This window comes from Pelophylax lessonae (genome assembly GCF_965119305.1).
Source record: "Pelophylax lessonae genome assembly, chromosome: 8".
In the NCBI taxonomy this organism is placed as follows: Eukaryota; Metazoa; Chordata; class Amphibia; order Anura; family Ranidae; genus Pelophylax; species Pelophylax lessonae.
In genome coordinates this window covers 191,411,714-191,980,152 of record NC_138775.1, presented here as the reverse complement: position 1 = coordinate 191,980,152, position 568,439 = coordinate 191,411,714, and the positions used below count along the sequence as shown (strand labels likewise).

Genomic DNA, 568,439 nt, shown 5'->3' with positions numbered 1-568,439 from the left:
TGTCATTCTGTCGTGCGAGAAGTTTCGTAACTTTAGTAACTTCTCCATTTTCAATATGAGATTAGCATTAAAAAGAAACGGACGATCTGTCCTCAGATTTTCGTATCATGTGTATGGGCCATTCGTGTAGGCCTGTTAGGACAGGCAAAACGTGGCTAGCTCAGGGCTAAACCTAAACGGTGTAATCTTGGTCAGGGTTACTTCAGGTCAGGGCTGGATGACTCATCAGGCAGCTCTCTCTGGCCCTTCCCCCTGCTCTTCAGGTTTGTAGAAACTTCCAGAGCTGGAAGGTAGACGTAAGGAGGGTCTGCCTGGAATATTAATGAGGGCCTTAACCAATCCCTAGCAAAAAGGGTCTGCAAAGGGGCAGGTTCACCTCATAAATAGACATGAGCCATGCCAGTGGGGGAGTGGGGTGGAAGATAAGAGATGAAGTACTGAGGAGGCGCTTGATGGCCATTAACCACTTAAGCCCTGGAAGATTTTACCCCCTTCCTGACTAGGGCCTATTTTGCGATTTGGCACTGCGTGACTTTAACGGACAATTGCGCGGTCGTGCGACGCTGTACCTAAACAAATTTGACATCCTTTTGTTCCCACAAACAGAGCTTTCTTTTGGTGGTATTTGATCACCTGTGTGATTTTTACTTTTTGCGCTATAAACAAAAAAACAGCATCAATTTTGCAAAAAATAATATTTTTAACATTTTTTAATATGAAATTCCCCCCCCCCCCCAAAAAAAGTAAAAATTTAAATTTTTTAACATTTTGGGCCAATTTTTTTTTTTTACCATATGTTTGGTAAAAAAAAATAATCGCAAAAAGCGTATTTTGATTGGTTTGCGCAAAAGTTATTGCGTTTACTAACAAAGGGAAAGATTTTTGTTATTTTTTTTAACGCGTAATGGCGGCGATCTGCGATTTTTTTTGCGGGACTGCGACATTGCGGCGGACAGATCGGACCCTTGACTGACATTTTTGACACTTTTGGGGTTACCAGTGACATTTCTACAGTAATCAGTGCTATACATATGCACTGTTACTGTAAAATTACACTGGCAGTGAAGGGGTTAACTTTTTTTTTTGAGAGGGAGGGGTTATGTGTGTCCCTAGGGGCGTGATTCTAACTGTGATTGGCTGTGGCTTGAGGTGTAGGAACACTGATCAACGGTCCTACATAGTAGAACCGTATGATCACCATTCCTACACAGGGGAGAATGACAGGCGGCTTGTTTACATTAGCCGCTTGCCTTTCTCCCGCTCTAACGGACGATCGCGAGTGACCGACGGACATCGGGTCCGCCGGACACACGCACGGGGTGGTCCGTGACCACGCCGGAGCGCGCCTCCGGCGGCGCGCGCTCGCTCCCTAGACCCTCACAGGCTAGCGACGTAGCCCTACGTTGCTTTGCCTATGAGGGGCTGACCGCCGATGTAAATAGTCGTGCGGCGGTCGGCAAGTGGTTAACCAATCCCTAGCAAAAAGGGTCTGGAAAGGGGCAGGTTCACCTCATAAATAGACATGAGCCATGCCAGCGGGGGAGTGGGGTGGAAGATAGAGATGGAGTGCTGAGGAGGCTGTTGACGGCCCTTAATGATAACCTCGGGCCTGGGATCGGGTGCTGGAGGGTCTCTTCTACAATACACAGGAGGAGGCTTTCCTGGAGGCACAGGAGCAAGGAGAGAGAACAATGGGAGCAGGTCAGCACATCTGAGAGATCTCCCGAGAGTCAGCATGGGGTGAGCTGGTAAATGTTAGTCTGGAGGACTCTGGTGGAGAAAATAGCCAGGAGGGGCAGCTGCAGCCAGGTGGGTTGGCAGTGCCTGAAGAGGTGGTGCTGAGATCAGTAGCCACAAGAGTTATGCAAGTTGGACACTGAAATTCTTCTACACACCTAAGGGGCCTCGGGTTCCTGGCTGTAATGGGCCATTGCTTCATCTGACTGTCAGGTATTCTCAGTGTTCCAGCTAGGTTCTGCAAGCGTGTGCTGTGAAGAAGAGGAGCTGTATAGAAACTGTATATAGGAAAAGTTGTTGGAGTCAAGTGGGCATCCCATAATCTCCAATCCCTATGAAAGTTTTTATCCCTCAATAAATAACAAAAACAAAGTCAAAGACTGTTCTCTGACTCTGAAGTGCCTGTGGGGATTCAGTGTGCAGGCAAGGGCTGGCAGCCTTAGGCCTGGGGGGCAAGTCCAGTAAGTGGCCCATTGAACCACCGAATCAGCTCACCATTCATGCCCACCTGGTTTTATGACAGATATTAATATTATGAAGCAAGACAAATATGACACAATGTGGTACCATAATTAAATAATAGCAACAAAGGAGGTTTAACAAAAATAACGCATCAAGCATTATAATTACAAGCATAATAAATCTTCACCAGGGCCTCCTCATCAGTGCCCATCAATGCAGCCTGATCAGTGCTAATTAATTCAGCCTTACCAGTGCCCATTAATGCAGCCCCACCAGTGCCCATCAATGCAGTCTGATCAGTGCCCATCACTGCAGCCTCATCAGTGCCCATCAATGCAGCATCACCAGTGCCCATCAATGCAGCCTAATCGGCGCCCAATAATGCACCCTGATGAGGGCCCATCAATGCAGCCCCACCAGTGCCCTTCAATGCAGTCTCACTAGTGCCTATCCATGCAGCCTCACCAGTGCCTATCAATGCAGCCTCACCAGTGCCCATCAGCTTAGCCTCATAAGCGCCCATCAGCTCAGCATCATCGGTTCCCATCAATGCAGCCTCATCAGTCCCCATCAATGCAGCCTGATTAGTGCCCATTAATGCAGCTTCACCAGTGCCCATCAATGCAGCCTCACCAGTACCCATCAATGCAGCCTGATGTGGGGGTCAGCTGTGTCAGGGTCTCTCACCTCAGTGATGGCAGCTCAGCAGGTCCTTGCATGGCCTCCTGGGGGGGGGGGGTGTGGGTGCTCCTGGTCCTGGGGTCAAGTTGTGGCAGCCGGCATGCAGCCTGAGCCAGTCAGTTGTGCCCCAACTCTCTAGAGCGCCCCGCCTCTACCTGCCTCCAAAACACCGGGAGTTGTAGTTTCCTCTGTGCTGCCCCCCTGTTTGCCCAACCCCTCCTACCCCCTCCTACCCCCAAGTCTGCACACCCCCCCCCCCCCCAGTCTGCACAATCTCCTCTCCCCTTAGTCTCCACAATCCCCCCTCCCCTAGTCGTCACATACCCCCCCAGTTTGCCCAATCCCTCTGTAACGGAGCTCCAATACCCAGCCTAGGTATCTCCACTGTATCATCCTTGAAGCTGAGGAAGTGCTAAAATATCCAAGGCAAAATCCCCCCAGTAACTGGACGACACACAGTTCTGAGAGTCAAACTAGACTAAGTTTTATTATTGAAAACACAAACACAAGGGAACTACAATCTAGGAAAACCCCTCCCTCTTCGAGCCATCCCACACACAAAACTGAACATCCCATAATAACCTACTCTGGCCAGATAGGAACAATAGAACAATAGACTGCAGGTATTTACCAATAACAAACCCCCACCCATCTCCTGAGGGACACTGCTCCTTCACTCTTCCAACACAAACCACACTCTTAGTGTCCATTCTGCTACACTGCTCCCCCTTAACTACAAGCCGGCATACACAGTCTGATCCATAACGGATCGGCTTGGGGATGTCCGGGGAGTACTCACAGATCATTTTTCCAGTTCAGTTTGTCGCGATAACCCGTCAGCATTGCCGTTCTGTTGTCCATACAAGTAGGGCTGAAGCTTCTTTTCCCTGGGCAGAAGCGTTCTGCTCAAGTAGGTTACGGGTTGTTCTCTGCCATCTTCTCCAACCTGGCTCAATACTGCTCCCAATACAAACATTAAAGTGTCTGGACCTCAGAAGGCCAGTAGGTCTCTGTGATGTGGGCCTGGGATCTGGACTGGCAGGAACGCTGAGGGCAACTGGCCTAGGTCGTTCCCCAGTAAGATGTCGGTGGGGAGCTCCCGTATCAACCCCACATCGATCAGACCTGACCCGTCACCCCAATCCAAGTGGACCCTCGCAGTGGGTAGCCGATGTACTGCTCCCCCTGCCATCCATACCACTACTGAGCCTCCGGTTCGAGCGGCATCTGGGACCAGGTGTCGCTTGACCAAGGTGAGAGTAGCTCCCATGTCTCGGAGACCTTGCGCGGGCTTTCCATTTAACTGGACGGATTGTAGATGGTGCTGTCTGTTCTCCGTAGTGGCTTGCACCAGGTTAGCTTCGTGAAGGGTACCCAATTGCTCCTCGTGGGTTTGAACCTGGGTACGACTGGGGGAACCTCTGCGGCATAGTAGGGGACCGTTGTCCGTGCTGAAGGGGGTGACCCTGGTCGGATCCCTGCAGCTTGGTTCCTGCTCTGGGTACAGTTTCGTCGATAGTGCCCAAACTGCTTGCACCTGTGGCACTGTACCCCACTGCGGGACGGGTATCTGGGTGTCTGGTGTTTGGAGGAGTTTCGCCCCCTCTGTGGTAGTGGGGGTCCTGTTAGAATCCATGAAGCGTGGTTCCGATTCTGAGTGCAGTCTCTCTGATAGTGCCCAAATTTCTTGCACAAATGGCACTGCACTCCGTTGTGCCCGTGGTATAGATTTTCTGGGCGCTTAGGGATTAGTCCTGATCTTTGTGGTGCTGGTGACCCTGGGTTATTGTTCAGCGGTCTGGGGTTTGGACTGAAGCTAATCTGTGATTGCCTGCAGGCATCCTGATATTCATCGGCCTGCCTGGCCGCTTCAGGGAGAGTTGTAGGTTTGCGGTCCCTTACCCACTCCTGTACCCCTGGGTTTAGTCCATTATAGAATTGTTCCAGTAAAATCAGCTGGGTGATCGCTTCTGCTGTGGTTGCCTGACAGGCTTGTAGCCAGGCTTGGGCTGCCCTCTGCATATGGCAAGCCCATTCAGTGTGGGAGTCCTTCTCCTGTTTCTTGGTTTCCCTGAAGCGTCTCTGTACGCTTCTGGGGTGATGGCATATCTTGCCAAAATCACTTCCTTTACCCGGCTATAGCTTGAGATTTCCTCCTCTGGCACGGCTCTGTAGGCTTCTGCTGCACGGCCTGACAGTTTACCAGCTAGGATCCGTACCCAGTCTGTCAGGGGTACTTGGTATAGCCTGCATTGCCGTTCAAAATCTTGCAGGAAGCCATCAATCTCTTCCTCTGCTTCCACAAACTTTTTAAAGGCATCATGTGGTACCTTTAATCTTGTCTCTGGTGCCTGTGTAGTAGTTGGCCGTCTCTCCAAGGCACGCTGCTCTGCCAGCCGGAGTTGGTTCTCCCGGTCCTCTCTTGCTGTGATAAAGGCATCCACTTGGGCTAACGTTGCCTGTATCAGCTCTATTGAGGGGTTTTCTCCATAAAACGCTAGCCTGCGTTTCACTTCTTTGTCAAATTCTGTATCCATGGCTTCCGTAGCCATACTGCGTGCCCGATCCTCCTCGGTCAGCTCTGCAATCAGTGTGGCTTTGGTTTTATTGCTGGCTATTTTCCCTCTCGCTTCCAGCAAATCCTTTAACGTGGCTCGTTTTAATCCAGCATAGTTCGTCTCCATTCACACTTCCATTCGTGTAACCGAATTTGTACAAACTGCTTCCTCTTGCTGCAAGGCTTGCATCCCACCGCTTGCCACCAATGTAACGGAGCTCCAATACCCAGCCTAGGTATCTCCGCTGTATCATCCTTGAAGCTGAGGAAGTGCTAAAATATCCAAGGCAAAATCCCCCCAGTAACTGGACGACACACAGTTCTGAGAGTCAAACTAGACTAAGTTTTATTATTGAAAACACAAACACAAGGGAACTACAATCTAGGAAAACCCCTCCCTCTTCGAGCCATCCCACACACAAAACTGAACATCCCATAATAACCTACTCTGGCCAGATAGGAACAATAGAACAATAGACTGCAGGTATTTACCAATAACAAACCCCCACCCATCTCCTGAGGGACACTGCTCCTTCACTCTTCCAACACAAACCACACTCTTAGTGTCCATTCTGCTACACCCTCCCTCCCCCTGTCTGCACAATCCCCTCCCTCCCCCTGTCTGCACAATCCCCCACTCCCCCCAGTCTGCACAATACCCCAGTCTGCACAATCCCCCACTCCCCCAGTCTGCACAATCCCCCACTCTGCACAATCCCCTTCCCCCAGTCTGCACAATCCCCCCTCCCCTCAGTCTGCACAATCCCCTTCCCCCCATTCTGCACAGCCCCCCCCTCAGTTTACACAATCCCCCCTGCCCCATAGTCTTCACAATTCCCCCCCCCCCAGAATGCACAGTCCCCCTTTAGTTTACACAATCCCCCCTCCCCCCAGTCTGCACAATCCCCCCTCAGTTTACACAATCCCCTCTCTCCCTAGTCTGCACCCCCCCCCCCAGTTGCACAGGGGGGAGTAAGAAATGAGAAGGGAAAGAGAAGAAGTGAAGCAAAAAGAGGTTGGGGGAGAGAGGGGGGTTGTGCAGGGTGCAGATAATTAAGTTTCCCCCCTCAGGCTGGTCTCCACGAGTAGGCAGAGCACAGTGCATGTAGGGGGCTGGAGTGTAGTCGGGGTTTGGCTGGAAATGGGAGGAGTGTAAGATTAAACAGGTGGCCAAGTGAGGGAGGAGCTAGAAAGACAGTGGGCGGTGACGGAACGGGCGACAGAGCAAATACAGCCCGACTTCCAGGAAAGCTAGCTTTCACTGCACTATCTACAATATTAACAGTGACAGGAAAAGCGGCAGTGATCGCTTCCACCGCCCGAGGTTAAGCACCTGAAAATAAACAAATAGTCCCCATGACTGCTGTGGCAGAAGCGGCCTTTTTACAGTCCATCAGAGTGGCCTGGGGGGCAAATGCATGCCTTCCCCCTGGCCCAGTCCGCTCCTGTCGGTGCGCCTGGCTATGTAGGTTGGGGGAACCCAGCTTACTTACGGCTCCTTAGGAGGTTCGTTGCATGTAATTATATCACATATAATTACAAGCTTTCATTAATCTAAGAGACTGTTTCGTTGAACATCACCATTCAACTTTTATGTTTATGGGACTTTTCATATATATTTGTGTACACATTTAGGTTGTTCACATTTTCATTGCAATTATTTTCACATTGTGGATTTATTGTTGTCACAATTTTTATTGTGTTATTGATGTGGTCCAGATAGCGCACCAGTTTTTTTCTTATTTAAAGTCTTCATACAGCAAGCCCTACGGGGACAGTGCTACAATACCATAATATAATTTTTTACTTCAGGAGTATATATTAAATTTGGACATTCTACACAAAAGCTTAAATGATGCATTACAATTTAACAAACAAGCTTTGGCTGTCCTTCTCCTGTGGATCACAGGACTGCAGATCACTCTGTACTCCTGTTACCCGTTTTCAGAAGAGAGCGGGCTGAAGTCTGCTCTCTGCTGGTGTCACAGAGACAGTCCAGACACAGGTGTCATCATGACCATGGAACTGGGATCCGTCCACATGCCTTGACCGACACCTGGCTCAGCCTCTCAGCGAGCTGCTGAGAGTCTGACCCGGCCGCTCCTGCCCCTCCAAAGCCCAGCGCTCAAGTGAGCGAGGAGGGGGCAGAGCAGAGAGCTGTTGACTGACAGCCATCCGCTCTCTGCCCATGGAGCTGTGAGAACTGAGCGATCGGCGGTGTTCGATTGCTCAGGTTCTCAGTGTTAGACATGCCGGGGACAGATGAAGCATTGGACCGATTCTGCATCCACCTAGGTAAAGCCTCGTACACGCGCAACAAATTTCCGCCGACCGGTCATCCGTCTTTTGTCCAGAGTGGTGTCTTGAAGGTTTTGAAGGTCGACAAAAATTATATAGCCTGCACACCAGGATTTTTTCGGCCGAAAAGTCGGAGTCGGTTGTCGGAAGCGCCATACTAACAAGCTGAAAATCGGCAGATCGGTCTTCTCGTGTGTACGGGGCTTTAGTATGATTCTGAGAAAAAATCCATTCATCTCTTTTAACTAAACCCATTCGATTTTAGCTGACTAAAATGATTTTAGTTGACTAAAATGCCCTATAGTTTAGTCAACTAAAATCATTTTAGTTGACTAAAATCTAATAGGAGGAAGAGCAGAACTTCTCCTTTTGGGGGAAATTCTGCTTTAATGTTTACTTATGAGATTCAATTAAAAAATGTTTTGAAAATAAATTAAAAAATTTTTTGAAAATAAATGTAAGTATTGAAAATAAATGTAAGTATTGCTCACTTACATTTGTATCCATGAAATGTACCCTATTACCCTACCACACAGCATACCTTTAATTTAAATTATGTTCCTTTCACTGGACTTCTGGAAACTGCTGAAGCTATATATAAATTTTCTTATCAGAAAAATAATATATGTGTACATTGCAAATGTTCTTTTGAAATCAAATAATGTGTCCCAGCTTGCAAGTGGCATTTTCACTTTAATATAACATGACCTTTATCGTGCTTTATCCTATGGTGCATATACTGGAATAAAACAGCTGCTAGTATGACTTATGATATCTGCTCAGGAAATGGATTATGTTTCTGCTTAAAGTGAAAATGTTTTAGCAGTTCTATGTCACAGAAATCTGTTATATGAATGACTACTGCTGACTGTGCTGCAAATACAGAATGAAAATCTATTTTAAATGTAGGAAAACTATTTGCAGAGTTATATCAGAAACACCTTACCCTCATAACATAATTTACTTGACTGGACCTATCATAAGATATTGCATATGCTTGGGCATTTTATCCTCTCTTCCTTTACAGGCTTTGATAGGGTCTGGCAATTCACTGATTTAAAGAGGAAGTAAAGCCGCTGAAAAAAAATGTGAAAAAAAAAACCTGTAGACAAAGGCATAATGAGCTAGTATGCGATGCATCGCATGCTAGCTCATTATGAAGTACTTACCTAAAAATGAAGCCCCCGCAGTGCCAACAGGATGGCCATTTACATCACTCCCGTGCATGCGCGCGGGAGCCACCGTTTACGGGACTGGGCTCTGAAGGAACGGCACAGGTGGACATTCCTTCAGAGCGCATGCCCCGATGACGTCATTGGCTGCATGCACTGTAAATATCTCCTAAACGGTGCATGTTTAGGAAATATTTATAGCACCTGTAGGTAAGCCTTAATATAGGCTTACCTATAGGTAAATGTCAACAAAGTGGGTTTACAACCACTTTAAGGAGGAAGTAAACCCTCCTCTGTAACTTGTACCTATAGGTAAGCCTATGATAAGGCTTACCGATAGGTAGTGTAAATATCTCCTAAACATGTACCGTTTAGGTTTAGGAGATATTTACCTTACATGCAGCCAGTGACGTCACTGACGCATGCGCTCTGAAGGAACGGCCGCTCGTGCCGTTCCTTCAGAGCTCCGTGCCGTGACCGTCGGCTCCCGCGCGCGTGCGCGGGAGTGACGTCACCGCGGCTCCGGCCAATCAGATGGTCGGATGCCGCGATCCCGGAAGACGGGCGACTGGACATGTCGCCCGTCACACAGGTAAGCGGACCGCACGGCGGGGGCTCATTCTAAGGTAAGTATTTCATAATGAGCTAGTATGCGAAGCTCATAATGAGCTAGTATGCACATAGCACATAATGAGCTAGTATGCAATGCATACTAGCTCATTATGTGTTTCTCTTGCAGGTTGCAAAAAGAAAAAAAATGTTTTGGGGGTTTACAACCTCTTTAATGCTGTTAAAGGGACACTGTCACAAAGCAAAAACTGATTTAGTTTGCCATTGCTAAACCATGGACTGCCCTCTCTAAGCTCCATGGGTTTAATTTCTCCTCCCTTTAACCAGGAATGGCTGCTTCTATCACATTAGTCTAAGGCAAATTTAGGGTGCCCTGTACCTTTACTTCTCATTTTGAGTCTTTATTGGCCATCATACATGTTATGATTTATGATCAATTTAAAATTAAGCAATCCCCAAAGAATGATTCCTCATCCATTGAATTTGTCCACTATATATCGATCGATTTAACATATTGATACCCAGCATAGTGTAAGACTTCAACCAGTCTTATCAATGTTGTTAGTATCCCTGCTGTATTTTCCATAAACTGTTGGCCATCATTTAAAGGGTAACTCCATTTATGTGGGGGAAAAATTGCAAATAAATAACATAGCGTATACAATTGCGACACAAGTCATATTATAATTGAATGTTATTAAAAATTACATTTCCTTTTCAATCTGCAGCCGCTGAAATTTGCTGAAAATGCAATGCAATATGGCTACCTTGAGGTGTCCGCCCCCAGAAACATAATTTCCTGCTTGTGGATTGGCTCACTGATTTTCCCAGAAGTCTGAACCTAGATGCAAGTCAGATTTTAGGCATTGCCTGGAGCAAAAATGCCTTTTTTGGTGAGATACTCCCAATAGGAACACTTCTAAAGGGATGCAGGCCCAGCAGTTTTCCTCATTAGAGCTCTGCAGGTGCACAGCTGATTGATAATTATGAAACCAATCCCATTTGATTCACTTTGCCACATGGGCACAGAGAAACAAACAGGGATTTCTTCAGCATAACATAAGGTAGGAAGCTACAACAAAGTTTGTTAAAATCCTTGTAATGTACATATATCACTCAGGGGGGAATGTTTTCTCAACAAAAATGGAGTTATGCTTTAACCATTTTAGCCCCGGAAGGTTTTACCCCCTTAATGACCAGGCCTTTTTTTACGATTCTGCACTGCGTTACTTTAACGGAAAATTGTGCGGTCGTGCGATGCTGTACCCAAATACAATAGATGTCCCTTTTTTCCCACAAATAGAGCTTTCTTTTGGTGGTATTTGATCACCTCTGCGGTTTTTAGATTTTGCGCTATAAACAAAAAAAGAGCGACAATTTTGAAAGAAACGCCATATTTTTTACTTTCTGCTATAAAACATTCCCAATAAAATGTTTTAAATTTTTTTATTTTTTTATCAGTTTAGGCCAATTTGTATTCTGCTACATATTTTTGGTAAAAAACATCCCAAAAAGCATATTTAAATTGGTTTGCGCAAAAATTATAGCGTTTACAAACCACGGGATAGATTTTTGGACTTTTTATTTATTTATTTATTTATTTATTTTTTATTAGTAATGGCGGCGGCGATCGGACCCTTGACTGACATTTTTGACACTTTTTGGGGACCAGTGAGATTAATACAGTAATCAATGGTAAATAATATGCACTGTTACTGTAATAATGACACCGGCAGGGAAGGGGTTAATACTGGGGGTGATCAAAGGGGTTAAATGTATGTCTAATATGCTTACTTTGTGTGTGTGTGGGGGGGGTTCTGTAACAGGCACAGACAGATCGCAGTTTCAGCTAAGCTGAAACTTCTGATCTTTCCCTGACTGTCTCACAGAAGATCTGCCTGCTTTGTTTACATAAGCAGGCGGGACTTCTCTCGATTTCTCGGACGATCGTGGGAGGGCAGCAGCAATCGCCGCCGCTCCTCCCGCGGCCCGCCTCCCGCTGTGTCTAAACCACATGCACTCCAGTCACCTAGTAATCTGTCTTTCCTGAGCCGCTTCCTGAATGTAAACATTCTTTGTGTCTTTGTATGTGAACACCTTTCCTGCTTTTTATGTATGATGAAGTAATCCTATAACGTATTTTTAGTGGTCTGGGAAAACTAATTGTTACATCCCCTTTTGTACTGTATATAAGCTGTCGTCATGATGTATATGATTGAATACATACTGAAAGACTATACCTGTCTAGATGTTGTATTTCCGAGTGCTCGTACATTCTTTGCAGATTGAAGGGAGACTGGCCGGCAGAAGTTTACCTACCAAGGGGTATAACCTTTCAGAACTGGTGATCAGAAGTGGGATGTGACTTCGGCATCAGAGGTAAGTGAGACTCTCTGTGTTTATGACACCCTGATTGCAGGCACATTTCAAAGAACCCTAGTGCTGTGGGAGCACAGGAGAATAGGTCTGTTTGAGCTGAGGTAGCTCACAGACAGATTATTGCTAAAAACTAACACTATGCAGTGTTGATCTCCTCTGAGAAAAGGGGGGGGGGGGGATTTTTAAGGCAATAACATATGAAAAAACAAAATAAATAAAATATGATAATTTATTGGTTAAAAACAATATATCATGTCATGAATACATGGATACAGACAGATTATTAGCCTAGGCAAATTTAAATAGTGGTAGGAATACTCCCTTCAACCTGTTAAGAGTGCTATGCATGTTTTTGCTTATTGTGCTTTTTATTATATTGCTTATTGTGCTGTTGTTTGAATGAAATGTTAGAATTTTTGTACTCTTGATCTTCCCAAGATGCACAATCTTTCTGGCTAGCTTAATGGCTGTGACCCAGAAAAGGTGAAAGCCAGTGGGGAAGAGACGGAGTGTTAGGGGTGTACTGAATTCTTTCCGATTTAAGCCATAGAGGCGCAAATACTGTTGATCAGTTTTGGCAGAGGCTCTTCGTGAGTGTTGCCAGCTACTTTAGCACAAAGAGTATCGGGCAGTTTATCACTACACTAGGAACCGCTTGCATAACCGCTTTTTTGCATCCAAAGGATGGGAAAAACACTAGGTAAGGGGAAACTCCCAGATCCACCTAAGCCTCCTAGAAAGGTTCTTAGAGAAATAAAATTGTTGCAAAAACTTGCTCAAATGCCAAAATCAACTCCAAAGCCAAATCCTGAAAATTTAACATGTAAAGAGTACCGTATTTTTCGCCGTATAAGACGCACTTTTTCTTACCCAAAACTGGGGGGGAAAAGTTGGTGCGTCTTATACGGCAAATACACATTTTGCCTGCTGCCTGTGCTGAGTCCTGACGTCCAATGGGGGCGGTGCCGGTGCGTGCGTCAGGACCGAGAGAGCCGCCGTCAAAGAAGACAGAAGAGGACGCAGTGCCGGGGACGGTTCCCGGAATCCCGCCGCCGTCAGAAGAAGAGGACGAGAGGAGCAGCGCCGTGGACGTCTCGCAGGCAGCCCAGGAGAGCAGGTAAGTGAGCCGACCTGTGCCATGCCTAAAGCACCACCTGTGCCATGATTAAAGCACCACCTGTGCCATGCCTAAAGCACCACCTGTGCCATGCCTAAAGCACCAACTGTGCCATGCCTAAAGCACCACCTGTGCCATGCCTAAAGCACCACCTGTGCCATGCCTATACCCTCACCTGTGCCATGCCTGTACCCTCACCTGTGCCATGCCTATACCCTCACCTGTGCCATGCCTATACCCTCACCTGTTGATATAAAATATTTTACTGCAGTATTTGGTTCAGAATCTTTTTTTTCTAGATTTTCCTCCTTTAAAATTGGGTGCGTCTTATATGCCGGTGCTTCTTATACGGCGAAAAATAAGGGTATGTTGCACGGACATCCCCGTGGGCTTATTATTATGTAAATCCTTGGGTAGATAATCTGTCAAGCTATACTGAATTAATGCATAGTTCAATTCCTTTTCCCAGAGATGGCGCAAATAATGAGTTTCCTATGAATATGGTGAAGGGTCTGTGCCTGGGAGACAGGGAAGCTTTCCCATGGTTTGACCCTAATCCAAAATAGGATAAAAAGTATATGATGGCAGGAGGTTTAAACTGGTTAAAATATGCCTTTGGTCAGCTAGATGGGAAACAAGGGTATGTTTGCCCAATAGGGACATGTGTGACAGTTAAAAAATTCTAACCTTTTCCCATTCCATTTGACATTGAAAAGAAAATTGTGACTGGAGTTTTGAGTAAGGCTGGCCAAACATGTTCAATTTTCTTATACAATTTTCCTTTAGATTTACTTTAAACCATACCTCTCAACTTTTTGAGATGGGAACGAGGGACACCTATTAGCAAAAGTATGAAGGCATAAGACACACCCCCCTGCCACGCCCCCTTAACGGATATTTATAACAAAAAGTTAAACCCACAAGTGCTTTTTTTTAACTGCTACTATTACTTTATACTGGCTTTTTAAATTTACAAATGCACTTTGAAAGATATATAGTGCATTTAATATACAACTATATTGATCATACCAAAATGAGGGACAAATTAGGGACAGAGGAACTTTGTTCCAAATTAGGGACAGTCCCCCGAAATCAAGGACAGTTGGGAGCTATGCTTAAAGCGGAGTTCCACCCAAATGTGGAACTTCGGCTCATTTGCTTTCTCCTCCCCTCCGGTGCAACATTTGGCACCTTTCAGGAGGGAACGGGTACCTGTTTTTGACAGGTACCCGTTCCCCACTTCTGGGAGATGGCGCCGCGGCGGTGGTAAATCTAAAGGAAAGTAGTAAACGTGTATGGAGCATGAATGGCCAGCCTAAATCTCTCTTTAACAGCCTCTTTAATCTCCCTACAGTCTGTATTCTTCCTGTTTATGCTATTCTCTCACACCCTTTCAACTTTTCCTGTAACATGTTTTTTCCTCTTAATACCAGTTTGTTTACTTTTTTATGTACTTATCTTCTGTTTGTATCTCATTCACAGTGATGAGTGACACAGTCCACACCCATAACACTTCTTACCGTATGTATGTCAATACTATGCCTCCAATCTGTTGTCACGTAATCTATTTGGTTTACATTATTTTTTATCATGCTAATCCACCTTTATGTGTATTATTTATAAAAAAAATACTATGCATTCCTCCTGTTATGTTCAGTAACAAAAGCAAATTTTTTTTTTTTTTTTAACAACCAACAATCTTACTATTGTTTGGGAAACTGGTCTACAATTGATTGTGTTAAATGAGTTGTAAAGGCAGAAGGTTTTTTTTTATCTTAATGCATTGTATGCATTAGGATAAAAAGCCTTCTGTGTGTAGAAGCAGCCCCAGCACTCACTAATACTTACCTGAGCCCCATCTCTATCCAGGGACTCTCCCTCCTGATTGGCTGAGACACAGCAATGGCACCATTGGCTCCCACTGCTGTCAATTAAACTCAGCTAGCCAATCAGGAGAGAGAGAGGGGTGGGCCTAGAACAGCAGGTCTGTGTCTGAATGGACACACAGAGCTGCAGCTCGGCTCAGGTGCCCTGATAGCAAGCTGCTTGCGGTGGTGGGCACTCAACAGGAAAGAGGGGCCAGGAGCAGCGAAGAAGGACCTGAGAAGAGGAGGATCCGGGCTGCTCTGTGCAAAACCAACTGCACAGAGGAGAAAAGTATAACATGTTTGTTATTTAAAAAAATAAATAAATACAAGACTTTACAGTGCGGGTTCTCACATTTACGATGTCAGACATCACATGTGATTCGCAGCGCACTGCTCTGCAAATCATATGCGATGTCTGTGCGAAGCAAATTCAGCCATACAGATTGTATGGCTGAATTCGCATCGCATTCAGACCAAAGTAGCACAGGACCCTTTTTTTGGTCTGCACCAGAATTAGATCACATGTGTGTTCACACCTATGCGATCCGATTCATATCCAAATTGACAGTTCGCACTGCAATATGCAAAATGATCTGGGGGTGTATTTAACTTTGCATTGACACCCCCAGCGTTTCGCATATGGCAGTGTGATGCGGGAACCTGCAGTGGATTCGCAGGGTTCCCGCATCACATATGTGTGAACCGGCACCAAGTGTGCACAGAGCCATTTCTCTGAAGACAAATGTGGGAATGCAAGCAAGTATAAAGCCGGACATACATGGATGAAATTCAAACCGGCTGAATCTCGATACACATTATGGGACGGTGCTTGTATAGAAGTCCCTCTACCAATCGTCTTCTGTACAGGCTGTGCAACAAGCCTGTTGGATAAATGTCGTTCGATCAGCGCTGCTGGCTACAGCCGGCAGCGCTGATAAGTGTATTCTAATGGTGGAACAAAATAGCTCAGTGGGAGTTGTTTCCTCATCTACATTGAATGTGTGGATGGGGGAATTGGGTCAGCTTTTTCATTTAATCCAAAAAAAAAAAAAAACTGAATCATCCATGGGCTGCTTAACATGCTCAACATTTGTGATACAATACTGTGAGATTCGCATCAAATGTAGAGCTTTAAGGACACCGCCACTCGCTGTTTCTTCTTTACACAGGACATGGCACAGGTCATGACACAGGCATGGCACAGGTCATGGTACAGGCATGGCACAGGTGATGGTAAGGGCATGGCACAGGTGATGGTAAGGGCATGGCACAGGTCATGGCACAGGTCATGGTACAGGCATGTCACAGGTCATGGTAAGGGCATGGCACAGGTCATGGTAAGGGCATGGCACAGGTCATGCTACAGGCATGGCACAGGTCATGGTACAGTAATGTCACAGGTCATGGTAAGGGCATGGCACAGGTCATGGTATAGGCATGTCACAGGTCATGACACAGGTCATGGCACAGGCATGGCACAGGTGATGGTACAGGCATGGCACAGGTCATGGTACAGGCATGTCACAGGTCATGGTAAGGGCATGGCACAGGTGATGGTAAGGGCATGGCACAGGTGATGGTAAGGGCATGGCACAGGTGATGGTAAGGGCATGGCACAGGTGATGGCATAGGCATGTCACAGGTCATGGTAAGGGCATGTCACAGGTCATTGCACAGGTCATGACACAGGCATGGCACAGGTCATGGTACAGGCATGTCACAGGTCATGGTACAGGCATGTCACAGGTCATGGTAAGGGCATGGCACAGGTGATGGTAAGGGCATGGCACAGGTGATGGTAAGGGCATGGCACAGGTGATGGTAAGGGCATGGCACAGGTGATGGCATAGGCATGTCACAGGTCATGGTAAGGGCATGTCACAGGTCATTGCACAGGTCATGACACAGGCATGGCACAGGTCATGGTACAGGCATGGCACAGGTCATGGTAAGGGCATGTTAAAGGTCATGGTACATGCATGGCACAGGTCATGTCACAGTCACAGGTCATGTCACACAGTCACAGGTCATGATACAGTCACAGGTCATGGTACAGTCACAGGTCATGGCACAGGTCATGACACAGTCACAGGTCATGTCACAGTCACAGGTCATGTAACAGGTCATGGCATAGTCACAGGTCAAGTCACAGGTCATGTCACAGTCACAGGTCATGTCAAGTCACAGGTCATGTCACAGTCACAGGTCATGTCACAGGTCATGGCACAGGTCATGTCAGAGTCACAGGTCATGTCACAGTCACAGGTTATGTCACAGTCACAGGTCATGTCACAGGTCATGTCACAGGTCATGTCACAGGTCATGGCACAGTCACAGGTCATGTCACAGTCACAGGTCATGGCACAGGTCATGTCATCGAGCTGCAGTGGCTTCAATCACTTACCTGCTCTCCTGGGCTGCCTGCGAGACGTCCACGGCGCTCTGCTCCTCTTCTCGAGTTCTCTTCTTCCTTCTTCTGACGGCGGCAGGAACCGGTCTGGTGGGAAGGTGATGTCCACGGCGCGCTGCTCCTCTCCTCGTCCTCTTCTTCCTTCTTTTGAGTCCTGATGGCGGCGGGCAGGCAAACCACACCGGTCCGGCGGGAAGGAGATCACGCACCGGCACCACCCTCAACGACGTCAGCAGGGTCAGGATGTCCTGAATGATGATTGGTCCAGGCTAGAGTCTGGACCAATCACAGCCAGGACATCACAAAGGTGGGGAGTGTCGGGGCGCATTGCTCTGTGCCCTGGTGACCCCCAGAAGGCTACCAATCGGCACCTCTGCCCGCTGCACGTGGGGTGGAAACCCCCCCCCCATAGCCACCACTAAGTCCGGCACCCCTAGTGGGCAAAAAATTTAATTTTTTTTTTAATCTTTTTTTTGTCTTTTTTTGGGGGGGGGGGGGCGGTGCCCCTGCGCCCCCTATACACAGGCCGCCACTGATTTCACCCCACCCGGATCACTTAGAAATCTCCAGGATCCAGGTCCCAAACTGAACTTTTTAAAGCACAGAGGAAACTGAAAAGCCAGTTTCCTCTTCATGTTACAAGCTCCCTGGAGCCCCTCAACCTGCCTGGTTGAGAATTCTGGGTCACATGCACTTTTTAAACCCTGGCAGGGCAACGCTCTGCCACAATACATTTAACTTTAAGTTTAACAACTTGAAGACCAGACTGATTCAGTCTGGGCCATTTTCAGTTTTCAGTGCTGTCACACTCTGAATGACAACACTGTACCCAAATTCATTTTATATCAATTTTTTATTTGGATAGAGCTTTTTTTTTGTTGTTAGTATTTAATCACCACTGTTGTTTTCTAATTTTAACTACATAAAGGAAACAATGTTGAAAAAATGTCTCTTAGTTTTTGTTAAAATAAATATTCTTTCTTCAGAAATGTGGACCAAAATGTATTCTGCTACATCTTTTGTGTAAAAAAAAAAAAAAAAAAAAAAAAATCAAGTGTATATTATGCAGTCTTTGTGAAAGTTATAGAGTCTACAAACTATGGCATATTGTCAAGAGCCCTTGTAGTTCACCAACTGGGGGTGCCTGAGTCTAAGCCCCAGCATGCTTCTTCACCAGGGTCCCTGATAGTGGGGATGGTAGCAAGCTGGAACCAGGTCACGGCCCCCAGGTACACCCAGCTGGGAATGGACCCCACTTAGTAAGTGCAGAGTACAACAGGAGACTGAAGGGAAAACCAGGAAACAAACCGAGGTCAGGGCGGGCGGACAAGCACAACAATAGACGAAGCTGGGATCGGTACATGAGTAGTCAGACACAGGATATACAGGTAGTAACAAGCAGGAGCTTAGAGAACTGTGAAGTTGCTCAGGCAAGGAGCACTGAGCACATGTACATATAGGGAAGCAAACAGGGAGGTGACCCAGGAAGTAATAGAAGGGAAAAGGATATAACCCACAGTGGAGCAGGCGACGCCCATTGGTGAACAGAGAAGCCAAACACCACATGTGAAATGGAGTCACAGATCTAGCAGAACCCTGCAGCAAGGGGATAAGAATTTTACAAACAAATCTGCAGGCTAGACCATTACATATTAACTGTATATGGTATAATTGAAAATTAATCAATCCTTATGTAATAACTGCCTATCTCAGTTGAGGCCCTAAAATGGAAGGTCAGGACATATACCTCCAAATTACTCCTTTTTGGAAAGTTGACAATCCAAGGTATTTACTCTAGTTAAGAGGTATGGTAAGTTTTTGAAGTTGCAATTATTTGTAAAATTACAGTAAATACATTAAATAAAATGTGTTTTTCACAAAGTTGTCATTTTACCAAAGTATTTCTCACACACAGCATAAGCATTGTTACAATGACACCCCTAAACACATCTTGAGTATAGGGATGCCACATGTGTGAGACGTTTTCACAACCTAGATGCATAGAGGGCCCCAAAAATCCAAGGAGCATCTTTGGGCTTTTAAAGAGCATAAATTACACATCTAATTTCCTGACTATCATATTTCTTGAGTCACTGAGCACAAAATGACCACATTTTGGAAAGCAACATTCTAAAGGTATCTTCTGCATGGTGAGCCTTTTGAAGACTTTACGTTTTTGCCACAAGTTTTTAAAAAAATGCAAATTAAGAATTACACCCCAAAACACACTCTGCTACTCCTCACAGGTATGGCAATACCACATGTGTGAGACTTTTTCACAGCATCGCCACATAGAGAGGCATGAACTCTAAGGAGTACATTCATTGTTTACACATGTAACTTCCTGACTACCTTGCCACATTTTTGAACACTATGACTGGTGTGGGGATAATTGGGGACCTAACATTGGGGATGGGGGGCAGTAAAGTCTCATGGTTGAAAGACAATGGCTGGCTGCAATGACATGCAGTGATATCAGAGCAGCCAACCATTGCACATGATCACCGCCATAGCAGTCACCTGTAATGTTCTGGTACCTTGGGTACCCTAATTACTCTTTCATAAGTGTATGCGCCCCACCATTCTCTTTTGGTAAGGTGCGCATACACCTTTAAGACTGATGCTGTCATCACTGAGCGCCGGACTGGATGGCTATTTAGATCGCCGGCTCTCACTCACATGTGTTCGTTCAAACTGCTTTGTGCCTTAAAGCTAACCTGTCTTGAAGCTCTCATGCTTGCAAGCATACCTCGCTGTCGGAACCATGCTGCGCTGATCCCTGTATCCCGCTACCGGATCATCCGCTCTTGCCGAACCTCTCCTCTGCTACATTGCTATTAGTGATAAGTACCCCACAGGGGAAACCTCTATAACCTTTATACTAAAGCTTACACTATCTAGCTCTGCATACTAAGGACTATTACTACATCTGCATTATCTAAGATTGCTAGCTCTTGAGCCTACTACCACCTGTTCTTGCACTGGGTTGATCTCTCTTGTATGTCCACCTGCTACTCTGTCATCTGCTACCATACATGATTGCTAAACCTATCTGCATCCCATCTGCTACTATCTTACTTTCAAGAACATTTCCTTTCAAGTGTCTGTCATCTACCATCTCTATCCAACCTGTCTCTTCAGCCTATCATCACTGTGTTACTATATACATAAGTCACTCTAGGAAACATCTTATTGAGTGTGTGTATTTACTTGCTGAATTGAGATCATCCACACATGATGAGTCATTGAGAGTTGGGATTGGTGTCTCAGCGTTTCTCTACATGACTACTGAAGTGGAATATTTCTGCAGCTGAAAATCCACATCATACGTAAAACGCAGGAGCGTTACAGATTGAACGAACCACAAATGGATTCAGCAGAAATAACCACTCAGATGACACAATTAAAACAGCAAGTAACTGCGTTAATACACGCACTTGCTGAATTAAAAGAAGACAATCAGGCTCTGTCGCAGCAGGTAATTAGACTGACACAACTTTCCACTGCTCAGTCCCCTGAACCCAAAATAAATCCTCCTTTGGTATTTACAGGCGATCGCAAAAAATTTCGCGAATTTAAAAACGCATGTGAGTTACTTTTCTTGCTAAAACCCCGTACCTACCTTACTGATCACATTAAGGTTTGTACTATTATTTCTTACCTAACAGGCGATCCTCGGGTCTGGGCAGACTCTCTTTTTGAGAAAAACGACCAGCTTCTCAACTCCTATGCCTTGTTCCTAGCAGAACTCACTAGCCTATATGATGATCCCAATAGGCAGAGTACTGCCGATTTTCAGTTAAGATCCTTGAAACAAGGTAGGAGACCTGTAGAAGACTTTGTCGCAGAATTCAAGAGATGGACCCTTGATTCAGAATGGAATGATGCATCTCTGAAAACCCAATTTAGGCTTGGCCTATCAGAGGCCGTTAAAGACGAGCTCGCCCGAGCGGATCTGCCAAAAACCCTGGATGCATTGATACAACTCAGTATCACCATAGATAGAAGACTACGAGAAAGAAAGGCTGAGAGAATGGGAATGCCATTATCCAGTTCTTCTCGGATTTCGGCCGTTGACCCCGTTCCTATGGAGGTAGGAACCATACGCCCACCTCTATCAACTATGGAAAGAGCCAAAAGACGATCTGGTAATCTCTGCTTGTACTGTGCATCCCCGGATCACAAGATAAACGTCTGTCCCCTAGTCTACAAAAAGAAGGGTGAGTGTTCACATGTCCTCCTAGGGGGATTGACAACTTCAATCACTAACCCTTACCTTTCTGTTTGCTTAACATTACTGTGGGACCAGAACAGGATTACTACTAAGGCCATGATTGACACAGGATCTTGTGGAAATTATATTGACATACGTTTTGCTGCTTTAAATAAAGTTCCTATTATTTCTAAACTTAAACCTGTCTCAGTGAGTCTTATTAACGGTGTTCCTTTATCCTCTGGTCCGATCACTGATCAGACACAGGCACTCCTAGTCACTACTAACGGGTCTCATATGGAGACCACTACCTTCGATCTAATACCTTCACCCCACTTTCCCATTGTGTTGGGACTTCCCTGGTTGCACACACATCAACCAACCATAGATTGGAAGGAATGGACCCTGGCCTTCCTCTCTTGCTATTGCGAGGATACGTGTAACCTCCCGTCTTTCGGGAAGATCCTGTCTGTGGTGACAGATGAGATTGCACCACTATGTTATCAGGATCTCTCTGAGGTTTTTCTTGAGAAAAATGCTCAAGCACTACCTCCCCATCGAGACTATGATTGTAGCATTGATCTACTCCCAAATAGCAAATTGCCGTTCGGTCATGTTTATCCTCTTTCACAGGATGAACTTTCCCATCTCAAAGACTATTTGGATGAGAATTTGAAGAAAGGTTTTATTAGACCTTCCACTTCTTCCACAGCAGCAGGACTCTTTTTTGTCCGCAATAAGGACTCAAGTCTCAGGCCTATCATCGACTATAGGCAATTGAATGCTATTACAAAAAAAGATCACTATCCTCTACCGCTTATCCCTGAGCTCATTGAGCAGGTGCGTGGAGCTACCTATTTTTCAAAATTGGATCTGAAAGGAGCATACAATTTCATTCGAATCCATGCTGGACACGAGTGGAAGACTGCATTCAGAACCAGATACGGATTGTTCGAATATCTTGTAATGCCATTCGGGCTATGCAACGCCCCTGCAGTTTTTCAACGATTTATAAACGATATTTTCAGAGACTTACTAGATGTCTGTGTTGTGGTATATCTGGACGATATACTTATATATTCACGATCCCTGTCTGAACACATAAGACATGTAAGACTAGTATTATCGAGATTGCTTGCACACAACCTTTATGTGAAACTGAAAAAATGCTTGTTTCATAAAGAAGAGGTACTGTTTCTAGGCTATATCATATCCAAAACAGGAATCGAGATGGACATGAGTAAGATATCCTGCATTCAGGATTGGCCTACACCAACCACACGCAAGGCGCTACAGCGATTCCTTGGATTTTCGAATTTCTACAGGAAGTTCATCAGAAACTTCTCTGCCATTGTGAGACCCCTCACACAGCTCACTAGCATTAAAAAAACATTCAAATGGTCAGATGAAGCAAATAAAGCTTTTCACCTGTTAAAGACAAGGTTTACTTCTGTTCCCATATTACGCCATCCAGACCCATCCCTCCAATACATTCTGGAAGTAGATGCGTCAAACATGGCAGTAGGAGCAATACTCTCCCAAACGGCCAACTCACACTTCACCACTTCATCCAGTCGCCTTTTTTTCTAAATCCCTAAGCAGTCCAGAGATAAATTACCCCGTGGGTGAAAAGGAACTGCTTGCTATAAAATTGGCTCTGGAGAATTGGCGACATCTACTCGAAGGCACCCAATTACCAATACTTATATACACGGACCATAAAAATCTCCAATATCTTCAGATTAACAAAACTCTCTCTCACCGACAGGTACGATGGTCACTATTCTTTCTAAGGTTTAACTTCCTAGTGACCTACACACCTGCAGATAAGAACAAAAAGGCGGATGCACTATCACGACTAACTGAAGAAAACTACTTTGAAATCCCTTCCGTTCCTATAATACCTCACAAACGCATTATTGGAATTGTCCGTTCCTTGAAGGAAGAGGTTTTGCACGGTATAAGTTTGGATTCACCCCCACCACAACTAAATACTGATGCAGAAGGCTTCCTCTACTACAACGACAAACTTTACATACCACCTACCATACGCACCAAGATCTTGAAATTATCGCATGATGTGCCTATGGCAGGACATATGGGTATGACAAAGACTCTTAATCTGATTACCAGGCAATTCTGGTGGCCTGACATGAAAACATCTATACAAAAATTCGTCTCTTCATGCAATGTCTGTGCCAGGTCCAAAATTGACACTACGAGACCATCCGGTCTACTATGCAGTCTACCAATACCCCAAACTCCATGGGAAGTTGTGTCCTTGGACTTTATAGTGGAATTGCCTCCTTCCAAAGGATTTAATACCATCTTAGTGTCAGTGGACCATCTGACAAAAATGGCACATTTCATTGCTATTCGCAGACTACCTTCGTCCAAACAAACGGCAGAACTCCTGATGAAACATGTCTTTAAGTTACATGGTATCCCAAAAACTCTTCTGTCTGACCGTGGATCACAATTTATTTCCAAGTTCTGGCAAGAACTATGTCACATACTACAGATCGAGCGGAAGCTCACTTCTCCTTACCATCCGCAGACCAACGGACAGACTGAAAGAGTCAACCAATGCATCGAGCAATATTTACGTTGTTACACTTCTTACCAACAGGATGATTTGGTGGATCTTCTCCCTCTGGCAGAATTTGCCTACAACAACGCAACCCACAGTACGACCAAGCAGAGTCCGTTCTACTTGAACTATGGGTTTCATCCCTCTATTCTTCCACCCCGCATCCTTCCTTCAAATAACCCAGTAGCCTCAGACTATCTTACCCAAATAAAGGACTCTCTGGGTTTGCTTAATACTACCATTGCACACGCTCATAGTCAACAAAAGAAGTACTATGATCTTCGCAGAAGACCTTCTCCTCAGTACGCTATCGGGGACCTCGTTTGGCTCTCAACAAAAAATTTAAGACTGAAAATCCCTAGCAAAAAGCTTGGACCTCTGTTCTTGGGACCTTTCCCAATCAAGAAACTTATTGGAAAAGCTGCAGTACAGCTTACATTGCCAATAGACCTCAAAATACATCCCATTTTCCATGTGTCACTACTGAAGCCCCATGTTCCTGACCAAGGAATAAGGCCTACTATCCCACCTCCTCCTCCTGTACAAGTTGAAGGTGGAGAAGAATATGAGATAAAAGAGATTCTGGATTCTCGTATCCACAGAGGAAGACTTCAGTACTTGGTTCGATGGAAGAACTATGGGCCCCAAGACGACACCTGGCTAAACACCTCTGACATACATGCCTCTAGATTAATCCGCAATTTTCATGCGAAGTACCCAGACAAACCAGCTCCAGAGGCCTTCAGGAGCCGGCCTTAAGGGGGGGTACTGTAATGTTCTGGTACCTTGGGTACCCTAATTACTCTTTCATAAGTGTATGCGCCCCACCATTCTCTTTTGGTAAGGTGCGCATACACCTTTAAGACTGATGCTGTCATCACTGAGCGCCGGACTGGATGGCTATTTAGATCGCCGGCTCTCACTCACATGTGTTCGTTCAAACTGCTTTGTGCCTTGATGCTAACCTGTCTTGAAGCTCTCATGCTTGCAAGCATACCTCGCTGTCGGAACCACGCTGCGCTGATCCCTGTATCCCGCTACCGGATCATCCGCTCTTGCCGAACCTCTCCTCTGCTACATTGCTATTAGTGATAAGTACCCCACAGGGGAAACCTCTATAACCTTTATACTAAAGCTTACACTATCTAGCTCTGCATACTAAGGACTATTACTACATCTGCATTATCTAAGATTGCTAGCTCTTGAGCCTACTACCACCTGTTCTTGCACTGGGTTGATCTCTCTTGTATGTCCACCTGCTACTCTGTCATCTGCTACCATACATGATTGCTAAACCTAAATGCATCCCATCTGCTACTATCTTACTTTCAAGAACATTTCCTTTCAAGTGTCTGTCATCTACCATCTCTACCCAACCTGTCTCTTCAGCCTATCATCACTGTGTTACTATATACATAAGTCACTCTAGGAAACATCTTATTGAGTGTGTGTATTTACTTGCTGAATTGAGATCATCCACACATGAAGAGTCATTGAGAGTTGGGAATGGTGTCTCAGCGTTTCTCTACATGACTACTGAAGTGGAATATTTCTGCAGCTGAAAATCCACATCATACGTAAAACGCAGGATCGTTACATCACCATAGTGACTGCACAGCTATTGATCAGAAACAATGCCTGATGTTCTGGCATATAGAGGTTTTTTTGTACTATAGTTTGAGATTTCAAAATCAGGCTCACTTCTGCAAAGAAACCAATCAGCTCCCAGGTTTTATTGCCAAAGCCTAATTGAACAAGCTGAGGTTAGAAGCGGATTGGTTTCTATGCAGAAGTGAGCCTGATTTTGCACTCTCCAGCTTTAGTAAATGAACCCCATAGTGTCATCAGTGCATTAATGTCCCTGATTAATAGACAAAGGCAATGTTACCATAGTGACACTGTACTGCTCAGGGGGGAGAAGAGGGGGGTAATCATTTTACATTTTCCTTTATAAGCTCTGAGTGCTTACTACAGTCCCAATCGCTGTGGAAGGAATCGGCTCAAAGGCTGCAGCATGCAGGCTTTATTTACAGGAGTGAACACTGTGATTGGTCACAGCAATCACCTTATTTTAAACTTTATTGATGTAGCATCCTACAAGGTAGGTGCTAGGTAAAAGTATAGTGGGCCTTGGCTGCTTAACAGCAGGGCCATGATTTTCAGTTAGGCTGTCATGTCTCCCAGGTGTGTCTGCTGAGAGGGGAGTCTCCCCACTGGCTCCATGAGCGGATTCTCATAGAGCAGTGGAGGAAACCCAATCAGAGACACATTCAGGCCTTTATCTATCCCAGAAGGCAGATTTTGCCACAAAGGATTTTGGGAGTGGGTATAAGTTTGAGGGGAGCGCGTGACGCAGCATCTTTGGTGGGAAGCAGAGTCCCAGGAGGGAGAGTACGGCTGTCTCTCCTCCTGTCAGAGGGATCGGATGTCTCGGGTGGCTGCCTAAGAATACAGAGAGAGAGCTGAGCTGCAGAGAGGATCCGGTGTGCCGAAGACCAGTGGAGAAAGAAGGGTTCAGTTCCAGGAAAGCATTCCAAGTTCGTGAGTACTGTGAACTGCCCCTGGGGGTCTACCTAGTGTCGAGGGGACCACTCTGGTGAATCCAGGAGCCAGCTAGTGTAAAGGGGGTGCCTAGTCAGAGGACCCTGAAGTGTTAGAGGGGGTGCCTAGTCAGAGGACCCTAAAGTGTTGGAGGGGACGCCAGCGGTTGGGCTCTGAAGAGTTAAGTGTACAGTGTTGAGAGTTGTAGCAGCACAAGCAGTTACAAGGAGCTACCTCAGTCAGTGAAGGGCTGAAGGGAGCTATTTGCCGGACTTTGAGCCAGACAGAGTGTCAAGAGTCAAGTGTTACTACAGTCCTGGATCTTCCGAGTTAACCAAGGAGTTAAAAATCGAAGTTCTAGCACAATTCAGCAAAACAGTATTTCCAAGCGTCAGGAAGCGTTGGTTGGCATTCAGCTGGCGTCAAGACAGCGCTAACAGGCATTTTTCTATAAAGTGTCTCAGTTAAACCTAGTTGAGCCAGAGGAGTATCCCACTCATTCACTTCTCCCATCCCAATTACAAAATAAGCAAAACAAAGATGCCGGAATGGTCATTGTCTCAGTTCTCACACTTGGGTTTTCAACCTAAATGTGTTGGAAGTGTTACCGGTAACGATGGCAGACCCACATCAGGCCCAATGCCTGGAAATATTGCTACATTTATTTAAAGAATTTAATATGACCATGTCACTTTAAAACAATGAAAATCCTGACGTCTGCAGTAGAAGACATTAAATATTTACCTCTGTGGCAGGTTCAATCTCTGTTGTATTTAAGCAGTAAGTGCACCAGTAAAGCTTTTCGCATCTGCCATTAGATTGTGAGCTCTTCTGAGCAGGGCCCTCTAGTATTTTATTGCATTGTAACTGTTTTGTCTCCCTTTTATATTGTATAGCGCTGCGTAAACTGCTGACGCTATATAAATCCTGAATAATAATAATAATCTGACACCTCTTGCATACAGCGGTTCCTCCCATTGACGTCGGCATGTAGAAGGGACCCAAACTACTCCATGTGGGTGAACTCTACAGCTGGGATCCTACCATTAAACAGATTGTGCAGGTCATCTCCTGAACTCTGTATCTACCCAACCCTTGCAGGCCTACCTGTCTGCAAAACATGTGTATACTCCCTCACCACTCAATCCAAAACTAAAGAAAAGTGTTGCCTTTAGTTACACTTTAGGCATAGAGAAACTCCTCACTCTTCACCTACCGGGAAGGTTGCACAGTTGAAGAAGAAGTAGCCCTTTTCTACTTGCATTATTATATAACTCAGAAGTGACACATGGGCTGGTAGAAGGAACCATTGCTTTGTTTTTAGCACCATTCCAAGGCAAGACTAAAATCCTTACACCACAGCAAGCGCCAAGTGCTGGTGGCAGCTTGTTTCCACAAGACCTCACAATCTTGTATATCAGTGAAAACCATCTCTACTTGGGCATGGTAGGGAAGGGGGGGTAAATGTGTCCCTCCTCTGAGTCGATCACCTGTGTGAGTTTAAATTAAGATCTTGCTGTTGACGTTTGTACAGACCAGCTGTAGACCAAGCATCTGAAATTTTGGTGTACCAAACTCACGCCCTTTTTTCTAAATGTGTAATACAAACATGCAAAATTAGATGGTTTTTTTTTGTTTTTTTTTAGATTTTTTTTTTTAATCCCTGCTAAGGGGTGATTGATTTTAGTGAAATGCTTTGGACTTAATTATTAGCTGATTTTGACGATATCTCGAAAAAAGATCTTGCCATTTTTCTGAAAATGAAAGAACATGTTGTAGTCATACTTTTATTTTCAGTTATATTTATTTATTTAGTTTTGCTATTCTTCTTACCCAACAAATATATATTATGTATATATTACACCAACAAATTGGCTTAGGTAAGCACTGCACTTTATTATAAGAATTATTAAATGTGCTGGGGAGCAGTATTTGATAAACCCATGGATGTAACAATGTGGCAATAAATCCAACGATTTCTACATTACCCATCTGTTTGCAAACCTGTTCTTGACACAATTTGAACATATTGGAAGTCAGCACAAGGCAAAATGGAACAGCTGCAAAAAAAAGTGTTTAGTAAAGAGGCAAGAAAGAAAAAGCCATTTAAAAGAAATCACTGTCTTGCTTAGTATGTATGCTGGTAGTGCAATAAAGTAATATCAATCAGCATTCATATTCCCACAAGATACCATGTGGCTGTGGCTAACTTCTAAAAAAAAAAGAGAAAAAAATTAAAGGATTTTTAGAAAAAGATAAAAACTACTTATATGAATTACCGTAGATTAATGGTCAAAGCACTGTAAAAAATAGGTCAGTGTACTAGGTGATATGTAAGTGTATGTAAACCCAAACACCTTTTATTTGCTCCCTCGCGGTCTGTTAAATTTACTGTTGAAAGCATTTTGTTATGTCTGTTTGGTAAGTGCAAGGTTAAGCAGGGCTGACACCAAATCTTGCAAAAGTCCACAAAAAGTTCACAAAAGGAAGTTGGGAGCAACTGCATTTCTGATAGATAAGCAGGTATTTTCTGTACTTGCAGAGTAATTTACACTTTTGTTGCCACCAGTGTACCAGGTCAGGCTCTACCTATAGGCAAGGTAGGCACTGACCTAAAGCAGCACCAGTGCCGCTACACCGGCACTTTAGTATCAAGCCTGTCAGCTCAGCAGGGGGGCCAGGCAGTTTTACATTGGCTTCTGGTCCAGCAAAGCAAAGCAGCGCAGAACAGAACCACCACTACTACTAGGCTTAAGATCCCAAATTATTTTTAACTGGGCCCCATTGGCTTGACAGAAGGGCCGAGGAGGTGGGAGCTGTGAGGGCAATTTTTCTTTAATTTCATTGTGTAGGCGGAAAAAGCCAGCGCTGCAGGTCCTGATCCTGAAGTTATGTGCTGGCCGACTGCGGCAGCCCACATCCTTTACCTGGTGGAGTGATACTCCAAACAGTCTGGGCATGAGTAAGAGGTGGCTGCAGGAGCAGGTGTGGGATTCCGGCGGTGGGTGCATGCACAGTCAGGCGGCAGGACATGGAAGGTACAGTGATTACACAGTACAGCGTCAGTTCCAACATATACAGCCATATACTGTATAGTACAGCCACAGAGTGTTCCTACTGTAAATATATATATATATATATATATATATATATATATATATACATACTGTATCTCACAAAAATGAGTACACCCCTCACATTTTTGTAAATATTTTATTATATCTTTTCATGTGACAACACTGAAGAAATTACACTTTACTACAATGTAAAGTAAAGTACTCACTTTTGTTGCCAGCGGTTTAGACATTAATGGCTGTGTGTTGAGTTATTTTGAGGGGACAGCAAATTTAAACTGTTATACAAGCTGTACACTCACTATACATTGTAGCAAAGTGTCATTTCCTCAGTGTTGTCACATCAAAAAAATAGAATAAAATATTTACAAAAATGTAAGGGGTGTACTCACTTTTGTGAGATACTGTATATGTATGTGTATATATATATATATATATATATATATATATATATATATATATATATATATATATATATATATATATTGTGGGGTTTTTTAGCTCGGTGGCGGGTGTGGATGAGCCCTTGGGGGGTTCGTTACACAGGGAGATAGCCGAGAAGTGGTTGCAAACAACAGTTTGGTTTATTCATGCAATTTACTTCACACAAGTGCAAGCCACAAAAACATCAAAATAAAATAAAACACAAAATAATCCTTGCCACTGTGGGAGGCTACCTTCTCACACACAGGAATCTAATGAAGTCTGTCCCCAACCTACTGTTGGGCAGACTTGGCTGATCATACAGCAGACTCTCAATAGTCCATGTTTTATCTCTTCACACAACAAATGTCCATTGAACATGTTCCTTTTCTCTTCACATTGAACATGTCCCTTTTCTCTTCACATTGAACGAGTCCCTTCTCTCTTCACATTCTTCACATAGAAATAGTTCATTTTCTCACCTTGAGAAGTCTTCACACTTTTTACTCTCCTCAGCGCACATCGCTCCAGGAGGTCTTCACACTTTTTACCCTCCACAGCGCACATCGCTCCAGGAGGTCTTCTCCCATGCTCACACATCTGTCCTCCTCTCCCCAGCTTCACACAGCGTCAGGAGGCAGCAATCCTTCTCCCAGGCTTCACACAGCGTCGGGAGGCACACGTCTGACTGTCCTCCTCTCCCCAGCTCACACAGCATCAGGAGGCAGCAATCCTTAGACTTCCTTTGGACAAATTATAGAGGCCTTAACTTCCTCATTCCGAACAGCTGAAGGCTGTTCAACGTCCTTAGACAGTTCTGGCTACCTCTGCAGCCGACACCCTATAGTAATTGGTGAATTTTCTAAACCAGGTGGAAATGTATCTCCTGTCTGTGACTACATCCACAGATTTACCTGACTTCCTGTCACAATATATATATGTATATGTATAAAATAGGGCAAGGTACAGGGGTCAGCAGGACAGAAGACAGGGGGTCAGTAGGGCAGGGTAAACGGGTCAACAGGACAGAAGACAGGGGTCAGTAGGGCAGAGTACAGGGGTCAGAAGGACAGAGGACAGGAGGTCAGTAGGGCAGGGTACAGGGATCAGACCGACAGAGGACAAGAGGTCAGTAGGACTGGGTACAGGGGTCAGAAGGTCAGTAGGGCAGGGTACAAGGGGCCAAATCCCCCCATTCCTCCTCTTAACCAAAATCCCTCACCTTTCCTAGCACAAATTTCCCCTCCATTCCTCCTCTTAAGCAAAATCTCCCCACCCCCATTCCTCCCTCTTGCAATAATCCCCCCCAGTCCATCCTCCCTTTACTCTTACACCCCATCCAGGTACCTTCAGGCTGACTTTCTGCTCTTGAGTCCAGCATCCAGCGATCAGTGGGCAGAGCTCTCCATTGGAACAATGAGGCGAGAGGGAAGACAAGAGAGCTGGCCAATCCCGTCTGGAAATGCACAGGTGCCTGGGGGCATATTTGTGGCCTCTTCCAGGCATCAGAATTGCCGGGGAGCGATTGCCATCCTACCCACCTGGCCAGGACTCCTCCCTCTCCTGTGTGAAGGAAAGCAGCACAGCCAAAGAAGGCAGGCTCAGCTGCAAGCCGCTCTGCACTGTGTGTGTGTGAGGTGGCGGGCATCTCTCACCGCCGGCTGCCTGTCACATTTACACAGCAATGCTTGCGGTGTGCTGGACTCCAAATATCCAGTACAAGCCACAGGGTGGGCAAGTCACTGGAGCAGCTCCACTATGGGACAAAGCCTTCATTTGCCGGGACAGTTCCAGCGAATCTGGGCTGATTGGGAAGTATGTATTTGACTGCATATAACGATACTATGGCCTACACTTATCATCGTATACAGTGCAGCCACAGTATCATAATACACAGCCATATACAGTACAGGCACAGAATCAATATATAAAGTACAGCCACAGAATCAGAATAAAAAGTACAGACACAGTATCAGAATATAATGCACAGCCACAGTATAAAAAAAAATGCACAGCCACAGAATGAGTGTTTACAGTACAGCCACAGAATGAGTGTATACAGTTCAGCCACAGAATCAGCGTATACAGTACAGCCACAGAATCAGCATATAAAGTACAGCCACAGTATCGGGTATGTAAAAAACAGCCATATAGCACCTACTGTACTATGATCATCGTGATAATGATGATCATACTTTAAGCATAGTGAGAGGCTTCCGCTTAGACCTTGTTTACACTTGTATTTGGAGGGCAGTAAAAATGTGCAGCTGAGCCTGATGATAATCAACTTGAGCCCAACGTTGTAGAGGGGGGGGGGGGGGCGGGCGGCAAGATAAGGTTTCACCTAGGGTGTCAAAAATTCATGCACCAGCCCTGAGTGTACCGATTGGATGCAGCATGTAAACAAACCTGGCCACTATAGCAGCTTGGAGTCTGTTTACATTTTCACTCCTGGCTGCTTGCTATGTAGTAGATGTGATTCAGGTGGCTGTAAAGTGAATGTGAATGAAGGTGCCATGCTGGACACACCAGAGTGATAACAATAATTCTAGCACCATTATTCACTCTTAACTCTAAGTTATTGAGTTAAGACATAGTTGGCATCTGCTTACTCAACACAACCTTATCTTTTATATTTTGCCAAAATATAGGGTATTTCATTGTGTTTGTGTTCACTAAAATGAATTTGAGCGTATATTTTACTGAAAATATGGATTTGATAAATAGTAGCACAATTAGCATGTGACATAAAAAAAAAAAAAATCGCACCTGATACCATTCTACAGGGTCTCTGTTTTCAGAAAAAAATAGAATGATTTGGGGGTTTAAATAATCTTCAAAACTAAAATGTGCATTTTCATGTCTGTAACAAGGCTCATTGTAATTGAAATATGCAGGTTTACTAATGCATTATCATAGTTAATCTTTATTGCAAGAAGTTCCTTTTTTCTGCCACAAGATGGAGCTTTATGAACTTGGATTAATCATCAATTAAGAGGATTGCATTTTGGGAGTTGTGGTCCCAGCCAGAAAGAACTCCAACATTAAACCAACCCAAAAGGATTTCAAAGACCAGCCTGCTGTTGTATGAGAGGGGTTATATAAATTAGAGAACCCGGAAAGCCAAAGGGGAGTCTGGGAAAGGAGACTGCTGTGTGAAGAAGTGCAGGCCCTGTCTGGGAGAGAGACAAGGAGAAAGAAAAAGAAGACTGTGCTTTATAGTAGAGACCGTACCTGTCAGTTGCGGAGAACTGGTGAAGCTGCTGCTATCTGCCAAGACATGTCTGCATCCATCTCACCGTGTGCGGGAGCCAGCGATCATCCTAAAGGCCTAGTGCTGGAAACCCAGACCTGCTGATTTCTGCTGTGACGCTGCTGAGTCTAAAGGCTGTTGCTGCATTGCAGAGGTACTGCTGTCTGAATACTGCAGAGGTACACCTGGAAGCATTTCATCTTAAAAGGGGGTCCCTTTCATTACCAAAGGAGACCTGCTGCTACAAATACTGTGCTGTTGGTGATTGGAATATTAATCCTTTGTGTCACACTGACTGACTCTGTAGTGAAATCCATTGTAAGACAAACTGCACTATCCCTCTTAAAGGCACCACCAGCTATCCTTTGATGTTCTGCGACAATCCTGCTGTTTAGAATTTTAGCCCTGAACATCTGAGATACATCTAATATTATACTCCTCATAATTAACCTCTTGCTGGACACTTTGCCACTTAGCGCCCTTGGGAAATCAGTGTTCTACAACCATTCCTTTATTACAGTAAACATTCTCTTAATTCATTCTTAAACTTCTTCAAGAGCTCCAACGTGGCTGGCTGAAGATTTACTTTGAAGACTGCATTAGAGTGTTTGTTACCCTGTTTAGTTAAGAGTTTATAGGTATTTTACCGTCATTGCATTGTAGCCTAGGCCCTAGCCTCCTCACCATAAGTGACTCTAGGCGACTTAGTCATTGTGCTATTGATACCAAATTCACCATCGCCTTATGTTGTTCATTTACAGTGGGGAAAGCTACAGTTTATGCAACTTTATCAAAACCTAAGGAGGCATTGATTGATATCTGAAACTGTATATGCTAATACGTGTACTGCATAGTGATTTTCTGTTATTTTTAACTATTAAATTCTTAATATAACTTGTTATCATACTCCAAGGTCTCGAGTCTCATTTCAGGGTGACCCTGAGGCATTTACCAAACCTTGTCCATTTGTGTCTGTTGACGGGTATACCCAAGGTGTCAGAGGTACAGAGGTCTTTGTAGAGGTCAAGGTAAGAACAGAGGACTCAATTCAACCAGCGGCTCCTGCGGGGGTAGCGATACATGTGTATAAAATAAGAAAAAGAAAATTGGTTCTGGCAGCAAAAGTTAAAGGAATACTAAACACACACTGTTTCATTTAAAGTCTCCCTTCTCTTTCTGTATGTGATAGATGATAGATCTATTTTACAAAGGAGGAGGCTCTAGTCCTCTGGTCAGATTTTCAAAATAAAAAAACAGCCTTTGGAATACAGATTAAAATAAATAAATAATATCAATAAACAGTTTTAAATTGGCATACAAATATACAGTATATTTGAATTCAAATCTTTACAATTTTGTAGAAATAACATGGTGTGGGTGGATTTCTGCCAGTCACAGGCTGTGTCATGCCCCTCCAGCCTGTGTCTTAGAATAAAACGGAGGTGAAGCTTCTATTAATCTACATGTAATATCACTGGTTAGAGGGCATTAAGGAGGCGGGAGGGAGTGGGCTGTCATTTACTACTGTCTATACACCCACATGTTTGACTCTATAGTCACATGGGTTGCTCAGATGTGACTCTATAGAATTGGGGACATGAACAGAAGGTGGAGATAGAGAGCAGCAGGATCAACCAGTTTTTTTTGCAGAATACAGAAAACAAATCCCATAGTTACATGGTCACATAGTTAGTAAGGTTGAATAAAGACAACAGTCCATCCAGTTTAACCTGTGTTGGTGTGTGTGTGTGTAGAAAATCATTTTCATTTTCATTTCCCATATCCTTGTATAATGTTTTCACTAAGATGCACATCCATCTTTTAAAACAATCCATATTTCCTGCTGACATCACTGATTGTGGAAGAGAGCTCCACATCCTCACCGCCCTGACAGTGAAAACCCTCTATGCAGCTTAAGGTTAAACCGCTTCCTTTACAGTCTCATCGTGTGGCCCTGTGTCCTTTTACACTCACTGGGACTGAAAAGTTTCATACTTCCGCTGGGATCACCGTTGAGATACTTGCATATTGTTATCATATCTCCTCTCAAGTGTCTCTTCTCCAGGGAGAATAAATTTAGTGCTTGTAGTCGTTCCTTATAATTGAGGTCCTCTAGTCCCCAAATTAATTTAGTTACCCTTCTCTGGACTCTCTCCAGCTCCAGCACATCCTTTCCGAGGATTGGTGATCAGAACTGGATGGAAAACTCTAGATACAGCTGAACCAGGGTTTTATAAAGTAGGAAGATTATCATTTTATCTCTGAAGTAAATTTGGTAGCTGCAGCTTGACAATGCATGCTATTGCTTAGTCTGTCTCTTACTAGGACCCCTAGATCCTTCTCCAACCTGAAATGCCCTAGGGGTTCTCCCCTAATGAGTAACTTGCGTTACTGACTGAGTATGAACAGCATGTAATAGAGCATTTATTCATAGTTTTCTATGATCTGACATTTTAAAGTAAAGGGATTCAACATGGGGAAATATGCATGTATTGCAGATGTGTACAGCATGCGTTATCTGCTTTTTGTCCCCCTTGACTTTTTGTCCCCCTTGACTTTTTGTCCCCCTTGTATTTAAATGAATGCATGAAAATAAACACAATGACAATGCCTATGAAACATTCTTCTAACATCTCTAATATAAATATATTTACTTTGAAGATTCAATATTCTGTAGTTGAATTTTTTTTTGTGTAATGAAGTAACTTTATGCATACTGGGAGCTGTTGGTAATACATTTCTTTTCAATACTGAAAAAAAAAAAAACAACACAAGCACAAGATTTAAGTTGTGGACAGAGTGGGTAAATAATATATGCTCTGTCATGTTTTGTACTTGTGATCTATGTCCCCAATGGGGAACATTCCACTCCCTTCTGACTTCCAAGACTTAAACAGAACACATCTCCTGTAAATTATGGACGGGTTTAGAAACTCTGCCAGGTAATAATATTTTCTGTGTCTTCTGCTCCCAGTTACAACCGTTTCCCTCATTTATTGTCCTGGGACAGGAAGTGAAGTGAAGTCTCCTCAATGGGGTCATAAACAACAAAAAAACTTTCAGTAGTATTATATCTTTCTAAGTCTACCCAAAACTACCCAACACACAATTAATTGCTGATTAATCTTTCATAAACATAGCTAGGTACCTTACAGGATCTGTAATTGATTGAGCAGTTTGTGCCTAATGAAACATTAATGGAGTGAAATGTTAGCCTAGGAATAAATAGTAAAGCTTGCCACACATGATCCAAACATCTTACTAGAGTTCTTGAACTAATCTGCAGATAAATAAACTGTGTATGGGGCAGTCAGGGCTGCCCCACCTAATTAACATTTGCATACTGAATAATTGGTGGGAGGATTCTATGTACCAGCACACGTCCCTTTCGACCTCTTGCTCCCCACATAGGGAAAACTACATATCCCATGTGTACATGGCAGGTGGGTTCCTTAGTGGGCGTGTTGCATGGAGTTTTCTGGGTGGTTCCAAATACAGCCAGGGAATGTCCACCTGCTTAGGAAGGGAGAGACAGGAGAAAGAGGGGGGAGAGGTGATGATAAGACAGGGAAGGCAGACCAGCTCTATCCTATGCTGATGTAGACAGCTGAAGTGTCTACACTCCAGTTGACGTCATTGTGACGAAACGCGTAGGGCGGAGTCTCCGACGTCAAACGTCACTTCCGGTTGTCGGCCGTGGAACGCGGAAGCCTCCCGGCGAACACGACTATTCTGACCCTGATCTACTGTACGAGTGAGTCTACTACGCCGCTTACTTACAACTGTATGTTACTATTATTCACCATGGGGTATTTTTCCTTTCATGTGAGCACTCAGGGCACCCGCCGCTGACTACTCTGACTGCTCGTTCATCTCGAAAAGGAACATCTCCATACATCAACATACAGGTTGTACCAAGCTATTTGCGCCACCTAGTGGCCACTCGTGGAATTTCACTTATCCACTTTTTTATTTTTTAATTTATATATTTTTTTTCACTCACGCTGTTACAGATCAAGTGGCACATTCATTTGGAAATCACTCACATATCTTCGGTTGTGGGTCTTTTGTCACCACATCGGTTTATATATATATATATATATAATTTCTTCGCATGTATTGTTTGATTTGAATATATCTTTGTTATCCATTTATTATTATTTTTAGATATTGCACCATTTGTGGGTTATTGTCTACCAGTACACTTCCCCTTACACTTCACAAGGGGCATTTTTTATTTTTATTTTCAGAGGTAGCGCCACCACCAATCTTCACACTTCTTCTATAACACTTGCACCTTACACCCAAGGTCTGATTGGGGCAGCTTACACCTCTATCTAATATATTTCTCTCCCAAACATCTAGTCCGTAGCGCTGGTCATATTTCTTTATTAGTGTCACCCCTCCGCCCCCATTACAAACCCATTCCAAGAGTATCTCCCCATAGTTCCCACACCTTTTCAAATTTACCTACACCCCCCCCTTCCTAACCACTCTCAACCAGTCCGCATGAGAGGACGGCAAAGGGGCCATCCTTCTCTAAACAATCAATTTTCAAGCATGATAAAGAAACCAATGTAAGACAGCTGCATTGAGGGGGGCATTACCTCATGTTCCATATACCCCAACACACAATGTTTTAGGTTCTACCAAGAGAGTCACCCCAAATACCAAATGTATTGTATTTACCACATCTACCCAATATCTATATAATTTGGGACATCTCCAAAACAGATGGATCCCCACAAGAAGAAAGTTTTTAGCTCCCGGGAACCAGGGAGGGGGGAATGTCATGGAGTATGGAGCAATTGTATGTCAACTGGGACACTGAAGAGTATGACGGGACTTAGGCTGGTGGAATCCGGTATTTGCTCTACATTGCTGGCTCAGAAAGGTTACACAGTTTATTAACGGGCTGAAGTGAAGGTGATTAACTGGAGTGTCACGAAGGGAGAAGTCAGGAGAGAATGATGGAGAATGCAGCCTTTACACCACTTCATGCGTTTTTATGCAGTTCCTCTGTCAGGCCTTAGGGGGAAAAAAAAAAAACACATTACAGCCTGCCCCCTGGACTTGATGACATGTGGGGCTGAAAAGAGAAATATTAGAGATTGTGGTCAGTTTAACAGTGAAGCATTTCATGCTGAGGATGAATTACCACTTTCTGAGAATCTAATCTTAGCTGTATTTAAATCATTAGAGTGGAGACTGTTAACGTACACCTCTAAGAACACTTGTGAAATCTTGTGCTGCTCCTGTAATTTAGCAAATATTTTTGGATCTAATGTATACACTGTGATCATTAAACACATTCAAGCATATTTGTGCTTCAGACAGAAGAGCCTTGCCATACCAAAGTATTGTATATGTGAATTTCAATCTAGATAACTTGCTGTTCATATGAAACTAATATATGAATCCCATGTGTAAATACAGCTTACACTTACCAAGAAAAATGTGAACATATTGCAACTTTACAGTTTTATTCAATAAATGGTACATGGAGCAAATCACTAGCTACAGTAACCTATTGCAAAATCGCATTGCAAAGCCAAACCAGTAAAAGATGGATTCTAAATTGGCTAATAGTGATGAGCCGAACACCCCCCTGTTCGGTTCGCACCAGAACACCGCGAACGGAGGAAAAGTTTGTTAGAATAATCGAACTCCAATGAAGTCAATGGTGCTTGCACATCAAAAACCAAAAGTCCTCATTTTAAAGGCTTAAATGCAAGTTATTGCCAAAAAAAAGTGTATGGGGGTCCGGGTACTGACCTGGGGGACATGTACCAATGCAAACAATTTTTTTAAAAATGATCGTTCTTAAAAGGAGCAGTGATTTTAATCATGCTTAAAGCGAAACAATAAAAATGATAAATTCCTTTAAATATCGTGCCGGGGGGCCCTTAATGTGCCTGTAAAGTAGCGCATCTGTACGATGTATGTAGCCTGCTGCAGCAATACTGGCATTTCTAAAGAAAAAAATGTCTTTAAAACTCGCTCGCCACTGTAATCTATTGTCGGCTCCCCGCAATACAAATAAAAAATAGAAAAGAACGGCGTAGGGTCCACCCCAGTCCCTTCGGGTCTGGTATGGATTTGGAACTGGTACATGAAAATTTATAAAAAAAAAAAAAACGCAGGGTGCAGGAACGAGCCCTGCTGTTAAAAATTCCATACAAATTTGAAATTGCATGTACTTGTTATACAGGTGCAGAAAAATAGGACCTTGGTTGTTGGTGGTGCCTGAACACCACAACCCCTCGCAGTTACTCTTGCTGGGCGCAGCAACGGGCCCTGCTGGTAAAATTTCCATACAATTTTGAAATCGCCTGTACTTGTCATACAGGTGCAGAAAAATTGTGACTTGGTTGTCGGTGGTGCTTGAACACCGCAACCCCTCGCAGTTACTCTTGCTGGGCGCAGCAATGGGCCCTGCTGGTACAAATTCCATACAATTTTGAAATCGCATGTACTTGTCATACAGGTCCAGAAAAATTGGGCCTTGGGTGTTGGTGGTGCCTGAACACCGCAACCCCTTGCAGTTACTCTGTCTGGGTGCAGGAATGGGCCCGCTGTTAAAAATTCCATACAAATTTGAAATTGCATGTACTTGTCATACAGGTGCAGAAAAATAGGACCTTGGCTGTTGGTGGTGCTTGAACACCGCAACCCCTCACAGTTAATCTTGCTGGGTGCAGGAAGAAGCCCTGCTTTAAAAAATTAGATACAAAATTGAAATTGCATGCACCTGTCATACAAGTGCAGAAAAATTAGGCCTTGGTTGTTGGTGGTGCCCTAAACCAAAAACATTGTCGGAAGCTAGCATTATGAAGATTGAAAAATAGGATAGGCAGCATATACAGTCTTCAAGGGATGGCAGACCCCTAGCAAATTCAGTTAGTTACATTAGCATCATTAGCATCAGGGGCTTGATAGCTGCTGTTGATCCAGAACTGATTTATTTTAATAAAAGTAAGCTGGTCAATGGAGTTTGTGGACAGAAGCACTCTTTTGTCCGTCACAAGACCTCCAGCAGCACTGAATGTCCATTCGGAGAGCACGCTGGAAGCAGGACAAGCCAGTAGCTCCATTGCATATTGAGCAAGTTCTGGCCAGTGGTCCATCCTCGTGACCCAGTAACCCAGTGGACGCTCAGTTGGAAAGGACTCCAAGTCTGCTCTTGCCCCAAGAGAATTCTGCACCATATGATGGAGACACTGCCGATGGTTGCTTAAACCCAACAGCCCTGGGCGCTGAGGACTAAAGTATTGGTTAAAGGCATCGGTCAGCCGGCCGTCTTCTCCACCACTCCTCCTTTGGCTGAACGATACCTCAGAAACTTGTAGAGACAACATTACCCTCCCAGTGTCTGGAAAGGTGTTACACAAATTTTTCTTCAAGGTGTCCAAGATGTTTCATCCTCTGCTCCCTCTGCAAAGGCAGGATGAGCTGTGCAACTTTACCCTTGTAATGTTTATCAAGAAGGGTTACCAACCAATAATAATCCCTCTCTTTGATACCACGAATCCTCGGGTCCTTTCGCAGGCTTTGCAGAATCAGGGAGCCCATGCAGCGTAAGTTGAGGAAGCATGAGATTCTGAGTCCTCTGGGTCACTAAGGATGACACTGTCAGGAGCAACCTCTCCCCAGCCACGTACAACTCCTGGGGTTTCTGGGGAATGACAACCATCCCTTGAAGACTGCTGTATGTTATCCTCTACATCCATGCAGCCAAAATCCTCCTCCTCTTCCTCCTCTTGCACCTGTGTGTTTTGTCGCCCCGCAGGCATCACATCTGCCCAAAGGGGGCCTTGTGAGGAAAGTAAGTCCTCCTCTTCCTCCCACTGTTCTGCCTCAAGTGCCCTGTCCATGATTCCACAAAGCCTGTGCTCCAGCAGGAAGACTAGAGGGATAGTGTCCCTGATGCATGCATCATCCCGGCTCACCGTCCTTGTGGCCTCCTCAAATGGTGAAAGAACAGTGCATGCATCCTTTATCAGCAGATATGGCGTAGCAAAAAGAATCCAAGCTCCCCTGAGCCTGTCCTTGTGCCATATTCACACAGGTACTCATTGATGGCCCTCTGCTGCGTGTGCAGCTGCTGCAGCATTGCCAATGTTGGGTTCCACCTGGTTGGCATGTCACAAATGAGGCGGTTGGTGAGAAGGTTGAATTCCTGTTGAATGTCAGATAGCTGAGCACTGGCATTGTACGACAGCCGGAAATGGCCACAGACTTTTCTGGCCTGTTCCACAGGCTCCTTGTCTACAGCTACTCATTCTGTAGCCTCACCCTCATGTACCGAGGAGTCACATAGATTTATTTGATCATAGTGTCAATTACATGATGCTGGAGGATGTGCAGCAATTTGAATGCTCCTATGTTGGTTCCCAGGTTGAGGAAAGGAATAACATGAGCCTAGAGAGAGGGGGTGACAATGATGGACAAGAAACTAACAGTCATGTTCCCACAGCTGAAGCATATTGCCAAGTATGCTCCAGTGACGAGGAGGGAGGGGATGATGAGGTCACTGACTGTACTTGGGTGCCTAACAGACTAGAGGAGGAAAGTGAGGAGGAGGTGGCACAAATCCAATGAGGCAGGATGTGCTCAAGGGACCGCCTTAAGGGCAGCAACCCTATTGCATCACGCCACAGAGCTCTACAGGTGCAGGACACTGCTAACTCCCCATGACTTCCAAAAGTTCATTGGTGAGGGCTTTTTTAAACACATGTGCAGTGGACCACAGCTTTGGTGTTTGCAATCTCTGTCTGAAGCGGATCAAGTGTGGCCAGATCACCAGCCACTTGGGCACCACATGCTTGACAAGACATATGATGACCTGCCATGAAGTCCGTTGGCAACAGCACCTGAAAGACCAACATCATAACGAAAAGCATACTTCACATTGCTTCTCATCTGGGATGTCTACCCTTACTATACCTAATGTCTTCTTAAAAACCTGCACTGAGAGGGATGATAGTATAGCAATGAGTGCCACAGATACTTGCACCCAATCTAGTATGAATCTGTGTGACAGAGGACGAGGAGGATGAGGACGGCTTAGTTATCCACTCCACCAACTCTTCTGCATGTTGTGGCTCAATAACATGGCCATCACCGGCAAAAAAGGACAAACGTGCCCCGCCTTCAGAGGATGCACCATGTCCGTGGCCACCACTTTTCACTGTGGACACAGAGGCTGCTTGCCCTTTGTTAATGGCCTGTGAGCATCTTCCTCTCCTTTTTGTTCTTTTGGACATGATGTGGATTTTGGGGTGCTTTTTATAACTGATTATTATAGAATGTGTGATGGAAATATGATGCTTGGGTGGAATAATTTTGTGCTTGGTGCACTATAAACTGTTTCATTATTGTGTTTTATTTTTTTGGGGGTGATTTTGATAACTTATAGAGTGTGGAAAGGGAATGTGGTGCTTGGGTGCAATACTTTAATACTTTTGTGCACTATAAACCGTTTTATTCTAGCTTTTTTATTAGAAAAAAAAGGGGATACAGCAATTATGGCCCTAATATTATTGCTGCTGGATCATCACCAAAATAAACACGCACGCCTGGAGCAGAAGGAAGAGCGCCTGAGATGCACAAGGGGGTACAGCAATTATGGCCCTAATATTATTGTTGCTGGTTCACCATTAACAAAAAAACACCCACTTCTGGAGCTGAAGGAAGAGCGTCTGAGATGCACAAGAGGAGCAGCAATTATGCCTTTAATATTATTAGTGCTGCTGCGCAAAAAAAAAAAAAAAGAAAAACAAATAAATAAATAAATCGTGCTGACGCAGGACGCACTACCGTTCTACTTGAACTCGAAGCTCATACCTATTGGCTAATATGAATATTTCCGATTGTTCTAGCTCTATGCATTGTTTTATTAAATAAGCCCACATGTATAAATCGTGTAGGATTCAGCATGAAAAACAAAATACTGCAAACCTCCTGTGTGATATTTTTTAAGTAAACAATAGGAAACTGCAATATTTTCTATCTGAAAGAAATAATGACATGTCTACTTCTAGTGGTAGTCTTGTGTTCCTTCATTTCATTTCTGGTTCAATTTTTGCCTTTCTGTAGATGACCAACTTTGAAATGACAAGAAAGGTATAGTGGAACTCACAGTGGCTTGGCTGTCCACAAAAAACTATTAGGATTTAAGTATGCCTGTTGGTACTGCCAGTATGACATATGATCGAATCGGTACCAAACATGTCTATGTTATAAGGTCCAGAAGACAGATGGGACATCATACATTGCCTAAGGAGAAGATGCATAAGATAAATATCATATTTGGTATCTATCAAATTGTGATTTAATTCTATTTAATAATACATTGGTTGTCAGACTGTCAAACATGGCCTTCTGGAAGTATTGATATACTTCAAAAACTTGCGTTGAGGGAGTGTTGGCTGGAATATGATAAAATGCTCCAGAACTCCTACAATACACCCCTGAGATCTCCTAATTGGGCAGAGGTTGGCTGATTGACACCCTCTGAGGGTCAACAAAATTGCTGCAATTTGTAGCTGGTGCTCTTGTTTTCCACTGGAATTATGAAGAATTGCTAAGGGTCATTCTTGAGAGCCTAATACATCTGATTGGGTAACTTTGTAGGTCAGGGGTATCAAACTAAATGTTATCATGGGACAAATCAGCATTATGGTTTTGCTTAAAGTACCTGTACCTGAATAATGAATGTCAAGGGCTCCTCACCCTCCCTTACATCACTGTGCACCCCCTTACCTTGTGCTGCTGCCTAAGGGCAAAGCTGGGAAGCAGAAAGGGTCTGCAGGAGGACCAAAGTAGGGCTGGAGTCAGCTGCTAGAGTCTGCTGAATGCTGAGACCAGGGAAGATGGAGACAAGGGGTTGTTGCGGCTGCACAAAGAGGTGCAGGATCTGTAGGAGGAGTTCTATCTTCCTCTCTGCTGCCGACTTCTGAAATGGGGGTCCGAGACGAGCCTTTCCACGGCTGCACAGACAAGCGCACGATCTGACGGAGCAGTTCTGTCCTCCTCTCTGTTTCCGACTGCTTAGACAAGATGGGAAGATACAGAAGTGAGAGGGTTGCTGCAGCTGCAGCAGAGGTGCAAGGTCCACTTGAAATGGATTTGGCCCACGGGCCTTGTGTTTGACACATATGCTGTAGAGGATTGGACTCTTTCAGAACCAAAGACCAGGCAAACTTTGCTAATTACTGTACAATTTAAACCCTGTTTATTTTACTGCTGCTATTGTGTTTTTGTAATATCTTTTCTGTGAATATTCAATAAATGTCTCTATTGATAGTAATTTTGCACTCTAACCTACCCTAAAAATTATATTTGTAAATAGCATCCAGCACCTATCTTAAAAAAATATAAAACAATATAAATAAACATGGTGTAATAATAAAGTTCAAATACTGGACTGACTGATCTGTGTGGAGAAACTCTTACATGAACACTAAAGTTTATTGAAACTGAGAGAGTCACCATGAGCAAACCTTGCAGTAGATACAGCAGGTAAAAAGGGTATTGAACACATCACCATTTTTCTAACTAAATATATTTCTAAGGGTGCTATTGACATGAAATTTTCATCACATGTCGGCAATAACCCATGCAATCCATACATACAAAGAAACCAAAACAAACCAAAACAAATAAGTTCAGAAATTAAGTTAATTAAGTAATAAAATGGAATCACACAGAAAAAAAGTATTGAACACATGAAAAAATGGAGGTGCAAGAAAGGCATAGAAAGCCAAAACACCAGCTGAAATCTATCAGTAATTAGAAAGCAATCCCGCCCTTGTCAGTGCAAATTAATAGCTGGTTCAGTCTCAATGGATGGCTTATACATAATATATGCTCATGTGAAATCACTCCGCACTGTGCCACATCCCATAAACAAGATTCAAGAAGGAAGTTCCCCTGGGGGTGGGACTTTTTAGGCACAATTATTCATATATGGCTACAAATCGGTAAAGTACAATATTGAAATTTATTGAAAAAAATACAATTTACAAAAATACATTAAAAGCATGTGGCAAGCTGTATACAATCATGGGGTCATGAGGCCAATCAAATACCGCTGTGATGAGGTTAGTGCCCAAGGGCACTAACCTCATCACAGCGGTATTTGATTGGCCTCATGACCCCATGACCCCATGATTGTATACAGCTTGCCACATGCTTTTAATGTATTTTTGTAAATTGTATTTTTTTCAATAAATTTCAATATTGTACTTTACCGATTTGTAGCCATATATGAATAATTGTGCCTAAAAAGTCCCACCCCCAGGGGAACTTCCTTCTTGAATCATGGATGGCTTATAAAACATTGTCTCATTACTAAGGTATAACACAAGAAACATCACATAATGGGTAAAAGCTAAGAGCTCTCTCAAGACCTTCGCAACCTTATTGTTGCAAAACATACTGATGGCATTGGTTACAGAAGGATTTATAAACTTCTGAATGTTCCAGTAAGCATTGTTGGAGCCATAATCCAGAAGTGGAAAGAACATTTTTTCACCATAAACCGGCCATGACCAGGTGCTCATCACAAGCTTTCTGACAGAGGAGTAAAAAGAATTACAATTACAATTATTCAAATAGTGCTCCAGTATGGGGTTGATGATCTGCTTTTAATAGAAGACTTTATTCTGACCCCTTGTTCGGTTCTGGACAGGCTCCACTCTGAGTCCCGCTAGTCTCCTGAGTAGCTGGAGTGGGAGGTCCAGCAGAGGGAGGCTGATTACATAGCAAACCCTGACCAGAGTAACTATAGGATTTAGCAACAGGGAAATGGGAAATGTGGAAGGCTGACCTTCCTGTTCTTGACAGGGAAGACTGGGAGGACTGTCTTGAGGATAGTACCAAATTTCTGATGTCATCCTGGGGTAAATTAATTCAGATGAAATTCTTGCACAGAGTTTACTATACTCCCCAGAGACTGTGTAGAACCTACTCTCAGAGATCACAGAATTGCCCCCGTTGTAGAGATAGTCTAGGCACATATTTACATATGTTCTGGAGCTATACGAGTGGCTCAGTTTTGGGCAGAGGTGATTGAACTCATTAACTTTCGCCTCCAGCTGACCCTCCCTGTCTCCCCCGAACTGGTGCGGTTGGGTATTCAAGATGATGAGCAAAGGCCTAGATGCACTTAAATATTGCTCTCCTATTTGTTTTTTTATGATAAAAGAGAAATTATACTAAAGTGGAATGCCCATTCCCCTCCCTCCATGGGTTCCTGGGAAAAATCTAATAATCCTACCTTACCTATGTAAAAATTGACCTACATGGGAAGGCATTACCCTGGAAGGCATTACCCTAGAAAGTTTAACAGGGTGTGGCAGCCATGGACAGCTTAGGTGGGGTGTTTGCCCCTACTGTTCCTTTTAGTTTACTATGGTATGGCTGCGAAACCCCCCTCTTCTTTTTGTATGTTTATACATACAGGTGGGACTTTAATGCTTCTACAAGCGTTTACAGGTGCTCTATGTATCTTTGCTTTTGTCATGTAGACGTTGTCCTATTACCGCTTTCTCATGGTGACGCTGTTACTTTGATTATTTCCATGTTACTGATGTTGTACCATGCCTTCGCTTACAATAACAAAACATTCTGATTGTTAAAAATCTGCTGCCATCTACCAGGATGATGAAGCTGAAACCAGAGTGGACATTTCAGCAAGACAATGATCCCAAACACAAAGCCAAGGAAACTGTTGGTTTCAATGAAAAAAATAAAAAAATAAAGCGGCTAGAATGGCCCAGCCAATCACCTGACTTGAATCCAATAAAAAAATCTATTAAAAGAACTGAAGAAGTGACTCATGCTGATAGCAGAGGAATGAGGCAGCAGAGAGAAATTACATTTAATACTCTGGATTAAGACAAATAAACACTATAGAGTGATATGTTTTGTTCATATTTTACATCTGAGGTTTACAGCCAATTGAAACCAAAAACCAAACATTTATTATATTGCATCTTACCAACACCTAGATGTGATGGATGAAACAAACCACTTAACACTGGAATGAAAAATGATCAGCTTTTATTTATTCATGCAAAACCGTTATCCCAAAAAAAAAATATATATGTATATAAACAGTCTGCTATAACTGATTATAAAGACCAGGTGACAACAGAGGAGGAAAAAAGCCAAAAAAAAAAATAAAACTGAAGCAAGCCAACACATCTAATGATTGGTAAGTTGCAATATAGTAATTTTTTATTTTATAAAGCCAATTAAAGCTAGTTTAAATTATATCTATAGCCAACTCTTTTTTTTTTTTTTTGTTTTGGAAGAAAACCTTGACAGGTTATTTTTTAGGGACATTTCTCTTTGCTCCCTGACTCAGAAACACAATAGAAAGTTAGAAGAAATTTTCCAAAGTGAAGGGAATTCCCTTCTAAGACAGTTGTCCCTGGAAAGCGTGTCCATTAAAAATCAAGCCCCAGATACGCCCCCCTCCACATGAATAAGTATGGGGTACGTCGTATCTCTACTCATTCAATAATAAATAAATAACCACAAATTTTTGACAAGTTAATTCGATAAAATGAATGTCTCATGATGTAAATCCACCATCAATCAAGTCGTCCAGCAATGCATATCCACATCAATCACGATGTCTAAGCCCCCTTTCACACGGACTTTCCGATCAGGTCAGCCTGTCAGTTTTTTCAGGAGGACCTGATCGGATGCTCCATGCACCCCTCTGGAGCAGCGAATGTCAGCGGTGACATGTCCACTGACACCCACTGCTATCCAATCCAATCCTGTCTCTGAAATCCAGACTGATGGAAACCCTATTTTCCATCCGTCTGGAGGATCAGATAGGATCGGATGAAAACGGACAGGCTGTCCATTTTCATCCGATCCCCCATAGAGGAGAGCGGGGATCTGACAGCTCCGTCTCTGCAAAGTAAGCAGAGACAGACCTGTTATCAGCCTGCTCATCGGGATCAGTGGATCGATTCCCCGATGAGCAAAGCGGAGTCCGTCAGGCAGAAAGCCCATGTGAAAATGTGAAAGGACCCAAACACACACTGAAAGAAAAAACCTCCGACACGTCTGAACCTGTTGCTTGACTCGCACTGAATTTCATCTGCAATATGAGTAAAGGCGCGATGTCTCCAGGTGGCATCATCGACCATATATGAATGTTGCCATATTTGATCAATAACATCAACCCTGCCCCTTTCCTGAAGGGGCTTCCAGAATCTGATAAGCCCCTTGCCCACAAACCCCCACAACCACTGGACTGGAGAGGAGGCTTTTGTCCTCATCAACATGGGAACAAGTTGATTTGTCAGACGAGTCCTCCCTGGCAAGATACCTCCCATGTTGAGGGCATGTAGCCTGGTATGGTTCAGGAGGGGGCACACTCCTGTCTCCCCCCCCTTTTACTGAGCTACCCAGGCTGCATGTTAAAAAGAGTCTGCTAGGTCAGCCATACACATTTCAAATCTGGGCCGGTTCAGCAGGAAATCTAACAATAATAAAATAAAATGAAATAAAACTTCCACAATAACTGTACACAAGATTCAGTTTAACCATGCAGTTTTACGCACATGAAATTGTGCCGAGTTTTCCGATGCATGGGGTACCATTAAGAATTAATGGCACTTGCGCTCACTACTGGTAGCTGAGGCACCCAATGTGACTGTATTTTTGGAGCAATAATTAGAGTCCTGCTGTTTAATTTATATATTTTTTTCTTTTGGTCCCCTTTTTTTCTTTTCTCTGTTTTTTTCTGGTTTTAAATTTGCAGGCAGTGGCTCTCGCTGCTGCCCATTGTTGTAACTGCAATTTAAATAAAAATATTATAAAAGAATATATAGAAGAATTAGTGGAACTTCTACATGTCTGCTAAAGAGCGGTGCGTTTTTGGCTGCAGGTGCCTGCAATAGTGTGAAGCTAGCCTTAGTAACAATTCACCTGTCTGATATTCAGTCAGATTTGTCTGACAATTCATACCTCTTCTTAAGCCCCGTACACACGTACCGATCGTCGGCCGACGGAACGTCCTACAAATGTTCGCGGCTGGTGTGTTTGTTGTTTGTCTGTTGAAAAGTGCTCCAAACTTGCCCAGGACATTTGTCTTCCGACAGAAAATGACGTCACTACGTTCCACGCACGTTCGCCGCTACAAAAGAGGAAGTGAGTGTTTGGCCGTGACCCTTCTGGGCATCTCGCGCTGATTTCGGTAGCATTTGTTTGGTTGACGACATTTCGCTATTTTCCGAGACATCGTTCGAGAATTTATTATGGCGACCGTGAATTCGTCCGTTGCTGTCGTTAGTGTTGGAGTTTTGGCTCTGAGACGACGTACGAGCAATAGGAAGAAGAAGCGGACCTCCTGGACGAAAAATTGGTTGCTTAACCGTGATCAATTTTCTCATATGTCCTTGCTGAGGGAGCTCCAGGAAAATAATCCTGATGACTTCAGGAATTATTTGAGGATGACGGATCCCATCTTTTACCGTCTTCTTGCCCTGGTGTCCCCCTATATTCTGAAGCAGGATACTTGTATGCGGCTTGCAATTACTCCTGAGCAAAGGTTAATTGCGACGTTGAGGTATCTTGCAACAGGGAGAAGCCTGCAGGATCTGAAGTTCACCACAGGCATCTCCCCCCAAGCTCTTGGAGTCATCATCCCTGAGACCTGCTCTGCCATCATCAAGGTCTTGCAGAAGGACTATATCAAGGTATGTTTGATTTTTTACATTACATTACATGTATTACTAGTTTCACCCGAATTATGATGTTTTTGGATGTACAGCAATTGACACAGGCCATTATTTGTAAACTACCCTCTGTCCGCATGCACATAGTAGTAAAGATGTAGATTATCTTTAACCATTTGTAAAATTACCCACTAACCACCCCACCATTCTCTCCTATGTGTCCCTAAACGCATTGCCTGTTAACAGTATTTTGAATTTGGGTCATTTTATTGCTTTCCCTCAAACAATTATTCCTTGGCCAATGTTTTAGTACCTAGTTAATGATTTATCTAAAATACATCAGTCCATCCATTCCCACCTATGATTCTGTATGTTTATGTAATGATGTTAAAACCTTCACTGACCACAAGCCCTAATTGATGTATAAATGCCCAGTTTTACTTACCCATCCCCCCACCCACATGCTAAATCTCAAAGTCAGCATATACCAAAGCTCAAGTTCAGAGGTCTTCAAACTATGGCCCACCAGTTGTTCACGAACTTCAATTTCCATCATGCCTAGTCATGTCTGTGAATGTCAGAGAATTACAAGGCCTCATGGGATGTGTAGTTCTGCAACAGCTGGAGGGCCGTAGTTTGTAAATCTCAGCTCTAGCTGGTGAGTATAATGGGCCATACACACTAGAAGATTGTCAGAACAATTTATCCTTCCGATTTACCAAAACCAAATAATATGAGGTCCAACAAACACTTTCAAATCCTATGCAATCTGGTAGGCCCTTGCACTACATAGAAAAGGTAAATCTGCACGAAAAAGTCTTCAGAGAATCTTCTAGTGTGTATGGCCCTTTACAATATAAGAACAATAGGAGGTTGAAAAGAAATGTATGTAGATGTTACATCCCCATATCCAAACCTTTGCCTTCCTGTTGTATATTTTTTTAGCAAGTTGCATAAGCATTTAACAGACAACTGTGTGTGTAATTAATAATGTGATGTGCTCAAGCACTAATTTTATTTTTTTTTTTTTTTTTTTATTTTTTCCCCACAGTTTCCTTCAAACGCAGAGCAATGGCTGGAGATTTCTGATCAATTTCTGGAGAAGTGGAATTTTCCCAATTGTGGGGGTGCTATTGATGGGAAGCACGTCCGCATTGTCCCCCCTCCGAATTCCGGCACATTTTATTATAATTATAAAGGTTTTTTTAGTATAGTCATGCTAGCCATAGTTAATGCAAACTATGAGTTTATTTTTTTGGATATTGGCAAAAATGGCCGCAATTCGGATGGGGGAGTTATTGATCAGACGGAGTTCGCTCGTCGTCTAAAGAACGGCACTCTGAACCTGCCATCCAGGGAGCAAACTGTTGAGGGTATGAGCTTTGTGTTTATCGCAGATGAGGCTTTTGCGCTTGGGGAGCATCTCATGAAGCCCTACCCTCAGAGGAACCTCACCCCAGACCAAAGGATTTACAACTACCGGTTGTCCAGAGCTCGCAGAGTTGTGGAGAATGCCTTCGGGATAATGGCCAACCGGTTCCGGATATTCCTGACGTCCATAAACCTGGCACTGTACAAAGTGGATAATGTGGTCTTGTGTTGCTGCATTTTGCACAACTTCCTACGCAGGAATGCACAAAATTATGTCTTGCAGCAACTGGATACTGACCCTGCTATGCCAGGTACAAGTGGAGAGGCCCAACCTTCTAACCAAGTGGAGTCCATGACGTCAATGGAAGTTGGACGGTCAGCATTGGCATCACACAGGGCCCGTCAGATCCGCCAGGAATATCTGGACTATTTCGTGGGGAGAGGAGCTGTGTCCTGGCAGCAATCACTGTCACACACCCATTAATCTTGTTAAAGATTGGACACACAAGATAAATGTCAGAGATATATTATTTTTCAACACATTAAACAAAAATTGCAATGATTCTGTATTGTGGATTATAATCATTTGGGCACATATGCCAAACACAATTATTTGGGTTAATCATGTGTTATATATGTGTGACTTTGGAAGGGTTAATACATTCATCAGTGTGTTTCTTGACTGTAGTCTCTCACCAGCTGATCCAAAGTGATGATGGCCATGTGTTATTTTTTAGCCAGTGGTGTAAATACAAGGGCCTTCTGCACCCCACAAAATGTACACAAACCCTGTCACATTGAGAACTAGGTCACACCCAAGGTTCATCTAATGTCACCTTACATTGGTGTTCATTGTCCAGAAGTTGCCCATACTATATATTTCATATAATACATTAGGGTATTAACAAAGTACCTACACCTGTTATGTTGTGTTCATTTATGACATCCTTCTCACTGCCCACCAATGTTAGGATATGTCAGTGTTATGTGAAACTTGATCATTGTTCATCTCAAAGTGTTATATATATAGGTAATGGAAAGTGAACTAGAGCAACGAACAAGCAATACACTATAGATTACACTGATCTCCCTACACTGATTGCTACTGGCAATATCAATGCCATATTGAATCCTAGGACTGCTAGTACCTTGAGTGTTGAGTCACACTTATGCGATGCGGGAAGTCTGCGACTTTGCAGCCTTCCAGCATTGCATAAGGGTGACCCGCCACTTACTTTTTGCACAGGATTGTATTCCACAAGTGTTAAGCACTGTGCGATCCAATCCAGATACATCAGAAATAAAGGGTCATGTGCGACTTGTATGCGTGTTCAGTGCGAATGTAGCCATACAAAGTGTATGTCTCAATTCACACTGCACATCTGATGGCATGTAATATCGTAGCGCACTGCTCCTTTATTACATGCGATCAGATGTTCATGCGAAAATCAGCTATACAGTTTGTATGGCTCAATTCGCACTGCACTCGCACAAAAGTCGCACATGATGCATTTATTCAGCCGCATCAGGATAGGATCGCACAATCGTTCAAACTTGTGTGATCCGATCCTGTGTGAAATGTCAGATCGCACTGTGATATGCGTTAAAACTGGGGGTATCTTTAACATTTCATTGACACCTCCAGCAACTCGCATATGGCAGTGACCAAAATGCTTTCATTAACATGTAAATATGGGAATAGGACAGCCATCATACATTTAGTGCTTCTTTACACAGCTTTAGACCTCGACCCCCCAACTAAAGTCTAATAAAGAATTGAACACACATTGTTGAATGTAAAAACGTTTTAGTATCAAACATTCACAGGGTTAGGGTTAGGGTTAGGGTTAGGGTTAGGGTTAGGGTGTTGTAAAGTGCTTTTCCCAAACTTGGGTACACTCTTTAACATCTGAGTGTAATTAAAATGCCCTAAAACATTCTAAAAAAATTGTAACATCAGGAACATCCCAATACAAACATTAAAAACCTAGTAAAATTGTGGCTTAAAATTTGCCAATCATGTCCACAAAATTGCGCATTTTGATTTGTAATGCCGTTGCAGTCTCCTTTATTTGTTCCAGGTCTGCGCAGCATTGGAGAGCCTCACGGGTCAATTTGGCTAATGTGCAACTATGTAAAACATGGTCTGTAAAAATTAAAAAAAAATGAGTCAATGTGAATCACCTACATGAGGTCATAATAATAGAGAAACATTTGGTGTCCAGGTAATCTTAAATTCCTCTCGAGTTAATACCTACCCTGTTCTTATGCTCTTTTGCCCTAGGCTCTTCTTCTTCCTCCTGTCCTCCTCCGATGCTGTTGCTGATGATTCTGCCGGTCTCCTGAGCTTACTATATATTCATTAGGGGTGTGAACGCATGATGACGTCATTGTGAGGGCATGGTTGTAATGTATATATATTAAGATGCAGAGACCAGAGACGGGCAGAATGCACGGCAACAGCATTGGAGGAGGACAGGAGGAAGAAGAAGAGCCTAGGGCAAAAGAGCAGACAACATAAGAGCAGAAGATTGGACAGCAGAAGAGTGGAGAGGAGAAGATCCAAAGAGCAGAGTGGAGAAGACCGGATGAAGATATTTAAGAACATTTCATAAACGTCTCCTGTCGTTATTCACATACACTTCCATTTATGTGGTTAATGTGTAGGGGTACTATGTACCCCATACCCATTCACATAGTGATTGGGGTCTGGGATCTGGGGGCCACCCTTTGTTAAAGGTTGCTTCCAAAGTCCTAGGAACCCCCTGGCCGCATGACCCCCCAAAACCACCAGACAGGGTTGTGGGGATGAGGCTCTTGTCCTCCTCTACATGGGAGTAAGGTGCTTTTGGGTGTGCGGTGCAGAGGCCCCCTGGCCCAAAGCAACAAAACCCCCCCATGTTGAGGGCATGTGTCCTGCTGTGGTCCAGGGGGTGTTTGGTCCGCTTGCTCGTTCTCTTTCCTGGCCTGACAAGCTGCATGCTTGTATAAGGGTCTGGTAGGGGTTTTGGGGGTAACCCACGCTGTCTTTTTGTTGTGGGCATACCCTCAAACTCAATACCACACACAAAAGGCCTGGTTGTGAACTTGGGGGGACACCCACGGTGGGTTGTTCAATTTTTGGGTGTAGTTCCCCCTCAAAAATCTTCACAACGCAAGTGGCCCCGCAAGTCAGAGCATCCTGATCCGACTTACGGTGCGACTTCCATTCAAATAAAGAGGCTCCCATAGGGAACTAGTGTTGTAAATTGGAGGCTAAAAATAACACTGATAAAAATCATTCTGCAAAAACCTACGTGGGCACACAATTGGCTCTTGGACACTTGGTCCTGGTTCCTCCACAGTTTCTGAAGTGGCTTCCATGCTGCTTGGCAAGTTGCCAGGAGATATTGGTTCAGACCTGGCTGGGGATGCCACATCCTGGCATGACGCAACATCTGCAATGTAAATTTGTAAGGGAATACAAGAATATAAGGTTAAACAATCATTGCAAATACACATATTTCTATGATCCCACTACACAAAAATCTGTGACTACCAACCTTCTTGTTGCTCTGGTGTCTGGTCACTTGTAGGCTCCACCAGAATCACCTCAGGCATAATGTCTTCATCTACATAATACAAAACATTGGCCATATCATAAAAGTCACAAGAGGTACATTTGTTAGGACATGGTGCCCTGCTTGATAGCTCTTTTAGTAACAAATATGAAGACATGTACATGGTTATCTACGAAAAATATGGTACATTAATGTTTGACAGTGCATAGGAACCAATTACCTTTAGTGGAATCTGTGCCACCATCTGGGCCCATGTCCTCCTCTTCTTCCACAACTGCCGATGGAGCTGCCAAACCTCTCCTCCTCCTTTCCCATTGTTTGGCACGGAGTTTACGTTTTTCTCCTATTTAAAGGTTTGAATAATAATCTGTGATTAATAGGAATGTTTGCTGAGAAGATTCGTGCAGGAAAGAACGTTCGTTGCAACACAATACATATATTTTTAACTATGGCTTCCTGACTTTTAATGTCATATACTAAAACATCAACAATAGATCGATCAAATCACGACATGACAACTAAAATGAGTAATCTAACTTTTTACATAGACATTATAATCTAGACATGTTAATACAACATACACCAAATTATAAAAAACATATTGCATGATTAAAAAAAAAATAAAAAAATAAAACTTACTTTTTTTCAAAATCCGATGGATTTGGGAAAGCTGATCCTGCTCACGGTGTTTGAGGTCAGACCACCGTTTCCGAATCTGATCTTTCGATCGCTCGACACCGAATTTTTTGACCAAACAGGCCACCACCTTGTCCATGATGCCATCTTTCCTGGCATTGGGCCGATCGTAATTTGCCAACTTTCCATCGTAATCCATTTTTTCTAAAATGGAGACCATCTCCACCATTTCTGGCTTTGACATGGGTGTAGCCCTTGATTTTCGGGTGGCCCAATCACTTCGGCCCCCACTAATTGAGCTCCCAGATTGTTGAGACATGGTTCGTAATTAAACAATGATTATTCCACTGCCTCAGGTGTGAGTGCCGCATGTAGGCCTGATCTTCGGCACGTACACACCCCTGCACAAGCCCGCCACTGGAGGAGGAGTTGACGCCTGCGCTGTATTTAAAGGACGCCAGATCGTTCGGCCGACGATTCGCTAGCGGACATATCGAGAGTTGGAGCACGATCGAGCGGCGAATCACGACTTTTCCACACAAACAAAGGTACGACTCTTTTAATAGAAAGTGTGTGTTTTGGGCCCTATACAGCTTTTATTAGGAATATCTTTATTATGTGCCAAAATACATGCTATTTTAATATGTTTTGTGTTGTTTTGTGTCTTGCAGGCATATACTGTCCTGCAATATGGTGGACAATTTCACCACCCACAACTTTTTAATAAGTTTTATTGATGAGTTCAGGCAACTGCCCTGTTTGTGGCAAGTCAAGTCCGCAGATTATAAAAATCGAAAACTCAGAAAACAGGCCATGGAACATTTGGTGGCCTTCTACAAGCCCGTCTGTCCTGGGGCAAATTTTGATTATATCCGCAAAAAAATAAACAGTATTCGCACTGCCTACAGGCGGGAGTTAAAAAAAATAGAAGATTCCACCCAGTCTGGAGCAGGGGCACGGAATGTATATGTACCACGGCTGTGGTACTATGATAACATGCGGTTCCTGGCAGACACCATGGAATCCAGGCCGTCAATTTCTACACTGCCTTCTACTTCGGCAGAGGGCTCAGTGTCGGTAGATCCAAGCCAGGATGAGGATTTCCTGGAGGAGAGTTTTACTCAGGTATGGCATTTCACAATATATTGTCTGCTAAAATGTAATCATGTAACAAAATTATAAGCTAAACCATAATTGACCCTTTATGTAAACGGGCATAGCAAGGGGTTGGCATGACAGGCAACCGCCAGGGGCGCAGGCCAAGGGGGGTGGGTCACAAAAACATTGGCATTGTTTTATTGTTTATTTTAACAATCCACTCAGCCTGCACACCCCAGAACCCCCAGTTTGCAGGCGGATTCATGCAGGTGTAAAACATTGAGAGCAGCTTCATGCAGGTGTAAAACATTGAGAGCAGCTTCATGCAGGTGTAAAACATTGAGAGCTGCTTCATGCAGGTGTAAAACATTGAGAGCAGCTTCATGCAGGTGTAAAACATTGAGAGCTGCTTCATGCAGGTGTAAAACATTGAGAGCAGCTGAGCCAAAAGACCAGGAGACTGAGACTGCCTCTCACTGCATCCCCAGCACACCTCTGGTCTTACAAACACTGCTGCATCCCCAGCACACCTCTGGTCCTAAGAAACACTGCTGTAGCCTCAGCATTCCTCTGGCTCAACCTTTTTTAATACAAAACTAACAGCTCCTGCAAATGATCCATCCATCCTTGCTTCCATGTCTCTGGTCTCTCACTCTGGGTCAGCAAGGCAGGTGGCTTCCTTATTCATGTTTCCCTGCACTGCTTCACCCTCAATGCCCTACATCAAGTCCTCTGCAAGTTCAGGCCCCTCTCTCTCTGCAACCCCCTCCTCTCTCTCTCACACCCCCTCTTTCTCTCCCTCTCTCTAGCTCTCAACCCTCTCTTTCTTTTTCACACCTGAGACAATGATTGCCCACTAGAGAGCTCTACACTGGGCAAACAAGGGGCAAATTAGAAACTTTTAATGCCCTTTAATTTTTTTTTGGGGGGGTGGGTTACAGTTTTACATTGATCTTGGGGGGGGGGGGGGGTTGTTGCCAAATACAGCTCCTCAACAAGGGCACTGGAGACCCTAGATATGCCACTGTATGTAAAGTCTGCTATTTGTTCACAATAATATAACAAACATGCATTTTTATATACACTATAACATTCTAATCAATTGTTCATTTCATCAACAGGGAAGTGTCACTGAGGAGGAGCCAGGTTGCAGCCAGGAGCCTGGGGAGCCTGTGGAGCCTGAGGAGCCTGCGGAACTCTTTCCACCACCACCTCCTCCTGCCAAACGGAGGCAAAAGAGGAAGCACGTGGATGACATCACCGACGAGTTTATCCAGGAGGCCACCATAGCCCTACGTCGGAAACCGGAGGCCAATGAGTCCTTCGGGAATATGACTGCCAAAATCCTGGATAAGGTGGACCTCAGGCAGTGTCAGTATGCCAGAAAAATTATTCTGGATGTGCTGCAAAACGCTGAAAACGGCATACTTACTGAGCACAGCCACGCATGCCAGGAGCACCCGTGCCCTCCACCTCCACCTCCACCTCCACCTCCACAACACCCACCACCTCGCCAAATGCCACATGGCCAGTGGCAATATGGCCAGCAGGATCCAAACCTGCCCTCATGGCAACCTGATTACAGTTACCAGCAACTTTAATTTGTGTAACCCCCTATTATTTATTTTACCCCTGTTTGCCAGTTTCTAGTTTAATTTTGTCCAAATGGAACTTTTTTATGTTTAGTTTATTATACGGAAAGTATTGATGTTTGCTTTGTTTTTTTTTTGCTGAGATCCAAAAAATAAAGAAAATTGAAAATAAAAAATGGCCTATCTGAATTTGTTAACATGTTTAATATTGTGCATAACCTGAAAAATATGTTTTAGACATTAATTCATAAAAGAATAAAGGGTCATATCAATAGTTAGATCTTTGGTGTGAAAATACAAAAATAATGGTGAAGAGTTCAAATTATTTAATTCTAAAATTTGATAGAACAGATAGAATAGACAAACATTATCTTCATCATAACAGAACACATGCCTTTTTATTAGAAAAGTATGGCATTATGAGCAGCATCTTCCTTCTTCTCACATTTATCAAGATGAGCATGTGCTCCGCATTTCACCTATTTCTTGGACTTCCGCGAGCCGAAAGTTCTTTCTGAATAAAATGTTGAGTTTACTAGAGAAAATTCTTCCGGGAACTCATTTGGTTTGATCATGCGTGTTGGGATTTGTAGCTGTGTGTCGGCAGAATTGTGTACTGACAGGCGAACAATCGTCCGTTCTGGTGTCGGCATACAAATATTTTCATGTTTGCAAGAAAGACTTTTGTCCGCGGATTGTGCGCAGACATCTGTCGGAGGCACCATACTAACACGCGTACAATCGGCAGATCCTTCGTCCACCGACGTTTGTATGCCGACGATCGGTACGTGTGTACGGGCCTTTACTCTAAGGTGATATGCACACAGGGTGTTCGAAAAAACGAGTTGCAGAGCCACTGCTAACGCCAGGAAAAAGCAGCTGTAAAAACATGCTTTTAGTAGCTTTTTCCATTGGCGTTAATGCACGTTTAGCCTGTTAGCTTTTAGCAGTATTTTTCTGCCTCTATTCAAAATCAATAGTTGCCTATGACCCGTCTTTGATACGGCTTTTAGCCCATTGATTTGAATTGAAGTCGCATCCAAGTCGGATCAGGATAATCCGACTTGTGGTGCGACTTGCGCTCTGAGGATCTTGAGGGGGAACTCTATGCCAAAAAGTGGGAAAAAATGGTGTGGGGGTCCCCCCCAGGTTCCAAACCAGGCCCTTTTGGTCTGGTATGGATTTTGAGGGGAGCCCCACGCAAAAAAATTGGCGTGGGGTCCTCCCCAAAATTCATACCACACCCTTATCCGAGCATGCAGCCCGGCAGGTCAGGAAAAGGGAGGGGACAAGCAAGCGGCCCCACCCCCTCTGGCTCTGCACCCCCCCACCCCAAAGCACCTTTTCCCCATGTTGATGAGGACAAGGGCCTCTTACCGTCAACCCTGGGCGGTGGTTGTGGGAGTCTGCGGGCAGGGGGCTTATCGGAATCTGGACGCCCCCTGTAACAAGGGGGCCACCCAGATCCTGAACCCCCTCCCTATGTGAATGAGTATGGGGTACCCATTCACCCCAAAAAAGGCAGTGTAGTGTAAATAATGACAAGAGATGATTTTGAGAAGTCCTTTATTAAAAATCTTCCTCCGATCTTCTTTCTCCCGTCTTTTTAATTAAGATTTTTAATAAAGGACTTCTCAAAACAAAACCGTCTCTTGTCCTTATTTACACTACACTGCCTTTTTGGGGTAAATGGGTGGGGTACAGTGTACCCCATACTCATTCACATAGGGAGGGGGTCCGGGCTGTGGAACCTGGGGAGGACCCCCAGGCCGTTTTTTTCCCCATTTTGGCATTGGGTTCCCCCTCAAGATCCTCTGAGCGCAAGTCACACCACAAGTCGGATCATCCGACTTGGATGTGACTTCTATTCAGATCAATGGGCTCCCAAAGGGAACCATTGATTCCCACATACAAAAATAAAAATGTATAACGTGGCTTAATGCTGTATAAGCAACATCAGCAGCCTTTAGCAGCGTCAGACGTTTTTACAGCTCTAACGCTGGTCCTCAGAACGCACCGGCCCTGGGTTTCTTTTGCAGCTTGAAAACATCTATGCCACTTACAACTGCAAAATGTCTGTGTGTGCATGAGGCCATAAGATAACATGTAGGTGCGTTTTTAAGCTGCAAAAAAAAAAAATGTCTGACGCTCCTTAAAGCAGCTGCAAAAACGCCCTGTGTACATGAGGCCTTATAGAGTGCACATGCACAAGGTGTGGCCATCTATCAATTGTCATTTGTACCCCCATAGAAGGAAGTCAGTGGCCACCCCATACCCAACACTGGGTGGGGGATATTGTTGAATGTATTTGTAGTGCTACTCCCGTAGGAGCCGTAGTATTACTGTCCAGGTCTTCCCCACAGCCAGGCACACTGGTCATTGAAGAAATATGTGAATGAGCCTGTCTAGGGGTGTTGTTTTTATTTTTGGAGAACTTAGATAGGGTTGAGAGAATTAAGTGGGATACTTCAAAAAACAAGACTTATGTACCACATTAGGACTTAGGTATTTTTCAGAACAAGCTATAGCAAAGTCTGTGCTTGTAGCAAACAGTAGACTTCAGCATTAAGCTAGTAGTAGTAGTTAACTGTAACTCCTTTGTTAAAGCCACCAGAGCAGAGCCTCTGTAAGTAGAAGATTAGATGGACAAAGCTCTTCAGGAAACCAGCTGGTGTCCACCTTTAACTAGACCCACAGCAGACTCTCTAGCACCAGAGGCATGGAAAAAGCACAAAGGTCCCCGAGATCTCCTATAAGCGTCTATACTCACAGAAGGCCCAAGGACAGCTGGTTGCCTCCTTCTAACTTCCAAGTGACACCTTACTCCAATGATACCAGAGTAGATCTTCAACAGGCAGCCCCCCTTAATCAGCTTCCTCTAAGCTCCAGGTTCTCTGCCTTAAGGCCCTTGGGTCACCTACCTGAGGCCTCATGACAGCAGACTTTTCAAGTTCCCTGGACACAAAGGAAGCTATCAGACAGACTGGCAACAGCTGAGCACACTGATCAGACCTAACTAATTAATCACAGCTACACTGAGTACAGTGGGAAAACTATGTTTTCACCCAACAACAATTACAGCCACTCTGGCTACAGAGTGGCAACTAAATTTACCAAAACACACACAAATTCTATTTAACTATCCTGGCACATACCCAGGGGGGTGCTACATATTGTTAACTGTTATTCTATATATAATATGCATTTATATAAATTTAAATATATACACACATTATCAATCTTCATATTAGAATATTAGAAGTGTGTCCCTCAGAGAGCCTGGAAAGATCTTGTTTGGGATTTACACTGCTCCCAGACTCCTTACAGGCTTACGCCTTTCAAGTTCTCTGATCCTCTATCCACTTCTGGTTTTTCACCTCTCTTGTTTAGGTAATTTAGGCTCACCTGGGACATACAATCAATGCTTTGCAGCCTGGGGATGCAAACAGGTCTTGTCTTTTACAGCTAAAGGTTGGTGGGAAACCCAAAACTGTGTATGGAGAGGGCTATTAGAATTATTGATGTGTAGTAAGAGCTGAGACAGGACTAGGTATTTGTTGAGCTGAAGTTTAATTTCCATTCCTCTGAAGCACTGTACAGCACCTGCAAATAGCATGAATGCATTTACCGCTGTTTACCGTAACATTCCAAATTTTATATATATATATATATATATATATATATATATATATTATGCACACATGCCAACCATTTTCCCCTATAATGCTGCTGCAATATTTGGACTCGTTTTATCCATCAGGCATAAAGGCAAATGCAACGCCACAGTTTTTCGTGTTCCTGCTTTATCTCCTGCGCACACCTTCATATCTGATGAATAAATTACTCTAAAGACTGCAGCAGCAAACTGGAATGTGGAAACTACTTGGAGTATGCGTTAGTGATGGATTGAAACCAATCTCTTCTTTCCTGCACCAGTCTTTCTAGTTTATGTATTTTTCTTTTTCTTTATGTTTGGGGACAAGCGCCTGCACGGCTATCAAAATGGGACTAGTGACAGTATCTGTGCAGCTGCTGCATCCCAATGGACATAAATGGTTTTCCTGCATGCGGATGCATGAAACACTTGTGCAGCGAGCATTGTCCTTGCACGGGTGTACACATGTGTGGCAGTATGAATGAGTTTTTATTGTGCATTATGTTTGGACAGCCTATTCATTGTGAATGGGGTGACATCCCTTAGTAAGGCAGAAGCTGCAACAGACTTTTAGCAGGAATGCAATGTATTGCAATGCATGGTAGTCCATTTTTGTGTGGTGCATGACCGGTGCATTGGCTTTTAAGTGTATGACACGGCAGTGCAGCAATGCTCATAATGTGTTACTGCAACGCCATAGTGAAATCCCAGCACCAAGTATCATACCTCCGGCTTACCCAGACCTACCTTTAGTCCCGATTCACACCCATATGCGATGCGGGATCCTGCATTGTACTCAAATCGCAGGCAGTTCACACTGCCCTATCTGAATCGCTTGGGGTGTCAATACAAAGTGAACAACACCCCCCCCCCCCCCAGATCAGTTCTCATATCGCAGTGCAAACTGTCATGAATCAAATTGCAGAGGAGTGAACACCCATGCTATCTAATTCTGCTGCAGACCCAAAAAAGGGTCCTGTGCGAGTATGGTCCGAATGCGATGCAAATTCAGCCATACAGCCATACAATCTGTATGGCTGAATTCGCATTGCATGCGATTTGCAGAGCAGTGCGCTGCGAATCACATGCAATGTCTGTCATTGCGTATGTGTGAACTGGCTCTTATGCCTTTGTGGTCAATCATCTGTAAATGTCTACAAATGTCTGCTCTTTCCAAATCATTGAGGCCAGGGCATTTTTTCGTCACAGAAACCGCTGACACCAGGGTATTTTTTTTTTTTTTTTTTTTTTTACCACCACTGACCAGATGCAGATTATCCACCCAGAACCCACTGATATATACTATGTAGTACATTGTATAGTCCTAACTGCTACGCTCCATATGCTCAAATCAGTTTCAAAGTGAAACTAAACCCCCTCATCCTCTTCAGCCAGTATGCAACTGCCATGTGGCTGCACATGTGATCAGTTATGACGCTGGCCATTTGATGGTTTGACAGTTTGGTTGAAAGCACAAGCAAATGTGACAGTTGGCATTCTGGTAATGTAAATATTTTTTAATTTTTTTTCCTTTAAATTGATGGGTTTAGTTCTGCTTGAACACAAATATGCGAAATGTCATTTTTAAATCTCATTAGACTTAGCTAAAATTAACTTTTTTTTTTTTTTTTTAAAGAAGGATTCCTATGCTGGTGTCAGCTTTGTGACTTGATCCATTTATACTGTGTACTTCATTGCATAGACCTTACACCTGCTGAACTCTACATGTTGTGTTCCATATGTCTGATTAAAGTGTTTATTTTCTCAACAGTTGCCCGTTGTTGTGTAGTTTGCAACTGCTTCAATGGCTTTCTTTGACTTGGATTCAATGGATTTCTTTGAAACTGCTTCAATGGCTATCTCCTACAGGGTAGGCTTAGACAACGTGTTAGCTCACTGTCTTTATTCTGTGTGTCTTCCTTTTTATTTATTTTTTAAACCTTTGGAACTCTTGCTCATAGGACAGTTGATGAGGGGTATTTTGTGGGTACAATGACAGCACATGTGTATTCAGACTCTTTTTAGCCACTTACCGCAAAAACATGTACCTGTACATCATTTTGAGGAAGTGATTGTACCGGGGTGATGCCTGTAGCTAGAGGCATCACCCTGGTACCGTTTTCTAGAGCTGATGGTCAGCTTTCCTGTGATAACCAATGCAGCTAAGCAGCTGCTCGCCCATTATCACAAGCAGCAGGGTGGGACTTCTGCCACTCTGCCCGGGTCTCTTGTTCCACTAGGAGACCCGAGCGACCAGCCAGCATGCCCGCTGGCTGGAGTCCTGAACAAAGCCGGATTAAGCTTCGATCAGGTCTCTGATGTAGTAACCTGGAAGCGACGCAAAAAAAAATGCAGATTTTGGTCTTTTGAAGTACGGAGGAGGGGTTTAGGGTCTTTTAGACCCCCAGATCCCTGCATAAAGAGTACCTGTCACTGCCTATTACTGTCACAAGGGATGTTTACATTTCTTGTGACAGCAATTAAAGTGATCAGATATTTTTTTTTTTTTTTTAAAAGGGATGGGCGAGGTGGGGGGGAGAGATATATACAGTGCCTTGCAAAAGTAATTTGGCCCCCTTGAACTTTTCAACCTTTTGACGCATATCAGGCTTCAAACATAAAGACATAAAACTGTAACTTTTTGGTGAAGAATCAACAACAAGTGGGACACAATCATGAAGTGGAACGAAATTTATTGGATATTTCAAACTTTTTTAACAAATAAAAAACTGAAAAATTGGGCGTGCAAAATTATTCAGCCCCCTAAAGTTAATACTTTGCAGCGCCACCTTTTGCTGCGATTACAGCTGTAAGTCGCTTGGTATGTCTCTTATCAGTTTTGCACATCGAGAGACTGAAATTTTTGCACATTCCTCCTTGCAAAACAGCTCAAGCTCAGTGAGGTTGGATGGAGAGCGTTTGTGAACAGCAGTTTTCAGTTCTTTCCACATATTCTCGATTGGATTCAGGTCTGGACTTTGACTTGGCCATTCTAACACCTGGATATGTTTATTTGTGAACCATTCCATTGTAGATTTTGCTTTGTTTTGGATCATTGTATTGATCGAAAGAAGACAAATCTCCGTCCCAGTCTCAGGTCTTTTGCAGACTCCATCAGGTTTTCTGCCAGAATGGTCCTGTATTTGGCTCCATCCATCTTCCCATCAATTTTAACCATCTTCTCTGTCCCTGCTGAAGAAAAGCAGGCCCAAACCATGATGCTGCCACCACCATGTTTGACAGTGGGGATGGTGTGTTCAGGGTGATGAGCTGTGTTGCTTTTACGCCAAACATAACTTTTTGGCAACAATGCAAAACGTTCGATTTTGGTTTCATCTGACCAGAGCACCTTCTTCCATATGTTTGGTGTGTCTCCCAGGTGGCTTGCGGCAAACTTTAAACGACGACACTTTTTATGGATATCTTTAAGAAATGGCTTTCTTCTTGCCACTCTTCCATAAAGGCCAGATTTGTGCAGTATACGACTGATTGTTGTCCTATGGACAGAGTTTCCCACCTCAGCTGTAGATCTCTGCAGTTCATCCAGAGTGATCATGGGCCTCTTGGCTGCATCTCTGATCAGTCTTCTCCTTGTATGAGCTGAAAGTTTAGAGAGACGGCCAGGTCTTCGTAGATTTGCAGTGGTCTGATACTCCTTCCATTTCAATATAATCGCTTGCATAGTGCTCCTTGGGATGTTTAAAGTTTGGGAAATCTTTTTGTATCCAAATCTGGCTTTAAACTTCTCCAACAGTATCTCGGACCTGCTTGGTGTGTTCCTTGTTCTTCATGATGCTCTCTGCGCTTTAAACGGACCTCTGAGACTATCACAGTGCAGGTGCATTTATGCAGAGACTTGATTACACACAGGTGGATTCTATTTATCATCATTAGTCATTTAGATCAACATTGGATCATTCAGAGATCCTCACTGAACTTCTGGAGAGAGTTTGCTGCACTGAAAGTAAAGGGGCTGAATATTTTGCACGCCCAATTTTTCAGTTTTTTATTTAACAAAGTTTGAAATATCCAATAAATTTCATTCCACTAAATGATTGTGTCCCACTAGTTGTTGATTCTTCACAAAAAATTACAGTTTTATATCTTTGTTTGAAGCCTGAAATGTGGCAAAAGGTTGAAAAGTTCAAGGGGGCTGAATACTTTCGCAAGGCACTGTAGATATTTTTTTTCTAAAGCCCCACACGTGCCAAAGAAAACTCATACGTTAGTTGGGCCCTCAAATATAAACAGTGTTCGAATCACACGTGAGGTATCGCCGCGATCGTTAAAGTGAGAGCAATAATTCTAGCACTAGACCACCTCTGTAACTCTTAACTGGTAAAAAGTGAAAGTGTCACCTATGGAGATTTTTAAGTACCGTAGTTTGTGGCCATTCCACTAGTGCCTGCAATTTAAAAAAAAAAAAAAATTCAGTTTTTAAAGACCGCTGGGCAAATACCACGTGACATAAATTGGGCACCGTTGCAATATTTTATCTTCCAGAGTCTCTGCTAAAAAATATATAATATAATGTTTGGGGGTTCTAAGTAATTATCTATGACAAAAAACAGATTTTAACTTGTAAGCAACAAGTGTTGGACATAGGCCTAGTCTTTAGGTGGTTAACCATCCCTATTTAGGCCATTGGTAATGTTTAGTTTCATGTAACCCCACCCTTTTCTTCATGTTGGCATTTGCATCCTCACTTTTCTTTCCTCCGGGTGTCCCTCTCTCCCATGTTTTCATGGTATCAAGTGTTCAGCATTAAAGTGGTTGTAAAGTCAGACGGTTCTTTATACTAATGCATTAGGATAAAAAGCCTTCAGTGTGCAGCAGCCCACCTTAGCCACCCTAATACTTACCTGAGCCCCATCTCTATCCAGCAATGTTGCAAGAGTGTCTTGGCTGCCTGGGACTCCTCCCCTCCCCCTCCTCATTGGCTGAGACAGCAGCATGGCACCATTGGCTCCTGCTGCTATTGATCAATGTCAATCAGCCAGTGAGGAGAGAAAGGGGGTGGGGCTGGGCCGCTGCTCTGCGTCTGAATGGTCAATTGGAGCTGTGGCTCAGCTTGGGTGCCCCCATAGCAAGCTGCTTGCTATAGGGGCACTCAACAGAAGGGAGGGGGCCAGATGAGCCGAAGAGGTACCCTAGAAGAGGAGGATCTGGGCTGCTCTGTGCAAAACCACTGCACAGAGCAGGTAAGTATAACTGTCTGGTGCTGTTGCAGAGGAGACCGGCAGGTGGTGCTGTGGAGCAGAGCAGAGCGCGCGGGATCAGTGTCTGCATGCGAGTGAGAGGAGCGGGTGTGTGACAGACCGGGTGTGTGAGTCCCCCCCCACCCCCCCCTCAGAAGAGCGGCGGCGTCCGGGCTAGAACCCCCCTGAAAGGAAGCGGGCGGCGAGCGGATCGGTACCCCCCCCTCCATTGTTGCGGTGGCGGCGTCCGGTGCTAAGAGCCCCCCCCCCACCGAAGTAAGAGTGGGCAGCGAGCGGTGCGGTAACCCCCCCCCCTTGTTGAGGGCGGCGTGCAGTAAACTGTCCCTTGCGGCGAGCAGTGCGGTAACCCCCCCTCCCCCCCCCTTGTTGAGGGCAGTGTGCAGTAAACTGTCCCTTGCAGCGAACGGTGCGGGAACCCCCCCCCCCCCACAGAGAGGAGCAGAGGAGACTAGCTGACTGGGTAGTGACCGAGGGAGGCGGGTGCTGAGAGGAGACTGACTGACTGAGAGAGGAATCACCGCCAGGAACTGCTAGGGACAGGCTTAAAGGGACATACACTAGGTAAGTAAGACTGGTGACTGAGATTGAACAGTGACTGAGGGTGTAGTGTAGTACCTGAGTATCTGGGAGTACCTGTTGCTACCGGAGTATCTGGGAGTACCTGTTGCTACCTGAGTATCTGGGAGTACCTGTTGCTACCTGAGTATCTGGGAGTACCTGTTGCTACCTGAGTATCTGGGAGTACCTGTTGCTACCTGAGTGTCTGGCAGTACCTGTTGCTACCTGAGTATCTGGCAGTACCTGTTGCTACCTGAGTGTCTGGGAGTACCTGTTGCTAGCTGAGTGTACTGTGAGTGTTGTGCGTCTGTCCGGGCTGTGCGACTGAGAGTGTTGTGCGTCTGACCGGGCTGTTCGACTGTTGTGCGTCTGACCGGGCTGTGCGACTGAGAGTTGTGCGTCTGACCGGGCTGTGCGACTGAGAGTTGTGCGTCTGACCGGGCTGTGCGACTGTGAGTGTTGTGCGGCTGGCCGGGCTGTGCGACTGAGAGTTGTGTGTCTGACCGGGCTGTGCGACTGTGAGTGTTCGACTGACCGGGCTGTGCGACTGAGAGTTGTGCGTCTGACCGGGCTGTGCGACTGAGAGTTGTGCGTCTGACCGGGCTGTGCGACTGAGAGTTGTGCGTCTGACCGGGCTGTGCGACTGAGAGTTGTGCGTCTGACCGGGCTGTGCGACTGTGAGTGTTGTGCGGCTGACCGGGCTGTGCGACTGAGAGTTGTGTGTCTGACCGGGCTGTGCGACTGTGAGTGTTCGACTGACCGGGCTGTGCGACTGAGAGTTGTGCGTCTGACCGGGCTGTGCGACTGTGAGTGTTGTGCGTCTGACCGGGCTGTGCGACTGAGAGTTGTGCGTCTGACTGGGCTGTGCGACTGAGAGTTGTGCGTCTGACCGGGCTGTGCGACTGAGAGTTGTGCGTCTGACCGGGCTGTGCGACTGTGAGTGTTGTGCGACTGACCGGGCTGTGCGACTGTGAGTGTTGTGCGACTGACCGGGCTGTGCGACTGTGAGTGTTGTGCGACTGACCGGGCTGTGAGATTGTGAGTGTTGTGCAACTGAGTGTCAAGTGAGTGTAGCGGAGTACCAGAGGGTGAGAAGGTAGAGTTAGGAAGCCAGGAAATAGCCACATAGGATAGACTTAAATCGCTGAATCCCCATTAGATTAGATTAGTAGGTACAATGCCCGGCGGGTGTGGAGATGCGACACAGTGTACATCTTGTGATATGTATGCGTTCCTCAGACATGTGATCGAGGGCGAATACAAATGCGCAAAATGTAAGCACGTTGCTTCCCTGGAAGCCCAGGTCCTGAATCTAGGGAAGCAGCTGGCAACACTGAGACGAATGTCCATACCGGAGGAGAGCCAGGATCGTACCAGTCAGGTGCAGGCAGGGGTCTGCACAGAGGTGGGCGGAGTATTGGAGGTGCAGGCATCAGAGCAGAGTAGAGGGGTGACAGTTAGGAGGGGTAGAAGGGGACAAGGCAAGGAGGCTGATCCTGGGCTGGAGCACCCCAATAGATACGCCCCATTGTGTGATGTTGGGGAAACCAGTCAGGGACCAGCATTGCTGGAGCAGAGTGACGCCCCTAGCTGCCAGGGGAAGAACTCCTCCAGTGAGGCCGGGAGAAAGGGAAAGGAAAGACAGGTGCTGGTGCAGTGGCGGAGCCAGAGGGTTAGCTGGGGTGTCAATTGACACCCCAGAAAAAGTCCCTGCCACCCCTGTTGCCACCCCGATCCAGGCTGACAGCGGAGGAATCACAGGCAGTGGTGGGATGGGATCAGCCGGTTCGCAGAACCGGCTGATCCCTCTAAGCTGGCGGCCAGGGTCAGGGAGCAGCAGAACAGTGCGTCCCGAAGCCGAGCCCGCCCATTCTGTGACAATAGCGAATGAAAATTCGCTATTGTCACATGGATCCTCCTCCGGCCAATCAGGGAGCGGGTCCTCCCGCTTCCTGATTGGCCGAATGGCAAATGCCGTGCCATTGGTCGAGGAGGCGCCGGCGGGAGGACTGAGAAGATGCAGGGAGCCGCGGACCGATGAGAAGCTGCTGTGATGACCGTCCGTCCGTGAGGTAAGTAAGCCGGTCTCATGGGGGGGGGGGGGGGGGGGGGGGACGACGCTGGCACTCTGCAATGATTGCGGGCAAATGCTGTGGCACTCTGCAATAATCATTGGGGGCATTTCTGTGGCACTCTGCAATAATCATTGGGGGCATTTCTGTGGCACTCTGCAATAATCATTGGGGGCATTGCTGTCTCACTCTGCAATAATCATTGGGGGCATTGCTGTCTCACTCTGCAATAATCATTGGGGGCAAGGCTGTGGCACTCTGCAATAATCATTGGGGGCATTTCTGTGGCACTCTGCAATAATCATTGGGGGCATTGCTGTGGCACTCTGCAATAATCATTGGGTGCATTGCTGTGGCACTCTGCAATAATCATTGGGGGCATTGCTGTCTCACTCTGCAATAATCATTGGGGGCATTGCTGTGGCACTCTGCAATAATCATTGGGGGCATTTCTGTGGCACTCTGCAATAATCATTGGGGGCATTTCTGTGGCACTCTGCAATAATCATTGGGGGCATTGCTGTCTCACTCTGCAATAATCATTGGGGGCAAGGCTGTGGCACTCTGCAATAATCATTGGGGGCATTTCTGTGGCACTCTGCAATAATCATTGGGGGCATTGCTGTCTCACTCTGCAATAATCATTGGGGGCAAGGCTGTGGCACTCTGCAATAATCATTGGGGGCAAGGCTGTGGCACTCTGCAATAATCATTGGGGGCAAGGCTGTGGCACTCTGCAATAATCATTGGGGGCATTTCTGTGGCACTCTGCAATAATCATTGGGGGCATTGCTGTGGCACTCTGCAATAATCATTGGGTGCATTGCTGTGGCACTCTGCAATAATCATTGGGGGCATTGCTGTCTCACTCTGCAATAATCATTGGGGGCATTTCTGTGGCACTCTGCAATAATCATTGGGGGCATTTCTGTGGCACTCTGCAATAATCATTGGGGGCATTGCTGTCTCACTCTGCAATAATCATTGGGGGCATTGCTGTCTCACTCTGCAATAATCATTGGGGGCAAGGCTGTGGCACTCTGCAATAATCATTGGGGGCATTTCTGTGGCACTCTGCAATAATCATTGGGGGCATTGCTGTGGCACTCTGCAATAATCATTGGGTGCATTGCTGTGGCACTCTGCAATAATCATTGGGGGCATTTCTGTGGCACTCTGCAATAATCATTGGGGGCATTTCTGTGGCACTCTGCAATAATCATTGGGGGCATTGCTGTCTCACTCTGCAATAATCATTGGGGGCATTGCTGTCTCACTCTGCAATAATCATTGGGGGCAAGGCTGTGGCACTCTGCAATAATCATTGGGGGCATTTCTGTGGCACTCTGCAATAATCATTGGGGGCATTGCTGTGGCACTCTGCAATAATCATTGGGTGCATTGCTGTGGCACTCTGCAATAATCATTGGGGGCATTTCTGTGGCACTCTGCAATAATCATTGGGGGCATTGCTGTGGCACTCTGCAATAATCATTGGGTGCATTGCTGTGGCACTCTGCAATAATCATTGGGGGCATTGCTGTCTCACTCTGCAATAATCATTGGGGGCAAGGCTGTGGCACTCTGCAATAATCATTGGGGGCATTGCTGTCTCACTCTGCAATAATCATTGGGGGCAAGGCTGTGGCACTCTGCAATAATCATTGGGGGCAAGGCTGTGGCACTCTGCAATAATCATTGGGGGCATTGCTGTGGCACTCTGCAATAATCATTGGGGGCATTGCTGTGGCACTCTGCAATAATCATTGGGGGCATTGCTGTGGCACTCTGCAATAATCATTGGGGGCAAACCTGTATCCTGTCTGTATCCTCTGATCACCACCACCTGTATCCTGTCTTTACTAGTAATGGCAGCGATCATTAGAGGGACTGCGACATTGCGGTGGACGAATCTGACACTAAATTACACTTTGTATATTGACCCCCCAAAATAATACCTAGCCACCCCTTTGCCACCCCTGTTTTAAAAGTCTAGCTCCGCCACTGTGCTGGTGGTAGGGGACTCAATTATTAGAAGGACAGACAGTGTAATCTGTGACAAAGACCGTGTGCGCCGAACAGTCTGTTGTTTGCCGGGCGCTCAGTTACGGCACATCGCGGATCGGGTGAACAGATTATTGGGTGGGGCTGGGGAAGACCCAGCTGTCTTGTTACACGTGGGTACCAATGACATAGGCAGAGGAAGATGGAGAGTCCTAAACGATTTCAGGGACTTAGGAGCTAAGTTGAGGAGTAGGACCTCCAAGGTAGTATTTTCCGAAATACTACCTGTACCTCGAGCCACACCAGAGAGGCAGCGGGAGATTAGGGAAGTTAACGAGTGGCTGAGGAGCTGGTGTAGTAAGGAGGGTTTCGGGTTCCTGAAGAACTGGGCTGACTTCTCAGTCGGCCACCGGCTCTTTGGTAGGGACGGATTGCACCTTAATGGGGAGGGTGCAGCCGTACTGGGTGAGAGGATGGCCACAAAGTTAGAGGGACTTTTAAACTAGGGAATGGGGGGGGAGGGTACAGATGTAGAATTAGCCAGGGGAAGCAAGATTCAGAAGGCAGAAATGGGGGCATTAGCGGTAGGGTGTTCGGAGCTCCTAAACCCAGGGTGGGTATGGGGAAAAATCAAGAGAGCAGGCTTATAAAAACAAATGAGGATATATGTAACCGATCAAAATTAAGAGGTTTGTATACCAATGCCAGAAGCCTGGCCAACAAGATGGGAGAGCTGGAGCTACTGATGTTTGAGGAGGACTTCGATTTTGTGGGGATAACTGAGACTTGGTTTGACAGCTCCCATGACTGGATGGCGACCATTCAGGGGTATTCCCTTTATCGCAGGGATAGAGAAGCTAAAAAAGGGGGAGGGGTATGTCTGTATATTAAGAACGGTATACAGGTAAATATGAGGGATGATATTAATAATGGAGCTAAGGACGAGGCAGAATCCCTATGGGTAGAGCTTCAAAGGGAAGGCACGGTGGGGAAGGTAATATTGGGCGTATGCTATAGGCCCCCCAACCAGAGGGAGAAGGGTGAGGAGGACCTCATGTTACAGATAGGATTGGCAGCAAGGATGGGAAATGTCATTATAATTGGGGACTTTAATTATCCAGATATAGACTGGGCAGAAGGAACTGCGCACTCAGCCAAGGCTAGGCAGTTCCTAAATGTTTTGCAGGACAATTTCATGGGTCAGATGGTGAATGCACCGACAAGAAACAATGCGGTACTTGACCTACTGATTACCAACAATACAGACCTGCTCAAGGATATAGAAACACGGGACAACTTAGGAAACAGTGACCATAGGTCAATTGGTTTCAGTATTAATTACAGTAATAGGAAGCACAAGGGTAATATAAGGACACTGAATTTCAAAAGAGCCAATTTCCCTAAACTACGCTCGCTGCTAGAAAATATCAAATGGGATAGAACCCTGGGAACAAAGAACACAGAGGAAAAATGGGAGTGCTTCAAGAGCATACTTAACAAGGGGATTGGCCAGTGCATTCCAAAGGGAAATAAATTTAAAAGAGCAAAACTAAACCCTGGGTGGCTAAACTCCAACATAAAAATGTATATTAGTGCTAAAGAAAAGGCCTTCAAAAAATACAAGACTGAGGGGTCATTGGCAGCATTTAAGCATTACAAAGAGTGTAATAAGAAATGTAAAGATGAGATCAGGGCGGCTAAAATAGAACACGAGAGACATATAGCGGAGGAGAGTAAAAAGAAACCCAAGAAGTTCTTTAAGTATATAAACAGTAAGAAAGCGAGGCCAGAACACATTGGCCCCATAAAAGATGACAAAGGAAATATGGCCACTGAGGACAGAGAAAAGGCGGAAGTGTTAAATAATTTCTTCTCTTCAGTCTTCACAAAAGAATCGGGGCTACACGAACCTTGCTTGTAAGGCCGAACTAAATAATACACCTCAGGAAGTGCCGCCATGGCTAACAGAAGATAGACTTAGAGCTAAGCTAGAGAAACTTAACATAAATAAATCCCCGGGGACGGATGGCTTGCACTCGAGGGTTCTTAATGAGCTCAGCCAGGTGATTGCCAGACCATTATTCTTGATCTTTAAGGATAGTTTACAGACGGGTATGGTGCCAGCTGATTGGAAAAAAGCCAACGTGGTACCAATATTTAAAAAGGGGCCGAGATGTATCCCGGGTAACTATAGGCCGGTCAGCCTAACATCAGTAGTCTGCAAAATTTTGGAGGGGATGTTAAGGGACCACATACAAGACTTTAGTAATGAAAATGGTATTATAAGTAGTAATCAGCATGGATTCATGAAAAATCGTTCTTGCCAAACAAATCTATTAACCTTCTACAAAGAAGTGAGCTGCCACCTAGATAAGGGAAAGCCTGTGGATGTGGTGTATCTGGACTTTGCAAAGGCCTTTGACACCGTTCCCCACAAACGCTTACTGTACAAACTAAGGAAGGTAGGTATGGACCATAAGGTGAGTTCCTGGATAGAGAACTGGCTCCAGGGGAGAGTCCAGAGGGTGGTGATTAATGGGGAGTACTCGGATTGGGCGGGTGTGGAAAGTGGGGTCCCCCAGGGTTCTGTCCTGGGACCAATCCTGTTTAATTTATTCATAAATGATCTAGAGGAGGGGATATCTAGTACAATTTCAATATTTGCAGATGATACTAAACTAGGCTTGCCAATATCTTCTATGCAGGATGTGGAAACCTTGCAAGCGGACCTGAACAAAATAACGGGGTGGGCAACTACATGGCAGATGAGGTTTAATGTTGAAAAATGTAAAGTAATGCACCTGGGGGCCAGAAACCAGAAAGCAAGCTACTCACTAGGGGGGGAACCTCTGGGTGAGTCTAGGATGGAAAAGGACTTGGGGGTACTGGTAGACAACAGGCTTGGCAGTGGCATGCAATGCCAAGCCGATGCAAGCAAAGCCAACAGAATACTGGGATGTATAAAAAAGGGGATTCACTCCAGAAATAAAGAGATTATTCTCCCGCTCTACAAGACTCTGGTCCGGCCACATCTGGAGTATGCTGTCCAGTTCTGGGCACCGGTCCTCAGGAAGGATGTGCTGGGATTTGGAGAAAGTCCAGAGAAGGGCAACAAAAATGATTAGGGGAATGGAGGACATCAGCTATGAGGATAGGCTACAAGCACTGAACCTATTCTCTCTGGAGAAGAGACGATTGAGGGGGGATATGATATCAATGTACAAATACTGTACTGGCGACCCTAGCATAAGGAACAAACTATTCAGAGAAAGGAGATACAATAAGACACGTGGCCACTCACTAAAACTAGAGGAAAGGCGGTTTAACCTTAAAGTGCGTAAGGGGTTCTTCACTGTAAGAGCGGTAAGGATGTGGAATTCTCTTCCACAAGCAGTCGTATCAGCAGGGAGCATTGATAGTTTCAAAAAACTAGTAGATGGGCACCTTGGAGACCACAACATACAGGGGTATACGATGTACGGTTAAAAGCAAATACACACACACACATCATAGGTTGAACTGGATGGACTGATGTTTTTTTTCAACCTCACTAACTATGTAACTATGTAATTTTTAACTAAAAAAAAAAAAAAAAAGACTTTAGTATCACTTTAAGTTCAAAACCCGTTTTTACTTTTGAACTGTAAAACAAGACAAATTACTTGTTTTAGGTATTGTTAGCTACATATTTATACTGTTTACTGTTTTTTTTTTTGTATAGAAGTCTTCGACATTCTTTTAGTTGTCACTAAAAATGTTCTCGTCCTTAAATTTTGTAGGCTTTGGCAGTAAAAAAAAAAAAAAAGTTGCTGGGGGTTTGGCAACTCAGGGCAGAGGTAATGCGGGGTACACACTTGTAGAAAATCTGCCGAAAATTCCCGCCCGATGTGAAATCGTCCGATTTTCGCCTAGCGTGTACGCAACTTTCAGCAGCCAATGCCGACATTTTCAACTAAAAAAAATGGAGGGACAAACACCAAAATTTTTTTTCTCTGTCGCTCATTGACAGACGCAGTCCTCTTGATTAATATCAAATTGGGTTATACTGCCCTCTACAGGAGTAGGACCTAGGCAGAAAGAAACGTTCTGGCCACACCTTAGGGGCAGTCCCAGAGGGTATATCCTCTCTCTCTGCTACAGGATGTCAGTTTTTTTCTGTCTAGTCAGGAGGCACCCCGGATGTGGATCTGTTGGCATCTCGGCTCAACAGGAAGGTGCAGAGGTTTGTAGCTCGCTCCCGCGATCCACTAGCAGACGCTGCAGACGTGCTGGTTGCCCCGTGGGGGCAGTATCAGCTACTGTATGCCTTCCCTCTCAAGTTGCTGCCGAAACTTCTTCGCAGGATAGAGGTGGAGGGAATTCCAGTCATCCTGGTGGCTCCGGATTGGCCCCGTCTGGCCTGGTACGCCGACCTGGTCAGACTGATCGCGGACGTCCCGTGGCGACTTCCTCTCAGGGAGGACCTGCTGTCTCAGGGACCGATCTTCCATCCTGCTTTCCGATCGCTGGCTTTAACGGCCTGGCTGTTGAGACCCAGGTGCTGAAGGACAAGGGTTTGTCAGCTTCAGTCATTCCTACTCTAATTAAAGCAAGGAAAGCGACTTCCAGAAAAGTCTATCATCGCACATGGAAGTCTTATATTGCGTGGTGTGAATCCCTTGGATTTCCTCCACGTGCCTATTCGGTGACCCGAATTTTGGCTTTTCTGCAACAGGGGGTTGAGCAGAAGCTGTCCTTGAGCAGTGTTGGGGGTAACGAGTTACAATGTAACGGATTACTGTAACTAAGTTACTTTTTTTGGTAACGTAGTAAAGTAAAGCGTTACATTCGTAACATCGGTAACTAAATTACTTTACTTGCCTTGAGGAACGCGCTTTCCTGCGTTACTCAAGAGAGGGTATCGGGAGGCTGTAGAGCAGGAACTTTTTCTCCATTTTCGGGCGTAGGTATATGAAGTCAAGAGCGGGAGGCGGGCCACGGTCGCATGCACTGACCGCTTCACATATAGTTCCGGCTGGACGCCGGCCGGCGGCCGCCCACTGCATATGCGCCTCTGCCCTCCTCGGCGGAGTGATTCTCTGCTTCCTCCGAAGGCGCCGTGAAGTGAGGGAGAGAGAAGTTTCTGTGAGGTGGGCGGCTCGTGAGTCGTGGCTGAGAGGGCCCAGAATCGTCAATCCAGTGGCAGGTGGCGGACTGACGGTGGGAAAGCAAGCGGCAGTCACAGACAGACTCAGTGACATTACAGACCAGTGGCGGTTTTAGGCACGGGCGAACGGGGCAGCCGCCCGGGGCGGCATTTTTTCATAACACGTGGGGGGCGGCATGCCCGGGCCGTGGACCGGTACCGGTCCGTGGATCAAATGGTACCGGACCGCCCGAGCCCCGTTCGCCCATGCCTAAAACCGCCGCAGCCGAGCCGAGGAGCAGAGCATTGCTCCCCCCCCGAGCCCGCCCATTGTGTGACAATAGCGAATGAAAATTCGCTATTGTCACACTGATCCTCCTCCTGGCCAATCAGGGAGCGGGTCCTCCCGCTTCCTGATTGGCCGAAAGGCAAACCCCACGCGCCATTGGCCGAGGAGGAGGCGCCGCGGGAGGACTGAAGAGACGTGAAGAGAAGTGAGGTAAGTGTCTCGGGGGGGGGGGGGGGGACGCTGGCGCTCTGCATTGAAAAGTGGCACTCTGGCATGGCATCTCTACATTGAAAGGGGGCATTGCTGTGGCGCTCTGCATTGAAAGGGGGCATTGCTGTGGCGCTCTGCATTGAAAGGGGGCATTGCTGTGGCGCTCTGCATTGAAAGGGGGCATTGCTGTGGCGCTCTGCATTAAAGGGGGCAGTGCTGTGGCGCTCTGCATTGAAAGGGGCAATGCGTTTATTGGGGGCAACAATGCTGTGGCACTCTGCATTTATTGGGGGCAACAATGCTGTGGCACTCTGCATTTATTGGGGGCAACAATGCTGTGGCACTCTGCATTTATTGGGGGCAACAATGCTGTGGCACTCTGCATTTATTGGGGGCATTGCTGTGGCACTGTGCATTTATTGGGGGCATTGCTGTGGCACTGTGCATTTATTGGCGTCATTGCTGTGGCACTCTGCATTTATTGGGGGCAACAATGCTATGGCACTCTGCATTTATTGGGGGCATTGCTGTGGCACTGTGCATTTATTGGGGGCATTGCTGTGGCACTCTGCATTTATTGGGGGCATTGCTGTGGCACTCTGCATTTATTGGGGGCATTGCTGTGGCACTCTGCATTTATTGGGGGTAATGCTGTGGCACTCTGCATTTATTGGGGGCAACAATGCTGTGGCACTCTGCTTTTATTGGGGGCAACAATGCTGTGGCACTCTGCATTTATTGGGGGCATTGCTGTGGCACTCTGCATTTATTGGGGGCAATGCTGTGGCACTCTGCATTTATTGTTATGTTGTCATGTTGTTTTTTTTTTTTGGGGGGGGGGGGGCGCCGGGAGGGAGTCTTGCCCGGGGAGCAATTTAATGTAGAACCGCCACTGTTACAGACAAGTGAGACAACATCATACATGCCTGAAAGGAAAGCCAAGGAAGGTAAAGTCCGCAGACTCCTCCCCACTGACTGTGTGCACTGCTAAATTAATTGACATGTCACATTATTATTTTAATAATCAGAGACAGATTCACATCACAGCACAGCAGGTCCCTTAAGTTATTATGGTATGGGTCTTCTTGTCACGTGGCTGTTGGGTACTGGAGTGACTTTGTTATGGACGACAGTGTTAGTCTGATTCTGAAGCACCAAGCACAGCCAGCCAGCCATAACAAAGTCAGTACCCAACAGCAACATGACACTGTGACAGAGCCAGTCTCAGCAGCTTGGATCTCTGTTCTTGTGGCTTTACCCTATATTTCACTGTCACAGTCACTCTCATCAGATCAATCCCTCTCTCCTCTAAAGTTATCAGCAGCTCTATCTATGCAGCTCTGTGTGCAGCCACCCAGCCAGTGTGCACACACTGCAAAGGTTTGGGTACAGCAGTTTTTACAGCAGCACAATCTCTCTGGTCATGGACCGCTCTCTTCATTTCTGTCCCTTAGCAGCATGGTACTCCCCTGGGCCCTGGTCCTTGCACAGTTCACTATTGCACAGCTTGCTCTTCAGTCTGCACACAGTTTGGCTGCACTGTCCTGCTCTTTGTGAGCTCACCCAGACTGCACCACACTTGTTCTCCACTTACCATGCTGGTGGCACAGCACTCCACATCTCAGCTTCCAGCTCTCCTCCTCATGGCCCCCTGCCACCACTCCCTGCTCACAGCTGGTAGGTGGGCTTTGTTTGATAGCTTGATCTTGTTTTCCCTTTAAGGGCTCTTTCACACGGTCCGCCTCCGTAGGCGGATCCGTGTTGCTCAGCGGGGATCGATCTGCGATCCCCGCTGAGCCGGCGGATGACAGCTCCCTCTCCGCTTGCAGAGCGGAGAGGGAGGTGTCTCAGCCCCCGCTGCCCTCTATGGGGGATCAGATGAGAGCGGACTGCTCATGCCGCTCTCATCAGATCCGATTACTGAACGGATGGAAAAATATGGTTTCCATCCGTCCAGATTTCACGCACAGGATCGGATGCGGATGGCAGCGGGTGTCAGCGGAGGTGTCTCCACTGACATCCGCTGCCCCATAGAGCTGCATGGAGGATCCGATCAGATCCGCCTAAAAAACTGACAGGCGGATCTGATCGGATCGCCACGTGTGAAAGAGCCCTTAAGCAAAGCATTAGTGTCAACAGTTTGCTGCTGAGAGCCACTAGTATGATGAGTATGAATAAACCCACAATCCATTGTGTTGGAGTAAATGTTTGTCCATATATCTTCTTCTTCTACACGGTCTTTTAGTGCCGGTTCACACTGATGCGCTTGCGATTGTAATGCGAATTTGCGGTGCGAGTTTACCTTGCGTTTTTCCATAGTACAGCGCGATTGCAATGCGAATCGCATTGCGTATAATCATGTTAATTAGCTCAGGTGCGATTTTTGCTCCAGCCAATCCAAATGAAATGGGTGTTAACTTCCGGTGGACTTCCTGGTCTTTATGAGGAGAGTACACCGTGGAGTGTGAGCTGTGGTTTTGTTTGGAGATTACGTTGTGGAGAGTGTGCTGTATTTTGGTGTATTGCCACTATGTTTCATTTGCCTTTGGTCATGGCAGCAGTTGCTACTGCCACTGCTGCAGTCTTGATCAATAAGGACAGGAGGAGGAGAAGGATGAGGATGATGATGATGAGAAGACGAAGGTATTGGGTTCATCCCATAATTTCAAACAGGGAAGAGAGAGGTCAGTTCAATGTCCTCTATCATGATCTCCGGCAACATGAAGAGAAGTTTTTCAACTATACTCGGATGTCTGTTAATAGGTTAGTATGTGAGAGGGAGTCTCTCCTTCTTCTTCTCTCTTTTTGCTGCTTCCCTCTATATCTCTTTTTTCCCAATCTCTCTTTTTCCTCTCTCTCTGTTTTCACCTATATCTACCCCCGAATCATTCCTGAAGCTCCCCATGCCCCCCTTTTGCTTGCCACTTACGTGTGTTGTGTTTTTTTTTAGTTTTGACGAATTACTTGGGCTGCTCTTTTCACGTTTGGAGCGTCAGAACACCACCTTCCGGAACAGTGTTGTGCCTGCTGAAAGATTGCTTGTTACATTACGGTAAGTGTGATATATTTTGTGAAAATTCTTGTATTTTTTTTCTCCATAGTTAGCAATACAGTGAATGCAGACAGATATGATGGCAAAGTTGACTTCAAAAAAATTTTTTATTTTTTTTTTATTTTGTTGCATGTAACAAGAACAAAGGAACAAAATCCAGAAAAATTAGGTCAAAAAAGACAACTTAGATCAACGTGGCAATACAGTGGCAAGTGTACTATAGATCCAAAAAATTTGGTGAACTCTCCAGATCAAGTGGTGTTGAAGAGCCTGAGGGTGTATGATCCACGGTGTTGGGATATAGCCATGGCACAAGCGGGGATGGAGTTCTATGTGACGGTCCACTTGGGGGCCTATATTGTGGATAGGGTGGAGGTATTTTTGGGGAAAATGCACTAGATTGTGATGGTGGTGGTGGTCTGCTGGAGGGGGGGAAATGGGAAGAAGTGGAGACATCCGGTGTTCTAGTGTGGGGGGGGATTACAGAGGGAATTGGGGAAGGAATAGGATATGGGATTTGGGATCTAGGGGTCTCATGGATGCTCCGATATTGGTCAAAACTTGACGGATAAGGGTTTGTTGGAATGGCAGAATGACTGGGTGTGAAATGAGGGGACCATGGAGTGTCTTGCGGTAACTGTCGTGGTACAGAGAACGAATGTATGCAGTTTTGTACCGCCATTCTCATGTCGAAATACCTTTCAGACGGGACCTCTTTGAGAAGAGGCACCAAGCTATGAGCAAATAGTGTGTGAGGACATTTATGTGCATCTAGTTGCTGGCTGATGCCTGACATAATGTCCACTAAGTGCTTTGTCTGCTCGTCTTCCGCCTCAGCAGTTGCCCTGCTGACTCTCCTCCTGTGGGATGTAGAGCCTCGACTTTGAGGCCTGGTGGAAGGCGTGGAAACGTCAGTTTCCTCAAACTCCTGTTCTGGTTCTTGAGCGGATCCTGACTCATCCAAACTCTGTGACTCGTTAGGAATATTTGAACTACTATTCGAACATGCAAAAGCGACGCCTTCTTCCTCATCAACTTGAGCTGCATGCTCCTCCTCCTCCCCTTCCTCCTGCACATTCTCCACCTCGTCCCAACTTGCTTGTGTGCTGCAATGACAAACATGAAACAACTTTTCATCATCCGCTCCAATATATAATTTGAATGATAGGTGGGGATTGGAAGGTGAGGGGTTTGGGGGTGGGGTGAAGAGGGAGGGGGAAGGAAGGATGGGTTAATAGTGAAAGAGAATTTGACAATAAACTTACTTCCGCATTTCTAGAACCGGTAGCAGAAAATCCAGACATCTGGCAAAGGCATAGGGACGCTTAGGGGGGGCACCGGATCCACTTCTCGCCTCACGTTCAAGTCTCTTGTACCTTTGCAGGGTATCCTTGAGGCTACGCCATCTTGTTCGTATTAGTAATTCTGGAAGAGAAAAACATGACTAATAATAACTTTCTGTTTTTTATTTCAGGTACCTTGGAACTGGTAATTCTTTTGCAAGCCTGCATTACGAGTTCAAATTGGGGAAATCTACTGTGAGCACAATTGTTCGTGATACCTGTATTGCCATCTGGGAGGTCCTAAGAGATGTGGTGATGAGAAAACCAACCAAAGAGGAGTGGATCTCTGTAGCTGATCTTTTTTGGCAACGCTGCAACTTCCCTAACTGTGTCGGTGCTATAGATGGCAAGCACATTAGGATTGTGAGACCAGTTGGTAGCGGCACCAAATATTTCAATTACAAAAAATATTTTTCTTTGGTTTTGCTGGCAGTGGCGGATGCAAACTACTCATTCACCTACATAGATGTTGGTTCATATGGGAGCAGTTCCGACTCCAGTATTTTTTCCCACTCCAGTTTTGGAAAAATGCTGCGTGAAAAAAGCCTGGACCTCCCACATGAACGACCACTGCCTGGAACATCTCAGCAAAGCCTCCCATTTGTTTTTGTTGGTGATGAGGCTTTTGCACTTTCGGAACACCTGCTTCGCCCGTATGCTAATCGCTCACTGACTGTTGAAAAGAGAGTGTTTAACTACAGGCTCACAAGAGCGCGCAGAGTTGTGGAGTGCAGTTTTGGTATTCTGGCAAATAAGTGGCGCTTTCTACACACGCCACTGACTCTAACCACGGATAACGCCATAATTGCCGTCAAAGCTGCCTGTGTACTCCACAACTTTGTAAGATCGCGAGATGGATACCTCTTCGAGGACTCCCTGATGGATGATATGGAAGGCGCAGAGTGGATCCACACCAGGGGAAACTACAGAGGGGCCAACATCAGGGAGAATTTCACTGACTATTTTATGAGTCCTGCTGGTCAAGTGCCATGGCAGCTTGATTCCATACAATAAAGAGTATTAATTAATTTTTACTGTACTTTGTTTCAATAAATAAACTATTGTTCAAATGTTCAACATTGCGTAATGCATTTCTTTTCGTCTGTGGTTACATACTGAGCATGCATTGTCTTCCACAGGGCCCCCCATAGATCCCCATTTAAAACTTGGCCCCCCCACATAGATCCCCATTTAAAACTTGGCCCCCCCACATAGATCCCCATTTAAAACATGGCCCCCCCACATAGATCCCCATTTAAAACTTGGCCCCCCCACATAGATCCCCATTTAAAACTTGGCCCCCCCACATAGATCCCCATTTAAAACATGGCCCCCCCACATAGATCCCCATTTAAAACTTGGCCCCCCCACATAGATCCCCATTTAAAACTTGGCCCCCCCACATAGATCCCCTTAAACATGCCCCCCCCATAGGAGAATATATACACATACCTTTCTTTTTGCGCTCTTGAGTTGTGAATCCACTCCAGTCCTCATACAGGCTTGCACAAATTTCTTCCCACCCTCTTTTCTTCATAGCGTTGTTTTTGTACTCTGCAGTACGACTGTCCCATATATATGGCCTGGAACGGACAAGCCTGATCAGCTCCTCATTGTCGATCACAACACGTTTGGGTGCCATGTTTGTTGATGAAGATGTTTGTGGATGTCACATGCAGGCTCGGGACAGGAAATAGGGGGGTGTAGCTGTCGGGACAAACTATACACATATTCGCACATATCTGAACTGTACATGCGAGTTCAGAGCGATTTACATTGATGTCTATGGAGACTAAATTCGCAACGCAGCACTGTAAACTCGCACAAGACCCTTTTTTTCATCGCATCACATTCGCATCTAGATCGCAACGCATAGATGTGAACGACCGTCACGAATGCAATGTATTTTTAAGTGCATGCGATTGGAGACTTTTTAGAACGCAACGCATTCGCAGTACAAGCGCATCAGTGTGAACCGGCACTTAAGAAAAAGTAAAGTAATAAGTAGTGAAGTTACTTTTCAAATCCAGTAACTAGTAAAGTAATCTCATTACAATTTACAGAAGTAACTAGTAACTAGTTACATTTTTTGAGTAACTACCCCAACACTGGCCTTGAGTACTATCAAGGGTCAGGTTTCAGCGTTAGCAATCTTCTATCAGAAGCCTTTGGCTACTCATTCCTTGGTGCGGAATTTCATCCAGGGGGTGCGGCACCTGGCTCCGCCGGTGCACGCACCCTTGCCGCCCTGGGATCTTAATTTGGTGTTGTCGGTTCTTCAGAAACCTCCCTTTGAAAATATTAGGGAGATTCCCTTGCTTACGTTATCCCAGAAGGTGGCCTTCTTGGTGGCCATCACTTCTGCACGCAGGGTGTCAGAACTGGCCGCATTATCTTGTCGTTCCCCATATCTGGTGGTTCATAGGGATAAGGTGGTTCTTCGTCCGAAACCATCCTTTCTTCCTAAAGTGGTTTCAGAGTTTCATCTGAATGAAGATATTGTATTACCTTCCTTGTGTCCTAAGCCCAGCCATCATCAGGAGTTTGCATTACACTCCTTGGATGTGGTTCGGGCGATCAGGGTATACCTGAAGAATACGGACTCGTTTCGTAAAACGGATTCACTTTTTGTGATCACGGATGGCCCCAAAAAGGGGTTGCCTGCATCTGCCGCGACTATCTCCAGATGGATCAGACAGACGGTGGTACAGGCTTATTCTATTAAGGGTCGGAATCCTCCGTTCCCTGTTAAGGCGCACTCCACTTGGGTGCTCAGTACTTCCTGGGCCTTCCGCCATCAGGCGTCAGTGGTTCAGGTTTGCAAGGCGGCTACCTGGTCGTTGGTTCATACCTTTACAAAATTTTATAAAGTTGATGTGATGGCATCGGCGGATGCCTCTTTGATATTAATCAAGAAGACTGCGTCTGTCAATGAGCGACAGAGAAAAATGGATTTTTGTAAGATCTTACCGTAAAATCCTTTTCTCTTAAGCTCATTGACAGACGCAGTACCCGCCCCTCTATCTTGAGTTGGGTTGGGTTAAATTCTCTGACACTGCTTTGTGACATAACTGACATCCTGTAGCAGAGAGAGAGAGGATATACCCTCTGGGACTGCCCCTAAGGTGTGGCCAGAACGTTTTCTTCTGCCTAGGTCCTACTCTTGTAGAGGGCAGTATAACCCAATTTGATATTAATCAAGAGGACTGCGTCTGTCAATGAGCTTAAGAGAAAAGGATTTTACGGTAAGATCTTACAAAACTCCATTTTTGTCCGTCCCCAGACGACCGATTTTCGTGTGTATGCTGTACGTCAATGTGTATGCAGTACGTCCGTGAAAAATCGGATACGAAAGACCGCGCATGATCTGAAGTTGCTGACAACCCGGAAGTCTAGGAACAAATGTGCCAAAAAAAAAAAAGAAAAATCGGACGAGAAATTTCGTGAACATTTATGCACTGTCAACTAAAAATGGTAATGAACACTGAGAAGACAGAGAAAAATCGGAGGATATTTTGTCCGATTTTTGTCAAGTGTGTACGGCCCTTTAGAGATAGTCTGAACTTTACACAAAACAAACACAGAGGCAAAAACTATCAGGGCTCAGGCTGACTACAGTAAACCCCCCTCCATTGCGGGGGGTTACGTTCCGGACCCAGCCGCGAAAAGTGAAAAAGCCGCGAAATAGAAAAACCCTATTAAAATGTATTGTAGGCATGTTTTTTTTTTACTGTCACTGTACGTGTAAAAGCATTTTAAGGTCTTTAAACACACTTTTAAAACAATAGAAACTAATTTAAACACATAAAAGATACTGAGAGACCTAGCAAGAGCTATGGAAAACACAAAAATATTTCATTTTTTATGATTTATATAGTAAAATAACATTACAAAAAAAACGCAATATATCGGGACCGCAAAAACTGAACCGCAATGGAGCGGTGGTTTACTGTACTTGCATCAATAAAATAAAACTTTACGATGTACTAATCATTACATAGCTGCAATAATTTTGTCTTTTTATATCTTTAAGAAGTAAGCCAAAAAATCACAGTGCAAAGTTCTTCTTGATTGGGAGATCATAGACATTTTGTTACGTAGAAAGATAATTTGTATATTAAAAAAAAAAAAAAAAAAAATGCAAGGCATTCTCTAAATGGCACCCATATAGAGCAAGCACCCCCCTGTGGTCACTATGCAGCACAACACCTGGAAGATATTGACTATCACAGTAGAAGTGATACCTACTACAGTGGTTCTCTGTCCCACGTGTATGGAATATGCATACTTACACTGGTCCAAGCCGGACAAAGGTAACAATGCTTTAACCACTTGTTATTTGTTGTACATAATGGCCTTTGAACAAGTAGCTATTATAAAATCATGGCTGCTGTGATAAGCTGCCTGGCAAAAGTGATACGGGCAGCTTCATCCTGTTCTTTCTGGGAGCCCAAGACTGTGCTATATAGCTAGGAACCCTTCATGCAAAGGAGGAGGAACATTCGCCCATCTCTTCTGTGCTGAATGAAGCCAAAAGCAGGGTTTCAGAGCTGTCATTCTCTGGCTGTTACAGAAGCAGCTAAACAAGCAAGATCTGTGCTTGATTAGCTGCTTTGGAGGGCAGGGTAGACATTGGGGGGGTCTAAGATATCTTCATTGGAGTACCTGACTGGTGTGAGGTATCACTGCAAATGTCAGCGAGAGCAAAAATTCTGGGGCCAAACCTTATGAATAACTCTACACTGGTAACCTGTAAAAGCTTTTAAGACGTCGCCTGTGAAAAAATTTAGGTACGGTGGTTTGTCACCATTTCTCGGTTGTGTGCAATTTTTAGTCTCGGCATGTTTAGGAGCTTTTTACTTGATTTGACCTCTTAAGCCAGGCATGGGTGGATCAAAATTTTGTCCCTTGGCTTCAGCAGGAACCAGCCGAATTTCCATCTATCTGTTGGCAGGCTGGTTGTACTGAAGTCGATCTATTCATAACTTCACTAAGGCCTCTTGCATGCGGTACTGACGTTTGAGCATCAGCAGTAATTTCAGGCGTTTCTGTTGTACGTATTTATGCGCGTATTTGAACACCATACTTTCCGAGGAAAAATTCTTTAATATTTTTCCTTTTTATGAAGGTTCTGACCAGGAACGCAGATTTTCATTTTCCTTTTTTTTTTACCCAAGACTAGGCAGGCACATTGTACACAATAGGCTGGATTTTAGATCCATTAAAAAAAAAAAAAAAAAAGAAAAAATACTGTACTGAGCTTTTTCAAGCTGCAGTGTGCAAGAGGCCCAAAAGCAGGCTTATTTTGATCACTGCTGGTGGCTGTAGCTGCAAGCAGTGATCATTGTATTCTGATGGCTGGGAAACCTCCTGTCAGAAGTCAGAATACAATAGCTTTGCGGAAAGGATTCCCCAACCAACACTGGCTGTGTTGATGGGGGGGTAGAATTGAGCAATTTTCTTTAACCTGTGTATGGCCTGCCTTGTATTTTATTACAGCTACTTATGTGGCACCAATAGTTTGACGCAACGCTTTACATATTGTACATTCACATCAGTCCCTGCTGTCAAGGAGCTTACACTCTAAGATCCCTAACTGGCAATCAGACATGCATACTAAGGCCTGTTCAGGGCCGGTGTTCCGTGAGAATTACCTACCCGTGAGAAAAACCTACCCTCGTCACTTCCGGCTGCACGGCACTGTATGTCATTCGGCATTTACATTAAAACAGCTGTGCTGCAATACGAGTGATCTCCACTCCTGTCCCTGTCACTTCCCTGATCTCGGCTAGTAAATATAAAAGCGGCGGCGGGTGTATGAGAACCTAAATCACGGAGCCGAGAGCCGCTTTTATATTTACTAGCCAAGATCAGGGGAGTGACAGGGACAGGAGCGGAGATGACTTATATTGCAGCACACTTGTTTTAATGTAAGCGTGGCGTGGGTAGGTTTTTTTCACAGACACCGTGATAATTTCCTACTAGTGCGCATGCGCACTAGTCAGGTCCTCAGCTCTTTCATTAGGTATCCGGGGCTGTGAGCATGCGCAGTGCTGCGCTGCTCAGCTGTTCCTGGCCGGAAGTGACGAGGATAGGTTTTTCTCACGGGGTAGGTAATTCTAACGTTACACCGGAGCTACCGTAAGGCTACTTAACAAAAAAAAAATATTTGGGGGTTTTAAGTAATCTTTAGGCCTCTAAGGAGTTTTTAATACATGTAAATGTAAAAAATAGCTCCAGGACTGCCATTGTGGAGGAGGTGGCGGAAGGAGGGTGGGTGGTGCGGCAAAATGCACCTTCGGCCAAGTAGACAAAAATCCTTGCACCGACCCTAGGCCTGTTAAGACAGGTGCCAAATAATCTGCCAGCATGTTTTTAGAGTGCCAAAATATTGGATGTTATATTGTTTGTGCACTAAGATACATTTTATTGTGTTTTCCTGAACATTTGCATTTGATAATGGCTGCATAAAAATTGTGTGACATAGGAAAAAAAAATTGCCGCAGTCACCATTTTTATTCACTTGAGCCTCTGTTAACCACTTGAAGACCAGGCCTATTTCTGAGATTTTTTGCTTGCAAAATAAAAATATATTTTTAGCAGTGACTTTAGCAGTGACCCTAGGGAACAAAATGGCAGCCATTGCAATATTTTGTCACTCTGTATACGCGCAGCGGTCTTTAAAACGCAATTTTGTTGGACACAATACACTTCAATGAACTAAAACAAAACCCAAACTAAACCATAAAGTTAGCCCAATATTTTTTTTTTTGTATGATGTAAAAAAATGTTACACCACGTAAATAGATACCTAACATGTCATGCTTTAAAATTAGGCGCGAAATGGTCACAAACGCACCGTTTCTTAGCGCTGACAGTCGGCTCTCTGTAATAACAACTGAATGGGCTAAGCAGCTGATCATTAGCTGTTATTACAAGCAGCGGGTGGGTACGTCCCCGCCGCTTACCCAGGCTCTCCTGTCCCACTGGTAGACCAGAGCAACCAGCCGGGACATCCGCCGGCTGTCTGGAAACCCAAAGAAAGCTGGGATCGGCTTTGATCAGGTCTCTGATATGGTAGCTCCGAAGCAATGTCATGACATCACTTCTGGTTTACTGGCACCCAAAGGCGCTAGTTTTAAAAAAACAAAAGTATTAAAAAGGTCTATCTTGGAGTTTTGAATACCTTCAAGTGCAAAGGAGGGATTTGGGGTCTTATGGACCCCAGATCCCTCCATAAAGAGTACCTGTCAAATGCCTATTGCCGTCACAAGGATGCTTACATTCCTTGTGACTGCAATAAAAGTGATCAAACATTATTTTTAAAGCAACAGAGTGTGCGTATGTATGTATGTATATGTATAATATGTATATAATGTGTGTGTGTGTGTGTGTGTGTGTATATATATATATATATATATATATATATATATATATATATATATATATATATATATATATATACACACAGTAAACCCCCCTCCCATTGCGGGGGTTACGTTCCGGACCCAGCCGCGAAAAGTGAAATTCCGCGAAATAGAAAAACCCTATTAAAATGCATTGTAGGCATGTTTTTTTTACTGTCACTGTACATGTAAAAGCATTTTAAGGTCTTTAAACACACTTTTAAAACAATAGAAACTCATTTAAACACATAAAAGATACAGAGAGACAGAGCAAGAGCTATGGAAAACACAAAAATATTTCATTTTTAATGATTTATATAGTAAAATAACAATACAAAAAAAACCCGCGAATTACCGGGACCGCAAAAACTGAACCGCGATGGAGCGGGGGATTACTGTGTATATATATATATATATATATATATATATATATATATATATATATATATATATATAATAATTTCTGCCACGTACCCCAATGCTAGGGCACAAAGGTGACCGCGTGCTTTGTCCCCAAACCGCACGCAAACCACAATAGTCCCACATATGAGGTATCCGATCATGGGCAGTAATTCTAGCGCTAGACCTCCTCTGTACATCTAAAGTAGTAAACTGTAAAGGCTTTTACAGCGTCTCTGGATAGTAAAATTTAAGTGGTTTGACGCCATAGTGTGGGCGTGCACAATTTTAAAACGTGACATGTTTAATATCTATTTACTTGGCTTGACATTTCCTATTTTAAAAAAAAAAAAAATGTTTATTATGCATTAAAATTGAAAAAAATTTGTCCCCCCCCCCCCCAAAAAAAAAAAAAAAAACGCTGCGAAAAAACCTTGCGACATAAAAAAAAAAAAATGCAAAACCCACCAATTTATTCTCTAGGTCTAGGCTAGGGCATCTGCTTTCACATGTAAAAAGAAAAAGTGAAAAAGGCCTGGTCTTCAAATAGTTAAAAAAATGTTTGGGGATTTTAAATAATCCTTCTAAAAAAAAAAATGCCCTGGAAAGCAAGTGGTGAAAATTCTGTGCTGCTTTTATCTGCCTTTTTTTTTTTTTTTTCTTTACTTGGAGACACGGTCTCTTTAAGTGTCAATGTAATAACTGTCCCCATTTGTCCTGGAATTCCTGGAAAAGTCCCTTGTATGCAGGCTGCCCCTTTAATGCAGAACAGGCAGGCTGTGTATGGATGTAGGGATGATGATGAGCCTGGTATGAAGTGCTCAGTGCTGGGTGTATGGCAGAGCCTGGACTGCTATCAGTCATTGCTGGCTGTCTTCCCGATCCAGGCTTGCTATGATAAGCTCGCTGGATTCTCCAGGGATGAGGTGCAGTGCTGCTGATGCTCATCACTTTCCTCCCTGGAACACGAGGAGGGCTGCTCCTATATAATCCCCGGCTGCTCCTGGCAGGGATCCCCCGCTGTCACCATTGGCTGTGCGCTCCCTGCACCGGCTGGATATGCATGGCTTGCTGGAGAGGACTTCCCCACACAACGATCATGAGCAGCAGAATCAGTTTCTTCGAGGTGAGTGCCAGGATCTGCAAAGCACAAGCTCTGTGCATTCTGCCTGATCATCCCTGCTGCTAGAAGTCCATCCTGATGTCTAGGGATGCCAGGGGCATGGGCTGCAGGAAAGTTTTTTTTTTTTTTTTTTTTTGGCATGGGCATTGGATTGGGAGAGAGGGGGGGTTGCACTTTTGTAGATGTATGCTTCCAGTTCTGCAGCTCTGCAGTAAATCTGTTTTATAAATAAGTGATGTGATTGCATATAAGGGCTTCTCTGTGTTCCAATTTATACAGCCAGTGTTCCTGAAAAGTGCCAGCAGATCTACCCATTGCACTGGCAGAGACTATGCTGCTGTCCATTTGGAGACACTGGTCACATCCCAGGTGCTGCAGAATGCTTTATGAAAGGTTTAATGCTCTGCATCTTGGAAGGGTTGGCTGCTCTTAGCTTTCCATCCAGCTATAGATTAGGAGAGCGCAGTTTTAGTGCTGCTTCTTATGATTAAAGAGGGGGGGGGGGGAATGCTTTGAAAGTTTTCAGCAGCTGTGTGGTCCTACTACTTGAAAAGACGCAGAGCTTCTCTTGGGGCCGGACCACTGAGCTTACAATTTATAACAGCTGTGTGGTCCTGCCATTTGAAAAGACATGGCACTTTTCCTGGCTGTGGGGTCAGACCTCTGAGCTTGCAATTTACATAGCTGTGTGCTCCTGCCACTCAAAAAGGAACATGCTGTGTGACTGGACCACTGAGCTTGCAATTTACACAGCCGTATGCTCCTGCCACTCGAGAAGGAACACTGTAAAAAAGAAAAAAAAAAAAAGAGAAGGAACACTGTGCGACTCGACCACTGAGCTTGCAATTTACACAGCCGTGTGCTCCTGCCACTAGAAAAGGAACACGCTGTGTGACTGGACCACTGAGCTTGCATTTTAAACACAGCTGTGTGCTCCTGTCACTCAGGAAGGAACATGCTGTGCGACTGGACCACTGAGCTTGCAATTTGCACAGCTGTATGCTCTTGCCACTCGAGAAGGAACACTGTGCGTCTGGACCACTGGGGCACTGAGCTTACAGTTTACACAGCCGTGTGCTCCTGTCACTCGAGAAGGAACATGCTGTGCGACTGGACCACTGAGCTTGCAATTTGCACAGCTGTATGCTCTTGCCACTCGAGAAGGAACATGCTGTGCGACTGGACCACTGAGCTTGCAATTTACACAGCCGTATGCTCCTACCACTCGAGAAGGAACACTGTGCGACTGGACCACTGAGCTTGCAATTTACACAGCTGTATGCTCTTGCCACTCGAAAAGGAACACGCTGTGTGACTGGACCACTGATCTTGCATTTTAAACACAGCTGTGTGCTCCTGTCACTCAAGAAGGAACACGCTGTGTGACTGGACCACTGAGCTTGCATTTTAAACACAGCTGTGTGCTCCTGTCACTCAAGAAGGAACACGCTGTGTGACTGGACCACTGAGCTTGCATTTTAAACACCGCTGTGTGCTCCTGTCACTTGAAGGAACACGATGTGCGACTGGACCACTGAACTTGCAATTTACACAGCTGTATGCTCTTGCCACTCAAAAAGGAACATAGTGTGCTCCTGCCATTAGAAAAGGAACACTTTTTTTTCCTGACTGTGTGGCTGGACCACTGAGCTTGCAATTTACACAGCTGAGTGATCCTGTTATGTGAAAAGACGCAGCGCTTTTTTTTTTTTTTTTTTTGCCTGTAGGGCTGGACCACTGAGCTTACAGTTTACAACAGCTGTTTGGTCCTGACACTCAAAAAGAGCAGTCATTTTCCTAGTTGTGGGGCTGGACCACTAAGCTTACAATTTACACACACTATGGTCCAGCCATTTGTAGACTCAGCACTTTTCCTGGCTGTGGGCCCCGACAATTGAGCTTCCATTTTTCAACAGATGCTTGGTCCTGTCCCTAAAAGGAACAGCACTTTGCCTGGCTGTGGGGCCAGGACACTGAGCTTACAAGAAAAAAGCACTAGAAATGCTCTTATGTCAAGTTTAATGTAGCTCTTTTGTAATCTTTTTTTATGATTTCACTGCGTGCCTGCAGATTACATTGGGCCAATGTTTTAAATGCTGTGCTTCAATTAAATTGGTATAACCCACTACCAAAAAAATTTAATCTACTACATCATACCAACAATCAGATGTGGTGGCTGCATTTGTGGTGTTTTTTTTTTTTTTTTGGGCATTTTCACCTGGTGATGTGGCCAGTAACACACCTCCTGTATTAGAGTGCCCCCACTCTGAAGGAATGGGCACAGCAGGCAGCAGCATTCAGTCTGAGGGGGTGATGTCTCCGGCGCATGCACACTATGCTCTCAATGGACAGTCTGCCGTCCATAGGGAGCTGTGCCACGGGAGTGACCTCATCGTGGCTCTGCCAATCAAATGGCTGCCTGCAATCCCAGAAAGAAGACCGGGTGAAGATGGAAGCTGTTTCAGGTGACAGCACACTGCTAGAGGGCTTCTATTTCATGTAATTCTCGATGTGCTAGTATGCATTAGGACATTCATTTGCAGGGAGATTTATTTCTTTTATTTTTTTGTAGTTTTACTAACGCTTTAAACAACAATTTGAAGCCAAGCTACCGCTTACACTTTATAATCCGTTACAACAGATTTTTCCTTTTATTCATGTAAGCCCTTTATCCTAAAAGCCAATTATTGTAATCGCCCTGTCAGTGTCAAATGTCTTGTCTCACCCCTGTAAGTCTGCAAGAAAGCTTTTTTTTTTTTTTTTTTTTTTTTCTTTTTTCTTTTATTATAAAAAACTGACTTGCTGGCTGGATCACCAGATGAAACTACAGAAAAGCTTAAAGAAAATAAATGTAGCCATCACATCTAATATTTGGTAAGCTGCAAAATTTTTGCTTTTGGGTTTAATACTGCTTTAAGGGTTATAGAATAATATCAAGAATGGCTCACTTGGTCGATATATGTATTTGAACATGTATGATCAACTGATTCATTCCTTTGGTGTTTTGCTATGCCCCAAGTGCTTATCCAAGGATTTCTAATGGTTGGCAGTTACCTGTGGCCTAAGGAACAGCCTTTCGAATTGGTTGACATCACAAGGCTGGCATAGTATCTACTAGGGATCGACTGATTATCGGCAACACCGATATATCAGGGGCTAATATGCACTGTCTTTCCCCAATATATCGGAATCGGCCCCTGAGGTTACTGATATTTAGGGAAAGTGCTGTACCGGAGTGCCTGCAGGTAGAGGCATCACCCCAGTACCGGTGTTCATAGCCGACGGTTGGCTGACTTGTAATGACAACCGATGCGGCTGAGAAGCTGTTCGGCTGTCATTACAAGGATGATGTTCCCCCCCGCCGCCTTCAGCGGCTCGCCCGGGTCTCCCGTCCCACCGGGAGACCCGGGCATCCTACCTCCACCGCCGCCGTAGAGAAGACCCGATCAAAGCCGCATTCGGCTCTGATCGGGTCTCCATTTTAAAAAACCCGGAAGTGATGTCATGACGTCACTTCCGGGTATTTGGCGCCGAATTAAAAAAACTGACAGCATTTAAAACAACCAAACTTGGCGTTTTTAAAGCGGAGTTCCGGCCACTAAATCGACATAATCGATTTTGTGGCCATCCGCTTGCATTTCTTCACCTGAAAAGGAAATGGATAGTTAGGATTTTTTTTTTTTTTTTTTTTACTTACCTTGTTATTGTAGAAAGAAATACTCACCTTTCTTCCACTTCCTCCCTCGGCGGCCGCGGCCCACGCCGTCCCTTCCGGTTTGCAATGATTTCTGGGAGCTGAACGTCATCGCTCCCAGGAATCAATGCGACGGCACCGGCCCCGCTCGTCATTTCCGGTGCGACGCCGCATTCCCTGCTAAACAGCTTCTGGGCATGCCCAGAAGCTGTGGAGGAATGCGGCGCCACACCGGAAGTGACGAGAGGGGCTGGTGCAGGCGCATTCTGGTAGAAGAAGACACGGAAGAGGACGCAGAAGAGGATCGCGCTGGCTTCAGCTGCCCACTGGAGAAGAAATTTTAAAAGGGAGTATTTCTTCTTGTAGGTAAGTGCTAACCAGGACAGATCAGAGGCTAGCCATTGTGGAATGTACTAGCCCTGACTGTCTTGGGGGTATGTTCATTGAAATTTTTTTTTTTTTGTGGCCGGAACTCCGCTTTAATGCTTTTCAGTGCCGAGGAGGGGCTTGGGCTCTTTTAGACCCCCAGATCCCTCCACAAGGAGTACCTTTGTAAAAAAATATATAATATATATATATAATTTTTTTTTTTTTTTTTTTACATGTTCCGAAAATATCGGCCGATATCCGATGACCAAAATATCGGTATCGGCCTAAAAAAAACGATATCGGTCGATCACTACTATCTACCATTACATCTAAAAAGCTGAACTCCAGGAAAGCAAATTATTACGATTTACAAGGGTCAGTGTGTAATTTCTTTGAATCTTAGTGTGTTTTTGTGTATTTCTTCCCCATCTGATCAGTAATCCAGTGTGAAACTTTGCCACTGTGCAGGAGCTTCTCATAATAGACAAATCACTGCTGCCTTTCTCCTTGTGTAGGGTGACTGGTCTTGCACCCGCCCCCTTATGTAAATTTTTGTAGTGGGTGGGCCTGCTGGGCCCCTCTCACAGCTCTGCTTTCTGCACAGGCTACATGCAGCATAGTGGTGATGTCACTGTTATTTTTACAAGATAATTTCTGGGTTTGCAAAGGCATTTGGTCCACACAAAGTGGCTATTGAGGAATATATTTAAATACGTTTGTGTCTGAAATTCAGCTTTAATATGAGCTACTTTAGATCTGGAACCGTCCTCGACCTTAACCGGATACACACTTCCACCCAATTTAGATGTGGCACAAAAAAGCTTCTTATGCCTTCCTTATTGTGTTGAGATTTCACAACTATATAATATGTTTAATAGCGCGCACCTTTTCTGATTTGTATGTGTTTATGAATATATGTTCAGTGTGCAGAGAATCATACATTTGGTTGTATTGTCTACATTCCTAAATTGTGGGGTTCTTCAAAGATCAGACATACCTACATGACAAATCAGAAGCAGAGTCAGCAGTTCTCCCCTAAATAGAAAAAAAAAATAGCCTTAAATAGCAAAACTTTGTTAAGTTTTGGATAGAGTGCAGAGGGATTAGAACCTCTGTCAGGTTTTTATTGCTGTCTGTGCCCCCATTAGGGAGATTCATCCTCTCCTCTCACTTTGCCCTGTTTTGCAAATCTCGTTGAAAGTAAAAGAGAATCCCAAATTTTGGGTTGTCCTCAGAAAATTAGTAATTGAAAGTAGAAAAGTATTAAAGAGGAAATATTCCAATGGGGACACTAGTTCTGGTGACCTAGGGGTCCCAAGGGTTTTCTTTAATATGTAGGGATTTCCTCTCACTTACGGTTTGGCTATAGGACAGGAAATGAAGGTAAAGGTGATGCTCCCCCCCCCCCCCCTTCTCACTCCTTAGCATTGTGGGATAAAATTCATACTAATCCGCATTAGTCTCGGCCTTTATCCCCTTGGACCACTTGTTCCATAACCTGGCTTTCCCCATGGCCTGGAAATCAGAGCTTTAAAATGGTGGACGGACAAGGGCCTCTACTGTATATTTTATTATTTTTTCAGGTACTTGTATAGCGCTGTCAATTTACACAGCAATTTATATATATATATATATATATATATATATATATATATATATATTGTACATTCACATCAGTCCCTACGCTCAAGGCGCTTTTAATCCAAGTTCCCTAACTCGCATTCATACATACACATAGTAGTTCCAATTTAGACCAGATCCAATTAACCTACTAGCATGTCTTTGGAGTGTGGGAGGAAACTAGAGTTCCCCGAATAAACCCACTCCAGGCATGTAGTGTCGTGGTTGGGATTCGAACCAGCGACCCTTTTGCTGCTAGGCAAAAGTGCTAACCCCTACACCACTGTGTCACCCCACCACTACACCACTGTGCATAGAGAGCATGTGTAGGACACTTTTATGCGCATAGAGATTATAGAGTGTCAGATTGTATTATTAATATACAGATGCCCTCCACTGAGCCGTTCTGATTCCTCCAAATTGCACATTTCCTGTCGAGCCTTTGTCCCTCATCCGACCTTACCTTAACAATGGTGTGCTAAAGACCAGGGCACCAGGGGTGACATTTCATGGCTTGTACATCTCTACTTGCCCCACCTCTGAAACACCCTTGTATGTTGGCATGAGAGTTGGACCTTGATATAGAATTTGAGCCTGAGTCCTGGTATTCTAGGCTACAGGTTGCTTTTAAGGGTATACTGAATACTTCTTTGCTAGAGGTGGGTGTCAAAGTTTTGATGAGGTGGTATCTGGTTCTTGCTCGCCTAGTTAAGACATGCCCATCATCCGTGGACTGCTTTAAAGGGTGTACTTTATGAGGTACTTTTGCTGCATATATGGTGGGAATGCCACCAAATTAGGAGTTATTGGAACAGGGTTTTCGCCATGATGCGCAAAGTAACTGGCATTGAACTCGAACAACCCCCTATTACCCTGCTGAATGATGTTCCAGGCAACATGATGTGCCCTATGAAACCCTTGGTTTATTTTCTGCTGCTGGCAGCTAAAATCACTATTGCCAGAGCATGGAAATTCCCCTCTGTCTCTGTCCACTGCATGAAACATAAGGTATCCTGGAAAATGTTGCATGAGAAGGTGGCTAGTATTAATGATCAACAGGAGCTCTTTGAACAAACCGTGGGCAAACAATGTTCAGACTCTGCTGTCTCCTGCACTTGGCTGACCATATGATATTACGGTCTTCTGTGAGCTCTAGGTCTTTTTTCTCTCCTTTCCCTTCTTTTACCTGTCCACGCTAAAGCATTGGTTTGCTTCTTCTCTCTTGTCCCACTTCACAAAACTATGGGGACTCTGTTCAGTAAGCCCAACCAATGTGTATACAGTGGATCTCTCCTGACTGTTTCAGATATAATTTACTAGCTTTTTTGCTCCTTTGGAGATGTGGTCATTTGTATCCTGTTATTTCGGGTCTATTTAATCTACTATGTGATTTTGCTGACATGTTGGCCTGTTCGATTTGTATTACTATTTGCTCCTTCTCTCAAAACTCTTTGAACAAAAAACTCGCAGGTTGGATTCTGCTTGTCTTCTATGGTTTAAAAGAAAAAAAAACGCAAGAATTGAAGCACCACACCACTGTACATTAGTTCAGAAACTATTTTATTCCTCTAATTGTCAAAGGAACAATCAAGAGTTGCCAAAGTCCTTTTGGGGTTCAAAAATACCCCCTTCATCAGGGCTTGCAATAGAAAACCGTGCATCAGGATTGAATTACTGGATCTTGAATAGCATTTTAGCCAGTGTGATGATCTTCGCAGATCTCAGTAGCTGTTTTAGTAGCCAAAGGGGGTATATTTGGACCCCCAAAACATGTTGAGTACTCCATTTTACTGTCCCTTTGACCCTTGCAAGAATAAAATTGTACTTGGACTATAGAACAATACTGTGTGCTTCAATTCACCTTGCTGTTTTGCACAACTAATCTAGGAAAACTGTAGGTTTGCTGGGGTTTAGAAGCTTGCTGCCTATTAGGCCCCTTTCACACAGGGGAGTCCGTTGGCAGACTCAGTTTTTATCAGCGGGGGATCGATCCGTCGATCCCCCGCTGAGCAGGCGGATGGCTGCTCTGTCTCCACGCTGTGTGCGGAGACAGAGCTGTCAGGTACCCGCTGTTCTCTATTGGGGGAATCAGATGGGAACGACCGTCTGTGCGTTCTCATCCGATCCGCTGGAAGGATGGAAAATAGGGTTTCCATCCGTCCAGATTTGACGGATCGGATGTCAGCAGACATGTCTCCACTGACATCCGATGCCCCATAGAGATGCATGGGGCATCCGTTCAGATCTGCCTGAAAAACAGACAGGCGGATCTTAACGGTCCGCCTGTGTGAAAGGGGCCTTAATCTGACCACTTGCACCACTTTATTCCACTACTATGGACAACCAATTGGACAACCTTGTGGGTTCAATGCTACCTTTCTGAAATAAATCTGGGGTGATTTTGGATCTCCCCTATTATAAAATGTATTATCTTGTCTATTCCTATAATAGTCTATAAAAGCTCTGATAAGGTTATTGGTGAGGATATAATGATGGCTATAAAATAAACACACTGCTTAAATCAAGGAATGTAATAAGAAGAAAGTAGAAATGCTAACATAACTGTAAAAAAAAAAAAAATATTACAGAACATATAGAACACACCAAGCACAGATGATACTTTACATATGGTTGTCCTCAGTATTCGGTATCTCTCAGCTGGGCTCAATGGGAAAGAAATGAGAAATACCTGTAGCTGGCCATTGTTTTTGAAGCTCACTCAGACAGCACCCACAGGAACACCCACTGCCTGCTGGTCAAATGAAAATCCAGAAGAGGCCGTCCTTCCTAATCAACAGGAAGTATCCCATCCTTCCAGGAAGCATGTTGTAGTCTCCACTAGGGGCACCATTCATCCATAAATCACTGTTTTTGACCTGGGTTGTCTTTCAGTAACAGTTGGCCTTTGATGGTATAACCTCTGCAGGAGGTCTTATCTGATGCGCCTCTACCCCATACCTTACAACAGGAGGCCTATGCAGGGCCGTCTTTAATATTAATTAGACCCTGGGCAAACCTTTTCTTGGTCCCTCCCGAATCCACTTCTCAACTATCTGCAAGCAGTGCGGGCTCAAGGGGAAGCTGACTTGGGGCCCCATAACAATAACTGGGCCCAGGGCAGCTGCCCCTTTTGCCCTGTGTTTAAGATGGCCCTGGGCCTATGCGAGAACATCCAGTTAGGATAGGAATTCCCATTTATGAAACTTGCTCTAATGGCATTCCAGGCAAGGTGTAATCGGGTTTAAACCATCCAGAATCATATGATATTAAAGCAAAAAAAATGTTGCTTTCCTTATCAGTAGCCATATTAAAAATGGCTATAAAAACACAATTACTTGCATGTCCCTATGTGTACAGTGCACATTGCTGCAAATATTTTGGGGGGTCAGCTTGAGAATTGCTCCTGACTGCGATACTGTCCTTTGAGCTGCTGCTGTGCCTGGCATTTGTAGCTGCATCTCACATGAGGGGGTTGGGTACATTGCTGGTAAAAAGTTTACCAAGTGTGCATATAATACATACTTTTCATCACCAGTCCCCACAAATTGTTCCAGATAAGTTATTTATAAAAAGCCAAATAGTGTGCAGTCCAAGGGATGAGGGGGGGAACAGGTGTTTGATATAAATGGTCGGTGCTGGAACTGCTCACATCTAATCATTCACAGGAGGGCTGCATGCAATCAGCACCTCTGACCAAGCCTGGACACAGTTGGCGTCCAAGATTGCTGTGGAGTAGATGCTGCTAAGTGCTCAGTGTGTATACATCCATAGCATAGTGTAGAGTATTAAGGAAAGGGGCCCAATTTATGGTCTGGCAGGTCCACTGCATTCAGAAAGCTCCCCTGCACAGAATGTTGCATGAATACATTGTCTTGCCTACCCAGGGCTAGCTTAATTATTCCCCAACACTTTTAGCAGCCCTTAAATATCCTGCATTTGTGGGGCTTGGTAATAAAGAATAGCTATCCCTTGCTAAGCCCCCCCCCCCCCCCACCAAATCAATAGGGGTAGGGGGAAAGACCGATGCCCATAGTTAATCGTTGAAGTGTTGCTTGACCCAGGACCCTTCATTCACTAGATCTAGTCTCCCACAGTACACAACATGGAAATGCAAATATTTTAGTAAATCTAAACTGCTAAATACTTTTTCTCATCAGCAGTCTTATGACTTCTGTCAGTTTCCGGCCGAGCACTGGTTAAAGCTTGTAGAAGTTTTCATTCTTCTCTGTCCTATGAGGCTGCATGACCCCTGACTCTTTGGACAGTGCTGATTGGCCCTGGGCTTATCACATTCACCCTCCTAAAGACCAAACAATACACACCAAATTAAGCATGTGCAGAGTGCCCCCAAGGCTCTGTAATACAGGAGATGGATTGGGGACAGTGGAAGAGGATCAAACAGCCTTTTTACACAATGCTCAGGGATAACACCTTAAATTCTAGAGTATATCAAGCATGCATTACTGCATATACAGACTGGTTTTACTTTTGTGGGTTTAGTAACACTTTAAATACAGGCTTCTGGTGTACTTATTTAACCACTTGCCAAATGCCTAACGCAGATCTACGTCGGCAGTCAGCCCCTCACAGGCAAAGCGACGTAGGTCTACTCTTCATACATCTGAAGCCACAGCCAATCACAGTAGAAAGCACGCCCCTAGGGACACACACAGCCCCTCCCTCTCAAATAAAGTTAACCCCTTCACTACCAGTGTATTTTTACAGTAACAGTGCATATGTATAGCACTGATTACTGTAGAAATGTCACTGGTAACCCCAAAAGTGTCAAAAATGTCAGTCAAGGGTCTGATCTGTCCGCCGCAATGTCGCAGTACCGCAAAAAAATCGCAGATCGCCGCCATTACGCGTTAAAAAAAAAAAACAACAAAAATGACAAAAATCTTTCCCTTTGTTAGTAAACGCGATAACTTTTGCGCAAACCAATCAAAATACGCTTTTTGCGATTTTTTTTTTTTTTTTTTTTTTTTATTTTTTTTACCCAAACATAGGTAGCATAAAACAAATTTTTTTTGGGGGAATTTTATATAAAAAAAAAATGTGAAAAATATTGCTATTTTTTGCAAAATTGACGCTCTTTTTTTGTTTATAGCGCGTGATCAAAAAATCGCACAGGTGATCAAATACCACCAAAAGAAAGCTCTGTTTGTGGGAAAAAAAGGACGCCAAATTCGTTTAGGTACAGCGTCGCACGACCGAGCAATTGTCCGTTAAAGTCACGCAGTGCCGAATCGCAAAATACCCCCTGGTCAGGAAGGGGGTAAAATCTTCCGGGGCTTAAGTGGTTAAGAAATGCATAAAATCTATAATTTAGCTATAGGTGAATGATGCATTTACAGCTCATTGGGTATAGTGCATATCCAATGAATTTTATTATTCCAAAAAAAAAAATGAGTAAATCCAGACATTTATGAGACTATTTGTTAAAAATGTGGCTTGTCAAAGAATCAATATGAATACTGAACAGTGTTGAGGTTTAAGGTGCACCTTAGAACGCGTTCACACCAGATACATTGAGTTATATTGACATGTGAAACAATTGCTTTCTATGTGCCATGTGCTATGTTTCATACCGTAGATGTGTTGGTGTGCATTGTGTGTTGCGCTGCAGGTACACACACAAATGGGTGTCAGTGCACTGCAGCTGATGTGCATAGAGTTCAATGAAGTGTCATTTTCTGCACCACCCCTACATGTCGCATACCAGTATCAGTTATATGAACTATAGCGATCACCCACTGGTGTAAATGGGCCTTAAGACTCCGTTCAAAATTAAAATCTAGTGTGTGTGTATATACAGAGAGCACAAACTACCTGCTCAGTACGTCAGTTTATCTTCCAGATATTGCTGTAGTGCACTGGTCATGCCATTCTTTTTTTTTTTTTCTGCAATCTGGTGTTTTAAAACGACCAGAAGGAGAATTTTGAGCACACACTGCAAGCTACTTGGTGTCTTCATTCAGAAAGCCTTGTGGACAATCTGGCCTCTGTGCTGCTTGAGGCAGTCTTTTTTAGTTTGCCTCATTGGCACTGATTTTAGGGCTCATTCACACCGGGAAACCTGCGTGTTTGTGGCACCACTTTTAAAATGCACTGGGTGGGGAATCTGCTGCAGGTGTCAATATAATAATCGCAGATCGCAAATGCAGTGAGTTTGCCGTACCAGATGGCAAGGTACAACAGTATCATGCGATTTTTGTGCAGTGCATTTTTGAAAAGTAGTGCATGCACAAATTCAATCCAGTGTGATTTTTCAGCTTATTTAAATAGGCTAACAATCGCACCACACTGAGTCACACTGCAACCTATATTGCTGTAAATGTATTTTTTTTTTTTCTGACAAGATGAGAAGGCCAACTTGATATGGAGCTAATTCTAGTGGGTGAGTACTAGGAAGTTGCAGCCCACTTGGAGGCCAGTTAAAATGGGGCAAAATTATCACTTCTTCCTACTCTACAAAAACATCATTACTTTGGAGACAATAACCTCACTTTAAAGGAATATAGGCATTACAAACAGCTAGGAGTAGTTCATTTTACATTAATTTGGACTTCTATTGAAGCTGTGCATTCATTAATTGGCCCTTATGTTGCTACTGTGTCCTGTACGGACTTGAGGATGGAACCACAGTGTATGGCAGACTGCAGGCATTTTTTAATTCTTTACCAGTGTGTTGGAGGGGGGCACCACGTTGTGCACCTAGAATGGGGTCACTTGCCTGGCACGGGAGGCACCTGTACTTTTGCCGCCCATTGTATACACTTGAACAAATAAAGTGGACTCCATGTATGTGCTTAACTCCTTCCGTACCTGTGCACAGGCTGCTGGTCCTGGCATTGCAGATCTACTCCTATAGCTATGGGAGACGAATTGCTGCGAAAGTGCCGACATCTAACCAGTCACATGTACATATTTATGACAGACTGCTTGCCAAAACTTTGTTATCCTTGGTACACTGTATCTTTACACTGTATTCTTTTGTACTGATGTTTTCATACCCCAATGTGCTTGTGACCCAACTGTAGACTGTGTGTCTGTTACTTGCATTATACCGCTTATGTAATTTCAGATCAGGCAAAGGCAAATTCCAAAAGCTTTACTGGACTAATGAGGCATGATAAGTTACCAGTTCAACATAAGTGCAATCTTTTAACAACATCCCCAATGCCTAACTACAGGCTTGTGGCTGCTCCAGCATACCTGCTTAGGAAAGAGTCTATATATGACAGTCCGCTGTTGGTATCTTTAGGGAGAACTGTGAGTCCCAGCAATCCCCCTATATGTGAAAGGCTCTGGGACACAGGTGTTCGGCAGAAACAGGGACCCCCAGAGAATCAGAGAGCCCTGGCAGAAGCAGCAGCTGGAGGTCACACCTTAGTCTCTTTTCTTCCTATCCAGCAGGCTGTGTTGAGAAATGTTTCAACAGTTTCCCATACAGGATCATCTCTGGTGGCTGCTTGGCTGAACAGATTACATCTTCAGCTTACATCCTTTGCTTTTTCCCACGTGGCTGGAACTATCTCGGGCAGAGCCTTTTCCTGAATTTCATCACAGGGAGGGGGGTAGAGCCCAGCAGAAATCCTGCAAAAAAGGACCTGGGAAACAGGTTGATGCTTGCTTCCCACCTGGCTGGGGCAGCATTAACCACTACCTGCCTACAAGTGACACCACTTTAAGTGGTTGAATCTCGCATGAGGCTGGGTTCACACTGATGCAAATTTGATGCGGGTTCCCCGTGTCTCCATTTTCAGGTGCATATTCAGGCAAAAATTTGTACCTGATTCACACCTGAATGATTGAACAGGGACGCACTGGACCCCCCTGCTGTGACCCGCAGCCGAATCAGTGTGAACCCAGCCTGACAAAGCAGCTTAGCTATAGAACCAACACCACTAATACTACTGTATTCTATACAGAATATAAAAGTAAGAAGGTAAATATGGGGAGGAACGCCCATAGTTCTAGTTGTACTGTAGGATGTACTCACTTTTACTCATTACTACGCTTCAATGTACATACTTTGTCAAACAAAGCTGTTTGTACCTTTTTTCCAATTTTTAAAAAAATAGCAAACAATGTTGCTGTCAATTTCTAGTACAGGTTAGAACAGCCATTCTCAACCAGGGTTTCGTGAAAACCTAGGACCCCTCCAGAGATCGCTAGGGGTTCCTTGACCTGTGGTATATTGACCTCAAATATGATGGTGCCTGGACAGTCCAATGCCACTTGGCAGAGTCGGCAGCATGACACCAATGATCTTTTTAGCTGTCTAGAGGGGAGCATTCTGACCACCAGTGTAGCGGAGCATTCTTCCCAACAGCAGCTAATGAATTTTAGCAGGGGTTCCGTGAGACCCAGCTGTCAGTTTCCAGTAAAGTTTTTAGAACAGCCATGCTCATCTAGGCTTCCGTGGAACCCTAGTTCCTCCAAAGGTTGCTAGAGGTTTCTGGAACTGTAGCGGATTGACCCTCACATATGATGATGCTTAGACTGTTCTGGGTCCAACGCCACTTTGCAGATCCAGCAGCATGACTCCAATGATCTTTAGTGGTCTAGAAACATCACATTCTTCCTCTTAAACACTCCATGAATTAATTTTTAGCAGGTCTCCAGGAACACATAAATATTTTTCTTTAGGTTAAAAAAAAAAAGCTAAGAGTTTAGATTATAAGTTAAAAACCTACTATAACAGCAGCCCCCTTTTTTTTTTCTTCCTAGTTTTTGTTCAGCAGATGTATGCAAGTTAATTTAAGTGTTAATGAAAAATCACAGGAGTTGTAGAAGGCTGATGAAAATCTGAGGTGTGATGACCAACTACTAAGCGTAACGTGATAATGTTCAGATCTTTGCAGAACACTGGTTTTAAGAGTGACAAATTGTTGTGCTCCAATTACAGCATTCATAATTTGCTGATGGTCCATTACTCCATGTCTACAGGTCAGGAGTTTGTCATATCCTATTGGGGAGACCAGAGGACAAAGTCGGCTCAGGACGCACACAGGACAAAGACTGCAGAGAGGTGTAAAGCCTGTATATACAGGCTTAAGGCTGTAGAAGAGCAGCGCGTGTGTGTGTGTGTGTGTGTGTGTATGTGTGTATATATGTGTATGTACATACATTTAGAAAGCATTTTCAAAACTTCAGTATGATTAAAACACCTTTTCTAGAAGCCTTTAGAGCATCCGCTAGCCACAGTTTTTGGAATGCTGAACATAAGGGCCCTCTGGCTGGGGGCCAATTTTATAGTACATGTTACACTCACTAATGCTCCAGGTGGACTTACAGCTGCACCTCCAACTGCGTATTTCCTGGCCAAAAAGAGGCCTGTCTTAACACCAATAATGCACAGCCACAGGAAGAAAGCTGTTTTATTGGCAAAGGCTTTTTCTTGTTTATGAAGTATTTTGTAAAATGAATATTGCATTACATGAAAAACAACCTCCGCCATGAAATCCAGCTCCTCGGGTTTTACCATAGAGGGGGTTTAGTCATATTGACGCTCCTTCTGGGATAACACCCATTGGAGAAAGAGTGGAGTCTGACCAAAGGTATTTTTCATGTATTGCATTCATTGTGCAGTAAAGCTTATTAAAGGATTGATAGTGATGTGACTTTCATTCTGTGGACTTGCCTATGTACAGTATGCTAGATGTGGATCAGGCTGCTGGGGGGGGGGGGGGGGAACCCCCCTCTGTCACATAGACCTTGCTATTCATTTCTAGGCAGGTGAGAAGCAAGGAGTACTTTGTCATTATAACCTGACCATGCTAATGGGGTGGGGATAAAGAGACGCTTGAGCCAGATTATTACTGCCCACCTAAAAATAGCATGTAGCTGCTGTGGCAAATTGTATACCCCGTGTCACTTATGGCAGGCAGTACTGGTGCCAAATGACAGTAAATGGGCCACTATGCAACCACGAGCCAAACGCTTGGCTTGTGGCTGCACTGTTATTTTCATAGAAAAGTTCCTTTCGTATCATCCTCATCTCTTTTTTCATCTGTACATGTCCCATTCGTAATACATCCTGCATTCATCCCTTTAAATAATTTCAAATCAGGCATTAACTGGTTAACAGTACCTTTACTGAAGACTTGAGACCGTCTATAATGCACAGTCTCTCAGAAGCAGAGACAGTGCTAATCAAACAGCTGCAGGCAGCCCAACTCATACAAGGGAGGAAAACAAAACACCACCTAAGTGTAGTAAACGTTTTACTCGCAAGAGTGAAGTAAATGCACTCATCACATATGAAGGGGAGCCGTTTACCAATGTGATGAACGCACTTCACTATCGTGTGAGTGCTTTTAACTGTTGTGAATAAAACGGTTTTAAGTACTACACTTAGGTGGCACTTCCTGTTCATTTCTCTTGTTATCCCACATAGGTGGCTATACTCTGAGGATAGCTGCCATTATTTACCCATGTTATGGACTTCTCTATGGACTTCGTAATTTTATGCCATGAATGTGTCCCTATAAGGGTCTGTCTTTGCGCCAGCTACTATTTTTTTTTTTGCCCAAGAGAAGCCCATTTAGCTCAGTCCAGTATTGGTAGGTTCCTAGTCCAGGGAGAATCCCAGCAGTGTTTCCCAAAATGGAGGGGGGAGGGGGGGGGAAAGCCTGAAGCCCAATGAAAGCACTGACACACATTTGAATGGTTTGCATATAGATTGCAAGTTTTACATAACTAATCAATTGACAATAAATTTGAGACTAGGTTAGTGATGTAGCTGGGGACCAAGTTGTGGATGGCTTTGCAACAGGCCTGGATTGGCCATAGGGCAGACCGGGCATGTTCCCGGTGGACCGCGGCTCTGAAGGCCGGCTCCGCGGCCAATCAGTCTTCTGCTTAGGGGGGGTGTGAGTCACACCCCCCTGAGCAGAAGGCTGATTGGCCGCGGACCTGGACAAGCAAATGTTCCCACTTCTTCACCTCAATAGGGCCGGGTGTCTGGCCGGGGTCCGGCGCGGAAAGCCCAGCCTGGATCTGTTTGTGCACTGTGAAGCAACTGTAGATGTGGCAGCCGCAGCTCCTTCAGTCCGCCGGGCTGCTCGCGGGGGGGGGGGGGGCAGCGGCGTGGGAGAAGGTAAGTGCCAGTGCTGTGCACTTGTGCAGTGCAGCCCTGCTGTGTGTGTGCTGAATAGGAGGGGGATGCGGTGGCGGGGAGAAGGTAAGTGCCTGCAGACAGTGCTGTGCACACTTGTGCAGCCCTGCTGTGTGTGCTCTGTAGTTGAGGTGTATGGCGGAGATGAGGGATCCGGGTGGTGTCATGCTGTCTTGTCTCCCTAGGGACACCCCCTGTACCAGAGTCAGACCTCCAGTTAGCACCTCTGGGACCGCCAGAGGTTCTTCGAAGATGTCCTGCAGCATGAAGTGGACCTGTACTACCCTCACCTGCACCTCATCCCTGAGCGCTGGTGACATAAGTGCACCATAGGGAGCATGGAGGGGGCACAGGTTCTCATATATAGATAGTGCTGTTACTGTATGTACAAGTTGGGGGGAGGTTTATGGAATTTGTTTGTGGGTCCTCCTGGTACAAGGCTGTGAACCCCTTCTGGGTAAATTTGGGTCACTCATTCTTCCATCTGCAGTGTCTACTAAGGAATAGCACATTTGGAATATTCATATTGGGGGGGCAGTGTTTGATTATTGGCATGAATATCCCCCCAGTGGGATATATAGGACAATCCCCAATCTACCCCCTCTTGCTAACCAGCAGGTGTCTGTTCCTGTCTATATTTTTGTCTATATACCTTGTCTATGCAGCCAGCAGCTGGCCTGGCATTGAAGATCAAGCTCTGACTGCTGAATCCTGAATATCTCCATCCAACAAAGCCACCAACAAGACCACTTACCCAATGAAAAATTTTTACTGGCCCCCACCCAGTCCTCCTCCACCTGGCCATATTTGACCCAGTACAAGCAAGCTGTGAGCCCAGTTTGAACATCATCTTCAGTTTTTAGTTGTGGTATGCAATGGTTCCAGTATGCTCTATTATTGCATTTAGGAAAATATATTTGCAGCCAAATATGGAAAAAAAGGAACCAAGTTTCCTCCATGTACAGTAAATGATGCATGCTTCCATCAGTCAAATCTGGAAGAAGATTGCCGGCGGCTGCATATAGAGGATTTGATGTTTCCCTATTCCGGCTCCTGGATGCCTGATTCTCCTCCTCCCTTCTGCAGGCATTCTGCTTCGGCAGGAGAAATATGGAAATATCAATTTCTCTATATGCAGCTGTCCCATCCCCCTCCTATACAACTTCTTTTACTGCCCCCCCCCCCCCCCCCCCAGTGCTCTTAACCCCCCCCCCCCAGTGAATTGGGGTGATCTGAGGTGTGATAGTGCAGGAATTGGGGTGATCTGAGGTGTGATAGTTACACCTCAGATCACCCCAGTCACCACGCCCAGTCACGCCCCCATCACGCAAAACCCCCCCCCCCCCCCCGGGCTGCTCAGTCCAAAATGTCCGGGCCTATTTTTTGTCCCAGTCCGTGCCTGCTTTGCAAGTTAGTATTTTTAATGTAATTTGAGGAGGGGCAGCCAAAGGCGGGATTACCAGAGAAGATTTGAGATTCTGAGTGGTTTGTAAGGTGGATAAGTCTTGCACCAGCATTCATGATGGGCTGAATAGGGGATTTCAGCAACATTCATAATGGACTAAATGGGGGATAGCATACTTAAAGGTAAGCCAATGAGGAGGGAGTTGCAGTAGTTGAGTTGAGGAGATGACCAGGGAGTGAATTAGAAGCTTTACGGTGTCACTGGTTAGGATGGGGCCTATTTTGGAGATGTTGAGGTGGCCAGCTTTGACAAATGTGGGACCAAAATAGTTGAGTACAGGATAACACCTAGCACCCTGGCATGAGAGGATGGGTTGATGGTTTTTCCATTTGATCTTAAGAAGTCAGAGAAAGGGGCATGTGGGGGATGAGAAAATGAGCTCCGTTTTGGACAGGTTGAGTTTGAGCAAGTGGTGTGACATCCAGACTGACTTGGCGAACTCTGCAGAGGAGGTGAGTATTGCTGATAGGGTTGCATTTTTTTTATTTACTACGTCCTGGGCAATGGATTTTTTCAATTTACTTTCAGAGTTGAGCTTTATGAAAATTTAGAGCACTTGTTTATATTGTATTCAGCATTTCCTCAATGACTGCTAATTTGTTTTTTTTTGCAGGATGTAGTTGTTAGGTGTGATTTACTATTTGCAATGCTGATTTAATGGTTTCGTGAGGAAGAAATGGCAGAAATCCAGTTTTTTTTTTTTTTTGTGAATATAAATCCTTCCAAGGATGGTACAGTGGTGCCAAGTTTTTCTTTAAGCACGAATATAGACCTCAGAAAAATTAGATATCAATAGGAGGCTGCAGTCTGAAGGGAGAGAGTAGAGAAGCTAACGAGGAGTCATAGGTTACATGTAGGTGGAAAGACTTCTTGGCAAAATATCTCCTTGTGTAGCTATATATAACAAGTGGGATATTTGACTGTAGCCCTTATTAAAAAGGTTCTACCACAAGGTATTTTCATTAAGGGCTGGAGTAATTCTTTAAGAATGCACCACAAAATTTGTGCCACTTTTAAGTAACTAGGTATTGGGATCTTGACTAGCAGTTTATACATCCTAGTACTGAAGTTGAAAATGTAATATTTTCCTAACATTCTAAACTGTATAGTTCTCTAGATGACTCTGTATCTTAAATGTATTACATTTCTTTGTTAGGGTTCCTCCTGGACTATATACCAACCAACCCCCTCCCATCAGTATGGCAGAGATTCTTTTGAGCATGTGCCGACTTCTGTCCCACCCTCTTCCCGGCCTTTTCTCAGATCAGTAGGGATCCAACCTCAAACGCACAGCTTAGGAAAGAGGAGGAGGACAGGAACCCGATCACAGAGGACGGCTGCTTTTGAGGTATGAGGCAGGCCTGGCTTTTAAGCAGGTTTTCGCTCTGTACCCCGGCTCTGGATCTTTTAAATAACAAAAAATGCTTATTAATGCTGCTTTCCCAAGATTCTGATTTTCCCCCTTCCCCTCGCTTCCAACACAGTACATTATTAAAAAAGATTTGGGGGGGGGGGGGGGGTAGTTAATGAATATACATACTTTACACCTGCCGCACCTAGGTACAGGTGATGTTGTCCCTCCAAATCTTGCAAGATGCACTTGCACTGTAGTACTGCAAGGTGTTCTAATGTGATATAGGTTACTCAATATACCTTACGATCTTGCTGGATCATGACGTTGCCCCCTGCAGTACCAAAGCTCTAGGAGGGGCTGTGAAAAAAGTGGATGTTGCTTGTTAATGCTAGGTCTACTTTTTGAGCCAGCTGTAGCATGGATAAGCTCCTTCCCTGAGGACAAAGTATTTACAGCCTCCTAATTTAATAAAGAATAACAAAGTTAGTACGTATGATTGGGGTAAATGACCGGTTTACCTGAACCTTTTTGAAATATTAAGAGGCTTGCTATTTTTTGTTTAACCTGCCTTCACAGCTTTACAGAGTTCTGTGTGTCTAATTTTCAAATCTTGTTGGGATTTTGAAGAAGTTATTTGTATCTTCCTGCATTACCCTTGAGAATTGAGTCATTTGATCCCAAAGTATAACCTGCAATATGCAAATTTGCTGCTCTATTTGATGCCAAAAATAATATGTAGCCTGTGGCTGTCCTTAACTCTCTTGCGTCCCTGGCAACAATGCTGTGTCTGTGCCAATTAACCCACAATGAACATATTACCTAGAAGTAGACCTATCTCATGTAAAAAATTTTTTTTTTTTTCTTGGTTCAGACCTGCTTAACTTTGAAATGCTGAGAAAAAGGAGAGGCATACACAGGTCTGATACAATTCTTTCATGTGTTTGTTCCCTGTAGGACAGTGTCCACACTGATGGAAGCTCCAATTTTGGATTTACCCTCCTTTTCATCCCTGGCCATGGGCACAATTGGAAAGGATGAATTTCTCTAACTTGGACACACAGAAGTGAAAACTTAACAGCAGTTCTATCCTCTTACCCCTCTATCCAGAATTCTGCCTTTAGTTATACCTTGACTTTTCCGGTTTAGGTCTTTGACTTTGATCCGTCACTTCCTAACCATGTAGAAGGAGAAACATCAGGAGTTTCAACACTTTCTTCATATTAGAGCCCCTTCAGAGGCTCTAATACTTTTCCGCTCTATCCTAATTTAAATATATTTCGGCCAGAGATGGCTTTTGCAAATTAAAACATGTTAGTTTACCACCGTATGTGTACCGGGCCATTTTTTAAAGAGCTGTATGCTCAGAGTACGGCAGGTAAAGTGTGGATTCAAATTTGGAGACCATCCCTATGTGAAACTCATTTTGTATCTTTCTCATGTATACTATACTTAGACGGTGCTTTCCCTCCCCTCTTTCCTTTTTGTTTTCTCACACGATTGTCAGTGGGAGTACCCAAGATCCTGTCTGAGTTCACACCTTTTTTGTGGCCCGCATTTGCACAGGCAAGACAGCCCATTTATTTCAATGGGATGCTGTGCTTGCATTTCCCACAGAAAAAGGTGCATGCACTTTTTTTAAAAATGCGACCACAGGGAAATCCTTGTCCTTTTTGACCATGCAATTTCTCTGCTGTTCCTACACACTCTGCGATTGTACATGCATGGGGTTGCCTTTCAGAATGAATGGCAGCCCCGCACGGTTTATGAGAGCAGTGCATTTTAAATGTGGGTGGTCGCAGGTGTTGGCAGGGCTGCTGTTAGAAATCGCAGGGCCCCGTACAGACTACCTGGCAGCCCCCCCCCCCCAAGAAAATATGAAAGATATATTTAGCTAAAATTACAACAAAATCACTATTAGCAGACACAAATAGAACATAAATTACATAATTCCTGCTAAATCTAAAAAAAAAAAAATGTTAAATAAAAATGAAGATGAGATGAGAAAAATATACAGGTTGGGCAGTTGGAGCTCAGTGATCAAAGAGACAGAGAGAGAAACAGTTACAAATAAACTGAGTAGAGATAACATTAGAGCCAGTGCTGGGAGGGGGCCCAAACAGGGAGGGGGATTAGTAAAGGAACGACTGTCTCTTTTCTCAGCAGATAAAATCTGATAGCAGGGAGGGGTCAGATTCAGATGCTGGAGGAAGATATCTGTAATTGTTGTCCATCACTAATCCCCCTCTCTGTGTGGGCCCCCCTGTGTGCTCGGGCCCCCTACAAGAGGGCTGGTGGCCCCCCCTATTAGCAGCGCTGGGTGTTAGGTTCGCTGCGATTCTCACCCCTGCAGTCACGCGCATAGGTGTGAACCTGAAGGAGAGGCTACAGATGCTGTTGAAGTGTGATTTCTTTTAAGGATTTCAGTTTCCTATGAATATTCTTTCATGGACCTTTTTGGTAATAACTATACAATTTTTGGTCCTTTTCCATTCTAGGGGTGGCATATCAGTAGTATTCTTTGTTGCTGGGTAATCCAAGCATATATTTTGCGGGGTAAATGTTTGGCACTGCATGATATAGCTTAGTAAATAAAAGCTGTGTTCACTTTGAATAGCCAATCATATACAAGCAAGAAAATAAAAAAATAAAATGTTCTACCATTAGTATTTAACATGAACACATTACTTGATTTCTGAATTTTTAATCTGAGAACGATAAATTTATTCTCCAAAAAAAAAAAAAAATCAAACCCAGTACTTTCTGAAAAAGCCTTTCAATACATAGTAAGATGAGTAAGTCACACAATAGAACTGAGGGTCAGTGCATAAAATTGATTTGTTATAAGGATGACATGTGTTGTAACTTTATTTAGATTTAACATTTGTTCTGGATATAATGGGCTGAGTTTTAACTTTAAATCCCTGATAAGCCATTGAACCCTGTGTGGTGTTTATAACGCAGTGACTCAGCCGTTCCAAGTGTGATTTGGAAATTAGTAGTTGTCTGTGTATTACAGAAAAGGTTATACATTTTAATTCAGAACTAGGGTCACAAAAATCCCCGGCTCCTTGAAAGCGAATGCTTGATTCTGATGGGATTTTGACACAACTGTAACTATTGAACTTTATTTAAAAGGTAATAGGGATACTCTAAAAAGCAGGTCAGCTGAAGATATCTTTAAGGAAAAAAGCTTTTATACATGCACTGGCCACTTTATTAGGTACACAAATTGCACAAATTGCTAATCAGCCAATCACATGGCAGCAATTCAATGCATTTAAGCATCTAGACATAGTGGAAGCGACTTGCCAAAGTTCAAATCGAGCATCACAATGGGGAAGAAAGGGGATTTAAGTACCTTTTTGAATGTGACATGGTTGTTGGTGCCAGACGGGCTGGTCTGAGTATTTTAAAAACTGCTCATCTGCTGGGATTTTCACGCACAACCATCTCTAGGGTTTACAGAGAATGGTCTGAAAGAGAAAATATCTGGTTCTAGATGATAGGAAGGCAACAGTAGGGGGGGGTGTCCAAGATGGCCACCTGAGGAGACACGCTTTCCGGAGCTCTGCTGGACATATCCTGCTTCTGGGCATCTACTCACCCTGTTCCTGTCAGTTTCCTGCCCTGATGAGATGCTGTTCGTCTGCAGCGGCCCCTAGACGTGGGAAGAAGCTTTGTTTTCCTCCTCTTACTGAAGTGCCGACTCCGTCCCCTCCTGCAGGTACAGGCGGCGCCACGTGGCGGTCTCACATGGCGTCCCAGACTGACCCAACGGACCCTGATTCCTCCCCCCAGCTGGGCTTTGCAGATATTATGGCAGCGATTGCCACTTGTCAGGACACGCTCACTGCAAAAAATTGAAGTGGTACAGCTGGATGTGGGACTTCCTCAGGCAGGACATAGATAAACTCAGGACACGCCTGATAAACTCAGGACACGGCAAGACCTGGCTGAAGACACCATTGCAGAGCATTTCATAGCCATCCGCACTCTGCAGACTAAGCTGAGAGCAGTGAAATACAAGGCAGATGATGCAGAGAACCGTAACAGACAAAATAATCTATGGATTGTGGGGCTGGCAGAGGGAGTGGAGGGTAATAGCCCTACTACATTTATTGAGGCTCTACTGCACAAACTACTACTTGATACTCACTTCTCTCCTTTTTTTATACTGTTGAGAGGGCGCACACCGTGCCCCCCCCCCCCACCCGACCTAATCCCCCCTGGGTCCCCTCCTCGTACTTTTATATTGAGACTGCTTAACTTTCGGGACCGTGGCGAGGTCTTGCATGCTGCCAGAATCCAGGGAGAGGTGTGCTACCAGAACAGTGAGTTGCTTAACTTCCCTGACTACTCCCTGGAAAATCAGAAGCTCTGGAAGTCCTTTGACCAAGTCAAAGAAAGGCAACAGTAACTCAACCACTCGTTACAACAAAGTTATGCAGAAGACCATCTCTAAACGCACAACTCATCGAACCTTGAGGCAGATGGGATACAGCAGCAAAAGACTACACCAGGTGCCATTTCTGTTAGCTAAGAACAGGAAACTCAGGCTTCAGTTTGTATAGGCTCACCTAAATTGGACAATAGAAGATTGGAAAAACGTTGCCTGGTCTGAGGAGTATCGATATCAGCTGCGACAATCATTGATCCATCCTGCCTTATATCCACTGTTTAGGCTGGTGGTGGGTTAATGATGTGGTGGATATTTTTTGCCACACTTTGGGCCCCTTAGTACCAGTTGAGCATAGTTTTAATGCCACGGCCTACCCAAGTATTGTTGCTGACCATGTCCATATGTTTGCCTAGAGTGTACCCATCTTCTAATGGCTCCTTCCAGCAGGATAATGTACCATGTCAAAGCTCAGATCCTCCCCAACTGGTTTCTTGAACGTGACAATGAATTCACTGTACTTTAATAGCCTTCAGTCACCAGATCTCAATCCAATAGAGAACCTTTGGGATGTGGTAGAATGGGAGATTGGTATCATGGATGTGCCGACAGCAAATCTGCAGCAACTGCGTGATGCTATCGTGTCAATATGGACAAAAATCTCTGAGGAATGATTCAAACACCTTGTTGAATCTATGCCAAAAATAATTAAGGCAGTTCTGAAGGCAAAAGGGGGTCCAACCCGGTACTAGCAAGGTGTAACTAATAATAAAGTGTCCGGTGAGTGTATAGTCCCACAGAGAATAAAATAATACATATTAAACTGTTTACTTTCAGTAAGGTTGTAGGAGTGCTTAACTGCTTCCGAACATCCAATAGAAGGGAAATGCAAGCTTGAGAGTTCCGTTGTTCAGTCATTCTGCATGTCCCTTAGGAAGTCCTTCCGCGTATCGCTAAGCTCCTTCATCGGTGTGGTCCTTACTGTCCTCATTGACATTGGGGAACCTTTCTAGGGATGCGTTTCTGCTTTCCTGCTACTGCCCAGTCCTTTCTATGCCCCTCACTGAACCCCTCTTCACACCTAAATGTAAGAAAAATGTACAACCCCAATTCCAAAAGTTGGGATGCTATGTAAAATCTATATACGAACAGAATTCAATGGTTTTCAAACTCCTATTTTCTTCACAATAGAAAATGGAGAACATAACGATTTAAACAGAGAAAATGTACCATTTTAAGAAAAGTAGTTTTGAAATTGAATGCAGCAACACATCTGAAAAGTTGGGACAGGGCGACAAAAAAAGAATTAGGTAATTGGAAATGGGTTAGTAACATGTTTGGGTATAAAAAGAGCATCTTGGGCTGGCCATTCATTTATATACAATTTTTCAATTTCCTTTTAGATTTACCTTCAACTATGTAGCGCAAGGGCCTGCCTGAGTGCATTTACATTGAAAGTGTTTAGGTTTTACCTCCTGTTGTATATTCTAAAGAAAATTATACAAGAAATACATGGCCAGCCTAAGAGTCACAAAGTCTCTGAAGTAAACCTGAGCAGAGTTTCTCCAATCTGTGAAAAGCTGTGTCTAAAAATTGTCGAACAATTGCAAAATGTTCCTCATTACAAAATTGCGAAGACTTTAAAAATGCAAATTACACCAGGGATGCTCCCTTCCTAAATGGACAAGGTGACTGTGTTTTTTCTAAGCTGCTCTCTAGGCAAAAATCAAGTGTAAACCCCAATGCAGTTATGTATTCATATTAAAGCTAACAATCTGAAATATTTCAGGTATAAAAAGCAACTAACCGTTTAAAATGTAAAAACAAAGTATTTGGCACTAATGGCAAATCTGTTCCCTCAAACTGAATTTGTAGATTATCGAGCCAATCTGTCACTTAGATCTTCTAAATAAGCCTGGCAGAGCAAATCGACATCTTAAAGGAGCTGTACAGTCAGAAGTCTTTTTCTCATAATGCATTCTTTGCATTAAGATAAAAAGATAAAAAAAAAACCTTCTGTGTGCAGCAGCCCTGCCCCCCGTTCAGCACCCCCTAATACTTACCTGAACCCCTTCTCTATCCAGCGATGTCCCTCAGCCATCCGGGACTCTCTCCTGATTGGCTGAGACACAGCCTCGGCTCCATTTGCTCCTGCGGATGTCAGTCAGCCAATCAGGAGACAGAGGGGGCAGGGCCGAATGGCAGCTGCATGTCTGGACACACTGAGCTGCAGCTCGGCTCGGGTGCCCCCATAGCAAGCTGCTTTTTGTGGGGGCACTCAATGGGATGGAGGAGCCAGGAGCAGGAATGAGGGACCCGAGAAGGAGGATCTGGGCTGCTCTGTGCAAAACCAACTGCATAGGAGGATAGTAGAACGTGTGTGTGTGTGTGTGTTTGTGTTTTTTTAAAAAAGACACTTTTTAAACTGAAAAGACCAAAACAGCATCAAGTCAATTAAACTCCTGGGATATTGATCTGGTCAGTTAAGTAGCAGAGGGAGTTGTTAATCAGTTTTAGCTGCTTTTTGTGTTAATGAAATCACAGGTGCACTAGATGGGCAACAATGAGATGACCTCCAAAACAGGAATGGTTTTACAGGTGGGGCCACTGACCTTTTTTTTTATTTTTTTTTCCCTACTCCACTTTTCTGACTGTTTTTCACTAATTTTGCATTTGGCTAGGGCCAGTGTCAATACTGGTAGCACAAGAATTGGCAGGTCTGCCACTGGCACCCTTTGCCTTTCACAGATAAGAACAGGTTAACCCTGAGCACATGTGACAGACGTGAAAGGGTCTGGAGAAGCCGTAGAGAACGTTATGCTGCCTGTGACATCGTTCAGCATGACCGATTTGGTGGTGGGTCAGTGATGGTCTCGGGAGGAACGCACCAACCTCTACAGGCTAGACTGACACCCTGACTACCATTAGGTATCGGGATGCAATCTTTGGACCCATTGTCAGACCCTAGGCTGGTGTAGTGGGTCCTGGGTTCCTCTTGGTGCATGACCATGCCAGGCCTTATGTGAGGAGCGTATGCAGTCAGTTACTGGAGTATGAAGGCATTGATACCATTGAATGGCCCCCACGTTTGCCTGACCTAAATCTAATAGAACACCTCTGGGACAATTATGTTTCGGTCAATTCCACGCCGCCAGGTTGCACCTCAGTCTGTTCAGGAGCTCAGTGATGCCCTGGTCCATATCTGGGAGGAAATCCACCAGGACACCATCCATTGTCAGGCATGCATACAAGCACATGGGGGCCATACAAACTTGAGTACCATTGAGTTGCTGCAGTGAAATTTCGGCAAAATGGATTAGACTGCTGCATAATTTTTTCACTTTGATCTTCGGGGTGTCTTTGAATTCAGCCCTCTGTAGGCTGGTTATTTTCATTTCCATCAAACGATGTGGCATCCTTTCTTTTCTAACAATTTCCCGGTCCATATCAGTATAGATATCCAGCAAGATATTTTTCCCCATTGAGATCTGATGTGTTTTCAAAGTGTTCCTTTAATTTTTTTTTGTTTGTGCGTTTTATATATATATATATATATATATATATATATATATATATATATATATATATATATATATATATATATATATAATATGTGTCTATATATGTGTGTGTCTGTGTGTAATTTTTTTTTCTTTTTTTTTTTTTTTTCTTTAGAAGGTTCAATTAGGCTTAGTCGGTTTAGAGTTATGCCCCTTTCACACTGTAGAGTCCGTCGGCGGACTCCGTTTTTCTCAGCGGGGGATCGATCCGCCGATGCCCCGCTGAGCAGGCAGATGGCAGCTCTGTCTCCGCGTTGTGTGCGGAGACAGAGCTGTCAGGTCCCCGCTGTTCTCTATGGGGGAATCGGATGAGAACGGACCGTCTGTCCATTCTCATCTGATCCAATCCGCTGAACGGATGGAAAATAGGGTTTTCATCCATCCAGATTTGACGGATGGGATGTCAGCGGACATGTCTCCGCTGACATCCGATGCCCCTTAGAGATGCATGGGGTGACCATTCAGAGCCGCCAAAAAAAATGGACAGGTGGGTCTGAACAGTTCGCCTGTGTGAAAGGGGCCTAAGGTTTTACCTTTACTTACTTTAAGGAGAGAGAGAGAACAGTAGCAATTACCTCTGTGCAGAAGCTCCAGTTTCAGTAGTAAGAACAAAGCTTCACACTGCATTACTACACAGATCTAAAAGAAATGCACAAATCACACAGATTCAAGTAAGAATACAAACTCTTGTGTTTAGACAGTATTTGCTTATCCTAGAGTTCAGCTTTAAGTGGAAGTACCTTTTTTTTCTTTTCTCTTTTGGCCCTTCTGAATAGATCTGTATACAGTGCATTGAAAACGTATTTATACTCCTTGAAAGTTCCATATTTTGTCATGTTACAACCTTTTGCAGACTCAAACAAGTTTTGTTCTAAGATTGTATTTGGCTCCATTCATCTTCCCTTCAACTCACAGCTTCCCTGTCCCTACTGAAGAAAAGCATCCCACAACATAATGCTGCCACCACCATGTTTCATGGTGGGGATAGTGTGTAAAGAGAGATATGCAGTGTTTTTTTCCGTCACACAAAGCGTTTTGCTTTTAGGCCAAAAAGTTAAATTTTGGTCCCATCTGACCAGAGCACCTTCTTCCACATGTTTGTCTTGTCCCCTACGTGGCTTCTCACAAACTGCAAACAGGGCTTCTTATGGCTATCTTTAAACAATGTCTTTGTTCTTGCCATAAAGGCCAGATTTGAGGAGTGCACAACTAATAGTTGTCCTGTGGACAGAGTCTCCCACCTGAGCTGTGGATCTCTGCAGCTCCTCCAGAGTTACCATGGGCTGCTTCTCTTAATTCGCTCCTTGCCCGGCTTGTCCGTTTAGGTGAATGGCCATTTATTTGTAGGTTGGCCGTTGTGCCATACTCTAAACATCTCATGGAGCACGGTTCAATCCATCTGAAAATGTAAAAAGCTTAAGAAATTTTTGTATAACATAACCCTGCTTTAATCTTTTCTACAACTTTATCCCTGACCTGTCTAGTGTGTTTCTTTGCCTTTTTATTATGCTGTTTGTTTAATAAGGTTCTCTAACACACCTCTGAAGGCTTCACAGAGCAGCTGTATTTATACTGCAATTAAATTACACACAGGTGGACTCTATTTACTAATTAGGTGACTTCTGAAGCAGTGTTTCTCAACTCTGGTCCTCAGGGCACAATAACAGGCCAGATTTTAAGTATTACCTTGGGGAGATGCAGACTAGGGATGCACCGAATGTTCGGCGGCCGAACATTATTCGGCCGAAAATAGAAAAAATAGCACTTTCGGTGTTCGGCCGAATAAGTCAAAAGGCCGAATAATTTTGTGCCGAACAATGTCAGCGGCAGTCACTAAATGGCGGCCCGTGCGATGCTTCCGCCCGGACCGCTCCCCTTCCTCATTGCGGCTCCCGGCTCCCTGCTCACACGCCGCCGGTGTCCTGTCCGGCCACAAGTAGGGGGTGTGACGTCACGCGCGCGTCCCGCCCCCTGCTCCTGACTGCGGCTCCTTCACACTAGGTCCAGCGAGCGTGACACTATGTGCACGCCCCGCCCCCCTGTTCACGGCTTTTGGCTCCGACCTGGCTGCAGTTCAGGTATGTGGAGCACATTTGGGGGAGAATACGGTAGCTGCACAAGCATTAGTGTGCAGACTGCCATATGTTGTTGCCACTTGCCATGCTCATTACATTAGAGTGCCCTATAAAGTGCCCCTTAAAAAAAAAAAGAAAAAAAATGTGCCCAACAGAGTGCTCCCTTGACATAAAATGTGGCCATCAGCGTGCCCCTTATTTTATGCTAAGGGACATGCTGATGAGCATATTTTATGTTAAGGGGCACTCTGATGAGCATATTTTATGTTAAGGGGCATTCTGATGGGCATATTTTATGTTAAGGGGCACGCTAATGGGCATATTTTATGTTAAGAGCAACGCTGATTTAAATGTTTTGTTTTGCCCATCAGAGTGCCCCCTAACATAAAATGTGCCCATCAGCGTGCCCCCTAAAAATTGGCAAAATAAATGGAAAAAATGCGAAACACCGCGTACGGTATTCGGCCTTCGGCCAAGCATTTCATTATTATTCGGCTTCGGCCAAGAATTTCATTTCGGTGCATCCCTAATGCAGACTAGAATACTGCAATCACTGAGAAGAAAATAATATCACCTGTCATGTATTTCAGTTTTCTTCCAACCTGGCCTGTTAGTGTGCCCTGAGGATCGGAGTTGAAAAAACTGTTCTGAAGGCAATTGGTCACACTAAATTTCAGTTGGGGGTATCTGAGTTAAGGGGGCTGAATACAAATTCACGCCACACCTTTCAGATATTTGTAAAAATGTTACACCATTTATCATTTTCCTTCCACTTCAAGATTTTATGTCACTTTGTGTTGGTCTACCACCTAAAATATCAATAAAATACATTTGCGTTTTTGCTTTTAACATGACAAAATGTGGAAAATTTGAAAAAGGTATAATTACTTTTTTACTGCACTGTAGATAATGAAGTATGGTAGACTCACTCACTTGTGGAAAGCTTGGTAAAAATTCTCAGGGTTTCTATAGTCTACACACAGGCAAGATTGTGCTAGCTTTAAGTCCGTGGCACTTGTACAGAGCAGCACGTAGGCTGGTTGGATGAACAGCAGTGATTGTATTACTGTACTGTGACCATTTTGTACAGCATACTATGAATATCAAACATGACTGCCAGATATTATTCCCTACTTCTGTGCCAGTTTAGGAACCAGACGTGAAATACTCTTCTGATATTTAAAATAAACTGGAGGTGTTCTGCTTTAGAAAGAGGCTTTCCTTCTGTTTACTCTGCCTTTTTGTCTCTTTATATAATGTGTCATTTAGTTTATCTCGATGCGTACAGTAGTTGTAAGACAGAAGGAAACTGGTTATAGCGAAAAATAACCAGCTAAAAAGGTGGTACTGTAACCCATTGCGATAGGACTATTTACTTTCTCAGTACAAAATGATGGCTGATGGTCCTATGAGCTTACTGCATTGTACTTCTACATTGTGGAACAAGCCCATAAATTGCGATTTCTGCTCTAGCATGTCAAATCTAAACATTACATATTCAAGTGTAACTAAAGGCAAAATTAGTTTTGGATGGGGGGGATTGAACATCCGTCAGTTTTGCTATTGCGGGCTGTGCCCCCATAAGGGAGATTTAATGTCTTTTGTCCTGTTTACCATTACAATCTTCCAATGGGGACACTAGTTCTGGTGACCTGGGGGTCCTTAAGAGATTCCCTTAATTTGCAGGGATTTCCTCTCACTTATGTTCTGGCTAAGGGATAGGAAGTGAAGGTAAATACCCCTAATGGGACAAAGACAGCAAAAATAAACTTTACAGGGGTTTTAACCCTCTCTTTATTTATTTTATTTATTTTTCTTTATGGGCAGATATGGTGCAAAGTAATTTTTCGTGAACGATTCAACAACCACCAGCACGGAGACTCACCCAACACCTGTGCATTCCCATGCTGATAAAACCTGGTCCTGCATGGGGCATGGATCAAATTGAACAAGGACTGGAGCATGTTGGGATGGTAGTAAAGTAAAGTAAAAATAACCCGTAGTACTTGAAAACTGAAAAGTTAGTGATAGGACATTGGACATAGTTCTGGTATACTACCATAGTATATTGATCTGTACATATTGGTTTCAGGTGGAAATTCTTGACTGCAAAACAAAGCGGCAGTTGTGCTTTCTAGACAAGGTAAGAGTCATGTCAATACTTCTGTAGAACTTTAGTTGTAGAACTTTAGTAGAGTTGCACTTCCCTATTGCTCATATGCAATACCAATATTATATGTAATTCTCAAGTATAATATATTGCATTCGATATTTCTAATAATGCATTTTTTTACATTTTATTTAGGTCGAACCTAATCTTACAGTTAGCGACATAAAGTTGATGTTTCATAAGTGTTGTAAGTATTGCGGTTTGTTGAACAAATTTTTTGTAGTGTAGAAGTCAGGGGAGGGATGTATTTAAATTAAAGCTGCAAAGTAAAAATGTTAATACTAGAACTTTGGAATATTCAGTAACCATATTAAAGCTTATATAATTTAGTAATTGTGTTTTACGTATATACTATAACAGTACATGACTGAACTGTGCATATATGCATTTTTTATCGCTACCCTAATGGAGCCACTGAATTGTGTTGTGATTTCTTTGGGCACCTGAAGATGGCCTACATCACTCACCCAGCACTTACTGACACATCTTGAGGAATTTCAAAGCATTAATTAGGCTAAACATAGCCTGAAAGTAGAGGTTTAGAATTGGAATGTGTACTTGTACAGTCAATAAGATAAAATTACTCAGCGAGATGGTTAAACACCTGTAGTATTCTAACAGTATTCTAACAGTATTTAGGAGAACTGAACTCCATTTACCTAGCAACTGTATAGAAAGACAGTGCTTTTTTGCTATAATGGCCCCAGTTTTATCCTGCTGGCCAGTCATTTATAAAAATAAAAATTGTCTGACCAAGTTGGGGCCCTTGAAGAAAGCACAGCAGTTGATAGCAGACACGATTAACCTGTGTGATGATAGTCTTTTACCAGTCCCAGGGTGCCCTCTTCTGAATATCCGGACACCTGCTTTGGTTCAGTAAAAGCTCAGTTCAAGTCAGACAAAAGATAGATTGCTAGTCTTTCAATCCTGCTAAGACAGTCCCTCTTTACCTTCCTTACAAGTTATGGGAGTGCTCTCTGGTACAGTCTGATCACAGCAGGCATCCAAATGGCACCCTCCCAAGAGAGAGGGTTCTCAATCTAGAGTTCTCCTCCAATTGTGGTCAGCTAGGCTTGGATTCGTTCATCCTGCAGCAGCTCAGTCTCTAATCAGCCCGGTTCTCCTGGGCAGCATAGCATTAGATAGCTGCAGCAAACTCTAACAACACACTATTGTTCTCCCTTCCCGGCATACTTTTGGTGCTCTTTCTCAACTGCTGAGCACAGGAAAAGGGTGACAGCAGCTCATGGTCCCTGGTGGCTTCCTCCTTGCATTCTGCAGGCTGGTTGTAAAACAGATCTCCCGTTTTCCAGCAGCCCAGTTAAATGTCCCCTTGCTCTGTTGCATCATTCTCTAGACCCAGCTGTCCCCTGCACTGGAGACACTCCGTAGACTATTATTACAAAGTTGTCTCCATAAAGATCCCTTCTGCACTTCTGCATTAATGAATGATCAGTTTAACTCTGTCCACACTGCAGAAGGATAATGCAATAGCAACAAAGGAAGAAGTTCCACAGCAGTCCAGGATATGTATACATCACAGATTGATGAAACACATTTGATTATAGTCATGTAGACTTAATGGGGTGGTGCATTGAAGAATAAGCAAAGTTTCAGCTTGCTAAAAAGCCATTGAAGGCTTAAAGTGATTGTAAAGGCTTTATTTTTTTCTAAAATAAAATGTTATAGCTACTTGCCCTGTGCATTAGTATTGCACACAGTGATCCTGAGCCTTTCCTGGGGTCCCTCGTCAGCGCTCTAGGCTCCTTCCACTGGGAAACTGAGCCAGCCATGCCCGGTGCTCTAGTGCGTGCTGGAGGGGCAGAGGAAGAAAGCTGGTGACTCTGAAAACCGAGACCAGAGCGATCAGCGGTGTTTGATTGTAAAGTTCTCGGTCTTAATGCCAACAGGGGACAGATGCAGCATGGATCGATGCATCCACTGAGGTAAGTATGAATTTTTTTGTTTCCAAACTCATACTAATTTTAAACTTTGTTTTAATTGGGTTTTAGGACTTGAAAAAAGGTGTGAAACAGATCACATTTTAGGGCATATTTTATGTAAAATTAATGGAAACGTGCAAATGGTTTTACAGATCAAATGAGTTCCATTTACACTTTACATAGGACCGCAATATATGTCCCTAGGACTGTTCATAATAAAACATATCTTAAGCTCTGCACAGGAAGTGCTTTGCTACAAGCCACTAGCTGACACCCAGTGCATATCATCAGTCATCCAAGTGGGTGAGTTTACCCAGAGAGAAATTGTTCCACACTGGACATGTATAGAACTCAGCGTGATGTCAGCAGTAAAAAGAGGCTATCCTACCTGAAGCATTTAAAGGGAAGAAACTAGCCAGAAAATGATCCACACTTCTGAAAAAAAGTAAGATGGAAAAAGGGACAAATTAGCATGAATGTGTTTATGCCCTCTGAAGTGTGGGGAGTAGGATTGTTGGTAAGCATTACTGTGACTCGGTCAAGAAAAATGCCAAATGTGTTCCATACATCCCTAAAATGCCTAGGTAAGGGCAACATGAGCTCCCACTTTTTTTGGGATAGACTGCATGCTGCCTAGGGCAACCAGCACCATGGATTGCTGGAACGAGAGATCTGGTGGATATACAAATTACAAAAAAGAATCCCTCGGGGGCCTATCAATCATTGGGATGTGACGTGGTATATGAAATAAAAATAGTAATTGTTGGTTTGCTTTGGGATTTTCTTATTGCATTTAGCTGCAGGTGTTGTATTTTATATACTTAAGGCGAGATTGCAGATTTATCATATATTGAAAAGATAATGCTATGTTGATCTACAAAAAAAATCATTTTTTTTTTATCCTGTCTTGAGTCCAAGATTGTTTTAAACACACCTGTGAATTGTATCTCTGCCCCCCTGCTGGTGGGTTGGCAGGCTTATTTAAAGTCTGTTCATTGTTATGTGCTATAAGTAAAGCTTAGTTGTTGAAATGCTTAATCCCTCTGTATTTAGATTTTAAAATTTGAGCCAATACAGTTTTTTGGGCTCATTTATAAAGTTGCTGGAAGGGGCCCAAGATGATACACTGGGGATTTGTTTTGCGCTGAAATTAAATATAAAGGGGCTAACCCATTGATTTTCAATTTGTAGTTATGTTATGGTAAGGATGGGCCTTTTTTACCATATGCCATTTACATCCCCCCCCACCCTTCTCCTTTTTATTATGATTATATATATATATATATATATATATATATATATATATATATATATATATATATATATATATATATATATATATATATATATAGTCCTTGTCGGTGATCAGAGGCATCCCAACGTGTTTCATAAACCGTATTGTTTTCAAGGGAAGAAGCGGATTTATTAAATCTACAATATGATTAGAACAACCAATGATATGATATAATAGTGGTACAATAGACTGATAACTAAAAAAACCTTACATTATAGAATAAAAAAAATCAGTAAAACCAGTTGTGAAATCTGCAAGGCTGTTCTCTGCTGTCCCCTTAATGTCAGAGGAAGGGGTGCTCCACCATGCACTCACAGGGACCTCTTGTCTAAAGTCTTAGATGGGTCAATGAGGGGCATCTGTAATGCACGTAAAGGGGGATTTCCATTAGGTGAAGGAGGAAGTAACAGTGGTGGGTACCGGCGGTGGGATTGGGGAAGGAGGGTAAGAAAGGGAGGAAAAAGGTTGGAGGGAAGGGAAGCTATGTAGGCACCCCCACACACACAAGAATGTAGTGTGGGACAGGACTCGCAATGAAAAGAAAGGGCCTTTTGGGAAGGGAGTGGAAGAGGCTTCAATGAAGGTGCACATCTTAAAGCATAAAAGCATGCCTGCCTTCTGTGGGATGCTCAGTGTTTGGGGTATTGTCTGCAGCCAGCCATAGGGGGCTGAACCATAGCACACTGCAGGTATGTATACGTGTATATGTGTGTGTGTGTGTGTGTGTGTATATATGTATATGTGTGTGTATGTATGTATGTATGTATGTATGTATGTGTGTGTGTGTGTGTGTATATATATATATATATATATATATATATATATATATTATTAGTATGTATGTGTGTGTGTGTGTATATATATATATATTAGTATGTATGTGTGTGTTGAAACCCCCCCCCCCAACCAATTAAACTGCCCCACCACACCTGAAAAAGGATGCCGGTCTGCCATCCACCATGTGGTAGCAGCTGGTAGCATCCATTCGGCGGTCCCTCGCCCAGCACACTGCTTCGGCCCCTCCAAAAAGGCGGGATTCTGGTATGCTTTAGGAAAGCTGCCAACAAGCATAATGTCCCCATAGCGACCGCCAGAGCCATAAGATGTGGGCGGGCAGGGAGGCAAGGCCCACACCACCCCAGGATTAGGGAAGAAATGTAAGGCCTGCCTCTTGGCCCAATAGGGCACAATTAACCGCTTCTCCACAGCAACACAGGACCCCAGGGGAGCCTGTGCGGTTCCCAACAGCAGCATCTGGTAGGGAGACTGTAGACCACAGCCTAGCCATAACAGGAACACAAATACAAAATATAAAGAATGCAGTGGTATACATACAAATGTGCATCAGATATACAGCTAATATAATACATATATGGCAGAATATTTATAGAGGGGACAAATCTAACAAGTCAGAATTATTGCCACAGGAGCAAACATACGCAAGCCATTGATGCAAAAACAAGAGGGAAGTAAAGGGGAGAAGGGGGGGGGGGGGAGAGACAACGAAACAGATCCAAGATCCGCAGTATTATTGATTCAAAAGGTAATGACCTTTTTAGAAATGGTGTAAAATTAAATGCCTCATTGAGACCAGGTGGATTGGTGGCATCCAGATCATAGATCCACCTCAGCCCCTGTTGTAGGAGGGACTTGTTGAAATCACCCCCTCCGGGGCTAGGATGAACTCGGTCAAGTGCTAAAAAATAGACTTTAGGAAACAAGCCAAGCCTGCTGTCACTTACCTGGATGAAAAGCCTCACACTGAGGAAGGCCTCTTACGCCTCTGACTCGGGGCCTCTATTAGTGCAGACAGGAGGTGCAGGAGTACAGAGTGGCATAAGTGCCTGTTGGTCTTGCTAGCAGCAGGGCTGGACAGACTCTCTCTAAATCGGGGGGTCTCCAAACTTTGGCCTTCCATTTGCTCAGTAACTACAATTCCCATTATGCCTAGTCAAATCTGTGAATGTCAGTTTTACGAAGCCTCATGGAACGTGTAGTTCTGCATTAGCTGGTGGGCCATAGTTTGGAGATGCCTCCTCTAAATCAAGCAGGGGAAGACAGTCAGTAGACCACAGCAGAACAGTGCTGGATGAATGCCAGTAAGCAGAAGACAGGAGTAAGCTAGCACTGGCTACAGTAACCGCGTTAGGCTGGTAGCAGACAGGTGGTGATCAGAGGCTTGCAGCAGGCAGACCAGCAGCAATGGTAACAGAGGCAGAGTCTAACAAACTGGGCCATACACAGTCAGGCAGACCTATCAGGTGCAGATGTGTAGGCAGGAGCGAAGTCCAGATACAGGCCTAGTTGGTGACAGATCTGTGGAGTAGCAGCAAGGGGCAAGCCGGGTCAGTAACAGGTTTCAGGTATGCGCGGGAACACTATAGATAAGACCGCACTAATGCAAAGCATAGGCTAAGTTTAAATAGCCCACTTGGCGACAATGCAGGCAACAAAGGCATGCGCGTGAGCAACAGATGTGCACGTGTATGAGCACATGCACATTTCCTTCATACATGAAAAAGAGAATTAGAATTAGGTTGTCTCTGCTCAGGACACCATCCAGAAGAGCCAGCTTGTCTGATGGTATACCCTTCTGGACACTTGCATGTACAAGGGCTTCATGTCAGCTCAACAGAAGTTCAGGGTCGCTTTTGCGCATGCTGGTAATATGTCAGTAAATACACTTCCAAAATTCCAGCTTCCTTTCACCGACCTAAAAACACCCACATTTGCAGATAAGTAGGTACATTACCCCTAGGGTTTTGCAATTGGCAAAATGTTTTGGTTGGAATGTATTGCCATTAGGTAATCGGATGTGCTGTTTCGGATCAATTAATCTGCAATATGCACATGCTCCACAGGGGAAAGTGCCAAATCTTTTGCAAAAATCACCTCTGGCCACCCCTCTAAATTCACTGCAGACCAAATCTATCACCCACAGAAGGGACCCTTCTGTAGGTAATGGCTGGGAGTGAGACAGAGGCCCACAGAGGATCCGTGGATACTAGATACTAGTCTTTGCTGACAATGCTTTTGACCTGTGGGTGGAATATCTAGTAATGCTCCTGACTTGGTCACTGTGTGTTTTTGGAAAACAAGGTTGTGGTGTGATGACTGTAAAGCCTGTCTATAGACCTTTTTGAGGCAGGTGTTGGTATAGCCCAGTGCCAAAAGTTGTCTTAGAAGATTCACTTCCCTTTGGCTTAATGCATAGTCTGAGTAATTGAATCTGGCTCTTAAATCTTGGCTGTAAGGGATGGAAGCCAACAAGGGCTCCAGATGAAAACTGGTGGCATTAAGAAAAGCTTTTTCTGTGGTTTACGAAACTGTTCACTAAATAGTTAGCCTTCCCAACCCTCTCTGGACCTGAACATCCCAGGAAGGTGATTTTGGGTTTACTGGAGGCCATGGTGAATTTGAGATTGAAGTCATTTGAGATCATAAATCAGGCATTCAGTGAGTAAATCTCTAGATTTTCCCACAAGATAAAAATATAATCTCACTAGCGGAACCACATGGTGATGTGGTCTGCATATATCGGAAAGCTGTCATCCATAAGTGACAGATGTTCTTACACCCCCCCCCCCCCCCCCCAGGAACAGTTTGGCATAATGGAAATCCCCCTTTTTACTTGCATTACAGATGTCTTACTGGCCCATATCTGGCATTGGACAAGAGGTCCCTGTGAGTGCATAGTGTGTTGTGGGACATCAGAGAACAACCTTGCATGTTTCACAATTAGGTTTACTGATTTTTTTGATTGTACAGTGGAAGTGGTCACATCCCATGTAGCTGCTCTGCAAGACAGGTGTGTTCTTGGGCTTTTATCTGCTTAAAGGAGGTCATCCCATATGCACACCTGGGGTTCATTGAGGTCTACCGGATCCATGGTCCTACCCGGATGTTCTGCGGTTGATTGGAGAGGAATTTGGACGCAATATTTGTTCCTGGTGACTGACATCGCACGCCTGTTTGACCTTCCGTAACAGGGGGTCCAACTGTCCGGTAAGGGTACATCCTTTATTGTTTGTGTGATCTCTGCCAGAAACTCCATTTGCAAGATTGGTGTTGGATTTACGGCCATAATTTCAGCATCTGATTTTTCTCTCTATATGGACTTATGGACTTTGGTTCACCTCTGCAATTTTAGCTAGCTAGTTACTTATTTAGTGGCGCTGTACCATCTCTACATTTACTTTTGGTTTGATATACTTTGTACGAGCAGCCTTTTGTAGCATAACCTTTCTTTGTGCGCAGCTTTCTTCCCATTATTCGCCTATTGTACCACTGTTATGATTATTTATATCACATTATTGATAGTCTTATTGTAGATTTGATATACCCTCCCTTTTCCCTGAAGGAAATACGATTTCCGAAAAGCCTCGGAATGCATCTTTGCTCCGGGCACTTACGAATCTGTATTCCTGCTGGCAATTTGGGGTTTCTCAAAACTAGCAGGGTACTTGTATTCTCATACTGTACAACAATGCATTAGATATGAATAGATATTAACATGTTTTTATATACTTTTACCTCTAGTTCTGCCTAAAAGGTCCTTTGGGAATCCTCTTCCACTGCTGTATTGATACTTAGGATGTTAGTGGAATATTTGGTTTGAATGCATTACCTTTTTCTCTTTGATTTTGCTTAATGTGTGAGGGTGGCATTAAGAATTATTGGCACCTGTGCACGTCTGCAGAAGGCAAAGCATTACTGCCCAGTGTGGGAAAACCTTGCACTCTTGCTGCAAGTGTAAACTAGCCCTAAATGTTAGAAAAATCCTAAAACAGCTGAATTTAACATGGGCTTAATTAGTCACATTCAATGATGGCAGGTGTGTATGAACTCTTGTTTAAGGGTCCTTTCACACGGGCACCTCTGTGTTACAGATTCTGCTTGCTCAGCGGGGATCGCTCTGCTAATATCCGCTGAGCAGGCAGCTGACAGGTCTGTGTCTGCTCACTGTGCAGAACGGACACAGTCCTGCTCTCCTCTATCGGAGATGATTGAATGTGGATGATTAATTCTGAACACAGCCACATGTGTGCAGCCACATTGTTTTTTTTAGTGTCTACCCCAGCCCCCCCCCCCCCCAAACTAAACAGTTTTGCAGTTTGTCTTTAAATGAGTTATACAGAATTTACACAGTGCCAACAGTTTGCACTTTACAACAAGGAAACAGACAGTGCAGTTACAATACATTTTAATGTAGGAGGAATCAGAGGGCCCTGTTCATTAGAGCTCACATTTTAAAAGGACAGGGCAAGTGATGCAAAAGGTAATAACGGGGGGGGGGGGGGTGATGGAGTAGAGTAAATACAAGTACAGTTATTAGGTGGAGGCATGGTAGACTTCCCTAAAGAGACAGGTTTTCAGGGATTGCCTAAAAGTGGATAGAGTAGGAGATAGCCAGATTGGGACAGGGAGTTCCAAAGGATGGGAGAGGCTCGGGAGGAGTCCTGGAGGAAAGCATTGGAGAATGACAAAGCAGCTAGAGTAGGAGGTCTTGGGAGGAATGAAGAGAACAATTTTGCTTTGTATTTTTAGACTAGGTTAGTGAGGTAGCTGGGGGCAGAGCTGTGGATGGCTTTGTAAGTCGTATTTTGAATTTTATTCTTTGGCTGAGCGGAAGCCAATGGAGGGTTTGTTAGCATCCACAGTAAACAGCATGGATGGACAAATCTTTCCTGCTGGCTATTGTATTCTGTATTGTATTCGTCAGAATACCAGATGAGCTGTTGCATCTATTTGTGTACAGCTGCTGTTTTGCCAACCATTTTCTGCTTGGCTCATTTGATTTTCAGATCAAAGGCTATTGGGTGCAGAGGATTCTGACAATGCCACCCATCAGGAACCAGCCAAATTTTGGTGTGTGTGTGTGTGGTCAGCCTTTGATGATCAGGTCACTGTGCTGATTTTAAAAGGACTACTCAAGCTCATGCTGAAAAGAAAATGCCAGCCAACAAGGAAAGCTGAAGGACCAAATGGCATTAGTAATCACCTTGCTCAACATTTCCAAAACATCAGTTTCCTAATACATCAGCAGAACACTTATCTATGCAAGCTGATTTCTAGCTGAGGAACGAAGTTGTTGATTTAAATCATTTTTTTACACAGCGTAGCACTCTGTTGTGGAGTATGTGACCCATGATTTCTTTTCAGGTCAGCTATAAACATTAAGTGCCATCAATTCTTTACTTCACCATGCTTTTCCCATCAAAATTCTTGAATAGCAAGATAGCAAGAGTTGTGCAATAACCAATTCAGCATTCTGCTGATGGATTTAAATGAAAAATGACACTCACATATCCATTTAACCATCCAAATTGGTTATGTGACTTAAAATGTTGGAAAAATAATACGTCCTGGATCTAAGTCTTTCAGTATAAATTAATTATACATTGTAGTGAATCATCTGCAGATTGTAAGGAATAATGATTACTTGAGTAATAGATAAATTTAATCATTTTAACGTATGTCTGCAGTTTATCTTTGCAGTGTGAGATCGTTAATGCTTGTGTCTTCTTTTCTTTTTCAGATCCTAAGTGGTATCCAGCAAGACAGTCAATACGGTTAGATCCCAGTATGTTGAGGAATTCATTTCTGCTGTATTGTTTCATAGTAATCTGTTTTTATTTCTTAATAGAATGTAACAATAATGGTTGCAGGTTAATTTAATTTAAAACCCATTTTTATACATACGTTTATACATTTTTAAACTGTGTTATATCTGTTTTTAGATCTATACAAAGCCACCTTAGATGGAGGATAAATGAGGAAGAGGAATTCCTGCTCTGACTCATTCTGCTATATGTGCAATTACCGCTTGAGATATTGTGCTCTGTAAATTTTTACAATTTTATGTGATATATTTTTTTTTTTGCAAACCGTGCATCCGGAAAGAACAGCGCTTCACTTTTTCTAATTCCAAAATTTAATAAATTCATTATTTTCCTCAAAATTCTACAAAAAATACTTAAATCTCTGCAAATTTATTAAAAATAAAAAAATGAAAAAAAATCATGTACATAAGTACAGCCTTTGACCAATACTTTGCTGACGCACCTTTGGCACCAATTACAGCCTCAAGTCTTTTTGAGTATGATGCTGCAAGCTTAGCACACCAATTTTTTGGGCAGTTTCTCAATTCTTCTTTGCAGGACCTCTCTCAAGCTCCAAGTTCGATGGGGAGCATCAGGGCACAGTCATTTGCATATCTCTCTAGAGATGTTCAGTTGGGTTCAAGTCTGGGCTCTGGCTGGGCCACTCAAGGAAATTCAGACTTGTCACGTAGCCACTTCTTTGTTATCTTGGCTGTGTGCGTAGGGTCGTTGTCCTGTTGGAGGATGAACCTTCGGCCCGGTCTGAGGTCCAGAGCGCTCTGATGGTTTTCATTAAGGATGTCTCTGTACATTGATCTTTCCATCGATGCTGACTAGCATCCCAGTTGCTGCTGCTGAAAAACCTCCCCACAACATGATGCTGCCACCACCATGCTTCACTGTAGGGATGGTATTTGCCAGGTGATGAGCGGTTCCTGATTTCCTCCAAACATGACGTTTGCCATTCAGGCCAAAGAGTTCAATCTTTATTTCATCAGACCAGAGAATTCTCATGGTCTGAGAGTCCTTCAGGTGCCTTTTGGCATACTCTAGACGGGCTGTCATGTGCCTTTTACTGAGGAGTGGCTTCCGTCTGGCTACTCTACCATACAGGCCTGATTGGTGGAGTGCTGCAGAGATGGTGGTTCTTCTGGAAGGTTCTCCTCTCTCCAGAGAAACGCCAGAGCTCTGTCAAGAGTGACCTTTGGGTTCTTGGTCACCTCCCTGACTACGACCCTTCTCTGATCGGTCAGCTTGGCAGGGGCAGCCTGCTCTAGGAAGAGTCCTGGTGGTTCCAAACTTCTTTCATCTACGGATGATGGAGGCCACGTTGCTCATTGGGACCTTCAACGATGCAGACATTTTTCTCTACCCTTACACAGATCTGTGCCTCGATACAAACCAATTTTGGAGGTCTACAAGACAATTCCTTGGACTTCATGGCTTGGTTTGTGCTCCCTAATGCACAGTTAACTGTGGGACCTTATATAGACAGGTGTGTGCCTTTCCAAATCATGTTCAATCAACGGAATTTACCACAGGTGGACTCAAGTTGTGGAAACATCTCAAGGATTATCAGTTTACACAGAATGAACCTGAGCTCGATTTTGAGTGTCATGGCAAAGGCTGTAAATACTTATGTACATGTGATTTTATTTTTTTCATTTTTAATAAATTTGCAAACATTTAAACAAACTTCTTTCACGTTGTCATGGGGTATTGTTTGTAGAATTTTGAGGAAAAAAATGAATGTAATCCATTTTGAAATAAGGCTGCAACACAACAAAATGTGGAAAAAGTGAAGCACTGTGAATACTTTCCGGATGCACTGTACACATCCCAAAAAGTTGGGATGCTGTGTATATAAACAGAATGTAAGGATTTGCAAATGTCAAACCCATACATCCCAATATAAAATGGAAAACATATCAAACATTTAAACTGAAAAAATGTAATATTGAAATTGATGGCAGCAACACATCTGAAAGTTGGGACAGGGCAACAAAAAGCTGACAGTGGTTTACACAAAGAATAGCTGGAATAACCTTTTGCAACTGATTAAATAGGTTGTAAAGGCAGAAGTTTTTTTTTTTTTTATCTTCATGCATTCTATGCATGAAGCTAAAAAAAAATCTGTGTGCAGAAGCCCCTTCAGCCCCCTCATGGTTAACTGAGCACGTCTTTATCCAGCGAGGTTGAAGGAGTGTCTAAGCTGCCCGGGACTCGCCTCTTCATTGGCTGAGACAGCAGCGTGGTGCGATTGGCTCCTGCTGCGGTCAATCAAAATAATTCGAGAGAGGTGGGGTTTGAGTTGCGGCTCCGTGTCTGAATGGACACAGGTAGCTATGACTCGGCTCAGGTGCCCCTATAGCAAGCTGCTTGCTGTGGGGGCAATCAATAGGAGGGAGGGGCCAGGAGCACAAAAGAAGCACCCGAGAAGGAGGATCCAGGCTGCTCTGTGCAAAACCAATTGCATAGAGCAGGTAAGTATATCATAACATGTACAGTGCCTTGCAAAAGTATTCGGCCCCCTTGAACTTTTCAACCTTTTGCCACATTTCAGGCTTCAAACATAAAGATATAAAACTGTAATTTTTTGTGAAGAATCAACAAGTGGGACACAATCATGAAGTGGAACGAAATTTATTGGAAATTTCAAACTTTTTTAACAAATAAAAAAACTGAAAAATTGGGCGTGCAAAATTATTCAGCCCCCTTAAGTTAATACTTTGTAGCGCCACCTTTTGCTGCGATTACAGCTGTAAGTCGCTTGGGGTATGTCTCTATCAGTTTTGCACATCGAGAGACTGAAATTTCTGCCCATTCCTCCTTGCAAAACAGCTCAAGCTCAGTGAGGTTGGATGGAGAGCGTTTGTGAACAGCAGTTTTCAGTTCTTTCCACAGATTCTCGATTGGATTCAAGTCTGGACTTTGATTTGGCCATTCTAACACCTGGATATGTTTATTTGTGAACCATTCCATTGTAGATTTTGCTTTATGTTTTGGATCATTGTCTTGTTGGAAGACAAATCTCCGTCCCAGTCTCAGGTCTTTTGCAGACTCCATCAGGTTTTCTTCCAGAATGGTCCTGTATTTGGCTCCATCCATCTCCCTATCAATTTTAACCATCTTCCCTGTCCCTGCTGAAGAAAAGCAGGCCCAAACCATGATGCTGCCACTACCATGTTTAACAGTGGGGATGGTGTGTTCAGGGTGATGAGCTGTGTTGCTTTTACGCCAAACATAACGTTTTGCATTGTTGCCAAAAAGTTCGATTTTGGTTTCATGTGACCAGAGCACCTTTTCCCACATATTTGGTGTGTCTCCCAGGTGGCTTGTGGCAAACTTTAAACAACACTTTTTATGGATATCTTTAAGAAAAGGTTTCTTCTTGCCACTCTTCCATAAAGGCCAGATTTGTGCAGTATACGACTGATTGTTGTCCTATGGACAGAGTCTCCCACCTCAGCTGTAGATCTCTGCAGTTCATCCAGAGTGATCATGGGCCTCTTGGCTGCATCTCTGATCAGTCTTCTCCTTGTATGAGCTGAAAGTTTAGAGGGACGGCCAGGTCTTCGTAGATTTGCAGTAGTCTGATACTCCCATTTCAATATTATCGCTTGCACAGTGCTCCTTGGGATGTTTAAAGCTTGGGAAATCTTTTTGTATCCAAATCCAGCTTTAAACTTCCCCACAACAGTATCTCGGACCTGCCTGGTGTGTTCCTTGTTCTTCATGATGCTCTCTGCGCTTTAAACGGACCTCTGAGACTATCACAGTGCAGGTGCATTTATACGGAGACTTGATTACACACAGGTGGATTCTATTTATCATCATTAGTCATTTAGGTCAACATTGGATCATTCAGGGATCCTCCCTGAACTTCTGGAGAGAGTTTGCTGCACTGAAAGTAAAGGGGCTGAATAATTTTGCACGCCCAATTTTTCAGTTTCTTTATTTGTTAACAAAGTTTGAAATATATAATAAATTTCGTTCCACTTCATGATTGTGTCCCACTTGTTGTTGATTCTTCACAAAAAATTACAGTTTTATATCTTTGTTTGAAGCCTGAAATGTGGCAAAAGGTGGAAAAGTTCAAGGGAGCCAAATACTTTCGCAAGGCACTGCATGTTTAAAAAAAAAAAAGAGACTTTAAAATCACTTTAAGGTTAATTCGCAACAGGCCGGTAAAATTGGGTATAAAAAGTCATCTTAGAGAGTAAAGAGTGCATCTAGAAATTTAATGTATGAAATAAGGTTGTGTGTGTGTGTGTGTATATATATATATATATATATATATATATATATATATATATATATATATAATATAATTTATATATATAATATACACACACACACACACATTTTTGAATTATTTGTCACTTTAAATCCCTGTTTTTAGCGCTGCAACCTTATTTCATACGTTATTTCGGTGTTTATATATTCACACTGTTTGCAAGCTGCTGACTTTACCTTATTTTATGCATCTAAAAATTGCCAAACCATTTTAGAATGTTTGGACAGGGCCATATTTACCTCCATGTAGAATCCCCTCTTTTAACACTGTAAACGTCTGAGGAGCTAAGAAAACGGTTGAAGTTTTGAGAGCGGAATGTTGTCCCATTCTTGCCTGAGCATATGCAGTGCTAAAATCTGTGTAGCACCCTACAGGGTAGGTGCTAGGTAAAAGTATAGTGGGCCTTGGCTGCCTAACAGCAGGGCCATGATTTCAGCTGGGCTGTCATGTCTCCCAGGTGTGGTTACTGAGAGGAGAGTTTCCCCACTGGCTCTGTGAGAGGATTCTCATTGGGCAGTGGAGGAAATCCAATCAGAAGCCCATTCAGGCTTGTATCTACCCCAGAAGGCAGATTCTGCCACAGAGGATTCTGGGTGTGGGTATAAGTTTGAGGGGAACGCATGACGCAGTGTCTTTTGTGGGAAGCAGAGTCCCAGGAGGGAGGGTACGGCTGTCTCTCCTCCTGTCAGAAGGATCGGGTGTCCCGGGTGACTGCCTGGGAATCCAGAGAATGCTGAGTTGAGCTGCAGAGGGGATCCCGTGTGCTGAGGAAGAGGGGTTCAGTTCCAAGAAAGCCTGCCAAGGTCGTGAGTACTGTGAACTGCCCCTTGGGGTCTGCCAAGTGTAGAGGGGACCACTCCAGAGAAGGTTCCAGGAATCCAGGAGTCGGCTAGCTGTAAAGGTGGTGCCTAGTCAGAGGATCCTGAAGTGTAGAGGGGGCGCCAGCGATTGGGCCCTGAAGAGCTAATGTGTGCAGTGTACAGAGTTAAGAGTTGCAGCGGCACAAGCAGTGACAAGGCGCTACCTCGGTCAGTGAAGGACTCAAGGGAGCTTTTTCAGTGACTTTTGAGCTAAGTTGAGTGTCAGGAGTCAAGTGTTCTACAGTCCTGGATCTTCTGAGTTAACAAACGAGTTAAAGTCGAAGTTCCAGCACAAGTTCAGCATAACCGTATCTTCAAACGCCAGAAAGCGCTGGTCGGCGTTCAGCTGGCGTCAAGACAGCGCCAACAGGCATTTTTATATAAAGTCCCAGTTAACCCAATTGAGCCAGAGGAGTATCCCACTCATTCCCTTCTCCCATCCCCAAAATACAATAAACAAAACCAACCAAAGATGCCGGAGTGGTCATTGTCTCAACTCTCACACTTGGGTTCACAACTTAAATGTGTTGGAAGTGTCACCGGTAACAATGGCAGACCCATATCCGGCTCAAGGCCTGGAAATATTGCTACACCTGGATATCGATATTTCAGCATGGATAATGCCTTTCCAGATGTGCAAGGTGCTCATTCTATATACACTAATAGTCTCCCATACCATCAGAGATGCAGGCTTTTTAACTGAGCACTGATGACAAACTGGAAGATCCCTTCCCTCTTTAGATTCGGCACCCATGGTTGCCAAAAATGTTGGATTTGGATTCGTCCAACCACAGAACCGTTTTGAGATGTTGCTGCCGTCAATTTTCATTATTTATTTATTTATTTTTTAAATGTACATTTTCTCAATTTAAACATTTGATCTTTTCTATTGTGAACAAAATATGGGTTTTAGATTTGCAAATTATTGCATTCTGTGTTTTTTTTTTTTTATGTAGATTTTTTACAGTGTCCCAACTTTTATGGAATTTTTTACCAGATATAATTTGTGTACATGTGTGTGTCTATATTATAGAGAATTCCCTCTATACGTGTAGTTGGATTGTAAATTTTTACGGATTTACTATAGTCAGAACAAAAGTACATTTTAGCTTTAGTCATGCGACTATAAAATATAGCCTATTTTTTCTCTTTCTGTTGAGGCAGCAGGCAATATTTTAGGCTGGGTTCACACCTAATTCGACCACGGCTCGCAGCAGGGGTCCCGGGTGTCCCTGTTCTGTTTCAGGAACAAATCGAACCTGAATTCGGACCTGAAATGGAGCCAAAGACGCACAGGACTCCTGTGCAATGCGCTCTGTGGCTTCCCCGGAGGTGTGTGAACTGGCTCCATTGAAAGCCAGTCACCATCTCCTGTCATGCGAATTGGATGCAGGGAAATCCGCATCCAATTTGCATAAGTGTGAACCCAGCCTTGGGCTCCTTTTTCTTATTATAAATGGTTTGTTTGGTCATCTAAAAAAGTTTGTATACCTCAGTAACATGCACTTGCTTATCCCAGTGACTCGTTGAACGGTTTCAATTAGATAAATTGGGCCTTGAAGCAAGTAGCTCTGCTGTTCATTACTTTAGCTAAAGTATAGCACTCTGGGAGTCATTTACTATGTATTCATTATATATTTGTAAAACTAATAATGTAAAACTTTTTCCTTCATTTATATAAAAAAAAAAAAAATTAAGGAAACAAAATTTGACCCAAGACCTATATAACTTCCCTTTTTAATAGATTAAAGCGCAGTTTGTATTAGAACCATAGTAGGTACCTTGTTTGTGCTTTAACTTCTTATACTGCAGTATGCCTGTCAGCAATAAGGACTTCTGTTGCTTATGCAAGCTTGTTGGTAGTCACCTGCTAATTCTGACAATCCAAGTGATGATTGGATTGGTTTAATATTGAGGCAATAAACAGTAAATTACGGGTATGTGCACTTAAAAGAAGTATCCTTAGAAATGAAAAACATTTAATCCCCTTGGGGACATAGTGCATGTAGTAATTGGCACTATTTGATCCATCCCCTGGTTGCTGAGCAGTGTGGTTAGACAGATTTGCCTCTTCCTTTCACAACTTTTTGACCATGCCACCAGCAAGTAGGCACTTATGGCGCTTTTCCACTGCATGGAACCGTACCGGTTCGGCACGCTTTTGTGCTTTTCCACTGCTGGTACCGCATGGTATAGGGTCGGAACGGTTCGGTACGGTATAGGTTTGCTTTTCCACTGCATGGAACCGAACGGTACGGTACGGCTCTGAAAAAACAGTACCTACTCGATTGTGGTTCCAACAGGTACCAAACTGGTACCATATCCCACAATCCTTTGCATGCAGTCACTACTAGCCACTGATTGGTCAGAGAATCCCACCCACCCCGTTGTTATCCCACCCACTTAACTTTAGTACTACTTTAGTGGAAAAGCAAACCTATACCGTACCGTACCGAACCGTTCCGACACTATACCATGCGGTACCAGCAGTGGAAAAGCAAACTGGGCCAAGCAGGGCCGAGTAGAGCCGAGCTGGTACGAGCCGGTACTTGCAGTGGAAAAGTGCCAATAGTGAGGGCTAATTGACAGTGCCTGTCTCTGCCAGCAGGGGTGCTCTGTCATAACACCAGTGGGGCGGGGGTCACAAGCCCCTTTGCATAAGTGCTGACTGTTCATAAACAAAAGTAAATGATTAGTCATCACTGTGAGCTGTGTGATGTATCTGCAGTGTATGTTAACGATCAGTCAGCAACCCTATCACACAGCCCTGCAGCATTGATTGAAGGTTTGCTTTAATGAACAGTCACAGCACTGGGTGGTGTAAAGGAGCTGCTCGTTGTCAGTATATATCCACTGCACAGGCAGATACATCACACAGCCCTGCCAGTGCTGACTGATCTTTTAGTTTAATGAACAGTCAGGGCTATAATCTGCTAGTGCCTTGTCGGTTTACTAGCAGCTGGCAGCTTCATCACACAGCCCTGCAGTGCTGATTGTTGATAATATTAAATCAGCTTGGAGAGGTAGCTGGGTATTGGTGCTGTAACTGCCACAGGAACACCCACAAATAGGGATGCACACAGGGGTGGAGCAACAGCACAGTATGATCAGTGATTTTAATTTGAGTGCTGCACGCTTACCTCCTGACAACCATGGCCTTTTTTTTTTTTTTTTTTTTTAAAGCGGAGTTCCGGGCACAAAAACAATATTTTTTTTGTGCCCCTCCGCTAGGTATGCCTCACCTGAAAAGGAATTGGATAGTTATTTTTTTTTTTTGTTTACTTACCTTGCAATTGAAGATCGAAGATACTCACCTCAGAGTACTTCCTCCCTCGGAGCCACGGCTCACCCCGTCACTTCCTGCCTCGCTATGATTCCTGGGAGCTGAACGTCACAGCTCCCAGGAATCAATGCGACGGCACCGGCCCGCTCGTCATTTCCGGGCGACGCCGCATTCCCCTGCTAAACAGCTTCTGGGCATGCCCAGAAGCTGTGGAGGAATGCGGCGCCGTGCCGGAAGTGACGAGAGGGGCCGGTGCGGCGCATTCTGGGACAAGAAGACGCGAAAGAAGACACAGAAGAGGACCGCGCCGGCTTCAGCTGCCCACAAGAGAGATGGAAACGCTGTGGAAGAAATTTTCTAAGTAAGTATTTCTTCTAAAAGGTAAGTGCGAACCGGGACAGATCAGAGGCTAGCCATTGTGGAATGTGCGAGCCCTGACTGTCCCGGGGGTATGTTTATTAAAAAATGACATCTGTGCCCGGAACTCCACTTTAAATCATGGCCACAGATCTGCATTGCCTTGGCCTCACTTGTGCAGAAGTGCCAAATGTTTTATGGATCTATGGCCTAAGTGTCTCCAGCATCAGAAGATGGTACCATGGAAGTTTATAAAAAAAATGTATTGCCCATGCAACACCAGAACCCTGAAGACATGGTGTGAGATGTAAACAAATACCTGAGGCAATTGCTTTTGAATTAGTGGGTATCTGGAGAGAGAGGGGAGCGAGGTCAAGGAAAAGGGGCAATAAGGATAAGAGCACTTTTTGTATAGAAATAGTTATCTTTTTATGAATGAATTAAAGCTGTATTAAACCAAAAACTAAAATGTATTGCAGATTACCAATTCTTGGATGTAGTGGATGCATTCCGTTTTTTAGGCTTCTTCCTGTCAATCTGTCAGTAAATCTTTTTTTTTTTTTTTTTTTTTTTTTACATCCTTTAACAGACCAGGCTATCCAGCAAAAGTGGCAGCTTAGACAGTTGAGATAAACCATTTACCACTGACACTGTGCTTACTAGGGATAGACCGATGTTTTTTTCAGGACCGATACCAATATTTTGGTCACAAAGTATCGGTATGGGCCGATATTTTGTACATCAAGTTTTGAAAAATAAAGAATTTTTAACACAAATCTGGTACTGAACATGTTAATGTTTGTTTATTAACATTTTAACATGAAAGGCTCGTTCTTCACACCTTGCCTGCATGAAAACTGATTGGAAAACAGCAACTCATTTGATGCTGTGAAGCAGGCTCTCCATCACAAAGGCTTAAAATACAGCATGCTGTTCCCGGCCAGGCTAAGATACCAGGTTGGAGAGTCGGTGCCCTTTCATTACAAGACCGGAGGAAGCCATGCAATGGATCAATATGCTGCCCAGATTGTGATCTGGGTTCTTTCCATATGTCCTTCATTGCTCCATTAGCTGCCTTCTGCTTCAATATGGGCTTCTATGAGTAGACATCATCTCATCTACACTACTGCCCCTTCTTAGGATTGACAAAATGGTAAAAACTGGCGCACAGCGGGGGAAGAAATGTCAAAAAACCTCACAAGCTCCACTTATGAACACGGGAATATACACTGATACAGTCAACATATCATCACAATGGTAACTGTACTTAAAGTCCATAAAAACTAAATCTCAAACAACCACACTCAGTAGGCTGCTCTGATGGCAAGTAGAAGGGGCTTGTGGCGAACTGAAAAGAGAACACAGGCGCCACTCTAAGTGCAGTATATTGAGATTTATTTAGAGTTGACCGATAGAAAGGTACTCACAAGGATGTATGTAAAAGAAGCATCATAAGCATCATAGTATATGCAGGCAATAGATCCCGGTGTCCTATTTCAGGATGGCTCGAGCGCTCTCTGGGCGTTAGGTTGTAGCCGATGGAAGAACGGCACTTCCCGATCGCGGGGACACACCACTACCGTCCTGACGTCCCTTCCGGGATGCGTAATCGCGCCGGCGAAGCGTTATCGGAGCATGCGCTCCTTCTTCAGGCCGATGATGCGCCATTTTGGATAAGGGCTTAAATAGGCAGAGAGGCAGGACCTACTGGGTCCTAAAGTTCGCCACATCTGCCTAATCGGCAGAACGGCTGCAACATACTCATATAGTGCAAGTAATACAATTAACTGGACATCTTACTAACAATGTACATTGTGCAACTAATTCAAGCAGTGGTTAAGAAATGAAAATGAATAATGATATATAAGTATATATGGAAATAGATGATGATCACAAATCAGATGGAAATTATTAGAATGAAAATAGAAATAAAAATAAATTAAAGAAATAAATAAATATAAAAAAAATTAAATATAAAAAGGAAAAAATAATAAAATAAAAATACACAATTATAATAAAATTATATTAAATAATAATGGATGATAACAAATAATGAATTATATGTAAAAATGTCACAGAAGGTTTAAAAATAAATATAAATATATATATATATATATATAATAAATTATCTTTATATAAAAATGTTATTTATATATAAAAATGTTATCTATACATAAAAATATATATGAGCTATTGTTATAAAAACTATTGTTATAAAAACATCCACTGATAAAACCACTTAAAACCAGTTGAATATTTCCAACCATATAGATCGCTATTGTGAAAGATTAATATTGGGTATTATAATCTATAAAAGCCGAATCAAACAAGAAAACCTAATTCAAAGGATATTAAGTAAGATTAAATAAGAGAGTTGGTCTCAATTTCCTCGTTTAAGCCACCCGGCACTAGAGTATCTAAACTGTAGATCCAATAGGCCTCCCTTTGGCATAGTCTTTTAAAGCGTTCTGCTGGCGTGAAAGTAGCAGGTATAGACTCTATAATCCACACCCTGAGACCAAGAGATGGTTTGTCATGATGTAACAGGAAGTGGCGTGGAACACTGTGTTTATCATCGCCAGCTTCTACAAATCTACGATGTTCACCAAATCTCTTCCTCAGGGTGCGGATTGTCCTACCTACGTAAAATAGACTACATGGACATGTAAGACAATATATGACAAACTCTGTGGAGCAATTGTAGAATTGTCATGGGATATGTTTTTCCTTTTACTTTAAATGTTTTAAATGTGTCACGTGTTTACAGGTCAAGCATAATCTTTTTCGGCATTGGAACATGCCTATAAGTGGAATTAAACAAGGTCTTTCTAAAAGTGATGTGGGTGGGTACTTCAGCTTACTAGGGGCCACCATACTTTTAATATTTTTCGCTCTTCTATAGGCGACCTTAGGTTTAGGTAGTAAATTCTCCCTTAAATGGGGGTCCTCCAAGAGAATCAGCCAAAGTTTTACCAGGATTTTCTCCATTTTTTTTAAACTTTGTGTGAAATTGGGTCAAAAATCTAGGTGTGGTAACCTCTGTATCGAGTGGATCCCTCTTATTACATGCATGGCCAGTCAAATACATATTTTGAGCATGGTTTAGAAGAGGTTCAGGGAAAGCCTTTTCAGTAAATTTTTTCTTTAATTGGACACTCTGTTCTATATAGTCTCCATCGTTGGTGCAGTTCCTTCTGAGTCTGCAGAACTGGCTCTTAGGGATGTTGTTAATCCACCTGGGATGGTGGCAACTCCTAAAATGCAAGAAGGAATTACCCGCTGTGGGCTTGGTGTAGTTCTTAGCCTCTATTTTTCCTTCATTGTGGTACAAGAGAAGATGCAAAAAAGCCAATTCTGCAGAATGATGAACTGAGGTAAAGGATAAATTATAATTGTTGGTGTTACAATGACTGACAAATTCTAGAAGTGAAGATTCAGGGCCATCCCAGACAACAATGATGTCGTCTATGTATCTTCCATAAAAAACAATATGGGAGGCATACGGATTATTATTCCAGACGTAATTGTCCTCCCACATCCCCATAGTCAAATTGGCATAGCTGGGTGCAAAATTTGACCCCATAGCGGTGCCATTGACTTGTAAGTAAAAGTCTCCATCAAATAGAAAATAGTTGTGTGTAAGGCAAAAGCTGGTTGCCTCCACAATGAACTGAGCTTGAGATGGATTGATGGTAGGATGATCCATAAGGGACCGAGTCCACATGTACGTGGACTCCCAACTATACGGTGTCAGTAGCTCCAACAAATGAACCCCATCCCAGATATAGGATGGAAGATTTTGGGCCAAGGGCTGCAGAAACTGATCTACATATTGGGGAGAATGGATTAGTGATACTATCCATGGCCGTAACTATCGGTCTACCAGGTGGATTCTGTAGGTTTTTGTGTACTTTCGGGATGTGATAAAAATACACCGTATGGCTTATTTAAATGTTCTTTCCTGGAATTTCTGGGGTCTAAATGCAAAAATCATGCGTTTTCTAGTATTTAAATATTTGCCATCCTATAACCCTGATGTATGTTTTTTACAAGAGACACACTTGACAGGGAGTAAGGTCTTGAGCCTTAAAAAACCCTGGGTGGGTCACTATTACCACACTATGTACTCCTACTCACGAGTAGTGAGTGTTCTGATCTGTAAGACTTTAACCATTTACGCTCCTTGATCTACATTTGGACCCAGAGGGTAAATTTGTGCTGTTACACGCAATATTTGCTAATGTTCCTATGATAGTGGTGAGCCTCAACATCCCACCACCTGCTAACACTGAATTGCCTACTAGTTTGACTCAATTACTTGCTGCCTACCCGACCAATGAAATTATTGCGGGGGATTTTAATATGACTCAATGTCTGTGTCTTGACAGATTCACTCCAGATGTGAATATGGCTTCACCCCTCTCTAGATGGGCCTCCACATTTCATTTTTATTGATGTGCGGCGCTGGAAATTCTCTACCAGCAGAAATTATATTTGCCATTTGGCTACTCATGCCACAATGTCTAGAATTGACTTGGTTTGTCAGCAAACCCGTGCTAGCTAAGGTGCAGGAGGTGTCTATTCTCCCTCGGGGGATTTCAGACCATACTCCAATGCTCCTAAGGATCTGTATGTCTGTAGATCCTACACGCCGTATGTGGCATTTATCCCGCTACTGGATTACTGATAACGGAGTAGAGCCTATTTTGGCTGGGGCTGTTCAAGACTACTGGGTGCATAACTTTTGAGGTCAATATCAACAGGCCATAGGCCAGAAACCCTATCCTCAGCAGAAACCGGGTCTCGAGAGCTTGAGACCAGGTATTCAGGGACAGGGGATCGAGGTGTATATGGGGACCTGCAGGTAGCCATCGGGAGGTGATTCTTCTGTGGGTGAGGGCTGCTGAGAAACAACTGTTATACCAGAAAACTGGGGACACGTATGAAAATGTGCCTTGTATCCCTCTAGGACTCAATGACCGCCATCAGACGGTAAAATCATAAATTGTTTTGAAAAAATATCACAAACAGAATAAGTGTATAAAAACACTGAGTAAATCCTACAGTATACTAAATGGGAGTCGAAATAACGTATTGGTATACATAGAATGCACAGTACATAAAAACACAATATCAACAGTTGGCTAATGCCAATGTCACAAGTTAGCCTATAGTTTTGTCTGTATATTCTTACCTCCTTGCTGCAGTGCTTCTGTTTTGCCTCCCTTCACATGTGGTGTTTGGGCTTCTGTTTCCTATGGGCGTCGCCTGCTCCACTGTGGGTTATATCCTGTTCCTGTCAATTACTTCCTGGGTAACCTCCCTGTTTGCTTCCCTATATATACACATGCTCAGTGCACTGTTCCTTGCTTGAGCAACTTCGCTGTTCTCTGAGCTCCCGTCCGTGTATCCCTTGGCTATTGTATCTGATCTCCTGTGTACCGACCCGGCTATGTTTCTCCGTCTACGTTTGTCTGCTGCCTGTCCTGACCTCGGCTTGTCTCCTGTTTACCCTGCACACGCCAGCGGTCTCCACATTCTCAGCTGGGCCTACCTGGGGGCCGCGACCTGGTTCCAGTCTGCTGCAAGTCCATCCCCACCATCAGGGGCCCTGGTGAAGAAGCAGGCTGGGGCTTAGACTCCGCGCCCTGGGGAATCCTGAGCTGGGGATCTATAAGGGCTCACTACCACAGACACGTTGACAGCCGATGCAGAGAGTAGTCATTTGGTGAGTGGGTGGCACCCAACATGTTTCGAACTATAGAAGTGTATGTCCTTCAGAGGTGACACAGAATGACCACAAACTCTCAAAATGACTATCTCTATAGGTATAAAATATTTTTTTAGGAAAAACAATAATGGAGAATAGCAAAATCATATACATGTACAATAGTATAAATATACTGTACCACATATCACATACAACTTAGCACAGTACTCGCATGCAAACGGGGCTTCAAGAACAAATATCCCAAGACACGATATGCACCCAATTGTAATGGATCCTTGATTTTAGCTGACCGGTATACTGCAGGTGTACATGATCATACATCAAAAAATGGCACCGCATTGGCAGTGGAAATCCCACCGCAAAGTCAGAGTCACAAGGTTTCCGGACGGATATCAAATGTCCATATAGATAACCAGATGTGACCGTTAGAAAAAATCAAAAAGGATTTTTGTATAGTGGAGTTTTCAGGGATATAGAGAATTATATAAAAAAAGGAAAAAGTTGTTAATAATCATGAGTGAACAGGAACAGGAAAGTAAAAATGTATTAGTCATCCCAATTCATCTCATACATATGTCATACAAATGTATAATAGTTAAATGGCGATTAGAAATGACAAATAAAATGAGTGTTAGCTTGGCAACCACCGATTGCACTGACAGAGGTCACCATAGCTATTATGTGCTGGTGCACATCAAAACAAGGTGCCTTATGTAATCCCAAAGAACAGTGGTAAAGCGTCTATCAGAAAGATTTCTCATACCATGTAAAACGAATCCCCTACATCAGGTGTAGTCTTAGAATGCTCTCTGGAGTGGATACACAACCTCCGTCGTGGAGATACTGCTCCAAACTGACGGTGCTATGTATCCATCCTGAAGTAGTAATTGATGCTTTAATTGATTGCAGCTGTCCTGCTGGAGGATGTTTTCTCCCCGGGGATAATTGTAATCCCCAGCTGTGAGTGCGGTGGAATTCCCCGGTGAGGCGGTGCAGCCCCCTCCCCCACACCCTGCACCTGGAGGAAGTGGGAATCTAGGAATTAAAAAAAAAATTTAAAAAAAATTGTGTCGGAGGATGATATCAATGGAGGACACTATGAATTCACTAAGAGTGGTCATAGGACTTTTTTGAGATAAAATACATTGTAATACAGATACCTCTCTATCATGAGGTATGGAACTATATAAGGCCTCCACGTCGATGGCCACCAGAATGGTGTGTTCATCGATGTGGAGGCCTTCCAAAATATGGAAGTGTGGAGTATCCTTCACAAGAGGGTAAACTTTCAACAAACGGTTTGAGTTGCCCGTCAATATAGCAACTCAGACTTTCATGTGGGATTACTTATGGATGGTGTTACATTGGTTTGGCTTTGGATCCCAATTGATTTCCTATATTCAGCTCCCACAGCCAGGGTAAGGATTAAGAACACGTTATCTGACCCATTCCCACTCTGCTGAGGTACCAGGCAAGGATGCCCCCTCTCCCCGGGCTTGTTTGCACTGACACTTGAACCCTTAGCAATCTTGATCAGGAAGTCTTCTAGTGTTTGGGGCATACTGGTTGAACCTCTGATTAAAAAGATATCCCTCTATGCTGAGGAACACCCTCTTGTATTTAAATTATGCTCAACAATCCCTAACTGCTGCCCTTAGTATTATAAATACCTTTGGTAGTTACTCCAGTATTAAAATAAATTGGGAGAAATCTGTGCTTTTCCTTACCCATACAGCGCCCTCTCCAACCATCCTGGCACCTCTTAAGTGGGTGTCTCATTTTAAGTACTTGGGGGTTTCAATTTAGAGAAATTTCTCTACATACCTGGTTGACAATTTGTACCCAGTTTTGCAGTGTTCTTTCAAAATGCTCGATCTGGAAAACCTTGCCACTTACGTTAGTGGGCAGGGTGAATCTTAAGATGACCTTCATCTCCAAGTTTGTGTATATTTTTAGACAAACACCAGTGCCAGTTCCTGGCGCCTTCTTTTTAAAACTCGAGCAAACCATAACATCATTCATTTGGGCAGACTCTACCCCCCAGGCTAGCCAGAGCTACCCTACAGCTTTCTTTGAATAGGGATTGGCTCTGCCCTGCTTTAGAAGGTACTATTGGGCAGCGGCGCTTGTAATGGTATGCTGGTGGTTTGAGCAGAATAGATCCAACCCCCACAGTTAACCTGGAGGCGGCGCTGCTGGGTTCTTACTCGAAATAAAGCAACCTGGTTTATAGGGGCCCTCGTTTGAACCCTAATATTACTTCCCCAATGAAAACCACTATTTTTGTTTGGAAACAGGTGATGATGGCTCTGTGTAAACCAAACACGGTCTCCCCCACATACTCCTCTGTGGGGTAATCCCACTCTATCGCATCTCAGATCTATACCAGACCCACAGATTTAGGCAGGTGGTGGCATCAGGACTCTGTGCCATATTAGTAAAACATTTTCGAATACATGTATACAATACAAGTACTTAGACAATACTTACTAAATGGAAATTGACAAAGGTACCTTGGAGATCAATGCAGTGCTTCCTCTCTACCGCCTTACCTATATGGGTCGTAACCGCCCCCAAAAGTGTGAAAAAATGTGGTCGGCATGGGTAGCAAATAGAAGTCTTAGCTTCTGAAGGTCCCCCCCTAGATTTACTTTTTCCCAGATGGGCGATTGGTATTGATTTTTATCAGTGCATATATAAAATTGGAAAAAGTATTCGTACATATCTTAGGGTTGCTGCCTAGATACTTAAAGTAGGACACATACTGCATATTCCTGATGCTCCTTGTAGGTGTTTGAGAAAACCAAACAAGCATAAACAAATTTAACTGGCAATGGTAATAAAACTAGCATAGTTAGTGAGATAAGACAGAGGGAGAGCTGAAGACAAGGGGGAAGGTGGGGGGGATAGTCACAAAGGGGGTCATAAAACTGTGGGATAATGAGTAAGGTAACCCATATCTAAATTTAATCCGTTATTTTTTGTGTCAAAAATAAGTATCATTCTTAATTCAAAAGTTTTTTCCTTTCCTGGATAGTTCTGAAATTCCCTTTTAAGAACTAAAACATTGAGGTCTTCTATAGTGTGGTCCGGTTGTGAAAAATGATGTCCCACGGGTGTGCAGAAACTAACTTCTTTATGTTACTTTATGGCATGTCTGTGCAAATTCATCCTCGCTTGCAACTTCTGTCCGGTTTCACCTACGTAATAAATTTCTCTTTTGTTAAAAAAAAAAAATATAGATAGATTGATAGAAATAAATAAATAATAAAAAAAAAAAAAAAAAAAAAAAAAAAAAATATATATATATATATATATATATATATATATATATATATATATATATATATAAAAACCTTCTGCTTTTACGATCCCTTTAATTTGGTAGGCAAGCCCAACTAAATCTGCTAGTGCATCTAACACCATCCTCTCCCCACATTTACAATGCTGCTTTCCAAAGGTGTCTCGGTTGATCCTCCATCCAGAGTAGAAACAACCTAAGGGTAGATTCATACCAGATGCAGTGGGACTGCATTGGGCGGCTGTTCCAGCGCAGTCCCACCGCATGGACAAGGTAAAATGCCGGCACGATGCACTGAAAGTATTGTAAAAGTGTTGTATGTTTTTGCTTTTTCAGCAAAAGGCAAACACTGCCTTGCACCAATGTGGCCCATAATTGAACTTTAGGATGTTAGTTTTTTTTTTTTTTAAAGAAAAATACAGTGCCTTGCGAAAGTATTCGGCCCCCTTGAACTTTGCAACCTTTTGCCACATTTCAGGCTTCAAACATAAAGTTATAAAACTGTAATTTTTTGTGAAGAATCAACAAGTGGGACACAATCATGAAGTGGAACGAAATTTATTGGATATTTCAAACTTTTTTAACAAATAAAAAATGGAAAAATTGGGCGTGCAAAATTATTCAGCCCCCTTAAGTTAATACTTTGTAGCGCCACCTTTTGCTGCGATTACAGCTGTAAGGCACTTGGGGTATGTCTCTATCAGTTTTGCACATCGAGAGACTGACATTTTTGCCCATTTCTCCTTGCAAAACAGCTCAAGCTCAGTGAGGTTGGATGGAGAGCGTTTGTGAACAGCAGTTTTCAGTTCTTTCCACAGATTCTCGATTGGATTCAGGTCTGGACTTTGACTTGGCCATTCTAACACCTGGATATGTTTATTTGTGAACCATTCCATTGTAGATTTTGCTTTATGTTTTGGATCATTGTCTTGTTGGAAGACCAGACTCCATCAGGTTTTCTTCCAGAATGGTCCTGTATTTGGCACCATCCATCTTCCCATCAATTTTAACCATCTTCCATGTCCCTGCTGAAGAAAAGCAAGCCCAAACCATGATGCTGCCACCACCATGTTTGACAGTGGGGATGGTGTGTTCAGGGTAATGAGCTGTGTTGCTTTTACGCCAAACATAACGTTTTGCATTGTTGCCAAAAAGTTTGATTTTGGTTTCATCTGACCAGAGCACCTTCTTCCACATGTTTGGTTTGTCTCCCAGGTGGCTCGTGGCAAACTTTAAACGACACTGTTTATGGATATCTTTAAGAAATGGCTTTCTTCTTGCCACTCTTCCATAAAGGCCAGATTTGTGCAGTATACGACTGATTGTTGTCCTATGGACAGAGTCTCCCACCTCAGCTGTAGATCTCTGCAGTTCATCCAGAGTGATCATGGGCCTCTTGGCTGCATCTCTGATCAGTCTTCTCCTTGTATGAGCTGAAAGTTTAGAGGGACGGCCACGTCTTCGTAGATTTGCAGTGGTCTGATACTCCCATTTTAATATTATCGCTTGCGCAGTGCTCCTTGCGATGTTTAAAGCTTGGGAAATCTTTTTGTATCCAAATCTGGCTTTAAACTTCTCCACAACAGTATCTCTGACCTGCCTGGTGTGTTCCTTGTTCTTCATGATGCTCTCTGCGCTTTAAACGGACCTCTGAGACTATCACAGTGCAGGTGCATTTATACGGAGACTTGATTACACACAGGTGGATTCCATTTATCATCATTAGTCATTTAGGTGAACATTGGATCATTCAGAGATCCTCACTGAACTTCTGGAGAGAGTTTGCTGCACTGAAAGTAAAGGGGCTGAATAATTTTTCACGGCCAATTTTTCAGTTTATTTGTTAAAGTTTGAAATATCCACTAAATTTCATTCGACTTCATGATTGTGTCCCACTTGTTGTTGATTCTTCACAAAAAATTACAGTTTTATATCTTTTGTTTGAAGCCTGAAATGTGGCAAAAGGTTGCAAAGTTCAAGGGGGTCAAATACATTCGCAAAGCACTGTAAGTGCACTCACTCGAGCTCAGTGCACCATCACTGTCCTAATCTCGCCCGATCGCAGTGCAGCAGCTGGTGTGAATCCGCCTTATGACAGGAAGTGTTACTGACTGAATTACGTGTTAAAAATAATGGAAAGCCTAAAGAAGAAATATAGCTACCGCACTAGGTAAGCTGCAATATATTAAACTTTTGAGTCTTTGGTTTAAGACTGCTTTAATATGTTCTCATAACCGCAAACTTAGACCATAGATTAACAATCCAGTTTTATGATGGTGCATGGTATAGAAGGAAAATTAAATGCACTGTGCCTTTGTAAATACTTGCCATTTTTTCTATACGTTTTTTTTTTTCCCTGCTGTTGCAAGGCATTTCTGCTGCATTGGCAGCTGTTTCAGAATCAAATTTATTACCTTTCTTGTCAAGTAATTTTTTTTATGCTTGTTACAGAAGGCAGATCACTGAAAGATGAAGAAATACTGCAGGACCTACCAGTTGGCACAACAGCTACCTTATATTTCAGGGATTTGGGCCCTCAGATTGGATGGACTATGGTATTATATAATTTTTTTTCCACTGCCATTGGTTATATCTACTTCCAGTTTATCTGTTTTTTGTACGTTATCAAGAATTAGTACAACAAAATGGAATGGATAGCTTTACACAAGGTATGCCAAACTGCTGTTTTTTGGGCCACTTGCTGCTCATTTACTCCTGCTTGATGTCCCATGTTTAGAGCATTGAATTGAATGAAGGCAAAGTTGTTTTCCATGTGAAAGCTTATATTCCAGCCTAATATACCGGCGAATGTTTATTTGGTAAAATGATGTAGGTAGCAATTATTGGCATAATAGTAAGGCCCCGTTCACATAGGGGCGACGCTACTTCGCACCGCGACCTCCGAGGTCCGCAGCTTCCCTATAGGAGGCGACCTACGGCGACCTGTGAGGCGACCAGTTCGCCTCACAGGTCGCCTTAGTGTGAACGGGGACTAATAAGTCCTACTTATTTTTCTTGAGTTAGTGCAGCCCTCGGACATAATGTGGCCCTTTTTAAAAAATAAATAAATAAATGTTTTTTTATTAAATTTTTTTTTATTTAATCATCTTCCAGGACAGTAAACCTGACAGGAAACACAATCAGAACAAGCAATTAAAATTCCCCCCACACACCCTTGTCCATAAGTTTAGATTGTTTCCTACCACAGAACAGAATGTTTGTTTTTTTACAGACCATTGGACTGGAAACCTTGGCCCTCATGAAGGACTTTATGTCCACGATGCAGTTTGAAATGGTGGCCATGTTTCAATCTTTTAGAGTGGTCTTGTCCACTACCCTAATCCCTTCTTTAGGCAATGGGCCCACGCAGGAGGAATTCTTTTCACCGGTGGACCGCTATGCCTGGGTAGAAATTTCCTTGCAGGAGAGTCCTTCTAGAGGGATCCCCCCTCACCTGTTCTTTTTTCACAGGGTCTCCTGTCTTTGCAGAGCTTGGGCAGGAATAGTGATTTTGAGGAAAGGGGAACATTTTCTGAACACGGCTCACTAGAGTAGGGAGAGGAGTTTGACATTAAAAAGGAGGAGTCAAAGCTGGCCAGACACCAGTTTTCACTTGAAGACATGAAAAATCTCTTGTAGGCAGTGTATGCTATTAAACAGATCCATAATGACACCCTAAAAAATGTGACCTAGCAACAAAGTCAAATTTAAAGGCATTACTTCTTACCCCCTACAGCATCCGGTAACAAATATCCTAAGTGACTTCAGAGTAAGTTGGAAGACCGTCCCTTTTCTTGCCTTGTGCAATGAAATTTCCTGCAGTTCCTAGATCTTCCAGCTAGTGAGGGAAGTTTTTTGTGTGCCATTTGGAATATACAGACCCCCCCCCCTAAAAAAAAAAAAAACACTTTACCCGCTGCCCAGGGACCCTGACAAAGTGTCAGCCTCACAGTAGGGAATCAAACATTTGGCAGCTTAAGAGGTAGTCATTCCCATTCAGCACATAGCGGTTTCTGGTATTCTGTTCCCACATTTGTTGAATGCTAGCTGCTATAAAAAGTACAGGCTGATCATAAAACACATTTCTGGAATACAAAAGTTTCTGTGTATGTGTGATATATATATATATATATATATATATATATATATATATATATATATATATATATATATATATATATATATATATATATATATACGTATATATGTGTGTATATGTATATATATATATATATATATATATATATATGTGTGTGTATGTATGTATGTATGTATGTGTGTGTGTGTGTGTATATATATATATATATATATATATAGTACAGACCAAAAGTTTGGACACACCTTCTCATTCAAAGGGTTTTCTTTATTTTCATGACTATGAAAATTGTAGAGTCACACTTCAAGAGGTAGTCACCTGAAATGGTTTTCACTTCACAGGTGTGCCCTGTCAGGTTTAATAAGTGTAATTTCTTGCCTTATAAATGGGGTTGGGACCATCAGTTGTGTTGTGCAGAAGTCAGGTGGATACAAAGCTGATAGTCCTACTGAATAGACTGTTAGAATTTGTATTATGGCAAGAAAAAAGCAGCGAAGTACAGGAAAACGACTGGCCATCATTACTTTGAGAAATGAAGGTCAGTCAGTCCGAAAAATTGGGAAAACTTTGAAAGTGTCCCCAAGTGCAGTCACAAAAACCATCAAGCGCTACAAAGAAACTGGCTCACATGCAGACCGCCCCAGGAAAGAAGACCAAGAGTCACCTCTGCTGCGGAGGATAAGTTCATCCGAGTCACCAGCCTCAGAAATCGTAGGTTAACAGCCACTCAGATTAGAGACCAGGTCAATGGCACACTGAGTTCTAGCAGCAGACACATCTCTAGAACAACTGTTAAGAGGAGACTGTGAATCAGGCCTTCACGGTAGAATATCTGCTAGGAAACCACTGCTAAAGAAAGGCAACAAGCAGAAGAGACTTGTTTGGGCTAAAGAACACAAGGAATGGACATTAGACCAGTGGAAATCTGTGCTTTGGTCTGATGAGTCCAAATTTGAGATCTTTGGTTCCAACCACGTGTCTTTGTGAGACACAGAAAAGGTGAACGGATGGACTCTACATGCCTGGTTCCCACCGTGAAGCATGGAGGATTAGGTGTGATGGTGTGGGGGTGCTTTGCTGGTGACACTGTTGGGGATTTATTCAAAATTGAAGGTATACTGAACCAGCATGGCTACCACAGCATCTTGCAGTGGCATGCTATTCCATCCGGTTTGTGTTTAGTTGGACCATCATTTATTTTTCAACATGACAATGACCCCAAACACACCTCCAGGCTGTGTAAGGGCTATTTGACCAAGAAGGAGAGTGATGGGGTGCTGCGCCAGATGACCTGGCCTCCACAGTCACCGGACCTGAACCCAATCGAGATGGTTTGGGGTGAGCTGGACCGCAGAGTGAAGGCAAAAGGGCCAACAAGTGCTAAGCATCTCTGGGAACTCCTTCAAGACTGTTGGAAGACCATTTCAGGTGACTACCTCTTGAAGTGTGACTCTACAATTTTCATAGTCATGAAAATAAAGAAAACTTTTTGAATGAGAAGGTGTGTCCAAACTTTTGGTCTGTACTGTGTGTGTGTGTGTGTGTGTGTGTGTGTGTGTATGTATATATACAGTATGTATATATATATATATTATGTGTGTGTATGTACGTATGGTGCAAGGAGACTCTCCTAAAGGACTTATTAGTGGTGACAGACTTCTATCTCCATGTTACTATTTGTCAAGAGCATCAAGTTTCTGCAGGTTCCCATATTGACAATACAAGGACTTTGGCAGTTTTGAGCCCTGCCGTTTGGCCTCGCAGCCAATAGTCCAAAAATTATGAAAGTTTTATATTGGGCAGAACCTGCTCTGCAGCCCATTTTGAAGAGGTCTTCCAATATGGAGCCAGATTGAAATTGGATGACCATCAGTCAGGGAGAAATAAACCAGTGTTTGTACAGTTATTGGACCGGTTTGGTGTACCAGAAATAGATTTGCCAACAGAACAGGAAGGTAAAGCATTCGTTTTTACTTTTACATGAGTCAGTCCATGGGCATCAATGCCCTGGCCCAGTACTGGCATTTTGGTGTGGCCTACGCCTTTCCTCCTCCTGATCCTCCTTCCTCATGTACTACAAAAGTTAAGTCAGCCAGTATGCAATCTAATCCTGATTTCCCCATGGTGGCCGAAGAGGATGTGATTCTCAACACTGGAAGCTGATGCATTCGAAGAAGTGACACATTTTCAAACAGGTCGGATTTTGTTACTCTATGATCCAGTCCATCTCCCCAGAACGGAGTTCTTTCAGCTGACTGCTTAGTTCAAGAGCAGCAGATCTTCAAAAAAAAAAAAAAAGATTGTTCAGACAGAGTAATGGTACTCTTGCCAAGTAGAAAGGTTTACAAGAAAAATCTATGCAAAACAATCTGTAAAATGTGATACAGTTGGTGTAGGAAGAGGGAGGTATCGGTATTTTTGGATTTAAAACTGTTGCACCGACCCCCCTGGTAGTGAGATTTATGAAAGCTACTGGATGCCTTGACTAGACAACCATTTGAACCTATCAAAGAAATCTCTAACTATTTTGACCATCGTTTGGGTAGGAGGTTGGCAGATCCTATTTGTTAAAGAGCCTTTTCTAACCATCTTATGGGACAAGGTCATATTGATACCAGATCTATTAACCAAAGGTATCCCTGTTTCACATCCCAATAGTTTTTGTAATGACCCGAAGGATCCAAAGGAGAAGTTTCACTGCTTGGATGACAGGTGGTGTCCCCTGAGTTACATAGAGCTAAAAATAATTTAAGTCTAGCATTATTTTTTTTTTTTTTCCCAGTGGGCCCAGAAAAGGATTATAGGCTTTGATTGCCAGATGGTTCAGGCTGGCATCAGTCTTTAGGAATGCAGGTTCTCAATTACCTTCTGGGTTAAGGCCTACTCCACCAGATGGTTGGTCACATTTTAGGCGGAGGGGACAGGAGCATCTGTGGAACAGATCTGCAAAGCAGCCACATGGTCCAGCCACGACACCACTGCCAGACACTTCAGGCAGTTGTCCCGTCCAAAGGTAGGCCTGAATTACATGTGTGTTTTTTTTTTTTTTAATACCCCAAGGTTTGCTGTCCTGATAGATGGAGACAATTGCAGCCAGGCTTACAGGTAATAGTGTTCCTGGGTTCTTCCAGGACATCAGGCCTACTTCCCACCCTGGACTTTTTTGGTGTTGGGATATATGGTTCCCTTCGTGCACTAGTGGAGGTAGCCTACATTTTATCTCAACTGAGGGACGAGGGGTGGATGGGGATTTTAACTGCTTGTTCTGATTCTGATTGTTGCCAAACGTTTTTTCAGGTTTGCTGTCCTGGAACATTCTCACAGTTACAGGTTACTCATCAGTCTAAACTTCACATTAGTGCAGTATTCATAAAGCACAAAAGTTAATCTCTTTACATTGTTTCCTTACAACTTTAATGCCTGATTCCTAAGCAAAAGTTATGTGTTAAAATACATTTAGCTAATATCAAATGTTTCTGTACATTTGTCATGTTGCAGGAGCACTGTAAGACTTTAGAGATATAAAGTATGCCACCTTCTCCTATGGTGTGCCATCTCAACACACATTCATCACTATGTATTCCCATAGTAAGGGAACTGCGAGCTTTCACACATTATGACACTCCAGTTAGCAAGCATTCAACTGACTGATGGTTCATTTGTTCTCACGCAGCAGCATTGGACAGTTGGGATTTTAGAATTGTGCTCCCTTTCACTTTGAGCTCCCCATCAATGTTGAATGTACTTGGGCTGGTACAGAAGTGTATGCATAATCAAACCTTTAATAAAGTAGGAGAGGGTTAAAACCCCTATGTCCTGCTGTGGATATGCCTCTTTACTTCCTGTCCTAAAGACACAAGAAGAAATGAAGGGATTTTCATCATAGACCTTTCTCATCTAGACATTGACCCAATAGATTATTTCCCTTTTATTTCTTAACTGTAAAAGTTTAAAAAAAGCATTGGTTTGTCCTGGGACCGCAAAACACAAAGCCACCAAATACATGTAGCACCACTCCCATGAGGGCCGCTTGAAGATTACTGACCCCAAACATTGCCTTGACCCTGCAAGCCTCCCGACACCTCGAACACCCTTGGTTCAGACATATTTCAATATGGCACTACAAATACACAGACATCAGACTGCGACAAAATAATCAGAGAGCAAAGAAAATTACTTTGGCAAATATGCTTTTGGTATAAAACTCTTACTTTTTACAGACCTAAACAGACCATGCATATAGAATTTTAGTAGTATGAATAGTAGCAACCGGCCGCTTCAGTATGACCTATGACCCTAGGTAAGAAAAAGGGAAGGAGAATGACCTTTAGTTAGACTACTCCCTTCAACTCTTGATGCCACAAGCCCAAAAAAACTCTGAAACACGAGTATCCCAACAGATTACCCAAAATATAATGTTTAGTCTGAGAAGAGTTCCCCTTTAATGTGGGTAGGTACACACAGTACACAGATGGATATTTCAATGTCTTTTTCAATGTCTTCAGCTAGCTTAACAAGGGCCCAGAGGGAAATCTGTGTAATGGTATCCAAAACCGCAAATGGCATGTGCTCACGGTCTCCTTGTTTGAACTTTAGTGCAAAGAAGTTGAATAGGGGTGTCTGCATGCAGTGTCTCTTTAGGGTGTATAGAGGATGGGCATTTGCTCACTCACCCAATCCGGCCAATATTGGGCTTGATTGAATAGGATAGACTCCTGTAGAATCTCTCACTAGAGAAGGGCACCTGTCTGCACACCTTAAGTTTTCAGCAGGATCTGCGCCCAGGACGATGAGGGTGACCCCTGACAGTCACTCCGCCAACAGGAATCTGGCAGAAAGCTTATACACCTGCCTAGGCTCTCCCCACCAACTAGGCCAGGTCCCTGCTCCCATCTAAAGGCCGTGGTCCCAAGAGTGACTCCTCCCCTGACCAGGCTAAATATCTCCTCTCCCAACATTCTGTTCTTCCTCCCAGCCGGCTGGAACTTGTAGTTCATGGTGTCCACTTCCTGTGCGAACCCTGTACATATCCTAAGATCCTCTGCTCTCAGGTGTGTCTTTGCTTTCTCTGTCTTCAGGAAATTACACTGTATCCAGATTGGACGCTAGAGAAACACAGGCTCACTACAACTGATGTTCTAAAGTGTCCCACCATGACGCAGGCAATTTAGCCAGCATCTGGCTGCACACATGGTGTGCAATTGTATTGATGAATAGATAAAATTCATCATTACAATACGAAAAATCAATGGAATATTAAGCTGATTTTCAATAATTCCATACTTTTGATGCATAGTAAAATTGTTCCAAATGTCAAAACATAACATTGATAACTACATCCTAAAACTCAACTTAAGTTTTTAAGATGCATTTTTCAATTTTATCATGTATTGAAATTTGGAAAAATGTTACTATACAATTTTATTATGGAATTATTACAACTCAGAATGACCATATATTATCGCTTTTTTAGGCAATGAAGAATTGTATCTATCCATAAAGTTGTACACTCTGTATTAACGACCATGTTTGTTGCACGTCATTTAAAGTCAAACGTAACGTAAAGGGCAAACCTATGCTTTTGATTTTTTTTTTTTTAAGATCTGTTCATGAAGGGATGTAGGTGCATCACTGGTAGCATCAGACCGCATACCCTATTTAACTGTAAAAGTTTGGATTTCCAATCACTTTCTTGATGACAAAGGGGAAATCTTGCCAACAAGACCAAGACAACAGAAACCAGACCGGGTTCCTGAACATTCCATATTCTAGCCAAAACTAGAGTTTAAAATGGACATACTTGAGTGTCCGTTGACGTGTAATGGGGGGGGGGGGGGGGGGCTCCTTGCTCTCTGTGGGGAAGCAAAAGTTTATCTGCAGAGGTCTGACATTGCCTCTTGCGGAGTTGGAGAGAGAGCTCTGGCTGAACAGGTAACCACTGGTGTTGGCAGCAGAGCTTTCTCCATCCAAGTTGTTGGCATAGATGAAGAAATCTGTGCCTGTATGGTAGCTTTAGACTATTTAAACCTGAAGGTTCAATTGGGCTTTAAGTTATAGATTTTTTTTTTTTTTACTTTTTCTCTTCTGTTCCAGGTTTTCCTATTAGAATACGCAGGCCCACTTGTTATATATTTCTTTTTCTATTTCCGGATCCCTTTCCTCTATGAGTTAACTATGACTCTTACATCCAGTCCACACTCCGTAGTACAGTAAGTTTTATGACCACAAAATCGTTTAATATAAAAGTATTTTAGCCTTCTAAAACTTCTTTTTAATTCCTCTGTAGCTTGGCATGCTGTTGTCATTCGTTCCATTATATTAAAAGATTGATTGAAACATTATTTGTTCATCGCTTTTCCCATGGGACATTACCTCTGAAGAGCATTATTAAGGTAAGGGCATTCTCTAAATCCATTGTAATAAACCAGACAAATTCTTAGAACTGTAGTAGACTATAGCTGGGCTCAGTTAAAAGTGAGAACAATCTGGGCTTTACTAATGAGATTTCAGACCAGCAAGTCTATTTCACATAAAACTGCTATAGGGATGATGTAATTCTGAGTTGAAGGGGCAGGAGACACCCCAAACTCTGGCCTGAGCAGTATATGGTGGCATTTAAATTCATTATTCAGCCTATATATCTCACAGAATATGGCTTCCCAGCTCTATTTTTAATTTTTTAGGAATAACAAGAACTAAATGTTCAGCTAGGACACGCACAACAATAAAAAGCTGAATATAGTTTGAGTCTTCCTCTACTCTACTAAAATTGCTTTAGTTTTTTTCCTGTGTTGCACACTTCTTGCCAGGTGAAACATGTCAGCAGGTCAGGAAGTGTGGGGAAAGTTCCAACAGAGCCCTAGATAACCGTAAAAACTCACCAAACTCTGATGCTTCTCCACTCTAGCCAAAATGAGACATTTGGTTTAAGGTACATGCAGACCTCTATCTAATGAGATCCTACCCAAAGAATGTGTGCGTGTTTCTATACAGAGAGCAGGGGAATGCTTAGAGTCTGCCCTGGTGCCCCTCTCAGGAAAAATGGCAGCAAATGGCAAAGATGAATCCATAACAGCCAGCTGGTAGGAATTGTAGATCCACATGTAATAATGGCAACGTGTTGGATAGTGTTGAAGGGAAATGGGAGTTACAAACCTGTGTCAAGCCACGAACACAATGGAGATTTATATTAGAAAACGTGTTTGAAAGAATAACATTCAGACTGTTTTACAGAACTGTATTTACTACTGGGGATTTGCTGCATGGCTGGCATACTACATCAACCACCCTCTTTATACTCCACCCTGTAAGTTTCATTAAATTCATTCTGTATTTAAACACAATCTTAAATGAAATTCTATAACTATATTTTTGTCCTATGTTTCACAGCATATGGAAAAAAGCAGATAAGTTTGGCTATGGTAATTTTTCTGGTAAGTAGAACTGAAATTTAATGCATTTTTAGGATGCAAATATTGAAGACCACATCTCTGCAGTGCTTGTACATTTTCTCATGCTTTATTCCTTTAAGGCTCAACTTAAAATCAGCACAAAGGACCGTACTTAGTGTGTCCCTTGTGCTGTTGTCTCCTGCATTCCTTAAATCTTCAATGCTGCTGCAATCTTCCAATACAGTCAAGGTTAATGGGGCTAAGGGAGCTGTGACCTGCTGTCATCAAAAGTACCGGACTACACCCCCTCACCCCTTCTGCCTCCTCTTACATTCATAAAAAAAGTACTACAGCTTCTATGAATGGAGGGGTGGACCTTTCAGTCATCTGTCCATTCTTGTAATTGCGTTTTTTTTTCATAGGAACTATAGTATGCCTTCTATGGATGGAGAAGGTAGGTGAAAGTGAATGCCTGTCACAGCTCCCTCTGCTTTCTTAACCCCTGTTGCACTGAAAGATTATGGCGGCAGGGAGGGCGGGGGCGCTGATTGATGAAGGATGGCAATGAAAGCAGAGCTAGTATGTCCCCTGAAACCCCATGCAATGTTGTCACTCCTGGCTGTTTTTTCCTTTGCTGGTCTACAGAACTCAATTTACCCTACCCCTCTTTCAGTTGCATATATTGATTCATTTTTAGTAAAAACCAAGGTGCTCCCAATAAGCCTTCCTGCACACTGCGTATGAGAAGATATATTTCTGGGGGCATACCTGCGTCAGTAGGACAATATCTTTGGCACTGTGCTGATTCCTCCTAGCTGCTATTCCTGCAAAGTCTTTACAAGTGTGAACTTGTTAGAGGAAGTAGTAGAAGTGGTTTCCTGCTACAGAAAAAGGCTAATGGAACAATAAAATGCTGAGATATGCTCTAGATGGGGTGAGGGAGGTTTTGGGCTACATTTTTGTGTCATTCTTGTATACAAATTGTTTAAACAAACGTTTTGTGCATTCGGTGACTACTTTTTCATGAAATGCTGGTGGGGCCAAGTAGTGTCTCTTTCGTGCATACAGTATGGATATCAATTTAGATAGAACAGGATTTAGTTTAAAGTCCTTATAGAGAACATTTTTGTGTTTTTTCTTTGTGTCTTGAGTGCTGTAAATAATTTTCAATGACAGAAGCTTACAGAAGGCATTCCCATTCGAGTTTTAGCACACACATCACATTGCACTCTGAAATTGGCAGCAGACTATTCTTTTGGTGTGAAGTGTTGCCATGATACTATAAGTCCTTGTTATTATTCACATGTGCATATTTTATCAAATTGGATGAACTGAGCTTTTTCTGAACTGTTAATTAGATCTCTCCTTTTTACAGATGTGTGAAACTGGTAATTTTTCCATTCATGTAGCATTGAGCAGTCTGAAAGCAGATGGTAGGTACCCTTTTTTCTGGTCTAAGGAAATACAGGTTTACTTAAAATAAAGGACATAACATCAGCTTTTAATTTTCATAAAGAGGGGTAAAATACGGCCATGGTAGTTCTACAACGTACAACTCAGAATTTAGTATACACTGACTTTTTATTTTATTTTTTTATATAAAAACACAAAAGGAAAGAGCAGTGCACACCAGCACAGTGCTCATGACCATCAGTGTGGGACTGGCTTCAGTAATACTATTGCCTTTGTCTCCTCTTCATGTAATGTCTACCAGAGGGTTAGCCTACTGCCATTTGTAACTGCTCTGTTGGGGATGTGTTTTGGGCATTTTTCTCCCTTCATTAGCCTAATGAGCTTTTATTTGTAAATGTTTCACTAAAATAACAGATTTTACTTACTACAAGATGGTCCTGGGCTACGCTTTTTACCTATCTATTTTTGTAGTTAAGCTCTGTACTGTGGAGCTGCAAGGCTGGGTGCATCGGAAACTTCTGATTGGAGTAGAAACATTCAAACTTTTTTTTTTTTTTTTTTTTTAGCACGTCCCTAAGGAATTTAGAATTTCTTTACTCTGTATTTGCCAACTAATGGTTTTAGGGTTAGAACTTCAAATATTTTAATTTCTGCTTACTTGAGAAGCAAGTTAGATTGTTACTATAATTTTTATTGCACAGAAGATCTATTTAGATACACAAGACTAGGCACATGGGCAGACATTTTGCAATGCTTTAAAGGAATGAATACTGTGGTCTAACAATGCCCTAGGTATCAGAAGAATACTTGTAATGGGACCCATAAACAAACAAATTCAGTTAGTCTGGTTACAGTGCCTTGAAAAAGTATTCACACCCCTTGAAACTTTCCGCATTTTGTCATGTTACAACCAAAAACGTAATGTATTTTATTGGGATTTTATGATAGACCAACAAAGTGACACATAATTGTGAAGTGTAAGGAAAAGGATAAAACGGTTTTCAAAATTTTTTACAAATCTGAAAAGTGTGGTGTGCATTTGTGTTCAGTCCTCCTGAGTCAATACTTTATAGAACCACTTTTTGCTGCGTTTACAGCTGCAAGTCTTTTTGGGTATGTCTCGCCAGCTTTGCACATCTAGAGTGACATTTTTGCCCATTCTGCTTTGCAAAATAGCTCAAGCTCTATCAGATTGGATGGAGAGCGTCTGTGAACAGCAATTTTCAAGTCTTGCCAAAGATTCTCAATTGGAAGTCTGGACTTTGACTGGGACATTCTAACCCATGAATAAGATTTTATCTAAACCAGGGATATGCAAATGGTGGCCTTTCAGCTGTTGCAAAACTACAAGTCCCAACATGCCTGTGCCTCTGGGTGTCATGCTTGGGGCTGTCAGTCTTGCTATGCTTAATGGGATTTGTAGTTCTGCAACATCTGGAGGGCGACAGTTTGCATATCCCTGATCTAAATCATTCCATTGTAGCTCTGGCTGTATGTTTACAGTCGTTGTCCTGCTGGAAGGAGAAACTCCACCCCAGTCTTAAGTCTTTTGCAGACTCTAAGGCCTAATGCACAGGGGCATAGAAAAAAGCAAGCTGCAAAGCCACTACCAATGGCAGGAAAAAGTAGTTGTAAAAATTCACTTTTTAGTAGCTTTTTGCATTTGCGTTAATGCGTGTTGAGCGCATTAGCTTTTAGCAGCATTTCTCTGCCTCTATTCAAAATCAATAGTTCCCTATGAGAGCCGTTTGTTCGTCTTTCATCCCATTGATTTGAATAGAAGTAGCAAACGGGGTGGATCATCATTATTTGACTTGTGGTGCTCTGAGGGTCTTAAATTGGAACCCCACGCCAAAATGTAAAAAAAGGCATGAGGTCCCCCAAGATCCATACCAGGTAATATGAGTTTGGTATGGATCTTGAAAGAGAACCCCATGCCAAAACGGAGGGGGGGGGGGGGGGGGATTACGTGGGGTCCCACTCCAAGACCATACCAGACCCTTCAGTCTGATATGGATGTAAAGGGGAAACACCATGCCAAAGAAAACGGCGTGCCCCCCCCCCCAAAAAAAAATCCATACTAGATACTTATTTGAGCAGGCAGTCCCCATGTTGATGGGGACAAGGGCTTCTTCACGATAACTCTGGGCGGTAGTTGTGGGGGGTCTGTGGGCTGAAGGCCTATTGGAATTTGGATGCCCCCAGATCCCGGCCCCTCTATGGGAGTATGGTGTAGTTTGTACCCCTATCCATAAAGCCCAAAAAAAGCAATGTAGTGTAAATAAAAACAAGAGATGGTTTTTGACAAGTCCTTTTATTAAAAAAATCTGCCTCCGGTCTTCACGGTCTACCATCTTTTATGCTAGCTCCACTCGCTACCGGTCCTTGTATAGCCATGGGACATGGGAATCCAGTGACGTCACTGAGACCTTGCCTGGTCATAAAAAAAAAAAATCAAAGGAGCCTATAGACCACATTGTTTTTTCTCTATCGCTCATTGACAGACGTAGTCTTCTTGATTCTCAAGAGCTGGGTTATGTTGTCTCCGCAGGAGTAGGACTAGGCAGAAAGACAAAACGTTCTGGCTCCACCTTAGGGGCAGTCCCTGAGGGTATATCCTCCCTCTCTCTGCTACAGGGAATCAGTTTTTTTCTGTCTAGTCAGGAGTAAGGACCTAAGCTCCTTGCTGGGATCTTTTTGGTCCTGGCAAGATTTTTTCTTTAGAAGAAATATTTTTTAGGTAGTTTTTTCTCCAGTGTTTTTCCTGTGAGATCTTCAAGCAAAAAACGCCGGACTGGGCGACACTAGTGGTCACCCCAGCCGGCCTACGAGCGCGCGCAGACCATTGCATTGCGCTTGGTCGGCCGCGACACATTCAAGTAAGTATGCGGGGCCGGGCGACGGGCTGGATGTTGAGATCCAGTGGTCACCCCGGTTTCTGCCTACGAGCGCGTGCAGACCAGAGCTCCGCGCTGGGTCGGCCGCGACGGAGTCCCAGTGGAGGGACTGACCTTGCGAGTTAAAAGTCTCGCTTGGACGCCAGGAACCAGAGAGTCGAGGCGTCCGGAGTGGTCCACAAACCCCCACCCCGGTGGAGAGGGTATTGTGAAGAGAGGGTGCCTGTCGGTTCGGTATGGTGAGTAAACGTTCCCTTTTTTTCTTTCCTCGTTATGAGGCAGTATGAATTAGGGGCCCCTCCATACATGGTCAGTATATATCTGACACTAAAAGTCCCCCTTGTAAATACAGCATGTGTTTGTGGGAAGTGGACTTGGTTTGAGAGCTAACACTCTACCCAGCAGACTGTAGCATTACTGCAGACATAGGAGGTATAATCCTACCTTATTTGTAGTGTATCTCCTGTAGATCTATCAATCGCCACTCAGCAGAGATGCAGGTGGATGTGCTGGGAAAAACGATTTCGGCGGTCCGCCGCCATTTTGCCGTAGACCAGGTGCATGCATGTCCTCAGGTCACGCCGGCCGCCATGTTTTTGGAGTCTAAATGTCTCCTATATGGGGGCGGCCATGTTTCATGAGCCCAGCTACCTCGTGGAGAGCTGGGAACGCCGGAAGGCGTACACAGGGGGCGGAGCCACGTCCTTCTACCCGGGAAAAAGCAACAGCTCCTTCCAGTCTGTAAAGACAGACGCTGACTGCAGTTGGTTGGAAACTTCACTGCATCGGTTGGTGAGCCTTGGGGGTCCCTCTCTCTCTCTCTGTGGGATCGAGAAGCAGGTACTCTGAGGGGCGCTATTGCGCTAGGGGGAGACACATAAAAAAAAAAAAAAAATGGTATTTTTTATTTAAAAAAAAAAAAAAAAAAAAAAAAAAGTTTTTTTGTGTTTTCTGGCAAAGGTGTCCTGAATTAACATGGACCCTGCCACTCATGTATCTCCTCTGGATCCCCTCGAGGGGTCTGCGGGATCCTCCAGCACCCCACTGACGATTAAATCATTGTCCGCTATTATGGAAGCTTGTGTCCCGGGTGGAAGTGGCTTGTCAGGGACAGGGCGCAAGTAAGCGACCCCCGCCTAACCCCTTATTATCTGAAACCTCAGATTCAGACTCTGAGCCTATTTCTGCAGTTGCAGGTACTTCATCTGGTATTGGTGTCTCGTGTACTGTCTTTTCAGACAGTGAGGAGGATGTTTCGGCATCAGCCATAGCCAGAGAGGAAGCGTTGGTAAACGCACTCATGGTATCTGTTCAAGAGACCTTAAGATTACAGGGTATTCCGTCAGAAATAGCTGAAACTGAAATCCCTTTTGGGACTAAAAACGCATCTATTGGCGAAGGTTTTTCCATTGCCCAAATGTTTTGGCAATCCAATCAAAGAAGAATGGAGTCTGCCAAAACGCATTTCTACTATTTCTAAACGCATTAACAGGCGTTATCCGTTTGAGGAAACCCTCATTAAGAAATGGACAGAACCACCTGTGGTGGATTCACCAATTGCTAGATTGAATAAAGCCACGGTTATTCCTCTAGAAGACGCTCCGTCTTTTAAAGATCCAGTGGATCGCAAGATAGAAGCTATGTCTCGCACCATGTTTACCTTGATTGGATCAGCTTTCAGACCAATAATTGCTATTGGTCTGGTTTCGCAGGCTGTAACTGTATGGACCAAGTGGTTACGCCGGGACCTAGAAGAGGTCCCTCAGGCGGTATCAGATTTGTTGGAACAGATGATACAGGGGTTACAGTTTGTGTGTGATGCGGCGTTAGACGCCACTTCATTATTGGCGCGAGCATCTGTCTCAGCGGTGGTTCTCAAGCGTACACTGTGGCTAAAAGGTTGGTTAGCCGACCAAGGTTCCAAAAAAGCATTGGCTAATTTCCCCTTTTTAGGAGAGCGTCTATTTGGAGCCAACTTAGATGAGATCATTAAGGATCTCACGGGTGGAAAGAGCACCTTTTTACCGCAAAATTTTAAAGGTAAAGGAACTCGTCAAAGACGAGGGCCTTCTTTTTCTGCTCACAAGAGGTTTTTTTTTTTTTTTCGTCCCGCGGGTGAAAAAATTAAGTCCTCCAAAGCTCCTGCAGGAGGCGTCAGGGGTCGTTGGTCGGGCAAGCAAAAGCCCGCCCCCTCTAGACCTGAAGATAAACCGTCCAAAGCCTGAAGGTGCGCCCCCCACCCATAACTGGGGTGGGGGGACGTCTTCGCCGGTTCCCGGATCCATGGCTTTCCAGAATCCCGGACAGATGGGTTTGCGAAGTCATAAGGTCAGGGTACAAGATCGAGTTTCGATCTCTCCCACCGGCGCGATTCTTCCCTTCCAATATCCGACTATCCCCGGATCGTTTAGACGATCTGTGGAGAGCAGTCACAGATTTACTACAACAAGGAGTGGTAGTCCACGTTCCTTGGACAGAACGCTTTCAGGGGTTTTTTATTCAAACCTATATACAATACCCAGGAAAGAGGGCAAAGTGCGTCCAATTCTGGACTTAAGGGCACTCAATTCTTTTGTCTACATAAGAAGATTCAGAATGGAGTCCATTCGCACAGTAGCAGCCTTTCTGCATCCAGGGGATGTCCTAGCGTCCATAGACATCTAGGACGCATATCTTCACATTCCCATTTTCGCAGGACATCAGCGGTTTCTACGTTTTTCCGTAGAAGAGAACCACTATCAGTTTGTGGCGTTACCTTTCGGTCTCGCCACGGCTCCGCGGGTCTTCACGAAGGTGTTGGCCCCAATGTTGGCACTTCTGCGCCAAAGAGGCATATCGATTCTAGGTTACCTAGACGATCTTCTGCTTCATGCAGAGTCTCCTCAGACCTTGCTACAAAACATAGAAATTACTATGATTTCTTTACAGGAATTCGGGTGGCTGGTGAACCAGCAAAAGTCATTTCTGGTTCCCACCCAGAGGCTCGAATATCTGGGTCTAATTCTAGACACAGTCAGGACAAGAGTTTTTCTTCCGGTAGGGAAACTCCGAAAGATTCAATCAGCAGTCCACCAACAGCTGGTCTTCCCTTCGGACTTGCATGAGGGGTCTGGGGTTGATGGTGGCTTCCTTCGAAGCAGTCCCATTTGCCCAGTCCCATACCCGAATTCTTCAGCAAGAGATTCCTCTCAGATGGAATCGGAATCCGGAATCCCTGGACAATCAGATCCGATTGAGCAAACAGACCAGAGAGTCTCTGGTCTGGTGGCTTCGGTCTCCGATGCTCAGCCAGGGAAAGTCATTTCTGCCAATATATTGGACGACAGTGACCACGGATGCCAGTCTATCCGGATGGGGAGGAATTCTCGGTCAGTTATCTGTCCAGGGACTTTGGTCCCCGGAAGAATCCAGGTTACCGATAAATGTATTGGAACTGAGAGCGATCAGACTTTGTCTGATTCACTGGACCGAGCAGCTCCAGGGCAGCCCGGTTCGGATCCAGTTGGACAAGGCTTATGTCAATCACCAGGGGGGCACCAAGAGTGTCCGAGCGGCCAAAGAAGTGGTTTGCATTCTTCGCTGGGCGGAACGATTTGTTCCAGCAATCTCTGCGGTGTTCATTCCGGGGGTGGAGAATTGGCAGGCAGATTATCTCAGCCGTCAGACTCTGGATCAGGGGGAATGGTCCCTCCATCCAGACGTTTTCCACCAGTTGTGCCTACGATGGGGCACCCCGGATATGGATCTGTTGGCATCTCGATTCAACAGGAAAGTTCAGAGATTCGTGGCTCGCTCCCGCGATCCTCTAGCAGAAACCGCAGACGCACTGATCGCCCCGTGGGGGCAATACCAGCTAATGTATGCCTTCCCTCCTCTTGGGTTACTGCCAAGACTTCTTCGCAAGATAGAGGAGGAAGGAATTCCAGTAATCCTGGCAGCTCCGGACTGGCCTCGTCGAGCTTGTTACGCCGACTTGGTCAGACTGATGGCGGACGTCCCGTGGAGACTTCCTCTCAGGGAGGATCTACTGTCTCAGGGACCGATCTTCCATCCTGCTTTACGATCGCTGGTTTTAAACGGCCTGGTTATTGAGACCCAGGTGCTGAAGGACAAGGGATTGTCAGCTTCAGTTATTCCTACTCTAGTTAAAACAAGGAAAGCGACTTCCAGAAAGATTATCATCGTACATGGAAGTCTTATATTGTGTGATGTGAATCCCTTGGGTTCCATCTACATCTTTATTCGGTAGTCCGAATATTGGCTTTCTGCAACAGGGAGTTGAGCAGAAGCTGGCCTTGAGTGTTATCAAGGGTCTGGTTTCAGCATTTGCTATCTTCTTTCAGAAGCTTTTGTCTACTCATTCCTTGGTGCGGAATTTCATCCAGGGGGTGCGACACCTGGCTCTGCCAGTGCACGCGCCGTTACCATCCTGGGATCTTAATTTGGTGATGTCGGTTCTTCAGACACCTCCCTTTGAAAATATCAGGGAGATTCCCTTGCTTACTTTATCCCAGAAGGTGGTCTTCTTGGTGGCTATCACTTCTGCATGCAGGGTGTCAGAACTGGCTGCATTATCCTGTTGTTCCCCAGATCTGGTGGTTCATAGGGATAAGGTTGTTCTTCATCCGAATCCATCCTTCCTTCTAAGGTGGTTTCAAAGTTTCATTGAATAAGGACAGTGTATTGTCCTTCCTATGTCCTTAGCCCAATCATCCTCGAGAATTTGCATGGCATTCCGTGGATGTAGTTCGGGCGATCAGGATATACTTGAATACTACGGATTCAATTTGTAAGACGGATTCACTGTTTGTGATCACGGATGGCCCTAAGAAGGGGTTGCCTGTTCTGCTGCGACCATCTTTAGATGGATCAGACAGACGGTGGTATAGGCTTATTTTATCTAAGGGTCGGGATCCCCCGTTCCCTGTTAAGGCGCATTCTACTCGGGCGCTTAGAGTTTCCTGGACCTTCCGCCATCAGGCGTCAGTGGTTCAGGTTTTCAAGGCGACTGTTTTAGTAGTCGGTTCATACCTTTACAATATTGTATAAGGTTTATGTGATGGCATCGTTAGATGCCTCTTCTGGCCGCAAGGTTCCTGCAGGCCACTGTTTGAGGAGACTGTTGGTCTACCTCGAGGATTTGTGGGGTAGGTCTCATCTGTTTTCTCGATGAGTCCTTTGATACTTCTGGTTGGCTCCGGTTGGGCCTTCTAGATTGGATTTTGATTCTGTCAATCCCACCCCTCATTTTGTGGCACTGCTTCTGGATGTCCCAGCTCTTGAGAATCAAGAAGACTACGTCTGTCAATGAGCGATAGAGAAAAATGGATTTTTGTAAGATCTTACCGTAAAATCCTTTTCTCTTAAGCTCATTGACAGACGTAGTACCCGCCCCTCTATCATTGAGTTGGGTTGGGTTAAATTCTCTGTACTGCTTTAAAACAGAACTGATTCCCTGTAGCAGAGAGAGGGAGGATATACCCTCAGGGACTGCCCCTAAGGTGGAGCCAGAACGTTTTGTCTTTCTGCCTAGTCCTACTCCTGCGGAGACAACATAACCCAGCTCTTGAGAATCAAGAAGACTACGTCTGTCAATGAGCTTAAGAGAAAAGGATTTTACGGTAAGATCTTACAAAAATCCATTTATTGGTCTAGTGTCACTTAGGTTTGAAATGGCCAACTTTTGTCTGAGCACATCTGATCTGCGATATGCCCTGGCTAAGCAAATGAGGGCTTTGTGGAATATTTTTGATCTTGGCTGGTTCACGAAGACTGGATTGATGGGGAAAATCCTACACAAGTGAATGAAGTAGCTTGCCTAGTGTGCTTTTTACCCTTTTGTATTCATATTTGAAGGGGATATACAGGAAACTGGAAATCTCTGGCTTTTTGGGAACCATCCATTAGGCAGCCAGATGGCACTTTGCAGCTTTTTTCTGGATAAAGAAATAGTTCTGAGCCGTGATATTTTTTCTTATAGTAAACTAACCTACCAACTATCTTATGTAGATCCCACTGTGGTTTGAGTCTAGCAGGGATGGGCTGTTGTATGTTTTTGAAGATGTAGCCATTTCATTTAACTTTAAAAATGTAAATATAATAAAAGCGTTGCTTTAGGTTCGTAACCTCATCCATTCCCTGACCACAGTAAATATAGAATTGCTTTATCCTTCCCCCAGTTTGTCAAACCTGTATTAAAGGGCCAATTAAAGGGCCAAGGGCCATCATCTTTAACATGGCTACACAGCCCCATACACCACAAACTGCAATGCTAATTTTTTTTCTTCTTTCAACACATCAACTTCAGGGGTCTGTTTACTTGCTGCCTAATATATCCCACCCAATTTCAGTTTCCATTGTAACAAGATAATCAATTTTGTTCACTTAACCTCCTCGGGGCTCATAGTAATTGCTGATTGGTATATGAAAATAAGATCTTAGGAGGTTGTCGGTCAATGACTGCTATGTATTTAAGCCTTTTACTTACTTTTTTAAGGTTCAAGATCAAGAAGGTTTCCCTTCCCAACACGAAATCCATTTACATGGTTATTTATCTTTGTGACATGTCCAAACTACACCTATGAGGTGAGCCTATGCAGCTTTTCATATGAACTATATAAGACTATTGGACGTGTATCTCAACGCACACAATATTCAGGGATATGGGAAATGAATATCGTCACTGACACACACACACCTACACAGATTGAACTGGATAGACTGTTGTCTTTATTCAACCTTAATTACTATGTAACTATATGAACATGAAATTGCAATTAAGATGTAATAATAATTTCAGTAAAAGTTTTGATACATACATGATTCCTTCTAGACCTGTGCAGAATGGAAAAATGTTTAGTTTTAGATAGATTCGTAATGTTACCAATTTTGTGTTGATTCGTTTCGGAATTCCTTTTAGTTTAGTTCCGTTCAAATTTTTTTGTTCATTTTCTAATATCTAATTCAAAATTTTGGAATGATTCAAATTCAAATCAGTCAAATAATTATCGACTGATTCAAAGTCTTTGTCAAGAATAGCTGGTTCTTAAGGAGTGGGCTGGGAAGCGGACTACTGCGTCCTTAACCGATGACTCATCAGCTTTCAGCGGACTACCTCACTGACAGCTGAAATGTAAACAAACACATGCTGGCAAGGAAAAATGCAGACCCTTTGGGTTCAGTATGGATTTTAAGGGGAACCCCACGCTAAAATTAAAGACATGGGTTTCCCTCAAAATCCATACCAGGCACTTATCTGAGCATGCAGGTCTGGAAAAGTGGTACGAGTGAGTGCCCCCTCCTTTCCCCCAAACCATAACAGGTCACATGCCCCTACCATGGGGTGGGGGCGGGGGGGGCTTCCGAAATTCAGGAAAAAAAATTGGTTCACTGACGCAATATTGGACCAGGTAATTTTAGGAATTTATTTTCGTATCCTCGACATTCCTTTTTGTATATATTTAGAAATCAGAATAGCTGGTTGTTGGTGCCAGCGGCCGCCCACTCCTTAACCATGGCTTATCTGCTGTCAGCCCTGCCCATTAGCTTATTAGGAACTGTCAGATGGCGGAAGTCTTCATCGGGAACTAAGGTTTTTTTCTTTGGGGGGGGGGTCGGCGGGCATTGACTGACACCAGTGGGACAATTATTAAAAAAAAAAAAACTTGTAAAAAAACTTGTTTATTTCTTTTTACACGTCTTTTGGTGAATGAGTACCCCTACATAGGGGGGCTGGGATCTGGGGACCCCCTTGTTAAAGGAGGCTTCCAGATTCCGATAAGACCCCTGCCTGCAGGCCCCCCACAACCACTGACCAGGGTTGTGGGGAAGAGGCACTTGCCCCCATCAACATAATGACAAGGTGCTTTGCCACCCCAAAGCAACCCTCCAATGTTGAGGACATGTGGCCTGGTATGGTTTGGGGGGGAGGGCAATGCTCATGGGATCTCTGTGTATTCAAAATGCCATCAATAAAATGCACCTGTGTTCGTTGCCCATAACATATGCCTGCCCATACCATAACCCCACTGCCACCATGGGCCACTTGATCCACAAAGTTGACATCAGCAAACAGCTCACCCTCACAATTCCATACACTCTATCTGCCATCTGCCCTGTACAGTGAAAACCGGGATTCATTTGTGAAGAGAACACCTCTCCAAAGTGCCAGGCTACATCAAATGTGAGCATTTGCCCACTCAAGTCGGTTACGACGACGAACTGCAGTCAGGTCGAGACCCCAATAAGGATGACAAGCATGCAGAGGAGCTTCACTCAGATGGTTTCTGACAGTTTGTGCAGAAATTCTTTGGTTATGCATTCCGATTGTTGCAGCAGCTGTCCAGATGGCTGGTCTCAGACGATCTTTGAGGTAAAGATTCTGGATGTGGAGGTCCTGGGCTGGTGTGGTTACACGTGGTCTGCAGTTTTGAGGCTGGTTGGATGTACTGCCAAATTCTCTGAAACGCATTTGAAGATGGCTTATGGTAGAGGAATTAACATTCAATTTACGGGCAACAGCTCTGGTGGACATTCCTGCAGTCAGTATGCCAATTGCACGCTCCCTCATCTGTGCCACATCTGTGGCATTGTGCTGTGTGATAAAACTGCACATTTTAGAGTGGCTTTTTATAGTAGCCAGCCTAAGGCACACCAGTGCAATAACCATGCTGTCTAATCAGCATCATGATATGCCACACCTGTGAGGTGGATGGATTATCTCGGCAAAAGAAGTGCTCACTAACACAGATTTGTGAACAATATTTGAGAGAAATGGGCCTTTTGTGTACATAGAAAAGTCTGAGTTCAGCTCATGAAAAAATGGGGGCAAAAACAAGTGTCAGGACTTCTGTGCCACGTGTGAATGAAGATTGATTGCTTTTCCTCCTTGGCAGTATTAACCACCTCATTGCAGTTTAGCAGATACAGTTCATCTGTAATTTTAGACTTTGCAAGTAAGATGTACCCTTTTGTGATAGTCCAGCTGTCATCTTGGAAGCTCACTACATTGCCTTGGTTTGTGAGCTGCTTCACTGACCAGATTAGTTTCAAGAGCAGGGACATGGACATTTTTCACAGGTATCTTTCTGGTGACACTCTGGAAAATAGGACGGTAAAAGTCTCCTATTCCTTTTTGGATTTCATTATTTGCCCATTAGCAGTGGTAATTTTTTTTTTTTTTCGTTTTACTCTGGTCAAGGTGAATAAAGAAAATTCTGTCCTTTGTCATATGACTTGTAGTTCTTGAATCGGCACACCATGCCTGCAAAGATGAGGTGCAACTTTTGGACTGAAAAACATATTATCTGAAGCAAAATCCATTTCTTCCTTCACACTTTTGGCTTTTTGTAGTTTAGTTTGTTTTTGCATTCTAGCGTTCCAGATTATGCAATCTTTTTTACATGACTGTTTCTTGCACACAAAACATTCACGTGTTTGTTGTTGATTGTTACGGTTTGTATTACTATTTTTCATAGTTAAAGCAGACTCTGCGACAGAAGCACCGTTACTATTAATGCCTTCTGTTTTATGTTTGTATTCATCCACATGCTTGCCACATTTTCCAATGTCAGTTCATCCAGACTTTCATGACAAGCATTTCATAACTTTCTGGTAAACCACTAAGTAATAGTGCTGCAACATAAAAATCTTTTTCTTCTCCTATACCTCTCAGGCATTCAACCATTTTAGGATGTGCCCTATATAATCTTGCATATCCTTGCCTTTTAGCTGCTTGGTTTGGTATAGCTTTTGAATCAAATACAGTTTGCTGAGATTAGCTCTTTCATTCACCTTTTGTCTATCTATCTATCTATCTATCTATCTATCTATCTATCTATCTATCTATCTATCTATCTATCTATCTATCTATCTATCTATCTATCTATCTATCTATCTATCTATCTATCTATCTCCTATGCTGAGAGATTGCGCGCTGAGCTTTTTGGGCTTTCTCTATCCACTCATTTGAACTGTGTTCTGGCTTGAGTTTATACATTTCCACGTACCATCTCTTATTAGCAGTATTTTCATCTTGAATTTCCAAGACTGGTAATTCTGGTTAGTCAGATTTGCAAATGAAATCTTTGTTGTAGCTGGACAATTTTTTATTCCCTTGCAGTCTTCTTTCTGTTGCTGTATCTTGCATTTATTTGCTGTAGCTGGCTATGACTGGGTTCTCCGATCTTCTGTGGGCTATGCCAGGGACTATAACCTGTTGGAAATTCTGTATAAAGCCCTACTGAACAAACTGTACACAGTCCATAAGCTTTGCTGCTTAACTGCTAACAGGAAACAGAAACGTGATTCAGGGAAAGGACAGAGCATACCATAGATGCAGCTACAAACTTGGAACCACTGACATCTACTGGTTGAAGAATATATCTCTACTATATATTGATAATGCAGTATTTGTTTACATACAGAATTGTATTTTGTGCAACAGTTACCAAGATGCTAGCCCCGTTTAGTAGTCCTCCTGTGCTCTTGTGGCATACCCATTGTGGGATACATAAGACAACCTTCTGTTGAGGAAACAGTTGACAAGGGCTCTGCCCAACCAGAGGTTACAGCAATATGGAATGGATCTTAAACCTTCAGAAATTTTCACTGGAACCCACTCATTATTTTGGAGTGTCACGCCTGAGCTTTTTCCACAACTGCATTCAAAGTGTTGTACCTCCAAAAGAAATTTCAGACACTCCTTTCTGACTCAAAGTCTCCAGTCAAGCAGCCGTTCAACTCTGATTTTGCAAAAAGTCCTTGGATAGTAGCCTCTCTCAAGGCAGTTCTATTTGCCCATATATTTACCCCAGACCCCCCGACAAAATGGAGTGTTGTGCTGTAATGAGACAATCCAGTCCCTGGACAGTGATTTTTCTATCAGAGAACCAGGTTGTCTCTGGCTTGGTGACTCCAAAATCTCTGGATATGGAGGAAGGGAAGTCCTTTCTTCTGTCTTTTGGAGGGACCTTATGATAGATGCCAGCCTCTCTCAGCAACATTGGACCATCTTATTGGAAGGTTAAACCAAACTGAATTGAATCTGGCAAAGTCAGTGGTGGCATATACCTATCATTAGGGAGGAACCAGAAGGCTCTCTGCAGCAAGAGGAGATTGAATTCTGACCTGGGCAGAAAGTTGTGATAACATGGCAAAAAAAAAAAAGGCCGTACATTACAGGTGTAGACAGTTTGCAAGCAGACCTCGGCAGCCAGCTGGGCATGAACCCATGAATTGGTCAGGTTTCTTTCCAGGTAAAGGGCTACTCTAGTGGAAGCAATGAAGGCTCTAGTGGCTTCATTGTATCTATAAACCCTGATCTATGCCTCCTCTTCCTTGAAACTTCTTCCTTCCTTCTCTGCTTTTCAGGATCAAGATGGAGATCATTCTGATGATCCTCATTGCTCTAGACTGGCCCAGGTGGATGTGGCCCAGGCGGATGTGGTACACTGACTCAGCCAGTTAATTGTGCTCTTCTGTGCCAAGGACCAATTTGGCATCCTGTTTCACCGTTTCCTCTTGGCATGAGTTTTGAAATTTAGGTTTGCGACATAAGTATCTGACAATAACACTCTTATGGGGCTAAATGTTAGGAAGTGTACTTCTCGCAAGGTTTGCCATTGAACTTGGAAAGCATACTTCACTTGGTGTATGTGTGGGGGTGTTAGGGAGTCTCGGGTTTATGTCCCTTGAGTTTCTCATGAGACAAATTCTTGCCATCCTGCAGTTGGGTCTGAACCAGTGTTTTGCTCTCAGCACTATCAAGGGTTAAATTTCTTCCTTTTTCCATTTTTGTTTCAAAGGCTTTTAGCCTCACTCTTTTTTTGTTTAGACTTTTTTGTACAGGGGGTCTCTTAAGTAGTTCGCCTCATCCATCCATTTTCTTATTACTTCATAGGATCTGAATTTGGTTCTCTCTGCCCTTAAACTGCCATTTCCTGAAGGACTGACATTCCTCTTCATAAGAGTTTCCATGTAGCTATAAATGCTGCAAGGCATGTGTTTGAATGGGTGGCCCCTTCTGAGATATCTTAAGTATAAGGTAGTATTGAGGCACAGTACTCTAATTGCCTAAGGTAGTTTCAACCTTTCATCTCAACCAGGATGTTGTTCTTCTGTCAATCTGTCTGACTCTATTCACTATAAGGAAATTTCGCTCTATTTTCTTGATGTGGTTTGGGCTGTGAACCTGCCTCTTATTCCACCATCTTTAGGTAGCTCAGGAAGACCATCCAAGCTTATGGTCTCAAGGACAGTGTTTAACCCTTTCCTGTCAAGGTGCACTCTACTAAATCTGCTTTGGCTTTTCAGGATCAAGCAGCAGCCAGATTTGTAAGGCCGTCAAGTGGTCTTCTGTTACCATTCTTTAAATTCAACCAAGTGGATGTGTCCGCTTCATCTGATGCCAGCTTGGGGTGCAAGTCTTTCAGGCAGTTTTGTGAGCTGCAGTCAGTTTCCCAGTTTGTCTTTTTTTCTTGGGTGTGTTGGTGGGTTTGCTGTGTTGTCTGCTCCTCAGCTGGACTAATTTTGGGCATCGACACCGTGGCTAAAGACACCGTGTCCCAAATAGATGAGAGAATCAGATTTTTGTACTTGCCAATAAATACTCTCCTTTAAGTAAGTGTTTAGAATTACACCTTTGCATACTCTCAACTTTAGAACTTGGGAATGAGGAACACCTAGGGAGGTTGTGGCCTACGGTGTATGTAGCCTCTTGAGGAAAGTGGGTATGGCTAAAATTACAGTGGCCTGGAAGGGCCAGAAGTGTTGCCTGGATTGTAAAAACCTAAGGTACCTTTTTAAGCATCCAACCACAATGTGTACACCACTCAGGCAATCAGTAGCTTGCTGACCACTGCATGTACTTACCCCAGCTCGCCACGGAAAATGCAAATGAAGAAAGGAAGATGATGGCACACTGCAGTGATGTCAACATCTGACAAAAATACAGAAACATGATGACAAAGAACTTTTTAGATTTTGACTTCACTGCTGAGTGCCAGATCTTCCTTTTCTTCATTTACCTTTTTTTTTAAGCATCTCAAGGAGAGTATTAATATGCATATTTTTGGTACCTACCTCTCCAGGTTGTGTCCCTTAGTGTTCTAATGCAATGTTCGGACCTCAGAACAGTGCGGCTCATTCCAGGGGGATGTCTCTCCTTCCAAGCTCCTCTTATTGTGTTATGATGCACATCAGAGCAGGGGAGGAGCCTAGGGGAAGCTCCTCTTTGCTTTGAGGTGTATTGACAGGCAGCTGGCATCTCTCCCCACCAGCTGTCTGTCACAGTATTGGAGTGGAGAGAGAGAGAGCCAAGCGCCGATCTGAGTGTAGCACAGCAGTAATTTTAATGACACACAATAAAATCGTTACTCACAAGAGGTCCATAAAAACAGGCATTGGTAAAATCCAAGAGGGGAAGGTCTCTGGGGTCACATCCGAGGTGGAACATCCAGTCAGGCGGTGCCGCTGTGATGAGGGAGGACAGCCGATGGCCTCATGTCGGAGGCGGGAGACGTGCAGGTCCTCTGTGGTGGTGGAGCAGCGTGGGACCGCTGGTCGGATGGTTGTGACGTCACTTCCCGGAGACAGCAGGGAATCAAACGGCGACGCGTTGCGGAGCTCCGCTCCTTCTTCAGGCCGTGCAGGGGCCATTTTGGATGTGGTATTTATGCCAATAGTCCGGGACAAGTACTACAGTGGCTCAGGAGGGACAAGATTGGGGAAGGGCGAACCAGCAATGGGATTGTTATCTATATAGAGAGTGGTGGAAGCTAGAGAAGGGAGGAGGGAACTGTGTGGGGAGGGGGAAGGGGAGGGGGGAGGGGGAAGGGGGGGGGAAATGAAAGGGAAATAGAAGAAAGGAAAAGGGGGAGGGAAGAATGTGCTGACTTCACTTGATGTTTTGGTATTGGGGCCAATAACCGTGTAACACTACGGTTATTGGCCCCAATACCAAAACATCAAGTCAAGTCAGCACATTCATCCCTCCCCCTTTTCCTTTCTTCTATTTCCCTTTCGTTTCCCCCCCTTTCCCCCCCCTTCCCCCTCCCCACACAGTTCCCTCCTCCCTTCTCTAGCTTCCACCACTCTCTATATAGATAACAATCCCATTGCTGGTTCGCCCTTCCCCAATCTTGTCCCTCCTGAGCCACTGTAGTACTTGTCCCGGACTATTGGCATAAATACCACATCCAAAATGGCCCCTGCACGGCCTGAAGAAGGAGCGGAGCTCCGCAACGCGTCGCCGTTTGATTCCCTGCTGTCTCCGGGAAGTGACGTCACAACCATCCGACCAGCGGTCCCACGCTGCTCCACCACCACAGAGGACCTGCACGTCTCCCGCCTCCGACATGAGGCCATCGGCTGTCCTCCCTCATCACAGCGGCACCGCCTGACTGGATGTTCCACCTTGGATGTGACCCCAGAGACCTTCCCCTCTTGGATTTTACCAATGCCTGTTTTTATGGACCTCTTGTGAGTAACGATTTTATTGTGTGTCATTAAAATTACTGCTGTGCTACACTCAGATCGGCGCTTGGCTCTCTCTCTCTCTCTCTCCTGAAACCATACAGGGTCGCTTCACCCTCTACAAGCCTGCAGCCATCCAAGTGTCCAGCGATTGGATTACATTCCACCACCTGTCCACAGTATATTTTTGCAGTCACTCCACTGTCTGTTTGCGCCACTTCTCTCCCCCCTCTGCCGACAGTATTGGAGTGGGCAATCTCTTTACCCGCTTGCTGTCTGGGGCAGTTTTGACATTTTCCTCATGCACGTTAAAATTTATGTTTTTTTTTGCTAGAACCCCCAAACATTTTCTGAAAGGCTGTTGCAGTTGATCTTGCACAATATTTGTGCGATACTGGTTTAACAAATAAAAATTTTCAGGAAAAACCCTTAAATACATTTTTAGTGCGCACACACACACACAAAATTTACTCCTAAAATGCCAACAAACTATGGTAGTTAAAATTGGCCATAGGTGATGATTTAAAAGCCATTACAGTTTATCCAATTATCGCTAAATATGGCCCTAGAATTTTTGCTCACGCTACCATTTCTGGCGACGCCTCATGCATGTGGTGCAATCAGTTTTACATATGTGTTCCAGACTAAGTGCACGTCTTCTTCATTTGTGTACGTGCAGGGGGACAGAGGTACTTGTAAATTTTTTTTTATATTTATTTAAAAATATTTCCATCTCTTCCCCCCCCCCCCCCCCTTTTTTTTTTTTTTTTTTTTGCTGTTACAAATGAGTGAACAAACCCCCTTATGATAGCTTTTGGTATTGACTGGTTCACTCTATGGAGACATCCGGTGTCTAGTAGACCCCTGATTTCTTCCCCTGCACTTCAAAGCACCTGATTAAATACAGATTGTGTTTAGCTTTTTTTGGCAGCCAGGAAACTACATCTCTGAAACCAGAAATGACAAAATCCTCTTTGCTTCTGGGATCATTCATCAAAAGGGATCAGGAATCTGAGTGGGAACCACTTTAGGGGAAGGTGGAGGTTTCTTCCCTGCGTAATTTAAAGTGCTACTTTACAGGCACCTGGAACAAAATGTGTATTATGCATGTAGCACTGCCCCCTAGAGAGCTGCTGAGATTGGATTCCCTTGGGTTACCCGTAGCAACAGTCTGTAGAAAGGTATCCCTTTAACACTTGGCTCAGACAGTGAACAGTCCAGGGGATTTGTTTTTTTGTTTTTATTGGAACTTGGATGGGAGAAGGGATGAGTGGAATATACCAACTTGGAACGATCTACAATGCAGAGGACATCTATCTGTAGAATGTGACAAAGCCGCTGCTTCACTCTGCCACTGAAGTGAAGATTAGCCACTTTAACCCTAAAGCCTAAACTGATCACTGGACCATTTTAACCCTAAAGCCTAAACTGACCACTAGACAGAACACTGAATATTATAAACTTTTCATATTGAATCCTCAGGCTTGTTTTAACAGTTCTACATTGAAGATGGTGGCACTGAACTGCCAGTGTCAAGTACTTCGGATTGGCTAGAATGGTAAAGGGCTGGTTTGTGAGAGTTTGTTCAAATACTTACACTTGCCTAGAAATTTTAAAAGGAATGCCATGTACACATAGATTACCTGTTGTAATACTATTTATGTACTTTTTAGGTGGGAAGCTGGATTAGTTTCACAGTGATGACCCAGTGTGTCCCAGGTAGGAATTCTCATGTTGGGGCTTGTACATGCAAGAATCCCTAAAATATGTGAACCTTTTATCTTGTAAAACAACTGGTTCAGTTTAAAATGGAAATTAAGTGTGTGGTTATGTATGTGTGTGTGTGTGGAGGTAAAGATTTCCCTGCTGATTTTGTATGTTTACCCACTGACAAATCATCAGTCTATAATTTAATGGTAGGTTTATTTAACAGTGAGACAGCATAGCATAAAAAATCCAGAAAAATGGATTTCAAAAATGTATAAACTGATCAATCCGCAAGATTTCTGGCTCCCAGGTGTCTTCTCTACAGGTAAAGAGCTTAGATTAGGAGCACTCTCTTAAAAGGAGTGCTCCTAATCTCAGCTTGTTACCTATATAAAAGACACCTGTCCATAGAAGCAATCAATTAAATTCCAATCTCTCCACTATGGCCAAGACCAAAGAGCTGTCAAAGAATGTCAGGGACAAGATTGAAGACCTACATAAGGCTGGAATGGGCTGCAAGACCATCGCCAAGCAGCTTGGTTAGAGGGTAAGGGTGAGTTGGTGCAATTATTACCAAATGAAAGAAACCCATAATAACTGGCAGTCACCCTCGGTCTCGTGCTCCATGCAAGCTCTCACCTCGGAGTTTCAATGGTAATGAGAACGGCGTTGAATCAGCCCAGAACTACACAGGAGAATCTTGTCAATGATTTCAAGGCAGCTGGAACCATAGTCCCCAAAAAAACAATTGGTAACACACTACACCGATGAAGGAATGAAATCCTGCAGCCGCTGCAATGTCCCCTCACTCAAGAAAGCACATGTACAGGCCCGTCCGAAGTTTGCTAATAAACCTCTGAATGATTCAGAGAAGAACTGGGTGAAAGGGTTGTGGTTAGATGAGACCAAAATTGAGCTGTTTGGCATCAACACCATTCCCACTGTCAAACATGGAGGTGGAAACATTATGCTTTGGGGGTGTTCTTATGCTAAGGGGACAGAACATTATTCACCGCATCAAAGGGACGATGGACAGGACCATGCACCGTCAAATCTTGGGTGAGAACCTTCTTCCCTCAGCCAGGGCATTGAAGATGGGTATTCCAGCATGACGGTGACCCAAAACACATAGCCAAGGCAACAAAGGAGTGGCTCAAGAAGAAGCACATTAATAGTCCTGGAGTGGCCTAGCCAGTCTCCAGACATGAATCCCATAGAAAGTAGGTAGAGAAAGCTGAAGGTTTGAGTTACCAAATGTCAGCCTCAAAACCTTAATGATTTTGAATAGGGTCTGCAAAGAGGAGTGGGAAAAATCCTTCCTGGTGGCCAACTACAAGAAACCTGACCTTTGTGATTGCCAACAAGGGTTTTGCCATAAAGTACGAAGTCATGTTTTGCAAAGGAGTCAAATAAGTATTTCACTCATTAAAATGCAAATCATTTTATAACTTTTTGAAATTTTGTTATACTGGATTTTTTTTTGTTCTGTCTCACTGTTAAAATAAACCTACCACTAAAATTAGACTAGTAATTTCTTTGTCCGTAAGCAAACGTACAAAATCAGCAGGGGATCAAATACTTTTTCTCTATCGCTCATTGACAGACGTAGTCCTCTGTGATTCAACACCCTCGGGTTATGCTGCCCTCTACAGGAGTAGGACTAGACAGGAAAGAAAACGTTCTGGCCACACCCTAGGGGCAGTCCCAGAGGGTATATCCTCTCACTTCCTGCTCTAGCAAATCAGTTTTTTTCTGTCTAGTTAGGAGTAAGGACCTAGATACCTTGCTGGGATCTTCGGTCCTGGCAGGATTTTTTTCTTAGAAAAGATTTTTTAGACAGCTTTTTTTTCTCCAGTGTTCCTGTGAGATCTTCAAGCAAGAAAGCTGAACTGGGCGACGGGCTGGATGATGAGATCCAGTGGTCACCCCAGTTCAGCCTACGAGCGCGTGCAGGCCATAGCTCCGCGCTGGGTCGGCCGCGACATAGTCCCACTGGACGGGGACTGACCCTGCGAGTTAAACGTCTCGCTGAAACGCCAAAGACCATGAGTCACGGCGTCCGTATTGGTCGACAGCCCTCCTACCTCGGTGGAGAGGGGTACTGTCAGGAGTTGGCGCCCGCCTGGTTCCGGTATGGTGAGTAGTATGTTCCCCCTTTCCCCCTGACGGGTCTTGTGGTGAACGCGGGCCCCTCTCTGTAATGGTAAGGATGGGTTCCCCTCTATCCTATAACATGTCACAGATCCCCCTAATTGAGTGTGATTTTTGTGTACAAGAAGCCAGGAGGCTTGGTTTGGGAGCTGACAATCTAATTGTAAAAATGTGAAAATGATTGTAGTCAGTGGCAGTACTAGAACTTTACTGTGATAGTATAAGGTATCCTACCTGTCAGAAGCCACAGGGCGATGTCTATACATGTATACTGCATTCCAGATCATTCCTCCAGCTAAGCAGATGCCTCCCGACGGCCACGGACCGCATACGGCCCGCCAGGGTCCGGTACCGCTGACCACCATGAGGGTGAAGGGTTGTGAGGCCGAGATCCTTCTGCAGACATGCCGCTATTCTGTGCAGGCCGCCGCCATTGTCTTGTAGATCGCACGAGGCCGCCATTTTGGTGTAGCCTCGTGTCTCAAGCATGGGGGCGGCCATGTTTGAGGTGACTCAAACACCTCATGGAGCCAGGGGGAGGCGCCGGCAGGCGTGTTAAGGGGCGGAGCCGCATCCTTTACCCAGGAAATGGGGCCAAAGACTTCCTGTCTGTAACAAGACAAGCACTGAGCAAGCTGATGAAAACTTCTGTGCATCAGGGATGAGCCTTGGGGTCTCTCTCTCTCTCTCTCTCTCTCTCTCTCTCTCTGTGGGTTCCAAAAAGGCAGGTAACACTGAGGGGCGCTGTTGCGACTGGGGGACACAAAAAAAAAAAAAAAAAGTTTTTTACTTTGTCATTTTTTGTCGCTGGCAAGTGTCTTGTATAATCATTGACCCTGCCGCATAGGTATCCCCACCTGATCCCCTCAAGGTGGCCGCAGGACCCTCCAGTACCCCACTTGTTTTTAATGCATTATCGGCAGTTTTGGAGTCTTTGGTATCCCGGGTGGAGGTGGCCTGTCAGGGACGGGGGTCAAGAAGCGACCCCCGCCTACCCCTATTGTTTATCAGATACTTCAGGGGCTGTTGTCTCAGGTAATATCTCCTCAGCAGTGAGGAGCACGTTTCTGCCTCCGCCATAGCACAAGAGTGGTGGATGCACTAGTTGTATCCGTCCGGGAAACCTTTAGTCTTGAGGTTACACCGGCAGAGGTAGCTGAGACTGAGATTCCTTTTTGGTACTTGTTAGCCTACCAAAAGGGCGAAGGATTTTCCTTTACCCAAATGGGGTCGTTTTGAAATGAACCCCTGTTATTTCCAAACGCATGGCTAGGTGCTATCCGTTTGAGGAATTCCTCTTTATAGGATAGACGGTACCACCTACTGTCTTGCCACAGACTGTTAGGATAAAAGGACCTCGTAACTAACGAAGACCTTCCTTTTCTGCTCATAAAGAGTTGTTCATTCCGCGAGGGCGGGCGATAAGGCGAAACCCTCCAAAGCCCCTTTAGAGGGGTTTCAAAGGGCGCTGGTCGGCTAAACAAAAAGTCCGGCTCAGCCAAGCCTGAAGATACAGCCTGATGCGCCCCTACCCATCTCTGGGGTGGGGGGATGTCTTCACCGGTTTCTGGAGGACACAGGATTGAGTTTCGATCACTTCCACCGGTGCGATTCTTCCCTTCTAACATTGAACGGTTTCAGGGGTTCTATTCAAACCTATTCACAATGCCCAGGAAAGTGGGCAAGGTGCGTCCAAATCTGGACTTGGGAAGAAATAGAGTCCATCCGTACAGTGGTGGCCTCCCTGCATCAGGGGGATTTCCTGGCGTCCATAGACATTTAGGAGGCCTATCTTTATATCCCCATCATCGCAGGACATCAGCGTTTTTTCGCTTTCCCAAAGATCATCCCTGGTTCCCACCAGGAGACTGAACTATCTGGGCCTAAGGTTGGATACATCCTGGGCAAGAGAGTTTCTCCTTGCGGAGAAACTCCAGAAGGTTCAGTCAACGATTCGGATGTTGCTGTCCGTCAATTGGCTGGGACTGATGGTGGCCTTCTTAGAGGCAGTACCGTATACCCAGTCTCATACCCGAATTCTCCTGAAGGAGATTCTTTTTTAATGGAATCAGAATTCCGATTCCCTGGACAATCCGATCCGGTTGAGCGAGCAGACCAGGAAGTCTCCGATGCTCAACCAGGGGAAGTCATTTCTTCCGATAGTATCCAGATTACCAATAAGGGTATCGGAACTGAGAGCGATCAGATTTTGTCTGATTTACTGGATCGAGCAGCTCTAGAGCAGCCCGATTCGGATCCAATCGCATATGGCCTCTTCATCCAGAGGTTTTTCACTAGCTGTCCCTTCATTGGGACATCCCGGATGTGGATCTGTTGGAACCTTGGCTTAACAGGAAGGTGCGGAGGTTTGTAGCTCGTGCCGCGATCCTCTAGCGGACGCAGCAGAAACGCTGATCGCCCCGTGGGGGCAGTATCAGCTACGGCATGCCTCCCATCCTCTCAAGTTGCTGCGGGAACTTCTTCGCAGGATAGAGGTGGAGGGAATTCCAGTTATTCTGGAAATTCCGGACTGACCTCGTCGAGCCTGGTACGCCGACTTGGTGAGGCTAGTCGCGGACGCTCCTTGGAGACTTCCTCTCAGGGAGGATTTGCGGTCTCAGGGACCGATCTTCCATCTTGCTTTACAGTCGCTGGCTTAATGGCCTGGCCATTGAGACCCAGGTACTGAAGGACAAGGGAGTGTCAGCTTCAGTTATTCCTACCTCCAGTTAAAGCAAGGAAAGCGACTTCCAGCACATGGAAGTCTTATATCGCATGGTGTGAATCTATTGGATTTCCCCCACATACCTATTCGGTGACCCGAATTTTGGTCTGTCTGCAACAAGGGGTTGAGCAGAAACTATCCTTGAGCACGATCAAGGGTCCGGTTTTCGGCGTTGGCAATCTTCTTTCAAGAAACCTTTGGCTAATCATTCCTTGGTGCGGAATTTCATCCAGGGGGTGTGACATCTGGCTCCGCCAGTGCGCGCACCCTTACCACCTGGGATCTTAATTTAGTGTGGTCGGTTCTTCAGAAACTTCTCTTTGAAGATATTAGGGAGATTCCCTTGCTTACATTATCCCAGAAGGTGGCCTTCTTGGTGGCCATTACTTCTGCAAGCAGGGTGTCAGAACTGGCCGCATTATCTTGTCGTTCCCCGATTCTGATGGTTCATAGGGATAAGGTGGTTCTTCTTCCGAATCCATCCTTCCTTCCTAAAGTGGTTTTCAGAGTTTTTCATCTGAATAAAAGTATTGTGTTACCTTCCCCGTGTCCTAAGACTAGCCATCCTTGGGAGTTTGCATTACACTCCTTGGATGGGGTTCAGAAGGATACACTTGACTACTACAAACTTGTTTTCGTAAGACGGACTCCCTTTTTGTGATCACGGATAGCCCTTGAAGGGGGTTGCCTGTGTCTGCCGCGACCATATCTACATGGATCAGTCAGACGGTGGTACAGGCTTATTCTATTAAGGGTCAGAATCCTCCGTTCCCTGTTAGGGCGCACTTCACTCGAGCGCTCAGTACTTCCTGGGCCTATCGCCATCAGGCGTCAGTGGTCCAGGTATGTAAGGTGGCCACCTGGTCGTCGGTACATACCTTTACAAAATTTTATAAGATTGATGTGATGGCATCGGCGGATGCCTCATTTGGCCGCAAGGTTTTGCAGGCCGCAATTTGAGGAGACCGGTGGTCTACCTCGGGGGTTTTTTTCTGTTGAAAAATTTCTGTTGAGTCTCATCATTGAGGATGAGCATTGTAAACTTCTAGTTGGCACCGGTTGGGCCTTCTAGATTGGATTTGATTTCCATTTTCCCACCCCTCAAATGTGGTACTGCTTTGGGACGTCCCGAGGGTGTTGAATCACCGAGGACTACGTCTGTCAATAAACGATAGAGAAAAATGGATTTTTGTAAAATCTTACCGTAAAATCCTTTTCTCTTAGCTCATTGACAGACGTAGTACCCGCCCCTCTGTTTTTGAGTTGGGTTGGGTTAAATTCTCTAAACACTGCTTTGTGACATAACTGATTTGCTAGAGCAGGAAGTGAGGATATACCCTCTGGGACTGCCCCTAGGGTGTGGCCAGAACGTTTTCTTTCCTGTCTAGTCCTACTCCTGTAGAGGGCAGCATAACACGAGGGTGTTGAATCACCGAGGACTACGTCTGTCAATGAGCTAAGAGAAAAGGATTTTACGGTAAGATTTTACAAAAATCCATTTTTTCCTTCAGAGTGTGTGTAGTTTAGAGGTACTCACCGGTCTTGTAGAGGAGGAAGATCAAAAACCATGTTTTTATGGTCAATGTTTCGATGAAGCTCAGTCCATCTTTCTCAAGGGCTCTGCCCCCTCCCCACCCCACCCCAAAACACCTTGTCCCTAGGTTGATGGGGATAAGGGCCTCTTTCTGACAAGCCTGGGCTGTGGTTGTGGGGGGTCTGTGGACAGGGGGCCTTTTTGTAATCTGGAAGCCCCCTTTAACAAGGGGCCCCCAGATCCCACCCCCCCCCCATGTGAATGAGTATGGGGGTACAGAAAGTGCAAGTGATCTGGATATTTACTGCCTCCAAAAAAATCCCTTGCGGTTTCAGTTAAGGACATTTCGTCTTCAAAGACCTCATAAACAGATTTTTTTTTTTTTATCATGCTTAACTATGCAACTATTAGTGGTGTCTATGGCTGTTTACCAAGCCATGGCAGTCTGGGTTAAGCACATGACATGCAACCACATTTTTATCTTAATCTATCCCTCGGTACTCTACAAATTGCCAACTTTTCTATGCAGTAGCACAAGTCTACTGGGATAAGCTCCAGACTACTTGCCAATTTTTTCACCTGGCTCTTATGTCAATCCAGATGCACAGTATTTTATAGCTGCAGAAACCATCTGTAAGAAATGTCTACAAAGGATCCTGTTTGTTGGGGAATGACTTTGTAGAGTCATTAGACACTTTTGTCAATGAATTCAAAGCCAGTTTTTCTAAGGGTTTTTTTGTCCTTCCCAGAACTCTGCTTCTAAAGCCAAGCACTGGATGTCCAAGCCAGTGAAATCTTGCGCCAAGTCCCCTCCTCAAATGCCACCCCTCACATTTACAAGGCCTTTTTGCCCACCTGGTCCAAGGACATTGTGCAACTTTGGCTCTGGGGCATGGTGTTGCGGGGATACAGGTTGGAACTTTACTCTGCCTCCTGCCTGCTTTATCCCCCCAAACCTTACCACCTCTCCAGTGAGATTCCTCTGAGAAATGATTTCAGGTCTTTAATCAAACTGGTTTCTAGTTCCTAAGCCTAATATGGGTGTTTGCCCCATCCTAGATTTGTAGCTTCTCCATAACTTCTTGCTGGTTCGGAAGTTTAGCCTGGTCTGTAATTGCATTGCTGCAGCCAGCGGGAATGTGTAAACCCCACATCCTGCTGCAGCCAACAAAGTTTCTATTCCTGTATGTCAAAGACCATAAAAAGGGTTTAGTTATGAATGGGATTCCTTTATTTTGGCCTGTATTTTGATTGCTTGCTGGATGCCCATCCCTTAGTTACATTGCTTGGCGATGTCCCATGGTGTTGAAAAAGGAAAGCCTGTGCCCCGTTCTGTAATATTAAGAAATGAGGATTTTTTTATTTGCCTGTAAAATCCTTTTCTTGGAGTATAGGACACAAGACACACTCCTCTGTCCTGGTATGTCCCTCTGCTTGCAAAAAATGCAGATTACTGGGAATGGGAGGGGTCATAGGGGCTGTCCTAACAACTTTTGTTTGCCAGTGTCCTCACCTGAAAGGGGCACCAAATACTGTACTCCTAAGAAAAGGATGTTACAGGTAGGTCAAACATCCTTATATACAGGTCAGGTTACGTTACTTTGTGATTCCAGATATTTCAAAGTTCATTTACAATTAAAACACTTTTGCTATCTGTGGCCCACTTTTGGGCAATTCCCCTGACTTCCTTCCTGTTCGGACACCTGTCCAATAGCAAGTAATGATAGGTTTTCCAAAGCAAAACTTGGCTTTCATGGGTCAATCAAGCAATTTTTAGCACTTGAACTGATGAACCTTGGTTTAATGTTATACTTGTTCTCTTGTGAAATGGGTCAGAGTCCACAAATGTAATATTTTCTCTTGTTAACAGTTGGAATATTTACACTGATCAGTTTAATTCAAATGACCATTTGGGCAAAGGAGAAACATCACCGATACAGAAAGGAGTTCAAAGATTATCCAAAACTACGGACAGCAATCATCCCTTTACTGCTGTGAAGATGAACTTACAAAAAAGGATATTTATATATTTCTTTTAATATTTGATACAGAGCTATATCTAAAAACTAAAGATGTATTCATAGCAAAATGTCACACTTTTAAGACATATTTTGTACAGTCCTTGCTGCATATCTAACAAAGGGTACTTTTTTTAAAGTTTTTTTTTTTTTTAAGGGGCCTTTCACTTTTATGCAAGCGTGCAACCTTCCTTTCCAATGGTTTATGTAATAACCGATGGGTTCCATCTCTACACTCCCTTCAGTAGATGCAGGTTTGGCTGTGGATTGTTGTCCTTTAGACTCTATCAGACTGCCTGCTATATCCAACAGGTTCTGTTAGTGCTGTTGTTTCTTTTAAATAAATGACATGTAGTATTTTGTGATCTTATGTCCTAAACTGTTTGGACAACCATTATATATATATATATATATATATATATATATATAATAATATATTGGGGTTGATTTACTAAAAGCATGGACTGTCACTTGCAAGTGCAGTTGGACTCTACAAGGGAGGTTTCTGCAGGATTTAGTGAATGAGTTGAAGCGCTGAAATATACTGTATTTTCCCTGCACATGATTGGATGAATTCCCTTGCAGAGTACAACTTCACTTTAAGAGCTTAAGTACAGTTGTGAAATTAAATTTGCAAATAAGATCCAATGTCATTTGCCTTTCATAAATCAACCCTGTTGAGTTTGATTGCCTCATGGATACTACAACTTTTCTCGTAACTCCATGCAGGTTTCCTGATAACTTTATAAAGCCTGTGTGGCTATATGCAACACCCACCAATTTGAGTTTTAGAGAGTGCATATTGTTATCAGGGACAGAATCAAGAGTGCTCAAAAAACCATGTGCTATACTGTATCTGCTTGGAGCAAAGTCTCATCACTTTGTATAATGGTGCCCACTAGAGTTCTATGTATTGGGCTGAGAATTGAAGGGAGATACAAACTAGGAGGTTGCAGAAGAACATGTATACATTTGGCCCTGCAATTGCAATTACCATGAAGTAGAGGTTTTTAGGGTAAGCTGGATTTGTTTTTGTTTTTTACACACTCGTTGCCTTGAAATTACACCTACACACTGTTTTAAAATGAATCCTTTCAGTCCTCAAGCATGTAAACAGAGGCATCTACAAATGCACTTCTTTTTTTTTTTTTTTTTAGTACATGTAGTCCTAGCAGACTAAGTTTTTTTGTGAGAGGAAATCATTCTTTTTGAAAGTTTAGTGGCAGCGGGTTAATGGATCCAAAATGACTTTGATCATCTGCTCTTGGGAATTATCTGTACAGGGAGGTTGCCATCCTCTTAATCCCTCTGCTTTCAAGGCAAATGCCAGCTAGAACCTATATGCTTTAGCAATGTCACTAGACCCCTGTTAGGTTTGAAATGACAAGTCAAGACCCCTTTTGTTTTTGTTTTGAGAAATGTTTTTCCCCTGGTTGATTATTTACCACCCAAATCTGATTTTTGTTTTAGGTAAAAATTGGGGGCCCTTTAATGACTTCTATAGTGTAATTGAATGTTTACTTGTACTTTCCTGAGAGAATCTAATAAAGCCATTCTGTTTTGTTTGAAAAATCATTATTCATTACAATAATAAAATTTATTACCTATTGCAGTCACAAATGATCGATTAAAAAAAAATTAGAAAACCTAAATTATATTTGTAATCCTTTAAGAAAATAGCAAATTGACTTGTGCAGCAGAATCCCTTATAGGCTAACAGAATGGTCATTTTGTACAACATTGGTGTGTAAATGTATTCGTATATCTATATCTCGTGTTGAATCAAGTGAAAAGAGCTATGCTTTGCACTCTGAGGTGCGTAGCACACAGACACCGTAAATAGGTGCAAAAAGCTTTTGCACAGGATATTGCCTTATGAATAATTTAGAGCATACAGTCTGTTACCCGCTTTAAAACATTTGCTCCTAAAAACAAGATCTGACCATGCACATGAAATATCCAAATTTTAAAGAAAAAGTACCCAGGTATTTTCTATCTAGAACAGGCAACCTGTGAAATACATGTATGGGAACGGTCTAACTAGTCACATTTGGATTTGTCCATCCAGCCCTGAGCATTACATAGGCTGGCTGTCATTCAGACTGGATTGCTGCTGTGGGGAGGTTGTGGGGCTAGATAGGTTGTCTGGGAGGGTTGCCTGGACCAAAAAACTGGCTGACCAGAATTAGAAATCTTTGTCAGGTAAAACACTCCCATAAATGTATTGCAACTATGGAGTTGATTTACTAAAAGTTGAGTGCAGAATCTGGTGCAGCTCTGCATAGAAAGCAAAAAGCTTTCTTTGGCAAAGCTTAATTGAACAAGCTGAAGTTGGAAGCTGATGGCTACCATGCAGAGCTGCACCAGATTTTGCACTCTCCAGTTTCGGTAAATCACCCCCTATGTGTTTAACTGCTTGCCTGGCCTTCATCCTACCTGCATGATAACAAAGACGAAAAAACTTTTTGCATCATTTTTAATAGACAAGCCTATTCTTTGATACTACATACAATTTTTTTTTAAATTACTTTGGAGATTTATGAATTCTTTAAATAACAGAATAGACTAACTTGTAATGTTTGTATGCTTTTTTTTTTCTACAGCTTACAAAAAGCCATAATAGAAAATTGTACTGTTCTGAAACAATAAACTGATTTTTATACATTAATGTGTGTGGTGTCTTTTTTTTTTTTTTTTCCTTTTCATGATGCAGAGAGAATGTCAAAGTTGAGAATTAACTAATTCAATACAGGGCACTTTTACCCCATTCCTGCCCAGGCCAATTTTCAGCTTTCAGCCCTGTTGCACTTTGACAATTGTGTGGTCATGCAACACTGTACCCAAATTAATTATTTTCAATTTTTTTTATATTTTCTTCACACAAATGGAGCTTTCTTTTGGTGGTATTTAGTCACAAATGGAGCTTTCTTTTGGTGGTATTTAATCACCGCTTGGTTTTTATTTTTTTGCTAAAAAAAAAAAATTTTGAAGAGAATTTTTTTTTCTTTGTCAGCCTATTTTTTTTTTAAAAAAAATTTTCTCCTACACTTATGTGCGCTGACGGGGTGGCATGGATAAGGAGGCACTGATGGGCAATTTTGGGGCTGCATTGTAATCAGGGCACTGATGATCAGTGCCCTGATTACCTATCCCCTGTGAGAAAACGCTGCTGATCGACTCTCCCCTCATCACACTCCGTCTAAATGCACCTGCACTGTGATGTGACAGAGACTTTATTACACACAGGTGGATTCTGTTTATCATCATTAGTCATTTAGGTCAACATTGGATCATTCAGAGATCCTCACTGAACTTCTGGAGAGAGTTTGCTGCACTGAAAGTAAAGGGGCTGAATAATTTTGCACGCCCAATTTTTCAGTTTTTTTTATTTGTTAACAAAGTTTGAAATATCCAATAAATTTTGTTCCACTTCATGATTGTGTCCCACTTGTTGTTGATTCTTCACAAAAAATTAGTTTTAAATCTTTGTTTGAAGCCTGAAATGTGGCAAAAGGTCGCAAAGTTCAAGGGGGCCAAATACTTTCACAAGGCACTGTAAATGCTTTAACCACTTGCCGACTGCCGCACGACTATCTACGTTGGCAGTCAGCCCATCACAGGCAAAGTGACGTAGGTCTACGTAGCTAGCCTGTGAGGGTCTAGGGAGCGAGCGCGCGCCGCCGGAGGCGCGCTCCCGCGTGGTCACGGCCCCCCCCGCGCGTGTGACCGGCGGACCCGATGTCCGCCGGTCACTCTGCGATCACCGCTGCAGAGGGAGAAAGTCAGGCAGCTTGTGTAAACAAGCCGCCTGTCATTCTCCCCTGTGTAGAAACTGTGATCACACGGTTCTACTATGTAGAACCGTTGATCACTGTTTCTACAGCTCAACAGACAGCCAATCACAGTTAGAATCCCGCCCCTAGGGACACACACAGCCCCTCCCTCTCAAATAAAGTTAACCCCTTCACTACCAGTGTAATTTTGCAGTAACAGTGCATATGTATAGCACTGATTACTGCAGTAATGTCACTGGTAACCCCAAAAATGTCAGTCAAGGGTCCGATCTGTCCACCGCAATGTCGCAGTACCGCAAAAAAAATAGCAGATCGCCGCCATTACGTGTTAAAAAAAACAACAAAAATGACAAAAAATCTTTCCCTTTGTTAGTAAACGCGATAACTTTTGCGCAAACCAATCAAAATACGCTTTTTGCGATTTTTTTTTTTTTTTTTTTTTTTTTTTTTTTTTTTTTACCAAACATAGGTAGCATAAAACAAATTGGCCGAAAATGTTAAAAAATTTTGATTTTTACATTTTTTTTTGGGGGGGAATTTCATATAAAAAAAATGTGAAAAATATTATTTTTGCAAAATTGACGCTCTTTTATTGTTTATAGCGCATGATCAAAAAATCGCACAGGTGATCAAATACCACCAAAAGAAAGCTCTGTTTGTGGGAAAAAACGGATGTCAAATTCGTTTAGGTACAGCGTCGCACGACTGCGCAATTGTCCGTTAAAGTCACACAGTGCCGAATCGCAAAATACCCCCTGGTCAGGAAGGGGGTAAAATCTTCCAGGGCTTAAGTGGTTAAGGACTGACCAATCTAAAATTCACTAATAGGTGGAAAGTGAGATTTTCTGATAACTGTAACAGAAATTACATTCAGACATGGTTATTTTCTGTGAAGTAAAGTAATGGAAAACACACTGACATGTATTAATGGTTAGTGTCTCAAATGTAGTTCCCAATCAGTCAGTGACACCAGCGTTGTGCCAGCCTCTAAACATCTTTTGTATAGCCTTAAATGGGCACTGAGTACTGGGACCAAAGTACATAGCATATGATGATATTCAGAGGGTTTTCCCTTGCTGTATTATAAAATGTTACTAAACCCAGGACCCTGCAGTCACTATATCTGGTCTCTCACAGAACATGGACATGCATTTGTTAGTAAATATAAACTGCTAAATATCTTTTCTCATCAGTAGTCTTGTGATATCTATCAGTGTGGTTAAAGCTTGTTGGAGGAGTTTATATTATCCTCTGATTGTCCTATGAGGCTGCAGGACCCCTGCCCGTCTGTCTGAACAGAGATGACCAGATCAAACAGCCTTTTTACACAGGGCAAATTATTTACCCCCTTAGGTTCCACAGTGAGGATAACTAGCATGCTTTTCTGCATATACAGACTACTTTTACTGTTGTGGCTTAAATTAAAAAAAAAAAAAACCTTTACAAAGCAATATTTGCATCTACCATATGTATGACCTAATCTTAATACAATTTTTAAAGATCATCCATTTACATGAATAATAAAAATATATAGTGTAGCAGGATTCCCAGCTGTTTTGCTGGATATGGGTCCCCCTGGGTCACTGGGAGCAACAAAAGTACCTTTGTGCATGTTTCTCCAAGTGTGAACACTGAGACAATGACCAGTCCTGTATCTTTGGGTTTTTCGTATATATTGAGAACTTGGATGGGAGAAGGGAATGAGTGGGATACTCCTTTTGGCTCAACTATGCACAATTTGTTAGGGACAACTGAAAAATGCTGATTGGCGCTGACTTGACGCTGGCTTGCTGCCTGTTAACTCCAAACTGACCTTGGACTGCTTTTAAAGTCCTCTTTGAGCTCCCTTATGCACTCCTTAGACACTGGCACCCCCTTTCTAAGCCTTCTCCACAGGTTAGCTGGCTCCAGGATCCCTCTGACCTTCTAGAGTTGTCCCCTCTCCTAGGCAGAACCCTGAGCAGTTTTGAGTACTCACGACACTGTTTTTCCCCGAAACTTCTACCCAGCAGCTCCACTCGGTCCACAGCACTCTGGATCCCTCTCTCTGCAGCTCAGCTCAACCTTCGTCCTCTAGGCTGACTGCCCAGGACACCCTCACTCGCGCTGACAGGAGGCGAGAAAGCCGTCATCCTCCTCCTGGGACTTTGCTTCCCACCAAAGATGCCCTGTCACATGCTCCCCTCAGACTTATAGCCCATCCCAGAGTGCATTGCGGCAAACTCCGCTCACTGAGCCTGGTGTGCTATTGGCTAGGTTTCCTCAACTGTCCAATAAGAGCCCCCATTGGACACAGTGGGGAGACTCCCCAGGCACAACACCTGGAAGCATGTGACAGCCTAATTAAATTATCAGGCCCCCCTGATATGCAGACAGGGCCACCCACATGCTTTTTCCTAGCACCTACCTAGGAGGGTGCTACAATAGGTAATGGGATCCCCAGATCTCTACAACTAGTATGGCCATTATGAGATGGTTTCACTCATCCTGTTAGACTTTTCTGTCAAAGTAATGAATTAAAGTCTAACTCACCCATAAATTAACAAAGGTGGTGGTAATAGAAACATTTTTAGACACCTCAATTTTCCTGATCTGAATTAACTAACAATCATTCCTAGTTTTGATACTTAACCACTTAGCGACCATCTCACGTACCTAATACATGATTGGACACTTGTGGGTCTGGGGCTCGTGCACGCGCTGCAAGTGGCCCCTTTCCGCTGTGATTATACACAACGGGAGCCCAGTGGAGGGTATTGCAAACTTGATGTCCACCGGCGGTCCGCGGTGGGCGGGCGCCCATCGATTATACATTACAGAGGTAGAATGACACTCTGCCTTTTTTTTTTTACATAGGCAGAGGGGAAGGTACTGATCCTGTGTTTCTGCTAAGCAGAAACCCAGATCTTTGCCATCCCCCAGTCAAAGTACCCCCCACACAGTTAGTAAGCACAACTCAGACATACATTTAACTGCAAAAAGAACAAAGAAAGGGCGCACCATCCTCAATAAAAGGCTTTATTTATGTAACATTAAAAATGGCTACTCACAGACGTAGATAAACATAAGGCGTGTCAAGCTGGATTTCAATTGTCCGTGTTTAGTCCATATGATCGTCCATGACCGATGAGATGACTGACTCGTTTCGAGGCCTAGCCTCTTCCTCAGAGCCCTTTCTTTGTTCTTTTTGCTTTTAGTACCGGTGGACGACCCCAGTCCGTTAAGGGCAGCAAGACCTTAGCCATTTGAGAAGCCATTTGTCAGTCCCGTGAGGAGTGTGGTCGAGGGGCTTGGATACCAAGCGCAGGAGAAGGGTGGTTTCACCTTATTGTTTTTTTATACATTTCACTGCCCCTGATGTTAACCACTTCCCTGCCAGTGTCAGTACTGTGACAGCGCATATTTTTAGCGCTGATCACTGTGTTAGTGTATTAGTGTCACTGGTCCCCAAAAAGTGTCAGGTGTCGGATTTGTCAGCCGCAATATCGCAGTCCCGTTTTAAGTTGCTGATTGCCGCCATTACTAGTAAAAAAAACGCTATAACTTTTGCGCAAACCAATCATTAAAAAACGCTATAACTTTTGTGCAAACCAATCAATATATACGTTTATTGGGATTTTTTTTTACCAGACCTATGTAACCGAATACGTATTGGCCTAAATTGATGAAGAAATTAGATTTTTTTATTGGGTATGTATTCTAGCAGAAAGTAAAAAATGTTGCTGTTTTTTTTCAAAATTGTCAGTTTTTTTGTTTATAGCACAAAAAATAAAAACCACAGAGGTGATCCAATACCACCAAAAGTAAGCTCTGTTTGTGGGGGGAAAAAAAGGCCAAATATTTATTTGGATACAGTGTCGCACGACCGCGCAGGTATTAGTTAAAATATTGCAGTGCTGTATCACAAAAAAATGGCCTGGTCAGGAAGGGAGGTAAATCTTCAGGAACTGAAGTGGTTAATACATCTCAGTTTTGGCTGTGCTGATCTGTTAGCTATTCTGTGCTATTTAAGTGGACCTTGAAAAACAATAAAAGGTCTACATATACGGTCCAGAAGCTCATCTGATGTTAAAAAATCGAATTGTACAAAAACTGGGATTTAACAGGTCCTGTAGCAACTTTAAATAACACAATTTTGAATAAAGTTGTTTCTTCAGTACATGATGTCTCCTTAAAAGGAAACTTCTTTGGCTCAAGAGCTTAAAGTGTACCTAAGAAAAAAAAACAAAATGTCTCTATTGCAGTTTACCAATCCTTGCATGTAGTGACTATATTAGTTTTCTGTTTTTCTTTTTTTCTTTCACCTGGTGATCAGACCACGAACACACTTCCTGTCAGAGGGTGGCTCCTCTATCTATAGAGGAGCAATTGAGACCCCCTTCAACAGCAGCACTGTCTGAAGAGGGTAGTGGTAGATGCACTAGTAAATTTAGATAAACTTTAAATAAGTGACTCACAAATTAAACTAAACTCCAGCTAACACTTTTTACAGAAACAGCTTATTTTTCTTCTTTGGAACAAAAGTTTTAATTAATTGAATAAACACTGACCATTATATGTACCCCTGTCAGTGGTAAATGCTTTGTCTTAAGCCCCGTACACACGATAAGAAATTCAGACGGGAAATTTTGTCCAACGCCCGATCTGCCGATTTTCGGATTGTTAGTATGGTGCTTCCGACAGCCGACTCCGACTTTTCGGCCGAAAAAAATCCTGGTGTGCAGGCTATATAATTTTTGTCGTCCGTCAACACAACGTCCGATTTTTGTGCAGTCAGCACAGAATTCGTCAGACAAAAATCTAAAATCTGAACACGCATGATCGGAAGCAAATAACGACCCGGAATAATTTTTGTACGAAAACTAGCCATTGTATCAAGAAAGAACTTTCGTCTCGCAGCAGGCAAATAAATATTTAAAATGCGGTGCACATGCTCATCTTGGTTAATGTGAGAAGAAGGAAGCTGCTGCTCATAATTGTATACTTTAGAATTAAAGAGGCATTCGTTCTGTTATGATGATGATAATGATTGGGCTATTCTAAATGTTGCATGTTTTTTTTTTTTTTTTCAGAATTTTAACTCTACACCATTCTCAATGGTTTATGAATGGAAAATATCTAACTACTGATGTGTCCCTTTATTCATTTTTTCATTAATGTATAATGCATATATTGCTGCCTACTCCCAATATGCTAAATTTTTAGAAATAAAGATAGGCAAGTAGTTTTTTTTTACATTTTCTTTACTTTAGAAATAAATATATCCAAACATAAATATAGAGATACTCTCATTAGTAAAAATAGAACAGAAAAAGAGGGCATTCCCTCCTCAAATAACTTAGAAATAAATAATAATGGGTAACAGAAAAATCACATAAATTCTATTCATTTATAAAAAGGTATAGTTATGTGACCATGGGGGTAGGTGGGGATCAGGGGCATATTGCCACTGCCTGCCATGTAGCTGTGGTGGAGGGGGTGGCTGGTAATCTGACAGGTGCGTGTGTCCGTGGATTTCTCCTCGGACCCCTTTATTCAGCACCTGTAGTAAGAGTACCTCTGCCATTTGGCGCTGTTCCTCACTCATCAGCCTTAATTTATTGGCTGTGAGAAAGCCAAAATGAGTCAGCCTCATCTGGCTTTCTTTGCAGGGTCATAGAGGCCTGACTTAAGCAGTGGCCTCCTCCAAATTTTGGGATTTTTTGCGTCTCTTTTCAGGAGGTTGGGTGGTTACTGATTGTTCAGATGACGCCTGGCTTCCACTTGGCTCCTCCATATTGACACTTTCCTGTTTAATAAAATTAAAAATTATTATAATGTTAGTGTATCTAAAAAGTCACATTTGTTTGATTATTTTAACCAAATAACAGACTTTACATTAAGGGTAAATTATTGGCTTGATAATATTTTCATTGCATCATTATCTTTATTGCAGACAATATATTGTTAAATGCTATACCTGTGTCAAGGTTGGCTCCAGTAAATCTTCCTCCTGAGTTGCAGCACATGAGCCCTCTGCCGAAGTGGAAGGAAGAGTAGACAGGGATGGCCTTGATTCTGATTGTTCGGTCAGGAAGCATAGGCTCTCGAAATACCAGAGCCTTGGTACATAAAATTCGGCAGTAGCAGCTCCTGACCTTTCAGAATCCCTGATTTTGTTAAGCTCCCTTTTAAAGGTGCTGCGCAGGTTTGAGATTTTGTTCCTGATATAATTTATGTCAGCATTTGGGCAAAATGGCTTACATAAATCAGCCAATTTTTGAAGAGCCTCATTTTTTAGTTGCTTATTTGAGTAATCCCTACTCTTCACCTTCCACAAACAAGGCAACTTTCTGTATTCATCAATAAATTGAGGTAAAAAATCAGGTGAAGTGAATTTGTCAACCATTATTTATGCCTGCAAGACACAGCACAACACAAAACATAGTCAAAGATCATGTATTTTGTCACATAATAAAGATAGGCCCAATATAAGCTGTATAGGGCCCAAAACACCCGTGCTCGAATCTAAAGTCGTACCTTTGTTTGCTCAGATGAATCGTGGTTCGCCGATCGATCGTGCTCCTGTGACAGATCTGTCCGATGGCGAATTGGCGAATGAACGATCTGGCGTCCTTTAAATACAACAAATGCGTCAACTCCGCCTTCAGTGGCGCGATGACGCAGGGGCGTGTACGTGCCCAATATAAAGCTGCATGCGACACACACACACGTGAGTCGGCGGAAGATTTGTGGAGGAGATGGCGGAATTGGGGAGTTGCAGTGAAGGCCGCAGTGGTTGGGCTCATAAAAAAACAAAAGCCACACCTATAGGCAAGAGTGAGATGGTTGAGATGGTGGCCATACTGGAGAAAAACGATTATGATGGCAAGCTGGAGAATTATGAAAGGCCCAACTCCAGAAAAGACAGAATTCTTGAGAAGGTCATTTCATATCTAAAGAAGATTTATGATGTGGATCGATCCAAGAACCAAATCAGAAAAAGATTGTCAGATCTGAAACATCGGGAACAAGAGCAGCTAGGTCACATCCATCATATCCTGAAAAGAAGTAAGCAATAGTTGTGTTTAAGCAATATGTATTGGGTATATTTGGTGTATGTTGTATAGAAATGTATAGATACTAATGTATATGAAAACTTTACTTTTTATTTTTTATTTTTGTCATGTATGTATTTTCTTGATATATTTAGGATTTATTTGTATATTAAATTAAAAGACAGGAATCCACAATAAACTATATATGCATATTATTGCAAAGATTTTTATTTACAATCTCATATTTGTTCCATATTGTATTTTTCACCTTTAAGTAGGGAAAAAATGAAATGAAAAGAAAGACAACATACGAGGAGAAGGGAATCTACCATGCCTGCTCCATCCACATTGGATGAAGAAAATGAAGAAATGGTCCCTGATGCAATGACACATTCCCAAAAAGGTAATTGTTTCCTATGCTGAGTAAATCATTAATGTCCCTACTTTTTAGGAGGTAACCATGTACATGTCAGAATATTTTCTGTGAAAATAGCTGTCAAGCAGTGCACCATGTCATAGCAAATCCCCCCCCCCCCCCCTGTGAATTTTCTGACATGCCACATTTTTATTATGTAGAAAATGATCAAAGAAAACACACTGTGACCACTATGGAGGAAAGCAATGTGGCAAGTAGTCCAGAGTGCAGCATGGTGGTCAAGTGTTCAGCAAATCAGCTTACCACCACAGCAACATCAAGGTTGGTAGCCACATAATGTTTAGAAATGGGATACGAAAAATATGTGAGTTTGGGATGATTTTTTAACCTTCTATTGTTGTATTTCAGACAAAATGGACATTCCAGATGTCCCCGAAGTTCCCTCATTTGAGCCATGGGATCTGTCACCTACAGCCGGATCAGATCTGGAAATATTTGCTCCAAGATCCCCTGCCATGATTCAGAGTGAGTCTCCAAAAAAGAAACAAACACAAACAAGTGTTGGGGAGCCTGTTTTGTGCCCAAGTAAATATTATTCTAATGTTGGTTCTAGTGTATTTCTAGTTTTGTGTTTTTGAATGAATGCTTCAAAGGAACTACCTGTTTGCTACATTAGCAAGGTGTGAAACCATACAGTGCTAATGTACACAGTATAAACTGCATTACCGTGGGTGAGGAAGAGGTGTAGTGAGCTGTTTGTGTCAACAGGTGGAATTGTTTATGAGCCACAGACACCAGTGCAAAGAGAACATAATGTTTGCACTGTGTACTTTCATAGTAGTATAGGTGTCATAAGGGCAAGCAGGTTACACACAACAATGCACAGGGTAGATACTAACTATTAATTAGTTTATGATGAACTTGACCCCAAATGTTTAGATATTATAACCTCATCTAGTTTGCTTGTCATGTACTTAATATATATTATTTTTTATTAACAGGTCATGTTATTCCTAGTTGTACAATTGCCAGGATGACTGTTGATGCTTTGCAGTGTTGCTCAGAACTGGAAAAAATAAAGGAGGCTGCTACAGCATTACAATGCAAAATGCGTGACTTTGTTGACCTGCTTGCCAAATTTTAAGGTTACTTTTTATGTTATATTTTTTGGTTTAAATTGGGATATTTTTGTTTTTCCCAATTTTCTTAAAACATTTTATGGCCTGTTTTTTGGCCAATAACTGATCATGTGCAAGAGGTGTCCCAAAGTTTTAAAACATTTTATACTGTTTTATACAGGGCTCCTATGCATATGAGAACGTTTTATAAGTACTAAATAAGAAGACTTGAAGAAATGTTTTGCTTCAGTTTTATTTACATGTCTACTGAACAAAGTTCCCTGAAATTCAAAGCAATCTAGATGTTCTCACCAAAGAGAGTCTGGTGTTTAAGCACTTTACAACACCCTAACCATAATCCTAACCCTGTGAATGTGTGTTATTAAAAAATGTTTCCACTCAGCAATGTGTTATAATATTTCTTTGGCTTGCCGTGGGGGAGGGGGGGGGGGGCAGGTCCTGTTCACATAGTTGAATGTTAATTAAAGCATTTTAGTTTGTGTGTATAATTATCAGCCTGCCAGAATGATTGTTCCTTCTGGACCAGTGGCCATCTAACAAGTGATATTCACTAGTACATTGAGCGCACAATGATATCTGTCGACTGAGTGGCAATCAGTCTACACATATACAGGTTCTATTTAAAGGACTAGCACTCCTAGGATTCTATATGTCATTGTAATAGGTACTAGCACTCAGTGTACGGAGATCAGTGTAATATATAGTGTATCGCAGCTTCGTTTGTCCATTTCACTTTATATTACCCATATATAACACTTATATCTATACACTGAGCGAGCTTCACATAACACTGACATCTCCTTACATTGGTGGGCAGTGAGAAGGATGTCATAAATTAACGCAACATAACAGGTGGAGGCAAGTTGTTATTACACTAATGTATTAATAAAAATAAAAATAAAAGTATGGGGACCTTCTGGCCAATGACCACCAATGTAAGGTGACATTGGGTGGACCTTGGGTGTGACCTACTTTACAATGTGAGAGGGCTTTTCGAATTTAACTGGGGAGCTGAAGGCCCTGGTCTTTTGGCCACCTAGCAATGCCCCAGAGCTTTGAAATTTCATATTTTTCATATTTTGGTTATTACATTGTATATAAATTAATCAATATACTTGACATATGGACCCAAATGCACACGTTTCTTCCAAAATCTGGATTATCTTTAGTGAAACATGTGGTGCTTAAAAATAATTAAGATATAGTGACCTCGTGAATCAGTTAAGGTCTAATCTAACTATTGGAGCAACTGGTAAACCAAACACACATGGTCAAAATCTAATTTTAACAGCTGGGTAGAGACAACAGTAGATAAACACACTGATGAATGTATTAACCCTTCAAAAGTCACACATATATAACACATGATGAACAAAAAACATGTTGATTTTGGCATGTACCCAAAATATTAAAATACACACTCCTGAATAAATGCAAGATCTTTTAATTGCACAAATAATAATATATTGATACAAATTAGACTGTATCGGGCAGGAATTGCTGCCAAGAAACGGCCCTTCTCCCCACAAAATATTTGACATATTGTTGTCTAACATCACGGGCACTTCTGGATGGCAAGCCAGAAAGGGCTACTTCCATAGGTGTCATAGGATCGACAGGCCCACGTGCTTCAGCCTCTACACTAGGCCCTGGCATGGCAGGGTCACTCTCAATTGGCTGAAAGCTTACATTTCTCTGTCGCTCATTGACAGATGTAGTCCTCTTTGATTCACATCAATTGGGTTATGTTGTCTCCGCAGGAGTAGGACTAGGCAGAAAGAAAAAACGTTCTGGCTCCACCCTAGGGGCAGTCCCAGAGGGTATATCCTCCCTCTCTCTGCTACAGGAAATCAGTTTTTTTCTGTCTAGTCAGGAGTAAGGACCTAAGTTCCTTGCTGGGATCTCTGGTCCTGGCAAGATTTTTTTTTTAGAAAAAATATTTTTTTAGGTAGTTTCTCCAGTGTTTTTTCCTGTGAGATCTTCAAGCAAATTACGCCGGATCTGGGCGACACTTGTGGTCACCCCAGCCGGCCTACGAGCGCGCGCAGACCATTGCATCGCGCTTGGTCGGCCGCGACACATTCAAGTAAGTATGCGGGGCCGGGCTGGATGTTGAGATCCAGTGGTCACCCGGTTCTGCCTACGAGCGCGTGCAGACCAGAGCTCCGCGCTGGGTCGGCCGTGACAGAGTCCCATTGGAGGGACTGACCTTGCGAGTTAAAAGTCTCGCTTGGACGCCAGGAACCAGAGAGTCGAGGCGTCCGGAGTGGTCAACAACCCCCCACCCCGGTGGAGAGGGTATTGTGAAGAGAGGGTGCCTGTCGGTTCGGTATGGTGAGTAAATGTTTCCTTTTCCTCGTTATGAGGCATTTTGGAATATGGGCCCCTCCATACATGGTCAGTATCTTTCTGACACTAAAAGTCCCCCTTGTAAATACAGCATGTGTTTGGTGGGCAAGCGGACTTGGTTTGGGAGCTAACACTCTACCCAGCAGACTGCAGTATTACAGCAGATATAGGAGGTATAATCCTACCTTGACTGTAGTGGACCTCCTGCAGAGCGATAAACCGCCATTAGCGTGGTATGCAGGTGGATGTGCTGGGAAGACGATACTTCGGCAATCCGCCGCCATTTTGCTGTAGACCAGGTACACGAATGTCCACAGGTCACGCCGGCCGCCATTTTTTTGGAGTCTATTGTCTCCCGTATGGGGGCGGCCATGTTTGAAGAGCCCAGCTAACCTCGAGGAGAGCTGGGAACGCCGGAAGGCGTACACAGGGGGCGGAGCCACTTCCTTCTACCCGGGAAAACGATCACAGTTCTTCCCAGTCTGTAAGAGACAAACGCTGACTGCAGTTGTTAGGAAACTTCTCTGCATCGGGTGGTGAGCCTTGAGGGTCCCTCTCTCTCTCTCTCTCTGTGGGGGTCAAGAAGCAGGTACACTGAGGGGCGCTATTGCGCTAGGGGGATACATATAAAAAAAAAAAAAAAAAAAGTTTTTTTTTCTGGCAAAGTGTCCTGGGTTAACATGGACCCTGCCACTCATGTATCTCCACCGGATCCCCTCGAGGTGTCTGCAGGATCCTCCAGCACCCCGCTTACGATTGAATCATTGTCAGCTATTATGGAGACCTTTGTGTCCCGGGTGGAAGTGGCTTGTCAGGGACAGGGCGCAAGGAAGCGACCCCCGCCTAACCCCATGTTATCTGAAACTTCGGATTCAGAATCTGAGCCTATTTCTGCAGTTGCAGGTACCTCATCTGGGATTGGTGTCTCGGGTACTGTCTCTTCAGACAGTGAGGAGGATGTTTCGGCATCAGCCATAGCCCGAGAGGAAGCGTTGGTAAACGCGCTAATTGTATCTGTTCAAGAAACCTTAAGATTACAGGGTTTTCCGTCGGAAGTAGCTGAGACTGAGATCCCCTTTGGGACTAAAAAACGCATTAAAGTGGCAAAGGTTTTTCCATTGCCCAAATGTTTTGGCAATCCGATCAAAGAAGAATGGAATCTGCCAAAACGCACTTCTGCTATTTCTAAACGCATTAACAGGCGTTATCCGTTTGAGGAAACCCTCATTAAGAAATGGACAGAACCACCTGTGGTGGATTCACCAATTGCTAGATTGAATAAAGCCACGGTTATTCCATTAGAAGACGCTCCGTCTTTTAAGGATCCGGTGGATCGCAAGATAGAAGCTATGTCTCGCACCATGTTTTCCTTGATTGGATCAGCTTTCAGACCAATAATTGCTATTGGGCTGGTTTCACAGACTGTAACTGAATGGACCAAATGGTTACGTCGGGACTTAGAAGAGGTCCCTCAGGCGGTATCAGATTTGTTGGAACAGATGATACAAGGGTTACAGTTTGTGTGTGATGCAGCGTTAGACGCCACTCCATTATTGGCGCGAGCATCAGTTTCAGCAGTGGTTCTCAGACGTACACTGTGGCTAAAAGGTTGGTTAGCCGACCAAGGTTCCAAAAAAGCATTGGCTAATATCCCCTTTTCAGGAGAGCGTTTATTTGGAGCCAACTTAGATGAGATCATTAAGGATCTCACGGGAGGAAAGAGCACCTTTTTACCGCAAAATGCTAAGGGTAAAGGACCTCTTCAAAGATGAGGGCCTTCTTTTTCTGCTCACAAAAAATGTTTTCGTCCCGCGGGTGAAAAAATTAAGTCCTCCAAAGCTCCTTCAGGAGGCTTCAGGGGACGTTGGTCGGGCAAGCAAAAGCCCGCCCCTTCCAGACCTGAAGATAAGTCTACTAAACCCTGAAGGTGCGCCCCCACCCATAACTGGGGTGGGGGGACGTCTTCGCCGGTTCCCGGATCCATGGCTCTCCAGAATCCCGGACAAGTGGGTTTGCGAAGTCATAAGGTCAGGGTACAGGATCGAGTTTCGATCTCTCCCACCGGCGCGATTCTTCCCTTCCAATATCCGACTATCCCCGGATCGTTTAGAAGATCTGCGGAGAGCAGTCACGGATTTACTACAACAAGGAGTGGTAGGCCACGTTCCTTGGACAGAACGTTTTCAAGGGTTTTATTCAAACCTATTTACAATACCCAGGAAAGAGGGCAAAGTGCGTCCAATTCTGGACTTAAGGGCACTCAATTCCTTTGTCAACATAAGAAAATTCAAAATGGAATCCATTCGCACAGTAGCAGCCTTCCTGCATTCAGGGGATGTCCTAGCGTCCATAGACATCAAGGACGCCTATCTTCACATTCCCATTTACGCAGGACATCAGCGGTTTCTACGTTTTTCCGTAGAAGAGAACCACTATCAGTTGTGGCGTTACCTTTCGGTCTTGCCACGGCTCCTCGGGTCTTCACGAAGGTGTTGGCCCCAATGTTGGCACTACTGCGCCAAAGAGGCATATCGATTCTAGGTTACCTAGACGATCTCCTGCTTCATGCAGAGTCTCCACAGACCCTGCTACAAAACATAGAAATTACTATAATTTCTTTACGGGAATTCGGGTGGCTGGTGAACCAGCAGAAGTCATTTCTGGTTCCCACCCAGAGGCTCGAATATCTGGGTCTAATTCTAGACACATTCAGGACAAGAGTTTTCCTTCCGGTAGGGAAACTCCGGAAGATTCAATCAGCAGTCCAGTTACTATCCAACAGCTGGTCTTCCCTTCGGACTTGCATGAGGGTTCTGGGGTTGATGGTGGCTTCCTTTTGAAGCAGTCCCATTTGCCCAGTCCCATACCCGAATTCTTCAGCAAGAGATTCTTCTCAGATGGAATCGGAATCCGGAATCCCTGGACTATCGGATCCGATTGAGCAAACAGACCAGAGAGTCTCTGGTCTGGTGGCTTCGGTCTCCGATGCTCAGCCAGGGAAAGTCATTTGTGCCAATATATTGGACGATAGTGACCACGGATGCCAGCCTATCCGGATGGGGAGGAATTCTTGGTCAGTTATCCGTTCAGGGACTTTGGTCCCCGGAAGAATCCAGGTTACCGATAAATGTATTGGAACTGAGAGCGATCAGACTTTGTCTGATTCACTGGACCGAGCAGCTCCAGGGCAGCCCGGTTCGGATCCAGTCGGACAACGCCACGGCTGTGGCTTATGTCAATCACCAGGGGGGCACCAAGAGTGTCCGGGCGGCCAAGGAAGTGGCTTGCATTCTTCGCTGGGCGGAACGGTTTGTTCCAGCTATCTCTGCGGTGTTCATTCCGGGGTGGAGAATTGGCAGGCAGATTATCTCAGCCGTCAGACTCTGGATCAGGGGGAATGGTCCCTCCATCCAGAAGTTTTCCACCAGTTGTGCCTACGTTGGGGCACCCCAGATGTGGATCTGTTGGCATCACGATTCAACAGAAAAGTACAGAGATTTGTGGCTCGCTCCCGCGATCCTCTAGCAGAGACCGCAGACGCGCTGGTCGCCCCGTGGGGGCAATACCAGCTAATGTATGCCTTCCCTCCTCTCGGGTTACTGCCAAGACTTCTTCGCAGGATAGAGGAGGAAGGAATTCCAGTAATCCTGGTAGCTCCGGACTGGCCTCGCCGAGCTTGGTACGCCGACTTGGTCAGACTGGTGGCGGACGTCCCGTGGAGACTTCCTCTCAGGGAGGACCTACTGTCTCAGGGACCGATCTTCCATCCTGTTTTACGATCGCTGGCTTTAACGGCCTGGTTATTGAGACCCAGGTGCTGAAGGACAAGGGTTTGTCAGCTTCAGTTATTCCTACTCTAGTTAAAGCAAGGAAAGCGACTTCCAGAAAGATTTATCATCGCACATGGAAGTCCTACATTGCATGGTGTGAACCCCTGGGGTTCCACCCACGATCTTATTCAGTTAGTCGAATATTAGCTTTTCTGCAACAAGGGGTTGAGCAGAAACTGGCCTTGAGCACTATCAAGGGTCAGGTCTCAGCATTAGCTATCTTCTTTCAGAAGCCTTTGGCTACTCATTCCTTGGTGCGGAATTTAATCCAGGGGGTGCGACATCTGGCTCCGCCAGTGCGCGCGCCGTTACCACCCTGGGATCTTAATTTAGTATTGTCGGTTCTTCAGAAACCTCCCTTTGAAGATATTAGGGAGATTCCTCTACCTACGTTGTCCCAGAAGGTGGCCTTCTTGGTGGCTATCACTTCTGCACGCAGGGTGTCAGAACTGGCTGCATTACCTTGTCGTTCCCCATATCTGGTGGTTCATAGAGATAAGGTGGTTCTTCGTCCGAATCCATCCTTCCTACCAAAAGTGGTTTCAGAATTTCATCTGAATGAAGAAATTGTATTACCTTCCCTGTGTCCTAAGCCCAGTCATCCTCGGGAGTTTGCTTTACACTCCTTGGATGTGGTCTGGGCGATCAGAGTATACTTGAAAACGACAGACTCGTTTCGCAAGACGGATTCACTTTTTGTGGTCCCGGATGGACCCAAAAAGGGGTTGCCTGCATCTGCCGCGACTATTTCCAAATGGATCAGGCAGACGGTGGTACAGGCTTATTCTATTAAGGGTCGGGAGCCCCCGTTCCCTGTTAAGGCGCACTCCACTCGGGCACTTAGTGCGTCATGGGCCTTTCGCCATCAGGCGTCAGTGGTCCAGGTGTGCAAGGCGGCTACCTGGTCGTCGGTGCATACCTTTACAAAACATTATAAAGTTGATGTAATGGCATCGTCGGATGCCTCGTTTGGCCGCAAGGTTTTGCAGGCCGCAATTTGAGGAGACCAGTGGTCTACCTCGAGGGTTTTTTTCCGTTGGAAATTTTTATTTGAGTCTCATTCTTTGTTTATAATGAGCCTTTAAAACTTCTAGTTGGCACCGGTTGGGCCTTCTAGATTGGATTTTGATTTCTGTCAATTCCACCCCTCATTTGTGGCACTGCTTCTGGATGTCCCAAATGATGTGAATCAAAGAGGACTACGTCTGTCAATGAGCGACAGAGAAAATCAGATTTTTGTAAGATCTTACCGTAAAATCCTTTTCTCTTAGCTCATTGACAGACGTAGTACCCGCCCCTCTATCATTGAGTTGGGTTGGGTTAAATTCTCTGTTACTGCTTTACAACAGAACTGATTTCCTGTAGCAGAGAGAGGGAGGATATACCCTCTGGAACTGCCCCTAGGGTGGAGCCAGAACGTTTTTTCTTTCTGCCTAGTCCTACTCCTGCGGAGACAACATAACCCAATTGATGTGAATCAAAGAGGACTACGTCTGTCAATGAGCTAAGAGAAAAGGATTTTACGGTAAGATCTTACAAAAATCCGATTATGTCTCTGCATGCCTGCGCAAAAAATTATGCAAGATGCAGCAACAGAGGACCACATTATTAATCTTGTATAATGCCAGATGGATGGAGCTCAAGAAAATTAGAAACCTATTTGACATTATCCCAAAGGCATTCTCCACCACTCTTCTAGCACGGGATAGGCGGTAATTGAAAATCCTTTGCTCGGGGGTGAGGTTTCTCAGAGGGAATGGCTTCAAAAGATGCTCCCCAAGCGCAAAGGCATCATCAGCCATGAAAACAAAATTGAGACCCTCAATTGTTTGCTCCCTGGATGGCAAGTTGAGAGTGCCATTTTGTAGCTGCCGAGCAAACTCGGTTTGGTCAATGACTCCCCCATCAGAATTGCGGCCATTCTTTCCAATGTCCAAAAACAAAAATTCATAATTAGCATTAACAATTGCTAGCATGACGATGCTAAAAAAAAACCTTTATAATTGAAATGATAGGATCCCGAATTAGGTGGAGGGACAATGCGGACGTGCTTGCCATCAATAACACCCCCACAATTGGGAAAATTCCACTGCTCCTGGAATTGGCCAGCAACTTCCTGCCACTGCTCTGCGTTGGATGGAAACTGTTGGGAATAAATTTAAATACAATTAGTGCTTGAGCACATCACATAATTACACACACATTTGGCAGAGACATGCTTATGCAACTTTAAGATGAGAACAACATGAAGGGAATCTTTAGCATTTTGGGGTATGACATCTACATACATTTAATTTTGACCTCCTAATGTCATAATGTTTTAATTCAACAGCTACAGCATTTGTATATGCTGACTTTTACATTTAGCATGGGTGGGTGGGTAAAACTATGCTTTTAAACATCATTAAGGGCTTGTGCCCACTGAACGTTTTTACATCAGAAATTAAACATAAACAATCATAGGTTTGACTGGATGGACTGATGTCTTTAATAAACCTCATAAACTATGTCAAAAAACATTTCTAAAGGAATAATTGGTTCTGGGAAAGTCTGAAAATTACACAGATACAATATACTGTTAACAGGCTATGCGTTTAGGGACACATAGGAGAGAATGTTGGGGTGGTTTCTGGGTCATTTTAAAAATGGTTAGGAAAATATATAGCTTTACTACTATGTGCATGCGGCCAGAGGGTTGTTACAAAATAATGACATCTGTAATTTGATGTACATCCAAAATGATCTAAATTAGGTTGACATGACAAATACATGGAATGTAATATAAAAATAAGAAACATACCTTGATATAGTCCTTCTGCAAGACTTTAGTGATAGCAGAGCAGGTCTCAGGGATGATGACTCCAAGAGCTTGAGATCCTGCAGGCTTCTCCCTGTTGCAAGATATCTCAATGTTGCAATTAGCCTTTGCTCAGGAGTAATTGCAACCCGCATACATGTATCCTGCTTCAGAATGTAGGGGGACACCAAGGCAAGAAGACGGTAAAAAATTGGATCCGTCATCCTCAAATAATTCCTGAAGTCATCAGGATTATTTTCCTGTAGCTCCCGCAGCAAGGACATGTGGGAAAATTGCTCACCGTAGAGCAACCAATTTTTGGTCCAAGAGGTCCTCTTTTTCTTCTTCTTGCAAAGAACTCGGCTTACAGCAATTACTCCCAGCCCAACAACAGCAAGAGTAGAATCCTCGGTCACCATAATTGCTTCTGGAACGATGTCTCGGAAACTAGCGAAATGTCGTTAACCAAACAAATGCTACTGAAATCAGCGTGAGATGCCCAGAAGGGTCACGGCCAACAACTCACTTCCTCTTTTGTAGCGTTGGACGTAGTTACGTCATCTTTTGTCAGACGACAAAATTTGTGTGCAGTCTAGAGCACATTCCAACCAACAGACACGCACTCTGGACAAAACACGGACGACCGGTCGGCGTAAAGTCGTAGCGTGTGTACGAGGCTTTAGCCCCCTTACTGCAACATTTGCTGGACAGCTTGGTCTGTTAAAGTGGAAGTAAACTAATTTTTTTAAACTCGTACAGTGTAATATCAGTGAAAATCTTGCGGTGTTTAGGAGATATTCACACTGGATGCAGCCTGTGACATCACCGGTGCATGCGCTATGAAGGTCCGGCAGACTGTGTTGGACCTTCAGAGCTCAATGCTGGAGCTGAGGGCTCTTCTGCAGGAGTGATGACATCGCACCCTGGCCCACTTATACAGCCAGAGCTAGAAGCCCTGGCAGTGGTCACGGTGCACCACTGGAGGGCTTTGTTCTAAGGTAAGTATTTAATATTGTGCTAGCATGCGATGCATACTAGCACATTATGCCATTGCCTTGCAGGAGATTTTTTTTTTTTTTTAAATGCAGCGGTTTGCTACTGCTTTAAAGTTACACAATTGGTAAGGTTGAATAAACACACCAGTCCATCCAGTTTACCCTGTGGGTGTGTGTGTGTGCGTATTATATCTCTACCACTTCACATACCCCTGTATATTACATTCAATAAGGTGCCCATCTAATATCTTTTAAATTAGTGACATTACCTGCTGAATCTACCAATTGTGGAGGTGAATTCCACATCCTTACAGTAAAAAACCCCGTACTCAGTTTAAGGTTGAATTTTTTTTCGTCCAACTTCATTGAATGGCCATGTGTCTTCTTGAGTGACCTGAAACGGAATCCTCCCTATGCTAGAATCACCATTAAGATATTTGTATATCACTATCATATCTCCTCTTAAGCGTCTCTTCTCCATGGGGAATAGGATAGTGATTAACGTTCATCATAATAGAAATCCTCCAGCCCTCTTATTAGTTTTCTTGCTCTTCTCTGGACTCTCTCCAGTTCCAGCACATTCTTTGTGAGGACTGGAGACAAGAACTGGACAGCATACTCAAGGTGTGGCTAAACCAGAGTTTTGTAAAGTGGTAGAATTTTATATTTTTATCTGTTGAGTAAATCCCCTTTTTAATGCATGCTAATATTATTCTGGGATTGCTTGCTGCACCTTGGCATTGCATGCTACTGCTGAGCCTGTGATCTACTAGGACCCCAAGATCTTTCTCCATCCTCGATTCTCACAGTAATTCTCCCCTAAGAGTGTAACTATATTAATTTTTCTACATTGAACCTCATTTGCCCACTCCTTTATATTATCAAGGTCTTCCTTTAAAGTTGCAATAATCTGTTGTAAAGTTATTGTCCTGCTTAACTTTGTATCATCAGCAAACACTGAGATTTAACTATTTGTACCAACCTCTATATCGTTTATGAACAAGTTGGATTGGTCCCATGACAGAACCCTGGAATACCCTACTTATAACTGCAGACCATTCAGAAGATAAGATACGCTGTTTATCACCACCCTCTGGATGCACCCTGTAAACTGTTTTCTATCCAGGTACATACACTATTATCAATTTCAATAGACCCCAATTTATTTTTAGGGGACTGTCAAATGTTTTGGCGTCATCTAGATAAACTACACCCACTGGTCTTCCTTTATCCAGATTACAGCTCCTCATAGAATGGTAATAGCTTTGTCTGGCAAGAACTATCTTTCATAAATTCATGCTGATTACTACTAATTATATTATTATTTTCTGCAAATTCCTGAATATGGTCCCTTTTCATTCCCTCCAATAGTTTGTAAACTAATGGTGAAAGGCTGACTGGGCTGTAGTTTCCAGGTATATATCTTGCTTGGCCCATTCTTGAATATTGATACCACATTAGCTTTACACCAATCTGTTGGTACCATTTCAGTCAGTAGGCTTTCCTTACAGATTAGGAATAACGGTCTAGCAATGACCTGTCTAAGTTCTTTGAGGACTCTCATGTGCAAGCCATCTAGTCCTAATTATTCACATTAAGTTTTTTCAGTCTTTTTAGAAAACTCGTTTTTTAACCAAAGTCATTGGGAACAATCTTCAGTGTAAAGAACAAGGAGTCCTGGAAGTGATGTTTTGGCACACACAGAGCCCTGGTCTCAACATCTTCGAGTCTATCTGGGATTATATGAAGAGCTCAGCACTCCAGTCAGTACTGGAAGGGAAGAGCAGAGAGCCAACAACAGTCACCAACTCTCTGCTCCGTGAAGACTAAGAACTGAGCGATCAGCGGCCTTCTAAGTGGCGGGGGACAGAGATTGCATTGGATTGAAGCTGCAACCACCATGGTGAGTATAAATATATTTTTAAGCCCATACTGCTCTTTTAAAATGTAAAAAGGCAGGCTCTATTTTGCATGCATGGGGGGCTGTGTCATAGGTGTGCACGGGGGGGGGTGCACACCCTATTGACCCTATATGATCCTAATCATTGCGTGCTGTGCCGATTCCCCCTATTGCCTGGGCTTCCTTCCCCTTGTGTTTTGCTCACAGAATGGAGAGTGGGGAAAGGGGCTAATAAATATGTCATTTACATGCCCCTTCCTTTTCTAAATGAGCACACTCACTAACTGTGATTATTCATAACTGAAGTATAGTAAACTGTAAATTTTACTATGCTTCAGCTTGTGGATGAGCAGGAAGCCACTCAGCACAGAGCACTACTCCATTCATTCACTGTCCAGGAATGCATGTGTGTTTGAACTTTTGGGTGCACACCCTAATGCAACAGACTGTGCACACATGTGGGCTGTATCATTACATGCAAGCCAAAGACCAACACACAAAAGAAGGCAACCTTTTGGTCCTCGTGGGGGGGGTTGGACTGTAGCAGCAGAGGTAAGCATTGCTGACTTTAGTTCCACTTTAAGCTCTTAATACTGAGAAACTTTGAAGTCTCATATCAGTTTTTATTATTGTGTTCTGTTCACCAGAGGAGAAAGTACAGGTAGTATTTTGTCTCATATTTGGGGGTGCTTTTAAAGCCCAGCTATGGGGTTAGGCACGGCTTCCCCTATAGCCGTCTGATCTTGCAGCTAGTAGTGAGGAGACAGCTGCTTTGGCAGATGGACCTTTTCTCCATTGTAAAATATAAGGGCCAGTTCACACCACATGCAATGCAGTGCTTTTTTTTCTGCATCAAAAAAGCATATAAAGTAGGTTATATGTGTTCACACCAGCACAGTGCACCCCAGTGCTTTTCAGTTCCAGAAAAAAAAATACAACATGCTGCTTTTTTCCTGCACAGAACTGTACTGGCGCACATTAAAAAGTATCATATAAAACTCCAGGTCCCTGTACAGTGGAAAAAAAAAAACAGGAAAAAATAAGAAAAAAAGTACCTGAGAAGCATCCGGAAATGCATTTAAAAAAGTGCATGCAGCAAAGCATACGGGATGGATCTAGTTTACTTTTTTGTGGTGTGAACTGGCCCATCTAACTTTTTTACAGTAATTTTTTAACACCAGGTGATTTTACTACAAGGTCAGCTCAGGTGTACATAAGCCCTTCATTGACCTACGTTGTCCAAATTTCATGGCGGTGGAGTTCAGAAGATTCTTATATTGACGTTCATTTTCCAGATATCTTTGCAACTGTACCATGGTAGTTGTAATTATTGTAGCATAACACTCTTTTGCCTAGTATTTTCTGTATGGAATTGTATTTTTTATACTGTTTGTATTAGAAATAAATAGAAATGGTGGACTTAGGCATGAGTTTATGTAACTTTGTATCAACTCTATAGTTTGCTACTTTCCTCAACCCTGAGTCCATAATAAAACAACATACAAAGTCCACTAACCCATAGCAGCTAATCTACAAATATATTTCATTGTTTGGACTGCATTAACTGCAGAAAGGCAAAATCAAATCAAGCCCTTTATTGATATAGCCAGATTTAATTACAGAAAATGCAACCCTGTATCACGTTTGAAGTGTTTCATATCAATTGCTTTACAGACATTAAAAAACAAAAAATTCAGTCAACTATCCTTTATTGTTAAGCATGTAAAAAATGGCCAAGCAACTCTATAACTAATTTAGCCTTCATAATGTCTTATATTTACACAGGCAGTACACAATGTAATTGAATTTGTCATTTGAAAAGGATCCAGCATTTGCCTGTATTCAGAAAAAAAGAAAGTAGAGTTTAGAGTATAATTGGATTTTCACCATACATGATGCATTTGTACTAGGCTCTGCAGTCATTGAAAATGCCAATATAATAGGTTACCTTTACTAAAGATATATTCTATTTCCAGCAGCTTGACCTGCCCCAATGTTGCTTCACACAATTGATTCCTGTCCGACGCTAGAAGGTGCTGTTTAGAGACTAGAAATCTGCTCTTGATTGAGTTGAATGAGCAAGCTGTCCCTATTCAAATCATACAGCCAGGAGACTGTGAGCAGTATTGCTGGAAACTGGACTTTTTATTAATAAATGTAAAATATCACATTGATATTCCTTCAGAGACTGATGGAACAAATACACATGTAGATTATTTAGTAAAAGTTCAAATATACTTTAATTTGTAACTTAGAGTGCTCAGGCAGTGAATTAGATGATTGTTTGTACTTTGCTATAACTAATGTCTCACACCTTTATATATCATTATAGTCCTGAACTCTGCACACTGTGATTTGTGACTGATTTTGCTAGAAAATGCCTAAAATGTCCTATTTCCTCTGGGTAACACTGCTGTCTACTGTTCTGGCAGAGCTGAGTAACAGACACACCCCTTGCCATAAGCTTTCCAACACAGATTTGTATTGCAGAGAATTGGAAGGGATGTGTCTGACCTGTTGTATTACAGAATGCACTTGATCTAACTCTGGCACCTATTAAATTGTACCGTCTTATTTACACTCTATATACAGCTAATAACTAGAAAGTGTAAGCGAAGGTAAGACCTGGAAAACAGAGTTTGTTTTTACAAAGTCTATATGACCACATATCTAACATGTTTTCAGTTGGTATGACTCTGCTTTGCAGTTAAATTTCAAAATCGTATATCTGTAAATCTGCCTTTGCTTATTCCATTTGCTTATTCCTAAAGCTGGACTCCAAGTATAGACTTTATTACAAAGTTAAAAAAAAAATTAAAAATCCAGCTTGGAACAAAGTAAATATACGCCATACCTATGGCAGCTGGAAATCACTGTAGCCGTCTCCGCTACTATAGTGATTTCCCCTATATTCCAGGTCCTGTGTTGAGGCATTTTCTCATTGGACTAAATGAACAGTCTCACCTACAGATAGAGGAAGATTAAATAAGTGCAATAGAATTGGCTCTTAGTATGACCTGGAAGCAATGCCTCAAATATTGGATTTTAAAGGGAATATTCTTTTATGATTACCATTCAGCATGAGTAACCTGGCTGCACTCTGCAGTTCTAACAAAGGGCTTGGATAGTAATTTTCTGATCTTAGCATTGTACAGTAAAGAATGGTGCCAATATAGCAATTTTTAGATCTTGAAGCTTAGGCAGATCCATGGTAGGAACATGAAAAAAATTGTGGTGTGACCAACCAAGGTAGGACACCGCCACCAGAAACCAACTAAGATCCATGGTAGGAATCAATTTGTTGTTACATTATATTTGTGCATTACTTTTATATAGTAACTGACAACCCATAAAGGGTCAAGGTGCTTGGAAACATAAGCCATGGGTATAAAAATTACTTCCATGTTCATTATTAATGTTCTCTGTATTTATCCAACATGCTAAAATGTCAAACAAAAAATACAGTGTTTACAACAGAGCAGCACTTTTGCAGATGCATTCTGTTCATTTTGCTCTAGGAAGCTGTTCTGTAGTGAGGTATGGCAAGTACTGTGTGTGCTAGTTTATATGTAGAGCTACAGCCCTCTAGGGTGCCTGTAGATGCCACTTCATCATCTCCGGAATCCGCTGTCACATTTGGTGAATTACACAGAAAATTAGAGCGAACAAAGCCTGTTCGTTACAAATTTATTTTTCTTTAGGTGGAGGGGCAGGTGCAACTTTGACGTCCCGTGTGGCTCCTGCAACACGAGGATGTAAACGGATATCCTCATCTTCTGTTTGTTGTTTAGCAAAATTTACAAATACCTGTGAAGAACAAATCATAAATTATAACTACAGCATCAAGTTCACAAGGGATGGAAAAGCACAAGAGGTGGATTGGTTCAGCACATTGCAGTAATGTGTAAGCTAAATGTTTGGATATAACAAATTCTACTTCGAAATTCTCTCCAATGAGGTTTTAAAAGCAAAACATTTACATTACAATTAAGAACAGATTTTTTTTTTTATTGTATACATTACAAAACGTACCATGTAATAAAAACAACATACATAAAAATAATCACAAATATTATATAGCAGCCAAGCCCAATTTTGACACAGATAGGACTTTTTACATGTAAAGTCTAATTTGTTTTTTCATCCAAGTCCCTTGACGAGGTAACCCAACATGTTTCAATGTCTTTATCTTTATCTTAGTCAGTGGTAAGGCTATGCCACTCTGGAATAAATGCACTGTTCACCAATATAATACCAAGAATTGCAGAAGTTGAATGTTTCTTCTACTTACATATTGATTTATACATGTACAATTAAATTGGTTCTATGGATCGTTTCTCTGCCTTTTCGCTAAGATCAAGTGTAGTATCTTTTCTCATCAATGATCCAATGGGGGCGCTGTGCTGTCATCTTACCTGACCAAGCTTGAGTGGCGGCTATGCAAACCTGCTGGAGTGATGGGGACCTGCAAGGTTAGTATCGGCAGGAACTGAAACCGGAGCGACTGAGCGTAAATTGGGGGCCGGGAGTAAGTTCTCCCCGAGAAAGCTGGAAGGGTCCATTACCTCCTGATTTGAATGGGCTACCTTGTCTGGCCAGGGGCCGGGAGGGCAGAAGGTGTGCGGTGACTGTGCCCCCTGGGAGTGGTCGCCCCAGGGGTGCTCTTAGTAACACATGGGTGTAGGATCCCAACGTGTGAATAGGCACAAGGTCACAACACCAAATTTGCTTACCTTTCTGCACTGCGCCTCATGGGCTGGGCCTTTTGGCTAAAGTCCGGGGCAATTCTTGCTTACCAGGCCCTAGGGCCTGGCCAGTGCACATTTGGCATGGCCACTTTATTAATTTCCTATTTATTCCTTCACTTAACTTCGTTTGTTACTTTCGCTTTTGTGTGTGTTTTCATGGATTGTTGGGTATGAGTCCTCGGGCTTACCTTGAGGCTACATTCACACCTGAGCGTAGCGTTTTTGCGCATTTCTACTGCGATTTTACAGCGATTTACAGGCGTTTTTTGTGCAGGCGTTTTTAGATTGAATAGAGACCAATGGAAAACGCCTGTAATCTGCCCAAAAAGAAGCTCATGTACTTTTTTGAGTGTTGGGCGTTTTGCTCACAGCGTCAAAACGCTCAGATATGAACAGGGGCCATTGAAATGAATAGGATTTGTCTTGTTGGGCGTTTTGAGAGCTGATCCTAGAGCAGAAAAACTCCCCAAAAACGCCCCAAAACGCCTACATGTGAACAGAGCCTGAAGTCTAGGGGGAGGATGTGTGGCCCTCAGGTTCCTTCCTCCCCTGCCTCTGGGGGGTCTCTCTTCGGGAGAGCCCCTTGACCTAGTATTCGGGGTAGGCTTCGGTTGGCCTGAAGAACAAGGTCTGCCAGGCCTTCAGAACATTAATCCCTGTCAGGAGCCTTGCGTCCCGGGGGATCAGGGTAGAAGTCCTACCTCTTTGGAGGGTGGACTAAAGCACACCCTTAAGTGCACTTTTTTGTTTGTTTCACATGCACATTTTTTGTTCACTTACGGGTTTTTTTGTTGTAGGTTTTGCACCACCGCGGACTAAGAAAAAAAAAAATTGGTTCTATGGGCTCAAGGTTTTTTACCTTCATATATTCTATGCATTAGGGTAAAAAATCCTTCTCCGTGCTGCAGCCCCCCTAATTCTTACCTGTGCCCCATTTTGATTCAGCAATGTGCATGAGAGCACACTCCAGGACTGTCCCTCCTCATTGGCTTAGACAGCCATTTACTCCCACTGCTGTAAATTACAACCACTGAGGAGTGAGCCTGCTTGGGTGCCCCTCTTGCTAGTTGCTTGCTCTGGGGGGTACTCGACCGGAGGGAGGGCCAGGAGGGCCAGCAAGGGACCCAAGAAGAGGAGGATTGGGGATGCTCTGTGCAAAAACGCTGCACCGAGCAGGTAAGTATAACATCTGAACATGAGGCTTGGAATGTGGTTACTTCCGCATATGATGCACTTCCTGTTTACCCCGGAAGTGATGTTGCGCTCCATAGCCACATTGAAAACAAAGCTTGGAGCACACGCCGTTTCCATTTTGAGCTTGATTTGTCTGCACAATAGGCATCCATAGCCACATTGAAAACGAGGCTTGGAGTGCAAGCCGACGCCATTTTGGGCTCGGTTTGTCTGCACAGTAGGCATCTTCTCATTGGGTGACTTATTACTACTTAGATTATAAATAAGTGGCTTTTGTGGGTGTTCGGCTGGCACTACCTTTTGAAAAAAGCATTTATGCTGAAATGCGTCAAGGCCACGCTGCTGACAGGCAACCTTTGCATCTGTATATGCTCTTTACCACAAGATGTTTGTAAGTGCAATTTGGTGTATTTTTATTTAATAAAAAATTTTAGCAGTGTTACTCTATTTTGTGCTTGCTTGTTTTTTGGTTCATTTCTGGCCATTTGACGGAGTGAGAGCCTCTCTGGTGTGACGGTTCATATCTGCTATCACCTCTTCACCTCAACATCAGTGACCTCTGTCATCCCTTCGGATTATGCATCCATTGTACAACAAGCTGATTTGACTCATATGCTATATGGAATTTTGAGTCCTATCGTTCTGGTGAGCACATTATATCCCTATATCTTGTTGGTGTTGGAATCCAGTGAGCACTTCAATTATCACCGTTGTGGACTGTTTTTTCACTTCACATATGAGCCTTTAATATCACTTTAAATCAGCCGTTATTGTTAAATCTGGATGTCTTCTCTCTCCCTCTAAGATCTTCACATGGATACACAAAGGCCAGCCTGAATCATTGTAAATATCAATGAAGTATAGGCCAATCTCACGTAAAGCGATATGCAAGTGGAAGAAATGTTTGACTTCTGTAATTCTTGGTATTTTACCACGAAACACTGTTGATTGCTTTTGAATGTATTCCAGAGTGGTATAACCTTATACCTGATGAAGATGAAGACCATTGAAATGCATTGGGTTACCCAGTTAAGGGACTTAGATGTAGAAATAAAATAGAATATACATGTAAAAAGTCTGATATGGGTCAAAACTGGGTTTGGCTACGATACAGTATAATATTTTATGATTATTTTCATCCATTTTGCATGTATGTTGTTGTTTTTATATTACATGACACATGTTTTATAATGTATGAAATAAAGCGAAATATGGTGGCAACCCCAAAAAGAGTCCAAATCCCTTTGTTGTAATTAAATGTTTGGATATGTGTAATCCTCAAATAAATGAAGCTGTGAAGCCCAACTCTGGCCAAAAACTTTGCATTTCATTTGGGATACAGTAGGGAAAGGTAAGAGCCTCTGTCAGATTTTTGTTGTGTTCCATGTCCTTAACCGGTTGCCGACCGCCGCACGACTATATACTGCGGCGGTCAGCCCCGGCCAGGCAGAGTGACGTATCGGTACGTCACTCGCCTGTCACTGACTTGCGAGCCTATTGCGGGCGCGGCTCGTTCGCAGACAAGTCAGTGCGTGTGACCGGCGGACTCGATGTCCGCCAGTCACACTACGATCGCTCCTGTGAAGGGAGAAAGACAGAGCGGCTTGTGTAAACAAGCTGCCTGTCAGTTCTCCCTGTGTAAAAGTGAAGATCTGTCCGTTCTACTATGTAGAACAGTTGATCTTTGCTTTTACACCAATAGGAATGTCCCTGCACAGTTAGAATCACGCCCCTAGGACACACTTAACCCCTCCCTGTCCAATAAAGTTAACCCCTTCCCTGCCAGTGTCATTTTTGCAGTAACAGTGCATATGTATAGCACTGATTACTGCAGTAATGTCACTGGTACCCCCAAAAGTGTCAAAAATGTCAGTCAAGGGTCCGATCTGTCCGCCGCAATGTCGCAGTACCGAAAAAAAAAAAGCAGATCGCCGCCATTACGCGTTAAAAAAAAAAACACCAAAAATGACAAAAATCTTTCCCTTTGTTAGTAAACGCGATAACTTTTGCGCAAACCAATCAAAATACGCTTTTTGCGATTTTTTTTTACCAAACATAGGTAGCATAAAACAAATTGGCCGAAAAATGTTAAAAAATTTTGATTTTTACATTTTTTTTTGGGGAATTTCATATAAAAAAATGTGAAAAATATTGTTATTTTTGCAAAATTTACGCTCTTTTTTTGTTTATAGCGCGTGATCAAAAAATCGCACAGGTGATCAAATACCACCAAAAGAAAGCTCTGTTTGTGGGAAAAAAAGGACGTCAAATTCGTTTAGGTACAGCGTCGCACGACCGCGCAATTGTCCGTTAAACTCACGCAGTAAAAAATCGCAAAAAAAAACCCTGGTCCTTTAGCAGCCAAATCCTCCGGGGCTTAAGTGGTTAATAGGGTTATTACAGGAAGTAATGGGAAATCTTGTCAACAGTGACACAGACAAAAAAACGGATTTTTGTAAGATCTTACCGTAAAATCCTTTTCTCTTAGCTCATTGACAGACGTAGTCCTCGGTGATTCAGCACCTTCGGGTTATGCTGCCTCCACAGGAGTAGGACTAGACAGGAAATAAAAAATGCTCTGGCCACACCCTAGGGGCAGTCCCCGAGGGTATATCCTCTCTCTCCCTGCTACAGCACATCAGTTATGTCACAAAGCAGTGTTTAGAGAATTTAACCCAACCCAACTCCAAAAACAGAGGGGCGGGTACTACGTCTGTCAATGAGCTAAGAGAAAAGGATTTTACGGTAAGATCTTACAAAAATCCGTTTTTCTCTATCGCTCATTGACAGACGTAGTCCTCTGTGATTCAGCACCTTCGGGACGTCCCAAAGCAGTACCACAAATGAGGGGTGGGAAAATGGAAAATTAAATCCAAATCTAGAAGGCCCAACCGGTGCCAACTAGAAGTTTACAATGCTCATCCTCAATGATGAGACTCAACAGAAAAAAATTTTTCAACAGAAAAAACCCTCGAGGTAGACCGCCGGTCTCCTCAAATTGCGGCCTGCAAAACTTTGCGGCCAAATGAGGCATCCGCCGATGCCATCACATCAATCTTATAAAATTTTGTAAAGGTATGTACCGACGACCAGGTGGCCGCCTTACATACCTGGACCACTGACGCCTGATGGCGGAAGGCCCAAGAAGTACTGAGCGCTCGAGTGGAGTGCGCCCTAACAGGGAACGGAGGACTCCGACCCTTAATAGAATAAGCCTGTACCACCGTCTGTCTGATCCATTTGGCGATAGTCGCGGCAGCTGCAGGCAACCCCTTTCTGGGGCCATCCGGGATCACAAAAAGTGAATCCGTCTTACGGAACGATTCCGTCGCCTTCAGGTATACCCTGATTGCCCGAACCACATCTAAGGAATGCAACGCATGTTCCCGATGATGATTGGGCTGAGGACACAAGGAAGGTAGTACAATATCTTCATTCAGATGAAAATCTGAAACCACCTTAGGAAGAAAGGATGGCTTAGGATGAAGCACTACCTTATCCCTATGAATCACTAAGTATGGGGACTGGCATGATAATGCAGCCAGTTCTGACACCCTGCATGCAGAAGTGATAGCCACCAAGAAGGCCACCTTCTGGGATAAAGTAAGCAAGGGAATCTCCCTGATGTTTTCAAAGGGAGGTTTCTGTAGAACCGTCAAAACCAAATTAAGATCCCAGGGCGGTAAGGGCGCGCGGACTGGTGGAGCCAGGTGCCGCACCCCCTGGATGAAATTTCGCACCAAGGACTTGGTAGCTAAAGGTTTCTGAAAGAAGATTGCTAATGCTGAAACTTGACCTTTGATGGTACTCAAGGCTAGTTTCTGCTCAACCCCTTTCTGCAGAAAGGCCAGTATTCGGGTCACCGAATAGGTACGTGGAGGAATCCCTAAAGATTCGCACCACGCGATATAAGTCTTCCATGTGCGATAATAAACCTTGCTGGAAGTCGCTTTCCTTGCTTTAATAAGGGTAGGAATAACTGAAGCTGACAACCCTTTGTCCTTCAGTACCTGGGTCTCAATGGCCAGGCCATTAAAACCAGCGACTGTAAAGCATGATGGAAGATTGGTCCTTGAGACCGCAGAAACTCCCTGAGACGAAGTTCCCAAGGAACGTCCGCGACCAGTCTGTCCAAGTTGGCCAGACCGGCTATACGAGGCCAGCCTAGAATTTCTAGGACCACTGGCGTTGACTGGATCTGACCCAGACGGCCCTAGAGCTATCTGGTCCCGATCATCAGTCTGCTCCTTCTCTGTTCCCACACATTTATCAGACACCTGATTCCTATCCGGAACGGTGATTTCTTCTGGTTGAACCTCCGGGACCGAAGTCACCTGGCTAGAGGCTTCTCGGGCTGTCTGTTCAACTGGATCCGTTTCTTGTGGGGAACTGAGACTAATCTTTGGAAAAGGTAAAGAAAAAGATCTGTTCAGGGAAAGGTAACTGCCACTCCCTGTAGTACTTAAATGTTGGAAGGGAAGAATCGCACCGGTAACAGTGATCGATGCTCGATCTAATGCCCTGAATACCGGTGAAGACGTCCCCCCACCCTCAACCCGGGTGGGGGCGCACCTTCAGGCTGTGTAATTCTTTGCTTCGGGTTTGGCTGAGTCGGTCTTTTGTTTGTCCGACCAGCCCCTTTTGAACGCGCCTGGAGGAGCCTTGCCTTTCCCGCTTGTTCCAGCCGGGCGTGCGAACCCTTTATGGGCGGTAAAGAAAGGTCCTTGCTTGTTACGAGGTCCTTTAGCTCTTGCCGTTTGTGGCAAGAAAGTGCTCTTGCCCCCAGTGGCATTCTTGATGATCTCATCTAGAGTGGCACCAAATAGGCGATTCCCCTGAAAGGGGAGATTCATCAAGGTCTTTTTGGAACCTAGGTCTGCTGACCAGCATTTTAACCACAGCACACATCTGAGGATTACCGCTGACATAGATGCTTGCCCTAATAGGGGAGTAGTATCCAAGGCTGCGTCACAGACGAACTGTAGTCCTTGTATAATCTGTTCCATTAATTCAGATGTTCCCTGGGGGATATCTTTCCCCCTCAGGTCTTGGCGTACCAGTCTCGCCCATTCCGTTAGTGTCTGGGAAACTAGACCAATAACAATTACTGGTCTAAATGCTGACCCTATCAGGGAGAAGATAGTGCGGGACTCCGCTTCCACCTTTCGATCCACCGGATCCTTAAAGGACGAAGTGTCCTCCACTGGGATAACCGTGGCTTTATTCAGCCTGGAAATAGGTGGGTCCACCACCGGTGGTACCGTCCATTTCTTAATGAAGGATTCCTCAAACGGATAACGTCTATCAATACGCTTGGAAATAGTAGAGGTACGCTTAGAATGTTCCCATTCTACCTTAATCTTATTATCAAAACACTTGGGTACAGGAAAAACCTTCACCGTTTTGATGGGCTTGTTAGTACCAAAGGGAATCTCTGTTTCAGTTGCCTCTGCCGGTAAAACCTCAAGTCTTAAGGTTTCCCGCACCGCCTCAACTAGTGCGTCCACCAATGCTTTTTCCCGAATTATGGCGGAAGAATGAACGTCCTCCTCACTGTCTGAGGGAACTTTACCTGAGATAACAGCCCTTGCAGAGGGACCTGCAACTGCAGTAACCATCTCTGAATCTGAGTCAGAGGTGTCAGATGATATAGGGGTAGGCGGGGGTCGCTTTCTTGACCCACGTCCCTGGCAGGCCGTCTCCACCCGAGCCACCAAAGACTCCAAAACTGATGTAAATGCGTCTATACTCTGTGCACCGGCGGGTCCCGTGGTCCCCTCGAGGGAAACAGGTGGGGGTGCTTGTGTGGCAGGGTCCATGATAATTCCAGTAACTATCCGGAAATTTCAATCCAAAAATAAAACTTTTTTTTTTTTTTTTTTTTAGACCCCCAGCGCCACAAAGCCCCTCAGTGTTAGCTGCTTAGGGACCCCTATCGAGCGAGCGAGAGAGAGAGAGAGAGAGAGATCGACCCCCAGGCTCACCACTTGATGCTCAGAGTTTTCCACTGCACTTGTCTCAGCCCTGTCTGAAACTGACAGGAGGCTGCCCGGGAAGAAAGGAGGCGGCTCCGCCCCTCTGCACGCCTTCCGGCGCCTCCCCAAGCTCCACGAGGTGTTTGGGACACATCAAACTTGGCCGCCCCCATGCTGGAGACACGAGGCTACGCCAAAATGGCGGCCTCGTGCGATCTAGCAAAAACAATGGCGGCTGCATGCAATAGCGGCGTGATCACAACACGTTCTCTACATGGGGATTTAGCCTGGTCGGCGGTACCGAACCCTGGCGGACCGTAGGGCCATCGGAAGGCCTGCTATTGCTGGAGACCTGATTAGGGAGACAGTCTACATATCCCTGGCTTCTGACTGGTAGGATACTTATTATATCATAGCAAGATTCCAGTACTGCCGCTGATTACAATCTTTTAAACATTTTTACAATTAGATTGTCAGTTCCCAAACCAAGCCTCCTGGCTTTTTGCACGCAAAAATCACACTCAAAATAGGGGGATCTGTGCCATGTTTATAGGATAGAGGGAAAAACTCATCCTTACCATACAGCGAGGGCCCGCGTTCACCACAAGACCCGTCAGAGGGAAAGGGGGAACATACTACTCACCATACCGAAACCAGGCGGGCGCCAACTCCTGACAGTACCCCTCTCCACCGGGGTGGGAGGGCTGTCGACCAATCCGGACGCCGTGACTCATGGTCCTTGGCGTTTCAGCGAGACGTTTAACTCGCAGGGTCAGTCCCCGTCCAGTGGGACTATGTCGCGGCCGACCCAGCGCGGAGCTATGGCCTGCACGCGTTCGTAGGCTGAACTGGGGTGACCACTGGATCTCAACACCCAGCCCGTCGCCCAGTTCAGCTTTCTTGCTTGAAGATCTCACAGGAACACTGGAGAAAAAAAGCTATCTAAAAATCTTTTTAAGCAAAAAATCCTGCCAGGACCGAAGATCCCAACAAGGTATCTAGGTCCTTACTCCTAACTAGACAGAAAAAAACTGATGTGCTGTAGCAGGGAGAGAGAGGATATACCCTCGGGGACTGCCCCTAGGGTGTGGCCAGAGCATTTTTTATTTCCTGTCTAGTCCTACTCCTGTGGAGGCAGCATAACCCGAAGGTGCTGAATCACACAGGACTACGTCTGTCAATGAGCGATAGAGAAACTATTTTAGTAGAGTTAGAACACCATTATACCTGGCAAGGTGGTAGTTTCTCTAGAAAGATCCCCCACTAACACCCATACACTCACCCAACATGCACTCTCTCACAGCTCCTTGCTTCTATGCAGCCGGTGCTAAAAGCTGCTGTGTCAGTGAACAGGGGCCAACAATGACATTCCTCCTCTGGTCATGTGGTGCTTGGGCCTAGTGCCCGGCTGGTAGCCCAGGGCATGTCACATAGGAGCAAGTCACATGCTGTTCCATGCTTGGAATTTATTAGAGAAAATTTCATGTGTTTTGCAAAAACGCATCTTGTCCTAACCTGAGAAATTAAGTTCCATTTTGAGTTAAACGTTCATTCATTCATAGTTCAAGGAATAATGAAAACAGGTTTAAGACTGACTTAACAGTCCTTTTTTTACATACTGTAATTACCATCATGTGTTACCTGGTCTAATGTCGTCTGAGACACAGAGTATTCTTCAATGTTGAGGCTGTCTTTGTTGGAGATGAGTAATTGAAATATTTTGGCCAAGGATGAGGATGATATTTGATACTGTAACATATTGTAGTGCTTCTCCCTCTGTAAGCTGCCAGGGAAGTTGGTCTGGATGAACTTTTCTACAGGACCTGGGTCAGGTACTGCTCCGAGCTTCTGGGCTCTCAATTTCATGGTAACAATATAACCATCCCCAAATCTGCAGAAGAAAATAAACTTTAAACAATAATACAATATGGAGAAGGTTTGCTAATAACTTCATAGTGGTTTAAATACAAATAAACAATATTATATGAGAGACATGCAGTAACTGGGGTTTGGATATTACATCCTGATTAATGGAGGCTTCACCTACCTGTTATTTTAATACACATGTTGGAGTGGCGTGATGCAGCCTGTGACTATCAAAAATCTGCCCACATGATATTGTCAAAATATAATAAAAATCTGATTTCCCCCTCCCCCTTCCTCTGCCACATTCCTTTTTTCAGGGAAGGGGGTGAGAGGCGGCGGAACAGGTATGCACAATGGGAAGCCAGCTGTGAAGCTGCAAGGTTTCAATGCCGGTTTCCTTTAGTTAAGATGCGGGCACCTAACCTGAAGCCCAATGAAGAATTGGCTTGAGTGAGGTCAGCGCTGGATCCCTAGACAGGTAAGTGTCCTTATATTAAAAGTCAGCCGCTACAATGTTTGTAACTGCTAACTTTTAATTTTCTGGGGAGAGACTGAAGCTCCTGTTTATTTTTACTTTGCATTCCAAAGGAGTTTTTTTATTGTGAACAAGTGACCAGTAGCAGAGGACTAGAAGCTCCTCCTGCCACTGTTTCCCTACAGACAGGCTGGGAAAGAGCTGGGTCATGGGGCAGCTGGATATCAATAAGGAAAAAAGGTACTTAGAGTAATTTTTTTTTAAATTATAATAATTACAGTGCCATCATCCACATACATAAAGAGAAGGGATAATGTATATTAAACAGTGTGTATTTAGTATTCCTTTAATTTCAAGGATTTTGATCAGGTAAAGAAAGACTTCTTAAATAACTTACAGAATGGGTCATGGTGGAGGATGTGTGACTATGCTAACACACTAAGACCACACAAAAACACAAACTGCAGTACATGGGTTTGCCCTTGTACATGGGTTTGCATAGCAATGTGGTCCTGTAGATCTGTGTGAGCCTAATGTGTCCCCTTATTGCTCTTAACCACTTGCTGACCGCCGCAAGTACATATACTGCGGCGGTCAGCCCCTCACAGGCAAAGTGACGTATGGGTACGTCACTAGCCTGTGAGGCTCTGGGGAGCGAGCACGTGCCGCCGGAGGCGCGCTGGCGCTTGGTCACGGACCCCCCCATGTCCGCCGGGCACTCGCGATCGTCCGTTAGAGCGGGAGAAAGGCAGGCGGCTAATGTAAACAAGCCGCCTGTCATTCTCCCCTGTGTACGAATAGTGATCATACGGTTCTACTATGTAGGACCGTTGATCACTGTTCCTACACCTCAAGCCACAGCCAATCACAGTTAGAAACACGCCCCTAGGGACACACACAACCCCTCCCTCTCAGTTAACCCCTTCACTGCCAGTGTCATTTTACAGTAACAGTGCATATGTATAGCACTGATTACTGTAGTAATGTCACTGGTAACCCCAAAAGTGTCAAAAATATCAGTCAAGGGTCCGATCTGTCCGCCGCAATGTCGCAGTCCCGCAAAAAAAATTGCAGATCGCCGCCATTACGCGTTTAAAAAAAAAACAACAAAAATTACAAAAATCTTTCCCTTAGTTAGTAAACGCAATAACTTTTGCGCAAACCAATCAAAATATGCTTTTTGCGATTTTTTTTTAACAAAAATATGTAGCATAAAACAAATTGGCCTAAAATGTTAAAAAATTTAGATTTTTACATTTTTTTTTTGGGGAATTTCATATAAAAAAGTGTGAAAAATATTGTTATTTTTGCAAAATTGACGCTCTTTTTTTGTTTATAGCGCATGATCAAAAAATCGCACAGGTGATCAAGTACCACCAAAAGAAAGCTCTGTTTGTGGGAAAAAAAGGACGTCAAATTCGTTTAGGTACAGCGTCGCACGACTGCGCAATTGTCCGTTAAAATCACGCAGTGCCGAATCGCAAAATAGGCCCTGGTCAGGAAGGGGGTAAAATCTTCGGGGCTTAAGTGGTTAAAAAAGACAGTGTAGATCTACCCCCTGATATGGGAATGCAGTAGGAATTAGAACACAAATTAAAAAACATTTTTCACTCAAGTAACACTGGGCTCCTAATCATCTCTATCCGATTACCCTGATTTGGTACAGCCCTTCACAAGAGATATCTCAAAGCGTGCTTATGCCTCGTACACACGATCAGCTAACCGGAAGAATAAAATTGCTTTCAAATTAATCACACGATAATATAATCGTTAGTGCCGATCGACTCGTTCGACTGCCGATCACGACAGTTCCTCCATTATCATCCGAAGGGACAACTACGAAAACTTTTCTCGGATGATAGCCTAGAGAACGACAATCGTTTAATCAGTACTGTATGTGTCTGCTAAAAATCGATGGACAAAGACCACGTATGATCGGAAACACGAAAATAACTCAGAAGGAGATGGGAGAACGTAAACAATGTTCAAACTGCGAAACATACGACCAGAAAATCATTTCCAGGGTATCGCAATGTCTCTCAATATTTGGTCAGTACTTTAAAAATACAGCAATTATGATAAGCCTGGCTGCCATTGCTTGATGTATTGTTGCCACAATACGAAAGGAAATGGCAAAAAGGCGTGGCAGACACAGGGGTCACATGTATTTGACATCCCTTCTGATATGTAGCTACGCAAAAAGGAAGCTTTTCCAGAATCCGTAAGAAAGAAACGTATGTTTAGTAGAGCACATTTAGCACTGTTGAATTTAATAATAATATCATGCAACAGAAGTCGTCCGATTATCTGATCGTGTGTACACGGCATTAGCAGACTGTTATCAGGTTAGAAGAGATAAAAAGTGTTTTATACCTCATAATCATCCCAGACACTGTCCTCATTATGGTGACTACCATAGACCTAAACATATTATACAAATACTAACAAAAAATAAAATAAAATCAATTAAAAGCATCAGAAACCAATCTGTCCGGTACCCTAATTTACACTATCAAAAAATGTTCCTATATAGGACACGAATATGCTAAAGTGGAGTTCCACCCTAAAATGTATCTTCGGTCCATCTTCTTGCTCCGGGTCACCTGAAAAACAAATGGATAATCACAATTTTTTTTTTTTTTACTTACCTTGTTTTAGAAGATAATATACTTACCTTACTTCCTCTTCCTCCCTCGGCGGGCCACGGCGAGTCGTCACTTCCTGGCTTGCAATGATTCCTGAGCTGAACGTCATCGCTCCTAGGAATCAATGCGCCTGCACCAGCCCCAACGTCAGTTCCGGTGCAGGCGCGTCATACCTTGCTAAACAGCTTCTGGGCACACCCAGAAGCTGTGCAGGGATGACGCAGTGACGGTGGGGCCGGTGCATTGCATCGTGGGACCGAAGAGGATGGAAGAGGATGCAGAAGAGGATCGCTGCTGGCTTCAGCTGCCCACACCTGAGATGGCAGCGCTGGACAATACATTTTCAAGGTAAGTATTTCTTCTAAAAGGTAAGTGCAACCCAGGACAGTTCAGAGGCTATCCATTGTGGAATGCACTAGCCCTGACTGTCCCGGGGGTATTTTTATGTATTTTGTTTTGTTTTAGGTGGAACTCCGCTTTAAGGACAGCAGCGTAATGTGTTACATAGTTACATAGTTTGTGAGGTTGAAAAAAGACATCAGTCCCTCCAGTTCAACCTATGATGTGTGTGTGTGTGTTTGCTGTTAACCGTACATTGAATACCCCTGTATGTTGTGGTCTTTAAGGTGCCCATCTAATAGTTTTTTGAAACTATCGATGCTCCCTGCTGATACGACCTGTTGATTTCTATATACCACCCCATGCCATGGCCTTTGTTGGCAATGCACCCTGAATTTGTGGGCAGAGAGGCTGGAAGAGACAGACTGGCCATTCTGCGTTTAGTATATCCAGAAACAATGACAAAACTCTACAGTTTGGCTCAATGGATACAGACCCGGAGTAGAGTCAATTGTACGTACACAGTACATTTTTCCATCAAGTAAAATGCAGAAACTGTACAGGGGAAGAAAAAAATCTTGACAAAGCCAGACTAAACTGGCAAATGGTGTGGTAGTTTGAAAACTTTCCTTATACGTTGTAAATTATGTATTGTCATCCTAGACTGTAGGCTGCATAAATTATACCCATCATTACCTATTATAAGAAGAAATGCAAAATAGGTTTTCTGTCTGCAAAACAACACAAACATTTATGATGCCACCAATATAATATTTAAATTGCCATACCTGTATTTAAGATGCTGGATTGTGCCAAGACATTTAAAGGTGCCTTTAACCATTATGGCAAGACGGGTGCAGAGAGCTTCACATTCTTCCATACTAAAGGAAAAAGCAAAAATACAACATAAGGTTAAACTACGGATTTTTATACTATAGATGTGTTTTTGTCAGAACAGTGGTAAAATAACTGGCAGCTCTGCAAGGAACACAAACTTCAATTCCCACTGAAGACACTATATAAGCTGTGTGGATTTCCTTGCACAATCTAAATCAGCCGTTTATAACCAGGGTTCCTCAAGAGGTTGATAGAGGTCCCTTGAGCTGTAACTGATTGACTTCTCACCTGATGGTGCTTGCATAACCCTGGGTCCAGCGCAACTTTGGCGTACCCAGCAGCATGACACCAATCATCTTTTTACCTAAGAGTGGCATTCTGATCACGACTGTAAGGACAATATTCTTCTCACTGACCATAAATGCAAGGAACATTTTTCCTTCTGACTCTAATTATTTCATTTGTCCCCCGAAACATGAAAGGTTCCTCTAGAGTAAAAAGGCTGAAAAGGGCTAATCTAAACATACATATAAGGTTATTAGCTTCCATTCAAACTAGTCCTACGGTGTATGCATGAGTGGGGTAGAGACAAAGAAGTCCTGTAAGCATTGGTTTCATCAAACAATACCAAATCATTTATTGTTTTGGAGTCTCCTTACCAATAATAATTATACATATATGTAAAAAATAGTGGAGGAATTTGCCCATTCCTCCCCAGCTAGTCATATTTATCAACGGTGGGAGAAAGCATAGGTATGTCACGACTTCTGGTGCTCTTACAGCAAGACATAAACACAGCACAAGAATTCTGTCACTGTAGGCACAACGTCTTTAGCACTGAAACCAACACCTTTCACCTCATTTACAAAAAACATCTCCTACTCTGGTTTAGAATATTGTAGAGGTAAATTAATATATAAGATGATTGTGATGCCAGTGGTGGTAATGGGATGTTTACCTATTGCCTATAAGCACATGCCTTTTCTGCCTAATGGCAATATTATTCTGCTCAATTAGGTAATTAGAACAATTTGCTAGAAATTGTTTCTATGTAGCACCACCATCTTTTATATTAAAATACAAAGTGATACAGTAAAGGGTAAGGTAATACAAATACACAAAACAACAAAGGAGAAGTATGGCTGAAGCTCTTTTGGCCATATCTCTCCTGTGGGTAACAAGAAGGTACTCCTGTCATCCAAATTCAGTCACCAGCGATCTAAAGTCCACTGTCGGCTAATGTCACAGAGCTGGTACCAGCTCTGGAGGGATCCCAACAATAATGTGGGGATCTAGCTGATCCCACCCCCTCCGCAGCCAAGGGCTCTAGTGAGTGCTGCAGAGGCAGGGTGCAGATTGGTGACTGACAGTCACCCCTCTCTGCTACATGAATAAAAATTATATAATAGCATAGATCTTACAATCTAGAGGGACAGTTCTGTTAATATATTATAGTTAGAAATTGAAATCACTCTGCCATTAAAAACTAAAGTGTTAATTTAGATGAAAACTGTTCTTGAAATTTGTGATTTTTTTTTCAGGGGTAGAAAACTGATGGACTGGCTCAGTGTGTTCTGTAAAGTGATATGTAACATGTTGGCATGAGTGCTGTATGCAGCTAGCTGGCAACAAGCAGCCTCCATGTAGATAAATTACCATTGGCATGTACCTTGATCTATGTGAGGCCACCCTGGGCTCCAGTATAACCCCATTGCCCCCCAATACCCTGACTATGGGGGATACCAGGGACTGGGCTGCAGAACTTTCTTCTGGATTCTCACCTTGGATCACACCCTATGGGTCCCCCATGGATAACTGGTGCCACAATGCCTACTCATGAGGACATACTCTCATCAACCCTTCTCCAGGGGACAGCCTGACCCAGAGTACTGTGCCTGACTACCCAACTGTACAGGGCCAAGGACCACTGTATGTTGAGGTGATGCCAGCTGGGCATCAGCCTCCAGCAGAGGGCTACAGGAGGTACCACTAGGAGGGGGTTGAGAAAGCCAGGCACAGAAACTGAGGTAAGGCACAGATTTTCCATCTAAGTATATATATATATATATATATATATATATATATATATATATATATATATATATAAAGGTGGAAAAGGTGGAAGGGACTCAGAGAGTGCTAACAGTTTATGAGGTGCAATACCTGCATTGGCAACCCATGCTTTGCCACTGGCCAGTACTACTATGTACAATTACCTGTGAGAGGTTAACACAACAGCTCTGCCTTCTTTGATAATACCGACAATGGAATTCCACAGGAAGCGACGAGACTGTGGATCCATTCCTGTTGTTGGTTCATCCTAAATTGTCAAAGTATACACCATTATGGTAATATATTGTTGAAATGGCAGTGGCACTTATTGCACATATTTAAAAAAGAGGATCACTATTAGAAGCAGGTTTGACACATTATCCTCTGCATTGTCTTGTGTTAACATGTCAGTCACCTACAGAGCTCATTAGTTCAAGCTGAAATTTACACACACACACGATAAAAAGTAAGAGGAAGGACTAGCCTTTCATCGTACGGCTCCATCCAAAGTTTCAAACAGACAAAGTAAAGCAAAGTCTTGAGGCAGGCTGCTGCTGCAATGCTGTCTCTTTAGATGACCCATAGTGCTCTGAGAATCCTTTATCATGTATTAAATTTGAATTTTTTAAAACAAATATATATATATATATAAAGAAATATAAAACTTCAGTTTTAAAAGTAAAAAACTAAAAAAAAGAATAAAATAGATCCCACACTGTTATCGTTTTTTTTTTTTTAAAGAGGTTGTGACACCTGAACATGTGGATTAAACTTGTGACTATACTATATGAGTATAATTACAGATGAAAAGGGGGGGGGGAGTATGGAGAGGGTCTGGCATAAATAGAAAACAAAGAATTTTGGCTTACCTGTGAGTTCCAAAACATGGAGTAGAGTACAGGACACAGGCAAGGCATTCATACAGTATAGGCTTGTACTATACCCCAACGATTTTACAGGTAAGTTAAAACGACTCTGATCTTAATCATGCAGTGCAGGGCATAGGCAACTTTTTCACAGATCATGGGATGTCTCAAAGCAATGATATATAATATAATAGTTGCTTAATAAAGCAATGGGTCCTGATGGTATTAATCCCAGAGTTCTCAGAGAACTTTGAGGTATAGTTGTTGGACCATTAACAGATCTTTTTAATCAATCTCTTCTAACAGTTGAAGTTCCCCATGACTGGCAGACAGCTAACATTGTACCTATTGACAAGAAGGGCAGCAAGATAGAAGCTGGCAATTATAGGCCAGTGAGTTTAACATCAGTTGTAGTCAAGTTAATAGAATTACTTCTGAAAAGAAGGATTATTGAACACATAACTGTGACCAGGTAATGCGAAACTACTTCTAGGATGCTTCACTAGAGAGATCACCAGCAGGAGGAAGGAGGTCCTGGTTCCCCTATATAGGTATTTACTGCAACCTCATTTAGAATACTTCTGGAGACCTTAGTTACAAAAAGATATTGATAAGATAGAACACGTCCAGAGATGGATAACAAGAATGGTAAAAGGTCTGGGAGATAAAATATATTGAGAGTCACTTCAGGAACTTAATATGTACAGTCTGGAGGGAAGAAGGGAAAGGGAAGACATGATTGAAACATCTAAATACATCAAGGGAGTGAATAAGAACATGGAGACATGACCTCAAACTAACTGAAAGAAAGTTCAAAACGAATCTTAGAAAGTATTATTTTACTGAAAGGGTAGTTGATGCTTGGAATAATCCTCCAGTAGAGGAAGTGAGCCAGTCAAGAGTACATGGCTTAACATGCTTGGGACAAACATAGATCTATACTTAGACAAAAAGATTAATTAAAAAAAAAAATACAAAACATGTATGAAAAAAAATAAAAAAATGGGCAGACTTGATGGACTACTAGGTCTTTTTTTTTTCTGCCATCACTTTTCTATGTATAGTAAGAATGTTTCAATTGTATAGGACAGAGATTTTTCCAATTGTCAAAATTAGAGTGGAGGTCCACCTAGACAAAGAGTTTCTTGTTTTAGAGGAATAGAAGGCCAGGAAAAACCATGCTTTAATTATTAATTAAAAGTCAGTCATGAGATTGGGGTAAGGATATTTTCTCTAAAGAGGTAACCCTATCATCCATAATTTTCAAAAAATCTCACTGTGGGATTTCTGGAAGAAAACCCTGTATTTGAAACACATCTAGAATAAGATCAGGATACTTGAGGCAAATAAGGAGCTGTGGGACAGTCCTTTGAAGCTAAACACTTAGCCAAGGGCATGAGGCAGCTTAATTTGACCTTGGGATATGTTCTGCCAGGTCTGAAGAGATCATTTCTCTTCATTATCTAGATAGTCTGTCTTGCGAGTTCTGAGAAAAAGCAGGAGCTTTGAAAACATCCTGGGTGAAGAAGTTTATTGAGGGATTTAAAGTTCAAGGGAATGACAATTCCTTCGATTGGATTTTTATATCATGGGCAGGTTTTAATAGAATCACTTGAACTTATGCTGTGATGATACTGTCAGAAAAACTACCTGGGACATGTGGTCCCTTAGAGATACAGGTCCCTTAGGAAACCTGACTGTCTTTGGACAGTTTATGGGTAATTTGACAATAGGGAACAGTGGGAAGGTTGAGTTTTGGACCCTATTTTGTGATTCTGATAACTACCAATTGGACCTGCATAGGAACTTTTGAAGGCTAGTGAGATATCCAGTTTAGTAGACATCACCCACTCCTCCTGTGAGAGTGCCCCTTCATTCTGAAGAGGACTTTGGAGAAGGCTTGGTGGCCTTTTTTGCTAAGACTTATGCCAAAATGAAGAGCTGAACTTAGGTTTTAAAGTTGCTGCCTGGGAGGAGCGAGAAGGTGCTTTGTGTTTAGAGGAGTTAAAAGCAACTAAAGAGGAGGGTTTTGTTACCTTTCTCTGAAGAAGCAAAACCTTTCCACCTGTGACTTAATTAACGAATTGTTCAAGTGCCTCACCAAACAGGCATCTTCCTTGAAAAGGCATATGCGTGAGGCAGGTTATGCTGGCAGGTTCACCTGTCCAAGCTTTTAACCAGAGAATCCTGTGCATATGAACAGAGATAAGTGCCATTCTGGAAATTTGTCTTAGAATGTGTTCCAGGGCATCTACAGAAAAATAGTAGAGCAGATGAAGGAAGCTGTAATGCCCCACAACTACATAATCCTGAAAGTCAGGGTCATGTTAAATGTTCATTGTCCTGGTCTAGTTTGCTGCAGTTGACATACTAAAATAGCAGCCAGAGCTGGTGACAAGGCTGGACCAACCAGGGTAAAGAGAGCTTTTAAGAGAGTCTCATCTTCAATGAGTACAATGAGATGTTGTTTGTTTAGGATAAAGTCTGCAGGGATTTACTATTTCGTTGTAAACTATTTGTTAACTGGATATAGTTCAGTAACATTTTTGGGTAAGTAAAAATCCTTTCAGGAGTCTCCCGATCATCATAGACTACTCATTCTATATGCTCATTAACACAGAATTTTTTCAAGGCTTAGTAGATCTCTTTGTGTCCAAAGGGGCATAGTGAGACAGAAGTGAATCTACCTGTTCTGTACCAGGGTTTTTTTGTACAGAGGCAACAAGCTTTTCAACATTAGCAAGCAGACTGCGGGAAGCTCCCTATTCAATATGGTGACAATGTGGGGGAGAGAAAAACCTGCAGACACCTCTAACACTTTTTCTACATCCTCTTCACTTCTGTCTAATTCAGACTCATCCAGCAACAGCATATCCGACCCCAGTTGAGAAACAGAAGTAGGAGAAGAGATGGGGAGTTTATGAGCTCTGGACAGAAATGATTAAGGCCATAATCTGAGAAATTTTGATAAAGATGCAGAAAATTATGCTTTTGTCAAAAAGGCCACTTGTGTGCCTGGAATAAAACTAGAATTGGATTCGGTAGCTGGTATTAAGACCAGTTCCTGCTTCGATGCAAGGGACGCAATGTTACTTTGAGGCTGAGTGTTTAGCGGGCCTTTGGCAGAGCAAATGTTCACCTGATATTTAGAGTTGGCTCCCTTTCGCCTATTCTCAGCCGTAGTGTCAAGTGATGGTATTCATTTGGAGGTACACACAGAGTGGAGTGTTGGAGGTAGGGTAAGCATGTCTGGTGGGAGTATGCGGTAACCCAGGTGTAGACCATACTTCAACAAATGGCAAAAAGGCGGGCAAAAGCGCCTGAGTTCCTTACAAAGACTCTAGGACAAAATGGTGATAAAAAGAGTGAGTAGTGGTGTGATGAAAAACCTGGTAATTCACCTGAGGCTGAGCTCTAAATGGCTGGATTTTAGCATTATGATTGAAGAATTTAAATTGTAAGTTGAATATATTCCAAACATAGTCCCATTTTACACAGTCATGGTCAAAGGTACAATGTCATCCTGTCTTACTTGTTCACAATTCCTGACTGTATATAAAGTCCAGGCTTCACCTATCACTGTTGGCATACCCACAAAAGGGTCAGCTGAGACTGAGATCCATTGTGATGGACCATGGGTCTGGACCTGTATAGCACCCTGCACACACGCACCGATTGTTGGCCGACCGATCGGCCGTCTTTTGTCCAGTGTTGTTGTGTTGGTTGAAATGTGCTCTAGACTGCACATGAATTTTATCGGCCAACAAAAACCAACTACAGAAGTGATGTCATGTTCTGGTTTACTTTTCGTGTGTTTTTTCTTCTCTGGGCATGCCCAGTCTTGCTCATCACATTTTTGTCTGCCGAAATCTGTACTGACTGAGGAACAATCGGCCGTTCTGTTGACGGCCAACAAAAATTTTATAGCATGCACACCAGATTTTGTTCGGCCGAAAAGTCGCAGTCGGTTGTCGGAAGCATCATACTAACAAGCCGACAATCGGCCGATCGGACGTTGGCCGAAAATTCACGGCCAACAATCGTTGCGTGTGTACGAGGCTTTAGTGTCAAAGTGAGCACCCAATGCAGGATTCAATCGCAAAAGCAACATTACAGACTATCCACACAGCGTGGGTTGTGGGTAAGGTTCCCAAGGTTCAACTCACACAGAAGGTCACACTGATCCAGATACATTGCTTATGTAGACAGTGACATTGATTGAAGAAATCTTTACAAAGCAATAAAGAAAATAAGTAGTGAAGCAGGTTTCTCAGGGAAGAGGAAGTCCATCACCTACAGACATTAGCAAAAAATGGAGGACTCACAGAGTGGGGTGGGGTTATGGGGGACCCCCAGGGTGTATAAATGAGTTGCCTGTGTCCTGTACTGTATAATTAAGGTATATTTTTACTGCCTTTTCTAGAAAGCATTATGCTACATGTTGTGATTTTTTGTGTATGCCCCTTTTTTTTATCAGTTTCATGTTACTATGTAGTTGGCGGTAAAACTATAATAATAATAGCCCACATAGTGAGGACACAGTAAAAAAAATCACTAATAAAACTTAGTTTCAAAGAAACAGATAAATACAAGATGTATTACCTCCCAAAATGGTAAAGGTGTTGCAGAGTCTAATAACACGTTAAAGAAGTTTTAAAGGTAGAATGTTTTTTACCTTAATATAATCGATGCATTAAGGTAAAAAAAAACCTTTTATGTGCATCCCCCCAGCTCCCGCTTATACTTACCTAAGCCCATTCTCGATCCAGTGTTGTGCTTGAGAGCAGCGGCTCTCTCCGTGCTCTCTCTCTCCTCACAGGGCAGATTGAAAGCAGCAGTCATTGGCTAGTAGCAATATTAACAATAGTAAAGTAGGTTTATTATAGTAGATGCATAGGGGCATTTGCAGCTTCTGCTTGGTTAATGAAAGACTCTGTAGCCTATTGATTGAGCTAGAATAAAATAAACCATTCAAATAACTGAGATCTGACAGAAAAGAGAAGTATACAAAAATACCAACCAGCAGCACCACTGGAGGACAGCCTATCAAAGCAATCGCAGTAGACAGTTTACGTTTGTTTCCACCGCTGTAGGTTCCAGCTGCCTGGTCTGCATATTTTTTAAGGCCCAACTTTTCGATTCCCCAGTCTGCAACCTGTCAAAGAGAATGGGGTTTTCACAGAGGGTAGGATACTTATAATATTGGTATAATTACTATAATTATAGTTATATAATAAAGTCCAACAGCTTGCACCACTGATACTAAGGGAAATAAAACATCCTAATAAACAATAATAGTATAGTATTTAATATCCTGTAAGAATTTGCCTTAATCTTACCATGTCAACTTCTTCCTCAGGAACTCCCCTCAGACGACCATACAATTGTAAATGTTCCCGTCCAGTAAGCAGCTCATCAATGGCATCAAACTGAGGGCAGTAGCCCATGTTCTGATGTACGTCTGCAATGTCTGTTAATATGCTGGAAGATAATCAATATATGATGAAACTTGGAAAATAATTTGAGAAAACATAGCAAACATGCCATAATTGAGCCTTCATCACCATTAAAATATGACCCACATTCTATATTTAAGGGTTACAACTTCTGTCAGGTTATTTTTTTCTTCTTTCTGTGTACAACTGGGGAGATTTCACTTCACTCCAATCTTGGACAGTTATATCCATATTAAGTGTCTCAATTTGAATATTTCTCAACACTTCTTGTTCCAGTGACAACTCTTAAATTTAGCATCTCCCCTTACCTACTGTCTCAGTGATAATGATCACGATTTAAATTAGAGGGGTTAATGTCCCCAGTGGGGATGCAGACAGCAATAAAAATTTGAAAGAGGGTCCAACTTTTTCCTATTCTATCCAAAGCTAAAGAAAAAAAAGTTTTGCCTTTACATACACTTTAGTATCACAAATACCAGCTGATAGTCACTATTTTACAAAACTTACAACAGACTCCTGGTATATGTAGCTTTTTTATTTTTATAGTGCTACATGTTACCCAACACACCAGAAAATGTTCTGTATATTGAATCCAAGAGCCAAAATTAGACTTTGGGGAATTAAATGTACACAGTTGCTTGACTAAGAATGGGGAGTGAGAGAAATATTGGCTGCGACTGCACTCTCTAGTTGCTGCCCTGCAGTACTGCTTAACTGCTATATCAGCAAAAGGAGGGCGCTGCTGAGCAGGAAGCGTCCAATAGAGTAAGTCAGGCAGCACTGCACTGTGGGAACTGGTGTGCAGAGGAAAGAGACTCTACTGTAATCAACAGCCTCTGAACTGCATTTCCCAGAAGAAGATTGTAAGGAGGAGAGGAAAGACCTATATTTTCTCAAACTGTACAGGTCACAACTTCCTCTTGACACGAGGGAAATTGGAAAGTGCACATTGCTGTCCAGTGGGCACCACCACTGCTGCATAATGGTGGGCTGAGCAGGATCCGAAGTTCTGAGTTTGGGGTGCAGACAGCAAACATCACCTGGGTGCAGAGGAGAGAATGGACTAATCACTGTGTGACTGAATGGGTAATTGCAATATTGCTGGGACTGGTGACCTGCTGCTGTGGGGATTTATTTTCTGCTGCTAGAGACACTGGGCCCTTTAGAAAGTGACCATACAGCCATCTAGTAGCCTTGTTGCTGCCTGCAGGCTTGACTGGGACTATTCACATGTGCACCAATGGTACAAATGGGTCCCAATGCTAGCCAGCTGAAGAGTTAGGTATAAAGACTGCCCCTTGCAGCTGTTACACAGAGACCTTCACCTATTGCTTTTGCTAAGAGGTACCTCTTAGAGGACATTGCACCAACTCCTAGCTATTCTCCTAGAGAGCACTCTAGACTAGTTCATTGCAGTTAATTTTTATATAAACTGTTTATTGCTGACTTTACTGATTCATGAGTTAATCCCAGTCTAGTGGTACAGAACTCTAAGTTGCCTTGGCATAGTGATTATACTGTCTTGCAGACGTTGTCTGAACCTATCTTCTGCACTGAGTTATTACATACATACATTGAGTTATTTTACCATTAAACGGTCTTGTGTCTATTTCCTTGTACTAATTGATAACCAAGTTAAAAGGTATCTACAGTCGTGATCCTATTAGTTATTGGAGTAACTTTCACTCAACCAGATGTGTCAGAGGGGCTGAGGTTGGTCCAAATTACCAAGTGGCTCCTTCGAGGTAGCACAACAGCCATCGTATTTACCAGAAAGACTATTAACGGAATACTTTTAGGCCTGGTGATAATCATGGGTTGCCATGTAGCAAATCACAGGAAGCCCATTGCAGCACCAGGGAATTTGAATTTATAGAAGGCTGGAAGGTGATCCACAGTGTATTCAAGGCTACTGGTTCAGCCTCTAAATTGGCCATCTTTCAAATGAGCAAGCTATGTTACTGGAGCAGGAGGTGGTGGAGAATCTTCCCAGTGGGACACTATTCTATTCCCAATTAAAAAATACAGTTTGGGCTGAAATGGGTATCTTTGCTGTGATGTTGCAAATCAGATTATAAACTGCCCAAAACTCATTTATTGTGCAATTTTCTAATGTTTTAATGTCCAGTTCTATCATTCTACTCAGAAACCTTGATCTCTGTATAACTTCAGATTCAAATAGGAACATAATGAGATGCCAATTTTTTATTATGAACTCTTGCATTTATTATTCATAAATAGAATGGCAGTCCTTTTTTCTAATAAATACACATCTAGTTGTTGCAGCACTATTTTGGAGTTATGGAACTAAGCAGCCAGATCCAAAATGTATTCACCTTCCATTAACCCACCCCACGCCACCTTGTTTTTGTATAAAAGCACCTAAAGTGGTATAACTAAAAGCAAATCTTTTTTTTTTTTTTGTCTTAGATAGAGTGGAGGGGGGATAAAACACCTGTCATTGCTGCCCGTGTCCCTGGGACATTCACTCTCGCTGTTGGTCATGTTTACCATTATCACTGAAAGACTGTAAAAAATCCCAAATTTTAGGATGTCCCCAGAACAGGAATAGTGGGGAAATCTTTCAATGGGGACACTGGTGATGGCCAGGGATTTCCTCTCACGTCTTGTTTTGGCTTTGGGGTAAGCAGTTAAGGGTAATCTCTTGAATAAGACATATGGCAAAAAAAAAAAAACCTGACAGGGGTTATTAACCCTCCCTTACTCTATGCCAGTGGTCTCCAAACTGTTGACGGGGGCCGCATGCATCCATTTGCAGGCCTTTATTTGGCCCTTGAGATACTTTTCCTCCCAATGACACCAACAATGGGTTTCTAGATTTTTCATGATTTCATAAGGCCAAATAAATAAAGAAAATGCACAATTTATCTAGAGCTGCAATGATTGACTGTATCTTGTTTATGCCATTAAATTGAATAATATGTATTACTTGCTGATTTCATTATGACACATTTTATTGATGCATCAGTAGGGAGCATGCAGTCTAAAACAACATGTACATTTACTGGCAAAAACCAAAACACCCCATCAAGGTTCTCTATTACCATATCATTAACTTGCAGACACCGTCGTAGACATAAACACTGCGGATAAACAGCAACGTGGGTACTGGCTGGCATCAGCTTTGCCCTGGGTTACCAAATTTCCATGAGCTGAACACGTGGCAAACTCTATTTTCCACAGTCTAGATATGAAAAACATGTTTTCCAAATGACCTGCCAGATTGGATGTAAATGCTTTACAAAAACAAATTCATTTTGCTGATGCTGTTTAGTTTAACTACACAAATAAATGTGCCTGTTGACTTTCTGCAACCTGTCGGAGCATATCCCTAGCACAAGATGCTGCTTCTAGGTAGAGGGGGAAGGGCATTCATTTGTGGTATATGGCATTCTTCAACTTTTAGAGCTAGAGATCAAATACATTATTAACAGGAACAACAACATTACTAAAACTGCCTGTAATAAATGTTTTTCCTGCGTAGATGGCATTATTTTAGTTTTATTTGTCAAATTGGCATAACACATCTGACTTATACTGTATAAGGTTTGAATATTATAATTATGAGAAATATGTCTGAGATCAGTGCTGGTGATGATGAATGGAGTTACTTCTTCGCATTTATGAATGTGTAGCGCTACCCTCGTAAGGATTGCTAGCTGTTTGTCCCCTGTTGTTGCCTTCTGACACTCCAGGTTCAGACATATATTAACTATAGGGAACAATGAAGCAAGAAATACAATTCTTTAGTAACACCTCTATATTAGAATTTGATCAACAAGTAGACCAAAGAAAGTAATTGGCCAAGTATTAAAGGTCTTTTTCAGAACATAAAAGCAGTATATACTAAATACAATGCACCATATGGCATGCACAGGTATATGTACAGTATATCTAAGTAAGACACCCTTATGGCTGTAATGATGGCCTTTAGGAGAAGAATGTTTCCTCAACAAGAGAAATTGCAGTTGAGAGTCCTGTGTTGCTTGAACAAGTTTCAATATGGCTGTAACAGTTGTCTTCTGCTAGCAATGGTGTGGCCTGTGGATGGTATTAGGTATTTGCAGGCCAATATGGTTTAACAGCTAAACGAGTGTGCTGCTTGCAATACGTTTTCTCGGTGGCTGAGGTGTAAAGTTGTCTGCATGCAGTGTCTCTAACAGATAGATGTCAGAAAGAGGTTGGGCATCTACCTGCTCACCAATCCTGCTGATAACACAGCCTCCAAGGAACAGAGAGTTCTTGCACAGACTCTTGGATCTCAGAAAAGTTGTGCAGAGTAGCCCCTGAACAGCCTGTCAGTGTGGTGTAACAGCAGCAAATGCATGGGGATGGATTGTGGCAGTTCCAGAGTGGAGAAGAACAGATGCAGTCTCAGTGTAGTGATCTGGATTCGCTGCCTCCGATATTGCAGCCACAGGCTAAGCCACAAAGGCCTGCAGTCACTGAATGAGAGTGACAGCCTCCCTCTCTCCTACTAGAAGTCCCACGCTGAGAGAGCGAGCCCAATGCTCAAAGTTGAATATATCTGCTTCCCCAGAATCATCCTTACTCAACCAGCCCACTGGGATGTTTAGTTTAGTCAGCACTCAGGAATAAACTATATATTAGTCACAGAACTATAGGGTACAAGATCCTCTGCTGTCCCAGGAGGTTCAGATCTACTCTGCTAACAGGAAGTGATTTAATTCCCGAATACTGAGCACTAGAGGGAAAAGGCCTAATTTATAGTCCCGCCTTCCATGCGACTTCAATGAACGGGATCCAAATTTGATCCAAAATACCAGGCCCTTTGAGTCTGGTATGAATCTTGAGGCGGGAACCCCACACCAAAAAGAAACCAGCATAGGGTTTCCATACCAGACCCTTATCCAAGCATGCAGTCCGGCAGGTCAGGAAAGCGGGAGTGGACGAGTGAGCGCCCCCCCTCCTGGACCATACCAGGCCACATACCCTCTACATGAGGGGTGGATGCTTTGGGGAAGGGGGGGCTCTGCGCCCCCCCACCACAAAGCACCTCATCCACATGTTGATGGGGTAAAGGGCCTCTTCCCGACAACCATGGTTGGTGGTTGTGGAGGTCTGTTGGCAGGGGGCTTATAGGAATCTGGAAGCCCCCTTTAAAAAAGGGGGTTCCCAGATCTCAGCCCCCCCCTATGTAAATGAGTATAGGGTAAGATGTACCCACACCCATTCACCCCCTCAAAAAAAGCAGTGTAAATAAAAACAAGAGACGGTTTTTGACAAGTTCTTTACCAAAATGAAGAATGTCCCCCATTTTAGCTCCAACGTGTCTTCTTTCTCCAGTTCTTCTCCCCCCTCCAGTTCTTCTCCCTCCACTAATGTCTTCTTCCTCTGGTTCTTCTCCCTCCGCCGCTGATGTCTTCTCCCTCTCGTTCTTCTGTTGGTTCTTCTCCCTCCGCTGCTTATGTCTTCATCCTCTAGTTCTTCTGCCGGTTCTTCAGCAGAGGAGGGTGAAGAATTGGCAGAAGAACCAGAGGAAGAAGACAACAGCAGCGAAGGAAGAAGAACTGGCAGAACAACCAGAGGAAGAATACATCAGCGGTGGAGGGAGAAGAATAAGGGGAAGAAGGCATGTTGAAGCTATGACAGAGACATTTTTCATTTTTAATAAGGGACTTGTCTGGAACGGTCTCTTTTTTTAATTTACACTGCTTTTTTGGGGGTGAATGGGTAGGGGTACAATGTACCCCCATACTCATTCACATGGGGGGGGCAGGATCCAGGGGCCCCCATCTTAAAGGGGGCTTCCAGGTTCCGATAAGCCACCTGCCTGCAGACCCCCACAACCACCGCCCAGGGTTGTCAGGAAGAGACCCTTGTTCCCATCAACATTGGAACAAGATGCTTTAGGGTGGTGGTGCCCCCCTGCCCCAAAGCACCTACCCCCCCATGTTGAGGGCATGTGCCCTGGTATGGTCCAGGAGGGGGGGGGCGCTCACTCGTCCCCCCCTTTCCTGACCTGCCAGGCTGCATGCTCGATAAGGGTCTGGTATTTTTTTTAATTTTGCAGTGAGGGTGCCCCTTAAAATCCAAAGCAGACCAAAGGGTCTGGTATGGTCTTGGGGGGAACTTCACACCATTTTTTTAAAAATACAAAATAATTATTTACCTTGAAGAGATCTCCTCTGACTTCCTGTTGTGTCTTGAGACAGGAAGTAAAGGAAAATCTCCCAAAGGGTCACAGACCGCAGAAATAAACTGACAGGGTTTTTTACCATTCCATAAACTAAAAAAACTAACAAATAAATTAGATATATTTTAAATTTAATAAATATTATGATCCAGGAGTTCACATGGTACTCACATTTTTCCACAATGTATAGACCAATGGCAAATATTTTAACAGAGAAATAAATAAATCTGTAGGGGCATCAAAGTAAGGCCTCATGCACACTGGACGTTTTTGGAGCTGCTGTTAGCAGCGTCAGACGTTTTTTTTTGCAGCTGCAGAACGCCCATCCATGTTATTCTATGGCCTCATGCACACATAGAGCTTTTAGGAGCTCCAAGTGGCATAGGCGTTTTACAGCTCCAAAAGAAACCCAGGAACTGTGCGTTCTGGAGCTGCAGCGTCAAGCTGTAAAAACGTCTGACGCTGCTAAAGGCTGAATAACGTTGCTTAACGTGCATTAAGCCACGTTATACGTTTTTTTCTTCTATTCAAAATCAATGGTTCCCTATGGGAGCCTATTGATTTGAATGGAAGTCGCACCGCAAGTCGGATCAGGATGATCCGACTTGCGGCGCGACTTGCGCTGTGAGAATCTTGAGGGGGAACTCCACGTCAAAATGGGGAAAAAACGGCGGAGAGGAGAAGACAAGAAGAGAGGACAGCAAAAGAGCAGAAGACCGGAGAGGGAGAAGACCGATGAAGATTTTTAATAAACTTTCCAAAACGTCTCCTGTCGTGCAGAGCCCCCCCTGCCCCAAAGCACCCACACCCCCCCATGTTGTGGGCGTGTGGCCTGGTATGGTCCAGGGGGGTGGGGCTGCTCGCTCGTCCCCTCCCCTTTCCTGGCCTGCCGGGCTGCATGCTCGGATAAGGGTCTGGTATGGATTTTGGGGGGGACCCCACGCCGTTTTTTCGGCGTGGGGTCCATACAAATTCCATACCAGACCCGAAGGACCTGGTTTGGAACCTGGGGGGGAACCCCACGCCGTTTTTTTCCCCATTTTGGCGTGGAGTTCCCCCTCAAGATTCTCACAGCGCAAGTCGCGCCGCAAGTCGGATCACCCTGATCCGACTTGCGGTGCGACTTCCATTCAAATCAATAGGCTCCCATAGGGAACCATTGATTTTGAATGGAGGCAGAAAAACGCTGCTAAAAGCTACTGTGGCCAAACGTGCAATAACGCTAATGGAAAAAGCTACTGAAAGCACGTTTTTACAGCTGCTTTTTCCGGCGTCAAGAAACAGCTTTGGAGCTCGTTTTTATGACGCCCTGTGTGCATGGAGCCTAAGATATAAATTCCTAATTTTTTTGGTCAGTTGTAAATCACTCCTGAACTACTAAGATGAACAACATTTATTCATGTAGAAAACCAGCTTTAGAATAGCATCATGACTACAGCGTTCACTGGAGAATGAAGTACATGCGAGTCCCAAGTAGCTAGTTGGGGAAGAGCTGTATTAGCACCTGCTCATACAGTCTGTTTCATTTAGCACTGATATAAATTCAATGTAAACTGATCTTTTTAAAACCTTGCATTAATGAATTTAATATGTGATACAATCTTTCTGAAACCCTAAAAACTCTGAAACTTCATAAGGAGTTGCAGAAGAGGAAGGGGGCGTGTCCTTCTCTGACGTATTTGGTTATATGCATGCGTTGGATAGCAGATGAAATTACAGCCTATTCAGAACAAAGTAATAAAATGCCATAACCAAAGTAATACAGAACAGACTGCCTGCTGGCTGTGGATGAAAAATAATAAATACATATATACAATATATAACATTTACCTGAAAGGACAAAATGAAAGTATTTCAGCTCTAAACATCATAAATAAGCTATAAAACAGTATGCAGTACATTCCCCTTAAATATGTCAGGTTTCTAATTTATTGTAACAGTACAAACTATTGACTATGGTAAATCTTTTCTTTCATCCTTATACACTGGGCTTACTTGCAAATGTAGAGTATGTCTGCTTATTGTAACTTTTGTAACATTTCTTAACACTGTTAACTGAATTAAAACAAAATCTTTCAAATTAAATGAGAAATTGATAACATTTGCATGAATGGAAAAGCTGAGATGTTTCAAGTGGCAATGAATTAGAATGTTTTTTTCTCATATATTTCATGTTTAATTTCATCTACCATGTACAATAATCTTTTTGAATCATATCTTCTTTGACAGGGAGAGTGTCGTACATGGCTATATTTTAAGGAAACCACTAGAGCAAAAATATTCAAATATTATTCAAACACTGTATGGAGATCATACAGTACATGTAATGATAGTATTCAGTACAATTCCTTTTTGCATTTACATGCCTTAATTTATATTTTGCACTAACTTTACATGCAGACCAAGCTGTCCAGTACAAATGGCAGTGACAGGAATTAGAACAAACCACAACACTGGCAAGAGTACTTGAGCATTTGCACCACCAGTTTTTGTAAAGAGAAGATTTAAAGTTTAGGTCCAACTTGGGAAAAATTATAAAAAAAAGTAATCCCCAGTATCAACTAAAAAAAAAAGAAAAAACAAAAACAAAACAAAACTCTAGCTGCAATAGTCCTCTTTGCCATCTTCTGAAGACTCAAATCTCAGTGATCCAGCGCTGTTCCTATAGATGGTTGAATGAAACCCATTGTCATTCAGCTCACTTCCTGTGTTATGTAGGCCTGCGCGGTCCAACATTTAAGATCTGCCCACAGCCACAAGAAGAACAGGGAAAAAGACCTATGGCGCAGGAATCTTTAGAAAAGAATGTATACAGTTTTTTTTTTTTTTTAAAGGGGCAGGAGTGCTGCAAATGGGGAAGAGCAGCAAATATTAGAAGAAAAGCTGTAGACTGGCACTGGGCTTTAAACCATGGCATTCTTAGGTAACTGTTGTAAGTAGGCTAGGCACTATTAAAGTTTGTTTCAATCCGGTTGTGTCTTTTGTGGCCATGGTAGACGTGGTCTACAAGTCAATATGAGAAAAGGGGCATGTGAAAAAAATCATGCAGTTATCAGAATGTGATAGTGGTCCTTTAGGTATAGAAAAACTACAACAATGTTAGCTGGATGCTTTTTACACTTTCATTATCAAAAGACATTTCAGAGAGCAAATATCTCCCTTGCCTGGTTTATGTTCCCCCCTGGAATAATAAGTGAGAAGGCAGCAAAGTGCAAATCAATGAAGGTGCTTTGAGATTTAACATTTACAGCAATTCTAATTCTTGGCTTAGCACAAGCCTTTTTTTTTTCTTAAAGTTATTGCTTCATATCCGATAAACTGTAATATCAATAAAATACCCTAACATTAATAATAAAAAAAATGCAAGCATGACAGAAATAAACTGAATGGGGTTGTCTAAGGATAATAAAATTAGGTTGCTTTGTCTGTGTTTTCTGGCTATTTCGCTTCGTGTTATTCACTATTTTCAACATATTGTGCCACCCAAATTCTGTATTCACACCTTCACAATATGAGAAGCATTGCATTGGGCATATGTATACTTCTCAAACATTACATGTTTATTCATTTCTAGTATCCAAACTCCAAGGGTAGGAGAATTAGACAAAGCCCAGTTGGAAGCTATTAACTTGCATGCCACAAAAAAGTGATCTCGCAATAGCCAATACCAGGTGATGGTTCAGATCGTTAGATTTCACATATCCCAACAGATATAGGGCAGGGTCTAAAGTCAATGCAGAGCTGTATACATTATTTAGAGTATCCAAAACCTCTTGCCAATAATGATAAAGCTTAGGACATCTCCAAAACAGATGCATAAAGGAGCCAGGGGACTGATCACATCTTGTGCATTGAGAATTATGCCTACTGCCTACTTTGCGCAAAAAATCAGGGGTGCGATAGACTCTATACAGAATGAAAAGCTGGGTTACCCTGTGGGTTGGTGACAGTGAGTCCAGCTGTACATTCTGCAATACTTGATCCCATATATTTCCTAAGTTTACATCCATATCAACCTCCTATCTTTGCCTACAAGCAGTAGGAAATTTAGAAAGAAATTTAAACAACAATCGTATATATAAAACTTAGAAATAGGGAATTTCATAGTATCTGCTTGAACTATAGTACCTAGAATAGGGATAGAGGAGAAAGAGATAATGGGAGACAGACCCTGGGTCTTTAAGGCATGTGTTTTGAGAACCTCTCCAGTATATAATTGCATCAGAGTGGTAATCCCTGTGCATTCCCACCTAGTAAATCCCTTCAATATGAGGAATTCAGGAAACGTCCTGTTGGTTGAAAGCGGAGTATATTTGGTATACCCTAAAACGCAGAGTAATATCTTAGTGGACTGCCAAACCTTTTATGTCAAATACAATGTAGGATAGGTAGATCGTCTAAAGGGAGGAACCTAGGGCTAGCAGAGGATTACAATTATCCAAAAAGAAAGGTAAATATATTGTAGGCGTTTTTTTTTCCCAACCTGCAAGACGTTGAAGTTGGCCCACCAAAATATATACCCAGAGATTTGGTGCCAACAGGCCCCCTTGATCTTTCAGATATTTTAAAAATTCATATTTAATTCTGGCAGACTTATTACACCATATCAAACCCTGAAAGACTGTACTAAATTTTTAGAAATATTTTTGAAGCATCCAAACGGGCGATTTTCTGTAAAAAATGTAACAACTGAGGCATCCATATCATTTTTAAGAGGTTGGTACGAACAGCCACAGAAAAAGGCAGTTTACACCACACTTTACCCTGGGATCTAAATCTCAAAAGTAGAGGTAACAAATTATGGGAAATGTATTCCCGAGGTTTCGTGGAGACCATTACCCCAAGATATTTAAATTGGACATCCACCTTAATCTGTGATGATACAGAGGGAAGAGGACACTAAAGAGGATCCAATGGAATTAATATGGACTTATCACAAATTCATCGTAAGACCAGAAAAAATTACTAATAACGGACATTGCTGTAGACAACAATCCCTGAGCATTAGCCAAAAAAAAACAACATGTAGTTTGCATATAGAACTAACTCATCTTCATATTTTCCCCTGCAAAAACCTCTCACCCCTAAAGTCTGACTCAGTAAGACAGCAAGAGACTCTATGGCTACTGCAAACAAACACTTTGTATTTGTGAATAGTACAGCTACAACAAAAAAAAAATGATGCTGTTCACTGTTGGAATGGAATTGAATGGAGTACTATATTGTTCTGAAAAATATATGTTTTTGTGGAATGCAGTCTTTTTGGAAAAGTCTTAATAAATTGGATTATTTTAGGAGAATGCCAAATTTTTATATAAAGGAGAAACTTTTTAAATGGAGAAATATTGAATGCAGCTTGTATTGTAATCTTCACCACTGTGCTCTGATTTTGTAGAGAATAGTCTGAGAATAATGGGATTTTTGTACTTACCATAAAAACCACTTCTCTGAGTTCATCGATGGACACACTGCTCCATAAATCATAACTACAGACGGTCCCCAGGTTACAAACATCTGACTTAAAAACAACTCACAAATGAAGGGTTACAACAGGAAGTGAGAGGAAATCTACCCCTAGGAAGGGAAATTTACTCCTGTAAAAGTTATCATGGGAAAAAGGTGTCGTCATTGGAGCTATATAACCAATCCTTGTTTCCACAACAACCCAAAATTTTCAAAATCCAATTCTCATTGGGACAGAAAGTGAGGGGAAATCCTCAGAACAGGAGCACAGACAGCAAAACAAATGTTACAGGGGTGTTAACCCTTCTCTGTGTTATCCAAAAAAATGTAAAAATACTTTTTTGGGCTTGCGCTACACTTAAAAAATGTACCTGTTTCAACTTACCAACAAATTCAACTTAAGAACAAACCTACAGACCCTATCTTGTTTGTAACCCGGAGGCCTGTACTGGGTTAGATTGCCTCCCCCAGGAGTAACACTAGGCAGAACAAAAAACACCTGACTACGTCCATGAGCTGTCCTCACCTTGGTATATAACCCCCTCTCTCTGCTCTAGGTAATCAGTTTAGTAGCAAGCAGTATTAGAAGTATCAGAACTCCATAGAGGGGTGGGTGCTGTCTGTGTCCGTCGATAAACTCACAGAAATGGATTTTGTGGTAAATACAAAAATGCCATTTTCTCTTTCTTTCGTTTACACAGCGCTCCATAAATCCTAACTACTGGGACATCCAAAAGCAGTGCCGAAAGGAAAATGAGGGTTGGGGAAAATAACCAAAGGCTAAACATAAGAGCCCTAACCAGGACACAAGAGCCTTAACTGGGTCACAGGAGCCCCATCTGAAAAATAAAAATTTAAAGAAAAACACTCCTCAAGAGGGAACAGCCCCTCTTAAAAAGCAGCCTGCAAAACTTTGCGGTCAAAGGAAGCATCCACGGATGCCAAAGTATCGACTTTGTCGAATTTTGTGAACATATGCACCGACGACCAAATGGCCACCTTGCAAACTTGCGATATTGATGCTTGGTGATGGAAAGACCCAAGAAGTACTCAGCGCCCGAGTAAAATTTGCCACGACAGGGAAAGGAGGAACCTGACCTTTAATAGAATAGACTTGAGTCACCACCTGTCTGATCCCTCTGGAGCTGGTAGCTGAAGAAGCGGCCAGCCCTTTCCTTGGTCCGTTCATAACCACAAAAAGTAAGTCTGACCTCCGAAAGGACTCCGTAGCTGCCAGATACACCCGAATCACACGAACCACATCCAAGGTATGCAAAGCAAGTTCCTTGGGATGAGCCAGCTTGGGACACAAGGAAGGCAACACAATGTCCTCATTCAAATGGAAGTCAGAAACAACTTTGGGCAGGAATGATGGACAGGGACGATGAACCACTTTATCCCTATGGACCACTAAATAAGGAACTACAACAGGATAATGCTGCCAAATCCGATACCCTGCGGGTCAAGGTAATACCTACCAAGTATGTCACCTTCTGGGATAATGTAGGCAAGGAAATCTCCTGAATATTCTCAAATGGATGTTTAGCACTAAATTTAAATTGCATGTCGGCAAAAGAGATCGTACAGGTGGAGCCACATGTCGAACCCCCTGAATGAAGGTACAAACTAAAGAGTGCGTGGCTAGGGGTAGCTAAAAGAAGATTGCCAAGGCAGACACCTGGCCCTTGATGGTAATCAATGACAACTTCTGATCAACACCCCATTGAAGAAAGGTTAAGATCCAAGCCACAGAAAAGGATCGAGGATGAGTGTCAACCGACTCACACCAAGAAATGTAAGCTTTCCACGTATAATGGTATATCTTGCTGGAAGAGGACTTCATCACCTTTACCATAGTAGGGATCACTTATCCAGATACACCTCTATCCCTCAGTACCTGTTTTTCAATAGCTAAGCCGTTTAAACCAGCGCCTGTAGAGCAGGATGGTAGATCAGCCCTTGGGACAACTGGTCTTCTCTGAGAGGAAGCACCCAAGGGACGTTTATGGCCACCAGACTGATTGGAAGATCCTCTCCCTTGATTCTCCACAGGAATCATAGAAGAAGCCTGAGCCGAGGATGATACTGGCCTTACTGTGGCCCTTGGACGCCTGCGGCCTCTGCCAGAGGAACCCATGATACCGCCAAGAACCTTGGTATTCTCCTGTGGAGCCGAACCTGCTAAAGAAGCTGCATGTAGGACTGTGCAAACAGAACTGTCTTGAAGATGGATACTATGAGACTCAGAACCTGTATGCAATTCGGGAAAGAGAACTGTCTGTGTGACAGCAGCCGGTGAATCACGGCCTGTAGTTCCTGAAATTAAGTCCAGAGGAAGGACCACTCTGATCAGAATTAAAATCAGACCTGGGTAATTAAATTCCCTGGACAGGGATAGGGGAGACCTTAGGTAGTTTGGATGTCACTCGAACCTTTGCAGGAATTAAATTGTACAAGGAGAGTAAGGACCTAAAAAAACAAAAAAGGACAAACTTTGCCCCCCTTTCTGGGTACCCCCAAAAGAAAAATTCTGCGTATCTCCTTGACGCTCACAAAAGAAGTCCACGGGCCAGAAACCAGCGAAGATGTCCCCTCACCCCAATAATGGGTGAGGGCAGATTTTCATGCTGAAGGGGTCTTGTCTGCAGGTCTGGAAAAGCTAGCACTAGACTTACCAGATCAAAGTTGCTTAGAACCTCCCAGGGAAGATTTGAAAGATCTATTTCCCTTATTCTCAGTTCCAGAAGCACAAAATAATTTTCTATCTGCTGAGAAGGAGGTTCCCCATCTGTTACGAGGCTGCTTCCCTTTCCTAGACTGTGGCAGGAAGGTACTCCCCCCCCCCCCCATGAGACCCTTAATAATGTCATCCAGGGTAGCACCAAACAGGTGATCAATGAGGGCTTTCTTAGATGCTTGGTCTGCGGACCAATTCTTAAGCCACAGCACGCGACTAATCACCACCTCTGAAACAGAAAATTTGAACAGCACAGGAGCTGTATCCAAAGCTGCATCACAAATAAACTGCAGCCCATGGACCAACTGGTCCACTAAATCAACATAAGCATTGGATACCTGCTCACTCCCCAGACCCTGGAGCAAAAGCTTGGCCCATTCAGTTAGGATCTGAGACACCAGGGCTGAGGCAAAGACTGGCCGCAATGCCAAGCCAGCAATAGTAAACATGCTGTGGGCAACAGCTTTCCTCCACTGGGATCATGGTTGCTTTATTCAACCTGGACACAGGAGGGTCCACCACTGGTGGACTAGTCCACATCTTTAGGGACTCCTCAAAAGGGTAACGTACAGCAAAACGTTTGGGGACCAAAAAGGGTAATTTTGGTTGTTTTCTTTCCTTACAGGAAAGCCTGTCAAAATAAGGCACAAAATAAAACACCTTTGGCGTGCGAGGTGACTTATGCGTGCCAAACGACACAGCCATGTCCGTGGCTACATCAGCCGCATCCTTCATTTTTAAAGTCTCACGCACTGCAGTGATAAGTGCATCTACCTACCTTTTTGATTCACTGCTGCTACCATGGAGGAATCATCCTCACTATCGGATGGATCTGAGGGTGTGATATTAAGCCCCCCTGGATGGGCTGGGTCCACGGTGGCATCAGGCTCAGAATCAGATGAGACAGACTGAGCAGGGGAATGTGGGGGATGCTTCCTCCTGGGCCTTTGCCCCCACGCCACTTCGACCCGGGACACTAAGGACTGCAGGACCACTGTCAGTGCAGCCATGGGAAGCTGGGGTTCTGAGGGACCTGCCAACTCCATGAGGGGGTCAGTGGGGAAGATATGACACTGAGGCTCCATAAGGAAAAGACCTTGCAGTACAAAAAATTATCTTTTGGCACCACTAAAGAATCCTCCAAAAAGCTCAGGGCACCTATCAGCAGAGAGAGAGATAACAGGGACCCCCAAGGACTCACCCTACTGACCGGAGGAGCGCTGAGAAAAACCTCCCAGAAGGTTACCCGGGTCCACCCCAAAAAAGCGCTAAAAGAGGAGAGGGGGGACTGTACTTACCCTTCCATGGTGCGGTTAATGCTCCAGACAGAACTCTTTGCCACCAAAGTAGGGGGGCTGTTGGCCAAGAGACCGCTGCAACTCAGACCCAAGCCCAGTCGTAGCGCGACCCTGCAAGACGTTTAACTCGCGGGCCAGCCTCTGTACATGAGGTTATGTCGTGGCCGACCTAGCACGTAGCTGTGGTCTGCACTAACTCGCTGGCTGGGCTGGGGGGACCACTGGATTTAGATTATCCAGCCCATTGCCCAGCCCAGCCAAGCAGTCGATTGGAGATCCCCCAAGGGAAAAACAAAAAAGGAAGGAAGAAGAAAAAAATTGCTAGGACCAGAGATCCCAGCCTAGGCCCTTACTTCTGACTAGACAGATTAAAACAAATTACCTAGAGCAGAGAGAGGGATTATATAACAAGCTGAGGATGGCCCATGGGGGTAGCCAGGTGTTTTTTGTTCTGCCTAGTCCTACACCTGGAGGAGGCAATATGACCCAGTAGTTATAATTTATGGAGCTCTGTATCCATCGATGAATAAAAGAGAAAAAAGATTTTCATTTTGGATTGTAAAGTGTATCTAAAGCCCAATTTTTTTAAAATTTTGGATGGAATGTGAAAGGATTAGAAACTCTGTTTGTTTTTTTTCGCTGTTTGTGTTTCCCCAAGGGATTCAGTCCTTTCTATGTGTTCTGGGCATGAAAGCAATGTGAAAATCTTAAATTTGCAGTTGCCACCAGAGCAGGAATAGAAAAAGAAAGCACACTGTTCTCTGGTCTCACTGTCTAAGTAAGGACTTCCTCCTGCACTGGAGAGGAACCTACTGTTCTGTCTACAGCACAGGAAGTTAGGAAAAATCTCCCCAATCGGAAACAGATTGCAAAATAACTTGATAGTGTTTTTATTCATTCCCTGCTTCATCCAAAATGAAAAAAAGCTTTTGGCTTTAGACATGTTTTCATCTTTTTAAAGCTTTATGTAATAAAGAAATTTAGGGCTCTTTCACACGGGTGATCAGTTTTTTGGCTCTGCTCCGGTGCTTCTTTTTTTTTTTTTACACGGAGCGGATGACATTTGTGTCATCCGCTCCGTATGTCCGCATATCATCCCATCCGTTTGTGGATGATATACGGACATAATGTATGTCTATGGGCATTGCGGATGTCAACGGATGACACCGCTGACATCCGATTTTGATTCCTTTCCGTTTTTTAAACGGAACAAAAATAGGGTTCTGTTCCGTTCCAAAAAACGGAACAGAACCTGAAAGGAAGAAAATCGGATCCGCTGACATCCGCAATCCCATAGACATTCATTATGTCCGTAAATCATCCGCAAAAAAATAGGATGATTTGCGGACATACGGAATGCCCATGTGAAAGGGCCCTTAGGTTGGTCAATGTCATGCATTTGTGTTCTAAAAATTCCAACAAAGCTGTCATTTTATTACCTACAGCAAAAAGGCTCTTTCTCTGTGTATTAGCTTCTCAGGAGAACATGATAGTTAAACATGACTTTTCCTCAGACTAGCCTTATAGCACTGTGAAGGTTACTAAGGCATGAACTTTCCACTGCTGCCCCCAATTCTGGTTTGGGAATATTTGCCCCTTATCTGTAACTGGCTTGGCAAAGAAATTCATGTTGATATGCATAATCTACTAAAGGTACATTTTTAAGGAAGAGTTAGAATGTCAGACATTTTATTGCTGTCCGTGACATCCTATCCAGGAGACAACCATTTTCCCTTGATTGTTGTCCTAATGTCACACAGAACAGGAAGTGAGGTAAACTCCCTATAGGTAAGCAGACAGAAGGAAAAAATGTAGAAAACCTAAGAAAGTTTAATTCTTTCCACTCCATCCAAAAATGGTTTTAAAATCTTATAATCATTATTGAGTGGAGTTATTTGTTACAGAAGACCAATGTGTAAATTAAGTGGGTGGTGTGGATGTTAAACTATACACTTTCAAAATTATTTAAAATTGTCACAATTAAAAAAGGAAATAAAACAACCTTTCATGCAATGACCCAGTACCCTTTTAGTAAAGACTTAACCATATAGGGCAGACCAATATACAGTGCCGGAATAAACTCTGTGGAGGTCCCTAGGTAGTCGAAACCTTGGACCCCCCTCACAGGTTTCTCGTGCTGGCGCTCAAGTAGGATAACGTTGAACTAAGTAATGCGCGCGTTGGCCGCTACATAAGGATTACCATCACTACTGTACATTACACATACAGTGTACGTAGGTTGCACCAACATTTTTTACAAACTTACAGCTGAAAGAAAATGAGCTTTTAATAGACAAACTGTAATGTGAACCTGATTTCTATGATTTATGTACTTTAAGTTGTTTGTGGGTACATTATATTATTACAGTATTTTCTCTATAGTGTTTATAATGTAAAGTTTTCACTTATTTGAGTTGATTCAGTTTTTCTATATTTTGTAAACTATTTACAAAAGCTTCATTGTGATTTTATTTTCAAGATCAAATCAATATTATTTTGAACTGTTGTTGCGGGGCCCTTAAACGGCATGGGGCCCACAGGCCGGTGCCTACTTTGCCTATTTGATAATTTGCTACTGCTGATATAAATTCAAAATTATAAAGTTGATTAATGAGGCTTGGGATGAAGCTCATACCTCAAACTTCTGAGTTAGAATCTAAATTTCTATTTAAAGAAAAACCTGTTTTCTTTAATTAAAAAGGAATAGAACGTTTTAAAGGCTGAAACACCATTGAGGGGAAATCTCTCAAACAAAGGACAAACACCATTTTATCAGAATGGAGATTAAGAACCCATTTTACATTTGTATTCCTCTATGTGCAGTGAATTTGAAAACATTTTATTTTCTGACCTTGAGACACCCTGTGTATCGTAGGGTGATATGGTGTCACTGGGACAGAAAGTGAGGATATGCCCCCCCCCCCCCCCCAAAAAAAACACCTGACAGAAGTTCTACAGGTTGTACCTTTCAAGCAAGGTTTCCATTCCCTTACAAGTCTATGGAAATGCAAACCCCACTTAAAGCTAATTGAATGCAACACAGAAGGTGGTCAACTGCAGGGAATAAGCACAAGTCCAAAGTCCATCAACATTGGCCCACGTGCGGAGTAACTTTATAGTTTCTGCCCCACAGTACAGTGTAAGACACATAATAACTATGCATTAAATTATTACTAATTCTTTCCTCTTTATGGCCCTCATATTTTGACATCTGATTTCCATTTTATAGAGGTGGCAGTGGTCTACCAGTAAGTCTTTTGATCCCGGATCCATTCACTCTACAACAGTCCTAAATAAACCCACTTATTCCACGTACCTGTATCCAGCAACAGTTGCATCTCCTGATGTTACATCAATATCTCCAGTGAGCATCTTGAATGTGGTGGTCTTTCCAGCTCCATTTACTCCCAGCAGCCCGAAACACTAGATGGAACATATGTACTGTTAAGCTTTGCCCAAGTCAACACAAAAAGAAAAAAAGGAAAAACACCATTTCAAGCATAATAAAAGCCAAACTTTTTAACTTTTTGGATAAGTGGAGAAAAGTTTCGTCAGGCATTTTTAGTTTTGCATTGAATTCCATTGGGGGGAATTTTCCCTTTCTATACCTGTGCCACCAGGACATGAAATGGAGGGAGTGGGTATCACTGGAATAGGAAGGCACAGATAACAGCAAAGACATGCTGGATTTTCAAACCCTTCCTAATTCTACAAAAAATGTAGCTTTGTTTTTCCTCATTGGCGAGATTTCCCATCCCTTTCTGTTCAGGCAATCAATTACTAAAAAGAACACAGACAATTAAAAAAACACAACAGAAGTTCTAACCTTTCCCCACAAAAATTATACAAAATAAAAAAACAAGGTTTGGCATGGAGTTGGGCTTTAATGATCACATGCAAAGTGTAGTTTTGTGCTAAATTCAGTAATATTTAATTGAACCTCTGGCTGTGGCTCTGAGAGCCTCCCCAGGGGTGCGGGGTATCCAGGTCGGAAGTTTGACAGAAAAGACGGCACTGTATACCGAAAACATGGTATTATTTTTGCATGACCATGATGCATCTATGTCGGCCGCTTTATCCATTTTGAACTCCTTTTCTGGTTTCTCTGGGCTGAAGGTAAATTGAAGCAAATCCCAAATTCTCCCCCTAAAAATCCCTTCTCTGTCTTGTAATGTTGCAGTTAATTGCACCTTACAACAGGTAGATAAGGTCAAATAATTGGGCATTAATATTTATAGTTCTGTCTCAGACTTTAATACCTTAAATGTTACCCCACTGTTACAAGCACTGAAACGTAGACTGCAGGCTTGGCAGAATCTACCCCTAATACCTATTGGGAAAGTAAACCAACTAAAAATGAAATTCCTACCCCTTTTCCTGTATATATTTTTCCCAAATTCATCCGTGTGGATTTCAAAATATATATTCCAGAACATTGACAGTCTAGTTTCTGCCTTATTGTGGAATGGGAGAAACCCCAGGATTAAATTACAGGTGCTCCAGCAATCGTGGAAAAAGGGGGGCTGGCAGCACCAATTTTTCATGTGACAACACTGAAGAAATTACACTTTGCTACAATGTAAAGTAGTAAGTGTACATCTTGTATATTAGTGTAAATTTGCTGTCCCCTCAAAATAACTCAACACACAGCCATTATTGTCTGAACCGCTGGCAATAAAAGTGAGTACACCCCTAAGTGACAATGTCCAAATTGGGCCAAATTAGCCATTTTCCCTCCCCAGTGTCATGTAACTTATTAGTGGTACAAGGTCTCAGGTGTAATTCGGGAGCAGGTGTGTTAAATTTGGTGTTATTGACTTGACACTCTCATGCTGGTCACCGGAAGTTCAACATTGCACCTCATGGCAAAAAACTCTCTGAGGATCTGAAAAAAAGAATTGTTGCTCTACATAAAGATGGCCTAGGCTATAAGAAGATTACCAAGACCCTGAAACTGAGCTGCAGCACGGTAACCAAGACCATACAGTATTTTAACAGGACAGGTTCCATTCAGAACAGGCCTCGCCATGGTCGACCAAGGAAGTTGAGTGCACGTACTCAGCTTCATATCCAGAGGTTGTCTTTGGAAAATAGATGAATGAGTGCTGCCAGCATTGCTGCAGAGGTTGAAGGGGTAGGAGGTCAGCCTGTCAGTGCTCAGACCATACGCCGCACACTGCATCAAATTAGTCTGCATGGCTGTCGTCCCAGAAGGAAGCCTCTTCTAAAGATGATGCACAAAAAAGCCTGCAAACAGTTTGCTGAAGACAAGCAGACTAAGGACATGAATTACTGGAACCATGTCCTGTGGTCTAACGAGACCAAGGTAAACTTACTTGGTTCAGATGGTGTCAAGTGCGTGTGGCATCAACCAGGGGAGGAGTACAAAGACAAGTGTGTCTTGCCTACAGTCAAGCATGGTGGTGGGAGTGTCATGGTCTGGGGCTGCATGAGTGCTGCTGGAATTGGGGAGCTACAGTTCATTAAGGGAATCATAAATGCCAACATGTACTGTGACATATTGAAGAAGAGCATGATCCCCTCCCTTTGGAGACTGGACTGCAGGGCAGAATTCCAACATAATAATGACCCCAAACACACCTCCAAGACGACCACTACCTTGCTAAAAAAGATGAGGGTAAAGGTGATGGACTGGCCCAGCATGTCTTCAGACCTAAACCCGTTTGGGGATGCACCATCTGTGGGGCATCCTCAAACGGAAGTTGGAGGAGCATAAGGTCTCTAACATCAACCAGCTCCGTGATGTCATCATGGAGGAGTGGAAGAGGACTCCAGTGGCAAAGTGTGAAGCTCTGGTGAACTCCATGCCCAAGAGGGCTAAGGCAGTGCTGGAAAATAATGGTGGGCACACAAAATATTGACACTGTGGGCCCAATTTGGACATTTTAACTTAGGGGTGTACTCACTTTTGCCAGCGGTTTAGACATTAATGGCTGTGTGTTGAGTTATTTTGAGGGGACAGCAAATTTACACTGTTATACAAGCTGTACTCTCACTACTTTACATTGTAGCAAAGTGTCATTTCTTCAGTGTTGTCACATGAAAAGATATAATAAAGAATTTACTAAAATGTGAGAGGTGTGCTCACTTTTGTGAGATACTGTAACTTCCAATTTGGTATTGCACCAATCTTGCACTGTAGAGAGAGTTATGGAGAGCATTGCTTTAGACAAAGCCTTTTCCAATATCTACAAGCCACTGTTTGCGGATACCAACAGGGTCCTTGGACCTTGCAGAACAGCGTGCAAAAAGGGTGTTCCCTCAGTTAGACAGAGATGACTGGGATATTATTTTGCCAGAATGATTTCAACTAGAGATCATCTCATCCAATACAAATTTCTACATCACATATACCTTACCCTGGCCAGATTAGCTAGAATCTTTCCTTTCCAGTCATCCTGCTGTTGGTGGCGCACCTCACCCGGAGTGAAATTTATGCATATATTTTGGGACTGTGTGGCCATACAGAGGTTCTGGTTAGAAGTTACTGAATGTATAGCGGAAGTTACTACCCTCTGTCTTAGACCTACTATTGAAGTACGTCTCCTGGGACTAGTTGATGCCCTTGCTCCAAAAAGAGTAATACGTTCTCATTTGACTTTGCTATTCTACTATGCTAGAAAGATAATAGTTCTCTCTTGGATGAAGCCTACACCTCCCGCCACCCAGGCATGGAAGGCAATAAAGCCACGTATGCCAGTAGGGGAATACCCAATTAATACCCAATAAATTTGAAAAAGTGTGGGGTGTCTGACTAGATTCTGTGTATTTCATTGGCTCCTGGTAGTTGCCATATTGTATACTGATGTGGTTTAATGCTTATACTTTGGGCTTTGTGTAAGATCTGTCCCTTGGTCCAGGTGAGTTGAACCTGTATCAGCTCCAGGGTCAGGTTATTTAGCACTTTGGCCTGGTAGACGATTACTAAATCTGGGAGTCCGGAAAATAAAGTAATATTATGACATGATAAACTTGGAACTTGGAATGGTCTTACGGTAATAAAAAAAATATATTAGCCTTTGAGCTACATTGAGTGCCTTTTTGCTGAAGTTTTATCTGTTAAGTGTCACATGATGGTCAGGCTGTTCTCAAATGTATAAGTGTTTTCTGTGTTTATACTGTTCTGAAAACTGCAATAAAAAGATTAAAAAAAAAAAATGCAGTAATATACAAAAATCAAAAATTGGTTTACTGCTGTCAGATCAGAGAAAGAGAATTTTTGATTGGTTGCCATGAGTTGCTATAGACAGCACATGCAGGAGAGAAAACCGACAGCACTATAAAAAGCAACTGAGACTGGCTCATAGTGCTGACTTTCCCATTTTTGTTTGTGCTTCTATAGAGAGGAGTACAGTAGGCTTATATCAAGAGAGAAACTTGCTATAATGGTAGTTTTCTGTAAAATTAATTATTTTAATGAATACATAACTGAATTCAATGGTCTTTTTACAGTGCATTGAACAGTATTTATACCCCTTGAAATTATTTATTTTATTGGGATTTTATGTGATAGACCAACACAAAGTGATAGACCAATTTTAAAGTGAAAGGAAAATGATAAATGGTTTTCACATTTTTTTACAAATAAATAACTGAAAAGTGTGGCGTGCATTTGTATTCAGCCCCCTTTATTCTGATACCCCTAACTAAAATCTAGTGGAACCAATTCCCTTCAGAAGTCACCTAATTAATAAACCTGTGTACAATTTAATCTCAGTATAAATACAGCTGTTCTGTTTGTTAGAGAACCTTAGTGAACAAACAGCATCGTGAAGGCCAAGGAATACACCAGACAGGTCAGAGATAAAGTTGTGAAGAAGTTTAAAGCAGGATTGGGTTATAAAAAAATATCCCAAGCTTTTAACATCTTGTGGAGCACTGTTCAATCCATCATCCGAAAATGAAAAGAATATGGCACAGCTAAAATCTACCAAGACATGGCTGTCCACCTACACTGACAGGCCGGGCAAGGAGAACATTAATCAGAGAAGCAACCAAGAGACCCATGGTAACTCTGGAGGACCTGCAGAGATCCACAGCTCAGGTGGGAGAATCTGTCCACAAGATAACTATTAGTCGTGCACTCCACAAATCTGACCTTTATGGAAGAGTGGCAAGAAGAAAGTCATTGTTGAAAGAAAGCCATAAGAACTCCTGTTTGCAGTTTGTGTGAAGCCATGTGGGGGGACAGAAAACATGTGTAAAAAGGTGCTCTGGTCAGATGAGACCAAAATTTTACTTTTGGCCTAAAAGCAAAACGCTGTGTGTGGCGGAAAACTAACACTGCACATCACCTTGAATATACCATCCCCACTGGGAATCATGGTGGTGGCAGCATCACGGTTGTGGAGAAGCTTTTCTTCAGCTAGGACAAGGAAGCTGGTGATAGTTGATGGGAAGATGGATGGAGCCAAATACAGGGCAATGTTAGAAGAAAACCTGCAAAAGACTGGGATGGAGGTTCAACTTCCAGCAGGACAACAACCCTAAACATACAGCCAGAGTTACACTGGAATGGTTTAGATCAAAGCATATTCATGTGTTATAATGGCCCAATCAAAGTCCAGACCTAAATCCAATTGAAAATCTGTGGCAAGACTTGAAAATGTCTGTTCATAGACACTCTCCATCCAATCTGAGTTATTTTGCAAAGAAGAATGGGCAAAAATGTCACTCTCTAGATGTACAACGATGGTAGAGACATACCCAAAAAGACGTGCAGCTGAAATTGTCAAGTGCTTCTACAAAGTATTGACTCATGGGGGCTGAATATAAATGCGCACCACACTTTTCACACATTTATTTGTAAAAAAAATGTTCAAAACCATTTATCATTTTCCTTCCACTTCACAATTATGGGCCACTTTGTGTTGATCTATCACATAAAATCCCCAAAAAAATAAATTTATGTTTTTTGTTGTAACATAACAAAATGTGAAAAATTTCAAGGGGTATGAACACTTTTTCAAGGCACTGTATATGTGTCTATAGGTCATCTTCAAAACTGTCCAGATTTGAGATTTCTAATGTTGTTAGGTATGCCTTTTCTTACCAATACATTTGTCAAGCACATTACAGTGGGCATTGGAAGAGGTGAACAATATGGAATCTTTAATATATTGTTACTCACCTCTCCGGGCCGGATACCAACACAAAGCTTGTCCACAGAAGGAGTGTGTTTACCAACATAAACCTGTATATGTTAGAGAGAACTATGAGTTTGGCTCAGTTTACTAAAACATAATGCATGCAGTATTTTCATTACAGCCCATTATATTTTTCTCTCTATTAGTTTAATTCTCTATCAAAACTAAGAAAAAAAATAGATGAATGCTACAAAATAAAGGCTTTCAATAGTTAAGAAGAAATAAATCTCATTTCACATGTACATGATGTTAATGTTCATGAACTGAGAAAATTATCATGGGATTAAGTAATGAACACAATTACAATAAAACTGATCATACACTACAAGATATCTGCCTATTCCCTCATCCACGCTAAACAGCATGGATGGAGGAATCTCCTCTGACAGCTTTTGCATTCCAACAGTCAACACTTGCGGTTGTCAAAATACCCAAGTAATGGCTGCATCTGGTTGGATTTAGCTGTTGTTTGAATGTCAATTTTCCTCCAGGTTCTTCAATTTTTAGATCAAAGATTGTCAGGCTGAAGGGCCATCCATGGTTAGAATCTGTCTGGTTCATAAGTAACCAGCTAAAATGTGCTCCATGTATGGCCTGCTTAACTCATACATGAACTGACTCTTTTAGGCCCCTTTCACACTTGTACGACTCCAAAGTTGCCCGACTTTGGAGTGCAACTTTGGTGTAACTTTGATGCAACTTTGGTGCAACTTTGATGCATCTTTGACGCAACTTTGGACGGGTGCAACATGGATACGACTTTGGCTTTGACCAGTTTTAATGGACAACTGTTGCACACAAGTTGCATTGTATAACAATTTGGTATGACTTTCATGCAACTTCTGAGGGTTAACATTGAAGTCTATGGCCCAAAGTTGCATGAAAGTCAGACCAAAGAAATGCGTGAACTACTTTGAAGTTGCTGCAAATTTAAGTTGCGCATATATGAATGGTTATCATTGGAAAACATGGGGAACGACATGTCGTGCAACTCTGATGTCCAAAGTTGCATGACAAGTTGCACAAGTGTGAAAGGGGCCTTAGGTATTGCACATCTATCTTTGTGCAAACATGATCAACATATAAATAAAATATTTAAATACTTTTCGAAAGGGCAAAAACATTTACTTTTGTCAGTTCTTTCAACTTTAATATATCATTTTTTCCTCCTCCTTTTAGGACTCTGAGTCTCTCCTGTGCAACATCTTCATCTTCACCTTCAATTTGCTCTTTTGGAGGTTCTGCAAACCTATCAAAGAGAATGATAACTTTGAAATACAGTTGTTAGGTGGAGGTGGGATAGGCTTCTCTGAAGAGAAGGGTTTTCAGGGAAAGAGAAAGAAGTTGATAGCAAGACAGATTGGGATAGGGAGTTCCAATTCCAAAGGATGGGAGAGGCTCAGGAAAAGTCCTGGAGGCGAGCATAGGTGGAGGTGACAAAGGAGCTGGACAGCAGGAGGTCTTGGGAGGAATGAAGGGAATGATTTGGTTGGTATGTTGAGACTAGGTTAGTGTTGTAGCTGGAGGCAAAGCTGTGGATGGCTTTGTAAGTTGCTGTTAGTATTTTGAATTTAATTCATGAGTGGCAGCCTATGAAGGGACCGGCAGAGAGGAGTAGCAGACCCTGAATGGTTGGTAAGGTGGATGATTCTGGCAGAAGCATTCTTGATGCACTAAAGGGGGGATAGTTTATGTAAAGGTAATCCAATGAGGGAGTTGCAGTAGTGGAGGTGAGAGATGACCAGAGAGTGAATAAAAAGCTTTGCGGTCTCATTGGTTAGGAAGGTGCTTATTTTGAAGATGTTGCAGAGGTTGAAGTGGCATGCTTTGGACAGTGATTGGATATGGGACGGAAAGGATAGTTCAGAGTCCAGGATTACACCTAGAACCCTGGCGTGGGGGGACAGGTTGATGGTTGTGCCACTGATGTTGACAGAGAAAGTCAGGGGAAGGGGTAGGAAGTATTATGAGCTCAGTTTTGGATAGATTGAGTTTGAGGAAGTGGTGTGACATCCATACTGATATATCGGTCAGTATATCAATATAATAAATATTATACATTTTGAGGATGCTTACCATGCAGTGAAAAAGAAGCGGTTCTGAATAAGCAGATTTAAAGCAAAGTATACAAATCCTTCAACTGCCATTGCAAATAGGTTTTTTCCCAGAAAATCCCACTGGAAGGGGTTTGTAGTATGCTCCTCACCTGCAAGACACAGCAAAGAAGTAAAGACGATAGACCTTGGGCTTTCTAATGTGTGACAGAGGTTACCTATAGCATGTGTAGTAGCTTTGTTATGTTAAAGTGGTATTAAAATTTTGCTTTTTTTTTTTTTTTTTTTGTTTATTTTTAAATAACAAACATGTTATACTTACCTGCCCTGTGCAATGGGTTTTGCACAGAGCAGCTCCAATCCTCTTCTTTTTGGGTACCCACTGGCTCCTCCCCCTCAAGCAATGCCCGACACATAGAACCACACCTCAGCCCCACCACCAGTCTTTGCTCATTAGCTCACTGGCTGTGATTGACAGCAGTGAGAGCCAATGGGCTTTCCTAATGAGGAGGGAGAGTACTGGGACAGCCGAGGCTATCGTAAATATCGCTGGATTAGAGGGGGCTCAGGTAAGGATTGGGGGGGCACGTTGCACATAGGTTTTTTACCTTCATGCATAGAATGCATAAAGGTAAAAAACCTTTAGCCTTTAGAACCACTTTAAGATGCTAATTCTGTACGTCTTACGCAATTAATTTATCATAGTACAGCACAGCAGGTTTACTCACAATATTCTCTTCTATAAACACCTGACAAACAAAATACTTTCTGATTTCTCTTCCTAATATTGTTAATAAACCTTAACCAGTTGCAGAAGGTTTTACTCCCTTAATGAACAGGCCATTTTTTGCAATACGGCACTGCGTTGATTTACTTTACAATTGCGCAGTCATGCACACTGTACCCAATTAAAATTAATGTTTTTTTTTTCCCACAAATAGAGCTTTCTTTTGGTGGTATTTATTCATATCTGCAGTGTTTATATTTTGCACTATAAAAAAAAACAACCACAATTTAAAAAAAATCCTAATAAGCGTATATTGATTGGTTTGCGCAAAAGTTATAGCGTGTACAAACTATGGGATACATTTATGGACTATTTTTTAAATTGTTTTTACTATTAATGGCAGCGATCAGTGATTTTTAGCGGGACTGTGACACTTTTTGGGGACCAATGACACCCATACAGTGATCAGTGCTAAAAATATGCACTGTTACTGTATAAATGACACTGGCAGGGTAGGGGTTAACACTAAGGGGGATCAAGGGGTTAAGTGTGCACCCAGGGAGTGCTTTCTAACTGTAAGGGGACTGGATTTACAAAAGGAAAAGAGAGATCTGTGTTTTTAGCTTAGCTAAAACACTAGAGCTCTCTCTTCCTCTGTGACAGAACAGCGGTCTGCCTTGTTTACATTGGCAGACTGCCGTTTTGTCATTCCACCAAACAATCAGCGGGTCCCGGCAACCGCTTATTGGCTCCTGCTATGTCCAATCACAGCGGGAGAGGCGCTCCTGCAGCACGCACGCCCCCCCCAAAAGCACACGCCCCCCAAAAAAAATCCCTGCACAAAATCATGTACATGTACATGATTTTGCGTAGCTGGGCTGCCCTGTCGCAGTATATATGTGGTGGGCTGTCCAGAGGTGATTAATCAATTCAATATTCAATTCAGTTTCAATAAATTAATTACAAATTATGCTGTGCTCTGGATACAAATCAGCAACTGTATGTTTCTTGGTTTCCTGTACTTTAAAAGAGGCCAGATGACAAGGCTTGGTATTCAGTCACTCTCTAATTTACGATGAACACAGTACAGCATTTCTTAATGAAACTGAGTGAGGAAGTATAAATCATAGCAAAAATACAACATTTCATGCACATAAGGCTGGAAATTAATCATTTGATTTGGGTACAACATTCTATCGTGTTTTTTAGCACCAAAAATTTCACAATTTGTATAACAGCGCCCTGTTACATAGTCTTTTATTGTATGTCAACTAAGTTGTTAAAGTCACTCTACCAGCAGCTCAGCTCCCCCTTCCCAGCAGTGACTCTGCAGCTCAGCTCCATCCTCCCACCTGTAATTTGGTAGCTCAGCTCCCCCTTCTCCCACTTATCACCAGTGACACAGCAGTCTTCTAGCCTTTAATCTCTCATTTCTTTTAACATTTTTTTCAGCATAGCAATAAACCAAACTATATGTCCTTAAAAATATATAAAACAATTAGGTATGTAAATTATCCATAAAGTTACTGTCAAGTTAACTGGCGAATGCTAATGCTGGTATATTTGGCCTTGGCATATAGGCATTTATGGATCGATGACCTCTGATCATGACAGGGATAAACCACCAAGGGCAGCAAACAACAATTTGAAGTACTTACAATTACCGTTTTACAAAGTTAATCCAAATAACTATTATTCAAAAGACAGAAAATGTAAAACACAAACAACTTTCATATAAAGGCGCTACTTTCATACCAGGCAAAACGGTGTATGTGAGTAACTGTATATATATATATATATATATATATATATATATATATATATGTATATATATATATATATATATATATATACACAGTATCACACAAAAAGTAAGTACACCCCTCACATTTTTGCAAATATTTTATTATATCTTTTCATGTGACAACACTGAAGAAATGACACTTTGCTACAATGTAAAGTAGTGAGTGTACAGATGTATAACAGTGTAAATTTGCTGTCTACTCAAAATAACTCAACACACAGCCATTAATGTCTAAACCACTGGCAACAAAAGTGAGTACACCCCTAATATAAAATGTCCAAATTGGGCCCAAAGTGTCAATATTATGTGTGGCCACCATTATTTCCCAGCATTGCCCTTATCCTCTTGGACATGGAGTGCACAAGAGCTTCACAGGTTGCCACTGGAGTCCTCTTCCACTCCTCCATGATGACATCACGGAGCTGGTGGATGTTAGAGACTTTGTGCTCATCCACCTTCGATTTGAAGATGCCCCACAGATTTTCAATAGGGTTTAGGTCTGGAGACATGCTTGGTCACTCCATCACCTTTACCCTCAGCTTCTTTAGCAAAGCAGTGGTCATCTTGGAGGTCTGTTTGGGGTCATTATCATGTTGGTATACTGCCGTATACTGCCCTGCGGCCCAATTCCTGAAGGCAGGGGATCATGCTCTGCTTTAGTATGTCACAGTACATGTTGGCATTCATGGTTCCCTCAATGAACTGTAGCTCCCTAGTGCCGGCAGCACTCATGCAGCCCCTGACCATGACACTCCCACCACCATGCTTGACTGTAGGCAAGATACACTTGTCTTTGTTCTCCTCACCTGGTTGCCGCCACACATGCTTGACACCATTTGAACCAAATAAGTTTATCTTGGTCTCATCAGACCACTGGACATGGTTCCTTAGTCTGTCTGTCTTCAGCAAACTGTTTGTGGGCTTTATTGTGCATTATCTTTAGAAGAAGCTTCCTTCTGGGATGACAGCCATGCAGACCAATTTGATGCAGTGTGCGGTATATGGTCTGAGCATTGACAGGCTGACCCCCCACCCCTTCAACCTCTGCAGCAGTGCTGGCAGCACTTATACATCTATTTCCTATAGACAACCTCTGGATATGACACTGAGCACGTGCTCTCAACTTCTTTGATTGACCATGGCAAGGCCTGTTTTGAGTGGAACCTGTCCTGTTAAACCGATGTATGGTCTTGGCCACCGTACTGCAGCTCAGTTTCAGGGTCTTGGCAATCTTCTTATAGCCTAGGCCATCTTTATGTAGAGCAACAATTATTTTTTCAGATCCTTAGAGAGTTTTTTGCCATGAGGTGCCATGTTGAACTTCCAGTGACCAGTATGAGAAATTGAGAGTAAGAACACCAAATTTAACACACTTGCTCCCCATTCACACCTGAGACCTTGTAAGACTAACAAGTCACATGACACCGGGGAGGGAAAATGGCTAATTGGGCCCAATTTGGACATTTTAACTTAGGGGTGTATTCGCTTTTGTTGCCAGCAGTTTAGACATTAATGGCTGCATGTTGAGTTATTTTAAGGGGGCAGCAAATTTACACTGTTATACAAGCTATACACTCACTACTCCAGATTGCAATAAAGTGTCATTTCTTCTGTGTTTTCACATGAAAAGATATAATAAAATATTTACAAAAATGTGAGGGGTGTACTGTATATATATACACACACACACTATATATATATATATACAGTGTATATGTATATATATATATATATATATATATATATATATATATATATATATATATATAGTATATATGGATTTAAAAAAAGTAGTTACGGTACTTTTCTAGAAGTATGACTCCTTTAAAATGGCTTGCACCTAATGCAGAAAAGCCTTGAAACTGTTTTGTTAGGGGATTCTATATGTGTTCAAGATTCAGGTACTTCTTGTTTCTGCCATTTTAAGGGACCTGATGCTATGGCTGTCACATGATTTGTGGGCTCCAGGGTCTATGGTTGATGGACAGAAAATGTAAATTTTTTTTATTTCCCTTGGTCCTAATAAGGCTTGCTCTGAGTCTTTGAGCCTATAGGCTTAGAGTATTGGGCAGGATGAAGCCTCCATTTCTTTGTCTACATCTTACTTGGTAATCAAACCTCATTATTACTCTTAGGCACCAATGTACTTTTATATGTGAACTGAATGATGCTCAGAGCTGCCTGTCACTCTCTCTGATGTAAGATCCTACTGTTGTGTGAAAAGGCTGGCTGCTGACCAAACATTAAAATGGTACAAGTGCTGCCTGTTTGAGCTAGGGAACCCATTAGGGGATACCCTGGTAATCAGTTTAGTTAGCGGCTTAACCTCTTTATGACAGTGTCATGTGGCAGCACTGAGGGTGTGCCCTAATGCCCAGCCACAGCATATATGCATCTCTGTGATGTTCTCAATCAGTGCCTCCAGAAATGTTACAGAGCTGTCAACAACAGCTCATGGTCAACTACTGAATGGTCAGAAACTGGTAGGACGAGCTCCCAATTATGTTATCACTTTGCAGCCAACCACAGTGAATGAATGAACTGGGGTCCCTCCTATGGGCCTCGGGCATCATAGTTCACTTAAAAGGGCCAGCTTCTGCCAGCGAGCACACGTTTTGTTTGTTTACTGTATACTATAGACTTTCTGTACTGAAACAGAAACACGGAGACTGTTGGTTTACTGCCTTGCTGAAAAAAATGCATTATTTCCCATTATATTTATAAGCAAAAGATGTCACACAATTGCAGTTGGTAGTGTACACCAAACTTACTTCAATATGCATAGCCAAATTTTTCCTCCAATGTAATCTTTATCTCAAATAGATAAACTGAAGGGACATTTATATATTTGTATATAAGTGTAAGCACAAATCAACTTATGCTGACTTTTCCTTTTACATGAAGCTAGTTTTATAAACACTATCAGGAATCCTAAAACCGGGACAATGTAAATGTGGACAAGTGAAATAAAACAAGTCTGCTTCACACTCACCAAATCGAGCATACACGTCAGTCACAGCTTGATTCATAGCCAAGTCAATAAGACCTCGTCCAAGGCAGAAGTGTGGGAAGACTAAAAGTAAGTCCTTCAGCCTCTCATTGAATTTTAGCAGAGACTACAAGAAATATAAAATGGTAATAAATCTAAACACCATTCGGCCAGTAGGGTAACAACGACATCACATGATTTACAACAATACTGACCATACTGACTAATACAGTGCAAAAATGTTTGTTAAGTTGCCTCCTTTTGCAAAATGTAATCTGAAAAGTATGCCCAAAACCACATAAACATTTCTGTTATTACTGCTTCACTATAGAAACTGTTGTGTTCAATGGTAAAACCAATCATGGACTCAGTAAGTGTTGAATATACCTGGGTGACTACAGGCAGAATTCTAATGTATATTCAGTGTCCAGATACCTTTTATGAGCACTACATCAACATTTTGATAGTCTAAAGTAGAGCCCTGTGCGGGACTGTTTTATTAAACCCGCACCCGCCTGCACACGCTGAATGTATGACCAGGACCTCTCGCACCCGCAATGTTTGTGTCCACTCCCGCCCGCACCCGCAATGTTTGTGTCCACTCCTGCGGTTTTGCCCTATACTCGCCGTATAAGACTACCCCCTCTTCTGAGGCAACACCATTTCATAACATCAGTGGAGCCATCACGTCCCTATTAAATATTTTAGCCCGCTGGTTGTGCCCAAATATGTACTGTAGCTTCTGCTACATACAGAACTTCTCTATTATTAATCGTTTAGCACGCTGGATGTGTATACAGTAAGCTTTGGCTACTTACAGAACATCCCTGTGCTGTAATACTCTATGTACCACGCTGAGCCAATTACGGCAAGCGGTGTATTCTATTATTGCATACAAAGCCTGCTCGGATTGGCAAAGGTTGTATAAGCTCGCCTCTCTGACTCAGCCAATCTGAGCAGGCTTTGTATGCATTAATAGAATACACCGCTTGCCGTGATTGGCTCAGCACGGTACATAGAGTATTACAGCACAGGGACCTTCTGTAAGTTGCCAAAGGTACTGTATACACATCCAGCGGGCTAACATTTTTAAAAGGGATGTTCTGTAACTAGCTGAAGCTACAGTACCTGGCATATAAGACGACCCCCGATTTTTGGGGTATCTTTTTTATTATAAAAAAAGTTGTCTTATACGCCGGAAAATACGTTACACCAAATTGCACCATTCCCCGCGGGTACCCGCGGGTCTCCGCAAAATTTTTTGACCGCCCACTCCCGCCCGCAGCAGAGGTAAAATTGCCCATTCCCGCAAGATTTGCATTGGATCCCGCGGGAGCCCAAACCCAATGCAGCCCTCTAGTCTAAAGGGCTCTCATGAGTAGGAGCCCATATTCATTCTATTTACCCTGTTGATTAACAGACATCAAAAATCTAAAGAATATTTTAGATAGCTATATGTGCTGTATGCACAGCTTTACAAAGCTCTAGATTCATAGCTAAACATAAGCTATCTTGGGTTTGTACAATCTTATCTATCCCAGGGAACCTCAGGAACAAACCATTTTTTTCAACTATCGTGAGAAGTGGTTCCACCGTTCTTTAAGGGGGTCAATAGCATCTGTATAGGCTAAAGCTATATACTACCATATATACTACTGGCCATATACTACCACCCTCCCGGGCAATTATATTCAGACAGCTCCCAAACATTAGCTGCATCTGATGGGAAAAAGAAAACCAAAAAAGAACCAACATGACCACCCACTTAATGAATTTTATTTTATCAGGTATCTGCCAATTTTTTTTTTTTGGTTTGAGAAGGGACTGATTAAAACCTGTCTCAGGTTTTTTTTTTTTATTCCACATCTGTACACATCGGGAAGATTTTCCTTAATTTCCTGTCCTGTAAACACAAAGGGAAATGAGGGGAGATCTCTCTAAAGTTAGTGATATACCCTCAGGCAGTTGTCCTTATGTGTTCCAATTAAACAATTTCCCTCTATTCTTGTTCTGGGAGCAATAGCCATCATATCCATAACAACAACAAAAAAAATGGCTTTATAAACATTCTCATAGCTGTAGTGAAAGTCAAGCATAGTAATGAAAAATGACTGAGCATTAATGCTTCCTGCATTGTATTTTTAAGCATAAAGTTCGCAGTAGACATGTGCAATTAGTTTAGCTGCGAATGAAATAGTAACGAATTTATTTAAAATCCATATTAGTTTTGTTTATTTGTTTTCTAATGAACTCCAACTTTTCAGAAAGATTAGAATTCAGATCGGTCAAAAAATTATCGACCGATCTGAATTCTGTGTGAAGAATAGCTGGTTGTTAAGCAGCGGGCCCTCATTCTTAACAACCGATGATTCAACAGCTATCAGCAGGCTTTCCCGCTGGCAGATGAATGTAAAGAAAAGAGTACCAGCAATACAAAAATGTTAAAAAAATGGGGTGGTGGAGCGAGCACCCCCCTTCCTGAACCATACCAGGCCACATGCCCTCAACATAGGGGGATGCTTTGGGGCAAGGGGGCTCTGCCGACTCACCCCAAAGTACCTTGTCCCCATGTTGATGGGGACAATCGCTTTTTCCGACAACCCTGAGCTGTGGTTGTGGGGGTCTGCGGCCAGGGGGCTTATTGGGATCTGTAAACCCCATTTAACAAGGGAACCCCCAGATCCTGCCCCCCCAACCCATGTGAATGAGTGTGGGGTACATTGTACCCCTACCCATTCACCAAAAAAAGTGTACAAAATAAATCAAACAGTACACAGCTTTTTGACAAGTCCTTCATTACATTCTTTTTAAAAAACATTGTCCCTCTATGTAGATCCAATGTCAATCACGATGTCAGCCGCAGCCAAAAAAGAACAACAAAAAAAAGCTCTGCCCACGATGAAGGCTGGCCACCTACTGCAGGCTCCGACCTTTGACAGTTCTTATATAGGTAAGATGTGGAGCCACCTGGCGACGTCACCGGGTGGCACCACTCCCTTGTGACATCAGCCACTCAGCATGCCCCGGTCAGTGATGTTACAAGGGGGCGGGGCCATCAGGTGCTGTCGCCAGGTGGCCCCATCCCTTACCTATTTAAGAACTGTCAACAGCATTCTTTTCTTTACATTGATCAGTCATAGGGGAAGCTCGCTGATAGCTGATCGGTTGTGAGAGACGCGGCCAGCCTGCTTCCCGGCCTGCTGCTTAACTACCAGCTATTCTTCACACAGAATTCTGATCAGTCGATCATTTTTTGACCGATCCAATTTCTAATTGTTCTGAAAAGTTGGAACTCGTTAGAAAAAGAATAAAGGAAATTAATTTTACCTAAAACATAAGGAAATTTTAACGAAAACAAAATGAAACTAAACAAATTCCAAAACCAAAATAGACAAATTCCATAATGATATTATATTAGTAATATAACAAAACTATCAGAAACCAAACAAATTTTTCTGTTCTGCACATCTAGTTTGCAGCAGATTTTACTCACCCTGTTATTTTCAAAGAGATCAAGGATGAAAGTAATGGCGCTACTGTTTATGCCAATGAAGAGATTCATGCAAGATAATGCAACGTAGGCTGTGCTTGGCACATTGAAGAAATATGATGCTGGATACATCATAGGAATTACAGCCCATCTGAAAATAATCATTCACAGTTTTAAAGGGTAAAAACAGTCTGACTACTGAATTGTGGTTGGACTATTGCACTTACTAAGCAAAAGCAAAACTGACAATGTAGCAATCTCTATTCAAAACAAATCTACAGTATTACAAATATTTGTGCAAACTTAACGTATATTGTATATTAAGCTTAAATTTACTCTGGTTATATTTTGCTTTTCCTGGTTCCCCTTTACCCCATCAACATACTAATGACATTTTTACATCATACCTTTCTGTTGCATAACATACCTTACTTTTAGACCTAGTTACACCACTATGCACTGCATTTAGATCATGACTGGTGAAGGGAACAGCACGGTGCTACACATAGCTTCCTGAAAACATCGTACCCCAGTACTCCTCTTAAGAACCTCCAGCCCTGATGCAAGAAGTAGGATGGCGCTTGGAAGGCATCATGCAAATATCAAAATGCCCTGGTGGATGAATGTCAGTCTGGAGGAGTGGACGATCTTGGGAAGACTGTAATCGCATTCTTCCTTTCCTAGGTAAAGCCCACATGTAACGATGAGCCTCCGTGTTTGAAAGAACTTAAATCCAATGAATGAAAGTGGTATGCCAAGACACTCGTTGATGCTAGATATGCTTCAGCCAAGAAATGAGATGGGCTCTATCCGAATTGCCACAGCTTCTAATGTACAGCTGTGGCCAAAAGTTTTGAAAATGACACAAATATTAATTTTCACAAAGTCTGCTGCCTCCGTTATTATGATGGCAATTTGCATATACTCCAGAATGTTATGAAGAATGATTAGATGAATTGCAATTAAGTGCAACGTCCCTCTTTGCCATGATAATGAACTTAATCCCATAAAAAAAAAAAAACATTTTCACTGCATTTGTGAATAAGGCTTCAGGGCACTCAAGAAAGTCCAGCAAGCGCCAGGATCGCCCCCTACAGTTGATTCAGCTGCGGAATTGGGGCACCACCAATGCAGAGCTTGCTCAGGAATAGCAGCAGGCAGGTGTGACTGCATCTGCATGTACAGTGAGGCGAAGACTTTTGGAGGATGGCCTGGTTTCAAGAAGGGCAGCAAAGAAGCCACTTCTCTCCAGATCAAACATAAAGGACAGACAGACAAAAGGTACAGGGATTGGACTGCTGAGGACAGTCATTCTCTATGATGAATCCCCTTTCCGATTGTTTGGAAAAAACCTAGTCTGGAGAAGAAGAGGTGAGCGCTACCATCAGTCCTGTGTCTTGCCAACAGTAAAGCATTCAGAGACAATTAATGTGTGGGGTTGCTTCTCAGCCAAGGGAGTGGGCTCACTCACAATTTTGCCTAAGAATAAAGAATGGTACAAAAACATCTTCTGAGAGCAACTTCTTCCAACCATACAAGAACAATTTGGTGACATGCAATGCCGTTTCCATCATGATGAAGCACCTTGCCACAAGGTAAAAGTAAGAACTAAGTGGCTTGGAGAACAAAACATCAAAATGTTGGGTCCATGGCCAGGAAAATCCAGAGACCTTAATCCTATTGAGAACTTGTGGGTCAATTCTCAAGAGGTGGGCAAACAAGAAGCCCCACAAAACCCGGGAACACTCCTTAAAAGCCGTGCCGTCTCCGCCCCTTGCTGCGCATGTGCAGTGTGCTACACGCACCTCCGCACGCCACGTGCATGCCAACGCATCATGGACACGCCCTCTCCCAGCTCCACGTGCGCGCTCCTGCGTGATCTCTCGTCGCAGGGATGGCCATTGAAGGTACTCCCTGAGCCTGAGCCATAGAGGGTAAGCGGATGCGCCGGGAGGGAAAGTCCCACTGCCTGCCAAGCATCAGGGAGGTTGGGAGCAGAAAAATGTAAGGCATCCAAGATACGTATGCCACAGCTGAATACACGTACTGCCTCTGGTGGAGACATAAAACATGGCACCCGGTATCCATTAAATTAGAAGGTAACAGTGCATCATAATTAAAGTGAACTTACCACTCCTGCTGCAGGATTCTGCCAATAACTAGAATCCAATCTTTACCCATCATGGCGGGTTCTGTCACTTGTCCACCTTCAACGACCGGGTCCCCCTATTTATTGGGTCCACTCCCTTAGACCTCTAGGGCCCCCTGCCAGGAACACCTTTGACGTTAGTCTTACCAAGGGTCCAGAACCCAGGGTCCAGCGGCTAATAGGGTCGCATTACAGGCAATACCTTGTTTCCCTCTACCGAGGCTCAGATACCATTCTTTTAGTCTTCCACTTTCGGATGCATCTGATTGCCAATCCCCTTGGATCCAGAGATCTTAAACGGGACTGTAGCATAATCTTTTTTCTTCTTCTTTAAAAATATGGAGAGCTTCTCCAACCATGACCATCACCTCTAAGACACTGGCGAAAAAATGGAGGTACTTCCTTTATGGGAGGGGTTATATAGAGGAGGACTTCCTGTATTTTTGGTTGCCAGTGTCTATTCACCTATAGGTGGCGTATAGCCCAGATAGTAATTATTTTGGCTGCTCTGTGTCCCGTGATGTACGATAAAGAAAAATCATTTTGGATTTAAAGTATAGTATTATAAATGTATTATATGAAAACATTGGATGATGGCAGACAGTAACAGCTTAATATATCAATATACTGATTTCTATTATGATCAGACTTTTATTTAATTTAAATTTATTTATTTTAGGGCCATTGTAGGTCAAGTACTGTACAAAGTCAGTTTGGGAGCATAATAAATAACACGGAGATAAGAGTGTACAACAGCTCTATCTAGAGGACATTTATAGACAAGGAATGATATATTTCATATTAGCTGTTTCCAAACAAGCTTGGATATACGTATAAAAAAAAGGATTCATGTAGATAGAAACCTAATCATTAAAAACCTCATATAATCCTTAACATGTTTGTGAAATTTCAAAATATGTTATCAATCTCTTTAAATCCACGGCTTTTATTGAGGGAGCTGCAATTGTCTCTTGGGCTGGCTTTCCAATGCACTGCACAGCAGTGGGAATGGCACCACATGCTATCTCAACATGGTGCAACAGCTGCAGGCTTCCTGCACCAAACACGTGGACTTGTAGTTCTCAATGGAATCTAAGTACAGTGAGCATCGAAAACCTAATCCATCAACCTTTCCTCTCTAACTGGAAGGTCGTACTTGTACAGAGAGGGAGCTAAAGGAAGAGTCTGCAGGAGCTTGGCATTGTAGTTGTAGCCATCCTGGCTTAAGCATCTAAATTTAGTCTTTGCTCATTTGTTTTATTTCTTAAGTTCAGTGTTTTTTCTTATTGCTACTAGTAGATTTCACTGGTGTAACGATAGAGTGAGATGCCACAATAATTCTGAGTTACTAATATTTACTGTATGTTCCCCTGGCCAGCCCAGACAGAGGTTTATTGCCACTGGTGCATGCTGGGGGACAGCCCAAATATTTGGAGTGCTCCTTGTGAGCTCTCTCTTTCCTAGGGCTGTGGCCTGGGGAGGGTGTGTGATGTGCAGCTCTGTGACTAGGCCTGGGGCCTAGGAGGCTTTTGCATGTGCATGGTGCAAATGTCTGAAAGAAGAAGAATCCTGCCTGTTTAGTGTGGTCCAGCAGCAGAAGGTCCTGAGCATAGGAAATCCCACAGAGTACAGGAGTCTGAAAGGAGGAGCCTGGGATAGAATACCAGAGGTGAAACTGCAGCTGGAGATCTTGAAAACAAGGAATTCACAAAGAGTCCGGGAAAGCAACAAGAGGTTCACTGAGGCTGCGGTTGCTAGTGAAAAGGCTGCTTCCTCTGGAAAAGGTAAAAGTTGCTGGTTTCAGCCTAAAGGCCCTTGTTGCATGTACTGAGATTATTTTGTAGATGGAGTTTGTTAGTCTGTAAGGCAGTAAGAGGGTTCAGAATTCCCTACCCTTCTCTACCATGTGATGTGGTGAGGAATAAATAAAATCTTTAAAAGTACCTAAAATGACTGTCACTTCATTGTTACACATCCTCTACCTTAAAACCATGGACTCAGCCCTGGAAAAATGCTAGCTTACTGTGTCTCTGGGAGTACAAAAACATGCCTTGGGGGGTGGGGTGGGGGGCGGGGGCGGGGGCAGTTCAATGGATGTAACACAATGCTTTGCAGGCTCATGTGCAAAAAAAATTTTAAAAATTCAAATTTTTTCTGCAAATCTAAGTGTATTTATTACTTTTTTGCTACGTCTATGTTATGTCTATGCAGGCCGTATAATGTTTTTTTCTAAGTTTCAGAAATGATCCTTCTCAGGTTTTTTAACAAGGATAAAACGTTCTGTTACGTGACCATGCATCTCTTCTTTCTTTTTGTGGGGTTCAGGATTATAGGACACTGTGCAGACACACCATGTGTTTGTATTCCAAAGTATGTTCAGCCTGAGGCAAGATGCAGGCTGTGCTTGAGCAGGGGGCATGTTTAAGATGCAGACTGTGCTTGACCAGGGAATGTGTTCTAGAAGTAGGCTGCAAATAGGAGGGGGTGTGTGACAGTGGCAGGTTGTGATTGGTTGAGGTTGTGGTGGCTTAACAAACTACCGTATTTTTCGGACTATAAGGCGCACTGAAAATCCTAAAATTTGATCAAAAACCGGCAGTGCGCCTTATAATCCGGTGCGCCTTATATATGAAAATAGTTTGAAAATTTACCGTTAACTGGATGGTTTGACCAAAGGGGTGCAACCACTGGACATAAGTGTTAATCGTTCCTTCAAGGCGAAACTGCTAATCACGTGGGAAAAATGGATGATGGAAGAAGAGCACTCCTTCATGAAGACGGGGAGGCAACGCTGGGCCAGTTATGCCACTGTGTGCCAGTGGATAGTGGATGCCTGGCATAAAGTATCCGCCAGAACTGTCATCCGAGGGTTCGCGATGAGCACCTGCCAGTAAACCTTGCGCGGATCAACGTTCCAAAAAAAAAAAAAAGTGCGCCTTATAATCCGGTGCGCCTTATATATGAAAATAGTTTGAAAATTTACCATTAACTGATACTGCGCCTTATAATCCGGTGCGCCTTATAGTCGCGAAAATACGGTACCCAATATAGGCATGCTGTGTGTCTGCACAGCGTCCTGTACCTCAGAATGGCCAGGCCAATTTAGAACATGGAACAAAGGTATCTGGCAAGACAAACCAGGTACTTCAGATGGAAGAATTACATGAAAAGGATAGAGACTATGATTTATAAAATATTTATATGTGAACACATAGATAGAGCTGTACTGTCTCTAATATCTTTAAAAACACATGAACATGTATAATTACTTACCCATAGAAAAACAGCAATGCTACGAGTGCTGGTAGGTTTGTGGATGATGTATATGCTTTCTTTTCAAACCCAATGAATATAATGACCACCATGGCCACACTTATAGCATAGTTTGCCTGAAGACACAAAAAAACTTTTTATTTGTAAAATATGTACTAAAACTATCACTTCACTACAGTAAAAGTAAAAATTATTATCAACACTATATAAGTATCTCTAATACATAATAAAATAAACAAGATAACCAAAACCATATTTAAAACCTTATGCAGTATTGAAGTGGATCAACTTATCAGGATACACACAGTTTAAACCAGACATTGCATAAAAATGTAAGGTCCGCTTATAAATGAGCCCCTCATATCCAAAGAAAAGTAAGAAGCTAGTAGATATTTTAGCATGATAGCATCCACTAATGGCTGTGTAGCAGAACTCCCTTTTGCTGCTGAAAGAGTTAAAGTGATTGTAAAGTCAGAAGGTTCCCGGGCCATTGGCTCCCACAGCTGTCAATCAAAGTCAGTCAATGAGGAAAGAAAGGGGACGGGACACAGGGAGCTGTGACTCGGCTCGGGTGCCCCATAGCAAACTGCTTGCTGTGGGGGCACTCACCAAGAGGGAGGGGCCACGGGAGCAGAAGAGGGACCTGAGAAGAGGAGGATCTGGGCTGCCCCGGGCAAATCCAACTGCAAAGAGGGGTAAGTATAACATGGTTGTTATTTTTATTAAAAAAAAAAACAAGACTTTACAATCACTTTAATCTTTGTTAAAGTAGAACTATAGGCACAACCTTTTTTTTCTATCTTGGATAGAGTAAGGGAGGGTTATAACCCTTGTAAGGTTTATTGTTGCCATCTTTGTCCCATTGGAGAAATTTACCTTCACGTCCGGTCCCATAGCAAAAACAGGAAGTGAGAGGAAATCCCTGCAAATTAAGAGAATTCCTTGAGGACCCCCAGGTCACCAGAACTAATGTCCACATTAGATTTCCCATCTATTACTTTTCTGGGGGACAACCCACAATTTGGGATTTTCTTTTACTTTCACTCTCAATGATAATGGTAAACAGGACAAATAGAGAGAGTGACTCTTCCTAACAGGGACATAGACAGCAATACAATTTGGCAGGGGTTCTAATTTCTCTCCATTGTATCCAAAACTAAAAAAATGTTTTTGCCTTTAGTTATACTTTAATTATTGCCAAATACTTGACAATGGCTTGCATTGTGAATCTAGGTCAACAATTTATACTGTATATCATGTTTCCAACGACATTTTATTGGAAAATTCTCACTGAACTATTTTTGTCCCTATCAGGTATCGGATATAAAGGAAGGATTACAGTGTTTTTTTAAACCCCACAACAAAAATGTACTATATTGCAGCTTAGAAATCATTGAAAGTGGTGGCTGCATTTGTTTTCTATTTCTTTTATTTTCTTCTGGTGATCTGGTCAAGATCACCAGGTGAAAATAACACAGCCATCGCATCTAACAATTGGTAAACTGCAATACAAATTTGTTTTCGGTTCATTACAACTTTACTGATTGTTTCTCTTTACATGTTATCCTCTATACTAACTGCAGTGATGGTTTGATGATCCTATTTTAATGAGGATGTGAAACCAGTATTGGTATTGTAAGCATTTAGATTGGTTATACTTGGAATCATCCTTGACTGATAAAGGTATAACTGTTTAGGCTCCATTCACACCTGAGCGATCTAAACCATGGGAAGAATTCGAAATTGCGGCAAATTGCGGGATGCTTGTGCAATGCCATTACTTCTCAATGGCACCCCAATCATGGCGTAATTTTGACGCGATTGTCACTTAACGAATTGCGGTAAAATTGCACCAAAACAATCGCAGGATGCCTGCCGCACAAAAGAAGTTCTGGAACTTCTTTTGGGCGACAGGCATCCTGTGATTTTGTTTGCATGATTTTACTGCTATTCGTTAGGCAACAATTGTGGGAAAATCGTGCCATGATCTGGGTGCCATTGAAAGTGAAAGGGATTGCAAACGCGTCCCACGATTTGCGCAGATTCAGGATCGTGGGCAGAATGGCGGCGATTCTGCCCGCAATCTGGGATGCCTAGATATGAAGGGAGCCTTGAACTCACTATAGCGCTTTTTGGCACTGATGGCTTTATATCTAGAATGAGATGTAGTATCAGATTTTCTATCTAGCCTGACCTGAACTATGACACTGGAGAAAACATTATGGATGACCACTCTACACAACTGAATAAAAAGTATTGTTTTTGATCAAGCAGAATCTTAGAATTTTGTATGCATCAGGTAACACTTCCAGACCCTTGTGATTCTTTTAAGTCTCCACATATTGCAGGGTGAAATATTTGTTTTGGATGAAGTGACCATTTAAAGCGGAGTTCCACCGTGGGAAAGTTTTTTTTAATAAAAATACCCCCGGGACAGTCAGCTGAATTTAATTACAGCCTATTTCCCATCAACTTGTTCATTTTGCTGTTGGTTCCAAGCATTTGTCCATGACACCTTACTGCTTTAGCATGGAAATAAATGTCCTGTACATGCCTGAAACTGATTGACCATTAACTTGGCTCAATCTGTATCAGATTTAGGGATCCATGATGATGGTGATATCTGGCAGATATGAAGAGTCCAGGCATTAACCAACAGCCACACAGTGTGATCAGGTTGTCCTTACAACACTACATCTTCCATTCTGGGAGTTCACCATTTAAATACTTCCAGTCCGGGCCTTTTCTGGCACTTTTTGTTCACTTGTGACTGACAATCAGTATTTTTTGTGAGAAAATAACTCAGAATCCCCAAGCAGTATATGTTTTTTAAAGCAGAGGCCCTAGAGAATAAATTGGTGAGTTTTGCAATTTTTTTATGTCACACGGTATTTGCGCAGCGTTTTTTCAAACTCAATTTTTGGGGAAAAATTACACTTTTTTACAATTTTAATACAAAAAAGAAAAACGCAATATGTAACCCGTTTTTTTGTAAAATAAAAAATATGAAGTTATGCTGAGTAAATATGTACTAAATATGTCACGCTTTAAAATTGCTCATGATCATGCAACGACGACAATCGACATGAATTTGACGATCCATAGGCGACACTTTAACCACTTGCCGACCAGTCACGTTGTCCCTGCCAGTGTCATTTTTACAGTAACAGTGCATACGTATAGCACTGATTACTGTAGTAATGTCACTGGTACCCCCAAAAGTGTCAAAAATGTCAGTCAAGGGTCCAATCTGTCCGCCGCAATGTCGCAGTCCCGCAAAAAAAATCGCAGATCGCCGCCATTACTCGTTAAAAAAAAACCACCAAAAATGACAGAAATCTTTCCCTTAGTTAGTAAACGCAATAACTTTTGCGCAAACCAATCAAAATACGCTTATTGTGATTTTTTTACCAAACATAGGTAGCAGAAAACAAATTGGCCAAAAATTTAAAAACATTTTGATTTTTACATTTTCTTGGGGGGGAATTTCATATAAAAAAATGTGAAAAATATTGTTATTTTTTCAAAATTTACGCTCTTTTTGTTTATAGCGCAAAAAGTAAAAATCGCACAGGTGATCAAATACCACCAAGAAAGCTCTGTTTATGGGAAAAAAAGGACGTAAATTTAGTTTGGGTATAGCGTTGCATAACCACTTTACCACCTCCGGTGGTAAAGTGGTTAAAAGCCTTTACAGCTTACCACTTTAGATTAACAGAGAAGGTCTGGTGCTAGAATTACTGCCCATGATGTGAAGTTCGCGGTGATACCTCACATGTATAGGATGATCGTTGTTTGCATGCACGGGAGGAGGGGGGCACTTACATTTATTTTTTTTTTTTTAATATTAATATATATATTTTTTTTTTTTACACTGTTGCTTTTTTTTTTAATCACTTTTATTGCTTTCACAATGTATGTAAACATTCTTGTGACAGCAATAGGCATGTGACAGGTCATCTTTAAGGAGAGATCTGGGGTCTACAGGACCCCAAATCCCTCCTCTTCATTTAAAAGCATTCAAAACACCAAGATTGGTGTTTCTGAATGCTTTTGACTCTCAGAAAATGGCTCCAATGGTTTCCGAGTACACGAGAAGTAATGTCATGTCATCGATTTCGGGGTACTATTATGAACAGCAAATTAAAGCAGATCCCAGCTTTGCAAGGCTGTCCAGCACCGGCTGGTCCTTCGGGTCTCCAGATGGGACGGAAGAGCCCGATAGAGCTGTGGAAGGCAGCAGGAGGGGGAGACATCCCTTCCCACTGCTTGTAATAGCAATCAAGCGGCTGGTGAGCCTATTTGGTTTCTATCACTAGAGAGCAATCGCCGGCTCTAAAAAACGATACTAGGGTGTTGTCTTCAGCTGCAGGCATCATCCCGATATAACCACCGAAAGTCCAGTCACGTACCGGTACACCGCTATACGAAAAGTGGTTAAACAGATATCACAGACAAATGCCCACAGCACATTTTTAACAAATACTAACAATAACATATACAACATAATTCTACTGTATGTGATGGATGGTTGGCAACATTCATGAACCCTGGCACAAAAAAGCTCTATTTACTGTATTCTAATGACAGAATCTGGACAACATTTTTTTGTAGCAGAAACAGTTTTGAGAAATCTCCCTTCTCGTATTCTAATGATAAAGTGTATGTAGTTTTAACAACAAAAACATATATTACTCACAATGTCCCATGTAAAGTTTGTGAACCAGTACACAGCCGGAGTAACACCGCTAACAAACTGAAGGTGCTTGGCATTGGACACCCTTTCTTGAATCAAATACAACACAAAACTTGCTGGGATGAATGACATAGCAAAAATCACACAAATGGCAACCACAACATCCACTGAGGTAGTCAGCCTGAAAAAAAAAAGATTTAATTGAAAAGACAGCCTCTAAAAACAAAAGCAATAAATTCCGTAACACACATTATAGCAAACTATTGGCAAATCATCCTTTACCGCTCTGACTTTGTTAAAATGAACCCTTTATTGGTTGATTAGGATTTTTTGCTTACGATTACTGCGCTCTGATTTGGTTTGCTGAATAAGCCCAAATATGTTTAATATGTTGAGCAGAATAGAGGGTCTAGACTAGTGGTCTCCAAACTGTGAACCCTTCACTTATATTTTTCTAGCCCCTAGGCCAATGTTCCTTCCACTTATGCGAGGCACTTTTAATCTCATTGACACCAACAAGACATTATTCCAAGGGGGTATTATTCCTTCCATTGACACCAATAACAGGGCACTATTCCTCCCTCTGACACCAGTGGGACACTATTGTGATGGAAACGCATCAAAAGTGCAACAAGTAGGACTTACCTTAACTCACTGCACTAGAAATGCGCCCAAAAAGTGCAGATGTGAATGGGTCCTTAAAGAGCAATTCTAGGCATGTGACGTTAATACTTGAGTTTTCAGTGCAATTTAGCAAATACGGCCAATATGCTAAGTTCAGAAAGTCCTTTCTGCTTTTTGTGTTCTACAAATACACTCCAAGGTAGGTTGAAATCTCACTGGTGGCTTTGAGAAACTTCGTAGTATTGGCATGTTTTATATGCGTCTGAGAAAGACAATGAATCTGCAGTGGGATTGTTTGGAAATAGCACTCCTGCATCAAAAGCAGGGGTTCCCTGAACAACAGATTGCTATACAGATGGACCTGAGGTGGAATGATGTTCTAGAGAAAGGCCAAGATGAAAAAATGGGATTTTTGTACTTTCCATAAAATCCATTTGTCTGAGTTCATCGACGAGCACATCACTCCATAAATCATAACTACTGGGTTATATTGCCTCCTCCAGGGGTAGAACTAGGCAGAACAAAAAACACCTGGCGACGCCCATGGGCCGTCCTCAGCTTGGTATATAACCCCCTCTCTGCTATAGGCATTCAGTTTAGAAGCAAGCAGTATTAGAAGTATCAGAACTCCATAGAGGGGTGGGTGCTGTGTCCGTCGATGAACTCAGAGAAATGGATTTTATGGTAAGTACAAAAATCCCATTTTCTCTTTAGTTCATGGACGGACACAGCGCTCCATAAATCATAACTACTGGGATGTCCAAAAGCAGTGCCAAAAGGAAAATGAGGGGTGGGGAAAATAACCCAAAGCTAAACATAAGAGACCTAACCAGGACACTGGAGCCATAACTGACTCAAAGGAGCTCCATCTGAAAAATTAAAATTTAAACAAAAACAACCCTCAAAAGGGAACAGCCCCTCCTAAACAGCAGCCTGCAAAACATCGCGGCCAAATGAATCATCCGCAGATGCCAAAGCATCTAATCATTTTGTGAAGGTATAATCTACTAATCTAATTTTGTGAAGGTATGCACCGACGACCAAGTGGCTGCCTTGCAAACTTGAGAAACTGACGCCTGATGACGGAAGGCCCAAGAAGTACTCAGCTCCTGAGTAGAATGCGCTGTGACAGGGAAAGGAGGAACCCTTGGGGGTCTACCCAGCCATTCCTCTTCTGTAAGGTGTGTGTGTCCTGCCCAGATGGTATGAGGGGGGTTCCAGTGCAAGAGGGCACAGTGGAGAAAAATTGACCACACTAAGCAGGAGAGCACACCGTGGTCAGTTCTTTAGCTATGCTGGGTACTCTCCTCCAATGATCTGACTTATCCTGACACGCCCCCCCCCTGCACAGCCATTCACTGGGAAGCTAAGTGTGCTGCTGCTTCTCCTCCCCCAGCTCTTATGCAGCTGAGAACAGAAGAAATGTGATCATCAAACTGGGGAAAAAGGTATTTATAATACTTTTTTAAATCTTCAAACAAATGTTTTGCATTTTATTTCTATTTTACACTGAATGGGTTGTTTGACAAGGTCACCGTTTACAATCACTTTAAGGGGAGGAGTGTACAGATTTTCACAATACTATGTCATTTCTCACAATTATTGGCATGTTCACTGATTGCTTTTTGAAATATGTGTAAACGTTTTTATTACTATTTTTTGGGGAATATAATTCACAGCAAGCTGATTCCTGTCAAGCACTCAACAGGAGGGAAGGACCAGGAGCTCTGGTGAGGGACCCGAGAAGAGGAGGATCTGAGATGCTCTGTGCAAAACTACTGCACAGAGCAGGTAAGTATAACATGTTTGCCCTTACCAACTGTTTTGGTCAGCCTGTTATTAGTTTATTTAGGCTGAGCCAGTGGTGTATTTAGGTTTTGTGCTGCCCTAGGCCTGACTAAACCTGTGCACCCCCTAATTGTAATATGACCCTCCCTTTCCTGTAAAGGCCACACCCCTTCCTGTTAATGACCCACCCTGTTATCTGTAAACCACAACCACAGTCTATCAGTGCCCATCAGTGCAACCTCATCAGTTCCCATAAGTTCAGCCTCATCAGTGAAGCATATTAGTGCTGCCTTATTAGTTCAGCCTCATTAGTGCCCATCAGTTCACTTTATCAGTACCCACCATTGCCGCCTCATCAGTGGCCATCAGAGCAGCATATTACTGCCCATCAGTGCAGCCTATTAGCGCCCATCAGTGCAGCATATCAGTGCCCATCAGTGCAGCATATCAGTGCCCATCAGTAAAGCCTATTAGCGCCCATCAGTGCAGCATATCAGTGCCCATCAGAGCAGCATATCAGTGCAGCATATCAGTGCAGCCTTATCAGTGCCCATTAGTACAGCCTTATGTCACTGGATTAGTAAGATTACTCCTTTCTTTTAAGATATTTGGACTTGTGTTTGATGCCACTGATTGTAATCATAGGATTATTTCATTTATTTGTATAATGAATAAGTCAGCAAACACAAGTCCAAATATCCTATAAGATAGGAGTAATCTTACTAATCCAGTGACATATTGCGATAGTACATATGAGGTGAGCAGGTCCAAAATATTATTGAAATCGCATAAAATTTAAAGTCTTAATTGTATATGATGCAATTCAGTATGCTCGCTGAAGAACAAGGATGTTTAGAGAAATTAAATGATATTATTGACATGATGCCTGTCATACCTGGGGGTGGAGGAGGGTAGGCGGAGCATTAGGCTTCAGTGCCACACTTGTTAGCATTGGCGGCCGTCAGGTCAGTTGTATTAGGTGTGGTTGGCGGCCTGCAGTCTGTCCAAATGTCCTGACTGACCAGTATTATCATACCTGCAGGTAGCAGTGTGACCGCTTTATGGGGGTGCCAGACTGATTTGCCTCCTGGACCCTGCCCTCGGGTCCAATTCGCCCCATAAGACTGGCACTATACTAAAAATGTAGTGCAAGCCGGCGGGGACCCTTTTCGTGCGGGAGCCAGGAGGAGGCTGTTTTTTTTTGTGCGGGGTGCAGTTTTTTTGCTGCCCCCCTGCAATGTGCCGCCCTAGGCCTGGGCCTTGTTGGCCTAGGCCAAAATACAGCACTGGGCTGAGCAGTCGCTGCTATTCACATGCCCCAGTCATTCTGACAGCAAGAATCCGCTAATTCTTACCACTGGAATCCAATAATGCATCAAAATAGCCGTGTGAAAGTGGCTTTTTACTGGTTATATAAAACGCTATCTGGTAATACTTCATATGATGGCTTTGTGCTTACACTGTGACCTCGGACAGCTGATCTTTGGTGAGGTTGAGGGGATGGTTTATTGCAGTTATACCATACTCTTCAGGGTCTTTATCCTCCCCCAGGTTGGCCCTGAGAATAGCATTGTTGGCAATATTGATAAAGATGACCATAGCATGCCAGCCCTTATTATTAAACCAAACCTAGAAAAAAAAAGCCATAATATATTTAATAAAGTGATGCCAGATAGTTAAAAACATATATTTCCTGTCAAAAATAACCATGATATATTAATAATGTATGAATAATAAAATAATTATAATCATGCATATCTATCTATCTATCTATCTATCTATCTATCTATCTATCTATCTATCTATCTATCTATCTATCTATCTATCTATCTATCTATCTATCTATCTATCTATCTATCTATCTATTTGCATCTACACTATATTACCAAAAGTATTGGGTCGCCTGCCTTTCCATGCACATGACCTTTAATGGCAAATGGCGCATCTGTAGCATGCATAAAACATGCTACAGCAAAAATTAGATTTCTAAAGAAAACCAAAAACGAGCCAAATTCCATTTAAAATGACTCGCAGGTAACAATTGGCAGTACCCGGCTATTAAAAAAAGGAAGAAAAAAACGGCGAGGGGTTACCCACGTCAAAATGTAAATAAAAAGAGGGTGTGCCACCCCCAAAATCCATACCAGACCCTTATTCAGCCATGCAGTCTGGCAGGTCAGGAAAGAGGGGGGGCGTTAATGGAGACAAGGGGGCTTCCAGATTCAGATAAGCCCCCCCCCCCCCGCCCGCAGACCCCAATAATCAGCATAACACAGCAAGGCTCTCTAGCAATTGCCAATTGGGGCCAATTTTTTTTCTATTTTAAAACGACGTGGGGGGTCCTTCCCAAAAACCATATCAGACCCTTATCTGAGAATTTAGCCCGCCAGGTCCGGAAAGGGTGTTGATGAGCAAGCGCCCCCCTTCTGAACCATATCAGGCCACATGTCCTCAACATGGGGGGTTGCTTTGCGGCAGGGTGGCTCTGCCCCTCTGAAAGCACCTTGTCCCCATGTTGATGGTGTCAAGGGCCTCTTCCCCACAACCTTATCCAAATCTGGTCCCGACGAAGGCTCCAACCGTCTGACAGGCCTTAAATAACTAAGGGGCGGGGTCACCAGATGGCACCACCCCTTGTGACATCACTAACCCAGCATCTGGTCAAAGATGTTACAAGGGGGCGGGGCATCACCACTTGGTGATGTCAAAATAATGTAAAGATGGAATATCAAGGAATGATCTTAGAAATACATTTTCAATACAATAACAACTAAAAATAACTGGTGAATTAAAATACTCAGTATTGTTCTTTTACTGTATCCTGCTTAGAAAATAACACTATAAACTAAAGTTTATCATCTTACCACTTCTAGAAATAACTTTCAGGATCGTTTAATCAGTTTGGTTTGGCAGTTTTGCAGGTCCTTGGGATGGCAGTGAATCATTGTTCTGGGAGAAATGATTACAATGAATTTTACTATATTGACTATGTACCTTGATATTGTTCTCTGTTTCCAGGTTTACAAGGAAAGCCTGCAGGTCATGGGAAACGGACTTCGCCACAGGGCCCTATCAGATACACAAAGATTTATTATCAGGACCGGCCAATAATGTTTCTCAATCAAATTACATTTTTTTTTTTAACTCACTGCTGAGACATTGGTCAGGTCTCCCAGATGGCCGAAGAACTCTGCTATATTTTCTCCTTCTATGTCAAGAATAGGAAGCTTTGCTCCAACAGAAAAACCTCCATATCTACAAGTAACAGCGGGTGAAAAACAAATCAAAGTAATAAGTAAAGTTTGAGTTCTAAGTTCAGAACCGCTAAAATATATTTCCTTATATCTACAATGTCATATATTTAGACAAACCTACAATATGCTTAAAGTGTACCTGTTCTTACCTGTGACTAATAAAGACAGGTAACAGGTTCCCTATTCTGAATGGAGCGTGAGCAAAAATTACTTTAATACCCCCCCCCCTTTTTATCAATCCATTGCCACACTGCCTGAGGAATACGTGTTATATCTGAGTATGGATGAACATGTGACACTTCACATTCATCCTCACAATGCCTCACTCGTTGCCTGAATGGCCAGTCTCGAGGTGCTGTCACATGGGGGCTCAGGGGAGCAAAAAAGTTCAAACATAGGCTGGCCATTCATTTCTTGATATATCAGTTGGAAATTCATATGATACTTAGTACCATCTAGTGGCCAAATGTTGTATTTTCCATTTTAAATCAATACAAGCATTCGATCAGCACAGGAAACAGCCGATTCATTTTGTGCTCCATTTGCACAGAATAAATGTACATGTCCATTCACTGGGCAAACAGTTGTGAAAATTGTTTTTATAAATACACCCCTAAGTGTGAATAGGCAGCTTTACAAGGATTCTGGGGCAGTTTTGGCAGCAAATCAGGGCGGTGGGGGAGCATTGAAAACTTAGTACTGACTTCTTGTGATCCCTTCTGTTATTTTGCCTGGTATGGGCAAAGAACAGGTACACTTTTGTGCCATTTTTCACATTCTAAAGAAAGCATTGCACAGGTGATTTTATTCTAATTGGGAAGGTTACCCAAAATATAACCTATTGTGAGCAAGTAGGTAAAATGCTCAATACCATTAGGCCCTTTTCACACTAGCGGACTGTTCAGATCCGCCTGCAGTTTTTCAGGTGGATCTGAACGGATGCCCCATGCAACTCTATGGGGCATCGGATGTCAGCGGAGACATGTCTGCTGACATCCGATCTGGTCCGTCAAATCTGGATGGAAACCCTATTTTCCATCCGTCCAGCGGATCTGATGAGAACGGACAGGCGGTCCGTTCTCATCCGATTCCCCCATAGAGAACAGCGGGAACTTGAGAGCTCTGTGGATCGATCCCCCGCTGAGAAAAACTGAGTCTGCCGACAGACTCCCATGTGTGAAAGGGGCCTTAAGAAAAAAATGTACTCTGTATTTGTCGAGGAGACAATTATCATCAGGACAAAACATAAAGAGAAATAAAACATGTTATTAGTTGTCACAAGAACGAGTTGAAGGGAAAGAACAAGATTTGAGGGGAAATCTTTTATTGGGATATCTGTTCCAGTGATATATTTTGCTTATTTTCTAGATCTTTCCTGTGAAATCTTCAGAAAAGAAAGTAAAACACTAACCTCCAAGGGGTTTTTTACCTTTTCTTACTCTAGTAAAAAAAAAAAAAACAACTTGGAATGGTCCAGGCTTTGTTACAATAGTAGGTTACTGATCAAAAACGTTTTCTGAATTATTTACTATGAAATGAAGATTAGGATGACAGCCTCACAGCCTGAACCTTAAAAAAAAAAAATCACCAGTTGCTTCAACCATATTCTTCTCCTTATAGGATCACTTCCAAATCATAAATTAATTACTCCAGCTGCTCCAGATCTTTGTTTAATTGAACATGTAGAATATTAGAATGGCCACTAGAGGACAGCACAGACCATAATGAAGTTAACATTAATACGTTTTTACTGTAAAGTAAAGTTAAGTATTTATTATATCTATCTATCTATCTATCTATCTATCTATCTATCTATCTATCTATCTATCTATCTAGTAAGTATTTACTGTACACTGACATTTTTTCTTATGTTTTTGTAGTTCACTTATTTTGGGTTTTTATTTGTGTCACTTACCTTTGTTCATTGACCCAGTATTTGCTCTTCAAGCTAAAAAAAAAAAATATTTATATAAAAATGTTAATGATACTTAATAATCAATATCAAATTATAATTACAAAAATAGAATAATAGAAAAAACAGGACTAAAATGATTTGCAAAGTAATGCACTGCAAAGAGAAATAACTATGTGCAAAGAGCAATTATCAATAGCAACTAATTAGATGTCAGTTTACTGTGGAGTGATCAGATGAATTGTCTTTGGAAACACAATGATGCATTCAGCTGTGAGCCTCATTTTATATAAAGTTAGGGAAGGTGGAAAAATAGCACTGGATCTTTAGGGTTAGCTTATTGGTATTGCGATCTTAAAGTACTGATGTTGACAATAAACGATCTGGTTCCTGGGCAGGCCGCTTCAACATCCAAGATGATCTCTGTGGTCTCCTTGGCTTTTAGTGTAATGTAACAAAAAAGGGAATTAAAGTGCCACACCACTGCTAAGAGGTCCAGATACAACTTTATTCCCATAAAAGTCAGAGGGACACTCCAAAAAGTACCTAACTCGTTTTGGGGGTCTGAAAACATTCCCTGCAGTGTTGTGCGGCTTCAATTTTTATTTCATTATATATACAGGTAGAATAGATTGTATCTTAATTTGTCACCTCAGATCTCATAGCACATGTGTTGGGCTGTATTAAGTAGCCTTTCCCATAGACAAAGCAATCAGTCTTGTAAGGCTCCATTATCACCTGAGCGTATAGTTTTCAGGCCTTTTTTTGGGCTTTTTCAGGCTTTTTTCAGCCTTTTTTGGGGCTTTTGAGGCGTTTTTTAAGGCGTTTTCAGGCATTTTTTTTGCAGGTATTTGGAGGCAGGCATTGACATCTAACAAAAATGCTTGTAATTTAACAAAAAAAGAAGCTCATGTACTTTTTTGAGCTTCAGGCATTTTGCTTCAGGCAACAAAACGCTTATTTCCTGACAGACTCCATGGCAGCTTACGTGTGGGTTAGTCCCGCCTCCTCCTACCTCATAGGACCCTACTCCCATAAATTTTTACTCCGTGCCAGAGGTTGTGTTCCTTTTTTGTCCTCCTCCTGAAAGGATTATAGTCAAATCTTACCTCATGAAGATTCCCGATTCAGGCCTGGCGGTCTGCACGTTGGATCGAGTGGTGTCCCCTTCATGTCCAGCACGCCCTAGCTATTAGCGGGGTAGGACACGGGCGTGGAGTCAGTTGCCGGAAGAGCTTACAAACCTGGCCAATGGCAGGCAAAGCGACATTTGGCCAATCGTCCCAGCTATTAGCGGGAGGCCCATTAATACGCCCCATCATGTGTGCAGCCGTGGTGTCCGTATGGTCCAGGGCCTGGTCGTGGAAGTGGTGATGTATCCTGCTTTACATTTTATGGCAGCAGTTTGTTTTTGTATATTCTCCTGTTGTTTGTTACTTATCTCTCCCTGGGTTCTAGTTTGGCTGTGGGATGCATGGCGTTCCATTCCACGTCCTTCCCCTCCACTCCACTGCTTCCTGGTGTCTTCCAGGCTCGATCTGAATCGAGGCTTGGTTCACACAGGTGGGGGGGGGGGCGGTGCCTTCCAGGCTCGATCTGAATCGAGGCTTGGTTTGCACAGGTGGGGGGGATGGGGGCGGTGACATCATTCCAGTAGCAAATTCAAATAGCTGTTAGTTTCAGCTATCTGTGGGTTTGTTCAGCAATGTTTCCAGCGGCTTCCCCGTGCTCTGCATGAATCTTTAAAGGTGAGAGATGGCTGTGATTATGCTGAATAGGCTTCCTGCCTGCTTTCTGCATGTCACTCATTCATAATCTCTTGCAGTTTCCTAAAGTGATATGGATGTCTCACCGCCCCCTGGTGGACAGCCCTTACATTACAGGTAAGATTGGTTTTATTCCTCTCCCTGTAATGTTTGGGGGGGGGGGGGTTTCTGCTGTTCTGTTGAGTCTTTATTTTCTTTCCTAAAGCCCTTCTAGGTCTGAAAGACGTCACTCAGCCCGTGAAGATAAAGATCCTCCCAGGTCGCAAACGCGGCATTCATCATCAATCATCATCGGTCGTCCTCTAGGCGACATGGTGAAGAGTCTGGAGCTACTTCAGGACACCACCACTCTGACAAAAGATCCTGATGGAAAGTCGCTCTGTGAGCCCTGTTTTGCACATGCTGCAAACAAAAGGGAAGACAGCAACCAGCAGATGGAGTCGTTGGTCAGGCGAATAGTTATGGAGTCCTTAAAAACCTCGGATCCTGCTCGTGCTGGAACTTCCTCCCCCAGGATGGCGAGTACTCCGGCTGGTTAAAATATTCATATCCCTGGGCCTTCCCAGCACAGTCACTCCTCATCTGACTACTCTGAGGGTGAGCTTGAAGCAGACGACCCTGGTGCGGGTTTTGACTTTGCCATGGTTCCCTCCTTGGTCAAAGCTGTGAAGGAAGCCCTGAAGTGGGATGAGCCGGTAGAGTCACCCTCTAAACAGAAGAGGTATTTTAAGCACCTCTAGAAGGAACGCCCTTTCTTTCCCCTGTTAGGGGAGGTCGGCGAAATTCTTACAGACGAATGGGGCTGCACAGAGAGAAAAAACTCTCTACTCTCCAAAGTGAACAAAATGTACCCGTTTAAAACGGAAGAGGTTAAACACCTGGAATCTGCACCTCTGGTGGATGCAGCACTGATGCGTCTGGTGCGTCATGTCACCCTTCCGCTTGAAGACACAGTGACCTTTAAGGATGGCCTTGAGAGACGCATTGATTCAGACCTCAAGCGCATCTATGTGTCAGCAGGAATGGCATGCAAGCCAGCATTGGCTCTCGCAGCCCTGTCTAAAGCAATGGAGGTGTGGACAGACAGTGTGGACACAACACTCAGAAGCGTGTCGGAAGAAGTCGCAAGAAATTTGCCAATACATGAGCTGAGGCTGGCGGCTGTTTTTTTTGGGGGAGGCCTCCCTAGACATGGTCCGCCTTGCGGCACGGGTAATGCTTTCATCGGTTACTGCCTTGGTTGGCCGATCCTGCGTCAAAACAGGCCTGGTGCCGAATTCCATTTGAGGGGTCCTTCCTATTCAGCAAAAAGTTAGAAAGCGCCGTTTCCCATGCCACAGGTGGGAAGTCGCGGTTCCTTCCCCAGGATAGGCGCTTGCTGGACCAGAAGAGGTCTCAGCCCAGGCAAGGGGCTGATCGATCAAGGGATGCTCGCCTATATAAGCCTGGCCATCAATTCCGAAAGAACTGGAGAAGACCACAGCCTTCAGGACAGAAAGCACCCAGAGGAGGGTCTTCTGGTGGTCGGGAGGCCACGAAGTCTTTTTGACGTTGTGCCTGCCCAGGCGGAGCAAGTCGGGGCTCGGCTACTATGCTTCCAACACGTCTGGGCAACCTCGATAAACGACTTCTGGGTCGTCAAGACAGTATCAACAGGCCATTCCTGGAAATTCTGCAGTCCGCCCAGACTGAGGTTCATTCCAACCTCATTGCCACAGTCAGAAGAGAAAAGACAAGGCCTTCTGTCTTACGTAGATCTGTTGGTGGCTCAAGGCGCAGTGGTTCCAGTTCCAACCAACGAGAAGTTCCAGGGTCTATACTCCCCTCTCTTCTTGGTTCAGAAAAAGAGCGGTGCTTGGAGACCGGTCATAGACCTCACGCACCTGAACTCTTTTATCAAGAAGGAAAAATTCAAGATGGAGACGCTATTCACCATCCGTCAAGCAATACAACCGGCAGACTGGCTTGTGTCAATCGACCTCAAGGATGCCTATTTCCATGTGCCAGTGGCAGCAGATTACCAGAAGTTCCTACGATTCGCAGTAGATCAGAATCATCTACAGTTTGTCTGTCTCCCGTTTGGGCTTACTACATCGCCGTGGGTATTCTTAAAGGTCTTACTAGCAGTGGTGGCTTTGATCAGGACCAAAGGCGTCTGTCTACACCATTATCTGGACGACCTGCTCCTGCTGTCACAAGACCGAGAACAACTTCTGGTACACAGGTCTCAGGTAATAGCCACTCTTCGCGAGTTCGGCTGGTTACTGAACATGGAGAAGAGCCATCTGGAGCCTACCCAGTCGTTAATATTTCTGGGAGCTCAGTTCGACACAAGTCGAGGCACAATTTCTTTGCCCCTCGAGAAGATCCCAGTAGTCAGGGACAGGGTACGCCTAGCTATGACGGCCACTCACCTTCGAGCATCTCAGTGTCTAAGATTGGTTGGGACCATGGTAGCCACGACTCCAATGGTGAAGTGGGCACAGTGGAATATGCGGCCTTTCCAAGTGGGGTTTCTCCATCAGTGGCGTCCAGGAGATCAAAATCACCTCATTCGCATAACATCATCAATGCGGGAGAGCCTTCCATGGTGGCTGCAGAGCAAAAATCTCCTCAATTGCCATTCCATCATGCCCATCTCTTGGATCACAGTTACCACGGATGCCAGCAACACCGGATGGGGTGCCCTCTGTCAGACAGAGATAGCCCAGGGCAGCTGGGATTTCCAAGCTCACAGGGTAGTGTCAAATACTCTAGAATTGCGAGCCGCGTTCTGCGCTCTGAAAGCATTCCGTCACCTAATAGAAGGGACTTCTGTGATCCTGAGGATGGACAATACGACCGCGGTCTCCTATGTGAAGCGACAAGGAGGCACTCCCTGTTGAAGGAGGTAGATCCAATTTTATATTGGGCCCAGAAACACCTGGTCAACCTCACTGCAGTGTTTCTTCCAGGGGTACAGAATGTTCAAGCGGACTTCCTCTCAAGAGTCCGCTTGGACAACAACGAATGGAGCCTTCACAACGATGTCTTCCAGTGGCTCACTTCTCTGGAATTTCACCCAGAAGTGGATCTATTTGCATCTCCATGCAATCACAAGCTTCCGAAGTATTATGTGAGGTTCAGTTGTCCCCAAGCCTTTGGGACGGATGCTCTGACAGACCATTGGAGATTCCACAGGGCATATGCCTTTCCCCCAGTTCCTGTCATTCTCCGGTTCCTGGCGAGACTCAGGATGGAAGATGTGGAAGTGCTAACAATAGCCCCATACTGGCCGAACAGGCCATGGTTTCCACTGCTGATGCTCCTCAGTTTTCGGGATCCAGTTCCTCTACCCATCAGGCCGGACCTTCTGTCCCAGGGAGCAACTCTGCACCCATGCGTGGCTCATCTGCACCTGAAGGCATGGTTTTTGAGAGGGAAAGGCTGGAGGCGTTAGGTTGCCCGAGTGGGGCAATTTCTACTCTCTTAAGTGCCAGAAGAGCGGGCACTAACAAGGTCTACGGAAGGATCTGGTCCAAGTTCATGGATTTTGTTACCAAGAAAGGGGGGTCATGCAATGACCTGAATATCCAGCATATTCTTGGTTTCCTGCAGTCGGGACTGGACCTACCATTATCCGTTAGCTCACTACGTGTGCAAGTTTCTGCTATTTCGGCCTTCACAGGAACTTCTTGGGCGTCTCATCCCCTTGTTCGTCAATTCTTTCGGGGAGCTTCCAGACTCAGGCCACAGAGGAATCCAAGGTTCCTTAAATGGGATCTTCCACTCGTCTTGAACTTCCTTTCTGACGTCATAAGAAGTCACACAGAGCAACTCTCCATTAAAGATCTGTCTCTGATATTGGCCTTCTTGGTTGCCGTCACCTCGGCTAAAAGAGTCTCCGAGATTAGTTCTCTGGGTTGCAAAGAACCATTCCTGACCTTCTTCCCAGATCGTGTGGTTCTTATCCCCATGTTGGGATCACACCCCAAGGTGGTCTCTGTTTTCCACGAGAACCAGGAGATTGTCCTTCCAACATTCAAATCGTCAGATGATCCGAATACACATCCATTAGATGTGGGTGCAATTCTGAGACTGTACCTGGATGCAACAGCTTCCTTCAGGCGTTCAGATTATCTATTTGTTCTCCTCCATGGAAAGAACAAGGGCTTGCGGGCCTCTTCAAGATCCATAGCGGCATGGATTGTTCAGACCATCCAATGGGCATATAAGGCTAAGGGCTTGGCTCCTCCAGAAGCGGTGACCGCGCATTCGACAAGAGGGGTGTCCACATCCTGGGCGGCTTCTTGTCATGTGGCCCCTGAAGTAATATGCAAGGCGGCATCATGGTCTTCCATTAACACTTTCATGACTCATTATTGTATTGAGCCAGCTTCATTGTCTTCTGTTAACTTTGGTTTGCAAGTACTGTCTGTTGATGGTGCAAATTAAATTTCTTTTGGCCAGCAGTTTCCCACCCTTGTGTGTTTGGCTAGTTATTTCCCACACGTAAGCTGCCATGGAGTCTGCCAGGAAAGCGGAAAATTGTTATCAAATACTTACCGTAATTTTCCTTTCCTGATGGACTCCATGGCAGCTGGAGTCCCCTCCCATCTGCTGGAGTAGGCTATTTATGGAACACGGCCTCTGGCACGGAGTAAAAATTTATGGGAGTAGGGTCCTATGAGGTAGGAGGAGGCGGGACTAACCCACACGTAAGCTGCCATGGAGTCCATCGGGAAAGGAAAATTACGGTAAGTATTTGGTAACAATTTTCCGTTATGTGAACAGGGACCATTGAAATGAATGGGATTTTGTTTGTTGAGCGTTATGAGACTTTAGAGATGAGCATTTTATGAGCTGAAAAATGCTCAGGTGTGAACAGGGTCTTAGAGATGAGCATTTTACGAGCTGAAAAACACTCAGGTGTGAACAGGGTCTTAAGCCCCGTACACACCATCCGATTATCGAACGATCTGTCGTCCGTTTTTTGTTGCATGCTAGTCTGATGTGGAAAGTGAAGAGGTTATTTTCATACGAAATTTCCCGTAAGACAGAATTCAACTTCAGAAGTGATGTCATGTGTTGAATTGATTTGTATGTGTTCTTTCGTTTCTGAGCATGCCTAGTCTTGCTCTTAAGATTTTTTTCAGACGAAAACTGTACTAATTAAGTGAAAATCGGACGTCGTGTTGACGTACGATAACAATTTTATAGCCTGCACATCCAGATTTTGTCATCCGAAAATCCGTAATCGGCTGTCGAAAGCACTATACTAACAATCCGAAAATCGGCAGATCGTTCATCGGACGAAATTTCCCTTCCGATTTTCGTATCGTGTGTACGGGCCTTTAGAGATGAGCGTTTTATGAGCTGAAAAATGCTCAGGTGTGATCAGGGTCTTAGGCCCCTTTCACACAGGCGGACCGTTCAGATCCGCCTGTCCGTTTTTTTTTGGCGGATCTGAACGGTCCCCCCATGCATCTCTATGGGGCATCGGATGTCAGCGGAGACATGTCCGCTGACATCATTGAAGTCAATGCAGGTCGCTCCAGGTCGCCCCAAAGTAGTACAGGACCCTTTTTCTAAGTCGGAGCGACTTGTGTCGCTCCTATTAGAACGGGTCCTGTGCTAATCTATGGCAGGCGACTTGTCAGGCGACCAAGTCGCCTGACAAGTCGCCCCAGTGTGAACCGGCTCTCAGAGATCCTCACTGAACTTCTGGAGAGAGTTTGCTGCACTGAAAGTAAAGGGGCTGAATAATTTTGCACGCCCAATTTTTCAGTTTTTTATTTGTTAACAAAGTTTGAAATATCCAATAAATTTCATTCCACTTCATGATTGTGTCCCACTTGTTGTTGATTCTTCACAAAAAAATTACAGTTTTATATCTTCATGTTTGAAGCCTGAAATGTGGCAAAAGGTCGCAAAGTTCAAGGGGGCCGAATACTTTCGCAAGGCACTGTATATACCCAAAACTGATATGTCATTTGAAAATGTCTCTGTATGTTGAATTTATGTATTAATTATTAGGTCCAAGATGTGGATGTAAATCAGATCACATTTTTAGGGGCCCTTTAACACTAAACTCTGGTTTAAAAAAAAAATATGTATCCTTTCCCCCCCAAAAAAGCACTTTTTATGACTCATGCTTCTACAAACCTCCAAATTCCTTTTTTTTGCTGCTGCAATCCTACTTCCTGTTAGAGGTTAGCTACATTCATTCCCCATGGTCCCACTGTATGTAGAAATGTAGCCATTCCTGCTCGCTCCTGAGATGTACTATGGACTATGGGATGTATGGTGTACATAGAGCATTGCACATGATCACAACTCATGTGCGCTGCTTGTTCCAAACAAACAGGGATAAAAGTGAAAAGGAAAGGTTCAGGAGCTCATTGACGATATTACAAGGAGGCAGTGGCGGCTGGTGCTCCATGGGCCGGGGGGGTTGAAGGACAGCACCATACCCCCCCCCCCCCCGGACCACACCAGGCCGCACACCATACCCCCCCAGGACCACAGCAGGACCCCAGCCCACTCACCCTGCAAGGACATCTGGAAATGTGCAGCAGGAACAGCAGCAGCAAACGGCGGTGGCTTCGGCTTCTTCCCCCTCAGTCTTCTGCGTCTCCTCCCTCCTCCTCCTCCATGCCCAATGGCATGGCTTCTCCTTTCAGCCAATCAGGAAACTGGTCTCAGGACCTGCTTTCTGATTGGCCAGGAGGAGGATCTGTGTGACAATAGCGAATATTAATTTGCTATTGTCACACAACTGGGTGGGCTCACCCTTTTTTTTTTAACCTATTAGAGCCTCTTGCTCTAATCACATGGTTAAAAAAAGCCCCATTGAACTCCATGCGTCTGGTGCCCTGCATGTAGATTAGGGGGCTGGACGCATGGATGGGGGGGCGGCACCCCTGCGCCCCAAATGCACCAGCCGCCACTGCAAGGAGGCAGAAAATACAGTAAGAAACAATTTCATAAAAAATAGATTTTAGAGCCATTAAAGGAGATCTTCCCTGTACCCCTTCTTTTTTTTTTTTTTTACTCCCAATTAACAGGAGATTGGTCCTGCACATTTCAGATACTCACCCACCCAGCAGATCCAGCATTGTCCCCCTGAGATCCTCTCATCTTTTGTCAATGTTACATCCCACGACACCATGTTGTTTGTGACATCAGAGGCATCTTCATCAACTTCTGCACAACCAGTCTGTTGGAACACTTTCTCTCGATCAGTGCCTCTGCTAGAGCGGCTGAGTGTATTGACGCGCCAGGGAAGCCACTCCGCTGTCAGAATAAAATAACTCCTTGGGAGCTAAATCGATTCCCCATCCACACATTCGAGGTGAATGGGGGAATCGATTAATTTTCTTTTGTTCAACCCACTGGTTCAGCACAAAAGAAAATGAATCATGTATGACCTGCCTTAGTTCTGATTTTAATACTCTAGCTCAGGGGTGTCAAACTCACTTTCATTACGGGCTGCATCAGCATTATGGTGGCGCTCAATGGGCCAGTTGTATCTGTAAGACTAGATTTCCAGAGCACCCCTCTTAAATCCGACAAGTCACAAGTTACATCACAGTGCACCCCTCTTACCATATGCTGCTGCAGGGAAGAAGCTGGAGCTGGGAAGTAGAAATTGCAAGGTCTAGAGGAGGACTGGAGCCAGCTGGCAGGGTCTGCTTAAAGGTGAGACCAGGGAAGGTGGTGACAAAGATGTGCTGTGGCTGCACAAAGAGGTTATACAGGATCTGTAGGAGGAGCTCCTCCTCTCTGCTGCTGACTACTGAGACGGGACGAGATGGGAGGGGATGGGACGGGGGCAGAGGGAGGCTGTTGGAGACAAACCTTTATGAAGCTGCACAGGGAAGCGTAGGATCTGGTGGAGGAGCTCTGTCCTCCTCTCTGCTGCTGACTGCTGAGACAATGTGGGGTTGGAAACGAGGGGGTGCCACAGCTACAGGAGAGGTGCAAGGACCACATTAAAAATGGCCTGGAGGGCTGGATTTGGCCTGTGGGCCTTGTGTTTGACACATGTCCTCTCACATGACCCCTCACTATACAATAGTGAGGATTGGATACAGATTACGGTTATCCTTGTAGGTGATAACATGAAGAATTGATGTAGAAAGTGCTCAACAGAAATTCCCAATTTGTGATCTGATTGGCTGTTCAAGGCAGCACCTACACTTTTCTTTGTTGCTTTGTTTTCTTATGTAAATAAAACGCTTAAATGGTCAGAAAATGTATACTTTACACACTAATTATACGCCTTTTTATAAGGCCTCATTGCTTTCTTCTATTTCTTTTGTCACCTTAGATTCCAGTTACATGAGTAAAAGAATTTATAATCAGCTTATCCAAGGTCAGATTTAACTGGGCATAATACTGCTTATACACATATGAGATAAAGTTGCTGAGGTAATGACTGGCCAATAGGCATTTACTAATAATCTGCCTGACGCCGAGTGCTTTATGTGACAACAATCCCACTCGTGTCAATAATTAACTTCGTATGCAATCACAAAAGTGCTTCTGTGCCACAAAGTTGTCCGGCGTTGATATGAATCTGCTAGACAGCTTGATTGGGCAATTGACTATATCCCAGAAAATTCAGTTTCTTGTAAAGTAAAACAGATTTATCCATCAAAATGACATAACCCAAAGTCCAACACACCTGCTTCTTATCAATGTGGGGTATGTTTTCAGGAGAAAATCTGAAATATTTCGCTCTGTGAGGTCCTGGAGAATCTCTGAGCTTGGCTGAATTCGCTGACAAAAAACAAAAAAAAAACAAAAACACAATAAATAATCAGCAGTTTGATGTTCTGGAGTAGAATGAGCCCTACACAGCATTCACCAACTGATTTATGAACTAAAGACAATCCACCATTTATGGTATAGGATAACGTGCAGGATTCAAAAGTTCTCAAAAGAGATTTCAAGTATATATACACACATATATATATATATATATATATATATGTGTGTGTGTGTATATGTATATATATATATATATATACACACATATATATATACATATATATATATATATATATATATATATATATATATATACACACAAGAGTTTCTTTTAGTTTTGGATAGAGAGGGAAAGGTTAAGCCCCCTGTCGTGTTTTTTACTGCTGTCTATGTCCCTGATGGCTATAGGTATCCTGTCTATTTCTCCTGCTGACCATTGCCACCAAAACAAAAATTGAGGGGAAAATACATAATTTACAGCTGTCACCAGAAATAGGATTGAGGGTTAATCCTCCAATGAGGGCACGTGTTCTGGTGAGAAATGTTATGTCCTCTCGCTTTGTAAGGTTTCCTCTCACTTCCTCTTGAATCTCTAGAACAGGAAGTGAAGGAAAGTCTCTGCAAATGGACACAGATAGCAAAAAACTAAGGTGGGTTTAAAATTTTTCTACTTTATCCAAAACTAAAAAGAAAAAAAAAAGATTGATTATACATACTATTTAAGTGTACAGTGCATACTATTTAAGAGTATACTTGCATGGCCTTGTGTGTGTTTGTTTATACATGCATGTGTGTGTGTGCATGTTTATATATGTGTGTGTTTATATATTTGTGTGCATGTTTATATGTGTGTCTTTATATATTTGTGTGCATGTTTATATATGTGTGTGTTTATATATTTGTGTGCATGTTTATATATGTGTGTGTTTATATATTTGTGTGCATGTGTTTATAGACACTACTCCAAAAAAATGAAAGGAACACTTTTTAATCAGAGTTTAGCATCAAGTCTATTAAACTCCTGGTTTAATAGGAGACTGGTGACTCCTGGTCAGTCAAGTAGCAGAGGGGATTGTTAATCAGTTTAAGCTGCTTTGGTGTTAATGAAATTACAGACAGAGGCACTAGATGGGCAACAATGAGACGACCTCCAAAACAGAATGGTTTTACAGGTGGAGGCCACTGACATTTTTTTCCCTACTCATCTTTTCTGACTGTTTTTCACTAAGTTTGCATTTGACTAGGTTCAGTGTCACTACTGGTAGTATGAGGTGATACATGGACCCTATAGAGGTTTCACAGGCAGTCCAACTCCTCCAGGATGGCACATCAATACGTGCCATTGCCAGAAGGTTTGCTGTGTCTTCCAGCCTCAAGAGTATGGAGGAGATTCCAGGAGACAGGCAGTTACTGTAGGAGAGCTGGACAGGGCCTTAACCCATCAGCAGGACCAGTATCTGCTCCTTTGTGCAAGGATGAGTTGTTCCAGAGCCCTACAAAATGACCTCCAGCAAGCTACTGGTGTGAATTTCCCTGAACAATCAATCAGGAACAGTCTTTATGAGAGTGGCCCGAGAGCTCGATGTCCTCTAGTGGGCCCTGTGCTCACTGCCTGGCAACGCGGAGCTCAATTGGCATTTGCCAAAGAACACCAGAATTGGCAGGTTCGCCACTGGTGCCCTGTGCTTTCACAGATGAGAGCAGGTTCACCCTGAGCACATGTGACAGATGTGAAAGGGTCTGGAAAAGCTGTGGAGAACATTATGCTGCCAATAAGATAGTTACTGCACGCTTCGTTTTGTTAGGTGCTTAGTTAATTCCAGGTGGCGACATTTTTTTTGGCCAGGCAGTGTATGTGTGTGCGTTTGTGTTTTTATATGTGTGTCCATGTATGTGTGTGTTTACATACACTATATTACCAAAAGTATTGGGACGCCTGCCTTTACACACACATGAACTTTAATGGCATCCCAGTTTTAGTCCGTAGGGTTCAATATTGAGTTGGCCCACCCTTTGCAGCTATAACAGCTTCAACTCTTCTGGGAAGGCTGTCCACAAGGTTTAGGAGTGTGTCTATGGGAATGTTTGACCATTCTTCCAGAAGATCATTTGTGAGGTCAGGAACTGATGTTGGACGAGAAGGCCTGGAACAGGAAGGGGCCATCCCCAAACTGTTTCCAGTTGGGAACATGAAATTATCCAAAATGTCTTGGTATGTTGACAACGTAAGAGTTCCCTGACCCCCTATTTCTGTACGATCAGAACTGTTTTTTTGTTGTTTTTTTTTTATGGTATGTTTAGCAAGAAAATGCCAGATCCATGTTCAGATCACTTTTCAGAGGCATTTGACAGGCAGTGATATTGCCTCCTCACCTCCTGCTTTAACTACCTAAATGCACCATCACTGTGCTGCAACTGCGTGCAATGCTCACAGTTATGAAGCCCGTTTACCTGGGGATATACCTCCAGCCACAGCCACAGCAGGTGTACACCCCAGCTGCTTCCTTTGCAGCGAAAGAGGGAGCAGTTAGTGGTGGTAAAACACGTGGTTTTACTGCCCCTTAGCCTCACATGTGAACAAGCCCTTGGTTCACATCTGTACAGTTGTGTGCTGTGTATAGGGCAGCAAATTAATTTCAGTGGGCTGCCCTACAGACACACAGGGAAAAAATTCCCTTGTCTTTTCTTTTTTCTTGTGCTGCACCAAAAATGCACCACGTTTTCCAATGTGTGGGGGTCCTATTAAGAATTAATGACACCCCTGTGTGTCTGCTAAAGAGCAGTGTGTTTGCACAATCTTGTGCACAGTCCGGAACATGCAATTATGTGAACTAAGCTTTAGACTGGGGTGCCTTGAGACTGGAAATACTTTTCAAGGGCACCCTGATTTGAAAAAGGCTGAGAAACACGGATATAGAGGAACCAATCTCACCATTTTCCTTCTGCAGCTGCTGAATGCCTGCAGGAGGGAAAGGAGGGCAAGCAGGGAAAAATGGAGAGATCGATTCCTTTATATGCAGCTACCCCCACCACTCCTTCTAAGCAGCTTCTTTCTGCTGTCCCCGCGTGGTCTCCAGCCCCCCCCCCCCCCATGCTCTCTCCTTGCCCCCCACTCATCCCTGCAGCTCTGCAGGGTTTCCCCCTCCCCTGTCGGATGGAGCCTTTTCTGAATGGATAGTCAGTGATCCATACTGATCACTGATGCTTTCCATCCATAACTGAAACATAGTAAACTGTGTTTACTGAGCTTCAGTTTGTGAATGAACATGAAGCTTTGTACAGAGCTATTCCTGTATATTCATTCTGTGCAGCTGAGGCTGCAGAGATGGAGAATAAAGGCTGTGTCCTCAATCTCCTTCCTCTATCTCAAAGGTGAAACATCAGAGGTCTGTTAGACCCCTGATATCTCACCAAAGCTCCCCAATGGGGATTCTAAAAAAAATTGTAAAAATAATAAAAAAATGTTGTTAAAAAAAAAATAAACAATTAAAAACTACTGACACCAGTGGCAGAACTACCAGGGTCACAAACGTTGCACTTGCAACCGGGTCCTGGCGTTCTGCCACCGGGATCGGAGGGAAAGGCCCTGGCCGGGGGGCCCTTCAGGGTTTCTTGCACCAGAGCCCCGTAGGTTTTAATACTGTTTAATGGATTTAAGATGAAAGTTCAATTGGGCATTAAAGTTGTGTGAAGCCATGACTGCAATGTAGAAGAATATAATATGGATCATGGTTACCAGTGTGATCAGTGTCATCTTGGGATAGTCCTATATTTACCTGTGGCGGAGGGCGCCCTCCTGCACCCTCAGGACATTCAGGTAGCATTATGAGCTTATTCTTTGTACTACAAGTACAGGAAGGGGATGGATTATTTGGAGTCCATTCATGAGATAATAGAATGTTGGTTACACTTGGTGACACAGTAGGAATGATCCATTCACTAGAGATGTTTTTACAAGGGAACTTTTTACTGGGGAAGAAAAAGAAACACAAAGCAGTAGATCATTATGATGATGATACCTGTAATTAAAAAGACAATAATGATGATAATTATCTACCACACTGTCAAAATAGTGAAAATCAGAAGTTTTTTCTAATAATACTCATCAGACAATCTTAGAACACTTTTTCCTCTTCTTAGCCTTAAACATTTCTATGAAAACCATCATGCCCCCAAAGTAGGGCATTATGAGACAGATTTACTATAAGATTAAAGCTTGGCCAAACCTATCACCTCTGCTTTGCTAAAGCTCGCCATACTTAAATTGAAATTCAGCCAGTTCAGCAGGGACCAGACAAATTGTGAATCATGTGGGGCCACTGCAATTGAACAGCTGTTTGGCTTCTGTTTAGCCACCGTGTTGGATAAAAGCTGCTCGATCGGCCCTCCAGGCAATAGGTTTCAGCACTAATCTGTGTATTCTGACAACGGGGGAGTCTCTCAGCTGTCAGAACATAATCACAAAGTCTGGAGAATTCCCCCATCTACCTCTTTGAATGTGAACCAGGTATGGTCAGCTTTAAAGTACAACTAAAGAGGTTTTTTTTTTTGGACAGAGTGAAACTGGATTATAACACCTGTTTTTATTGCTGTCTGTGTCCTCGTTAGGGAGATTCACCCTCTCTATTTGTCCTGTTTACCATTATCATAGAAAGTGCAAATAGAAGAAAATCCCACATTTTGGGTTGTCCCCAGAAAATGAATACATTAATTCTGGTACCTGGGGGGCCATAAGTGATTTGTGCTCACTTCCTGTTTTGGCTATGGCACAGGAAGTGAAGGTATATCTCCCCAATGGGACACAGATAACAAAATCTGACAGTTGTTATAACCCTCCCTTACTCTATCCAAAAATAAGTTTTGCCTTTAGTTCTACTTCAAGGCAGTTGTGATTGTGCTATATATCTGATTCTGTTGGAGACTTACTTGTGTCCCTAAAGTTATAAAAAAAACAGGTATGGGGCAGGACTTCTGCCTTGAACCCTGCAATGTGATGCAAATTAAGCTTGTCATTTGTTACCTGTTAAAAAAATGCCATTTGGTTTATCACACATCAAGGGTTCTTAAAGAAGATGTAAACCCCATTCATGAAATTTGACCTGGGCACATATATCTGTAGTGTTTACTTATCTCTCTCCTAAGTTGCTTGTCTTTCTGCTGCTCCATTCCTCTGTTATCAGCATGATAACTTCTGACAAGTTCTCCAACATAGGAGATAAAAGCACCTGGAAATTTGTGTCGGGGTGGGTGCATAGAGAAAGATTAGCAGAGAGCTTGTCTATTCACAGCACAACTCTGCATGTTTCTACCTTCCTCTGCCTATGTGAAGGGGGGGAGGTGCCTTTCCTCCAATCAGCTGTCACACAGTGTATGCCAAAATTCCACACCCAGAGCTGGAACAAGAAGAAAAAAATCCAACACTTCACTCTCTAAATAGTGTAGAAAGCTGAAGACTGCAGATATACAAATAAAACTTATGTAGGAGGATTTGTTTCATCTCTGTGTGTCATCTGAGACTGTTCACTTTACTGGGTATATGTGAGGGTTTAAATCCACTTTAACCTTTTTTTTTTTTTTTATTACAGACGTCCAATGCACAATATGTTCTCCTATCCCCTTCACCAGACTCTCCATATCATCATCACCAGCCCTAATAGGTACCAGCACGACATCAAAAAATGTCAAGGGCTTGGTCTTACTTTATATATGGATAGCTAAGATCAGCAAATCACATACACACAATTTAAATTTTGGCTTTTGTTTTTGTGCAGTTAAAACAGGAAATCAAGGTAAGTAACTGACATGTCATCTGACACATCAAGCCAATTTCTATCATTTAATTTTAGGCTCAATAATCAATTTTATTTTAAAGTTTTAAAGATTCAGTGCCATATCTACATCATTTGGTTCCCATAACCCCAAAGGGATAAGGATAAACAAATTAAGAAACACTGTGTTAAATCATCACAGTTTACAGAAAAACTAAATTGCTTTAATCGCACCAAGTGCAGGCATTTAAGGGCAATATGGAAACTCTGGCATTTGTCGAGGGTAGCTTCCATACTTTAATTGGCTTCCTTCAACTTTTTTATTTAAAAAGGAAAATGCATTTTGCATGCAGTTTTTTAAATAAAATAATAGCAAGTTGCAATCACAGGAATTACTCCTCAAATGGCAACTCATCTGGGCTGGTAAGTCCCACCTTTTCCTTCATATTCTGCCAATATGCAGTCCATGTATGCTATAAAATCCTAAATTTTGTCCATTTGTCCATTTCTGTCCTGTTTGTGTACTTATAAAGATAAGTGAACACCCCTTACGTCAGTGGCTGGTCTTTCATGCAGCGAGTTCCAAAGCCAGGACTGTTCAGGAAGGCATCTGTAATCGGTACTACTTGCTCACTGCCAGGGTGCTCGTTGCTGTAACATATTAGATGGAAGAAAATATGAAATGTGTTTTTCAACAGACAGTATCCAGGACATCTAAAGGCACACGATAAATACCAGCAGAAAGGGCAGGAGGTGACTTATGCAAGTGTGCTTAGTGCAAGGCACTATGAAAATGCTGATTTGGCTCATCTATAAGTAGGGTACAAGACATTTTTTATACTGGGGGGTCTTAGGAAGTTGCAATCTGTTTTAAATAATTTACGTGTTTTTTGGTACAGTGTTCTGTTGGGGGCATGTATGTCTATGCACTGCACTTATATGCCCTAACAGTTTTACTGCTGTATAAGTAGTAGAAGCAGGTCCTAGAGAATGACATTTGTCATTTTTTCATAGACTTAGTTACTTATATATTCATTTCTACTAGAGGGAACACTTCACACTGCTAAACTGATGTCAGTTGTAAACTACTATATTCCACAATTACTCAAAAGGTCAGTCCACTTAATAATGATATTTCTCAATAGTGTTATCTGATGGCCAGGGTCAGAAAGTTGCTTCTTATACATCTGGGCAACCCTGATTTAATGTGCTCCCACACCCCTTGTCCATCGTCTGTAAGATAAAAAAAAGATCAGAGATTTCTCCAGTGGAGTCCCAGAGACAATCAGAAAGTTGTGGTTTGCTACTCTATGATCGTCTACCAAAATACAGTAGACACTTTGGGTGGACTAACCCTTTGAAGAGTTACCATGCTTTTGGTACAAAAGCCAACTGTCATATTGTAAATTATACAACCACAGCTAACTCAAGATATTACAATAGTTTTCTATGGTGCAAACTAGAACATACTATGGGAAGAATCTATTGACTATTCTACTGCATTCTGACCTGAAGAAAACAAACTGTTGTCCGTAGATCCATGGGTGTAGGGTTAAGCTGGGGTATTCTCCAAAGGAAGGTACAATCAGAGTAAACACTAGAGCCAGCAACACAAAGCTGGCAGGAAGCACAATCTGCAGGAAGTAAAGGCATTTGCATGTATGTTCGGCTCCAATCATAAAAAAGGCTATTATTTGGCAAGTTGGGAAAGAGGTATAAAAGGGTAATTATAACGAGCTTTTAACATAATAAAATGTACTATCCTTTGTTTCTAACCTGGAAGTTATGTTGGTCATACATGAATTGCTCTTTCATTTGATAACACACAAAATCGAAGTCTTGAATGTTTTTCACAAAGTCAATAAACACTATGTGATAGTAATCTATTATTTCTCTTTCAAATAATTTTGTCACAGGGATTTCCAGGACAGATCTTTCTCACAAACAAAAAAAGGCATGAGATAGGTTGGGTACACCACTGGGTCCAAGACAGGGTGGTAACTCCTCTAACTCCTCTTCTAAGTTGCACCTGAGAGGGCTGTACAAACTTTAGGTATCCAAACCAAAAAATACATATTATAAAATTGCATGACTATGCCTGGCTTGAAAGATGCCTAATGGAAAATGTTGATAAATCAGCAGATGGCTGTCAATGAGAACAGTGGAATGGATCTGAATTTGCTAGATATACCTAACTTTGGCAAATATAACTTTCCTTTTCACAAAAAAATGTTTTATCAGGTTTTTAAAGTACAGGGGAGTATATAAAGGTATGAAGATTACCATTGTAGTGGGACAAATACAACTTTCAAGGCATTATTAGTTTCAAGTGTTTGGATTCCGTCAAAAGAAAAAAACTACCATAGAATTAAATGCTTCTGTAACCTTAGCCAGTAGATATCATGGTCTTCTGAATCTTATGAAATACATCATTTTGTCTAGAATTTCCAATGCTCATTTTTCTAATACATTTGGCTGGTAACTCTACAAATATAGCTAAAACCTGGGCACTCAGAAAACAAGATAACACACGGTTTGGGGGCCTATGAGTGGAAAGTCCTCCAAACACGTCTGGCACATAGTCACTTACATGCAAGAGAAAGGTGGCACTGAAAAATCAACTATGAAATGTATCAGGGGTGTGTTGACTTTGTTGTAAAAATTCAAGAAGTTAAATTAATTAATTAAGGCTTAGGCGATGACAGGTCAGGTCATCTGATAGATAAAAACAACCCTGATTTACTATTTTTGGAAAGGATAATCCAAAAACACAGCAAGGATAGGATGTGGAAATTGGAAAGCATTCAATTGCAACCAAATGATGCCAGAAACTCTTGAAGGAGGCTAAGGCTCTCTCAAAGCTGTAAAGCCAAAGTATGGATAAATAGGCCTATAGCATGTGTAATGATTTCCGAAGATGCCAAGCACCAGAAGATGTAACACTGAGCTGGTCCTGGGTAAACAAGGCAGTGGGATTTTGAATTTGCCTACATCTGAGGCCTGTACGTCTGATGTAGAATCTAATGAGAAGGTTGGAGGTTTTTTTTTCTAAAGGAACACTTACCCTTTAAGCCATGGGTGTCCAACCTTTTGGCTTCTCTGGGCCACATTGAGTGTAGAGTACTTTTCTCGGGCCGCATATAAAATATATACTATAGTTAAGGTATATAAGTAATAAAATGCCGCCGCGCCCTTCCCGCGCCACCGCGCCCCCCCCCCTGCACTATTTTAACACAACTAGAGGATGATCAAATGAAATTGATTCAGTATACAGAGGTTTACTTCTTCTGAGCGATAATAAAGGAACACTCTAACCACCATGACCACTTCAATGATCTGAAGTGGTCATGGTGGTAGGAGTCAGAAACACTGCACATGCTCCCCCCCCCCCTCCCCTCTGAGGCAGCCTCTGCCTACCGTTAGTTGGAAGCTGCTGTGGCCGTGCCCCCGACCTGATTTCCTTCCTCTCCAGCAAAAAAAAATTGTCAGGGGGCAGTGGGCCGCATTGCCTGAGGTTCCGGGCCGCATGCGGCCGTCGGGCCGCAGGTTGGACATGCCTGCTTTAAGCCATTTTAATTTAAAAATCATAACAATGTCTCGCATGCTGTAAGATGCATTCAACCAGTTCCAGGATTTCTAATGATTATTTTTCATTGTTTACTGTCTGGCTAAGACAATTAGGCAATGTATGGCTGGCGTTACTAAAGCAAACTATTGGTCAGTTTTATTATACATGATTTTTGACAATAATGAGCATAAATATAATAATAGACTTCCTGTGTAAGCAACCAAATTATTTTACTTGCTTACACAAAGTCAGTTGGCAGTTACCATTTTTGTGCATAATACAGAGAGAAAATCTTTTGGGAACTACGTTTCATTATTTAATGTTGTTTACATTACCTGGGCAAGGAAATCTTTGTGACTGCGTGTAGCATGCTGGAATCGCTTAATTATAAGTGCTTTAAACTGCTGGTACATAAGATCTGAGCCTTTGATCTGACGAGATCCTTTGCCATGTGTTTCAGTAGGAGCAGGTTGTTCATTGCAGCCGTCAGGGGCCGATGGGACATTTCCTGCACCAACTCTCTGAGACTCTCTTCTGATATCTGATGGTTGGCCTGAGATTAGCAACAGTATTAAAATGTATTTTATGCAACAAAGTAATCCTAATAATATATAACATCAATCTTTTAAGGCAAAAAGTAATAGCATGGATCATTTGTTTTTAGCATTGGCATTGTGGAGTCTCAGTGTATGCAAGCCAACCTAGGCAGGAGCCCAATGGATATACAAGGGGCCCAGCTGCAATCTTCATGTTCCAGCATTAAACATGGGGAATAGCATAATTGGTCATCTTCCTGTTGCTTCACAAGGCAGGATGCATTTGTAGACAGTTGGTGGCTGATGTAATTCTCTTTGCCAGTGCAGAGAATGTACATGGAGTGCTTCCCTGTGCAGTTCTCATCAATTTCAACTCAGTGGAGGGATAGCCCAAAGCTGCTACGTCGTCGATTGACTCTTTTGGGCTTAGTGTATACCAAAGCAAAATTTTTTAACCACTTGATCACTGGAAGGTTTTACCCCATTCATGACCAGGCCATTTTTTGCTATTGCACTGCGCTATTTTAACTGGTAAATACACGGTCATGCAATGCTGAACCCGAATGAAATTAATATCATTTTTTTCACACAAATAGAGCTTTTTTTTGGTGGAATTTAATCACCACTGGGTTTTTTTTACTATATGAACAAAAAAAGTCCAAAAAGTTTAAAACAAAACAATACCTTTTTACTTTCTGCCTTAAAACATCCAATAAAAAAATAAAATGTCTTCAGCCATTTAGGCCAAAATGTATTCTGCTACATCATGATCATTGGCTGAAACCTTTTGACAAAATCCTGCTGTGTCCAATAACAGCGGGAGCTGGCCGGAGGGGGGCGGGGGTTGGAAAGCACGCCCAGAGCCTGGAAGACAGTGCCGACGTACAGGTACGTGATTGTGCCTGTATGAGCCACTTACCTGCAGTAAAATAAATTTTGGATAGAGTAGGTGAGGGTTAGAACTTCTATCAGGTTGTTATTACTGTCTGTAAGTCCCCTTAGGAGACTCACTCACTTTTTGCCCTAGTGATTATTGCTTCCAGTATAGAAAGTGATAGGGAATCCAACATTTTTGAGGTGCCACAGAAACAGGAGATTAAGAAAATATCGTGGGACTACCCTAACAAGAACTAAAGAACAAAACTAAAATAGTTTTGGCTTTACATAGGCTATAATCCAAGATATTTATTACAGTTAGGTATAGAGCCTGAGTTTACAGGCTTTCTTTCAATTTAAGCAGGTTTTGGAATTCCCATAAAAATCTATGGCAATGCAGGTTAGAAAGAGGTCAACTGCAGGTCCATTGCACCGGTCAGTAAAATCTGAATTATTTCAAACCTATTTCAAGCTGATTTTAAATTGCTGTCATTGACACAAGCCCAAAGTTAAGGGCTCCATTAAGGGTTAGATTAAGTATCAATGTTAAGGTTAGGGCCAGGAGTTAGTCACATGTAGGGAAATATTTTGAATAATTTTCACATGCCTTTAGTGGTGCTAAAAGATCCACACTGAGAGCAAACAGTGCTAGGCTCTTGACATTAAAATTTTTTGCAAGGATTTTAGGCATTCTGAAGCTCTAAACTACAAATAATTAGCAACCCAAGCAATTCAAGCTAAGACCAATCTACTATTTGCTTTATATTAAAAAGAAAAACTTAAGTAATGTTTCACTTAAGCTTTTTTCATGGCTAGAATAACCATAAGACACAGTAGGCTGGTGCTTATGTGCGGCAGATGGAAAGGTGATCCTGGCAGAGATGTGTTGCTTTGTGCATCAGTAATGTGTGCCTACAGGCTCCAGTGCTGGAAATATGGCTCTGGCTGTGGTATATGGGTATGGAATACAATATAGTGAACAAAACATAATGAGCATCATGCTGTTTAGTACAGCTTTACATAATGGCTGTGTAGCGGATTGCCCATTTACTCACCACTCTCAGATGCAGGTGCATGCCCCTTTAAGATATGTTTTTCTGCTTTCCCCCCTTCCACTGTCAGAATCAGCATGCAGGCAGCTGGCCAGAAGCATTATAGCAACCAGCTTCACCAAATGACCTAACCCCTGTGGGGACCCCCTTCCACAGTAATACAGTTTCAGTGGGGTGGCCCTATGTCTTTGGATCCCTCCAGCTGTTCAACTGTGTTACCAGAGCTACCCTGGACCATACTGTAAAAGACGCTGTTTATGAGGATAATCACAGGTAGCGGTTCGGGTTCTGTACTATTTTGCTGAAGTAGTGATTCTCAAGCTAGAATCTCTGTTGTTAAACAATTTTATATGGACTATACTATGTGCATGTTAGCCTGACTGAGCCACAGAGACATAGCTGTGAATAGTCCATGTTTGTGCACCGTTCATTATTCTGCAGTGCGTGTATGTTTTTTTTTCACCCTGAACTTGTTTTGCATTAATGCTTCTAACTTTGCATCTCTTTAGTAAACTGCATGTTACAGTTAAGTCGGGTACACACAGGCCAAATGTCGGGAGACATTTTCTGGTTAAAAAAAAAATGTCCGACATTCGGCCCATGTGTATGTCGGTCTGTCCAACAGAAGCTGGCGAGTTGGGCGGCTTTTGTCGAACGTGTATGCTGGAAAATCAGCAGCCGACCGACTCTTGATAATTATCTACCAGTGAAAAAATAATTTAATGTATTCACTTTTTTGTCACCTTTAAAATAATTCCCTTAATAACTTAATGGCAGCATACAAATAGGTAGAGTCTACCTATTTATATGCTGCCATGGAGTTAATCAGGTAAGGAAAATTATGGTAAGTATTTGATAACAATTTTCAATTATAATTACACAAATTTGCCTGCCCAGAGACTAGGTTGATTTCTCAGATAAAATTCTACATAAGAGTAAATATAGATCGACACCTAGGGATGGCAGAAAATTTAGGGGCTATTTTGGTTGCAGTCATTCACCGAAAGTCTAACAATCTAACCTTGGCGTCATTTGATATACAGCATATTTAGACAGCAAGCAAGCTAATGCATCTAATTACATCCATTATGGCAATAATTAACCCCAGAGAAAAGTCTGTTTCCAACATATAGATGAATGCTCCAACCACCATGGAAGAGAAGCAAAAGCAGGAAATGGCACTAGTATACTTAGTAAGCAAAGGATTTTGTTTCAGGTACCAGATAAGGATGGGTAACCTAGGGAATGTCTGGCATTTTATAAACCATTTAGTTTTTGAACTATGCTGTGCAAAAGTTCTGCATTCAAAAACATCTGCTTTAATTTGTTTGGCTGTATTTTTACTGCATGTTTTAAGTCTTCTATATGAATCATGTTCAATTTTACAGAAAATGAGTGTTGTAAAAGTCTGCGGTGTTGACTTCTAAGATTAGAACCAAGTGGTTAAAAACCTTTTTATTGGCCCATTTATCAAGATGGCCTACGGAAATATTATTGAGGTTGAGAGTTAGCTGAGGTTTCAGTTTGTAGTCTCATAGGGGTTTATTTATTAAAGCTAGAGAGAGAAAGATTTGTCGCATTTCTGTAGAGAAACCAATCAGCTTCCAGGTTTTATTGCTAAAACCTAATTAACCTCCCGGCGGTATGATTATGTCAGGAATTCTGTACCAAAAGCGGTACAATTTTTTGCATGGAAATTTGGCGTTATGTATTATAGGCCTACAATTCTTAGTAATTACTGACTTAAACCTGACCAAAACAAGACTCTAGTAGACATCCCAGATGTGATAAATTTGAAACACAAACACATGAATTATAATCTAATCAATAATATAATTTTATTATATAATTTAATATATATATTATATAATACAATTATATTATTGATTAGATTATAATTCATGCGTTATATATTATATATATATATATATATATATATATATATATATATATATATATATATATATATCTGTGTGTGTATATATATATATAAATGGATTTTTGTAAGAACTTACCGTAAAATCCTTTTCTCTTAAGCTCATTGACAGACGTAGTCTTCTTGATTCTCAAGAGCTGGGTTATGTTGTCTCCGCAGGAGTAGGACTAGGCAGAATGACAAAACGTTCTGGCTCCACCTTAGGGGCAGTCCCTGAGGGTATATCCTCCCTCTCTCTGCTACAGGGAATCAGTTCTGTTTAAAGCAGTACAGAGAATTTAACCCAACCCAACTCAATGATAGAGGGGCGGGTACTACGTCTGTCAATGAGCTTAAGAGAAAAGGATTTTACGGTAAGTTCTTACAAAAATCCATTTTTCTCTATCGCTCATTGACAGACGTAGTCTTCTTGATTCTCAAGAGCTGGGACATCCAGAAGCAGTGCCACAAATGAGGGGTGGGATTGACAAAATCAAATCCAATCTAGAAGGCCCAACCGGTGCCAAACTAGAAGTTTTAAAGGCTCATTATAAACAAAGAATGAGACTAAAGAAAAATTTTTCAACGGAAAAAACCCTCGAGGTAGACCACTGGTCTCCTCAAATTGCGGCCTGCAAAACCTTGCGGCCAAACGAGGCATCAGACGATGCCATTACATCAACTTTATAATGTTTAGTAAAGGTATGCACCGACGACCAGGTAGCCGCCTTGCACACCTGGACCACTGACGCCTGATGGCGAAAGGCCCATGACGCACTAAGTGCCCGAGTGGAGTGCGCCTTAACAGGGAACGGGGGCTCCCGACCCTTAATAGAATAAGCCTGTACTACCGTCTGTCTGATCCATCTGGAAATGGTCGCGGCAGATGCAGGCAACCCCTTTTTGGGTCCATCTGGGATCACGAAAAGTGAATCCGTCTTGCGAAACGAGTCTGTCGTTTTCAAGTATACCCTGATCGGACCACATCCAAGGAGTGTAACGCAAACTCCCGAGGATGACTGGGCTTAGGACACAGGGAAGGTAATACAATTTCTTCATTCAGATGAAATTCTGAAACCACTTTTGGTAGGAAGGATGGATTCGGACGAAGAACCACCTTATCTCTATGAACCACCAGATATGGTGAACGACAAGATAATGCGGCCAGTTCTGACACCCTGCGTGCAGAAGTAATAGCCACCAAGAAGGCCACCTTCTGGGACAACGTGGGTAGAGGAATCTCCCTAATATCTTCAAAGGGAGGTTTCTGAAGAACCGACAACACTAAATTAAGATCCCAGGGGGGTAACGGCGCGTGCACTGGCGGAGCCAGATGTCGCACCCCCTGGATGAAATTCCGCACCAAGGAATGAGTAGCCAAAGGCTTCTGAAAGAAGATGGCTAATGCTGAGACCTGACCCTTGATAGTACTCAAGGCCAGTTTCTGCTCAACCCCTTGTTGCAGAAAAGCCAATATTCGACTAATCGAATAAGACCGAGGACGGAACCCCAAAGGTTCACACCATGCAATGTAGGACTTCCATGTGCGATGATAAATCTTTCTGGAAGTCGCTTTCCTTGCTTCAACTAGAGTAGGAATAACTGAAGCTGACAAACCTTTGTCCTTCAGCACCTGGGTCTCAATAGCCAGGCCGTTAAAGCCAGCGATCGTAAAGCAGGATGGAAGATCGGTCCCTGAGACAGTAGATCCTCCCTGAGAGGAAGTCTCCACGGAACGTCCGCCACCAGTCTGACCATGTCGGCGTACCAAGCTCGACGAGGCCAGTCCGGAGCTACCAGGATTACTGGGATTCCTTCCTCCTCTATTCTGCGAAGAAGTCTTGGCAGTAACGCGAGAGGAGGGAAGGCATATATTAGCTGGTATTGCCCCCACGGGGCGATCAGTGCGTCTGCGGTCTCTGCTAGAGGATCGCGGGAGCGAGCCACGAATCTCTGAACTTTCCTGTTGAATCGTGATGCCAACAGATCCACATCCGGGGTGCCCCACCGTAGGCACAACTGGTGGAAAACGTCTGGATGGAGGGACCATTCCCCCTGATCCAGGGTCTGACGGCTGAGATAATCTGCCTGCCAATTCTCCACCCCCGGAATGAACACCGCAGAGATTGCTGGAACAAATCGTTCCGCCCAGTGAAGAATGCAAGCCACTTCTTTGGCCGCTCGGACACTCTTGGTGCCCCCCTGGTGATTGACATAAGCCACGGCCGTGGCATTGTCCGACTGGATCCGAACCGAGCTGCCCTGGAGCTGCTCGGTCCAGTGAATCAGACAAAGTCTGATCGCTCTCAGTTCCAATACATTTATCGGTAACCTGGATTCTTCCGGGGACCAAAGTCCCTGGACAGATAACTGACCGAGAATTCCTCCCCATCCGGATAGACTGGCATCCGTGGTCACTGTCGTCCAATATATTGGCAGAAATGACTTTCCCTGGCTGAGCATCGGAGACCGAAGCCACCATACCAGAGACTCTCTGGTCTGTTTGCTCAATCGGATCTGATTGTCCAGGGATTCCGGATTCCGATTCCATCTGAGAAGAATCTCTTGCTGAAGAATTCGGGTATGGGACTGGGCAAATGGGACTGCTTCGAACGAAGCCACCATCAACCCCAGAACCCTCATGCAAGTCCGAAGGGAAGATCAGCTGTTGGACAGTAACAACTGGACTGCAGATTGAATCTTTCGGAGTTTCCCTACCGGAAGAAAAACTCTTGTCCTGACTGTGTCTAGAATTAGACCCAGATATTTCGAGCCTCTGGGTGGGAACCAGAAATGACTTTTGCTGGTTCACCAGCCACCCGAATTCCTGTAAAGAAATCATAGTAATTTCTATGTTTTGTAGCAAGGTCTGAGGAGACTCTGCATGAAGCAGAAGATCGTCTAGGTAACCTAGAATCGATATACCTCTTTGGCGGGGAAGTGCCAACATTGGGGCCCACACCTTTGTGAAGACCCGCGGAGCCGTGGCGAGACCGAAAGGCAACGCCACAAACTGATAGTGGTTCTCCTCTACGGAAAAGCGTAGAAAACGCTGATGTCCTGCGAAAATGGGAATGTGAAGATAGGCGTCCTTGATGTCTATGGACGCTAGGACATCCCCTGGATGCAAGAAGGCTGCTACCGTGCGAATGGACTCCATTCTGAATCTTCTTATGTTGACGAAAGAATTGAGTGCTCTTAAGTCCAGAATTGGACGCACTTTGCCCTCTTTCCTGGGTATTGTAAACAGGTTTGAATAAAACCCTTGAAACCGTTCTGTCCAAGGAACGTGGACTACCACTCCTTGTTGTAGTAAGTCTGTGACTGCTCTCCGCAGATCTTCTAAACGATCTGCGGATAGTCGGATATTGGAAGGGAAGAATCGCGCCGGTGGGAGAGATCGAAACTCGATCTTGTACCCTGACCTTATGACTTCGCAAACCCATTTGTCCGGGATTCTGGAAAGCCATGGATCCGGGAACCGGCGAAGACGTCCCCCCACCCCAGTTATGGGTGGGGGCGCACCTTCAGGCTTTGGATGGTTTATCTTCAGGTCTGGAGGGGGCGGGCTTTTGCTTGCCCGACCAACGACCCCTGACGCCTCCTGCAGGAGCTTTGGAGGACTTAGTTTTTTCACCCGCTGGACGAAAAAACCTCTTGTGAGCAGAAAAAGAAGGCCCTCGTCTTTGACGAGTTCCTCTACCTTTAAAATTTTGCGGTAAAAAGGTGCTTTTTCCACCGGTGAGATCCTTAATGATCTCATCTAAGTTGGCTCCAAATAGACGCTCTCCTGAAAAGGGGATATTAGCCAATGCTTTTTTGGAACCTTGGTCGGCTAACCAACCTTTTAGCCACAGTGTACGCCTGAGAACCACTGCTGAGACTGATGCTCGCGCCATTAATGGAGTGGCGTCTAACGCCGCATCACATACAAACTGTAACCCCTGTATCATTTGTTCCAACAAATCTGATACCGCCTGAGGGACTTCTTCTAAGTCCCGGCGTAACCACTTGGTCCATTCAGTTACAGCCTGCGAAACCAGACCAATAGCAATTATTGGTCTGAAAGCTGATCCAATCAAGGAAAACATGGTGCGAGACATAGCTTCTATCTTGCGATCCACTGGATCTTTAAAAGACGGAGCGTCTTCTAAAGGAATAACCGTGGCTTTATTCAATCTAGCAATAGGTGAATCCACCACAGGTGGTTCTGTCCATTTCTTAATAAGGGTTTCCTCAAACGGATAACGCCTGTCAATGCGTTTAGAAATATTAAAAGTGTGTTTTGGCAGACGCCATTCTTCTTCGATTGGATTGCCAAAACATTTGGGCAATGGAAAAACCTTCGCCACTTTGATGCGCTTTTTAGTCCCAAAAGGGATCTCAGTTTCAGCTATTTCTGATGGAATACCCTGTAACCTTAAAGTCTCTTGAACAGATACAATGAGTGCGTTTACCAACGCTTCCTCTCGGGCTATGGCGGATGCCGAAACATCCTCCTCACTGTCTGAAGAGACAGGACCCGAGACACCAATACCAGATGAAGTACCTGCAACTGCAGAAATAGGCTCAGAGTCTGAATCCGAGGTTTCAGATAATAAGGGGTTAGGCGGGGGTCGCTTTCTTGCGCCCTGTCCCTGACAAGCCACTTCCACCCGGGACACAAAAGTTTCCATAATAGCTGACAAAGATTCAATTGTCAATGGGGTGCTGGAGGATCCCGCAGACCCCTCGAGGGGATCCGGAGGAGATACATGAGTGGCAGGGTCCATGTTAATACAGGACACCTTTGCCAGCAAAACAAAAAAACTTTTTCTTTTTTTTTTTTTTTTTTTTTTTGTGTGTCTCCCCCTAGTGCAATAGCGCCCCTCAGAGTACCTGCTTCTCGATCCCAGAGAGAGAGAGAGGGACCCCCAAGGCTCACCAACCAATGCAGTGCAGTTTCCAACAAACTGCAGTCAGCGTCTGTCTTACACAAACTGGAAGGAGCTGTTTGCTTTTTCCCGGGCAGAAGGCGTGGCTCCGCCCCCTGTGTACGCCTTCCGGCGTTCCCAGCCCTCCACGAGGTAGCTGGGCTCACAAAACATGGCCGCTCCCATAGAAGAGACATAAGACTCCAAAAACATGACGGCCGGCGTGACCTGAGGACATACATGCATTCGGTCTACGGCAAAATGGCGGCGGACCGCCGATATCGTCTTCCCAGCACATCCACCTGCACTCTGCTAAGAGGTGACATATGGATCTACAGAGATACACTGCACATAAGGTAGGATTATACCTCCTATGTCTGCTGTAATGTTACAGTCTGCTGGGTAGAGTGTTAGCTCTTGAACCAAGTCCACTTCCCACAAACACATGCTGTATTACAAGGGGGACTTGTAAGTATCAGATATATACTGACCATATATGGAGGGGCCCATAATATATACTGCCTCATAATGAGGAAAAAAGGGAACGTTTACTCACCATACCGAACCGACAGGCACCCTCTCTTCACAATACCCTCTCCACCGGGGTGGGGGTTTGTGGACGCCTCGACTCTCTGGTACCTGGCGTCCAAGCGAGACTTTTAACTCGCAAAGTCAGTCCCTTTACTGGGACTCCGTCGCGGCCGACCCAGCGCACTGGTCTGCACGCGCTCGTAGGCAGAAACCGGGGTGACCACTGGATCTCAACATCCAGCCCGTCGCCCGGCCCCGCATACTTACTTGAATATGTCGCGGCCGACCAAGCGCAATCCCATGGTCTGCGCGCGCTCGTAGGCCGGCTGGGGTGACCACAAGTGTCGCCCAGTCCGGCATTTTTGCTTGAAGATCTCACAGGAAAAAAACACTGGAGAAAACTACCTAAAAAATGTCTTTTTCTTAAAGAAAAAAGTCTTGCCAGGACCAAAAGATCCCAGCAAGGAACTTAGGTCCTTACTCCTGACTAGACAGAAAAAAACTGATTCCCTGTAGCAGAGAGAGGGAGGATATACCCTCAGGGACTGCCCCTAAGGTGGAGCCAGAACGTTTTGTCATTCTGCCTAGTCCTACTCCTGCGGAGACAACATAACCCAGCTCTTGAGAATCAAGAAGACTACGTCTGTCAATGAGCGATAGAGAAATATATATATATATACATGTGTGTGTGTGTGTGTATATATATATATATATATATATATATATATATATATATATGTGTGTGTGTGTATATATATATATATATATATATATATATATATATGTGTGTGTGTATATATATATACATACATACATACATATATATATATATATATATATATAATATAAATGTTATGTGTTTGTGTTTTGTGCAACGTTTGAATTTCCCTCCCTAGTTCCGCTCCAATGCAGCATTGCTGCTGCAGGGAACGGAACCAGGAAGTCATCAGACCGACGGAGGAGCGGCGGGGATCTCGGCTGGCGATCACAGCAAAGGGAGATCATCGCTGGATCGCCAGGAGAAGGTAAGAGACAGCGCTGCAGGCTCTGCTCATATACCCCGAGCGTGACTCGGGGATACCGATGATAGCATGGAAAATCCACCCCGAGTCACGCTCGGGGATACCGCTAAGCAGGTTAAACAAGCTGAGGTTAGAAGCTGATTGGTTTCCCTGCAGAATTGTACCTAATGTTGCCCTCTCTAGCTTTAGTAAATAAACCCCATAGTGATATAGTGCACACGGGCAGATCTCAATTCTTCTGCCACATTGGATTTAAAATTGTCCTATGTAATTTAAGCCTGGGAAAGAGTTATCCAACAGTCTAGGTTAGAAGTTAGAACTAAAGAACTTCTACCTTTTTGCTGGTTACCTGCCTTATCACTGCTAAATATGTGGAGCTCATAAGAAAGGGTAAAAACTGGCACTAAGATCTGTTGCAAGGTGAAATTGATGAAAATGTCAAAGAGTCATAGCAGGCATAGGTCCCTATGACTCTAGTATGTGCGTGTGTGCGTGTGTGTGTTAATGCCCTGATCAATAAAAGCATATATTACATTTTGATACTGGCTGATAAAACTTTTTTAGCATTAGCAAATAAAGAAATGTAACAAGTCCTATTTCTCATTTTATAAAGTACAAATAAGACAGCAAACTAGGAGAAAATATGTAGAGAGTATTGCTGTGTACAGTATTGGAAAGCATTGTAAACATTATTTACCTGACAATGCATGTGTTCTTACATGGGTCTGAGCATGTGTTCAACTTTTAAAAATGGAGACATCAAGTCTCTAATTAGAAAAACTTTTAACATGCAGTGTTAGTTATTTCATTGAGTGATTATTGTATGTGCAAAGTGAGGCTCTAGACATTCCTATTATTTTACCCATCATTATTCTGCCTGAGTCACCTTTATTCTCAATATTGACAACTGTTGACTTTGGATCCACTGCTAGACTGGTTCTGGACTTCCGCTGTTGTAACATCCATTCCTCTGTTCGTGCATTCAACCAGAAGAAAGTCAAAACAAGCAAATGTTAACAATAGAATTGTTTAGAGCAGACTGCCTTAAGTAAATGGTTATAAAACCATTGTTAAATGGGCTTTAAGTGAAAATGCTATGCTCATTTGAAGGGTCAACTCTGGAAAGAGCTTTCCCACCAAAATCTCTGCCCCAGACTGTAAAACTTGTATAGATATGATTTCTGCATCCTGCTCCCTTCTACTGACTTGCTGTAAAACAGTATATATTAACCAACTACAATCCAAAGACACTAAGAGGTCTATTTATAAAGCAGTGAATGGGATTTTCACCAAATATTCTCTGGTTAAGAATCAACCACTGTCATTTAAAACTCATTGATCCAGAAGATTCATCTGCAGAATATGTTTGTTGAATGACAGACTCCAATATGACCCAATTCCATGCAGGAGAGAACATGAAGCTGCAAGTAGTCTTACTAAACCAAGAAAGATCCTTAACTCTGATGTTCAAGTAAAAGTAAGTTGTCTTAGAAGTCTTGATTTTCATTTAAAACCAAATACTTTAAGACCTTGAGAAGGAACTTCAAGTATTTCTAAGAGGAAACTTTGATGGGTATTGGCACACTACCATTTTACATGTCAATTTTTTAAAAGGCAGCGCTTAATTGCGCTCCTAGACTCCTTCCACAAAACTCTGCATCCATCTGCCATTTTTGCTGCCCAATCATATTAAAGGCGCTTTACTCTTGATCATGGCCATTCCCTCAAAACATTACAGACCCTGCATCCCTGTTCTGATACCACAGGTTAAATAACACATACTAAGGAATATAATGTTATGTACATTATAATGTTAACATGCACAGCTTAGTACATGCATGAAATTAGTTTACAAATCCTGGGAGGCATTTTACCTCAATTGTATTATCTTCTGTGTATATTAGAAGCAACAGTCTCAAAAGTATGATGTAATACTTGCCAAGCTGTAGAGAAGGTGTCAATACCTGGAGTTTCAGTTCCTGTCACTGAATCAGCTGTAACCTTCAAGAAGATCTGTAGAAGTAATATTGAAAAGGTATTCAACGTTGTGTATTCCAATACTATACTATTAGTAAGCACAATGTAAACTTGTATTTAATGTGTTTTAATATTTATTTGTGATTGCATGTTTTTCTGGTCAGGCAGCATAGACATTGTAGACACAAGCACCATCTGAATCCATGATGTGCCCTCTGATTCCTACTGTATTAAAGTGTATTGTAGTTGTACTGTCTACCTTCAAGTTGTAAAGCGCTGTGTAAACTGTCAACGCTTTATAAATCCTGTATAGTAATAATAATAATAATGATGTTCTGACTACATGTCCCATTAACCACTACAAGTGTGTACTGTACTGCACATGTATGTTGTTGTTTCAAAGACTTTCTTTTGGTCAGACAGCAGCTGGTAGATGAAGCAGATGTCTGTGCACAGAAGTTACACATCCATCTGTCTGCATACACAGTGGCTTCCCATCTGTCTGTGCACAGAGTGGGCTCCCATCAAGGTGACTACGTAGCCGCAACATAGGGATCAAAGTGAGTGTAGCCACCCAAAAATTGTAAGTCTGATGCAATATTCTTTCAACTTGATATTGAGTTGCAAAGATGGGACTGTAAAGAAAAATTACTGATCCTATAAAAAAAGAAGAAAGAGGGCATACAAGATTATATGCTAAAGACTAGCACCCACGGGCCAAATGTCGGACAGCATCGGTCAGTTCAATAGAAACTAGTGTCTTTCAGTTTTTTTTCGTTCAGCTCACTGGGTTGAACGAAAAAAAAAAAAAATTGTAGTGTGTACCAGGCTTAAGTTTTCTTAATTTAACAGTACTTTAATGAATAAGTATGCTTACCAACTTAAGTTAGACGTGAAAACTCTATATGTTGCTTAAATTGCCTACCACACAACTTTTACAACTTAAACATTGAGTATATGTTCAAGATTCAAATCTAAAATTAAATAATATGGCATAATTTGCTTGCTATCATTACCTCTTCCAGTGGAGTATCAGAAATACCAAAGCTGCTAAGCCCCAAATCTCCGATAGTCTCCTCCAGCTCTCTGAAGAGACTGGCATAGGCTCTGTACTTGAAATCTTTACTGGGGAGCAGAAAAATCAGTTCTTGTCCAATACTTTCTATAAGCTTGGCTTCAGGAACATGGTGATTGATAAGCTCAGTCAATGCAGCTACATCGCCTGTTAAAAATCATTAAATATACACATATATATTAAACATTTTAGTGTTAAAAGATCATTAAACCTACAACCCCGATTTCCAAAAAAGTTTGGACGCTAAGTAAACTTAACATGAAAACAGAATGCAATAATTTGCAAATCTCATAAACCCATATTTTATTCATAATAGAAAATAGATAACATAATAAATGTTTAAACATAGAAAATGGACTATTTAAGAAAAAAAAAGTTTAATTTTTAAATTAACTTTAGCAAAACATCTCAGAAAAAGTTGGTACAGGGCAACAAAAAGGTGGCAAAGCACACAGTGTATCAAAACCTTGTTAAAATGAGAATAAAGTGCAAAAGAAAAACATCTGACTGGGTGTAACCAGTACAACCTATAAGTCATGTAAGGGGTGACAGGAGGTTTATTAGCATAGACTAGAGGCCCCACGGAGGGCGTGTCATGTTTGTGGTTGTAATTGTTGTTTGTAATCATTTTTGCATTAGGATGGTTTCATGGTCCTGGCATGAAAAAAGAACAGGGGAAGACATACAGGGGAAACAGTAGACAAATACAGAGAAGGAGATAGAGGAGATTTAAAAGTGTTTAGGGGTGAAGGAGGGGGAAGGGTGCGTTGGGTGTAAGGATGAGGAGACAAGAGCCCCAACAAGTTGGTTTGCAATGAGCATTCAAGGAATAATTGTTCTGAATCCTGGGGATCCTGACAAAATGATCCATACAGTTCAAGTGGCCAAATATGTAGGGTTCCTGTCATGGTGTCAGGCTACCGGCTCTTCTAGGTGCTGAAGGCATGTCAGCTCAGTGCATCACTTTGCCATTGTGGGAGTGGATGTTGATTTCCAATGTCTTGGAATCACATTCCTAACAGCAAGGAGAAATAAGTAAAGCAGCAAATTTCTTGGCTGTAGATAAGGAGTCAGGAAGGAATGGTGGGAGACACTTATTGTATACTGTATATGGAAGGCGTATGTGTATCCATTACCACAAAGACTTGAAAAATGTGGGACCAGAAGTCGTGGATCAGTGGGCATGACCACCACATATATAGTATTTTTCCTGTAGCCCTCCCGCATCTCCAATAGATAAATCACCAAAGTGTATCTGCAAGGCATGCAGTGAGTGGAGTGGAAGAGTCTGATTGCCAAAATCCAAAAACTAGGTTTGACATCAAAGAGGTACTTTGGTTTAGAAATAACATGGCTGTTTTCTCTTAAAAAAGGAAACGTTATAATATAAAACCCACCACTATGTCTTTTAATGGGAGTGTTTTGTACCACACTACTATGTTTGCAGAGTATATCAGGCTTTCAAGTAAGAAAGCCCAGCACTGCCTGCTCACTTTTTGACTGTCTCTGTCTACGCAAAACTTTGGGTGGGAGGAGTGTCCTGTCTCTGATCACTGTGAGTGATCAGAATTGTGAGTAGATCGAATAGGATCAAATCACACTGACTTCTCAAAATTAAGTGGTAAAGAAGCTGCACCTCCTTCTGGCTGCAAACATGGTAAATATAAAATATTCATAGTAAATATTGTAAATACCTACATTTTTTCAATTGGTATGTTTTAGTACGGAGTATAATATTTAAAACAATATACAAAGAACTACATTTGCTTTAAATATCGTCAGCTAAATAATTTGCCAAAAGTCATTTGTTGACCCGTCATCTTTTATATCAACTAGTTTAGTTTGTAAAACCAGTAGCTATTTTACATTGATAAGGCATGATCTATTTCGATCATTTGGGCATCTTACCATCTAACTCTTGTTCCAGTGGATTATCTTTGGCTTTGGGTGCACAGCTGGGACAAGGGCACGAACAATCTGAGCGGCACGAAGCCTATAATAATGGTAACAAATAAAGAAGTCTAATCCTGCATGATATTTGCAAGCAAAGAAAACAAATAACTAAACAATAACATACATCAAATTATATTTTTAAGCATTTGGGCATTTGTAGGACATTTTACAGTATGGGTAAAATTTACCATGTACCACAAATTGAAGGTAAATATCTAGAAACAATCAGTACTAATAGAAAAAAAAGTGAATATAATGACTTTGTTCATTCTTGTCCACTTATTACTGCACACATAATGCACCTGCTGTCTCAGTAAGTCCCACATGTTGAATTTTTTTAAAGACTTTCTCCTGACGCAGGTTTTTTTCAGATATATTAATTGCTATAAGTGGGTTGTGGCAGCTGTGTGATATGAATGTTCATCGTTCACAGTTGACAGTTGGGGGGTCCAGGATATACACAATGGGCCCTATCAGGTAATATTCTAAGGCAGGGATTGCCAAACTACGGCCCTCCAGTTGTTCAGGAACTACAATTCCCATCATGCCTAGTCAAGTATGTGAATGTCAGAGTTTTACAATGCCTCATGGGATGTGTAGTTCTGCAACAGCTGCAGGGCCGTAGTTTGGGAATCCCTGTTCTAAGGTATATGAGGTGGCCGAACATCAAAGCCTCCCGTAAATCTGTCAGTAAAACTATAACTTTATGTTTCAGAAGGATGGTAAATGACACCCATAGTTATAAGGTGGATCGAATAAAAGCTTGAATGGAAATGCTTTCTGTTATTTACATACTTGGCATAACAGAATACATTTCAAATGTAGCTGAAATAGATTAGGGCAGGGGTCCCCAAACCCCCGGGCCGTGGACCACTGCCAGTCCATAGCTTGTTGCAGGCCAGGCTGTGCCATGCGTCGGGTTGTGCTTTAGCAGGCGAGCAAGCCAGCATAACCTGCACTGCCTCCTTCCCATCACCAGAGGGCACCAGCTCCCTTTCTCATAGCATACCTACTCCCCTCCCTCTCTGTGGTCACCTTACCTACAAAGGAGAAGGAGGGAAAGGGGGAGTGAAAGCTGTGCTGGCCTGTAGCGGCAACATCCCCCCTAGGTGACAGGGGACACTCACACAAGGCAGGTGACAAGCAGCACACACACACCACGCCAGCCCCCCCCCCCCCAGAAGTGATAAGCAGCACACACCAACCCAGCTCCCCCCCAACCCAACCTCCCACCATACCCCCCCCCTCCCGGTTTTGGTCCCTGGTGCTGGGGAGGTTGGAGACCGCCGGATTAGGCTGTCTCTGCAACTGACTGGGTGACTTTTGAAAACTGTCTATTTAGTTTTAATTGTAACATCAGATCAGGATTCCAGTTTTCTTTGTAACTTAAGTTTGCTGAAAACTGTCAACCCACAAAGATTACATAGGTCTAGCCTTATGGCTGCATACTTTCAAAGGGTTTGGGTTTTGACCCTCAAGCAAGCATGGGTTGTGAATTTTATCTATAAAAAGACATCAGACACTAACAGTTCAAGAAGATTTTCTTACTGCATTTTTGTTCAGCAAGGCAGCAAAAAAAAAAAACACATAACAAAAAGCAAACAATCACTTGCTTATCTTTACCACTAGCTAACCTCATGTCAGTTCCAGACTAACAGGGTACCCCCCTATTGGGTTACACAAAACATATAAGCAGCACTAATACCCTTTTCATTCTGCCTTTTCACATAGCAACAGGTTCCCACAGCGGACAGCGTGAGAGCACTGAGCATTAGTCAGCTCAAATACAGCATTTAAAGACTGTGGACAGCTAAGACTAATTTAAAAGATCTGGCTTCCAGACGAGATGTGGACCTAGGAATGATGGCGTTATCCCATCCAAAGCTCTACAAAGTCTTCAGACCCCAGAATATAACTTATTGGGATTCTAATAAATCAAAATGTTTATTTTCTCCCCAACAGCCATAGACTCTGGAGCCTCTCACCATGCATATGTAGAATACCTAGTTGACACATACTCAGTGTCCACAATCCTGGCAGCCAGTGCCTCACAATATATATATTCCAAAAGGAGAAAATCTTATTTTTTTTCTATTAAAAAATATAATTTATAGAGCAGTCACAATTGTCAGAAAATAAGAGGCTACCATTATGGGTCTTTCCAGATAATATCACACCTTCATTTTCAATAATTAATAACAGGTTACTGTACAGCTGAAAATGTATGAGGCTTCTTGGTTGGGATAGACACTTATACATTTTTGTGAGCTACAACAAGCTGACCCACTCTACCCAGTTCACATTTGGCCACATTTCAAAACAAAAAATGTATGGAGATCCCAGACTTACAGAGTCTTTCTTTCTTGATTCTTTTACATTTCTCATCCTTCGGACCAGGGTGAGGTAGAAGCCCGTTCCAAAGCAGTTCTTTAAGAACAATGGTGATCCACTGCAATAGAGCTTTCCTTGAGATATAATTGCAATCCTATCACCTAGGAGATCTGCCTCATCCATGTGATGAGTAGAGAGAATAATGGTTCTGCCTGGTTTTAAAGAGAAGTCAAATACACATAAAGTGGCAAGCCTTAATGTCAAAATAAAAACAGTACTCCTCCCATACCCACAATTGCACCCCTTTTATTTTTTTCCTCTCCTTGCTTTTCTCTTGTATGCACCCCCATTACCTGCTCTCCCCTTGTGGAGTTAAAAATGACAGGAGAGTGAGTGGCCCCCATAAGCTGCATCAACAAATTAGGCACTTTTACAAAAAACTCAATCATAAACAGCCAAGAAACAATATAGAATTAAGGACTATGGTTTATTATCCTAGATCCTGAAAAACAAACGTCATTAGTCTTATCAGTTGTACAGGTTGTACAGGTTGTGTATATTGGAAGGACCTCCACCACCTGTTACAATATGGTTAAAAATAAAGAATTTAAAACATAAAATATATTTCATACTATTTTGATAGCTCTAGATATTATAGTCCCTTGCTGTGTTTATATATACTTAATTTTACATTTTTATATGTTTTCCTAAAATGTAACACTTGCCACTTACACTACTCAACACAAATAGTTATGGTATGGTTTAAACACTGCTCTACTAAAAATAAAAATGTGTTCATCAATTATATCGATTTAAAAGTGATAGCATACAATACAAGTAGCTGCATCCATTTTTTTTTTTTTTTTTTTTAATGCAGTCTCAATTTAAGACATAAAACAATAGCCATAAAACTTTTCTGCAGTTTTGCTTGTTTAGTTTATATTAGAATGATCACTTTGCAGAAAATGAAATAGATGCATTATAAAGACAACATTAGCATATTTTCTCATATTTACATGTAGAGCTCTTTAAGGGCTCATTGAGAAATGCTTGAAAATCCTGGGTATTTACTATATTTTTTATGGGCACATAAAAGCATTTGCTAAATATCTCCTAGCATTTTTGGTGCATTTTATAGAATTGAATTTTCATTTTACAAGCTAGTATTCTGAAGCATATTCTGGTGTTTCTTGGCATTCAAAACTTGTATTGAGTGTTCATGACCTTTTACATATTTACAAGCCTTTGTGAATACATCCATAGATTACCATGCCAGGTGAAAGGTTTCCAAAACACACCTATGCAATAAATGCCCTCGTGTAAACAGTCCTATTATAAAACAATTACTCAATTGTCTAAAGCTATTCAAGTCCATGCATTGGCCCGTTTTAAACAGCTGCAAAATGTTTGTAAATGGCTGTAACACGCACAGGATGCAAACAGAACTACACAAGTTACACTTATAATCATGTTAAATGAAAAAAACAAAAACATAAAAATGAATAATTTTTTTTAACAATATATTTAACAAAAATTTGAAGTGTAATGAGGTGTGAGTGCTGCTCAGTCTAGTAATATTGTGCGACTAGGCTGCATAATAATGCAATCCCACAGGACGTGTATCACCTACAGCCTGGGTTCACGGAACTTGGGTTAGATAATGCTGGGCAATGTTCAACCTATGAGAGGTGTGGGTCATCTGGGACTAGTAGCTTTGAGCCCAAAGACCAAAGCAGAGGCAAGTATTGCTGCAAAAGCTGCTTTTTAAAATGTAACAAGTGTAGGGCAGTGTAAATTTTAAATGATTTAGAGCTGTTTTTTCTTTATGGTTAATAGAAAAGTAAAATCTTTTCTTAAAATCTTTTTAAGACTGGTTGCACATGGGCAATTTTTGGTAAAGAATTTGTGCTACTGCAATTAATCGCTGGCAAACACTGCACATACAATGCTATGTAACAGTGATTGATTGCACAAGTTTGGAGCATTTTGTAGTTATTAACAATTAATCACACCTACATGCAACCCCCTATTTTTCGTTATGTGTAATAACTAATTGCTATTAATTATGGACAATATTAGAAGCTAACTAACAGTGCACTTTAGTGTTTAGAATAACTGTTTGAAATACTGTATGTAATAAATTAGAGCCTACCTGATCGATATTTCAAAAGCAGGTCCCAAATAGACCTTCTGGAATATGGATCTACACCTGAAGTTGGTTCATCCAATACCACAACTTTAGATTCACCAACAAATGCCATTGCAACAGACAGTTTTCTTTGCATTCCTCCTGCAAGTAAAAAAAAAAAGTGTGAGTGCTAAAACATGGTAAAGGATGAAATGGGAAACACAAAGAACAGCAATCCAAAAAAAAAAAAAAAGGAAAAAAGGCTACCATACAGAAACATCAATGGCTTTGTGAATTGATAAGGTAATACAGAAACATTCTAACATTACATCCAGCATTGGGCTAAAAGCAGTGGTGTACCTAGCACATCTGGCACCCGGGCCGATCATTTAATTAAAGAGGCATTTTTAAATAAAACCTGAGCCTACTCCCACTTCTCAGTACATATATGCTACAGTCCTGTACAACAAGGAAGAGTGTAAGGGCTTGTTTACATGTGAGGTAAGGGGTGGTAAAACTCTGCAGGCGAACCACACTTTTACCTTCCTCAACAGCTACCCCCTTTATAGCTGCATGCTTTGCTTCATGACTGTGGCATGAATTGTTCCCCCTGTCGCTTTCAGTGAATGGAGCTGCTCTGCATGTGCCAGGCAACTGCATGCAGGATTCAAGGTGTTTAAGCAGTTGGGGAGGAGGGGATGCAAAGAAGAGTGATTCGAACATGGATCAGCAGCTGCTCCATATTTTGTCTGCTCCAGTTTAGATAAATTCCCCTATGTCTATAGCACAGGAGTTAGGGGTGCGTAACGCACAGGCCATTTTACAAAGTGCAACCAAAACTAACTCTTCTTCCCAGTACAAATCATGCCTCTACCAACCCATGTACAGATCTCCCATAGCATTGAAAATAACCCCTTCCAGTTGAACCCTTCAGTCAAGACCCCGAACACAAATTCCTCAGTACACACCAATCCCCCTAGCACAGACCAACCCCCCTCAACACAGACTCCTCAGTACAGACTAAACCCCCCAGCACAGACCTCAACATCCAACACAGACGTTTTAGTACTATTCCCCCCCCAGTACAAAATCCTTATTACAGACTGACCCCCGAATATTTCTTAAATCCCCTGCCCAACCCACCTTCCCAGTAGAGAAACTCTCCATTCCTCCCCCCAAGTAAAGAATCCTCAGTACAGACACCCCCCAAGTTCAAGCCCTCAGTACAGACACCCCCCAAGTTCAAACCCTCAGTACAGACACCCCCATAGCCCTGAGCAAAAACCCCTCAATATAGACCAACCCCCCAACATTCAATAATCCCCCTCCCAGCACTCTTCCCCAGTACAGACACCTTCTATACCTCTCCCCAAGTCGAAAATCCTCATTATGGACACCCCCCATAACCCCCCCAAGTTCAAACCTTCAGTACAGACACCCCTCCATAACCCCCCAAGTACAGATCCACAGTAAAACCACCTCCACCCCCCACCCCCACCAAGTATAGACCCTCAGTACAGACATCTGCATAAACCAAAAGTACAGATCTTCTTTACATATCTCTACTTCACTCACCAGAGGGATGGGAGCTCACAGTAAGTGGAAGTCCCGCTCTCAGCTCTGTCATATAAGGGGAGAGGGAAGGAAACTCTCTCTCCCTCTGATCTGCCCTGCCTCTGTCATATAGCAGCATCTGCAGACTCAGCTGAGGGTGCTGGATAACATTCTTTAATTTAAATTGCATGGTGCTGCGCTGGAAGAGAAAGAGGTGCAGCGCCATCGCAACTCAGAGAATTGTCGGGTGGCACCCCCCCGTCGAGTCTGCACCCGGTGCTAACTGCACCCCCTGCACCTTTTTTGGTACGCCACTGACTCACTCACTAGAAGCAATGTGAAGAGTGGAAGGTCAAAATAATTACCTGATAGGTTTTGGGCTTCCTCGTGTCTTTTTTGAGGAATTCCCATATCTTCCAGCATCATTTCTAGTTCCCTCTCAGCTTGTCTCATAGATCTGCCTTTTAGCTGGGCATAAAACAGGATATGCTCTTCTACGGTTAGACTTGAAAGAATAAAAAAATAAATATAACATTTACATCAGTGGACATAAAATATTAAGTATGTAGATACTAAGTGGCATAATGGTCAACTAAAATGAACAATTCTGCTTAAGAGCACACAATAGATTATATTGTCTATCTTTGTTCACTCCAGTTCCTGGCTTTACCTTCACATGTTACAGCACTATAGTTCCCTTAAGTATAATATAAAATAAATAAAATGCAGCAGAACCTGGCAAGTGCCTTCTACTAATGTAAGTAAAATTGTGACTAGATAACATTTTCAGAATAAAGCAAATTATTTTATCTATCCTCTTTCTCGCATAATCACTCTCTGAGGTAAATCTCAGATCATAACTGATAAAGTCTACTCTGTTGATAAAAAGAGACATAACCAATATATGGAATGGCATTAGCACATATGAGAACTAAATACAGCTAAACTCCAAAGTCCACAAAGAAAAACAAAAAAACTCATATTGTGGAGGATTTGCATTTGATGCTCTCCTGGGTTGGTCAATGGGAATACAAGATTAGAATGAGGCATGTAGAGTTTATGCAGATTAAAAATGCAGTTTGCTTTTAATAAAAATAAAAGTTGTATACATAAAAAATATACATGGGCATTCCTTTTTTGTCCTGATTTGCAGTATTACACCATGGCTGTACTCGACTATTCCTGCTTACAAAGCAAATCTATGAGTCGCTTTACACACTGAAAACAATGCACTCCCTGTGTGTTATCTCAACAGTTGTTAGAAGACAGACATGATAGCACTGAGCCACTTATAGCTGCCTCTAGTGGCTAATTTATATATATCTACACCAAAGGCTCTATCTACAAAAACAGAGAAAAGCAAGCTTGTAAAATGTGAAATTCTAAAATGACTTTAAAGTTTAAGGCCCCTTTCATATATGCAGACCAGTTGTCCTATTTTCATTCATCCATTGACGGATGAAAAACGGACATCAATGCATCTCTATGGAAAAACATGTAAATGGATGATCATCCATTTACATCCGCTTTTCCATTTTTTGGAATGGATCAAGGCCCTATTTTTCTTATGGTAAAAAATCAGAATCCAACAAAAAGGGGATATAAACAGACAAACAGTCTGTTTTTGCATGAAAAAATGGCTGCGGGACTAAAGTGGTTAAGGACTCTAGCTGGAAGATGTTAAAAATGGATTAAAAACTGATGAAAAACAGATGACAAAGTGATGTAAACGTCATTGTTTTTCTTTGAAAAAACATGACTGAACTATTGAAATGAACGGTCTGCATCTGTAAAAGGGGCCTAACTTCACTTTTTCAGAAAAATGTAAACATGAGTAGCCCAGTATTGGTTTCTTTGACTGCAGTACTCAATTCCTCCCTGGTTCTGTGCCCTGAAAACTCCCCATTCTGTGACCCAGAGCCAGTCTTCTTCTGGCTTTAGGAAGGACTAACACATATTTGACATTTTTACATAGGCAAGGTGACTTTAAGAGAAATTACAGCATTACAGTTATTACGACTATCTTGTCATATTTACTTCAATTGATTTGGGGCAGCTGGACAAAAAACAACATAATTCAGCTGTTTTTAATTTTAATTTTATTCTTATTGGTGAGTTCTTGTTTTAAGTATATGCAAAAAAAAAAACATTTCCGGCATGATATGTTGTACTCCCACTCCCATTTTCACAATCTATTTCCAGCAGGCTGCACATTGTGTTCACACTTTAATATGAGTAACAGGATGAATCCAATCAAATGTGTAGGTAGGAGGTCAGCTACTGTGTCATCTGGTGACAAGCCAGAGGCACCTTTATTATGTATATTGCATTAACAGAGCTAAACATTTACTAAATGTTCTCATAATCCTAGTTCAACAAACTCTGGGGGACATTTGTGATGGTCAGAGAAGTGTTAGAGAGACGTTAAAATAATGGATAGAGAGACGTTAAAATAGATTAAATCCAACAATATTAACCACTGAAGCCCCGGAGGATTTGGCTGCTAAAAGACCAGGGTTTTTTTTTGCGATTTTTTACTGCGTGACTTTAACGGACAATTGCGTGGTTGTGCGACGCTGTACCTAAACGAATTTGACGTCCTTTTTTTCCCACAAACAGAGCTTTCTTTTGGTGGTATTTGATCACCTGTGCGATTTTTTGATCATGCGCTATAAACAAAAAAAGAGCGTCAATTTTGCAAAAATAACAATATTTTTCAATTTTTTTTATATGAAATTTCCCCCCAAAAAATGTAAAAATCTAAATTTTTTAACATTTTCAGGCAATTTGTTTTATGCTACATATGTTTGGTAAAAAAAATCGCAAAAGGCGTATTTTGATTGGTTTGCGCAAAAGTTATCGCGTTTACTAACAAAGGGAAAGATTTTTGTCATTTTTGGTGTTTTTTTTTTTTAACGCGTAATGGCGGCGATCTGCGATTTTTTTTGCGGTACTGCGACATTGCGGCGGACAGATCGGACCCTTGACTGACATTTTTGACACTTTTGGGGGTACCAGTGACATTACTGCAGTAATCAGTGCTATATATATGCACTGTTACTGCAAAAATGACACTGGCAGGGAAGGGGTTAACTTTATTGGACAGGGAGGGGTTAAGTGTGTCCTAGGGGCGTGCTTCTAACTGTGCAGGGACATTGCTATTGGTGTAAAAACAAAGATCAACGGTTCTACATAGCAGAACCGTCTGATCTTCATTTTTACACAGGGAGAATGACGGGCGGCTTGTTAACATCTCCCTTCACAGGAGCGATCGTAGTGTGACCGGCGGACATCGAATCCGCCGGTCACACGCACTGACTTGTCTGTGAACGAGCCGCGGCGGGCGCCCGCCCGCAATTGGCTCGCAAGTCAGTGACAGGCAAGTGACGTATCCATACGTCACTCTGCCTGGCCGGGGCTGACCGCCGCAGTATATAGTCATGCGGCGGTCGGCAACCGGTTAAATATGAAAAAAAATGTAAATTTGCACCATTGTAAATGAAAAGTATATATTAAACATTAGCAGGTGTCCTGAATTAAAGAAGAACTTAACTTGGGTTTTAAAAGTTAAGTCAGCAGTTACAAGTACTGTAACTGCTGACTTTTAAGAAACTTACAAGTCCATGGAGTTCAGTACTGCCGATTCTTTGTCAGGTTTTGACTCTCTGGTGCTGTCATTTTGGATTTGGGAGCTGGCTGTGATTTCCTTATGTCTCACAGCTGGCACTGAAATGAGCATATGCAAGGCTAGGGGGAGGAAGAGCATGATCTACAAGTTTCTTTTTGGATGAAATTCTTTAAACTCCAGAGCTATGGTGTTAGCACTTGTTCAGCTCTAAAACCTGGGTTCGAATTCCACCAAGAACATTATCTGCATACGTTTTTTAATCACATGTTAACTTGGGATTTAAAAAACTCCAAAACATATTAAGAGCTATTATTGAAAATGTGACCACTGTAGTCTTAAAATGAGTAGGTGTGTATTTGTGTGAGTATGATAGGAGTGTTAGACTGGAAATCAGAGAAGGATTAAGGCAGAATGGAGCCCCAAGCAAGGTATTAGTGTTGGCCACCAATCCCTTCAACTGACATTGATAGATATTGTAAAAGGCACTGTGCTAAATAAAGCCCCCTGTTTTTTGGCTGCAGTAGAATGAAGGTTGTCACTCAGACATCCACTGACACCCAAACTCTTGCCTAGGTTGCATTATGGATGATCCATATCTGGAGGAACCTCTTTTAGTGAGAACGCCAATAATGAACAGTTCTATGTACTTTGTAAAGCACCTGTGTTCAAAACCTCAGCTAGAAAGAGTTACCAAAGTATGAATATTGCACCTTAAGTGACCCTGAGCTTTGTTGGTTTTCATTTTAATGCCAGATCTATCAGTTGCAGATGGTTAACTCTATTTTCCTTCATTCGCTAACTGCTAGGAAAAGAGGGCCTGTGTAATCTCCAAGTCATGACACAGTTAGAGTCTCAGATTTAGAGGGAACTTGACCTGGGGAAAAAGATTCTTAGGTAACAACATAACTAAAGTGCAGGCAGCTGCACTGGTCTTCAGATTGTTCCCTGCATCCTTATGGAGCTCATTGGACCCTAGGACCCAGGTTATACAAGTGTCCTTCGGTCAAAATTACTAAGGCAGCAAAAGAGACATCATTAGCGTTTAACACCACATTCAAAATATTTTTAAATTCACTGCCCATCTCAGAAATACAGTCTTGGCAAAATAATGAAATACAGACGGTATTAGAACACTTTATTGTGATAAAGTTGTAAAGGGGTACTCAATTTGCCCAAATGGAAGCATGACATTGGACAAACACGTGAGTTTCCCTAGGTGACCCCTTCTGAAAATACTAGTTTGATGTTCATCATTCGGGTCAAATGGATTAACTGACCCAGAAAAAATGGAGTAAGGATTTCTGGTATGTACTGTATGTGTCTTTCATTTGTAGACTACCTATTTATTTCATAAGGAGAACTTTAATATTCTGTTTACCTATTTACTTTCAGACAGATTTCAACAGCTATTAACTGCACCATCCTTCTGGGTAGTACTACAGCCTTTTCACAAATGATTTTCTGCTGTCCAGTCTTCATCCAAGGACAATGTGTTTGAGCAAGACTGCAGTTGCCCCAGAAAGAAGGTGCCAGAACCATAGAAAAAATTAGGAAGCATCTTTCTATTTTTAAATTCAAAGCTATAATTAAGACATACATACTGGTAACTAGAAAAATGTAGCAGTAAGGTAAGGAGATAATTGCCTAAATAAGAGCCAGTTACCAGGTAGGTTGTGTTAGCTGGCGTATACTGTTAAATATAAGCGCATCATATTCAGCACTTACTGTCGAAAAATAATATTATGTTGAGGGCACATGCCAAGACTTTGCCGAATGGAGTCCATGTGTGTTTGAATATCTCTGCCACGAATCCACACTGTGCCCGAGGTAGGTGGGAATAATCCAGTTATAATCGACCTGCATTCATGTTTGGTTGGAAATGACAGAATGAAAATATATAAATGCATTTACATATACATACATATTTTGAATAAAGAACGGGAACAAACTTACTTCTGGCAAGAAATCGTATCATAACAGTTAAGACCTGTGAAAGTAGTTGGATGTTTAGAAAAGATCCAACTATAAAAAGTTGCCAGGATGAGAGACATATAGCTGTGTATATAAATTTTACGAGTATGCATAATAATTGATACTACAGACATCCCCATAGTTGATTCTTATGTGGATGGAACAGGCTGGCTAAAGAATTTAAACTTTGGATTTACACACCATGTTATAAAAGTTTGAAAAGAAAAAAACTTTTAGTGGTTGACTGTTGAATGATTTCCTTTTGATCAAAAACAATCTTGTGTCTATCTACCTTTTCATTGTGTGGTGGGGGAGGAGTGCCTCAACATTAATAGGCATATGCCTTGGTAGTTAAAGCCTATGTGAAGCCTGCATGTAGACAGGTGCCTACAAGAGAGTTAACATGTCTCCCTGTGTAAGTTCTTGTTTTTCCTGTCTGTGCTTGTGCTCTCGTGTTAATTGAGCCAGATAGGTGCAAAATGTTACACTGTATTGATGTTGCACTGTGTCCTCAGGTTGACCTGTGAGCTGGAGGTAACTAAGCTGTAAGGCTCCATTCACACCTGGGCGTTTTTGAGTGTTTTTCAGCTCCAAAAACGCTAAAAACAAACGTTCCAAAACGCCAAACAAGAAAAACCCCATTCATTTAAATGGCCCCTGTTAACATCTGAACTTTTTAACGCCTGAAGCAAAACACCTGTAGCTGAAAAAAGTACATGAGCTTCTTTTTGGGCTGATTACCAGCGTTTTTGATAGATGTCAATGCCTGCCTCCAAAAAACGCCTGGAAAAAAACGCCTGAAAATCGCGGTAAAATCATGGTAAAAACGCGCAAAAACGCTACACTCAAGTGTGAATGCAGCCTAAGGGTTAATGATTTCCCTGCCATTTTTAGCAAGGTCACTGCCCCTACAGGTCAAACCCTATAAAAAGGGCTCAGTGAGTGCCCTAGGAGAGTTGCTGGGAAATTAAATCTGTGATCACCCCCTTTGGGGAATAATGGGAGCACAAATCAGTGTTCCTGGTGGGGGTCTTGAGCTTGTAGAACATCATGGACTTATAGCTGCCAGTCATGAACTTAATGTCTTTGTTGATTATTACCAAATCATGAACTCTAAAGGACTTGCACCACCTCTTGTGGATTATTCCCTAAATGGACTTTTGCCTAACAAGGATTGCTCTGTGGACTTGACTCCTGCCTAAGGGAGACACACTTTGTGGGGCACTTAGAGAAATCTGTACAGGGATGTATGGAAATGTCTTTTGGAACTGTTACTGTTATCTGCAACAACCTCAGTAAAGTAACTTTGTTAATCTCTTTATTTGCCTGGTCTGATGTCTCTTAAAGGGCTTCATGCACAGAGTAGCAAAAGAACAGGGCTTGCAACTTAACAAGGGGACTGAGCCAGAGGAAGATTCAGTACACAGGTCTAACACACAGAGTACCTTTCCAGAGGAAGCTAATGTGTTTTTGCTGAGGACTTCTGTGTCTGAGTCACTTGCAAAGCAGCCAGTCTGCCAGGAGGTAGGTGACATGGCAGAGGTGACAGTTACTCTGGTAGTGGAGGGGGTTAAGTGCTTTGTACCTCCACTAGCAGCAAGTTCCCCCACAATTTGAGACTGGACCAGTGGCACAGTTTACTAGAGAGCAAGCCTGGAGTCGCAGGAGAGAGATGTATGAGGTACATTGGGAGACAGAGAGCAAGTACAGTGGTTGGAGAAGGATAGAGAGCATTTCCTGTATCTTAAACAACCATGGGATTAGTCAATGAGAGAGAGAGGTGACTAGTAATGCTGGATTGGTGGAGACTGGTACAGGCTCTGCAGTACCGGTCCCTAAATACTGCACTCCTGGGAAGTGGTGTCCTCTAACAGAAGGAGTGTTCAAGTGTTATCAGCCATGGAGTAAAAGGGTTAACCTTGTAAGTGCCACTCGCTTCTAAGTTAGAGTTGTGCATGACACATGACTGCACATTACTGCCTAGCATTTAGTCATTAGCGGGTACAGTATAGAGTGTCCCTGCTAGGGCGCCTCAAGCCCCACCCACATGCAACTAACAAGCAGGCTCTCGAATAAAACAGTATATAGCTTATGTTACTTAAACTGTCAACTTGCCGGACCAAAAAAGATACCTAAAAGTATCTAAAATATTATTTTAATTCAGCAGTCACATGACTAGAAGCACCTCCTCCTAAAACTGCACTGTTGAGCAGGGGGTAGGCTTAATGCTGAAGAATCATGCCAGTGCCATGACAAAGCTGAGGCTGGAAAAAATCTTTTTTCTTCCACTCCTCCACAGACTGCCATTAGGGGTCAGTATTGTCTTGTATCAATCAGGATGCCCTTCAGTCATTAGGGGAATGGCAACACAATGAAATGCTATAGCGAAGACATCAATGTGCACATTACCTAATTTTACTCAAAGTCTGCAACAGCACAAAACTACCATAAACTTAACAATGTATTGTATAAAAAACAATCATGAGGTTAAAGTACCTTTAGCCTGTCATGCAAAAGCACCCAGTTTGCCAATAGTGCTGTCCTCCTAAGAACGCAATGTATCTGGCTATCATATTTACCTTCTGACCTTACAGTGATATTATACCTTCAGTTTTTAGGCACTCTCCGTAGCTGATTTAATCACATACTGAGTATGTAGCTTCTTTATTTTTTATTTCTTGCCTACGTTCCTATTTAATCTAGTGCTATGACCACCGGATCAAGCTTCCTGTTTCAGGGTGGCTCCTTTCTCTTGCAGCATTCTATGGAGCCACCCTTGTTTGCAGGGACTAGAGTTGTGTGACTGTGTGCATCAATAGAAATACACAGTCCAGTACTTGTTTGGAAAAAAAAAGAAATACACAGTCCAGTAGCCTAAGATGTCAAGGCACTCCCCAGCTCCTCCCTACTACCCATTCCCCTCCCCCTCCCTTCTCTAAACTAACATACTGGCTCTAGGCTGTACTGTCCCCTGTTTAGTATTTTCTGTGATGACCATAAGTTCAGGAAAGCAGCACTGAGAGAGCAGGAGCCAACAACATTGAAAGTTGTAAAATGCAAGTGCTGGGATAAGACGTTTATTATGTTCAATGTGCTAGGCTAAAAAAAATCTAAAGGGTTTATTATGACTTTAATAATTTTAGTTACTAACTTTTCTCTTACTTTCCTGATTTGCAATTGTGATTCAGAGAGTATCAAAGCCATTAGGGTCAGCATAACAACCAGGAACCTAGCTATTTCAGAAGGTCAGTAAAATTAAGTCAATTGTTTCTGTTATGACAGGTTTTCTTTGAGTAAAGCCTGTTTTGTATGCAAAGAAAAATTTAAATAATGCAAAGAGGCATTATACATCCATGTTGGGTTTTGATTTATATATATATATATATTTGATAAGGTAAAATGGTAAAATAACTTACAGGATTGTTGTTTTTCCAGCTCCATTGTGCCCCAGGAAAGCAGTAATTTGTCCTTCATAAAAGGTGATATTGACCATGTCCACTGCAGGCTTGTAGTTGTTTGGATAGACTTTGACAAGGTCTTGAATACACACACCTGGCATTATCCCTGGTGGTTCGGGCTCAAAAAATGGATTCTCTGCAGATGGAAAACAGAAAAATCTTGTGCTTCTATTTATTATTTTTTTTTTACAGTTTTAATGATTCTATCCCCAATAATAGGTCATTAGTCCGTGCCCTGGAAATCACAGGGTTTTTCAATATTAGAGTAGTTAGGTTTAGTAGTACCTTTAGGTTAAGGGTTATTTTAGGGTTATTTGGAAATTAAGGGTTAAAAATAGGGTTACGTTTTTTTTTGTCTGGTTGGTATATTGTAATGATTAAGGTCTCCTAAATTGACATCTTCCTCTCTTAACTACACTGGCACTCAAACTAAATGCGCTTAAGTAATTCTAAGTGTCTATCATATCATCATATTGAGTATTAGTTCAGGTTCATTCAGATTCCTCCAAAGATTGCATTGGTGGACAAGTCCTTCTGACGTACATCTACACTGATCAGCTGTTCTCAACAAGCTATCTGGTTGCCAAAAATGTTGATTAGATGATTTTCTTTGAATCTGAAGAATGGAAGACCAGCATTTACTAATAAATCCTATGGAATGCCACAGTAATGAATATGATGATCATAATAACATTACTAATATTACAGTAAAAGTGGCTATATCTTGTTACGAGCTCATTTGCAAAGACATAAAACACTCATAGTTGGAAGGGGACTAAGCTAGCTCCTCTTGAGCATTTGGGGCTGGCTATAAAAGGATTAGGTGTCCTCCTTAAATCTTACATCTTTAAGGCCAGGAGAGCAGCAAATGGGTTATGATGAATACTTGAAAAACACTTTAAAATAAGTCCCTGAATTAAGTTAACATTCATTTCACAAAATACACCAAAGTTTTTGCAAGAGGTAACATTTCACAAGTCATGACAGTTTTTAAGGGGAACAAAGATACAAAAAATGGATTTTTGTAAGATCTTACCGTAAAATCCTTTTCTCTTAAGCTCATTGACAGACGTAGTCTTCTTGATTCTCAAGAGCTGGGTTATGTTGTCTCCGCAGGAGTAGGACTAGGCAGAAAGACAAAACGTTCTGGCTCCACCTTAGGGGCAGTCCCTGAGGGTATATCCTCCCTCTCTCTGCTACAGGGAATCAGTTCTGTTCTAAAGCAGTAACAGAGAATTTAACCCAACCCAACTCAATGATAGAGGGGCGGGTACTACGTCTGTCAATGAGCTTAAGAGAAAAGGATTTTACGGTAAGATCTTACAAAAATCCATTTTTCTCTATCGCTCATTGACAGACGTAGTCTTCTTGATTCTCAAGAGCTGGGACATCCAGAAGCAGTGCCACAAAAGGAGGGGTGGGATTGACAGAATCAAAATCCAATCTAGAAGGCCCAACCGGAGCCAACCAGAAGTATCAAAGGACTCATCGAGAAAACAGATGAGACCTACCCCACAAATCCTCGAGGTAGACCAACAGTCTCCTCAAACAGTGGCCTGCAGGAACCTTGCGGCCAGAAGAGGCATCTGACGATGCCATCACATAAACCTTATACAATATTGTAAAGGTATGAACCGACTACTAAACAGTCGCCTTGAAAACCTGAACCACTGACGCCTGATGGCGGAAGGTCCAGGAAACTCTAAGCGCCCGAGTAGAATGCGCCTTAACAGGGAACGGGGGATCCCGACCCTTAGATAAAATAAGCCTATACCACCGTCTGTCTGATCCATCTAAAGATGGTCGCAGCAGAACAGGCAACCCCTTCTTAGGGCCATCCGTGATCACAAACAGTGAATCCGTCTTACAAATTGAATCCGTAGTATTCAAGTATATCCTGATCGCCCGAACTACATCCACGGAATGCCATGCAAATTCTCGAGGATGATTGGGCTAAGGACATAGGAAGGACAATACACTGTCCTTATTCAATGAAACTTTGAAACCACCTTAGAAGGAAGGATGGATTCGGATGAAGAACAACCTTATCCCTATGAACCACCAGATCTGGGGAACAACAGGATAATGCAGCCAGTTCTGACACCCTGCGTGCAGAAGTGATAGCCACCAAGAAGACCACCTTCTGGGATAAAGTAAGCAAGGGAATCTCCCTGATATTTTCAAAGGGAGGTGTCTGAAGAACCGACAGCACCAAATTAAGATCCCAGGATGGTAACGGCGCGTGCACTGGCAGAGCCAGGTGTCGCACCCCCTGGATGAAATTCCGCACCAAGGAATGAGTAGACAAAAGCTTCTGAAAGAAGATATCAAATGCTGAAACCAGACCCTTGATAACACTCAAGGCCAGCTTCTGCTCAACTCCCTGTTGCAGAAAGCCAATATTCGGACTACCGAATAAAGATGTAGATGGAACCCAAGGGATTCACATCACACAATATAAGACTTCCATGAACGATGATAATCTTTCTGGAAGTCGCTTTCCTTGTTTTAACTAGAGTAGGAATAACTGAAGCTGACAATCCCTTGTCCTTCAGCACCTGGGTCTCAATAACCAGGCCGTTTAAAACCAGCGATCGTAAAGCAGGATGGAAGATCGGTCCCTGAGACAGTAGATCCTCCCTGAGAGGAAGTCTCCACGGGACGTCCGCCATCAGTCTGACCAAGTCGGCGTAACAAGCTCGACGAGGCCAGTCCGGAGCTGCCAGGATTACTGGAATTCCTTCCTCCTCTATCCTGCGAAGAAGTCTTGGCAGTAACCCAAGAGGAGGGAAGGCATACATTAGCTGGTATTGCCCCCACGGGGCGATCAGTGCGTCTGCGGTTTCTGCTAGAGGATCGCGGGAGCGAGCCACGAATCTCTGAACTTTCCTGTTGAATCGAGATGCCAACAGATCCATATCCGGGGTGCCTCATCGTAGGCACAACTGGTGGAAAACGTCTGGATGGAGGGACCATTCCCCCTGATCCAGAGTCTGACGGCTGAGATAATCTGCCTGCCAATTCTCCACCCCCGGAATGAACACCGCAGAGATTGCTGGAACAAATCGTTCCGCCCAGCGAAGAATGCAAGCCACTTCTTTGGCCGCTCGGACACTCTTGGTGCCCCCCTGGTGATTGACATAAGCCACGGCCGTGGCGTTGTCCGACTGGATCCGAACCGGGCTGCCCTGGAGCTGCTCGGTCCAGTGAATCAGACAAAGTCTGATTGCTCTCAGTTCCAATACATTTATCGGTAACCTGGATTCTTCCGGGGACAAAAGTCCCTGGACAGATAACTGACCGAGAATTCCTCCCCATCCGGATAGACTGGCATCCGTGGTCACTGTCGTCCAATATATTGGCAGAAATGACTTTCCCTGGCTGAGCATCGGAGACCGAAGCCACCAGACCAGAGACTCTCTGGTCTGTTTGCTCAATCGGATCTGATTGTCCAGGGATTCCGGATTCCGATTCCATCTGAGAGGAATCTCTTGCTGAAGAATTCGGGTATGGGACTGGGCAAATGGGACTGCTTCGAAGGAAGCCACCATCAACCCCAGAACCCTCATGCAAATCCGAAGGGAAGACCAGCTGTTGGATAGTAACAACTGGACTGCTGATTGAATCTTTCGGAGTTTCCCTACCGGAAGAAAAAAACTCTTGTCCTGACTGTGTCTAGAATTAGACCCAGATATTCGAGCCTCTGGGTGGGAACCAGAAATGACTTTTGCTGGTTCACCAGCCACCCGAATTCCTGTAAAGAAATCATAGTAATTTCTATGTTTTGTAGCAAGGTCTGAGGAGACTCTGCATGAAGCAGAAGATCGTCTAGGTAACCTAGAATCGATATGCCTCTTTGGCGCAGAAGTGCCAACATTGGGGCCAACACCTTCGTGAAGACCCGCGGAGCCGTGGCGAGACCGAAAGGTAACGCCACAAACTGATAGTGGTTCTCTTCTACGGAAAAGCGTAGAAACCGCTGATGTCCTGCGAAAAAATGGGAATGTGAAGATATGTGTCCTAGATGTCTATGGACGCTAGGACATCCCCTGGATGCAGAAAGGCTGCTACTGTGCGAATGGACTCCATTCTGAATCTTCTTATGTAGACAAAAGAATTGAGTGCCCTTAAGTCCAGAATTGGACGCACTTTGCCCTCTTTCCTGGGTATTGTAAATAGGTTTGAATAAAACCCCTGAAAGCGTTCAGTCCAAGGAACGTGGACTACCACTCCTTGTTGTAGTAAATCTGTGACTGCTCTCCGCAGATCGTCTAAACGATCCGGGGATAGTCGGCTATTGGAAGGGAAGAATCGCGCCGGTGGGAGAGATCGAAACTCGATCTTGTACCCTGACCTTATGACTTCGCAAACCCATCTGTCCGGGATTCTGGAAAGCCATGGATCCGGGAACCGGCGAAGACGTCCCCCCACCCCAGTTATGGGTGGGGGCGCACCTTCAGGCTTTGGACGGTTTATCTTCAGGTCTAGAGGGGGCGGGCTTTTGCTTGCCCGACCAACGACCCCTGACGCCTCCTGCAGGAGCTTTGGAGGACTTAGTTTTTTCACCCGCGGGACGAAAAAACCTCTTGTGAGCAGAAAAAGAAGGCCCTCGTCTTTGACGAGTTCCTCTACCTTTAAAATTTTGCGGTAAAAAGGTGCTCTTTCCACCCGTGAGATCCTTAATGATCTCATCTAAGTTGGCTCCAAATAGACGCTCTCCTAAAAAGGGGAAATTAGCCAATGCTTTTTTGGAACCTTGGTCGGCTAACCAACCTTTTAGCCACAGTGTACGCCTGAGAACCACCGCTGAGACAGATGCTCGCGCCAATAATGAAGTGGCGTCTAACGCCGCATCACACACAAACTGTAACCCCTGTATCATCTGTTCTAACAAATCTGATACCGCCTGAGGGACCTCTTCTAGGTCCCGGCGTAACCACTTGGTCCATACAGTTACAGCCTGCGAAACCAGACCAATAGCAATTATTGGTCTGAAAGCTGATCCAATCAAGGTAAACATGGTGCGAGACATAGCTTCTATCTTGCGATCCACTGGATCTTTAAAAGACGGAGCGTCTTCTAGAGGAATAACCGTGGCTTTATTCAATCTAGCAATTGGTGAATCCACCACAGATGGTTCTGTCCATTTCTTAATGAGGGTTTCCTCAAACGGATAACGCCTGTTAATGCGTTTAGAAATAGTAGAAATGCGTTTTGGCAGACTCCATTCTTCTTTGATTGGATTGCCAAAACATTTGGGCAATGGAAAAACCTTCGCCACTTTGATGCGTTTTTTAGTCCCAAAAGGGATTACAGTTTCAGCTATTTCTGACGGAATACCCTGTAATCTTAAGGTTTCTTGAACAGATACAATGAGTGCGTTTACCAACGCTTCCTCTCTGGCTATGGCTGATGCCGAAACATCCTCCTCACTGTCTGAAAAGACAGTACACGAGACACCAATACCAGATGAAGTACCTGCAACTGCAGAAATAGGCTCAGAGTCTGAATCCGAGGTTTCAGATAACAAGGGGTTAGGCGGGGGTCGCTTACTTGCGCCCTGTCCCTGACAAGCCACTTCCACCCGGGACACAAAAGTTCCACAATAGCGGACAATGATTCAATCGTCAGTGGGGTGCTGGAAGATCCCGCAGACCCCTCGAGGGGATCCGGAGGAGATACATGAGTGGCAGGGTCCATGTTAATTCAGGACACCTTTGCCAGAAAACACAAAAAATCTTTTTTTTTTTTTTTTTTTAAATCTTTTTTTTTTTTTTTTTTTTATGTGTCTCCCCCTAGCGCAATAGCGCCCCTCAGAGTACCTGCTTCTCGATCCCACAGAGAGAGAGAGGGACCCCCAAGGCTCACCAACCGATGCAGTGAAGTTTCCAACCAACTGCAGTCAGCGTCTGTCTTTACAGACTGGAAGGAGCTGTTGCTTTTTCCCGGGTAGAAGGACGTGGCTCCGCCCCCTGTGTACGCCTTCCGGCGTTCCCAGCTCTCCACGAGGTAGCTGGGCTCATGAAACATGGCCGCCCCCATACAGGAGACATTTAGACTCCAAAAACATGGCGGCCGGCGTGACCTGAGGAATGCATGCACCTGGTCTACGTCAAAATGGCGGCGGACCGCCGAAATCGTTTTTCCCAGCACATCCACCTGCATCTCTGCTGAGTGGCGATAGATTGATCTACAGGAGATACACTACAAATAAGGTAGGATTATACCTCCTATGTCTACTGTAATGCTACAGTCTGCTGGGTAGAGTGTTAGCTCTCAAACCAAGTCCACTTCCCACAAACACATACTGTATTTACAAGGGGGACTTTTAGTGTCAGATATATACTGACCATGTATGGAGGGGCCCATAATTCATACTGCCTCATAACGAGGAAAGAAAAAAGGGAACGTTTACTCACCATACCAAACCGACAGGCACCCTCTCTTCACAATACCCTCTCCACCGGGGTGGGGGGTTGTGGACCACTCCGGACGCCTCGACTCTCTGGTTCCTGGCGTCCAAGCGAGACTTTTAACTCGCAAGGTCAGTCCCTCCACTGGGACTCCGTCGCGGCCGACCCAGCGCGGAGCTCTGGTCTGCACGCGCTCGTAGGCAGAAACCGGGGTGACCACTGGATCTCAACATCCAGCCCGTCGCCCGGCCCCGCATACTTACTTGAATGTGTCGCGGCCGACCAAGCGCAATGCCATGGTCTGCGCGCGCTCTTAGGCCGGCTGGGGTGACCACAAGTGTCGCCCAGTCCGGCATTTTTGCTTGAAGATCTCACAGGAAAAAACACTGGAGAAAAACTACCTAAAAAATGTCTTTTTCTAAAGAAAAAAGTCTTGCCAGGACCAAGAGATCCCAGCAAGGAACTTAGGTCCTTACTCCTGACTAGACAGAAAAAAACTGATTCCCTGTAGCAGAGAGAGGGAGGATATACCCTCAGGGACTGCCCCTAAGGTGGAGCCAGAACGTTTTGTCTTTCTGCCTAGTCCTACTCCTGCGGAGACAACATAACCCAGCTCTTGAGAATCAAGAAGACTACGTCTGTCAATGAGCGATAGAGAAACCATAATGACTGCATTTATTGGTAAATTTCCCATTATACCTCTTATTGTAAAAACTGTGTTGTATTGCCATGGTCCATTTCTCTCCCATTAAAAAAAACTACTGAAAAGGAGACAGCCCCCCTACTTAACAAGAAGGGGTACGAAATGGGACAAAAAGCAACAGACTGGTGTTAAAGTGTACATATAGCCATTTTTAGCTTTGGATTAAAACCTCTTTCAGTTTTTTTTTGCTGTCTGTGTCTCATTGGGTGAACAGTGTTTCTCAACCTTTTTTTTTTTAGATATGACACCCCTTAAAAGTATGTAAAGTAGGTCCCCCGTCAGATCAGAGGTCTGGACTCCCCATCACATTAGAGTCTTCTATAATGTCAGAATCCCCCTATCACACAAGAGTCCTCCCTATACGTCAGCATCCTCCCTGGGGGGGGGGGGGGGGGGGGGGGGTGAAGCAGGTCCTAAGGAGTCAGACTTCCATCTTCTTCTGAATGCTGGAGGCAGCTTCTGCTTGCCACCTCTCCCTGGATCAGCATCATAAGCTGCCTACATGATGTCAGGCTGGCTGTCAACACCATAGCAGCATACAGCTCTACAGTGTCACTGGTTTTTAGGGTGCTGCACCATACACCTCCACCATGGCAACTCATGACACTGATTTAGGACAAACTGCTTGGTACACTGAGGTTGAACCCAAATGGCACCCTGGTTGAGAAACACTGGGGTAGATCATACTCTTGGAAGGCAGCCAATGAAATTGTTGTGCCTTTTATGCTTTGTATACAGTCCAAGAGACTTCTAGAGGTAGAAGCTATACCATATTTAGACTAATGAATTTCTGTGTCTCCCCCTAATTATTATTGAAAGAAATGTTAGATTTTGAACCCAAAAAAAATGATGGGCCATGAATAACTTTAATAAACATACTCTGCCTTGGTTCAGGTTCTACCTACTATGTAATATTTTCTAAAAGCATATTACAACTAGCTTTTACCATTTGTTTCATCTTTGTCTTTTCTCTCCTTCTCCTGTTCATCCTTTGCCTGTTTCTCCTCTTTCTGTTTTTCTTTCTTGGCTTTATGTTTGCAGGTATCCTTGTCTATGAGTTTATTGTCAGGGGCGTTTTTCAGATCTTTTTCTTCTGTTGTTTTTTTCTGGTCTTCATTTCCATCTCTAGGATGTTTATCTAAGAGCATTGAATGACATGAGAATTTTAACACCACAGGTACAGTATATTCAAAAAATGTCATTAAAAGAGCTACATTAAAAAAATGCAATTTACTCTTTAGAAAGTATAGTTATGCTCATTAAAATAACAGATAATTTTAGCAGTTTAAACTTTTTAAATTTTAAAAATCAAGTTTTATTTTTTTTTAATGGGATGCACTTTGATGTGGAAATATAAATACAACTTTCAGTTTTAATAAAATGTAGTTCCATTTTAAAATGTAACAATGCATGATTGTACATTTTGCTGCTGTATTTGATGATACTCTAGCTATGTTTGTTATGTGTTTCCATTTACACAGAATACCCTATAATTTATTTTTCTTATTTTTCGTACATCACTGGACACAGAGCAGGCTATATACTTAACTATCTGGGTTATGCGACACCTATAGGGGATGGGACACTGGCCGACCAAAAACAAACAGGAAGTCCCCCTCTATAGAACCCCTCCTGAACAGAAAGTACCTCAGTTTTTTCCACAAGTGTTACAAAGGTGATGGTCACGGTTGTTAAGCTCTCTGTGAGTTCTGAGCCGTGTGAGTCCAGAGCTGCGGTTATTTGAGAATCAAGGGGCTAAAGTGATCGGATCCATTTGGAAAGGGTTAAGGGCTAAAATAAATAGTGCCTGAGCCTCGTGTAAGGATTATAAAAGATACAACAAGGTTTTGCCTGTATTGCAACCTTTTGGTCACTGGACCCTGCGTAGCAGAATCCTGGGCGATTAAGAACTAAGGAATTCCGGCAAGGTATTGTAGAAAGTAGAAAGGATACCCAGTCCTTGAAGGTCCTTAGTGACAAAAGCCTAGGCTTCTAAATCTTATTTAGGCCCTGCAGCGAGATTGGTAAGTGAAGCATACACTATATTGTCAAAAGTATTGGGACACCTGCCTTTACACACACATGAATTATAATGGCATCATAGTCTTAGCCTGTAGAGTTCATTAATGAGTTGGCTCCCTCTTTGCAGCTATAGGAGCTTCAACTCTTCTAAGAAGGTTGTCCACAAGGTTTAGGAGTGTGTCTATGGGAATGTTTGACAATTCTTCCAGAAGCGCATTTGTGAGGTCAGGCACTGATGTTGGGCGAGAAGCTTAGCTTGAAGTCTGCACTCTAATTCATCCCAAAGGTGTTCTATCAGGTTTAGGTCAGGACTCTGTGAAGGCCAGTCAAGTTCCTCCACCCTAAACTCCCTTATCCACGCCTTTTTGGACCTTGCTTTGTGCACTGGTGCGCAGTCATTGTAGGAACAGGAAGGGGCCGTCCCTAAACTGTTCCCACAAAGCTGGGAGCATGAAATTGCCCAAAATGTTTTGGTATGCTGATGCCTTAAGAGTTCCCTTCACTGGAACTAAGAGGCCAAGCCTAACCCCTGAAAAACAACCCCACTTCATAATCTCCCCTCAACCAAATGATTTGAAACAGTGCACAAAACAAGGTCCATAAAGACATGGATGAGCGAGTTTGGGGTGAAGGAACTTGACTGGCCTGTACAAAGTCCTGACCTCAACCCGACAGAACACCTTTGGGGGGAATTAGAGCAGAGACTGCGAGCCAGGCCTTGTCGTCCAACATCAGTGCCTGACCTCACAAATGCGCTTCTGCAAGAATGGTCATAAATTCCCATAGACACACTCCTAAACGTTCCATGGGGAATGTTTGTTTGGCAAGGATCTGGATAAATATATCCAGAAAATCTCCGGAGGAAAAAGCTCTCTTCTACCTGTTAAGAGGATGAATGAGCATAATTCATTTAGGGGCCAGGTGCTACTGCTATGAATTTGTCATCCTCCAGGCAGCGTCTGCAGGGGGTTGCGGAGACAATGATTCAAGACAAGTGGGTCATCTCCATGGTGTCTGTAGGGTAGACCTAAAGGCTTTGAACCAATATCTTACCGTGTGGTTCTTTCGGATGGAGTCAGTCTGCTCGGTGGTAGCCTCGCTGCTGGTAGGAGATTTTCTTGCATCCATAGATATCAAAGATGCCTACCTGAATGTGCCAATTTTTCAACCTCTTTAAAAGTTTTTGCGTTTCGCAATAGAGGATCCTCATTTCCAACTTGCCGGGCTGCCCTGTTTGCTAAAGTTTTGACGCCGGTTTTGGGCCTTATAAGGTCTCAAGGGATCTTGGTGTTAGGTTATCTAGATGACCCCTTGCTCAGGGAACAGTCAGGACAAAACTTAAAGCAGAACATGGCTCACACGGTTCACTTTTTGGAACACCTGGGCTGGGTCTTGAAACTTCGAAAAGTTGGCCTTAGAGCCAGTTCAGTGCCTAGAGTATTTAGGACTAGTTCTAGACACAGCTCAAGCAAAAGTGTTCCTACCTACAAGAAAGGTCAATGTCCTGAAGGATGAGGTTCGAGAAGTAAGAAGCAGGAGACATCCCCCCATTCGGCTCTGTATGAGTCTACTGGGGAGAATGGTGTCCTCGTTCGAGGCAATTCCTTACGCACAGTTCCATTCCACACCTTTACAGCAGAACATTCTGATGGTCTGGAACAAGAGAGCACAAGCTCTGGATTGTTGCATGCTTTTGTCTCCCAAGGTTCGCTAAGTCTCAATTGGTGGTTGTTGGGTCGGAATTTGGAAAATCTTTCCTTCAGGTGAATATGAAGGTATTGACCACGGATGCCAGTCTCTCTGGCTGGGGGGCTGTTGTTGAGGACTCCACAGTTCATTTCAACATTCCCTAAATAAACAATCCAAACTAAAACCCCTAGACTATTTCTTAAGCCAACTGGAGTGTGTGGAAAATTCCTTTTGTTTGGCTGTGGGTGCGGTGTAGAGACAATAGGCAATTTTCCAGCACCTCCTTTGGGGGCAGCACTACATACACATCAATGATGATGTACAGTCATGGCCAAAAATATTGGCACGCCTGCATTTCTGTCAGATAATGCACCACTTCGAACAGAAGATTGTAGCAATTACAAATGTTTAGGCATTCTCATGCTTATACATTTTGTTTGTATTTGTATGACACAAAAAAGTGGACCACTCTTCTTTTACAAATTGCTCCAGGTCTCTCAGATTGGAAGGATTCCTTTTCCCAGCTGCTGTTTTGAGATGTCTCCACAAGTGCTCTATGGGATTTAGATCTGGACTCATTGATGGCAAGGTCAGTACTCTCCAGTGCTTTGTCTTAAACCGTTTCTGGGTGCTTTTTGATGTGTGCTTTGGGTCATTGTCCTGCTGTAAGACCCAACTTTCTGACAATGGGCCCTAGATTGCACCCCAGAATTCTTTAGTAGTCTTCAGATTTCATAATGCCATGCACAAAGTCAAGACATCTAGTGCCTGAAGCAGCAAAGAAACCCCAAAACATCAGTGAACCTCCACCACGTTTGACTGTAGGGACTGTGTCCCCGTTTTTTAAAGGCCTCATTTATTTTTCTGAAATGGTAGAATGATGGGCTTTACCAAAAAGCTGTAATTTTGTTTCGTTTGTCCACAGCACATTCTCCCAAAAGGATTTTGCCTCCCTCAAGTAAGTTTTGTCAAACTCCAATCTTTTTTTTTTTATGTGTCAGCAGTGGGGTCCTCCTGGGTCTCATCATAGCGTCCCTTTTCATTCAGATGGTGACGTATAATGCGAGCTGACACAGTTGTACCCTGTCCGTGAAGATCAGCTTGAATTTGTCTGAAAGTTGATCGAGGTTCTTTATCCCCCATTCGAACAATCCTTCATTGCAATCTTTGATACGGTTTTCTCTTTCGTCCACGTCCAGGGATATTAGCTACAGTGCCATGGGCAGTAAACTTCTTGACAATGTTGCGCATAGTGGACATAGCAACATTAAGATCTGTGGAGATGGACTTGTAACCTTGATATTGTCCATGCTTTTCCACAATCTTTCTCAAAATGTGTCAGATTTGTTTTTTTTTGGTTTCTCCACTTTTTTGTCCACGTTCACACTAAGGCGACCTGTGAGGCGACCTGGTCGCCTCACAGGTCGCCGTAGGTCGCCTTCCATAGGGAAGCTGTGGACCCGTTCTAATAGGAGCGACACAAGTCGCTCCGACTTAGAAAAAGGGTCCGGAGCTTCTTTGGGGCGACCCGGAGGCGACCTCGGAGGTCGCCCCTCTAAGTCGGATCGCCCCTATGTGAACGGGGTCTTTGTGTCATACCAATACAAACAAAAGAAATAAACACGAGAACGCCTAAACATTTGTAATTGAAACAATCTTCTGGGTGAAGTGGTGCATTATCTGACAGAAATTCAGGGGTGCCAATATTTTTGGCCATGACTGTAATTACATTGCTCTTCTCCATTTTTAGGAAGACTGTTTTCATCTAGTCCTTACCAGGTCCATCCTCTGCACCATCTTCCACATGTTCATGAACAGAAAGCTCTGTGTCTGTTGAATCGGCTAAAGGCAGCATGTTATTTAGGGAAGATAAAACAAAAAGAAATGTGTAAGTAAAGTAGGATTATTAAATACAAATGTCGTGTTAAAATAGGTAAAAGCTAATTTTTTGCACTTAAAATCTGGTATCAACCCTAGTCAACAAATGTAACAATTTCAAAGGACAACCTTAGATAGTACTTGATTTAATTTTAACAAAATAGTAATAGCAGGATTTCCCCTTCACTACTTTTTGCCATTAGGTGTCCTCATTAGCATCATTTGCCAGCATCATTTAACCCACTTTCTCTGATCGCGGACTGTCCTTGACCAACTGCAGCCTGTTACTGGACAATGAAAGGGCACTTTTCACATTGTTAAACTCACCTCCTCCTTTCGCAATGTTTCTTGTCAGCACATGGATTGATTGATTGATTAGATGTATAATTTAAACGCGCGCTAGGAATCAAAAAATGCAATATGATGTGAAATTATATTTGAAATTGTTTTTGCAGCTGGTGTTCACTAAGTGTAAACTTAGGAAAAAGGCGATGTACTAAAAACAGCGCTTGCAAAAATGTATTTAAAAGTCCAAAATAAATCAATATAGTAGTAATCGTAAAGTGCAATAAAGCAGCACACAAATCAATGAATGCAATAAATATCACAATTCCAAGTGCAATAGTGCTAATATAATATTAATCAGTGCAATATGTGCAAAGTGCAATAGTGCTAAGTGCAATATTGCTTCGTGCAATACATAAATATAAAGTGAAAAAATATTAGGAGAGTCCAATATAACTGTATAAATAAAATCCAATGCTCTGTGCAACGTGCTCAAAAAGTGCTGCTGTCATAAAGTGCAATCAGTGCTCCAACAAGTGCCAAGGTGCCACGAATCCCTTTGGGAATCCGCCTATATTTTATCCTTGTGAGTATTTCATTTAATTAATAAATAAACATACAATTTGGGCTTCACTATGCTGGTTCCTTTTTTCCTTTGTGAGGGATAAAAGAAGGGGATCTACTGGTGTTGTTGCCTGGAGGAGTCCCATTTATTGGATATATCATAAGGCTAATTTGACCTTCTAAGAAGGTCCAGCAGCTCTGGTGAGTGGATTCCTAAAAGGATTCGGGGCACCTTGGCACTTGTTGGAGCACTGATTGCACTTTATGACAGCAGCACTTTTTGAGCACGTTGCACTGAGCATTGGATTTTATTTATACAGGTATATTGGACTCTCCTAATATTTTTTCACTTTATATTTATGTATTGCACCAAGCAATATTGCACTTAGCACTATTGCACTTTGCACATATTGCACTGATATATTAGCACTATTGCACTTGGAATTGTGATATTTATTGCATTCATTGATTTGTATTTTGCACTATTGCACTTTACGATCATTACTATATTGATTTATTTTGCACTTTTAAAAGCGTTTTTAGTACATCACCTGATTGATTGATTAGTTGGCTCCTTGTACTGCTTCTTCAGGACAAGGACTGCAAAATGCTGATGCCAGGTCAAATTCAGGTACTTACATTTAATGTATTAATGATTACAAAGTTGAAATAATTTGTGTATTTTATATTTGCCCAGAGCTCAGCTTAATTATATCAGTTACTGCACCTAATTAGTGATGAGATGTGACTACCAGCATACCAAGATTACATATAGACCAGCTCTTTGTGCAGACAGACTGTGGGGGACAAAGGACCACATCTTTTGCTATGCACTTTTTTTTTTAGGAAAAAAAAAATGTGAAACTCAGGTATTCAGCCACTTTGTAAAAAGTGAAGGCGCACTACAAGTTAAGTCCAAGAAGCTGTGTATGACATCTCTTGGGCTTATCTTTATTATTTACATTTGACAGATTTATTGCTCTGCCAGAGAGACACTCTGGTGATCTAAGAGGAGAGAAACACACAGAGCAGCTATGTCTGCCCCTCCCCTCTGCTGCCCATTCACAGAAGCCTTTGTATTTTGTGAATTTGTTCACATAATACCTAGACTTCATTGATTGGGCAGAAGGAGGGGATGGGCGAGCATAGCAGCTGCAGTGACTCTCCTGTTCAAGATGCAGAGCTCAGAAGGATCAGTGTCGCTCACCTGGAACTACAGCAATAGCTGTCTTCCAGGCAAACTATAAAGCTGTCAGATATAAATAATAGAGCTAAGCCCAGGAATTGTCATGCACCTTGCTGGAATCAATTCATAGTGTGCCTGAAATTCAGCTTTAAGTATTGTGAAATACAAAAACAACTAGCAAAAGATCTGTGTTTCTGGACCTGTACACGGTTGAAATCCAGCTATTGGCAACTTATCAGCTTGTAGTCAGCTCTCGTCTAGCTGCACATCTACTGCATTACAAACTTTCAACAAACAAAATCATGTAAATTTATTATAGTGGTTGGTGTTGGTTGATTGTATTGTTTCTGTTTTCAATTTTGATTTATTATTATGACTCTTCATTATTTGTAAAATGTGAATTTGTCTCCTAAAATAAGATGTTTTTGAACTTTTAGTATCCAGTGGTGGTATATAAGGAAAATAAGAAGGGCATTTTTACAGACAAGTGGGTAAAGGCTGGGATTACTAACTGAGCTCTTGGATTGGTACTCTTAAGAGTGATTGGTCAAAGCTCATACACAGAGCTCATGAACCCAAGCTTAAATCTCTATTCAGCTGAAACTGGCCAAAATGGGTGATTGTCATCTCTTATCAATAAGGCTCATTACATTGAAAGCTACATGCTACTTATTTCAAATCAGCTGTCAAATAGGACATTAGATTCCAAACACAAATGCAGGTTTTCTCTAAAGTAGAACTCAAGACAAAGTTCTTGTTATTTCTAAATTCTAACTTCCTGTTTACATGTCTCTGGGGCAATTTCCCCAGTGGGGGCAGACAGCAATAAAAACTGAGAGAAGTTCTAACCCTTACCTGCTCCATGGAAAACATATAAATAAATATTAAAATAAAAGCTCTAACTGTTGTTCTACTTTAAAAACTGAACTTCAGGAAGATATAAAAGTCAGAAATTAAAGCAGCTTTGTAACTGTAAATGCATTTTTGAATGCAAGCAGTGCAGTTACCTAAATTTGACTTGCTATCAAACGTTTGCAGTCCCTGTGCAGCACTGCTCAGACTGAGAGAAGGAGGAGCAGCAAAAGGAGTCTGATAGTTGTACAGTTGTGTTTATGTGCGGTCAAGGAATGCTGATAGAAGGAGAGAGCAGAGTGACAGACAGATGAGCTCAACAGCCTGCTGCTTCTTCTTTCACTGTCCAGTCACAAGGAGTGGGGGTAACAAGACCTGTAAGAGATGTCACCTGCCCTGCCAGACAGGGCTATGCTATGCAGTAGAGCTGGATACATCTCAGAATTAGATGGACAGAAATGCATATCCTTTGGCAGGTAAAACAGCTCTCATATGTGTATTTCATCTGAGTATTTAAATGTTAGCCTTGAGTTCAACTTTAATATTAGATTTCTGAATTTCTAAGAATATCATGCAAAAATAAATCTTAATTTTTTTCCAAGACTCTAGCATATTATCTTTTATTACATGACACTAAAATTAGCCCAGTTTTTCTCTGTTTGAAACTTCTCATTAGCATCAAAGTCATTCGGATGAGTCATTGCCCAGTAATTCCATAAAATAATTATAGGCCAATTAGAAGTTCAAAGCCACTCAATAATATTCCCACTGTACTGAATTTAATCTTTTTACCCAGTCACACAATGCCTACATATTATTTCATTCAGAAAGATTAGTACAGGATATTTCTTACCATCACCTTCCCAATAATTTTCAAAGGTAATCCAATAGTTTGCCAAGAATGGAAAGTACCACGGTTTTGGGATGCCATATTCCCCTAAAATACAGATAATTTCAATATTATTGTGGAGCACAGACAGAATATTTTGTGTATCTACAGGTTAAATGGGTGTATTGGATTATGTAGGGCTGCATTTACCATATGATGAAACAAGGATATGTACAGTTTACATTTGCTCACTTTTTCTTGGAGCCCAATTGAAGCTTTTAATAGGGTTATGCAGTCAGTCTGTTTAAAAAGTAAAGAACATGTGAGATTTCTAAAAGGATCTTGTAAATATGTTAGTGATTTACTACTATTAACTTTTCCTGTTCCGACAGCATTCTTAGGACCTGGACCACTGCCCCCACAGACCGGTTCTCCAGTGGTTGAACATGCACTCTGCACAGTGCTCCAACCAAGAATACTGTGTACAGAGTATAGTGTTGTTGATTGGAGCAATGTTGGGGGGGCATGTAGGCCCACTTTAGACCTGGACCACTGCACTCGGTGTGAGAGCAGCGGTCCCATTCTCCAGCATGCTGCTGGCATATATTAATTTCAAATGGTAGTAAAGCACTAACATAAACTTACATTCTTTACAGTGTATGCGTTCTGACAGCATATACCTTGTTAAAGTTAAAGATTCAAAAGGGATTTTCTTTAAACCTTGACTTGTTGGGACACAACTCCAGTTTGGGAGCTCCCTTGTCTCTTATGATTCTAGACTGGTGAACTGTACAGTTCCACAGCAGGAGGGAGGAGGACCGTTTTTTACTTTATCTGCAAAATGCAAGAAGCATGGTGAGTGACAAAAGAGCAATCCTGTTGTTCAGAACTAATCCACCACCATCAAGTAGCCATTCAGATAGCACACTGCGCAAAAAAATGAAAGGAACACTTTTTAATCAGAGAATAGCATCAAGTCAATTAAACTCCTGGGATATTGATCTGATCAGTTAAGTAGCAGGGGTGGATGTTAATCAGTTTCAGCTGCTATGGTGTTAATGAAATTAACATCAGGTGCACTAAATGGGCAACAATGAGATGACCTCCAAAATAGGAATGGTTTTACAGGTGGAGGCCACTGACATTTTTTCCCCCAACTCATCTTTTTTGACTGTTTTTCACTAGTTCCACATTTGACTAGGGTCAGTGTCATCCCCAGGCGCCTAAGGTGGGATCTGCCACCCAATGATGGACTCCTGGATAATGAGTCTATGGAGGAATGGAAGGGATTTTTTAACAAAAAAGGCCTTGAACTTATTGATTTCCTCCTTATTAGGAAAAAACGCAAATTGAAAATTATCGAGTCCCAGATTAAAGATTTACAAACATCCCTAGAGCCGCATAAGGACACAGAGGAGTTCACTAGACTCTCAGGAATCCTCAAAAATAGGATGGTCAAATGGGACTTAGAAACCCAAAATAAGAAAAAGAAAAAATTCATCAGAGATTTTGGTGATTTCCAGGTAGATAATATCTATAAGTGGCAAAAAATGACCAATAATGCTGTTGATGGTGGAGAAGGTTCCCAAAATCCCCCCACTACTCCAGCTCCTATAATTAGGGATATTCCTAATGATGTCTGGAGAGCCTCACCTGCCCCCTATTACAACAATGAACCCCAACATGGACATCCTAATCGGGGAAAAAAAAGGGGAGGTAGAGGAGGAAGAGGGAAAAATAACGCCCCCGGAAGAGGGAATCACCATTTTCCGCCTAATAATCATCAAAAATGGTTATTACACATACCCTCAAGGTGACCGACCACAGACCCCGAGACATAACCCACAAGGGTACAATCGGGGGAGAGGGGGTACAAATTTCCCCCAAAGAGGGGGTCAACCTATAAGAGGGCAGGGTAATAGAGGGCATGGAAATGGAAGGAATGATTATACCTATGCGCAAGTTGCTACCCAGAATAGGTTTGATCCGCTCAGAAATAACCAATATGAGAACTCTTTTTTAGGGAACATGGGGGGACAAGAGAGGGCCCCCCCCTCCCTTTCCAGAACCAGTCAGACAACTGGTGGAGGGGCCCATCAGAGGGCACCCCAGGAGCCAAAGGAGGCAAAAGAAGCAGAGAGGAAACAGAGGAGGCAGAAGACTCCAGAGGAAAAAAATCCCGTTAGGAGCCGGCATTTTTAATTTGAGTGGGGTCCAATTAGCAGACGGTGAATTGAGAACTTTGGACAAAGGCCTAAAGTTTGCTCCGGCACGAAACTTAAACAAGTTTCAGACCTATGTTGGCATCCAAAAATTTGTCCGTTCCTTAAATGTAAAAAAGTATTGCATGTCTAACCCCATCATTAAGAATGCCTCTGCCCCTGTCGCCATCGCCTCTGCTTCTACTATTTCCTCCAATAACCCTTTACTACACACTAACCTAAGGAACAAGTCTACTTTTAATCCCCAAAATAGGGATAATAAATACATGGATGTGTTCAAGAACATGGTATTTAAGGATTTGGAGGAGTTAAAAGTAAGAAAAGTTAATGACCCCCAAATTATCAGAGCGGGAATAAAATCATTGGAAGAGAACAAAGAGATAGTCATCAGACCCACTGATAAAGGGGGAGGATTGGTCGTCCTCAGTAAAGAATATTATAAAAAGGAGATGACACGCCTCCTCTCTGATCAGGAAACATACTGCATATTGCGGGGTGACCCTTTGTCAGAATATAAAGGTGAACTCAATGTTCTAGTCAAATCAGGAAAAAAGAAAGGAGTCCTTAATAAAAAGGAGTCCCTTTACTTGGATCCTCTATTTTGCCGCACTCCAGTCATCTATTTTTTACCTAAGATGCATAAAGACAAAGAACAACCACCAGGTAGGCCCATTGTAAATGGAATCGAGTCAGTGACGTCTAGACTAGGCCAGTTCATAGATGTATATCTACAACCATTGGTCACTAACACCAAGGCCTACCTAAAGGACACCAAGCACATAATACAGATTGTGGAAAACTTACCGTGCTCAAGCACTGCGATATTGGTTACAGCGGACGTTGGATCCCTGTATACCATCATCGGACATAATGCTGCTGAAGCAGCAGTCAAATGGGCATTTTCCAACTCCCATCTTCCGAGAAAACTAAGGAGTTTCCTCCTCAGTAGCTTGTGGTTCTGTCTGACCAGAAATTATTTCTGGTACGACAGATCATACTATTTACAAACTAGAGGAGTGGCGATGGGAGCACGTTTTGCTCCCAGTGTGGCCAACTTGTTTATGGCCCACTGGGAGGAAGAGGTAGTGTTTGGTGATCGCCCTCCAGAATTGGTATGTTATCGAAGGTATATTGATGACCTGTTCCTAATCTGGGATGGGGGTCAAGATAGCCTAGTCATGTTTATGGACAAGTTGAACCTAAATAATAAGAACATTGTTCTAACATGGACAACAAGTCAAGAAAAGGTTGTTTTCTTAGACCCTGTCATCTCTAAAACCGATAACAAATTTACCACCTCCAATTACTCAAAACCAACAGACCGTAATGCCTACATCCCGCTGGACAGTTGCCACCATCACACATGGCTCTGTAACATCCCTAAAGGACAATATATGCGCCTTAGGCGAAATTGTGCATCAGACACGGATTTTGAGTCCCAGTCAAAATTGTACACAGAAAGGTTCATTCAAAAAGGGTACTGTAAAGACAAATTGGAGAATGACAGGTTAAAGGTACAGAGTGTCGCAAGAGATTCTCTCCTGTCTAACAACCCTAAGGTAGCCAATCCTAAAACTGATGAAGTCAGGATTATATTGGACTACAATATTCAATATAAAAAAATTGAAAAAATAATAAAGAAGCATTGGCCGATCTTACAACAGGACAAGATACTTGGGGCTAAACTACCCCCTAAACCTTCTTTTGTATACAAAAAGGCTCCAAATTTGAGGAACATCTTGGCTCCAGGGGTAATAGACCCGCCCACACAAACCAAAAGCAAATTATTCACATTTTTATCAGGTTTTTATGCCTGCGGCAGATGTGTAGTTTGCCGCACCGCAAAAAAGAATCTTAAACGCAGGAAAGACTTCACGGCCAACGCCACAAATAAAAAATACGAGATTAAAGACCTTATTACATGCTCTACCACAGGAGTGGTGTACATGCTTGAGTGTGACTGCGGTTTGCAGTATGTCGGCAGGACATCCAGGGCCCTACAGACTAGAATAGCCGAACATGTACGTAGCATTAGAAAAGGAAAAACCCCCCACCATGTTACCCAACATTTTAAAAAACATCACAATAAAGACCCCAGTAGTTTGAAATTTTGGGGAATTGAAAAGGTCAATAAACATTGGAGGGGGGGAAATTTTATCAGGAAACTCAGTCAACGTGAATCGTTCTGGATATATGAAACCAAAGTGGGGGTTCCTCGCGGGTTAAACGTTGAGTTTGATCTCAATTGTTTTATTTCAGATCGATAAAATTATTTTAACTGTCTTTTAGATGTCATATTACATTTTAGCAATTTATGGTTTTAGTGTTTTATAATGTTTTAAGATTAATTTTACATTGTAATTTGTCGTATTATGTGATCCAGATAGTAGCGGGACGTCGATAGCTCCTCATATATATTCATATATTCATTTATTTTGAGTGTGTATTCATTTATTTTGAGTGTGTCTATATAGGGGTTCCTGTGTGGGGCCTGATGGTATGCTGTGTAACTAAAGAGTCTCAAGTCTAATAGGGAGAGTTACAATGAAAGCGTACCCACAGTGTCTTTAGAATCCATATAGATCATACTATTAATATTCCTCCTTTGCCTATCTGCTCCCGCTAGCCAGCGGAGAGGAGAAGCATTGGTAGTGAATTATTATTCCTTGAATTACATACTGTGTATTTTTAGTGCCAGCTCGGTCAATCAGCGAGCGGCATAACAAACAGGCTAACTCTCCGGCACCAGATACCTCTACTTCCGCTGTGGAGCGAGAAGCGGCGTCTGTGTTGCCATGACGAGGGTGAACAGCCAATCAGCAGACCGGGACCGCTCATCCAATGAGCGGCAAGCCCGTGTTTCATAAGGGGTGACGTCCCTCGGCCGCCTTCATACCGCTGAAGAAGTCTCCACCCCTAGGAGGACGACACGCGTTCGGGGGGAAGGCGGAGCCGTTGACGTCACCGGCTACTATCTGGAAGTCTGGCGAGGTTGTTTCATGACCCGCCAGTAGTGTTGAGCGAACACGGACTGTATTATTCGTGTTCGTACCGAATAATTGGATTTTTTTTACCCGAACACGGACACGGACACTTTACTGTATGTTCGGGTAAAAATCCGTGTTCGGTCGTTTTATTTCCGGGTTTTGCATGCTTTGGCGCTCTTTTCATGGCGGGCTTTCAACAGCCAATCAACAATCGTTTAACTGGTGTGCCTTAAGCCATCCCAGCCATGCCTGCAAATGTCTTAGTAGCTGTGATTGGCCGTCTGAAGCATGTGACCAAGTCTTTATAAGTTCGAGGCAGCCGCCGCAGCAGCGTCATTCTGCTGCTTAGCTAAGGGACAGAGCACACATCAATGTGCTGGCTGCTGATTAGGGACAGATAGGCAGGAAAAAACCATTTGTGTCCGGATAGAATTGAGGGACAGGTCGGAGTGTTTAGGCAGGGCGAGTTGTAGGCATTTTAGGGATAGAGTCTGCTGAATTATAGGGTCAGTGTCTTCTACAAACTACAATCGATATTGCTGTGTGGGGGGTGGGGTGAATCTGCACTCAATCCTGATCTACGATCTCTTCTCAATCCTGTTAGGGACAGAGTCTGCTGAATTTTAGGGAAACTGTGTTCTACAAACTACAATCGATATTGCTGTGTGGTGTGGGATTGGAGATAGGCAGGTGTCAGTGATCCACATCCATTTTTCTGTGTGTGAGCTGCAGTGAACACAATCTTTTTGGGCTGCAGTGAACACAATCTTTTTGGGCTGCAGTGAACACAATCTTTTTGGGCTGCAGTGAACACAATCTTTTTGGGGTGCAGTGAACAAAATCTTTTTGGGGTGCAGTGAACACAATCCTTTTTGGTGTGCAGTGAACACAATCTTTGTGGGGTGCAGTGAACAAAATCCTTTGTGGGGTGCAGTGAACACAATCTTTCTGGGGTGCAGTGAACAAAATCCTTTTTGGGGTGCAGTGAACAACATCCTTTTTGGGGTGCAGTGAACACAATCTTTTTGGGGTGCAGTGAACAAAATCCTTTGTGGGGTGCAGTGAACACAATCTTTTTGGGGTGCAGTGAACACAATCTTTTTGGGGTGGAGTGAACAACATCCTTTTTGGGGTGCAGTGAACAAAATCCTTTTTGGGGTGCAGTGAACAAAATCATTTTTGGGGTGCAGTGAACACAATCTTTTTGGGGTGCAGTGAACACAATCTTTGTGGGGTGCAGTGAACACAATCTTTTTGGGGTGGAGTGAACAACATCCTTTTTGGGGTGCAGTGAACAACATCCTTTTTGGGGTGCAGTGAACACAATCTTTTTTGGGGTGCAGTGAACACAATCTTTGTGGGGTACAGTGAACAGAATCTTTGTGGGGTGCAGTGAACACAATCTTTGGGGGGTGCAGTGAACACAATCTTTTTGGGGTGCAGTGAACACAATCTTTGTGGGGTGCAGTGAACACAATCTTTTTGGGGTGGAGTGAACAAAATCATTTTTGGGGTGCAGTGAACAACATCCTTTTTGGGGTGCAGTGATCAAAATCCTTTTTGGGGTGCAGTGAACACAATCTTTTTGGGGTGCAGTGAACAAAATCCTTTGTGGGGTGCAGTGAACAGAATCTTTGTGGGGTGCAGTGAACACAATCTTTGGGGGGGTACAGTGAACACAATCTTTTTGGGGTGCAGTGAACACAATCTTTGTGGGGTACAGTGAACAGAATCTTTGTGGGGTGCAGTGAACACAATCTTTGGGGGGTACAGTGAACACAATCTTTTTGGGGTGCAGTGAACACAATCTTTGGGGGGTACAGTGAACACAATCTTTTTGGGGTGCAGTGAACACAATCTTTGTGGGGTGCAGTGAACACAATCTTTGGGGGGGTACAGTGAACACAATCTTTTTGGGGTGCAGTGAACAACATCCTTTTAGGGTGCAGTGAACACAATCTTTGTGGGGTGCAGTGAACAACATCCTTTTAGGGTGCAGTGAACACAATCTTTGTGGGGTACAGTGAACAGAATCTTTGTGGGGTGCAGTGAACACAATCTTTGGGGGGTACAGTGAACACAATCTTTGTGAGGTGCAGTGAACACAATCTTTGTGGGGTGCAGTGAACACAATCATTGTGGGGTGCAGTGAACTCAATCTTTGTGGGGTACAGTGAACACAATCTCATACTTCTGAAGATTTGAGGGTGCTGCCTGTTCCATACTCCCCCTACTCCTCATCTAGCCTTTTAGGGGTACAAACAATAGTAATTGGGGCCTAGTGTGGTTGTGTACGTGTGATATACATACACTTTTTTTGGATCATATTTTCTATTCCGCTATTTAATCAAAAACCTTTGGGGATCAGTTAAATTGGGGGATAGTCTGTGTTGGTACGTGTGAGAGAGATCCACCTTTCCAAGTTGTTGGGGTTCATCTCATACTTCTGAAGGTTTGAGGGTGCTGCCTGTTCCATACTCCCCCTACTCCTAGCCTTTTAGGGGTACAAACAATAGTAATTGGGGCCTAGTGTGGTTGTGTACGTGTGATATACATACACTTTTTTTGGATCATATTTTCTATTCCGCTATTTAATCAAAAACCTTTGGGGATCAGTTAAATTGGGGGATAGTCTGTGTTGGTACGTGTGAGAGAGATCCACCTTTCCAAGTTGTTGGGGTTCATCTCATACTTCTGAAGGTTTGAGGGTGCTGCCTGTTCCATACTCCCCCTACTCCTCATCTAGCCTTTTAGGGGTACAAACAATAGTAATTGGGGCCCAGTGTGGTTGTGTACGTGTGATATACATACACTTTTTTTGGATCATATTTTCTATTCCGCTATTTAATCAAAAACCTTTGGGGATCAGTTAAATTGGGGGATAGTCTGTGTTGGTACGTGTGAGAGAGATCCACCTTTCCAAGTTGTTGGGGTTCATCTCATACTTCTGAAGGTTTGAGGGTGCTGCCTGTTCCATACTCCCCCTACTCCTCATCTAGCCTTTTAGGGGTACAAACAATAGTAATTGGGGCCCAGTGTGGTTGTGTACGTGTGATATACATACACTTTTTTTGGATCATATTTTCTATTCCGCTATTTAATCAAAAACCTTTGGGGATCAGTTAAATTGGGGGATAGTCTGTGTTGGTACGTGTGAGAGAGATCCACCTTTCCAAGTTGTTGGGGTTCATCTCATACTTCTGAAGGTTTGAGGGTGCTGCCTGTTCCATACTCCCCCTACTCCTAGCCTTTTAGGGGTACAAACAATAGTAATTGGGGCCCAGTGTGGTTGTGTACGTGTGATATACATACACTTTTTTTGGATCATATTTTCTATTCCGCTATTTAATCAAAAACCTTTGGGGATCAGTTAAATTGGGGGATAGTCTGTGTTGGTACGTGTGAGAGAGATCCACCTTTCCAAGTTGTTGGGGTTCATCTCATACTTCTGAAGGTTTGAGGGTGCTGCCTGTTCCATACTCCCCCTACTCCTAGCCTTTTAGGGGTACAAACAATAGTAATTGGGGCCTAGTGTGGTTGTGTACGTGTGATATACATACACTTTTTTTGGATCATATTTTCTATTCCGCTATTTAATCAAAAACCTTTGGGGATCAGTTAAATTGGGGGATAGTCTGTGTTGGTACGTGTGAGAGAGATCCACCTTTCCAAGTTGTTGGGGTTCATCTCATACTTCTGAAGGTTTGAGGGTGCTGCCTGTTCCATACCCCCCCTACTCCTCATCTAGCCTTTTAGGGGTACAAACAATAGTAATTGGGGCCTAGTGTGGTTGTGTACGTGTGATATACATACACTTTTTTTGGATCATATTTTCTATTCCGCTATTTAATCAAAAACCTTTGGGGATCAGTTAAATTGGGGGATAGTCTGTGTTGGTACGTGTGAGAGAGATCCACCTTTCCAAGTTGTTGGGGTTCATCTCATACTTCTGAAGGTTTGAGGGTGCTGCCTGTTCCATACCCCCCCTACTCCTCATCTAGCCTTTTAGGGGTACAAACAATAGTAATTGGGGCCTAGTGTGGTTGTGTACGTGTGATATACATACACTTTTTTTGGATCATATTTTCTATTCCGCTATTTAATCAAAAACCTTTGGGGATCAGTTAAATTGGGGGATAGTCTGTGTTGGTACGTGTGAGAGAGATCCACCTTTCCAAGTTGTTGGGGTTCATCTCATACTTCTGAAGGTTTGAGGGTGCTGCCTGTTCCATACCCCCCCTACTCCTCATCTAGCCTTTTAGGGGTACAAACAATAGTAATTGGGGCCTAGTGTGGTTGTGTACGTGTGATATACATACACTTTTTTTGGATCATATTTTCTATTCCGCTATTTAATCAAAAACCTTTGGGGATCAGCTAAATTGGGGGATAGTCTGTGTTGGTACGTGTGAGAGAGATCCACCTTTCCAAGTTGTTGGGGTTCATCTCATACTTCTGAAGGTTTGAGGGTGCTGCCTGTTCCATACCCCCCCTACTCCTCATCTAGCCTTTTAGGGGTACAAACAATAGTAATTGGGGCCTAGTGTGGTTGTGTACGTGTGATATACATACACTTTTTTTGGATCATATTTTCTATTCCGCTATTTAATCAAAAACCTTTGGGGATCAGTTAAATTGGGGGATAGTCTGTGTTGGTACGTGTGAGAGAGATCCACCTTTCCAAGTTGTTGGGGTTCATCTCATACTTCTGAAGGTTTGAGGGTGCTGCCTGTTCCATACTCCCCCTACTCCTCATCTAGCCTTTTAGGGGTACAAACAATAGTAATTGGGGCCCAGTGTGGTTGTGTACGTGTGATATACATACACTTTTTTTGGATCATATTTTCTATTCCGCTATTTAATCAAAAACCTTTGGGGATCAGTTAAATTGGGGGATAGTCTGTGTTGGTACGTGTGAGAGAGATCCACCTTTCCAAGTTGTTGGGGTTCATCTCATACTTCTGAAGGTTTGAGGGTGCTGCCTGTTCCATACTCCCCCTACTCCTCATCTAGCCTTTTAGGGGTACAAACAATAGTAATTGGGGCCCAGTGTGGTTGTGTACGTGTGATATACATACACTTTTTTTGGATCATATTTTCTATTCCGCTATTTAATCAAAAACCTTTGGGGATCAGTTAAATTGGGGGATAGTCTGTGTTGGTACGTGTGAGAGAGATCCACCTTTCCAAGTTGTTGGGGTTCATCTCATACTTCTGAAGGTTTGAGGGTGCTGCCTGTTCCATACTCCCCCTACTCCTAGCCTTTTAGGGGTACAAACAATAGTAATTGGGGCCTAGTGTGGTTGTGTACGTGTGATATACATACACTTTTTTTGGATCATATTTTCTATTCCGCTATTTAATCAAAAACCTTTGGGGATCAGTTAAATTGGGGGATAGTCTGTGTTGGTACGTGTGAGAGAGATCCACCTTTCCAAGTTGTTGGGGTTCATCTCATACTTCTGAAGGTTTGAGGGTGCTGCCTGTTCCATACCCCCCCTACTCCTCATCTAGCCTTTTAGGGGTACAAACAATAGTAATTGGGGCCTAGTGTGGTTGTGTACGTGTGATATACATACACTTTTTTTGGATCATATTTTCTATTCCGCTATTTAATCAAAAACCTTTGGGGATCAGTTAAATTGGGGGATAGTCTGTGTTGGTACGTGTGAGAGAGATCCACCTTTCCAAGTTGTTGGGGTTCATCTCATACTTCTGAAGGTTTGAGGGTGCTGCCTGTTCCATACTCCCCCTACTCCTCATCTAGCCTTTTAGGGGTACAAACAATAGTAATTGGGGCCCAGTGTGGTTGTGTACGTGTGATATACATACACTTTTTTTGGATCATATTTTCTATTCCGCTATTTAATCAAAAACGTTTGGGGATCAGTTAAATTGGGGGATAGTCTGTGTTGGTACGTGTGAGAGAGATCCACCTTTCCAAGTTGTTGGGGTTCATCTCATACTTCTGAAGGTTTGAGGGTGCTGCCTGTTCCATACCCCCCCTACTCCTCATCTAGCCTTTTAGGGGTACAAACAATAGTAATTGGGGCCTAGTGTGGTTGTGTACGTGTGATATACATACACTTTTTTTGGATCATATTTTCTATTCCGCTATTTAATCAAAAACCTTTGGGGATCAGTTAAATTGGGGGATAGTCTGTGTTGGTACGTGTGAGAGAGATCCACCTTTCCAAGTTTTTGGGGTTCATCTCATACTTCTGAAGATTTGAGGGTGCTGCCTGTTCCATACCCCCCCTACTCCTCATCTAGCCTTTTAGGGGTACAAACAATAGTAATTGGGGCCTAGTGTGGTTGTGTACGTGTGATATACATACACTTTTTTTGGATCATATTTTCTATTCCGCTATTTAATCAAAAACCTTTGGGGATCAGTTAAATTGGGGGATAGTCTGTGTTGGTACGTGTGAGAGAGATCCACCTTTCCAAGTTGTTGGGGTTCATCTCATACTTCTGAAGGTTTGAGGGTGCTGCCTGTTCCATACTCCCCCTACTCCTAGCCTTTTAGGGGTACAAACAATAGTAATTGGGGCCTAGTGTGGTTGTGTACGTGTGATATACATACACTTTTTTTGGATCATATTTTCTATTCCGCTATTTAATCAAAAACCTTTGGGGATCAGTTAAATTGGGGGATAGTCTGTGTTGGTACGTGTGAGAGAGATCCACCTTTCCAAGTTGTTGGGGTTCATCTCATACTTCTGAAGGTTTGAGGGTGCTGCCTGTTCCATACCCCCCCTACTCCTCATCTAGCCTTTTAGGGGTACAAACAATAGTAATTGGGGCCTAGTGTGGTTGTGTACGTGTGATATACATACACTTTTTTTGGATCATATTTTCTATTCCGCTATTTAATCAAAAACCTTTGGGGATCAGTTAAATTGGGGGATAGTCTGTGTTGGTACGTGTGAGAGAGATCCACCTTTCCAAGTTTTTGGGGTTCATCTCATACTTCTGAAGATTTGAGGGTGCTGCCTGTTCCATACCCCCCCTACTCCTCATCTAGCCTTTTAGGGGTACAAACAATAGTAATTGGGGCCTAGTGTGGTTGTGTACGTGTGATATACATACACTTTTTTTGGATCATATTTTCTATTCCGCTATTTAATCAAAAACCTTTGGGGATCAGTTAAATTGGGGGATAGTCTGTGTTGGTACGTGTGAGAGAGATCCACCTTTCCAAGTTGTTGGGGTTCATCTCATACTTCTGAAGGTTTGAGGGTGCTGCCTGTTCCATACTCCCCCTACTCCTAGCCTTTTAGGGGTACAAACAATAGTAATTGGGGCCTAGTGTGGTTGTGTACGTGTGATATACATACACTTTTTTTGGATCATATTTTCTATTCCGCTATTTAATCAAAAACCTTTGGGGATCAGTTAAATTGGGGGATAGTCTGTGTTGGTACGTGTGAGAGAGATCCACCTTTCCAAGTTGTTGGGGTTCATCTCATACTTCTGAAGGTTTGAGGGTGCTGCCTGTTCCATACCCCCCCTACTCCTCATCTAGCCTTTTAGGGGTACAAACAATAGTAATTGGGGCCTAGTGTGGTTGTGTACGTGTGATATACATACACTTTTTTTGGATCATATTTTCTATTCCGCTATTTAATCAAAAACCTTTGGGGATCAGTTAAATTGGGGGATAGTCTGTGTTGGTACGTGTGAGAGAGATCCACCTTTCCAAGTTGTTGGGGTTCATCTCATACTTCTGAAGGTTTGAGGGTGCTGCCTGTTCCATACTCCCCCTACTCCTCATCTAGCCTTTTAGGGGTACAAACAATAGTAATTGGGGCCCAGTGTGGTTGTGTACGTGTGATATACATACACTTTTTTTGGATCATATTTTCTATTCCGCTATTTAATTTAACTGGGCCTCCATGCGAGACCTGTGTGCCTTGTTGCGCTGTTTTGAGTACTCCACCAACATGGCCAGTGGCAATGACGCCGTTCTCAGCTTAACTATCCCACTTCTATGCCTCCTTGAAAAAACAATTCGGGCGATGATGGAAGAGGATGTGGCACAGGATGAGGAGGAGGAGGAGGATGAAGAGGTAACATTTCCAAGGCTTTCAGGGCAGTCATTCGCAAGGGCTCCGAGGGTGGGTTCCTGCACACGCAAACGCCAGGGACGCAATTGTCCAGCAGGGGCACAGTTCTGGAGGATGAGGAGGATGAGGAGGAGGAGGAGCTGGAGGAGGAGATGGAACCATGTTCACAGCAGGGTGGCACCCAGGCCAGCTCATGGCCATCACTGGTGCGTGGCTGGGGGGATACAGTGGACACGGACGATACACCTCCCACAGAGGACAGCCTTTCGTCGCCTCTGGGCAGCCTGGCACACATGAGCGATTACATGCTGCAGTGTCTCCACAACGACCGCCGAGTTGCCCACATTCTAACTTGTGCTGATTACTGGGTGGCCACGCTGCTGGATCCCCGTTACAAGGACAACGTACCGTCCTTAATTCACTCACTGGAGCGCGATCGCAAGATGCGCGAGTACAAGCGCACGCTGGTAGACGCCATGCTGCTGGCATTCCCATCTGACAGCGGGGCCACAGTGGAAGCACAAGGCAGAGGAGGAGGAGGAGGAGGTCGCCAACGCAACCAGGGCACCGCCAGCACCTCAGAAGGCAGGGTTAGCATGGCCGAAATGTGGAAAAGCTTTGTCAGCACGCCACAACAAACAGCAGCACCAGCAGCTCAGATGGAACGTCTTAGCAGGAGGCAGCATTTTACCAACATGGTGGAGCAGTATGTGTGCACACGCCTACATGTAGTGAATGACGGGTCTGCCCCCTTCAACTTCTGGGTCTCCAAATTGGGCACATGGCCTGAGCTTGCCCTTTACGCCTTGGAGGTGCTGGCGTGCCCTGCAGCCAGTGTATTATCTGAACGGGTATTTAGCACGGCTGGGGGCGTTATAACAGACAAGCGCAGCCGCCTGTCCAGAGACAATGTGGACAAGCTCACGTTCATTAAAATGAACCAGGCATGGATCCCACGGGACTTTTCCGTACCTTATGCAGAATAGCAATGGATACCGACCTTACCCACCCATTGTTCCATTTTTGCTCTTTCTCACTCTTTTGGGGTGTACCCTCATTTAAAATTTTTGAAAAGAAGCAGTGTTGGCTACCTCGTCCTCCTCCTCAGGGCCAGATTAATGTAGGGGCTATTGGAGCTGCAGCTCCAGGCCCCTACCTTTTATATAGGCCCCGGGTTGGCCATATTCACTGTTACCGCTCTTCTGTCACTTGTAAACACAGAAGTCTGGCTTCTATGCTCGCTTCCCCAGGCAGCACCCTCAGAACCTCCCCACACAGCGTGAAGGCCGGACAAGGAGGGACAGTTGGCGATGCATGGATGTGTTTATGGGCTTCAGAGACAGCATCCCATGTTGAATTAGGCATGCATGGCTGCACCCTTCCTCCTCTGGGTGCATGGCAAGGCACGGCCCTTAAGGCCCTTCAAAATCCTCAGCACCAAGCCCATGATGCTGTTAATCCGGCCCTGGTCCTCCTCCACCGCCGCTTCCACCTACACCGCCCATAGGTGTGCGCAGCCTATTGCATTAAGGTGTGCACCCCAAAGTTGAAATACACATGCATGTGTTTGCCAGCAGGGAGAGTAATGTATCGGGGCCATGTACCTGTAGGCAAGGAGAAATAGAGCAGAGCAGGTCCCAGGGAGATCTTTCCCATCTCCTCACTGGCAATGCTATGTGCCCTAGGTGATTAGGGTGTGCCCAGGCACACCCAGCACACCCTGTGCGCACGCCTATGTCACCGCCACATCCACCACCACCTCAACCTCCCTCCTACTCCATATGGGCCTCGTCCTTCAGAGATGAAGAAGAACATTGTTTTATTTTTCTGGTTTTTTTTGTTGTTTTAAGTTATTTCCCTATCCACATTTGTTTGCAGAGCACTTGCCATGCTCTTAATTACGTTTTGCTGCCATTTGCAGCACTCTAGCCCTTTCCTTTGGTGTTTTAGAGCCATTTTAGTGCCTTAAAGTTCGGGTCCCCATTGACTTCAATGGGGTTCGGTGTCCGGGAAAAGTTCGGTAAAAGTCCGGGACACGGACCCGGACTTTTTTTTAAAGTTCGGCCGAACCCGTCGAACACGGACATCTAGGTGTCCGCTCAACCCTACCCGCCAGCACCGCAGTGAATACCATTGCTGTTTTTTATCTACAACAAAGTAAGAGGCTGTCTTTGTGTGCACTTTGCAAATAAATTGTATGTCATTTTTGCACTATGGGCGTGTTTGCTTTTATGTTCCCCAATACATGGTCCTGAAAGGAGCAGCAGTCCAGAGCCTTACCCAGGGACATATATTGCTAATGGTGCGGTGGAGTAAAGCTGACTTCATTTACCTTTGTGGATGATCGTCCAGAGATTGCCCGGTTGTTACATGCTTATTATCAGTGCTCTTGAGGTGAGAGGCCATTTCGTATGGTGGTGGTCGGTAGTGCACAAGCGCACCTGTCTGTCCTTCAAGAGAGAGTGCATGACACCTGTTTTTTCCCACGGGCGTTGCATGGACTTATTTTTCTCTAATATCAATATATTTAATTTTATTTGTCTCATTTTAGTTTAATTTTACTAGTGCTGCTCTAATTCAGATTTAGAGTCAGTGTCACTACTGGTAGCATGAGGTGATACCTGGACCCTATAGAGCTTGCACAGGCAGACAAACTCCTCCAGGATGGCACATCAATATGTGCCATTGCCAGAAGGTTTGCTGTGTCTCCCAGCACAGTCTCAAGAGTATAGAGGAGCTGCGGAGAATGTTAACATCGCTCAGCATGACTAGTTTGGTAGTGGGTCAGTGATGGTCTGGGGTGGCATATCCATAGAGGGGTGCACATACCTCTACAGGCTAGACAATGGCACCCTGACCATTATTTATCAGGATGAAACCATTGGACCCATTGTCAGACCCTACGCTGGTGCAGTGGTTCCTCCTGGTGCACGTCAATGCCCGGCCTCATGTAGCGAGAGTATGCAGCCATTTCCTGGAGGATGAAGGAATTTATACCATTAAATGGCCCTGAAGCTCGTCTGACCTAAATCCAATAGAACACCTCTGGGACATTATGTTTCAGTCCATCTGACGCTGCCAGGTTGCTCCTTAGTCAAAATACCCCAGGACACCATCTGTCGTCTCATTAGGAGCATGGCCCGACATTGTCAGGCATGCATTCAAGCACATGGAGGGCATACAAACTACTAAGTACCATTTTGAGTTGCTGCAAGGAAATTTCAGCAAAATGGACTAGCCTGCTGCATAATTTTTTCACTCATGCATGTAGTGCATGAACTTATATTTAGGCAGAACTCTTTATCAGAAGTTAGAAAGCAGGATCTACATTAGGACATCCACATTTATGATGAAATAGGGTGAAGAGTTTTGGGAAGGGACTCTGATGCACTGCAAAGGCAGCCTGATCACTGCGGATAGCTTGATTTGTTGTAAATTCATGGTCAGGCAAACCAGTAAACTGGTTATCATTTGCCTTTATTTATTTTTCTCAGATCATGGACACTAGTGGGTTGATTTACTAAAGGCAAAGATACTATTCACTTTCCAAGTAAAGATGCACTCTGCAAAGGTTATTTAGTGGATTTAAGTGTTGATAGGAAAAGAATACCCAATCACAAAGAAAATAAAAAAACAGCGTTTTTGCTTGCACATAATTGGATTAAATAGTAACATTTCTCAACAATACTGTGAACAAAAGTGAATGATATTCCTGCTGCACAGAACATACTAGTTTAAAGAGTAGTGCAATTTCTGAATAAAACTAGTCACCCCAATCACCCATAAGTACAGAGCTCGCTAGTTTTCTTATTCCCACTGGAAAAAACATTTCAACAGCCACAGAAGAAAAAGGGCTATGACCCCTATTTCCTATAATAGGTATGGGGCAAGTGTTAAGGTAAAATGTAGACTGACGACACAATCCTTCATGGCTGAACCAGACCCCCATACCATTATAGAGGATACTGGAGCACCAGAAGACAGAAATATTGTGCCAGCCCTAGTCAGGCCAATGTAAAGGCTTGCCCTATAGTAACTAAATTTGATGTGAAGGACAGCGAGTTGGGTTCCTTTTTTTTTTTAATACAAAATACAGTGCTGTAACCATTTAATTAACATTTTTTGTACTCACGCTTAGCCAACAGAATAACATTTTGTACAACTAATATAATACTTAGAAACACAAACAGAGGCAGAATTTTCGTTCATGGGTCCCGACAAAGTTAACTGGAGGATTAACCACACCTAAATATACAGTGGTTCTACCACACACAGAAGGCTCCATAGGAATGCAGAAGGACAAGTGTCCAGGTGTGAAAATGGGATCCACTCATTACTAATGCTTCTATTAGTTGACTTCAGAGAAATAGCAGACAGATTAGTCTAGTTTTATTTAAGTACACCTAGCACTTGCCAATTTAGGGAAAATTACATGTTCACTGAATTCCCCTGGCTCCCTTCACAGATACCTACCTTCACCACACTCCAATGCCTTTCCCCTGCTGGGTGTAAGGTAGCAAGTAACCTCCTCTCTTTCCGCATGATTGCAAGTCCGGTGCCTTAGTAGCCAATCACCAAGTTTGAGCATTGTTACATGGGGTGTGGGGAAGGTCATTATCCATGTGTAAGCTCTGACAGCTCTGAAGCTTACACTTGAATGGACAAAATGACATATTTATTGAAAAGAGCAGTTCCAGGCAACAATTTAACCAATTACTAAGCAAATAATGGCATCTATGCAGAAGAGCCTAAATTGAAAAAAAATATATATATTTTTCACTCACTTCAGCCCCCGGGATATTTTGGTCCAAATGTCACCCTATAATAAAAACCTACACCGGGAATTTACTAAAACAGTTTACTTTGCTGGGTCATATTTTAATGTTCAAGTTTCATATACAGATTAACCACTTAAGCCCCGGAAGATTTTACCCCCTTCCTGACCAGGGCCTATTTTGCGATTCGGCACTGCGTGACTTTAACGGACAATTGCGCGGTCGTGCGACGCTGTACCCAAACTAATTTGACGTCCTTTTTTTCCCACAAACAGAGCTTTCTTTTGGTGGTATTTGATCACCTGTGTGATTTTTTTAAACAAAAAAAGAGCGTCAATTTTGCAAAAATAACAATATTTTTCACATTTTTTTATATGAAATTCCCCCAAAAAAAATGTAAAAATCAAAATTTTTTAACATTTTCGGCCAATTTGTTTTATACTACACATGTTTGGTAAAAAAAATTGCAAAAAGCGTATTTTGATTGGTTTGCGCAAAAGTTATCGCGTTTACTAACAAAGGGAAAGATTTTTGTCATTTTTGTTGTTTTTTTTAATGCGTAATGGCGGCGATCTGCGATTTTTTTGCGGTACTGCGCCATTGCGGCGGACAGATCGGACCCTTGACTGACATTTTTGACACTTTTGGGGTTACCAGTGACATTTCTACAGTAATCAGTGCTATATATATGCACTGTTACTGTAAAATTACACTGGCAGTGAAGGGGTTAACTTTTTTGAGAGGGAGGGGCTATGTGTGTCCCTAGGGGCTTGATTCTAGCTGTGATTGGCTGTTGCTTGAGATGTATGAACAGTGATCAACGGTTCTACATAGTAGAACCGTATGATCATCATTCATACACCGGGGAGAATGACAGGCGGCTTGTTTACATTAGCCGCCTACCTTTCTCCCTCTCCACGGACGATCGCGAGTGACCGGCGGACACTCGAGTCCGCGGGTCACACGCGCGGAGGGGTCCGTGACCACTCGGGAGCGGGAGCGCGCCTCCGGGGGCGCGCGCTCGCTCCCTAGACCCTCACAGGCTAGCGACATAGTACTACGTCACTCTGCCTGTGAGGGGCTGACCGCCGCAGTAAATAGTCGTGCGGCGGTCGGCAAGTGGTTAAAGGGTATGACTTCTAATAACTAACTTTATGTCAAATAGTGCAATAAGCTGTATTATTAATTGAATGGTGTAAGAAAATGTACATTACAACACACTTAGCACATTATTTCAAATTAAAACCACTTAACAGAATTTAAATTCAAGCATATTGTTTATTAAGACATTGGCTTTTAAAGGTGGTAGGCCTACCTGGAAAGACATGGTCAATGTACCATGCTAAAGTCCAATACACAAGGGCATCAAAAAGCATCATGGCTATGGAAAACAGGAAGCTGTATTCGTCACCCTCCACTGGGCTTTTCAGGATATTTCCAAACTGGAGGCCCAGGCCTTGTTCTTCATATCTAGATAAATATTCTGTACCAAATCCAAAAGCCACTGGGGACAAAAAGCTCTGCAATGACATTGAATTCCATGTTAGATTATCTGAAGTGTTTTAGATCCACAAGGGTGAGATGAATGTGGGATATGTGTATCTTGAGAAATTATAACTGGATTGTCAAAATCAAGGGTGCTTACATGACATATTTTGTTTGGGCAAAGACATAGGTAGGCAGAATACCCTTTAATGGACCTCTAGTTTTAGGAACAGACCTACGTTAATTCTATGAAGTTCTGAAGGTGACTTAAGTTGTTGACCTTCAGACTGTAAGTTGCCAGTCGACAGTTGCCATATTGCCACTTCTCTCCTCCTTCACCATCAAAAGTTAGTTCTGTTCTGTTTCTTTTCCAAGGGGACCAATTAGTCCTGATCAGCTATTGTCCCTTTACTCCCACACCATGATCAGCTTCCACTTTGTCGCCCCTTCATCGTTAAGTTAACATGAGATGAGACTAAATATTTAGGGTTTATAAATAATTTATCCATAGACTCTGATTGGCTCCCAAGCTTCCCTTATTTCTCCTCCCTCATCTACCCCAAGTTGATGACATCTCCTACTCTGGATATTTTCCCAATGGAACATAATCAAAAAACGTTTTGCCTTATTTAACTCATTGATGAGTAGGCCCATATTTGGTAGTATCGATAATAATAATAATATTTAGCAATGAAATTATTTCCCCTATATTTTCTATCTATTATGTCTCTACACATAGTCTAAAGTAAACAAACACCAGCATAGCATAGTACTCTGATAAAAGCCAAGCACAAAAACTCACTGCCATTGTTTTCAATTTAAAAGTCATGCGGTCCTGCCAAGCGAAGCACAGGATGTGTGGCAAGTAGAGTGTGAAATAGATGACCCCGCTGCAAGCCGCTGCCAGGTTGGCTTTAGAGAAGAAGACACTCATGAGGAAACCCTGCATGATGGTGGAGAGCGTGAAAGCCATCAGAAAGAGGAACAGGATTAAAGGATTGCTGTAGTGAAGGACTCCGCCACCCTGCAACCAAAAAGGAAACTCAATCAGCGTGAGCTCTTATTGTGGATAAAACAAGAAGTGCAGGAAAATGTGATTCTGACACAAAGATAACAAAAGAGAGGAAATAAAGCAGAACCTCTTTCAGAGAACATAGAACTGATAAAAAAAAATCAAATGACAGAACATACAAATACATGGTAAGAATGATGCATCACAGGAATTGCTGTTTTTGTTAAAGGCATAAAATGAAAGTTTGTGGACTATGGAAACAATGGGAAAATAATAATTAAATCCAGAACAAATAAAGAAGATATTTCAATCCTTAGAGGTTACATGTTCTGTAGTCCAGTTTCTTAGGTCGAACTCTGGGCAGATGTATGAAAAAAAAATGAATGCAGCTATGTATTTTTTTTATAATACATTATGAGCCTGTTTACACCAGATATGATTGGGCTGCGCTGGCAGCTGTTTCCAGAACAAACCCACACATAGACAAGACAAAATGCCTTGCCCTGATTGTATCAGTTCAGACTAAAGAGCTGCTGCAATATGCACTGACATAAAGTATTGCATGCAGTCCATTTTCAGCTCAGCAGGTTGCGAAGCAAACCACCACACTGCAATGCCGCCACGGTGCATAAAAGCTCTTGTGGTCTCCTATACAGCAGAACTGTGAGAGAGAGAGGGGAAAAACAAATAGGCATTCAGTTACTGTATGTGCAGTGCTCATTTGCTAACATGAAGCATACTGATAGATGGACAGAGCAGAGTGACAAATGTGCACATTAGTCTACTGCTTCTCCTTCACTGGCAAGTCACAGGAGTAGGGCCAGGACCTCCTCTTGATGTTACAAGGGCAGGAGCTATGAACCCATCTCTAATTTCTCTTGTTCGGTGGTCTGCACAGTTGAAAAGTAGCTCTGCATATAAAGAGAACCCTTGCTGCCTACAATAGCACACTCTAGCAGTGTTTTTTACTATAATAAATATAAAAAAAATCAGCACTAATTCAAAAAGTGGAATAAACCAAACAGCTACTAGTCAACTGTTATACCAGTTCAGAATGGGATAAATGTATATTAAAAAAATAAAAATAAAGATACAGCATATATAAAGTGCAAAGTGCAAGATTATATCTGGTATAAATAATAGTATAAATATGCCTTTATTATCACACAAAATAATTAATACTGTACAATCAAAAGTGCAAAACAAGTGAAACCAAAATTTATAGTGCAAACAGTCTTTTTAATTAGAATCACATCTGATGTTGAAAAGCGCAGTGTGCAGTAAATTGACTGATAAGATCCACCACTATACAAACAATGCTCAGCATACGCCTCTTACCGAATGTGTTTGACCATAGGTTATAATGGTCAAATGTACATGTGGTAGAAACTAAGGAGCCAACATCGAATGGACACATATCACTCAACAGCGAGACCATGTAAATGTCAGGAAGATGAAGGAAGCTGACATAGTAAAGCCCATTTAACTCTTTAAAAGGATTTAAACGTTATAAAAAGTACCTTTAGGCAACTTGAGACATAGCATAATAAAAATCCAGCAATCTGGCAGGTCGTATGGGGACAGAGCCGCGAACACCAGCAAACAAGCATGTGTGATGTCGTCACGGTCAAGCCACTCCCCACGCATTTCATTATCAATGACGTCTTCTGGGGATGGCCTTCAATAAATTTGAAGAGGTAAATGGGCTTCACTATGTCAGCTTCTTTCATCTTTCTGACATTTATGTGGTCTCACTTCTGAGTAATATCAGTGTCCATTTGATGCTGGCTCCTTAGTCTCTACTACATGCACATTTGACCATTATAACCTTACATAGTTACATAGTTACATAGTTAGTGAGGTTGAAAAAAGACATCAGTCCATCCAGTTCAACCTATGATGTGTGTGTGTGTTTGCTTTTAACCGTACATTGTATACCCCTGTATGTTGTGGTCTTTAAGGTGTCCATCTAATAGTTTTTTGAAACTATCAATGCTCCCTGCTGATACGACTGCTTGTGGAAGAGAGTTCCACATCTTTACCGCTCTTACAGTGAAGAACCCCTTACGCACTTTAAGGTTAAACCGCCTTTCCTCAAGCCATAAGGTTAAACCTATGGTCCAATACATTCAGTAAGAGGTGTACTCCGAGTGTTTTGTCTTGTGGTGGATCTCATCAGGCAATTTACTGCACACTGCACTTTTGGACATCAGTATTTTTTACTAAACTAGTCACATGATGTGGGGACTAAGCTTGTAAAAAAATTGCATTATTATTCCAATGTATGTGAAAAACAATCATCGCAGTTATACGACGATTCACAATATAACCAATATAACCAAAAACACCTCATACATTTAGATGTCGGCAATCCAAATAAATACACTGAAAAGCAGAAAACAAAAAAAAAACGAAATGTCCCATTTTCAAATAATATCACAAGTGGCCAGAAAAGTTTTCCACCGATGTGCCGTGATCTTAATACTTCCTCTCAACTTCTAAAAAATCCCATCCTGGTGTTGCATGAATACAGCCTGTGCTCGTATCACACGCTCACCTTCTTTTATTGTTCCCAATGATGTATTAGGGTCATAACACGCTTTTTGCCCCACCATAGGTTATTAGGCATCGGCTCTCCTTCAGGCTTTTGTTCTCCACCCACAATGCTCCACCAGCAATAGTCCACTCTCAAGTAGATATGCATGCAAAAATAAAATAGGACCAAAAATAGTGCATTCTATAAAATCATATGTTATTTTATTAAAACTCTCACATAAGTGAACTCCCATTAAAAAAGCACCCCAAGCCATATGGTAACAGCATAAAACATCATAGCTCACAGCCAATGCATCCACATATCCACAGCGATATATCTGACCAGTATGGCCAGGAGATTATACAGAGAGCACTATTTCTGGTCACATTTTTTTTTGCTGGACAGATTCCTCCCTTTTTAATGGAGCAAAGTTGAGAGGGGTATTGACAACATGTATCCTCCCTTACAGCACAATGTGTTTCCAAGTTTGTATTGAGGATTGTGGTGGACCTAATGGATTTGTAAACAGGTAGAGGTTTCATGCACAACCAGTCCTAGTGAGGAATCTGCCTTTTAATGCACATGTATGATCATTTATACTAGGAACACACCGATACCAGTTTTTTAAGACTGAGTACAAGTAGTGATACTTTTTCTCAAATATTTGCCGATACCAATTACCGATACCTAATTTTAACGTCAAGGCAGTTTTTATAAACGAATTAAAAATAATTAATTTTCTACAGGATTATACAGTTTGAGCAGCCCTTTACAACATGAGGGCACAGACAGTACAGTACAATACAATCTAATACAGGAGGAATCAGAGGGCCCTGCTCATTAGAGCTTACAATCTAGTAAAATTATTATGGTTTCTTTATAATTATAAAACACTGTAAGCGCTGGTTCACACCAGTGTGGCTTTGAAATCGCGCTACTTCAGATCCGTGCGATTTGAACCTCCGATTTCATTGCTGCTTGCGACTTCATTTAACAGAAGTCAATGCATACACAATGAAATCACAAAAAAGTAGTGCAGGAACCTTTTTAAGTCATTGTGACTGGAAGGTATCGGTTTTAGTATCGGAGTGTTCGCACGAGTTCAAGTACTTGTGCAAATGCTTAGTATCAGCACCGATACCGGTGCAATGCTAATTTGTACCACAGCTCTATAAAAATGGAGTAACAATGTAAGCAATATACACTTATAAACTCCTTTAATAAAACTATAAGGTGGGTCTGAAAAAGATCTGTTTAATGACAAAGCAAACATTTTTCAGCATTAAAAAATGTTACTTGGCATAGCAGTTCCCTCAAGTATATGTAAATCCTAACCATGAACTCTCCTATTAGCTTCCTTTGGTCTGCTAAATATACCATTAAACTCATTTTGTAATATCTGTTTAATAAGTGAAAAAAAATACTGTTGATTCTTCTGAAAATCGTATTATCTGATGACTTCCAAGGTGGGTTTATGAAGATGAGGAAAGGACTGTGAAGTATGCAAGGATAACACCATGTGATTAGAATTTTACACACTGTGGTTTATTTACTAAAGGCAAATGGGCTGTTTACTTTGCAAGGTAGGTTGCATTTTGCAAGGGAATTTGCCCCAGAGCTTAGTCAATATGGGGAAGTTATACTTTGCACAGTACACCCAACCACAAACAAGACAAAAAAATAAAACAAAATGCTTTTTTACTTGCATATATCATTGGATGATGGAAGACAGCAGAGCTTCACCTCATTCACTAAGTGCTGGGGTTCTGAGCTTTAAAGCTTATCTCCAGGAATTCAGACACTTTCTAAAATGTTTTGGATTACAAGGGGTTAGTTCAATAAGGTGCATGCCACCTTGAAGACTTATCTCTTTAATTTACAATCTTTATTCTTACTGAGTGCTGGAAGAGTTGGGAGCATAGCTACTGCAATACTTTTGGTGCTCCTACGCAGAACCTACTGGTCTGCAGAGTTGTATGCAGCCATTCTGTTCGCCCCTTCCCTCCTCCTGCCCAATCACAGAGTTCTTTGTATTATGTGAACCTATTTTTCAAAATACAAAGCTTTCTGTAATGGGCAGCAGAGGAGATGGTGGGCAAAGTTGCTGCTGTATGAGAAGGAAATATCTTCTTATGTAAGAATTCCAGGCTTATAGCAATAGCTGTGAGCTGAGCTCAGTAAAGCTGCCAATGTACAGGGAGTGCAGAATTATTAGGCAAATTAGTATTTTTGAGGATTAATTTTATTATTGAACAACAACCATGTTCTCAATGAACCCAAAAAACTCATTAATATCAAAGCTGACTATTTTTGGAAGTAGTTTTTAGTTTGTTTTTAGTTTTAGCTATTTTAGGGGGATATCTGTGTGTGCAGGTGACTATTACTGTGCATAATTATTAGGCAACTTAACAAAAATCAAATATACAGTATACCCATTTCAATTATTTATTTTTACCAGTGAAACCAATATAACATCTCAACATTCACAAATATACATTTCTGACATTCAAAAACAAGACAAAAACAAATCAGTGACCAATATAGCCACCTTTCTTTGCAAGGACACTCAAAAGCCTGCCATCCATGGATTCTGTCAGTGTTTTGATCTGTTCACCATCAACATTGCGTGCAGCAACAACCACAGCCTCCCAGACACTGTTCAGAGAGGTGTACTGTTTTCCCTCCTTGTAAATCTCACATTTGATGATGGACCACAGGTTCTCAATGGGGTTCAGATCAGGTGAACAAGGAGGCCATGTCATTAGCTTTTATTCTTTTATACCCTTTCTTGCCAGCCACGCTGTGGAGTACTTGGACGTGTGTGATGGAGCATTGTCCTGCATGAAAATCATGTTTTTCTTGAAGGATACAGACTTCTTCCTGTACCACTGCTTGAAGAAGGTGTCTTCCAGAAACTGGCAGCAGGACTGGGAGTTGAGCTTGACTCCATCCTCAACCCGAAAAGGCCCCACAAGCTCATCTTTGATGATACCAGCCCAAACCAGTACTCCACCTCCACCTTGCTGGCGTCTGAGTCGGACTGGAGCTCTCTGCCCTTTACCAATCCAGCCACGGGCCCATCCATCTGGCCCATCAAGACTCACTCTCATTTCATCAGTCCATAAAACCTTTGAAAGATCAGTCTTGAGATATTTCTTGGCCCAGTCTTGACGTTTCAGCTTGTGTGTCTTGTTCAGTGGTGGTCGTCTTTCAGCCTTTCTTACCTTGGCCATGTCTCTGAGTATTGCACACCTTGTGCTTTTGGGCACTCCAGTGATGTTGCAGCTCTGAAATATGGCCAAACTGGTGGCAAGTGGCATCTTGGCAGCTGCACGCTTGACTTTTCTCAGTTCATGGGCTGTTATTTTGCGCCTTGGTTTTTCCACACGCTTCTTGCGACCCTGTTGACTATTTTGAATGAAATGCTTGATTTTTCGATGATCACGCTTCAGAAGCTTTGCAATTTTAAGAGTGCTGCAACCCTCTGCAAGATATCTCACTATTTTTGACTTTTCTGAGCCTGTCAAGTCCTTCTTTTGACCCATTTTGCCCAAGGAAAGGAAGTTGCCTAATAATTATGCACACCTGATATAGGGTGTTGATGTCATTAGACCACACCCCTTCTCATTACAGAGATGCACATCACCTAATATGCTTAATTGGTAGTAGGCTTTCAAGCCTATACAGCTTGGAGTAAGACAACATGCATAAAGAGGATGATGTGGTCAAAATACTCATTTGCCTAATAATTCTGCACTCCCTGTAAACTAAAGAGAGTTCACAAGGGGCCATGCATCTCCTTGGATTTAACCTATAGAAAGCCAGCCGATTTTAGAAAGTTTCTGAATTCCTGCAATTCAGGTTTAAGGATTTCCAATTTCAAAATGCAAAACAACTTGAATAGACTGTATTTCTATGTCTTAATCTAGCTTTCTGAATCAGACTGTTAGCGCTGCAATGTGACAGCACAGTTCCAGTATTCTTTTCAGTTGCCGGTTTGGGAGGCTTTAATTTCCTGAATGCTGGGAATTCTAGTTTCACAAGAGGTAAAGCACTACAGGATGCATACCTTTGCTCCAGATTTTCTACGTGCTTTATCAGCTTTATCAGTTCTGACAGGACAAGACGATAATCAAAGGTTTGATCTGGGCATGTGTGTTGGAATGTGGAAAGCATGTTTTCTCTGACTAAAATTCTAAGAAAATGTAAAGCCTGCAGATAATCATTCAGCCATTACGGAAATACAGGTCAAGCAATACACATGCCTTCAGACTGTGTGGAAATGGCTATGAGGCACCTAGAGAAGGGAAGTATCCAAAACATATATCTTTATATTTGTTTGCTAAAGGCAATACATAACACACAGAAGGGTGAATGCGTGCATTTTTATTAAACATATGGAGTAAGTACAATAGAATAGGAGACAACTGAACTTTCAAGGTGCCAAATGAACACAAATAAAGTTAAAAGCATTGATTTATTGATACCCCACTAAAAACACAATATAAGTGATATGGGTACATAATAGCGATTACAGAGCATAATTCAAAAGTGCCTCTTAATTAACAAGATTTCTGAAAGCTACTCTCAAGTACTCTCAACGAAGAGTTTTGAATTATGCTCTGTAACTGCTATCATGTACCCACATCTCTTTAATTGGGATTTTAGTGACATGTCAAAAATCAATACTTTTAACTTTATTTTTGTTCATTTGGCACCTTGAAAGTCCCATTGGCTCTTACCCTATTGTAGTTACCATAAGTGGGATGTGGTGCGGTGGAGGTATTTTCTTTCTAGTCTCCACCAACCTACCTTGGATATGGTGTAAGCTCACTGGCCAACCGACCCAATAAAACCTTCAAATTTAAATATACTTTGCAATATATTTTTATGGGGCAATCCAGATTTCAGACCCACAAAAATAACTGAAATTGGGTGAGGTTTTGGTAAGGTTATTGTAATAAGAGGGGTTGGGCAGTGGCTCAAATTTAATGTAGATTATAAAATGTTGAGTACTATGGGAAAACAGAGTAGAAGCTGTGGAAAGATGTGGCTCCGGAGCACTCTCTTTTAATTTTTTTAACCTTGACTTTTAGAGTGGTCAAGGACTTGTATGCAGCTTTGAACTAATGTCCAGGGTTCTCCAAAGCAGAAAGATGTTCATTTTCCAGATGCATCAAAATACATGTACACTTTACCAGTAATGTTTGTTTTTGGTGGACATGATGGGTACAATCTAAACCACAACACATAGCTTGAGATGGAACTTACCACAATAACAATGGTGAGAAGTAAGGTACTAAGAGTCATGACGCTGAAACTATCAATGAACCATGTCAACCAAATGACATCATTAGTGACACCCAAATTTTTCATGGTCTCTTTCAGACGAAGTTCCTTTTCAAGGACAATGTCCTTCACCAACATGGAGACAGAGTATATCCAAGACAACACCATAAAAATTGGAAAGCAGCGATTCAGTGTTATCATAAAACTGCAAACAAAATAAATATAGAATCATTAAAAACCTATAAAAAAATAATTAAATGTGTCACACCTAAAGGCTATGATACTAGATGCCACATAAAGCAGTGGGCCAATTCAAAACACAATTTTGGATAAGCTTTGGACATTAGTAATCTTTGATCAGTGGTCAGATAGTGCACAAAGAAGCAAAATGGGTTCATAAACATTGCAGAACTGTAGTGAACATGTATAATTGTCTGAGATATTCATATAAACATTGACTGGGCAAAGGGCATCTTTCCTAGGTGTTGGTAAAGGCAGTTGAAGTAACAAATAAATAAATCCATTTAGAAATTAAAAAAAATAGTTTTATTTTTTTTAAGACTGTGCTATTGTTTAGATCATCTGCTGTAGTGCAATGAAAAGATATTCACCTGAACACCAGCATAAGTTAAAGTTAATTTAAACCCTAACAATGCACTTCTGTTTTTTGCTCCTTGGCCTGTTAAATATACTATACCAGTGATGGTGAACCTTGGCACCCCAGATGCTTTGGAACTACATTTCCCATGATGCTCAACTATACTGCAGAGTGCATGAGCATCATGGGAAATGTAGTTCCAAAACATCTGAGGTGCTAAGGTTCGCCATCGCTGTACTATATCGTTGAATGCGTCTTGTCATCTCTGTGCAAAAAAAAAAAAACAAAAAAAATTAAAACAGCAACTTTTTATTTAGCACAAATTTGTTGTTATCGCAAGCATTTATCTCAGCCCTGCCCAGTTCACCTTAGTAAACTCTGGAACTTCTTCATTCTGTGTTATGGAGAAAATGTGAAGTGTTTTGTAGTCTTTAAACACTTTTTGTCCAAAGGTGAAAACCTTCCAGAGATTCAGTGCAGTGAGTAAAGCCTCGTACACACGATCAGATTATCGAACGATCTTTCGTCTGTTTTTTGTGGCATGCTATCTGATGTGGAAAGTGAAGAGGTTATTTTCATCCGAATTTTCCCGTACGACAGAATTCTACTTCAGAAGTGATGTCATGTGCTGGATTGTTTTGTATGTGTTCTTTCCTCTCTGAGCATGCCTAGTCTTGCTCTTAAGATTTTTTTCCGTTGAAATCTGTACTAATGAGACGAAAATCGGACATTGTTTTGACAGACGACAAAAATGATATAGCCTGCACATCAGGATTTTGTCAGCCGAAAAGTCGGAGTCGGCTGTCGAAAGCACCATACTAACAATCCGAAAATCGGCAGATCGGTTGTCGGACGAATTTTCCCTACAGATTTTCTTATCGTGTGTACGGGCCTTAAGTGTTGTCAGCATAGGACAGGAAAGATCACTCAGTGCAAACAGAAAAAACAAAGTCAGCTAGCCCCATCTAAGGACTGGTCAGCTGCATTATAAAAAAAAGGTTTGCTCTTGGATTTAGATTTTATGCAAGAAGTGATCCAGCCAGTGAACCACCAATATATATTTTAGCGCACTGTTAGGCCCCTTACACACATGTGGACTGATCGTTGGATCAGTTCAGTCACCTTTTTTTCAAAGAAAAAACAGATGAAGTCAGTTTATCATCCGTTTTTCATCTGTTTTTTTTTTTTTTTGTACATCTGCCGGCTGGAGTCCTTAACCACTTGAGTACCAGAGCCATTTATTCATGCAAAAACAGACTGCTTGTCCATTTGCATCCATTTTTCGTCTGATCTGTTTTCCCAACGGAACTAAAATAGGGCTTAGAGCCAATCCAGAAAATGGATGTTGACGGAAGCTGATGTAAATGGATGTAAATGTATGATCCGTTTTTCTATAGAGGTGCATTGTTGTCCGTTTTTCCTCCGCCAACGGATGGATGAAAAACAGACAAACAGTCCGCATTTTCAAAAGGAGCCTTATAATTAGAAATTAGAAAGTTCCTTCCATTTGCCTTATTCTAAGTCTCTGTAGTGTACTATGTCACAATCAAGCTTCCAAGGGGTGTTTAATTCTGATTGGTAGATATGAAAAACTCCTTAGAGCTGCCATTTGTTTTCTGCATTTAAACCAAAGAATCTGTGGTCCAAAAAAAATCACAAACAGATCACTGTCAATGGGTAGTGGAGTGGTGTACAGCAATAAATGTCTAAAAAAAATCTTGAGAGGACATGTTATGCTGTCTGTATGCATCCCAAGGGTCATAGTGGAACTCCAGCCAAACCTTTTTTACTTTTGTATAAAGTGGGGAAGGATTGTTTTTTTTTTTTTTTTTCCTTATTTTCGCTAACTTCCAGTCATGTCTCTGAAACAGGAAGCAAAGACAAGTCTCCCTAATAGAGACAGGGACAGCACTAAAAAAAAAAAGGAATTATTAACACCCCCCCCCCCTCCCATTCTAAACTAAAAAAAGTGTAAGCAACCACTCTATTTTATTTTTTTGTGTTTGTTTGAAGTTTTACCTTTATTCAAAACCAGCCTGTGGACATTAGAAATGCTTTACTGATGATAATTATTCATTAAGCGCTTTTTGAGGATACAAAGCGGTGAGTCTCATGCATAGAAAGGAATCGCTTATTCTAGAGATTCCCTATTGCAACACTTCAACATCCCATGTACCATAATGATGAATAGGTTCTGTATAAACTGGTCCATGTTCCAGCAGGGAAGGAACATTAGACTGTATGACAAACTTGGTTATGACTTAATATAATAATTTATTGGGAAAAACTCCATGTGGCATACCAGCGCCAGCTAAGTTGTTGTGTTTTGCCGATCCTTTATTCATTTGACTTTGTAAACAGAAAAATCTATTGTGGTTACGTAATTGAAAAATGAAGAATGCCAAGAAATGAAATGATCCATCATGTAGAAGAAATGTGCCAGCAGCGCTTGCCAGCTGAGCAATGACTGCATTACTTCTGAAGAGTTACAATTTAATATCCTGAGCATCAGGGGTGGCCAAGGCATGTATTATCTACCATGTAGCCATTCCGTATGATTTAATGCAGTGCAGGCTTAATTAAACATAATTCTATTTAAAAAAATGGCTACAACTATGGACAGAAACAAGGTTTATAAAATATTTACACATATTGATTAAAGCATTTATTTTGATCTGATCTCTTTTACATGCTTAGCCTAAAGAAAGCCATTATAGTATCATTGGGTTCAGTAACTCACCAATGTGGCGTCTTCAAGAACAGTTCAGTTACACATCTTTAAAATGACACTGTTCTCTCACCTATTCGAGACAAGGTCCTATTGTGTGTGTAAACTTCCCCCTCCTCTATACCAGTTATACTCACCTTACCAATGCTCCCTTGTTGCTCCTGTCCCAGACATAGCCAGCGGCAATACCCCAAAAATTCCAGGTATTGGTGAACATGTGACCTAGGCCTGAGCACAGGACAAGGTAGCGACTGTACCTCTTAGCATCCACCCGCAGCCGACACCTTAGATTAATGTGTTTGCTACAGCAGACGTAGGAACTGTAAGTGAGTGCTAGTAAGGTCAAATCCACCAGCATCTGATATCCAGGCTGACATAGGCTGGGTTCTGTTGGTGTGGCGAATGCACCAGGGCAACACCCTGGTGCATTCACCACACCATCCGCAGAAAGATTTCAGTGGACTTCAGTTCGGGTTTGCCAATCTTCACAAAGGATTTGATGAACCATTGTTGAACAGAACCCAGCCTATGTCAGCCTGGATATCAGATGCTGGTGGATGCTGGAGTGATCTTCATTGACCAATATTATTGTCTGATATGAGAAACCTGGTTCCATTTTAAAGGCTTCATATACTCTTGGGTCCGGTGAGTGTGCATTACTACGGGGACACTTTGTGGTGTGGTGAAGGTGGTCCAGCCACCCGGAGGCTCACACTGTGGTGAAGGCTACACTACATTTGGAACCTATGAACTGTATATGAACTGTTCTGACAAGCATTGATCCTAATTCATATGGATATTTAGTGTCATGAGCATATTAATAGGAGATTTTTCCACATACATTGAATGTCTATAGAATATATGTGTATAAATGTAGTGGTCACACCTATGATTCTCTTAAAAAACTGATTTGTAATCCATGGTGGAGGCGATCTCCTGTTGGAATGAGGGATCCGTAATCAGGGCTTCGTTAAGTCGCCATGAGTAAGGAGTGTGAGACAGACCGATAAATCTTGTGGAGAAGGAGGTTATGTGATGATCGGACCATGATACAGGGTATTTTTTTTTCTAATTACTGTATAGGTGACTAACTATTTAAAACCCTTTTATTTGACACCATGTCTCCGGCCTAACGCTTAGTGTTATGGAAATCTCTTTCTGCTCTGTACCTATATCCAGGAATTATATTCTCGATACCCTTGTTGTTATTTTGATAGCAAATTCCCATTTTGAATAGAGTTAACTTGAAATGACTTAAGATTGTTATATCTCTGTTTACTCTATGTGATACCAATTTTTGTCATATTATTGTACCAATTCTCTTTGTACCACCATCTTCTGTTTCCTTTCAATAAAAGTTTGTATACAAAAAAAAAAAACTGATTTGAGCGCTGCTAGTTTGATTAGGATACTCTATTGAGAGCTATATTCACACCTTCTTTTTTGTTGATTTTATTTATAGCAGCTGCTATTTTCTATTCTATCAGCTTTTGTAAGCTAGCGCTGGGTGAGTGGGTGTTTTATAATAACTTACTCCTTCTATACAGTGCTAGTAAGGTGTGTGTGTTTGCGCATGCTTAGATGGGGCACTTTACAAACAATGAAAACACGTATGCTTTTATCAATAGAATTACTAAAAATAATTATATACTAGTGAGGTTAGCCTAATATTAACTAAATAGCCATATTGGGATTTAGGGTAATTACAGAATTTGTATAGAAATGCATGAAAACTGTTCAGTTTCTGTGAAAGTTTCTTTCCCCAATTTCCATGATCTTTATAATGCCAAGGTGTCAAGTTTTTACTAATAAGGCTGACAAATCAATAACAAAATGGAGTATTTGATTAAAGCATTAGGCTCCATGAACAATAAGGTTTTTTAAGCTCCTAAAAGCTTTTATTTAGCATTTTTTGCTATATAGTGTTATCCTATGGGTCCATCCTATGTGTCCATGCACATTACTTTAGGCTATTAGAGTTTTTTGAACTAAAGCGTCTAGGAGCAGAAAGAAAATTGTTTTGTAGAGTTTCTTGGAGTGTTTTTCCAGCAGAAAGGCTCCTAAACGCTGCTAAATGCTAATAATAGTGTTTTTGAGCTTTATTTTCCCTTTTTTAAAGAGAACTGCAAAAATGCTAATAAAATGCTAACGCTTGCAACGCTCCTAAAATGCTACTAAATGCTACTAAAACGCTATACCAGCGATTTTTATCCAGTGTTTTTTCCAGCGTTTAAAAAAAAAAAAATGCTAGTATGCATGGAGCCTAATACTTTCAATCTTGACTAGATTTCTAGGTGAACATAATCTGTACAAACCTTACAGGCAAGTCCACATTTAGATACATATTGGTTAAATCTTACACTAGTAGAAGGAGGCATTGTGAGGAGGCATTTCACTGCTTTTCTTCCATATTTCCAAATACACAACCCTCTAGGGCCACCTGTCACTCTAGTTGCTAACAAAGGCATGAAATGTAATGACACCTAGTTATGTATTTTTTTTTTATTTTTTTGGAGTCTGAATCCAATTATAACATGTTATTTAAAGTGGTAGAGCTCTAATATAAATAATTTTCTAGTGAAGGTTTAACGGGAAGCATAATTGATTGTAAGTACAAATCTGCTAGGTTTTATAAAATGTAATTTCACACACAATAGCTGCCATGCAGATATCTGACAAATCTCATATTAAAAAATCCACTTTTACTACTAAATCATTCTTATATCACAATGATATTTCAAATGCTCTTTGGTTGCTGAATTGCACCAATACATTCTGAAGGATGTAAAAAATGAGGACATGAGACATGGCTCCACATTCTGTAACGCTAGCTGTAAACTATGTATTTATTCATTCCTTGACACCAAGGCAGATACTGAGTTGCCAGTGGATCGGTTAAACTGTCCTTAAACCAATCAATGCATCCAACCATGAGACAACAAGTTTGTATTATATATATGTATACATATATAATATATACAGTATATATATATATATATATATATATATATACATACACTCACCGGCCACTTTCATAGGTAAACCTTGCTAGTAACGGGTAGGACCCTCTTTTGCCTTCAGAACTGCCTTAATTCTTTGTGGCATAGATTAAACAAGGTGTTGGAAACATTCTTTAGAGATTTTTTGTCCATATTGATATTATAGCATCACACAGTTGCTGTAGATTTGTTGGCTGAATCGGATTGGATTGAGATTTGGTGACTGTGGAGGCCATTGGAGTACAGTGAACTTATTGTCATGTTCAAGAAACCAGTGGTGGGATGATTTGAGCTTTGTGACATGGTGCATTATCCTGCTGGAAGGAGCAGGTAGGCCATGGCATTTAAATGATGCTCAGTTGGTACTAAGGGGCCCAAAGTGTGCCAAGAAAATATTCCCCAAAGAATTACACCACCATCCTGAACCTTTGATACAAGGCAGAATGGATCCATGCTTTCATGTTGTTTATGCCAAATTCTGACCCTTCCATCTGAATGTTGCAGCTGAAATCATGACTCATCGGACCAGGCAGCGTTTTTCCAATCTTCTATTCTTCGATTTTGGTGAGCCTGTGCAAATTGCAGCCTCAGTTTCCTGTTCCTAGCTGACAGGAGGGGCACCCGGTGTGGTCTTCTGCTTCTGTAGCCTATCTGCTTCAAGGCTCAATGTGTTGTGCATTCAGAAATTGTATTCTGCATGCCTTGGTTGTAACAAGTGGTTATTTGAGTTACTGTTGCCTTTCTTTTATCTCGAACCAGTCTGTGCATTCTCCTCTGACATCAAGAAGGCATTTTCGTCCACACAACTGCCATTCACTGGATATTTTCTCTTTTTCAAACCATTCTCTGTAAACCCTAGAGATGGTTGTGTGTGAAAATCCCAGAAGATCCACAGTTTTTCAAATACTCAGACCAGCCCGTCTGGCACCAACAACCATGCCAAGTTCAAAGTCCCTTAAATCCCCTTTCTTCCCCATTCTGATGCTTGGTTTCAACTTCAGCAAGTCATCTTCACCACATCTAGATGCCTAAATGCATTGAGTTGCTACCATTTGATTGGCTGATTAGCAATTTGGGTTACCAAGCAATTGAACAGGTGTACCCAATAAAGTGGCCGGTGAGTGTATATACATACAGCAATTATAATAATAATCATACCATTATAATATAACACATTTTACTCAGTATCTTTTTGTCAACAACTATAATTAGCCAGTTCTTAGGTCTGTGCGCAACTGACCTTACACTTGTAAAAATAGATTTGATAAGGTTTACACTTCATACAGAACAATATTTTTTGAATAATGGCTACAACTGGAGCTTTCATTTCTAAATGGATGAAGAGCAGGACAGAGTTGTCACACTGACAACTCAGCACTGCAAATTACACTGGAAGATCAGCTCTCCTAGTATTATCATGGGACATCATTGTCCATATGACAACTGTCTTCTGCACCCTGTTTATCACAGAGATACGTACAGGGATATTTGCCACACAGACAGTGGAGCCCTACTAATTACTCTGGGAGAGCCAGTCTCCCCAATGCAAACAATCAGTAGGGCTAATCTGTATTTTGACAGATTGGTATTGCAGAGCTTCCATCCCAGATGCACCCTCTCTACCACAACACCTGAAGCAGATGCCTCTGTTCACCCAGTCCTGTCCACAGCATTCCAAAATATCTGCTTCCACTTACAATAATAAGTTGTTTTTCTAGTTTTGGATAGAGTGGGAGTTAAAGTGGCAACATGGACACAGTCAATAAGGAATATTTATTCTTCTTCACCTCTACTCTTCTAAGCCTGGGCTCACACTGCTGCGGTGCAGACACCACATGCAAAAGGTAAGGTCTTTTACCACGGGTAAAAGAAAAAAACACCCTTGCAGTGTGGGCCCTCCTACAATGCAAGAATTAAAGGCTCATTTTTACCTAGGGTACCAAAAAAAGACCTTTTGCTCCCATGGCGCTCTAGCTTGTAGGCAAGCCATCGGTGTCCTTACTTATAATGTAGAACAAGTGGTCCCGTATTGTATTTGATGATGCCAGAGCTGCAACTGCTGGCTGAAACCCCTCATAAAAGAGGTTTGGCGGGACCCGATCCCATGGAAGGAGGAGGCTGTGGGAATATCGGCATAGGTAAGTAATTGCAATGGCCTCAGAGACATGCTTTGTAGCAACTGTTTTGGGAAACCTGAATTGATCTTAAGAAAAGGTCAGGGGGTAAACATCTAAAGTGGAGCAAGTAAGTTCAAGTTGATCAACTCTAACTTCTGTGTTTGGCCAGTTATAGGTGAGAGCAGGGGCCATCTGCTTGTTACAGGTGTAAATTTGGTGAGGGGAAACACTGGGAACCTTTGCTGCCACTGTGCTATGTGCTGGGTGTCCAATGTGCCCCTGTGTCTGTTAAGACAATTGGGCTACCTCCAGGCCCACCTGCCCCTTATCTATCAATTCGAATGCATGTGCTCCCACTGTGGAGACTCTCATAAATTTACAAGGGTTAGGACTGCAAGTAATACAGAGTGCCCTAAAGGGGCCTTGCAGCTTATGCATGGATTTGCAAATGTGTGCTAACTAAACCCCTGTTTTTAACGCATACTGTTGGACAGGTTAATTTGGTTGGTAAGCAGACTGGTTGGTGAGTTTAGCTGGGAATTTTCTCAGGTATAACCCTTGCAGTTTGGGCCCTCCTACAATGCAAGGGTTAAATGCTCATCTTTTTCCAACCCTCTAGCTTTTAGGCAAGTCATCTGTGTCCTTACTTATAATGTAGGACTAGTGGTCCCACATTGTACTTGATGATGCCAGAGCTGCAAATGCTGGCTAAAACACCTCATAAAAGAGGTTTGGGGGGACTCGGTCCCATGGAAGCAGGCGACTGTGAGAATAGCCGCATAGGTAAGTAAAAGTTTTTTTCTAGTACCCTAGAAAAAATTAAGCACAGTGCATTTAACCCTTGCACTGTGGGGAAGCCCTACTGCAAGGGTTTTTTTTTTTCAATTTTACCAGGAGTTCAGATTTATGGTTCCTGTTTCTTATCTGTTAGTCAGTAGGCACCTATAAATAGTAATTCCGTTTCCCTGAATTTACATATTCTTTGAAGTGTGCCGATAGGATGAACAACAGGGAAAATTGTATTATAGTGTGACGCATTTTCAATTTTCTCAGTAATTTATTCTCCTCCTTCATCTTTATCAACATGTGAGAAAAACAGATAATTGCCATGGCCTCAGAGAAATGCTTTGTAGCAACTGTCTTGGGAAACTTGAAATCATCTTAAGACAAGGTCACAGGGGCAAACATCTAAAGTGGAGCAAGTAGGTTCAAGTTTATCAACTCTTATTTTTGCTTTAGCATATCATTTGGTGTTCAAACTTACACGTCATCCACAAAGCAAGGGTATGGCATTTGCTGCACATAGAGACCTGTTGACAATTCATTGTTTGTCTGGGACTTAATAATTCCATGGTCAATCATGTCCTGAAGGTAAGCAAAACCTCCCCAGATATAACGAAAGTCTTCTATTGGGTCAGCCCTCGGACCTGGATCCCAATATCTATAAGAAAGATAAGTACATTTGTGATACAAAATACCAAAAATAAAGAGCAGAAAAAAAAAATGTTTAGCAGCGTCTTATACAAAAACTGGGAAGGCAGTACTCTTTTGTTTCCTTTCCTTCAATATGTGTCCACAAGGCTTAACATTAGGTCTATTTTATGTATATGTTTGAATCATTCTGTTTTGCTTTATAAAACACTCAATAATGTCCATATGTCATACTGGAATGGCTAATGTCACTTGCCATTAACTGATGACACCAACCGCAATAGTATACCTTTGTTCACCTAGTTCAATCACTCACTTCTTTTTCTTCTTTAGTCAAAAACACCGACAAGAGGGAAAAACTACAGAAGCAACCCTAGGGGTAGAATTATTGTCTAAAGCTGGCCAAACTCACAGAGGTCAAAGCTATTCAAGGTCAGAGGAGCAACTAAGAGGATTTCAATTGTGTTTTTCTTTGATCACATTAACCTGCATACTTCAACCTGAGACCACCCAACTGAATACTCATGTGCCATAATCCTGTTACTTAGAAACCATGCGTACCAAATAGGATTTAATTTACCTTTACAATGCTGCCTTGGCCTTGGTAGAGTTCAAAATGAGAGTATCAGATCTCAAAAAATATACTGAAATGCTAACTAGTAAAATAGTTTTTACTGGTAAGCAGATATGAATTGGTTGGGGGATGATTACTGATTGGCTGCTGCACTTTACATATCAGAAGTACCATTTGTACTGCCCTATTGAAAGTACATCTGTCGTAAGAGAAATACAGTATGTAGGCAGCCAATGTTGACCTCCTGTTCAGAAAATGCTAGTTCCCTATCTGTTGTGCTTATGCTTAAAAAAAAAACAAAAAAAACAGGCCTTTTTCTGACATTTGTTGCTTACAAGTTAAAATCAGTATTTCTTGCTAGAAAATTACTTAGAACCCCCAAACAATATATATATATATATATATATATATATAAATATATATATATATATATATATATATATATATATATATATTTTTAGCAGAGACCCTAGAGAATAAAATGGCCATCCTTGCAATATTTTTTGTCAAACTGTATTTACGCAGCTTTCTTTTAAACGCAATTTGTGGGGAAAAAATTCACTTTAATGATTAAAAAAAAAAAAAAGAAAAACAGTAAAGTTAGACCAATTTTCTGTATAATGTGAAAGATGATGTTACGCTGAGTAAATAGATACCTATCATGTCTTGCTTTAAAATTGCGCACACTCGTGGAATGGCAACAAACTACCTTACTTAAAAATCTCCATAGGCGACGCTTTAAACATTTTTAACGGTTACCTGTTTAGAGTTACAGAGGAGGTGCTAGAATTTTTGCTCTCACTCTAACATTCATGGCGATACCCCACATGTGTAGTGCAAACACCGTTTACATATGCGTGCGCGACTTACGTATTTGTTCGCTTCTGCGCGCGAGCATGGAAGGATGGAAGCGCTTTTAATTTGTTTTCCTATTTATTTTATTTTTCATTTTTTAACTGTCCCTTTAATTTTTTTTTTTTTTTATCACTTTTATTTCAATTACAAGGAATCTAAACATCCCTTGTAATAGAAATAAGGATGACAAGTCCTCTTTATGGAGAGATCCTGGGTCAAAAAGACCCCAGATCTCTCCTTTACCTGTAAAAGCAAATGATCAAAAAACTTTTTTTCTATAATTCAGCATCTATCTAAAAGCAAAAGATTAAAAAAAAACATTTTTTTTCTAGCTTTTGCTTCAAAAAAAAAAAAAAAAATTCCACCCTAGACCTGAAATGAAGTCACAACGTCGCTCCGGTCCTCCAAGGCCATAGAGGCGATCGGAGGTGAACTGGTCTTCCGCCGCTTCTGTTACCAGCTAACCACATTCCGGCCGCGGATCGATTTTTGGGTGTGGCGGTGTAAACGGTAAGTCAGAGAAACACTGGTGAGTCATGGGAGGGGGTAACATCCCCTCCCGCCGTTTCTAAAAGCGCTCCAGCGGCTAATGAGGCACTTGGACCTCTTTCATGAGAAAGAAAGCCACTGGCAGAACAAATAAAGTAGCGGGGCTATGGCTGATAGTCGCAGTCATAATGTTAGTAAACCACTTGCAAACCGCAACATATACAGTATGAACTGTATGTATTGTGGTCGGCAAGTGGATAATTTAAAAAAACTATAGATTTTTCCCTATTTTTTTTAGATTCTTTGCAGTCTCTAATGTTGTAAAGCAACCTGTTTGGATGCTTGGAAGCAGCATCATGGTAATTAAAAACTGTATTTTTGTACACCAAAATACTCCTGGAGGGGGGTATGATTTTGTGGACGTGGCCACAAATGGGGGTGTGATTTTGTTGATGTGGCTACTTGGTTGTCCCCAGATATAATTTTAAAAATGTTGTAACCTTACCCTACAGTAATTCTACTCCGCCTCTAGATCAGGGGTCTCCGAACTTTCTAAACAAAGGGCCAATTTACTGTCCTCCAGACTTTACGAGGGCCGTACTGTGGCCATTGGGAATAGAAGTTATCCTGGTGTCAATGTGATTAAACATTGCATCTTTGGTATTGGGGGGGGGGGGAGTGCCCTATCGCTGGTGCCAGTGGGAGGAATAGTGCTCATCAATAATGTCAGTTTGAGTAATAGTACCTCATCATAGGCATCAGGGGGAGAAACAGTGCCCCATCATTGGTGTCAGTTGGAGGAATGGTGCCCCATCATTGCAATCAGTGGGAGGAATAGTGCCCCATCATTGCAATCAGTGAGAGGAATAGTGCCCCATTATTGGTGTCAGTGGGCGGAATAGTGCCAGAATGTTGGTGTCAGTGGGGGAATTTAGGGCTCCATAGTTGGTGTCAGTGGGATTAATAGTGCCCCATTGTTGATGTCAGTAGCAAGGATATTGGCCTTGTGTTGGTGTCAGTGGAAGGAATAGTGTTCTGTATCAGTGGAAGGAAAAGGGCCCTAAGGGCCAGGTATAGGCAAACAAAGGGCCACATCCAGCTCCTGGGCCACAGTTTGGATGTGGAGAAACCTGCTCTAGATGGTGCCCTTTTTCTGGGGTGAATGACAACCAGCCTCATTCAACCAAGAGTGTCATGGTCCTGCCTCCTGGCAGCTGTCCAGAACTCACTGGAGTAGGATGCAGAGAGTCATTACATGGTGCCCTTCTCTGCAGTATTAAGGATCTGCAAACCATTGGGGGAAGAATACCCATGACATCAACAATCAACAAACTGAACCAAAGACTTGTGGGAAAAGGTATGTTTACAGCTTTTCAAAGAAAGACGAGGATATTTCAAAGGGAGGGGATGGGGGTATAGACAACAAACGAAGCACATAGATACAAAAGTGGATCTATTTCCTTCCTTCTTTTTTGGAATCCAAAATTTCTGTGAACTTTGGTCAATTCTAAAAACACTTGTTTGAACTATGAGCTACTCTTTATTTGTCAACTGAAAAGACATTTATAAGCATAGAACATCTACCTATCTTTGATTTTGTTAGTCTTCTCCACAACATCAATATCCATGCGAATTTTGTACTTTACATGAGGTGGAAGTTGATTGGTCCATGGGTACATGTCCATGAACACAAGACCAGCCCAAAATTTATTTTCCTCCAGAAGGTAAAGTGCATGGTGTGTCAAATGAGATTCATCATCATGACCTTCAAATTTATCCAAAGTTAGGCACTGAAAACACAAAATAGTATTACATCAGATTAGACAGGTTAAAAAACGATATCACAAACATTTTGTTATGCAAAAATGGTTACATTTGCTTCAACATAGTGTTTCCCAAACCTATCCTCAGGTCCCAGCAACATGGAATTGTTTGCAGGTAACCTCACACAGACATCTATAGCCACAATCTCAAGCATTGTTTACATATAGGCTAGAAAAGTCTAGTGTGGGGCTTGAAATGAGCCTAGTACACATGGACGGAATGTCAGGTATCATTCAACCCAGGTGTACTGGAGTTGGTCTGAAAGAAGCCGGCCGAAGGGGCATGACCGGTTGGTTCCCGATCAGCACTCTCACTGACCAGAGTGTTCTAGCGGGGATGGGGGGGGGGTCCCCCTGTAAGTACACAATAGAACAGCAGACGAGATCGCTGTACTAATATTGCATAGTTCATACAGTGGCTCCTCCTGACCTGTCATGTTTTTTTTTCGTTCAGCCCTGCTGAGTTGTATGAAAAAAAACTACTAGTGTGTACTAGGCTTTATACTTGAAATAGATGTACCCATATTTTTTTTTAGCATTGTACATACCTTTAACCATCCGCTTTGGCAGATCTGGTCCATTTTTCTCACACAACGCCACCAGTGCATCTTATTGGCCTTGGTTTTGTCTAAACATGATTACTTTGGTGGAGATGTGGAATGGGACTTAAGTATTTTTTTAGCTTCACACATGGCTGCATAAAATCAGTTTAATTAAAGCATATCTAAAGCCATATCCAATATCCAGTAAAAAAACTAAAATAATTGTGCTTGGTTTAGACAAACATGTGAATGTATGTTGGATGCCAGCACCAATAGGTTTGGTTACACACCTAAAATGACAAACAAAATACACAAAAAAATGCAGCGCCAACTGTACATTAAAATACAGTCCTTTAGGCACATCATATAAAGTCCACCAGTAAAGGATGGTAAAAGATGGTAAAGGGATCCCCACACAAACTGCCATGAAAGATGTTTGCTCAAAGTAACTCCAGTTTTGACACATATGTTTTACGATCCTGTAGCCAAAAGTTCCAAACGGTATATGTGCTAATCAGTGACCTTATTACCTCTAGGGATACAAAGGACACATCAATAGTGCAGTATGTCCAAAAAGCTACAATAGCTGGTTTATTCTAAATATATTGCACTCACAATCATAAAAGCTTTCGTAACATCGAGTTTAGCTTTAAAAGTAAGGGCTGGGTTAATATATTAGAATAGAACTATGCAATAGAGGATGTCACTGATGACTGCTCCCTAATTACTTTATTAAGTTGGATGGGTTATATAATTTCTTGTTTGAACAATCTTAAGTGTTAGTGTGAACAATAAAAATCTTTCTTCTGCTCTTTGGAACGCATCGTGAAGCGCAAACTTGTTATGTGTAATTTCCAGCCGGTCATTTCCGGCCTGCACTCTATTCATAGCGTGCTTGTGTCCGGCTGCCACACCTCTGAGGATGTCACTATAAGATGAAACGCGTAAGACAGAACGGCACCAGATGAAGTAAGCACGCTTGCCACGGCCATCCTTATTTTGTTCTGATATGCCTACTAAGTTTTTTTGATTGTGAGTGCAATATATTTAGAATAAACCAGCTATTGTAGCTTTTTAGACATACTGCACTATTGTTGTGTTCTTTGTATCCCTTAAGGTAATAAGGTCACTGATTAGCACATATACCATTGGAAACTTTTGGCTTCCTATCCTCACAGTGGTGACGTTTGTGCTTTTCATCTCATTCACGGCAGTTTGTGTGGGGATCCCTTTACCATTCTTTACTGGAGGCTTTATATGATGTGCTTATACCCAATATCCACGTTTTTTTACGTTTTGGACATAGTACAGAGTGGTTAAGTGAGGGAAATACCCTCCTAAACAGTTGTCAAGTTCCCCCATTGAAAGGTTTCCACTCAACTTTTGTTTTTGGCGACAACTCAAAATTTTGTATTTTCCCTTACTTTCAGTTCCAGTGACACTGGTCAAAGTCTAAACAGAAAGAATTAATTTCTCCATTGGGAACACAGACAGCAATAAAAAGCTGACTTGGGTTCTAGCCCTTCTCTACACTATTCAAAACTCACTTTCTATATGCAGCCAAGGAGAGGATCATAGATCAAACTGAAAATGATTTAGAGGCAGTAAATTATGATCTGGTCCAACAATTACCAGATTAAAAAAGGAAAGGCAGTTCTAACACTATATTTTTGGATTTCTTGAACATAGTTTTTTAGGTAACCCATGTACGGTATTTGATCATCTTGTGAGATTTGCACTTTTGACAGCTGGATTTTAATTTTGCCTAGGTGTAAGCATTACCTATAAAGCATACACCCAGGCAGGGCCAGATTAGCCATTAGGCAGGAAAGGTAAAGAGGTGGACTTTCCCAGTGGTTATTGGTTATACGTTTTTTCCCATCATTAGAAGAAGTACAGTTATTACATATAACTTTACTTACACAAAGTTTTCAAATACCTGAGCCAGACAATTAATTTCATAATAAAACTGGAAATAAAGCTGGAATTATATTTATGAGTGAGATTCTTTGACATATAACTCAATAGCAGGAAATTTGAAATAATAACCGTGCTTCACATTCAGTAATTCCAATAAGTGAAATTGCATGATCCTCTCTGCTGATACTCACTACTGGTAAAAATCGACCAATTACCTTACATCAAAGTATATGGGCACAGGTCGTTAGTCTTTTGGCAGACATTGTTTAATATATAAAGGCTCCTTTGTCAAAGAATTCTGTTCACTAAAATGACCTTTTACAGCTTTATAATGTTAGGAATATTTCAGAGATGATGTTCCAAAAAGATGAAACAGAATATTTTTAATTCTATTATGATAATTTGGGTGCATTGTGTATCCTGTTAACTACGGTAGTTACAATATAATGGGAAATTAGTCTGATATATTCAGGTGGATTCATGCCCTCTGAGTAGATAAAGAATGTCCTAATCAAATGTATCATAATGTAATCTCACAACAAGGTCATTGCTCAATGTGGTTGGATAACGAAATGGTTAGGTCATGCTTTGCAGGACTTCTCTAGATATGTTCTGAGCTTTATTTTCCTATACTGTTGTATTTTCCTTGACAGAAAGTGGTGCAAGGGCTTTCCTCCTACTTCTGCTCTGCCTCCTCTATGCAGACATCAACATATAAAGAAAGATTTTGCAGCAGAGGTCAGATCATCCCTGCAGTTATATCACAGCTGTTTGATGCCTATGGCCTCTTTAACTGACCATAAAACCATGATCACAGACTTCACCATACCTAAAGTTATCTTCACACCTTAGAACAGTGGTCCTCAACTCCGGTCCTCAGGGCCCACTAACAGGCCAGATTTTAAGTATTACCTTGGGGAGATGCAGACTAGAGTACTGCAATCACTGAGCAGCAAATGATATCACCTGGGATGGATTTCCGTTATCTTGCAAACCTGGCCTGTTAGTGGGCCCTGAGGACCAGGGTTGAGGACCACTGCCTTAGAGAATGTTTTTCCAATCTGACCATTTACAGTCAGATCATGGAGGAACTATATCTTGATAGGCCTTCCCAGATGCCTCATAGCCAAGCCTTATCATGGATAGGAGAGGTCAACCAGGATAGCTTTTCTATATATTTTCTCTTCCATTTCAAGCAGCACCTACAGCACTCTTTTCTTCACTAGTACAAAATGCTAGCTCATCCAATGCAAACCGGATTGTATAACATTGATCCCTAGAAACATTCAATCGTTTATGGTTGCCACTATCAATGTTTATAGGCAATAATGCGTTATGAAATTCAGAAAGTAGCCTTTGAAAGATACAAATATTGTCTACATATTCCTTGGTAGCTATATATACATAACTGCCAAACCTGTTACCTACCTTTTAAATCTCTACAGCAGGGTTTCTCAACCAGGGTTCCTCCTGAGGTTGCTAGGGGTTCCTTGAACAATGGGAAATTTCTGCCTCTCAGATAAGTTCCCAATGACACCATTGTTCCTTTTAGCTATCTGTAAGGGGCTAATTCTTCCCAATGATGACAAGGAACATTCTTTCCACTGACTGCCACACTAATGTGTCATGAGTTGTAGATTTTTAATTTTTAGCAGGGATTTCCCGAGACCAGAAATGTATTTCAAGGGTTCCTCTGTGTTGAAAAGGTTAAGAAAGGCTGCTCTACAGAGTCCCTTATGTTGGTCTATGTTTTATGTAAACCCTTTCTTTTCTATGCACATTCCTTTTTGCTGTGGTACAGACAGCAACTTTCTACCCTACATGACTCTGTTTTACTCAGTCACTCATCTAAAAAAAATCACAAAAAAAAAAATAATTTCAAAACCCTTATCATTCTAAATAGGTTGTCCACACTTTTTACAAACTTCGCTGTTAAAATATTTTTTAATGGACTTATAAATATAATGGAGAGCTATCGGGTAAATGAGTTCTCTTTACTTAAGGCTGGGAGCTCCATTTGGACAGATTTGTGCAACCATGTCAACATGAAAGCTGCAATTTAGCAAGATGAATGAAGGCGTTCTGGGTCACTTCATTATTTTACAGCTGCCAGCGTCATTTAAATCAGTCACATTTTTGTATAGATGTGCAGAGAGTCAAAAGACAACCAAAGTGGTGAGCTAAACCCTCCTACACTAAGATGAATCTAATAATGGGCTGTACCCATTGAAGATTAGAGAATGCTGCACAGCGTCTCAGAAGTGCTGGCATGGATTTTCTTGGCTCTGTGTGTAGGGTATGATACATTTGTTTACAGGCAATCGTTGTACTTTGTCTTGGCAGCAAACTCATTTCCCCATATTTTTCAATTATCTGCCTCCCTATGCTGCTATTTCATGGTGCCATTAAGAAATGGAAACAATGCGACATCCCCTGCTGATAGAGAAAGAGCTAGATGGGAATGACAAGGGAGGACACGCAAGCCAAGGAATTAATTGTTTACCCTTTGATTAGACAGAGCATGCCTGACTGAGTTTAACTTAACTTCCTGGTCTTATTTTAAGAGCAATTACTAGCTATTTATTTGTATGTAAAAGGAGAAAGCAAGAGAGGAAAATAACCTAGGTTTCATCAACAAAAGGGACTAACGATTGGTTAATGCAAATACAACAGGGAAATATATTAAATAAGAAGTTAACCAGGGTTACCCAAAAATGTCAGCTGATATTGCAAAGCAGACATGTCTAACTAGCGTTTTTTGCATCATATGTGGCCCTCTCACTTCTTCTTCTCTGACCCTAGATGAATAAAGATTAAAACTGACTAGGGCACCCATTGTTCTTCAGCTGATAATGGATATAATTCCTTACATAAATTTGCACCTTAGTACTTTTGGAAATATTTTAAGGTCCCTTCCTTTGAGATAAAACATTGCACAGGTGCACAAATATTACTATAATGTTAAGTACTGATGTGCAATCGTCTCTGGTACTGATTTAAGATTGTGTAGACCTCAACAGATATATTTTTGTCTCATGCAACTTAATTTCACTCTGTCCAGCCAAATTTTTGACATGGCTGGTCTACTTAACAGTCAATGGCGTATCATCCCTGGGTGCAATGTGTGTGGTGCACATGGGCCCCGAGGAGGGAGAGGGGCCCACTGTGCTCTGACCCATAGAGTACCCATTGATGAAACAAAGCAGCGCATGTCACTCTCTGGCTCCTGTCTTGTTTGTACAGACACTGCCACAACCCCGACATGGATTATCCTATCTCCCTCTCAGCTCTTTCCGGGGCTCATGCCCAGTGTGCTTCAGCGCTGCCAGCAGAAATTTTACAGGGGAGGAGGTAGAGCTGCCGCTTGACAAGTTCTGCTTTGGGAGTGGATGGGAGGCTGGGAGTTCATTGTCTGAGATCAGAGATCCCATTGGGAGGGATAACAGCAGCACAAAATCATTCTGCAGGATGTGTGCAGGTTGCTAAGCTGGTAGGGTTTTGCAAGTTTCCGGGAGAGATTTCTGTACAGTGACATGAGAAAGGGGGTTGGGATTCCAGGGGGGGGGGGGGTGAGAGTAATAACTGCAGGGGGGTGTGAGGCCAGTTCTGGTGCAGTGTGTCTGTGGCTAGCTTCAATTTCTCAGTGCACACCAGTGGTCTCTGCAGCACTGGAGCAATGAATTAGGGTTTCTTTACACCATATGCTTTCAACCCATCTGCACGCCTCTCCTGCACATACCACCCACCGCCATACACTCCGTACCCCTCTCCTGCACATACTAACCACGGCTGTAAACTCTGTACCCTTCTCTTCCACATACTACCCTCCGCTGTACACTCCACACTCCTCTCCTGCAAAAACGAACCACCACCATACACTCCGTACCGCTCTCCTGCATATAACACCAACTGCCAAACACTCCGTACCCCTCTCATGCACATACTAACCACTGCGGTACACTCCGTACCCCTCTCCTTCACATACCACCTACTGCCGTACACTCTGTACCCCTCTTCTGCACATACTAACTACCGTCATACACTCTGCACCCCTCTCCTGCACATACCACCCACCACCGTACACTCCACACTCCTCTCCTGCACATACTAACCACCGCCATACACTTCGTACCCCTCTCCTGCACATACCACCCACTGCCATACATTCAGTACCCCTCTCCTGCACATACCATCCCCTGCCATACACTCTGTACCCCTCTCCCGTACATACTAACCACCGCCGGACACTCCTTACCCCTCTCCAGCACATACCACGCACTGCCATACACTCCATACCCCTCTTCTGCACATATTACCCAACGCTGTACACTCCGTACCCCTTTCCTGCACATATCACCCACCACCATACACTCCGTACCTGTCTCCTGCACATACCACCCACAGCCATACACTCTGTAGTCCTCTCCTGCACATACCACCCATCGCTGTACACTCCCCACTGTACATTCCCTATTTAACATTACCACATTCTGCACATGTAAGTCATCTCAGACCCTATTTAATCAGACCACCTTTGTGCCACGCCCAATATTTAGTGCAATTTAAACCATGCCCACTAATCACCACGGCCCGCTCGGCGCTCCAAATTATTTTAGCCTTGATTTCTAAGGCCCACCTTTGATCTTGCACACGGTCCACTGATTTCATGATATGCCCCTGCTTACAGTATATGTCCATCACAGACAGTGGAATTGGAAATTGTGGCCTGGGAGGCAAATACAATTGCCTGACTCCTTCATAGAAGGGACAGTCACGTTTGGGCTAATAAAAATGCATCAAATGATGGGTAAGGTGAAAGGTAGGTGTTTTCTTAGAGAACATAGTACAGTGAGGGAAAAAGGTATTTGATCCCCTGCTGATTTTGTATGTTTTCCCACTGACAAAGAAATTATCAGTCTATAATTTTAATGGGAGGTTGATTTTAACAAAGGCAAAATAACAACAAAAAAATCCAGAAAAACGCATTTCAAAAAAGTTATAAATTGATTTGCATTTTAATGAGTGAAATAAGTATTTGACCCCTTCGCAAGACATGACTTAGTACTTGGTGGCAAAACCCTTGTTGGCAATCACAGAGGTCAGACGTTTCTTGTAGTTGGCCACTAGGTTTGCACACATCTCAGGGGGATTTTGTCCCACTCCTCTTTGCAGATTCCCACCTAGCTCTCTCTACATATTTTCTATGGGATTGGGGTTTGGAGACTAGCTAGGGCACTCCAGGGCCTTAATGTGCTTCTTTTTGAGCCACTTCTTTGTTGCCTTGGCTGTGTTTTTGGGTCATTGTCATCCATGACCCATTTTCAATGCCCTGGCTGAGGGAAGGAGGTTCTCACCCAAGATTTGATGGTACATGGCCCCACCCATTGCACCTTTGATGCGGTTAAGTTGTCCTGTCCCCATAGTAGAACCCCCCCCCCCCCCCCAAAGCATAATGTTTCTACCTCTATGTTTGACGGTGGGGTTGGTTTTCTTGGGGTCATAGGCAGCATTCCTCCTCCTCCAAACACGGCGAGTTGAGCTGATGCCAAGCAGCTCAATATTGGTGTCACCTGACCACAACACTTTCACCCAGTTCTCCTCTGAATCATTCAGATGTTCATTAGCAAACTTTAGATGGGCCTGTGCATGTGCTTTCCTGAGCAGAGGGACCTTGTGGGCGCTGCAGGAATTCAGTCCTTCACGGCATAGTGTGTTACCAATTGTTTTTCTGGTGACTATGGTCCCAGCTGCCTTGAGATCATTGACAAAATTCTCCTGTGTAGTTCTGGGCTGTTCCCTCACCGTTTTCATAATCATTGAAACTCCACGAGGTGAGATCTTGCATGGAGCCCCAGGCCGAGAGAGATTGACAGTTATTTTATGTTTCTTCCATTTGCGAATAATCGCACCAACTGTTATCACCCTCTCACCAAGCTGCTTGGAGATAGTCTTGTTCATTCTAGCCTTGTGTAGGTCTACAATTTTGTTCCTGACATACTTGGACCGCTCTTTGGTCTTGGCCATGGTGGAGAGATTGGAATCTGATTGATTGCTTCTGTGGACAAGTGTCTTTTATACAAGTAACGAGCTGAAATAAGGAGCCCTCCCTGTAAGAGGAGCCAGATATCTTGCTGATTGATAGGGAATCAAATACTTATTGCACTCATTAAAATGCAAATCAATTTATAACTTTATTTATATTCATTATTTTTTTACATTTATAAATGTGTTTTTTTTTCTAGATTTTTTGTTATTTTGTCAATCGCTGTTAAAATAAACCCACCAAAAAATATTATAGACTGATCATTTTTTTGTCAGTGGGCAAAAGTACAAAATCAGCAGGGGATAAAATACTTTTTTTCCCTCACTGTATATGAACAGACTATTGCACATATATGTGCTAAAAAAAGGGTGATTATAAGGGATAAATGGTAAACAATTAGGTCATTTATAAGCAGAGCAAGATGACTACTGCTTTGTAAAAATTTATTTGACTAACCTTAAAAGTACCATGCTATCATCATAAATAATCCTTATCACTCAGCATACTTTAACAAAATGTGCTCAAGATATTTCATAGTTTTCTATTTATCCAGCATTGATTTCCTTTGCAGCTCTTCATATCCGGTTACATGGCATCTCAGAGCTGCTTCAAGAAGTCAGTTCTGCAAAATTTCACAACATTTTTTTGAATGGTCCAGGAGGCAAATGCCCCCCTGCCCAACAGCCTAGTGATCTCCCGATCACAGATGTTCCTAAGTGACTGTCAGTCATCATGAAAAGTCTATAGATGGTGGTTCAATTATTTAGAACTTCTGATTATTATCTGCTCTCATATCAAATGGGTGGATATAAAATCGCCCAATGACAGAGAATACATGTAGGCAACAACCTTAAAACTTATTTTATCTTCTCCATATAACCCAGATGTTTGACAGAGGTGCACAAAGACCGCATCATTCACATTTGGTCATGCAGTCCATGGCCTTGTCTGTAGAAGTTTTGGTCAACCAAGATTAGACCAGACATGTTAGGAATTAGCAAGATGTTAGCAGTAGTTTTTTTTTTTCATATAAAGTGCAGGTGCTATAGGTGTCTGCTTGAGCCAATCTTTTGAATGTATATAGCCATGAATACATTCACACAATTTGAGCTGACTAATGTAAAAACCAAAACTTTAACAATAGACAAATTACACAAATATAGTAACACAGTATCTTACACAATGAATATTCATTATTATATACTATATAAAACTACTTACCTCCATATAATTGTTAAAAAGACGCAAAACCTGATCAGTTAAATTAAAAACATTTCTCCAGTCAAAGTTTGGCTGTCCCTCTGGTCTTGAGTCAGGGTTCTCATTGTACAAAAAATTGATGACATCATCAGCACTTATTCCATCATCTCCAAGCTGTCTGTTGAGGAAATCTCTAACTGTTGGGTTTTTAATGGTATCCTAAATTTAAAAAAAAAGTAAATATTAATATTTAAACTTAGTTTCTCCTATTAAATAACGTCATACCTAGTGTGTGACTTTATCTGTCACAACAAAATATATCTTAAAGCACACTCAACAAAAACTCGAAATATGTGCTTGCTGAAAATACTTAGTACTTTCCTTTAAATGAAACAACACACAGTATAAAAAATATACATAAAAACCATAGTATAATTCAAGGGCTGCAGTGGAACAGGTGTCTTTTACAGATCATTTGTGATCCCCAGCAATGCATCCAGGCTCACTGAGCATGGAACTTAAAGTTGTCAGATGACTAGCTCTTCTTCCAGGTCAATGAACCTTGAACCTGATGTGACTGGATGACTGACTTTGTCTTTAACTACCATCACCTGCAATGTGACTGCCTGTATAACATATCATATATACGAGGGGGTCTTCAAAGATTATACGCACTTTTATAGATATAACTTTGTTTAAAAAGCATGGAAACAATTTGAACCCATATACATTCACTGGCCACTTTATTAGGTACACCTTGCTAGTACCGGGGGGTTGGACCCCCTTTTGCCTTCAGAACTGCCCTTATTCTTTGTGGCATTCCTCAGGGATTTTGGTCCATATTGATATGATAGCATCACGCAGTTGCTGCAGATTTGTCAGCTGCACATCCATGATGCAAATCTCCCATTCTACAACATCCCAAAGATGTTCTATTGCATTGAATTCTGGTGACTATGGAGGCCATTGGAGTACAGGGAACTCATTGTCATATTCAAGAAACCAGTTTGAGATGATTTCAGCTTTGTGAAATCACGAATTATCTTGCTGGAAGTAGCCATCAGAAGATGGGTACACTGTAGCCATAAAGGGATGGACATGGTCAGCAACAATACTCAGGTAGGCCATGGCGTTTAAACAATGCTCAATTGGTACTAAGGGGTCCAAAGTATGCCAAGAAAATATCCCTCACTCCATTACACCACCAGCCTGAACCGTTGATGCAAAGTAGGATGGATCCATGCTTTCATGTTGTTTTCACAAAATTCCTTCCTTCCCATCCAAATGTCGCAGCTGAAATGGAGACTCATCAGACCAGGAAACTTTTTTCCAATCTTATATTGTCCAATTTTGGTGAGCCTGTGTGAATTTTAGCCTCAGTTTCCTGATCATAACTGACAGGAGTGGCACCCGGTGTGGTCTTCTGAAGCTGTAGACCATCTACTTCAAGGTTCGAAGTGTTGTGCATTCAGAGATGGTATTCTACACACCTTGATTGTAATGAGTGATTATTTAAGTTACTGTTGCCTTTCTATCATCTCAAACCAGTCTGCCTATTCTTCTCTGACCTCAACAGGGAATTTTGTTCACACAACTGCCGCTCACTGGATATTTGCTCTTTTGCTGACCATTCTCTGTAAACCCTAGCGATGGTTGCCTGTGAAAATCCCAGTATATCAACAATTTTTTAAATACTCAGACCAGCCCGTCTGACACCAACAACCATGCCAAGTTCAAAGTCACCTAAATCCCCTTTCTTCCCCATTCTGTTGCTCAGTCTGTTTTATTTTGTTTTTTTAAATCAAGTCCATTTAATTTAAATAAAAGAAGGGAAAAAGCTGAATATAAAGAACCGTACAGGTAAAAAAGTAAAGACATAAAGATTATTTTGTATCTATTGTAGTAGCATAGCTAACATTAAAACTTCATTGTGATTGCTGTTTGAGATTGTAAATGTACATACCCGAATGACATTCATCTGGACACTGCTTTGAAAGAAGTTCCACAGTTGGGGTCCCAATTCTTCCCAGGCCTTTCCCATTTGTCTGAGCCGCTCTAACTGCTCAAAAGTTGAGTTTGCCTGTAAAAAATATGGATGGATGGATGGATAGATAGATACATAGACAGATAGAAATATCTAAATCATTCCAAATGTATGCACACAAGCTCACCTAAAGGAAAACTTTTCAGTGTGCAAAAGCTAATTGTCTGTCTCTTAAAGCAGAACTCCAGGTTTCAGTGAACTTTGTTTGGACCAATCTGGTCCAAATGAACTATTTATTTGACTAACAGTTGCAGCACCTGTGAGCACTGTATAAACCGTATGAAGCCTCAGCTACATACAGTATATAAGGATGTGTTATGGCAGCAGGACAGCAACTTCCCATCCTACTCCCGAAACAAAATCGAGTCGGGCTAAGTGCAACTCAACCACTCACTGAGCCACTTCTCTGAATCAATACAAAGCTTCCTATGATTGGCTAAGGCAGACAAGAGGGTGGATGACATCACAATCATCCCCAGGTTGGTCCAAACAAAGTATATAAAGTTCACTACAACTTGCAAATCAGCTTTAAGGTGACTTTCTAACTATAAAGCAGAACTAAATCCATTGAGTTTCGAAAAACAGTTACATTTCCAGAACGTTCCGGGAATGTAACTGTCACATTGGTTGTGCTCTATACCAAACTGTCAAACCATCAAATGGCTAATGTCATATCTGATCACATGTGCAGCATCATGGTAATTGAAGATGAAAAGGAAGCCAAGATGGCAGCTTCCTTGGCTGAAGGCGAAGGAGGGCTTAGTTCTGCTTTTTTACTCACTTACCCAGAAGCAGTATATAGATGTAGAGCACTAGGGATAAGCTTCAGTTTCAGGTTGGGGGAGAGTTCAACTCGAATGTTAGCTGTTTGAGGTTTGCTGAATGGTAAGATAAATGGCCAGATCTGGCCTCTTTGCTTGCCTGCTGCTGCAGCTGGAAGTGATTTATTTAGAGGTTGTATCACTAGCACCCTTAAAGTAATTGTAAAGTCTCATGTTTTTTTTTTTTTAATAACAAACATGTTACGCCTACCTCCTCTGTGCAGTGGTTTTGCACAGAGCAGCCCAGATTCTCCTCTTCTTGGGTCCTTGGCTGGAGCTCTTTGTCCCTCCCTCCTGTCGAGTGCCCCCACAGCCAACAGCTGGCTATGGGGACACCGAGCCGAGCTGCAGTTGCATGTGTCCAGTCAGACACGGAGCTGCCATTCGGCCCGTCCCCTCTCTCCTGATTGGCTAACTGACTTTGATTGACAGCAGTGGGAGCCAATGGCGCCGCTGCTGTGTCTCAGCCAATCAGGAGGGAGAGTCCCAGATGGCCAAGGGACTTGTGGACATCGCTGGATAGAGCAGGGGCTCAGGTAAGTATTCTGGGGTGCTGGGGAGGCTTCTACACACAGAAGGCTTGTTATCTTAATACATACATTTTAAGGTAAAAAAAATGTCTACCATTACATCTCCTTTAAATTACAGCACTTGCTTGATTCAAATAGTAAACAAGCTATTGGGTACCTGGGTGACTTTGCTGACCAAATATAATCATGACCATATTCAGTTAATAATGTCAGCCAACATCCCTGGTGGTGACTAGGGATGATCGAACGGTTCGGGTCCACCATCGGTTCGGCCCGAACATTGGGTGTTCGAGGTTCGGCCGAATTTAGAACTTTTTGCCCAAAAAGTTCGGAATTCGGCAACCAGAACCGCCCAAAATGCAATGCTTCAGGAAATGGGCTTTAAAAGCCCGTGATTGGACCAGAACCATTAGCAAAAGCCAATTGAGGGGGCAGAAGAATGCTAGGAATGTGATTGGAGTGACTAGGGGGTCCCTAGACCAATCATTAGTGAATACGCCCCCCAGTATATAAGATCGCCCCCGCCATATTCCCAGCATTGTTATAATGGACATGGAAGAGAGTGGAAGCAGTTCTGTTAATTTTACTTTAAAAGTGTCATTTAGCTATTTTTAGTGTGAGGAAAGGGATATCTAGTGTAGTTAGAGTGCTCCTTTACACTTAAGTTAGCTTCAAAAATTTAGTTTCTGTAGGGAAAGTGTTAAGTGTCAGGGGACCGTAGTGTAGTGTAGGGTTAACTGACAGTGACTGCTATGGCAGGGTGACAAAACCCTTCCATAGCAGGGTGACCGCTATAGAGAAATGATCATTTCTCTGCTTCGGGACAGGAATGTGGCTTCTCACCAGCAAGCATTTTTTAATGCTGCAGGGGCTGCCACTGCCAGTGCTTTTTTGAGGACATGTTTGATGTCAGACATGACATCTGAATATTTGTATAGGGGGTATATATAGACATATATGTCTGAATATATACCCCTAGACATATATAGGTGTGATAGTAGCAGAAATAAATGCTTGCGCTAATGAAATCATTTACAGTAATATATTTCTGCTACTATCACACCTATATATGTCTAGGGGTATATATTCAGACATATATGCCTATATATACCCCCTATACACATGTTCAGATGTTTTGCCTGCCTCAAAAGAACCCCAAAAAATGCCAAAAAAACGCTAGTGTCAAAAAAAAAAATGCCCAGGTGTGTTTTTGCTGGCATTTTTTGGGGGGTTTTGGAGGCAGGCAAAACATCAGAACTTGTGCACAGTACCACTATACACAAGTTCAGATGTTTTGCCTGCCTCAAAAGAACCCCAAAAAATGCCAAAAAAAACGCTAGCGTTAAAAAAAAAATGCCCAGGTGTGTTTTTGCTGGCATTTTTTGGGGGGTTTTGGAGGCAGGCAAAACATCAGAACTTGTGCACAGTACCACTATACACAAGTTCAGATGTTTTGCCTGCCTCAAAAGAACCCCAAAAAATGCCAAAAAAAACGCTAGCGTCAAAAAAAAAATGCCCAGGTGTGTTTTTGCTGGCATTTTTTGGGGGGTTTTGGAGGCAGGCAAAACATCAGAACTTGTGCACAGTACCACTATACACAAGTTCAGATGTTTTTCCTGACTGCAAAGAACCCAAAAAAATGCCTGCTATTAAACCGGCAAGGTGTTACAGCAGAGAAGCCATATTCCTGTGCTTAAAGTTTTCTAATACAAACGATCTTTTTTTTCTGGTTCTGGACATGCTACAGAGCTGAAACTTCACATGCACACCTTTTAGACCCCCCAGATACTAAATCCAAAGTAAAAATCAAAAAATCTCTTTTTTTTTTTTTTTTTTTTTTAATTTTTCAATAATTGGCTTTTTTATCAAAAATGACAATTTTTAAGAACTTTTTTTGTGTGATTTTGTGTCTGGGGGGTCTAAAAGGTGTACCTGTGAAGTTTCAGCTCTGTAGCATGTCCAGAACCCCAAAAAAAGATCATATAAGTGTAAAAGAGGGGTCCCACCATCCCTGCTCTACTGAAAAATTATCTTTTTTTCTGGTTCTGGACATGCTACAGAGCTGAAACTTCACAGGTACACTTTTTAGACCCCCCAGACACTAAATCCAAAAAAAGTCATGCCTGCCTCCAAAAATGCCCGATAAATGCAAGAAAAAGCGCCGTAGAGAAGCCGTATTCCTGTTCTAATAAAAATTATAAGAAAATGCTAATTTTTGGGGGGTTCTGGACATGCTACAGACCTGAAACTTCACATGCACACCAAATCTCTTTTTTTTTTTTTTTTTTTTTAATTTTTCAATAATTGGCTTTTTTATCAAAAATGACAATTTTTAAGAACTTTTTTTGTGTGATTTTGTGTCTGGGGGGTCTAAAAGGTGTACCTGTGAAGTTTCAGCTCTGTAGCATGTCCAGAACCAGAAAAAAAGATCATATAGGTGTTAAAGTTAAAGGAGGCTCCCGAACCACATCCCTGTTCTACTGAAAAATTATCTTTTTTTTTTTCATGGTTCTGGACATGCTACAGAGCTGAAACTTCACATGCACACCTTTTAGACCCCCCAGATACTAAATCCAAAGTAAAAATCAAAAAAATCTCTTTTTTTTTTTTTTTTTTAATTTTTCAATAATTGGCTTTTTTTATCAAAAATGACAATTTTTAAGAACTTTTTTTTGTGTGATTAATAGTCCCTGGGGCATGACCCAGAACCCTAGGCACTTTTTAGGGGCATTTATTGGGTTTTAGGGCTTAAAAATGGTGTTTTTTGATTACAGAAGTTCGGGTCCCATTGATTTCAATGGGGTTCTGAAATCCGAACCGAACTTTCGTGAAGTTCGGGTGTTCTGGTCGAACCGAACTTTTCAAAAGTTCGATCATCCCTAGTGGTGACCAGCATGTGTTTATCAGCAGAGCAATGTTCATAATGATTGATGATAGATCTATATTGCTGGACTGTGATCAACATCGGATTAACATTGGATTTACACAGTGTGACTATTTTATTTATTTTTTTAATAAAGGAATATGATCATTTGCTTTTTCCTTTTTTTTTTTTTGTAAATAAACATATATACCACTTATTTATGCAAATAGAAGTAAGTCACCAGAGCAAAATAAAAATTTGGGTTCCCAGGAGTTCTTTGCCATAATTTGCATTGGGCAGAGAATATTCGGAAATTAGAGCAGACATATCTTGCAAGCAATCCCCTGCAGCTGTGCAATGTCAGCCCTTCACTACTGGCACACAGGAGTTACTTCATCTCAACACAGAAAGGTGCTGCTTTTTTTGATTTGGGGCCCCCTCTAAATCGATACCAGACCCTTTTCAAGGATAAAAGTCTGTTATGGATTCTGGAGGGAACCCCATTTTTGTTTTTGCCTTGTGCACACTTACTTATCCTTATCAGGCGGGGGAGGGGGGGGGGCATGTCAGCACAAGGCTTGGCCAGGCAGGCTGTTCTACCAGCACAGCTTGAAAACTGACTACTCTGGGATTGATGTGCTTCCATGCCTAATGTGGACAGTCTAAAATAGGAAACCAGGGGGACTGGCAGGAACACCAGGTATTTCACACAAAGAGCGGGATAACTTTTAATAACAAGTACAGGGTGCAACAGCAACATACAGTGGGCAAAATAAGTATTTGATCCCCTGCAGATTTTGTATGTTTGCCCACTTACAAAGAAAGGAAGGGTCTATAATTTTTATCATAGGTGTATTTTAAATGATAGAGACAGAATATCAACCAAAAATCCAGAAAAAAATTCCTGGCTCACACAGAGTGGCTACAGTATGTGCTCATGTGGTACACAGATTAATCCTGTCAATTTAAGAAGGTAATTCTAACGACAACTCATTATGTGTATAAAAGAAACCTGTCCACAGAATCTATTTCTTCCATTCAAACCTCACCTTTTTCTTTTTTAAAGCCCGTGGTGTGTGAAACACACTCAAAAGGCTTACACCCGGTGCATAAAAAAGTGCACACACGCAAAACGTGAGACACACAAAAAGTGCACAAGGCGTACACATGGCCCTCCTCCGAAGAGGAAGGGCCCTGACCCTGAACGCGAAGCTCCTGACGGGGACTGAGGTACTCACTTAGGTCCGCCCAGCCGAAGCCAGGCAGACCCCGTTCTTCAGGGTGACTGCCGAAACAGCCCACCCCAAGTACTAGGTGGGGCTCCCCCGAAGGGAGACCCCATGAGAGAGGGCGAACTAAGCCAGAAGGCCATATCCACCCCCTCCCAAGACTTTCAGGGCAGGCCCGAGGACCTACGCCATACAAGTCATGCAAGTGATCAACAAAAAAAAGGGACAAACGTGAACACACAACAAAGAAAAAAGAGTGGGGAAAGGGGAAGTGGAGAAGTGCTGGGTAGTGCCAAAGTGCAGGACCTTGGCAGGCCCCCCGGCCAGGAATAAAAAATTCCTCTGGTGCTGGCCAAAAGGCCCGCCCCAAGAGGCAGGTGCAGAAAAAGTGTGATGGAGCAGTGACCAAGGTCACTGCTCCTCAGCAGTGAGAATTAAGGCACCCCTGGACTGCCACCCCAGGGGGCACGTACACCACGGGCTTTTTCGGTCTCAGCCCCTGGCCAGACCCAGTGTAGCCCATCCTACCAGGAGGCATCAGAACTTTAGACAGCTTAGGGAGAACCTGTCTTCAACTGGGGACAAGCCTTTTTCAAGGCCAGATTCAACCCAGGAGGAAAGGTCCTCCCACCACCATTCGCCATTCCTTACCAATCACATCCAGGAGCAGTACTAACCGGAAAACTGGCGAAACCTGCTTTCTCGCTCCCTTCAAACTGATAGGGGCGGACCCATTCAAATCAGAAGGCAGCGGACCCATCCGGCTTTCTCTGACAGTGCCTACTGCCGGTCCTCCAGTTACGCCCAGAGCGCCCCAGTTCATTTCAGCCCCTGCCGATACTAACCATCAAGATCCATACCATAAGAAATGTCTTACCTCTGTGCTTGCCAACAAGGGTTTCTCCACCAAGTACTAAGTCATGTATTGCTTGGGGATCAAATACTTATTTTACTCACTGAACTGCAACTCAATTTATACCATTTGTATCATGTGTTTTTTTCTGGATTTGTGGTTGATATTCTGTCTCTATCAATTAAAATACACCTATGATAAAAATTAAAAAACCTTAATTTTGTAAATGGGCAAACTTCCAAAATCTGAAGGGGATCAAATAATTATTTTCCCCACTGTATTAGCAATATGAAATGTTGGGGTAACATAATCTTTAATAAAACTAAGACAACGATCAGTGTGCAAAGTGTGGTGCCACAATGCACAATCGCTATACGTAACAACATTCTGCACATCATTATTGCACAGCATTTTTGTACTTTGTACATACTGTATACTTGTGTCAGTCAGTGACTCAAAAAGTACTGAAGTCACTGGATTAGCATGAGTCCTAGCAGTTTCAGAAGGAGAGGTTGTCATTGTCTTCCTCTTCTCTCAATACAGATCTTTTTTGATATATAAAACTAAAATAACTTAACCACTTGCCGACGGCCCACCGCAGATATACTGCGGCAGGCTAGCTTGGCTGCGTGAATCAACGTAGGGGTACGTTGGTTCGCGGGAGCGGCCCTGGGGGCGAGCACGTGACCATCCCCCACTAGGCAGCGGGGATGCCGATGCATGGGACCGGCGGCACAAAAATGTCAGTTAGGGATCCTATCTGTCCGCAGTCCCGATAAAATCGCAGATCGCCGCCATTACTAGTAAAAAAAAATAAATAAATAAAATGACATAATTCTTTCCCCTAGTTTGTAGATACGATAACTTTTGCGCAAACAAATCAAACTACGCTTATTGCGATTTTTTTTTTACTTTAAATATGTAGCAGAATACAAATTGCCCTAAGAGGATGAAAAAAATTGATTTTTAATTTTTATTTTGGAATGTTATATAGCAGAATGTGAAAAATATTGTTTTTTTTTTTTTTTCAGAATTGTCGACATTTTTTTGTTTATAGTGTAAAAAATAAAAATCGCAGAGGTGATCAAATACCCCCAATAGAAAGCTCTATTTGTGGGAAAAAAAAGGACATCAATTTTTTTTACTTACAGCGTCGCACGACCGTGCAATTGTCGGTTAAAGTAACGCAGTGCCGAATCGCAAAAAATGGCCTGGTTATTAAGGGGGCAAATCCTTCCGGTCCAGAAGTAGTAAAGAAACTCTTAACAGGTAAAACACATTTTGTGGCAGCAGTGTTATAGAAAGCATTGGGTGCCTGACATTACCTTTTGTGCTTATGGTAGATTGGTCAGTAAATATTAAAAAAAACACCTGATTGCCTGAATACACACACAGTAAAGATCATGGAAGAACCTAAAGCTAAAAGCAGCAAAGACTACAACCAATAGGGGGCACTGTGTGCATGGGACTCGTGTATAAAACCTAGCTAGCTTTAGCACTCAAATTCATACACAGTAACCCAGACAGATATAAATGTATAAACTGACAAAAAAGAGCTATACTCTGCATTGTTATTACTGTCTAAAACATAAAGAAATCGTTCAAAGAAAACATTCTATGGCTAGTCACGGCTGACTAAGTACATTGAGAGATTAGCCTATAGGATACGAAAGGGTTGGTGCAGTTTGAACTATGTTATATCAACAACACAAAGATGCCTTACGTGCTTCAGGATTTCACGAATAGCCGGAGCATCTGGGGTATAAAGGATTTTTCCCATGAGCAAAGGTTTCATTGCACTCCAGGCTATTTTAGTTGCAGGGTTAGACTCCATAGTCTGCATCAGTGCATTGCAAAACGGAGCTGGTTATTAAAAAAAATGTATTAGAAGACATAAACATGAAGTACGTAAATATTCTTACAATTTCTAAAAACCTGGAAATATTGACAAGTCTGGGTTCTTTAATGATTGTTTTTAAAAAGAAGTAATCAAATAAAGTATGAACAATACCTGTGGAATTGATTGCAAACTGTTGTTTTATGTCTGCCATTTTAGGCTGCGGAGGGGATGATGAAACATTGCATGTAAACTACTGTCAGGATTTTACCTGCTGTAAAATATTATCCACTCTGTTACCTAAGTTATTTTAAAAGTATTTTTAAGAATAAAAAATATACCAGTCTTTAGATGTGGTGGCTGGATTTGCTTTTTTTAAGATGTAGGCTGGCAATATATGGTTCCATTTTTTTTCCAGGTGGTTGAATGAAAAAAACTGACCTGCGCAGGGCTACCCCCCCCCACCCCACCCCAGGAGCCGCTGGTATGTTGCCCACTTTTGCTCCGTAGAAAGGCACAAGGTAGATTTACATAGCCAAGTGAACACACACTTCTGATCATTATCTTTAATGATTATGCTAGGGGTTTTGTTTTTTTGCGGTTTTATTCTTGCAGAACTTGGATAGGGAAAGGAATTTAGTGGGATACTCCAAGAAACAGAACTATTCACAGTTGAGGATATCTAACTAATTTCTCGGTTAAGCTCTGGTGATCTCCTTGCGCATAGCAGATAGCAGACTTCTTAGCAATAGCACAGTAGTTTCAGAAGTGAGCAAAGTCCCTCAGAAGTAGTAGTAGCAGGGCAAAGCTTTTCAGGTACCAGCCAGTTATGGCAGACTGTTTGGCAGTCTAAAAGTAGGAGAACTGAGCAAAGTCATATGCAGTAGCAAACAGTTGAACAAGCTCTTTAGAACACTAGCCAGTGTTCCCTATGTCCAGACCCTCAGCTGACTATATAGCACACCATAAGGGGCTATAGATCCTTTAGGTTATCTGCACTCACAATGTCAAGGGACAGCTGTTAGACTCATTTCAACTTCCCAGCAACACTGCATACCAGTGATACCAAATCATCTTGAATAGACAGCCCCTTCAGCCAGCTCTCTGCAGAACCAGGGTCTCTATTACTAACTTCAGGCCCTCAGGACTTCCACCTGAGGCTGAATGGCAGCACAATCTCTCTCAATTCAGGTCCTCAAGTCGCTCACCTGAGGCCACATGGCAGAGAATGCCGGGGGATGCTGTGCTTCTCCCCCAGCTGGTGCAAACCTCTGCTAGGAAGGACCATGAGCCCATGTGCTCCTTGAATATAAATACAGGCACCCAGCATGCATAGGGGAACTTCCCCTTTTAACTGACCAGGACTGCATGAATATTCATGCTCCCATCTGCATGGTTTCTGCCTTTTATCCAACAGTTTCCTTAGTTACTAGAATACAAAGAAACGTCAGGACAGCATGAGCAGCACCAGAGCACACTGAGCAGCCTACACTAGCTGATTACCACTATCTGTAAAGCAGACAGCAATTAAATTTACCTAGCTGTCTTTTAAGCAGAGAAACCAAAAACTATTCTACTGTACATCAATCCTAGCACCTACCTAGGGGGGGCTACACCTGATTCCCTCATCCACACATTTGAGGAAATCACTCATGATGTGCTATTGTATTCTGACAGAGGAGAGTATTCCATGCCATCAGAATACACTGATTGGTGCTCCCAGATATAGCTAGCTAATGCCAGCAGCGCTGATTGAGCGGCATTTACCTGACAGGCTGATTCTACAGAAGTCGATGGGGTACTCATACATGGAGTGAAATTTGTCTGGTTCCTGCTAAAGTGGCCCAATTTCTATCTACGAATGGTCAACTCAAATTGGAACTTTTATCAGAAAAATAAGTCCTGCTAGATCACTTCAGGCTGGTACTTTTTGCAGGTACAGCTATGTAAAACATTAAAAAAAAAGTGCCTATAATGTTTAAAACCCAATAATATACTATTTCAACCAGCTTCTCTCTATTTTTAGGCACTGTGCCAAATTTGTAGAGGCTGATCTGCTGACAGTCTAAAGATTTACTGCTTTTCAGGGGCACTGGGCTTCAGCAAAATGCCAGCTTCCAGAAAGAAAAACAGGAGCAAAGCTGAAGGCCTTTTACAGCACTCGAATTTTGGTAGCATAATTGGGAATGTATGTTCCTTGCTAAACATTATTTTTATAAAGGTATTATAAGTAAAGTTCCCCTTTGTCCATTTTCTGCAAGTACAGTAAAATACCTATTTATCCTGTTAGAAATATAGCAATATTGTAACTTCCAGCAGAATGAACTGAAATGGAAATCCATGTTATCACCTTACTCCTCTATCTTAAATGAGAAGTACAGCCAAGGCTCGCATGGATCACAGGAGTTCAGTTGCTTTTACTGTGGGAGGTATTTATAGTCCAAATCAGGAGAACAATCTAGGATGACAACACGGCTCCTCCATAGATACAGTGTAGTGCGTTGCCACCTTAGAACATAAAGTGTGTACTTATTGGGTGCCAGATGGAAATACAGGTAATAAGGCCTAAAAAAGGAACCAAATGCAGCCATCACATCTAAGGACTGGTAATCTGAAATATTTGAAATTTTTGTTATTGAGTTTAGATACACTTTGTCCATATCTAATTTAGAAAAGTTTGTGAATCATTTTACGTGTTTCTGTAAGTGCTCATTTCCACTGTTTTAAAAAAAAAGTTTAAAAACACCTGATATTTGCTTTTGGTTTGCATGCATTTAGCTCCCATATTTCCTGCATTTTGCTTTTGATTTGGATGCATAATGATTACATTTTTTTTCCAGTTTGCTGTGGAAAACAGCAATGAGTCTTCTGAATACCAGAGAGAATAAGCTGAAGGCTGCACACTGTTAAAAGCAGCCTTCAGAAACACAGATTTGGAAACCGTTGAACACAATAGTACAACCCTTTCCTTGCTATGTCTGTACAATTTGGTTTCTTACTAAACTGCAGACAAACCATATAATTGGAAGTGGGATTCTAATGCTGCTTATTGTTGTGGTACATAAAGCAAATTGAACTCTAGGTTTAGTTGTTTTTTTTTTATATTCTGATATTATTTACTTGTTTTTATTAATGCAAATAGTTTACATCAGTTGCTAGGGAAAGATTTTTCCTAAGTATGTGTTTGGACAAGCAGTAGGAGATCTAAGGCTGCTGTGGAAGTTTGGGCCCACATGTAGCCAGTTCTCAGATTTAAAAGGCATCTGTAAATCAAAAGTCTCAAACTTTTAGTTAAGAAGGTATTATGATTCTATTGGAAAAATCTGTGCAAATATACACTCAACACGTTTCAGGGTTCCCCCATCTCTAGAGCATTGGTTGATTTATTAGGGATATGATGAAAGTGTCTGCCAGGTGTTGGATGCCAAAGAAAGTCTCCACCAAATGGAGCAGATGTACTCTAATCTTGTAACTGCATGCCAAAACATTTTGCAACCAAAGCCCTGAGAAAGGGGGACAACCCCAAAATGCATTGGCTAAATATATTCCCACATTTGTACCAATAAAATCATAATTCCTTTATACCTGAAAGTTTGAGACTATTGATTCATGGCACTCCCCACCAATCACCACAGTTGCCACACCTTTGAGACCAACAACTCTGAGGGCTCTCCATGAGTCGAGCAACCAAAGGGAACCCCACCCTGAGAACTCAAATGATGTATCCACTATAGATCCACCACTGCCTTAACCATTCTTTTCTATGCTTAAAAAAACAAGGCATCAATAGCATTAGGCATTAGAAAAGAAATGATCTTCTTTCTATGGAAACACAGTAGACATTTCAGACTCTTCAGTCTTCACAAAAGAATTGGGGGGCTACACTAACCCAGCTTGTAAGGCCAAACTAAACAACACACCTCAGGAAGTACCGCCATGGCTAACAGAAGATAGACTTAGAACTAAACTAGAGAAACTTAACATAAATAAATCACCGGGACCGGATGGCTTGCACCCGAGGGTTCTTAAAGAGCTCAGCCAGGTGATTGCCAGACCATTATTCATGATTTTTAAGGATAGTTTACAGACGGGTATGGTGCCAGCTGATTGGAAAAAAGCCAACGTGGTACCAATATTGAAAAAAGGGCCAAGGTGTATCCCGGGTAACTATAGGCTTGTCAGCCTAACATCAGTAGTCTGCAAGATTTTGGAGGGGATGTTAAGGGACCACATACAAGACTTTAGTAATGAAAACGGTATTATTAGTAGTAATCAGCATGGATTCATGAAAAACCGTTCTTGCCAAACCAATCTATTAACCTTCTACGATGAAGTGAGCTGCCACCTAGATAAAGGTAAGCCTGTGGATGTGGTGTATCTGGACTTTGCAAAGGCCTTTGACACAGTTCCCCACAAACGCTTACTGTTCAAACTAAGGAAGGTAGGTATGGACCATAAGGTGAGTACCTGGATAGAGAACTGGCTCCAGGGGAGAGTGGAAAGGGTGGTGATTAATGGGGAGTACTCGGATTGGGCGGGTGTGGAAAGTGGGGTCCCCCAGGGTTCTGTCCTGGGGCCAATCCTTAATTTATTCATAAATGATCTAGAGGAGGGGATATCTAATACAATTTTCAGTATTTGCGGATGATACTAAACTAAGCATGCCAATATCTTCTATGCAGGATGTGGAAACCTTACAAGCGGACCTGAACAAAATAATGGGGTGGGCAACTACATGGCAGATGAGGTTTAATGTTTAAAAATGTAAAGTAATGCACTTGGGTGCCAGAAACCAGAAAGCAAGCTACTCACTAGGGGGGGGGGGAACCTCTGGGTGAATCTAAGATGGAAAAGGACCTGGGGTAATGGTAGACAACAGGCTTGGCAGTGGCATGCAATGCCAAGCCGCTGCAAGCAAAGCCCTCTCTACAAGACTCTGGTCCAGCCACATCTGGAGTATGCTGTCCAGTTCTGGGCACCGGTCCTCAGGAAGGATGTGCTGGAACTGGAAAGAGTCCAGAGAAGGGCAACAAAATAATTAGGGGAATGGAGGACATCAGCTATGAGGAAAGACTACAAGCACTGAGCTTATTCTCTCTGGAGAAGAGACGATTAAGGGGGGATATGATATCAATGTACAAATACTGTACTGGCGACCCTAGCAAAAGGAACAAACTATTCAGAGAAAGGGAATACAATAAGACACGCGGCCACTCACTAGAACTAGAGGAAAGGCGGTTTAACCTTAAAGTACGTAGGGGGTTCTTTACTGTCAGAGCAGTAAGGATGTGGAATTCTCTTCTGCAAACAGTCGTATCAGCAGGGAGCATCAATAGTTTCAAAAAACTATTAGATGGGCACCCTAAAGACCACAACATACAGGGGTATACAATGTACAGTTAACAGCAAACACACACACACATCATAGGTTGAACTGGATGGACTGATGTCTTTTTTCAACCTCACTAACTATGTAACATTGGAAGTGGATTTCCATAAATGACTGCTATTGGATATTCAAAACTACAGAAGTGCATGCATATTATTTTTATTTGCACATCAAACCAAAATTAAAAATGCAACTGGTTTACCATGTTTATGGCTAGCCTTAGGATCCTAATGGATTAGCACAAGATTAGATATGCTTATTCCCTGTGTGGGCATCCCTGTTAAGAACATTACATCAGTTACAATGTAATTTATAATACCACAAGACCACTTACTTGTTGTCTTGTCATATAAATAATATGTTTCTTTCTTAGTTGAATTCACTCCAAGAAAAGCTTTGTAGTTATTGTCCTCATACCAGTTGAAGGAGAACACTCTTGCACCACCCCCCTCTGGATAACCACAAAACAGGTCTGACAGAGAACTCATAAGTTGACTAAAGGTTGATGGTCCTCCATCTTGAAGAATAGGCTGTAGAACCCATAGTAGATCCTGGATACTTTGCTTTTGTGATAGCTACATCAAGTAAAAACAAATGATTAGCAGACCTTGCAAATCAGATATATAATTTATTAAAGCAATAATGTTTTCAGTATAAAATGTTGCACCCACAGTTTGTGAATCCCCCCACAAAGGAGTTCAAGTAATGAGGTCCAGTAGGCTAAAGCGGTATTGTCTATGGCTGAGTGTTTAGTCAGTATTAGGGTTGAGAAAAACTGATAGTTTTAATTTCCTTTAAATTTAGGAAAAAATCGAAAGATTTTAGTGAAATGTCATCACTGTTGCAAAATGCTTTGGAGTTTATTAGGGAAAGCAAATTAAGATGGCTTTAAGAGTGCAATTTTCTAAATAACTCTTTGTATTTATGCTTGTACAAAAACACAATACCTCGTTAGCCTTATTATTTTACTTTTTTTGTTTCAAATAATTGAAATGCCAAAAACAAAAAAGTAAAACTTGAATTTAAATCAACTATACACAATGAAAAAACAATCAAATAAAAAATAAAGCACAAGAATAGGAAAATACTAAATAAACTAAAATATCTCAAACACACCTCAAATTTGGCCTAAGCAGCTCAATTAGCGAAATTGAGAGTTTAAAGTTAATTTAAATAGAATCACTCCAATTATCTCTAAGACCTTGTCGTATTATAAAGTTCAAGTCCAGCCAATCCTCATTTGTTTTAAACAGAGTTGGTAAGGGCTAGAGCCTCTGTCAGGCTTGTATTGTCATTATGTCCCTATTAGGGAGATTTCCCCATACTGTAAATCTCTCCAACAGGGACAAAGATAAAAACAAAAACATGAGCAAGAGGACGGTTAGAATTGCTGACAATGTTTTCCTATCCCAGGGACAACTGTGACCCCCGATTTTGTATAGACATTAGAGGGACAATAATTGAGAAAAAAACATATTTCTAATTGGGTGAAAGAAGTAAAGACCTAAGCATAATTGTAGATCTTCCTCACTCTATCCAAAATAAAAGTAAAATTACTGATATCGCATACACTTGAATTGGATGCTGCTCCTGCAATACGGGTTATATACGGGTCCCAATTATGTCTATGGAACTTTAGTAAGAAGGTAGCCTGACACCAAATTTTTACTGGCAGACATAGCAGGAAACAACAGCCATAATAAAAAGGTAAGTACAGACCTGCTGGAAGGGGCCCCCGATTTATGTATTGAAGGGGATAGAGAGCAGGCCGGATTACTTTTTCTTGAAACCTTTACAAGTACTTTAGAACAAGCCCTGATTGTCTGTTTATTCTCTGTAGCTACAGATAATGTGGAGCAGCTCATCTTCAAAGTCACAAGAGATGCAGTGAAGTCATCTGACTTCAACACTCTGATTTCCCTCAATTCCTGTTCCCCTGCACCGTGTCTACATTACAAATTAGATAGCTAGCAGCTTGTCAAGTCCCTGCTGGGAGGCAAAGATAAAGCAAAGTATTTTTGCTGTACTCTTTGAGGATGTACAGTATGGATCCCAGTTGTCTGCAGCTACTAAAGTCAGTAAAAGTTTATTTTAAGGCTCATATACTTTGCGGGAAGTTTTTTTTTTTTTTATCTTTCCCGCTCTCCAGAATATTAAGTTATTTACACACACATCTTTTATGCTATTACTCTGGATTAAAATAGCAGCTAATTGACTTACCTCTCTCAGTGATTCTGAAATATTAGAAGCAACTCTCCCCCAGAATCTGAGATCTATTCCATGGGAACTGCTGTCTATAACAGTTGGCAGCTGCCAAAAAGAGAAGGAAAAAAATATATTAAATGTAGATCCTTTGGATACAGTGCAAGATTACCATGTTGCTAAATTTCTAAAGAGGTCTTTAGATATCAACACAATAACAAATAATGATAGATGACAATCATTTGCACCAACTGCCTCATTGATTTGAGTAATTTGGCACTCCTATTTTTATACACTTTAGGTCTTCACCCAAGGTCCCTTAATGTGAGCAAGGTAATGCTGGTTTTAGGGGGGGGGGGGGGACCACTTGCTGCACTGATACTACTAAATCTACAGTTCTCCACATCATCAGGACCTCAGACCCAACACTACTTCAGACCAAAGCTCAGATCCGTGGAAAAATTAGCAAACTGCAAACCTTATAAGCAACCCTCTATTTGGAATCAGTCAGATCCCACAATCTTAAGGCCCATTCACGTCTGTGAGGCGCGTTAATGTGAGGTGTGTTAAGGCAGTCCATTCATTTTGGAATCCAAAATCAATTACAATAGCTTTGTCCTCTGTGGTGCATTAAACATGGGTTAACACACAAAAGAACAATAATAAACAAAAAATGTGGTAACAAGCATTTTGTTGCCCATTAAATTGTGCATTCTGCATTTTCCCTAGCAATGTGTACCTCAACACATGACAGTGCATTGGAATGGTGCTTTAGGGTACCATTTAGTATGAATAGTAGCACATCCCACCAACATTCATAACCACATTGCACTGGTGTGAACAGGTCATGAAAGCAATGCTCCTGCACTATTTGTCCCAATGCAAAGCACAACAACACATAATGCTTTTTGGCATTGCACTGAAATGCACATGCGTTACTTTTGTATGTTGGATTTAATTAAAAATGAATAGCCCTGCAACACATTAACATGTCCCTGGTGTGGTACAGGGCATTGTGGTAACATATGCAAATGTGTTAAACTGGTTTACTGATGTCATAAGAACAGGTGTCCCCAGTAGAATATTTCCCTTAAGCTTCTGTTCCAGTGACAATTTTAAAATATAGGATTTCCCATTACTTTTCAGACAATGGCCAACAGGACAAATAAAGAGGGTAAATCTGGAGACGAAAAAAATCAAAAACCTGACAGGGACTTCATCCATAAGAAAAATGGCTTTAAATACTCTTCAGTTTCCTTTAGCATTGCCACCCCCCTTTGGCGCCACATCCTTTTTAGACTTACATGTGCACAGATGTGCCAAAGGGCTTCGCCCGGCCTTCAGCACATCTGCGCATGTACAGGGCTTTCCATACATGTGCAGACACACAGAGTGCTGGGACCTTCATACCAGTTCTGTCTTCGCACATACGTAGATGTGCCACAGCCAGGGCTGGATCTAGCCTGTCTGATCTTGGGGTACAGTGAAAAAAAATTAGGGGGGCACACTGTCAACACATCTCTGCAGCTAGCTCTCCTTTTCTTCGGGTCTCTCTGCTGGCACTGGCTGTGTGTGAGTGTGTGGGGTAGGACACTGTGCAGCAATGCTGACTCAACATAGCCAAAGCTGCATGCTGCTCCCAGCCCATCCACTTCTTTGTACCAATGCCAATGTTCTTGGAGGGCACTACTAAAATGAGGGGGGGGGGGGGCGCAGTCCGCCTTAACACCCCTTTAGATCTGCCTCTGGCTTTGCTGGGACCCGAAGCTTGCAGAACATCTGCGCACATGCAGAAACTGGCAAGAAAGCTAGAAGTGCTATAAAGTATATATAAATAAATATAAATTTATATATATATATATATATATATATATATATATATATACAAATGTGAGAAGAAGGGGGGGGAGAACAGACAGGAGAAACTATGCTTTTATTTAGGATGACAGTCTCCTTTAACAATTCACTTTTCTTGAAAGCCACAAATGACCTTGTGAATCGAATGGCAGACCTGAAACTGATGGGCAATATTTGGCAGATCCTCTTGCTATACTACTACTTACTACTGGGAATAAATAATGAAAAATGTTCAGCTTGTTTCGATATCTCCAAGCCATAGAGTGACCCAACTTTTTATTATACACAGGTTGTTGTGATGTACTTCAGAGTTTTACTGTATAGAGTAGGCAGGATAGAAAATCCTGAATGTGTAAGATGTGCCCAATCTCCTGGTTCTTTATACACTTGTTCTGGAGGAGCCTAAAACAACATTGGTTTTGGCAAGATGTGATAAATGTGATAAACTTTATATATGGTACTATGCCAGCTCCAGATCCAGTCTCATGTCTCCTTGGGTATATAAATTCCAATAACCTGGAATACAATGAGGCTGTGGCCATTGGGAAAATGCTGTTTTTAGCTTGCAAGTTAAATAGCCTCACAGTGGATTTCACCCAACCCTCCAACCCTCCAACCCTCAGGGACTGGATCTGGGAAAGGGACAAATATGTAGTGTTTGAGAAATATACCTATGCTCAACGTAATGCCTCTCGGAAGTTTGAAAAAATATAGAAAAAAGGGATAGATGCCACATGTTCTAATCTAAGCTGACAATAAAGAGCAGGGAATATAGTTTTTTTTTTTATTTTATTTTCCCCTTGGATAGGCTTGGGAAATTAAAATATTTCTAAATTATACAGCGTAGAGGTTACTCTGGGATTTCTTTTGGAAGGCTTGGCTTGACAACAACGAACTAACTCTTGCTATACTACTGTACATAAATGAGTATTCTGTCACAGTAATATTAAAATTTTCTATTAGGTACTAAAGGTGCCCCGTATTGGTAACCTTGGGATGGCATCAAACGTTAACTTACCTCTTCTGAAAACAAGAGTAGCCTGGAGGGAAGAATCAATTATCTGGCTCTCATTTTATTGTTGATTATAAAACATGTAAGCACTGAGATTAAACCAGCCAGTTGTGTTTTTATTTTATGAATGATAGTATGCTGCACGTGACAAAATGTTGAGGAAGAGCCTTATGGTTTATTATGTTTGCTTTAAACATTGCACAATATTTCAAAATATTTGCAAAGTGCCAAGAAGGCAAAGAGCGTGCATTGTTTTCTTGGGATAAAGAGACTGATTATGTTTTTCTGTGGCTCACAGACAGCTCGGAGGCATACCTTCCATCAGATTACAAATCACTGGCACCTCATGTGTGGCTGTGTAACAGCAATGGTCTAGCAGCAGCTATAATGTTCTCCTACAAAACAAGGTTACGTAACCTGTTTCTTAAGTGGGGTACACACTAGTAGAAAATCTGCCGAAAATTCCCGCCCAAGGTGAAATCGTCAGATTTTCGGCTACTGTGTACACAACCTTCAGCAGCCGATCCCGACATTTGACATTTTCAACGAAAAAAAACGGAGGAACAAACACCAAAATTTTTATCGTCCGTCCCCAGACAACCAATTTCTGTTTAATGTGTATGCAGTACGTCCATGAAAAATCGGATACGAAAGACCGCGCATGATCTGAAGTTGCTGACGACCCGGAAGTCTAGGAACAAATGTCTCCAAAAAAAATAAAAAATCGGACGAGAAATTTCGTGAACATTTATGCACTCTCTACTAAAAACGGTTGTGAACGCGAGCATGAGAGGGAAAAATCGGAGGATATGTCGTCCAATTTTCGTCAAGTGTGCGGCCCTTTAGGAAGCTTTCCATCAAAATATATCTATGGCTTATTAGGAACATTATTGAGTGAGAAACTGAGGCAATAAGACAAGTAGCAACAGAAAAGATCTGAACTGAACTGATTAAATACAACCTTTCTCAACCAGGGTTCTTACAGAAGTTGCTAGGGGATCCTTGAGCATAGTGTCATTGGTTGAATTGGTTGGATCATGCCTACACTATAATTCCTTCCTGTGTATAAAAGTGATAGTCAATACTCTTATGTTGCTGCAGCTATCTTCACCAACCAGTCACTACAAAGATAGCAGCAGGGTTGGTGGGAACGAGAAGGGGCTTAGCATGAAAGGAGATGGTTTTAATATTGCAGTGAAAATTTGAATTATTCATATTATGCTTAAAGTAGAACTAAAGTTGAAAAATAAAAAAATGTGAACAGGCAGTGTCTTTATTGCAGAAGAGAGCCTCCCTGTTTGCAATCCTTTTAGAATTTACACTGAGCTGCACATACACAGCTGAGTTTATATTCTGGTGCTCTGCTTGTGTATCAGGGTCACTGCACTTCTGCACGTACAAGGGAGTGATGTCAACCCATGCATGCCGCTCAAGATGGGTAAAGACCAGCATCAGAAAGAAACCAGGGAGAAGATGCCTGCACCGGCAAGGGATCTCTTGGTTGTCGGATCTTTGGAACTCAGGTTTTTTGCCTTTAGTTCCGCTTTAAATTCCCTTTACCAAAGTGAAATAAGAAAAAAAATGGGATTTTAATGTTTTCTAGAAATTGCTGAACCCTGCACATATTCAATTAAACTTATAATTGTCTTGTTGTGGTGGATGGAAGAATCCTCCCCTCTGTGCAGTGGAGCTCCTCTGATGTCAGAATACACTGATCAGCAGCTGCAACTGATTGTCTAAAGTCGCTGATTAATTAAACTTTTCCAAAATTATCATTTCTATCGAGCGGTAAAAGCCCTTTTGGTGGTCCCTGCTGAACCAGCCGAATTTCAATCCATCTATGGCCAGCTTAAGTTACATAGTTAGCTGAAAAGAGACCATCTACTTCAACTAATAAAAATGAAAAAAAAAAAAATTATACAATCCTATATACACAATCCTATATCCGTAGTTGATCAAGAGGAAGGCAAAAAAAAAATAAAATAAAACAACGCATGATCCAATTTTCTCCAGCAGGGGAAAAAAACCTTCCTGATTCCCCAAGAGGCAATTGGATATTCCCTGGATCAACTTTACTTATAAATGTTAGTATACAGTTATATTATGTACATTTAGGAAATAATCCAGGCCTTTTAAAAAGCAATCTACTGAGCTGAACAGAACCAGCTTTTGAGGGAGTCTATTCCACATTTTCACAGCTCTTACTGTGAAGAAACCTTTACGTATTTGGAGATTAAATCTCTTTTCCTACAGGCATAAAGAGTGCCCCTTTGTCCTCTGTAATGACCTTCAAGTGAATAACTCAACACCAAGTTCACTATATGGACCACATATGTATTTATACATGTTAATCCTATCTCCTCTTAACTGATAGTCTTAAGCAGTTATACCCAAGACATATGTACCAGTCGGAAGCTTTCCCTGCTATTCCTGATCCCATCACACCTTTAACATTTTAGATTTTCCATCACATTCTGCCCAGTAAAATAGGTCACCAGGACAAAAAGCAAGGATGGATATGCTTGCAGGGGCACTAGCAGGTCAGTAATAAGTGATGCAGAGTAGTAAGTGATGCAGAGGTCAGGGGTCAGTAGTAAATGAAACACAGTTTGGAGGTAAGTAGTGACTCAGAAGTTAGCTGTAAGTGATGCAGAGTTCAAGGGTCAGTAGTGACTTACAGGTCAGGTGAATGAAAGAGTACAACAGATTTAGCACTCCTCTGTACCACTGAGAATGGATTATTTACATATTTTTCCATATTTGTGGATAATTATGGTGACTCTTACTATTATCAAAAGTCATCAGGAGCTTTCCCATTCATAGGAACTACATGAAGAAGCTTCCAATCAACAAGTGATGTCATTTTGCTCTCAGAGTGCGAGCAACATCCTATACATACAAGTTTCTAATTGTCCAGATTGTGGCATTTTCTGGATAATTTGGAAATAATACCTAAATTACATGAACTAACAGGTATCAACAAATAAGCCAAAATTCCTCTATACTCTACCTATTTTTTCAACTTGTATTCAGAGTTGAGCGGACACCTGGATGTTCGGGTTCGTCGGGTTCGGCCGAACTTCACAAAAAAGTTTGAGTTCTGGACCCAAACTTGACCCAAACTTACCCTGAACCCCATTGAAGTCAATGGGGAACCAAACTTTTGAGCACTAAAATGGCTCTAAAAAAGTAATGGAAAGGGCTAGAGGGCTGCAAATGGCAGCAACATGTTGTTAAGAGCATGATAAGTGTTCTGTAAAAAAATGTGGATAGGGAAATAACTTAAAATAACATAAAATACATAAAAATAAAAAATAATAATCTTAAAGTAGGAGGACAAGGTCCATATAGACTAATAGGAGGTTGAGGTAGCGGTGGATGTGGCGGTGTAGGTGGAAGCGGTGGCGGTGGCGGTGGAGGAGGACGAGGTAGCCAACACTGGTTTTGGTTTTTAATTTTATTTTTTTTTCAATTAGGGTACACCCCAAAAGAGTGAGAAAGATCAAAAATACAACAATGGCTGGGTAAGACCAGTATACATGTCTATTCTGCACAAGGTACAGACAAGTCCTGTGGGATCCATGCCTGGTTCATTTTAAAGAACGCAAGCTTTTCCACATTGGCTCTGGACAGGCGGCTGCGCTTGTCTGTGATAACGCCCCTTGCCGTGCTAAATACACGTTCAGATAATACACTGGCTGCAGGGCAGGCCAGCACCTCCAAGGCGTAAAGGGCAAGCTCAGGCCATATGCCCAATTTGGAGACCCAGAAGTTGAAGGGGGCAGACCCGTCATTCAGTATGTCTAGGCGTGTGCATACATACTGCTCCACCATGTTGGTGAAATGCTGCCTCCTGCTAAGACGTTCCATATCAGCTGGTGGTGCTGGTTGTTGCGGCATGTTGACAAAGCTTTTCCACATTTCGGCCATGCTAACCCTGCCTTCTGAAGTGCTGGCGGTGCCCCGGGTGCATTGGCTACCTCTTCCTCCTCCTCTGCCTTCGCCTTGTGCTTCCACTGTGCCCCCGCTGTCAGGTGGGAATGCCACCAGCAGCTCATCTACCAGCGTGCGCTTGTACTTACACATCTTACGATCACGCTCCAGTGAGGGAATTAAGGATGGTACGTTGTCCTTGTAACGGGGATCCAGCAGCGTAGCCACCCAGTAATCAGCACAAGTTATAATGTGGGAAACTTGGCGGTCATTGCGTAGACACTGCAGCATGTAATCGCTCATGTGTGCCAGGCTGCCCAGAGGCAACGAAAAGCTGTCCTCTGTGGGAGGTGTATCGCCTGTGTCCTCTGTATCCCCCCAGCCATGCACCAGTGATGGCCATGAGCTGCTCTGGGTGCCAACCTGCTGTGAACATGGTTCCTCCTCCTCCATCTCCTCCTCCTCATCCTCCACCTCGGCATCCTCCAGAACTGTGCCCTTGCTGGACAATTGTGTACCTGGCGTTTGTGGGTGCAGGAACCCACCCTCGGAGCCACTTGTGAATGACTGCCCTGAAAGCCTTGGAAATTATCCCTCTTCCTCCTCCTCCTCCTCCTCCTGTGCCACATCCTCTTCCACCATTGCCCACATTGTTTTTTCAAGGAGGCATAGAAGTGGGATAGTAACGCTGAGAACGGCATCATCGGCACTGGCCATGTTGTTGGAGTACTCGAAACAGCTCAACAAGGCACACAGGTCTTGCATGGAGGCCCAGTTATTGGTGGTGAAGTGGTGCTGTTCCACAGAGCGACTCACGAGTGTGTGCTGCAGCTGAAACGGCCGGGGCCACGTCCCTTATTTGACGTTCTCCTCATATTTATCAAATTTAGGATCTTGCCCTAAATAGGTGTTTTTTGAGTAGGAAAATAGAACAGTATCTAAAGGGTGTATCTCACAGTAACATATGCAGCAAACGCTGCAAAATTATTTTTTTTGCCCTAAATGGGTGTTTTTTGAATAGCAGAATAGAACAACAATATGTTGTGTATTTTGCCCAAAAAGGGTGTTTGGGCACAGTAGGACAGCAGCTTGAATTCTACACGTACAGATGCAGCAAGCAAGGGCTATAAAATTGTGGATTTTAAACCAAAAAGGGTGTTTTTAGAAACCCAGAAAATTATAGCTATATATAGCTTTAAATGCGCACTGAATAATGCGACAGAGCCCCAAGGTGATGAAAAAAATGGGTGTTTTTTCAAACCCTGAAAATTATTGCAGTATTTCAAGCTTGTTTTTATCACACATGCAGCAAGTAAAAGCAAACCAGAAAATTTTAGCTATATACAGTATAGCTTTAAATGCACACTGACAATGCTGGTGCACTGAGCTTGCATAAAATGCCCCCGCCGCCCACCTAACTAACAGATGGATAAAAGTATTTTTTTTGTCACTGGGATCAGGGCAGGGTAAAAAAGATTGTGCACTGCACCCACACAACAAAATCTATGTAGATAGCTGAGTTGAAGTTCTGATTAAAGCATAAAGATTCTGTCCTCCTATATTCTCTCCCTCAAAGCAGCAGCAGTGCCCTAGTAAACAACAAAATCTATGTAGAATAATCGCTGAGTTGAAGTTCTGATTAAAGATTCTGTCCTACTCCTATTCTCTCTCTCAAAGCAGCAGCTGCACGCTTTCCCTACACTAGATAGAGGAGAATGACGTGCGACGCTATGTGACTCCAGCTTATATAGAGGCTGGGTCACATGCTGCACTGGCCAATCACAGCCATGCCATTCGTAGGCATGGCTGTGATGACTTCTAAGGGCACACCAGTTAAACGCTTGTGGATTGGCTGCGCTTCATCTTTTTTTATGCGCCAATAAATTGCCGATAACAAGCATACAGTACGATTTACGGATTCGGGTCCGGTACCGAAAACCCTAAAGTCCGGTACGAACCCGAACTTTACAGTTCGGGTTCGCTCAACCCTACTTGTATTATTTTATTATAAAGGAAACAATATGTTTTTTACATATGTTCAATTTTGTCTGTATTTATTATAGTCAGAGCTAAAAAAAATGGCAAAATTATTCATTTTTTTGCCAGCTTTAAAATATTTTTTATTCTCATTTTGAGCCAGCAGATGGAGCTTTTAGGCACACTTTCCCAATTCCTCCATCATCTTTGCTCCATTGTTGAAAAAAATCGCATTTACAGAGCTGGATAGCTCCAGCTGAAATTTTAACTAAAATTAATGGGTCAGAGGTAGGTCTCCCCCCTCTTGTCATGTTCTCTGGGATTGTTCTGCTGCATCCTAAAAGTTAAATATAAGGGGTACAGGTTTATCTGGTATTGGCAGTGACAACCCATGCACAAAACATGGATACCCAGATACATTTCACTCAGTTTTGGCCTGCACTAATATTCAGCAAGACAGCAAATAAAATTGTTTTACGGAGGAGGGCCTTATAAAGCAAGTTCATAGCATTAAAACTTGACAGGTCTGCACGAGTTCTGACCTCAACCCGATAGAACACCTTTGGGAATTAGAGCAGAGACTGCGAGCCGGGCCTTCTTGTCCACATCAGTGCCTGACCTCACAAATGCGCTTCTGGAAGAATGGTCAGACATTCCCCATTGACATACTCCTAAACCTTGTAGACAGCCTTCCCAGAATAGTTGAAGCTGTTATAGCTGCAAAGGGTGAGCCAACTCAATATTGAACCCTATGGAGTAAGACAGGAATGCCATTAATGTTCATGTTCATGTAAAGGCAAGCGTCTCAATACTTTTGGTAATATATATATATATATATATTTATATATATATATATATATATATATATATATATATATATATATATATATAGTCTGTGTACAGCTGAGACCAATAAGGAGGCCTGGCTCTCAGGTAAGGCGTTGCCCTAGGAATAAGGGCTTTTGCCACTCAAAGCTCTACAAAGCCCCTGAGCTGCAGGATTCAGACCAGAACTTATTAGGGTTATGAGAAAACAAGTAAATCGCAGAAAAATTGTTTGTCTAGCGTCTGACATCAATCAGTTTGTGATACATTTTGATCAGGGGAGGACTGGGCTAGGGGGCAGGGGGGCCACTCTGATGCCTTATAAAAAGGCTGCACCGCTTCTGCCACAGACATGCCTAAAGTGTTCCTGGTGAAGAGAAGTAAAAAGTCCCCATCGCTGACCAACTGAATGCGGGATAAAGACAAGGACAGAGCGCCGCCCTCCCCCCCAACATGGCTGGTGTAAGCTGTGTCTGAGAAGAGGCCGGTTCCATGTCCCACTGGAAACTCTCCTTCTCCGACCAGCCCCAACCGAGCTGTCCCAGCTCACCCCAATCGTCCTTGCTGGCCAGGTCGGGAAACCGGATTCGGCAGTTGAGTAGAGAGTACCTGGAGTGGAGCTTGAGCCTGGAATGGGGGTCAGGAGATTTCCGGGAAGATAGAGAGTGGGAGGGGGGCCGAGTCACTGCACCATGGGCCTCTGGTTTGTTCTTGCCCCCTGGCCTGAAAGTTGCCAGTCAGCCCCTGATTTTGATGCATTCACATTAACATGTAGAAGGGAATAAAAGCAAAGCAGCTTGATGCATTGCGAAAGCAACAATAAGTGTACATGGTATATCAGAACAAGTTCAAACCCTGCATTCCCCACTGCTAAAAAAAATGCTTCACAAGCTGATGTCAAACAGAAACGCTCCCTGTGTGCTAGCCACTCAAGTGTCGAGAATGTGACTCTTATGACTAATAAATGAATAACAAAAATATTTATTCCTTTATTTAATGTATTTCACTTTAAACTATTTTCCTGATACACATACCATGGCTGCAGTGAGCCTTTTTTCCTGGAACAAGCGCGGTGCAGAGGCCAGCTGTAATAACAGGAGAGTTCCAGACAGAGGCTCACTTTACCAGCTACAGCTGAGCAAACCAGATATGAAGCCTTCAGATCACATGGCTTGTTCTCCGCACTGCAGGTACCAATGTGACTTGTTCTGATCTGTGCCAAGAAAAACGTACTTCCCTTTTCCTATCAAAAGTTTGCCTATAAACACTCGCTGTTTTCCCTCACTGGACACTTTGTATGGAACACAAACATATTTCACTTAGCTGGGAAATAATAAATGGCTTAAACTGTTATAAACAGAAAATCCAGTTTTGGTCATCCTCTTATCAAGTACAATTACTCACTACAATTTAGCAAAAATTCAGCCAGTTAGATGGTATTTAGAAGATTGTTTTCCAAAAACATTCTCTACTGGGCTGTTCTTCATATAAATGTGTACAGTGCATCCAGAAAGTATTCACAGCGCTTCACTTTTTCCACATTTTGTTATGTTACAGCTTTGTTCCAAAATGGATTAAATTAATTATTTTCCTCAAAATTCTACAAACAATACCCCATAATGACAACGTGAAAGAAGTTTGTTTTAAATCTTTGCAAATTTATTAAAAATAAAAAATGAAGAAAATCACGTGTACATAAGTATTCACAGCCTTTGCTCAATACTTTGTTGAAGCACCTTTGGCACCAATTACAGCCTCAAGTCTTTTTGAGTATGATGCTACAAGCTTGGCACACCTATTTTTGGGCAGTTTCTTCCATTCTTCGTTGCAGGACCTCTCAAGCTCCATCAGGTTGGAATGGGAGCATCAGTGCACAGCCATTTTTAGATCTCTCCACAGATTTTCAATCGGGTTAAAGTCTGGGCTCTGGCTGGGCCACTCAAGGACGTTCACAGAGTTGTTCTGTAGCCACTCCTTTGTTACCTTGGCTTTGTGCTTAGGGTCGTTGTCCTGTTGGAAGATGAACCTTCGCCCCAGTCTGCTGTCCAGAGCGCTCTGGAGCAGGTTTTCATCAGGGATGTCCCTGTACATTGCTGCATTCATCTTTCCCTCAATCCTGACTAGTCTCCCAGTTCCTGCTACTGAAAAACTTCCCCACAGCATGATGCTGCCACCCCCATGCTTCACTCTAGGGATGGTATTGGCTGGGTGATGAGCGGTGTCTGGTTTCCTCCAGATATGACGCTTTCCTTTCAGGCCAGAAAGTTCAATCTTTGTTTTATAATACCAGAGAATTTTGTTTCTCATGGTCTCGAGTCCTTCAGGTGCCTTTTGGCAAACTCCAGGCTGGCTGCTGGCTGTCACGTGCCTTTTACTGAGGAGTGGCTTCTGTCTGGCCACTCTACCATACAGGCCTGATTGGTGGAGTGCTGCAGAGATGGTTGTTCTTCTGGAAGGTTCTCCAATCTCCACATAGAAACGCTGAAGCTCTGTCAGAGGGGCAATCAGGTTTTTGGTCACCTCCATTGTTAAGTCCCTTCTCCCTCGATCGCTCAGCTTGGCAGGGCGGCCCACTCCAGGAAGAGTCCTGGCGTATCCAAACTTCTTCCATTTACGAATGATGGGGGCTAGTGTGCTCATTGGGACCTTCAATGCTGCAGAAATTTTTCTGTACCCTTCCCCAGATCTGTGCCTTGATACAATCCTGTCTCGGAGGTCTACAGATAAATCCTTGGATTTCATGGCTTGCTTTGTGCTCTGACATGCACTGTTAACTGTGGGACCTTATATAAACAGGTGTGTGTCTTTCCAAATCATGCCCAATAAACTGAATTTACCACAGGTGGACTCCAATCAAGTTGTAGAAACATATAAAGGATGATCAGTGGAAACAGGATGCACTTGAGCTACATTTTGAGTGTCATAGCAAAGGCTGTGAATACTTATGTACATGTGATTTTTTCATTTTCTTCTTTCATGTTATCATGATGGAGTATTATTTGTAGAATTTTGAGGAAAATAATGAATTTAATCCATTTTGGAATAAGGCTGTACTATAACAAAATGTGGAAAAAGTGTTGTGAATACTTTCCGAATACACTGTATGCTTGTATCCCATGAATGTGTGTATGCATAGGAATACATACATATATAAAAACTTCCACAAGTAGCAGCTGTATAAAGAAAAATGTTTCTAGGTTTCTTTCACACAGACAGCAGACTGTACAGCCCTATGATCCATGCTAGATCACTTTTAAAACCTAGGTCAACAGCTGGTTTGCAGGCGTTCGGTTGGCAATACTGGTGGCCTCGTATATGCCTGTTTTTCAATCCCCAGGGGATTTTTTTTTCTATCGCAATGGGAATTTTACATTTAACTGCTGCGTGGCAACAACTACAGATGCATTTGGCTTGCAGTTGCTGCACAGTCCCATTGACTTCAATGTTTAAGTTTGACAGGAGATGCTGATTGTCAAACTCAAAATGCCGAGTTAATAATACAGTGCTGCAACAATGTGAACTCGCCCCTCTGGCTTCCATTTTAATTTGTCAGGAAGTCAGCTAGGAAGTGGATAACATATGGATAAACCACCTGTTTTTACCACCCTTCTGCTGCCAGTGTAAACTAAGCCTTAAAGAGGATTTTATTTCTTTCAAAGTCGTATGACTAATCGTCATATTATCATCATATTGGTATTAATGCTAATGATGGTGCTTTATGTTTCAAAAGCGTGCTTCTATTTTTAGTATGACATTTTTAATGTACATGAGGCAAGTCATTTTGCTCTCTAAATATGTGGGCTGTGCTCCCTGCTCAGTGATGCTGTATAGTGATTATTATCACCAATATGTGCGGCACTATTGTGTACCAATAGGTTTATAATCAAAGTGCTTTGTGCTTTCAATGCATATATACAGTGCCTTGAAAAATTATTCATACCCTTTAAAATTCTCCACAATTTGTCATGTTAAAACCAAAAATGTAAATGTATTTTATTGAGATTTCATGTGATAGACCAACACAACGTTGCACCTAATTGTGAAGTGGAAGAAAAATAATAAATGGTTTTTGAAAATTTTTACAAATAAATATCTGAAAAGTGTGGTGTGCATTTATATTCAGCCCCTTTTCTCTGATACCCCTAACTAAAATCTAGTGGAACCAATTGCCTTCAGAAGTCACCTAATTAGTAAATAATGCAAAAAGTGGTCACCGCCTCCGCCTATAACTGGTCTTAGTGGTAAGGAGCACTGGAAGGGCGGACGCAGATCAAAAAAACCAAGAGATTTCCAGTCACAACTTACCAACCTGCCAGCGACCAACCGAATTGACCTGTCTAACAGTATGCGTTAAAAACAGGGGTTTGGTTGCACACATTTGCAAATACATGCGTAAGTTGCAGGCCCCGACAAGGCACCCTGTGATCCAGTGCTCCTTACCACTAAGACCAGTTATAGGCGGAGGCGGTGACCACTTTTTGCATTATTGATATCTATATTGAGCCAGGCAACGCACTCACACCTTTGCCGCCATTGTGCGATGTGCTGGGTGTTCAGTGTGACCCTGTGCCTTTAAGGGGGGGGGGGGTTCCCTCTAGTCACCTGTCCTCTATCTTTCCCATTAAATGCATGTGCTCTCATTGTAGAGACTCTTTAAATTGTAGAGTTAGGGACTGCAGATCACAGGGTGCCTTGTCGGGGCCTGCAGCTTACGCATGTATTTGCAAATGTGTGCAACCAAACCCCTGTTTTTAACGCATACTGTTAGACAGTAGAGATGTCCCGAACTATTCGCCGGCGAACAGTTACTGGCGAACATCGCTTGTTCGCGTCCGCCGCTGCGGGCGAACATATGCGATGTTCGGTCCGCCCCCCTTAACTTCATCATTGAGGCAAACTTTGACCCTGTACCTCACAGTCAGCAGACACATTCTAGCCAATCAGCATACCCTCCCTCCCACACCCTCCCACCTCCTATAAAAAAGCAAGGGCAGCATCCATCTTAGATCATTCTGAAGCAGTGTGTTAGTGAGAGCAGGGAGAGTGCTGCTGCTGCTGCTGTTAATAGGGACAGTTGTTAGATAGTGTTCTCAGTCCACTCCTGCTGTAAGGACAGCATCCTGACAGCGCCACAAAAAGTCCTTTTTAGGGCTGGTATTTCAGTAATTTTTTTTTGATATATATATATATATATATCTATTGTGCAGTTGCCTGCCCGCCGTGTGTGAGAGGCCACAGACCCACCACAGACTGTACTGTGTGCACACCACACTCATATCGGGTGGCACAGTACCTTGCAGTTTAAAAAATATTTTTTTTTTCCTCTGTCATAATTGCAGTTGCCTGCCGGCTGCCAGTGAGTGTCAGGTCCACAGAGTGTACTGTGCCCACTGCAGTGCCCACCACTCATATATACGGTGGCACAGCACCTTGCAAATAAATAAAAAAAATATTTTTTATAATTGCAGTTGCCTGGAATGCCAGTGAGTGTCAGGTCCACAGAGTGTACTGTGCCCACTGCAGTGCCCACCACTCATATATACGGTGGCACAGCACCTTGCAAATAAATAAAAAAATTTTTTTAATAATTGCAGTTGCCTGGCCTGCCAGCGAGTGTCAGGTCCACAGAGTGTACTGTGCCCACTGCAGTGCCCACCACTCATATATACAGTGGCACAGCACCTTGCAAATTAAAAAAATATATATTTTTCATAATTGCAGTTGCCTGGCCTGCCAGTGAGTGTCAGGTCCACAGATTGTACTGTGCCCACTGCAGTGCCCACCACTCATATATACAGTGGCACAGCACCTTGCAAATAAAAAAAATATATATTTTTTATAATTGCAGTTGCCTGGCCTGCCAGTGAGTGTCAGGTCCACAGAGTGTACTGTGCCCACTGCAGTGCCCACCACTCATATATACGGTGGCACAGCACCTTGCAAATTAAAAAAAAAATCAAAAAATATTTTTTATAGTTGCCTGCCAGTGAGTGTCCACAGACTGTACTGTACCCACTGCAAATGGACTGTTTGCGGTTGTTTGCGGTGCGTAAACGGGGAGTTTGGTCTGTCAGAGTTTGGTCTGTCACTGTGAAGCGGGTGTAACCCTTAAACTACCTGATTGATACAACATCATACCTGATTGTATACACACACTGGATGTTTTAAAGCACGTTATTCCAAACAATTTAGGAATGTTAGGTGATTTATGCCCTTTATGGATTAAAACCCGACTCTGCGTCAACTACGTAATTTTCCATGGGAGTTTTGCCATGGATCCCCCTCCGGGATGCCACAGTCCAGGTGTTAGTCCCCTTGAAACAACTTTTCCATCACTATTGTGGCCAGAAAGAGTCCCTGTGGGTTTTAAAATTCGCCTGCCTATTGAAGTCTATGGCGGTTCGCCCGTTCGCGAACATTTGCGGAGGTTCGCGTTCGCCGTTCGTGAACGGCAAATTTTAGGTTCGCGACATCTTTATTAGACAAGTCAATTCGGTTGGTTGCTAGCTGGTTGGTAAGTTGTGACTGGAAAACTCTTCGTTTTTTGACCTAATAGTAAATAGATTCCACCTGTGTGTAATTTAATCTCAGGATAAATACAGCTGTTCTGTAAACCCCTCAGAGGTTTGTTAGAGAACCTTAGCAAACAGACAGCATCATGAAGGACAAGGAACACACCAGACAGGTCAGGGATAAAGTTGTAGAGAAGTTTAAAGCAGAGTTAGGTAATAAAAAAAATATCCCAAGCTTTGAATATCTCATGGAGCACTGCTAAATCCATCATCCAAAAATGGAAAGAAACCTACCAAGACATGGCCGTCCACCTAAACTAACAGGCGGGGCAAGGAAAGCATTAATCAGAGAAGCAGCCAAAAAGCCCCTGGTAACTGTGGAGGAGCTGCAGAGATCCACAGGTCAGGTGGGAGAATCTGTCCACAGGAAAACTATTAGTCGTGCTCTCCAGAAATTTAGCCTTTATGGAAGAGTGGCAAGAAGAACGCATTGTTGAAAGAAAGCCATAGGAAGTCCCATTTGTAGCTTGTGAGAAGCCATGTGGGGGACACAGCAAACATGGAAGAAGGAGCCCTATTATTCAATGCCCTATTATTATTCAATTATTAAAACTAAATTTTTTGGCCTATAAGCAAAACGCTATGTGTGGCAGAAAACAAACACTGCACATCACCCTGAACAGACCATCCTCCCCGAGAAACATGATGGTGCTAGCATCATGCTGTGTGGATGCATTTCTTCAGCAAGGACAGGGAGGCTGGTCAGAGTTGTTGGGAAGATGGATGGAGCCAAATACAGGGAAATCTTAGAAGAAACCTGTTAGAGTCTGAAAAAGAATTGAGACTGAGACGGAGGTTCACCTTTCAGCAGGACAATGACCCTAAACATAGAGCCAGAGCTACAATGGAATGGTTTAAATCAAAGCATATTCATGTGTTAGAATGGCCCAGTCAAAGTCCAGACCTAAGTCAAAAACTCTGTGGCTTAAACGTTGCTGTCACAGACGCTCTCCATCCAATCTGACAGAGCTTGAGCTATTTTGTAAAGAAGAATGAGCAAAAATGTCACTCTCTAGATGTGTAAAGCTGGTAGAGACAAATCCAAAAAGACTTGCAGCTGTAATTGCAGCGAAAGGTGGTTCTACAAAGTATTGACTTAGGGGGTCTGAATACAAATGCACACCCCACTTTTCAGATATTTGTAAAAAAAAATTGAAAACCATTTATCATTTTCCTTCCACTTCACAATTATAATTGACAAAATGTGGAAATTTTCAAGGGATATAAATACTTTTTCAAGGCAACGTGAATATCATGAATAAAAGTACTTTGTGCATCCAATATTAACACAACAATAATATATAAATCACAAGGTAAAGTGCTGCATAATTCATATAATACATGTGTTGTTCATACATTCTGTGAAACAGGTGTAACACTCCGTGCTGCCCTCCTTTTTGTCCCCACTTACCAGAAAGGTAAGTTTTCAACGCCTTATATTTGTAAGATCAAGCAACTCCTTTATTTGCCAGTGACCGGACACTTCCTTATCCACAATACGCCATCAGTACTCCATCACAGACATGCATAGGGAAATACAAGCCAGGCGACGTCCCATCGTATAATTACGTTTATTAAAACGGTTTAAAAGCACACAGTATAAAACTCACATTGACAAAAGACCACTCCTGATGATGTCAGAGTGAAGAAAAATGGTGGGTGGAGCTTGATTGACATCACTTCCTTCTGCTTGGTTCCATGTCATGGAACGTACAGAGTTTGTTAGGAGATATGCGCCTGTAGCTCGTGTAATGCAAGTCTTTTGTCAATGCTAGTATTATACTGTTTACTTTTAAACCATTTTAATAAATGGGATTACACGACGGGATGTGTTCCTCTTAACCATTCTTTAGTTACAAATGAACATAGTTGGCGATCAGTACTGCAAAATTTAGTTTTTTTATTTTCCTTGAAGCGGAGGAGTCCCACTGTCAGAATAGAATTTCCCAGTGGGGAGGGTTACTCCTCTGCCACTTTGCTTGTGTGGATGACGGAATCAGTTTTTTTTTTTTTAATCAATCTGCTGCCTAATCAAAAAAAAAAGTAATTTATGGCCAGCTTTAGACCAGTAAAAAAAAAAAAAAAAACACAAAAAAATACAACCTATAGTTATAATTATACATGGATTGGGTAGGGAAGGGGGGAGAGGTAAAAAGGGAAGGAAAAAAAGAGGGGGGTGTAACTGTAAATTGGACTATGCCCAGGTAGCCTTATACAGTACATACTGTATATTGATAATGTCCTCTCCATGAACATCCCTGAAGTATGGGGTGTTGTGGTAGGCTCCACAGTATATAGACTAACAAAGAAACAGGGCTTGCAAAAAACAATATACAATAACTAAACTGATTTAGAAAGACACAGAGGGAAAAGCTAAAGGGCAGAGGAGAATGAGAATTTGCACCGGCCAACGTACAAGTAGTAAAGATTAGGGTATAGTGAGTAGGACAAGGAGAGGCAGAGACAGGGGCGTAACTACAGGGGTTGCAGGGGTTGTGTGGCTCCCCGGGGGCAGCATGTGACAAAATCACTGTCCTCCTTTTTCATCCTGTAGCTGCAGGAGGAAAATGGAGGAGATTGGTTCCTCTGTATGCTGCCCCCTCCACTCCTCCTATCCAGTTCACTTGTGTTCTGCTGTCTCTGGGCCCCTGTGTGCTCCCCTGCCCCCCCCCCCCCACCCTCCACCCCCCACTGTGTTCCCTTCTCTCTCCTGCCGGCTGCTGCAGGGAATGTGTCACAATAAAGAACCAGGAAGGGTCGGTAAATATGTAATTTACCAGCTCCTTCCTTTTCTGAATGGACAGAGTCATAGTCAGTGACATTGTAAAAAAATAAAATAAAATGATAAAAAAAATAAATAAAATTAAAATACCAAAAAATAAAAACTACTGACAACAGTGGGTGAACTTCCAGGATCGCAAAGGTCACACTTGCGACCGGGCCCTGCCATTCCACCAACATGGGGAGGCTCCAAGAGGGCAGGAAGGGAGCCCACTGCAGAACTTGTGAAAGGGTCCCACTGCGGGACAGTAATAAAGGGCCTCGCAAAGAGAGTAAAGGGCCCCAGGATCAGTAGGAAGAGCCCCAGGCCTGAAGCGAAGGGCCCCGGCCAGGGGTCTGGGGGGCCCTTCATGGTTTCTTGCACCAGGGCCCTGAAGGTTCTAGTTACGCCTCTGGGCAGAGAGGAGGAATAGGGAAAAGGGGGGGGGGAAGGTGTCAAGGACCTGGTTGGAGGTTCCCATCTCAAAGGGCTTTAGTATCAAAGCAAAAGTAACAAGTGGTCAAGGTTTAAGTAATGAATGTACTCAAGCCACAGGGCATTTTCTGAAATTCAAGCTGACTGCAGTACCACTGTAGACCACACATACATTCCAAAGGGTAAGAAGTGAAGGTGCAGGGCAAAATTATGCATACAGGAATAAAAACTTAACAGAGCTCTTATAATTGTCCACCCATACCAAAGCTAAAAAAAAATATCTGGGATTCTTCTTTAATACCCATACTTTTTAACTGTTCTTCTGAATCCACAAGTGGCGCATCAGAAACATAGCCTAAATGCCTTCCAATCCAATACTACAGGTTAGGATTGAAATGTAATATGCTCCAGATATTTCTAAAAAGTCAGTAGAGAACTTACAATCTCAAAGAGTTTGAAGAAGTCGATGCTGGCATACAGGACATCTTCTATCCTCTGTAACCTCTGCTGAGACAAGACACACATGGCATTGCGGATTGCGTGCATTCCTCTGCGGCTGGTGAAGATAATGAACCGTTCCAAGAGGGTCTGGCTGCAAGCTATGTCTTTCAGTGCCAGATCAGGTATTCCGGAGGCAAACTGCAATGGGAAAAACACAAAGAAAACACCTATCAGCTTGGGTAACGATAAACTTGCTATAGATCAGCATGCATTTTGAAGAAATTGTTTATAATTTTATAGACACAAACCAGATATCATTTTTGGATATGATACACTGTCATGCATCCGTTATATCACCGGTTCCTGTCCGCTGTTTCCAGATGTCGTGTAGTCACGCCCCGACGCGTTTCGTCATTTCCGACTTCATTACAAGGGGGTGACAGGAACCCCGGCAAGTGTCTCAGAGAGATCTTGTATACCAGCGTGGAGAGGGTGAGATCTCATGGGAGACGCTTAGCTTATACTGACAGGCGATTTTATATCTTTGAGCATGTGAGTGTAACTATTGAAGTTTTTATAATAAATGTGATTTTCCCAACAATATTACACTAGTGGAGATTGTTCTTTTTCATATGCCTGTATCTGAAACCCCGGGGAAGAGGAAATAGAGAGTGAGAGGACAGCATATCAGCCATCTGGGTGATCCTGTTTAAAATGTATAATGCGATCTGTGCCCGGTCCAAGAGAGTGTAAAGGCATGGTTGTCTGGTGAGTGGTCATTTTACCAGGAGTGTATCGACACAGTGGTGGTGGAGTGTGAGGTGTTCCTATAACTGCACATTGGATTTACCCAGGGCCCTCCCGGAGTTTGAGATATACATGCATTTTTGAAGAGTTTGTTAGATGGACTCATTTTATAGACTATAAAGACTATACCGTTCATTCATATATTTTATTCTATTTTAAGGATTATTTTTACATTTTAAGGATCTCTTTTACTGTTTATCTGTGAAAGATTAATTTTTGCGCTACTGTTTTCTTTTGACGTGTAACCTGGATCGATTAGGCACACGCTAGATTTCTTTTTATTCATTGCATTTGTATATAAGTAGCAGCAGTTAATGGTTGATACATACATATATTTCACCTGAGCGCAAGGGTTTACTATATAGCTTTACGCTGTTTGGTAATTTATTTATTTGTAATTAGAGGCTTTGTTTCTAACAAACACTTATACAGTGCAGGATGGGAGCTTAAAAGAGAGGGGCTTGCAGCAAAGCATTATTTAGGGTTACAAACCCTTTAACCGCTTGCTGACGCACACGACTATTTACTGCAGCGGTCAGCCCCCTACAGGCAAAGTGATGTAGGTCTACGTCGCTAGCCTGTGAGCCTCTAGGGGGTGAGCGCGCGCTGCCGGAGGCGCGCTCCCGCCCCCGCTCGTTCCCTAACAAGTCAGCGCGTGTGACCGGCGGACCAGATGTCCGCCGGTCACTCGCGATCTCCCTGTGGAGAAGGAGAAAGGCAGACGGCTAATGTAAACAAAGCCGCCTGTCATTCTCCCTGATCTAACTGCAGAGATCATACGATCCTGCTATATAGGATCGTATGTCTCTGTGGTTACATCACTAGCCACACCCCTTTACAGTTAGAAGCACGCCCCTAGGGACACACTTAACCCCTGCATCACCAATAAAGTTAACCCCTTCCCTGCCAGTGTCATTTTTACAGTAACAGTGCATATGTATAGCACTGATTACTGTAGTAATGTCACTGGTACCCCCAAAAGTGTCGAAAATGTCAGTCAAGGGTCCGATCTGTCTGCCGCAATGTCGCAGTCCCACAAAAAAATCGCAGATCGCCGCCATTACTCGTTAAAAAAAACCACCAAAAATGACACATATCTTTCCCTTAGTTAGTAAACGCAATAACTTTTGCGCAAACCAATCAAAATACGCTTATTGCTATTTTTTCTACCAAACATATGTAGCAGAAAACAAATTGGACAAAAATGTTAAAAAATTTTTATATTTACTTTTTTTTTGGGGAATTTCATATAAAAAAATGTGAAAAATATTGTTATTTTTTCAAAATTTACGCTCTTTTTTTGTTTATAGCACAAAAAGTAAAAATCGCACAGGTGATAAAATATCACTAAAAAAAAGCTCTGTTTGTGGGAAAAAAAGGACGTCAATTTCATTTGGGTACAGTGTCGCACGACCGCGCAATTGTCCGTTAAATTCACACAGTACCGAATCTTAAAATAGGCCCTGGTCAGGAAGGGGGTAAAATCTTCTGGGGTTTAAGTGGTTAGGGAACACTAGAAACTTGACCTAAGATAGGCAAGAAGTATAAATAGGTTCTTGATGACCATTAAGACTCTGACAGAAAGTGTTTTGCTCTTCCCTTCACTTCCTGAACCAGTCACATGAGTATGACAAGGACTGGACAGGGAGTGAGGGTAAATCTCTCAAAGAGGAACACATTTTAATGGTAGACAGGGAAAGCTGGAGATTTCCTCTTATATACTGCTATAAGCAACAACATTGTCAACCAGGACAGTAAGCAAAAAAATGTCCAATGGGACACAGACAGCAAAAAATGGATTGGGGTTCTGAATGCTTCCTACTCTATCCCTCCAAGAAGGAACTGGAACCTGAGGATCAGAAATACAGATACTGCAGGTAAAAAAAATATTGTATGGTCTGCATATAGTTAAAGTGTTACTAAACCCAGAACCTGCATTCACTATATCTGCCCCCCCACAGTACACAGAACATGGAAATGCAATTATTTTAGTAAATATAAACTGCTAAATACCTTTTATCATCATCAGTATATAGCAGTCTTACAACTTGAATCAGTTGATGCCTAAAGCTTGTAGGTGGAGTTTTCATTCTCCCCTGATCCTCTGTCTGGACTGTGCTGATTGGCCCTGTGCTGATCACATGCACTCTCCCAAGAAAAAAAAAAAAAACACTCTAGCAATAAACACCAAACTGAGCCTGTGCAGCCTGACTCCTAATGCTCTGTTCTAGCACTAGATGGATTGGAGTCAGTTAAAGAAGTGGAGAGAGACAGGATCACACAGCCTTTATACACAATGCAGAGGATTAACCCCTTAGGTTCCACAGTGAGTATAACAAGCATGCTTTACTGCATATTCAGACTGATTTTACTGTTGTGGGTTTAGTCAGTAGCGGAACTATCAGGGTCGCAGCGGTCGTGCTTGCGACTGGGCCCTGGAGTTCCGCTACCTGAGGGGGGGCCCGCCAGCCCCCGTTCTCTTACAGCGGTCGCGGCGTGAGGGGGCCCGTCCGTCCGCCTGAGTCCTGACTGTTCGCTAGTGGTAGTGGCTGAGTGAGAGACGAGTCTGGCTGCCGCCTTCCCCAATCGTTGTGCGGGGGGGTTGGGGGGCCAGAGAGGTACAGTGGTATGTCATGTCTGTGTAAAGCAATCTACCTGCATTCTGCTGCTGTGCTGCCTGCACCACCCTCAGCCCTGCCGATCCTCCAATCCGAGATGGCTGATGCAGTGAGGCAGCAGGGGTGGACACTGGACAGTCACTGAAAGTCAGCTGACCAGCTGACACCAATAGAGTGCAGGGGGAGGAGGAGTTCTCCCCTCTGCGAGAAGAGTGCGAAGAGACTACATGCTGTGCCTGCCTGGCTGGAGTTGCTGAGCCTGAGTGAGGGGGAAATCGTCTTGACGCTAACTGACCGACTCGACTACTAATCGTAAGTGAACTTACCGTTTTGATCCCAAACTCTACCCTTGCTGGCTTACTGGAATGCTGCTTTTTATTGATCCCATGCCTGGCTTGCACAGAACAGATCTCATCCTCTACAACAGAGCTGTTGGGGGCGTAGGGATGAGATCTGCGGTGGTGGGGGGATGGGATCAGTAAGACAGAGGTGGTGGTGACACCACATCCCACCCCTTCTCCACCCCCCCCACCATCGCCCCCACTGATCCCTCTCCACCATCACCCCTTCACCACCGCCATTGATCCCACCCCCCCACCCAACCATCACCCCTCCTCATCACCGCCATTGATCCCACCCCACAATCCACCCCCCCTCACCACCGCCACTGATCCCACCCCCTCACCAATCGCCGCCACAAATCTCACCCCCCCTTCACCACCATCACCACCTCTGATCACACCCCCCTCCCCACCACCGCCGCCACTGATCACACCCCCCTCCCCACCATGGCGCTGCCACTGATCCCACCCCCCTCCCCACCATTGCTGCCACTGATCCCACTTCCCTCCCCACCACCGTCGCCACTGATTTCACCCTACCACCGCCACTGATTCCACCCCCCTCACCACCATTACCGCCTCTGATCCCACACCCCTCACCACCATTACCGCTCCTGAGCCCACACCCCTTACCACCATTACCGCTCCTGATCCCACACCCCTTACCACCATTACCACTCCTGATCCCACACCCCTCACCACCATTACCGCTCCTGATCCCACACCCCTCACCACCATTACCGCCCCTGATCCCACACCCCTCACCACCATTACCGCTCCTGATCCCACACCCCGCACCACCATTACCGCTCCTGATCCTTAATAGAAATGTTTTACTTTGTTATACATTGCAAAAAAAAAAAAAGTGTCAAAAACATGCTTTTTTGGGGGGGGCCTTAATGATTTCTTGCACCGGGGCCCTGAGAAATCTAGTTATGCCTCTGGGTTTAGTAACACTTTAATATTTGCAGTCAGCAGCCTAGTGGTCTTTTGGGTAGACTGAGTTACATTGTGTTTAAGCTGGCCATACTTGCATAGATGTTTTTTGGTCAACCTGCGGGCTTCATGAAGTATGTCAAACAGGTGTCTAAACTGTGCTACCTCTGGCAGCTATTGTAAACCCGGACACTGGCTACATCTTATTGGATGCAGCCACTGTTTGGCCGACAATTTTCCACTTGGCTCCTTCAACAAGTGTCGACTGAACAATCAAGTTTTATTGAGCCAATGGTATCGACAAAGACATGTATGAAAACAAATTGTTACCCCAGCTCTTCTGCTAATGTAGAAGTGCATGAACTGTAGTCCGATGCTCTAGCCAGGGCGTCAGGTCCCATAGGTAAAATTCTTGAATCAGGAGGGCTGGCAGCTCAGATGCTCTTAAATAAAAGTACTTTATTTGTTACATGGGTATATAGGTACAGGGTATATGCTGACGCGTTTCCGCTATGGAGCCTTCATCAAAGCACCAAGAGACATGTATGGCTTGAATTTTGGCAAATTCAGCAGGAAGATTATATTATTGTACGTAATAAATACTACCTATAAAACTTATCATCTTGCTGCCCTGATTTTTAATATTTAACTAGCCAGGAAATTATTAAATGGAGGTTATTCTTTAAAAGCTACATATAAAGAAAGGCTAAAATATATTTCTAAAGCATTCCAGTAATTCAAAATTATTGGAAGATGAACACATATGGATACTGAGCAAAGCTTTGCAAGAAAATGAATATGGATTGCTACTTCTGCTTATCTAGAGCAAACCATACTTATTCACTACTACAATTACCCAGATGACCCCATCTCCTTGTCTTGTAAGAGCTGTTCCAAATTTTGCAGGCTTTGGAGGGTTATGGGTTTATGAATGTTCATATCATTCATATACTTTATGTGGCATGAGAAGTTATATGCTAAAATGAAGTGAACAGCAAGAAATTGAATGTACATTTAACAAGGAAATATAAGGCCCACCTAAAATTCCACATATTTCCTACATTAGTGTGTCTGTATAGAGAAACCTGGAATACTTAATGTGTTACAAAGTGAATACCTGATCTTCGCATTTCAGTCAATGAGTGCGTTATCAGTATGTAATGATTAGTCTGGCAAACAAGGTAATAGACCCTATACATACAGTAGACATATTTATTAGCTGAGTGCAGAATGGAATGTCTTTTTGTACAAATCAATATGGGAAATGAGGAAATGAGAAATGGGAATCATCCGAGTGGAACTAATGTCAGACTGGATGTATTTAGTTACCTATTGCTGGTTTTGGGTTTAAATATATGCTTCACTGAGACAGATGGCTTAGGTGATAGGGTGAAAGAATAATATGAGCATTCTGCGTCCGAGAAGTCACTCTATAAAATGTATGTATCTTTACCTACAGGAATGCTGTAGATATGTTAGACTAACTTAAACACACTTTGATACCAATTAATTTTATTTAAAATTTCCTATAATAACCATCAGAAATCAGCTTTTAATAGTATGTCCAAATTACAATAAAAATTGACATGCACACGAGTCATATGGGCTACGTATATACAGTAATTGTGCTTCTTTCTCTACCAAGGCATAAAAAAGTGATCAAGGTAGGCCAGTGGATGTCTGCAGGAAGGGGTCTGTCAGTGCCCAACCATGGCTGATGTTAAGAACTGTCCTAACCCTGATGACTACAGTGTGACGTGTGTTACAGACTTTGCTGCTGCTCATGGTAACCACAGTAAAGTATATATCTGAAGTATAATATGCCTTATACTGTGCCTTATGTTAGCTACAGGGACCTATAATTAGGATGTATATATATATATATATATATATATATATATGTGTGTGTGTGTGTGATATATATATATATATATATTTTTTTTTTTTTTTTTTTTTACAAAGTGTATATTTACAATACTGATATTTATTTGTACATAGCCCCTTCCAAGTTGTTTCTTTTTTCCCCTCCCCTTTATTTTTTTCCCCCTTTATTTTTTTTATGAAATGCCCTGTTTTTCTCCTGGGCTCAGGGGTGTGTTTTTTTCCCAGCCATGGGGACAGGCCATTTTTCTAGGGGGCGGGGGTAGTGTAGCACCCTCTAGTCTGTGCTAGAAGCAGTTGTTAGTGTATGAAAATTTGGCTTGGCTGAGAGCCAGGCCTAGGTGGTGAATCTGGGTCAGGGCTTAGTGACACAAGGTGTGGATGACTCATCTGATAGCTTTTCTGCTGCCTCACCCTGTTTTCTGGAACATTGGAGAATGTTCTAGATGTAGTGGATGGAAGCTAGGAGGGGCTGTCATGCATGTTTATTAGAATCTGGAACCAATCCCCACAAAAAAGGGGCTAGAAAGGGGCAGGCCCCCTCATAAATAGACATGATGCATGCCAGCAGGGGAAGTCAGGTGGAAGATGGAGATGGAGTGCTGAGGAGGCTGTTGGTGGCCCTTGAGGGCACCCCCTAGTCTGGGGGGGGGGGGGACTTCGGGCCTGGGGCTCGGGTGCTGGAAAATTTCCCCTAAAACACATGGAGGAAATCCTTCCTGGAGGCACAGGAGCAAGGAGAGGACAGCAGGAGCAGGTCAGCATGTCTGGGGGATCTCCTGAGAGTCAGCGGGATGGGCTAGTGAGTATCAGCCTGGAGGACAGAGGGGAGAAGTTGGCCTGGAGGGCTAGTGAAAGGGGCAGCTGGGATAAGGTAGCCACCGGTGGAAAGTAAGCTGGACACTGAACTTTTGCTCCATATCCAAGGGGCCTTGGGTTCCTGCCTATAACAGGCTATTGCTCTTATCTGACTGAGTGATTTGTCAGATCTTTACAGTGTGCCAGCTGGGTTCTGCAAGCAAGTGAGAGCTGGAGGAAGAAGTGGAATGTATATAAAGACTGTATATAGGACTGTATAGGAAGAGTTGTCCCCTAAAGTTGTTCTGAAGTCAAGTGGGCATCCCATAATCTCCAATCCCTATCCAAGTTATTATCCCTCAATAAATAACTAAAAACAAAGTCACGGACTGTTCTCTGACTCTGAGTGCCTGTGGAAATTTGATGTGCCTGGCTGTGCAGGGTGGGAGATCACATTCTACTTGTGGATCCTTAGGATGTGTGCTACTCATGATTTATATAGTGCCAACTGTGCACAGTGCTTTACAATATAAATCATCTAGTGTTTCAATCACTTGCACATGACAAAGGTTGCCTGGACAGGAAGAGAGAGAAAGTCTCATCAGTAGGGGTATTATCAGCATTTCCTGACCTGACCTCTGACTTATCATTTGGAACCATGTTCTGGTCCTGTCACCATCCAGGCAATCTATAGGCATTGTATGCATACACTGTATGTAGTTTGTCTTGGTGGTACACACCCAGGGGCTGTATGCACATCTGAACCATCAGCGGCTCTAGCGAAGACCAGATATTACTAGATGAGCAACTTTGGGAAAACATTATACTGATAATATAGAGTACCTACTTTATGCCAACCATAAAAAGGACCTATATACCTCAATATGTGACACTTTAACAGGTCCTATAAGGGATATACTGTATTTCTCTCTACATAACCAGAAATCTTGGCATCGTGAGGCAAAATATGCCCTGGTGATAATAGGGGTTGGTCTACTAAAGACAAATCAACAGAGCTTCACCTCATTTTATATCTTACCCTCAGATCTACATTGACTGTACTTCCATTTGCACTTGCAGTGCACTTGTAGTGTACAGTGATTTGCCTATAGTAAATCAACCCCAATATTCTTAAGGTAGACCTGGCATAAAAATGCAAGGTCTGCTTATCTGGCATCCCACCTTGGTTTTAAATACTGCTGCTTAGTATAAATGATTATATAGATTATATTGTTATTATTAATATTGTTGCTATTATTATTATTATTATTATTAATAATTACATAACCCAGTGTGCCTCTGCACAGAACACCATATAGGGGGCCTACAATTTCATGTTCATTGAATGTCATACTATCTAAGCCTATGAAGAAAAAGCGAATGTTCTTGTTTTCTGCTGCAACATTTTATTTTAGAAAATTGACCTGGTAATGATTGTAAAATTTAAGGGAGCTAATTTTATCTGCCTTTGGATTATTAGTAATGTTCTGTACTCATTGTGAAACCAGTAAAATCACTTCATTAGGCACCTCACACATTTTGTAAGAATGACTTGTCAAACTTTATATCTGGGGAAATAAAGAACATGTGTGAACCTCTTCACCACCCAGATACTGACTCAGTACTAAAGACATCTGCTTTAATGCTCACAGCAACCTAGGTTTGTAATTACTGGAAGATAAGAACAGCGCCACTCTAAGTGCAGTAAAACCAATACTTTATTTGACATATAATAATGCTGGGTACTCACAAGATAAAACGTTTAAAAAGCATGGTAAACGTATGTGGAAAAATCCATTAATCCAGTGCCTGGGCAAGGAGGGGCTGATGTGCTCCACATAGATCCGTCCGACTGCGGGAGTGAGCAGTATCCGGACCCCGAGGACACCTGCAACGCCTCCGGCGGCGGACTTCCGGGTTGGGCGTAGAGCGTGGGCGTGATGACGTAGGCGACGCGTTGTCGGAGCATGCGCTCCTTCCTCAGGCCTAGGGCCTGAGGAAGGAGCGCATGCTCCGACAACGCGTCGCCTACGTCATCACGCCCACGCTCTACGCCCAACCCGGAAGTCCGCCGCCGGAGGCGTTGCAGGTGTCCTCGGGGTCCGGATACTGCTCACTCCCGCAGTCGGACGGATCTATGTGGAGCACATCAGCCCCTCCTTGCCCAGGCACTGGATTAATGGATTTTTCCACATACGTTTACCATGCTTTTTAAACGTTTTATCTTGTGAGTACCCAGCATTATTATATGTCAAATAAAGTATTGGTTTTACTGCACTTAGAGTGGCGCTGTTCTTATCTTCCAGTATATTGCAAGTTCCTTCTCGTCTTGAGAATCAGCAGCCTTCTGGAGTGCACAGACCGGTGCTTTTTATGGACTTTTTGGACTTTGCCACACAACATCCAGGTCCGTGCATCTTCCCATTAATATTTTCCCAGGTGGTTATTGAGGTTCATTTTTGAGTCCTGTTGCGCCAGTTTTTTTATGTTAGGTTTGTAATTAGGCCAGATCAATGATTACATCTCCCACGCATCAGAAGGAAAGTGAATTATTTCATTTCTTTCTGGCCTTTCCCAGAAATCCATTGGCCATGAATAGACAATGCTGCATTGACAGTGAAGGCTGAGTCAGTGTGAATCTGGCAATTCTGAGTCTTTCCTAAATTATCTCTAGCTAGTGTTCATGAGATTAGTCAGCAGTTAGAGACTGTCAGTATCAAATTCCCATAGAGCTGGTATGGCACGAGCTACTTAAAAGTTGCAAGCTGGCTACTAGAATGATGACCTGTTGATCTGTACTTGACCACAAATGGTTTACTTCAGAAGGGGAGAGTTTTAGCGCAAAGACGTGAGATGACTCATATAATTTGGCTGATAATACAAACAAAAGCAGTGACCTCTAGGCTGAGTAGTTGAGGTCACTAAAGAACAATACCTAATCACATGGCTGAGAATGACACTTGAAACCGTAGTCTTTTTTATAGAAAGTAGAGTTCACAAGACCCCCACCTTGCCTGTTTAATGTGTATTTATCACCAACCTACAAAAGCCTTTGCAGTCCTGCGATTCCTTTATAATTACTGTATTGACCTCACTAACTGCCACAACTAGGAACCTTTGGGATTCCCTTGAGCATAGGGACGCTACAGGGGTAGGTATCGAATAAAGCAACAAAGTGCTGTAATTAAGGAGGGGATAAATTATCTGTTTTTAGGCAGGTGGTTTGACAGTGACTGGCCATTTCAGGGTAATATGTGGCAAAATAGTCAACAAACACAGGCAGTTGTGACCATAGGCAGGCAACAATTGTGACAATATATGGACAACAAATGGGCAATCATTACAACATTCAGGTAATAATAGATACAGCATTACCGAAAAAAAAAGGTTTTATATCTTCTCTCTTCCAGGCAAAAAAAATCCCCAAAACAAGGTGCTCAGCCTCTGCCTTATGTAGGGCAGACTCATGCAAATAATTCATCTTTGCCACTTTTGGCCTTCAGAACCGCTAGTGTATAGTGCAGATGAAGCCATGATTTTACAGAGCAAATAAATACCAACTTGCATACAGATGCTTCAGACTTTTTAGCTTCATTAATTACAGAATATGGCTTTATGGCTCTATAGTGTAAAGCTTGTAAGGCTGGCAATACATTATTTTCTTGTACAATTTTCCTTTAGATTTACAAAACAATAAAATATGAGGTCAAACCTAAACGCTTTAAATTTGTATGCAATCAGACAGGCCTTTGCACTACATAATTGAAGGTAAATCTAAAGGACATTAAATAAAAAATGGTATAATGTTTGGCCATCTTAAGTCTAAGGGAACAGTACATCCATTAATGTTATCGTGATGTGGTAAAAAAAACTAAAAAACTAAAAGCCCCCCTCTAAAGTACTGAGATACAGGATTGCCTTCTTATAACAGGAGGTATTTATGTTCAATCCTATTTTATTAAAGCTTTGCAAAAACAGATATAGCTGGGTGCTGGTTGAACTATAAGTGTAGACCTTCCCTTCCCGTCATCCTCATCCCTCAACAATCGCCTACAAAATTACCTCTTTCCTCCTACCTTTCCCTTCCCAGCTCTCCCTGCGTGTTCTTTCCTCACACACCTACACACACAAGAAGCCAAAGTCCCGCTTGTAGGTGGGGTGCAGTGGAATAACACAGTCCCAGTGCAGTGAAAAGGCTTGTATTGAACGAATGCAGAGACATTTCCCAAGTAACCCGGTGGGAAAGCAACTCAACTGGGAACATTCACAGTTCCAACAGTGTGTAAAGAATAGATTGTAGCTGATGGTCAGCATGGTCAGCATCTCTAGAAATGGAAAGAATGCAGCCTGGCAGTCTTGTGCCCAACCGGCAGGTGTCCAGAGAAATTGAGAACCCTGTGCTTTCTCTCCTCATCAGAAACTTTTCCTTGCCGCTAGTGCTGTCCCTAACAGGCAGGGTACCTGACCCTACTATACCAACTTGCAAATGTGCGCCAAATCTGGGAGCCAGGGCATTAAATAGTCTATTTTGGACCCACGATGGCTGCCAGAATCACATGTGGTGGCAGCATCCAATTGGATGCCTCCCTAGTAACCCAGGAAACCATAGAAGAACTATGTTCCTCTTAACTTCCTCTCCAACTGCAGTGCCGCTGCAGAGAGCAATAGAGGAGAAAGTAGACTGCACCTACATGCTAAGAGCTCTGGCCATTTTGGAGTAGACATACAGCCTGTGGTTTCATTGAATACATGTTCATAGGATCCACACTCAGGGAAAGGAGCAATGCAGGCACTGGGGGCCAAAATCCAGCTGAAGTCTAAGGCTCTGGCTGCTATTTTCTGGTGGACAGAGAGCCTGAATCCCTGTCACAGTCCAGTCATAATAGTCTGCAGTTGTAGTACTGGAAACTGTGGTATTATATATTAGTTATCTATATCCATGTCATAAATAAGTATATAATACCTGCATTATATATGTATATAACTCTTTACCTGTCTATCTATAATATATGTCTATATAGCTAGGTGCTAGTTGAACTTTCTAGTATTGTTTGTAGGACAATAAATCTCAGCAAGACTGTTAGCTCAAACTCTGTGAAATGTTCATGTCACCTCACCTGACCTACCTCTCTGAATAGGGAGTCTTCAGTTCCTCCAGGCGGAACTGCGAGCCATTTTGAAAGGCCTATAATATGTTGCGGTCACCTCAAAAAAGTCTTTGACCAGTTACCTCAGACAAACATTCTACCAGTTACCTCAGACAGTTTGCAGCTACCGCTAGCCACCTCAAACAGTCTATAGTATCCTACGGCAGTGTTAGCAGCCATTACTGCAGCTTACAGTAATAAGGAGTAGGTTTATCAGCGTCAGTGTACTCTCAAAGCTCTTCATCACATTAGACTCACATCTCTAGTCATCTTACACTCCTGGTGTTTCAGCCTCAACTCAGGTAACTTAAAGCTTAAGTCATAAATTGATGATGGGCCTCTCCATTGTTTGAATCATTGGTCAAGTGGTAAGGCCTGACATTACATTTGTCCACTCACTAAATCCTAGGATATAATTAACTCACAAGCCCTAGGTCAACTTGTTGGAAAAAAAACAATTTTATACTTTTTCATTCCATTGCAACCTATTTCAAATTACCTCAACCTACCTCAGTTCAAAATTCATCTTTTTTTCCTTCTTACAATAAATATGTTGAACACCTTTCTTTTAAGAAAGATACTTAGGAATTGAAAGCAGTCAGAGATAACCAAACTTCACATAAAATATACCACCAGAAAAGGCCCCAACTAAGGTAGCGAAAGTAAATATCTGGATATTGTTTTATCTTCTCTAATTATACTGGTATTCGTAACACCATTTATATTATTGGTGGTTGCTTATTTCTCACAAAGCCATGCAGGCAGATTTGGGCTTGGCAGGACCACCTTAGAGTCTTAGGGACAACCTAGCCTCTTGAATTTATATTCAATTTTTTCTTCCTTTTGCTTTGCTGCCTTGTCTATTTTCTGGGTGGTCTTGTCTTAACTGAAATTAAATTGTATGAGCCCGGTGGCAAAATCTCGGCCCAGTTATTTTAGTGTTATTCTCAAAAGTCTGGATTATTATTTGACAATATTGTGGTATGTTATGGGTTCATTATTGCAAACTTGTATAACTTTACCATTATTGACCAAATTTAAATAATTTAATACTCTGGGTCAATTTAACCTGGTGTGGTTTATTTTGTCATAAGGGTGTGTCGGAGTGGTAGAGGTCAGAATGGTCGAGGTATTCCACCACTTAAGCTCCGTAAAGAAATCAAGCTTCAGAGGGATTACCAAACTAGCAGCTCCTGTGGGGGTGTGTTACACAGAGGATTAGGGAAAGAGTATCTTCACGATAACAAAGTAAAATATGAAGTTTCGTATGAAGTCATCAGCGTCCTTTTTTACCAAAAGCAGCCATAAATGTGAGATGATAATCAGTCTAAATTTATAGCAGACACCTTGGACCAACCATAAGGAAATAGATTTTAAGAGCTTGTTCGATTCTTATGCTTTTTCCACAGATAAAATTGCACTGAGAGGTGTAAATGTGGTGGGACAGCCACATTTGAAAAAGGAAGATAAAATAATGACGTGGCTTTTTAAACAACCTTTTTATGCAGGACAAATAATTTAAATGTAAAGCACCCCCACAATTTATAATCACATATAAAATACTGTATACAGCCTCACATTTTTATCAAAATAAATGCAAGCTAAAATTGAACTGCATTGCAAAGTGCTTTTATTTAAAGCATGTTTAATATCATCTTTGCTTTGTTTGAACGTGCCTCCCTACACATATGTGAGAACTTGAATACAGAAGAATTGTTTGTAGGGAATTCCTGAAGTTTCTATTCATAAAAAAACAGCACGTCCTCCCTCACTTCACTGATTGTCTAGAAGGGCTTTATTTTTCAACTGCTCATTCTTGAAAGGCAAGATATGTCAATTCCAGAAATTAAAATGGTCAGAAAGTAGCACTGCACAATGAGTTTTTATGATTGTTGGTTCCCTAGAAACAGAAAGTACTGCAGCAATGAACAAATAACTATTGTAAATTGTTTTTTAAACTTGTGTGCAAAAAATAGCTTTGGCAGCGGAACAGTTGAGGAATCCCCCAAGCATGTTATTTAAAGGATTTGTGTATTTTCAGTGTTTTCCCCTTAAAGCCACATATTAAGACCCCCTCTCTATTGTATGGTATGTTTGTATACAATGTTTGCATTGATGCATATGCCCCATGGCAGTGCCCAGCCTTCCATGCATTTTGTTTGACAGTAGTTTGCCTATTGGCCCTAAAAGTAGCCAGAATTTTAGTTTCGCCCTTCCCCTATAAACTCCAATGGGATTGATTTCTGAATTTAGGTTTGCTAAATTTTGAACAAGATTCACTGAGCAATGGCAAATCGATCCTAGCAAAATCACCGGTATCCAAGCACAACAGTGGTGGAGAGATGGGGGGGGGGATTTGCAGCCAAGGGAGAGAGCATGGTTCCGCAAATCTGTTAGTTTGCCCTGTATAAGCAAAGAACATATTTACTCTAATAATATGATAATTGAAGAATGATTTACATTTATGCTAAGCATTTCGTAAATTATTTCCCAGTGCCATATAAACTGAAGGTGAGGTAAGGGAAAGTTCAAATTAAAAAAATGATCAATAATTTAATTTTAGATTAATAACACAACTATTTGCTTTTAGGTTTGACATTTACCTTAAAAAAGGTGTGCTATGGATGCGACAGGAGCTAAAAGTGACTGCTCACCTCCATTCAACCCCCAAAAAAGTGTAAAAAAAAAAACACTTCCAATAATAAGAACAAAAACAGCAGCAAAGGGGTTATTCTCCCAAAGCACTAGCAATCAGACTTACAGTTTCCTAACTGACCCAATGCAGTTTGTTGGCTTTTATTGCAACAACTTCCAATTCACTAACAATATTTCTGCTTTTAACCAAAAACCCCCCACCAGTCTTTCTAAGCCTGCTGGCCATAAATCCAAGGCCATGCAGTGCATTATAGTTAAAAAAAAAACAAAAAAAAAACACCCATGTGTATCTGCACACAAATCTGCCAGGATTATAAATCTTGAGCTGTCAGAATACACTGATCCTCACCGATCACTGATTTTCCTACTCACTGAGCTGTAACAACTATGCAGATCAGTAGATACAATCAGATTATTGAGAAGGACAGGATGAGATGTACGTCTGTCCTATGATTTTGCATACAGTTTGTCCTCTGTTCTTAGGTAAAAAAGTTTTTTTTTTTTTTTTTTTTTAATTTCTAGTGGCTATCCTTGCCTGGCTAACCAAAATCCACATACTTCAGACATCCTGATAAAGTAGGTAATACACTTATATTTCTGGGCAGAACCCTCATAGTACACAGTCAGCATATGGTGTACAATGCAGAGTTTGACATTTTAACAAAGAACACCTATCATCTTGTTCTTACCTGTTCAATCCGGACTTGGGAGTTAATGAGCTGGTATACCACAGAGTCAGATAGTCCAATATCTTTCAGCAAAAACAATGTCAGAACTTCATCATCCTTTAAGATGTCTCTGATTCTTATACCACGCCCTAGGTAGAAAAACATTAGAGGTAAAGCGTTAAACTAATGTAGAAAATGGACATTGAATCTAACACATTAGCCTAAGCCTTTACTCTTAAGACAGGTGCTCTAGTGGGTAATGTTTGGGCAACCTAAAAGAAATGTATATTTTTTTAATATTTTCCTTCTTTATTATGGTCAGGACTTTTTTTTATATTAAATATTGCATATAGATATTTTTTGTTTTTTTCTTTGGGGAGTCTCTTGACTCCTTTTCACGTGTATCTTTCTCAGCTTTGGTGAAGGAGCCTCATGTTTACAGAGCTCAATAGCTTAGGCTGAATTTGTCAAAGGGACAACTCAACTGGTATTAGAGGGCTAAATCCCATGTTTCAATTAGGGAAACTACTGACAATCCTTGGCAACATGACATTCACAGGCAAAGCACAGGTGAATTTAAAGGCAAGGTTGTGTGGTAGCTGGCTGGTTATACAATAAAGAACTTGATGGAGCTGTGTTAACCTCCCTGGCGGTATGATTCTTTTGGATTTTAGGTGCTGAAAGCGGTACCATTATTTTAGGTGCTGAAAGCATGTAATTCTTGTGAATGAGCAGCCCAAACCAACTGTATACATTTATTATACATATTATATATATATATATATATATATATATATATATATATATATATATATATATATGTATGTATACATATATTATGTATACATATATTATATATATATATATATATATATATATATATATATATATATATATATATATATATATATATATAATGTATACAGTTGGTTTGGGCTGCTCATTCACAAGAATTACGTGTGTATATATATATATATATATATATATATATATATATATATACGTGTGTATGTATATATATATATATATATATATATATATATATATATATATATATATATATATATATATATACATATATATGTATATATATATATATAATATGTGTGTGTGTGTATATATATATATATGTATATGTGTATATATATATACGTATATATATATATATACTGTATATATATGTATATATATATATATATACTGTATATATATGTATATATATATATATATACATATATTTACATAAAAAGTACAGTAAAACTGCAGGAAAGGGCACTGGGGGGTAATGTAATGTGATTTTATTTTATTTTGAACGATATCAGTGTGTTTGGTGCATTTTACATTCGAATTTGCCGCCGGTTCCACCCCCCGGCGGACGTCACGTCGCCGGAGACGGAAGCCGGGGCTCGCAGACGATCGGGAGAGAGCTCCGCCGCCGCACACCGCTCGCAGACATCGCTGGATCCCGGAGAAAAGGTAAGTAAAACCTCCTCCAGCATCCAGCGATCTTCCTAGCGCTACCCCGAGTGTGACTCGGGGTTACCGCTTTTGGCACTAAAATCTTACCCCGAGTCACACTCGGGAATACCGCTAGGAAGGTTAAAGTATATTATAGTACAAATCTGCTCAGCGCATTGATGAGTTACTGCTTCATCCTTTATCCTCAATGCAACCCCAAACCCTAACACTTAATCTAGGCCTACCTCTAAAGCGATATAATAACCTAAGGGTAACCCCTAAACCTAAATTTAAAGTAACTCTAAACCTATTATGGTTAACTCACCTCTAAACCTAACATTGACCCTTAACCTGAACACAACTACTTAACCCAACCTAACCTCATGGCCCTAAATCTAAACCCAATAATCATTGAAATTAAAATACCTGGTATACTCCCTGTGGAACCTAAGGGGTTAATCCTCTGCATTGTGTAAAAAGGCTGTGCGATCTTGTATGCACAGATCCTCCTCTTCTTCCACTGACTCCAGAACATGTCTGGATTAGACAGAGCCTTTGGAGTCAGGCTGCACATGCTCAGTTTGGTGTGTATTTCTAGAGAGTTTTTGTTTTTTTCTTGGGAGAGTGCTTGTGATCAGCACTGGGCCAACCAGCACTGTCCAGACAGAGGGTCAGGAGCCCTGCATCCTGATAGGACAGCTTAATGCAGTATGAAAACTTCTCCTACAAGCTTTAACTAGACAAAAGGTATTTAGCAGTTTATATTTACTAAAATTATTGCATTTCCATGTTCTGTATACTGTGGGAGACCAGATATGTGAATGCAGGCTCCTGGGTTTAGTAACACTTTAATAAAAAAACATGCTCTTATGCCAAAATTACTGAAAAAAAATTGAATTATTTTGCTCAATTCTTTTATCCATTCTCTCCTCTTAGCTCTTGCTCTATGTCACCCGAAAGCTTCAGGATTTATTTTGACCATCTTGTAATTTACTTTGTGTTGTTAAATGAAAATTGGAATTTGCTAATAAAAGCACTTTAAGTATGTGACTGTTCCATATACAGTACATGTAAAATTCTTCGTACAAATGAGATATGTATACACGTACATGCTATACGGTAGTTATAAATGTGTTGTTTTGGCAACAGAAGCCACCTACTGTTTGATATGTTTATGTGGTATGTTTCATTTATGTGATATGTTTTTACAATAGTTATTCATTTTAAAATAATAAACCATATACATTCATCCGCAAACGTGTTTGCCGATTGTACTACCACTGTTCAGTATGTATTATGAAAGGAATTCTGCTTATAGTCTAGAACCCAGTTAGAGAACACTATTTATAATTGTTTGAAACTTTTAGTTGTCTGGTATTTGCACTTCAACAGGATCTTTCAAAGTCCCACTTAACTATGACAGTGACAAACGAGTGAAGTCGTAAGAGAGTAGCTTGAGGATATACAGACATAGGGGTCTGTGTCTTACATACGTTAATCTGAAGTACAGTATCTACACCTAACTACTTTTATCCTTTGTCTGTGCACTTGTAGTTAGCAAATCCCCCTGGCCTCTAATTGTTTAGCCTTTAAAATGCAGGAAATTAGCTTTAGCCATTGTCACACATTCTGTTTTGGAACTATCAAAAAAAACTGTTTTGTGTTATCATTTTAGTTTAGATCCTATGGGTTTGATTTATTAAAGGCATATAGGTTGTTCACATTGCAAGAGAATTTTACCAAGAGCTTAGTGAATGTGGTGAAATTTCGCTTTGCAAAATAAAATCCCCAATCAAGGAAAATGAAAAAAAAAAAAACAGCATTTTTTTAGGGTTGCACCAATACCGATACTGGTATCAGTATTGGTGCCGATACTAAGCATTTTCACGAGAATAGGTACCCCTTGAGCTCCCAATCTAAGGTCCCTAACTCACATGCATACACATACTAGGGCCTGTTTAGACAGGAGCCAATTAACCTACCACACTTTGGAGTGGGAGTGGGAGGAAACCAGAGTACCCAGAGGAAACCTATGCAGGGAGAACAGGGAGAACATGCAAACTCCAGGCAGGTAGTGTCATGGTTGAGATTCAAACCGGCAACCCTAGTGCTGCTAGGCGGAAGTGCTAAACATTTAGTCACTGTTCTGCCCACAGTGATCACTGTTGTTTTTTTCTTATACAAATTTTATTAATTTTCACATTATACTTATTACAAACATTATCATAAGACCAAAAAAGCTTCTTACATGTATAACAAATACTAATTCTGCCCTACCCACCCACCTCCTCCCTTTCCCTCTGTCCTATCTTTTAATTCTTCTCCACTCTGTACCCTTCCCGTTCCTCTCTCTGTTCCCATTTTACACACCTGCTAATTCCGCACACCTCTTTTTACGTTTAAACTCTTTCCAATCTTTCCAGATTTTCTAAAATGTTTCTATTTTATTTTCACCCATATAATACTATTCTTCTAAATTATAGATGTTTTGTATCTCTCTAACCCAGTCCCTTACCATTGGGTTTTCTGGTACTTGCCAGAACTTAGGAATTAGGTATTTTGCGGCATTTATTAGATGGGGTATCACCGTCATTTTATATTGCTTTATTGTGAGTTTGGTGCTGTGAAATAAGGAAGGTTTCAGGGATTTTGGCCATTTTAACTCCAGTTATTTCCTGGATAGATTGTATTATTTCCTCCCAGAATTTCTGTATGATTGGGCTCTCCCACCAAATATGTGACATAGTTCCCCTCATCCCACACCCCCTCTGACAAAGCAGTGATTTTTCAGGGTTGATATTTATGTGCTTTACTGGATGTACCATTTTGATAAACATTTATAGTTAATTTCCCTTGTTTTTATATCAATTGCAGTCCCATCCGCTAGGCTCATTATTTTCTCCTTTTCATCCTCACTCCCCTATGCGAGTTCTTCTTCCCATTTTCCCAAGAATGGTGGACTGACAGGGTCCGCCAATCTGGTGAAGATCTTATATATCTGGGATGTGCAGTGCTTCGGCGCACTTTTCAAGCTTAAAATTTTTTCGAAAGGCAATAGATTTTCCCCTGATCCTATTTGTTGAGGCAAAGTTTTTATAAAATGTTTTATTTGATGGTATCTCCAATCATCTATCAACAAAATATTTCTTTTGTGTCTCATTTCCTCCATTGTGCATTTTCCCCCACCTTTCATAATATCCCTTAACTGTGCATTTTTATCCTTTATCCATCCCCCAAAAATTGTCTCATACCCAGGTGCAAAATAATCAGTTTTGGCATTAGTGGGAAATTATAATCCCATTTCCTTTCTCTGTGTAATAAATCGCATTCCCTAATTACTTCCTTTGTAAGTGTACTAATATTTTTAGTCTCACTTAATGTGTTTTCTATTTTTACCCAAATTTTCCCTTGTGCATTACATGTCCAATCAGTAATTCTGGTTAATAGAACTGCTTTATAGTATCTTTTAAAATCTGGAGCTACTAACCCTTCTTGTGTTATATCTTTACTTGTCACTGCATATTTTATTCTTGTTTTTTATATTGCCAAATAAACCCACATATCATTATCTTTAGTGTATGAAAATAGCTCTGTGGTACGTGTATAGGGAGCATATGAATATTATAAAGTGCTTTTGGTAGGATCCCCATTTTAATCATGTTAATACGTCCTATCCAGGATAGCGGTTTATTAAGAGATTTTTCTTAGTTCTACTTTAAATTCATTCAATAATGGTATATAGTTTGTTTGGTATAGATCTTTCCATTTTGCTGTTAGTTTTACCCCTAGATATCTTAATTTTTCCTGCCATGTTTTTCCTTCTTTCTTATCTATGTTTAAATTTAGAGTTTCTGATTTTAGGGGATTTATTTTAAAATTTGATAGATCTCCGTAGCATTTTAAAAGTTTACTTATATTTGGTAGGATTGTTCCTGGGGCTAGAAACATAAAACAAGATGCCATCCGCATACGCTGTGACTTTGTGTTCTTCTCTTCCGTCTCTCACTCCCTTAATATCTATACAGTTCCTGATGGTTGCCAGTAAAGGCTCCAGTGTGAAGAATGAACAATAGGGGTGTCTTGTGCCATTTTTTAGCTCAAAAACTTGGGACAATGTCCCGTTTATCTTAACTGCTGCCCTTGGTATTTTAAATTTGCATTGTAATCCATTGAATCATTCTTGGTCCAAGATCTAACTCCTCCAATGTTGCTATCATAAATCTCCAGTCTACCCTGTCAAACGCTTTATCAGTGTTTACTGACAGGAGTAGAGCTGGGGGCCCGTCTTTTTTAGTTTTTTGTAGGAGTAGCAATGTTCTTACCCCGTTGTCTCTTCCTTCACTCCCTGGCACAAACCCTGCTTGATCTGTATGTATCCATAATGAAATTAGAACCTTTCGGGTCCTTTCACACGGGCGGTCCGTATGTCTGTTTTTCATCCCATTTTTTTGCGGATGAAAAACAGACATAATGCATGTCAAAGGGATTGCGGATGTCAGCGGATGACAATCCGCTGACATCCGATTTGCGTCCTTTCCTATGAGTTCCGCTGACATCCGCAATCCCATTGACATACATTATCTCCGTTTATCATCTGCAAACGGATAGGATGATAAACAGACATATGGACCAGATGCCATAAGTGTCATCCGTGTCCGTAAAAAAAAAGTGCCGGAGCAGAGGAAAATACGGTCCGCTCCGTGTGAAAGGACCCTTAGCCTGGTGGCTAGTATTTTTGCATATAGTTTTATTTCTACGTTTAATAATGATATTGGTCTATAGCTAGAGCATTGCGTGGGGTCGTTATCTTCCTTAGGTATTACTATGATATGAGGCTAGCAGTGATTCCTTTCTTATCTCCCTTCCATCTTTCAATGAATTCCAATACATATCTAATTTGGGAACAAGTATTTCTTTAATTCTTTTATATTAAGTTGCTGAAAAACCATCCGGCTCTTTCCTACAGCTAACTCTTTCAAGGCTTTGAAACTTCTTCCTGAGATATATTCCTTTCTAGTTCTATAAGTTTTCCTTCTTTTAATTTTGGAAGCTTGGCTTCTTTTAAATACGCCTGTGTCTTTCCCTTTCTCTCTAGATCATTTAACTGTTCCCCTCAGGTCTTACTGCGTATATCGCACTATAAAACGTACTAAATATTTCAGCTATATCTTTTGTTGAATGTACTAGGTCTCCCATCCTATTTTTAATTCTCTCTATATACCCCGCAGATTTTCTCTTCCTTATTATATTTGCCTGGCTTATTTCCCCATTGATATCTCTCTTTACTTACTCTATTTAGGGTTCTCATAATTTCCTGTTCCCTTAATGTGTTTAGTTCATCTCTTTTTAGCGCTAACAGATGTTGTATTTTATTTATTTATTTTTCATTTCCTTTCTTATGCCTTTGTTCTAACTCCTTTAATATTTTATTTGTATTGTTAAGTCTCTCTTTTTTTTTTTTTTTTTTTTTTGAGTCCCTATTGACATTAGAACACCCCTGATATAAGCTTAATGTGCTTTCTATACCATGGCAATTAATACATCCATTTACCCTAAAATAGTGCTCTAGTTTTTTTCTAATTTTCCCTTCAATTTCCTGTTCCCGTATTATGGAATCATTTAGTCTCCAGTTGTTTTCCCTGTCAGCTACCTCTGCCATCTTTATTTCCACCGTGATCACTGTTGTAACAGCAATCGAGGTGTGAAAAAAAAATCCTTGATCACCCTCCCCAGAGTATTACAGTGTTACTATAGTGACACTGAACTGCTCTGATCAAAGTATGTAAAAAAAAAATAGCTAAAGTAGAAAAAATGTTTAAAAAATTTAAAAAATGTTTTAACATACTTTTACCAGTCAGTGTCCCTGATCGGTACCACGCCAAGTGTATGATGATGTTGTACTGCACTAATGACAGTATGTAAAAATATGTGAAACATTTTGATTTTATTTATTTTCAAAACAATTGTGACAAAAAATTACAACTTCAAAAAAACTCTCCATGCATTTTACTAAATACATACTGTCTGCTTTCCAAAAAGGGTAGTTTGGGGGGTATTTTACTGTCCTGGCATGTTAAGGGCCTCAAAAAATTAGATTGTCCATCGGTACATCAGAATGTAAAAATTTTTAAATACATATACCATAGTTTGCAGACGTTATAACTTTGACACAAAACAATTATTATACACCTATTGGGAATTTTTTTTTTTTTTTTTTACCAAGGACATGAAACAGCATGCATACAAAGTCTAAATTTATAAAGAATTTTTATTTTTTTGATTTTTGTATTGGATATGTTGTATAACAGAAAGTAGAAACTATATATTTTTAAAAAAAAAAAAATTTTTCATTTATATATTAGAAAATAAAAAAAAAACTCAGTGGTGATCAAATGTCACCAAAATAAAGCTTCATTTGTGTAAAAAAAAAAAAATTATATAAGTTTCATTTGCGTACAGTGTTGCGTGACTGCGCAATTGCCAGTTAAATTAGTGCAGTGCCGAATAGCAAAAAATGGCCTTATCGTGAAGGGGGTAAAACGGTAAAATTATTAATATGAGATATTTTATGTTTGGGTGACTAAACAAATTGTAAAAATATGTTTGATAATTGTATTTTTTTAATCCTGAAGAAAATACTGTATATACTATACATTCACATAATGTTGTACCCCAAGGTTCAGTGTTGGGACCCTTACTTTTCAATATATTTGTAAATGATATAGTTTCTAGGATTAAAAGTACCATTTGAGTCTTTGCAGATGACACCAAGCTATGCAGTGGAATAACTTCCTTATAGTATGTCTCCAACTTACAAGCCGTTTAATTGGGAAACTATGTGGCAAATAAGGTTTAATGTTTATAAATGTAGAGTTATGCACATGGGGGCTAAGAATATACATGCATCATACATACATCATACATACTAGGAGGAGTACAAGTGGGGGAATCAATAGTGGAGAAGAATCTGGGTGTTTTGGTAGATCAGAAGCTTAATAATAGCAGGGGGGGTGGGGGAGGAGCCCTGACGCACGATGATGCTCACGCTGGTCTGGTGAGCTCCCAGCTGGCCACCCGCTGCTGCCTGATTCCGGGAAGAAGCCGGGCTGCGGGAAGGCTGGCACCCACCTGCCCTGTTGACATTGGCCGTATAAAGCTCTAGTTTTCAGGAACTCCTGCCCTGCTGACACTGGCTCCACTAATACTAGTGGAAGAGGACTGGGATCTGGTGGCTTCCCCTCCTCCCTGAACCCGCCGGCTGTGGATCCGCTTACCAACCGCTGAGGTTGCCGAACTGTCTGGGGGAGGCTCTGTCGCCTCAATGCGGAACATGGCTGATTGCCTCTGGAGGAGAAAGTGAAGGAGAGTGGGGTGCGGAAAGAGAGAGGGGCAGACCCCCGGGCTTCAGCTCATGAGGAGAGATAATTTTTTGAGGTGGGTGGCCTCAGTATATAGACTGCCATATATACGCATGCAGCTACACCTCTGAACACAGTACTCAGCCATCCATCCCTGCACATACTCGGCCACATGTCCCTGCAGAGAGCTTTGTGATGGATTGTGTATAATTAGGAGAGCGGGCCCCCTTGAGTGGTCAAACTTGATCCTAACCCTCAGAGTTTTGGGCGGTAGGCAACTCTTCTCCTGGCTGACATACTTACATCTATTTGGCTGGATATTACTTGGATAGATACTTACCAATTGCTCAAAGTTACGTAACCATCCACTCAGCCATCAACTTACCTCCCTAAAAACCCTGTGGGCTAAAGATGAGAGGTAAATCAAACAAAGCAGGAACGGGAAAATTTGCCCAAACAGCCCCCAGCGTGGGAGGTATCCAACGCTATATGTCAGCCGAGACAAGCATGCTTAAAGAGGGGCTTGGGAGCCCCTCGGCAGGGGGGCCTCAGCTAGGCTGGTCCATAATAGGCAAAAACTGCCAGCGGAAGAAAGTACAGCCACAAGGCCCAACGGATCAGTTTATACGTTCGGGGGGCAACCCTATAGGAGGCCCTAAAGTACAGAGCGGGAAGCCAAAAAAATCTGAAGAAGCCCAAATAACAATGCCCTTAATCAAAGAAACCCTGGCTGAGATGCTCTCCAAAATGGAAGTATTTCTGAAAACCAATATTGCAGCAGTTTGTGCAAATATCGGACAGGTTCTCAGCCGAGTAGAGGAGATGGAGGAAAAGCTAGATACGCATGACCAAAGGCTGGAGGATCTGAGTGAGCTGATGAAGTCCCTGCAGAGAGCAAATAGAGCCCTGGGATACAAAATTGAGGATCAAGAGAACCAAAGCCGTTGTAAAAATCTGCGCATACGAGGCTTGCCAGAGAAATATAAAGACGAAGAGCTCCTGTCAGTAATCTTAAGTTCATAGGGTGATGATAAGATATTGAAGCCAAGCCGATGAAATCCCAAGAGATGTGAGAGAAACATTCACACCCTTACAGAACAAGTGGTAGACTCCGATTGACTCGGATTGAGGGTAGAAGGGGGGGGGGAGGGGCGTAGGATGTGAAATGGAACAGAGAGACCCTTTTTTTTTTTCTTTTTTTTCTTTTTCTTTCTCTCTCTCTCGCCCTGATTTTGGGCCCAAACCAGACCCCCCTTTACTGCCGAACCTCTTATTTTTCATAGGTGTGGAATAAGGGAAGGGATGTTTAAAACTGCTCAAAATCCTGCCTCAAGCTTTAAAAGGGGAAGCATAAAGCAAAGAAGGCGAGAGTGTAATGGTGGCAGTGGGAGGCGAGGGAGGGAGGGATTGGAGGGTTTGCAGATTTGATGTTTTCGGTTGAGTCGAGGTGTCAGGGTGGTTGCCCCCTTGAAGGTACGGATAAGAGGTGGCATTCAGAGGTGCTCCACCAGATCCATACATTGAACAAGACTTGGAAACTTGTTCAACTCTTCGAAGAGATAGCCTTCCGGGTTGGGGAGATAGGATGGGGAGGGTGGGAGGGGATGTCTGCTCAGGTGGGAGGGGGGGAGGCTTCCTTTTTTTTTTTCTTCACCTCTACAGGTCCTCTTTCAAGGAAAATAAGTGCTGGCTGCTCCTTTGGCTACCCAGGGCTCTGGTAAATATAGTGTCTTACAACGTTAGAGGCTTAAATACACCTAGCAAAAGACAAAGTAATTAAAGAATTGCATCATTACAGGGCTGGAGTAGTCTGCCTACAAGAAACACACATTACACATGCTTTAGGGATTAAATTATGCTCTCGGCTCTTTCCCATGTGGTTTTATGGTGACTCGTTTTGAGCCATATACGGGGAGTGGCGATTGTATTTGACAGGAGCACTGTACTTACGTTAAAGGAGCAGCTAGCAGATCCCGAGGGGAAGTTTTTGTTTATTAAGGGAAGGTTATTCAACGTGGAGTTTACCTTTGCTAATATTTACTCCCCAAATAGAAATCCAAAAAAGTTCTTGAGGAAAACCCTGAAAAAACTGATGGCATTTAAAGAGGGGAGGCTTTTTGTAGCGGGAGGCTTAAACATGGGGTTGGACCCGCGTTTGGATTCATCAACAGGGACTTCCCATCTTCTATTACGAAGGCAGAAGGAAACTAAGAGACTATTGGGGGAGTATCAGTTAGTGGATGCCTGGAGGGTTAGACACCCAGAATGCACCGGTTATAGTTTAGTAAGATTTATTTTCAGCAGCACCTAGAGGAAGGGCCTGAAAACTGAATGATTCACTCATTCAGGATCCGAAGATAGTGGAGAGAGTAGAGAAGGAGCTGGAGAGCTTCTTCGCTATTAACGATATACCAGAGACCCCACAAGCTACTTTGTGGGAATCGCATAAGGCTTATATATGGGGGATATTTTTAGGCATTGAGACACAAAGAAAAAAGGAAAAGAAGGAGAGGATGAACCAGCTACTTAGGGAGATACATACACTGGAACAATGGACTAGACCTAAAGGCATCCCAGAGAAGAGAGAGCTAAAGAAGAGAAGAGACGGGTATTGGCAGCACTTATGGAACAGGAGACAAAAAGCGCATTGTCACGAAAGAAAAATATTAATGGGGGAATAAACCTGGGAAATGGTTAGCAAAAGCAGTGAGGGAAAAAAAAATGCCAGCTTTACAATATTAGACAGAAAGAGAAAGGCCAGGATAGAGGTAAGGAAGATCTGGCTACAAGGAAATATCTGCAGGATCTTGATCTCCCAAGGCTACCCAGAGAGGAGTTAGAGGACTTAGAGGCTCTGATCACATGTGAAGAGGTTGGGTGGGAAATAGAATATGGCCCTGGGGAAGAGCCTGGGTCCTGATGGATATTCAATCCTGTATTACACAAGGTTTTAAAAAATCCTAGTTCCAAATGGTGTGAATATTTCAACATGGTGGGGGGAGGGGAGAATTTCAGAGAGAAGTCTTTGCTCGCCTACATAACTCTTATTTTGAAGGAGGGGAAAGACCCTATGACACCGACGAGTTATAGACCCTAATACAGATATTAAAATCTTCGCTAAGATAACAGCAGAAGGATTAAAACCTTTATCGTCTAAATGCATACATAATGACAGGTGGGTTTTGCGCCTGGTCAGGAGGGACAGCTGCCTTAAATCACTCCTTTTGATCCACGAAGCAAAAAATAAAAGTACTTGGGTCATATTACTGTCTATAAATGCCGAAAAGGCCTTTCACAGGGTTGATTAGGGCTTCATGTTTGAGACCCTGAGATACCTAGGCTTGAGAGAAAGGATGATAAGATGGATCTCTGCCCTTTATTACCATACAACGGAAAAAATAAGAGTGAATAGCAGCTTGTCCTCCCCCTTCTAACTATACAACGGGACTGGACAAGAGTGCCCCTTTTCCCCAATGTTGTTTGTCCTAGCTCTAGACCCCTACTGGCAGCAATTTGCAAAAATCCGGACATTAGAGGGGTGAGAGCGGGGAGCAAGGAGTATAAGGTGGCCGCATATGCGGACGATGTATTATTCTTTATCTCTATCCCCAGGCTAACGCTTCCGATAGTGCTTGAGGAATTAGGGAGATATGAGAAGCTATCACATTTTAAGGTCAACATAGCTAAATCGGAGATTTTGAATATTACAACACCAAAGAGAGAGCAACAGGCAATTCAGCCTAAATTCCAATTTAAATGGTGTAGAGAGGAACTGGGATACCTTGGCATTAAATTAACTTCATCATTAGCGACTTTGTATAAGGCCAATTATATACCACTGTTAAGTAAGGTGAAGGAACACTTGAACTCCCTGAGACATAGCCCCTTTTCATGGTTGGGTAGAATAAATGCAGGAAGAATAAATATTCTTCCTAAGCTTATATACATATTCCAAATGGTCGCAATCACCCTCCCCCAGGCCTTTTTTTAGGAAGTTAAGAGCAATGGTATTAAAATATACATGGGTACACAAATGCCCTCGAATCGCCTATGCAGTATTAGCAAAGGGTCAGGTGGAGTAGCTTGCAGCTGATTTTAAAAAATACTATCATGCAAGTTCTATAGCACGAATAGCAGATTGGATACACAATAAGGAAGGTAGGAGTTGGGTAGAAATTGATTGCGCACAAAGTAAGGTAGATTCGGAAAAGATGGTGTCGGTGCCACGAGCATATTGAGACTTGGCTAATAATATGAGTACATTGGCTAGCAACACGTTAAGAATTTGGGATCGTTCATGTAGATTTTTTCACTGGGAATATAATGCACCCTTGATTTCATTAATAGACACAAATTATTTTAAACCAGGGAAAGAGAACTATTTATGTTTTATTAGATGGGCAAAAAATGAGGTGATACAGTTAAAAGATGTAATGGTAGGAAACAGATTGTGCACTTTCTTTGAGTTAACACAAAAATGGGGTGATATGCCACTTGATAAATGGAGATATACACAATTGCAACTCTTCGTGCACTCTCTACCGCAGCCTCTGCAGGGAGGGGATAACATGAGTCCAATGGAGAAATTGTTGCGCTCCCCCCGCATGCACTAAGCATAGCATATCAAAAATATATAAGATTTTATTAAGGGTAACTAAGATTAGCTTGCTACTCATCGGTTGATTTAAGAACAACAGAGATGTACTATAAGCTTTTTTGCTAGAGGGTATCTCACCCCGCAGAGGGCTCAGAGGCTCGGTGCAGAGATATCCCCAACTTGTTGGAGGGGATGCGAAGCTCCTGGGACCTTCACACATCTGTGGTGGCAGTGCACGAAGATTCAAGTTTTTTGGGAAGAGATTATTAAATTAATCCACCGGATTACAGGAGATTGTATTCAGATGGAGCCTTGGAGTTTCCTGTTTCACAATACAGAGAAAAAGGCGATGGCATATAAGAATACGCTAGTGCCTCACCTAATGAGCATCAGCTAAAAGCCTGATACAAGTACTCTGGCAGTCACCATAAGTCCCGAGTATGAAGGACTGGGTTGCAGGGGTGGATTAAGCGAGGTCCATGAAGGAAACGATACATGCAGCAGAGGACTCCTGTGCAAAATATATGGATATACAGTATGGGGAGATTGGTTGAAGTTAAAAAAAAACTGAGGACTATATGAAGCTTTTGGGTGTTTGAGGCTGATAACATAGACAGCTTAGGGAACATAATTACCTGGGCCTAAGAGGCCGGGCTAAGGTCATGATCTATGATGCATAAGCGAGAAAGAGTGCAGAAGAGTGTGTGGATAGTAGAGAAAGCAATAGGAGGGGATTTTAATTTTTTTCGTTTTTCTTCTTGGTTCTGTTTGTGGTTGGGGGGGGAGGGGTGGCTAATATAGAGGTTTACTTGTAAAAGTTTATAGATTCATTAACTTGTGTAATGACCTGAACTATGTTTGTATATGCTGATGGAAACTGAATAAAATGTTAATGTATAAAAAAAAAAAAAATTAATAATAGCATGCAATGCCAAGCTGCGTTTTGAAAAGCGAGCAAAGTATTTTCTTGCATTAAGAGAGGCATGGACTTCAGAGCGATAGATACCATTTTTCCCCTGTACAAATCATTAGTAAGACCTCATCTGGAATATGCAGTTCAGTTTTGGGCACCAGTTCGACAAAAAGGATATCGAGGACCTGAAGAAAGTGCAAAGAAGAGCAACCAAACTGATAGGAGTCATAGAGGGGCTCAGCAATGATCAGAGGAACTGAATTTATTCTCTCTTGAGAAGAGATTAATACATAAGTGGTCCATATATTGATTTTGGTGTTGAGGTATTCACTTTAAGGTCATCACAGAGGACAAGGGGACACTCGTCTGGAGGAAAAGAGATTTAATCTCCAAATATGGAAAAATTTCTTAACAATAAAAGCTGTGAAAATGTGGAATAGACTCCCTCAAGAGCTAGTTCCGTCCAGCTCAGTAGATTGTTTTTAAATAAGGCCTGGATTCTTTCCTAAATGTACATAATAGCTTGATACTAACATTATAGGTAAAGTTAATCCAGGGAATATCCGATTGCCTCTTGGGGGATCAGGCAAGACTTTTCTCCCCTGCTGGAGCAAACTGGGTCATGCTTTGCTGGGTTTTCTTGCCTTCCTCTGGATTAACAGTGGGTATAGGATTGTGTATATAGGATTGCATATTTTTCCTCCTTCTATTGGTTTAACAATATGGAATTGTGTTTTTTTTTCAACCAGACTATGTAACATTCCCTTTGAAGGACACCCCCATTACTGAACAACCCTCTTTCCTAAGAGATAACCATAGTAGCCCCTAAAGGTGCTCTGATTGGACAAAGAGGATGACAGTAGGACGGGGTAAGCCTTTAGAGCCAAAGGCACACTTAGAGGGGAGTTTACTGCCTACTTAAAGTGTATGTACAGACAAAATAATTTTAATTTTTTTTTGTTTGACTTGTTTTGTTTGGGACAGAGTAGGGAAGGGTTAGCAACTTTGTCAATTTTTTTGTTATTGCTATCTGATCCCCTACTGGAAAGAATCATCCTCTTTATTTGCCTTGGTAACTGTAGCATCCACTTTATTTGAGGATGTGAGGGAAAATCCCACTTTCTGAGTTACCACTAGAACAGAAAAAGGGGGCAAATCTCCTTAATAGTGGTGGTTAAGGGTTACACTGCGCTGCACCCGCAAAGTGGCTAAACTGCAGGACGGCAGTGTGAATGCACCCTAAGGCAATGCACTTGTGTTTCAGCAAGCCGCAATGCACGGCAATGCACAGCAGTGTTATTTCATTTCTGCAGGCTGCCTTAATGCGAAGTAGGTTAATGCACAACATTATCTGTGTTAGCGCACAGGGCGTTAACAGACCGCAAGGATGTAAATGGGCCCCAGACAGGCAAACAAAATCATTATCATCAAATCTAAATTTAGCATCTAGAAATTTACCTGAAACTTTTCCGGGGTTAGTTCGAAGGGTATCCATGAAATTAGACATTGTATACAGTTCCCTCCACACCCTTCCAAGGTGCTGGATATCTGGCTTCTCTAAAAGGACATCTTGGGCATCTTTATAAGCTCTGGCAAGTCTTAGGAAAAGCAAAGAACAAACGGTTATTTGTAATGGAAAAAGGCTAAACCAGAAAACTGATAAAGCTTCAGAGACCTGCACTGTTCTCATGAAACACAGCACAGGTGCTTGTAGATTAGCAGACGCCAATTCACAGGTAGGGCAGTGAGTGTGGCATTAGCTAGATATGCCTTGAGGAAAAAAATAAAGATATCCTTTTAAGTATGTTGTTTTTTCATGAAATATTCCTCTTTATTCAATCTGCCAGCTCAGACCCCTGGATTTACTAAACTTCTGTGGTGTTACAGAATTTAAAAGAAAAGTTACAGTATATATTCAGCACGCACAAATGTAAAAAATCACACATTTCAAACTGGGTTTTTTTTTGGCCACTTGCTCATTCTTTGTAGCCCTTGATTGTTCCCCAACTGATAAAGGCTAAGCTTCCTTAAAAAGGAACTCCACTTTTGTAAAAAATGCCTCTCCTTTGCAGACTGACTCTGAATTATGCACTCTCAATGTTCTAATGAGAAAATTTGCAGTGTCTGCATCCCTTTAGAAGTATTTAATCCTTGGGGAATACCTCACCAAAATTATATTCTTATTGCTTATTTTATCTTAGTTCAGACTTCTGGGAAAATCAATAAGCCAATCACACAAGCAGGAAATGGCATTTCTGGGGGTGTGCTGTACACTGCTAGTGTACAAAATGTCTCCCATTTTTCATTGAATTTTAAAAAAAATTACAGCAGGTATGGGTTTAAAAGGAAAGGTAATTTTTAATAACATTCAGTTTCAACATACTATTTTCAGTGCTCCTCCCTAGATCAAAAGGTTAAAAGTTGCAGAGTTTACTAGAATAATAATTACTAAAGTGCCATTGTCTTTTTTCTGGAAAGTAACTGTATAGCCAAAACTTTGTGTTCTATAGCAGAAGGGCTAAAGCATATATTGGGTTTTTTTTGCTGTATGTTTCACTGCTTGTTTTTTTTTTTTTTTTTATTGGCCTTGTGATCGTTATCAGAGAGACAGAAAAAGATGGAAAATTACCGATTGTCCCCAGAACAAGAGATGAGAGTAAATCTTCCAATAACTCCACTTAATCGTGTAACAGTTGTGTAAGAGGAAAATTCTCTCCAATTTTGGAAAAATTTCAGCTCACTTCCTGTTGTATCTTCAAGACAGGAAGTTAAAAAGAAATAATTTTCATGATTGTATTTCATATACAGATCTGTAAATGCAACCCTCTAGTGAGTGTCACTTATCAAAAATGTAAATGGCATCCCTGCCTGGTCTTGCAAGTTTAAACATTATGGGGTTGATTTACTAAGGACAGCCATAAACGGTTCGAATCTTGGCCAGTTCAGTAAGAACCGGCCATGATTCAAACTGTGTGTGGGCAGGCTGAATATCCAAAGTTGATCGATCAACTTGGGTACAACCAGCCTGCCAGGTTTACTTGGGATTATCGCTAGCAGCTGCTATAGCTGCTAGCAATAATCACTGTCTTCTCCTGGCGGTGACGGTTTTCCCTACCCGCCCCTGACAATTGCTTGGAAGGAGGGATTCCCCTGTCAACACTGTCTGTGTTGATGGGGGAACTGTGCACATTTCTTTCCTGCAACCCTTTTTTGCAGGAAAGAAATTTGCACCGTCTATGGCCTGCCTAACACTGGAGAGTCACAAAATCTGGGGCAGCTGTGCATGGTAGCCAATCAACTTCTAACTTCAGCTTGTTCAAATAATCCTTGATAAAACCTAGGCTCTTTCCAGTTTTAGTAAATCAGCCCCTATGGCTATTTAGAATTCAATAGAAAAACTATCATTATATTTTGAACCTAATCACCTTGAAAACAGTTAAATATTTAACATTATTAGTAGGGTTGAGCGAACACCTAGATGTCCGTGTTCGACGGGTTCGGCCGAACTTTAAAAAAAAGTCCGGGTCCGTGTCCCGGACTTTTACCGAACTTTTCCCGGACACCGAACCCCATTGAAGTCAATGGGGACCCGAACTTTAAGGCACTAAAATGGCTCTAAAACACCAAAGGAAAGGGCTAGAGTGCTGCAAATGGCAGCAAAACGTAATTAAGAGCATGGCAAGTGCTCTGCAAACAAATGTGGATAGGGAAATAACTTAAAACAACAAAAAAAAACAGAAAAATAAAACAATGTTCTTCTTCATCTCTGAAGGACGAGGCCCATATGGAGTAGGAGGGAGGTTAAGGTGGTGGTGGATGTGGCGGTGACATAGGCGTGCGCACAGGGTGTGCTGGGTGTGCCTGGGCACACCCTAATCACCTAGGGCACATAGCATTGCCAGTGAGGAGATGGGAAAGATCTCCCTGGGACCTGCTCTGCTCTATTTCTCCTTGCCTACAGGTACATGGCCCCGATACATTACTCTCCCTGCTGGCAAACACATGCATGTGTATTTCAACTTTGGGGTGCACACCTTAATGCAATAGGCTGCGCACACCTATGGGCGGTGTAGGTGGAAGCGGCGGTGGAGGAGGACCAGGGCCGGATTAACAGCATCATGGGCTTGGTGCTGAGGATTTTGAAGGGCCTTAGGGCCGTGCCTTGCCATGCACCCAGAGGAGGAAGGGTGCAGCCATGCATGCCTAATTCAACATGGGATGCTGTCTCTGAAGCCCATAAACACATCCATGCATCGCCAACTGTCCCTCCTTGTCCGGCCTTCACGCTGTGTGGGGAGGTTCTGAGGGTGCTGCCTGGGGAAGCGAGCATAGAAGCCAGACTTCTGTGTTTACAAGTGACAGAAGAGCGGTAACAGTGAATATGGCCAACCCGGGGCCTATATAAAAGGTAGGGGCCTGGAGCTGCAGCTCCAATAGCCCCTACATTAATCTGGCCCTGAGGAGGAGGACGAGGTAGCCAACACTGCTTCTTTTCACAAATTTTAAATGAGGGTACACCCCAAAAGAGTGAGAAAGAGCAAAAATGGAACAATGGGTGGGTAAGGTCGGTATCCATTGCTATTCTGCATAAGGTACGGAAAAGTCCCGTGGGATCCATGCCTGGTTCATTTTAATGAACGTGAGCTTGTCCACATTGTCTCTGGACAGGCGGCTGCGCTTGTCTGTTATAACGCCCCCAGCCGTGCTAAATACCCGTTCAGATAATACACTGGCTGCAGGGCACGCCAGCACCTCCAAGGCGTAAAGGGCAAGCTCAGGCCATGTGCCCAATTTGGAGACCCAGAAGTTGAAGGGGGCAGACCCGTCATTCACTACATGTAGGCGTGTGCACACATACTGCTCCACCATGTTGGTAAAATGCTGCCTCCTGCTAAGACGTTCCATCTGAGCTGCTGGTGCTGCTGTTTGTTGTGGCGTGCTGACAAAGCTTTTCCACATTTCGGCCATGCTAACCCTGCCTTCTGAGGTGCTGGCGGTGCCCTGGTTGCGTTGGCGACCTCCTCCTCCTCCTCCTCTGCCTTGTGCTTCCACTGTGGCCCCGCTGTCAGATGGGAATGCCAGCAGCATGGCGTCTACCAGCGTGCGCTTGTACTCGCGCATCTTGCGATCGCGCTCCAGTGAGTGAATTAAGGACGGTACGTTGTCCTTGTAACGGGGATCCAGCAGCGTGGCCACCCAGTAATCAGCACAAGTTAGAATGTGGGCAACTCGGCGGTCGTTGTGGAGACACTGCAGCATGTAATCGCTCATGTGTGCCAGGCTGCCCAGAGGCAACGAAAGGCTGTCCTCTGTGGGAGGTGTATGGTCCGTGTCCTCTGTATCCCCCCAGCCACGCACCAGTGATGGCCATGAGCTGGCCTGGGTGCCACCCTGCTGTGAACATGGTTCCATCTCCTCCTCCAGCTCCTCCTCCTCCTCATCCTCCTCATCCTCCAGAACTGTGCCCCTGCTGGACAATTGCGTCCCTGGCGTTTGCGTGTGCAGGAACCCACCCTCGGAGCCCCTTGCGAATGACTGCCCTGAAAGCCTTGGAAATGTTACCTCTTCATCCTCCTCCTCCTCCTCATCCTGTGCCACATCCTCTTCCATCATCGCCCGAATTGTTTTTTCAAGGAGGCATAGAAGTGGGATAGTTAAGCTGAGAACGGCGTCATTGCCACTGGCCATGTTGGTGGAGTACTCAAAACAGCGCAACAAGGCACACAGGTCTCGCATGGAGGCCCAGTTAAATTAAATAGCGGAATAGAAAATATGATCCAAAAAAAGTGTATGTATATCACACGTACACAACCACACTAGGCCCTAATTACTATTGTTTGTACCCCTAAAAGGCTAGATGAGGAGTAGGGGGAGTATGGAACAGGCAGCACCCTCAAACCTTCAGAAGTATGAGATGAACCCCAACAACTTGGAAAGGTGGATCTCTCTCACACGTACCGACACAGACTATCCCGCAATTCAATTGATCCTCAAAGGTTTTTATTGAATAGCGGAATAGGAAATATGATCAAAAAAAGTGTATGTATCTCGCACGTACACAACCACACTAGGCCCCAATTACTATTGTTTGTACCCCTAAAAGGCTAGATGAGGAGTAGGGGGGGTATGGAACAGGCAGCACCCTCAAACCTTCAGAAGTATGAGATGAACCCCAACAACTTGGAAAGGTGGATCTCTCTCACACGTACCGACACAGACTATCCCGCAATTCAATTGATCCTCAAAGGTTTTTATTGAATAGCGGAATAGGAAATATGATCAAAAAAAGTGTATGTATCTCGCACGTACACAACCACACTAGGCCCCAATTACTATTGTTTGTACCCCTAAAAGGCTAGATGAGGAGTAGGGGGGGTATGGAACAGGCAGCACCCTCAAACCTTCAGAAGTATGAGATGAACCCCAACAACTTGGAAAGGTGGATCTCTCTCACACGTACCGACACAGACTATCCCGCAATTCAATTGATCCTCAAAGGTTTTTATTGAATAGCGGAATAGGAAATATGATCAAAAAAAGTGTATGTATCTCGCACGTACACAACCACACTAGGCCCCAATTACTATTGTTTGTACCCCTAAAAGGCTAGGAGTAGGGGGAGTATGGAACAGGCAGCACCCTCAAACCTTCAGAAGTATGAGATGAACCCCAACAACTTGGAAAGGTGGATCTCTCTCACACGTACCAACACAGACTATCCCCCAATTTAACTGATCCCCAAAGGTTTTTGATTAAATAGCGGAATAGAAAATATGATCCCAAAAAAGTGTATGTATATCACACGTACACAACCACACTAGGCCCCAATTACTATTGTTTGTACCCCTAAAAGGCTAGGAGTAGGGGGAGTATGGAACAGGCAGCACCCTCAAACCTTCAGAAGTATGAGATGAACCTCAACAACTTGGAAAGGTGGATCTCTCTCACACGTACCAACACAGACTATCCCCCAATTTAACTGATCCCCAAAGGTTTTTGATTAAATAGCGGAATAGAAAATATGATCCCAAAAAAGTGTATGTATATCACACGTACACAACCACACTAGGCCCCAATTACTATTGTTTGTACCCCTAAAAGGCTAGGAGTAGGGGGAGTATGTAACAGGCAGCACCCTCAAACCTTCAGAAGTATGAGATGAACCCCAACAACTTGGAAAGGTGGATCTCTCTCACACGTACCAACACAGACTATCCCCCAATTTAACTGATCCCCAGAGGTTTTTGATTAAATAGCGGAATAGAAAATATGATCCCAAAAAAGTGTATGTATATCACACGTACACAACCACACTAGGCCCCAATTACTATTGTTTGTACCCCTAAAAGGCTAGGAGTAGGGGGAGTATGGAACAGGCAGCACCCTCAAACCTTCAGAAGTATGAGATGAACCCCAACAACTTGGAAAGGTGGATCTCTCTCACACGTACCAACACAGACTATCCCCCAATTTAACTGATCCCCAAAGGTTTTTGATTAAATAGCGGAATAGAAAATATGATCCCAAAAAAGTGTATGTATATCACACGTACACAACCACACTAGGCCCCAATTACTATTGTTTGTACCCCTAAAAGGCTAGGAGTAGGGGGAGTATGGAACAGGCAGCACCCTCAAACCTTCAGAAGTATGAGATGAACCCCAACAACTTGGAAAGGTGGATCTCTCTCACACGTACCAACACAGACTATCCCCCAATTTAACTGATCCCCAAAGGTTTTTGATTAAATAGCGGAATAGAAAATATGATCCCAAAAAAGTGTATGTATATCACACGTACACAACCACACTAGGCCCCAATTACTATTGTTTGTACCCCTAAAAGGCTAGATGAGGAGTAGGGGGAGTATGGAACAGGCAGCACCCTCAAACCTTCAGTATGAGATTGTGTTCACTGTACCCCACAAAGATTGAGTTCACTGCACCCCACAATGATTGTGTTCACTGCACCCCACAAAGATTGTGTTCACTGCACCTCACAAAGATTGTGTTCACTGTACCCCCCAAAGATTGTGTTCACTGCACCCCACAAAGATTCTGTTCACTGTACCCCACAAAGATTGTGTTCACTGCACCCCAAAAAGATTGTGTTCACTGCACCCCAAAAAGGATGTTGTTCACTGCACCCCAAAAAGGATGTTGTTCACTCCACCCCAAAAAGATTGTGTTCACTGCACCCCACAAAGATTGTGTTCACTGCACCCCAAAAAGATTGTGTTCACTGCACCCCAAAAATGATTTTGTTCACTGCACCCCAAAAAGGATTTTGTTCACTGCACCCCAAAAAGGATGTTGTTCACTCCACCCCAAAAAGATTGTGTTCACTGCACCCCAAAAAGATTGTGTTCACTGCACCCCACAAAGGATTTTGTTCACTGCACCCCAAAAAGATTGTGTTCACTGCACCCCAAAAAGGATGTTGTTCACTGCACCCCAAAAAGGATTTTGTTCACTGCACCCCAAAAAGATTGTGTTCACTGCACCCCACAAAGGATTTTGTTCACTGCACCCCACAAAGATTGTGTTCACTGCACACCAAAAAGGATTGTGTTCACTGCACCCCAAAAAGATTTTGTTCACTGCACCCCAAAAAGATTGTGTTCACTGCAGCCCAAAAAGATTGTGTTCACTGCAGCCCAAAAAGATTGTGTTCACTGCAGCCCAAAAAGATTGTGTTCACTGCAGCCCAAAAAGATTGTGTTCACTGCAGCCCAAAAAGATTGTGTTCACTGCAGCTCACACACAGAAAAATGGATGTGGATCACTGACACCTGCCTATCTCCAATCCCACACCACACAGCAATATCGATTGTAGTTTGTAGAACACAGTTTCCCTAAAATTCAGCAGACTCTGTCCCTAACAGGATTGAGAAGAGATCGTAGATCAGGATTGAGTGCAGACCCCACCCCCCACACAGCAATATCGATTGTAGTTTGTAGAAGACACTGACCCTATATAATTCAGCAGACTCTATCCCTAAAATGCCTACAACTCGCCCTGCCTAAACACTCCGACCTGTCCCTCAATTCTATCCGGACACAAATGGTTTTTTCCTGCCTATCTTTCCCTAATCAGCAGCCAGCACGTTGATGTGTGCTCTGTCCCTGAATCTAAGCAGCATAATGACGCCGCTGCGGCTGCCTCGAACTTATAAAGACTTGGTCACATGCTTCAGACGGCCAATCACAGCTACTGAGACATTTGCAGGCATGGCTGGGATGGCTTAAGGCACACCAGTTAAACGATTGTTGATTGGCTGTTGAAAGCCCGCCATGAAAAGAGCGCCAAAGCATGCAAAACCCGGAAATAAAACGACCGAACACGGATTTTTACCCGAACATACAGTAAAGTGTCCGTGTCCGTGTTCGGGTACAAAAAATCCAATTATTCGGTACGAACACGAATAATACAGTCCGTGTTCGCTCAACACTAATTATTAGCTTTTTTTGGTGTTGAAACTATCATTGTGTCTCATTAAAGCCAATTCATTCCAACCCCGCATCCTCCTTTAAAATTTACAGACATGGGGTTAACTCCCCTCCTAGGATTGGCCTACAGGTGCTCCAAGAGCCCTGGGGTCGGGGGGGGGACTTGCCTTACCTGATCTTTTGAAGTATTTTCTGGCTGGGCAGGGAGTGTTTGCGCAGCGATGGCTTCGTGGAGATGATGGGGATTCTGCCACAGTATTGGAGGTGGCTGTTTTGGGTTCCTATGAGAGCCTTCGTCTTCTTTTGCATTGTGGCTCACAGGCTGACTTTCCCCTGACGGGTACGATGTGCTCCACCATCAAAGCCTGGGATTATATGCGGGCACTGATGGAGCCTGGAGCGACTGGAGTGTCCCCGGCCTCCCCTCTGTGGCGGAATCCTAAGTTTCCTCATTTTCTCTCGATTTCGGATCCTGCTCTCTGGGCGTCTAGGGGGGTCAAGACGCTGGGCGATGTTACCTCCGGTGGAGAACTTTGTCCCTTTGATGCCCTGAATGCCCGATTTGATCTGCCGAATCACTATCTATTCCGCTATCTTCAGCCTCGTCATGCTTTTCTGGCACAGTTTGGTACCTCCCGGGTGGAGGTCAAAACCTCTGCGTTGGAGACTGTTGTGCAGGTTGAGGATATGCGGAAGCCCCTCTCTGCATTATATAAAGAACTTTTTGTCACTACTCCATTGGCGGTGCGTAGGTGTAGGGCACGATGGGTGGAGGAGGTACCGGACTTGGATGGTGATGATTGGGATGATATGTGGTGTGCTCCCTTCGCTTACCTGGTCTCTGCTAGGGACCGCCTGATACATTTTAAGTTCCTGCATAGGATCTATTATATGCCGGCAAGACTGGCCCGTATTTATCCAACATCCTCTGCGGAGTGCTGGCGTTGCTCCCACTCTCCGGCGGATTTTGGCCATATTTTCTGGCGTTGCCCAGTGGTCTGGGATTACTGGACTGCTGTGCTGGCCTGCATTACAGAGGTGGTTAAAATTCCGGTTCCTAATTCTGTTGAGGTCTGTCTTCTGGGATTGGTTGATGGACTGGCCCCTGCGAGGGCCCTTCGTACGCTGGTCAGCTTGCTCCTCTTTTATGACCATAAGGCTCTGCTCCTACACTGGAGGAGCCCGTTGGCCCCCACCGTCCTCTTTTGGAAAGGTCTGGTAAATAAGGTGACTCCGCTCTATAAGGCCACGTATCTCAGCAGGGGGTGCCCTCGCAAGTTTGATAAGAAGTGTGGAAGCTGTGGATTGACTCCTCGGCCTCGACCTCTGCTGGACAGTCTTAAGGGGCCTATTGTATTTATGGCATGGGATGGCTGGGGGATGAGTTATTGAATGCCTATGTCACCTGTCTGATGCATTGATATTGCCCATTTCTCCTTGTCTACCTTTTCAATTACTTCTTCTTTTATAATTGAGGACTGATGCTGATATTTGCTGCTCGCTTGTTCTGTGATGTCTCTCTGCCCTATAGGCCTGCTAATGTTGTGTTGAACTGACCTCGAGGGGTTGTTCTGCCTCCTTAGGGGGCTTTGTTTCTGCATAATGAGACCACTGGGTGGAGCCTGGGGTGGTGGGTGGGTGTTGGGTGACCTGTTGTCACTTGTTTTCTTTTTATGTGTTTGCCCTGTGTGGCACTGTGTTGTGTTTTATGTTGTATTTCATTGAAAAACTTTAATAAACAGAAATTAAAAAAAAAAAAATTTACAGACATGGAACATCTTGTGAATAATGCCATTATCTAGAAATAAATAAAAAAAATGCATTTATTTATTATTTCCATGGTTCTGTATTTGAAATACATAAGCTGTGACTGGGGTAGGGTATTTAAAATAAATTTACCAATAAATAAGACAATTAAGAAAATAAATGATATAAATGATATAACATAAATGTTTTACATTTTAAAAGATTTGGCACATTGTGCTAATTTGTGCTATAGGAAACCTCTAGTAGTGAAATTGGAGTGGAAGTGTCAATTCTGACAATGTAATATCTCTCAACCTTTGATAACATATAAGAACAAGTCTTCCCTTTGTGCGATAACATGTATGAAACACACAACACATCTCTAACCTAACGATAGTAACAAAATACTTCCTTAGATTCGCTGATTCACCTGAAAGATCAGTAGGATATTGACAATATCTAGACATTTTAATTAAATAATGTGGACTTCAATGGGCGCTGGGTAGTGTTGGAATCCAGGAATAAGCTGAGAGGGGGGTGACATAAATACAGGTCATGATAAAGAGTATCAAGTGTCCGCCAAGGATTAATGTCATTGCTTACCTGTTACAATAAGCTACTATCAAGTATGTTAGTAAAATGTATCTATATGTTTTTAGGCTACAGGATGCTTGGGGGGGGGGGGGGGGAGAAAAACATAGAAAGCAATGTCTAGAACTATATTAGACACCACGACACCTATTTTCTTATCATCCATGTCACATATCCTGTAGCAGGCAGCTAGTGCTATCAATGAGGTTTTTGTTTTTCCAGGATTAAAAGGCGATTTAACCGCCTCCGCTTGCTGTCTGCAGCTTTTTTTACCTGTCTAGTGTTTGTAAGTTGAACGCCTGTGTCTTGTCACTTGGTGACCCCGATGACCACACAAACATTATTAAATCGTTCATTCTTTTTCTTTTTTTGAGTTGGAATATAATTTGGATCTTTTTTATATATTGGTAAAAGAACACTGCATACCAGTGTATATGCTAGACAAAAAGTTGAAGTTTCCCCAGGGAGATGCTGCTCCACTGACCTTTGGAATATCTATCAGGCATAAAAGCAAAAGGTTGCAATTGCTCGTTTTATTCCAAATTATCAGCAACTGGTCTTCTATATGGACCACCAAAGAGATTGTGTAGCAGTGAGATCATACTATGTTATGTTGAGGCTTGCAAAGGTATACATTAGCAGCCAATGTTTTGGGCTGCCCTAAGGAAGACACACATATAAATACACAAACGCATAAAGGCAATTCATGTGATAAAATCTGAAATAATGTATTAGCAGATGTGACAAAAAATTCCTAATGTCTCTTTATTTTAGTAGTTAATATAAAACGTGCATTACGTATTTATTGGCATTTTTCAACTATAAGGGATGTAATTAAAGTGTTAAGGCCAGTGTTGATGTACTTTCAGTAACTTCAGAACTGCTTCTCTCCCCATAGAAGAAGAAAACAGCTAAAGAGGGTTAAATGATGGTCTATTTCACCTACAATCAATTCTGAATGATCTTGAAAAGGTCGCAGACCGATGTCACAAGCACACTGCGTTTGCCTGCAAAAGTAGTGTAGGACCCCCTGACCCTCCGAGGCATGGTGGCACCTCTGGAGGCAGGGGTGGGCCAGCATTTCACCCCAAGGGGCCACACAAGAATGTAGGCGGGGCAAAGAATTGGGTATCCAACTTGGAAGGAAACAAGTTGAAGAGGGTTAATCAGTTCATGTTTTATAGAGAAGTAGGTAAACAGTCAACAAAGAAACGGTCATCTACAATCACTGGCATTAATACAATATCTACAATCACTAGCATTAATACAATACTGCAGCACAACTTAAGGTACTCTTGAACTAGCAAATTCAGTAACACTGGTGGTACAGGTACAATACAGGGACGGCTGACTGGCAAAGTGGTGGCAAAAGTAGCTCTTGAGGAAATGGAGGAACCTCAGTATCAAGTTTTCCAGCTGGAGGACAACAGGGCATACAGCAGTGTCCCTAAGCTTACCCTCCTAATGCAAAAACCTTTTTCTGTGGTTAAATCACTGTCCTCCTGGACAAGCATGGTTCCTCTCCCTAGCCTAGCCACTTGCAGAATGCTCGCCAACCTCAGCAAGGCACTGCTATTTATTAAAAAAAAATATATATATATATATATATATATATATATATATATATATAAGAAAACAGTAGCTTGCATGTAAAGGTGAAGCACCAACCTTATATAGAAATAAACCAAAAAAAAGTGCAACACTCTGGGGAAAAAGTACCCAAGCACAAATAAAACAGAATTATAAAGTGGCACAGATTATTAAATAATTGAAATACATTGATCGATATAATATAATGTATGCAAAAAAATTAATAATGTGTGAAAACAAGCAAACTTAAAGTGCTAGTGCTCAATATAGTGTACTAGTACATACTCAATATAGTGCATTCATACATAAGAAAAAAAACAACAATCTAAAAGTGCTAGGGCTCCATAAATGTCCAATAATTCATAAAGTCCAAAATCCTCATCAATTAATCTTTGCAAGATTCTATGAATTGGTATCCCAAAGTGTAAAACACCTCTACTCCCTCACCAGAAGTGCAGCAATCCTCCAACTCTTTGCACTCACTTGACAGCTAATGCACATTAGCATGTATCACGGCGTATCCTGTATGCTCATGGAATCAACCTCAAGTTGTCAGAGCGAGGTCCTATGCAGAAAAAGCTCACCACATGGAGCCCAAAGATAAGGTGTATATAGTGCAGTATTTTTTTATAAAACCGCAAACAAACATAAAATATATCCACATGGAAAACAAACACATACAACAACGTAAAGATTAACTAAGATGGCTACCGATCTGAGTCCCAGAAATGGGGGTGTGACGTCATCATGTAAGGTCTCTCTCAATGCGTATCCCCTGCGGACGTGTGCACATGAAATGCATTTGGAGGGGCCTTACGCACTGACGCCACACCGCCGTTTCCAGGATTTAGATCAGCTGCCATCTTCGTGAGTCCGGACATTGTTAAAGCAAGGCCCATAAAGACATGAATGAGTGACTTTGGGGTGGAAGAACTTAAATGGCCTGACCTTAACCCGATAGAATACCTTTTGGATGAATTGGAGCCGAAACTGCAAGCTAGGCCTTCTCATCCACACCAGTGCCTGACCTCACAAATGCGCTTCTGGAGGAATGGTCAAACATTCCCATAGAATCACTCCTAAACCTTGTGGACAACCTTCCCAGAAGAGTTAAGGCGGTTATAGCTGCAAAGGTGGGCCAACTCAATATTGAACCCTCCGGACTAAGACTGGAATGCCATTAAAGTTCACGTGTGTGTAAAGGCAGGGGTCCCAATATTTTGGTAATATAGTGTGTGTTGAATCAACCCAATGAAACATGAACCGATCAGCTCCAGAATGTTATTCAAGCAGATACATTAGGGAGGAAAGGTCAAGGGGAATTCATATTTGGGAATAAGATTTGAAAGGAACCTTAGTTTTGATGATGAATCTTCACATATGTGGGTCCTATAAAGTATTTCTGTCATTGGAAAAATACGGAGGCTTCCATTGTGAATTTCCTTTTTAAAAAGCTGGCTTCAATGCCAGCAACCAGGAACAATCATTCAAAAAGCAAAGTCAGAGAAAAATAAAAATAAAAGTCTTTATCTGTGTTCCAGAGCATCAGCATGACAGCAAGAACTAGCATTCTTAAAAAGAAAGGTCAGCAATGGCAGGCGTCACATGTCCCTCATGACAGTTTTCCTTTAGATGGTACAGTGAGGAAAGCATCTGATTGTTAACAAAGACATCGAGACATTGCAGCCTTTCTCTTTCTGGGTAAAAAATTAACAATTGTTACTGAATTTCTGATTTCTTTCCATGAAGACTAAACACAGGTGCCTTTGAAAAATTCCCCTACCCCCATACCCTTGCGACAGATTTTAAGGTATTTACCATGCCTCGTAATGTTTTTCAAAGAATGCAGGAGAATGTTTCACCTGCGGATGAACTTTTTCCTTGACGTGAAAAAGTATAGTTAAGTATGAAGAATCACCAACAAATGCCGTGTCTCAAAGAGATATCAGTAGAATGTAAATATGTTGCCATCAAGGCTAATCACTTAATACAGGCATGACTGCTTACATGGAATTGTTGTAGTTTGAAACCACGCCAGGGTACTCTCCACGTGTAGGGCTTCGAAAACAAGGGTTATTGGTATTGCAGAAAATTCCTTGTAACCATGGTAACATCCCTGCCGAGGGCAGCGCCTTGTTTGGAAAATGGCCTATGTAAATGGATAAAAATAATGGAAAGACAAAAATTTAAATGTAGCTTTGTGTGTTAAAATAACACTTGTGAAAACATCGGAAGCCTATGTGCTACATTCCATCAGTCGCTTGCGTTTTCTTTTCCCTCTTTCTTACTTGTGTCTGGATTTTATCTGTTGGAAGGTATGCATGTATTAAAACCCATGCTGTTGAGGGGGCAAAGCATGACGTCCTATACTCTGCAATGACTGGTGGAAACTTTCCTATTCATGATAAGATAATAGTACTTTAAACAAATATAAATAATTGTCTTCTTAATGCTGCAAAGGTAACTGCAGGTCTGTACATTTAAAATAGAGTTAATCTTTACAATAAATCAAGTCATAAAATATACCTTCTGGATAATGTTATAAACTGTCTAATAATGCAAAGCTGTCTAACTAAACATGGCCATAAAGAAAAAATATCAAGAATTTTTGCACCCTTTCTCAGATGCTTAATGGACATGTCTATTTGTACTACACCAATTGCAATAAACATAATAAGTATAACACAAACGCTTATGTTAAAGTGGAACTTTATAAATACCAGCTCAAAAAAAAAATCAAGGAACATACATTTCATATAAATAATTACGCTACCAAAATTAGTGTGTTCTGTAGCCATTTTGCTAAAGCCCAGAGCCCCTGAACAACAGTAAATCTTTAGGCTGTCAGCAGATCGGCCTCTACAAATTCAGCACAGTGCCTAAAAATAGAGAGCAACTGAGCATGTACAGAGCAGTGTATTACTGAATTTTAAACAGTATAGGCACTTATTTTTTATGTTTTACATAGCTATACCAGTGTAGCACCCTCTAGTATGTGCTAGAAGTAGTTGTTAGTGTAGGAAAATTTAGCTTGGCTGAGAACCAGGCCTGGGTTCAATCTGGGTCAGGGTTGAGTGACTCAAGAAGGCTGGATGACTCAACAAGCAGCATCTCTGGTGCCTTCCCCTGTTTTCTGGAGCCTTGGGGAAGCTTCCAGATGTAGTAGGTGGAGGCAAGGAGGGGTGTTTGGAATATTTATGAGGGAGAAAAAATGGCTAATTGGACCCAATTTGGACATTGTTACTTAGGGGTATACTTACTTTTGTTGACAGTGGTTTAGACATTAATGGCTGTGTGTTGAGTTATTTTGAGGGGACAGCAAATTTACACTGTTATACAAACTGTACACTCACTACTTTACATTGTAGCAAAGTGTCATTTCTTCAGTGTTGTCACATTAAAAGATATAATAAAATATTCACAAAAAAATGTGAGGGGTGTACTCACTTTTGTGAGATACTGTATGTGCATTGTCTTTGATGACCTCCTTCTGAAAATGCTTATTGCCCGACTGTCTCTGGCTTCACTAATGACTTACATCAAGCATGAATCTATTGAATCCTCCGACTTATATACTTGTTCCAAGCTCAGTGCTATGATGTTTTGAAGCTATTGAATCCACATGACAGCCAGGACACTTGTACTTACAAAAGGAGAGGTCAGCGGCGGTAGATAATATTTCCCTCATTGCCCTAATGCCTGCCATAGACAGATATATCATTTATCCATTAGAAATATATGGCAGCTCTGCCTATTGTGTCCACATATTGCATATAAAAATAGGAAAAACCGGTACTTACATTCATGTTGGCCATAGAGTGGATTTGCATTTCTTAGCCACACCAGGACTAGGATCAATGACAAAGGCCAGAAAATTTCCACAAAAAAGCGAAGCTGGTTACATAAATGGTTAAAAGATCAAATTAATATCACAGTTAATAAAACAAATAAATAAATGCAAACAATGACTTTAGCTACCAACAAAGTACATTGTGAAAAAATACTGAAAACAGTATATAGTATATAGTTAGTCAGGTTGAAAAAAAGACACAAGCCCATCTGGATAAAAACCAATAAAACACAAAAAAAAAAAAAAACAGTAAAGAAAACCCAATCATACAATCCCATATACACAATCCTATACCTGCAGTTGATCCAGAGGAAGGCGAAAAAAAAAACCCAGCAAAGCATGATCCAATTTGCTACAGCAGGGGGAAAAATTCCTTCCTGAACCCCCCAGAGGCAATCAGATATTCCCTGGATCAACTTTACCTATAAATATTAGTACCAATTTATATTATGTACACTCGGGAAAGAATCCAGGCTTTTTTTTAAAGTAATCTGGTGAGCTAGCCAGAACCACCTCTGGAGGGAGTCTATTCCATATTTTCACGGCTCTTACTGTGAAGAATCCTTTCCGTATTTGGAGACAAAATCTGTTTTCCTCTAGACATAAAGAGTGCCCCCTTGTCCTCTGTGTTGACCTTAAAGTGAATAACTCAACACCAAGTTCACTATATGGACCCCTTATGTATTTATACATGTTGATCATATCCCCCCTTAAACTCCTCTTCTCAAGAGAGAATAAATTCAGTTATTCTAATCTTTTCTCATAGCTGAGCTCATAGCTGAGCAATTATGAAATCTTAATACATATTTTGGCTGGAACTTTGCACTAAGGCGTGCTCAGGTGCCCTTAAAGCAACTACCCTTAGGCAAATAAAAAGTAACATTAGTTTCATCTGAGAAAATTGACATGACACACATGGAACATGTCTGTCTAGAGCGAGTGATGGCTACTATAGGGTGAGGAACGTAGAAGGTATGTGACACATCTGGCACTTCACTTTCTCACCTCATCTTGATAGCTGTATAAATATCAAGAGACTTTTAAATGAAATTCCAAATGTGTTAACTCCATCTAAATGGCAATGTGAATTCACAAAGGACATATAATGATAATAATACTTTAAAAAGGAACTCGTCAAAAGGTGTTTGCCAAAAGCAAGTAGACAGAATCTATTGTCCATAACGCTCGTGTATTTTATCTTATATGTCCTTAAGGCTGGTTTTGTTATACACTCACCGGCCAATTTATTAGGTACACCTGTTCAATTACTTGGTAACACAAATTTCTAATCAGCCAATCACATGGCAGCAACTCAGTGCATTTAGGCATCTAGAAGTGGTGAAGATGACTTGCTAAAGTTCAAACCGAGCATCAGAATGGGGGAAAAAAGGGGATTTAAGTGTCTTTGAATGTAGCATTGTTGTTGGTGCCAGACAGGCTAATCAGAGTATTAAAAAAACTGCTGATCTACTGGGATTTTCACGCACAACCATCTCTAGGGTTTACAGAGAATGGTCCAAAAAAGAGAAAATATCCAGTGAGAGGCTGTTGTGTGGACAAAAATGCCTTGTTGATGTCAGAGTTCAGAGTAGATTGAGCAGACTGGTTTGAGACGATAGAAAGGCAACAGTAACTCAAATAACCACTCGTTACAACTCATTACAACCAAGGTATGCAGAATGCCATCTCTGAACGCATAACACATCGAACCCTAAAGCAGACGGGCTACAGCAGCAGAAGACCACTCCTGTCAACTAAGAACAGCAAAGTGAGGCTACAATTCACACAGGCTCACCAAAATTAGACAATAGAAGATTGGGAAAATGTTGCCTGGTCTGATGAGTCCCTATGTTAGCTGCGACATTCAGATGGAAGGGTCAGAATTTGGCATAAACAACATGATAGCATGGATTCATCCCGCCTTGTATCAATGATTCAAGCTGGTAGTGTAATGATGTAGGGGACATCTTCTTGACATACTTTGGGCCCCTTGGTACCATTTAGGCATCATTTAACCACTTAAGGGCCGAGCCCATTTCTGACACATGTTGTTTGCAAGTTAAAATCAGTATTTATTATTTTTATATTATTTATTTTTTGCTAGAAAATTACTTGGAACCCCCAAACATTATATATATATATTTTAGCAAAGACTTTGGAGAATAAAATGGCTGTTGTTGCAATATTGTCACGCGGTATTTGCACAGTGGTCTTTCAAACGCCATTTTTTTGGAAAAATTACATCTCACTGCATTTAAAAAAAACTAAACAGTAAAGTGTTTTTTGTATATTGTGAAAGATGGTGTCACGACGAGTAAATAGATACCCAACATGTTACGGTTTAAAATTGTGCACACCCGCGGAATGGCGACAAACTAAGGTCAATAAAAATCTCCATAGGCGACGCTTTAAAAATTTTTAACGGTTACCAGTTTAGAGTTACAGAGTAGCTCTTTTTTAAATTATTGCTCTCGCCCTGGCGATCGTGGTTATACCTCACATGTGTGGTTTAAACAGCGGTTTCATTTGCGGGCGCGACTTCCGTATACATTTTCTTTCATGCACAAAAATGCCCAAAAAAACGCCTGCAATAACACACCTGGGCGTTTTTTTTGGGCATTTTTTGTGGGTTTTTGGAGGCAGGCAAAACATCTGAACTTCTGTATAGGGGTATATATACACACACACTTATATGTATTTATACACATACACACATATAGGTGTGATAGCAGAGAAGCCATATGGGTGTTAATTATTTCATTAGCGCAAGCATAGTGTTCTGCTACTTTCACACCTATATATGTGTATATATACATACATGTGTGTGTGTGTGTATATATACCCCTACACAGAAGTTCTGATGTTATGCCTGCCTCCAAAGACGCCCAAAAAATGCCCAAAAAAACGCCAGCTACAAAAACGCCCAGGTGTGTTTTTGCAGTAGGCGTTTTTTTTGGGAATTTTTTTGGGGTCTTTGAAGGCAGGCAAAACATATGAAATTCTGTATAGGGGTATATATATATACACACACACTTATATGTATTTATACACATACACACATATAGGTGTTATAGCAGAGAAGCCATATGGGTGTTAATTATTTCATTAGCGCAAGCATAGTGTTCTGCTACTTTCACACCTATATGTGTGTATGTGTATAAATACATATAAGTGTGTGTGTATATATACCCCTATACAGAAGTTCAGATGTTTTGCCTCCCTCCAAACACCCACAAAAAATGCCCAAAAAAACGCCCAGGTGTGTTATTGCAGGCGTTTTTTTTGGGCATTTTTTAGCTGCAGGCATCACCCCGGTATACCCCGGTACAACCACTTATTTCAGCCGACGTAGAGCTACGTCGATTTCCGTAAAGTGGTAAATGCCACGGCCTACCTGAGTATTGTTGCTGACCATGTCCATCCCTTTATGACCATAGTATACCCACCTTCTGATGGCTGCTTCTAGCATTATTATGCACCATGTCACAAAGCTCAAACTATCTCACCACTGGTTTCTTCAACATGACAAGGAGTTCACTGTACTCCTGTGACCACTACAGTCACCAGATCTCAATCCAATAGAGCACTTTTGAGATGTGGTGGAACTGGAGATTCGCATCACGGATGTGCAGCCGACAAATCTGCAGCAACTGCATTAAACTATCATATCAATATCTCTGAGGAATGTTTCCAACACGTTTTTGAATCTATGCCACAAAGAATTAAGGTAGTTCTGAAGGCAAAAGGGGGTCCAACCCGTTACTAGCAAGGTGTACCCAATACAGTGGCTGGTGAGTGTGCTAAAGTTAGCCTCAGACAGTTTAATAAAAACTGACACTGGTCCTGATTGTGAGCATTGTATGTAATTTTAGGGCCTTTTTTTTACCATTAAGAGGGTGATAACAAGTAATGGTATTCACTGGGAAATCTTGCTATTAGCAGATTCAAAGTACCACTATTAAAGTTGCTCCAGGCAATCTCATACAGGGACTGGCCACAAGAGCACAGACTCTCCAAGATCCTCTTTCTCCCCTCCAGAAATAAAAACATGTAAGCCACTTGCTGCTGTGTTTTGGTTGAACTGCAACAAGAATTACCAGATGGTTATCTCTTTACAAGGATTGGTACCAGATAGGTCAGACAGACATTGTCTCTTGTCTGACGAGACACGATTCACCCTATGACCACCTATGCTAAATCCATTAGGTGAAACGTGTCAGTTGGTGAAGTCTCATTTGAGGGACAGAGAATCTCTTTGACTTATCTGGTACCAATAACGCTTGTCGCGGTTCTGTAAACAACACTAATGAGTGTGGCTTGTATACTATGACAGATGGGATCAAATTTATATCTTAATTTCTAATCGAATCTGTATACTCAAGTACATAACAGCATAAACATACTATTCAGTTTTCTATTTACTAAAACTAATGGGCAAAAAATGTTTTGGTTTTTTTTTACAGCATATACTGAATACCTTTTGTCGCTTCCTGAGTGTCCAGTTCTTCCACAGCAGTAATTTCACCTTGGCACTGAACCTCATCTTTCTGCAGCTAGATGACCTACAATCTGAAAATGAACAATAAGCAGTTAAAATATGAAGTGGAGAGATTTATATTGACCTCTTTCCCTTTAAATACTAACATTAAACTAACCAACAGCCTGTCATGATAAATCAAATATATCAATTCAGGTGAAAGATTCAACACCTGCTTATACTGTATGTCCTGCTACCTCTGGTGCTCAATTTTAAATACTGACATGGGTGATTATTACTGGTCTTACTTTTTTTTTGATAAATGGCAGATTTTTATGGAAGTTTAAGAAATTGTGAATGCAACATTGTAAAATTCCAATATCTCAACTGTACTGCAGCTTTCCAAAGGCACACCTTCTGATATACACCACTAAAAAAATTCCTTTATTTCCTCCGGATTCTCCTTGCAGTATCTCCTCCCCCCTCTGATGCCACAATAAATGTGCCATTATTTCATAGCAAGATTCCCCTTTCATTGGTTTTTTCTACATTATCGAGAATCACATGTGGAAGGTTATGACACCAACTTTTGGCTTTCTAATGCACTTGGGCAGAATTGTTCAAGCAACCCTAATCACTAAAATCACTAAATCACTTATCACTAAAATCTCATAAAAAGTTTAAAATGTATGTAGGACTGCCCCATTGAGGATTGCTGGATAAACACTTTCGGGTACCCCTGGTTTACCGTTAGCAACACTGGCATTCACAGATTAACACTTTACTTCTTGGCTCAGTCAGTGATCAGTCCAGGGGTATGTAGTTGTTTTTGGTGTTTTATTTTAAATAGGGATGGGAGAAGGGAAGAGTGGGATACTCCAAATTAAACTATTCACAATGGATGAGGACTCCTGTCTGAAGATGCAGCCCGGCTGCAGATTCACCTTGCCACTAGATGAATTTAGGTTAAGTCTCTATACAGACGACTTAGTTGAGTAGATTATCTTTGGAAAACCTGCCTAGTATCCCCTTTCACTCCACAGACTGACACCCGTACTCTGACCATCCTGAACCAGGGTGGCTCACTCAGGTCAGGCCCCTGAGACACGATCCCCTGTACTCATGATATTGTTTTGAGAGGGTCTGCAGTGTCTCTACCCCTCCAGTCAGTTCTTCTGGACCTCTGGGCTCAGTTCCTTTCCTCTGGTCTCCAGGCCGACAGCTTGTTACCACGTGCCACTGCTACAGAGGAGGAGGAAGCAGCCACCCTCCATCTGGCACTCTGCTCACCAGCCAAAGACCCTGCAGCACATGTGCTCCTGGCTTCTATAGAGTATCCCATAATGTACCAAGACAGCCAGTCCCTGCCAACCAACGGGACTGTATCAAAGCCTGTGTACCCATTGGTTAGGTTTACTCCCGCTGTCTAACATGCCTCCATATTGGATCAGTGGGAAACGCTATCTAGACCCATACTGAGCACACTGAGCAGACCTAACTCACAGATCCTGCTCTCTGGTAGGCAGAAAGCAAGATAGATTTCCCTGCTGCTCCTCTGACAGGCAGACAGAGTCAAAAACTATACTCTCTCACTAGCACCTACCTAGGAGGGTGCTACATATAGTTCCATATTTATTTCATTAAAATAATATCTGGTGATCGCGCCTTAAAATTCCTCTTCAGGCAATTCCTGTTACTGCTTAGCACTCTGTACACTTGTTTACTGGTTCACAATTGCTCTCCTGTGTTTTCATCCTATTACATTCACTCCTGGTGGAGAGTAGAAGCGGCTGTTTCCAATGCAAATTGTTCAGGCATGCTCTGCTGTTGTGCCATCAGAAAGTTAGCCTTGAGCAGCAACATGAAGCTGCTGCTGAAGATCATGCATGTAGAAAGGAACTAATTGCAAAGATGTGACAGAAAATGCTGTAAAATGAGCAATGGATTCCAAAGAAAATAACTATCATTTCCTTAGAGAGAAATCGCTTTAAAAAAAAAAAAAAGTAGTATTACTGTGCATAAGGTTACATTCGAACACCTGGGAGGCATGGGTGCAGGGTCCTGTCAAAATCTATTACAGGCTAAAATAGGTGTGGCAGTTGGATGCTGTACTCGCGTTTAGGGTCACATACGTTCAGGGATGTATCCCCGGGACACAGAATTCCCTGAACGCATATGGCCCCACACCTACTGTAGGTACCACTAGGTATAGCATTCAGCCACTGCATATTTAATAGATTTTGACGGGCTGCTGGCGTAGAGGCTGGATGTTGCACTTGTGCCTCCTGGACACCTGAAACTGCTGGGATTTGATGCACATGAACTAAACACCCAGTAAGCATGAGGTCTAAATTGCATGATTGACAAGGCCCTTAGGTGTTGGACAACATTTGCAATATTCTATCCTTGATCCTCCAACTCATACTGTTACAATTGTCCCATTAAAGCTTAAACGTGTTTTATTTTTCAGCTGTCTTATGAAAAACGAAACCCATTCCCAATCTAAGCTGTTCTAAAAAGCAAACCAGTAAAGCTAACTTCATTTTATCTGTTGTCAAGAACACACTTGAACTTGTAACTGTGTTTGAAGAAGCTCCTTCAGTGTAATAAATCATACATTGCCCTTCCATGTGTCAGAGTGAAACAAAATATTGGAATTTGTCAATATAATAAAACTTTCTAGTGTCGGCCTCACACAGTTCCTGTGCACATTATACTAAGCTCATCATATATAATGCTGTTTGAGCTGGCTGTGGAGCATTATGTATTTCTCTGAATATTCTACTCCTCCAGGTAATGTCAATTTAATTTATTATTTCCTCTCAGTCACCAATTATAGTTGAACTCCAAGCAAGCAGTTAACCACACAGATGTAATACATATATGGGAGCTGTTTTACTTGTCAAAGGATTTATATTTTTTTCCATCCAATCTTGAAATCTATATGGATCTGAATGCAGCAATATTATATGCTATGGGCCTATTCATACAACTTTATTGTAGTCTACAGCAGCCCTCAAAATTGAGTGTGGGGTGGCGAGCGCTGTTGGATCATACAGAGAGGGGATCTCCCGCTGTGACACGGCATGGATTTTAATTGCCCAGTGACCGCAGTCAAATGAAGTCCTCCCTCTTGGACCGGCTCCTATAATAGACGTCACACTATTTCAATTTCTGGGCATTGGACCAGTGTGACGTCTATTATAGAGGCCGTTGCCTGTGATCCGGCCGGCTCTTCTCTCTCTAATCCCCATGCACTGGTGAGGCTGCGCTGATGGGCACTGATCAGGCTGCATTAATGGGCACTGGTGAGGCTGCATTAATGGGCACTGGTGCGGCTGCATTGATGAGCACTGATCAGGCTGCATTGATGGGCACTTGTGAGGCTGCATTGATGGGCACTGAAGAGGCTGCATTGATGAGCACTGAAGAGGCTGCATTGATGGGCACTGAAGAGGCTGCATTGATGGGCACTGGTGAGGCTGCATTGTGAACTGTATCTCTCTCACACACAGCTCAGCCTCAGAGCCAGCGCTGACAGCCCCCCCTCCACATGGATGTGAGAGGGGAGAGAGAGCTTATCTGCTCCTCCTCCTCCTGTCCCTCTCCGCCTGGGTCTGCCCCACCCACACTCCCTGGGGATGTGTGGGCAGAAAGTTTAAACCCAGAAAAGAAAAGCCCTCTCTCCTGCCTCTCAGTTAATAAAATTATTTTAAGGGGTGCTCTGTGGACTCTAAAGCAAGGGGGGGGCTTTGGTGAGCAGAGTTCCCCTTTACACCAGAGCATTTTCCCTTAAAACAGAGTTCCCCATTACATTAAAGTCCACAGAGCTCCCCCTTACAATGTAGGAAATTCTGCAGGCTCTAAGGGGGCTGTGTGGACTCTGAAGTAAGGGGGACTCTGTGCGGACTCTGATGTAAGGGGGGCTCTGTGTGGACTCTGTTGTAAGGGGGACTGTGCAGACTCTGATGTAAGGGGGACTGTGCGAACTCTGATGTAAGGGGTGACCCTGTGGACTCTGATGTAAGAGGGGCTCTGCAGACTTTGATTTAAAAGGGCTGTGTGGACTCTGATGTAAGGGAGCAGGGGGCAGGGAGCAGGAGGAGCGTGAGATCTGCACGGTGAGAGGAGATTAAAAAGGGGGGTCATGATTGCAAGGGGCACTGTAATGGGGGGCTAGGATTGCTAGGGGCACTGTATTCATTACAGTGCCCCTTAACAGTGCAGTCCTCTTTATATCACAGTGTCCCTTCTACATTAAAGTGTGGAGGACCAACTCTGAATATCCTGTCACCAGCCCCCGTGAATGCCTAATCCCCCCTCCCCCGGGTCCCTGGAAAAACTGGCTGCTCAGTCTATTTTCTGTCTCAGTCTGGGTGCGTTCATCAATGGGCACTGATGAGGCTGCATTGATGGGCACTATTGAGGCTGCATTGATGGGCACTGATGAGGTTGCACTGATGGGCACTGATGAGGTGGCACTGATGGGGGGGCACTAATGGGCAAAGATAAGCTGTACTGATGATGCTGCACTGATGGGCACTATTATTCTGCATTGATTGGCACTGATAGGCTGCATTAATGGGCACTGATAAAATGGTAATATTTATTCTAGTAACCTAATTCTTCATAAAACATTTAACAGTGTCATTTCATAAGATAATTTATGAAGGCGTGTTTAGGGGCAGGATTAGGGACAGGGCAGGGGTTGGGTGGGGCAACTGGTGGCAAGTAACTCTTAAGGCCTGGCTAGTAGCTCAGGACTTGAAATTTTGAGCCCTGGTCTACAGCATTTAGCTGTGTAAACCAAAACAAGCAAATTGTGCGTTCACCATCCAGATTAGATTTTATTTTAGCCTATACTATGTAAATGTTTGTGCAAACATTTACACGTATACAGCATAAATGGACCACATGTAGTCAGCAGAGCATGCGCAAAATTACTTCAGCCTAGTCGTTCCAAATGACTGAAGGCTGAGATCTTTTTGTGTGTCCGCCACCACCACTGACTACAAAATTGTGATGTTTACATCTTGCCCTGAATGATTTATTCACTAGTTATATCATGACTAGGGTATAAAAGATGTTTTGACCAAACTGCCTTACCACCACTCCACCGACCACTTATTGATTGACAATGGCCATAGCAGCCTTTTTATTTACCAAACATATATAACATAATAAAAATATCAACATATGAACATACAGACAGTATTCAAAGGGCCCCAAGGTCCTTGTGGGTATGCACTTCAAGTATCTGTATAAACTATAATTTTAGGCATCCAGCCGTAGAAACACAGACTTGGAGACAAACCAATATCACAAGTACCACAAGGCAGAATAATAGGAGCTGTACCCAAGACCGGTCCATACAAATGTACCTTTTCATAACATATCTAAGAACCTTGTGCCCTGCCACAGACGTACAAACATGAGACCTTATGTTTGTGCGCCCCCTACATATGTCGACCCTGACTGCTTTAAGCTGTACACCATCACCTCCAAGATACTGCCAAGAATCCTGTTCCATTTCTAAATGCCTAACCGCTAACCCACCATTCCGCACCATGAAAGAAGCCATTGGTCCTAATCCGGGCCCTATTAATGCTTTCAACAGAATGCACCATCTGCCACCGAGTGCACGCCACTATATCAGACCAAACAAACCAACAAAGACTAAATCCAGGTAAAAAGAACGTAAACAAATTTAAATATAGAGTCTTAAAAAAAAAAAAAAACACAAACGTAAACCTAAAAAATCAAACTTAATGTCCCAGATCAATTCCCTCATAGAATGCTGACCCAGGTTATTCCCCCTGCATAAAACCAGCAGGATGTCAAGTGCTCTGTCCAACGATGAAAACCGATGAACCCTGGCCACTACTCGATTACATAGCAGTGGTGGTGTAGGCTCATTCCTCCAGTGTGATGTCCCTGTAATAGTTACATGATATGTGATCTATTTGGTTGTAAGTAGATTACTGTATGAACTCATACACTGTATTACTGTATGAATGGGTTATTTTGCTCATAACATGCTTGGTCAGTGGTGATGCTATACTTCTGTTTATTTATTGTGCATGTATGTTTCCCAGTTTTCCTGAAGAAGAGAATATCTGGAAACACTTGCACCCAAACTGCATCATGATCACTATTATACCTGTTCTCTTGTTTTTAAAGCATGCAATTTTATTGAGATTTGTGAACCAAATTTGTATTTTTTTTTTTTTATAATCTGTGTTCTGATAATATCTGTGCCTTAAAAGTCCTTTATCAAGTTCAACGTCAGCACAGCCCTCTATACCCAAATTCTAGAGCACTTCATGCCTTCCTCTGCTGACCAGCTTTATGGAGATGCTGATTTAATTTTCCAGCAGGACTTGGCATCTGCCCACACTGCCAAAAGTACCAATACCTGGTTTAATGATCATGGTATTGCTGTACTTGATTGGCCAGCAAACTTGCCCAAACTAAACCCCGTAGAGAATCTATGGGGAATTGTCAAGAGGAAGATGAAAGACACCAGACCCAACCATGCAGATGAGCTGAAGGCTGCTATCAAGGCAACCTGGACTTCCATAACACCACAGCAGTGCCACAGGCTGATCGCCTCCATGCCACGCCACATTGATGCAGTAGTTCATGCAACAGAAGCCCTGACCAACTATTGAGTGCATACTATACTGTACATGGACATACTTTTCAGTAAGCCAAAATTTCTGCATTTAAAATCCTTTTTTTATTGGTCTTATGTAATATTCTAAATTCTAATTTTCTGAGATACTGAAATTTGGGTTTTTACTAGCTGTAAGCCTGAATCCTCAAAATGAAAAGAAAGAAATGCTTGAAATATATCACTCTGTGTGTAACCCATCTATTTTAAATGTATGAGTTTCACGTTTTTAATTAAATTACTGAAATAAATTAACTTTTTGATGATATTCAAATTTTATGTGATGCACCTATATCTATCTATCTATCTATCTATCTATATATATATATATATATATATATATATATATATATAGATAGATAGATATATGTATATATATATATATTGTATAGATATATACAGTAAGTTACCCAAAACAATCCAGTTTCCCTTTAAACAGAAAAGCTGACTGGTAAAAGTAAACAGCATACCATCCTCTCTAGACATTTTACTTATGTCTTAATATATGCAATCTTTATCACAGAAATGAGAAGTGGTTTGGAAATACTTGGGAGGCTTTGTTTATATTGAGGAGTATGTGTTAGTCAGCAAAGATATGCCGCCTACCTTGGCTTTTTTCTGACAGGTCTAGTGAAGAAACACTTGCATAATTTTGGAGGAGGAGGTTGCAGAGAATGCAAAGACTGCAAATAGTTTTGGATCAAATCAGCAAGTCGTGCCAAGAGCTCCTGATTGCTTCCAAGAATGTGCAAATAGATCCAACAGAAGTTAAAAGTAATTCCGTTTTTGCTGTACTGTGGGGTTTTAAGAGCATACTAAGAGGATGAAAAGGGACATGGAAATAGCATAAACACGGTTGTAGAAACAGTGCATTTTTGGTAATAAAATCCATTAGAAATTAATCAATTCGTTTTGGGTAAAGCTACATTATTGGGAATACAAAATGGGAATAATATTAATCCTCTAGCTTTCTTTTTACACAGATAAAGGAGCAAAGAATATATATTATTTTGTGAGATATATTGATGTAGCACCCTCCTAGGTAGGTGCTAGGACAAACTATAAAGGGGACCCTGCCTGCTTATCAGGGGGGTCTGATTGCTCAGCTAGGCTGTTATGTGTTCCCAGGTGTGCCTGTTGAGCTTGGGGAGTCTCTCCACTGTGTCCAACAAGGGCTCTTATTGGACAGTGGAGGAAACCTGACTTATAGCACACCAGGGCTTGTATCTATCCCAGAGGGCAGAATATGACGCAATGCATCCTGGGATGGGATATAAGTCTGAGGGGAGCACATGACAGGGTGTCTTTGGCGGGAAGCAGAGTCCCAGGAGGAGGGTGATGGCTGTCTCTCCTCCTGTCAGCGTGAGGAAAGTGTCCTGGGCAGTCGGTCTGAGGACGGAAGGTTGAGCTGGGCTGCAGAGAGTGATCCAGTGTGCTGAGGACCAAGCGGAGCTGCTGGGGCAGGAGTTTCCAGGAAAGCAGTGTTGTGAGTACTGTAAACTGCCCAGGGGTCTGCCTAGGATAGGGGACCACTCCAGAAGGTCAGAGGGATCCAGGAGCCAGCTAACCAGTAGAAAAGGCTTAGAAAGGGGGTGCTAGAGTCTAAGCCCTGAAGAGAAGTCAGTGTAAAGAGGGTGCCGGTGTGGGCCCTGAAGCGCTGAGAGTTGCAGCAGTGTTCACAAGTAGCTACCTAGGCCAGGAGGGCTAAAGGAAGCAGTACAGAGGACTTTATGTCACCTGGTAATGTCAAAGTAAGTTCAGAGTCAACAGACAGCAAGTCAGTGTTAACCAGCGCCAACCAGCGTTGACCAGCATCCAGCCAGTGTCAAGTCAGCGCCAGGAGGCATTTTTGCTGTGTCCCATTCTTTTGTGCATAGTTGAGCCAGAGGAGTATCCCACTCATCCCTTCTCCCATCCAAGTTCCTAAATAAATATAAAAACCCAAAGATGCTGGACTGTTTACTGTCTCAGTGCTCACATTTGGAGAACATGCTTAAATGTGCTGTTGTCGCTAGCGGTAACCATGGCGGACCCACATCCAGCAAAACGGCTGGGAATCCTGCCACATTAGCATTTTATATTTGCTTACAAATCCAAAGCTCAAGTCTTTCAGAATATAATAAGTTGAGGTGGAGAGCAAGATGGGGCCAATTCACAACACAGCAAGATACAGACCTGCACTACGTTTTCCAATGTGTGTTCTGGTGCGCTGGGGTATGGGTCAAAATTTATGGCACAGTGGTATGTGTGTTACCATACACTTTTGTAAAGCACATTAATACAAATGGGCCCTTGAGGTTAATTTTCCTGCTGTTAAAAATCCCATTCATTACCAAGTGCCTGGTTTGCAATTGCATCTACTGTATATGTTGAAGATTAGTGCCTTTTCATATATTAGGACAAGCCGTGTAAAATGAAAGCCAAACTCTAGTTAAATTTTGGATGTAGAAGGGAATAGTAAGTATTATCATCATCGTCACAAAATGATTCTAAAAAAACACACAAATCACTTAAACTTAGTGCTAGTCTCTGTAAATAGTCTGTCTATAGCATCTTTTCTCAACCAGGATTTTGTGGAACCCCAGGGTTCCTCCAGAGATTGCTAGGGGCTCCGTGAGCAATGGGTAATTTGTGCCTTTCAGATAAGAAACCAATGACAATGATGTTTTTAGCCAGGACATTTTTTCTAATGACCACAAATGTAAGTAACATTATTTTCTGTGACCACCATGTTTATATACTGTGTGCTGTTGATATAGTATCTATTAGGAAGGGTTCCTTGGGACCCGTAAAGTTTTTTCATGGGGTTGCGCAGTGTTAGAAAGGTTGAGAAAGGCTGGTCTATAGCAACCAAATTCCAAATACTGAAAAATAAAACAAGCATTTGATTAGTTGTTTTAAGTAACATGACTACAAATAATATAAATGGTGAACTATAATATAATTTTAGGCAAAAGCACCAGTGAGATAAATATGTAGCATGCATTCATCCACTCTTGTGAATCATACAGTATATATCAATTTTTTTGCTATGTTGCATGGCCACAAATTTTGAAGACAAAGATTTGTTTAATGCTCTCTTCTTGTGCAGTGCAACAGATCCTTCCATTTATATGTTCCCTACCATATATAAAACTAGGCCCATTCATTTAACCACTTTAGCCCCGGAGGATTTTCCTGCTTAACGTCCAGGCCACTTTTTTCAACCTTGCACTGCGCGACTTTAACTGACAATTGCACGGGCATACAACCCTGTACCCAAACTAAATTTACGTCCTTTTTTTCCCACAAACAGAGCTTTCTTTTGGTGGTATTTGATCACCTTTGTGCTTTTTTTTTTTTTTGCGATATTAATAAAAAAAAAACAAAAGTTTTGCGAAAAAATTGACATTTTCTACTTTGACAGTTAAAAAATATCCAATATATTCAATTTTTCTCATATATTTAGGCCAAAATGTATTTAGCTACATGGGTCTTTGACAAAAAAATTCTCAATGAGCGTATTTTTAAACTTCACTCTGGGTCCATCTATGTCATAAGGTAAACACAATTCCACATTTAAACTGACTTTAGGTACCCATGCACATTTCAAACTTATTATTCAGTAATCTGATTATTTTAATAATCCAGTCGTATCTGTTGAAAAATATACAGTAGCTGCGAGAATGAGCCAATTTTTTTATCACATTTTACATTTAGTAGGTTGAATCAAATAGGAAAAGACTGGAAAAGTTGGAAAAATGTTGTTCTATTTTATTCATGAGCAGTGTGCAGCAGAATTTTTCCTAGTCACTATAATATAGTATGGCAAACTTGCCCCCTACATGACAATTATTGGGCTTAATGATGCTTTGCCAAGGCTCAGAACTGTATTGTGGTTATATGAGCCGTGGGTGGAAGGTGAGGATGCCATGCATTTTAGTCACAATAGGAAGTAATGATAGTGGTGGGGGGCTCCAGACAGATCAAAGTATAAAGGTGAAGGTATGTGCTGTATCTTATGTTGTCATCATATGTTCATTTAGATCATGGGTGTCCAACCTTTTGGCTTCTCTGGGCCACATTGCGTGTAGAGAAATTTTCTCGGGCCTCATATAAAATTTATATTATATAGTTAAGGTATATAAGTAATAAAACGCCGCTGCCCCCTTCCCGCGCTGCTGCGCCCCCCCAGCACTAATTTAACACAACTAGAGTATGATCCCTTCCAAGGCAGCCTCTGCCTACAGTTAGTTGGAAGCCACTGTGGCTGTGCCCCTGACCCAACTTCCTTCCTCCTCAGCAAAAAAAAAAAAATGTCAGGGGGCAGTGGGCCGCATTGCCTGCGGTTCTGGGCCGCATGCGGCCCCTGGGCCGCAGGTTGGACATGCCTGATTTAGATTATCACATTTTGCCAATAGTTTAAAGCACCATAAAGCCCAACATACGGCTCTGTCATCTGACTTTTTGTAGCTACTTACTGAAGCTTCAGAGAGCCTTACCATAGGCCACTCAGACCACTTCTGCACCAGCTTTTACCTCTGCTGGCCATTTAAGGAGTAGGCAGTGCCAACCCTCCCACCGACGCAGTGCCACTCCAATGTGCTGGACTGGGTGAAAGAAGGAGAAAGGGAGGAGGAGGAAGTGGTTTCCAGGATGTTTAATAGGAGCCAGCAAAGATAAGTAGCAAGTGTGAGGTAAGTAACAACAGTGACAGAATAAGCCACCTATAGATCCCTGTAGCAAATAAAAGAACTACAGTTATGTTTGCATACAATTATAGCATTTTTTTCTGATGATAAATACTTTTTTAAGGCAATATATATATATATATATATATATATATATATATATATATATATATATATATATATATATATATACATATATACTATACTGTATATATACACACATTCCAAAAATAATTTGGATTTATTAGGACATAACAATTTTTTTAAAAACCACAGTTAAAAGGTACTAAAACCCAGATGTGGACCGTATCTTGCATGTAATATTAGTAGGCTATCTTTAAATTATATACATATTGTATATATGCAAACAGAGGTGGGCAAATGGTTTGGCCCGAGCACGATTTTGGGCTGAACATTGGCTGTTCACTCGTTCGGCAAACATCTGAATTGACGGGTGTTGGACCGCCCTGATTGGCTGAAGCAGTGAAAGCTTTGCCCAATCAGGGCACATTGCACTGTCAGAGCCATGATTGGACACTGTTGTGATGGCTCTATCCAATAATGGTTCATTGCTCTTAGTTCCACCCCACACTATAGAAAAATTCTTCCCATGGTCACCATTTGCAGTGTGATATTGGCATGGAGAGAGATAGAACAGGGCACCGTTCAGTGCTACTAGCGAGATAGTGTGCTATAGTGGGCTATTGTGATTCTATTGTGAGTGTAAAGTATCAGTTTAGTGTATCTAGTGATAGTGCAGCGTGAGTGTAGTGCGACTATTCATTTTTGCTTTATGCTGCCTGTAACATTGTTCAGCAATCAGCATGACCGGTTTGGTGGTGGATCAGTGATGGTCTGGGGAATCATATCCATTGAAGGACGCACAGACCTCTACAGACTAGACAATGGCACTCTGACATTAGGTAACAGAATGAAATCCTTGGAGCCATTGTCAGACCCTACACTGGTGCAGTGGGTCCTGGATTACTCCTGGTGCCCTGCCTCATGTGGCAAGAGTATGCAGCCAGTTCCTGGAGGGTGAAGGAATTGATATCGTTGAATGGCCCCCACGCTCGCCTGACCTAAATCAAATAGAATGCCTCTGAGATATAATATTTTGGTCCATTCGACACCGTCAGGTTGCACCTCAGTTTGTTCAGGAGTTCAGTGATGCCTTGGTCCAGATCTGGGAAAAAATTTCAGCAAAATGGACTAGCCTGCTGCATAATTTTTTCACTTTGGTTTTTTGGGGTGTCTTTAAATTCTGCCCTCTGTACAGTGGCGGCCTGTGCATAGGGGGCGCCAGGGCGCCTCCCCCCCTAAAAAAAGAAAAAAAAAAAAAATGACAAAAAGATCAATAAACTTTTCAAAAAAAAAAATTGTGTTCGCCGGCCTATGTGGAGGCTGTGGGGGGGTGGGGTTTACGACCCAGAAGAGGCGCCGATTGGCTGCCTTCTGGGGCGTAACCTGGGCGCAGGGTACAGCGCTAGGAAACCCCCACTTTCGGAATGTCCTGGCTGTGATTGGTCCAGTCTCCAGCCTGGACCAATCATCATCCAGGGCATCTGATGCTGACCCGTGACCCCGCTGACGTCGGTCAGTCACGAGTCAGTGCGGTGGACGGACGGGCACTGCAGAGCGGAGCGGACTCAGTCAGCGGAGAGGAATCGGCTTCAGAGAGAGACCCACCCGACCAGGCAGTCACCTCACCAGGCCGCAGCGTCTCCAGAGGAGTGGAGCCGGAGGTCATCTGGACTGCAAGTGCAAGAGAAGACTCGATCGATCACCACCGGGCGGTAAGTGAGTCCTTCTCAGCGGCAAAATGAAAGTACAGCAGTCAGAACTTAAGTATGTAAGGTACAGCACAGTTTAGAAAGTGGGAAGGTCAGAGGCTTCTTAGCGCAGAGGTAGTCCTGATGCACTGGGGAGGTCCCCTATGTGCCTAGGTATAGAGAACCCTCCCTATGTGCCCATGGAGGAGGCGTCTGATGTGACAACTTCTGCGCTCCATGATTTGGGGTACAATGCTGGCACTCTGCAATAATTGGGGGACAATGCTGTGGCCACTCTGCAATCATTGGGGGACAATGCTGGCACTCTGCAATAATTGGGGGACAATGCTGTGGCACTCTGCAATAATTGGGGGACAATGCTGTGGCGCTCTGCAATCATTGGGGGACAATGCTGTGGCACTCTGCAATAATTGGGGGACAATGCTGTGGCGCTCTGCAATCATTAGGGGACAATGCTGTGGCGCTCTGCAATCATTGGGGGACAATGCTGTGGCGCTCTGCAATCATTGGGGGACAATGCTGTGGCGCTCTGCAATCATTGGGGGACAATGCTGGGGCACTCTGCAATCATTGGGGGACAAAGCTGTGGCGCTCTGCAATCATTGGGGGACAATGTTGTGGCGCTCTGCAATCATTGGGGGACAATGCTGTGGCGCTCTGCAATCATTGGGGGACAAAACTGTGGCGCTCTGCAATCACTGGGGGACAATGCTGTGGCGCTCTGCAATCATTGGGGTACAATGCTGTGGCGCTCTGCAATCATTGGGGTACAATTCTGTGGCGCTCTGCAATCATTGGGGTACAATGCTGTGGCACTCTGCAATCATTGGGGTACAATGCTGTGGCACTCTGCAATCATTGGGGTACAATGCTGTGGCACTCTGCAGTGATTGGGGACAATGCTGTGGCGCTCTGCATTGAAAGGGGCTCGCACGCTGAACTCTGCATTGATGGGGGCACGGAACAGTTGCATTGAAGGGGGCACGCACGCTGAACTCTGCACAGTGTTTATTGCATTGAAGGGGGCACAGCACAGTTGCATTGAAGGGGGCATGCACGCTGAACTCTGCATTGATGGGGCACAGCACAGAGTTCATTGCTTTGAAGGGGGCACAGCACAGTGTTTATTGCATTGAAGGGGGCACAGCACAGTGTTTATTGCATTAAAGGGGGCATGCATGCTGAACTCTGCATTGTTGGGGCACAGCACAGAGTTCATTGCATTGAAGGGGGCACAGCACAGTGTTTATTGCATTGAAGGGGGCACAGCACAGTGTTTATTGCATTGAAGGGGGCACAGCACAGTGTTTATTGCATTGAAGGGGGCATGCACGCTGAACTCTGCATTGTTGGGGCACAGCACAGAGTTCATTGCATTGAAGGGGGCACAGCACAGTGTTTATTGCATTGAAGGGGGCACAGCACAGTGTTTATTGCATTGAAGGGGGCACAGCCCAGTGTTTATTGCATTGAAGGGGGCACAGCACAGTATTCATTGCATTGTGGGGGCACAGCACAGTGTTCATTGCATTGTGGGGGCACAGCACAGTGTTCATTGCATTGAAGGGGGCACAGCACAGTGTTTATTGCATTGAAGGGGGCACAGCACAGTGTTCATTGCATTGAAGGGGGCACAGCACAGTGTTTATTGCATTGAAGGGGGCACAGCACAGTGTTTATTGCATTGAAGGGGGCACAGCACAGTGTTTATTGCATTGAAGGGGGCACAGAACAGTGTTTATTGCATTGAAGGGGGCACAGAACAGTGTTTATTGCATTGAAGGGGGCACAGCACAGTGTTTATTGCATTGAAGGGGGCACAGCACAGTGTTTATTGCATTGAAGGGGGCACAGCACAGTGTTTATTGCATTGAAGGGGGCACAGCACAGTGTTTATTGCATTGAAGGGGGCATGCACGCTGAACTCTGCATTGTTGGGGCACAGCACAGTGTTCATTGCATTGAAGGGGGCACAGCACAGTGTTTATTGCATTGAAGGGGGCACAGCACAGTGTTTATTGCATTGAAGGGGGCACAGCACAGTGTTTATTGCATTGAAGGGGGCACAGCACAGTGTTTATTGCATTGAAGGGGGCACAGCACAGTGTTTATTGCATTGAAGGGGGCATGCACGCTGAACTCTGCATTGTTGGGGCACAGCACAGTGTTCATTGCATTGAAGGGGGCACAGCACAGTGTTCATTGCATTGAAGGGGGCACAGCACAGTGTTTATTGCATTGAAGGGGGCACAGCACAGTGTTTATTGCATTGAAGGGGGCACAGAACAGTGTTCATTGCACTGAAGGGGGCACAGCACAGTGTTTATTGCATTGAAGGGGGCACAGCACAGTGTTCATTGCATTGAAGGGGGCACAGCACAGTGTTTATTGCATTGAAGGGGGCACAGCACAGTGTTCATTGCATTGAAGGGGGCACAGCACAGTGTTTATTGCATTGAAGGGGGCACAGCACAGTGTTTATTGCATTGAAGGGGGCACAGCACAGTGTTTATTGCATTGTGGGGGCACAGCACAGTGTTCATTGCATTGTGGGGGCACAGCACAGTGTTTATTGCATTGAAGGGGGCACAGCACAGTGTTTATTGCATTGAAGGGGGCACAGCACAGTGTTTATTGCATTGAAGGGGGCATGCACGCTGAACTCTGCATTGTTGGGGCACAGCACAGAGTTCATTGCATTGAAGGGGGCACAGCACAGTGGTTATTGCATTGAAGGGGGCACAGCACAGTGTTTATTGCATTGAAGGGGGCACAGCACAGTGTTTATTGCATTGAAGGGGGCACAGCACAGTATTCATTGCATTGTGGGGGCACAGCACAGTGTTCATTGCATTGTGGGGGCACAGCACAGTGTTCATTGCATTGAAGGGGGCACAGCACAGTGTTTATTGCATTGAAGGGGGCACAGCACAGTGTTCATTGCATTGAAGGGGGCACAGCACAGTGTTTATTACATTGAAGGGGGCACAGCACAGTGTTCATTGCATTGAAGGGGGCACAGCACAGTGTTTATTGCATTGAAGGGGGCACAGCACAGTGTTTATTGCATTGAAGGGGGCACAGCACAGTGTTTATTGCATTGAAGGGGGCACAGCACAGTGTTTATTGCATTGAAGGGGGCATGCACGCTGAACTCTGCATTGTTGGGGCACAGCACAGTGTTCATTGCATTGAAGGGGGCACAGCACAGTGTTCATTGCATTGAAGGGGGCACAGCACAGTGTTTATTGCATTGAAGGGGGCACAGCACAGTGTTTATTGCATTGAAGGGGGCACAGCACAGTGTTTATTGCATTGAAGGGGGCATGCACGCTGAACTCTGCATTGTTGGGGCACAGCACAGAGTTCATTGCATTGAAGGGGGCACAGCACAGTGGTTATTGCATTGAAGGGGGCACAGCACAGTGTTTATTGCATTGAAGGGGGCACAGCACAGTGTTTATTGCATTGAAGGGGGCACAGCACAGTATTCATTGCATTGTGGGGGCACAGCACAGTGTTCATTGCATTGTGGGGGCACAGCACAGTGTTCATTGCATTGAAGGGGGCACAGCACAGTGTTTATTGCATTGAAGGGGGCACAGCACAGTGTTCATTGCATTGAAGGGGGCACAGCACAGTGTTTATTACATTGAAGGGGGCACAGCACAGTGTTCATTGCATTGAAGGGGGCACAGCACAGTGTTTATTGCATTGAAGGGGGCACAGCACAGTGTTTATTGCATTGAAGGGGGCACAGCACAGTGTTTATTGCATTGAAGGGGGCACAGCACAGTGTTTATTGCATTGAAGGGGGCATGCACGCTGAACTCTGCATTGTTGGGGCACAGCACAGTGTTCATTGCATTGAAGGGGGCACAGCACAGTGTTTATTGCATTGAAGGGGGCACAGCACAGTGTTTATTGCATTGAAGGGGGCACAGCACAGTGTTTATTGCATTGAAGGGGGCACAGCACAGTGTTTATTGCATTGAAGGGGGCAAAGCACAGTGTTCATTGCATTGAAGGGGGCACAGCACAGTGTTTATTGCATTGAAGGGGGCACAGCACAGTGTTCATTGCATTGAAGGGGGCACAGCACAGTGTTTATTGCATTGAAGGGGGCACAGCACAGTGTTTATTGCATTGAAGGGGGCACAGCACAGTGTTCATTGCATTGTGGGGGCACAGCACAGTGTTCATTGCATTGTGGGGGCACAGCACAGTGTTCATTGCATTGTGGGGGCACAGCACAGTGTTTATTGCATTGAAGGGGGCACAGCACAGTGTTCATTGAATTGAAGGGGGCACGCACGCTGAACTCTGCATTGAAGGGGGCATGTACGCTGGTCACTGCATTGAAAGGGGGCATATACCATCTCCTGTACCATGCCTGTACCATCACCTGTGCCATGCCTGTACCATCACCTGTGCCATGCCTGTACCATGACTTCAAAGTCACGCAATTTTTTACTGCGTTTTTTGACGCGAAGCAATACCTATTACATTTTTCTTTTTGCGCCCCCCCCCCAAAAATTTTGAGCACCAGCCGCCACTGCCTCTGTAGGTTGATAAATTTTGTTTCCATCAAACAATGTGGCATCATTTTGTTTCTAATACATTACCCAGTCCATATCAGTATAGATATCCAGCATGATATTTTTCCTATTTAGATCTGATGTGTTTTCAAAGTGTTCCTTTAATTTTTTTGAGCAGTGTATACATATATATATATATATATATATATATATATATATATATATATATATATATATATATATATTTGGCTAAAAATAGCTGCATTTATACAGGGAGCATTATGAAAACTTTTTGGAGGTTCTTGGGCATATTGGATGGAGGATGGGTCTGGATACAGACGGATCGAGAAACATCAGGATAGAGGATAAAAGGGAACGCCATTCCTGGTTAAAGTACCCTGCCTATAGACAAAAGCATGTGAGACCTATTTTTTGTTGGGCCAAAGGATCAAGTGAGAGCATCACAGTAGTGGGCATTGCACTGTGTATGATGGATTGGACAATGGATTATTGGAGCATGTGCAAGATATATTTTCACTACTCAAGTATGTACTGTATAAATAAATGGACATGTGAATTTGGATGGAGGGTAGATGAACTTTATTAGTGGTGTATTTATGACAGTACATTTAAATACACATGGTAGAAAGAGCGCATAATGGACATTATTTTTTTATATAGTTTGAAATATTACTATTTACTGAATATATTATTGTGATAGTTTGAATGAATTACTGCGTGGCACTGTTTAAACATATTATACAACCAGGGAGTCTGTTAAATTATAAATATACAATATATGCTGCGCTATGTGAATACTAAATGACTGTATAATACGAATATAACAAAATTATAATAATATTAAAAAGTACATACATATAGTGAAATATTGTCCAACATAGATGTGCAATCACCATATAACAATGAAAGAGTCAATGCAAATGATTGCTTGCAAAAAAATATAAAGCAAAAAAATAAAAAAATCAAGAAAAACACACAGTTTTTGATCCGCCGTGCAATTCCTTTTCAGTGGAAAAAACCAATAGTGTGCCATCTCGATGTACTCCCCCACCAGGAATATTCTCACCTGGGGTAATGTGGTCACCGCAATCAAGCGTGATCCAAACCAGCTTTTTAGCCCGCTATTGGCTATATCCAACTTCTCTGCATTCCTTCTAGGCTCCACTCATTACAGATTGTAGTATCCCAATGTAATGAATGAAAGATAAAAAAGCCAATAGTGCTTATACCCTTTTAAAATTTGCATTTATTAAAAACAATTCACAAAGTCCTCACTTTACAGGTGCTTGCAGCTCACCAAACCAACACAAGCGTTCACAATCTGAAGATACATCGTTTTTGGAACAATCAGTGTAAACAGCAGCCTCAGACAAACCTAGCCTCCAGCTCAATGTTGGTTACTAGGAGTCATCACCATCCTGGCCCCTGGCACCGTACTCCCCCTCCCCCATAACTTTACTATATGTATGCACTTTTTAATATTGTTATATTCTGATTATACAGTCATTTAGTATTCACATAGTGCAGCATTTATTGTGTATTTATTTAGTTAGCACATGAGTGGGATTGTGAACAATGCTAGCAGCTTATATTCACTTAATTTCATAGATAGTAGCTCGCAGGATCAATCTATTTAATCTGTTAAATTATGTCAGAAGTAATAACTTTCAGAGAACACTTAGAGAGCACTTAGACCCCATTCACACTCGGTTGCCTGCCATTGATTAGCACAGGACCCGTTCTAATAGGAGCGACACAAGTCACTCTGACTTAGAAAAAGGGTCCTGTACTACTTTGGGGCGACCTGGAGGCGACTTGCATTGACTTCAATGATATGAAGTCCGTGCAAGTCGCGCCGAGGTCGCGGTGCACTTCACAGGTCACCCCAGCAAGTCGTGTCGCGCCAGTGTGAATGGGCGCTAAATATCACATACTATGTGGAGACCAGTTGTAATGATCAAAACCAATCCCCATCCCTTATGGAACCGCCTCAAAGGATGTTTAAATTGTTTGGCATCCTTTGGGGCAGTCTCATATGGGATGGGGATTTGTTGTGATGATTACCAATGGAATCCATGTAGCATATGCTACATTTTTACTTACATTAATTACTTACAATACAATTTAACAGTCTATTTGCTTGAATATGTTTTATAACCATTTACCAGTCTTCCCTCTCTGAGAATTACTATATGGCTGAAAACATTGTGGAGATGTTTACTTATGCCTTCCAATGCACAGAATATAATGCAAACCTGTGCTTTGGAAAGGTCTAACAAGTGAGTGTATTACAAAGCATAAGCTCTTGTAATGAGATTATATTTTACAGACGGATGAGGTGATGCTGATGCGTCTATTCATTGCTCTGACCTACTTCAACCCAGTGTTTTTTCTTATTTCATTCTGTGGATCTAGTCATTGGATGAACTTTATTCACTGGCTGATACTGTTCCTTGGTTGTCAGAAATAGAATATATAATTTTAGATCTGCCTCAGCTTGAGTTCCAGGATATAGCTTGCTTACATTATAGGGTCCTAGCTTTACAAGCAACTACAGAGAACAAGTAAAATCAATCAGTGAATTAGTAACACTATTCAGAAGTAAACTGAAACCGCACAAGTCTCTACTTGTCCTCGTGACCATTGCCACTGGTACACAAGGGAATAGGAGAGCTAGAAATTTCAGTTCTTACTTGAACAGGAGGGCAAGGGAAATCTCCCAATGTGGATACCTCTCCAGGGACAGGCCAAAGATTCCTAGTTATAATGAAGCAAAACACTCTTGATGGTCCTTATATACAGTAGCATATCAAAGTATCAGCTTCAAGGTTGCTTGATCTGCCCAGCATACTCCATATCAGGGGAGGACAACCTTGGGATCCTAGCTAGCTCAGGATTTGAGGGAGGGACCCAGTTCCCCAGAACCAAATTATCAGAGGATCTAACCATCAGCTAGAATTCCAAGGGTGTCCGCCCCTATTTTAAGGTACACTGGGTGGATCGAGCAGCCTTGAAGCTTATACTTTTTTTGATATGCTATGTACATCATATGGTTTGTGAGTGTGTTTTACATGGCTTACTAATAAAAATTATGTGTAATAATGCACTAGGCTGGTGCGCCCTCTCTTTATCTGATTTTTTGCAGATTCCTAGTCCTGACCTAATGTCTAATCAAATAAAGTCAATATTGCCTATAGATACACTTTGATTTCTAGGTAATCTATAGAATTCATAACCCTTCACCTCACAGTTTCTGGGTAGGACATTAAACTCCTTTCACAAAGTGCTGTATCATTTCCCTGTTAATTGGTGTCAGAGATAGCAAGGGTCATGAAATGTATACAGAGGAGGATGCTGGTCTGCAAATGTACAGGCTCAGAAACTGGTGTTCCCACAACCTCAAATTTACAGCAACGAGAGATTTTAGGCAGGAACATGGGAACAGGTTTGCATTAACTGCCATACACCCCCATCACATACTCCTCTTTCATACATTATCAATCTATATAAAGAACCAGAGAAGTTTTGGGTAAGGAGGGACATGTTACTCACTCTATGTCAGGGATGCTCAAACTACGGCCCTCCAGCTGTTGCGAAAACTACACATCCCTTGAGGCATTGTAAAACTCTGACAATCACAGATATGAATAGGCATGATGTGAATTGTAGTTCCTGAACAACTGGAGGGCCAAAGATTGAAGATCTCTACTCTATGTGATAGAGCTGGGCCGATCAGGACTGTCACCTGGGTAGTCCAGAGGTCTGAGTAAGCTATAATTTCAGGGACTGCAAACTTATAGAGGGCTTTCCTTTGTTTTTTTCAAGGAGTATGCACTGCTGGGAAGTGCTATATTAAAGTGAACCTATTGTTTTGCCCTGCATGGGACAGGTACAGGTTTACTTCAAGCAGTGCGGGGAGCTAGCATACAACAGCTGATCCTGTATGAAAGGCACACCCTAGACAGATATGCTGTGCTACTTGTATGCATTTCAAGGTGTAAAATTTGAAACAGTTTTGATTTTCTGTTATACATCCTTTCTTGTTCTTGATGTAGCTGGGATCAGACTACTATTATAAATATACAGATTTATCGTGGTTGTTGGAATTATTCCTGTGCCCCTTTGCCCCTTAATTTCAAATGGAATCATCCTCTGGCAGGAAGTGGAAGATTGGGATTGTGGGAGCTGTAGGTTCTGGCAGAGAGCTGATCATTGTTTGGATAGACGAGGAAACTATCTTCCCAGCAGGGGAGCGGAGCATCATGGGAGAAGTTATAAAACTATCTGCTTCACAGCCTGAAAACTCTCTTGTTCCTGGGACCCATTGCGTGCACATAAGCCTGTTAAGTGTGTGACTGACAGCAGCCTGCAGCCTAGCGCACGAGGCCTGACCAGCTCACAGAACTCAGCCTCAGAGGAGCGGATGCTGGTCATTGCACTGTGGATGCTTTCACAGTATCACTGAGGGGGAGAGAGAGTGGAGGTCGGTTGGACATCCTGAGATGGCAGAGCGCAGCCTGTTTCCAGACACCATGACATGGGAAATCACATCGCCTGTTCCAGCGGGCCCTCGCGGACAGACATCCAAGTTGGAGAGAGGGTGCCGATGCTTGGCTCAGACCGCAAGTATAACATCTCATCTTTATACTGACAGCAGACATTGCAGCACACGTCAACTCTCTTAGGATTACAATATAACAGCTGATCCTCTTGCTATTCTAAACTACATTGGAAATTATCTATGAGCTCCAACTGCCGGTGAAGAACATAGCAAGGCCTTGCTAAAGGGAGGGACATTGATGCACAGTAGTTCCTAAAGGGGACATGGTCTAGTTTATAGCCATATTGCTAAAACAGGGACTGACAGTATAAATTAGCCTAGAGCTCTTTTTTTCAACTTGAATATTGCTTATTGTGTATTTACAATACTGTTCCCTGATATTATAACTTACTGTTTTCTGTGTCAGTCTGGTTGAACCCTGATGGTTTAAGCAGGGGTTCAGCTGACTGACATAATTTAATTTGCTTACTCACTGAGTAAAAGTCCAAACTCATTTGTACTGTGTCAGTGTAATTCTTAAAGGTGTATACACAATGTCTGAACCGAGAGTGTCAGGTGGGCTGGACGGTTTACAGGGTCACAGTAGTGCTGAAGAACACCCATTAACCAGCAACCCCCAAGGGGTTAGTGCTACATTTACTACGGAGATACCTGTCCCAATCCTATGTACAGATAGACGTAAAAGTAAGAAGAAATGTGCTTCCAGCAGGATGAAAATAGAAGCTCACGTATTGCATACAGACATAGTTGATAGAAAAGGTTGCAAGACCAAAGCCACTATGTGTGGAGTAAAAACTTGATACAATTGCTAAGTATTTTTTTTCCCTTCTTGTACATTCATAACTATGATCTGCTATTTACTGTGGTACCACTTCCTAAATATGGAACATGGAACACCTGAACTGTGGAACAAGTTCAGAATTTTCCCTATATCACATTTTCAGATTTTTAAGACATGCAGTGTAAAATGAATTACATAAAATGTTAAAGAAAAAACTATGCTAGCCATACACACTCATTTCTCTTGCTCAACTGAACAAAACAAAACGTTATATATCTCCCCTGCCAGTTATTTAGATAGCCTCAGTGCCCACAGCTGTCTGAATGCACAAACAGTGACTGCATCTGATTGGATACGGTCACTGTCTTTCCAAAAATATTTTCCCGTAACTCCTTTGAATTTTTTATTGAAAGTTTCTTGAACCAGGTGGTCCTGTCAGGGCCATTCACAGCTCAGATTTTGTCTGATTCTTGCTAAAGTTCAGACATATGACCATTTTTAAGATTGTGTATGACCAGACCAGATGTAAGGAAGTTGAGTGTATAAGAATTTAAGATATTTATTACAGATTTATGCAGGGCAATACCTTAGACCTAGTTAAAGTAAGGCTCTACTGAGGGGGTATGGGACTTGACATATGGGACAACCTCACCTGAAAATACCAATTGCCTCGCTGTCATGCTGAATTAATGGCAAGTACTTTCTATATCACTGAGCTACAACATGTTAAGTAAGCCTGTGGATCAGAAATTCTGACTGATCTACATGCTTGTTTTAGGTCTGTGGAAAAAAAAATCTTGATGTTAGAGGATCAAAATTATATCCAAACAACTTGTAGGTAAGTGTAGTTAGCTAGTCTGCCACTTGGTGGCTCTGTTCCAGAATAGTGTTTGGCTACAGAAAGCAGTGCCATCAGGTGCTAGTCAGAGCCCTCCTTCAGTGATGTCATAGGTGAGTCAGTGTCCAGTTATAAGCCAGGTTGGGAGGAGCCCAAGGGCACTTGGGGCATGCAAGCCTAAATTTGTCTCATTCACTTTAATCACTGACACTCACCAGAGGGGCATACGTACTGAAAATGTTACTGCTTTTTAATAATTCAAAAGCTATACATGCAATAGCTTTGGAGTTTGACCCCCCCGACCATCAGCCTATTGTACAATACAAGCTCCTCCACAGTTGTACAGATAAACAGTGTATCATTTAATCAAATAAACCAGTTTTACCCTTGACTAAATTTAGATGTCTTTATGGATCCGTAAGAGATAACAATACCAAACATAGAAATATCAATATGTAAAAAGAAATGACCTTTTGGTTAAACTTTAACAATAAATTATTATTATTCCAAGAACAATTGGAAAGATTCCATCTAAGAAGAAAGCTCTTAATTGCAAGTGAATCATTCTTACCAGGAAGAACCTCTGTCCCCTATGGGAATCCACCAAGAAGTATACACCCATTTATCTATCAAATCAAGTCATACAAAAGGTATTTTGTTATTGTTATTGTAACATTTACTGAGAGAAAAAGACTGATTTGTTATGGTCCCATGCTTTAGGTCAGCCATTCTTAACCAGGGTTCCTTCAGAGGCTGCAGGGGTTTACTGAGCTGTGGCCAATTGACCTCACATATGATGGGGACTGCAAAGTTCCAGGACTAACACCACTTGGTACTTACCAGCATGCCATCAAGGACATTTTTAGCTATCTGTAAGGGTGGCATTCTACCCACCAGTGTAAGGGGGACATTCTTCCCACTGACCACCAATGTAAGGGTCACATTCCTCCCACTGACCACAAATGTAAGGGCAACATTCTTCCCACTAACCATCAATGTAAGGGCCACATTCCTCCCACTGACCATAAATGTAAGGGGCACATTCTTCCCACTGACCACCAGTGTAAGTACCACATTCTTCCCACCACCAATGTAAGGACCACATTCTTCCCACTAACCATCAATGTAAGGGCCACATTCCTCCCACTAATCACAAATGTAAGGGCCACATTCTTCCCACTGCCGACCACTGTAAGGAGCACATTCTTCCCACTGACCACCAGTGTAAGTACCACATTCTTCCCACTGACCACCAATGTAAGGACCACATTCTTCCCACTAACCATCAATGTAAGGGCCACATTCCTCCCACTAATCACAAATGTAAGAGCCACATTCTTCCCACTAACTATCAATGTAAGGGCCACATTCCTCCCACTGATCACAAATGTAAAGGCCACATTCTTTCCCGTAACCATCAATGTAAGGAGCACATTCTTCTTACTGATCATCAATGTAAGGGCCACATTCTTCCCACTGCCGAACACTGTAAGGGGCACATTCTTCCCACTGACCACCAGTGTAAGTGCCACATTCTTACCACTAACCATCAATGTAAGGGGCACATTCTTACCACTGACCACTAATGTAGGGGCATTTTTCTCGCTGACCCTTGGAATGAGTTTGTTTTAGCAAGTGTTCCTCTAGGTTAAAAGGGTTGAGAAAGGCTGCTTTAGATGGTACTTAGAAAAAGGCAAATCCCTCAATTCATCTCAGCCAAGGCATAAAACCAATGTAACATCAGCTAGCTTCATTTTTTTCACACTGTATGGTAACTCTATTTTTCTCACAATCTGTGGAAATTTGTTCTTTAATAGAATTGTAAACAATAAACCTTTCTTTTCAAAATATTCAGCAGAATTAAAATGTAATAATGTTGCACAAGGGAGACTCTAAGGCTGACCATACACTAGAAAATTGAATTGTACAATCTCCTTTAGATCTACCATCAGCTTTGTAATATAGGGGTCTGGATGTTTTGACAATCCATAATAAATGGATTGTTTAGGTTTGTCTCCATATTACATAGTTTTAGCAAATCTAAAAAAGATTGTGCAGGGATTGTACAATCATATTGCATCGTTTATGTCCACTTAACAGCCTGTACAGTCAAAGAGAAAAAAATAAAATAACAAATAGTATTTAGAAATCTTTTAGGGAACTTCCATCACACAGGGTGGATTCTCTCCCTTTTAGTCTATGGGGCTGCTGTATAGTCTGCAAACTAAACAGTAAACTGGTAAGGAGATCACTATTTGCCTATTCACAAATATCACTTAGTGAATCGATGAAAGGATGTTGAATGAGTGAAGAGCTGCTGCTTTGTGTAAAAAGGCCGCAATCTGTCTCTTCTATGTGCTGAGCATTTTAAAGCTGCACTCCAGAGAAGAAAAACCTGCACCCCTGCAGTGGGTCCCTCTTCCCACTGCAAGGGTAACTGCTCGTTTTGTCAAGAAGATGATAAATAAGGTGATATTTACCTCATTCCTTGCGTCTCTGGCAGCCAACGCTCTCCTCCACTGTTCGATGCTCCATTTTGGGGGGCTTGGTATCCTCATGTGCAACAGGTCAAGCAGCAAGGGGTATAGGCTATTGGGGACTGTTCCTACAAATAGGAGGACGTTTTTGAAAGTGAAGAATAGGGCAAGTATTTCACCTTATTTATCATACCTTAGGCAAAATGAGAAATGTACCCTTGCAGTAGATGAAAGCTTTTCTTTGGCTTTAGAATACTCTTTCAGCACATGGCAGTGTCAGACCGTGGCTTTTTCACAAAAAGACAGGCTCTCGAGCAGTTAAGGGTCCTTCCTTTGATTCACTAAGTAGTATTGGCGAATAGGTAAAAAGTGGTCCGCAAACCAGTTCATTGCTTACTTTGCAGAGTACAGTAGCCTTCAAAGACTAAATGCAAATTTTACAAGTTCCCCAGTAGGGTCCAATGGGAATCATGGGAATCTTGAATTTAACAGGGACTTATGGAGAAAGAAACAACCATTTGTAAGGTAAGCGACCTAAAAAGGATTTGTAATTACCATGTATTTTTTTATTTTCTTTTATATATATGTTCCTGGGCATCTGTTCAGACTTCCTTGTTCAAATACATCTAACATAGAGGGAGGGGGACACATTGCAAAGATAAAGGGTTTTTTTCCCCCCAAGTTCAGCTCTAAAATGGTTCTAAAGTCAGGCTCACCTGCCCCTGTCTATCCATTAGCTTGCATGTGCTCCCACTGTGGAGATTCTTTAAAATTCATTAGAGTTAGGACTGCAGGTAACAGGGAGCCTTGACGTGGCCCTGCAGCTTTCACATGCGTTTGCAAATGTGTGCTAACTAAACCCCTGTATTGACGCAAACTGTTAGACAGGCCAATTTGGTTGGTAAGCAGACTGGTTGGCAAATTGAACTGGGAATTTTATCTTTGTTTGTTTCATGTGCGTTGCCCTTCCATGTGTTCTTTGCTATGAAGGCCAGTTATAGGTGGGGGCAGAGGCCATTTTCTTTGTTGTATATGTGTACTGGTGAGTGGACATACTGGGTGCCTTTGCTGTAATACTATCAGCTGGGCTTCCATTATGCCCCCAATTACCTTTCAGGAGGGATGGGCCACCTCCAGGCTCACCTGCCCCCTATCTATCCATTAGCTTGCATGTGCTCCCACTGTGGAGACTCTTCAAAATTCATTAGAGTTAGGACTGCAGGTAACAGGGAGCCTTGACGTGGCCCTGCAGCTTTCACATGCGTTTGCAAATGTGTGCTAACTAAACCCCTGTATTGACGCAAACTGTTAGACAGGCCAATTTGGTTGGTAAGCAGACTGGTTGGCAAATTGAACTGGGAATTTTATCTTTGTTTGTTTCATGTGCGTTGCCCTTCCATGTGTTCTTTGCTATGAAGGCCAGTTATAGGTGGGGGCAGAGGCCATTTTCTTTGTTGTATATGTGTACTGGTGAGTGGACATACTGGGTGCCTTTGCTGTAATACTATCAGCTGGGCTTCCATTATGCCCCCAATTACCTTTCAGGAGGGATGGGCCACCTCCAGGCTCACCTGCCCCCTATCTATCCATTAGCTTGCATGTGCTCCCACTGTGGAGACTCTTCAAAATTCATTAGAGTTAGGACTGCAGGTAACAGGGAGCCTTGACGTGGCCCTGCAGCTTTCACATGCGTTTGCAAATGTGTGCTAACTAAACCCCTGTATTGACGCAAACTGTTAGACAGGCCAATTTGGTTGGTAAGCAGACTGGTTGGCAAATTGAACTGGGAATTTTATCTTTGTTTGTTTCATGTGCGTTGCCCTTCCATGTGTTCTTTGCTATGAAGGCCAGTTATAGGTGGGGGCAGAGGCCATTTTCTTTAAAGTCATAAAATGTTAAATGTTAATGCATTCCCTGCATTAAGGTAAAAAAAATGTCACAGTAAATACCCCTCAATACTTACTTATCGAGTCCTCACTTGATTCAGCGTGTTGCTTGTCTGTGGCAGCTCTCTCCTTTCTTCCTGCATTAAAATGACAGAGAGGCAGCAGCAGGCAAAGAGAAATTGGCCCACGGGACTTTGTGTGAGGTGGGTGCTAGTGGCTGGAAATCAAAGGAATGCACAGTGGATGTAAAAAACAATGCATAATTTTATTGCATAATATAAATACAAGTAATAGCATGTACGCAAATAGCACATGATATAGCTCAATGCTACAGTATAAGGGTATACAACATACACAGTATTACATCACATGTAGGCAAACATCTTGGTGTAACCGCTTGACTTTCATAGTAACCTAAGTAGTATATATAAGAGGATTCCATATTGATACAGTAAATAACATAACGAACTGACGCGTTTCGGGAGCAGTATCTCCCTTCTTCAGAGATCAGTAAATATCTCAGTATATCTGCAGAAAAAATGTATTGGGTTGAAATAGAGGATAAAAAATGCTGAAAAAATGAAGTAAAAAGAAATTCGATGAAATAATAAAGGCTCAAAGGAGTATGAAATTACTCACAGCAATACAAAAAACTCAATGGAGAGACTGGACTCCTGTGCGAGGGCGGTGGACCATGTCTGACCCGGGAGCTGAAGGGTCCCGAAGGGATGGCAACAAGAGAAGGGGGGGTCCATGGTAGGTGGGTGGTGAATGTGAAGTAAGGAAATGCACCTTCCACATCTGTTGTATATATAAATTAAAATAAGAGTATAACATGGTATTGCCAATGTTAATGGACATATATAGATCTGAATTGGATAAGAAGGGCTCGTGTGGTGCCAGTGAAGATCACCCAATTGAAGGAGAGGAGTGAGTGAAAGGGAAGTAACAAGGTGACTGAAGCATCAGGTAGCTTAGTGAAATAGAAAAGGATGATCGATGGTGGTGTAACAGGGCAAATTGCCGTAGATGTGAAGAATGACCATGGTGAAAAGATAGAGGGAAGGAAAGTGATTTAATTATGCATTGTTTTTTACATCCACTGTGCATTCCTTTGATTTCCAGCCACTAGCACCCACCTCACACAAAGTCCCGTGGGCCAATTTCTCTTTGTCTAAATGTATTTTGGGATGGAGGCGTGCTTGGGTGAGAACCAGAACATTGTCCTTTGCTGCATATGTATTAGGGTGGAAGACACCCGCTAATGCCCCCCTTAATGTTCTGATTCTCTTCCTGGATGTTTTTCAAGCTTGGTGTTTTTCTTTTGACATTTTGACATTTTTACTTTTTTCCTTATTTTTCAATTATTTTTCATCAATCATATGACCAATTTACTCATTACAATTTCCCCTTTATGATCCCACACGGGGATTTACATTCTCTAATGGGTCATTGGGCTCCCGTATGCTGGAGTGGTGGCAGTTCTGATTCCGGGAGCTGCGATGTATTAAGAGGGAGGCTCTGCCCCCTTGCTCTCCCCGCCCCTCCCCTTCCGGGACGAGCGGGTCCACCTTTACATCGGCGTCATGCCGCACCTATGACGTTGCGCGCCAGTGTCCTCACTGACGTCACCGCGCCATAGCGTGCTTTTACATCTGCGGTCGGAGAAGGTCCGCCTTCAGCGTTCTTCTCCCTCACGTGGTTAGTGATGCCCCGGCCTCCTGACCCGCCATTACCCGCTGCATGACGCTAGGGTCCTAGGCTGGTGGCTAGCTTTTGGGACAACATGGTAGGTTGGACAGTCTCTCACTTATCTTGTTCCCTCACTTCTTCATTCTCTTTTGGCATCTATTTTCCTGGGACATCACTTTCCTTCCCTCTATCTTTTCACCATGGTCATTCTTCACATCTACGGCAATTTGCCCTGTTACACCACCATTGATCATCCTTTTCTATTTCACTAAGCTACCTGATGCTTCAGTCACCTTGTTACTTCCCTTTCACTCACTCCTCTCCTTCAATTGGGTGATCTTCACTGGCACCACACGAGCCCTTCTTATCCAATTCAGATCTATATATGTCCATTAACATTGGCAATACCATGTTATACTCTTATTTTAATTTATATATACAACAGATGTGGAAGGTGCATTTCCTTACTTCACATTCACCACCCACCTACCATGGACCCCCCCTTCTCTGGTTGCCATCCCTTCGGGACCCTTCAGCTCCCGGGTCAGACATGGTCCACCGCCCTCGCACGGGAGTCCAGTCTCTCCATTGAGTTTTTTGTATTGCTGTGAGTAATTTCATACTCCTTTGAGCCTTTATTATTTCATCGAATTTCTTTTTACTTCATTTTTTCAGCATTTTTTATCCTCTATTTCAACCCAATACATTTTTTCTGCAGATATACTGAGATATTTACTGATCTCTGAAGAAGGGAGATACTGCTCCCGAAACGCGTCAGTTCGTTATGTTATTTACTGTATCAATATGGAATCCTCTTATATATACTACTTAGGTTACTATGAAAGTCAAGCGGTTACACCAAGATGTTTCCCTACATGTGATGTAATACTGTGTATGTTGTATACCCTTATACTGTAGCATTGAGCTATATCATGTGCTATTTGAGTACATGCTATTACTTGTATTTATATTATGCAATAAAATTATGCATTGTTTTTTACATCCACTGTGCATTCCTTTGATTTCCAGCCACTAGCACCCACCTCACACAAAGTCCCGTGGGCCAATTCCTCTTTGTCTATATGTATTTTGGGATGGAGGCATGCTTGGGTGAGAACCAGAACATTGTCCTTTGCTGAGAGGCAGCAGCAGGAGCCAATGGCTCCTGCTGCTGTCAATCAAATCCTGTGAGCAGAGAGTTGGGGGCGGGACCAAGCTGTGCTGTGTGTGTCTATGGAGCAAGCCCACACTTCTACCCTATAGCAAGTGCCTTGTTATGGGGGCAGAAACAGAAAAGGAGGAGTGGAGAGTGCTGATGGGGGGACCTGAGAAGAGGAGGGTTGGGGCCACTCTCTGCAATACCATTGAAACTGGGGCCTTAGATTGTAAGCTCCTTGAGGGCAGTGATGGATGTGAATGCACAATTTGTAAGGCTGGCCATAGATGGAGCGATTTTCTTTCCTGCAACCATGGGTTGTAGGAAACAAAATCACTCAACTCCCCCATCAACACAGTCAGTGTGGATGGAGGAATCCCTCCCGTGGAGCCATTGGGGTTTATTTACTAAAGCTGGAGAGTGCAAAATCAGGCTTACTTCTGCATGGTTACCTTCCTGGTTTTATTACCAAAGCTAAATTGAACAAGCTGAGCCTAGAAGCTGGTTTCTATGCAGAAGTGAACATGATTTTACGCTCTCCAGCTTTAGTAAATAAACCCCACTGTGTTCTCCTGGTGTGGGTACAGGGGAAGTCATCCCCGCTGGGAGAACGCAGTGATTATTGCTAGAGACTATAACAGCCGCTGGTTGTTATCGGTTGTTAATCGATCAATCAACTTGGGTAATTTAGTCTGCCTATGCATGGTTCGAAGCTTAAAGCACTGTGTCAGCACCTATAAGGGCTCTTTCACACGGCCGCTCCGTATGTCCGCAAATCATCCTATTTTTTTGCGGATGATTTGCGGACATAATGTAAGTCTATGGCATTGCGGATGTCAGCGGAATACTATCCGCTGACATCCGATTTTCCTCCTTTCAGTTCTGTTCCGTTTTTTGGAACGGAACAGAACCCTATTTTTCCTCCGTTCAAAAAACGGAAAGGAAGGAAAATCGGATGTCAGCGGTGTCATCCGCTGACATCCGCAATGCCCATAGACTTACATTATGTCCGCATATTATCCGCAAACGGATGGGATGATATGCGGACATACGGAGCGGATGACACAAATGTCGTCCGCTCCGTGAAAAAAAAAAAAAAAAAGTGCAGCAGCGGAGCTTTCACACGGAGCGGCCGTGTGAAAGAGCCCTAACAAAATAAAATAAATATATCAATAAATAAAATAAAATAAATAGATATTGTCCATTTCTTTGCACTGAAGCTGAGCTGTGTGCATAGAAATGTATAAAATGTAATTTAGACAATTCAATAAAGTTGGAAGAGAAAACAAAGTATAAAGTGGTCGGAATGAGCATCGAACTGCCCCTTGCCAGTAACCATGCGTTTAACCACACAGGCTAGTGTGAGGGAGCCCGTAAGAGAAAAAAAGCATGGACACCGAGACCCAAAGCTGAGTGCTATTTACTGACTAGACTCACGTCACCCTATGCTGCTGAGTACTGTGGTGTCGGGTTACCCTTTAAATGTTTATGTCCATCTAGCTATATTCTGCTCTGAGATGTATTTCACAATCACATCAGCCAGCTTGTGTCCCGTCGACATTTCACAGTGGAGGAAGAAAAAAAACGAAGTGTTGTACAGAGTCTGTACCTGACACCCCCATCCGTCACTGAAAGGTTTATTCTCATCAACAAGCAGCTTTGAGAAATCACAAGACTCAGACTGGGAAAATATGTGGCTTTGGAAATAAACTAACAGGTTTAGGAACATTCTGCACTTGTTACTTATAGAATGCCAAAAATGTTCATATAAATAGCTGCCACTTGTAAACAACAGGCCAAGTCAGTGGTCAGTGTTAGGGAGGAATGGTATGTGTGGTTATTATCAGTGAGGGTCTGTCTTTTCAAATCTAAAATCACCTTCTAAGGATTACCACCTGTTTAGGGTTATCCAGGTCACATTCTCAATGTCTAAAGATGATTCAGTCTTGAATTCTAGAAAAAAATACTAGAGTTCTGGAGTACATTTTAGGGGCCATGGGTAGTGACCCAGCCTCTATATACACTATATTACCAGTATAAAGTAAAGTATTGGAACACCTGCCTTAACACGCACATGAATTTTAATTGGCATACCAGTCTTAGGCCGTAGGGTTCAATAATTAGTTATTAGCCCACCCTTTGCAGCTATACAGCTTTAACTCTTCTGGGAAGGCTTTTCACAAGGTTTAGGCCCCTTTCACACAGGCGGACCGTTCAGATCCGCCTGTTCGTTTTTTTTGGCGGATCTGAACGGTCCCCCCATGCATTCCTATGGGGTATCAGATGTCCGCGGAGGCATGTCCGCTGACATCCGACCCGATCCATCAAATCTGGACGGATGGAAACCCTATTTTCCATCCGTCCAGCGGATCGGATCGAATGAGAACGGACCGACGGTCACATCCGATTTCCCCCATAGATATGCATGGGGAACTGAGAGCTCTGTCTCCGCAAACAGCGCGGAGACACAGCTGTCATCCTCCTGCTCAGCGGGGGATCGGCGGCTCGATATCCCGATGAGTAAAATGGAATCCGTCCGATGGACGGATAGTGTGAAAGGTCAAGTACTGATGTTGGTCGCAAAGACCTGGCTCGCAGTCTCCACTCTAATTCATCCCAAACGTGTTCTATTGGGTTGAGGTCAGGACCCTCCACACCAAACTCGCTCATCCATGTCTTTATGGACCTTGCTTTGTACACTGGTCCAAACTATTTGGTGGGATGGGGGGAGATTATGGAGTGGGGTTATTTTTCAGTGGTTGGGCTTAGCCCCTTAGTTCCAGTGAGGGGAACTCTTGGGGCGTTAGAATACCAAGACATTTTGGCCAATTTCATGCTCCCAACTTTGTGGGAACAGTTTGGGGGTCGGCCCTTCCTGTTCCAATATGACTGCACACCAGTGCACAAACAAGGTTCCTAAAGACATGGATGAGCGAGTTTGGGGTGGAGCAATTCAGACAGCACTAAACTAAAGCATTAGCATGACAGCCGTGGAACTAGCATTCTCAAATGGAGAGGTCAGTCTCCATAATTCTCTCATGTTGGAATGATAACCCTTATATATAGTTTAAAGAAAAAACAAATATTCATGACATCTCGGCAATGCATGTACGCTTCCCCAAGGTTTTTCTCTTTAAAAATGCTGCATGTACACTCAACTCCCTGTTCATGTTGGCCAGAAAGTCAGTGTGCTCCTAATTTCTTGTTTGAGCTGACAACTCTGCCTCCTGTTACACTGATATCCTAAACAGCATTTACACAACATAAGGGGAGTGTTTTTTAGTCGAGTGGGGGAGAACTACACTACTTGAGATTTCAGTGCAGCAGAGTTGTTAGCCCAAATAGGAAGTGAGAGCTCACTGGAAACAGGAAGGAGCTCAAACAAATCTATAAACAGCTCTAAAAACATGCCATCTATTGGAGAAACTGTTTGTGAAGCTGAAACACTGAATAAAACAATTAAGAAAAAAGATTTTCAAAAGCTTTAAGAGACAGCATATCTATAACAAAAGAAATCTGCAGCAGCATGAAAGTTAGCCTATTACTGTTTGACATCTTTGGAAACAAGATCACGTAATTACTCCTACTTTATATCCATATAAACATACATACAAGAGCAAAAACCTTATAAATGTCAATAGTAATTCAGCTTACTGAAGACAAATAGAAAAATGTAGATTGGACACTTTACATTCCTGTTAATGGAAGTTTTTTTTATATATATATATATATATATATATATATATATATATATATTTATTTATCTTTATTATATTTATTATATAATATATAATATATATATATTTTTCTATATAGTCTCTATATCACATATTGTAAAAATATCTCCAACTTTGCTGCTTGAAGCATTAAAAGTTTTTTTTACGATTAAATGGTAAAATCACATATTCATCTCCACATTGACTTTTATTTGATTATAGCCTATTCCCTTTAATCTGAATAATATTGAAGTTTGTAAACTTACTTTGTGAAGATACATATACATTTATCTCCTTGAATTCTATGACACAACCCTTTCTCCCTCCAGCGTCTGCTCCCTCTACTTTGGGCCCCTGCCTTGTTCCATATGCTTTCTACTTTGGGACTTTGGAAACATTTTTACTGGCTTGATTTCCCCCCATTTGCCATTATTACAGTTGCTCCACTGCCCTCTGTTCCCTTTGGCCTGGAGAATCCAACACAATTTCTTTGGTAGTCTGAACATTGTTTCACAAATGTTTACTCTCTTCTTACACCTACCCGGATTCTGACCTTCTAAACTCTTTAATCTTCTCATGAGCTACCTTTGTGTGAGCATTATCGCTACCTACAACCTTGTCACTTTGTTCCCAGTCTAATTCACTCCCAATCCACTCTATATAGCCGGACGTCCTTTGAAAGTCTTTGTTGCTCACGCCCCCATTTGCAGGATCTAATTTCCCTGACTAAACAACCTCCTTTGTAACAGTAGAGGGAACAATGGGAAAGTGAACTGGGGATAGAGTTGGATCCGTAGGACTGACAGATCACAACTTTGGCTGTATCCAAATGCTCGAAAAATGTTCTCATCCTTAAGAATGCGTAAAAAGTGTTAATTTGCTGGTAATACACGTTGGCTCAACTACCTCAAATTGATCCTAATTACCCCTCAACTTGCTTCCAGGGCTGTACCCAGCCAGGAACCAAGGCACATATTTGGTGGTACTGTCCACGAGTAAGCAGATTATGGATTCAGGTCTATGCTTTGATTTGTACATTATTACACTCCAAACTTAAGAAAAACCCTTTTGAGGCTCTTCTTTTAAGCCCATAGATAATCCCTTTTGTGCTGAATGGCAGCTTGCTACTCACTTATTTACAGTGACCAAGCTTACTATCTCTGGGGCATGGAAATCTCTGGTCTTTATCTCTAAGGCAGGGAAACATCGTAGGAGAAATATTCCGGTTAACCTTGGATTTCACATTCTCATTCTTCGCGTTTTGACTGTCAATTGCTAGAAATCTGATATTTCCCCCTGGGATACCTTTGCTGTTCCTTTTTTCTGTTTTCTTCCTCTCTTTTATTTCTTCTTCTCATTTCATTTCTCCCTTTTCTTTGTTCTTCTCTGTACTGTTTATTATACATACTGTATTGGTTCTTTGTGGATGGTCTTCCATGGCCTTTTCTTTTCTCCTGTTTTGGATTGGGGGAATAGAGCAAGTCTACCTTTGATAACTACTTTATGTTTTATACATAAAACATGTACAAGGCAGTAACTCCCCCTCGTTAACAGTTACTGCTTTGTACGTGTTTTATGTAGGTGACCACTGTGTATGCATTTTGCACTACATTTTGGAATATTGCCCATCCAAAGCACGCCTCATTTCATTCCTTTGCCTAAATGCTACCTGCGCATTTTCATGCTTTTCTTTGGATGCATGTAGCATCTTTGTATTATTTTTGGTATTCATTAATAAAACCTTTTGTAAAAGTATTTTATGACACGTATTCACTATGTCCTGTGTATATGCACTGTTCTGTCACAGAATTTGCAGAGTCTGCCTTCTGAACTACAGAGGTGCGGAGAAGAGGAGTATCAGAAGGGGGGGGGGGGGGTCAGTACTGGAATCACTGTTTGCAAGCAGCAAGGTACCATGGGATAAATAGTCCTTGAAAATGAAAAATAAACAGCAAAGGGGAAGCTGCAAAGCAAGAAATAATCCAGGAAGACATGGAAGGAGATGGCCAGCAGACAGACAGAACTCACATGAAAGGTGTCTTTTCAAGTAAGCTTATATTGGATTGTCAAACATAAATATTGTTACTACAATGCTGATGTTACAAAATGAGAATGTATTCTGTGACCATAGGATGGGTAAAGACACAAGTGGCTTTCAAAACAAACTTGGGCAATAGGATTGTTTCAATCCCCCTTTCTCATCAGCATGGGAGCACAAAAAAATACCTTGTACTTCTAGGTATGAAGACTCACTCCATGTGAGAGCTTTGGGTTTAATTACCAGTGTTGTCCCATGGGGAATGTCCATAGTCCTAGCACAGCGGGTGCATCTAATCCAGCCTTTATCAGCAAGCGTCCTGAAGAACACTAGTGTTCTTCCAGGGGTTGTTAGGAGTTCCTTAAAAAATGAGAAGTTTCTACCTCTCAGATAAGGTACCATTGATACCAATTATCTTTTTATCTGTATGGGAGCATTCTTCCCACTGATTCCCAATGTTAGGAAGTCCTTTCTCCACTGACCTAAGGGACCCTTCTCAATTGACAACCAATCTAAAAGCCATGTCACTCCTCACCAATGTAAATGGGCACTTTACTGACCATCAATGAAAGGGGGCAGTTTTTAACTGCCCATCAGTGTAAAAGAGCACTTTTTCACTGACAATGTAAGGGGGTACTCTTCCCCTGTGTTGAGATCTTATAAGATCCCAGATAGCAAGAATAACTTGCCAAAAATGTATGGCAGTGTTGAGCTGTAAGTATTGTTAACTTGCTGCGCATTTTCACTGTCAATTTGTACACTTGCAGAGCATTTGAAGCACAGGTTCTAGTTGACACGTTTCAAATTTGTAGAAAAGTAGCTTGCAAGTCTTTAGCAAGAGCTCTGCAAGTCACAGTGACCCCTGTAGTGGGACGGCTATTGCACCACATAACTGAACCAGAACTTGCAGCAGACTTGCAGAATGTTTGCAAAGAATGTTGATCTGGAGTCATGCAATGCGGACTTGCTGCAATTGTGCAACAAACTTGTGAAGCCTGGCAAGTCTAGCAATAGCTTAGCAAGTCATTTTCAAACTTGCAGCTCAGTTGCTTGCTATCTGGGATCTTTGAGACTGAAATACTTCATAGCACAAGCAGCTAGAGAGGCCAGCGATGGCTTTTTATAAAGCTCTTGCTGTTCAATAAGAATATGTAAATACTTTGATGTCAATAGCCTGGGTACACATGCACTTAATTTATATTACATCATGAGCAGTACAGAGTCCCTCTTCTGAGTCATTTAGCCATTTCTGTTTTGGCACTTTTGATTTGCCACCAGCTGCAGGTGACAAATAAAATGGTCATTGTTGCAATATTTCATATACTCCCTTTCCATTCCCCCAAGCTGGCATGCAAAATGCTAAGGAGGAACCTAAAAGGAAAGTTAAGGGTCCCAGGGAATGACATCATTGGCATTAAGATATATCACCCTCCAGAGTGAACGTTTCAGTAATTGAAATTGGGAACGCCCATCATACTGAAAGATGGTGTTCTAAAAATATCAGAATTCTGACAACAAGGAGAGTGTGAAGCTAGATTATCTAGTTTACAGTTATACAGGTTATGCCTGGATGAAACAGAAGAACTGTGAAGATGGAATGTTCCCAGCATGCAGTTCACAGTGAGAATTTCCATTTTGATATGAAGTTTTCATGGGTCAGAAATTTTAAATTGTATCTTTTCTGGTGGGTGACCCGGGTAGTTTGCTGAGAACCTAGCAGTGCCAAGTTTAAAAACTGTTATAAAGTGATCCAGATATTATTCTTCTTCTTCAATAAGTCTTGGTTTAAAGTGTATCTAAGCCCGAGTCGAAAACAAATATATATATATATATATATATATATATATTACAGCAACCAGTATGAGGAAACATTTTTCAGATATAAAGTTTTTTACCTTATTTCAAATACCTACAGATGGAAAATATTAAAACAAACACTGGAATATACTTATGCAGGACCCTATATGTTGTGCTACCTTACTGGATAGGCCTAAATGTGTTTACAGCATTGGAAATAAGATTGTTTCTAGTAAGTTATGTAGGAGCTGCCGATTTTAACTGGTTCTTCCCCAAACAGTGCAAAGGCTACCAATCACAAAGGCGACAGTCCATTTACTCTGGCTCCATTAAACAGTTTAGGGGAGGTTTTTTGAAGATTTATTGCTTGTGGAACTTGTAACTAGAGAGGGGTTGGAGTGGTATGGTATACTCTGAAAAGCTAACTTGTACCAAGAGGACTCATTTTACTAGGTGAAACTTCTTTGAACAGTCTTTAAGCCAGAAACAAAGGGGAAGGCCAGAACTGAGACTCTGTAAGAGCTGTCTCAGAGAAAGCTACTGCTGGCACCCCAAGAATAGAACAGCACACAGTCACTTGGATCCTGAGCTGAGGTCAGAACCCACCCAGGGCAGCTACACGACTTCCAGACTCCACCAGGCACCCTTCAGTGAGTTCACCAGACCAGATGCTTTGGTGAAACGACTTAATTAGCTCCAAATGTAATTAGGAATTGGCCCTGCAGCTCTGCTTTAGATGAGACCTCGCTGAACATCAGCAGATTCCATCAGAACTGCCTCAAAAATGCAGCAGCCCCTGAGCCTGGGAACTTCTCCAGCACGACAAGAACAGGGCTGCTCCAGACCCCAGACTATATATATTCCACCCAGCCACCTAATGGGTACACCTCCCCTGGGATTGGCTGCAGAACAATAAATACTTAAGCTGCATATCTCTCCCAGTCCTCTATGTTCTGGAAGCCTCCAGAATGCAGGGGGAAGCATTCAAACCTGCAGCCTGTGAAATCTAGAACAGCCCAGCGAAATCAATAGCTACTCCAATTACTACAGAGGAGCCAAAAAGAACTAAATACACCTATCATCCTAGCAACCTACCTAGGAGGGTGCTACAGTTTAAAACCAATAATAACAAAAAATTTACCAACTATCCCCTCCCCACATTTTGTAATCTTGTTGGTATGTATCAATGGAGGAACTGCTTTATGTGACAATTTGAGCAACGTGGCAAAAATAATTAGTTCGTAAAAGTGTTTTATTCCACTATCTTCACAACTGCTCATCATAATTTTTGGTCTACACCGTTTTATCCCCCTATGGCCCAAAATATGTTAGTCAGTCGTACCATTAGAAAAATACGGTGCAGATTCGGTGAACATCGAAGGCTGATAGAACTAGGAATTATAGATCATAATGTACTAGGATATTTTGCAATAAAACATGGTAAGTCCACTGAGGGACTTAGCATCGGGGTGATTGAGGCAATTACAAAATGTGGATCAGCTTGAGAAAGATTTCGGAGATACAGAGAAACCTTCTGGACCCTTACACTAGATACTTTAGCGTCAAAGGGGTTAAATGAAGAATTGGAGGTTAATACGATTCCTTGACTAAACACCATACCCTGTATGATAGAGGTAACTGTTTGTACAAGATACATTGTTATGTAGAATACCCATGGTTCTATAATAGCTGACATTTGGCCCATGTGTATGGCAGCCAGTCCAAAAGAAGCCTTCGAAGGGGCAAGACATAAAAAAGGTGTGTCGACCGGGATCCAATAGATGAGAGTGCTGATCGGGGTGTTCTTGCAGGAGGGCCGTCCCCCTGTCAGAACACATTTGTCCAGCGGGGGAGATTGCTTTACTAACATTGAATAGTTAGTACAGCGGCTCCCTCTAGACCTACAGTTTTTTTTTTCATTCAGCTGGCTGGGTTGAACGGAAAAAAAAATTAGGTGTGTGTACAAGACTTTATGTTGTCTCCAGATACTTTTTTGCAATGCTTGCTGACCCCTGCATTAGGACTGGTCTGGCCCTTCTGTACAACCTGCCTATACAAATCCCAGTACTAACCGCTGGGCTGGCTTGAAGAATAGCTGTTACCTTAAAACTAGCTGTCTGACCCCACTTATTGCCATGAGTTCTGGGAGCGGCCAAAAATGCCTAGATTTGACAGTCAACATAGCGGGCCTAGCGAGCCTAACAGGATCCCAGAAGCTATCTCCTTTCTTGTGCTGCAGGCTACCTCTGGCTGCTATTACATTATTGCTCTGTAGAGGTCACTTATGGTGGAAACTGGCTTCTTTAGTGTAAGTGTGCTATTGTTTTCATTCCAATAAATGTACTCACCTTTTTAACCTGTGATCCTGTGCCCTTGTCTATTCTGTTTCAACTTTGGATCTCCCCATATCAGGGAGAAGAGCTGAAGGATCAGACACACCTAACTGTATGTCACCAATTAACTCTCATTAAGTCTTATAAGTGATCTAGGTCATGTAACTAACCTTTTTATATGTGCTGCAATCATTATTTTCAAAATCAATGATAGCCTGAGTGACACAGTAACTATACAGGTCTTCCTGCACATGCCCGTGTTTACATCTGTACCGCATTAAACACAGAGCTCTAGATGCAGATCATCTGCGTGCTTTGTCTCTCAGGCTATCATTGGTTTTGAGAGGCTGGCAGCATGCGGTTGTATGGAACCTGTCCTGGATGTATAAACATGACCCTCTGCATAGAGGTATGGTTCTATGCACCCATGTGAATGAGGTCTTATTTTCACCTGGTGATCCTGCCAGTAACACGTTTCCTGTCTTCTGTTGACAACTCTCATTTACAGTACTGTACTGTGTCCATGGAGGAGTAGCATTGTCTTCTTTGGACCAGAAGTGTGTTTGGTCCACAAAACACTTCCCCCTTCCTCATCTTCAGAGTTACACAATGCAGGACTTATTACAAAGCAGAATGCACAGGACATAGAAGAGCACTGGAATTTTGGCAGAATAAACAAGTATTTTTTGCACTTATCAAACAGATGATACAAATGGATAAATAGATGATAAATTGTATATTTACCAGACCAAGAGCAAGTAAATAAGTTAAAAATTTTGGGTTTACATATACTTCCAAGTGTTACATTTTAATCTGCATACACTTAATATAAAGATTTGAGGGCCCATTAATATTTCTGCGTTAGGTTACCTGCATTGTGTCATTCATTTTGAATAGTCTTGTGTTGTATAACATTTTGAATAGTGTGGCCATTCATTTTGAATAGCATTCGAATGAAGGAAGAGATAAATGTGAGGCGTAGGTTATTGGTCAAGGAGTGAGGAGGATACTTTCTTCACAATTGTTTTGGAAGCTTAATGTCCAACAGTTACCAGGGATTGATTTTCTCAATGTTGAAAATTACCTTTTCTTGGAAATCCCAAGAAAGGTGTATGTACAATTCAAAAAGTATTTTTAAACCGTTTGAATAAATACACAATGATAAAACTGCAAAGTGCTGTAGTCACCCAAGGCCACATTGATAGTAAATAGTGTAAGTACAGCCTGGCAGTATTCGACTCTACTTGAAAATCAGTTTGACAGCTATAAAGTGATCTACTAAAATATGTATTGGAAAACAAATTATATACAGGCTTTGCAGTATGCTCTTTTTCAGGATCGCCAGATAGTTGTGTCTAGTGTTTGAATGTCTGAAGTCTTGTGTAGACCAGATATATAAATATCAGAGGCTTCTGGGAAATGTCACCCATTTACATCACCTCCATAGATTCCAGACCACTTCTCTTACTATATTAGTTGTAGACATATATGGCCTTCACTGAATACTTACTGAATAACAGAAAAGCAAAACAGCTGCCAACTCCCCCTTTCAGGGGCAGTCCAACGTTTTTGAACTGTTTTTGAACATGCTTGTTTCTGAATCAGGCCTGATTATTGGACTTGGCATAGTAAAAATGTATGCGTGTGTGTATATGAATGAAATGAACACTTTGAAAACACATCAGATCTCAATAGGGAAAAATATCATGCTGAATATCTATATTGATATGGACTGGTAGGAAGGAAAGAATACCACATCATTTGATGGAAATGATAATGATCAACCTACAGAGGGCTGAATTCAAAGACACCCCGAGTGAAAAAATGATACAGCAGCAGGCTGGTCTATTTTGCTGAAATTTCATTGCAGCAACTCAAAATGGTATTCAGTAGTTTGTATAGTCCCAACGTGCTTGTATGCATGCCTGACAACGTCGGGGCATGCTCCTAATGAGACGACAGATGGTGTCCTGGGGTGTTTACTCCTAGATCTGGACCAGGGCATCACTGAGCTCTTAAACAAACTGAGGTGCAACCTGGCCACATTGGATGGACCAAAAAAATGTCCCAGAGGTTTTCAATTGGATTTAGGTAAGGAGAGCGTGGGGGCCATTTAATGGTATAATTTCCTTCATCCTCCAGGAACTGGCTGCATACTCTCGTCACATGAGGCTGGGCATTGTTCTGCACCAGGAGGAGCCCAGGACCCACTGAACCAGTTTAGGGTCTGACAATGGGTCCACGGATTTCATCCCATTACCTAATGACGGTCAGGGTGCCATTGTCTAGCCTGTAGAGGTCTGTGCATTCCCTCCATGGATCATGGATATGCCTCCCCAGACCATCACTGACCCAAAACCAAACCGGTCATGCTGAACAATGTTACAGGCAGCATAACGTTCTCCGCAGCTTCTCCAGAGCCTTTCACATCTGTCACATGTGCTCATGGTGAACCTGCTCTCATCCGTAAAAAGCACAGGGTGCCAGTGGCGGACCTGCCATTTCTGGTGTTCGATGGCAAATGCCAATCCAGCTCCACAGTGCCGGGCAGTGAGCACAGGGCACACTAGAGGATGTTGGACCCTTAGGCCACCCTCAAAGTCTGTTTTTGATTTTTTGGTCAGAGACATTCACACCAGTGGCCTGCTAGAGGTCATTTTGTAGGGCTCTGGCAGTGCTCATTCTGTTCCTCCTTACACAAAGGAGCAGATACCGGTCCTGCTGATGGGTTAAGGACCTTCTACTTCTCTGTCCAGCTCTCCTAGTGTAACTGTCTGTCTCCTGGAATCTCCTCCATGCTCTTGAGACTGTGCTGGGAGACCCAGAAATCCTGGCAATGGCACGTATTCATGTGCGATCCTAGAGGAAGTGGACTGCCTGTGCAACCTCTATAGCAGGGATCCTCAAACTACGGCCCTCCAGCTGTTGCGGGAACTACACTTCCCATAAGGCATTGTAAAACTCTGACATTCACAGACATGACTAGGCATGATGGGAATTGTAGTTCCTGAACAACTGGAGGGCCATCGTTTGGAGACCCCTGCTCTATAGGGTCCAGGTAAAAAAAGGGGGGGGAAAAAAAGGTCAGTGGCCTTCATCTGTAAAACCATTCCTGTTTTGGAGGTGATCTCATAGTTGCCCATCTAGTGCAACTGTTGATAACTTCATTAACACCAAAGCAGCTGAAACTGATTAACAACCCCCTCTGTTATTTAAGTGACAAGATCAATATCCCACCTTTACCTGACTTGATGCTATACACACTAACCAAGATAAAGTTTGTGTCAACCAATCGAGCAGGCTGCAAACACTGCTGCACATAGAATCCACTTCCATCAGGGACCAAGAGCGAATTTTTTGACAGCAGAAAATAACTTTATTCCAGGAATTTTCCTTTACATAACACAGTAAACCACAAAATTCGAATGACTGTTTTGGGCATCCCTGCCCTTCCTTAAGTTCAGGGGACACACATTTTAACCATAAGCAGTCTTAATGGGAATATTTTCATTCACTTCCTATGTGGACAAAAAGTACTGGGAAATCTTTCCAATGGAGGCATAGACAAAAGCACACACATTTTTAAGAAGACTGGGGAAGGTCATAACGTCTAAGAAGACTTTTATTGCTGCCCGTGCTTTACTGTCTTAGTGCCGGTTCACATTTCTGCGATGCAGGAACGTTGCGAATATACAGCATGTTCCCGCATCGCATCCGCACCCCTGGCAGTTCACACTGCCATATGCGATATGCTGGGGGTGACAATTAAAAGTTAACGACACCCCCAGATCAGATCGCATATCGCAGTGCGATCTAAAAGTTCGCACAGAATCGGATTGCACTAGTGTGAACCACCATGCGATCCGATTCTGCTGCGGACCAAAAAAAGGGTCCTGTGTGAGTTAGGTGCGATTGTGGTGCGAATTCAGCCATACAAACTGTATGGCTAAATTTGCACCGCACAGAGATTGCATGTCATTTTAGGAGCAGTGCACTCCAAATTACATGCGATCTCTGTGATCGCAGAAATGTGAACCGGCAATTAGGGCCGGTTCACACTGGTGCGATTGAAGACATTGCATGTGATTCGCACAGCACTTCTATGCAAATCACATGCAATGTCTTTGCAATGCGAATTCACCCATACAGATTGGATGGCTGACTTCGCATTGCATTTGGACCAAAGTCATGCAGGACTCTTTTTTTGGTCCACACCAGAATTGGATCGCATGGATGTTCACACCCACGCAAATCGATTCCTGTCCGAATTGACAGTTCACACTGCGATATGCGAACTAATCTGGGAGTATCAATAACTTTGTATTGAAACTCCCAGCAGTACTCATATGGCAGTGTGAACTGCCTGTAAATCGGGTGTGATGCGGGAACCCACAGTTGATACGCAGGGTTCCCGCATTGCATCAGTGTGAATTGGCCCTAAGTATTTTCAACTGAAGTAATGCTAATTTTTAGACTTTACCTTGGCTTTTCGAAAAAAAAACACAAAGCACTTTTTTCATGGAAAATTGATGTACTGTATAACTACAATGTATCTAAGGGCCTGTTAGGGTTAGAACACAAAAATCTGTTCTGAAAGCTCCACTGCATAACAGAGTGTAAATGGGGAACACTGTGCATAGTTAGAAGAGAATGTGTCAGACTTGGAGGGTGCCCTTTAGGATAGGCCCGCAGTGATGGTGAATCTTAGCACCCCAGATGTTTTGGAACTACCTTTCCCATGATGCTCCAATACACTGCAAAATGCATAAGCATCATGGGAAATGTAGTTCCAAAACATCTGGAGTGCCAAGGTTCGCCATCACTGGGATAGAGTATAGAAGTGAAAAGGGGTCTTCTAAAATGCTGCAATTCTCTAGCCCAGCCAGCTGGTGTTAGTCACCCTTCTCAGGTCTGTATCTGACCAGCACAGTTCCCTAAGGTAAAGCAAACCTATTATGATAGAATTTTGGTTCCTGCCATCATTGATTACGTTATTACTCTATTTTCCTGGCTGTCATTCTCATCTCCGGGTTTCACTATTTAGTGAGTCACTGGCCTGGAACAAACTAAAGCCAGTGAAGTCAGAACTCATGATCTGCATGTTTGTTTTAGGTCACTGACTCACTAAGGCAACCCTTTTTAGCCAGGGATCCATGAAACCCTAAGGCTTCTCCAAAGGTTGTTAGGGGTTCCTTGAGCATTTGCCTACTGACCTCCCATATTATGGTGCCTGCATAGTTTGGTGTCAAGGTCACTTGGCAGAGACAGTGGCATGAAAACAGAGATTTTTTTTTAGCTGTCCTTAACCACTTAAGCCCCGGAAGATTTTACCTCCTTCCTGACCAGGGCCTATTTTGCGATTCGGCACTGCGTGACTTTAACGGACAATTGCGCGGTCGTGCGACGCTGTACCTAAACTAATTTGACGTCCTTTTTTCCCCACAAACAGAGCTTTCTTTTGGTGGTATTTGATCACCTGTGCAATTTTTTGATCATGCGCTATAAACAAAAAAAGGAGCGTCAATTTTGCAAAAATAACAATATTTTTCAAATTTTTTTATATGAAATTCCCAAAAAAAAATGTAAAAATCTAAATTTTTTAACATTTTTGGCCAATTTGTTTTATGCTACATATGTTTGGTAAAAAAAAAAAAAAATCGCAAAATGCGTATTTTGATTGGTTTGCGCAAAAGTTATCGCGTTTACTAACAAAGGGAAAGATTTTTGTCATTTTTGTTGTTTTTTTTTTTTTAACGAGTAATGGCGGCGATCTGCGATTTTTTTTGCGGGACTGCGACATTGTGGCGGACAGATCAGACCCTTGACTGACATTTTTGACACTTTTGGGGTTACCAGTGACATTACTGCAGTAATCAGTGCTATACATATGCACTGTTACTGTAAAAATGACACTGGCAGTGAAGGAGTTAACTGTATTAGAGAGGGAGGGGTTAAGTGTGTCCCCAGGGGCGTGTTTCTAACTGTGATTGGCTGTGGCTACTAGTGTAAGAACAGAGATCAACGGTCCTACATAGTAGAACCGTCTGATCTCCATTCTTACACAGGGGAGACTGACAGACGGCTGTGTTTACATTAGCCGCCTGCCTTTCTCCCGCTCTAACGGACGCGCGGTAGCGGGAGCGCGCCTCCTGCAGCGCGCGCTCGCTCCCTAGAGCCTCACAGGCTAGTGACGTAGCCCTACGTCGCTTTTCCTGTGAGGGGCTGACTGCCGACGTAAATAGTCGTACGGCGGTCGGCAAGCGGTTAAGGGTGGCCATTCTGAACACCATGGTAAGGGACATTTTTCCACCGACCATCAATGTAAGGAGCATTCTTCCCACTGACCCCCAATAAATTATATTAGCAGGAGTTCCCAGAGACCCCGGTGGGGTAAAAAAAAGTTTGAGAAAAGCTACACTAAGCAGTAAAACCATAGGATGGCTTTGACAAAAATGGCAACTCACAAATTTCAGTCATGATAGTTTTACTTTAACAGTGTGTCATGATGATACTTTGTGCTACAATAACTAAAGACTTTTACTATGGTTGAAGGATTGACATTTTGTTCCTTGTATATATGTCCTGTCATAACATGTTTGGACTTGTTACAGCCATTATGAAGGGTTTTGATTTTCTTATTGGATGTTATATCTATTTTATTTTATAGGGAAAGTAACAGGAGGAGCTGGAACACAAAAAAGTTTGCGGGAACACCTACAACTCCCAGATTGGACAGGAGTTGGGAATTATGCATGGGAGATATCACTGTTAGAGAGCCCAAGACATGCAGTAGAAGGAGCCAAGGGCTGACTCAGCTTACCAAGCTCCTTCTATACCCAAAATATCACTTTTGCATTGACTAACCATTTAAATGCTATAGCAGTAGTGAAGCCCTAATAAAAGGGGGAAAAATAGACATTTTCCCCAGGCACAGGAAGCACACAAAGGCCTGATACCCTGATAATGTTCTAAATAAGATGTTTCAGTCCACTGGAAACCTAAGAAAATATGAGACCCCTTTTAATTAAAATTAAGAGTCTCATCTTTACTAATGATAATTCTAAAACCAGCCAAGTTAAACCATTTTAACCCAAGTTAAAGAGGTTGTAAACCCCCCTCTGTAAGTTGTACTGTAAATAACTCCAAAACTTGCACAGTTTAGGAGATATTTACTTTTTTTGCAGCCGATGACGTCATTGGCACATGCGATCTGGAGGAATGGCCACCCGTGCCTCACGCGCGCATGTGCAGGAGTGTAGTCATCGCGCCTCCAGCCAATCAGATGGCCGAAGGACGCTAACCAGAAAGTAGGACTGCCGAAAATGTTGGCTGTGTCACTGCTGTGCAGGCAGCAGTGCGAGGGCTTCGTTCTAAGGTAAGTATTTCATAATGAGCTAGTATGTGATGAGTACTGGCTCATTATGCCTTTGTCTTACAGGTTTTTTTTTCAGTTTTTTTGAGTTTACAACCTCTTTAAAAGTTGTAAATCAACATTTTTTTTTTCCATTTGGGATAGTGCAAGAGGGGAGGTTTATAACTGCCGCCAGATTTTTTGCGATGTGTCCCATGGGGGGAGATTTCCCTTCACTTCCAGTGACATAGCCACAGCAAGTGAGGAAATCCATCCAGAGTGAGGGTAATCCCTGGCTGTCACCAGAACTACTGTTTCAATTGACTCCCCCTCTATTTCTGTTCTGGTGACAAAGTTTGGTAATTTTTGTTTCATGTTCACTCCTGGTGATGAGAGTGACCCTTAACCACTTGCCGCCAAATCACGTACCTAGTTCAAGTGATTGCAGCTGCAGGCATCACCCTGGTACCTTTTTTGTAGGGCTGACGATCAGCAACTGGAGTGGCTAACTAGCAACTAAGTTGTTATTACAAGCCGTGGGAGGGGACCTCCAGCCGCCTTACGCTGGTCTCCCGGGCTTTCCTGTCCCACTGGGAGACCCGAGGTACTAGCCAGCATGCGGAATCAGCTTTGATCGGGGCTCCGCTATGGTAACCCAGAAGCGATGACATGGCATCACTTCCGGTTTACAAGCATCTTAACGGTGCCATTTTTGGAAATCAAAAGTATTTAAAAATAAAGATCTTGGTGTTTTGAATGCTTTCAAGTACAAAGGAGGGATTTGGAGTATTATTAACCCCAGATCCCTCCATAAAGAGTACCTGTCACAAGGATGTTTACATTATTTGTGACAGCAATAAAATGGAGAACAACAGTGTAAAAATTAAAAAAAATAAATTAATTAAAAAAAAAAAAAATTTAAAGTGCCCCTGTCCTCCGTGCTAGCGCCCAAAGGCTAACATAAGCGTCAGTCTTGCACGCATGTAAACACTGATCGTTGGTGGTATGTTGGTATCCCAGCGAATGTTGAATCATGGGCAGTAATTCTAGCACTAGACCTACTCTGTACATATAAAGTGGTAACCTGCAAAGGCTTTTAAAAAAACGTTGCTTATGGACAGTAAAATTTACGTAGTTTGTAGCCATTGTGCGGGCGTGGGCAATTTTAAAGTGTGACATGTTTGGTGTCTATTTACATCATCTTTTTTTTTTTTTCCAAACACATCATCTTTTATATTTTACAAAAAAAAAAATGGATTATGGATTGTTTTTTTTTTGCATGAAAATTTAAAAAAAAGTGTATGTTTTCTCAAAAACTGTGTTTGAAAAACCACCGTAAAAATATACCATGTGACATAAAAAATTTCAAAACCCACCAATTTTTTCTTTAGGGCCTCTGCTTTAAATATATATATATATATATAGAATGTTTGGGGGTTCCAAGTCATTTTTCTAGCAAAAAAAAAAAAAAAAAAATTTCACATGTAGACAAAAAGTGCCAGAAATGCCTGGTCTTCAAGTGGGGTAACGGAAACACAGACAGCAATAGTAAACTGACAGGTGTTCTAATTCTTCTCCAACCTATCTAAAAAAAAAAAAGTTTTGCCTTTGGTTATGAAATATACAATTTAATCCATTCAACCTACTCTAAATATACATCCAGTTGTGGGAAGCTAGCTCCATTTTGGGGGTTGCAGATGTGGTCCACGATCTCCTTTGAGTACAGCACATGGCATTGTTTTTTTTTTCTCAGTAAAAAGATGATATAGAAAAATACAGATTAAAATATCTCACTAACAGGCAGCTGATGTGGGACCGTCTGTGAGACAGTATAAAACTGCAGACAGCACAAGTAGTGCCATGTACAGCATATCAGTATTGATGCCCCATAAATTTGTGCAATACTGACTTGCAGAAGATTTTTTTATTTTTTATTTTTAATAAACATTTCCCCAATAGTAAGAAAGATCAATAAAGTAGTACTGGAGAGTCAAATCAATCCCCTGGACCACTATTTTAGCATTGCATTTGTAAGCAGAGCTCCAGAACGGTCTGTACCCATGCTGCTCCCCAAATAATAAAAATACAGAACTAAAGAAACATTCAAAATTTAGCTTTTAAAAAAATCAATATTTCTGTATTACTCTTGGGATACATAATGCACACTTCTGAAAAACATCCCTGATATTTGTAAAAAAATAGACCTCAATGATATCATTGCTCTGGGTCCAGTGCTACAATATAACTTTGGTGTTTGGACTTGAAAAAACTTGATTCTTAAAATATTTGAATCTTTAACTGTTAGAAAATTGCTGAACAATCTCCTAAATTATAGTTTTCGAATAGGATTTTTCTCAATCCTGTCTTCAGATTAAATTTATAATTTAAGGCCTACGTGACTCTGTATAAGGGTCTAGCATACACATTCTGAAGATTCAAATAAAAAAAGCAATGAATGGCAGTGAAAATAGATGGCTTACCTTATATTCTAAGAAATTACAGCATGGCGGGGACATCCACAAACAATGAAATGTGTAAAGTAGGCATTTCGTAAAAGGACAGCATTCTCCCTCGAGGTAGTTTGTTCACCACACAGCTCAGCCTTAATCAGATTTCCATAATCCCTCTCTAAACATGGAGCAGACCTATAACAGAACTTAAATTCAGCTCCTGGAATAAGAAAAAGAAAATAAGTATAATAGTATATAACGGAGAGAATTTTATGAGATGTTATCACTATAAATTCTGCCCTTCAGACAGCTTTAGGAATGTTTGGAGAACATCCATGGTAATTACTGTTGTACTACCGGTGACCCTGTTAGAATGGAGCAAGTGTCAGGACCAATTAGGATATTAAATTATGAAAGCCAATAGTCTGCAGAATCTTAAGTCGCAGGCATGTGACTTATCTGTGTGCTGCATAATTACCTAAGATATGATAAGCTCATGAAAGAGCCAGTTGTGTGCTTATCAGCCTCTCATATATAGCAAATATTTATGGAGATGGTTTCCAAATAATCAGATATTCAAAGAGATGAGGATTTACAATGAACCAATGGAGTTCAGTGGTTGTATTTTAAGGTGAAGGTCTATTTAAAAAACAAACACTTAAGAGGTTGGCCAAAAATGGTGCCTTCCCATTTAGGTGGCCAAAATGCTGCTTTCACTCTGAAAATGCCAATTTTCTGTCTGGCTATGACCTCAGTGATTTCTAAAGGGCCATACACACTATAAGATTTTCTGAAGACTTTTTCCTTCAGACTTACCAAAACCATATAATATGAGGTCAAACCTAAACACTTTCAATTTGTATGCAATCTGGCAGGCCCTTGCACTACATAGAAAAGGTAAATCTGAAGGAAATCTAACCACAAAAGTTGGATAGTGTGTATCCAGCTTTAGTCACTGGTCCAGAACAAGCATGTAGCATTTGAAGTCAGAGTGAACTCAAAATTCCTGGTCTGTATGATTGTTCTGAGTCAGTAATTCAGAAAGTATTGAAGACATTAGATTACAATGACAGGTAACTAGAATTATTTAAAAGAATCAGCTGTGGTAGTCTATACTTCCATCATTTTAGTATTCCTTTCAGCTAACAGAGGTCCTACAATTTCACAAGACTAGATCAAATTCCCCACCCCTTCTATTAACCACTAACCTAAACTAGCCGATGGCATTTATCGGCTTTCTCATGTTATTCATGGTGGACGTTTTAAATAGTTCAAATCAATTGAAGGCCGAGTTTCGATTGCTGAACTCCATGTTTTTCCGGTTCCTTCAATTGCGTCATGCCCTACACGCTCGGTTTGATGGCACCTACCCCCAATTACAGCCTTTAGATATCCTGCTGGTCATGAAGGGAGATGAACCTAGGAAACTGATCTCTATGTTTTATGATATGCTTCTCACTCCTTCGGCAACACGGCTGGCTTATTCCCTTAAGCCCATTTGGGAGGAGTGTGCTGGGGAGATGGATGATGAGGATTGGAGTGAGGTGGGCAAATTGGTGTCTCCCAAGATGTCTGATAGGCTAACACAAACCTATATTTTGCATAGGTCTTACCTTACCCCTGTCAGAATGGCGAAGTTTGACCCATCCCGCAGCCCGGACTGTCCTAAATGCCTTGTATCCACTGGTACCTTTGAGCACCTGATTTGGCAATGCCCTCGTATCAACTGTTTCTGGCAACAGGTGGTACGGTTTTTGCATGACCAGATGGGTTCTCTGGTCTCACTGGATCCTCGGCAATGTCTCTTGGGCCTATTTCCAGATTTGGAGGTAGATAAGAACTCACTGAAATTTATACATGAAACGTGATTTAGTGCCCGGAAGATGTTGGCGCGAAGCTGGATGCAATCCTCGCCCCCTAGTTTGGCTGCCTGGATTGCCGAGGTGAATGCTACTTTGCCGTACAAGTAACTTATTTACATTAATAGGGGCTGTCCTGCTAAATATAATAAGATTTGGGATAGATGGATACAGTCGTCACAGACGTGCTCCAATTGATGATTCTATCTCCCTGCTATATCTTTTCTGAGGGCCCACATTGCCTAGGCCAGTTGTCCTCAACTCCGGTCCTCAGGACCCACTAACAGGGCAGATTTTAAGTATTACCTTGGGGAGATGAAGACTAGAGTACTTCAATCCCTGAGCAGCAAATTATATCACCTGGGATGTATTTCGGTTATCTTGCAAACCTGGCCTGTTAGTGGTCAGTGGGTTGAGGACCACTGGCCTAGGCTACACTTGTAGGACAGGGTTGTCTTTCCTTGCTCTGTGTATTTTACAAGGTTGGGCTGGGATCATTTGGACCATTGGGGGACCCTCCTTTTCTTCTCTACTTTTGTTTTTTTTTTTTTGGGGGGGGGGGGGTTTACTTTTCCTTGTTTGTTTCTTTTCAAGAAAATGTTTTGCTTTGTCTTCCTGTTACTGTATGGATGATTATGCATTATCTCATGCTTATTTTTTGATACGTGCTGTACTTCTACACAGTTCAATAAACGTTGGCTCTGATTAAAAAAAATAATTCCTCTGAGTTCATTGACGGACACAGCTCTCTATTATTCAGAACCACAGGGTTATATTGGCCCCTAGAGGACTGGGACACTAGGCAGAAAAAAAGACTTGGCTACATCTATGGGCAGTGGTAGGTGGTATACACTCCCCTCTCTGCTATAGGCCTTCAGTTTAATAATAAGCAGTGTCTGAAGTATTAAAACTCCATAGAGGGGTGGGTGCTGTGTCTGTCGATGAACTCAAAGAAATGGATTTTACGGTAAGTACAAAAATCCAATTTTCTCTTTTGTTCATTGACGGACACAGCTCTCCATTATTCAGAACCACAGAGACGTCCCCCATAGCAGTGCCAAACATGAGGAGTGGGACAACAAAAAATCCCAAGGCTAAACACAATAGCCAACCAGGTAAACAGGAGCTCAACAAAAAAACAACGAGCCCAGCCTGAAAAACTTCCACAGATGCCAACACATCCACTTTGTAGAATTTAGTGAAAATGTGCACCAACGACCAAGTGGCCGCCTTGCAAATCTGTGCCACTGATGCCTAATTACGGAAAGCCCAAGAAGCACTAAGCGCCCGAGTAGAGTGCACATTCCATAGGATGTTTGGGCCTGGGACACAGGAAAGGCAATACAATGTCTTCATTCAAATGGAAATCAGAGAGTACCTTAGGAAGGAACAGCAAATATGGGCCAAGAACCACCTTATCTTTGTGGACTACCAGCTCCAACACCCTGCCAGCAGAGGATAGAGCCACCAAAAAGGCCACCTTCTGGGACAGCGTAAGCAGGGGAATCTCCAGAATATTTTCAAAGGGAGGCTTCTGGAGAACTGAAAGCACGTTCAGATCCCACAGCAGTAGAGGAGACCGCACCGGTGGAGTCAGATGTCGAATTCCTTGAAAAAAAAAAAAAAAAAGTACACACCAGGAGTGTGTGGCCATGGGTCACTGAAAGAAGGGGCCGACGCCTGGCCCTTGATGGTACTCAACAACTCATTGAAGGAAGGTCAAAATCTGAGCCACAGAAAAAGAACGAGGGTGAACACCAATCAACTCACACCACGAAATATATGCTTTCCACGTACGACGGTAGATCTTCCTAAAGGTAGACTTCCTAGCCTTTAGCAGTCTCTGAATCACGACCCAGGCAAACCTCTGTCCTTCAGCACCTGGCTTTCAACAGCCAGGGCGTCAAAGCCAGTGACTGTAAAGAAATATGGAAGATTAGCTCTTGGGACAGTAGATCCTTTCTGAGAGGCAGTCTCCAAGGGATGCTGGTGACCAATTGCACCAAGTCGGCATACCAAGGCCGGAAAGGCCAGTCCAGGGCCATTAGAATGACCAGAATCTCTTTAGTGCTGCCGCAGAAGCTTGAGATGAGGAAAGGCGTAGATCAGACAATACTGGCCCCACAGGGCCACCAGAGCGTCTGTGGCATCCGCCTGAGGATCCCATGACCTTGCAACAAATCTCGGTACCTTTCTGTTGAGCCGAGGCATCAACAGATCCACCTCAGGGGTGCCCCACCAGGAGACATACCTGATGAAACACGTCCGGATGAAGGAACCACTCCCCTTGATCCCGGCTGAGATAGCCAGCCTGCCAGTTTTCCACTCCTGAAATGTGTACGGCGGAGAGTGCCAGGAAAAAAAGCGCTCTGCCCACCGGAGGATGCCAGCTACTTCTAGGGCTACAACACATTTTGTTCCGCCCCAGCGAATGACATAAGCCATTGCTGTGGCATTGTCCGACTGGATCCATACCAGGAGCCCCCCAGGTCGATCCGCCCAGTGATTCAGGCACAGCCTTATCGCCCGAAGTTCCAAGACGTTGATCAGACGTTGATCAGTAGTCTGGACTCTTCCAGCATCCAACAACTCTGAGAGGAGCATAGTCCTAGGACACCTCACCACCAAGACTGGCATCTGTGGTGACCACTGTCCAACACAAGGGGAGAAAGGATTTGCCCTGCTGAAGAGCCGGAGAACAAAGCCACCAGACCATTGACCCCCTGGTCTCCTGGCTCAGCAGAATCTGATTGTCCAGAGACCTCGGACACTTGTCACACTTCACCAGGATCTCCCTTTGAAGGGCCCTCGTATGGAACTGTGCAATCAAAACCATCAGGCCCAGCACCCACATGCAAGTCCAGAAGGAGGACCACCTGCCGGACAGCAGTAGATGAATCGCAGCATGCAACTTCTGGAGTTTGTCCAGAGGAAGGAACACTGGCTAGACCTGAATCCAGAGTTAGAGCCAGATAATCCAATTTTCTGGTTGGAATCAGAGCAGATTTTTGGTAATTTAGAAGCCAAACAAACTCCTTCAGGGTCTGTAAATTAATCTCCAAGTCATCCATCAAGGCAGCAGAGGACTCCGCTCGCAAGAGGAGGTTGTCTAGGTAGCCCAGTACCGCAAATCACCGGACAGTATTACTTTGTGGACCCATTTGTCGTTTACCAATGAGGTACATGGGCCCAGAAACCTGCAAAGACATCCCCCCCACCCAGGTATGGGTGAGGGTGCACCTTCATGCTGAAGGAGCCTTGTCCGCGGGTCTAGAGAATTCTGCTCTCGGCTTGCCAGACCAGAGCCCCTTGGAACCTCCCGAGGAGGCCTTAAAAGGTTTTGAGCCCTTGTCAGTGGACCCTGAGGGACTAAAAAAGCTGAGAAAGATGGGCAATGTCTGAGACTAGGTTATTTTCTCTTCCCAGACTGTGGAAGGTAGGTACTCTTACCCCCTGTGAGACTCCTAATGATGTCATCCAGGGTAGCCTCAAACAGGCCTTAAAAGAGTAAATCAGTCAGAGCAGACCAACACTTAAGCCACAATACACATATAAGCACCACTGCCAAAACAGATAGCTTAGAAATCAGGGGAGCCACATCCAAAGAGGCATCACAGACAAACTGCAGCCCCTGGACCAACTGGTCCGCAAACTGAGCAAAAGCAAGGGGAATATGCTCACCCTCTAGGTCATGGTGCAAAAGTTTAGCCCACTCAGTTAGTGTTTGCGATACCAGAGCAATGGCCAGGACTGGCCTCAGCGCCAAATCAGCAATAGTAAACATATTGCGGGCCACAGACTCCACCTCCCTGTCAGCCCGATATTTAAAAGCCGGCAATTCCTTTACCGGAATCATGGTTATCTTGTTCAACCTAGAGACAAGGGGGGTCCACTACTGGTGGGACAGTCCACTTCTTGAGAAGAGATTCTTCAAAGGGGTACCTCACAGCAAAGCAATTAGGAACCACAAAGGGGCGTTTTGGATGCTCCCATTCTTTATAGTCAAACTTGTCAAAATATGAATGATAAGGAAACACTTTTGCCGTAAGAGACGGCTTGTGGGTGCCAAAGGGAACAGGCATCTCTACCGCAGTCTCAGCAGCATCCCCCATTTTTGAAGTCTCCCACACAGATGCAATCAGTGCATCAACCAGTGCCTTCTTGTGCGCAGCTATAGGTGTGGAGGAATCACCCTCACTATCTGATAGATCAGGGAGCGTGGCTACAAACCCCTCAGGGTGAACCACGTCCACAGAGTCAAATTTAGGATCTGATGAGGCAGGGGAAGGCGGGGGATGCTTTTTTCACAGGGACCACGAAACAAAAGGGAGGTTTGAGGGGAAGGAAGGGAACATGCAGGTCCGACAATTCCAGGGAGAGGACAGCGTGCAGCCCAAACCCAATCTAGGGGGAGAGGGGGGGAAGCTACGCACTATACCAGGAAGGCACCCCTCCAGACAGAACCTCCTCATATTCTAAATGGGGGGCTGTGGGCTAGGAGGGATGCTGCGACTCAGTGTGAGAACCGGTCCTATGCCACCTCGCGAGGCATTTAACTCGCAGGCCAGCCCTTATCCAGTGGGGCTATGATGCAGCCGACCCAGGGCAGAGCTCTTGTCTGCACACGCTCGCTGGACAAAATGGGGGGGGGGCGGGGGAACCACTGGATCTAGATATCCAGCCTGTTGCCCAGTCCAGCAGTTGATTGAAGATCTCAAAAAAAACACAAGAAATAATGCCATGTAAATGGAAAAAAATGCCAGGACCAGAGATCCAGGCAGGGAACTAGATCCTTACTCCTGACTAGGCAGAAAAAAACTGAAGGCCTATAGCAGAGAGGGGGATATATACCACCTAGGACTGCCCACAAGCGTAGCCAAGTCTTTTTTCTGCCTAGTGTCCTACTCCTGTAGGAAACAATATAACCCTGTGGTTCTGAATAATGGAGAGCTGTGTCCATCAATGAAAGAAAGAGAAATAATAAATGGTTTTCAAAATTCTTTACAAATAAATATCTGAAAAGTGTGGCGTGCATTTGCATTCAGCCCCCTTTACTCGGATACCACTAACTAGAATCTAGTGGAACCAATTGCCTTCAAAAGTCACAGAATTAGTAAAGAGAGTTAACCTGAGTGTAATTTAATCTCAGCATAAATACAGCTTTTCCGTTAAGCCCTCAAAAATTAGTTAGAGAATCTTAGTGAACAACAACATCACGAAGGCCAAGGACCACACCAAACAGGTCAAAGATAAAGTTGTGGAGAAGTTTAAAGCAGGGTTAGGTTATGTAAAAAATATACCAAGCTTTGAACATCTCACAGAGTACGGTTTAATCCATCATCAAAAAATGGAAAGAGTATGGCACAACTGCAGACCTATCAAGACATGGTCGTCCACCTAAACTGACAGGGCGGGCAAAAAGAGCATTAATCAGAGAAGCAGCCAAGAGGTCCATGGTAACTCTGGAGGAGCTGCAGAGATCCACAGCTCAGGTGGGAGAATATGTCCAAAGGACAACTATTAGTCGTGCACTCCACAAATCCGGCCTTCTTGGAAGAGGCAAGAAGAAAGCCATTGTTGAAAGAAAGAACTCCCATTTGCAGTTTATGAGAAGCCATGTGGGGGACACAAAAAAACATGTTGAAGAAGGTGCTCTGGTCAGATGAGACCAGAATTAACCACTTCTGGCCAGAAGATTTTCCCCCTTAATGACCAGGCCATATTTTGCGATACTTTAATGGAGAATTGCGCGGTCGTGCAATGCTGTACCCAAAAAAAAATTGATGTCCTTTTTTTTCCCACAAATAGAGCTTTATTTTGGGGGTATTTGATCACCTGTGCGATTTTTATTTTTTGCCCTATAAACAAAAAAATAGCGACAATTCAGAAAAAAAAAAAAACAATATTTTTCACATTCTGCTATATAACATTCCCAAACAAAAAAAAAGGAAAAGTCACATTTTTTTTTTACCATTTTAGGCCAATTTGTTTTCCGCTACATATTTTTGGTAAAAAAAAAAAAAAAAAAAAATCACAATAAGCATATTTTGTTTGGTTTGCGCAAACGTTATCGCGTCTACTAACTACGGAAAAGATTTATGTCATTTTTATTGGGTTTTTTTTTTTTTTTTTTTACTAGGAATGGCGGGGATCTGCGATTATTTGCTGCTACATTGCGGCGGACAGATTGGACTCCTGACTGACATTTTTGACACTTGGGGGGACCAGTGACATTACTACAGTAATCAGTGCTAAAAATATGCACTGTTACTGTAATAATGACACTGGCAGGGAAGGGGTTAACACTGTGGGTGATCAATGGGTTCAATGTGAGCCTAGAAATATAAATATTAGAATTGGGGAATCCCCCAATTGTTTGTACAATGTGAGCCTAGGGGAGTGATTCTAACTAAGGGGGCAGGGCTTATGGAATGCCCATAGAGACCTGTGATCCTAAATAGAAGGATCACAAGAGATCTGTGATCATTCCAGAGAGAAGGTCAGCTGTGTTTACAACAGCTGATCGTTCTTCTCTCAGCGGGGAGTGATCGTAGGCATCAGGCAGCAATCGGAGTCCCCACTGCCGAGTGGGGGCGGGAGCACGCTGCTGGCGGCACGTGCTTGCCCCCTAGAAGCTGGCGCGTGCGGCCGACTTAGCCCTACATCGGTTCGCGCAGGAGGGCCGCCCTGCCGCAGTATATATGCGGGGGGGGGGGGGGAATTCCGGAACCGGTTAGACTTTTTGGCCTAAAAGCAAATGCTTTGTGTGGCGGAAAAAAAAAACACTGCACATCACCGTGAAACACGGTGGTGGCAGCATTATGTTGTGGGCATGCTCTTCTACAGCAGGGACAGTGAAGCTGGTCAGAGCTGATGGGAAGATGGATGGAGCCAAATACAGGGCAATCTTAGAAGAAAACCTGTTAGAGTCTGCAAAAGACTTGAGATTTGGACGGAGGTTCACCTTCAAGCAGGACAACAGCCTAAACATACAACCAGAGCTACAATGGAATGGTTTAGATTTAAAGCATATTCATGTGTTAGACTAGCGCAGTCAAAGTCCAGACCTAAATCCAATTGAGAATGTGTGCAGTTCGTAGACACTCTCCATCCAATCTGACAGAGCTTGAGCTATTTTGCAAAGAAGAATGGGCACAAATTTCACTCTCTAGATGTGCAAAGATTGTAGTGACATACCCAAAAAGACTTGCTGCTGTAACTACAGCGAAAGGTGTTTCTACAAAGTATTAACTTAGTGGGGCTGAATACAAATGCCTGCCATGTTTGTAAAAAAAATTAAAAAACCATTAAAAAGTTCCCGCTACTTCCCAATTATATGCACTTGTGTTGGTCCATCACATAAAATCCATTCACATTTTTGGTTGTAACATGACAAAATGTGGAAAATGTTGAGGGGTATGAATACTTTTTCAAGGCAATGTAAAAGGACAGGCAAGCATACTGGCTATGCCCTTCTGAATGGCATGCCCATGAAGGGGTCCAAAGAGACACCTACTTGATGGATCATGACTCTGGATCAGCATACCTGCAGCTATCTCAATGCAATCTATGTCAGGCCAAGGTGAATGCCCAGACAGGACTCAGTGCCTCATGCAACATAACAGGCTAGCTTTGCACCTTCTTCCAGGAGGGACTGGGGAGGTACAGTGTGACAAAGCTCAACCAAAGAAGTCAAACTTTCCAGAAAGCTGCAAAGGAAAGTTGCAGTGGCTATGGAGCAACTACAGCCATCTTGCAGAAGAAAGGAAAAAAAAAAAAAAAGATGAAAAAGTTTTGCTGGAGAGATGTCCACAACCTAAGGACACTAACAAACTGAGGTTAGCTTGGAATGGGAGAGGTTTTAGGAGGTGCATCTGCACCTTTTTTTGCCAGTGTCCAATCTCCTAAAGGTAGCTTCCTAGAACCCATAATTATGATTAGGGATTTGTGTCCTTTACTGTACAATTAAAAAATTTGCTTTTCTTATTTGCTCCCCTTTGGTCCGTAAAACATACAATTAAAATAATTTTATTTCTATTCAATAGATACAAAGAAATGCCAGTCGATTGTACCAGAAATCATGTAAACTGATACCATCTTGTGCTCTCTGCCTCTGCTGTCATCAGCAATGTTGCCAGTTTTCTTTATGGACTACGGAACACCTCCCCCAAATGTTTTGGAAGTGAGGAGAGGGGGAGGAGGTCTATAGTTCTGTTGTAGGGTGGCACTGCTGCTCTTCCACCTATACTTTAACCACTTCACGACTGCAATATGTATATATACGTTATGGCTTTCAAGTGGTTTACTGGGGTTATGGCTAAAGCTATCAGCCATAACCCTGGGATTTTTTTTTTTTTAGCCGATGGCTGGCTTTCTCATCAAAGCCTTTCGAGCGGCTCATGAGCCGATGGAACTCTTTCAGAAGCAGCGGGAGGGGACGTCCCCCCTCCCACCACTTACCAGTGTTTCTCAGGCACGCCAGAGAAACGATCTGCCGGTGCTGCCAGCTGGTTCCAGAGGCAAAGTGTAGATTGTCTTTGATCGCCTCTCTGGCCTTGAAAGACGAGAGCGGCATCATGATGTCACTTCCAGTCCAGGGTGGAAGTAAATATTTTTTAACGCAAACTTTTAAAAAGGTAAAAGGAGAATTTTGTTGTCTTTTTGACCCCAGATCTCCCTATATAAAAGGACAGGCTTGTGGAGGGCTGGCTCAGGCTTTTAGTGGTGTGCTAAGAGGCTGAGCCAGCTGCCAGTCAGGCATCTGGGCAGATTCCGACATTATTGTAGCGATTCCTGCAGAGCCTGGATCAGCTCTGTGATGTCAGCGGGCTTTATCCTGCTATCAGCTTAATCTGGGTCATAGGAGTGCAGAACTAAGTGCAGTCCTGCAATCCACAGGAGATGTTTGGCCAAAAGAGCTTTGCCCACACTCTCCTTTAACCCGGAGGATTTGGCTGCTCAAAGACCAGGGCCTATTTTGCGATTTGGCACTGCGTGAATTAACGGGCAATTGCACGGTTTTGCGACATTGTACCCAAATGAAATTGATGTCCTTTTTTCCCCACAAACAGAGCTTTCTTTTGGTAGTATTTGATCACCTGTGCGATTTTAACTTTTTGCACTATAAACAAAAAAAGAGCAACAATTTTGAAAAAAATATTTTTCACATTTTTTTATATGAAATTCCCAGGAAAAAAAATGTAAAAATGAAATTTTTTTTAACATTTTAGGCCAATTTGTTTTCTGCTACATATTTTTGGTAAAAAAAAAAAAAAAATCGCAATAAGCGTATTTTGATTGGTTTGCGCAAATGTTATTGTGTTCACCAACTACGGGAAAGATTTATGTCATTTTTATTGTTTTTTTTTTAAACTAGTAATGGCGGCGATCTGCGATTTTTTTTGCGGCACTGCGACATTGGGGCAGACGGATCGGACCCCTGACTGACATTTTTGGGGGTACCAGTGACATTACTACAGTAATCAGTGCTATACATATGCACTGTTACTGTAAAAATGACACTGGCCGGAAAGGGGTTAACTTTTTTGGTGATCAGTGGGTTAAATGTATCCCTAGGAGCATGGTTCTAACTGTGGGGGGGGCGTGGCTTTTGATGTAACCACAGAGACATACGATCCTACATAGCAGGATTGTATAGTCTCTGCAGTTACATCAGGGAGAATGACAGACGGCTGTGTTTACATCAGCCATCGGCCTTTCTACCTCTCCAGCAGGAGATCGCGAGTGACCGACGGACATCGGAGCCGCCGGTCACTCGCGCAGGGATGTCAGGGAACGAGCGGGGGCGGGAGCGCGCTCGCCCCCTAGAGGCTCGTGGACGAGTGACGTACCGATACATCACTTTACCCAGGAGGGGCTGACCGCCGCAGTATATAGTCGTGCGGCGGTCGGCAAGGGGTTAAGGAAAATGTTGTAACCCTAGGACAGGAAATGAGAATCACCAGGGGAGAAGAAAGAAAAAAAAAAAGCCTGAACAAATAAAATGAATGCAACCACCACCGTCAAGCTGCAATATATTAAACTGTTGTTGGGTTTAGCTAAGAGTTAAAGAACATGTTTACGGCTCAATTTCAGTCAAGAAGCACTTGGCAGCACTGCAAAGTAGTTAGCAAAATCTGTATATGTAATAAGCACATATGGCTAGCTATATACAAAAACTAGGTTTTTAGAAAAAAAACTGATAAGAACGTGTCACTTAAGTGGATCACATTCATTTATAAATAATAATTTATAAATAATGTACATATGTGCTGTATGTAGACACACATTCAGTGCTAATGTAGAACCCAGGACAACTACACTCCTTTCAAAAGGTTTCTTGGACTAGGTATTCAGGTAAGCAGCATCTGTGAACAACTACGGTGGACTCAAACCACATCCATGTTTCATTATAACACAACGTGACAAGTTTTACTGAAAACAAGTTTGCATTGAGCCACTTGGCTCAATGCCATTTCCCTACAGTGCGCATCAGGGAGTACCGGACCTTTGCAGGAAAACAATTCAAGACCTACTTTTTCTGCTTGTGTATAGAGGGCCAAATGTGTATCATTTACGCTGCATTAAAGTTCTTCCAAAATTGCACCCATGAAAGAGGCTATAAATTAGGTAGGGTAAAACTAAAAGGTTTATTGCTACATTGTGCTATTTTCTCAAACATATTCATGCAATACGGTCAGCCAAATAACCCCTAAGCATTCCACTGACCATGATTCCCAGCACAATCTTTGATGTCTATACAGAGAAGGTTTAAAGCAGATCTGATGATCCTTATAGACAGAGCTAAATGGTCAATAGATGATGAGCAATTAATTAAGTGAAAAAGACAATAGAGGGCAAAGGAACAAAGACAAAGGGTAAAGGTCACAGGCAATGAAGGGTTTCCCATGACCTAGTCACTCTCACCAGTGTGTCCTCCATTTATTGTTGTCCAGAGCTGTACAAAAGTGAAGATATACAGTATATAGCAAATTTGAGGAAAAATGATTTGTGCATTTATTATTGTATAATGCAGAATGGAAACGGAACCACTTGAAAATGATTTCTTGCGTAGACCATAGCTTTGGTTTTAGCATTGTAGGTAAAGGCAAACACGGGCACTCATTGGCTGAATACAGAGCAAACGTGCCAGAGCCAGACCTCACCTTTCTGCTTCACACGATCTTGCTTATATTGGATACTGGACAGCAACCAGTGAGAGACTGAAAGACAAGGGTGGCAGCTCCAGCCTGAGTGCTTCTGTTATGGTGATTGAAGGCATACTTGGTTCATCAAAGCAGTATATGTGTACTCAGGATCGGGCCAGAGTTGGTAACAAGCAAGCAGTGAGGTACCACACAGGAGAAAGATGCATGACGAGGGTACAAGAGCATTGAACTTAGATGTGACACAGATTAGCTTCAGTGCCAAGTGTGTAGGAATGCACATGTGTGGAGTCCATGTACCAGAGCATGCTCCATTAACAGCAATGTTGACAATGATCACTGAATATGATTGATTGACTGTGCTTCAGGTTATAGGATCAGCATAATCACAAGGCCCAAAACAACCCATTGAAAGTCCTACCTCTTTAATTTCTCCTACATCCAGATGGCAGACAAACAGGAGGAGCCACTCAAAGAATACTCATAAGTTTTTTTTCAGTGGATAGTGCCTGGGGCAGGGAAATCTTGAACAAAGACCAATTTCTAAATATTTTATTTCTATTGTACTTGAACACTATTTTGAAAATGCAACTGCCTCTATGTACTTCTTAAAATGATCAGAGTGGTTTCTTTCACACACAAAAAAAAAAAAAAAACAATTTTCATCACATTTAATCTTTCAAAAATATGCTTTTCTGACCTTAGGGCTTGCTTATGAAACTTGATATAAGGGTGGATTTTACATCCTTACAAGTGTTAAACTGTTTCAGTGCTTTGACAATTTTGCACAAAGGCAACCCATTAACTCTGGATGGATTGTCAATACACCTGCACTAGTTTAGGCAACTATTGAAGGCACATCAAACCACAATACATTCGCATTTGTCTGTTGCGCTGCAGGTGCATTTAGATCGACTATGTATATGTGGATTTTAGTGCCATTTAGCATGAACGGCAATAAACACGCCACAATGCAGATAAAGCATTTATTGCCAAAACCAACAGGAATCATGCTGCGACCTTACTAATACAGGATGCAATGAGGATGCAAGATGTAAAAGGAAGCATTTGACTGGTTACATATTTTACCTGTGCGGTTTATAATTTACATTTTATTGTATGTTCTAAAGCCTTTAAGAGCACGTTATGTTTTTAGGAACAGTCGTTGGTCATTGACAATGGTCATTCCAGGTATAAGGACAAAACAAATTTTACAAGTTACAAAGGACCCATACACAGCATAGGAGTCTCTCTCAGGTTGTATTACTTGACATTAAAAGGTTAAGAAAGTCAGAATTCAGGACATGTTTACCTCAGGTTCCAATTATTGCAGCTTTCCCAACAGGGGTCAGTGGA

At 42.6% G+C, this 568,439-nt stretch overlaps 2 protein-coding genes across 2 annotated transcripts; one reads left to right on the top strand and one right to left on the bottom strand.

The window, feature by feature from the left end:
- The first annotated feature begins 90,471 nt into the window (after positions 1–90,471).
- On the top strand, positions 90,472–190,762 carry LOC309561964 (very-long-chain enoyl-CoA reductase-like). Its single transcript, XM_082266054.1, has 14 exons — positions 90,472–90,766; positions 110,193–110,384; positions 122,514–122,564; positions 122,727–122,778; positions 132,367–132,411; positions 152,711–152,814; positions 160,449–160,564; positions 160,642–160,747; positions 161,589–161,661; positions 161,745–161,788; positions 163,122–163,179; positions 172,553–172,641; positions 182,202–182,247; positions 190,516–190,762. Exons 1-14 carry the CDS (start codon positions 90,581–90,583, stop codon positions 190,641–190,643), a joined length of 1,290 nt encoding a protein of 429 aa, XP_082122180.1. The 5' UTR covers positions 90,472–90,580; the 3' UTR covers positions 190,644–190,762.
- Positions 190,763–218,537: 27,775 nt separating this feature from the next.
- ABCA4 (ATP binding cassette subfamily A member 4) lies at positions 218,538–554,199 on the bottom strand. Its single transcript, XM_082265714.1, has 51 exons — positions 554,090–554,199; positions 503,289–503,380; positions 498,762–498,855; positions 496,969–497,110; positions 483,044–483,183; positions 467,281–467,408; positions 451,409–451,606; positions 431,614–431,703; positions 429,728–429,968; positions 423,891–424,030; positions 415,791–415,907; positions 413,849–414,046; positions 403,884–404,089; positions 400,215–400,391; positions 390,491–390,713; positions 382,474–382,695; positions 381,502–381,706; positions 362,158–362,241; positions 358,316–358,381; positions 353,775–353,966; positions 345,671–345,848; positions 342,009–342,140; positions 337,021–337,160; positions 335,126–335,263; positions 332,992–333,185; positions 330,598–330,682; positions 328,631–328,836; positions 327,602–327,650; positions 315,128–315,345; positions 312,734–312,858; positions 311,777–311,875; positions 309,233–309,425; positions 305,371–305,465; positions 294,940–294,972; positions 292,920–293,025; positions 292,765–292,839; positions 291,230–291,399; positions 287,362–287,539; positions 282,663–282,778; positions 277,244–277,391; positions 273,754–273,877; positions 268,253–268,382; positions 267,305–267,425; positions 266,161–266,223; positions 260,326–260,432; positions 241,217–241,358; positions 240,898–241,032; positions 235,176–235,279; positions 232,911–233,003; positions 228,439–228,688; positions 218,538–218,687 (listed from the first exon to the last, which is right to left on the bottom strand). The coding sequence occupies exons 2-51, from the start codon at positions 503,352–503,354 to the stop codon at positions 218,568–218,570; spliced, it is 6,996 nt and encodes a 2,331-aa protein (XP_082121840.1). The 5' UTR covers positions 503,355–503,380; positions 554,090–554,199; the 3' UTR covers positions 218,538–218,567.
- Between the last annotated feature and the right edge of the window lie 14,240 nt (positions 554,200–568,439).

Excerpts from the sequence above, each read along its gene's own strand:
- LOC309561964 (XM_082266054.1), top strand. The coding sequence starts at position 90,581 with ATGCTCATCACTTTCCTCCCTGGAACACGAGGAGGGCTGCTCCTATAT. Across the intron at positions 90,767-110,192 it reads GCAGAATCAGTTTCTTCGAG|GGTTCCTCCTGGACTATATA; the intron begins GTGAGTGCCAGG and ends TTTCTTTGTTAG. Across the intron at positions 172,642-182,201 it reads GTCCAAACTACACCTATGAG|GTGGGAAGCTGGATTAGTTT; the intron begins GTGAGCCTATGC and ends TGTACTTTTTAG.
- ABCA4 (XM_082265714.1), bottom strand. The coding sequence starts at position 503,354 with ATGAGGTTCAGTGCCAAGGTGAAATTACTGCTGTGGAAGAACTGGACA. Across the intron at positions 467,409-483,043 it reads TAACCCCGGAAAAGTTTCAG|GGCGTGGTATAAGAATCAGA; the intron begins GTAAATTTCTAG and ends TTTTCTACCTAG. Across the intron at positions 451,607-467,280 it reads CCCAAGTCCGGATTGAACAG|TTTGCCTCCGGAATACCTGA; the intron begins GTAAGAACAAGA and ends TTCCCATTGCAG.